This window comes from Leopardus geoffroyi, chromosome D1 (assembly GCF_018350155.1).
Source record: "Leopardus geoffroyi isolate Oge1 chromosome D1, O.geoffroyi_Oge1_pat1.0, whole genome shotgun sequence".
Lineage (NCBI taxonomy): Eukaryota > Metazoa > Chordata > Mammalia > Carnivora > Felidae > Leopardus > Leopardus geoffroyi.
Window position 1 is genome coordinate 69169106 of NC_059329.1, and position 576716 is coordinate 69745821.

The following is a 576716-nucleotide window of genomic DNA, read 5'->3' on the forward strand; positions in this document are numbered from 1 at the left end:
TGGTGATTATTAGTTTTATTACACCTATGCTCATCTGCCTGACCCCATTCCTCTTTTCTCACTTTTTTCATTTCCCTGGGCCCATTACCTGAACACCATTTCCTTTAATTACTGACAATATCTTTATTAATATCCTTTCTCTTACCTGTATTTAGACACTTATTTTTTAACTTCAAATAACTGAAGGTTGGAAGCCTCCATAAGTTTTGCCACTAACTAGGAATCAAAAAGAAAATATATAATTATCTCAAAAGAGTGTGTGTGTGTGCGTGTGTATGTGTGGTTAAAACCATAAAATAGTTTAAATATATACTTTTTTAAGTATCTAACACCATAAGAAAGAAAGAGAAATTTCCACATGCTAGGACACTGAAAATTGGAATAATAAATATGGGAACTGATTTTAGAGAAAGAAAAGAGATGCTATTTTTAGTGATCTAGGGATTGGGGTTTTAACACTCTTGTGAGGCTACAAAAGCCACATTAATGCTAGGAGTTAGAAATGAAATATCACCGTCTAGTGGAAAAAAACTATCAGCATGCAAAGATCATAAGAAAGTTTGTCAGTCTTTTCTTAGGCTCTGGATTGAAAAAGAAAGGTCTCTCTTGACAATGCGAAAATGTGGGCCCACACTGTACATGGGTTTGGACTTCAACTTTACATTCTCCATGTGATCTGAGGACACCAGTGATGTCCAGTGTCTAAAAACAATTATTTTGCATATTTTGTGAGCTCATCTTTTAATGGCACTTTATCTGTGGGAACATTGTGCAACTGAGAAATTAACATAATCTAGTAAAAGAAAACAGAAAACTATCTGGAGGGATACGCTCTCAACACAGGCTGCACTAGATTCTGACAGAAAAAAAAACCCACAACTGAAAATGAGCTCATGACAAAAAATAACAATGTAAAACACTTGAAAACATAATTCACCGTGAATAAACAACACTATGCACCACACAGAACACAACATAATCACCAAAAACCTTAGATACCTAAAATAGATACGTCTGAAGTTATTAAAGATAAAAACGTCCACTTAGGGCAATGTGGAGTAACAGAAAATTGGATTTGCCCTTCCATCTGAAATGACCAAAAAAAGAAAAAAAGGACAAAATATATTAAACAATGGTTTGCAGACATAGAACATTTGGCAGCTCTGGACAGTGACACTTAAGAGAGGGGGAACGTAGAATAGAAACCCACCAACTGCCACAGATTACTTCTTGGAGGGAATTTCCAGGCCACAACACGGGAAGGGAGAATTGAGTTGCAGGTTTGCAGACCTTGTGAGTTGAGAAGAGAGAGCTAGGAGAAAGGGAGGCCTGAGCAGCTAGAGATCACAGGACAAGGAACAAGCTCACAGGACAAGAGAAGAGAAAAATACACCAAGAGTGAGCTCTAGAGATCATCAGAGCCTCTTGAGTCTTCAGCTGAGACAGCTCAGGGTGTGCTTGTGAGGAAACTACACAAAAGTTGGGGAAATAATCAACCAAAAAGATCAGAGGGATCAATCCCCAAAGCTCACACGGAGCCAGGAATAGTTCATTTTCCTGCCAGCCAGCATGAAAACCCTCACAATTCAAGGGAATTGAGTAGAATACTTAGAAGGATGATACATCAGTAATGATATCAAGATGTAGAACAAAGAATATTGCCATGGATACAAAAAGGACACTTAATAATGATAAAGGGGCCAGTTCATCAAAAGGAAATAATCCTTGAGTTAAGGAGATATAGCTGAGACCCTGGGGAAACTAAGGTGACTTGTATTGATGGGACATAGTACAAGAGAAAATGGAGTAACACAGAGAACTCAGGAATCTGCAGAGGGGTCCCTCGAGTTTTCAGTTGACTATAAGTACGTGTGTGACAAAACTAGCCATCTCTAGGGAAAGAACTTTCTAAAGAATTTAGAAGTAACAATGCCCAGTGCTCACTTATAGCTAGGAATGGTGCCTGATCCCACCACCTACACTGAGAAACTTTATGATTCTCAGAATGTGAGGTAGGATATACAGAAGTCTCTTGTCTCAATAGTGGAGAATTATTAGTCCTCTACTGTGCACTACTTCAGTTTTGCCTAATAAATTTTATTGGTTTTTTTTTTTTACGTTGATTTATTTATTTTGGTGAGGGGGGTGGTGGTGGCAAGAATTCCAAGCAAGCTCTGCATTGCCACTACAGAGCCCTAAGCAGGGCTCAAATTAACAAACTGTAAAATCATGACCCGAGCTGAAATCAAGAGTCAGGTGCATAATGGAGTGAGCCACCCAGGCTCCTCTGACTAATAAATTTTAAAAGCAAAACTAAAGGGGCACCTGAGTGGCTCAGTCAGTTAAGCATCCAACTTCAGCTCAGGTCATGATCTCACAGTTCATGAGTTCCAGCCTTGCATCAGGCTGTGTGCTGACAGCTCAGAGCCTAGAGCCTGCTTTGGATTCTGTGTCTCCCTCTCTCTCTGCCCTCCCCCCACCCAGGCTATCTCTGTCTCTCAAAAATAAATAAACATTGAAAAAAAATGCTTAGAAGCAAAACCTGAAAAGCTCAAATTGTTCCAAGTGTCTTAAGTGTGCCCCAGAACAAAGGGCAAGAACAAAAATATTCAACATGCATTACGGAAAAATTTATGATGTCTATAATCCAACCCCAAATTCCCAAATATAAAAGAAGAAGGAAACAGGACCCATATTGAGAAATTAATTAATTAATAGAAACAAAGCAGATGTAACACAGATATTAGAATTAGCAAACATAGTCATTAAAACAGTTACTATAATGGGGCACCTGGGTAGGTCAGTCAGTTGAGTGTCCAACCTCAGCTCAGGTCATGATCTCACGGTTTGTGGGTTCGAGTTTCATGCCGGGCTCTGAGCTGACAGGATGGAGAACTACTTTGAGTTCTGTGCCTCCCCCTCTCTCTGCCCCTCCCCTACTCACACTCGGTCTTTCTCTCTCACAAATAAACATTAAAAAATTAAAAAAACAGTTATTATAACTATATTCCTCATGTTAAGAAAAATTAAATGAAAGTATGAAAGATACATGAGAAAAAAAGAACGAACTAAAAATTCTAGAGAAGAAAACTATAACGTGTGTTGGAAAATACACTGGATAAAAGTAATGGCAAATTAGATTTTGCAGGAAAAAAAAGGTTAGTGAACCTAGAGATGGAACAATAGAAACCATCCAAAAGAAGAAAAAGAACATTTTCTTAATGAGCTGTGGGAAAATGGTAAGTGGCTAATGTGTTTGTAGTTAAAGTCCTTGAAGGAGAGAAAATGTGATAGTAGAAAAATATTTACAGAAAAAATGGCCATAATCTTTCAAAATTTGATGAAAACTGTAAGTCAATAGAGCCAAGAATTTCAACAAACTCCAAGCACAAGAAATTTGAAGCAAACTATACCAAGGTCCATCATAATCAAATTTGTTCAAAACCAGTGACAAAACTAAATAACCTAAAAGCAGCCAGCTTAAAAAAATTAAAACAAAACAATATATGACATATATGGAAACAAAGATAACTTGCCAGAAACAATGTAATGTAAGTGAGAAGACAACAAATAACATCTTTAAAATGCTGAAAGAAGGGGTACCTGGGTGACTGACTCTTGGTTTCAACTAAGGAGATGATCTCACAGTTCCTGAGATCGAGCTCCACATAAGGCTCTGTGCTGACAGAGTGGAGCCTGCTTGAGATTCTACCTCCCCCCCCCCCCCACCTCTCTCTCTGCCCCTTCTCTGCTTGTGCTGCTTCTGTATGACTCAAAATAAATATTTTTTAAAATAAAATAATGAATAAAATGCCAAAAGAAAATAAACTGTCATCCTACAATTCTATACCCAGCAAAAATATCTTTCAAAAAATGAAAGTAAACTAGATGTTTTTCAGATATTAAAAAGCTGAAAAAATTCTCTACCAGCAGAACCACACTACAAGAAATATTTTAAAACATCCTTCAGGCAGAAACAAAGAGTTATCAGATGAAAATGTGGGTTTATACAAAGGAAGAAAGAGTATTGCAAATGGTAACTACATACATAAATATATAAGATTCCTCTCGTATATCAATGCCTGTAATGGTAATTGACTCCAGACAAAAGCAATTACTATTTAATGTGAGGTTTAACAACATAATATATGACAACAATTGCACAAAGTTTAGAAGGAAAGAAGTGGAAGCATACTATTGAAACATTATGTTACTATATATGAAGTGGTATAACATCATTTGAAGCTAGAATGTGATAAGTGAAAGATGTATATTATAAACCCTATAGTAATTTCTAAAACAATAAAGAGTTATAGTTAATATTGTAATATAGGAGATGAAATCACAAAAAAAATTCAATTAATCCAAAAGAGGGGCGCCTGGATAGCTTAGTTAGTTATAAGCATATGACTCTTGATTTCAGCTCAGGTCAGTTCATGATCTCATAATCATGAGGTTGAACCCCACATCAGGCTCTGCACTGATAGCATGGAGCCTGCTTGGGATTCTCTCTGTCCCTCCCTCTCTGCCCTTCCCCACCCCTCAAAATAAATAAATAAACTTTAAAAAAAGTTTAAAAAATCCAAAAGAAGTTAGCATAAGAGGGGAAAGGTAACAAAGCATAGAGTGCACAAATAGGAAAAAAAAAAGATGATAGACTTAAATCTAACTGTATCAGTAATCATATTAAATATAAATGGTCTAATTTCCCGAATTAAGAGGTAAAAATTATCATTTTGGATAAAAACATGTGAAGTCCAACTGTGTGTTGCTTATAAGAAACTCACTTCAATAAAGAGATATATCGGGGTGCCTGAATGGCTCAGTCGGTTAAGTGTCTGACTCTTGGTTTTGGCTCAGGTCATGATCACACAGTTTGTGATCTCAGTGATTGAGTCCCACATTGGTATCCACATTCAGCAGGGAGCCTGCTTAAGATTCTCTCTCTCTCTCTGCCCCTCTCCCCTGTTCTCTCTCTCTCTCAATTTAAAAAAAAAAAAGTAAATTTTAAATATAATAATAAAAATAAAAAGATGGAAAAAAATACATCATGCAAACACTGATTCAGACAGTTGGAAGGCCTATTAACAGGGTACATTTCAGGCCAATGAATGTCTCCAGAAATAATTAAGTTCAAATTTAATGGTTGCTCTAGGGATTACAATATACACGACTAACTTCACAGTCTCTTTAGAATAAATACTTTATCATATCAAGTAAAATGGAGATGTCTTACAACCATTACCTTCCTCTTTCTTTTTTACAGTTGCCATATATAATACATCTAGATACACTGACAATTTTATATTTGCTTTCAGCAAATATATATATATATATATATATATATATATATATATATAAAGAACTATATATATATAGAATATATATAAATATATATATAGAACTAAATATATAAATAACTAAAAAAATTTTAGTTCTTTAAAAACTAAAGAAAGAAAAAACACTTGCAAAAAGAAAAATCATCCATTCCATATACAGGGGTATTTACCATTTCTGTTACTCTTCCTTCATTCCTGAAGTTCCAAGGATCTCTCTGGTATCATTTTCCTTTAAGCTGAATAACTTCCCCTGACACTTCTTTAAGACCAGGGCTAGTGGTGATGGATCACTTCTCTCAGTTTTTATTCATATGAGAGTATCTTATTTCACCTTCATTCTCAATGCATATCTTCCCTGGATATAGAATTTGGGATTGACAGGTTTTTTTCCTTAAAGATTTCATTCCATTGTTTTTTGGCCTTCAAGGTTTCTGGTAAGAAATCCACAGTCTTAAAAAATTATTGTTCCCTGGTTCAAATATGTCATTTTTCTTTAGCTGTGTTCAAGATTTTTTTTTCTTTTTCTTTGGTTTTTAGAAGTCTTGCTATGATGGATTTTTAGGTATGGGTTTTTTAGTTTACCTTGTTTGGAATTCAGTAATCTTGAAATAAAAATTTATGGCTTTCACCAAATTTAGGTCGTTTTTCATCATTATTTCTTCAAATATTTTTCTCAACCCATCTTTTCTCCTCTCTTTAGGCAACTCCAATGCATAAACATCAGACTTTTTTATATCATCCCACAGGTACCTGAACTTCTTTTTTTTTGTCATTTTTTTTAATTTTTGTTTTTCAAACTGGAAATCTACTGCTCCATTTTCACATTCACAGATTCTTTCCTCTGTCATTTTCTCATCCAATGAATTTCTTAGTTTAGATATTACACTTTTCAGTTTTAAAATTTCCAATTGGTCCTTCTTGCATTTTATATTTCTTTGAGATTTTGCCTTTCTATTCATTTCAAGAATGTTTACCTTTATCTAATGTAGCATAGATATAATAGTTGTTCAAAGTCATTGATAATTCCAATGTCTAGGACACGTTAGGATTAGCATCTGTTGTTTGTCTTTTCTCTTGAGAATTGATCACATTTTCTGGCGTTTTGTGTGTCAAGTAATTTAAGATTATATCCTAGATATTTAATATTGTATTGTGAAGTTCTGGATTCTATTAAAATTCCCTGTAAAAGGCTGATTTTGGCAGTAAGTCTGGTGAGATTCTGACTGTAAATTCAATTTTAAAGGCAGTTGAAAAGTGACAAGAAATCTACCATTGAAAATGGCACTAAGTCCAAATGGGTTTAGAACCAATCTTCACCTAAGCTATAGCACAGATTATAATAATTCTACTCAAATTATTTCAAGCCACATAAATACAGAGAGAACTCTCCAACTCATCTTATTAACAATCATTGTAATAACCAGATTGGTTAAAGATTGTACAAAGCAAGCTAAAAAGATCAAGATTGCCCATTTATTTAGCAAGAAAAATTCTAAACAAAGTATTAGCAAATAAAGTGAAGGAATATGTAAAATAACAATATAATATGGCCAATTGGGTTGCTTCTAGAGAATCAAGGATGATATGACAGCAAAAGTTTGATTAACAATCCATTAGAAAGAAATAAAAGGAGAAAAACTGTCATCATTAAGCATCCAACAAGATACTCAACACTGATAAATATTAAAAAGCATAGGGGAAAGAAATCTTTTGATTATCTTTTAAGTCTCTGAATTCTAGTAGCATATGATTGCTTCATTTGTCCTTCTGATTTACATAAACCAATACATTTCTTTTTTTTCCTTAGGCTAATTTAAGTTGGAAGGCTGTCACTTGCAACTGAGAGTATACACTAATGCAAATATCAAGAGAAAAACAATTAGGAAGTAAAAGATTATTCAACAAAGTAGTCACATACAAAATAAAGTTTTGAAGTCAATAGAGAACCTTCGTGCATTGCTAGCAGGAATATAAAATAATGTTGCCACTTTGGAAAACACTTTGGCAGCTTTTCAAAAAGCCAAACATGAAATTACTATACAACCCACCAATTTCACTCCTATGTATACCCAAAATATATAAAAACATATGTCCACACAAAGACTTTATGTGAATGTTTGTAGTAGCATTGTTCAAAATAGCACAAAACTGAAAACAATCTAAATGCCCATTGCTGGTGACTGGATTGAGAAAATGTGATATAAACACACAGTGGAACACTATTCAGCAGTAAAAAGAAACAAGCTGCTAACACATGCGTTATAAATGAACCTTGAAAAACATTATGCTAAATGAAAGAAAACCAGACACCAGAGACTTCATATTTCCATTTATATGAATTATCCAGAAAATTTATACAGCCAGAAAGTAGATGAGTGTTCACGTAGGGCTGGGGATGGGAGCTGGGATTAACTCTAAAGTGGCATGTGAGGTTTTATTGGAAGAAGGAAAAAATCTTAATTATGGTGATAGTGGCATCATTCAGCAATGTTACTAAAAATCATTGAAATGCACACTTGAAATAGGTGTGTTCAACAATACTAGAGAATCTACCTCAGTCAATCTGATAAAAGCCAATAGCTAAAGGCTAATAGATTTCTGATATACAAACAGTAATCAAGTTAAATGCATGATAGAAGAAAACATTCCATACACAACTACAGAAAATTATAAATTATCCTGGAATAATGTAATAAAAAATGTTTGGTGTTTACAAGAAACCACAAAATTCTACCAAGAAGCATTAAATCTTCAACAAATAGAGAGCAGTATCCCAGTTTCTTCAGAGCAAATTTTATCATCATAATTTTTTCCTAACGTAACCATAAGTTCAATGTATTCACAATCAAAATCCCAGCAGGATTTTTTGAGAAGAAGGAATTTGAAAAAAAGATTCTTAACTTCACCTAAAATTATAAACATGTGAAAATAGATGGGAAAATCCTTTTTAAAAAAAGAGCAGAAATGGGATCATGTCCTCCAATGCATTATTATCATAAAGCTACAATCCCTAAAATAGTACAAAAGAATGTATAGCTTTATCAATAGAACAGAATAAAAGGTTAGCAAATTAGCAAAAGCATACAAATTTAATGTATTATAAATCCAATTTCAAAGCAAAGGAAGAAATACGGAATATTCAACGCATGGTGCTTGGACTGGTGTCAAGTCATTTGGAAAAACATAAAGCATCATTCTGACCTCACTTCATGTGCCAAAATGAAATCCAGATGGATGCTATTTTTATCATAGCTGAGTGAAGAGGACTTTTCTGAGCATTTCACAAAGATCAGTGTCTATGGAGGAAAAGATAAGTTGGATTACATTTTAGCTAATAGTATCTGAGACCTCTATACCAGGTGCCTTTCTAAGCATTTTACAACTAGTCATGTGTTTAATCCACACAGCAGCCCTGCGATGTGGATATGAGCAGCAGCCCCACAAACTGAACTATTTTTTTGTTCATCCTCGTAATGTCTCGGCCTCACCTGTCTCCTGGACCCCCAGCCATTTGTTCTGCTTCACTCACCCCCCGGGCCAAAGAACTTCATTCAAGCCTTTGTGGTTTTGCTGCCCAAGTCTGGCCAGCCACTTACCTGGAGTCTATGGCTCCTCCTACAACCTCCAGACTCAGATGAGATGCCACTCCATAGGGTATGGGATCTGACTACCCACAGCAGCCAAGAAGTCTGATAATGCAACCCAGAAGTGAGGGAAAGTGAACTCCCAATGGGGTAAATGTTGACTAGCGAAAGACAGGATGCGGGAAAATAAACACAAACATCTTATAGCTTTCCATAGTCGTGGATAGCAGGACAGTAGCAGGAGAGTGGCAGGATGGGGCTAGTGTAAAATTTGTAAACATAAGCTTCACACTTCATACATTCACACATTACCTCTAAGTTTCATACATACACACACATACACACTACATCTTCTTTATCCATTCTATGTATCCCAATATATACATTGTGTGTGTGTGTGTGTGTATATATATATATATATATATATATATATATATACACACACACACACCCAGTCTTTATCCATTCATGTATTGATGGACACTTGGGCTGCTTCCACAGTTTGGCTATAATAAATAATGCTGCAATAAACATAGGGGTTCATAATATCCTTTCGGATTAGTGTTTTTGTATTTTTTTAATAAGTATCCAGTAGTCGAATTACTGGATCATATGGTAATTCTATATTTAATTTTTTGAGGAAACTCCACACTGTTTTCCACAGTGGCTGCACCAGTATGCATTCTGACCAACAGCGCATGAGGGCTCATCTTTCTCCACATCCTCGCCATCACTTGTTGTTTCTTATCTTTTTTATTTTAGCCATTCTGACAGGTATGAAGTGATAGCTCAGTGCAGTTTGGATTTGCATGTCCCTGATAAGTGATGTTGAGTACCTTCTCATGTGCCTGTGGGCCACTGTATGTCTGCTTTGTAGAAATGTCTGTTGATATCTTCTGTCCATTCTTAACTGGATTGTTTTTGTGGGGCTTTTTTTGGTGTTGAGTTGTATAAGTTCTTTATATACTTTGTATATTAAGCCTTTATCTGATATATTATTTGCAAATATCTTCTCCCATTCAGTAGGTTGCCTTTTTGTTTTGTTGATGGTTTCCTTTGCTGAGAAAAATCTTTTTATTTTGACTTAGTCCTAATAGTTTATTTTTGTTTTTGTTTCCCTTGCCTTAGAGATACATCCAGAAAAGTGTTACTATGGCCAATGTTAGAGACATTACCCCCCTGTGCTCTCTTCTAGAATTTTTATGGTTTCAAGTCTCACATTTAAGTTTTTAATCCATTTTGAGTTTATTTTTGTATATGGTGTTAGAAAGTGGTCCAGTTTCATTGTTTTGCATATAGCTGTCCATCTTTCCCAGCACCATTTGTTGAAGAGACTGTCTTTCTCTCATTATATATTCTTGCTTCCTGGAGCGTCTGGGTGGCTCAGTCAGTTAAGCATCCAACTTCGGCTCAGATCATGATCTTGCAGTTTGTGAGTTTGAGCCCCACGTCGGGCTCTGTGCTGACAGCTCAGAGCCTGGAACCTGCTTCAGATTCCGTGTCTCCCTGCCTCTCTGCCCCTCCCCAACTCTCTCTCTCTCTCTCAAAAATAAACATTAAGAAGTTTAAATATTCTTGCCTCCTTTGTCAAAGACTAATTGACCACATACTCGCGGGTTTATTTCTGGGCTTTCCATTGTGTTCTATTGATCTATGTGTCTATTTTTGGTGCCCGTACCATACTCTTCTGATTACAACAGCTTTGTAGTGAAACTTGAAATCTGGAATTGTGATACCTCCAGCTTTGTTTTTCTTTTTCAAGATTGCTTTGGCTACTCAAGGTCGTTTGTGGTTTTTAGGATGATTTGTTCTAGTTCTGTGAAAAATGCTGTGGGTTTTTATAGGGATCACATTAAATCTATAGACTGTTTTTGGTAGTATGGACATTTTAACAATATATGTTCTCTCAATATCTGAACATGGAATACCCTTCCATGTGTTTGTGTCATCTTCATTTTCTTTCATCAGTGTTTTATAGTTTTCAGAATACAGATCTTTCACATTCTTGGTTAAGTATATTCCTAGGCATTTGATTACTTTTGGTGCGATCGTAAATGGGACCATTTTCTTGATTTCTTTTTCCAAGCAACTGCAGTTTTAATTACTACCGTTGTTTTAACATTGTCTTTGCACTTTCCCTTTTCCCAGGGATTAAACCAATGGTGTCCTGATAAATGTTTAGCAACCAGATTTCAGGAGGGTGGAAGCTGATTTGTACCACTTGTTGACTTCCATGGTGTAAATACTCCACAACAGACCATTTCAAGAGACATGCATATATTACTGAACACAGAGTTAGGAAGAGATGCACAGTGGCATATCATTGCATGCATTTTTACCATTCAGTTTCAACAGATATAAACAACTCAAGAGCATAAATAATGGAAAATTGTAGTAAAATAATTAGGAAGTGATGAGTTTCAAGCTTGCATTACCTTCATTTTAAATACAATGTTAAATTATAAGTTTGTAAAATTTAATTTTTAGTAATGGTTACATCTAATACTCAGCTCGCAAAGTACCTGAAAATTTAAGTCAGCTCTTGTGAGCTGGGATACCACTGAATTCAACCTGCCAAACATTTTCATGGTTCCGATTTGAACTTAACTTCCCACAAAGATTCCTCTTGACTCTTTGCAGGGGAGAGACCTATATATTCCATCCTAGATTCCCTGGGGGCTGCCACACCTCTGTCCAAACAGGTGCCTGCATCACCCACCTTTCTCCCCAAGCAATAAAGTTCCCTGAAGCTAAAATCACAGCTTAGGTCATTTCCCTTTTTTCCCTTTGAGATAGAAAAAAGGAGAAAAATGTCTACTAAATTCAACCTAAAACTAGTTGTATAGAAGTTGTACAAATTAATTACATTGGTTGATTAATACAGAAAGACAAGGACCTTAATCCTTATTCTGTTACTTTTGAGCTGGAGGACATCATTCCATCTCTCTGAGTTTCAGTATCCTCCTTAGTCAAATGGGAATAGAAACAGCCTCACAGGTCGTGGTCAAGATTAAATGATATAATGTCTACAAAACAGCCCAGTGTCTGGCACAGAGTAAGTGCTCAACAAATGGTAACTTGTTACTATCTGTTTTAAAGGTCAGCTTTAGGTAGGTACACTTGTAATGCAACTTATGAAATTTTAGGATATCAACTCCTGATTAACTAGCTCATTACCAAGGCAAAATGCCTTCCAAAAATCTCATTAGTCCAATATTCACACACAAATACTAAAATCAGGAATATGCTCTTCAGTCACCAAATTACCCAACCTACTTTTTCATATAAATGCAATGGAAAGGTACATCCATGTATTCGCGTAGTTTTCCGGGCATGGGAAATACAGCATTTAACAAAGTTGACACGAGTTTTGCCCTCATGAAACTTATGACCTAGTGGGTGACAGAGACATAGAATATAATCACACAAATACAGGATTTCATGCTACAAGTGAAAAGCAAGGAAAAGATATTCTAAGGAATTACTTCAGGCATAGCTTACCTACGCTGGAGTGTTCGGGAGCTTTCTGTTAATAAGGGACATTTAAGCTAAGGTCTAAATGGTGAGCAAGAGTTAACCAGTCACAGATGGGGAAAAGTTTTCCATGGTAAGGGATCAGACTTTGCTGCTGTGCATTCAAAGCCCTGGAAGATAGGAGCCACAGAGTATGATAAGCATTAAAGAAAAATTATGTCTGTTACTAATTCAACTATATTTGCTATTTCCCCCTCACTCATTCTCTACTCCATCTCTCCAGCTCTTTCTGAGAAGGTGGATCCTATATCCTAAAGAACCCTTTGTGACATATTTGGCTTGCACCACTTTGCTGGTAGAAACTGGAGACAAGTTGAAATCAAACTTAATTGTTCAGTATATTAAAGGAATAAGAAGTTTAAGAGTGACCCAGAGGGAGAAGCTGAGAGTCAGAGAGGCTGCATGCTATACTGGAGAAGGTACTTCTAGCTAGTAGAAAAACCTTACAGAAGATCAGAGGCTAGAAGGAGGAGAGAGGCCAGGGTATTTACTCTCTATCTCTCTGCCTCCAGTTGGGTCTCCAGCGGGAGCTGCGTCTCCACTCTAACTTCTGATCCTGACAAACAGCCCCTCCACCTTAGTCCTGGCTCCCATCAGGAAGGCCTAGCCATGTTGCTAGCTACCCCTTGATGATGCCAAGTTCTAGGCTTTGGAAACAATGTCTCCTCTTGGTGTTCCTTCAACTCCAAGGAAAAGTATGTCTTCCTGCTATTGCTAATCTCTGGTTGCCTCAACTCCCTGTGTTTCCTTGCTTTTCAAAAATTGGTTCATGGGCCAGCAGAATTGGCTTTATTTGGGAACTTCTTAAAACGCAGCATCTGGGGCGCCTGGGTGGCGCAGTCGGTTAAGCGTCTGACTTCAGCCAGGTCACGATCTCGTGGTCCGTGAGTTCGAGCCCCGCGTTGGGCTCTGGGCTGATGGCTCAGAGCCTGGAGCCTGTTTCTGATTCTGTGTCTCCCTCTCTCTCTGCCCCTCCCCCGTTCATGCTCTGTCTCTCTCTGTCCCAAAAATAAATAAACGTTGAAAAAAAAAAAAAAAAACGCAGCATCTTAGGCTCCCAAACCTATTGAATTCGAATTTGCACTGAAAAAGGTCCCAGGTGATTTAAATATACATTAAAATTTGAGAAGTAATGGACTATTTGTATCTTGAAGAAGACCAACCCCTAAGAAACAAATAGCCTGTATTAAATTTCCCTCCTTTTGAAATGCCTAGATGGGTACTGTTTCTTGACAGGACCCTAACTGACACAGTCAAGTTTTTATATTCAATATTTTATGTTCGAGTTTGTTTTTAATGCTTACAACCTATTGTACAACAATTTAACATTCTTGGACTATTTTTTTAACTTAAAGTTTATTTATTTTGAGAGAGAGAGAGAGCACGAGCACAGGAGAGGCAGAAAGAGAAGGAGAGAGAGAATCCCAAGCAAGCCCCTCACTCAGTGTGGAGCATGATGTGAGGCTTGATCCCATGACCATGAAATCATGATCTGAACCAAAATCAAGACTTGGATTCTTAACCGACTGAGCCACCCAGGTGCCCCTTGGGGACTGTCTTTTGAGCTTGATAGATGTGGTCCTATCCTCTCATTTCCATAAATTCCACTCCACACATATCCAAAAGCTACATTTCTCAGGACATGTGATATATTTCTTCCTAAAATGAGCATTTATCCAAAGAAAACCTTTCTGGTAGAAATGATAGACTTTAGGGAAGCGCAGTAGGTGGAGATGGGGTAGTGGTGGAGGAAAAAGGATGTGGTCTTTGATAGTCTCTCTGACAGAAAAAATAATGGAAGCATATGACCCAAACATCAGGGGAAGAGGAGAGCTCACCTTAGTCCTACTCAGTCAATGAGATGCTTACCTGCCCTGCCCTGGACAAGGGACTGTGTATATCTAAACCTATTCTAAATCTAGACCTTAAAGAGAAGTACTCCAGCACCCAAGTGTGCAGGGAGAGAAACCAAGGAGATCCCACAGTTCTCACCTGTTCACAAAGATTGGCCTTGTTTAAGGATAAGACAACAGTAAAAAAGGAATCCTATAAAAATTATTATAGCATAAAAGAAATGAAAAAATTATTCTCTAGGCTCAGAGGAAAATCATAACTCTAAAAACTACTTAGTACACACACAAAAACAAAACAAAACAAAAAACTACTTACTACAGGTGTCAGAAAATGTTTTGAAAGGACTTTCTTTATTATTTTCAATAAGAACCAAGGAGTCATGGTCTCTTTGAAAAAGGATAAGTGAGTTTTATCAGCAATGGTTTGAGATAAAAAGAGAGCTTGTAAATCAACTTCAAAAGTAATACTAATAATAATATCAATGTTGGACATGATTTTATAAAATTGAATTTTTCCTGAAGAAAATATTAGAACAAATAAAACAAAAATAAGAATCTAAATTTTAATGAAAGAAGCTATTTTTCAGTGGAAAAAAAAGGTCAGTGACTGGAGATCCATATGGGTTGGTATGTTCCAGGTGATATTAATATATATGTTCCTGATGATATTTTTTGAATTTTAAGGAAAACCAAAAAAATTCTGTAACAATCTATGCAAAACAAACAAATTAAGATAACCAAAATCCCAGATTATCTACAAAGGAACAAAAATCAGATTTCTCTTTGGCAACATTGAATAACTTAAGAAAATTCAGAAATTTCTGTGAAGTTTTAAAGGGAAAAATTTTAAATTTTTTTTTTTTTCAACGTTTATTTATTTTTGGGACAGAGAGAGACAGAGCATGAACGGGGGAGGGGCAGAGAGAGAGGGAGACACAGAATCGGAAACAGGCTCCAGGCTCTGAGCCATCAGCCCAGAGCCTGATGCGGGGCTCGAACTCACGGACCGTGAGATCGTGACCTGGCTGAAGTCGGACGCTTAACCGACTGCGCCACCCAGGCGCCCCTAAAGGGAAAAATTTTAACCAAGTATTGGTCAGAGACACCAAGTGAGAGAAGGATCTAAAATAATCCAAAAATAGGGGCACCTGGGTGCATATGAGTATGAGCCCCCTCATGGGGCTCCGTGCTGATAGTGCAAAGCCTGCATGAGATTCTCTGTCTCTCTGTGTCTCTCTCTCTTTGCCCCTTCCCTCTCATGCTCTCTCTCTTTCTCAAAAATAAAATAAATAACTTAAAAAAAAAATAAGCCCCAAATGCAGAAGGCATGTAGCTGCATAGGGTTTGTTGATATTTGGGGTCAGTTTAGACTCCTTCCCGAAAGAGGGTTCCATGCTTTCTAAAGGAGAGTATAGTCCCGGATATATACCTTTATCAACAGTACAACTGGAAAAAACTCCCCCTCAGACATTGGTATATAGTCTCCTCCTTAGTTTCCAGTGTTAGTCTTTTTGCATATCTTCATGGATATTTTAATGGAAGAATATAAGACAATAATGTTGGGCCCTGCCAATCTGCTACCATAACAACAATCATGAAGACTAGCATTTGTTCAGCGCTTACTGTGTGCCAGGCATTGTGCTTAGTATTTTGTATATATTACGTCATATTCATTCTCACAATAACACCTCGCTGTAGGTGTTGGAGGCAGCCTCCCACTCTCTGTGGCTTCATGTTTCCATGTGGAAGGATCTCCATTAGAATAAAACTCTTGGCCTCTTACTCACCCTCTCAATCTCCCTGGGAAGAGTTGCTCATCCCATTGACGGTTAAGGAAAAAAGGAACTAAACACACATGGCTTGGCCACATCCAGTACCACTCTTTGATCTGCCTGCCTAAAGAAAGGATGCATTTTGGTCTGCTTGCAAAGGCTCAGAGTAAGCTTAGTGGAGCAGATCTGCCAGAAGAGAGAAGCTGTGTGCCTTTTCTGCCGGTGCCTAATGAATATGATTAATGTTGGGGCACAGTATTAGGAAGACCTTCATTTCTAGACATCCAAGTTTTTGAAGACAGTTTTATTAGTAGTAAAGCAGAATTTGGCGTTCATTTATCTAATTTCTGCCCTTTCAATTAGTTCAGTCCAAATGGGAAATTATTTATTAATCTCTTAAAATCCCCAGAGTAGGTATGACTAGTATCTCCAGTTTAAGTAAATTCAAGCACTGAGCTAACTTATCCAAGGTTTCCCAGTTCATCAGTGGTAGAGCATAGATTCTCACTCAGTTCTATTCAACTCTAGAGCAAACATTCCACCATCAGGGCCAAACTAATACCTGAAACTTTATTGTCCCCCACAGCTGACCTTTGTAAAAATCTCATCATGCTGCTAAGACTCAGTGATAGCATCATCTGAAAAAAACCCATCTATCCTTCAAGACTCTTCTGTGGAGCCTCACCCCAATTCTCCCAGACAAAGTTAGTGAGTCCGTCCTCTGTGCTCTTTGTACAGCCTTCTGTTGGAGAGCAAAGGTTCATTCGGTTACTGATGTGTTCATTCATTTGTCTCCCTAAGCACAACATCTAGCACAGAGGAGGTACTAGTTCAATTTCTGGTTAAATTATTGTCATAGAAAAAGATTACCTAACACCAAATTCTCCAAAGCAATCCCTTTAAGTGCAAGGTCTACACAAATTCCAGGGTGGATTGAGCTGCCCTCCTGCATTATTTAAGTCACAGGGCCTTCTTCTGTTCCATTTAATTTCAGGAGTTTTTTTTTGTTTTTGTTTTTGTTTGTTTAAGTTCCTTCTGTTCTTGCCCATAGAAGTTGTTGTTCTGGGAGGCAGTAAAGGGGCAGCAATATGATGTCTATTCATACTGTTTTACTCTAACTGGTTTAATCTCACCTGGAATTGCCACAAGAACTCAAAGTAATTACAACAGTTACAAACATGAAAATATTAACTGCCATCTATCAAGCACCTATTAGGTGCCAAACACATGGGTTATACAAATTATCTCCAACAATCACAAGAAGCCTATGTGGTATGTATTATTATCCCCGTTTCACAAGTGAGAAAACCGAGACTCGACGAGGTGCAGACATTTGTCCATTGCCACACACCGGTAAGTGGCAGAGCAGAAGCCAAGTCGGTGCTGTCTAGCTCCAGCTGGATCTTTTTCCTTTATTCAGTGATCTCTGGAACTTGTAGCAGCTGTTGTGATAGCTGGAAAAGGTAGTGGGTGCGAAGGTGCTTGGAAAACGAGAACTAAGCACGTGCGAGATGATGAAGTAGAGAGCTTTGGCAAGGGCACTGTGATAACCGCCCTGGGGAGGGGAACACATTGATCTGGCTGGAGTTGAGGGACATTTCTTATGTGATTGCTCTGAATTCAGTATTTCTGAAACAGTGGAGATGCAGACTCTCCTCTCTTTGTGAAACAGTCCTCACCTCTGGGAACAAAGACAGGAGAGCTTAGGTTAGTTTAAACCAGCTATTTTCTTTCAAGACAGATGAAGGTGGGTGGCAGTGTTGCCCACTTGCTGTTGGGTCCAAGGCATTGATTGATTCCGGACCCTGCTCTGAGAGAGAGCAGTAACTTACAACACATGCTGAACGTTTTTCCATTTAAATTGCATTTCGACAACACAATAGGCCTGCATGTTTATCCTCTGAAATACAGCACAGCAGAATGCACAGATTATTACGTATGTTCTGAATGTTTCACCAGACTCCAGAGGCAGAGAAGGGCCTTTTGTTCTTTCATTTACCCAATAAACACTTCTTGAATGATTTCTATATGTCAGGCATTGTGTCAGGCACTGAGAGACAAGACAGGGGCCCTGCTGTTGAAAAATTAAGACTAGAGTAGGAGAGACAGACTCATAAACTAAACTTTTAAATATTATGATACAACATAAGTGCAATAATAGAAGTATATGCAAGATAAAGAAAACTGAATGAGTGATGTTCTTCACCAGTAGAGGCTCCTTCCAAGAAGGAGATGATGTCTGAGCTGACTTTGGATGACTGAACAGAAATATTAAGCCCAACCCCTATTATGTGCCCTGTCTTCCTTCCTCCTCCCTGCCCCCATTTGTATCTAGTGCTTGGAAACACACTAAAATACTATTTGTCATTTTAATAATCATTTATTAAGTACCTACTACATGCAGAACACTACATAAATATTTGTGCAGGATGTGAAGAAGAATAAAGGATAGTTCTACTAAATCCATCAAAAGATTATATTAGAGTAAACAAGGCATGTTCCAAAATAACAAAAGAATGAGTAATAGTGGGGAAAATATTTATACAACACTGGAGATGAAAGATCAAGCAGACAAAATGTAAATTCTGAACCAAAAAGTAGAGAATGGGATCAATGATCTAAGCTCTCACCTTAAGAAGCTAGAAAGAGAAGAGTAAACGAAACCCAAAATATGCAGAAGGAAAGAAATATGCAGAAAACAATAAAATTGAAAACAGATAAACAACAAACAAAACTAATGAAAGTAAAACCTGGTTCTCTGAAATGATCAATAGAATTGAAAATACTCTAGCTAGACTTCTCAAGAATAAAAGAAAATAGATACAAAGTGCCAATTCAGGAATGAAAGAGGGAACATCACTACAGATACTGCAAGTATTTAAAAAGATAATAAGAAAATATTATGAACAAAATATCAATAAATTTGACAACTTATATGAAGGGGACAAATTCCCTAAAAGAATGCAATGTACCAAAACTGACCCAAGAAGAAATAGAAAATCTGAATAGATTTATATCCTATTTAAAAAAATTAATTTGTAACTAAACACAGTTATGGACTGAATATCTATGCCCTTCCAATTCATGTGTTGAAGTGGACATATTGTATGATTCCACTTATATGAAGTTCTAGAAAGACAAATCTAATCTATAGTGACAGAAAGCAGGTTAATGGTTACCTGATCTGGGGGTAGAAAGGACCACCAAGGGGCACAAGGGAACGCTTTAGGGTAATGGAAATATTTTATATTTTGATTATGGCACCAGTTACAGGATATATCCATTTGTCAAAACTCATCAAACTGTACACTTAAAATGAGGGCATTTTGGGGCACCTGGGTGGCACAGTCGGTTAAGCGTCCGACTTCAGCCAGGTCACGATCTCGCGGTCCGTGGGTTCGAGCCCCGCGTCAGGCTCTGGGCTGATGGCTCAGAACCTGGAGCCTGTTTCCGATTCTGTCTCTCCCTCTCTCTCTGCCCCTCCCCCATTCATGCTCTGTCTCTCTCTGTCCCAAAAATAAATAAACGTTGAAAAAAAAAAAAATGAGGGCATTTTACTATAAGTCAATTACATCTAATAAGAGTTGACTTATAATGAAAAAAATACATTTTAAGAAGAAGTGTGATACAAGAGATAGATTATAGACTGGTAATCAGACAGATTAGGTTCAAATCTCAGCTCTTATATCCCAGAGGTATGACCTTAGACAGACCACTTCACCTCTAAGACTCTCAGTTTTCTCATTTGTGTAAGTGGGAGTAATGATATCTACATCAGATAGTTGTGATGAGGAATAAGTGTATTTTTTCCCCTGCGCTATGGTACTTAACAGTGTGCCAATAATGCTAATCCTCTTCTATTTAACTTCCACCGTAGAGATGAAAGAACCGGAAGGCTGTGGTATTTCTTTGAGATGTTTAGCAAGCCCTTTGGACCCAAACAGTCCAGAAGCAATTATGGCCCCAAGTCACAGATCAGGCCAGCAGACACTACTTTCTTCCCTGGATAACAAAACAAAACACAGGAAATTGTGGCTTGGCAGAAATTCTTAGATAAAAAGAAGGCATGTAGAACAAACCATAGGGAGGGAGGAAGATGGGTAAGACCAGGGAAAGAAGATACAAGTCAACTGTGGAGAATAAGCCTTTTCCTCTCTGCTGATATTCCAAGTTCTTCTTCAGTTCTATGATTGATAGTGTCTGCAGGTAAAAAATAATTATTGTGTTCAGTGCAGGGTAACCTGGTAGAAAGAAAACAGCCTTTGAAGTTCTCAGTGCTCGGCTCAAGTGCCAGTTTTTCTATTCCCTGGGTGTGTGATCCTTGGCAGGAGAGGGAGGGCTTCTGAATCACAGTCTCCTCATCTCTAAGACAGGGATGATGAAAGAATCAAGCTCAGAGGGCTGTCCTCAGGGTTAAATAGCACAGGCTTCCACAAAAATCGATTAGAGATATGGTTCTCAAAGATAGGTCTTGCTGACCAAGAATAAGCACAGACAGTGAAGAGCTCTGGATCCAGTCCCCCAGAGGCAGGTCCAGATTGGATGAGAATGTCCGCTTAAGCCAGTTGGTGAGGTACAGGGGTCCTGAGTGACAAGGGTGAGCTATGTAAGACTTTGAGAGGTCATGAAACATTTTGTCCTCCTCTACCCTGGTCCTCAGCCACGTGTCTCCAGGAAGAGACACTCAACTCAGTCTGCTGTCACTGTTTACCCTCTTGGCCCTGGAATCCCAGAGCAGAATGTGGTGAGTGTATCCTCCCCTGGTGAAGCACTGCATCACAGCTGGGTATGTTCTGGGAAGTGTATGCCCTATTGGGTTTAGTGAATGACCTATCTCCTCCATGGGCGCCAAGTCCCCCTGGACCAATGGGAACTGGGCATGCTCCACTGTGGCAGCTAGGGGGATCCTGGGCTGGGATCTCCCAGAAGCTGGACCACTTTGGGGACATCTTCCCTGCAATGGGAAACTTGAGGTGGCCTGTGTCGGTTCCTGCGAGGACCTCATAGACCAGGATTTGGAGAATGTTTGAGAAAGGAAAATTGTCCAACACTGAAGAGAAAGAATTGGGGAGCCTCCTGTTATCTCCACAATCTCTTCTCACTGGCTGAGAAGTTATTCTGTGTCTTCTCTTTGTGTCCTTTTAAAAGAGTCATTTCAGAAGCTGTGTAGTGCAGTGGAAAGGACAAGGGACAGAGGTCATGGATTCGGGACTGTTCAGGACTCTCCCTGCTTATGAAAATTTGGACACATCTCTACTTTTCTGAGCCTTTGTTTATTAATCATGTCTATTACCATTCACTGGCTCTGTTCCTTGTACCATGCCGCCAAAAATTAGCTCATTTAATCCTTCCAGCAAGTATATGAAGGAAGTTTTGCTATCCCCATTTTATAGATTAAGAATCTAAGGCATAGGAAGCAACTTGCTCAAGGTTTTAATCCAGTAGAGTCATTGAGATCATTCTGACTCAAGAGTTTATGCTGAAGTACTTTGCTATCTCCAGTATACTCCCATTTTTCAAATAAGCCTTAGTAATAATGATGATGACAATGATGAGGATGTCTTTGTTACATATTTTGCCTTGCAAACCTGAAAGTAATTCACATGATTTTTTATATTCAAGATTTATATTCAAGGTTATATCAAGGGAGGGCACCTGGCTGGCTCAGTCAGTAAAGCCTGCAACTCTTGATCTCAGGGTTGTGGGTTCTACCCCATGTTGGGTGTAGAGATTATTAAAAAAAAAAAAAAATGATTAGGGGCACCTGGGTGGCTCAGTTAGTTGAGTGGTCAACTTCTGCTCAGGTCATGATCTCATGGCTCGTGAGTTTGGAGCCTCACATCAGGCTCTGTACTGACAGTCAGAGCCTGGAGCCTGCTTCAGATTCTGCATCTCCCTCTCTCTCTGCCTCTCTCTCTCAAAAATAAATAAAAATATTAAAAAAAAAAAAAGATATTATCAAGGTCGCAAACAGACCCTGAGTTTCAGGGCCTAAGAGTCCCCTTCACAAAGGGAGTACGTGATAGGAAGAGATCAGTGGAGAGTGCCAGAACCAGGACCGAGATCATGAGCGTGGCATTGGACTGATCAGAGCCCAGTGCAGGAGCACTCCTAATGGCAGCAGCTGTTTCCCCCGACCTTCACCCCCTCCCCTGGCACTGATGCTGAGGCAGGAGACCCCATCTCTTCCAGGCCCCTCCTCTGTCCCAGGCAGAGGACTCCAGTCCTCTAATGAAGAGCCAGTTTGATTAAACATTTTCCTCTCCTTGGCTCAGCTATGCAGGCTCAAAGTAGCCCACTGCTGACTATTCTTCTTTTGAAATTCACCATATGTCCCTCAAAACATAGCCCTCCCATTTATGCAAATTCTTTGTCCAGTCCATTCACCTTCTCCCCTTGGCCCCAGGAGGTGCAGATAGCTTAAACTGTGGAGCAACTTAAATACTCTTCCATAAAAGGCTGATCATACCAGATATCTTTACTTTGTTCACTAGTCACCTAAAATCCTATTGTAGTTGAAAAAAAAAAAAATGACAAGTACCTGAGATAAAATCCTATTGTAGTTGAAATAAAATAAATATAACTCAAACTGCCCGAGGCCACAATAGGGACTTATTGGCTCCTGTAACTGAAAAGCTCAAGGATATATAGCTTCAGGTACAATAGGATCTAGGTATTCAGACAATGTTTTCAGGAACCTGCCTATTCCCATCTCTTGTCTCTGCTTTCTTCCACATAGGTTTCATTCTCAGGCAGCAAAGCCAGGGGATTTTATCCCACAGAATTCGCCACCCCCAAAAGTTAAGGAGTCCCTGTGCACTAGTTTGCCCATTTCTGAACCAATCTCTGTGATTCAGACCAGGCCATGTCTTAATCAAGGGAGAGATAAAACATAAAGCCTGGACCATTATACTTCGAAAACAAAACGTGATAAAATCTTTATAGCCTTGGAATGGGCGAAGGTTTCCTTAAAACACCAAAAAAGCACTAATCATAAAAGGAAAATAAAATCATAAATTGAACTTAAAGTAAAAAACTGTTGTTTGAAAGATATCATTTGAAATGAAAGAGCAAGACTCAGATGAGAGAAAATAACAAACGTCCCTTAAACTGTAGAATAATTTGCCACTGTTAATAAATGACACACGTGGTGTCTGGGTAGCTCAGTCAATTGAGCATCTGCCTCTTGATTTAGGATCAGGTCATGATCTCTCAGTTCATGAGTTCGAGCTCAGCATCGGGCTCCACCCTGGCAGCACAGAGCCTGCTTGAGATTCTCTCTCTCTCTCTCTCTCTCTCTCTCTCTCTCTCTCAAAATAAATAAATAAAACTTAAAAATAAATAAATAAATGATACACATCAACATGAAAAGATCTTTGGGAAGAAGACTTTCTGTTTTATTCTACATCTCTATCACCTAAAATAGTATACAATCAATATTTGAGTTAATGAATGACCAAAATATATTATTAAATAAAAAACAGTGTTATGCAGAGGCTGATCTCATTAATGTAAAAAAATATTTTGTATAGATGTGTAAATGCATAGAAATAGAATTAGAGAGGTGCCTGGGTGGCTCAGTCAGCTAAGCATCCAACTCTTGCTTTTCAGCTCAGGTCATGGTCTCATGGCCTTGAGATGGAGCCCCATGCCGGGCTCTGCACTGACAGCGCAGGGCCTGCTTGGGATTCTCTTTCCCTCTCTCTGCCCCTCCCCTGCTCATGCTCACTCGCTCTCTCTCTCAAAATAAATAAATAAACATTTAAAAAAAGAGATTCTCATGGGGTACCTGGGTGGCTCAGTCGGTTGAGCGTCTGACTTCAACTCAGGTCACGATCTCACGGTTCCTGAATTCGAGCCCCGCATTGGGCTCTGTGCTGATGGCTCAGAGCCTGGAGCCTGCTTCCGATTCTGTGTCTCCCTCTCTCTCTGCCCCTCCCCCGTTCATGCTCTGTCTCTCTCTGTCTCTAAAATAAATAAACGTTAAAAAATAAAATAAAATAAAATAATAAAAAAAGAGATTCTCCCTCTCCTTCTGCCCCTCTCCCGCTTATACTCTCACTGTCTAAAAAAGAAAATAAAGGAACAGCCAAACATTTAAAAAAGAAAAAAAGAAATGAAGGGGGGAAAAAGAGCTGGGCTTTTACTTTTCACTCCTTATGCTTATGTAGATGGTAGAATTTTCACTAAGACAAATAGAAAAAATAAAAGTCATGAGTCTGTCTTATTTCGGGGCCTGGCCTTTAAGCCCTCAGGCCATGCCCTGCCTGAAGCAGAGGAGCCATACCAGGTAGTTCTGGAAATTACTCCAGTCTCTGCCTCCCAAGACCACTTCAAAGTTTCACTCAGGATTGATTCCTCAAGTTTTAGTCCAGTTTGTACACAACTAAGCTTCTGATTTTTGACCCAGCTCCTTTGAATTGACAAATGGATTGTTTAGCTTTTAATTTGTTTTTCCTGTAAGATACTTTCTCTCTAGTCATTCCTTTAGACCGTCCCTTTCAGCTGTTTTATGAACGATGCTTCAACCTCTCATTGACCCAAGTTCCCCGGACACTATATCCTGATCTAGGAATGTCCTCAGCAGAACAGGATGAGGGATCAAGCTGGATCTCCTGCTGGGGTGAAAATTTTTCAAGCTGCCTTTAAGTCACGGGGATTATGTAAGATAAGAGTGCAAGGAGTAACTACAGGTGCTTGACCTGGTTACTGCTTCCACAGAATATGAGAACAAGGTTTCTTATTCCCCTTTTAAAGAAAGGGAGAATCTGAACCTCCAAGTTTGAAAACATGCATTAGATCATACAGCTAGTGAGTGTCTCCAGGTCAAACTGAAGTTTCTTTGACTAAAGTTTATTCCCTCTAGTTCAACTCCAACAAGTTGCTACCAAGGAACAGGACCCTGCTTACCCCCAAGTCTCCTAGTGAAAATGTGGAACAGAATTCACCCAAGAATGAAGGAAGTGTCTCCCCTAATTTTATTGCCCCTGCATAGCCCATAGATGATATCACTTTAAGAAAGCCCAGGTACTATGGTTAGTATGAGCAACATGAGCAGAAGGACATCCCATCACCTGGAATGTGTTTCAGGTTGGCCTTATGAAAACTTTTAACTGTGTGAAGAAAAGAAGCTGATTATCCAAAAGATAAGTCAAGAGGAGTGGTTTCTCTGGAAACATAAGGATTTCAGAACTTTCAAAAGTGCTCCAAGGAAAGCAAGTCAAGATGTAGAAATGTGCTTTATGAATAGAAGGCTCATAACATCCTCTCGGTCTTCTTGGAAAAATAGCCTCAGTGCAAAAGTGGCAGCCCTATGCTCGTGTGACCAGGTCTCCGATCACAGATGATTGGGCCAGAAGTGGACATCTAAAAGTGAGCTGGTCAGACTCTGCCCCCTGGCTCAGATGATCTAAACTCAGTAACAACTCAAAGTGGGGAAGCGATGGCCTGAATATTGAAAAAGTAAGTGAAAAGTCATTAAACTGAATGGTGAGGCTTCCCAGGACATTGGAAGCCAGGAGAGAGCGTTCTCCTGCTCAAGACAAAGGACCTGCATATACTGACATTTTGATGTCCCCTCAAGGGAATGGCCAGGAACCCCTAATCAGTGAAGAAGCCTAGTAACAAGCTCTCTCTCTCGCATATGTGCGCACGCTCTCTCTCTCTCTCATACATACACACACACACATGCATATCTCCAATGCATTTAGTACCTTGTTTAAAATTTTTTTTTCATTTGTTTAAATTTCAGTTTTATTTATTTTGAGAGAGATCTAGATAGCCAGCGGGGAAGGGCAGAGAGAGAAGGAGACAGAATCCCAAGTAGGCTCCCCGCTGTTTGTGCAGAGCCCAACACAGGGCTCTAACTCATAGATTGTGAGATCATGACCTGAGCCAAAATCAAGAGTCAAATGCTTAACTAAGTGAGCCACCCAGCACCCAAAAAAAAATGTATATCTTTTAAAAAACAAGGCTCACCACACATTTGGAGAAAGCTTGTTTTAACATAACAGAATGAGACAAAAAAAAAAAAAATACAGGAGGAAGAAAAGAACGAAGGAAGAGAGAATAATCTAGGGAAATTAGAAACAGTTCAGGAAATAAATAAACTCTTAAAAATTATAATACACATAAGGGACTCATGGGTGGTTCAGTCAGTTAAGCGTCCGACTCTTGATTTCAGCTCAGGTCATGATCTCACAACTCATGAGTTCGAGCTCCATGTCAGGCTCTGCACTGACAGTGGGGAGCCTGCTTGGAATTCTGTCTCCCTCTCTCTCTCTGCCCCTCACCCACTTCCTCTCTCTGTCTCTCTCTATATATATATCAAAAATAAATAAACAATTTAAAAATTATAATACATACAAGAAAATGGCAGGTGATGTTCAATTAAATAATGTAGGACTAGATAATAAAACCACACTTCTGCTGAGAACATCTATAAAAGCTGGATTTGTAAAAAAAAATTTTTTTAATTTAAAACTACTTAGATTGTTCAGAACTGAGAATGGCTGGCCTAGGATGCAGGAGAGGACAGAAACATAGAGGTAGCAAGGAACGTGGGGCCTGTTTAACACAGAGACACCAAAATCCAGAAGAAGTGTGTTAAAACAACAAAAGCTTATTCTCTCATGGTTCTGGAGCCCAGAAGTCCAAAATCAGTTTCAGTGGGACAAAATCAAGATTTCAGCAGGGCCCCATTCCTTCTAGAGGCTCCAGAAGACAATCTGTCCTTGCTGCTTCCACCTTCGGAGGCTGTTGGCATTCTTGGACAAGTGGTGATGTCATTCCAATCTTGAAGGCCAGCATCTTTGGATCTCTCTGGTCCCATCTTCATTTGACGTTCTCTTGTGTGCCTTGTCAAATCTCCCTTTGCCTCTCTTATAATGATACCTGTGACGGCATTGCTGGCTCACCCAGATAGTCCAGAACAATCTCCTCACCTCAAAACCCTTAACCTGATCACATCTATGAAGACATATTCACAAGTTTCAGGGATTAGGACCTGACATCCCTGGGGGACCATTTTTCAGCCTACCAAAAGTAGCATCAAAAAGCATCAAGTATCAGGCACTTGGGCGGCTGAGTCGGTTAAGTGTTCAATTCTTGGTTTCGGCTTAGCTCACAATCTCACAGTTTGTCGATTCGAGCCCCACGTCAGGTTCCGCGCTGACAGTGCGGAGCCTGCTTGGGATTCTCTCTCTCTCCTTCTCTCTCTGCCCCTCCCCTGCTTGTGCTCTCTCTCTCTTTCTCAAAAAGAAAAAAAAAACTTAAAGAAAAGCATCAAGTATCTAGAAATAAATATAAGGAAAGACGTGCAAGACTTTACACTGAAAACTACAAAATGTTTTTGAGAGAAATGAAAATAAATCTAAATAGATGGAAGTATATATCATTTTCATGAATGGAGAATTTAACATTTTAAAGACATTCCAAATTGATCTATGAATTGCATGCAATCCCGTTCCAGGTGTCAGCAATGTTTTATTAGGGGAAACTGATAGGCCATCTCTAAATGGCCTGGAGAAGAGCCAAGACAAACTTGAAAAAAGAACAATGCTGGAGGAATTAAACAACTAGATGTCAACAAAAAGCTAAAAATGTAAGCGAATTTATATGCAGCATATAAATTCTAAAGCAGCACTTTTAAAACTTTAATGTGTAGGGGGGACCAGACAGGCATACCACTTACACTATACCTTTCTCACTTACGGTCCCTCACTTTCCAGAGTAAGCACATCCATGTAGTGAGGGCTTTTGCTTGTAATAAGCAGAAAAAGTAGGTGCTAAGAAACTATTTGCTAAATTAACTTTCATAACCCAGGTCTCTTTGCCATTTTGAAAATAATACATATCGCAGCAACAAAAGGACTAACACCGTCCCAGACATGTCCACTAGTGATTTGGGGAATAAGTGATCACATACTAAACTTGGATACTGGACATTGAATATCAGAAGAGTCCATTTTCTATGAACGCTTTTTTCCAATCTAGTTATCTACAGACCAAGAAGACAGCGGGACCAATACTGTATTTTAGCTGATATATAGAACGCACATGGCTCATTCAGTAATACCCTCAGGTTAGGTGTGTATTTTCCATCAGTGCCTTTATCTACACAAATGGCCCTGGTACCTCACTCTATTGTGATTCAGCAAACAGTACTAGCTTGTGATCTGAAATCAGCTGCCTATACCAATAATGGCTCCAATGGACATTATCTTTCTATTGTGGTTCCTAAAATTAGTATTTCTTTCTGTTATAATGAAAAAAATAATCTCCATTGATTGCAAAAAGCAATGCCTGATATTACAGCATGATTACTTTCAGAATAAATTGAATACTGTATTGTCCAGTAATAATTATCATGTTAAAGAGATCTCAGTCTACAAAATAGGAAGAAATCCTGTCAATTAGATAATATCCAATAAACCAATAACCAAATTGTACCAGTGCACTAAACATAATTAGCCTTAGATTTTTAAAAAAAATATTCAGAGGCAAAGTCAAGTCTTTCCCTGGGAAGATGTTATGATTGCCAAGTAGAGCTCTAAGTCACCTCTGTATCTAAGGCTGCCTGAGGCCTGAAGGAGAACATGATGTTTAAGAACACAGTGTAGGTAATGTTTTTAGTTTTTAATGTCCTTTATTCTCACTGTAGTAAGCCTAGTCCAGGCCCTGGTCATTTAACATATGAATCTTAGTACGTACTTATTACCCTCACGACCTAAACACCTCCCAAAGGCCCCACCTCCCAATATCATCGCATCACATATCAATGAAGGGGGTGGGACACAGATATTCAATCTACAGAAATATGTGCCCATCTCCAGGGTGGGTCTCTACCCATCTCTGCTGCAAGCCACAATCAAATCATTTTAAAAAAACAAAACAAAACAACAAAAAAAAAAAACTAAACCCTAGAGTCGTCCTTTGCTCACTTGATATTCCTTGCATCAGTTAGGACGGGTTAGGTTATCCTGAGCAGTGACCATCTCTAGGTCTTAGTGGCTTTCATGTTACGAAAATTGTTATTCTATTCCTTGCTTATGCTGCATGGGTGCTGCTGGTTGGCAGTGGGGCTGTGTTCCCTATAGATGCTTGGACCCAGGTGGAGGAAAGCTGTCATGGGTCATGATCCCCACCACTGAAGGAAGGAAGAGAATATGGTAAATCACACTTAAACCTTCCTGGGAGTGGCATTCATGATGGCCACTCATGTTTCCTTGGCCAGGCAAAGCGCACAGCTATGGCTAACTTCAAAAGTGGGCAGGGAAATGCTACCCTAGAGGGAATATGGTGAACAGCACAAATAACTTCTACTTCTACAAGGGGAATTTAAATAAGATAAATATACAACCTTATGGGAAAAGTAGAGTAAGGACCACTGAAATATCTTATAAATATTTTTTAATTTTCTTAATGTTTATTTTTGAGAGAAAGAGAGACAGAGACAGAGTACAAGCTGGGGAGGGGCAGAGAGAGAGGGACACATAGAATCCAAAGCAGGCTCCAGGCTCTGAGCTGTCAGCAAGGAGCCTGACGCGGGGCTCGAACCCGCAAACCGTGAGATCGTGACCTGAGCTGAAGTCAGACGCCAACCAACTGAGCCACCCAGGCACCCGTGAAATATCTTTAAATATTATTAAACTTAAAACAAAGTAAATAAATTATTTCAGCACACCAAATAGCATTAGTTTTTAAATACCTATTAAATTAGCTATAAAGATTCTGTACCATTAATTTCCTATTATTGTGGCTTTCTCTGTGGAAAATATAGAATTTTTCTCTTCAGTGGTTTCAGTACTAGCTATGCGTTCATTTTGCTTGGTATATATATTGTGCATGTGAAATATACAATACCCAAGTTATACAAATATAATGCATGTGCAAAGGTATTTTTCTGCTTTGTTATTCCAGCCAGCTGTCCTGTTTTATTTTTTAACTCTTTGTAACAGTTGAAAATTCACATAAGATATATTCACAGACTGGAATAATATACATAATTTTATCTTTACCAACTCAATTTTTGCCAAATAAGAGATATTTGAGATAGGGAGGAAATGTGTCAAGTGGTTTATTGTCATTATTTCACCCCTCTGCTTGAAACTTTTCATTAGCTACCTGTTCAGATTTAAATTCTAATATCTGGATTGGCAAAGATGACTACCTCTCTACCAAAAATTCAAGACATCCTCTTTCCCCTTCCAGAGGGTGGAGTCACCACTAGGAAATAGCTCCCTAGCTCTCTTTACAGAGCAAGAGTTATTTTTTTGAATTATGATTACTGTTATTGTTTCTACTATTTAGAGAACATGTATTTGCACATACTATATGCAAGGTATAGATGTGTTTGACAAACCAACCCATTACTGCATATAATTATCTTATAAAGTAAGTTCTATTATTGTCCCCATTTTACAGATGAAAAGACTAAGGGTCTGAGTAGTTGAATAATACAGAAGAACACTGTCAGTAAGTCGGAGATGGGATTCCAGCCCAGGAAGTCTAATTCCAGAGCCCATGTTCTTCAGTACTATGTCATCCTTCCCCTTGGGTCAGGGCCCTTAAAAATCAAGTGGGACTGGGGCACCTGGATGGCTCAGCCAGTTAAGCGTCTGACTCTTGGTTTTAGCACAGATCATGACTTCATGCTTTCGTGAGGTCGAGGGTCGCGTTGGGCTCCCTACTGACAGGGAGCTCTGTACTGACAGTGTGAAGCCTGCCTGAGATTCTGTCTCCTTCACTCTCTGCCCTTCCCCCACTCGCACTGTCTCTGTCTCTCGAAATAAATAAATAAACTTTAAAAAAATAAATAAATAAAAATCAAGTGGGGCTACTCTGTCTACTCTGTGACCCCAGGGGATAATAGAGCCACACCATTTCTTGTAGGATCGTGAGTTTCCAATTAGCCACAAGGAAGCAAGCTACCTCCTGACCACAAACTCCTACACTAGACTATCACATGAATAAATAATAAACTTCTATTAAGTTTACACATTGAAATTTGGGCTTTGTTGTTATAGCATCTAAAGTTTTCCCCCAACTGATATACATGGCAATCAAGGCCCCCCAAAATTTCTTGGTTCAGAGTCAGCAGACCTGGATTCTAGGGCCAGCACAGACTCTGACTTAACATATGACCTTAAGGAATCACTTCTTTCCCTCAGGCCACATTTGAAAAGTAAGAAGATTGGATTAGATCAACATTTTACAATCTGTGCTTCATGGAACATTCTATCTTGTCTATGTTGCTTGAATCTTCTTGAAAACAGGACTCCATGGCCAAATAAGGTGGGGAAATATTGGATACTGCATCTCCCTTCAGAGATTCATAATGCATATTTGCTTTGCTTAATGAAGGCTTTGAGACATCCTTCCATAAAGACTTGGTGAACAGTATTCACCATGTGGATTTGACCACAGTTCTTAATTTTTTTTTTAATTGAGACACATTTATTAATATTTAGTGGGATACATGTGTACTAAGAAATGTAGTTCAGGTAATGGTGGGCTAGAATCCTAAAACCATTCCAAGTTCTAAAGATGTTCTGTATGGTTCCCTACCTTTCTAAGTTTTCCATGCACACCTCCAATCAGGTTACCTCTTCATTGCAACAGATATGCAACATATGTCTACACTTAGGTCTGGGAACCTCTCACTTTGTCTCCTAAAGCTGGAATAACCCCTCCTCTCCTCTGCAGAAGAGTCTTTCCTACACTTCAAGGCTCAACTCAACTCTGTGCCTGGTCCATGAAGATCACACAGTGTGATTCAGCATGACGTATTTCTCTCTTACTCAACACCCATCAAATTGTCTGCACCCTCCACAGATGTCTTAGGCTTGTACTCCCCTGAAAGGTCTCCTGAAAGAAAACATATGGAGGGTAAGAGATAACTAGCAGGTGAGTTTCTTGAGCCATTTTGATATGCATTGGTTGAAGGGAGACAAAATCAGACTGGCAACAGTCACAAACAAGAAAGATGTGTGTTGACTCAAAGGTGGTCTTCAGCCAAGAAAATCCCATAAGGATCAAACAAGGAGCGAGATACAGTTCCAGTTGGAAGTTTCAAGGACAATCTGCAGACATGAAGAAATTATGTTTGGGGATTCCCTTATAAGTAATCACAGCAAAATGGGTTTCCTGTCTAAATGAGGCTGAACATACATTGTCTGCATGGGCTTGGGTCTGTATTCAGTATGCCTACTCTGCATTATGATGGCATCTTCTCTGGCATTTTGGGATATCTGCTCTACAAGCATGAACACCTGGGTGCCAGATACATTTCATGTATTGCCGCACCATAGCTCAAAATAAAATTCTATTTTTTTTATAAAATTCTATTTTTAATCAAGTACTGGATCCCCAAATACATGAAGTAAAAACTGACAGATTTGAAGGAAGAAATAGATAATCCAACAATAATAGAAGAGGAAGGAGCACTTCCTAACTCATTGAGGCCAGCATTATCCTGATAGCAAAACCAAACAAAGCACGAGAAAGAAAACTATATCCCCTATGAATATAGATGCAAAAATACTGAATGAGATACTGGCAAACCAAATTCAGCAGCATATAAAAAAATTGTATATCATGACAAAAGGAAATTTATGCCAGGAATTCAAGGCTGGTTCAACATATGAAAATTAATCAATGTAATACACCATATTAATGTAGGATAAAACCACATTATCATTTCAACAGATGAAGGCAAAGCATTAACAAATTCCAACACCTTCTCATGATAAGAACAAAGTAGAAATACATGGGAACTTCCTCAATCTGATTAAAGGCATTTATAAAAAACTCACAGCTAACATCACAGTTAATGGGAAAAGACTGACAACTTGGCCTCTAAGGTCAGAAACAAGACCAGGAGGTCTATCTCACCACTCCCAGGCAACATTGCAGTGAAGGAGGTAGCCACATGGCAAAAGAAAGACATAAAAGTTATCAGATTGTGGAGCCCAGAAATAAACCCTGAATAGATGGTAAATTAATTTACAACAAAGAGTGGAGAATACACAATGGGAAAAGGACATTCAATGGTGTTGGGAGAACTGGACAGCTACATGCAAAAGAATGAACCTGGGTCACTTTCTTACACTATACACAAAAATTAACTCGAAATAGATTAAAGACTTAAATGTAAGGCCTGAAACCATAAAACTCCTAGAATAAAAGAAGTAGGCATTCAGCTCCCTGACATAGGTCTTGACAACGATTTTTAAAAATCTGACTCCAAAAGCAAAAATAAACAAGTTGGGACCATATCAAACTAAAACACTTCTGCACAACAAAGGACACCAACAGCAAAATGGGAAGGCAGACTAATGAATGGGAGAAAATATTTGCAAATCATATATCTGATGAAGAGTTAATATCCAAAATATAAAAAGAATGTATACAAATCAAGAGCAAAAAAAAATTTTTTTATTTAAATATCTGCAGAAGATCTGAATAGACATTTCCCCAAAGACATACAGATGGCCAACAGGTACCTGAAAAGATGCTTAATATCACTAATCATCAGAGAAATGCAAATTAAAACCACAATGAGATATCACCTTATGCCTCTTAGAATGGCCATTATAAAAAAGACAAGAAATAACAGGTGTTGGCAAGGATGTGGAAAAAAAGGAACCCTTGCACACTGTTGGTGGGAATGCAAACTGGTACAGCAAAACAGTATGGAGTTTCCACAAAAAATTTTGGGGCGCCTGGGTGGCTCAGTCGGTTAAGTGGCCGACTTCAGCTCAGGTCACGATCTCGCGGTCCGTGCGTTCGAGCCCCGCGTCGGGCTCTGGGCTGATGGCTCAGAGCCTGGAGCCTGCTTCCGATTCTGTGTCTCCCTCTCTCTCTGCCCCTCCCCCGTTCATGCTCTGTCTCTCTCTGTCTCAAAAATAAATAAAACGTTAAAAAAAAATTTTTAAAGTAGGATTACCACATGGTCTGGCAAGTTCACTGCTGGCTATTTATCTGAAGAAAATGAAGACACTAACTCAAAAAGATGTATGTACCCCCATGTTCATTGCAGCATTAGTACAACAGCCAAGATCTGGAAATAATCTAAGAATTCACTGATTGATAAATGGATAAAAAATGTGAGACACACACACACACACACATACACAGAGCCATAAAAAACAATGACATCTTGTCATTTGTGACAACATGAATGAACCTTGAGGGCATGAGATAAGTGAAATAAGACAGAGAAAGACAAATACCATATGATCTCACTTATATGTGGAATGTAAAAAAAACCAAAAAACCAAGCTCATAGATACAGAGAACAGATTGGTGGTTGCCAGAATCAGGGGATACAGCGGGGATGGGGGAGAAATGGGTGAAGGGGCTCAAAAGATACAGACTTCCAGTTATAAAATAAGTAAGTCACAGGGTATCATGGTGACGGTAATACTACATTGTACATTTGAAAGTCACAAAGAGAGTCGATCTTAAAAGTCTTCATCGAAAGAAAAAAAAGTAATTATGTATGGTGATGATGTTGACTGGGCTTATTGTGGCGATAATTTCTCAATATATACAAATCTTGAATCATTATGTTGTGCACCTGAAACTAACATAATTATATGTCAGTTAATCTCTTTGGGAATTAGATAGTTACACAGTGGTGATGGTTGCACTTCTTGGTGAGTATACTATAAACCACTGACTTGTACACTTCAAAAGGTGAATTTCATGGTATGTGAATTTTTTCTCAATAAAAAATTGTAATAAAAACATAGAAGTCATGCTTACTCCTTGGAGAGAATCCCAGCAACATGACTGAGGGCAAGATCCTTGGTCTTTGAAGGTGTCATGTCCTCATTTGCCAATTAGACTCAATACCATTGTCCCTGCAATTTGCGGTGAAGTCAGCATATGCGTGGAGCTGAGCTCCATGTTCCCCTCCTGGTACTACTCCTAGTCGAAGCTGAATCCTTCTTGTTTATAGCACTGCCCCATGCCCAACCTAGCATCATCCAAGCCACGAGATGTTTTTCAGGTTCTTTGGTTTGATATGGTTTTTATATCCCTTTTCACCTTTCTGAAAGCCCTCACCAGAGAGAAAAAGTGAGAGTCAGTGAGGACCTATTACGTGCCAGATTCTGGTAAAATACCAGACTTAGGTGTCCAGATGGTGCCCTGGGCTTGGTGTGTTTATTTCCACTGTAAAGGAAAGGAAACTGAGGCCTGGCTTACAAAATTCTCTCCAAGTCGTGCCATTAAGGAGAGTAGGGATGTTTGGATTTAGATGGGCCTCAGCTCAAATCTGCCTCTCAGCAAATCTTATGAGATCGCCCATAGGTTTCCTAAGCCTTCCAAATCTCAGCTTCCTCGTCTATAAAACAGGGACGATGGGGGAATCTTTGTTGTGGAGTGATTTGGAAAATTAAATGAGATACAGAAGATGCACTTAGCACAAATCCTGGAATACACGTTAGCTATTGTCAGTCGTATGTGAAGCTTAGCGGTGGCTGGATTTGGATTAGAAGCTCCATATGTGGCATTCCAACTTCTCCCCCACTTCCCCACATTGCCTCTCCTTTGTACCTGTCCAGGTTGGCATGGAGAAAGACTAAGAACAGACCATCTATAGGCGTACACATCCCATTTTCCCCAAACTCATCATTCACAGCATATCCTTCATGGACGCCCCCCGCCCCCCCCCCCCCCCCCCCCGCCACACACACACATACACACATGCAGCTTTCTTGCAAATTTCCCAGTAGCCAGCCCTAATCACGTCATGGAAAAATGGGATGTAGCTTAACCAGCATTTCACTGGAACATCCCCAGAGTTTCATTTGCTTGACCTTTCATAAAAACTCTGAGACACAATCAAAGAGCTTGTACAAACCCCTCCACTCCCTCTGTGTCTTCTCATAAACTGGCTCCTGGCCTCTCCCAGCTAGGTCTGGTCTCAGTGGAATGTGCTTATCAATCTTACTCCAGGGGAATGAGACCAAACAGCCTGGTGCCCTGGTAGCCGAGGAAGCTTCTACAAGCTTGTGGTATGCCATCAAGTGGGTTGACCCAGGATTTCCATTTTTTATCTTCTGGTAACTTCCATGACACTCAGAATCTGCACCCCCCACATACACACACACACTGACATGCACCCACCCTTCCAGACTCATTCTGTTTTTCAGCCTCAATCCTACTCTCTTTTCTGCTCAGTCTAGTAGCGTAAATTGAACATGAGCTCTCACTATGATCATTGCTAAGTACTGATATTATCGCTTACAGTAATCAATGGTCCAGTTGGGCTCCCTGTTACAACCCAGCCAAGGGACTTGCCATTCCCTGGGAAGCAGCGTGGAGTGCGGGGAGAGCGCTTTGGTGTTGAAAAAGCCTGGCTTTGAACCCAGCCTTCTGAGAGAACCTGAATTGGGCCCTCCACTTGTCCTTGTTTTCTCATCCTCACAAGACAGCTATTCATACCCACGTAGCTAGGTTTTTGGTGGGAAATACATAACTGGCACCATGGCAGTTATTAACAGTGTCACTCTCTTCACTGTTGTTGATCTAAGGTTGTCAAGAGCCACCTGACAGGGACAGGGGCCCTGTTTCAAAACATGCTCTCAGGGCAAACTGTTACTCAATTGTTACAAAATTAACCATGGGATGTCTCGACCTCAAGAGTATATTCACCTTTTATATCCAGACACTCAACCTTTAGGAGTAGAGTCTAAAGAAATAATCATGGAGGCAGGGCAAGGATGTAGCCACGGGAATGATCATCACATTATTGTTTATAATAATGAAAGACTGAAAAAAACGGACACTTGAGCAATGAGTTCTTACACAGTTAACCCAAGTCCAGTTCAAGGGACGACTAGCAGCTCTTGAAATGTGGTAGGACAATGTCCATGTCATGGAAAGCTGGCTACAATGTTGAATATATAACTTAAGTTGCAAAAATATGTTTCAAAACAGCATCTAGGACACAATCCTGGTTTTATCTGAAGGAAGATCTGGAGAGGACATCGGAGCATATTCAGAAAAGGCCAAGATAGGGGCGCCTGGGTGGCGCAGTCGGTTAAGCGTCCGACTTCAGCCAGGTCACGATCTCGCAGTCAGTGAGTTCGAGCCCCGCGTCAGGCTCTGGGCTGATGGCTCAGAGCCTGGAGCCTGTTTCCGATTCTGTGTCTCCCTCTCTCTCTGCCCCTCCCCCGTTCATGCTCTATCTTTCTCTGTCTCAAAAATAAATAAATGTTGAAAAAAAAAATTAAAAAAGAAAAGGCCAAGATAATCATGAATACGTTCAAAATGGATGTCTTCTTTTAGTCTGTATCTCCTGAACTGTTAATAATGAAAATACTGAGGGAAAAGGTAAAAATTTGGGTAGATTTTACCAAAAAAAATGATCAAAACATTCCTCCAGAAAAGTTGCACAAACCCTAGTACAGCTTGAGGACTTCGGATAAAGTGAACACACCTGTGTAACTAACACTCTGACCACGAAACATAACTCGCCACCACCCCAGAGGCCACCTTCTTGCCCTGTGTGTCACTGCTCACCCTTCGTGGGTACCCGCTACCCTGGTATCTAAACAGTCTGGAAGAGTTTGTTGGATTTTACGCACTTTACAAATGGAATCACCTCTCCTGCTTTGTCTCTTTCTTTCATTCAACACCGTCTGTTGTAACAGTAGTTCATTGGTCCTCAGTGCTGGATGCTCTCGCATGAACACGCAAACACAGTTTCATCAATCGTTCTTCTATCGCTGTTCACTTGCATCATTACTTACTTTTGGCGTCATGAACAGTGCCTCTAGGGACATTCTTATTCTCTTTTGGTGGACTTATGCCCACACAGAATTGTTGGTCATGGGAAACGTGTATATACCGTTTAGTGGATACTATCAAACAATTTTCCAAAATAGTTATTCCAATATACACTTCCACCAGCAGAATGAGAGTTCTGGTTACTGGACTCCAGTGACTTGTCCATACTTGGCACTGTCTGGTGTTTTCATGCTCACCATTTCTAATGGCATCACGCTGAGGCTTTATTTTACATTTTCCAAATGACTGGTGGAGTTTAACATCGTTTCAAATGTTACTGACCACTCTGATATTCTTTTGTGAGGTGCCTATTCAAGTGCTTTGCCCATTTTTCTATGAGTTATCCCTATTTTTCTTATTGACTCATAAGAATACATATATTCTGGGGCGCCTGGGTGGCTGTCAGTCAAGCATCCTACTTTGGCTCAGGTCATGATCTCACAGTTTGTGAGTTTGAGTCCCACGTCGGGCTCTGTGCTGACAGCTCAGAGCCTGGAGCCTGCTTCGAATTCTGTGTTTCCCTCTCTCTTTGCCCCTCCCCCACTCATGTTCTCTCTCTCTCTCTCTCTCTCTCTCTCTCTCTCTCTCCTCTCAAAAATAAGCAAACATTAAAAAGTTTTTTAAAAGGATACATATATTCTGTACACAAGTCATATCAGATGCATGTAGTGCAAATATCTTTTCCCATTGTGTGGATTTTGTTTTTTCAATTTCTTAACGGTGTGTTTTGATGAAAGAGGGTCTTGATGTTAGTGCCTTGTACTTCAATAGTACCCTTGCTATGTCCTCTGGCAAGATTGAACCCTGATCATATCACTTACCATCGAGAGGCCAGGGAGGCAAACCCATACACAGAATAAGCATCTATCCCTATAATGACAAAAAGCTGGTCCTCCCAAGATGAATAGGGGCCAATCATGCTATTTGCCCACTCATAGTACTACTTTTGTTAGTCTGGGTCCTCAAGAAAGAGATGCCAAGGTGGAATTAAACGTGCAAAGATTTTAGTTTAAGAGAATAGAGAAGGAGCTGTAAAGATCTAGGACAGCTATCAGATCACAAATGCCAGAGACCTTACATGTAGGAGCATGGAAGGAAAGTTTGGACAGATAAAAACATCCTCAACCTCCATGCAGTCTATGGGAGATTCTGCCAGGCCACCAGGGAGCACCTAAGCCAAGGTCAGTTGTCAGAGATGTCCCTCAACAACCAGGAATGGATGTGTCCTAGTATCTTTGCCACACGCAGTCATTCCTGGGAATGCCCGTGGGAAGCCTGGTCACCATGCAAACACAGAGATGGATTTCAGAGCACCAAGGCTGGGCTTTGGTCAATTACAGCCCCTGTGACTGAAGTTCTGCTAAGCACACTCTCACAGCTGCGGCAGCAAGAGAGCGAATACAGGAGGAGAAACAAGGTAGAGGTGAATGAGGAAGGTGGCTAATGTGATCACTCTGGGAAATACTGAGTTTGATACATCTTCAGCTCTTAGATATTCGGCAACCAGCAAAATACACAGGGCAAGAATTCAGCAAGTGGGTCTCAGGTTGCTCAGATCGAACATCAGGGCATGACCCCCCCCCAAGAGCTTTGTGAGAGAAGGAGACTCGGGTATCTTCCTAAAGGAGTCAGAACAGCACTAGGGGGACCAGGCATTTCCATGGCTTCTTGCTCTTTCTGCTAAGAGCTTATTGAACAGAGAGGGAAGGAAGAAAAAAGAGGCCTCATGTAGTAGATCATGGGGCCCTTCCCAGACTTAGGGCCCTCATTAAAGAAACTCTTTCCCAAACATGGCAGCCCAAGGGTGCTGACACATTTCAGCTGTATTCGTCTCAGCAGAGCAAACTGGTTTTTCCCACCTTGAAACCGAACATGGCCCAAAGTAATTTGTATCAGTTTTCACTAAGAATTTTAGAGGGAAGCCAATGTGCATTCATTATACACATAAGTGAGCTTGCAACACATGCTTGTACAAACACACAGACTCACACACGGTGCAAAGGATGTGAGCAGTCAGATGTGGCCAATCACAGAATCTGTGTTCTGCAAGCTGGGAGGGAGCGCGTGGGTACGTGAGTCAGGATTAAACATCATAGCGACCAACGTACTGAAGCTTGCCGAGTCAGGCAGCAATTTCTGCTTAATAGAGCCCTTAGGTCTCAATAAGTGCTTTGAAATCCACACATCAGCATGCAGTTCTCACGACTGGGGATGCCAGAAATCCAAGGGTGAGGGCAAAACTGACAGCCTCTCCTATGAACATTCAAAGATGCAAAAAAGTCCCCTGGTTCTGCCTCCTTCTCAGCGTTTGTTAAAAAAAATTTTTTTTGATATTTATTTATTTTTGAGACAGAGACACAGCGTGAGCAGGGGAGGGGCAGAGACAGAGAGGGAGACACACAATCTGAAGCAGGCTTCAGGCTCCGAGCTGTCAGCACAAAGCCCGACACGGAGCTCGAACCCACGAACTGTAAGATCATGACCTGAGCCGACGTCAGACACTTAACGGGCTGAGCCACCCAGGCACCCCATCCTTCTCAGCATTTGTAAATATGCATCTGCAACTATCTTTTTAGTAACGTCCAGTCACTCACGCTCACCTCCAGGAGTTTCGCAGCAGATGGGGCTGGTTTGTGCACAAGGGCAAGATGTGGCCCCTGAATTAAAATCCGGTATTTGCTAACAAGGCTGCATACTGACCCAACTAGAAAAAAGTGCCCCTTCTCAAGGCACTTTTCTTCTATATTCCTGAAAATTGTCCTAATATACTAACTTTGTTAAACAATTTAGAGCCCGAAACATTGTTGTGCTAAATATGCAAAGTGATTAGGTCTACTTTCTGAATGAAAGATGGGGCAGTATACAACCTCGGCATGAGTCTGTTGCAGCCACCTCAGATTGTACCCAGCAATTGTCTTTCCTCTGCCCTCTGTTTTTACACTGTGGGATTTAACCCGCTACATGTAAATGGCTGCTATTCTTTGGAAAACAGCTATTCCGGTGGGCCAGGGTTCTGTGCCAGGAATCAGGAATTTCCCATCGGTAGATACTCACAGTCTATGGAAGAGGCCTGGAAAGGTGGAGCCAGCAAAGAATTCCGAAATGGGAGATACTCAAGAAACCTCAAGCGACAAAGGAAAGCAAAACAGCATGAGTTAGGATGAGTTCGAAGCAGCCGAGAAAACTGTGCCCCAGATGTGTGCAGCCGGAAACCTGTTCCAAGCCTGGCTTTCTCCCTTGGCTCCTCCGACCTCTGGCCACTCTGCTTCACCTCACTCCCAGGGTCCCTCTGCAGCAACAAACGTGGCCATTGCAACAGAGAGGTTGTTGCTTGGGAAACAGTGGTACCCAGCACCGAGAAAGCAGGGGGCTCTCTCCCCCGCTCTCCAGGAAGAGTGGGTCATCACCAGGTGGCCAAGCCCAGACTGGCCAGAGAGCAGGGCGCTTCTCAGAAGCCCCAAACACAGCTTTGGAAACTCTGTTCCAGGTTTCCAAGTCAGAGCTTTTACATCCTTCTTTTTTTTTTTTTTTTTTTTTTTTTCATATTTAAAATAGTACAAGCGTGCCTGGGTGGCTCAGTCAGTTAAGCGTCAGACTTCGGCTCAGGTGGTGATCTCGTGGTTTGTGAGTTTGAGCCCCGTGTCAGGCTCTGTGCTGACAGCTCAGAGCCTGGAGCCTGCTTCAGGTTCTGTGTCTCCCTCTCCCTCTCTCTCTGCCCCTCCCCTGCTCATAATCTGTCTCTCTGTCTCTCAAAAAATGAATAAACATTAAAAATAAATAAATAAATAAATAAATAGTTCTGTAAATGTTTAAAAAATAAAATAGTACAAAACCATTATGGAAAAAAATAACAAAAAGAATAAAGAAGAAAATAAGTTTCCCTTCATCTCATTAACCAGAGACCAATTGTCTTTCTTTGTTCTGATTACAGAAATAACACATGTAGTCATAGTAGAAAATCTGGAAAGTAAACAGCAATATTAAGGAAAAAACATGATGTATCATTTCATGTCATTTTGATGTGCTCTTTTTGGCCTTTTTTCTATGTTCCTTATTCTACAAACAAATGAGATTATACCACACATACAGTGTGTGTGTGTGTTTTCCATTTTTATTCTATGAGCATTTTCCATGTAATTTTTAAAGGTATTTCTATTCCCTTTTTACTTTTATTTTATTTTATTTTTTAATGTTTATTTTATTTTTGAGAGAAAGAGACAGAGACAGAGGGGAGGGGCAAAGAGAGAGAGAGAGGGAGACAGAATCCGAAGCAGGCTCCAAGCTTCGAGCTGTCAGCACAGAGCCCGACATGGGGCTCAAACTCACAAACCCAGAGATCATGACCTGAGCACCGGAGTCGGTGCTCAACTGACTGAGCCACCCAGGCGCCCCTCCTTTTTACTTTTAAATTTTATTTTTATATTTTATTAATTTCTTAATGGCTTATATATATGTCTACGTGGTACACGATTTGAAAAATATGAAAGAACCTAAAGTGAATAATGAGTTTTCTTTTCATTCCTATTCCACAAAGGGGCCATTAATAGCTTTCTATGTTATTCCTGAGATAGTCCATAAATCTAAACACACACACACAGACACACACACACAGAAGAGTAGTGTATTACTTTTTGTACCATTCTCTTTCATTTGATATATTCAGGGCCTAGCTCCACAGCAGTCGTGAACTAAATGGACTCCCCCATTCTTATCAACAGCTACATAGGGCATTACATTGCACAGGTGGACCGCACCTGCCCGATGCTCTGTTGGTAGGCACTCAGGTTGCCCCCAGCACTTGTCATTTCAACACGAATCAGTACACACAGATGCAAAAGTGTATGCGGATAAATTCCTAAAAGAATTCCTGAGCCTAGAAGTTTGTCCATTTTAAAATTTGGTAGAAATAGCCAATCACTTTGCAAGAAGTTTGCAGAATTTTCTCTCCTGCCTGTAGGGTGTGGGGGCCTCCTGGATAACCCTGATAATCTCCCCTGGTGCTCGTGTTCCTCCGTGTTTTCTTCCCACACTGAATCACAGCTTCTGATGTTTTTAACAGGATTTGTACTTTCTTCTCTGTGAACTATGTATTTTCTCCAGATATGTCCTTTCTTGTGGAGGCAGAATATGTAAGTTTATGCGACCAATTTAATGTTTAATGTGACTAATTTGACCAATCCTTTATTGTTAGACACTGAAGAAAATTTCCATATTTTGGCATTCACAGTACTGTGGGGGGCGTCTGTGTGACTCAGTCGGTTAAGCACGTGACTTTGGCTCAGGTCATGATCTCACCGTTTGTGAGTTGGAGCCCTGTGTCAGGCTCTGGGCTGACAGCTCAGAGCCTGGAGCCTGCTTCGGATTCTGTGTCTCCTTTTTCCCTGCCCCTCCCCCACTTGTGCTCTGACTCTATCAAAAATAAATAAATGTAAAAAAATCTTTTTTCAAGTATATATTGCTAACCTAAAAGACTGAACATGAGCTACTACTACCGACATTGCTTTGGGAGAGCATCCTCTTTGAAAACCCTAGCTAAAGTTGGGGTTGTATCAAGCCATTATTATTCAGCAGGCCTCCTCAGGACCTCGAGCATCCTCACAGATTCCCGCTGTCACTTGAAAGTCACCTGGAATGAACCTAGCTTGGACGACAGCATCAGCAAGGGCAACTGTTGGGACTGTGAGAACCAGCAAAGCTGGGACCCCACTGCTCAAAGCGTGGGCCACGATGGATGCCAGACTTCTGACACAGCTCTGATTACACACATTCTGATCATAATCTCGCCGGCACACGCGTGCTTGTCGGACCTCGTGTCCCTAGGTGGGGTGAAGAAAACAGGGACGCAAGTCTCATCACACATGTGTTTCTTTGGCCTCCGCTCCGTAACCCAGAACAGCAGGGCAGGCCACGGAGGTGAAGCAAGACATTCCTCTAAATGGAAGGGTGGCTGAGCCCGTTCACTCGGAACTGGTGGGTTGCAGGCCTTGCCCAGGACCTAGGGGTATTAAGAGAGGTGGGAAAATGGCCTGCTGCCCACACCTCGAGTTAATTTGAACACTTGGGGCCGAGGCGTACTAGAGACTCCTCAGCAAAGGCTCCGCTTTCCTGAGACGAGGGCCGTAAGTCACCCCTTTCCAGACCCACACGTGTTAAGGACCGCCTTGTCCACACGAACCCAATCAGGACGTCTAACGAAGTAGGGTTACCTCTGATTGTACTATTTCAGAAATTCTGTTAAAGGTAGGAAACGATTCAGCAAGTTGCTTTTATGTGGGCGGGAGAAATGCTCTCAAACTACGAATCTTTATCTTTCCAGAAACTCCCTGACCTTTTGCCTAATAAGCAAAATCATCCATGTTGCCTTAAGAAGCAGAGGGGAAGCCCAGCTGACTCAGTCGGTGCTGCACGTGACTTGATCTCAGGGTTGAGAGTTCAAGCCCCGCACTGGGTGTAGAGACTACTTAAAAATAAAATCTTTAAAAAAAAAAAAAGGCAGGGGTGCCTGGGTGGCGCAGTCGGTTAAGCGTCCGACTTCAGCCAGGTCACGATCTCGCGCTCCGTGAGTTCGAGCCCCGCGTCGGGCTCTGGGCTGATGGCTCAGAGCCTGGAGCCTGTTTCCGATTCTGTGTCTCCCTCTCTCTCTGCCCCTCCCCCGTTCATGCTCTGTCTCTCTCTGTCCCAAAAATAAATAAACGTTGAAGAAAAAGAAAAAAAAAAGGCAGCAAAGGTTTTGAGGAGACAGGTTCATAGAGCATTAAATATTAACCCTTATAAGCGATGGTACCAAGAGGCGGCTCCACCGTACCTTCCAAATTCACGCCCGCACGCGCGCACACACACACAGACACTAAACATCACTCCAAATAGGAACACGATTTAAGTCAAAATTGAATTAATGGTGCAAACGCAGCCTCTAGACATATCCCAGCCCCCTCCTCCTAATAAGATCGCTTCCTTCCTAGAAACTTCGTTGCTACCACAGGCCCCCACTCACCCCAAAGCAGCAAAGCACAACTGTACTGCATAGTGATCCTAGTTTCAGTGGGCAAAACACGGCAGGCAGTAACCCCTAGGGGTGCATGTTGGGTTGAATCTTTGTACATTGGTCTTGGTTCTACCTGCTTCTGCCCTATACACCTGTTGAATTTCAAAACAAACAAATAAAAACACAACAAAACACAAAACAAAACAAAAAACCCCAGCCCTTCAAAAATGTGAAGAAACTATGTTTTACCTAAATGTTCTGTAATCTAAAATTTCCAATGCCTTCATCTATGCTCCATGTGATACTCATTTGTTTATTCATTCTTTCATTTACCCAACCATATTTCCATTCATTGGATAGTTGCCCATTCTGGCCAACGCTGTGACAATCAAATAACTGACATACAGCATGGACCAGAGAGTGACAGACAGATGAGAATTGCCACAGTGGCATTGGCTTCTGTGTTTTATTAAATAATAGTTTAAGATGGAAATAGAACAAAAAGATTAAGTAAACAAAACTCAGACAACTTAAAGAAATTGCTCTGATTTAGTATCTTGGTATTACATAGACAGTTCTGAAATTCAAAGCCAGTGACATTCCGTAAGTCCACTTGTAAGTTGGTTGTTTAGAATGCAGATCTCGGGGGCACCTGGGTGGCTCAGTCGGTTGAGCATCCAACTTCAGCTCAGGTCATGATCTCATGGTTATGAGTTCAAGCCCTCCGTTGGGCTTGCTGCTGTCAGCACAGAACCTGCTTCAGATCCTCTATCCTCCTCTCTCTACCCCTCCTGGCTTGTGCTCTCTCTCAAAACTAAAAATAAACATTAAAAAAAAAAAAAAAGAACACAGACCTTATCTCCCATAGGCAGAAACAAGGCACCCAGAGGTTACATCCCCTACCTTGGAAACCTAGTAAAGGAAGAAACACACACTGAAGTTAATACGCTCTACATTGTCCACTGAATACTGTTAGAAGGCATCCGTGGCTACACATGTGATGACTGAACAAAACTAAAGCCACAAAATTCAGTAAGAAAATTCTTCTCACTTACTTGCTAGTCACTAAGGATAAGCAGGTATTGTTCATTCATTCAAAAACCATTTATAGGGGTTTATTTAGAAAATGATAGGGATGCCTGGGTGGCTCAGTTGGTTAAGTGACTTCAGCTCAGGTCATGATCTTATGGTTTGCTGGGCTCTGGACTGACAGCTCAGAGCCTGGAGCTGCTTCAGATCCTGTGTCTCCCTCTCTCTCTGCCCCTCCCCCACTCACACTCTGTCTCTCTCCCTCTCTCAAAAATAAATAAAACACTAAAAAAAAAAAAAAGATAAAAAGAAAAACCCTGTTGGCAACGTTTGCAGAGATTCTGAAAGGGACTTCTGGATACTGTCAAGACACTCAGAGAGTCACAAAACTGAAGGCACTGTTTCTCTTTTCCTGGATATAGGTGCACTACCAATAATATTTATGCACTGACTGCCATGAGCATGGCCACTTGGGGGCTGTGAGCCAAACAGAACCAAGATAATTATTGAGGAATTTTCCAGACATAACTGGGAAAGAGCTAGAAAACAATGGAAGGAACTCTAATTGCCCACAGCTATGAATCTGACTAAAACAATTATCCATGTACTGAAAAAGAAATAAAAAGATTTATTAAGTGTCTACTTGTGCCAATAAACAAGACAGACATGTTTTCATAATTCTAGGTGAGTCTGAAGGAAGATGGGGCCCGGGGAGGAGACATGAGTCAGCATATTCCCCGTGTTGGCCTCCACAAGTTTCTCTGGGCCAGGATGTCATCTTTGATTTCAGAGAGAGACTGGGGAAGAAAGGGGAAGTGGAAAGTTCCCTGTTTGTGTTGGAGGTACTAGAAGAAGCATCTTACCGCTGGCTCGTTGACTTAAGGGTGCCTAAACTGGTCATCCAGACTCCAAAAGAATCCATATGCCCTGGCCAAAACATAATTGCCCTAGAATAATTGCATAAATTGTGAGGAGATGAAAAGGAAAAAATAAATATTAATAACCACTATATTCTTCCCTCATTTTATACTACAGGATAATCCAGCATATTAAAAGGCTCTGCCGTAGATCGCTGTTTATCAGTCAAGTCTTTTTTGAGGTCTTTGGGAATGTAAAACAGAAAACAATTCCTCGGGGAAACATAACTGGATAATAAACAACTCATAACAACAAATTAAAGTATTGTAGGTGTGGAAAGGAATGTTCTAGGTTCAGGCGAAGCATTTAGACCGACTCATGTCAGGATACCAAGAGTGGACTTTGCTGAAGTGTGGTGCTTAGACTGAACTTTCAGCAACGAGGAGAAATTAGCCAAGTAAAGAAAGGCTGACACACCTAACCACAGAAATCAGACAAGAAAAAACAATAAAAGACATCCAAATTAGTAAGGAACAAGTAAAACTTCCACTATTTGCAGATAACATGATACTACTATATATAGAAAACCCTGAAGATTCCACCAAAAAAAACAAACAAACAAAAAACCAAAAAACTACTAGAACTGGTAAACAAATTCAGTAAAGTCACAGGATACAAAATCAATGTACAGAAATAGGTTGCGTTCCTCTATACACTGATAATGAAGCAACAGACAGAGAACTTAAGAAAACAATCCCAATGGCAATTGCACCAAAAATAATACAATACCTAGGAATAAAAGTTGATCTCTGTCCTATCCTGTTGCTCGTAGAGATTTCATTATGGGAGCACCTGGGTGGCTCAGTGGGTGTGCGGAGTGCCTGGATGGCTCGGTTGGTTAAGTGTCTGACTTCATCTCAGGTCATGATCTCACTGGTTCGTGAATTTGAGCCCCACATCTGGCTTTCTGCTATCAGCACAGAGCCAGCTTCAGATCCTCTGTCCCCCTCTTTCTCTGCCCCTCTCCCGCTCATGTTCTCTCTCTCTCCCTCAAAAATAAATAAGCATTTACAAAATTAAGATGTGGTTTGTTTGCATATATAGTGATATATATATATATATATATATATACACATATATATACTTTTTTTTTACTATATATATACTATATATACTCGTGTGTGTGTGTGTGTGTGTGTGTACATACAACCTTGGTTTGCGAGCATAATTTGTTCCAGAAACATGCTTGTAATACAAAGCCCTTGTATATCAAAGTGAATATCCCCATAAGAAATAATGGAAACTCAGATGATTCATTCCACAAGCCAAAAATATGAGTATAAAAATGATTACAATACTGTAATTTAATACAAAATATAAAGAAAAATAAACAAATTAACCTGCACTTACCTTTGAAAACCTTCGTGGCTGGTGTGAGGAAGGCAAGAGAGAGGAGGGTTATTGTGTAGGATGACTTTCACTATCACTAACAGAATCACTGCTATCTATTGGCTTGATGGCATCTTTTTCTGCCTGGGGACCATTGTATATGCTTGTATGGATGTTGACTACAGTACAGTATTAATAAACTCTTGTCATCTACTGTAAACTGGCAATAAGGCAGCAGACGAGTCTATATCGGCAGGCAGCCTGACCTAGAATGAAGCAAAGCATTCCTAAGCTTACTCTTGTATGGAAAAGCAAAGGCCTGTGTGTAGGTGCTTTGAAGTGACAAAAAATACACTAGTGACAGCTGTGGTCACCATCCGAAGTTCTGAAAAATCACTGATTTCTGCCAAACACTGTGGCCTGAGACCAAGCATCCGAGAATGGGAGATGATTACCCACAATCCCACAATGAAAGAGAGAGAGAAGAATCATTGGCTCAGTTGTGATCATGTGACATTCAGCGTCTCTCTCTCTCTCTCTCTCTCTCTCTATATATATATATATAGTAGAATATTATACAGGCATAAAAAAGAATGAAATTTTGCCATTTGCAACAACATGGATGGAGCTACAGAGTATAATACTAAGCAAAATAAGTCAGAGAACAACAAATACTTTATGATTGCACTCGTATGTGGAATTTAAGAAACAAGACAAATGAACAACAGGGAGGAAAAAAGAGACAAACCAAGAAACACACTCTTAAATATAGAGAACAAACTAATGGTTGCCAGTGGGGGGAGGTGCCAGTGGGTGGGGGGGATGGGTGAAATTGGTAAAGGGGATTGAGAGTACACTTATCTTAGTGGGTACTGAGTAATATATAGAATTGTTGAATCACTATATTGTACACCTGAAACTACTTTAAAACTGCATGTTAACTACACTGGAATTAAAATTTAAGAAGAAATGAAGAAAAAGATGACACAGATTTCCAAGTACATGAAAGGTATATAGGTAGGTCCTAAGGCAGAAGACAGCTTAACATGTTTGAGGAACTGAGAGAGATCTTGTGTGGCCAGTGGGAAAAGAATAAGAAAATTGGCTCAAATTGAGGTTAGAAAATAAGCTAGATTACATAGGTTGGTCAAATTAAAAGTTTTATATTCTAGGAGTGCCAGGGTGGCTCGGTTGGTTGAGCATCCAACTTTGGCTCAGGTCATGATCTCACAGGTCCTGAGTTCAAGCCCTGCATGGGGCTCTCTGCTGTCAGCACAGAGCCCACCTCAGATCCTCTGTATCTCTCTCTCTCTCTCTCTCTCTCTCTCTCTCTCTCTCTCTCTGTCTGCACCTCCCCTGTTCATACTCTCTCTCTCAAAAATAAACAAACATTTAAAGTTTAAAAAATAGTTTTAGGTTCTATTCTAAACACAATGGGAAATCATTAAACTGCTTTACATTAGAGACAAGGAATAGTTCAGAGCAGTAAAATCATTGATCAGTTTCCATTTTTATTTTATTTTTGTAATGCTTATTTATTTATTGAGAGAGAGAGCAGGTACGTAAGTAGAGGAGGGGCAGAGTGAGAGAGGGAGAGAGAGAATCCCAAGTAGGCTCCCCACTGTCAGCTCACAGCCTGATGAGAGGCTCAGTCTCATGAATCATGAAATCATGACCTGAGCCAAAATCAAGATTTGGACGCTTAACCAACTAAGCCACCCAGGTGCCCCATATTTCCATTTTTAAAAGATCATTTTGGGGGTGGGACTTCCAAAATGGCAAAGTGAAGAGCTCACTGGGCCCTCTCCCCAGTAAAACAACAATTCAACTGAAGAAAAGTATTTTAAGAAAACAACAATTTAAAATCTAGAAATTGTCCTAAAGATACACAGCAAATGGAGAAACGTTCAATTAAGAAAATCTATTATATTTTGTTAAAATAGTAAACTACCACTAATTTCTTTACTCATGTCCAGCACCATGTTACATAAGCTCTACCCAGGTTTTCAACTTCACACAGAAATACCTGCTGAAGCATTCAAGACAGTGAGGAATCCCTCTCCCTACATAATCCCAGTCTGGGATTATAGGCTCAACACAGTAAGGGCATGCTTCTGGGATTTCCCATCCACCACCATCCTTCCCTACCACCAACGTTGCATTGCAGAAGCTCTACTCCAAGCAGGCATAGCCAAGAGGATGAGACTCCCTTTTTCTATCCAGCATCCACTCGCAAGATAGAAGTTCTACCCCAAACATGAAAGGCTGAGAAAACTGAGGTTCCACTCACCTCCCACATTCACCTAATTCCATGTACTCAATGAACAGAATTTCCAGGTCTGTAGGATCAAGCTAAGAAGACAAGGGATTGCCACTCTCCCCACCCTACCCCAATACCCTCTTTTCGAGCCCGGGTGTCACCAAAATAACAGTAGGTTTCTATCGCTAATTCAAGTTCAGTGGTGCAAGGGCTATGCCCAGGGTGGGAGAGGTAGGCAATTAGATGAACTCTAAGGTCTGCCTGAGGGAACTGAGTGTTTGGAAGAGAATGGAGAACTCCATGCCTAAGAATGTTGTTGAAAATCATGAAGATCAGGTGGAGGAAAAATGAAGAGGAAGCTGGTCACTCTATTATACAAGCTAAATAGAGCAGACAGAAGTTTAATAGGGAGTGCAGCGAAAGAGATAGCCACAAAGAGGCCTCTGGGATCACAATCCACTCTGGTGTCAGGAAGGCTGTGTGCATGCGCACAGTTGCACCCATGCAGGATTAATCAAAAGAGGACATGTGACAGACTTGAGAGCATTCCCCAGGCCACACATAGACCCATCAACATAAGGTAAAGCTTCAATGGAGCAAGGGGATTAAATAAAACATCTGACCACTGACTGAACAATAAGCTATTCTGCTCCAAAGACAACTCCTAAGAAGCCAAGCTTAAAAATAAAATTACACTCATCCCTGGCAGTCTGGAAGAATATGTGGTGCATAAGACGATGCCAGGAGTGATCAAAGAAGTGATCAAAGAAGGAATTTCTAAGTTACCTGTCCCAGCTGAATGTGATAGAAAAATATAAACTTCCTGAATTGTGATAGCAGATTACAAACCACACACATCTATCAATAAAAGGAAAAATAAATCTAAGTGGCTAAGGGAACTGAAGCACAACCTTTGACCAATAAATGGCTTATGGTGGCCAAGAAGTGACCCTTAGGAATCCAGGCCAAAAGATAAAAACTGGGGGTGGAGGAGAACTTGAGTTGGTAAATTAGAGTTTGCACTCTACAGGAAATACAGACTTGGCATAATTAGTTCAGTCAAGTCTCTAAAGGAATAAACAAACAAACAAGCAAAGAAAAATAAACAGCAATTCCCTGGAAGGGGAAGATAAGTATTCAAATTGCTACAATATAGTATCTAAAATATCCAGCTTTCAACAAAAAACTATGAGATGTGAAAAGAAACAGGAAAGTGTCACGCATATATAGGAAAAACTGCAGGCAATAAAATCTGCCATTCAAAGAGGAACAGATGGTAAAATTAGCAGACAAAACTTCAAACGAGTTATTACAAATATGTTCCAAGAATTAAAGGAAACCACACTTAAAGAATTAAAGGAAAGTATTATGACAATGTATCATCAAAAAGAGAATAGCAGTAAAAAATTATTTAAAAGAATCACAGAATTCTGGAATTATAAAGCATAATAACCAAAGTGAAAAATTCAGTAGAGTACCTCCCTCAATAGATTTGAACTGGCAGAAGAAAAAATTAACCATTGACAGATACATTAATAGGAAGTATATAATCTGAAGAACATACAATAAAAGGAAAATTAACAGAGTCTCAAAAAGGTGGGACATCTTCAATGCACCATGATACATGAAATAAAAATATCAGAGAGGAGAGAAGGAAAGGGATGGAAAAAATATTCAAAAAACTGATGGCAGAAGTTTTCCAAACTTTGATGACAAATATTAACCTACACATTCAAGAAGCTCAACAAACTCCAAGTAAGATAAATACAACGAGATACTTATTTAAACACATCCTAGTCAAAAGGTTAAGACAAAGAGAATATTCTGAAAGCAGGAAGAGAAAATCTACCAGGCATATATAGTTGACTCCTGAACAACACTTGTTTGTTCAAGATTTGAACAAAATTTGGATTTGAACTGCATGGACCGACTTAATCATAATTTTTTTCAATAAATACAGTACCATACTGTAAATGTATCTTATCTCCTTATGACTTCCTTAATAACATTTTCTTTTCTCTAGCTTACTTTATTGTAAGAATGAGGTATAGAATACATATAACATGCAAAACGTGTGTTAATTCACTGTGTTATTAGTGAGGCTTGCAGTCCACAGTGGGCTATTCATTGTTAAGTTTTGTGGGACTAAAAAGAATTTGTGGGACAACCAATGGGTCAATAAAGAAGTCAAAGAGGAAATAAAAAATACCTGGAGTCAAACAAAAATGAAAACACAATGGTTCAAAATCGTTAGGATGCAGCAAAAGCAGTTCTAAGAAGGAAGTTTATGGTGCTATGGACCTATCTCAAGAAACAAGGAAACTCTCAAATGAATTACCTAACCTTACACTTACAAGCAGCTAGACACAGAAAAACAAAGCCCAAAGCTAGTAGAAAGAAGGAAATAATAAAGGTTAGAGTGGAAATAAATGAAATAAAGACTAAAAAAAAAAAAGAAAAGATTAATAAAACAAAGAGCTGGTTCTTTGAAAAGTTAAACAAAGTGTATAACCTTAAGTTATACTTATCAAGAAAGAGAGAGGACCCATATACATAAAATTATAAATTAAAAAGGAGAAATAATTGGGTTGCCTGAGTGGCTCAGTGGGCTAAGTGTCCAACTTCAGCTCAGGTCTTGATCTCATGGTTCATGAGTTTGAGCCCCGCATTGGGCTCTGTGCTGACAGCTTGGAGGCTGGAGTCTGCTTCAGATTCTGTGTCTCTCTCGCTCTCTCTGCCCTTCCCCCATTCTCTCTCTCTCAAAAATAAATAAACATTAAAAAAGGGGGGGGGATAACAACTGACACCACAGAAATACAAAGAATTATAGGAGAGTATTATGAAAAAAATATATGCCAACAAATTGTACAACCTAGAAAGAATGGATAAATTCCTAGAAACATACAATCTTCCAAAACTGAATCAGGAAGAAATAGAAAATCTGAACAGACTAATTTCTAGTAACAAAATGGAATCAGTAAAAAAAAAAAAAAAAAAACAAACAAACAAACAAACAAAAAAACTCCCAACAAACAAAAGTCTAGGACCAGATGGCTTCACAGGCAAATTCTATTGCACATTTAAAGAAGAGCTAATACCTGTTCTTCCCAAATTATTCCAAAAAGGAAAACTTCCAAATTAATTCTACAAGGCCAGAATTGTCCTGATATCAAAACCAGGCAAAGACACTACCAAAAAAGAAAACTACAGGTCAACATCTCTGATACACATAGATGCAAAAATCCTCAACAAAATATTAGCAAATTGAATCCAACACTACATTAAAAAAGATCATTGACCAGGATCAAGTAGAATTTATTCCAGCTATGGAAGTGTGGTTCAATATTTGCAAATCAATCAACATGATACATCACATTAAGAAGGGGAAGGATTAAAACCATATGATCATTTTAATAGATGCAGAAAAAGCATTTGACAAAATTCAACATCTATTCATGGTAAAAAAAATCTCAACAAAGTGTGTATAAAGGGAACATATGCCAATATAATAAAGGCCTTAAATGATAAACCCACAGCTAAAATTATACCCAATGGTGAGAAGTTAAAAGCTTTTCCCCTAAGATCAGGAACAAGACAAGGATGTCTACTCTCACCTTTTTTATTCAAAGTAATACTAGAAGTCTTAGCTATAACAATCAGACAAGAAAAATAAATAAAAGTCTTCCAAATTGGTAAGGAAGAAGTAAAATGGTCACTATTTGCAGATGACAGGGTACTACATACAGAAAGCCCTAAAGAATCCATCAAAAACTATTGGAACTAATAAATGAAATTAATAAAATTTCAGGACACAAAATTGATATTCAAAAAGTCATTGCCTTTCTATACACTACTAATGAACTATCAGAAAGAGGAATTAAGAAGACAATCCTATTTAAAATTATACCAAAAAGAATAAAATGCCTAGGAATAAATTTAATAAAGGAGGTGAAAGATCTACATGCTAAAAACTGTAAGACACTGGTAAAAGCAACCAAAGACAACACAGAAAAATAGAAGATATACCATGCTCATGGATTGGAAAAATTAATATCACTAAAATGTCTATACTCCCCAAAGCAATCTACACATTTAATGCAACCCCTATCAAAGCACCAATGATATTTTTCATACAACTAGAACAAATAATAATAAAATTTGTATGGAACCACAAAAGACCTCAAATAGCCAAAGCAATCTTTAGAAGAACAAAGCTACAAGTATCATAACCTCAGAATTCAAGATATACTACAAAACAATAGTAATCAAAACAGTATGGTATTGGCACAGAAAAACAGACACAAAGATCAATAGAACAGGATGGGACCGAGAAATAAATTCACCCCTGTATAGTCAATTAATCTACAAAAAGGGAGTCAAGAATATACAGTGGGAAAAAGACAAGTCCTTCAATAAATGGTATTAGGAAAACTGAACAGTTACTTGTAAAAGAATAAAACTGAACCACTTTCTTAAAACACACACAAAAATACACTCAAAATGGATTAAAGACCTAAGCTGGAGCCCTGAAACCATACAACTACGAAGAGAAAACAGGCAGCAATCTCTCAGACATTGGCCTTAGCAACATATTTATAGATATGTCTCCTCAGGTAACACAAACAAAAACTACTGAGGCTACATCAAATGAAAAGCTTTTGTACAGCAAAGGAAACCATCAACAAAACAAAAAATAAACCTAGTGAACAGGAGAAGATATTTACAAATGATATATCTTAAAAAGGGTTAATATCCAAAATATATGGTGAATGTCTACAATTCAACATCAAAAAATGAATAATCCTATTAAAATGGGTAGAAGACCTAAATAGACATTTTTCCAACGAAAACATAGAGATGGTCAACAGACATGATAGACATGAAAAAATGCTCAACTCATCATAAAGGAAATGCAAATCAAAACCACAATGAGATACCACCATAAGCCATTAAAGATAGCTAAAATCAAAAACAACAAGAAATAACAAGGGGTGCCTGCATGGCTCAGTTGGTTGAGCATCCAACTCTTGATCTCGGTTCAGGTCATGATCTCACAATTTGTAAGTTCGAGCCAGGCATTGGGCTCTGCACTGACAGTGTGGAGCCTGCTTGGGATTCTGTCTCTCCCCTTCTCTCTGCCCCTCCTGCATCCTCCCTCCCTCTCTCTCTCTCTCTCTCAAAATAAGTAAATAAACTTAAAAAAAAAAAAGAATTAACAAACATTGGAGAGGATGTGGAGAAAAGAGAACCCTTGTGCACAGTTTGTATGTATGTAAATTTGTGCTACCATTGTGGAAAACAGTATGGAGAACCCTCAAGGTATTAAAGAAGGAAATATCATGTGATTAGTAATTCTACTAGTGGGTATTTACCAATAAAGCCAAATCCACTAATTCAAAAACCTATATATATGCCCTCTACATTTATTGTAGCATTATTTACAATCCCAATATATGGAAACAACCTGAGTGTCCACTGACAGATGAATAAAGAAGAGATGATATGTATACATACATGTACATATACATATACACACATACATATGTTTATAACATACACACAATGGAATATTACTGTGTTATTAAAAAGAATGAAATCTTACCATTTCTGATAACATGGGTGGACGTAGAGGGTATCATGCTAAGTGAAATATGTCAAAAGAGAAAGACATATAATATGATTTCACTTATATGTGGAATCTAAAAAACAAACAACAAACAAAAGAACAGACTCTTTTTGTCCTGCCTATTCATTTATTTTTAAAAATTGAGATACAATTGACATATAATATTCTATTTAGTTTCAGGTGTATGACATAGTAATATGTGTGTATGCTGTGAAATGATCACCACGCTGTCTAGTTATCATCCATCACCACACAGTTATACTTTTTTTCCTTGTGATGAAAACTTTTAAGATCTATTGTCCTAGCCCCATCTATATGCTGCCTGCAAGAGACTCACTTTAGACCTAAAGACATCTGCAGATTGAAAGTGAGGGGATGAAGGGCCATCTATCATGCTAATGGACGCCAAAAGAAAGCTGAAGTAGCCATACTTATGTAAGACAAACTAGATTTTAAGCCAAAGACTGTAACAACAGATGAAGACCATTTTGTCATAATTAAGTATGCCCCCAACTTTGGACACCAAATATATAAATCAACTAATAATGAGCATAAAGAAACTCATTGATAATACAGTAATAGTAGGGCACTTTAACACCCCACTTCCTGAATTGGACAGATTAAGCAGAAAATCAGTAAGAAGAGCGATGGCTTTGAATGACACACTAGACCATGTGGACTCAACAGATATATTAGATCATTTCTTCCTAAAGCAATGGAATACACATTCTTTTCAAGTGCACATGGAACATTTTCTAGAATAGATCACAAATCAGGCCTCAAAAAGTACAAAAAAAATGAGATTTTACCATCCATATTTTCAGACCACATCACTATAAAACTTGAAGTCGACCTAAAGAAATAATTTGGAAAAAACACAAATACATGGAGGTTAAAGAACATCCTACTAAAGAATGCATAGGTTAACCAGAAAATTAAAGAGGAAATTAAAAAATACATGGAAGCAAATGAAAATGAAAATGTGACAGCCCAAAACCTTTGGGATGCAGCAAAGGCAGTCTTAAAAGGGAAGTATATTGTAATATAGGCCTACCTCAAGAAGCAAGAAAAGTTTCAAATACACAATCTAACCTTATACCTAAAAGAGCTAGAAAGGAAAAGCAAATAAAGCCTAAAGTCAGTAGAAAAAGAGAAATCATAAAGATTAGAGCAGCAATAAATGATATTGAAACAAACAACAACAAAAACTCTCTCTGCCCCTCCCCCACTCACACCCTGTCTCTCTATCCCTCAAAAATAAATAATAAACATTAAAAAAAGAATTAATAAAATTGATAAACCCCTAGCCAGGCTTATCAAAAAGAAAAGAGAAAGGACCCAAATAAATAAAATCATGAATGAAAGAGGACCGATCACAACCAATACCACAGAAATACAATTATAAGAGAATATTATGAAAAATTATATACTAACAAACTGGGCAATCTGGAAGAAATGGACAGATTCTTAGAAACATGCAAAATACCAAAACTAAAACTAGAAGAAATAAAAAATTTGAACAGGCCCATAACCAGCAAAGAAATTGAATCAGTAATCAAAAGTCTCCCAACAAACATTCAGGGCCAGATAGTTTCCCAGGGGAATTCAACAGAAATTTAAAGAGTTAATACATATTCTTCTCAAATTGATCCAAAAAACAGAAATGGAAGGAAAACTTCCAAACTCTTTTAAAAAAACGTTTTTTAATGCTTATTTACTTTTGAGAAAGAGAGAGAGAGCGCAAAAGCTGGGGAGGGGCAGAGAGAGAGGGAGACACAGAATCCAAAGCAGGCTCCAGGCTCTGAGCTGTCAGCACAGAGTCTGATGTGGGGCTCAAATGCACAAGCAATGAGATTATGTCCTGAGCCAAAGTCAGACGCTCAACCTACTGAGCCACCCAGGTGTTCCCAAACTCCTTTTTTTGAGGCCAGCATTACCTTTATTCCAAAACCAAAGACCTCAGTAAAAAGGAGAATTACAGGCCAATATCCCTGATGAACCTGGATGCAAAACTTCTCAACAAGATACTAGCAAATAGAATCCTACAGTACACTAAAAGAATTATTCACCATGATCAAGTGGGATTTATTCCTGGGTTTTAGGGCTGGTTCAATACTTACAAATCAATGAACATGATATATCACACTAATAAAAGAAATGGTAAGAGCCATATGATCCCTCAATCGATGCAGAAAAAGCATTTGATAAAATACTGCATTCATTCTTGATAAAAACCCTCAACAAAGTAGGGATAGAGGGAACATACCTCAATATCATAAAGGCCATATACCAAAGATCCACAGCTAATATCCTTGATGGGGAAAAACTGAGAGCTTTTCTTCCATGGTTAAGAACAAGACATGGATGGCCACTCTCACCATTACTATTTAACATAGTACTGAAAGTGTCAGCCTCAGCAATCAGACAAAAAAAGAAACAAAAGGCATCCAAATTGGCAAGAAAGAAGTCAAACTTTCACTATTTGCAGATGCCATGATACTCCACGTAGAAAACCCTAAAGACTACATCAAAAAATTGCTAATACATGAATTCAGCAAAGTTGCAGGACATAAAATCAATGTACAGGAATCTTTTGCATTTCTATACGCCAATAATGAAGCAGCAGAAAAAAGAAATCAGGGAATCAATCCAATTTACAATTGCACCAAAACCAATAAGGTACCTAGGAATAAACCTAACTAAAGAGGTTAAAGATCTGTACTATGAAAACTATAGAACATTTATAAAGAAATTGAAGAGGACACAAAGATATGGGAAAAGATTCCATGCTCATGAATTAGAAGAACAAACATTGTTAAAATGTCTCTAGCACCCAAAGCAATCTACACATTTAATGCGATCCCTATCGAAGTACCAATAGTGGTTTTCACAGAGCTAGAACAAACAATCCTAAAATTTGTATGGAACCACAAAACACCTCAAATAGCCAAAGCCATCTTGAAAAAGAAAAGCAAAGCTGGTGGCATCATAATTCCAGACGTCAAGCTATATTACAAAGCTGTAGTCATCAAGACAGTATGATACTGGCACAAAAACAGACACATAGATCAATGGAACAGAAGACAAAACCCACAAATGGACCCATAACTATATAGTCAAGCGATCTTCAACGAAGCATGAAAGACTATCCAGTGGAAAAAAGACAGTCTCTTCAACAAGTGGTATAGGGAATAGTGCGCAGCAATATACAGAAGAATGAACCTGGACCACTTTTTAGACCATACACAAAAATAAATTCAAAATGGATGAAATACCTAAGTGTGAGACAGGAAACCATCAAAATCCTAGAGGAGAATACAGGCAGCAACCTCTCTAACCTTGTCTAGAGCAACTTCTTACTAGTCATGTCTCCCGAGGCAAGGGAAACAAAAGCAAAAATAAATTATTGGGACTTTATCAAGATAAAAAGCTTCTGCACAGCAAAGGAAACAGTCAACAAAGCTAAAAGGCATGCTATGGAATGGGAGAAGATATTTGCAAATGACACATATGATAAAGGGTTAGCATACCAAGCACCCAAAAAACAAATAATCCATTTAAGAAATGGACTCTGCCTCCCTCTCTCTCTGACGGTTGTTCTCTCTCTCAAAAATAAATTAAAAAAACATTTTTAAAAGTTTATTTATTTAGGGGCACCTGGGTGGCTCAGTCGGTTGAGCGTCCGGCTTCGGCTCAGGTCATGATCTCATGGTTTGTGAGTTTGAGCCCGGCGTCAGGCTCTGTTCTGACAGTTCAGAGCCTGGAGCCTGTTTCAGGTTCTGCGTCTCCCTCTCTCTCTGGTCCTCTCCCGCTTGTGCGCTCTCTCTCTCTCTCTCTCTCTCTCTCTCAAAAATAAATAAACATTAAAATTTTTTTTCAAGTTTATTTATTTATTTTTGAGAGAGAGAGAGAGAGAGAGTAAGAAGAGGAGAGGCAGAGAGAGAGGAAGAGAGGGAATCCCAAGTGGGCTCCACACTGTCAGCACAAAGCCCAATGCAGGCCTTAAACTCATGAACTGTGAGATCATGACCTGAGCCTAAATCAAGAGTTGGATGCTTAACTGACTGAGCTACCCAGGTATCCCATTTTAAAAACAATTCTATGTATATATTTGCAACTTAGTTTCTGTCTTTCAAACACTCCTTTTTAAAAAAATATATATATTTATTGTTGAGAGAGAGAGACAGAGTGTGAGCAGGGGAGGGGCAGAGAGAGAGAGGGAGACACAGAATCTAAAGCAGGCTCCAGGCTCCGAAATGTCAGCACAGAGCCTGAAGAGCGACTCGAGCCTGCAAACCACGAGATCATGACCTGAGCTGAAATCAGAAGCTTAACCGACTGAGACACCCAGCCACCCCTCACACACTCTTAAATACAGAGAACAAACTGGTGGTTGCCAGGAGAACAGCAATGGGACAGGAGGACAGATAAAACAGAAGGAGACATAGAGGCATAAACTCCTAGTTATAAAATAAATCAGAAATGAGAAGTAGAGTATAGGGATTATAGTGAATAATATTATAATAATATTATATGGTGACATACGATGATTACACTTATTATGGTTAGCATTAATACTGTATAAAATTGTTGAATCAATGTTACACACCTGAAATTAATATAACATTGTATTGCAATAATACTTCAATTAAAAAGTCAATTTTGGACTGGAGGGAGGGGAAGTCCCCCAAACCCCTCATTATTCAAGGGTCAACTGTACTAGGCAACATCAAGAAGAACAACTGTTGATTTTGTATCAGAAACAATTAAGGTCACAAGACAATGAAATGACCTATTCAGAGTGCTAAAAAAAATTTTTTTTTAATTTTTAACATTTATTTATTTTTGAGAGACAGAGAGAGACAGAGCACGGGCAAGGGAGGGACAAAGAGAGAAGGAGACACAGAATCCGAAGCAAGCTCCAGGCTCTGAGATGTCAGCAGAGTCCAACACGGGGCTCAAACCCACAAATTATCATGACCTGAACCAAAGCTGGATGCTTAACCGTCCGAGCCTCCCAGGTACCCCTAGAAATTTTTTTAAACAAAAACCCCTATTAATGAAATATAATGAAAACACTATCTTCAAGTAAAGATAGACATTCACATATGAACAAAAGTTAAGAGTATTCATCACTAGTAGATATGCCTTACAAGAAGTATTAACGAGAAAGTAAAATAGAAGAAAACTGCCCAACATTCTTGTTCCTGGCCTCAACTTTTCTTAAATGTAGGGCCAGCCCAGATCAGAGTGACATCATGCAAAGTGGTGACACAGGAAGTGCTAAGAGTTGGTCCCTTCATTAAAGCAATATATGAACTGGAAAGAGCTGCTTGAATAAACTATTGTGGAACTCTAGAGCCTGAATGGGTGCTTATAATAACCAGTAAAGTGCTTGTTTCAGTAGATACATATTTTTTAATTATAGGAGAATATGGTGAACAAGTATATGCTAATAAAATGTTTTATGCTAATAAAAGTCAAATGACTTAACAATCTAGCAAACTATAGTACCAAGATTGACTCCAAAAGAAAAAGAAATCCTGAGTAGACCAAACTGAAAAAAACAAACAAAACAGATCAATAGCAATTGAAGAGCCAAATCTCTCCCACAAAAAGCAATATATGTTATGTTATAAGTGAAGCTTACCAAAACTTTAAAAAGAGAGATAAGCTTCTTTTAAAAGAAGATAAAGAAACAAGACACTCAATTTGCTTTATGAATCTAATAAAGCATTGATATCTAAACTAGACAATCACAGCACAGAAAATTGTAGATATGTCTCTCCAGTAAATCTAAACTCAAAGTCCTTTAAAAAACGAATACAGATGCTTACTAAAAATAAAACATCATGCTTAATTTGGATTGATCTAAAAACACATAGATGATTTCACATTAAAACTCCCATCAACTAAGTTGTAAAATTAATAGATTTTAAAAACCATGTTATTACCTTCCAGTTTGATGTGTCCTAAAAGCCTCTATTAAAAGTTTGTCTTCGGGGGGCGCCTGGGTGGCGCAGTCGGTTAAGTGTCCGACTTCAGCCAGGTCACGATCTCGCGGTCCGTGAGTTCGAGCCCCGCGTCAGGCTCTGGGCTGATGGCTCAGAGCCTGGAGCCTGTTTCCGATTCTGTGTCTCCCTCTCTCTCTGCCCCTACCCCCGTTCATGCTCTGTCTCTCTCTGTCCCAAAAATAAATAAACGTTGAAAAAAAAATTTTTTAAAGTTTGTCTTTGGGGTAAATTGGTGGCTCAGTCAGTTGAGCATCTGACTATTGATTTTGGCTCAGGTCATAAGCCCAGGGTCGTAGGATCAAACATTGGGCTGAGCTTGGAGCTTGCTTGGGATTCTCTCTCTGCCCCTCTCCCCTACTCGCGCTCTCTCTAAATCTCTCTAAAATGAATAAATAAATAAATGCTCATCTTTGTTGCAACAAATATATTAAACGATACTTTTTTAATATTTCAAACTTTTATTATTTTTAATAATGATGAAAGGCACTCAACATAAAATTTACCTTCTTAACCATTTTTAAGGGTACAGCTCAACAGTTTTATGCACAGTTACATTGCTGTGCAATCTCCAGAGTGCTTTTCATCTTGCAAAACAGACTTTGTACCCATGAAACAAGTCCCATTCCTCCCCACTCCCTCCCTCCAGCCCCTGGCAGCCACCATTCTACTTTCTGCCTCTATGAATTTGATTATTCTCATATTGGTGAAATCATACAGTATTTGTCTTTTTGTGACTGGCTTATTCCACTTCGCATAATACCCTTAAGTTTTCTGTGTTGCAGCACATGTCAACGCTTCCTTCCTTTTTAAGGCTGAATGATACTCTATTGCATCACACACCACATTTTGTTTTTCCATTCACCTGTCCATGGACACTTGGGCTGCTTCCACCTCTTGGTTATTTTGGGTAATGCTCCTATGCTCCTCCTATACTAATGCTCCTGTATTGAGTATACCAATATCTCTTCGAGATCATGCATTTAATCCTTGTGGATATATACTCAGACGTCAATTTGCTGGATCATAGAGTATTTCTATGTTTAACTTTTAAAGGGACTGCCATAGTGTTTTACTCAATGGCTGTATAATGTTACATCCCCATCAACAGTGCACAGGTTTCCAGTTTCTCTACATTTTCACGGACCCTTGTTATTTTCTGCTTTTTAAATAGTACTCATCCTAATAGGTGTGAGATTGTACATCATTGTGGTTTTTAATCGCATTTTTCTAACGATTTGTTACATTGGGCATTTTTTCACATGTTGGCCATTTATAAATCTTTGGAGAAATGTCTATTCTAGTCCTTTGTCCATCTTTCAATCAGGTTGTTTTATTGTTATTGAGTTTTAGGAGCTCTTGAAATATTCTGGATTTTAACCCCTTATCAGATATCTGATTTGTAAATGTTTCTCTCACTGGGTCTTTTTTTTTCCACTGTGAATTGTGTACTTTGCTGCAAAGAAGTTTTCAATTTTAATGTAGTGCTTTTAATTATTTTTTATTTTGCTGCATATACTTTTGGTGTTATAGTAAACAAAATTTTTTAAATGTTTATTTATTTTTGAGAGACAGAGAGAGACAGAGCATGAGCAAGGGAGGGGTGGAGAGAGAGACACAGAATCCAAAGCAGGCTCCAGGCTCTGACCTGTCAGCACAGAGCCCAACAAGGAGCTTGAACTCACAAGCAGTGAGATCATGACCTGAGCCAAAGTTGGATGCTTAACCGACTGGGCCACCCAGGCACCCCTAAAGAGTACTTTTTAAAATGCAGATACCAGGTAAGCAATGTCAGTGGTATACGAAGTGAGGTCTCCTACCCAGGGAAGTGCTACCAACAACAGAAAAAGATACACAGTGAATTAGTTATTGGTGCTATCAAACAACCTTTTGAATAATTATGACTAACGTGCAAAAAAGAATAGAAAATTTTAAACAGACCGCTGAAACTATTATTAAAATGTCAAATGGAGATTCTAGTAGTGAAAAAATAAGTTGTAACTGAAATTAAGAATGTAATAGATGAGTTTAAGGACAGATTAGACCACAGCAAAAAAGAGAATTAATTCACTAGAAGTGAAAATATACAGGTTGAGCGGTGCCTGGGCGACTCCACCAGTTAAGCATCTAATTCTTGATATCAGCTCAGGTTGTGATCTCACAGTTGTGAAATCAAGCCCCATATCAAGCTCTGCACTAAGCATGGAGCCTGCTGAGGATTCTCTCTCTTCCTCTCTCTCTCTCTGCACTCCTCCCCATCATGCTCTCTCTTTCAAAATAAGTACATAAACAAAAAAGAAAGAAAGAAAGAAAGAAAGAAAGAAAGAAAGAAAGAAAGAAAGAAAGAAAGAAAAGAAAAGAAAAAAGATACAAGTTGAAAGAGTTGCGATAAGACTTGAAATTATAGAAAATAATATAAGGGAAATATAGGATACGGTGTAGTATCTAATGTATATATAATTGGAATCCCAAAAGCAAATGAGAGAAGAGAGCAACAGAGGCAATATTTGAAGATATACTCATCCCCAAATTTCCAAACCTAATATATCAGACTAAAACACAGATTCAAAGAGTTCTTCAAACTTCAAGTTGGATAAATAAAAAGAACACTGTATAGTCAAACTGCTGAATTATAATTTAATTGGTAAATTATACATCATTAAAGCTAAAATAAAAAATACTGCTAAAAATCAAAGACAAAGAGTAAACAAAACCAAATAAAGGACAAAAAAACCTCATTATCCTCAAAGAAAAACAGTAAAACTTAGGTGCCTTTTCAGAAGAAACCATGGAAGACAGAAGACAGTGAATGATACCTTCAAAACATTGAAATTTTAAAGAAATCTCCCAATATAGAATTTTATCCTTCAAAATTAAGATAACTACTTTTCAAACAAACAAAAGCAGAGCCATATGTCACCAGAAGACTTGTACTACAAGAACGACTCAAGGGAATTCTTCAGCCTGAATAAAAATGACCCCCAGATTGAAGCATGCAACTGAAAAAATAAATAAATACCACTGGAAAGGATAAAATATAGGTCATATAAATGGATTTTTACTGTTTATAAAAATAATAATGTCATGTAGGGATTAAAACATAGTTACAAAATATGTTACAACAAAAATATAAAAGATAAGGAGGTAAATGAAATTCAACTGTTGTAAATTTCTTTGTTATCCAGGAAGTGGTGAAAGTATTAATTTAAGGTAGACTTTAGTAAATCAAGGGACATATTGTCATTGGTCTGGTAACAACTAAATAAATAATTATAGAGTTATGATTCAAATGCTAGTAAAGGAAGAAAAGTAAAAATAAAAATACCTTGTTAATCCAAAAGAGGGCAAAGAGGGGTAATGAAGAGACAAATAAGTAGAATGAACAAATGGAAAATTGAAGGATGGTAGTCTTAAACTCAATTATATTACTAAGTATATGCATTAAATATAAATGGATAAATAACTGCAATTAAAATAGAAATACTAAAAGGTGATTTTAAAAAGCCAATCATAAGCTATTTACATAAAATACTTTTAAATAAAAAGTTAAGACAGATTGAGAGAAACAAGAAAAAAGACATAAGATGCAGATACTAATCCAAAGAAAGCTTACGCATAGATAAGATTCTAAGGAAAATATTAGTGAAAGTAAAAAGGAAATTTCATATGATAAAAAGATAAACAGGAAGATTTAAAAACTCTCACCATGTATGCATCTAATAGCATAATTTCAAAAGTCGATAGATCTAAAGCAAAAGTTACTAGAACTAAAGTTAAGAGAACTAAAGGCAGAATTACACAAATCTACAATTACAGCTAGAAATTTCAATAAGCCTCTTCCAAGAACTGGTAAGACAAGGATATAAAAGATTTGAAACGTATGTTTAACCACACTGACTTAATAGACATTTATAGAATAGCACACTGAACAACTGTGCAGTGCATTCTCAAACGCAGGTGGGATGCACACCAAAATGCACGACATGGTGAATCATAAAGCAAGAGTCAACACTCTTCAAAGAATTGAAATAATATGGAGCAATGTTTCTCAAACTTTAGATATCAGCATAGATATCAGTTAGGATCTTGACAAAATGTAGATTTTTAATTTCCAACAAGCTCCCAAATGATATCGTTATTGGGCTCATGAACCACAGTTTGAATAACAAGAATGTGGACTACAAAATCGGATCACAGTCAATTTAAACTAAAAATCAATTTTATAAAAGACTATTAGAAAATTCCTAGAGATTTCAAAATTAAGCACTTAATAGCCCATGGATCAGAAATCACAATGAATAGTCAGAAATATTTTAAGCAGAATAACAACAACAACAACAACAACAACGACAACAACAACAAAAAACACTACATGAAAGAAGCTTTTAGGAAACAGTAAAACAGTGCCTAGAGAAAAATTTTAAATGTTAAATGTACGAATTACCAAAAGAAGAAAGGCTGAAATTATGAAAGCTTCCAACTTTTGAGGCTAGAAAAAGAATAGGAAATCAACCCAAATAAAGTAAAAAGAAGGCAGTAATAAAGATAAAAGCAGAAATCAATAAGATGAGAAGCATATACTAAAGAAACATGATAAGGTCTAAAGTTCTTTGAAAGATTATTAAAATCAATAAATTCATAGAAAGGTTGAGAGAAACAGAGTACTGCAAGTTACGAATTCCAACAATTCTCCAGATTCTACGATATTAAGTAAGAGGGTATCAGAAATAATTTTATAGAAAAGAATTTGACAATTATAATAAATGGATAAATTCTTGTACAAACAAAAGTTAACAAAACTGAAATAAGAAGAAATATAAATTTTGAATGGTTCCATATCTATTTTTTTTCATTCCATTTGTTGTTTTAAAACTTTCTCCAGAGGGAACTCCACGTTTAAGTGTTTTTAGTCTTGAGTCCTTCTATATACATAATAAAGAAATACTACCAATTTTACAAAAACTCTTTGAGATCATAAAAATGTGAGCATACTTCCCAACTCATTTTATGAGTCTGCATAATCTTGATATCAAAACCTGAAAAGGATATTACAAGAAAGGAAAATTATAGATCACTATCTCTCAGGAAAATAAACACAATGATTCTATACAAAATAATAGCAAATGGAGTACAGGGATATGTAAAAAGAATATTGAACTTGTCCCAGGAATGCAAGTGTGTTAGTTATCTCATAGCTACATCATAAATTACCTCAATACTTAATGGTTGAAACAAAGAAATATTTATTATCTCGTAGTTACTCTGGATTGGGAGTTTGAGATATGGGTTTCTCAAATGGGTAGATTTGGCTCTCAGAGCCTCTCATGAGTTTGTAGTCAAGATGTCAGCCAAGGCCACAGTCATCTGGAGATTTGATGGAGACCAGATAATCTGCTTCGAAGATGGATTACTTACATGGTTGTTGGCAGGAGGTCTCAGTTCTTTGCCACGTGAGAAAAGACACAAAAGGCTACATATTTTATGATTCCGTTTATACACGATTTCTAGAAATAACAAAATTATGCAGACAGAAAGCGTGTCAAAGGTCACCTAGAGTCTGGAATCAGAATAGGAATGAACTGCAAAGGGAAACAAGGAAACTGTCTGGGTGATGGCTTGTGACCATGGTTGCACCACGGTGTCCGTTTTCTAAAACTCGGACTGTATTTTTAAAATTGATAAACTTAAGGTATATAAACTGTGCTGCAATAAACTGGTTAAAGCATCAATCAATATCATTGACCGCCTTAACAAAATTAATGAGAATCATTACAGAAGCGTCTCAATAAATGCAGAAAAAAAGTATTTGATAAAATTTAACACCCGTAACAGCACAGGGAATGCAGTCAATAGTATTTTACTTCTGCTGTATGGTGACAGATGGTAGCTATGCTTGTGTTGAGCACAGCATAATGTATTGACTTGTTGAATCACTATGTTGTACACCTGAAACTGATAGAACTATACTCAATTAAAAAAAAAAAAGGTTTAAAAAATGTAACACCTATATATGATGCAATCTCACAGAAATAGAAGAGAGCCTCCTTAATCAGATGAAGAGGTTACTTAAAAAAAAAAAAAAAAAAAGGAAAAAGGAAAGAAACAAAGAAAGAGCTAAATTTCAAAAGACTGATACCAAATGTTGTTGAGGATATAAAACATTTGGAAATCATATATTGCTAGTGGTAATGGAAAACAGCACTACCACTGTGATAAACTGTTTTGAAGTTTCTTATAAAATTAAACATAGACTTACTCTATAACCCAACAGTTCCTGTCCGAGGTATTATCTCAACAGAAACTAAAACTTAATTTCACAAAAGAATTTGTATGGAAATGTTGATAGCAGCTTTATGTATAATGCCCCAAACTGGAAACAGCTTAAATGTTCATCAAATAGGAGAATACATAAAAATGTATGGTATTTGTAGTATAGCGCAAATATTTTCGGAGCAAATAAACCATACATAAAAGAACACATGCTCTTCAATTCCATATATATGAAACTTTAGAACAGGCAGAACGAAAACTATGACAGAAATTGGAAAAACAGTTGCCTATGTGCTGTGTGTCGTGATGGAAAGCAGGGGGGAAATACAAAAATGTCTTAACTCTTAATTAAGGTATTGGATATATGAGCATAAAATTTATTCAATTATATATATAATATCGGTACATTTTTCTCTGTAAATTGTACTTTGATTTAAAATACTTTAGGGGCACCTCGATGGCTCAGTCGGTTAAGCTTCTGACTTTGGCTCAGGTCGTGATTTCATGGCTTGGGAGTTCAGCCCTGTGCCCGGATGTGCACTGACAGCATGGGGCCTTCCTGGGATTCTCTCTCTCTCTCTCTCTCCTTCTCTCTCTCTCTCTCTCTCTCTCTGCCCACTTGCTCTCTCTAAATAAATAAACAAATAAACTTAAAAAAAATAAAATACTTAAAAAATTTCATTTAAACATTTGCTACATTCTCAATCATAATCAAATGTAAATTACTTATTCTTTATAGGCTAAGTCTTTTTAACTAGCCTTTGAGTTTACAGCAATAGGTCTTAATAACTTAGGATATTTTATTTTAAAATTTTTATTTATTTTGAGAGAGTGAGAGAGAAAGAGCACGCACATGCATGCACACATGAGTGGGGCAGGGGCAGAGAGGGAAGAAAAGAGAGAATTCCAAGGAGGCTCCACTCTGTCAGAGCAAAGCCAGACACGCAGCCCAAAACCACAAACTGTGAGATCATGACCTGTGCAGAAGTCAAGAGTCGGACGTTTAACCAACTGAGCTACCTGGGCCCCTCAAGCTAAAGGCTGTTTTTAAAAATACGTTCTGAATTTCGCATATTAAAAAAACACAAAAATCTGTAGTTGAACGCCTACTTGAAGATCAAATGTTGGATGTTTTCCTACTGATTTCAGAAATAAGACAAAGGTGGGGCACCTGGGTGGCTCAGTCAGTTAAGCATCTGACTCAGGTTTTGGCTCAGGTTATGATCTTATGGTCTGGGGACCCAGTCCCACATCACTCTATGCTTACAGTGTGGAGTCTGCTTGGGGTTCTCTCTCCCCCTCTCTTTCTGCCTCTTTCCTGCGCTCACATGTGCGCACTCTCTCTCAAAATGAATAAACTTAAAAAAAATCATCACCACTTTTATTCAGTTTTGTCCTGGAGATCCTAACCAGTGCCATACGGCAAGAAAAGCAAAAATAAAGAATAGAAAAGAAGAATTAAAACTGTCCATATTCACAGAAACACATGATTGAGTCCTTAGAAAATAAAAGAGAATCTACAGGAAAATTATTGGAATTACCAAGTAAACTGAGCAAGTTGTTGGATCCAGAGTCAATACGTAAGAAGCAACTTTATTTGCACATGCCAACACCAAACACTTAGAAAATGAAATTAAGGAACTAATATCATTTACAAAGACATCAAATACATAAGAATAAATCTAATGAAAGATGTTTAAGATCTTTACATTGACAATTATAAAATATTGCTGAGAGAAGTTTAAAACATGTATAGATGGATTCAATATTCAAAAATCAATTAACACAACCTACCATATTAACAGGCCAAAGAAGAAAAACTACATGGTCATATCAGTTGATGCAAAAACAAACATTTGACAAAATTCATTTCCTGTTTGTGCTCAAAATCACTTGAGCAAAGTAGGACTAAAGGGGACCTTCCTCATCTTGACAAAGAGACTCTATAAAAAAACTGTACAGCTGATAGCATACTTAGAGGTGAAAGACTGAATGCCTTCCACCTAAATTCAAGAACAAGACAAGGATACTTGCTCTTGCCACTCTTGTTCAACGTAATACTAAAAGGCCCAACCAGCACAACAGAGCAATAAAAGAAATAAGAGAGACAAATTGGAGAGGAAAAAATAAAACCACCCCTAGTTGCAGATGACCCAATTATCTACACAGAAAATCCCAAGGAATAAAAAAAAAATTACCTCGTAAAATTAATAAGTGAGCTCAGCAAGACCAACACACAAAATCTATTCTATATACTAGAAATAAACAAGTAGAAACTGAGATTAAAAATACAGTATCAATTGCAATCGATCAGAAGGGAAATACAATAAATGAAATCTCATTAAAATGAAGTTTCCCTATCAAAACACAACATCAAGTGAATGAAAAGACAAGCTGCTGACAGGGAATAGATATTTGCAGGATACATATCCATCAAAGGAATCCTATACAGAATATGCAATATGTTCTGGCAAACCACTAAGTAGAGGACTTTCCCAAAAATGAGCTGATTTTTTTAAAAATTAAACAAACAAACCACATAAGTGGATGACCAACTGACTAACGAATGAAAAATTGTACAATATCATCAATAATCTGAGCAATGCAATTTACAACAATAATCAGATACTACAATACCCACGCTCCAAAAAGACAACATCAAGTGTTGATGCTAATGTGAAGCAACTGGAATGCTCATACATTACTGAGGAAGTTTAAATGTGTACAACTGTGGAAAACTGTTTGAAAGTGTCTATTGTATTGGAGGAAATTTATACCCTATGACCTAGCAATTCAATTCCTTGGTATATACCCAATAGAAACAAATGCTTATATCCACCAAAATCACATCCAAGAATATTTAAAGCAAGAGTATGCACAATACCCCCAAACTGGAAAGCACACCAACGTATATCAACAGAATAGATCAATAATAGATCAATACATGCCGATATGTATCAACAATAGATCAATCAATAAATAACAGTAGAAAAGATCATTGTATATCAACAGGAGAATAGATCAATACATAGATCAAAGCGGAATAGATCATACAATGGAGTTATCCATAGTAATGAAAAAGTATTAGTAATTACTAAGTGCAAGGAAATGGATAAGTCTTTGAGACATATTGTCAAGCAAACAGAAACACAAAAGAAGAAATTTTATATGATTCTATATATATGAACAAGCAAAAATAATTAATAATTAACAATTATTATTTTATTATAATACAAAATAATTAATAATGATGGACATCAGTATATATTCAGGGTATTGACAGTGAAGGTGCATAAGAAACATCCCAAATCCTGATCCACATGATGGTTAAACAGGTTTATATATAGGTAAACTTTCATTTTAGCTGTGAAATTTAGATTTGTGTATTTTGTGGTATGTAAATTACAATTCAATAGGAAAAACCCTCACACCTAAGTCTACATGAATCTATAGTAATTTGAACAATGTAGCATTTGTACACAAAGGGGTCAGTGTCCTATGATAAAGAACTTGGAATCACAAATATGGGAATGCACATTATAAAGAAGTATTTACACATCAGTAGGTAAAATAAGAACTATTCAACCATGTGTTTCTGGGACAACAAAGTAGCCATCCAGGAAAAAATTAACTTGAGCGCTTGCTTTACACACCAAATGAATTTTGAATAGATCAAATGTTTGAGTTGAACAGTTACAACTATCTATAGAGTAAGGAAAGTATTCCTAAATATGAAATAAAACACTAATGTCACAAAATATTGATAAATGTAGTTCATTAAAATGTTATTCATCACAACACCTTCATAAACAAAGTCAAAAGACAAAAACTTGGGGAAAATGTATTTGCAACCCCTGTTACAAAGGGTTAATTCCCCAAATATATAATAAGTTCCTGCAAATTGAACTAGAGTATAAATCCAACAACCCAAAAGAACAATGGGTAAAGGGTATGAACAAGTTTCATGAAAAGAAAGTTAGGGGTGCCTGGATGGCTCAGTGGGCTAAGCGTCTGACTCTTGATTTTGGCTCAGGTCATGATCTCATGGTTTGTGAGAGAGAGCCCCAGGTGAGGCTCTGTACTGACAGCATGGAGCCTGCTTGGGATTCTCTCTCTCCCTCTCTCTTTCTGCCCCTCCCTCCTTCTCTATCTCTCAAAATAAATGAATATTTTTAAAAAGGAATAAAGTTAAAAAAAGAAATAGCTATGAAACATATGAACATATCACTTAAGCTTTTAAACTTACTCAGAACAAGAAAGATTCAAGGAGATAGCGTTTTTTTAACCCACTACAATAGCTAAGATAAAAAGGTTAATATTTAAGGATAAGAGAAACAGGAAATTTCATACTGTGTATAGGCACATAAATTGGTGTAACCCTCTGTGAAAGTGATTTGGTAATACATATCAAAACTAAAAGTGTGCATATCTTCAGGCTCAGTAACCCCACTTTTTTGGGGGGGATACCTTTTCCATCTCTCAACTCTTTTTTTTTTTTTAATGTTTTATTTATTTTTGAGAGAGAGAGAGGCAGAGTGCAAGCGGGGAGAGGCAGAGAGAGAGGGAGAGACACAGAATACAAAGCAGGTTCCAGGGTCTGAGCTGTCAGCACAGAGCCTGATACGGGGCTCAAACTCACAGACTGTGAGATCATGACCTGAGCTGAAGTTGGCTGCTTAACCGACTGAGCCACCCAGGTGCCCCACCCCACTTTTAATAATATATCTTGCACATATCCACACATATATACCAAATAACATTCCAGGTCTTCTGTATGTGTGTGTGTGTGTGTGTGTGTGTGTGTGGTATTGTTTGAAATACAAAAGACTGGAAAGAATCTAAATGGCCATTAAATAAGCTATCTCTGTACAATGAAATATGCAGCATGTAAAGAGCATTGTGTACTGGTGTGAAATAGTCTTCAAGATACATAATCATGTTTTTTAAAAACTAAGCTGCAGAATGTTCATCAGTGCAAAATGGGGTAAAGAGAGCAACTGGTTACAAGATAACAGTGTAAAAGTAAGGGTAGCAGACAGGGTTGGCCAAGTGACAATCCATCCAACCAGTGGCATGGGGTAGCGATTACCCACAACACAGACAAGAACCTTATTAGCTCTGCCAATACAGACACTATGGTTACAACCAACAGCAGCCTCGCTATGGTAACCACCATGAGAAATGATCCCAGCTTTTACTAAGACCCTTTATTCCATTAACATGACAAAAGTGTGTGTATCTTCCGCTGGTCATAGCTTTACATCTGATTTCAGAGAGTAGATTATTAACTTTTTGCAACTTGTGACTTAAAAGAGAGAGAGAGAGAAAGAGACACAGAGAGAGAGAGAGAGAGAGAGAGAGAGAGAGAGAGATGAGATGTTACTAGAAATGTGATGGTTGCCAGGAATAAATACTCCACTAAAAAGGTTGTGGATTATATTGCTTGTCTTCTACCTCAGATTCTTTTTGTTTCATGACTTAACAGTGCTTTGAACTTGGTGAATCTTTTGTTTGACCTCCAGGAGTTAAGTCTTTGTTTTCCACAGGAATACAAATTTTAAAGTAGAAAATGCTTGCTTTTATTTCGTAAGATAAGGAAGTATCCATATACACAGATGTGCTCATTCCTAATTTTTTTTAGAGTCTCTTTATTTTGAGGGAGAGAGAGAGAATGCAAACAAGGGAGGGGCAGAGAAAGAGAGAGAATCCCAAGCAGGCTCTGCCTGCTGTCAGAGCAAAGCCCTATGCAGAGCTCAATCTCACGAACCGTGAAATCATGACCTGAGCCGAAATGAAGAGTCAGACGCCTAGCCGACTGAGCCACCCGGGTGCCCGCCGTTCCTAAATTTTAACAGAGGTTAGTACAATCAACTCATGAATACACAACTATACTTACTTGTAATGTACTGTACAGAACATCAGCAGTTGAAAGGTAAAACAATTGTACGGTATTTCCTGCGGCTTTTTTTGTAATGATCGTGGTATTTTATGTTTATTTACTGCAGGTGTGAGTCAGCTCCACGATATCCCTTTTTAGAGGGATATCATGAATATTAGCTATAAAATGAGGAAGGAATCCTCAGTTTCAGTGTCTTGATCTAGTGTTAGGGCAACATTAAGGCACACAATTATTTTATATAAGCTGTTGCTTTTTGCTAACTTAAACATATCAAGTCAAAATTCACATGTTACACAAAAGTTTAACTCTGTAAGTGTTCCTCTTCCCTTTTCAATTGTATGTATATCATGCTGCATTCTGATTACTTGCTCTCATGGTATTTAATGTGGATTGATTTTACAATGTTCTATTCACTTTCAAATGTGCACCTCAGCTGTTTTCCCTTCTGTAAATACAATGATGCTGTAATCTCCTTTTAGAATGGCCATTTTATTTCAGATTTTTTTTAATGGTTATTCATTTTTGAGAGCGTGAAAGACAGTGCATGAGCAGGGGAGGAGCAAAGAGAGAGGGAGACACAGAATCTGAAGGAGGCTCCAGGCTTCAAGCTGTCAGCACAGAGCCTGATGCAGGGCTGGAACATGTGAACCAGGAGATCATGATCTGAGCCAAAGTCGGACACCTAACCGACTGAGCCACCCAGGTGCCCCTACTTCAGATCATTTTAATGGCCATTAAATTGTTTCATTCAAATAAAATACTTGTAAGATAAAAAATCAAAGTGGATAAACAAGATATGAAAATATGATGTAATCCACAGTGAAAAGAAATTAAATAGACCCCTATATATCAATACAGCTAGATCTTAGAAATTTTATTTCAAAAGGCAAGTCACAGAATATGATGGATAGTATAATGTCATATTTAAGGATTTAAAAACATACTCTGGGGGCACCAGATTTAACTAAAATTAAATCTGTTTTGGGGACACCTGGGTGGCTCAGTCAGCTAAGTGTCCAATTTGGCTCAGGTCATGATCTCACCATCTGTGGGTTTGTTTGAGCCCCACGTCGGGCTCTGTGCTGACAGCTCAGAGCCTGGAGCCTGCTTCAGATTCTGTGTCTCCCTCTCTGCTCCTCCCCTGCTCATGTTCTCTCTCTCTCTCTCTCTCTCTCTCTCTCTCTCTCAAAAATATTAAACATTAAAAAAAAATTTTTTTAAACAAAAATCTCTTTGGGGCACCTGGGTGGCTCAGTTGGTTTGGCGTCCTACTCTTGATCTCAGCTCAGGTCACGATCTCACCATTCGTGAGTTCGAGCTGAGCATTGGGCTCTGCACTGACAGCGTGGAGCCTGCTTGAGATACTCTCTCTTCCTCTCTCTCTGCCCTTCCCCGGCCCACTTTCTCTTTCTCTCAAAATAAATAAACATTAAAAAATTTTTTTAATCAAATCTCTTTATTATTTACTAACTTTTTAGTCTTAAAAAAGTATAGCTTTATAATGATTTGTTGTGAAAATAGATTTGTCAGTGTAGGAGGGTAAAATATAACAGTTTATTGACTTGATTTAGACCTTCAATATTTAGTCATAAAGTATGTGAGCCTCTATTTGTAATCTATCCTAGACTACGAAAATGCAAGGAACCGTCTAGAAGTAAATATGACAATTTTCAGTTAGCAATTTTCAGTTCTGAGTGGTGGAAACACAACTATTTTACATTAAACTATTTGTTGTATTTTATGATCAGTTAAAGTTTTTTTTTTAATGCCGAGTGGTTAGTTTTATGATATAGTGCAATGGGTGATACTTATTTTCTCCTTTATCATTTTCTCAATTTTTTTTTTTTATTTTTTTCTTAAATTTTTTTTTTTTTTTAATGTTTTATTCATTTTTGAGACAGAGAGAGACAGAGCATGAACGGGGGAGGGGCAGAGAGAGAGGGAGACACAGAATCGGAAACAGGCTCCAGGCTCTGAGCCATCAGCCCAGAGCCCGACGCGGGGCTCGAACTCACGGACCGCGAGATCGTGACCTGGCTGAAGTCGGACGCTTAACCGACTGCGCCACCCAGGCGCCCCTCTCAATTTTAATATAATGAACATGTGTTGTTGTTGTTGTTGTTGTTTTAATCAAAAAGAACAAAAAGGATTTTAAAATGTAAGCAAGCCATTTGGAATGAAGGCAATTTTAAGAACCTGATCGTTGTATGGGCCTGTTTGAGCTTTTTAATATTTAAAGGAAAAACCGCTCCCACAGGCCCGGTGAGTCCTTCACTGACATGCACCAGTCATAAGTACAACAGGGGTTTGGAATGTAGGAGTTAAAGAGAGAAAGTTAGGACAGATCCGGTCAAGTCAGTGGACTTCTAGGAACACAAACACACCCCAACAGGGATGGACAGTGGAAACGGGGAGCTGGGGGACCGGCAGTCAAGGATCTTAGGGCACATGAACTCAACCCCACCTTATAGGATATTGTTGTCCAGTGTTTTAATTCTAGCCAGGATTCCTCCACAATTTGACATTATTTTTAAACTTTTATACAATGTTTGCTTAGAGTTACTGACATATTTATAAACATGTTCATCATTAGTTCACACGCCTCACGTTTCCATATGGGTTCACTTTCCATTTGGCTGAGGTAAATCCCTTAAAATTTCCTTTTGTGAAGATCTGTGGGTGGTGTAATCTCTGATATTTGTATCTGACTGAAGTTTGGGGAGTTTTTTTTGTAATATATATTTTTTTTACTTCTAGCCCATTCTTGAAATATATATGTATATATATTATATATATATATATACACACACGCTTTATATTTATATATTTATATATATTTATATATATATTTATATATTATATTTATATTATATATATGTGTATATATATATACAAATATATATGTAGTTAAGTGGATTAGAATTGTAGCTTATTTTCTCTAAGCATAATGAAGATGTTATGCTTCTGGCTGGCATCAGATCTTCTGCTGTTGAGAAGTCAGATAGCAATCAATGGTGCTCCTTTATAGGTGATGTGTCTTTTGTCCCTAAGTGCTTTTAAAATCTCTTTTTCTCTGGTGTTCTTCAATTATCTGATGATGTGTCTAGAGATGGGTTTTGTTTCTATTCACCCTGCTTTGGATTCACTGGAATTTCTGCCTTAAATTTTTTTTTAAGCGTTTATTTATTTTTGAGAGAGAGAGAGAGAGAGACAGACAGAAAGACAGAGCGTGAGCAGGGGGAGGAACAGAGAGAGGAGACACAGAATCTGAAGCAGGCTTTAAGCTTTGAGCTGTCAGCACAGAGCCCGATGTGGGACTTGAACTCACAAACTGTGGGATCATTACCTGAGCTGAAGTCGGACGGTTAACCCACTGAGCCATTCAGGTGCCCCCAGAATTCCTGCATTTAAAGATATGTTTTCAACACTTGTGGAAAATTCTCAGTTATCATGAATTTGAATATTTTCTCCTTCATATTTTCTTTATCTTTTTTTTTTTATTTTTTTTAACGTTTATTTATTTTTGAGACAGAGAGAGACAAAGCATGAACAGGGGAGGGGCAGAGAAAGAGGGAGACACAGAATCAGAAGCAGGCTCCAGGCTCTGAGCCATCAGCCCAGAGCCCGACGTGGGGCTCGAACTCACGGACCGCGAGATCGTGACCTGAGCTGAAGTCAGACGCTCAACCGACTGAGCCACCCAGGCGCCCCTCTTTATCTGTTTTTTAAACAGCTTTATTGATATGTAATTTATGTGCCACAAAGTTCACCTGTTTAAAGTGTATCATTCTTGAAATAACAAATATTGTTAAAATGTCTGTACTACCCAAACAATCTGCACATCTAATGTACTCCCTAACAAAATACCAACAGCATTTTTCATAGAACTAGAACAAATAATCCTAAATTTTGCCTGGAAGCACGAAAGACCCTGAATAGTGAAAACAATCTTGAAAAAGAAAAACAATTCCAGGTTTCGTTAGACTACAAAGCTGTAGTAATCAAAACAGTATGGTACTAGCACATAGATTAATGGAACAGGATAGAAAGCCAAGAAACAAAAGAGGCAAGAACATGCAATGGAAGAAAGACAATCTCTTCAACAAATGGAATAATAGAATGAAATGGGACCATTTTCTTACACCAAACACAAAAATAAACTCAAAATGGATTAAATACCTAAATGTGAGACCTCAAACCATGAATATCCTAGAAGAGCACAGGCAGTAATTTCTCTGACATGGGCTGTAGCAATAATTCTCTAGACATGTCTCCTTAGGCAAGGGAAATAAAAGCAAAAATAAAAAGCTTCTGCACAGCAAATGAAACAACCAAAAGAAACTAAAAGTCAACCTACTAAATGGGAGAAGATATTTGCAAATGACATATTTGAAAAAGGGTTGGCATCCAGAATATGTAAAGAACTTATACAACTCTACACTAAAATAATAATAATAATCCAATTAAAAATGGGCAGAAGACATGAACAGACATTTCTCCAAAGAAGACATACAGATGGCCAACAGACACATGAAAAGATGGTCAACATCACTCATCATCAGGGAAATGAAAATCAAAACCACAATGAGATACCACCTTTCATCTGTCAGAATAGCTAAATTCAAAAGCACAACAGACAGCAGTGTTGGCAAGGATGTGGAGAAAAAGGAAACCTTGTGCATTGTTGGTGGGAATGCAAACTGGTGCAGCCACTGTGGAAACCAGTATGGAGGTTCCACAAAACATTTAAAATAGGACTACCTGGGTGGCGCAGTTGGTTAAGCGTCCGACTTCAGCCAGGTCACGATCTCACGGTCCGTGAGTTCGAGCCCCGCGTCAGGCTCTGGGCTGATGGCTCAGAGCCTGGAGCCTGTTTCCGATTCTGTGTCTCCCTCTCTCTCTGCCCCTCCCCCGTTCATGCTCTGTCTCTCTCTGTCCCAAAAATAAAAATAAATAAATAAATAAATAAATAAATAAATAAATAAAATAAAATAAAATAAAATAAAATAGGACTACCCATATGACCCAGTAATTGCACTACTGGGTACTTACCCCCCAACTATGAAAAAGCTAATTCAAAAGGATGTATGCACCCCTGTATTTATTGCAGCATTATTTTTCAATAGCCAAGATATGGAAGCGACCCAAGGGTCCATTGATACATAAATGGAGAAAGATGTGGTAATATCTACAATGGAATAGTGTTCAGCATAAAAATGAATGAAACCTTATCATGTGCAGTGACATGCATGGAGCTGGAGAGTATAATGCTGAGCAAAATAAGTCATAGAAAGATAAATACTGTATGGTTTCACTCATATGTGGAGTTTAAGAAAAAAACAAATGGACAAAGGGGGGAAAAGCGCGAGACAAACCAAGAAACAGACTCTTAACTTTAGAGAACTGATAGTTACCAGAGGAAAGGGAGAGGTGGGGAATGGATGAAACAGGTGACGGGGATTAAGAGTACACGGATTTGATGAGCACTGAGTATGGAAGCGTTGAATCACTGTGTTGTACACATGAAACTAATACAATACTGCATGTTAACAATACCAGAACTAACATTTACCACTTAATAAATAAACAAAGTGTATAGTTCCATGGTTTATAGTATATTCAGCATTGTACACCATGACTCTGATTTAATTTTAGAACACTTTGCCTCCAAAAGAATCACTGTACCTGTTACTAGTCACTACTATGCATCTCTATCCCACCTGCTTAGTTCAAGGAAACCACTCATCTACTTTCTTTTCCCAGAGATCGGCCATTTTGAACATTTCATAGATTGGCCTATTTGGGAAATTTCATGTAAATAGAATCCTACAATACGTGACAATTTGTTAGTGGTTTATTTCATTTGCCATAAGGTTTTGGGATTCATTCACGGTGTACTACCTTTTTATTTCCAAATAATATCCTATTGTATGGATCTAACACATTTTGGTGTTCATTCGTGACTTGGGCTATTTCCCCTTTTTGGCTATTGTGAATATGCTGCTATGAGCACCTGTATGTAAGTTTTTGTGGGGAGGTATGTTTTTATTTCTCTCTTGTAAATACTTAGTAATGGAATTTCCAGGTCCTGTGTTAACTCTATGTTTAGGATTTTTTGAGGAACTGTCAGACTGTTTTCCAAAATGGTTGCACCATTTTCCATTCCCACTAGCCGAGTGTGGTGGCTCCAGTTTTCCATCCCCATTATCCCTTTTTGGAAAGATGACTAGATGAATACTAGACATTCTCCCTATATCCAACATAACTCATAACCTCTCATTTTTTCAATCTCTTTGTATTCCAAATAAATCCTTTCACTCTATCATCCAGTTCACTAGTTCTGCCTTCAGTGGTAGAACCCATCTTCCAAATGAGTTTTGTTTTTGTTTTTGTTTTTTTTACTTTCAACCATTAAAATTTTAGGAAGGCTCCACACCCAGTGTGGGGCTTGAACTCACGACCCTGAGATCAAGAGTCAGACGCTCTACCAACTGAGCTAGCCAGGGCATCCCCTCAACCATTAATATTTTAATTTGGAGAATTTCTATGTGGACTTTTCTCAGTTCTGCCAAATTATTCCATGCTCACGTTTTAAGCTTGTCATATATTTATTTAAACACATTGTATTAGGTAGCTCAGTCTGCCATAACAAAATACCATAGATGGGATGGCTTTAACAACAGACATTGATTTTCTCACAGCTTGAAGACTGGAAGTCTAAAATCAGGATGCAAGCATGGTAGGGTTCCTGGTGAGAGCACCTCTTTACCAAGTGTTAAGATGGGAGAGAGAGAGAGAGAGGGAGGGAGGGAGAGAGAGAGAGAGTGAGCACCAACTTTCTGGGGTCTTTTCCTATAAGACACTAATCCTATCAGGGCCCCGCCCTTATGACCTCATTTACTGAATTATTTCCTTACTCCAAATACTGTTTCATCAGGGGGTTAGGGTTTCACATAAAATTCTAGGGAGACGCAACTCACTCCATAACACATATTGCACTTGGTTGCTTCTAAGTCTTATAGTTTAGTATCTGAATACATATAGGATCTTCTTTGGCCTGGTATTTTTTTTTTTCTTCTGCTGTTTCATATAGATAATGCCTTGCTTCTTAGTATGTTTTGTGATTTTGTCTTACAATAGATTTCTCATTTTTGTTGGAACTTCCTCTGTAAGAATTTTTGGAGGCCTGGATTGAGTGTGAATTTTTCCAAGGAGGATTTACAATTTGTACCTCTCAGTTAACGAGGGACCTAACAATAGGGGACCACCTTAAACAAATAACACCATCAGCTTGCTCCCCATGTCCCTCAGAACTGTGTGAATCCATGGGATGGTCAATTTGTGGCTACAAATTTTCAGGGATTCTTTTCCCTGACATCCAGCACCGAGGACAAGTCATTTTTCCTGCTGTGTCCTTCTCAGTAACATTGCTTTTCTCATTCACTTTATAGTGATGGTAGGGTCCCAGCTTTATGTAAGATCTCACATCTGATTTGCTGCTTTTCTTAGCCCTCAGCTTTGCCTTCTATTTCCCACATGCCACCTAACTATTAAATACGAAGTCAAGTTCTTTCCAGCTCAGAGAAACATTTAAAATAATGTTCAAGGGCGCCTGGGTGACACAGTCGGTTAAGCATTTGACTTCGGCTCAGGTCATGATCTCACAGCTTGTGGGTTCGAGCCCCACGTCAGGCTCTGTGCTGACAGCTCAGAGCCTAGAGCCTGTTTCAGATTCTGTGTCTCCCTCTCTGTCTGCCCCTCCTCTGCTCAGACTCTGCCTCTCTGTCTCTCTGTCAAAAAACACTTTTTTTCAAAATAAACTATTAAAAATGTTTGAGGGTGATGGGGTGCCATGTCAGCAATTTCCTCTCATCTTTTCTGAATATGAGATTATTGAGAGAAAAACATATGTTCTGTTCAACCCAGAGAAATTATTCAAACTACTTAAAACGGAAATTATATTGGGGTGCCTGGGTGGCTCAGTCAGTTAAGCATCTGACTTCAGCTTGGGTCATTATCTCACAGTTTGTGAGTTCGAGCCCCTTGTCAGGCTCTGTGCTGACAGCTCAGAGCCTGGAGCCTGCTTCAGATTCTGTGTCTCCCTCTCTCTCTGCCCCTTCCCTGTTGACACTCTCACGCTCGCTCTCACTCACTCTCTCTCTCTCTCTCTCAGAAATGAATAAGCATTAAAAAAAAGATTTTAAAAAAATTCAGTTACTTTAAATTTGAGCAACACAGAAAAAGCCGGAGGAAAAAAGAACATCACCTATAATCTATAATATTTTGGAATGTAGCTTTCTGGTCTCTTTTTTTTTTTTTTTTTGTGCATACATATGTATTCACATATACTTTTTTAATTTTTTTTTTCAACGTTTATTTATTTTTGGGACAGAGAGAGACAGAGCATGAACGGGGGAGGGGCAGAGAGAGAGGGAGACACAGAATCGGAAACAGGCTCCAGGCTCTGAGCCATCAGCCCAGAGCCTGACGCGGGGCTCCAACTCGCGGACCGCGAGATCGTGACCTGGCTGAAGTCGGACGCTTAACCGACTGCGCCACCCAGGCGCCCCACTTTTTTAAAACTGTATTTATTATGAGAGAGAATGAGAGCAGAGGAAGGGGCAGAGAGAGGGAGGAAGGAAGAGAGGATACCAAGCAGGCTCAGAGCCTGACACGGGGCTCAATCCCACTAACTGTGGGACCATGACCTGAGCCGAAGTCAAGAGTGGGTCGCATAACCAACTGAGCCACCCAGGTGCCCCCACACTTTCACCATAAACCTCTCCTCAGGCCAATAATATTCTTTTGCAACATATAAATAAATAAATAAATAAATAAATAAATAAATAAATAAATAAAAGATTACTTACCGATTTTTGTATATCAAGTCAGCAATGAGGCTGAGATCCACATTTTGTCTGCCTCCACAGCCTACATTTTTTTCTCTCTGCCCTCCTGACCTTCGATCACCACTCCCTACGTTCCCCCACTGCCTCCTTGCCCTCAGACAGGAGAAAAACCAAAACAGCACAGATTTTTTTTCTCACCCCCCTGAAATATATCAATAATGACCCTGATGCGAGCCAGCTGTGTAGTTCTGCAACACCCCCCCCCCCAACCCTCCCCAGCTCCCATTCCCACCTGTCTTTGCAGGCTCTCCCAAACAGGTGTATTACTTTTGAATGCACCGGCTTCATCCTCAGGGCATTTGCATAGCTAATTGCTTTCACAGTCCCCATTTTAGGATATTCTTTTCAAGAGGTTATTTGAAATAATGCCCCCTGGTATGCCACTGGCCCCTTTTGAACTGGTGATGGGATATGTCTTGGGAATGTGTCAATCAACCGTTATTTGAATGTCTGCTGTGCACAAGATTCTGCATTCTTCTAAAAACTTGGGAGTGCCAAGATGGGAATGCTAATTCCTTGCCAGGAAGTATTCTGAAATTCGACTAGAGGGAGAAGAGGAAGGTCCACACAACACTACACAGTAGCATCAAGCAGCCTGAGCTCAGTGATGGGAGTCCAAGAAACATGAGGAGCTTTTATTATCATAAAGACTTTACCAGAAAGGTGGGGCTTGAGCTCAGCCTCTATTGGTGGAGGGATGTATGTGGAGGAAGTATTTTTGGCAAGAGAAATAATAATGATTAAGATACAGTGGCAGGAATGTTTTCGACACGTGTGGTGGATGGTGAAGAGATGGGTGTGGCTAGAAGGTAACACAAAAAATGGGTAAGACGTTAGGCCAGTGAGGTGCCTGGCTGGCTCCCTAGGTAAAGTATGTGACTTTTGATGTCAGGGTCGTGAGTTCCAGCCTCACGTTGGGTGTAGAGCTTACTTAATAAAAATATAAAATAAAAGATTAGGTCTTTAAAAAAAACGTGAGGCCAAGGACTGATTGTGGAGAGCTTTGAATGGTGTATGCAGAACCAATTTTCTTAAATGGGAAGCATCTGGGTTGGATGAGTGCCGGGTCCCAGGTGGGACTCTACATGAGGATGTAAAGCTTTTTTGCAGACAGCTCCCTAGAGCCAATTGGTAGGAAAAGAAAGGGCAGGATGGGTGGCTCTAAAGAGTCAGTGAAAATTATTGACAACACTGGGGAAGCCGCGCCTAAGTGAGGGCTAGAGAGACAGTGCTGGTAGAGGGGAAGATGAGAGACAATGAAGGGACAGAGAAAAATTAGTGGAGTGAGTTCTCCAGTGAGATGAAGGGGAGCAGATTCCAGGATACACAGGTTGATGGAGAAGTTGGGGGAGGGCTTGTCTTTGAGAAGCAGGCAAGTCACATACTCTGAGACAGGAGGGTCAGAGACTGGCCTAAGTAGGAAGAAGGAATGGTCTGGAGTGGAGAGAAGGGTGAAAGATGTGTTATCCTGGGCTAGGGCTAGGCTCAGTCGGTTGAGGGAGTGGGCAAGGAGTGATCTGGTTTGGAGAGTAACGGTGATTATGTAAAGTGAGTTTAACAGTTCAGAGGATGGATGGGGAAGAGGCAGAAAGCCTGGTGACAGAGTGCAGACCTGCAGAGGCAAATCCGTGCCCGGGCCCCATGACTAGGGACCACTGCCCACGAGTGAGTTGGGGTTCTCTTTGGGGTAGATAAATTCCTCCATTCCTGGTCTTGCCTTCTCCCATGGCCTTGGAATTCTCTGGGGCTAGGATTACTCAGGTTCTCTGGCAGCTCGGCAGAGTAGAATTTTCTGTAATGATACAAGTGTTCTATATTTGCATTTTTTACTATGGGAGCCAATAGCTACGTGGTGGCTTTTGAGCACCTGAAATATGGCTAGTATGATTAGGAACTGAATTAAAAATTTTTATTTAATTTTCATTAATTTTGAAAGCCACAAATGACTGACTAGTGGTCACCTCATTGGACAGAGCAGCTTTTGAATGGCCCTTTTCTTCTTAGTGAAAGAGATAGGAAAGGAGTGGAGAAACACATGGGGTCAGGTAAGAAGTGTTAGTTTTTCCCAGGGACTACTCTGGCGGACCTTCCCAAGAATAGGTTCATAGTTTCAGAAACGTCACATTCCCTTTATTTTGCTCATGATAAACAAACTCACAAGGATCACTTATTTTGGAGAATTTTTTTTTTCATGGCTAGATTCTGGATAGGTATTTAAGGATAGGCCTGTCCTTGAATCTGTCTACACCTGGGAAGCAGAATTCGCTATCCCAAGGCTTCTTGAAGAGGAAATGTGGAAACTGAGGAGACCATTGCACTCAGGCCAAAGTAGCTTCTGTGGTCATAGGAGGAAGTCTAGAGTTCTAGAAATAGTTCTGGCTTAGCAACAGAGAGATCTGGATTCAGACTTTGGTCCTTAAGCAAGTTAGACAAGCATTTAAATTTTACGTCTATAAAATGGAAAGAATGATACCTATCTGAAAGGGCTGTTGCAAGCATTTCATATAATGAATAACATTCATATTTATTCCACATTGATCACCAGCTAAGGTACCAGGTACTAGGAATAAAATGGTAGGCAAAGCAGGTATGATTCTTGTTGTGCTAGCTTATTTCACTACCTTATGTTTTAGTGTGTAAAGATAGACATTAACCAAATAATTGTAAAGTATATATTGCATCTTTATAATTGTGCTATATAAAATTACAGAGTGTGATAAGGGCAGGAAGGAAGAGTACAGGTGGTATGATTTGTAAAATATGTTGACACTTTTCCAAAGAAGACATCCAGATGTCTGACAGACACATGAACAGATGCTCAACATCACTCATCATCAGGGAAACACAAACGAAAACCACAATGAGATACCACCTCACACGTGTCAGAATGGCTAAATTAACAACACAAGAAACAACAGGTGTTGGTGAGGACAAGGAGAAAGGGGAACCCTCCTGCACTGTTGGTGGAAATGCAAACTGGTGCAGCCAGTCTGGAGAACAGTATGGAGGAGGTTCCTCAAAAAATTAAAAATAGAAATACCCTACAACCCAGCAATTGCACTATTAGGTATTTACCCGAAGGATACAAAAATAAAAACGTAAAGGGGTACATGCACCCCAATGTTTACAGCAGTATTATCAACACTGATAGCCCAAGTGTCCATCGACTGATGAATGGATAAAGAAGATGTGATACACACACACACACACACGCACAGGAATATTACTTACCAAAAAGAACGAAATCTTGCCATTTGCAATAATGTGGATGGAGCTAGCATGTATTACGCTAAGTGAAATAAGTCAGTCGGAGAAAGACAAATATCACACGATTTCATTCATATGTGGAATTTAAGAAACAAAACAGATGGACCTATGGGAAGGGGCAAAAAAGAAAAGAGAGGGAAACAAACCACAAGAGACTCTTAATGATAGAGAACAAAGTGAGGGTTGATGGAGGGAGGCAGGTGGGAGATGGGCTAGATGGGTGATGGGTATTAAGGAGGGCACTTGTGATGAGCGCTGGGTGTTGTATATCAGTGGTGAATCAGTCACTTATACTTCTGAAAGCAGGATTGCCCTGTATATTAATTAACTAAAATTTAAAAATGTTTAAAAAATATGTTTGCAGACTTTTTGACACTCTGCCTCTAAAAGGCAGTACCTAGTTCTTCTCTTATTGAATGTGGGCCAATCTTAGTGACTCACTTCTAATGAATAGAATATGGTAGAAGTGGTATTATTTGACTTTACGTTAGGACGTAAAAAGGATAGAGCTTCTTTGTCTCTCTTTCCTTCCCCCAACCTCCCCTCCATTTCCTCCCACTTTCTTAATGCTTAGCTTTGAATTCAAGTCACCGTGTTGTGAGAAAGCCCAAGAAATAGGGATAGGCCTATGTAAAGGGAAACTGAGTCCTCTTATCAACAGTCAACACCAACTTGCCAGCCATTTGAACGAACCGTCTTAAAGGGGAAGCTCCAACCCCAATCAAACCTTCAGGTAACTGCATTCCCAGCTGACATCTGACCACAGTCTCACGAGAGACCACAAACCAGAACCACCTAGCCAAGCCATTCCCAAACGCCTGACCTGTAGATACGATGAGCGACAATAAATGATTATTACAGGGTTAAGGCATTAAGTTTTGGGGATATTTGTTACCCAGCACTAGGTAACTAATGCAATAAAAAAAACCCATGTGATAAAGTTTGGGGTACCAAGAAAAACAGGAGAAAAAATAAAGAGGAGAGGAAGATATTTTTTTTTAAAAAAATTAGTGCTTATTTATTTTTGAGAGAGAGAGATAGAGCGTGAGCAGGGGAGGGGCTGAGAGAGACGGAGACACAGAACTCAAAGCAGGCTCCAGGCTCTGAGCCATCAGCACAGAGCCCGACACGGGGCTCGAATTCACAAACCATGAGATCATGACCTGAGCTGAAGTCGGACGCTTAACTGACTGAGCCACCCAGACACCCCAGAGAGGAAGATATTCTAAAGAGCTGTCATAACACAAACAAGGACCCTGTGAGCAAGTGATTGGTTTAAGGACTAAAAGTTATCCAGGGTGCTAGGAGCACACAGTTGACAGGCAGAGATGCAACATGACTGAAAAGGCAGGGAGGGGTTAGATCATGCAGAGCCAGAGAATGACTTCTCCTAAATGTGGTAGGGCACTCTTGAAGAGTTTTTAGCACGTAGAGAATGTATGAAGCCCTAACAGCTTGGTTTCTGGTGCTTTTCCTAGAGATAGGAAACACCCGATGAGGACCATACTCATAGTGGAAGACCATGGTTTGGGACAGGTTGTTTGACAGGCTTGTAAGAGACCCAGATGATGTTGTCCAACAGGACATTAGATATACACCTCTAGAACTCCAAGGAGAGATATGGATTTGCATGTGCATGGTTGTAAGACAACAGCAAACACATAATAATTGAAACGAATGGAATAGATTAGCTAGAATTAGCTGCAGATCAGATGTAAAGTCAGAATGGAAGAAAACCTAGGATCTAGAACTACACAATTTAACAGCTAGCTACAGGAGAATGGGCCAGCGAAGGACAGTGAGATACAACAGAGGAGTAGGGGAAACCAGGAGATTGTGCCAGGGAGAGAGATGGTTTCGGAGAGGTGATAATCAACCATGTCAAATAACCCAAGATGGGATGAATGAAAGGCCCACTGAACTAAATAAACTGAGTCATGAGGGCTAGAAAAACATCTGTTTTGAGGGAAGACGTGATGAAGACATGAGCCTGAATGGAGAGTGTCGAGGAATAGTGGGAGTTAATGGAGATGAGGTCAGACAATTCCTAGTTCAGTTGAGAAAGGGAAGAGAGGGCAGAAGCTTCCGTTGAGGTTGGGGCAGTAGAAGGTCATTTTTTGTCATTGTTTTTAATATGGGAGGCAGACCTCTGTCTGTTTACATGCTGAAAGAAAGGATCCCGTAGAGAGTGAAGTTCGTGGTCTGGATAAGAGGGAATGGTGTACATGGAAAAGATATGAAAATGTGAGGGGATGGGATTCAGAACCAGATCAAGCCCTGGGCACATGGGAAGCCCTGGAATATGAGCAGCTTTTTTTTTAATGTTTATTTTCAACTTTATTTAAACATTTTTTAATGTTTGTTTTTGAGAGAGAGAGAGAGAGAGAGAATGTGAACAGGGGAGGGGCAGAAAGAGAGAGACAGAATCTGAAGCAGTCTCCAGGCTATGAGCTGTCAGCACAGAGCCTGACGCGGGGCTTGAACTCACAAACCGTGAGATCATGACCTGAGCTGAAGTTGCACGCTTAACTGACTGAGCCACCCAGGCGCCCCTATTCTTAACTTTAAAAAATTGTGAAATACAACAGATACCTAGAAAGGAGTTCCTAAAACAAGTCCCCCCTTATCCATGGTTTTGGTGTCTGAGGTTTCAGTGACCCAAGTTCACCTGTGGTCTTGAAGCAGATGATCCCATCATCAGGAGGGCAGTAGTAGCCTAGCACTGTGTCCCAATGCTTGGGTCAATCACCTCGTTTGACCTCAACACAGGTTCATTTTTCCTTCTTACACCATCGCAAGAAGAAGGGCGAGTGCAGTATGAGATATTTAGAGAGCAAGAGAGACCACATTCACGTAGCTTTCATTACAGTGTATCGTTATCATTGTTGCATTTTATTACTATTGTGAGTCTCTTACTGTGCCTAATCTATAAATCAAACTTTATCGTAGGTACATATGTAAAGGAACATAGTATATAGAGTGTTCAGCACTATCCATGGCTTCAGTCCTCCACTAGGGTCTTAGAATGTCTCCCCTTAGATAAGGGGGGGGGGGACTACTGTACATAGCTTAATGGATCCTTATAATTAATATCCATGTAACCAGACAAAAATATAACATTGCCCACATTTCAGAAGTCTCCTCGCATATTTCTTTTCTTTGTCCCAATGCCCTATTCCTCGTGGTAAGCACTATCCCAGATTTGTTGGTAATTCACGTTCTATTTTTTTTCTTTCCAGTTTTACCACCTATGTATATATCCCCAGACAATGCTGTTAAATTTTACTTGTTTTTGAACTTTATATAAGTACAATTATACTATATGGATTCTTTTATTTCATGCTTCTTTCACTCCACAGTATATTTTTTAGCATCATTCATGTTGTTGCATGGACCTCATTTATTGTCAACCCTGTATACTATTCCACTGTATGATTATATCACAATTTATTTATTCTTTCTGCTATTAGTGGACATATGGGTTGTTTCTTGTTTTTTTCTTTTTTAAGTTTGTGATCCTCTATTTAAAAAAAAAAAGTTTACTTATTTATTATGAGAGAGTGAGTGGGGGAAAAGGGTAGAGGGAGAGAGAGAATCTTAAGCAGGTTCTGTGCTGTCAGCGTGGAGCCTGATGCAGGGCTCTGTCCCACGAACCATGAGATTATGACCTGGGCTGAGATCAAGAGTAGGACGCTTAACCAACTGAGCCACCCAGGTGACCTGATTCTCTATTAAAAAAAAATATTTTATCTATTTAATTTTTAAAAAGTAATCTCTATGTCTAATGTGGGGCTTGAATTCACAACCCCAAGATCAAGAGCCAGATGCTCTACCAACTAAGCCAGCCAGGCCCCCTCCTGTTTGGGGTTATTACAAAAATGCCCCCCCCCCCAACATTCTTGAATGTGTGTCCTACTGCACACGCACCTGAGTTTCTCTTGGCTGTATTCCTAAGAGGAACTTGTGGGCCATAGAGTACGCATATCTTCAACTTCACTAGTTACTACCAAACCTCCCCAAAGAGGTTATACCAACTTACCCTACTATAAGTTGCTCAACTGCATCAGAAATGAGACAAACTATATCTTTACTATTAAATAACACATCTTGTTTTCTAAGCAGTGTCTTTCTGAGCCAGGTGCTTCCTTAAGTAGGTTCTAAGGGTCAGCTCTCCTTTCTAGCTTCCGGCTGACTGAGTTCTAGCTTAAGTGTTACCATTAAGTGGGTCACTGTTTCTCTTACCTGTTACAAGTTAGGTTGTTTGGTTAAGACTTGGGAGTAACAAACTGTCTTGCATCATAGGTGATACATATAATTGTTACATCTCAGGGTGGATCACCCCTACACGTGGTTAATCTTTTGCACCGCACTGCATTTGGGCGACTAAGTAGAAGGTTAAGAGCCTGAAACGTGTCGCTGGACTGCCTGGGTTTGGATCCTCACTCCGTACTTTCTAGCTGTATCTCAACCAAATTATTTCACCTCTCTGTTCTGGTCCTCTGTTTGCTCATCTACAAAACGAGAATAATGAGTACCTATCTCATAGGGTGACGTGGGGATTACAATGAGATAATGAATGGAAAGTACTTAGAAAAGTGCCTGGCATCTGATTGCTTTGTTATATATCCACTTTAGTTTGGGGAGCAGTAGGATCAGTGATTATGAACATGGGCTGAAGTCGGAGGGAATTTAGGTCTTGGCTCTATTCTCTCCTGACTGTGGATCATTGGGTGAGTCATGTAAACTTCCTATACCTCAGGTCCTCACCTATATAAACTGGGCTACTAATGGTTACCTCAGGTGCCATGAGGCTTGAGATGGCCAATTCAAAATGCCAAGTGCCAAGTATGGGTGTAGTACATGTTTAGTTGCTGTCATTTTGGCCGGTGGCAGTTACTGTTCCTGCCCTCAGATGCTGGGGTTGAACAGCTGCTGGGTCCTACATCCATAGGTCCCATGTGCTGACCAGTGGGTGGTTGAGGAGAGTGAAAATGTGTGTAGGGACCACAAGAGTTATTCCCATTTATGTGTAGGTCCCAGACAGCATACACTTAGCTAAATGAGACACAGTCTCCTTTTAAGGGCTCAGATATGGGGGCATCCCAATACACCGTTAACAGAATACAATAGTGTGTCTGGAGCAAGTAGCTTTGAGGGTCCTGGGGAGGAAATACCTAGTTGGGCAGTCTTCCGAGAAGAGGTTTTTAAGATAAGCCTCAAGAAACATCCATGTAAATGGGAGAAGTCGGAGAAAATATTGGTCATGAAGAACTTTGAATTCCAGGCCAAGGTATTTTTACTCTTAATTCAGTAAGAGATGGAATGCTTTATGTTGCCAGGTGGCTGGGAGATGGGAGCTGGAGTCTGAAAAGTGGTCAGGTGCACTGGGCCAACCGTGGTTGAGCAGCCCTATGGTCTGGCTTGCACCGCCGTCCAACTCTGGTGCTTTTAGAAGATGATATTTGGAGAGGGATATGCCTGGGACAGTTTTAATGCCAAGTTAATTATGTTTTTCTAACACATTTCCAAAAAAACCAGTGCTAAGGTGGCTGGGGTCGCTATCTTAATCCTCATTGTATCATCTTATTATTGCATGCAAAGAAGATAAAATACATGAGATCAAATACGTGAGTACCTGCCTAGGGTGGTGGATACCTACACAAGTGAGAAAATTGTACGGAAATACAGGCACCCACAAATGAGTACAGTGAGGACTGGGGAAATGTCACTAAGACCGGTGGATTGGATCAGTGTCAACATCCTGATTGTGATACAGGATACTTCTGGAAGACATGACGGTTGGGGAGAACTGGGCAAAGTGAACAAAAGATTTCTTTGCACTATTACTTTTTACAACATGCGAATCTTCAATGATCACAACCAAAATTTCAAGCGAAACACATTAGTAAAAGTTAGGTTTTGTAGAAAACGTGCCACAGCAAGTCATATTCTGCTTCCCTCAGTTACGCATATTTAGGGGACTTGGGGACACATAAAATAGGCGCCATTGTTTATCCTGGGACCTCGGCTGGAAAGGAGAGCAAAGAGCTTAGAAGGAAAGACGGCAACAATGCAGGAATTGCTTCATTACATTGATCTTCGAGAAACTTCACTGACAGTTACCTGTTGCCCAACACTTGATAGACCGTTCTGCCACAGAAGGCCGACTTGCCTAGCTGTCTTCTAATTTATCCACCGGGTCTGCTACGTCACTTACGCGCCTCCGAAGGTAGCGTTAAAATTATTTTTATTATAGAAGTGAAGTTTACCCCACACACAAAAGCGGTGACCTGAAGTTACCGGATGTAACATTTTAAAAACTCGAGGAGTTTTTACCTGATCCATTACTTTCGGAGAGGACAACCCGCAGGGCGGAGTGGGCTTAGCTTTTTGAGCAAGTTGGAGAGTACCGTGCTAGCAGGGCAGGGTTATCACGAACTCTGTAATTATACTTTCTCGGCTATGCTACAGGTTTCGCTTCCCAACAAAAGGGCCGACTTCGACTGGAACGAGCGCTCCGAACTTTCAAAGTGAAAGAGGGGAAGACATGGCAGGCTGGGAATCCGGCTCCCGGAAGGCTTCCACGGCGCTGGAGAACCACCACCGAATTTCCAGAAAAGAAACTTCTCTGCTCCGAACTTGCAGACCTCCGCGAGTCCCGGAGCGATCTCAGCGGCCCGCCGAGCTTCCGCGCCCCGGACGAGGGAAACTGAGGCAGGGCAGGCGCGGCGCGCGCAGCTCCGGCCTCGGCGCCCGCCGGGAGGAGGGAACCCAGGGTTCCAGAGCTCTCCGCGCGGGCGCGGGCGCCTCCGAGCCGCCCTCCTCCCCGCCGCCCCGCCCTGCTCGGGACAAAGCCCAGGCCCGCGCCGGGAGGGGGCAGGGCGGCTCCCGCGCGCCCCGCTCCCCCGTGGGCGCGAGACTCCGCCCCGCCGCCCCTGCCGGGGGAGCCCGCGCCCCAACGGCTAGGCGGCCGAGCCGGGCCCGCCCCGAATCCCCATGACGTCACCGGCGGCGGCAGGCCCCGCCCCCGGCCCCGGGCGGCAGGCCGCATGACGTCACCGAGGCCCCACCCCTCCGGAGCGAGTTCGGTCCTGGCGTTCATTTCATTCCTGTCCTCATTCCGAACATTCTTAGCATCGCTCGCGCCGCGCCGCGCCGCCCGAGCCGAGCCGAGCCTCTGCAGCCGCCGCCGCGGCCCCGCCGCCCGCCGCGGGCGCCCACCAAGCACTTTGCAGACTCGCTTCCACCCTGCGGGCCGGTCCGCGCGGCGGGGCCCGGGCCCGGGGCGGCCGCGTCCGGGGACAGGCCATGCAGTGAAACCCCCCCACCCCGTCCGCCTTTGCCCGGAGCCGCGGGCAGCAGCCCAGTGCGCCCAGCCGGCCCCGGGGCAGGAGCGGTGCTAGGCAGGGGTGGGGTGGCCCGGCCCGGGGACCGGTAGCCGGGGAGGGAGCCGGGCACCGAGCTGCGGGCGGGGGAACCGGCGCCGAAGTTTGCCTCGGACTCGCCGGGCGCTGCGGCGGCTCCCTTCGCCGAGGTAAGTTGGCGCGCGGGGCTGATGCAGGGTGCGGGCGGGCGGCGCGCGGGGCGCCGGGGGCGGGGGGCCGGCGGCGCGTCCCGCTCGGGCCGCTCTTTCTCTCGCGGCTCCGCTTTGTGTGCGGCGGGCGGGCGCGCGAAGGGCCGGGGTCGGGCCCCCGCGCCCCGTTCAAGGTGAGCGGCCGGGCGCCGCCGCGCGAGTTGCCGGGACGCCAAGTTGGGCCGCGCGCTGCGGAGCCCGCGCGGCAACAGGCGGCCCCCGGCGGCGGCCCTGGAGGCGGCCGGCCGCGCCGCGCCCCCCGCGCCCCCCTCGCCCGCCCGCACGCGCGCACACGCACACACCCTCACACCCTCGGGCAGTTTGCACGGTTTTCTCGGGGAAGTCAGAAGTTCGGAGCGGGCGCGGGCGGGGAGAGCCTCCGGCGCCGCCTGGGAGCCCGCAGCCGGCCGCCTCCCCCCAACCCCACCGCCCCCCCCTCAACCCACCCCGGCGCCGGGACCCCCCGAGGCCGGCCCGGGGTCCGCGCCGACTCGTGCTGCTGGCGGGGGTTCGCTCCTTCTCAAAGATGAAAGAAGGCACGGTCGCCTTTGCCGCTTCTCCAGGACTGTTGCTGCCGCCGCCGCCGCCGCTTCATTGCACATTCAAGTGGAAAATTTTCAGGAGTCAGCAGAAACATTGTGTCCAAAAAAGACTGAGTCGCAGTTACCACCAAACCCTGGAGGAGACTCTCCCTGGAAAACTTCCCTTCGGTAGGAAATACTGGGGGATTTGTTTGTTTATTGGAAGAGAAATGATCCCCAGGAGAGGAGAAAATCAGGGTGTACTTCTAGTCTTTGTTCGTAGCAGCAACACTTGTTTTCAAAAGTCCAGAGGCCCGCTTTCAAGAAAGTTCAACTTCTATGAGTTTCTTTTTTCTAAAATGCATTTGTATATTTAAAAAAAAAAAAAAAAGCAAAACTGAAGCAACATTTTAAAGGAGTTGAAAACAATGGAGGGCTCACACTTCCCTTATTCTCCTCCCACGAAAATAAATAAAATCCAGATCATAATTTTCTCTGCTTTTTAATCCTTTCTTTTTAAAGATTTATTTAAAGCTGAATGGTGTCACTGTATAAAAATATTTATGAAACAATGAAATAGCAGCCACCAGCATTTCTCAGGAGGCTTGTTAACTTCTCAGAAGCAAGTGGCTGTCTGTGATTTGCAGAAATGAAAATTGACCTCCGTAAGCGCTGGAAACTTAAGAGACGGATGATGTTCCAGGAGAGGGTCATGTAAAAAGGCCTGTTTTAAAAACAGTGCCTTGGAGGGAGCCCAGGTCCTGGGACAGAAAGGTCTGCAAAACCTATCAGATTTCAAAATGGTTAAACAAACAAACAAAAAAAAATTAAAATGCTACAGATATTGCAGGGGAGCAGAACACTAACAGTTCAGGGCAACCACAAGTTTCTCCCTCCCCACCCTTCTCCTTGATTGTTTCTGGAAGTTTTGCTGGTCTGATCGCTTGTGGTGTGCTGGGTGCCTGCAGGTGGTTACCTGGATAGACGGATCCCTTGTGGAACATGTGATCAGAGCAGGCAGTGTGGGCTTCTGTCTGTGCAGTGACTCTTGCTGGCGTGTGGTGCCCGGGGGTTTCTCCGCCAGGGTACTCTGAGGCACTGGTTGGGGAACATAGCTCAGGCTGTGCCTAGTGCTTCATCCTTTGATTCTTGGGTTTGTGCCCTTTTGTAGATAGCAGGATCTTTGGGGCCGGACTTAAATCCAACTTGGTAAGAATCTTTCCTCTTCAGAAGGAAACAGTGGAACTAATTACAAAGTGACTCAGGAAAGACAAATGGATTAGTTGAACCTTTGTTAACAGTGAGGTTTTGAATTGTTGATTATGTTTTGGGGGGAAAAACTTATTTTTCTAATCTCAATATTTCCATAAATGGGCACAGATATTTTTGTTTAGTATTTTGTATGTGCAACTCAGTGTTGAGCTCTCAGGTTTCAGGTTTTAAACAGGGTTTATAATTCTTTTATTTGTTGTTGGTATATAAAAAAAATGGACTGATAAGCTGTATCCATTACTGTTTCTTGCTGATGGTATAAAAGTGCCAGTGTGTAGACCATTTTATTTTTACTTTAATGGTAAGTATTATTTGGTCTGCAGTTTTTGGGTCATAGTTTAATAATCTTCCCCCCCCCCCTTTGTTTTTTTACAATTTTCAAACAAAACTAAGTGACTCTGCCTTGACAGTAAGATTTAAAAAATATAGGAAAGAATCTTTGTATAGACTCCTCTCTGTGATCTTTCGTAAAGTAACAAATAGAACTCCATCCAGAGAACATGCTTGAGAGATTGATGGAGGGTTTTTTACCCCCCCTTTTCCCCAAACATAAACCAGGACTCACCACCATATATCCTTAATGAAATTTAATTTAAAGAGGGATGGCAACTTAGTTTAGTTTGAGCCGGATTGAAACAAATTTCTCATGGAGAGGCGCTTTTTGCATTGCGGCACTATGTGTGCTTAGGCCCTAGCGGCAAACTAATTATCTGTTAAGGGCAGGTTCGGGGCGGGGCGGGCGGGGGTGGGGGGAGGGCACCACGGGAGAAGTCAGCTTCTTCTCTTTCCCTTTTCCTCTACCTCTCTGTCTTTATACAGCAGGAATTATGTATTTGGATACTCACTTTGGCGATTATTGTTCCCTTTTATTTAGAAAAAGGACAAGCAGATCAAAAGGAAAAAGGTGTTCTGTTTTTTTTTTTTTTTTTTTTTTGCTGCTTGAGCTTCAGTGATTTAGAAAGCGTTTTGAATTCTGATGCTGCAGAACAAGTATAGGAAGGCATTTCTTAATGGGACAGCTGAAGAAGAATATATGTGTATCATTTTCTAGATCATATTTGTTACATCTTCAGTAGAAAAGTATGTAACAGGAATAGAGACCGTAGGTCCCAAATGTTAGATAGGCCTTTGAAGAAATGAGCTGTGCCATTAACAATATTTTAAGGTTCCTTGTTTTAGAAATGGATCAGTGTGACATACGTGGTGGTCCAACAAGAGTCTGTGCATCTGTGGGATTACTTTTCTCTCATGTCATGTATTATTACATGTTAATTGCGAGCATAATTATACTGGCTGCAAATGAAAATTGTGGTGTTCTATCACTCAAAAGGTTGGTGCAGATAACTGCATGTATGAGCCAGTGTCCACATGTGGACAGTTGTAGGTAACACTTCTAAGCTTGTATTTTAGGCACATTGACTTGTTCCCAATAAAGAGATTGTGAAAGAATAAAAAACACTGCTGAGTGAAAGCTGGGTCTACAGTTTGGATCCATTTACTGATAAAACTTTTTTTTAGGTCTGTTTTTTTTTTTTTTTTGTTTTTTTTTCCAAAGACTGAAGGATACTGGTCAGAGCAAGCGTTGAGCTTTTTCTGTAGAACTGCAGGGAAATCAGAGCCCACCTTTCTGCTGATAAAGGCACGCATTGCAGCTTCCTCTTTAGAGTTCAGTGACTGGAACCGCAGAGGCTAGTGTCCTACTTCTGAACTCGGGGTGGGGGGTGGGTCGGGGTCGGGAAGTATATTGTAAGCTAATATATTGCCCTTTGACAAACTTGGGCTGTGCTGCTGGGCTATTGGTATTGGGGACTGACCAATGGCTAGAATAATCTTTTATAGCTGCCTGGTGCTGTTTCTCATTTTATCTGCAGAAGTCACAGATTACCCGGTGGTGTTTCAGTTAGATCCCAAGTCAGGTTTGAACAATATCAGTGATACATTTGATTCTTTCATATTCACAAGGGTGATAAAATCAGGTAATTCAGGTCCATCTGAAGCCCTTAATGTTTCAGGGTTGGGCTTTTTGACAAATAGCAGTTTAGTCCCCCTTGTATTGTAATTACTACATGGTTTTGAGATCTGGGAAGTTTGAGTCTTCCCTCTTCTGGGATAGTTTGGGAACCGTAGAGTATTTGGATCGAAATATCTGGAGTGTTTTGATTTTCTTTTGTTTCAAAGCTGTGAGCTATTGAGAGTCCCCAACCCGTTAAGGTTCTCTTCATAAGCTTCCTTGACCCTATTCCATATTTGAACTCCTAGCCGAAATTCAGTCACCTCTTCAGATACATTCAGTCTTCCTAGTGGTGCCTAGTAAGAACATTTTGAAATATGTATTTTTATTTTGGTGAAACCGAATGGGATGCCCTGAAGGGTGGGTTTTGAGGATGGTATTTCTTACACGGTGGGTCCCTCTCGGCTCTTAAGTTCTGTCCACTGGCTTTTTGCATGGTTGGGAGGGTTCTCAGAAAGTAGTTTCCATAGTCTGGGAGTCCTCGCTAATGGTGAAACCACTTGTCTGTCTTCTGATTGGAAGGAGGGGAGGGGGATCCTAGAGGCTGGTCTTTTCTATTTTGGGGTAGGCCAAGGGAAGTCTCCATCCTGGCTGTATCTGCCCCCACCCCTGCAAATTTACTTTCCCCATCAATATCTGCTATCCTCATGCAGTGCTCTCTGCCCCTTTTCACATTAGTTTTTAAGGCTGTGTCCTAGGATTTTATTAGCAGTTCTAGTTTGGGGAACAGAGCCCAGCATTGGAAAATGGGTTGAAAAGAAAAAAAGGAGCTTACTAATGAACAAGTTAAGCACCACCATCGTCTCCAGTGGGGAATTCTGGTTGCTTTTAGGCATCTGACAGATTTAGATGTATGTGCAAAGTGACTGAAACACTCTTGACTGGGAATATACAGCAATGACGAGTGCTGTTGTTTTTACTGATATATAAACTGAAACACTGCTGCTAATGGTGGGAAATGTTAATTATGTGAGAACATATTGAACTTATATTCTCTGGCATGAACTTTTAAAAAAAAATGCATGAACTGCGCCGCTTTTTTATAGGCACAGCTTTCTAATTATCATAATTCAGTTCAGCTCCGCTCTTGGATGGAGTTCAAGTGCAATCTCCATTTAACTTGAAAGGAGATTTTTTTTTTTTTTAAACTGAGAGTGTTTAAGAAAATTTGAAAAGTTCATCCGAGAATGTTGTCTGCTAAGGTGTTGGTAATTGGGGGGGTTGAGATGAGCACCTTTCCATAATAGATAACTAGATCTGAATGTTAGGACTGCCTTTTTTTTTTTTTTTTCTTTTTGCTTTGCCCTGTTTCCAGACCTGCATCTTGTACATTTTTGCATAACCAGATGCTGTGTGTTGCTGAGTTCCCTTTGAAGACCTGTGTCTTTGCCCAAATAGATAAACCAAATAAGTGAATATTTTATTACCATTAACGATATAACCTCTGTGAAGATAGGAACCTCTTTACAGAGTAGAAAGAAACTAAATGCGGAAATCTTACGAATTCATTTGCCGAAAATCCCCAGTAAGCTGTGATACCAACCAAGCCTTCAGAAGGTGATCTTCTCATTTGTTCGACTTTGCATCTCAGCCTGATGGCATTCTGTGACAGGAGTCATCTTTGACAGCATTCATTCCACGGTCTTGTGTCCTTTAAATTTTCTATGAGCTTAGTGCCTTTTCCAAGAAAAAAAAAAGTTAATGAAGCCCAGGCGCCAAATCCTCTGTGGAATCAATTTTAATTGGAAGAAAGAACAACTTCAGCTGGACCTTCCGACTTTCGTCCAGCCTGACTTCTGCTGAAATGCAAAGGGAGCCCGCAGAAACCAAATGACTTCATTTGCTCTGGCACTTAAGAGCCGAATTCACTTCCACGGTGGTGAAATAAAAGGAGCCAAGTGTTTTAAATAGCCACTCCCCGAGGCCCGCCCGCCCGAGTGTTTTGAGAAAAGCGCATTGTCTGCTTGGAGCTCCAGCCGGGAGCCTGCCTGACCCGCCCTCCCTCACCAGGCAGCTCCATTTCTGGGGTTGACATCTGGTTGGTTCTGTTCACCTGATGTATACCTACGCGCGCGGCGTGCACGCGCGTGGCCTGTAGGTAACGCGTCTTTTTGACATTGAACGTGTGCTGCGTTTCTGGTCTCTACGGGGTTCGGGGGAGGCACGGAGCTAATGGCACAAAATAAAATGTAAACACAGTAGCCGCCCCACATGCCGCTGCTGACGGGTTTCTGTCCGAAGCTGCTTTCTGGGCAGGCGCGCCTATTGTTGCGGCAGCAACAGGCGGCAGAAGTTGGGGCACCATATGGCGGATGTGGGCCTCAGATAAGCTGTCTGGTAATTTAGCTTATCAATAGCATTTTGATATGCTCCGTTTTCAGATCACCCGTCCCCGTGGCTGGGGATGTCCTGGGGGCGAACTGATTGCGAACCATTGAAACCATTGTGAGCCAAGCTTCCTTTGGTGGAATCTCTTTGAACCCATTCTCCGTGGGCTGCCGTTTCATCTCCCAGCCTTTGGGAGACCACGGTGGTTAGAGCTGAGGGGACAGCAGCCCTGTCCTGTAATCTAGAACCCTCGGAAGACCTCCTCAGGTATTTTCACTGAGAGAAAAACAGAAGACAAGCTACCTAATAGCATTTTTCTTGCAGGCAGAGCGGAGAAATTCCCATAATTCAAAATCTGCTTTTGTTTCAAACGCTGGAGAGCTAAGAGAAGGCCGATATTGCGCTTTCTTTGATAAAAGGTTTCTAGTTTTGTTGTGTGCTCAAAAGACCCTCCCCCTGATATCCTTTCCGCTCGGAGTTTTACCTTAATCATAAAATATAAAAATGACTCATGTCTATGGGGCGCCTGGGTGGCGCAGTCGGTTAAGCGTCCGACTTCAGCCAGGTCACGATCTCGCGGTCCGTGAGTTCGAGCCCCGCGTCGGGCTCTGGGCTGATGGCTCAGAGCCTGGAGCCTGTTTCCGATTCTGTGTCTCCCTCTCTCTGCCCCTCCCCCGTTCATGCTCTGTCTCTCTCTGTCCCAAAAATAAATAAACGTTGAAAAAAAAAAATTAAAAAAAAAATGACTAATGTCTATATAACTGGAAACCAGGAGAAGAGTCATCTATGATTTGGAGGGAGGAAGCAGCTTCCTTTTTTTTTTTTTTTAATTGGGAACCGTTAAAGAGGGAACGGCTTCTAGAACAGTTCTAGTCAGGTGTCTTAGGGGACCTCGGGCAAAACTACCCTGCCAGGAGGGGACTGACGGGGGTTCTTCCTGCCTCAGTTGCTGGAGCCGGCTCGGGATTTCTGCACATAGTAGGTGGCTGTGTGGAAATTTGAGGGTGTTCATCAGCCTGTCTGATCAGCCACGTGAATCTCATTCAGCAAACATTTGTGCCCCCGACACGTGCCAGGCACCAGGGAAGCAGGGTGAGACTGTCGGGCGCCTTTCCCAACACACCCTCCTTGGATGTTCTCGCTCATCCCCACACTTTGACTTCTGGGTTTGTAATTCACTGTCCACAGATCCTTTTGCATGGCTAATTCAGGATGATCCTGACTCCAGTCCACGTCAGCCTCTTTCCACTCCTGTCCCAGGGAGCCTCTGTCCCACCAGTGGTCCTACCTGCCATGTGCACTGCGGCCTTCACGCATCTTTCAACAGTCTGGATGTTACCCCTGGAGCCTTAGGAAGGCTGGGCTCGGTGCAAAGTTGCTGTGCATTTAAGAGGTCCATAGAGGTGTCCACCTCTAGTTGGGAACCATTGCTGTAGATACTCTTAACGCTTCTCCTCACGCCTGGTCAGACTAAATTTGGTCACCCCTCCTAACTCTGTGTGTGTTACCCCTTGGGAGTGTAGCGGTTGATTCCAGATGTGATTATAGAGGTGAGGTGTGTGTCAGGCTGGCTGGCAAGGGGTTTCAGGGCTAATTCTTGTCTGGCGGCTTGCAGAAGCGGTTTTACTTTCTGGGTAGTGGGACTGCTCATGGAGCTCCTCAGGTGGTATCCCTGACGTTGCAGGAGGCGATGGGAAGGGTGATCCTACCAGCAGCCCAGAGACGAGCCAGCTGCCGCTAAGCCTAAGCCGCATGTGCCTTTCGTTCCTCTCTTCTGTCTTCCTTGCACCTCGGGCACTTTGAAATCCAGATGCTCCCAGTTTTGTGTCGAACCGCTACTTGCCCCTGGACATTTGAACGTTTACAGGTGCTATTGGGTGCCAGGGGTTGGGTGATCGGTAAAAGGTGGTCAGAGAATGGCGAGCAGTAACATGTCCCTTCAAAGTTTGCAGTTTAGCAAGGGAAACAGGCCTGTAAAGAGATCATCACAATCTGGTGGGGAAGCTGTGTATGTATGTTTTGTATGTCGTGAGTTCCAAGATGCGATGTTTTGTATTTGAACACCGTGGGAGTGGGGATGTGTCTTACAGTCGTGGCTGGGCAGGCAGTGGTCCTGACCTGGGATGTGGTTGCACACACTCCTCAAAGCCTGTACAAAGAATGCAGGGAGGAAGAGCATCCCGGGGTCCGTTGTGGCGCACTCATTAGGATGCTCTTGTCACGAGGGTCGTCGTGTGTGCCAAAGCATGGGTGTTGATGTCTCGGAGAAGCTGTTTGAGGTATATATTACCTAACCTACTTTGCTTATTATTTTCCTCTTTATGTGCAAGACTGACATGTGATAAAAAAAAGAAGTTTCAATATGTATGAAATTTCAATTTCTGAATGATAAGGCAGCATTCTGGCACGGTTGGTTTCATAGCAATGTTTCTTAGAAATCACGCTGCATGTTACACTCAATGGTGTCTTAGAGTTGAGGAAATGCTGAAGAAACACGTTTACATCTCCACCCAAAAAGATCTGAGGGATCTTTATATTATAGACAGGGGTTGTTTTGAGGGAGTGGGTTGGGAAGGGGCTTTCACTTTTTGAGCATGTGTCGTTCTCAGGAGCATGAATTTCCTTGTTTAACACCAGAATAAAGGGAAAATAGCTCAGTTGTCTAAGTGCTCTCAATAACATGCAAACAGCCGTGTCCCACAGTGGTCGGGACCGAGGAAACCTTTGCAGAGGAAGTGGTGTTGGAGTTGGGGCTTGAAGGGAAAGGGTTTTATTTTCCTTTTCTTTTGGTGTGTGTGTGTGTGTGTGTGTGTGTGTGTGTGTGTGTTGCCAGATGCCATTTTGGGAGCAGAGCGGAGCTGAGTCAGTAGAAAACAAAGGACCCCCTGAAGTACTCTCCAGAGTACTGAACTCAACCCCGAGAAAAGGTGTATTGCCAATCTTTAGCTCCTATAGATCTGAAACTTGGCTTGAAGAATTAATTGGAGGAAGCAAAACGGAAGAAAGTGGGGAGGCACCTGGTTGACAAGGGGAGTGGGAAGTTTCTGGATTCTGGTTTGGAAAAAGGCAGGAAAATAATGTGGTTTTAAAAGCACAGATTTGGAGGGGTGCCTGGGTGGCTCAGTCGGTTGAGCGTCCGACTCTTGATTTCTGCTCAAGTCATGATCCCAGGGTCATGGGATCTGGCTCCGCACTGAACGTGGAGCTTGCTTAAGATTCTCTCTCTCTCTCTCTCTCTCTCTCTCTCTCTCTCTCTGTCTCTCTGCCCCTCTCCCCTGCTTGTGTGCACGCACTCTCAAAAAAATTAAAAAAAAAACCCACAGGTTTGGTTGGAGTAGGACACTCTTCTGTTGGACCCTGGGCTCGGCTACTTACTGGTTCTGTGGCCTTGGACAAATTACCCTCTGAGCCTTGGTGTCCTCATCCCTGAGTTTCAGTAGAATGCCTCCTGTATGTCTGATACGGAATACATGCTTGGTAAATAGGTATTTCAGGTGTTTTTCTGAATGTCAGGTCTTCACAGCTTTCCTGCCAGGGCGGCCTGACAGTGTGACTCTTGAGGAATACCCAAGGCTGAGGCAGAGTTACTTGAAGAGTTGGACTGCAGGTCTCGGGCAAATGGATTCAAATCCAGGAGTGGTTGAGGTCTGAGACCATTAATCACATTGAACTGTATTTCCTCTATTAAGTGATGGAGGAAACCCATCAGTACATATACAACAGGTGAGGTCGTTCCTTGCCAAGTGGTGGTAGTTTGAATTAAATGGAAATGCTTCCAAAGGGGGGTAGCGGGGTGCACCTTCGTGCACCGAAAGGAAACCTCTTTCTTAGATTGCTGCATGGAAGCCACGCTCCTAACTTGGGATTGGGTTCTAAAAGTTCTCTGAGATGAGTGAATGGAAGTCATGTTTTCACAGAGAAATTATACCTGGGGCCCTGGACCTGCTGGGGAAACCACTGAGGAATCGCCCATGGGGGTTCAAAGGATCAAGCTTCAGGTGCGAAGGAAGAGGCAGAGACGTACCTTGCCCTTCCTTTTGCTGCCCCTATTATACTGTTTGTTTGTTTGTTTTTAATTTTCTTTGGTATCGTACTTTATTTTTTAGAGCACGCTTCACACTCAGTGTGGAGCTTACACTCGAGACCCTGAGATCAAGAGTGCATGTTCTCCTGACTGAGCCAGCCAGGCTGCCCTCCCCACAACCACTGCCCTCTTTAATACCTGTTTGGGAGCAGGTTGCTTAACGTCTCTGCTCTCAGTTTCCACACATGGAACATGGGGCTGACGCTACCTACTTTGAAGGGTTGTGGGCAAGTTGAGGTAAGAGGCAGCTCAGCAGGCCAGAGTCGCAGGTGTGAGCGCTGTTAGAACCCAGACCATCCTGTTCACATTTGTGCTCCAAGCTCTGAGATGAAGTCTTTGCCCCTTTTATTAGACTCCTTTCTGTCTGTGGGCCTTAAATATACTTCACAGAGTGATTCACACGTGTGGGAATGGCAGCCCATCCATCGTTTTCCCAGTGTTTTTGCATATTAAGGAGGATGTTTGTTAGTCTAAGATGAATGTCTCTTTGGGTTAGTACCCAGGCACTTCCTGGATAGATGAGCTGGACCTTTTCTGGAAGCTGGCGGGTCTCAGTCTTGTGCCCTAAGCTGGTCCTGCTGTGCTCAGATAGCCAGCTACGCTTCAGGGTGTGTCCGTGTCCCCATGCTTTAAGACTTGGGCCACTCCCTGTGACTGGTCTGAGCAGGTAAGATTGCTTTGTGTGAGCCTGGGCTTGGGACCACCAGCATTTTATTGACATCTCTTCCTGCTGCCTCTTAACCAGGTCACACGGAACTGTGTGAGTGAATCTGGGTTCCCAGTCTTGAAATTAAAAAATCAGAGATTGTTAAGAGAGATGAGTGGACTTGGCCGGGGGCTAGAGGCTTTTGGAGACAGGCTGACAGCTGAGGAGAGGAGAGAGGCACATTTAAAGACAATTCACAAGCTGTAGATCTAAAAGCCGCTGAATTACATAATTTTAAAGGGTAGGTAGATTTTATGGCATGTGACTTCTGTCTCATAGAATCAATACAGTGCTGAATCTCGTTATTGCACTGAACAACTTTGTACTCACTTGGAGCCCCTCCCACGCCCCACCTTGAGTTTGCATTTGTTTTGCTGGTCAGATGATTAAGGTTGATACTCAGAGTGATGTCCTAATATGAGTTTACATTTTTGCCTGTTTGCTGGTTTATAGTGAGAGGCCTTCAGGTACCCATTAGAAGTATCTAAGATGTAAGATGTTTTCACTTTATCTTTTTTAATGTGTATTCATTTTTGAGAGAGAAAGAGAGAGCAAGCAGGGGAGGGACAGAGAGAGGGGGAGACACAGAAACCGAAGCAGGCTCCAGGCTGTCAGCACAGAGCCCGATGCGGGACTTGAACTCATGAACTGTGAGACGTGACCTGAGCTGAAGTTGGATGCTTAACCAACTGAGCCACCCAGGCGCCCTGGATGCTGTTACTTTAGAAGAGTAATTTCAGGGCCTCCTGGGTGGCTTATTTGGCTAAACATTCGACTCTTGGTTTTGGCTCATGTCTTGATCTCACAGTCCAGGAGTTCGAGCCCTGCATTGTGCTCTGCTGTGACAGCGCAGAGCCTGCTTGGGATTCTCTCTCTCCCTCTCTCTCCACTCCTCCCCTGCTCGTGCTGTCTCTCTCTCTCTCTCTCTCTCTCTCTCAAAAATAAATAGACTTAACAAAAAAAAGAAAGTAATCTCAATAATGCGGCATGACTTGCTCCTTACTGATACGTGTTGGCCACATTGACTGCCCATATGGTTTACACTTGAAGCCAGAAGCAATCCAAGACCTTAATAAATACCAACAAGGAAAAACTAGGAGATCATGAGGAAGAGAGACTCAAAAGGCACCTGAGGCCACAAGTTGAGTATTGAATCTCATTTGTAAATTGTCTTAAGCAGGGAAGAAAAGAACCCAGAGTCAGGTTAATTTATACCCCAACTTTCAGGTTCTGCTCTGCCCAGTTGTTTTTTTTTTTTTTTTTTTAATATTTATTTACTTTTGAGAGAGACAGAGCATGAGTGGGGGAGGGACAGAGAGAGAGAGAGAGGGAGACACAGAATCCGAAGCAGGCTCCAGGCTCCGAGCTGTCAGCACAGAGCCAGACACAGGGCTCGAACTCGTGAATTGCGAGTTCATGACCTGAGCTGAAGTCTGACGCTTTAATCCACTGAAGCGCCCAGGCGCCCCGGTACCCCTGCCCAGTTTTTTCTTAATTGTAATTTGGTCTTGTTTTTTTGTTCTCCCATGAGATGCTCCCTGTCTTCCTCCTAATAACGGTTTGTGGCAGTTTTTATCCATTGGTATTTTGTAAATGGTTGTCTTCTTCTGTTTCTTGTGGCTACGTAACTGCTTGCGTGATACTGTCCTGCTTCTTGTCTCTAAGCGGTAGTTAATAACACCCTCTTTTACTCTCAGATGCCCCGTTTGGATGATAAACTATACATACAGTCATTTTACTGTTAGGAAACTGTTGAGGAAACTGGGTGACCTCCTCGAATTAAGCAGAATGGAGAGCCTATCTTGGACAGGGGGCCTTGTGCCCAGGGGTTGAGCTCCTGACAGAATTAATCTGGAAAGTCGGTCCCAGGCTGTTTCTGAGACCAGAGCTACAGTAGAGGAGCTATTCCTGTAAACCTGTGCTGCATTTAACCAAGTTGCTTCAAACCCTCTGCTCTTCTGTAGATCAATTCATAATGTATTAAAAAAAAAAAAAAAGTGTCCATTCATAGGAATGATTCAGCATTGGTTCATTTCCTTTTAGACTAGCAAAGTTTAATTGAGAAGTTTTTCCCAGTGGAATTCTGAAAGGTTTGTACTGTGTGAAATTCGGGAATTTCAGATTATATTTTAGGACTTGTGGTCTCAGTACTCTTGACATTCTTAGGTTTCAGGCTTGCTTGTCTGTTCTTTGGGAGACTGTGGGATCACGTCCTCTGATGTACCTAAATATATAAGGCAGGCAGGGCAAGTGGAGTGGAATTTAAGAAATTTTAGTATTTTGCCTAAAACCAAAAGTAATTGTAACGATACTGCTCAGTTCCAGGTGGTTGTTTTGACACCACTGTTTACTTAGTTATTTTGTCATGTGCTTTAGGCAGTAACTTGGGCAGATGTTCAGCCCACTGTGGTGTCTTTCAGGACTGAGCTTGGAGAACTGTTTCCTTGTCGGGGCCATTCATAGGGCAAAGGCATTTTTGAGGGTCCACCAGCGGCCAGGATCTTGGTCCCTCCACTTCCAGCTGTGTAGAAAGAAGGCGCGGTTGGACAGCCCCTGCTGTTGGCTCCCCTGTGCCCTTGGGCAGGCAAGTCACTTGAAAATCTTGGTTTCCCTCTCTGGGAAGACATTGCTGGGCCACCTGTCGTCCTGGCCCGCTTTCGAGCTGAGCATTAAAGAGATAAAATGTGAGAACCTCAGGCAGAAAGGTCCTGGAGAACTGCGTCTTTATCGGTGTCATTCCATACACAACCCCAGACACCCCTCCTAAAGGCAGGATATGTGGACCAGGGGCAATACTGCTGGGTGCCCTGATTCCCGGGCCACTCTGGGGGAGTTTGGGTAAGGAAGAGGCTGACAGGCCAGGTTCTGTCTTAAGACTGTTCTTTAGCATTACCTCATTTAAACCTAAGAGCTCCATTTGTAGTCGAAGAAAGTGAAGCTCAGACAGGTTTTAATTCCCTGCCAAAGGTCACACAGCCAGTGTAGTAGTGTAACAGGGCCAGTGTTTGAAGCCAGTTCCTTGATCTGTTACTCCTCAGCTGCCAGGCAAGAAAGATTGCATATTAAGTCACCTGTCAGGTTTTATTATTATGGCATTTGAATGGAGTTAAGATAGATTATGACATTGAAATTAGAGGTAAGCTTCCCCTCACTTGGTGTATTTGTGCAGAAAAGGTAAATAAAGTACACAATACCTTTGTTTTGTGTTCTTGGTGACCTGTTTTACTCTGTCTTCCAAACAAACGTGTGGCTAAGGTCCTAAAAAGTTGGGTGTGACTCTGTCAAGCCTTTTATCCGGGAATTGTCTCACCTGGTTTTGTCTTCTGGAGAAGGGGCAAGAGTCACCTCTGTCCTTTGGGTTTAGTCCTCAAAAGACTATCGGGACTCCGGGGGTGCCTGGGTGGCTCAGTCGGTTATGTGTCCGACTTTGGCTCAGGTCGTGATGTCACGGTTCATGGGTTCGAGCCCCACATCAGGCTCTGTGCTGACAGCTCAGAGCCTGGAGCCTGCTTCCGATTCTGTGTCTCCCTCTCTCTCCCCCGCTCGTGCTCGCGCTCTCTCTGTCTCTCTCTCTCAAAAATAAATAAATATTAAAAAAAACAAAACAAAAAGACTATGGGGACTCAGTATCCCTCAGTGCTCAGGATATACTGGCCATTGAAAATGAGAGGGTAAGGCTCCTGGGGACTGGGTTGATCTGAACTCCTTTGTGTTTGTGTGTATTGTGTGTGTGGAGGGGAGGTTGATATGGTTTGGAAGCGTGGGTTGATGATCCATATTGCTGTGTGTGTGTGTGTGAGTGTGAGTGTGAGTGTGGAGGGCCGCTGATGCTGTTTGGAGGCCTAGGACTGGACCTTCCAGTTTCTCTGGTTTTTCTTTGGAATGTGCTCTGTTGGCAGGCTGTCAGAATATGTCAGCGCCCCCCTCCCCACCTGAAGGCCTGGATATGGAAATGGCCTTATGCTGGGGGGTAGGATTTAGGCAGGCAACCTTGACTTCACTCCTTGTTAGCGAGGGTGCTTGGGAACCTGAGAGATGGAATCAGTTCCTTCCCTTCCCCGCCCAGGTGACCACCTGAAAAACACACCTTAGGCTGTGCTATGTGGGGAGCAGTGGCAGAGGCTGAGGGAAGAAAGGGTTAATGGGCTTGCTCAGAGCCCTTAATAATAAGGCCTCTGAAGAAGACCTTAGGGTCTTCAAAATGGGACTGCTCGTGGGGTTGCTACCCATCTTTGACACCTTGGCTGGTTTCTAGTGAGAGTGGGCTGGTTGATCCTCCTTTTGTCCTTTTCACCTGGTTCTGGTGACTCTGGTCCAAAAGGGCAAGTTGGGGCCACTGGTGGCCAATTTCTGGGCCCTGTGCTCTCGTCTTTCCCTCCTTCCCAGTACTGGCCCGCTCCTTTCTTGGAATCTTCATGCTCCTGTGCCTTTTGGGTTCTTCCGCCATTGGCCATTTTGGTTTTGCCCTAATTTTGTGTGGTTCTCTTTGTGTAGCAAAGTAGCCAACAAGCATGGTTTTGAGGTCAGACCCTGGTTCTGGCTCCAGTCCTGCTTACTGGGTGTGTGATCTCAGGTAAATTTATTCTGTTTCCTCATCTGAAAACTGAAAATAATAATATGATAAGGTGACCTGATGGAATATGGCAAATGGCCCACAGTGAGCTTCTGCATTGTCTTCCCCAACAGTTTCTGCAGCCCCCTGCCTCCGGTCCCCACCTCCCCCCAAGGTTCTGAGGGCTTTGTCCCGGCCAGAAGGGACCAGTCAGACTGGAACGCGTTTATTTGCTTTTCCATCTTCCTCTATTGGCTTTAGTTTTAAGCTTTTTCCCAGCCTCCACTCTTGCTGGATTTCCTGCTCTGTGGTATTTCTCCCTTCAGACAATTTCCCTTTTGCTTCCACGTTTTCACGCACAGACACGCATCTGCACACGTGTGCATGCCCTCTACTTTTCACCCGTGATCTTCTGCTCTTGTCACTTGGAGATCTTAGAAATTGTCCCTGCAGTTCCCTAAGGTTCACCAAAAATGACCCTCAGAAAAGCCCCGTTTATCGATTCTGGTACCTTTAACCCTGGAGAGCACTGAATCTTTTTTGGCTTATGGAGTTACCAGCACTCTCAAGAGTTGTTGCTGTTTTGAAAAGACATAACTGGGGGCGCCTGGGTGGCGCAGTCGGTTAAGCGTCCGACTTCAGCCAGGTCACGATCTCGCGGTCCGGGAGTTCGAGCCCCGCGTCGGGCTCTGGGCTGATGGCTCAGAGCCTGGAGCCTGTTTCCGATTCTGTGTCTCCCTCTCTCTCTGCCCCTCCCCCGTTCATGCTCTGTCTCTCTCTGTCCCAAAAATAAATAAACGTTGAAAAAAAAATTAAAAAAAAAAAAAAAAAAAGAAAAGACATAACTGATAACTACATGAACTTGTAGAATTACACACATTTCTCCTACTCCTCTCTTTGACCTTGGGCAACCTCTTTAATCTTTTGGAAACTCAGTTCCTTTACCTGTAAAATGGACACAGTAGTGCCTTCTTCTCAGGTTACAGCAAGATTTAGGATGACACCTGGCAGAGAAGGCAGTGTCCCATAAGTGTTAGTGGCTGTTGACCACTGTGATTACTGTCACCCAGCAGCTAAAAATTAGAGTGCCAAGTACCCCTTCCTGTAGCATTTTTCTCTCTCTTTGAGGGAGTGGGATAAGAATAGAATCTTACTGTATTTAAAATTAAAAAAAAAAAAAAACTTATGTTTATTTATTTTTGAGAGAGAGAGACAGAGTGTGAGGGGGTGAGGAGCAGAGAGAGAGGGAGACACAGGATCCAAAGCAGGCTCCAGGCTCTGAGCTGTCAGGACAGAGCCCGATGCGGGGCTCGAACCCACGCACCGCGAGATCTTGACTTGAGCCAAAGTCGGACACTCAACCGACAGAGCCACCCTGGCACCCCGTGTCTTACTGTATTTTATTTCAGATTGGTCAGACTTTTTATTATGGGTGAATTCAGTACAGTAGAGGGCCTTTGTGTCCCATCATCACTTAGTAACAATCATCAACGCATGGCCATTCTTCTTTATTTGAGAGAGAGAGAAAATATGAGAGAGAATGAATCTTAAGCAGGCTCCCACACTCAGGGTAGAGCCTGATGTGGGGTTCAATCCCATGACCATGGGATCACGACCTGAGCCGAAACCAAGAGTCAGTGCTCAACTGACTGAGCCACCCAGGTGCCCCAACTCATGGTCATTCTTGTTTCTTCCAAATGCCTGGCTCCTCTCCCACCAGACTTCCATTCTGAAGCAATCCCAGATGTCACACCATTACTTCTGTCAAGTTTCCAGTGTTCAAGAACTATCACTCCTTAAGAAAGAAAAATACTAACTGCAATATCATCACATTTTAAAAATCATTCCTTAATATAAAATATCTCTATCTGTAAAAGTCATTTTTCAGATTTCCTTGATTGTCTCGTCAGCGGTTTCCCACAGTTGGGTTTGTTTAAGTCAAGATCGAGAGGAGATCTACAGCTTGTGTTTGGTTATTGTGTTTCTTAAAACTCTTTAGACACCTCTCTTTCCTCCTTTACTTTTCCCCTTGAATTGATGTGTTACAAGAGCCTTGTGGTTTCTGTCTTGAGATCCCCTCCTTCTGGATTTTGTAGCTGCATTTGCATTCTCAGGGTGCCATGTGTCGTGTTCCACAATCCTGTTTTTTCCCATAAGTGGGAATCTAGATCTATCAGCTCCATCCGGTTCAGGTTTGTGTATATATATTTTTTTTTTTTGAGAGGAATACTTTTTTCTCTTAAAAAAAATTTTTTTTTAATGTCTGTTTTTTTTTTGTTTTTTTTTTTTTTTGTTTTTTGAGAGAGTGCAAGGGGGGTGGGGGAGCAGAGAGAGAGGGAGACACAGAATCTGAAGGGGGCTCCAGGCTCTGAGCTATCAGCGCAGAGCCCATCTTGGGGCCCAAACCCATGGAACCACGAGGTCATGACCTGAGCCAAAGTTGGATGCTTAGCTGACTAATCCACCCAGGTGCCCTGAGAAGAATATTTCATAACTACTATTCCCACAAGAGGTACATAATTATAATGTCCAGTTGTCTCTCTCTTTGTGATATTAACAGCCATTGATTTTTCATCTCTGCCTATATCTGTTATTTCTTGTGGTCTTTATAAACCACTCATATTCCAGTCCTCTTGTTCTTTGTTTGTGAGTTAGAATACTCTTACATAGAGAAACTTCTCTTATCAGTTATTTGGTTAACCTGGTGTATAGTTTGTACAAGAAAGGTAGGTTTCTGGTTTTGTTTTTTGTTTGAGTATCACTAGGCAATCATAGATTTTTAAGTTATTGGATACATTGTAGTTCCTCCTTTGATATTCAAATTGTACCATCTTTGGCCAATCGGAGTTTCTTTAGTGGGTTCCTGCTGTCATTTACTGTGTTCTTGGACAGGATGAACCATTTCTGTTGGATGTTGGGTTCCTTTTAATGGAAAACAGTATTTCAAGGCTACGGTGTGGACGCTGGGGTCTCTGCTCCCCCTCATCCCCACCTTGTTCAGAAATGGACCCCACTTTCCACGTCAACGTGTTGACCCAAGGTAAAACCTGTCCTTGCACACTTGTCTCATGTTGGCCCCTTTGGCTCTCAGTCATATTTCCACACCCTTGCTTGTCATCTTGTCCTTTTCTCCCTTAAGAAAAAGGCCAAATCAAAGAATTCCCCAGGGACAGTTCATGGTTTGACACTCCTCATGAAGGCCAAAGCTCACATTAATTTAGGCTTTACAGAAGACTTCAGTCACTGCCCTCAGTCATGCCTACCCGATAGTTTGTTCTGGTCCTTGTTTAAATAACCAGAAGGTGAGAAATTCCTTATCTTATTACCTTTCGGAGCCATTCAGACTGCAGGCTCTATTTTGATGAGATTGTGGGGTCATTTACACACATCTGTTTGAATAAATACTTGTTGAATTAAGTTTTGTACTTTGCTGTCTTGAAGTGTTTAAAATAGAACATATTTAATCTCTTGGTCATTTAAAGAATTTATCACTAATACATTATTTTCATAAGCCAAAAAAAAATGTTAAAGCGGTGTGGTTTTAGGCAGATTTATGCAGTGGAGTCCTTAGAACACAGCAAGTGTGGTGCTGTTGTGGGAACCTGAGAATAAGCCTCTAAGCCTAAAGTGAGTGCCGTTAGACTTATTTTTAGTAATCCCTATCTTTGTTTCTTGGAAATTGTTTTGATGCCCATGTTGGTTCATTGCAGAATGTGACTGAGGAAAAAAAAAATTACAAGAAAATTAAAAGCTCATTTCAAAGAGAAGCTAGAATGCTCTCCTCAGAGGGTCCATTTGGGCCTGGACTTTCAGCTTCAGTAATACTTTTTTTTTTGTTTTGTTGATGAAACAAAGCCATGTGCGTTCACAGACCAGCCAACACAGCCACACAACAGAATGAGTGAATAATCCTGAAATTATCATCATTCGTGACATCCCTGAGAAATTAATCAGCGTCCTGGCCTGTGAAATTTTGGATATGCATTTAGATATGCCCCCCCATTTTTACTTTCATTTTTTTTTTCTTTTTTTTTTTTGAAGGCAGTGAGCTTCATTTAATGGTTCCTCTGTATTAAAGCAATGTACCGCATTGTAGGGGTTCTTCCCTCCCCTTTCCTCCATGGGCATAGAGGGCAAGGAGCCCTGTAATTCATAGGCAGGCAGGCCTCTGTGCCCCGAGGTAAACTCGGTTCCACAAAGGGAATTTTCATTGTGGTCCTGTGGCTCCCTGACATAGTGGAGGCTTCAGGAGGCTAGTGGTAAAAGCTACCAAAGAAAAAGCTGGACCGGAGCCACTGACGTCATGTCAGTAAATCTGTTGGAGGAGCCCCACCGAGCAGCGCCTGCCAGCCGGCCCCTGCACTTTGGCCTTGCCTGGTCAACTGTTCTCACTGTTTCCTCCACCCCCACGCCCCCCCCCCCCCCCGCCTACATTGTTGTTTTCTTTTCCTTTTCCCTCTGTGTGGCTGGGCTTGTGTTGAAACCCGTACACTCTTTGAAAATCACCCCTGAAACTGGTCCTATGTTTGATGCCCTCCCCCGGGGGAAGGGAAAACCCAGGGATTGGTGGGCAGGGGAGGATTGAAAATTTGCCCCCTTGTGGGACTTCTTGATGACGAATGATCCATGAGGACATCATGGGAAACAGCCGAGGTGCCAGCTCCTGACTCTGTACTTTTAAAGAGCTTTGCTCTTCAGTACTGGGTGCGTGTGTGTGTCCCCTTCCCCATTTGTCTGTTTGTACACACATGTGTGCGTATGTGTGCGGCAGGGCAAAGAGAATAATGTTCAGCAGCAGAGGACGGTAGAAGTCCCGAATTGCAGAGTTCTGCAGAGGGTGATTTAGGAGAATGAGTTCCACTAGGACCCCTTTATTACCTATTACTCATCGGTCAGCTGACCCTGAACTCTCTCCCTGGTTTGCAACTCTAACGGTTAAATCTAGAGCTACATGCTTCTTCACATCTTGGGTATTTAGAGTCGCAACCCCAGATGCGCCTGAATTAAAATATTGCTGTGCTAAATCTATTTTTACATCTAGGGCAATGACATCTAAAAATAAACCTTATCCCACCTGTTACCCACTTTTGAGCAGTTTGGATGCTTCAAGTCCTAGCTCACAGACCAGGCTCTTGATCATGGCTTCAAATGGGATGTCCACATATCACTTTTCCTGCCATTGGCGTGATGTTTTATTTCACTAACCATCGTTCTCCTGTTTATTTTTCTGTGAATATTCATTTGCAAATAAGAGTGAAGCATAGGTTCAGATTGGTTTTGAAGTTCCTGAGTCTTAGGGTCAGAAACATATTAAAAGCAGTATCTTATCCATGAATCATTAGATGAGTCAGTTCCTGAAACCACTACAAGCCTCATAGTTCTTGGCTACAAGCAAAAGCAGGAAATCCAGGCTTCAATAACTTCCTTTCCCAGTCCTGGCTGTAGTCGCATTGGCGGTTAGGTTCTGCTGCCTGCCTTTGTAAGCGGTAGGAAGATGTATGTCTGAGGAACAAAGGCACTCAAGTCAATTTACTGAAACTGTTTATAATTTGTGGTCTTGATCTGAATGTGAGGCTGCATTGGCATACCCTCTCTGCTGTGCAGCCGTGCACCTCAGCCAGGGAGGGCGGTGGGCTGGGTCCCCTGAAATGCCCCTGCAAACCCAAGCCGAATGTTTCAAGGAGCTTTAATGTTCCAGTGAATCCTCAAACTTGTGGGCATGGAAGCAGACATCAGGCAGAAAGCTCTGGAGTCCATATGTACAGCTGAAGTATCAACTTCTTTTGTTCTCTGGGTTGAGAGGGAGGGTGGAGGCAGGGAGGAGAGAGAGAAAGAAAGAAAGAAAGAGGAGAGAACACACCCATACCAGCCAGCCCGAGCTCTGGCTTGTCTCTTGCTTTTCCTTGCAGTTTACTTCCTTATAAACCGGGTCTTTTTTTTTTTTTTTTTTTTAATCCTTTTGCAGTGTTTTTCAGGCCAGTCTTACTGACTTCAAAATCGGCTCAATAACTATTTTATTAAATGTTTTAAAAAGTAAGGGGGAACATGAAGTCCTTATCTCCCAATGTAATGGGTTCACTGCAACTTGAATTTCTCTTCTTTCCCGAGCAGTCCCTACTTTTCTGTGTTCCGAAGTCAGAGCAGACATAGGTTTGTGTCTCTGCCAATTTAATGCTTTGCTTGTGAACTTATGGACTTTTCCGATTTTGAAAAAAAAAAAGTTAAAATTGAGTGTGATTCATTTTCATTTATCAACTCCTCTGTTCTTTTCCTACGCTAATTGGTATTGGCTAGCTGTGAGAAAATGGGACTGAACTTGGACTTTTTTCCCACTGGGTATATGCGGAGTCCTTGGAAGTTCTGATAGAAGTCTAAAAATAGAGTGGGCAGGCAAACTCTGTGAAAGAGATGAGGAAAAAGAAGGAAAAGTGAAGTGATGAGCAGTCAGTCATACACTGATGCTGTCTTTCAGATTGAGTTTGTTTCCAATTCATGGCTGGCAATGACTCAGAAAGGTCAAATTCTATTTCAGCCTTTGTAAAGGATAAAATAAAAGCAAATGCAAAAGTTTGCCTGCCTTTTTAATGAAGCATGGCTGATTCAGAGCACAGCCAGGCTGGTGAGTGCCACTTTGTTCTTACTTGTCATTTGTATTTTGTGTTTGGGTAATTCTCGGTTCAACTTCAGTCTAGACTGGAAAGGTTCGGATAAGCTGTTGAGAAAGTTACGCTCATTTTGATTTTAGAGGTTTGACTGAGAGTCATAATATCAGCCTTTGGTTTTCCAGATTTCAGGCTTGTAAGAAAGAAAACAAAACAAGACCCTTAGTCCTAGGTGAGTGTGTTAGGAAACCACTGGAAATATATTCCTCTTATTAACGCAGTAAGAGTTATTGTCTAAACTTGCAAGATATTTTTCCTTATGTTGTGAGAGATACAAACCCAATTATTTTTATTTGTCCTTCATCGATCTGAGCATTAACTTCTTTTTGATGTAAATTTCAGGCTGGGAGTACAGACTGAATCTGGATTGCTTACTGTCGCTGGACCAAGTTGTTCAAGGCCAGGGATTGATTCATTAATTAAAATCAATGTAAATGGATTTGTAAGCCTCCTGTAACAGATTATCTTATTAGCAACCACACAGAGCAGCCCATGATCTGTGAGGAATGTGTTTGTTGCCCTAGGTGAAATAGACCCCGACTGATGGACTCTTTGGGGCTACTTTATGAAAAACCCAGCGGCTTTTGGGAGGAAGGAGCGAGCCTTGCTTAACCTTTACACTGCGCAGTTTCTTCCAATGGAAAATTACTTTTAGTGTGTCTGCCCCAGACAGTGTCAGTTCTGTGTATGTGTGTGTCGAATATCCCTGCAGTGGCTGCCTCTCTCACCCACCTTTGCATTCATGATCCCAGGGACATTTTCGTGTATTGGCCAGGTTCTGCCTGTTTCCAGGCAGGATTCCTGCCGAGAACCTTCCTCTAAAGAGACAAGGAAGAACCAGAAATAACTTCCCATTTGATAACAACAAAATGCTTTTTTTCTTCGACCCAAGCAACCAACAAGCAAGCTACAAAGGAGACACTTATCCGTTATTTGAGGATCTGGCTGTACAGCTGTGCTTCCTTGGAGTGAGGGTAGGGAGACAAGATGGTACCTTTGGAAAACCTTGTGGCTTTAACAAAGGTCAGAGTTCATTAAGCTGTCATTTGTATTGTTACTTGTTGTAACTGTGCCAGACACGGAGAAACCTTCTGCAGTCAGACCAGCTTACCCACCTTCTCTCTGATAGTTGGATCAAGGGGGTTCATCTCCCCCAAGCTGAGTTCAACTGTCTCCTGAATATTTTGGGATTGGGACAGCAATCCTAGTTTGCCTTTCATGTTCGCATTATAGTTCAGGGAAAATCTAATTGGGGGGTTGACTCATGGGTGCAGAGAAGCATGGAATAAAACTGCTTTGCAGAGAGAAAAGAACAAAGCAGTTGTGCAGGGCAGGAAGACAAGAGACCTTGGGAAGTCTCATTTGTGGATGGTTTTCCATTTCTTGGTTTCCACTTCCCCTGAGGGCTGGCTGCAGATCTTGACTCAGGGTCTTCTTATAGACCCCTTGGCCTTATTCAGGGTCTGCTGATAGACCCCCTTGGCCTTATAATGAACCATGTTCTATCTTTTGTCTCCCTCGCCCCACCCCCTTAGGTTAGTGGGAGTGGGTTACTGTTAATTGAAGCCAAATGGTCTCTGGCCAACTAGTTTGCTGGGAAATAGGCCCCGTGTGGTGTTCTGGAGAAGCCCTACTCACAAAGGCAGCTAACTGTGGCAGCACATGTTGGCTTGCCATGCAGGGCTAATGTTCTGGACCCTGTGCTCCAGTGTGGATTCGGTCTGACGGAACTTGATTTTATTCCCTAGGTGTTTGGCTAACTGGGTAGTAACAATAAGGGTTACCCCTTAGCTTGTGTCTCCGACTGGAACATTTCAAGGCCTTCCTTAGGCTTTTCTCCTGCTTGGTATGCCCTGTGGATTTAGGTTGTGTGATGCTTCATTCAAACGTGGCAGGTGAGGAGGAATTTTCCCCGTCATACCCCAGGGCACTGGGATGATCTGGTTGGCTAAGCATCTGGAAAGAGGCAAGCCAGGTGTGTCATTGGACCTGAGTGTCCTGCCTGGTGGCACCACCCTTCACATCCTCCCCTCCTGTCTCTCATCGGTGTGGAAAGCATGCTGTCCGTGGCCTTTGGCAAATGCTTCCTGATGATAAATCCAATGTGTACATTGTGCACGTGCTTCAAACTTCCTCTCGGGGAATCTTCCAAATTCGTTGGGTTAGCAAATGGATGAAATGGCAAATGCCTTCTTGAGGAGACCAAATAAGATGTGTGCCCTCGGGGATGGTGTCAGGTACCCAATGCCTGCTTCCGCTATTGTTCTCCGGATTGGGGGGGGGTGCGCAGTGGGGAGAGCAGTATAAACGAGCAGGGAGGAAGACATTTATAAACGGCAAAGTAGAAGCAGTTAAAGAAGATAGAATTTGTTCTGGAAATCCTTGTCCTGCACGTTAGCAGATGTATATGCAGTATTTGTTGGCATCTTTACGGAGTTGAAGCCGTTTTGAGTTTAGGCTTGATATGACATGTTACGTTCTACTCAGTTCGTAAAGTTTAGTCTGTATATTTAGAAAGTAGACACCTGGAGAGGTTTTTTTTTTTCCTCCTGTAACTTGAGAGGTAGTGGGAAGGGGAAACTTGGTGGAACATTATCGGGATGTGGATACGAGGTGGGCGGATTTATGGAAGTGCGTTCCCAAAAGTCCCATGTTTAATCAAAAATAATGTAGGGGCGCCTGGGTGGCTAAGTCGGTTAAGCGTCCGACTTCAGCTCAGGTCACGATCTCGCGGTCCGTGAGTTCGAGCCCCGTGTCGGGCTCTGGGCTGATGGCTCAGAGCCTGGAGCCTGCTTCCGATTCTGTGTCTCCCTCTCTCTCTGCCCCTCCCCTGTTCATGCTCTGTCTCTCTCTGTCTCAAAAATAAATAAAATGTTAAAAAAAAAAATTTTTAATTTAAAAAAAAAAAATGTTCATCTGAAGCTCTACAGTTCGGATAGTTCTTTCAGTAGGTTGACTCACTTAGCCCTCATAACAACTTGGCTTTCGTAAATGAGCAAATGGGGTCTCAGAGGTTAGGAGGCTTGCCCAGGGTCACAGAGCAAGCAGGCAGACCGTGCCCAGGGTGCTGCTGAATCATGCTGGAGGCCTCCTTTGCTGTGTGCTCTCCAAGCTGCCACGGGAGTAGAATGTGTTAGGACAAGGCTACAGAAGGGTGACATGGGGGTTGGGGAGGGCAGGCAGGTGGGGTCTGGGGACAGGAAAGGAATAATCTTAAAAAAAAATTTTTTTTTGAAATTTATTCTGAAAGAGAGAGAGAGAGAGAGAGCATGCTCATGAGCTGGGAAGGGTCAGAGAGAGAGAGGGAGAGAAAGAATCCTACACAGGCTCCACACCTACAGTGCGGGGCTCGAACTCATGAACCCGTGAGATCATTCTCTGAGCCGAGATCAAGAGTTGGAAGCTTAACTGCCTGAGCCACCCAGGTGCCCTTGGAAAGGAATAATCTTAAACTATCAGTTCAGACAGGTCTCTCTGCAGTGTTCAGAGCACAGAAAGAGCTGGAGTGGTCTCAGATGATCTGTCCACTGGATTGCAAACCAGGCCGAATGTCTTCGTCGCACAAGGAGTTTTTGTTTGTTTGTTTGTTTTAAATACTGATTCCTGCTGTTCACCCTGGATCTTCTAAGTCAGATTGGCCAGTGGTGATGCTTGGGTGGCCAGTTTTCTGAAACCTTCCCAAGTGATTCTTGTTAAGGTATCTGAGTCCCTCTTAATTCTGGCCCCAGGTCTTTTTAACTAGGAAAGTTCCATAAAATTTAGCTACTTGGCATCTCCAGGGAGCTTGTTAGACTAGCAAAATCTGAGCCTTCCTCCCCTCCCCCACCTCCAGGCCTGCTGAGTTAGAATCTTCATTTTAATAAGATTCCAGGTGAATAGTCCAATACCATTTGAGAAACACAGCTAACATCTCAGGGAAACCAGGAGACTGTGGGATGGGTAATTGCACATACACTTTGTAGGGCTGTCTTTTGCCTTTTGGGTTTCCTTGTTCTGTAATGTTTCCATGCAGAAATTTTAGAGCAGATTTATCAACTCTTTATGGCTTCTAGGTTTTTCATTTGCATGCAGACTTTCTTTGAAATAATTGGAAGAAAGTCTTCTACTTAAAAAAAAAAGGGTCATACTTTACATACTTCAGTGTGTCTAGAATTTATTTGGTGTATAAAGAGTGACGTAAGGAATCTAGACTTTTGTACCTAATGCTTGACTTGTCCCGACACTGTTCATTGAATCTTTTCTCCATGGGTCCAGACACTGAATTCATATTGTTTGATTATCTACCTGGAGCTTTAATTACCGTAGCTCTGTCACAGGTTTTGATATCTAATACAGCTACGTACTTTTCATTACTCCCCATTTTAAGATTTTTGTTACCTGCCTTTTTCTCACCAGTTTGGTTATCTATGTAATTTTACAAACACTTTGTGTAGTTCAAGAAATTTTTCAGAAACTATTTTTATTTGGGTTCTATTAAGTTTATCGATGAGTTTAGCCTCATCCCACTTGTTTTATATTTTTTGTCTTTTCTAAATTATATATCCTAGTTATTCAGGACATTTTCCAGTAACAGTCACACCAGCCTTTGTAACAGCTATTTTGAAAGTTGTGAGAATGTATCTTCTGCAGGGTTTTATCTTTGGAGAGCTTCTCCTGATTATCCTATCCAGTAGGTATCTTTCTCCTCAGCCCAGCTGCTGCTTGTTCTGAATCACTGTGTCCTTTTCATTTCTCTCAATAAAATAAAAATAAACATCCAATTATGTGACCTACCCCCTAGATTGTAAGCCCTTCAAGGGAAGGCTCTATGCCTGGTTTTTTTTGGCCGGTGTAGTTGCTCAGTGTTTAGGAAATGTCTGGCAGTTAGCGTTCAATAAATAAGGGTTAAATGAGTTGGAATGGAGAAATCCCAGTTACCAGAGCTCCTGGCCCTTTAGTTGAAGGTTAGCTTTGTGTAGAATTGTCTGGGTTTGGATCCCACTTTGAATCCACCGTTTGAGGAATGACTCACGCGGATTAAAGTGAACGTGTGGTCCTTGGGGGGAAGCGTTTGTTATCTACCCCTGAATGGAGGACAGGCCTGGGAGTGTTTTCATCTGTGACAGCTGACAGGTGGTATGAATTGGTTCTGGAGAGAGGGGCTTGGTGACCACCAGTGTCCGGTGTAGCTCTGGTCACCAAGCAGGCTGTCCTTTTGGTGAAGAACGCTCTGACCCAGATTCTCCTGCTTCGAGTGTAGCCGCATCCCCCCTTTAGGTGGTTCTGTTTGTGTTTCCAAATTCTTTTCAGACTAGGGAAAATAAAATATTACTGCAAAGAACTTTGCATCTTTTTTCTGTTTCTGAAAATCCTTTAGAGAAAACAGCATCACCCATTTCTTAGACCCTTTGGTTTTAAGTACAAGCACCCAACTTGTGAGCTCCACATGGACGGGAACACAATTTTCATTATTTTTACGTCATTAACACCCAAATGCTCAAGTAGTGAGGGAAACCAAACTATAAATGTAACAGTATACATATATTTTTTTCAATTTTTAAAAATGTTTTTATTTATTTTTGAGAGAGAGAGAGAGAGCGAGCAAGTGGGTGCAAGTATGGGAGGGGCAGAGAGAGAGGGAGACACACAATCCGAAGCAGCTCCAGGCTCCGAGCTGTCAGCACAGAGCCCAACGTGGTGCTTGAACCTATGAACCGTGAGATCATGACCTGAGCCGAAGTCGGATGCTTAACCGACTGAGCCACCCAGGTGCTCCTATGTATATATATCTTTTAATTTTTTTTAATGTTTTTATTTTTGAGAGAGAGAGAGGGAATGCATACACGTAAGTGGGGGAGGGGCAGAGAGACAGGGAGACACAGAATCCGAAGCAGGCTCCAGGCTCTGAGCTGTCAGCACAGAGCTCGACTCAGGACTCGAACTCCTGAATCTGAGCTGAAGTTGGATGCTCAACCGACTGAGCCACCCAGGTGCCCCCGTTTTAAAATTATTATTAAAGAAAAAGCGACGTTTTATTGGACTGCAGCGGAAAGAAGTTCTGCGTATATTTTAGTTTCTGCTAGCATTCTTAAAAGTCACACTGGTCTTAAAAACTTTTCCTCCTGCAATGGGAGAGTTTCTAGAAATTGTACTTGTTGACTCTCATTATTTCCCTTCACTCCGAGGCGAGAAGGGTGGGATGTTTGGATGGAGTTGGTCAACCACTTAAAACACTAGGCCTCTATGATTTGAGGCCTATATTTGGGATAATTCAAAACTCCAGTAGTGTTTGAGGGCTTTAACACATTTGGTGCCAAGGGACTTGGTTTTGTAGGTTGTAAGTAGTTCAGGTGATTGTGTCTTCAGTAAAAATTACTTTCAAAACAATCACTGTGGCGGCACTGCCTGAACCCACAGCCGTCTCCTTGAGCTGAGTTCGTGGGTCAGTGGGACAGCTCACCCTGCACGGGACAGAGCAAGGACACCGTCTCTAGCACAGGGCCCACCTTCCGGTTCAGCCTTTGGGCAAAACCATAGCAGTCCCCACCGGTGCCCCCATTGTCCCACCCCCTTTGCATTTGCCTTTGCTTCTTTGTGTGTACCGTGTATACTATTTGAAGAGTGTAAGCCCGTGGTGTTTTCTTTAATAAAACTGCATTTATCCTTGTGTGGACACAGCGTGTTCTCAGAGAGTCCGCATTCTTAGAGAACATTGGGAACAGTTGACTTACATTTTTTTTCTTTGTTTCTTTAAATACAGCCTTCCTCTGATTTGTCAACTTTAAAACTGTTGAAAGTCAGTAGAAAAAGTTGATTGAAGGGAGAAGGGGCTATTCTGGAGTGTTTTAATTTAGTAACTGCACTTGGGAGTGCTAAGGGCTTTTACTTTTCTAGAACCTGTAGCAAAGCACAGCTAAGATCTCAAACCTAAGTTGGGCCTTGCGTTTGATCTGGGAAATTGGGAGTTTGGAAAAACCAAACGGGCCTGGATAAATGAGTTGCTGCCATATTGAAAGGGCGAAAGTTGAGTCATTGGAGCATGCTGTGCCTGTGAGTCCTCACTGTCTTTTTTGGGTTCCAAATGATGGCACAAACTTTGAATTTATTGTGTGTGGGGGTCTGTGTTGGGTGCTGAGGATTTGGAGAATGAGAACTCTAGGCTGGTTCAAGGAACTTCAGGGAAGCAGTGTAGTGGGGGAGAGAGCTGTGCTATGGGGATTATCCCAGTCTCCTGTGGTGAGTCATGTGGTGGGGTGGGTGAGGGTCTGCCAGAGAAGAGACTTGGGGCTGGGGGTCCTGAGTTCCTGCCGAAGCTAAAATAGAGACAACTTACATAGAGAATGTGAGCGGCTCATCGTTTTGGCCCCGTGGGCCGTGTAGACTTTACTCCACATAAACAAGATGAATTTCTACATGGAATGCCAATGAATGACAGTATGATGTAGGAAGCGTGAACCGTCTAGCCCCCGAGGGTGAGCGTTCTCACCCCCGACTCTCTCTGGCTGGCTCCAGAACCCTTCTTTTGATCTGCTCACGGTCTCTGTAACTGGAGACCTGGAGGAGGTAGAGCCAAGCTATGGACCTCCTTCACCCTAGTCTGTTCTGGAATGGTGAATTCTGCCTCCTCGTCTGCCCTTTGCACCAGAGCCTTTTGTGTGTTCTGCTCTGTGCACTGTGGCGGCCTCGGGTGTCCGTGGTCCTGGGCTGTGCAGGGCGCGGATGTTGGAACTGACCCTCGGGCTTACCGCTGGGGAACATCCCGGACGGGGTGAGCAGAGTTTCCCTCTCCCACGGCTCGTTCCTCAGACTAGTCCCCTTCTCGACTCCCTCTTGTGCTTCCTGCCTTCCATGTGTACAGCGCTTTGTGCCTTAGTGTCCTGTGGCCAAGTCTGCTGTCCTAGTTGGTCCTCACAACAATGCTGAGGGTGGAAAGTGTCAGGCTTGTTAGCTCCATTTTAGAGATGGAAGACTTGAGGCTCAGAGAGATGCACTTGGGTGTGTAAAGAGCAGAGGCCAGCTGGGGCGCCTGGGTGGCTCAGCCGGTTAAGCGGCCGACTTCGGCTCAGGTCACGATCTCGCGGTCCGTGAGTTCGAGCCCTGCGTCGGGCTCTGTGCTGACAGCCCAGAGCCTGGAGCCTGTTTCAGATTCTGTGTCTCCCTCTCTCTCTGGCCCTCCCCTGTTCATGCTCTGTCTCTCTCTGTCTCAAAAATAAGTAAACATTAAAGAGCAGAGTCCAGCAAGGAATCCTGAGTCTCTGTCCGATGCTCGTATGGCGACTCCGCCGTATGGCCGCGCCGGCACCGCCTTTCTCCCAGGCAGCAAGCCTTGGCGGACCGTCTCTCTTCCCCTTGTGAAAACGATTGCTCATCTCCCTAACTTCCTTAACATTCCCTCTGGAGCTATGACCGTCTTCTCTTGTCTGGATTTCTCTAGCTGTCCCTGAGATGTGTCCGCTGTGGTTAATAAAGTTCCTACGCCATCACTATCAGGACCCAGCAATACCTCTGTAGAGTTCCCACTGTTGGCCTTACGCTTAGAGCTTGCAGCTCATTTAATTTTCACAGTAATTCTGTGAAGTAGGTGTAGGTGGTATTATCACCTCCGCTTAATAGAAGAGGACGTGGAGGCACAGAGAAATGAAGTACCTTGTCCAGAGTTGCACAGCTAGTGTCAAAGCTGGGATTCAAACCCAGACTGGCTGGCTTCTGTGGCTTTTAGTCTCTACATCTGACCCGAGACTCTGATTTCTCGAGAGCTGCCTCTTTCCTGTTTCATCACCCAGCCGGTGGGCACGTGCTCTTTGGCCTGGCACGTGAGGGCCCAGCAGTGTGGTCTCAGTGTCTCTTTCCAGCCTGGTGTCCTACGAACGGGATATTGTCATTTCCCAGATGTCCCCTATGCATGCCATTCCCTCTGCCAGGAAGGCTTCCCTTAGCAGGAATGAGGACTTCGGTGTGTGGCTGTGCCACCAGTGAGGTGTGTGAGGTCACTCCTGCTGGCTGAGCTGGGGTTTCCCTGCCCGGTCCGTGGAGGAAATGTCCCCTCACACGCTGCTGCTGGGATTTAAGTGGTGCCGAACATGTGCTCAGAGAACGCCACCTGTTCTGTTTCGTTGAAATCTCCTTGTTTTGTCTGCAGCTGCCTCCTTCAGGAAGTCTTCTCCCAGCCCCTTCCCCCTTCACCAGAAGAGGATTTTTACTTCCTTTGACCCATCAGTGTCTCAATGGCACCCTCGCCATCCAGCACGTTTACCGTAATTCATACGTGTCCTTCCTCCTTAACTGTAAACTCTCAGGGTGCAGACTGCGGCCCGCACAGCCTTGTATCTCCACCGTGCTTTGCATACGGCTGGCATTCAGAATAGATCCATGGAGTGAGTGAATGTGGCGCCACTGGAATCCAGTTATTGTGTCCCTTGGAGAGCGGGGTGAGCGGTGCCCGGTGTCAGTGGACCTGCAGGAGCGACCATCTGTCACCTGGGCTCTGGGTTCTGCTGCTTGTGAAAATCCTTCCCTGATAAAGCTGGAGATCCTTCCTCTTGTTTTCAAACCCAGGCTTGTGAGGTATTGCAAATTTGCACAGGCATCTTCTTTTTTTTTTTTTTTTTTTTTAATTTTTTTTTTTAACGTTTATTTATTTTTGAGACAGAGACAGAGCATGAACAGGGGAGGGTCAGAGAGAGGGAGACACAGAATCTGAAACAGGCTCCAGGCTCTGAGCTGTCAGCACAGAGCCCGACGCGGGGCTTGAACTCACTGACCGCGAGATCGTGACCTGAGCCGAAGTCGGCCGCTTAACCGACTGAGCCACCCAGGCGCCCCCGCACAGGCATCTTCTAAGGAAACCAGCTAAAACCCCAGACCTCTGGAAGCACAGTGGCCCTGGATGTGCTTTTATTTTATTTTATTTTATTTTATTTTATGTTATTGATATTTGGTGAAGACCATTTTAATTATTTAAAAAAATCTTAATTTTGAAGTATAGTTCAAACAGTATTATTTGCTTCAGGTATACAACATAGGGATTCAACAGTCATATCTGTTACAAAATACTCCCCCTGGTAAGTGTACTTACCATCTGTCATCATACAACGTTATTACAGTATTATCAACAGTATTTCCTATGCTGAAGTCTTTATCCCTATGACTTACTTATTTTGTAAGTGGGAGTTTTTACCTCTTAATTAACCCTTTACCTGTTTCGTCTGTCCTCTCCCCTGTCTCCCGTGTTTGGTGACAACCAGTTCTCTGTATTTATGAGTTTCTTTCTGCTTGTTTTTTTTTTTTTTTTTTTTTCACATCCTAGATTCAGATGAAATCACAGAGTATTTGTCTTTGTCTTATTTCACTTGGCATAATATTCTCTAGTCCATCCATGTTGTCACAAATGGAAAGATTTCGTTCTTTTTTAGGGCTGAGTGATATTCCGTTGCACATACATCACGTCTTTATCCATCCGTCAGTGGGCATTCAGGTTGCTTCCTTATCTTGGCTATTGTTAATAACGCGGCAATAAACATAGGGGTGCAGATAGCTTTAAGAATTGATGTTTTCGTTTTCTTTGGTAAATACCCAGGACTAGAATTACTGGACTGTATGGTATTTCTATTTCTAACTTTTTAGAAGAACCTCCATGCTCTTTTCCACACTGGCTGCCCCAGTCTACATTCCCACCAACTGTGCATGAGGGCTCTCTTCTCTCCGCATCCTCGCCAACACTCGTTATTTCTTGTCTTTTTGATATTAGCCATTCTGACTGGCATGAGGTGATATTGTGTTTTTGATTGTGGATGTATGTGCTTTTTATGTTTTTTCATTTTTATTAATTTTTTTGAAGTTTATTTATTTATTTTGAGAGGGAGAGAGAGAATGAGCAGGGGAAGGGGGGTGCAGGAGGGACAGAGAATCGGAAGCAGGCTCTGAGCTGACAGCAGAGAGTCTGGTGTGGGGCTCGAACTCATACCGTGAGATCATGACCGGAGCCGAAGTCAGATGCTTAACCGACTGGACTGTCCAGGCATCCATCATGTGGATGTGCTTTTAGAGCCTGGAAGGAGGTATGTTAGAGGAACCTGACTTCTGCCAAGTCAGAGACATGTATTTATCCTGTATTCTGGCTTCACTGGCATTGTGGTTGGTTTGTTTTGGGAACTCCCCTCCATGTACCTAGACCAGAGGAAGGTGATGTGTGTTATGGGCAGTTCCCCCTACCAAGCCTAGGGAGAATGCAGTGTGACCACTCAGTTTGGTAAGTGGAATTTGCCGGAGGAGCTGCCCTTTCCCCTCTTGAGAAGTTACAGGTGACTGAGGTGTCTGAAACCAGATAGCCTGCGTCGTATTAACTCTGCTGATGAGAATGTCGCAGTACTCTCTTACACCCTCCTAGCCAGCCACTCCCACTCAGTATTCCTCAATTTCAGCCATGCTCAGCTGTCCCTGATGCCTCCCTGCCTTCTTTCCCACTTCTGTCTACCTGTGCTACACCCTTAAACCCTTGTCATTGTCCAACTCTTGTTTCTAAAGAGTAGAATGTACGTCATTTCACAGAAGCCTTCCCAGCTCCTGCAGGGCGATATAACTAAGCCTGCTTTTGTCTTCCTTAGTAACCCCACACTGTTCCTCTGTATTAGCGTCCATCGCATTGACCCCTGTGTGTTGGATTTATCCCATTCTCTCCCCGAGCCCCTTGAGGGCAGGAACTTTGTATCCTGCCTGGTACACAGGAGCTCAAAGCATGCTTGCACAAGTCAAAATATTTGGATGTGATAGTCATAGCTAACATTTGCCAAGTGCTGTAACTGTTTTTTTTTAGCAGGTGAGTCCTGCTTATGGTGATGGTCACTCGTTTTTGGTATCCCGTTACTTTTGAGGATATTGCAGAGCCGTCCAAAATGAAGTACAATATTTATACTAATAAAGACATACACCGTGTGTATGCTCCAGCGTTTGCCTTGCAGAGTAGATACCCAGTGGATATCTGTGGAATGACTGAATTAATGAATGAGTGAATGAACGAAAAGAGCCTCCGTCCTCAGGGAAGGCAAGAGGGGTGGAAGGACTAAACTTCTGTACCGCCCTTGAAGCTGAACTTGGTGCTTGCCTTGAGGGCTGAGGCAGGGGCTGAGCTGACGGAGCTCTCTGGGAAACCACGTTTCTTCTTTGTAGTCCTTTCTGCTCTCGAGAACCGGCAGGTCTTGTGTATCTTGCCACATTTTCCCAGACCCCAGGGTTTTTTCCTCTGTTCTTCAGAATCCTAGGATTCTACCACCACGTTTCAATTGAACCTGGAAAAAGTACTCATCGTTTCAAAGTCCTCACCTCGTAGTTTCAAAATCCTCTGTGAAAATAGGTGGGGTCACCGTAGCATGATTCAGTACAGCGAAGCATCCCAGTGCGCGAATGCTCAATGCTCGCCGTGGTCAACAGAAGCCCCACGGCTGGATTACGCGTGCTCTTGGGATCCCACCTGATGGAGGAGGGGAAGGTGCAGCTGCCAGCATCCTGCTGGCATTTGTATGTATTTATCCAGGCAAACGCGAGGACAACCGGTTCTTTGAAACACTTGATGCTTAGAGAAATGAAGAGAATTTTGCCTTACGCTGTGAGAACAAGGCAGCAAAGATGGCCGAAATGCTGGTTTGTGTACGAGCTCGTACCGAAAGTTGTGTTATGTATGCCAACATAACTATTGTATATGTGTAATATACAACGTGTATTTGTGTAATAAGCGATGTGTACGTTATACTAAGGTGTCCTTTACTTTTTTTAAACTATTAAAAAAATTTTTTTGATGTTTATTTATTTTGAGAGAGAGAGAAAGAGAGAGAGACAGAGTGTGAGCAGGGGAGGGGCAGAGAGAGAGGGAGACACAGAATCCGAAGCAGGCTCCGGGCTCCGAGCTGTCAGCACAGAACCTGACGCGGGGCTTGAACCCACGAACTGTGAGATCATGACCTGAACCACCCAGGAGCCCCATCTTTTACTTTTATGAGTTATGTATCATAGTGTAGATAAAAATTCTTAGGAATCTCCTTTTTCATACTGCCATTTGTTGAGTACTCAAAAAGTTTTAGCTAGAATATGTCAAATGAGGTGACAAATCATTTTTCTTTTTTTTACAGGCGTGCCTGGGTGACTCAGTCAGTTGAACGCCTGACCCTTGATTTCGACTCTGGTCATGATCTCACGGTTCATGAGGTTGAACCTGAGTTAGGCTCTATGCTAAGCATGGAGCCTGCTTGGGATTCTGTCTCTCTCCCTGTCTCTCTCTCTCTCTCTTTCTCAAATAAACATTTAAAACAATCATTTTTTTACACTGGCTGACAAACTCTATTGCCTGAATCTCTCCAGTGTAATCTGGTGGCCCTTACTTAATGTATCTTGCTGAAACTTTTAAAATAAATTGAATGGGCTCCATTAGGCAATACGGGCCTGTGTTCTCACCATGCTTATTTACAAAGGCGGGTAAAGTGTCAGTGATGAAATCGAAACTTAGTTTGAACTCAATGTGCGAAACAAAATAAATTTGACTCTTTTGAAGTTTTACATAAATATCTGTCAGAGCCTGGTACGGAGTATCTGGGGATTTTTAGGGCTGACCTCATTGAACATTGAATTATTATGTTGTAGGAGATACATTTTAACAGTGTTTTCCTCAGAAATAAAGGGCTTAAACGGGCCAGTGAAAGTACTTCCACTCCCTCCGAGTTGAACATTTTCTGATAAGAACTATTACCCAACCTTAAAATAAAAATTTCCTGTTGCCTTACCTTTAGATTTCTGGGTTACTTTAATTGAATGGAATTCTGAGGCTGAGTGTAAAAGGTTAAAATAGGTAACATTTGCAATGAAACTGTAGTCATAATAAAAGAGAAACATATTGTGGTTTAAACTTCAGTTCATGAGAGCAGTTTTATTGTATTTCTAATAAATAAGAGCTGTAACTTAAGAAATTCTAATCTCACTTTTTATCAGTTTTGTTATACATGAGGGTCATACATAAGGTTTCCTTTGACGGGATGCTTCTGCCTCTAAAACCATTGCCATCTGTAAGGTAGGCAGTGGAGCTACTGGGCTGCAGCATGCCCTGCGACCTGGAAACTGGTCACTGAGCTCCTTTCTTACCTGCCTCTTGGCGAGGACTATCAGGGTCCTCTGGTGCAGCCAGACCAGATGCGACGCTCCTGATGCACGTGTCCCTCAGTTCACGAACACTCCACGCTTGACTTGGAAGGTCAGCCTGGCTAGCGCCTGTCTGTGGTCACAGTTGTAATCTCCTGACCATCTCCATGATGCTTCTCTGCATCCTGTTTTACACTGATGGGAAAACCAGGCTGAGTGAGAGAGGACATGTAACTGGTCCAAGGTCCTCTCTTGACCTTGGCCCCAGCAATCTTTTCACCACGCGAGGTTGCACTTGTAGATCTCAGTTGCTGTGTCTAGGAGGAGGGCTTTGGTTTACAAAACTGTCTCCAAATCATTGGCTGGTTGGCGATTTTCCAGACAGTGTAAGTATGGGAAAGAAAGAACGTTTGTGGCACTTGCTCTTTAGCAGAAGCCACGATGGCGGTGGAAGACCTGTTCACTCATGGTGCTGTGCTTGTGTAACTGGGTGTTGGTCCCATGGGATGTGGAGGAAAGCAGTTGATGTGTTTGTTCTTTTGAAAACACTGGCCCGAGACCTAGGATCACCCCTTCCACTCCTCCTCATGCCTTCTGCTTTGGTGGCCAGCCAGCTGCCCGCCTTTGCGTTGAAAACAAGATCCCTCCACCCAAGGACATGGTAGAACTGCCTGCAAGCCACGTTAAGGCACATGTTCAGATGTAATGATGACGTCTGAATTAGTTTTCACAAAGCCTGCACCCCAGAACTTACAGATTTCACGCACAGGTGACTTCTCTGCGCTCTGCTTGTTTATCCTTGACGTATTCACGTTCCTAATGTGCTTGATTTCTCGTGGCAGAAATGGCTGGAGTGGGGGGCGTTTATGGCTCTAAAGTAGACAGGGGCATCTGCCAGGGTGAGAGCTGATAGTGTAGGGAGAGGGGAGCACGCCCGTAGGCACATTAAAAAGCATGTTAAACTCAGTAGCCCTCATTGCCCTGTTGCTTCGAGTGGTCAGCTTGATCATCTAGCACCGTGGGGCACTGGGTATTCGTAATAAGGCTGCAATCTTTCCAAGGCATCTTTCCCTGTTAACGAAGACAGGGATTGAAGAGATATTCTTCAAAGGGGCACCTGCCTGGGTGGCTCAGTCGGGAGACTGCCCGACTCTTCCTCTCAGAGTTGTGAGTTTGAGTCCCATGTTGGGTGTAGAGATTACTTCAAAATAAAATCTTTAAAACATTTTTTTGGTGGTAAAGGAATAGTTAAGTAAATCCCAGGGAAACCATATAGTATTATGAAGCTGTTGAAAGTGACGAGGTGGACTTACCTCCTCTTAGGGAGAGATGGCGAAGGGATTACGTGAGAAATTCACAGCTCGGCCTGTGTAATGCAATCCTCTTTTCAGTATATATGTATATATACATATATGTGTATGTGTGTGTGTAAAGTGAATACTTTTTTTTTAAGTTTATTTGGAAGAGAGCATGTGGGCAAGAGAGACTGCACATGTGCACACAAGCAGGAGGAGGGGCAGAGAGAGGGAGAGAGAGAATCCCAAACAGGCCGTATGCTGTCAGTGCAAAGCCTGACGCGGGGCTCGAACTCACGAACCGGGAGATCATGACCTAAGCCAAGATCAAGAGTCAGACACTCAATTGACTGAGCCACCCAGGCACCCCTAAAATGAGTACATCTTATATCATCTGTCTATATGCATTCATTTGGGGGGAGAGAATCTATATCAAATGCTAATAGTGATCATTTATTTAGGATTTAGGATCAGGTAAGGATTCTCATTTTCTACCTCCTACATTTCTGTATTGTTTGATTATAAATGGAAAACCAGGAAACATTTTTAATTTTAGAAAGCCAACCAGCTTGGGCCCCTTTTTGAAGTCTTCCAGTTCTTTGACTTATCGGAACCTTTCTGATGTCCCTTTTTATTTTTTATTTTATTTTATTTTATTTTTTTTTTCCAACGTTTATTTATTTTTGGGACAGAGAGAGACAGAGCATGAATGGGGGAGGGGCAGAGAGAGAGGGAGACACAGAGTCGGAAGCAGGCTCCAGGCTCTGAGCCATCAGCCCAGAGCCCGACGCGGGGCTCGAACTCACGGACTGCGAGATCGTGACCTGGCTGAAGTCGGACGCTTAACCGACTGCGCCACCCAGGCGCCCCATGATGTCCCTTTTTAAAAGGGAGCTTTTTATGCCTTTTAAAACTTCAACACCGCGGCACGTCACCCCCCCCTCCCCCCCCCCCCCCCCGCCCCGGCCAACTTCTTAAACTTGCTCAATGGAATGAGCAAAGAAGTAATGAAGTATTAGCAATTCATTAATGAAAGGGATGAAATTATGTATGTGTGGTTCATGAAAATAATGTGGCAAGCATCACCAGGCATCCACCACGTGCCAGACGTTTGGGTTACAAGGGTGAATGGGACGCGGCTCCTTGTTCTTCAGAGCTCATCGTGAAAGGAGGAGCGGGGTGCTTACAGTGGAAGTGATCGTAAATTGGACGATCGCTGCTAACTAACGGAGGGCAGCCCAGCACCCAAGTGAGAAGGCAGTAGCTGTGGTCCTACGTCCCCTCAGCAAAGAGTGAGCCCCTTGCCTGACCAGGCACCGTTCTAGGCACTGGGGGACAGAGCAGTGACCAAGGCGGAGAAGACCCTGTTCTCTGGAGCTTATGTGCAGCAGGAGAGAGGCAGACCTGTCGTGAAGATCATGACCAGTGCAGGGAGGAAGTGTAGAGACGACGCCCGCAGAGTGAGGGGAGGGAGGTGCAACGGTGATGTGCAGGGGGGAGGGTGGGGGAGAGCAGCAAGGAAGGGCGTGGAGACGGTGGAGCTGGCGTTCCAGGCAGAGGCTCCAGCGGGCACTGCACGGGCAGGAGGTCTGCCGCGGTGTTTCCAGGGCTGGGCTGTGGGTGCCGTGTTGAGGAGTGTGGACCGTATCTGTTGGTGACTGGCCAGCCCGCGGGATTTTCACCGGGGAAGAGAGGTGATTGGATTCGTGGTTCAGAAAGTTTCCTCTGACTCTGAGGCTGGATTAAAAGGGAAAGAGACAGGGGCCTTAGGGTGTGGTCACGGGGAGGCCACTGCAGTGGCTCGGGAAGAGGCAGGCAAGCCGAGTCAGAGGGCAGAGGGAAGAAAGCAGTAGAATGTGTCGGACTAATGATCGTAAGCCACCGAGATCCTGTGTGGAACAGGAACTGGGAAAGAGTGAAGTAGTTATAAAATAATATTTGTTCGTTGGAATCCACGTTTCTCTGATGCCACCTAAAAAGTCACCGGTGAGCCCTGAAGGCCACACATGGGGATTTTCCCAGCTCACCTGCCGTCTCCCTTCTAGGATATTGCATACCATGAACCTGTCTGGGAACCAGACAGACCCTTTGTGCAGAGAAGCTGGCTGGCAGGGCTGAGGCCTGAGGGCTAGACCAGAATCTGCAATACTCAACTCAGTTCTTCAGTGTCTGCTTCCTGAGCATCGGGGAGAGGGCGTGGGACACAGCTTCCCGAGTCCCCTCCTCCTGTGCCTGCAGACAGGCGCCTTACCGGCTCAGGTTTTCCTGAGAATCACTACAAGGAAACTGACAGAGAAGCAAAAGTAACAAAGTAACACAGATAGGGTCACAAGTTAACCACAGTAACAATGAAGGAAGCATGGGGTCCCTGGCAAGGTTCCACTCCTCCTACAAAGTCATTGTCCTGAGCCTGACTCCTGGTGAGGCCGCACCAGGCTTCCTAACCTCCCGTCCCGGGGGGAGACCGTGCCAAACCTTCCTCTTTCCTACAGGTCCTCCCTGCCTCTTTTCCCACCAAGGGCCCTCAGCCCAGTGCTGGGCCTGAAGGCCTAATTCAGGTAGTCTGGGCTGAAGGTGGAGTGGCCATTTCCAGATCCACTTGGGAAATTTGCGTCTTTTGAGGGACGCTCTGTGTAGTAGCCCTTCACAGGGGCAGTCTTGGTATTTCCTCCTGGAATCACCCTGATTCTCCTTAAAAATCTCTCCTCCCCCTACCCACTCATCCATCCATCCATCCACCCACCTACTATTCCTCCCTCCTTTTCTCCATCCAGTAATCTGAGCTCCTTGTTGGGGCAAAAAGCCCCATTTTTAGCTGTAAAAAAGTTAGGGGGCTCTCAGGTCTCCTACCAGTCTGACCATTTCACCCCTGGGAACTGCGGGTGGAACAGCCTCCTCCTGTGAGGCCCGATCACTTTTCCTGCCCCCACACGGCTTCAGCTCATGCTTCTGTGTGGATGACCCCTGAGCTCTGCCACTGAACTTGCTGTGTGGCCTTGGGCGGGTTCCCTAAACTCCGTCTTGCTGTCGTCTTTTGGTAAAATGGGAATAGTAACATACTTCTCTCCTGGACTGCTCTGAAGGTGAACTGACATAATGTGCGGCAGGTTGGCTAGAATTCATTATGGGCTAACGTATTCCCACCACTTCTGCCGCACTACCGTTTGTGTTCACGCTATCACCACGGTCTCTGGTGCCCTCGGGAACTGTGTCCATCATGTGGGGATGCTAGAGAAAAGGTAAAATGAGAGACTGAGTTTTTCTCTGGGTGAGAAACCATCAGATCCAGTATGCTTGGGGTTGATGAGGCAAGCATCAGAGGGCAGTTTTGTTTTTTTTTTTTTTAAGATTTTATTCTATTTTATTTGGTTTTAGAGCGAGGGAGAGTGAGTAGGAGAGAGGGGCAGAATGGGAGAGAGAGATTGAGAGAGAGAATCTTAAGCAGACTCCACACCCAGTGCAGATCCTGTTGTGGGGCTTGATCCCATGACCCCAGGAACATGAACTGAAATCAAGAGCTGGCCACTCAACCAACTGAGCCACCCAGGTGCCTCTAAAGATTTTATTTTTAAGTAATCTCTACACCCAACATGGGGCTTGAACTTACAGCCCCAAGACCAAGAGTCTCATGGTGTACCGACTAATCCAGCCAGGCGCCCCACTGGCATGCCGACCGGAAAGGCTTTGTGAGAGGAGGTGAGTCTTATGTAAAACTTGGACCTGAATTGACCAGAAGCATCAGCTTTGACCCAGACGGAATTGGAAAGGTCTTTGGCCTTGTGTCTAGTCAGAGGATTCTCGAATTTGGGGCCAGTTATTTCTTAGGGTTGTGGTTGATGTTGAGGGTCTCCTCAAACCCATGGGCAGAGCAGGGGTTGTCTGCAGGCTCATTGAATGCAATGTGTGTTTTCTAATGTTAAGCCCGAGTGTTTTTAGATGTGTTAAAAGTTCGCTGTCTAAAACGCAGATTCACTTAAGAAACGTTACTGGAAGCTGTGGTCGTCTGTTGGCCTTTGAGTTTTCGATACTCAAAGCCACTACTGCTACCACTCGGGTCATCTGCAGAATGTTTTGTTGTTAGAAAAGCTTCCCAAACTTGGAAAAGGCAAGAACGTAGATTTTTGCCCAGTAAAACAGAAAGTTGACACTGGCCGCGTCTTGGCTCATGTAACATAGCCGGAGGCTTTTAGCTGCAAGTGGCAGACCTGCTCAACACAGCTTTACCATAAGGAGATATTTCATCTCCTAGGATTTAGAAGTCCAGAGGTGTGGTGATTCTGGGGCTGGTTAGCCCGGCAGCTCAGTGACCTAGCCAAGGACCTGGGTCTTTCCATTTTTCACTGTGCCATCCTTTGCGTGTCAGCTCCCTTCTTTCTTGGTTAGCAAGTGGCTGCAGCAGCTCCGGACATCACATCATCACACTCATATCCAGAAGTGTTTGTTCCCAGAGTGTCTTCTCTCCATAAGGATGGAACGTATGGTGAGATAACCTCTAGAAAACTTGCAGGTTGTCGCCTCTGAGGGCTCTTCACCTGCCACTCTTGGTCTGGAGAACAGAAGCCTCCTGAACAGCTGGTCCCAGGAGTGGGAAGGTCTGGAGAACGGAGTGATAGGAACACCACCCGTATCTGTGTTGCCAGCAGCTTTGGCCTGGTCAGCCTCCAGGTAGTGCTCTGGGGAGAGCCTGGCTGCTTCCCTGGCTTTTTTTCAACAAGAGCACACCATGTGCCGGCCTAAGAACCCAAGGTAGAACAGAGAACCAGATAGGCATGGACTCCTTCGAATTCCTCCCTCCCTCCCTCCCTCCCTCCCTCCCTCCCTCCCTCCCTTCCTTCCTTCCTTCCTTCCTTCCTTCCTTCCTCTCTGTCTCTCTCATTCACCATTCATTCATCCCTCTAGTACTTTCCCAGGGCAGCTGTAACAAAATACCACACACTGGGTGGCTTAAACAACAGAGATTTAGTTTCTCTTGGTTGTGGAGGCTGGGAGGCCAAGATCAAACTGTTGGCAGGTTTGGTTTCTTCTGAGGCCTCTCTCCTTGGCTCCTATATGGCTGCCTTCTCACCGTGTCCTCATGTGGTCTTCTCTGTGTGTCTAGATCTCCTCCGTTTATGAGGCCTCTAGTCATGCTGGATTAGGACCCACCTTATGAGTTCATTTTGCCTTAGTTATCTCCTTAAAGAAATCCCATCACATTCTGAGGCATCTGGGGTTAGGGCTTCAATATATGAATCTTGGGGGGACACTGTTCAGCTGATAACAATCCCATTTTCTCTGTTGGGTGCCAGGCGCTGTCCTAGGCACTAGGGGCATCAATGGGGGTGAAACAGACAAAAATCCTTGCCCGTATAGAGCTTACTGTGGGGTAGGGCGTGGTTGTCCTCTGTTACTGATTCTGGGTCCTGTTCAGGACCATCTAACATAGTAGGATTTCAACACCTTCCTCTCCCAAATTCCTTTAAATTCCATGTCCTGGAGTCATTCCTTCCTCAGAGACAGAGCCCAGGGTTGGAAGCACCTTGTGTTCTAGTGTAACCAGCAGAACAGGCATGAGACAGAGAAGACATCTTTTCTGCCTGGGAAGGGCGTTTTGAGGGATCAGAGAGCGGAACAGCGCTCAGGGTGTGAGGGATGGTGAGAGGACCCGTGTGTCGGGTTTGGATGGTGGCTAAGAAAAGGACTCTGGGCACAGGGTGCTCTGTTCCTGGGGAAGCTTGTTTCTGGGAGCAGGCCAGCCCCTACATTGGGGCGCCTGGGGAGCTGTCACCCTGTGGGTGTCAGCAGGGCTCCCAGAGACAGGAACTGCCAGGCCCGAGCTTCAGCAGAAGGGGCCGGGGTCAAGGAGTCCCCTCCTGGGTGTGATTTGGATTCTAAGGAGGGTCGCCCTGTTAAATTTGAGTATCAGAGCAGCAGTCAGTACATTTTTAGTATAAGTATAATTTAGTATTTAGTATAATTTCTGAGAAGCAATGTTTGTGACAGTTATAGTGAAAAAATTATTTGTTGTTTACCGGAAATTCACATGTAACTGGGCATCTCGAGTTTTTATTTGCTAAATCTGGCAACCAACCCCAGCTCTAGGGGTTCTCAGATTAACAGAGGTGGTGAGGAAAATGGGGATCGAAGGGCAAGGATAATCCTAAATCCTTTATTTATTTATTTTTTAAATAATAGCTTGAGAAGGGAATACTGTGCTCACTTCTTCCTAAGTTTACCCTATGCCCGCTCCCTTCAACCTGAGACCGCCATTGGCCTCTTTTGCACTAAGAAACATCACACAGAAGCCTCGTGACTTAGGACAGGCTCCTTGTCCCCTGGGCTGTCAGCTCCCCTCCGAGGGCTGCAAGGAGGAGGTGTGGTCTCCACTCTGGCGAGACCTTGAGCTCAGTCTTTTCATCTGCTCTCATTTTCTGTTGCGCTGGAGCAGGACAAGCCGAGTCACCGGACCCCATCTAGCCTCATTTTCTCTCTTAGCAAAAGGGGGTGTCTCTGAGGTGGATAGGGTGGCTGGAGATGCACAGGGTGTTCTCACAGCCCCTGGGCAGCCCTCGTCCCTTCCCCTTGGCTGCGGACCATCAGTCCTTGCGGCTGAATCCCTGGACGCGAAACAGTGGTCAGGAAGCGGCGTTCATATTTTCCTCCTGGACTCCTTTTTAGGCATTTTCAAGGTCCTGTTTCCAGCAGCGCTTTTGAGTCAGGGGTCCGGGGTCTTTCCGTAAACGGCCAGGTGGTAAATATTTTTGACTTCACAGACCACATGGTCTCTGTCACCACTACTCAGCTGTGCGGTTATAGTGGGACACTAGCCACAGACAGTAGCCAATATACAGAGCAATGGGCATGATCAATAACATTTTAGTTTTTATTTATTTATTTTTTTACGGACAGTGAAATGTGAGTGCTATGTAATTTATCATTCTTCTGACTTTTTAAAAACCGCTTCAAAATGTAGAAAGCGTTCTTGCGGGCCATACCAAAAGAGCCGGTGGGTTGCAGTTAGTTGGCCTGTGCGCTCTGGTTGGCCACAACCCTGTTCTGTCACCAGCAGAGCTGTCCCTCCCCCACTTAGGGGCCGAATGACTCCTTCGCCCCGAGGTCACAGCTTCCGCTGCTGTTCCCAGGTGATCCAGGTGACCGGCTGGGTCAGGATCCTAGGCAGGTTTGTCTTTCACGCTTTCTCCAGCACAAGTACAAACCCACATCCCGAGGTTTGCTCTGCAGAACACTTTGTGCGTGAATCTGTAAGTCTTTGGAGAATGAGCCTTTATCAGGGCGGCCTGCCCGTACGATCAGTATTGTAATGAATGCAGTTTGCGGTGATTCCAGGCTAGGATATCGAGAGTAATTTTGAGCTGATATTAATGGGTGAGCAGCAGACCTGAATGTGGGGCAGTTACTGGTCTGTGCTCTAATGCTGCCTTCTGTATACAGTTATGTGTGTGCATTTGGTATTATGTTTCTAAACGGACAGATCAGATTAGGTTTGACTTTCTGTCACCAGATGGGATCTAGCTGCACCTGAAACGTGGGTCAGGAGGCAGGGCCCTTTATCCCTGGGTGTCCTGACTGATGGAAGTTTCGTGCTTTATGGATGGAAGATGTGCTGGGCGAGGTGGACAATGGAATTACGCTTCCCGCAGAAATCACTCCTGGACGGGGAATCAGGTTTGCCCATGTGCCCTGTAGCACTCATTCTTGCCGAATGCTGGGAGATGGGGTGGTTATTAGGTTATGTCAAAGTGGTGTTTGCCTTAATACACGATCCTCCAGCAATAACCCAATAACGGAAGGTGGGTGGGGGGAGCTGACCTGCATGTTTCTGAAGGTTGGAAGCATCTGGAAGTCAAGGAGGCTTTTTTCTGTGGTATTATCAGTGAGCCGTGAGGTTTCTGTACCCCACCCCTCACCCCAAGTCCCTGGCAGGCTTGAATCCACTAACATGGGGACGTCTTCCAAGGCAGTATAGCTTAGTGAGCAGCATCTGGGCTCACATCGCCTGGCTCCTGGCCCACCAGTTTCCAGCTCTTTGCTTATGGGCAAATTACTTAGCCTTGCTGTTTACAGAATTGTACAGTGGGGGTCTTAATCGGAGTACTCGCCTTGAGAGCAGTCCTACGAGTCAAATGAGTTAATGTCTATAAAGTGTTTAGAACGTTGGCCTGCCTCATAGGCATCTTTATTGAGATACAAGAGGGAGAAGTGACTTTTCTTTCCTGCTAGCCTTGTGCTGGGAGGTAGGGTCAGTGCACCTCTGGTAGTAATGTCTCCAAGTAAGCTCGCAACCATACTGTCTCCTCCCGGCATCCCTCATACAGAGCCGCCGAGCATACCTGGGAAAGGTACACGCTGGGTTCTCTGAGTAGTGCTTCATGGATGATGCTTGGCCCTGGGAGGACCTAAGGCTGAGATGCCAGGCCTGTCGCTTGTCTGCTGTGGGGCCTTCAGATGCCTTACCTCTGGAGTATGAAACAGAAAGCAGGCATCTCCCCCCCCTTCCTCCCCCCGGGACTGTCTTGGGGACATCAAAGAAGAGGAAAGTGCAAGTGACCTTAAGCTGTAAAATCCGTCCTCAGAGGGAAGGCACCACCGCTGTTCCCATCCTCTTCCTCGCTGTCCTCCTGCACCCCCTTGGCCTCCCAGTCTCCCCCACCCCTCAGCTCTTGTGGGTTGAGGCTTTGATATCAGGTCTGTAGAGTCCTGTGGTTCTTCTGTAGAGATTCTGATGTTCTCCCGCTTCCTTTCCAGGTAGAATTATCAACGTGATTCAAACATGAAGTTGTGTGAGAATAGCACTTTGGTTTTGTGGAGGGGTATTTTTGAATTCAGTTTCTTTTCATTTTCCTTCTCTAAATTATACTCTTATCTTATCCCCAGAGGGTTCTCAAGTACAGTCCAAGGCCGGTCTATAGTCAGATGATGTTTTACATTTGTTTTGCTTTGATGTAAGCTTTTTTAAAAAGGAGAAATTTCACCCAATCCCAATAACCTCCGTATGAATGTTACCTTGTTTAGGTATCTTCCTCAACTCGAAATTGGGACTGAGCAGTATAAATTTTACTTCCATATGCTTTATGTGTGTCATTGTGTTCAGTTCAGGGCAGCTCTCTAACTTTCAAGAGTTTAAAAGCATTGGGGCGCCTGGGTGGCCCAGTCGGTTACGTGTCCGACTTTGATCTCACAGTTCGCGAGTTTGAGCCTCGCGTCGGGCCCTCTGCTGTCCGCACGGAGCTTGCTTCGGATCCTCTGTCCCCCCTCTCTCTGCCCCTCGCCCGCTCTGTCATGCACACGTGCTCTCTCTCTCTCTCTCTCTGTCTCTCTCTTTAAAATAAGTAAACGTTAAAAAAAAATCTTTTAAAAAAAGTTTGAAAGTGTTGCTCTGAGGTGTTCTTGGGAGTCCGAGGGTGTTCTTGGGCAGGGGGGTCTGAGGGTCTTCTGGACAGCCCCTTCCGAGTTGTGGTTGCTCTCTGAGATCCCCGTGGCTGGGGGCACTATCTCTTTGACAGTGCTGTTTCCAGGAATCAGGAACAGGGCTTTACTGTCCTGGCCTGGATCCTCCCAAGTCCCCCCCCCCTTCAGGGTCTCTCCAAGAGCAGCAAGCAGCCCCTGTTTGCTGACTCCGAACAGAGCAAAACTCCAGAGCAGTTTGGGGAGGGATGCAGGTGCCCGAGTGGGAGGGACTGCGGTGGCACTCTGCGGAGGGCGTCCTTGTCCCACGGCCGGATGGCGCTCGCATTAACGAGGGTGGGGTATCATCCCATGAGCCCCCATGAGAGGGAGATGCCAGTGCCTTGCCCGGTGCAGGCCGAGTGCTGGCCGAGGTAGCCCCCAGCCACAGCCACACCCCGTCTTATCCCTCCAGCTCTTAGATGCCATGCTACCTGCTCGTTCCAGGCGGCTTCTCCACACATCTCCTCTCCTCTCCCACTTCCTCTGTTTCGACTAAAAGGCCAGGCGAGGCACAAGGATTCTTTTGTGCTGCAAGGGACAAGCAGTGCTGAGAGAAATCTTAACAACCCTTTCAGAGTTGGATCTGGGAGAAGCCCAGGGTTGGAGCTGGGGTGGGGGGATTGGTTGAAATTGCAAAGAGCCTGATGTCTGGCTCGACCAGTCTTGAGCTAAGAGCTGTGAGACTCTGTGCCTTGAAAATTATGCTTTGAAAAATTAACAGAGGATCTAGGCTCCCCAAAAAGGGGAGGGCACACTGGGGGGAGCATGTGCCAGTTAGCATTGCCTACAAGCTAGGGTGTGCTCATTCACTCCCCCCTTTTGACCAGTATGGAGTCCCGTGATGGAACTCTCTCTACGCCAGAGTCCTGAGATGGAACTCTCTCTACACCACCCTACTTCAAGGCAGGAGTGGCTTGCTTCTTCCAGGACTGAACAAAATGTACTACTTACTAGGAACACGAAAGAGTTAAGCCAGATTTTAGGGCAATATCCAACAAACAGGATGCAGTACACCAATTGTGACAATCCTCTTGATTTATCCGGTCCCTGCTACCAGAAAGGCGGTGGGGGGCACGTCTAGTTGACATCATTCCATATCTACATTTCAGAAAGAAATTCAAGTGCCAAAACTAGTTCTACATGCATTAGTAAAGCTATGTTTACCAGTAAAAAAGAAAGCAAGGAAGCCAGGGTGTGTTGGTGGATGGAACAGGCTGTGGTTTCCATAACCTGTAAACCCTTTTTTAATTTCATTTTGATGTTTATTTTTGAGAGAGAGCATGCACGAGCATGCGTGAGTTGGGGAGGGGCAGAGAGAAAGGGAGACACAGAACCCCAAGCAGGCTCCAGGCTCTGAGCTGTCAGCACAGAGCCTGACGCGGGGCTGGAACTCACAAACCGCGAGATCATGACCTGAGCCGCATTCGGACGCTTAACCGACTGAGCTACCCAGGCACCCCAGTGAACTCTTTTTTTTTTAAAATTTAATTTTGGGGCGCCTGGGTGGCGCAGTCGGTTAAGCGTCCGACTTCAGCCAGGTCACGATCTCGCGGTCCGTGAGTTCGAGCCCCGCGTCGGGCTCTGGGCTGATGGCTCAGAGCCTGGAGCCTGTTTCCGATTCTGTGTCTCCCTCTCTCTCTGCCCCTCCCCCGTTCATGCTCTGTCTCTCTCTGTCCCAAAAATAAATAAACGTTGAAAAAAAAAATTAAAAAAAAAATTTAATTTTTCTGAAGTTTATTTTGAGAGGGGTCGGGGGTGGGGTGCTCAGAGAGAATCCCAAGCAGGCCCCACATTCTCAGCACTGAGCCCGACTGGGGCTCGAACTCATTAACTGTGAGATGATGACCTGAGCCCAAACCAAGAGTCAGGTGCTTAACCCACTGAGCCACCCAGGTGCCTCCATAATGTGTAAACTCCTTAAAGCATGACTGAGTCTTTGCATCTCCAGAGCCTTTTGCTCCATACGTGGTTACCGAAGCAATCTGAATTACAGACTTCTGTTCCTGGCGGGAAAGGATCTTTGAAATCCAGCTTCCTCATTTTGCTGGGGCACAGGCAGGCGAAGCGACCTTCCAGATCTCAGGCAGTAATTGGTTGAGGCGGAGCTCCTTCCCCGGCTTCTCCTCCTGGTGAGGGGCATTTCTCATCGTATCGTGTTGCTCTTCTAATTAAATCCTGGGCAATGTCTGTGGCATGCTTAATTTCTAATTAGATGACTTTATGGATCAATTTGCATTTAATGTTAAATCTAATGTGGAAATCATTAAAAAGTTAAATCCCTAAGGAGAGGAATAGGTACGAACTCCATGCCTATTAAAAATAACAAGTATGTGCCCTGCGTTCATACACGAAGCTTTTCATGCAGAATGGGAAAACATTAGTAGGGAACGCAGAACATCCAGGTAGTCCCGTGTGCTTGTGAATTGGGGAAACGTGTGATGTTCAGATCAGACTTTACAATGCTTGTAGTAGCTGTTGTAACAGCTATCATTTTCTGCAACTTTACTGGGTGCCTGGCCTGTGGTAAGCCCATTAAGGGGTTGTTTTATTTAATCCTCAGAACAACTCTATGAGGGAAGCTTGACTATTTCCCTTTACAGACGAGGAAACCGCGGCTTGAGAGATGAAGGTCTTGAGGTCAGCAGATGGTAAAGGCAGGATTTGAATCCAGACCAGCTTGATTTCGGCGTCGGCCGTTGAGTAGCCTGTGAGATGCTCCCGTGGGTGCTCGGTGATTATATCCCACAGAGCTCCCCGGCGATCTGAGGGTGACATCTGTCGGATTCTGAAGCGTTCGCAGCTGATGGCAATTTGGGGCGGTACCGTTACTGCTTTAAGGGAGAAAGATGGGCCCCGAGACGACCAGCTGAGGCTCCTTGTCAGTGTCCCCAGGCTTAAAGAGGCAGCGGCTAGCAAGCGCAACCCTCCCCCCGCCCCGTGCACAACTTATCTGCCTGGCGCCTCCTCTGGGAAGCAACTTCCATCTTGTGTGTGGGGCTTTCATTTGGACCTTGGGTCCTTCATTAACTTCACTTAAGTTATTTTACACTTAAACTTCCTTTATTCCCTCGTTTTGTTTGACTACTTTCTGCTCCGTTAGATTGTAAAGAATGTGGTTTTGAGTCCCGTGTCTCTTAATTGCCTGCGTTTAGGGCAAACCATTTAATCCTAGCTACCTGTCGCTCGTCTACTTGGTGTAGTTGTGAGGTTTCCTTGAGGACCCGCGAGTGTGGAGGTGTTGGGCCTAGGAGGCCTGGGATGTACTCGGCTAAAAGCTACCTATTTCAGGGCGCCTGGGTGGCTCAGTCGATGAAGCGTCTGACTGTTGATTTCGGCTCAAGGTCATGGTCATGATCTTGCGCTTTGTCGGTTTGAGCCCCTCCTGGGCTCTGTGCTGGGAGCCTGCTTGGGATTCTCTCTCTCCCTCTTTCTTTGCCCTTCCCCTGCTTGTGTTGTGTGATCACTTTAAACAAACAAACAAACAAACAAACAAACATTAAAAAGCATTAAAAAATAAAAAGCTGCCTGTTCCTTGCTTCTCATTCCCTTCTGTAGGAACAACATCCATTTATGATTGACATGGCTGGATCTGGGAGCACTCACTTTTTTTTTTTTTTTTTTTTTTGATCTGCCTCTTGCTGGTGCCTATTGTGCATTTATTCAACTACTGTTCACATGTGGACAGCACCCCCACACCCTGTTCTGGTGGCTGGGGACACAGTGCCACTGTGCAAAACACGGGGGATGATCTCTACCCACTCCCACCTCCATGTCTAAATACAGTGGGATGCAGGTACTACCATACTACCTGCTTGTTTATTCATTCACCAATTTTTTTCAACAAGCATTTTGAACACTTACTGTGTTCCCATTACTCTGCTAAACACAGGGCATGTGAAATCGGGTAAGATCTGGTAGCTCAGAAATTACTCCGGCAGAAAAAAATGTGTCTGAGAAACACTGGTCCCTCTCTTGTGTTCTAAGATTTTAACTCTGAAGTTAAATGCTCATTTGAGCAAATACGGGCTTCTAAATATGTTTTTTTCCTCCCACAGCCCACAGATTTTTTTCATCTTGGGGGGAGATGGACATTTGAGTTTGGGTGTTGGGACTTGGCAGATGTTTGCAGGATTCTTAGACTAGTGGATCTCAACAATCCCTGTGCCTGAAGAATTGCCTGCATGGCTGGTGAAATTCACATTCTGGTACTTCAGTCCCAGATACTCTGATGCACTAGGTGGGGTTGGGGCTTCAACCTGCAGCGGGCGTGAGTTGGATACAGGAGATCAGATTCACACAGTGCTGAAAGAAAGAAAGTTTTAGTCTCTTCGTTTTATTAAGGTGGAGACTATTTCCCAGAGAAGGAAAGGACCTTGGAATTAGAGCCCACAGTAGACAGGATGGGCCAGGGTTTTCGAGCAAAATAGTTTGGAGTCTCAGCCGTGTCCGTCGTCTGGTAGCCTCATCCAGCTGTGAATGGGTCGTGTGGCTTCCCTGAGCGTCCCATTCCCGGCCAGACTTCCTTGCTGGCTGAGGGATGGGATTGGAGGGTCCCAGGCCGGGCCAAGGACAGAGACTCTGTTGTCCCATGCCCAAAACTAGTATAGTGGTTTCCCAGATTTCCGCCTCATCCTCAAGAGTCTCTTGAGTTGAACGGCTGCATCTACACCCCGTGATTTCTCTTTATTTCACAAAATAAAATGCTGTAACCACAATAAAGGCAATGAAGCAAAAGAAAAAAGTTCACCCACAAGCTCACCATCCTAACACAACTGTTTTCATTTTTCTTTTAGCCCTTGTCTGAGTGCAGGCATATTTCTGTATAGCTGTAATCATATGTAAGCCCAATTTTGTATTCTGCTCTTTGCAGTAAACCTTAAGCAAATGTTTTCCAAATGGTTACAGAGTCTTCGAGATGGTTTTTAATGGTCTTACAATCTATCATCTCATGGGCTGAATTTCTTTAACCATACATCTATTATTGGGCATTTAGATTTCTTCCCCCGCCCCTACGGTTTTGCACTATTATAAATAATACTTGGAGATATGGCTTCATCCTTATTGTAGATTATTTCCTTAGGGTGAATTCCCAAGAGCAGGATTTCTGGGTTAAAGGGTGCAAACATTGTTTGGTCTCTCGATGCATAGTGCTAAACTGCTTTCCAGGAGGGTTGTGCCAGTTCACGGTGCCTTCAGCAGAACAAGAAGGTACCAGGTCTTTAACAACTTGGCTTGCATTAGATACTGTCGTTTTTACAAAGGTTTGGCTCAGTGGTGCCTCATTGCTCGACTCGTATTTCTGCGATTATGGTCACGTTTTGGTATGGCTTTAGTACTATTTTTTAAGATTTTATTCAACTTCTTTGTTTTGTGTCATAGGCAGGATCTAGCCATTTGAGGTCAGATTTTTCTGCTCAGGATTTTTCAGATTCTTGCATTTTTGCAGTTAAAAAAACCCAAACGAACACAAACCCAACCCAGAGCCTATCTGTATAATAAATACTCTGGACATCTTTTACGGTTGGATTAGCTGTTCGTGATCTAACTTCCTTGCAGGTTGCCAGTTAATGGGGTGAGGGGCCCCCATTTCCTGTCCCCCTCCTCGCCTGTAAGCACTGCTTTTGTCTCTTTGGAGATGAAACATGAAAGGATCAGCTTTTCAGCCATGCCCCCTTCAGCATATAAAATGAAGGTTGCCTAAATTACGTAGCACCGAGCCAGCATAAAGAAAATCACAGCGTTGTAACAAATTGCCTTTAACTGCTCTGCAAAAGTAAGCGTCTCAGGATGGAAGAAAGGTGTGTTTGAGGGTGTAATCTTAGCTTGTGGTGAAGGGTAGTCCAACTTGTTTTTCAAGTTGGTCTTGAATAACTTTGTTCTTTCTGGAATGCTCACCATCCTCAGCATGACAGAGTTTGCCTGATGACAAACCCCTTCACTCTGCCTACATACCACCCCACGGAACTGGCCTGTTTATTTGCCTGGGGTAAATGACCGAACCGGCCTCTTTTGCAAGAGCACCTGGGATTTGATGGGCCAGTCTTGTCCCCCCAGGCACCCTCTGTTAAGGTGGCCCCTGGGCCCCCCCCCCCCAACCCCGCCAGGATCCTGGTAGGATGCTTACTGTCTTGGGCTGGAGACGGCTTGATTTCAGCTTAATTTGTTAATGAAGCAAGACGGACAGCATTTTCCCCTCCCGCACACCTCTTGGGCTGTTTGAGATGAGGCACAATTAATTTATTTGTACTGTCTGTGGAGGCGTATGCCAGCTAATGCAGTGCAAGAGCTTTTATCTTTCTGTTTGTAATGAAGAGGGGCAGGCTGCTGGCAAATTGACAAGGATTACTGATGACTCATTCTCGGACTGCAGAGTGCTTTCTTCTGAAATCATAAAATGCGTACACAACACACGTGTGTGCACACATAACATGCGAGCCTAGTTCCTGTTTGACATAGGCAGAACCGGTTCGGGGAAAGTTCAGGTGCCCCTGAAAACACTGCAGGAGAGAGAGAGAAGAGGTGGACAGAGCCATGCCCCCAGCTCCCTGGCTAGGCCCAACTGAGGGCAGGACCCCTTGGTCAGTGGGGGCCCTGCCCTTTGAGACAGAAAGCCCCTGCTTCGTGCTCCAGTAGGCAGCCTTGTCCCTCTTCCACCTGCTGTTGGGGCTAGCCAGTGGACTGACCTGGGGAAGCCTGCCCTCCTGGGCTGCTTCCTACCCGAGGTCCCCAGGCAGCACTGTGGGGACTTGGCTTTGTGAGGCCACGGACTCTGGGGCTGTTTGAGGTTAGCCTGCAAGTGCACTGGGCTCTCTCTGGCCTTTGCCTGAGTCCCTAGGCCTGGGCCCTGGCTGCGGCTGTGTCAGTTGTGGGTTGCTCTGTCACTCGACTCTGACACGCTTCAGAAGATACGGCGTATGTAGTGGCTAACATTTGTTCGGCCCTGTATGGTACATAAGACGTTCTGCTGTTACGGTTATCCCCATTTGACGGATGTGGAAATCGAGGTGCATACACAGTAAATGACACGACGATCAGGCAGTTGGCTGGTAGAAAGGTAGCGGCGATGAAAACCAAACCTTGAGAGTCTAAAACCCGACCTTGTGATCTTTTCACGACATTGATTCATTAAGGACAACGTTGAAAATATCCTCTGTAAGAAATATATAACTCATTGGCCGGGGAAGGTATTCAAGAGTTCTCTGAGAGACTGTATTCATGTCTCTGCTTCTGTGGGAAAGAAAGCAGGAGGCTCACAGGATACTTTCACAAGACCTGAGAGCAATTTGGTTGTCGCATTCCGAGCAAGAAACTCTAAAGCGTATTCTAAGGAGTGTTCCTTCCTGTGTCAGACGGTTGGTCAGGCTGGTTGTGCGACGAGGGCTGGATGAAATGGCGAAGGCAGTTGACTTGCAGAGCCGCGAGGAGCCGAGGAGCTTTTACAGACGAGGAAACTAGGGCCTGGAGAGAGAGAGAGAGAGAGAGAGAGAGAGAGATTTGTTGGGAGGGATTCCATTCGTTTATCCAGCCATCCAGCCGTGCATCTGGCAAATGTTTATTGAGCCTGTGCTGGGCTGGGAGATAAGGCATAGGCTCTGAATGAGGCAGACACGGTCCTGTCGTCAAGGAACCTAGAATGGTGGAGAAGATGGCTCCGCGGGCACCCGCAGTCTGGCTGCTGGGGCTGTGTTGGGTGAAGCCGGGGTGCCCTGGGCACAGGGGAGGCGCACATAACTGTTGGGCCTGTAGTCTGGGAAGACTTCCTTGAGGGATGGTACTTCCGGTGAGACCTGAAGGGTAGAGCTGAAAGTCCTTATATACGGAAAGCTGTCAACTGAACACGGGCCTCTCCATCCTCAGATCCAGCAGCAGAGTCCGTGCTGGAAGGAAGACCCCAGGTGCTTGGAGACCGCAGGTGGCAGGCTCCGGGAGACTCAGGCGTGTGTAGGAAACGTGCAGTCTAGGCCCGTGCTGCACTCGGAAGGTGGCCTCCGAATCGAGATGGCCCGGAGGTACACAGTGACCCCTGGCCTCCGAGGACTTAGCATGGGAAGAGAATGCAAGACCTCCATGGTTTTTTAAAATACCGATTACGGGCTGAAATACTGTTTCGATGTGTCGAAAAGAAGTTATTGAAATTAATGTTACCTGTTTCTTTTTACTTTTTTTTTTTTTTTTTTAAGTTTACGTATTTTTGAGAGAGAGAGAGCCGGCACGTGCACAAGGGTCAGAGAGAGAGGGAGAGAGGAGAGAAGACCAAGCGGGCCCCGTGCTGTCGGTGCAGAGCCCGACTTGGCTGTGAGGTCATGATCTGAGCCAAAATTAAGAGTCAGACGTTCAACCGACAGAGCCACCGGGGGCCCCCTCTTTTTACCTTTCTTAATGAGGCGACTAGAAAATGTGCCATGACCCACACGGCTCGCCTCGCATCTCCGTTGGACAGAGATGCTCGGTGCAAAGAGATACCCGGGAGGGGAAGGGGTTGGTGACGAGAACATAGGATCTCGGGGCAAGAGGTGAGGTTCGGGACCCCAGGGCATCGTCTGGGGGCAGTCCTTACTGTCTCTGTGCCTCACTGCAGCGTCTGTCTCACGTGGCCTTGACAGCTGAAGAGGATGAAGTTAGAATGCTCGTGAGAAGCGCATGCCGGTGTGGGCCGCGGTTCTCCTTGCAAGTGAACAGTCCAGGACGAAGAGGCCACAAACCATGCAGTGCACTGATACTTTAAAAAACAGCTGAGAAATCCGGCCACTTGCAGAATAAGAGGCTGGTGTGTGGACAGGGCGTGCAGTACGCAATGAACTCCAGACTGGGGGTGGATCTGTGTGAGACGTTGTGGATAAGAAAATTCCATTTCTGTTGCACTTGGCTTGCTCTGCCCCAGGAATTCCCTCACCCCTTACCCAGGAGATTTCATCCCGGCTTGTATGAGTCCTTGTTTCTTGCTTGATCTCAAAAGGCCGTTAAGGGCTTTCCCATTTCTTTCTTTTTTATCTTCGGCTTTCCCTTGCTGTCCAAAGGTAAAGTAATTCTGTGATTATTTTTGAAAGTTCATTTATTTATTTTGGGAGAGAGAGAGAGAGCAAGTGAGCATGAGCATGGGAAGAGCAGAGAGAGGGAGAGAGAGAGAATCTCAAGCAGGCTCAGCGCTGTTCGTGCAAAGCCCAACCTGGGCTTCGAACTCACAAACTGTCAGATCGTGACCTGAGCTGAAACCAAGAGTCAGATGTTCACCTGACTGAGCATGAAGCAAAAAGCATTTCTTCCTTGCTTTTCAAAAGTTCACATTTTGCCAGTTTGCTTTTAGGAAGGACCTACATCAGTATGTGTTTTCTCCGACCGAAAGAACCCTGACGAATATTTTCACTTGTACAGGAAAGACTGTTACTGTACTACTAACATAGGTCTTTCATAAGAATGAGGTAGCATAACTTGAACTTATGGAAGGTGGATGATACCCATGTTGTAATCTTAAAACCAGGCACTCATTGGGTTGCCTGGGTGGCTCAGTCGGTTAAGCGTTCGACTTCGGCTCAGGCCACGATCTCACGGCTCGTGGGTTCCAGCCCTGCATCGGGCTCTGTGCTGACAGCTCAGAGCCTCTGCAGTCTGCTTTGGATTCTGTGTCTCCCTCTCTCTCTGCCCCTTCCTCAGTCTCTCTGTCTCTCTCAGAAATAAATAGACATTAAAACAAAACAAAATAAAACAAAAAAACGAAAACAAAACAACAGCAGCCCAGCACTCATTAAGTGCTTGTCGAAGGAGTTGACATTCTACCAGTATTGCCCGAAACCTGGATGTGTTGGGTATCTGCTGGGCTCCAGAGATGCTGTGCCGAGCAGAGGACAGCCCAGCCCCCGCCCTCAAAATTCTCACCGTTGGGAAGGAGACAGTTACCTGACCGAGGGAGAGGACTGTGGGAGGCACGGTAAGCATTCCCAAAGTGCTAAATCCTGTGACTCAAAGGGCGACTTCATGAGAGATAACAGAGGTATGAGCTCAGAGGCACTTGAGAGAGAGAGCACACCTTCTTCGAAATGAAATCAAGGAGCTCAGTTTGCCTGGGATCCTACCAGCCCCTGCAGTGTCCAGCACTGTGACCATGTTCCAGACTGATGTCACACCTGTATGTGTATTGATTACACTTTTCATTGTCAGTTTCCAGATGCCCAAAGATGGCGCAGAGCGTGTGGAGCAGACAGCTGTCCTCCATCGGGAGTGGCCCAGGCTAATTGGGAGGCTCTCCGGGGACCAGAGGGGCAGAGGCGGTGTGGCAGGCCCAAGCAGGGGATATTTGATGGGCATGAAGTAGCTGTGACCTGGCATAGAGGTGGCGGGCAGGCGGACGGTCGCTTCAGCGGGAGATGGCATCTGATACTCATCCCTTTGGGCTAGTTTTGTAATAGCGGCACGTAAATAAGCTGCCTCCGGTGTGTTCCCAGAGTATCTCTGTCTGCAAAATGTCTTTAAGGAGATGTTTGACTTGCAGGCATGTGGCTGATAAAATAAATACATTTTAGAAATGTAAACCTCTCTGTGAGTCTCCTCTCTCCTCTGGGAAAAATAAGGCCCTTCTTTAACCTCTTTTCTTCCCTAAGTGTAGAATTCCTGCCATGCTTTATAAGCAGAAATATCTTCGGAATGTAGCACCTGCGGAAATAAAAAGGGGCTCTGCCCACACCATTGGGCCGTGGCTATTGTGTGGGTGGTTTCTCGATGGTTTGTGAAGAGATACCAGCCCTGACACCTGCAAACCATTTGAGGAGCTGGGCCAGGGTTGGGGGAGCTGGAATTCGGAGGAGGGACGTAAGTTGTTTTTTGCTGAATTATTGTGGGCAGGCAGCTATCCTGGGAGATTCTCTCTGATACTGGAGGAGCCTTACCGTTTATTACACCTGGTTAGAACAGGCACGTGGCGCCTCGGCATGTGCCTGGCACGATGTAGGCGCTTAATAGATGGTTGTTGGATGAGTGAATGAAGGAACGAGGCCCCTTTCTGGGCCTTGGCGATCTTGTAGGGTGAGAGTGCCCCACGGCTTCCCTCTGCTTCTTGGTGGTTGAATGTACCGTTTCTTTGCTAGCATGTGAGTCGTCTGCCAGTCGCCGCAAATTCTGATTGAGCGGTTCTGGGACGTGGCCCTGAGAATCTGCATTTCTAGCACGTTCTGAGATGATGCCTGTGGTGCCGGTCCAGCGGCTACACCGTAAGTAGCAGAGTTCGCTTAGGGTTTGGTCAGATCATCAGGAAGTCTTTCATGAGTGCCCAGCAGCCCTTAGGGATCATGGATGAAGGCAGGGGCCTTGGTCCTAGTCCTAAAAAACAGGTAGCCATAGTGAAAAAGCCTGTAGTCCTAGTGAAAAATGAAGACTCATCCCAGAAGCTGGAGAAGAAGCATTGCAACATTATACTTCGCGGTTGACAAGTGGTCGGGGGAAGCTGAAGGACCAGAGGGCCTTGTCATGCAGGTGGCACTGGAGCCACATCGCGGTAGAGTCAGGACCTTGGTGGTACGGTTGTGTCTGCTTCCACGGGAGGGGACACCTGTAGCTTGCCCTATCACCTGGCCATCCAGCTTCAGCTTTAAATGCTCTCCTGATGGGAACATAACATCTCCTGCTTGTATAGCACGTTACAAAGCAACCCCACAGGCTTTTTCTTGAAAGGTGAGCAGAGCCTTCTGAGATTGTATACATTTTACTGCCGCTTGGCAGATGGGGAAACTGAGGCTTCTAGAGATTAAGTGACTTGTTCAAGGCCAGATTCTTCTTTCCAGTGGTATCCCTGGGATCCAGACCTTTTGATTCCCAGTTGAATGGCCTTTTAACCATACTCCATTTGGCCGTGATTTGGTGAGAGAGCAGAGAGGTAGACCCTAAAAGCTTGTTTGAGGATTTGAGATTGTAGGGGTCTGGAGCATGGATGCCTGAAGCGTCCATCAAGGAATTGGAGTATATAGATGAGAGGCAACCTTGAGGGTCATTTAGGAGGAGGTAACCCTCCACTCATGGAGGCTTCTCCTACAGTGTGTTCCCAAAGAGCCTTAATGCTTCCTAGAGGCACGTTTCTTTTGACGGGGAGCTCACTACAACAAAGGAAGGGCCATTTATTTAGCTCAGATGGGGTCTCCTCCGTCCTTAGCCATTAATCCTAACCCCCTCTTGCGCAGGAGCCATACATGAACATCTGATTGCTCTTTTCGTAGGGTAGCCCGTTTAGATTTTTTCTTTGTCCATATCAGATTTTCAATATATGTTTACTATGAAATAACAAAAAAGGTAAAGTTTTAAACTATCAAGAATTTCACCACTCGTAGTGTTGTTAGCTTCACGCTACATAGTCTCCCAGACAGGTTTTAGTGCAATTTTTGATGTGTCTATATGTTGTTTCTACAAAATGAATTATATATAGTCTGCATAATATTTTGTAATTTTGTCTTGTAAATAGAATTTGATCGCTGTCTTCCATGTCAATAAATATTTGATATTGTACGTGGTATCATTTCATAATGAGATGTGTGATTTTTCTTTTCCCTCTTGTCAGATATTTTGCCTGTGCTCCCTTGTTTTTTGGCGATTTATAAACCGTGCTATAATAAACATTCTTCTAGAGAGGGCGCCTGGGTGGCTCAGTCGGTTGAGTGTCCGACTTCGGCTCAAGTCATGATCTCACGGTTTGTGAGTTCAGGCCCTGCGTCAGGCTCTGTGATGACAGCTCAGAGCCTGGATCCTGCTTCGGATTCTGTGTCTCCTTCTCTCTCTGCCCCTCCCCCACTTGTGCTCTGTTTTTCTCTGCCTCTCAACAATAAAATAAATGTAAAAAAAAAAAATTCTTCTAGGTTAATCTCACTGCTTTTATAGTTTACATATAAAGTGTGTCATTTGAACATGACTCCCATGGCCCCCCAAAGTTGTTCATTCTCTGGCCTCATCTTCTTCCTTCCACTTAGGATGTGGAGCCAAGCACTCTTGACTGCTCCTGCTCACCAAAGTGTGCTCACTTTTGGCCACTCATCCCTCCCTGTCTGTGGGATCCAGATTTGCAGTCTCACTTTTCTTACTCTGAATGCAGCATTTCTAATCAGGACAGCCTGATGCTGCATTAGCTTTTATGGCAGCCTCATCACAGAATCCTTGAGCTTGCGGGCAACCCAATCCCTTAAGACTTTCTCATGTGATCTTCTCTACCCTATACTTGTGAGTTGATTTTTTTTTTTTTTTTTTTTTTTTTTTGGTAGTGGTGGGGGGGAACCTAAGTGCATGTCTTGACATTTATCCTTATTAAATTTCCACTTCGTTAAAGTCAGCCGGTCATTATATCCTTTGAGATCGTATCAGGAGCAGACTGTCATTCTTCATAGTCACCATCCCTTCCAACTCCCAGCCACTGGCAAATTCCAGGGTCAAGTGATTCAGCAAATCCCTGCGATCCTTTACATCTCTGTCTTCCTCACTAGATGGTGAGTTCTTTGGGAGCTGAGACCATATCCTGTTACTTCTCTTAAAACAAAACAAAACAAAAAACCACACAGTTTCTACTTCCATGTTATTATAGGTGACCTAGCAGATACCCAGCAAATGTTGCCATGTGAATGATTGTTTTGCTTGAACTCCGAGGATGAAGGCACAGTTGTGGCTGTGGGATCACAGCGATGAGTATAGAGAAGTCCAGGCTGGGTCTCCGGGTGAGGTTGAAGGGACAAAACCCGAGTAACAGGTGCAGTCAAGATACGTTCAGGCGCTGCAGAGGCCGCCCAGGGTAGAGTATTTGGGCTCGAGCTAATTGTTGTGATGGATCCCCATGTCTTCCAGAAAGGCTGGCAGTGCAGGGACTCCTCTGGGCACATTAGGCGTGAGTGCTTGAGGTGTGAAAACCTGAGTTGGGACCCAGGGGATGGCAGGGAAGATGGTGGTTGGTGGGAGAGCTGAGGACAGGAAACCACCTGCCCCGCTTTTGAGGACTGTGCTGAATAGTGATTGTATAGAGGGTTCTTACCTGACTCTGTCCTGTGAGTTGTAGAACCAACGGTGCCCTCTCTTTTTCTTGTCATAGTCTCAGAGTTTGAGGCTTGTAGAGTGAAGACCTACTCATGATTGATTACACTTAGATCAGAGGCCGAACTGAAACCAGAACCCAGAGGCTCAGATCCTTCTCCTGCAGCCAGTACTCTTGAAGCCAGATCTGCGGTGTGAGGCAGCATGATGGTTCTGCATTTACCCACCTCGGGGGCCTGCCTTGGGCCCACCAGTGCTTCTGAGTTTCAGACGCCTCATTTGTGAGAGGGGAGTAATAACTCCCCACTTGCCTTTTCGGGTTGTCGTAAAACACACAGGCTGGTGTTATGAGAAGTAAGCCCTGAGCACTGGGCTTTGGACACAGCTGCTTCTAGGTAAAGGCCCATTGAACTGGAGGACATTGAACTTGGCTGCATCTCTTAACCTCAAGAGAGTCAAGGGTCAGAATCCTGAGTGTTCCAGGTCCCCCGGTGTGGCTGTGATCTTTTCCAGGCATGAAAGCAGCTCTGGGACCCCTGCTTCCCACCTCCCAAGAGATTTGGGATCCTGGTTAGGGCAAAGGTCCTTGTTTACTAAAAGGGAAGCTTTCCTCCAGGAAGAGAGAGAGAGAGAGAGGTTCGTTAGGGGCTGGGTCCAGTCACAGGAATTTCGAGACCCCTCAGCACTGCCCAGTGGTTGTCTTGGAAATTTTAAGGGCTTCTGCACTGGCTGAAACCCTAGTTATTTGTGCAGGCTGAGCTTGCACGTGTTTGAGGTAGACACCCAATTTCCCTGTCCTGGTGTCTGTCACACTTCCCTCAACCCCAAGAAGCCTACTTTATATTCATCTGTAGATGCTTACCTACGTAAAGAGCACATGCGTCTGTGTGCGTGTACATATATGCATAGGCAAACGTGCATTCACAACTGGATATACAGAAATACACAAACACACACCTGCATTCTTTTGAAAAAGAAAAAGATCTAAGATTGTGTTTAAGCTTGGTTTAGGCTTTCTTTTAGGTTCGCATCAAGTGTTAATGCGCTGCAGGCACTTTAATTTAGGAAAGGAAATTCAGAGGAGGAGATGGGGAAAAAATAACTCCCGCTAATTGTCAGGAATCCGAGGAGGTCCAGTGGAGTCTGGCCAGCAGAAGCCGAAGCGTTTCAGGTTCTGGCTTGCCAGTCCTTTCCCCCTTTTCCACTTCAGAAGTACCTAGGGTTTCCATTCCAAAGGATGGCCATCTCCTCCCTTCCTTCTAGTTAGCCAGAGGACTCGCTTTCCCTCTCCGTTCCACCTCTCACCCCCTTCCTTTCTGGCTCATTCCCACTGAGTCTTGTCTGAGCTAGCATTGGGGAAAGGGGTTTCTGCAGGAAGGATTACAAACGGGAGGGGAAGAAGAAATAGGGAAAAAAGATCTTGTCCTGCGGTGGTTCTGGCCTTCCTGGTCCTTGTCCCAGACAGGGGTAGCAGTGGGTGGAGAGGGGGTTAACACGTCTGCCATTCCAGACGTTTCCATGTATGTTAGCTCCTCACCGCGGAAGGAGAGAACACATGAGGAGGCCGAGGTGTGGCGACACTGAACGCATGGCCTGGTGCACAGCTGCGGAGTCGTGGGGTGTGTATTCAAAGCCAGGCCTCCACGCGAGAGCCAGGCTCCCTGCCACACTCCAGGTCTCTTGACAAGCCTCTGCCCGCCCTCCCTGCCTCCCAACCTCCTTTTTATCTTTTGAGCACCTACTGTGTGCCACGCACTCTTCTAGATTCTGGGGTTATGGCTGACGTTGCTGCGTCTCACGGGACCGTGAGGGGGGGCATGGTGGTTCCCACCTTCATCTCGGGGACGGAGCCTGGTCTGAAGTTGCCCCGTGCGTGTTGAAGGCTAACTGAATGAATGCCTGCATGTGTTTTATGACACCCGACTAAATTATGAGCAGGCCGGCCAGGTAGCTACCAGTTGTGGGTCTCAGCCAGCCGACAGAAGCAGGCCATGCTTTATCTAGACATCTAGAGAGGTCATTGAGGCCAACCTTCAGGCGCTTTGTCAGTGTGTGTGAATTGTGAACAGGGATCTCCTTTAAAATGTTAATATGATTGTGATATTTGTTTACTTTGGCAAATAGTTTGCCTCTCCGATTTCTCTCTATGAATCACCACACGGTGCCCTGCAATTCCAAATACATTCTTTTTCTTCCTCTCATTTGCTATTTTCCGCGCATCCTTTTTTCTTCCTCTCTCATTTTTTTTTCTCTCATTTACTATTTCTGATCAAAACCAGTACACGTGAACATATTAAGACCAAAGAGCTTATTTTTTTTTCTAGCCTTCCCCCCACCCCCCACATTGCCCCACCTAGAACAAACTATTCAGGAAAGACAGGTTTGCGTGGTAGCAATGTCAGTGAATTCAACTTAGAGAAGGAATATAACACTCAGAAATATTTTATTTAGGATTTTAGAGATCTTATTGACTTCAACTAGTCACTGTTATAAAGTGAGAAGTGAGGATCTCTCTTCCTTTGAACATACAGTTTATCAATGATTATTCTTAAATCTAAAAAAAATCTGTGTCCGAATATTCACTGTATTCTGTTTCAGATGAAGGTATAATCTTCAAAGTTTATTGGATGATGCTTGAACATACCAATTTAATATAGAATTTTTGTCAAATTTAATGGTCATGGAATGTGATGGGTTCCAGCTGGAACCTTGATTTTTGATAACATTTGCAAAGAAATACCATAGGTAAAGCAGGAAAAAAAAAAGCAGGGAACATTTTTTTGAGATAGCCAAATACAGCTTGTGTCTCTTAAATGAGTTGCTATGAATGAAAATGTTTTTTTCTTTCTAAAATTTATTTATAATTTTACTGTAAGGTCTACTTTTGAAAAGTACCTTTAAAACTTATAATCACCACCTTTTATTATTTTGTTAAGAAATAGTCTGCGTCTTCAGAAAAAAACACTGCTAGAACATATTTAATATGGCCTATATATATGTAAAATATAATATAGTTAGTAACATTTATGGCACTCTAAAAAGATTCATGTTGTGGAGAATGCAGCCATGCATGGGCCAGAAGTCTCTGTTCTGGTGGAGAGCTGAATGGACTAGAAAGAATATTACACATGAGACCTATCTAATAAAACTCCTGTTACTGCTCCCTTGCTTACAGATGAGGAAACGGAGGCGCTCAAGGTTTAATTGATAATTAAGTTAATAATTGTTGCGTCCTATCTAACCCAGCATGGGCTCAGCAACTCAGAGTCAGGCTGTGTGTTGACACATTGCTGTCTCCATAATTCACTGAACATCTATAATACGGATGGTTCGACTAAGTGGAAGACTAAATAAATATAAAATAAATAAATAAAAGAGGGCAATCATTATCTCCTTTTAAAAAGGCCCTCTGAGTCTCCGCTCCTTTGTCCCAGCGCCTCAAATATCCTTTACCTATAGAATTTCTTTGTAAGTGGGCAAGAATCAAAACCCGAGGCTCACGCAGGGATTTTGCTTCTTGGTTGAGGGTTTCCTTACAAGCTGCCAGCAGCTGCGTGTCTCACATTTACGTCTGCTTCCCTTGTCATTTCAGCACGACCTGTTTGGAGCTGTGAGTAGCCCCAGTGTGTGAATGTTCCAGGTTGGGCTTCCCTAAAGCTGAACTCAAGGCATGGAATCCAGGCATGTTTGTGCCCTTCAGTTGGGGTTCTGTGTCCTCTGGCAGTTGGCCGACTTGCGGGGCTCCAGCGCGGAGGAGCCTGGTTTATGCTTGCTTCCCTCTTGAGAGTTTGCTCAGTGATTGGGGGGGAGGGGGGACAGAAAAAAAAAAAGGAAACCTACTTTGCTCAGTAGCAGATTCAAAAATTTGTCCTCCTATGTGATACATAAACTGAGAGTAGACTTGGAGGTGTGATGAGCAGAATGGCATTGGGGCGATTAAGTAATTACAGCAGAAACACACACAAGAAAAAAATACTGTGCTTGTACCAGCTGCCTTGAAGAATGGAAAGTGCACTATGCAAAGAACAAGCAATTACCACCCCTGCCTTCTGAGCTGACCTCTCCAGATCAATAAAGATTTAGCAGCCTTAAAGAATGTTTTCTGATTTTAGCCCAAAGAATAGGTGCCTGACAAATTAATCAAACTGCAATTTAAACTTGACCTCAAGAGAATTCGAAGAGGCGCCCTACGCCCTTGTACAGCACCTGGCACCCGAGTGCCAGCCCAGGGTATTGGAAGACAGGCACGGAGCTTTAAGTCCGTGGGGACTGGAGATGCTGAAAATCACCTTTTCACAGATAAATCCCCCATAGCTGATAGAGGTGGCAGTGGACTCTGGGAATCTCTGCAGGTGGATGGACCCTTGTCCTTTCAGGTTCAGGTGGGAAAATCTTGAGTTTTTGACGAGCATTGGCTTGCATTCTTTAACCACCACCTTTCAAGACAACCGTGTTCTTGGGCTTTGAAAATCGGAGCAAGTATTCTAGGCCCTTTTTTTTTCCAGCAGTTAATGAATTGACTTGGTAATTATGAAAGGTGATATGTGTTGAACCAGGTCCTGAGGACACACCCAAATAAGATAAGGGTGCTGCCTTCAGGGAGCTTGACACAAGGGGCGCAGACCGGTTGACAGGCACTCAGAGAGGTGCTCTGGTACAAGGGCATGAGGCTGTGGGAACATGTGACCAGGCTCCCCAGACTGGACTTGGGGATCCAGGAAGGCTCCTGGAGGGAGTGCTCTCCCTGCTGAAAGGGGAAGAGTCTTGGAAAGATGCATGTGGCATCTGTGTGATGTGTGAGGCCTCTGTGGGCGGTGAGGGCTCTGTTACGGATTCCACTGCCGGTATGCTTGCACTTGGTCTGATTTCTTCGCTTAGAGGTCCCATTTTACCTTCCTACCCACCTATCTATCTACGTACCGACGTGTTTATCTGTAATTTTAATTGTGGCCAAATGCATATAACCTAAATGCACTGCCTTAACCATTTTTAAGTGTACAGGTCAGTGGCGTTAAGCACCGTCCCGTTGGTTTGCCCCCCGTCCTTGTGATCCGTCTCCGTAACTGTTTTCATGGAAGACTGAAACTCTGTGCCTATTCATGCTGCGTGCGAGCGCCGTGGGGAAGGTTTTGCTGAAGAGGGGCCAGTTTGGTTGGAGTATGTGCGTCTTAGCTTACAGGGGGCTAAGGGAAGGACATTTTGGAAAAGAGGTGCCTGCACAGCAGCGGGCGAGAGACTCGTCTCTGTGTTCAGGCGGTCTAGTGTTTGGTAGTTGCCAGTTTAGAGCCGTCTGTGCTCAGATCTTGGCCTTGCACCTCTTCTCAGCAAGGCCGGGCAGTTGATCTCTTTCTGGATCTTGGTTTCCTCATTTCTAAATGGGAATGGTGCTGGCACTTTTCTCATAGGATTGTTAAGAGGACTGAATGAATTGACCTATAAAGTGCTTCCGTAGGGCCAGGTCCAGAACGTACACGGTGTAAGCGTCCACTACTGCTGTAGAGTCCTCGGGTCTACCAAAAACAGGCTCCGATCTGTGTGCGTCTGGACTCGAAGCTTGTGACTAGTCCTAGAAAGTGGGAGATTGGCTCCTGGGGGTTCCTGAAGATAGAGAGGATTCAGGTTGACACAGACGTCTGACTTCCAAGCTTTTCTTTTTTCATTCAAGTGCTCAAATGTCTCAACTTGTAGCTGATTATTTAAATTTTCTTCAAAAATTGGAGTCATTTTTGGGGCGCCTGAGTGGCTCAGTCGGTTAAGCGTCTGACTTCAGCTCAGGTCATGATCTCACGGCTTGTGGGTTCGAGCCCCATGTCGGGCTCTGTGCTGACAGCTCAGAGCCTGGAGCCTGCTTCAGATTCTGTGTCTCCCTCTCTCTGCCCCTCCCCTGCTCATGCTGTGTCTCTCCTTCAAAAATAAATAAACGTTAAAAAAAAATTAAAAAAAGGTAGAGTCATTTTTTAAAACAATAGAACATAAAACAAGTGTAAGACAAAAACCTGTAATGTCACCCTCCTAATAGTAACTATTTTTTAAAATTTCAGTTACTTTATTTTGTAGGTACAAGCATAAAATCAAAGTTTTAATTGTGTATATACCATACACAATTTCGTGAGTACATAAATATTACATAACACATGTAAGTCTATTTTATAATATATACAAATACATATACATATAATTTCATATGCACTTCTACACATACAAGTGTGTATTTTCTAATACATATATACACAACGTTGTATTTTGCTTTTGAAAATCAATACTCTGAGAAGCTTTCCTCAATGTTTCAGCCTGTTCTTTTTCATTTTTCTTACAAATGGAGACAGTTTTCCTTTGCATTATGTACTGTGGTTTCCTTAGTCATCCCCCCATTCATAGTATCATGGGTGATTCTGTAATGTGTATCTTTGTGATCCTAATGTTTTTCTTCCATGGAATTCTCTTTTTGATAAATTTCTAAGGCGAGGATTACTAAGTGAAAGGATCCAAGCCTTTGAGGCTCTCAGTCAGTGTAGCCATTTGGGTCTTCACATCCCCAACACCATGGTGCATCCCCGGTGTCATATTCACTGCAGATGTTATTACTGTCTGTACAAGTTTGCTGGTTAGGAGCTTTACAGTAACACCTTCAGCTTGCTCGAATTTATCATCCTTTCCCTCTCCTAGTGAAGAGGGAGAGTCACATACTTCTGAGCGACTTGTCCATTCATCTCCTTTTCTAGTTGTGTTCTTGATATTTTCTAAAACAAATTTGCATAGTTTACTTACCATAAATATTAGCTTTGTGTTGGAAAAGAATTCAGGTGCAGGAAATTTAAAAAGAGAAGGACAAAGACTCGGAGTGCCTGGGTGGCTCAGTCCGTTAAGCGTCAGACTTTGGCTCAGGTCATGATCTCGCAGTCCGTGAGTTCGAGCGCTGCCTCGGGCTCTGTGCTGACAGCTCAGAGCCTGGAGCCTGCCTGGGATTCTGTGTGTGTCTCTCTCTCTGCCCCTCCCCCACTCTTGCTCGCGCGCCCTCTCTCTCTCTCTCTCTCTCTCTCTCTCTCTCTCTCTCACACACACACACACACACACACACACACACACAAAGACTCTTTCATTGCCCTGCAGTAGTCAGGCATGCACCCTTGCCGTTGTGTTCCGGGGACGGAGAAGGAACCTGTGCTCGCCATGTGCCAGCTCTGCTGGGATGACATGGGTAGAGTCTGGACTCTCCAACGGCCTTGCTTTTCTGTTGCCTTTTGTTGTGAGCAGAAAAACACAGAGGCTGTCCATTCTCTCAGCCCTAACGGTATGCTTACTGCATTCACAGGGTCTCCCGCACCTCCTGTCCCATCAGCACCCAGTACAGAGCCAGTGGCGAGGAGGCAATCTGTTTTCATCTGTCACGGGTCAGAGGTTAGAATGTGCCTTCCCTGACATCCTTCTCCCCGCTCCAGTTCCCAGTACAGCATCCCTGTTAAGAGATCCCTCAGCTATTCCTTGATTACCTCCAGTGATGGGGGATTGACTGTGGCACACACAAAAAAAAACAGACTTTGGGCTCAAGCTGAGGTGGATCTGGGTTTGAATGTCTGTTTGACAGGTGGACAAATGACTTAAAGTTTCTAAACTTCATTTTCTTCGTTATCTGGAGAACGGATGTAGTAATGGGTGTAGCTCTACTTAGAGCTGTGATGAGGAGTAGGAGAAATAATAAAAATAACGTCCTGACCCTTGTGCCTCACAGACAGTAGTGTTAAATAAATGTTAGCTGTGGCTATGATTTCCATTTACTACTCCAAGGTATTTCCTTAAGCTTTTGCCATTGTATTTGATATTGTGAGTTAAAAGTGCCTCCCATAGTGACATGAAATTTGGAGTATATTCTTCGTTAGTGGAGATGTTGGTGGGCATTGGCTTTGAGCTGATTCCCGCTCCGGCCACCATCCCAGCTGCTGGGCTGGGCGGGGCTGTAACACATCCAGGCTGCCTCTCGTTTGGTTTTCAAAGTCTGATTTACAGGCTTCTGGTTTGTCCTTCTCTTTCCTGGCTGTTGTCCCTGCCCTGGCATCCGCAATAGAGGACAGACAAAAACATTTAGAGGAAGCGAAATTCTGTTCCACTTACTCGTTATCTGTTCCCTCACACAGAAAATACTGTAGGTTAGCAAAGAGTGATGAGGTAGAGATCATGCTTCCAACTGCATAGCAATGTGCCCAGCTCCAAAATACTACATTTACTGGGGTGATAGGTAAGCCAATACCAGGGTGGTTGGGGCACAGGTTGGGTTGTACTTGACTCTTCTACTTATCTCTAGACTTCAGCATTTCAATATGTTTGCTTTAGCTTCCCGAGAATTATAGTTGATGATCTGAGACTTCCTCTAAGTTTCATGTGATCTAACCAGACAGCTTTTATCCTTGAGGAGCTAGTATCACGGGTGTTCGTACTCAGTGTATGGACCTTATGATTATGATGTCCCTGTTTGTCTAACCGAATTCACTATGCCCTGTAGAGAATAACTAAGTGGCAAGAGCTCCCTGCTAGCATCTTGGGAAGTGCTTTTTATTAATGGTCCATTTCGGTTTTAAAAATAAAATATAAAGGATTTTAATGAATTTAAGAAACAGTGCTGGTGTGATAATTATACGATTTTAACCAGTGGTGTTTTGGGGAGCTGGTGGGGAGGGAGGATGAAGAAAATTTAAAAAGCAAATCTTGGGGCGTCTGGGGAGCTCCATTGGTTGATCATCCGACTCTTGATTTGGGCTCAGGTAATGATCTCAGGGTCGTGGGATCGAGCGTCACGTTGGGCTCTGCACTGAGCGTGGAGCCTGCTTGAGATTCTCCCTCTCTTTCCCTCTGCCTCTCCTCTGCTCACGTGCGTGTGCTCTCTCTCAAAAATAAAAATAAAAAGCAAACCTTGAGTTATATGCTGCCTGCGAACAGGAGTGGTATTTAAAATATTTATTAAACCATAAGGACATTGACACCAGGGAAAGCACTGGAGGCCCCGGGGTGTTCCAGGCACTTATCCTTCATGGGGATAGAGAGGAGGCCTGGGGGTTCTGGGAGGGGGGGGGGCAGCCAAAGGGACAGGGCATTCCACGGGCTTGTACCACTGGCTCTTCACCAACTCGTATGGAAGTATTTCAGTATTGTAGACAACCAGCTTGGCCCTACCGGGGAGGTATTGGTGTGGTTGGTGTGGATGGTACCAGCAGCATCCACATCCCCTTTGACAGGTGTTTAGAGATGTTAAAGGGACCCCTTGCTTGTGGCTTCCTCTGTCTCACTGCTGAGGGGACTTCTGTTGTGCTGGCCTCTTGATCTCCTGGTAGGCGCTTGGAAAGTGTCACATAAGTATTTAGGGTTGTCTATTTGAGAAGCACCCAGACGCATTCCTTTATTCAGAAAATACCACAGTGTGACAGGCACAGTCCCAGTGTTCAAGGGTCCCCAGTCTGCACCAGTGGCTTCCATTTTTCCCTGCTCTTGTGGATTCCAGGAATCTGTCCACAGGAGATGATTACAAGGATGTTTGCCATAACAGTGAACAGTTGGGCAACATATGAATGCGCACCCGTGGGGAAATAGTCAAATAATAAGTATATCCACAACATGGGATACTATACGTCTTAAAAATCACGAATACAAAGAATGTTTCAGGACTCAGGAAAATGCTAAGTGTGAAATGAACCCAAGACTGTAGGGAATAATAGTAAATAGTATTGACGAGAATAACGTTATTTATGCAAGAAGTACATCAGAATGTGTTGTTAGCACTGACGACTGTTTGGTGGAGGACTATGGGTAAAGTTCGTTTTCTATGTATATTTCCAGATGTTCCAGTTTTTTGGTCATCTGTGGGTATGAACTTTACGTTTAGAATAAATGTAATATTTTTAAAATCCAGTTTAAAGTTTTAAACTTAATGTCTAATCAGCAGCTGAGTATGCCGAATTGAAACTTGGAGAAACACATTTAGAGCTTGTGTCAATTGCCTATAAAGGAAGCTGCTGACTTAGTGGGATAAAAATAAGAGCCTAGGTCAGCCTCCTCGTGCGGGTGTACCCAGCTCCTCCAGGTTTCCAGACTGTGAGGGTTCAGAGAGGCCCTAATGGGCTTGTTGAAAAGCTCTACTTGGCTTCTCATTAATGTCCCTCCCCGAGTTGTGCGCTGCTCTGCCGGCTAACCTTGTCCGAAGGTTACCCGTGGCTCTCCAGGGCTCGGCTAATTTTAAACCCCGTCGGCCAGTGCGGTGGCGTGGCATCACACTGTGGAGACACGAACAGCTCCCTGGGAGACACAGCTGGGGAAAGATGAGCTGAGTCCTGGGTTTTCTCTCCTCCTCCTGTAAGTGACCAGGCACGCTGGACAAGCCAAAAGAGCTGGGCTAATAATGAGAGCTTTTATGGTAAAAAAAAAAAAAAAAAAAAAAAATCAGGATTATTAAAGATCTTTTGCAGTGGCAGTGCCGGTTGGTAATTGCACGGTGTGATGTGTCCTGCATGAACTGTGTGAATTCTGACAGCCTGAGGAGGAACAAGCGGATGAGATCCTCTCTTCCGGGAATTAGACTGTTTCTAAAGACTGAGTGAAACTGCTGTTAATTTCACTGTGTGTGTGTTAGTCTTCTAAACCTGCAGAACTCAGCCCCGGCTGCTAATAGGTTCCTTCTCTGAAGTTTTGGATGGGATTGGGAGAGGGCTATTTCTAAAAAAAAAAAAAAATGAAGCACACAATCTGCCTGTCTGCGTGTTTACCAGCTGGGCTGGTTGCCACTGTGATTGCCATTTTAAAGTCCCTCCCCCGCCCCTTCCCCTTTACGTATTTGCAATGGAGTCCTGTTCAGGGCACTGCTTGCCTTCATAATCCTCATAACCCTGCTATTTTAACATGAAACATAGGTCAATGACTATAAAATAAGGTCTTGTTGGAGAACCTTTCCTCAGGAAAACACACTTTTTTTTTTTTTAAAGAAGATCTTAAAGAATCTATTTTTTTTTTTTTTTTTAATCTGCCTCCCTTTCAACACCTTCCTCCGGGGGATCTAATGTGCTGGGGCTTTCACAGCAGGCTCTCGCATGAGGGATTACAATGGGAAACCAAATCCACCCCCGACACTGCCTGGCCTTGGGTTTTACCTGCCAGCTGGAGAAGGGCATTTCTTGTAACTAGGTCTGCACCCAACCCACCCTCTTATAAAACAGTTGCTAGGAGTGCATTACAGAAGCATGGTGTATGGAGTATACCCAGATGAAAGAACAGTGGACGGAGAATCAATAACCTGTTAACTCGCCACCGTGATTGAAGTTAACTTTATTTGAAGCACGCCGGCTGGGTCAGACCACATCAAGCCAGCAGTGTTCCTGCATGAGGGTAGCACGGGGGTGACCTTTGGTTTCATTTTGGGAAAAGGAAAAAAAAAATGTGCGAATGCTTTTTATTAGCCTTTTCTTTCTTGAAGGTCTGTTCCTCCTTCAGCAGAGTTAATTAGCTTTGTCATGTTTGGATTTAGTTTTGAGAAAATTAAAGCTGAGTAATATCAGGGATTTGTTGAATGGGAATACTTGTTAAAACCTTCACTGACCCCAATCTGACTTTTATAAAAGAAGCAAACTAAATAAGAAAAATAAATAAATAAATAAAAATCCGCACCCCCCCCCCCATCTCTTGCCCTAAAATAATGTTTTTAAAAGCACGTTTAAAGTAGTTAAGCAGAATATAAATATAAGCTGCTCTGAATGGGACACTAAGTGAATGAGTTATTGTAGGGGCTGTAGTGGTTATGTTAAGAGCGTAGTTGTGAATTTAAAGTATATTTCTTAAAACCCAGTTCCTCTTTGACTCAAACTCAAATGTCTGCTTTTTGTTGTTGTTGTTGTGTGTGTGTGTGTGTGTGTGTGTGTGTGTGTGTGTGTGTGTGTTTCTCCTGGGCTTCTCTTTCTGCACTTGGCCTGCTCGCTGACTGTGCAGGCCCGCTGTTATTTTGCGGTAACCTGACACTTTGGCCTGCCGACTGCAGCCCCCAGGCCCCCGGAGGGGGACTGGCTGTGAGCTGAGAAGGCTGGAACCTGTGTCCCACATGGAGCAGCTGTGGCAGGGCTGGGGCTCAGGGACCGGAGCAGGGATCCCACAGACCTGGGAGGAGGGCCTGTGTGTCATCAGTTAAGACCTCGGGTTGTGGCTCATTAGGTAACAGGCCCTACCTTGAAGGGGGTTCAGCAGAGTTGATGTTGAGACTGGAGGCTAGCTCATCAGGGCCTTTGGAGATTGGAGGAAGGTTTTTCAAGCCAGTGACTTTTTAATTTTGTTCTGTGGGTTTGGTCTAGAGTATGCCTGAGGCTGTCTTTGTGACTCCTTAGACAAGGATGAATTTCTTAATAGTCATAAAAACTGTATTAATATTTTATGTTAAACTAAATCAGGCAATTATTTATTGAGCCGGGGTGGGGATGAGGTGTAGAGATGAATGGGGCAGAGTCCCTGGCTTATGAAATGTCTGTAGTATAGCCGGAAAGACAGATATATAAGCAGTAATTATTCATTAGAGCTATATACATTTGTTCAGCAATTACGTTGAGAACCTGCAGTGTGTCAGCCACAGTTCTAAGATGTGTGTGCACTCATACCCACTAATCTGTAAGCCTGTAGATAATGATAAATAACGTACGTAATGATTGCCGATGATCGAGACACCTGTACTTTACATCCACTCATCATCTTTACAACAGGTAGGTAGTGCTAATTCTCATTGGCACAGAAGGGGGATAAAAACACCGGGACACAGCTAAAAAGTGGAGAACTCAAAATTCAAACTCTTTGGTATTCCAAAACCCTAGGTACTCTTTATATATATTTCACTGCTTTGATATATAGGCTCTCCAGATGCACAGTGTAGTCCCTGCAGCTCTAGGGGTACCCATGAACGAAAACATGTAGCAGACATTTTTTTGGAGTTCCAGAAACTTGTCTGGTGTTGAGAGATGATATAGGAATGCCAAGGAACTTACCGATTAGCTGGGAGACTGTATCTTAAGAGACATTATGGTGAAGCATGCATGTGTGGGGGTTGGAAGTTTATTTGAGGTGCTCTGGGAACACAGATGTGACTTCTCTGAGTGGAGACATCTGCTAAGGCAGATTGAGAGAGGTTGGTAGTTTTGGTCTTGAAAGGACCAATAGATATTCATTAGGCAGAACGGCTGGTGAAGGAAGCACCAGGGCAGAGGGACCCAGGTGGCGGAAGGATTGAAGCAGGCGGCCCGCCGTATCTGGGCACCATGGAGCAGTCACGTGGTCGGAATGGGAGCAGGCTGCAGCTAGGTGGTTCAGGCCATGGGTGCCCCTGTTATGCACTTGGGTTCTGGAGTGGGTGGGGATCTGCTGAAAGATTTTGAATGAGCGTATGATGAAAGTCATATTTGCATTTTGGGAGCACAGGAGAGACTTGGTAAAAAAAAAAAAAAAATACATTTCCTGGGGCCTCTGGTTCAGTACTTCTGGCATCAGAGCTGGGATCATATTTTTAAGAAGCCGCCTATGTCGTCTCGACCTATATCCAGAGCTGGGAGCCGGCCAGAACCAGGTTGTCAGGAGTGGTAGTGGTTTGGGGACATAGGCAACTGCCGTGAGACAAGAGCAGAGTCGATGGGGATGGAGGGGAGCGGAGGGCATGCAGCTGAGGGATTGGGGGGCTGAGTGGACACTCTTGGGATTCAGTTGCATCAGAAAGGGTGGGGGGAGCGTGGGATGGTGGCCCCTGCCATGGGTGCTATACTCCCGTGAGTCGCAGAGCCTCTCTGAGGGGGCTGTGCGATTGGGTCCCCTCACCAAAGACCTGGAAAATCTCTTCGGGTTTCCTGGCTGCTTTTAGAGACAGACCCTCAGTGCAGAGCATGGCGTCGAAGGTGTCAGCACCCAGTCTGCCTGGTCTGTGCATATGTGAGGGTTTGGGTTTGTTTGGCTTGCTTTTGGGCCGTTTAGGCCTTCAAGTTGAATCCTGCATGCTGAATCCATCCACATCAGTCAGTTGGACTGATGGGGAATCAACACCATGAACGTTGGAGAAAGGGAGAGCCCGAGACAGAGCGAGGGCTGTAGTGCCATTGCACAGGTGGAATCCGCAATGGATTCGGGTTCGAGGAGAGGAGTTGAAGGCCGGCGTTCCGTGTTCCTCTATCAGGGTAGCAGATTGTGTTGGAAGAAGAAGAGATCCCGGACAGAAATATAAACCCAGCCCCTTTAATTTTCTTCTGAAGAAAGAAGAAATCCTTGGGTGTGTGTGTGTGTATGAGTGTGTGTTGGGGAGCTGCAGAAATGTAGACTGAATCCATTTCTGGCCTTTTGCCTCCTTTACATGGTACAGGGGACTCGCTGGCAGGGTGGGAGGGGGAGGCAGGAGTCTGGTGGCACGCCCTCTTTCAGAGCCTCCTGGGCCACGCGGAAGTGAAGGCACAGGGAGGCTGGATTGCAGAATTGGGTGCCTCAGCCTTTCTCAGTCTGTGCTTCTCGTTGCCTGGGGGTCTTGTCCCGCTGTGTGTCCTTGAAGTGTTTCTGGACCGCTTGCATGCTTAGAGCTGGTTGGTGCTGTGCACACAGTAGGTGCTCACGTAGCATCTGACTTTTTTGAACGAGTGGCTTATTGTCTAAAGGGGGAATACTCGCTTATCCTGCCTGAGCCAGTTTCCAGCCAGAGTGCCAAGACTAGTGCTCCTGCTGAAGTTGAACTGGGTGTAAGGCAAGGACCAGGTTTACATTTGGAGGATAGGGATGTGGGCAAGGGTGGGGCTTTAATTGGTCTCTGAATTTGCATCCCTTTCGGTAGAAGACCTGTTTTGCAGCTGCTCCATCACTGTGTCCTCATTACATGGCACATTGCGTCTCTCATTTGAAGAGTGGGGATTCCATTATGTCAGTAACACTGGGACCAGCGGACGTTTGGGTCCACTGTTGTCTTTGGTCGTATGTCTTCGGTCAGATTATACATTCGTTCCTGTGGGCATTAGCTGGTGTTTGCATGTTGGCCATTCTCAGGTGTGTGTCTGTGTGAGCACAGCAGCTTAGTCCCCGTGCTGGTTTGGGGGTGACTGTGCTGTCGGCACACAGCCCTCTTTGGGGACCAGGGGAATAATGCAGGGTGCTTGAAGACAAAGTCTAATGAGCAGTAATTGAAGATCCGAGTGGAGTTCATCTGGTAGCTCTGGGCTGTTTAAACAAACACATCTGTTTACACTGTCATTAAAAACACCTTTATGAATTTGGAATGCTTCAGGGATGGAACACTTGAAGTTACCTAGAGAACTGTTCTGGCCTTGGACCACACTGAAATGCTTTTGATTAAAAAATTCTGATTGCAAATTTATAAAATTGTCTGTTCTTCATCCTTTATTCTCCCAAGCAGATAACACACTCGTGCGCGCGCGCACACACACACACACGCGCACACACACACACACACACACCCCTTCCTGAGTGGCTTGCACACTCCTGATGTTGCTGGTATTTTCTTGTTAGCCGCTGTATGAAATAGCCCAGCCCTTTGGTCACGGTGTGCGAGGGGCCCTGTGTGATCCGGTTCCGCTTCGTGTTTTAAGCTCTGCTCCAACCTTTCTGCTTTCTTGCTTTGCCCTTCTGTCAGCACATCCCATGCACGGACACTCTTCTCGGGCCCCCCTGAACCCTGCTTGTAATCGGCCTGGTAAGTCCTGTTTAGACTTCCACAGCAGTCTGAACCTCCCCTCCTGTGACCCTCTGGTTGACCCGAGAGGCGGGATCAGCTCCTGGATCTGTGCCCCAATAGCACTTGGTTCGTTCCTCCTTTGACATCCTGTATCCATTCCTTGTTCATTCATTCCTTCACCCATGGACTCATTGTTTTAGACCTTCATTCAGTCATCATTTTGGAGGAGCAGTTACTGTGTGCCAGGCGTTCTGTTAAATGCCAGGGGCAGGAAGATGACTAAAGGCATGGACCTAAGCCTTAAAGATCTCACACACCTGCAAAGGCGGCAGACACGTAAATCCTTCCTGTGCAGTGAGTGAGGCAAGTTCATTTGTCCTGGCGAGCCAAAGGCCTTCCTGGCTTCTGGCAGAAAATGAGGGAGGGGTCGGACAGCCTCCCAGAGGAGGGGCTTGAAGTCAGGAAGGATTATGAACTTCAATATCTGTCTCCCAGCTGGAAGGCTGCTCCTTGAAGGCAGGGAGGGTAGCTTATTTATTTATCTCTGTTTCTGTAGTGCCTGGCATGTGATGGTGGACATGGGAGCGGGCTATGAGAAAACAGAAGTACTTTCCGCTTTGTGTTTCTACCCTCTTTGACTTCAGAATGAATTTACGGCGGCTTGCAAGGCTGTAAAATGGCATTAATTAAAAGGGAAATGCAGGAAAGAAGAAAGGGATGGTGTAGAGGTAAGGCCCTGTAGTGGATCTGCGAATGAAACTAAACTTGATAACAACCTCCGTGGCTTCTCTGAGGGGCCTGCCGGTGTGTCTTAGGGCAGTCTGCGGCTGGCGAGTAAAGCCAAGGCCTAGTCCGTTGACCACAACGTGAAAAACCATACCAGACAAACGCACGTTGTCTTGTTTGTCATCGAACTTACCTTTGGGATCTCTGTAAAGAGCAATCCGTGAGATATGATGAAGGACACCTTCAACTTCTTGGAGTAAATCCAGTGACTAATTCTTGGGATGTTCCTTTGTATGCTGATGGCGCTGCATAAAAGCGTAATTCGGTAAAAGCAGTTTACCGAGAGCTCCTGGAATATTCTTGTCTCTAACGTAACTGTGGAATCAGAAAGGTTAGTTGTAGCTGCCCTTCTGCCGTGTTCCGCTTTTATGCAGTCCCCTAATGCCACATGCCACTGTCCGAGGTCCTAGAGGGCTCAGGGGCTCAATTTCTGCTTCCAGGGAGCTTTAGGATTGTGTTTTGGGCTTCAGATACTCCCGTATGATTTGGGATGAGGATCTGTATGCTTAGATCCCTTCAAAATGGCTATTGAAAAGTGGATTGGCCAGACCCAACACCCCCACAAAAAAGGGATATCCTGATTTTTGATGGTTGAGGGGCTGGAAAAGGACAGCATGTGTTGTGTTGAATTGTGTCCTTGGTTTCCTGAAGGTGACAGGGAAGAGTAGTTTTTCCTGGAGCCCAGAGTTTGTATCTTACATTGTGAGTACTGAGGAGGTCCATAGGGGTCTGTTGGATCTTTAGAGAGCATTTCAATGCCAGTGTACCCCGTACAAGAACTGGAGCAGAGCTTGGACTTCACAGTTCAGCACTTTAAAGTTTATTTATTTGTTTGGAGATGGACAGAACCAGCAGCAAAAGGGCAGAGAGAGAGGGGGACAGAGGATCCAAAGCAGGGGTTATGTGCTGACAGCAGAGAGATCGACGCGGGGCTCGAACTCAGGAACTGTGAGATCATGACCCGAGCCGAAGTTGGACGCTTCACCAACTGAGCCACCCAGGCGCCCCCACAGTTCAGCACCCTAAAATGCCAGCTTTGTTCAGTTGTTCTTGTTGATGGACTTCTGGCCCAATCAGAAGTGAACTGTGGGTTTACCCAGTCCTTCTGTCTCCTTGCATACTGTGTAAATGATCCTGGGTAGACATGGGCTCGGCTGGAATGAGAGAAGCACCCTAAGTCATAGGAGCTGGAGAAGGTGGCCCGGGACCATTTCTGTACGTGGACTAGGGAGGGCTGTTCCTGATGCAATAGAATTCGAACTCCACATCAGCCAGAGGAACTGCATCTGGGCAGGTCAGCTGTTGGGACTCAGTCAGCCCAGAGCCAACATATCATTAAGTTGGCTGGCAGCAAGCTGTGTAACTCTGAGTCCCCATGGCCTTTTGTAAGAAGGGTGACACCCCAGTTGTGACCTACAGACTTGCCACCCAGGGCGCAGCACTCTGCTTGTACAAGGCTCATTTGTAGGCACTCTTCCTGGTATGGGACTGAGATGGGCCGTTTGAAATGCTCGCCATCGGGTTTGACCAAGCACAGCATATGTACCTCCCTGCTGTGTTGGTTTCTTTTAAAATACAAACTCCTTTTGGTTTTTTTTTTTTTTTTTAATTTGTATTCATTGCCATTTAAAACGAGAAGGCATCACAGTAATCTGATGGTGAACCTCACCAACTAAGAAAGTAATAGTATCTTTAACTTAGTGACTGAGGAATATTCTTTTTGTGGTGTTTGTTTTCTTTGTTTTAAAGAATCGTTGCGGGGGCGCCTGGGTGGCTCAGTCGGTTAAGTGTCCGACTTTGGCTCAGGTCATGGTCTCACGGTTCGTGAGTTCGAGCTGCGCGTCGGGCTCTGTGCTGACAGCTCAGAGCCTGGAGCCTGCTTCGGATTCTGTGTCACCTTATCTCTCTGCCCCTCTCCTGCTCGCGCTCTGTCTCACTCTGTCTCTCAAAAATAAATAAATGTAATAAAAAAATTAAAAAAAAAAAAAGAATCACTGGGATTGCTCTGCCCACCTCAAATATATGTTCACTTTACAGACCTATGGAAATTGAAGGGTTAGTTTTGGGGTTTTCTTGGACTGTTACCCCTGGGAAAGGTCGTAAGAATTTTCCTTTTGAATGCTCACTGAGCGCTACTTAAAAGCTAACTCTTGTGGCATTTTTTTTTTTTCTCTTAAAGCAGGAAAGAAACTTCTGTTTCTGCCTTTGAAATGTGTTAGGTAGTCGACCTCCTGGGGCCCCATGGCTCAGGCTGTGGCCCATGCCATCCAGCTTCTGCCTCGCATATGAGTGCACTGTCTTGATATCAGGTTTTCACTTTGGAATGGTCAGGTTGGATAGACTGCTTGGCTTTAGGTCTGTGGCCTAGTTCCTTTTGAAGGTGTCTTGTGATGAAACAGAGCAGTGATTCGTTTGACTGGTAGTGGCGGGAGGAGAAAGGGAGAGGCAAGAACTTCCGTTCTCCAAACTGAGGGTTGATGGGGGGTGGGAGGGAGGGGAGGGTGGGTGATGGGTATTGAGGAGGGCACCTTTTGCGATGAGCACTGGGTGTTGTATGGAAACCAATTTGACAATAAACTTCATATATTGGAAAAAAAAAAAAAAGAATTTCCGTTCTCACTGGCTAACAGATTCCTTAAGGGGATGGGGAAGGTGATGCCACTAAAGGCTGGTAATACAGAGCTGCATGGCATGAAGTCCATCGAAGCCTTTCTTGAACTGTCACCTGGACAGGTACTTGGGGCTGATGGAGCCGGAGAATTAATCAGAGAAACTCAGGAGGGTAATGCTAAAGTCCTCCCGTGGGGTGCTCAGCATGGTGGTCTTGGTGAAGAGGCATTGGCTTGTTGACGGATCCTGTTGATATGGAAGTGATGTTTGCAAATGAGAAGGAGTAATTATCCACTCCTTCCTGCTGAAATTAGCATCTGTTGGCAATTGGAGTCTATGACACCAAGGCTCACTGGCTGCTAATGGCTTTATGTTCTTAGCGTTGTCATTTCCTGAACGTTCTGCTCAGACAAGGACTTAACGTTCTGCAGCTCCATTTCTCTGGAGGTTGCCTCCAAAATCCAGTCTGTCAGGCTTCGCTTGCATTTCTCGGGCTACTTGTTGGCAGGTTTGGCTAGTGTCTAAAATGATGGGAAACTAGTAACTTGTCCCACCTTACGTATGCAAAGTGATGAACCATCATGAGTGCCTGACATTCCTACCAACTACCTGGGGAGGTGAGTCAGTATCGTCACTACTCATTAGGAATTAATTAGACTGCGCTTGCAGGTGTCAGTTGGAGACAGGGCTGAGCCTTCAGCACTGCCTACATTCTCTCCCTTGGAAATCCAGCCTTCAGCTCACTGTCTAGTGAGGGTGTAGTTGAGTCTGATATTCCCAGGGAAGGTGCGCTGTGTCTGGCAAAATGACTCCTGGATTCAGATTTTCATTAATATAGGACTTTAGTCAACTTAGTTAGGTCTCTGGACCTCATAAGGTGGAGATAATACCCGATAGGAGTAGGGCAGTGATGAAATAAGATACTGTAGGTCAGAGCTTCTGGCATTGTGCTTGAAACGTGGTTCATTGGGAGAAGGTTGAATTTGGATTTGAGGTGCCAGTTCACTTTGGAAGTAAAGAATCTTTTTTTCCTAGTCTTTTATTGGAGGGCAGCTTTTCTCTTATGAGGAAAATCTGGGCTGTCACTAAGATCACAGTGACCAAGAGTGATTCTCTTTCTTTAAATGGCTCTCACCTTTGCCTACGTCCACATTCTTCTGAGCTCATAGAAATCTTCCTTAGCATTCCTTTCAGTGCCACTCCTAAATGTTCCTTTTTCATTCACCTGCTCACTCAAATTTGCTTTGTTACCATTTTTCATTTCTTCATATTTCTTCGTTGGCCACCTCTTGGGTTTCTGGCCTTCACATCCTCGCCACTTTGCCTCTCTTATGACTTTTCTCATAGCTGCTATTATCTGGTTCTATCTTCTCTAGGGGCCAGAAGAAAAGAGAACGAGAGAGGGTAAAATATTGTATCTCAGAAATTTCCATTCCACTCAAAATAATGTTTGTTCATCGAAGCAGGAGTTTACCTTCTAGAGGACCCAAACCATATTTGTGTCTTTAACACAGAAGGGCAGTCGGTTGTCAGTAATTGTGATTAATAATTAATAAATTGGGTTAGATAGTCAACTCTTGTCTATCTCAACTGTGCCTGTCTTAAGTCTGTTCTCTTACATCTTCGTAATTGGGTGATTTTCTCTGGGACTCTTCTCCTTAGAACCTTGACCAGATCAGGGTGAGGGATGGGAAAGGGACCAAAGCGCTCGCCCTTCTTGTGGAAAGCTTGGGCGATAAGTTCATTCATATTGATGTCAAAGAATGTTCACGTCATCCGGTTGTTGGTTCATTCTTTCATTGAGCATTATTCCACATACTGTGCTAGCACTGGGGATCCCGTGATGAGCGTAAAAGTCCCTGCCCTCAAGGAGATTGGAGTATCGCTGGGGTGCAATAACAAATCAACTTACCAAGTTTTATTATAGGTAGAGTCGATGGGAACACAAGGTAGTGTTGTGTTGGCCTTAGTTGGCCTTCAGTGTTAATGATGGAAACTGATGTACATGGGGGTTGACGAGTGCCCTGTCTTCCTGGGTTACTCAGGTGGAGATAGAGTCATAATGCCCAATCCATCCCTTTTCTGGTTGCCTCGTAGAGTACTGACACATTGCCTAACAGAAGCTGTATGGATTTTTGTGACTCTCATGTTCAGTGGCGTTTCATTAATCAGGAGGATTATTTAAAACTAACCCCTTTATTTAAGAGCTCTTAAATCACCTGTAAGTGGGTGACGTGCTTACATTATGAGAGACCCATAGAAATTAAGATACAGGGAGCAACAGAATACTGTGCCCTAGGTCATACCCTTGTGAATGCGTCCCTTGAATGGAGTCAATGTCAGAAGCACCTGCGTTTGACCGTCTCACCCCTTTCTTTGCCCAGACTTTTAGATTAAAATGTGAATTGGTTAACTGTATATATGCTATCACTTCACTGTAATCCTGTCACCTTTCTTGAAGTGTCAGTGGGCAATTATGGAAGAATGATCCATTTAGGGAGTGTAGCTATTAGGGCAGTTAACAGGAATATTTAGGTCCCGGGTAACATTTATTATAGCGTGGCCAAGGAGACTTTTAAGAACAAAATTAGCTTTTAGAAAAGTGTTAATGATGGAAACGGAGGCACACAGAGGCTACATGGTACACAATATATCCCCCTAAGTCTCTACAACAGTCCTGCGAGAGTAGAGTCCTTCTACCCCTTCATGATTTTTCTGTGTTGGGATTGAACTTAAATTTATGTCCATTTGTAGGTTAAACCCTGAGCTTCTACGAGATGAACTAATTTAGTCTGGGTGTTGTGGCTGATGGATGAGCCAGGTTTACAAGCCAGGTCAGGTTGAGTCTTAATACCACGTGTTCCCTCTCTAGCCCCCGATCCTGGGCTTTTCTTCATTTCCTGAGTTGAGTGAAAGTTGACTCCCTTGCTCAAAGGATGTATGAGCCTGTGAGGATGTAAGCCCTGGCACAGATACTCTCTGCTCAACTCATTTGACTAGAGCTTGTTGTTGGTAATAAGCGGGCGTTTGCTGCTATACATTCAGGGGCCACGTAGATTGCGTGGTAGTTTACCGATTCCACACATGCTTAGGATATTCCTAATGTGTGACTGACACTCGCAGAGCCACCGGACACACGCTTCCAGGATGAGGTGGATTTTGAGCTGGGCTGGAAGGGACCTGAGGGATAGAATGCCAGGATGGTTATTTCGGTATCCAATACGGGAGCTTTTCTCAGCCAGCCCCAGTCTTGTGATCGGAAACTCTCTGCCCAGACAGGGCCTCATCTTACAATTGGGTTGTAAAACCAAGGGCCTGTAGAACTCTGTGGATTATGTATGTGGTAGTTTCTGGGGCTATGTTCTGGCCCATGTCCAGAGTAGGTAATTCCATCCTGCTGAGCTCCGGTTGACCAAATTGCAAGAGCCTGGACACAGCGTTCTTCCCTTTGCAGTAAATGAATAAAAACCTGAGAGCATTTAGAGCGCTGCCTGTATTGACTAAGTGGATGGATCAGTTAATGCTAGCTAATGTTGCATGCCCTAACCAAGGACTAGGGAGTTTTAGCTTTAGAGGTAACTTGAAGGGGTTGCCCGCCCGACTCTGCTGCCTGTCTTTACGGCACTTCCCTCCTTGTGGAACAGTTCAACTAGCTGGAAAATTTTCCGTATGTTGAGCCAGAATCTTCTTTGGAACTTCTACAGAATGGGTCTACACCCTTCCCATGTGGCAACTCTGAGAGGTTGTTCAATGTCTACGGACACTGAGCTTGACGGTTATGATTCAGAAAGATCTTACCAGCTTTGAGCCATGCCCTAAGGGTAAAAATAATGGAATTTAATAGGAATAAATATAAACTCCCGTTTTTAGCTCCGAAGCCAGTTGCACAAGAGAGGAAATTCAGGAGCAGCACTTGGGAGCTTGGAGGTTTTATGAATCATAGGTTTATGAATCTGAGTGTCATTTATGAAGGGTTGTGGACAAACTGGGATGCATTTATGAGGGCTGGGCAGAGGGACAATGCGAATTATGCCTAGTCTGGAACGTAATCAGGAGGCTGGGGGCTGTTCCAGCCATACCTCAATGGGTATTTGTTGGAGGGCGGGGGAGGGTTGCTCCATTTCTGTCCCTTGAGGGATAGACCCTCAGGGGATGAATAGGTAGAAGTTAACTGGGTTTTAGCCTCCCAGATGGAAGAATCTCAGCACGCCAGTACAAAGGAAGTGGTATTGGGGAGGGAGTGGGTTCCTTGCCATTGGGGATGTTCAAGTGCAGACCGCGTGACCAGCTGATGGAAGAGTTAGAGAAGATGTCAAGCATAGGATCAGGGGGTGCCGCTGTATTTTGGCCTGGAGACTCTGAGGCTCTCACTCACACGGTGTTGTTCTCCTTAGGCAAGTCACGCTCCCCGGTCCCTCAGCAGGCCCTCACTGTCCTGGATTCTATCCCTCCACCATCGTGGTTGCATGCTGGGAACATCACCTGTTCGTCCTACGGTGAGGCTCCCTACAGTGAATTCATACTGCTGGGAGCTGCCCAGAGCCCAGAGGGACTGGCCTGTGTTTTTTTTGTGCCGTTTGTTTTGTTTTGTTTTGTTCTATTTTGGGGTCAGGTAGAGAAGGAGAAGGCGGGATGGCCGCTACCTCAAAATGTTTGCTCATATTCTCGTACTTCTTCCGAGAAAGTGCTTTGGAGGTGGAAGCGACTGTCGGGTAGAGTAGTACAGGTCAGCCTGAGTTTTGTAAGACTCCTAAATCCCAACCAAAAAAAATATAATAATTTGAGAATTCGAAAAGCCCACACTGGAGGCATCATGGAGTTCATCTGCAGGTCAATCACAAGACCTTTTCTTGTGGCAGAGTTTATGCCTCAACGTTTGGCAGGTTTTAAAGTCCTGTGTTAACACACACGTGTTGGTAAGACGTGGTAAATATTTTGCTGACAAGCTCCTTGAGTGATGGGTCAATGGCAGCATTTAAAGGCAGACAACCTGAGGGTTTCTGTTATCCAGGTGCTGCTAGATCCAAAAAGCTGTCAGGCTAAGAAGCCAAACGCACCCACCAGTTACACCATTAATTGTGTCATGTTCACATGCCCCTGAGTTTCTGCACCTGGGATCTGTTGATCTACGCAGCTGGGGGAGGGCAGGTGAGAGGGGGTGCAGTTGGGAGCGAGAAGGAAAGAAGACAGGTTGCTTGCTCTCAGGGGACTGCCCCGGAACGCCGAACAGGTCCCCTGCGCCTGGTGGGGCCACCGGCATCTGCTGCCCTTCTGGCCGCCTCTGTTGTAATATGTGGACTTGAGGTGTGGAGGTGGATGGGATGGTGGTCACACCGAGCTGTCCCTGCTCCGGTCCTGTGCCTCCCTTCTTCGATCCATCCCCAGGCGCATTTCTTCTCCCCTTTTGGGGAAGCCTTTGAATTAATGATCTGATGCCTCTTCGACAAAGGAATATCGATATGTTAGTGTGCAGACGGCAGGGGGTACTGGATTAGATCATTTTCACATTGGTGTTTGTGCCGGTTTGACATTTGTTTGGAAAGCTTATCCCATTATGACCATAGGTTACATGCATAATTTAAGGGGAATAAATCTTTGAGAAAAATTTCTGGTGCTTCTGTAATCTTCAGTGCTACAGAAGAATAAATGAAAAGACTCCCTACGGTTCTCATGTGATCAGAAATTCCAAGCAGGCTACCAGATGAAGTGCCCCGTGTAGGTGTAAAAACATTTCTGCAAATGCGCAGGCCACTTGTCGAGGTCGCAGGGGAGGCGAGGGCAGGGGCGTCTTGGTCCCTGCTGCAGGGTTACAGTCTAGAAGCTGAGAGTGGCCAAGTGAGCTGAGCGTATAGGGCAAAAGCCCCGCAGAGAAATGCTGTACAGAAGCAGATTCAGGGCAGTTGGCATTGGTTTTAGTGGAATGAGTATTTAGGATAACAGTAATCTCCTCCTTCCTCCCCCCTGCCACCGTCTTGCATTCTGGCGATCTCAGTGACACACTGACTGGGCTGATTTGACATTTTTGAGTTCTCGTGCCACTTGCCGCAGTGAGGCAGACATCTTTTGTTTTACTTTATTTCCTTTTGAACCACTTGTTTTGCCGTGGACATTGGATTATCCTTGAGTAAAGTGCTCCTGGTAGATTGGAGGCATTCAGTCAGTGGTTTTTGCAGGATTCACTGTGAACTTGTAACTCTTGTAACTGTTCTCACATCTGTGAAGACTATCCAGTTTCTGCCTGCCATCGCGTTTGCGTATGAGTGTTTAACATGATCCATAAAGAACAAAAGCCGCCTGGACCCCTGGATTCCGTATTCTCCGCTAGGACTTATTTTTCGAGCAAAGCCAGTGACTGAAGAACAGGTAATAGAACTAGTGAGAGCAGTGTGTTGGTCATTACCTCGTCCTTATGCTATCTTTTCATTTCTCTCTTAGGTTTATTTTCTTGAAAAGGCTCCAGGCTCCGGCTTGGAAAATCCAACCGCCAAAATTGAGCCCAGCAGCTGGAGCGGCAGTGAGAGCCCTGCCGAAAACATGGAAAGGATGAGCGACTCTGCAGATAAGCCGATTGACAATGATGCGGAAGGGGTCTGGAGCCCTGACATTGAGCAGAGCTTTCAGGAAGCCTTGGCTATCTATCCGCCATGTGGGAGGAGGAAAATCATCTTATCAGACGAAGGCAAGATGTATGGTAAGTGGTCTGGAATGCTACAATGTGCTTTTGTAATAAGGGACGATTGTCGCTAGCCTCGTCCTGAGATCCATTCACTGGCTTGGGTTCGATGATCTTTGTGGATTTTAGTTGGCCATCAAGGGACTAAATCTCAACTAACCAGAAGAGTCCATAAAGGGCCGTCGGGAAATCATTCTCTGGGGTTTTCTTGTCCTTCTACATGCTCAGCAGCATTATAACAAAAGCTCTCAAGGTCCAGGTTGGAGCACAGTCGCAGTGACATGCACAGACCCCCCATGTGTCGGGGCTAGTTCTTCGGAGCATGGCCAGTCTCATGGAAGCCTGCCGCGTATTAGCTCTCGGTAATTGACTGGTGTCACGTGGAAACGGGACTTGGTGCTACCAGATCTCTTGATTCCCACACCCCACACTCCCTCCCCCCAGGAAGAGCTAGCAATATAGATGTTGATACATGAAATCTACTCATTTTTAAAAGCTGGCATTTTTGTTTTTTAAGCACAACCCTGCATAGGCCAGTCAGACATGTATGTGGCTTGCTCAGACCTTCAGACCACAATCTTAACCGCTGTGTTGCCAGTTTGCAGTTGAATGGCCAGACAAGGTGTTAGCCCCCAGGCTCTCACCAGCCTCCCCTTCCGCAAGGGGACGCTTAGCAGTGCGTTTTAAAGGAAACTTCAGGAGTGCCCGCGAAGGGAAGACTGGTTAACCAAATGGCTTGGGGTGCCAAGGGCCGCGGCAAGCACCCATCCACTAGTCTGGGGCTTGTGTGCTGGGGTTGAATGTTCCCTGGTCCTTCCCTGAGTGCTTCCAGCTGCAGACCTGTGCTTGCTCACCTTTTGGGAAGCAGATGGCAGGTGGTTGCCTGCACGTTCTGCCTGTCTAATTGGGCACGTTGAGTTGACAGAGCTTGTGCTAAAGAGTCTAAAGAGACGCAATCAAATCGCTGAACCTCCAAGAGAACCGGCCCAGCAGCCTACCTGAGGTTGTTAACTTATCATGGAAGTGATTTATTTCTAAATAATTTGAAAGCCCTTCCATAATGGGGTGTTGTACCTTTAATCCTGCGCCTCGTCTATCTGGGGCCGTAGGAGGCTGCTGCTCAAACTAGCACACGCGGCTAAGGAGAAGGCAGATGGTGGTGCAGCTGCTACCAGCTGTGTTCCCTGCCCTCCCCTTCTCCAACTTGGATGATGTAATGGAAACAAGGGAAATTTTGCTTTCTGCAGCCTTGGAGTCTCCAGCCTGTCAGTGTCACACACACAGGGGAGAGAGCCCAAGCCTTCATTTGTTTTATGCTCTCCTGTGATCCTTTGTAGCCAGAGAAGCTTCTTTGTGTCCATTGGTGAAATGGACTCAGGGTGAAACATATCAGCTGCTGTGGGTAGAAAGTTTCAGGGCTGTCTGTTTTCTCTCTGTGTGTGTGCCCCCGCACGCGTGCGTGTGTGTGTGTGTGTGTGTGTGTGTCTGTCTTTCCTGGGCTACCCTTCCTCAGCCTGGGGATATGCTTGCAGGGTCTTGTCTTCATACCTAAAAATGCACCCCCGCCCCCCATTTTAAAGGCAGAGGAAAGTACTTTAATCCTTCCGCCTCCTTTGAAGCTGATTTTATTACTAGTTGTGAAGGCGGCTTCAGGCTGCTCTCCATTGTACAACTCCAGTTTGTTAGTCCAGAAATTGTCGTTCTCTAAAATACCGGCCGAGTATCGCACATCCTGGTCGGTAGGAACTACTACCCTTCTCTTCTCACAGAGGATACTGGACAGGTGCTTGTGCTTTAGGAATGAGGTTTGTGGCCGAGAACTTAATTCAGAGCAAAAGTTAATTTTGTCTACTCCCGATTGTGTTTTCTTCTCTGTTGGTTTTACTTTTTAGGTAGCGGCATTGGTAGATTTAACCAGTCTGCCTATAACACCATCACAGAAACAATTTTTTTGTGGAAATCCGTGTGTTAAGTGCTCTTGTTGGTGGTCATGGGGTGTCCGAGGCACTGGGCTGAATATGGAAAAATAACCAAGAAGTTTTGGATTGGAGTCCTTTACCACCCGTGGACAGAGTTGCCTTCCGCCTGAATCTCCGTTTTCTCCCCCGTGGCAAGGAAAAAGAGTCAATTAAAGTGGTTGATGTCTATGGGTCCCCGAGACTTGTACGTTTGGTGATACCGGGACTTTGTACCTCAGTAAGAGTGATCAGTATGAGAGAATTTGTTCTTGATGTATGGATTCTTTCTTTCCTTAAACCAACATTCCACCGACTTACTGTGTTAGTAGCGACCAAGCTGATTTAAAATGGGGAGGTCTTTCGAGCAAGCAGCATTAGGAATTACAACTGCTGCGGGGTCACGTGTCCGGATGGGGGCGTGCAGGAAATGCATTTGCTGCGGTGGTCTTGAAGCCATGCCCTCAACCCCCTCTCGGTGGCCAGCATGGAGGGGTGGTGCTCTGACTGGTAATTTGAAAGGGACACATGGAGTTAGCAGGGACTCGAGAGGTGCGGACGACATCCCTCAGGAGGGCTGCTGATGATTCCCCTGTGACTTTGAGGGTAAGAGAAGTTTGACATGGGAACCTCCACAGTGAGGCCCCCGCCACTCGGGGATTGTGGATTGTGTCAGTGAGCAGTGTGGGGCCAGAGCTACTGTTCCCTGGCTTCTGGCTTGTTCCCCATCTTACCATACATGAACCAGGCACAAACCAGACCCAGAGTCGAAGTGTCCTAAGGTCCTAAGAGCGTTCTTTTTCTTTTGAGCATTTTGAAAATGAAAACATTGAAAGCATTTTAGATTCCGTGGAATAAAATCAAAATAATCTAATGCTTTTTAGTGAAATACCAAGTGTTTTTGACTTGAGGGGGTTTTTCCAATATTTCTGAGCATTTGTAGAGTGCATTGTGATGTCACTAATACTGAGCCATTTGAGAAGGAAGGTCAAGTGCAGCGCTGATTTATTTTGGTAATGACATTTCCTCCGTGGTCGGCAATAGGGCAAATGCAGTCTTATAGAGGGGGAAAATGGAAAGCTTTCTTTATGAGGAGGTTTGGGCCATTAGAAGAGATGGCTTGATTCTCCCTCTGCTGCCTGGGTCTGTGGGGAAGCTGAGACTTGATGTGATTGGCCTCCACGTGGACAGACTACTTTTCTGCCTCGGGCCCCTCTGTGTGGGCACCTGTCCTTAGGGATAGTTAGGAGATTGAGGCCTCTCTGCAAGCTCGCTCTCTCTCTCTCTCTCTCTCTCTCTCTCTGTTTCCTACTTTTACGTAGCTGAGTGTCTCTTTTTCTGGTAGATAGTTGGAGAGGAGATAGCAAGAGGACACAATGGGAGAGAAGGTTTTGATCAGCAAACTGGTCTGAGATTAGATTTCACGGGAACAGGCCATTAATTTTTAAAACAAAGCCGTGAACCACAGGGATACCCAGATGTGTTTGTTTTGTAGCTGAAAACCCTAGTCTAGCACTGTGGTCCCGTTATCTCCTATAATCAAACCAGGGTAGGGACAGCAGCTAACATTCCTCCACTGATTGCTTTAGAGACCGAAGAGTGCAGCACTTAAAATTTTGGACTTTGGAATTGATAGGAGGCTTGGCCCTGCCTCTTCTAGATATCAGACTTTGGGCAAGTTGCTTTTCTTCCTGGTGCCTTCGTTTCCACAACCACAAAAGGGATTTAAATGGATCCTACTTTGTGGGACTGTTACAAGACTTAAACAAACTAATTGTGACCTGGGATTCCCCCTGCCACGTTTGGACGATGTCCGGCATCCGGTGAGAGCTATGGAAGTGTTTGTGAACAGAAAACGAAAAGTGCTGTCTGCCATGAGCTGGGTGGGCTAAAGGCTTTCCATTCGCTTTCCATCTACTGCTCCCAATGACATTTTGAGGTGGATATTCTGATCCCCACTGTGTCGACGAGAAAGCACATGACTAGCGTAAATGGTATAGCCAGAAGGTTTCAAATCCAGGTCTGTCTGACCCCCAGACCTGGGCTCTTTTCACGTGCTTTCATTCCTTGCTTGGTGGAGGTCATTATGTGTTAATTCAACAGATCAGTATTGAGCGCCGCCTGTATTCCAGCCGGGTGCCGGGGGTTGTCAGGGATACAGCAGTGAACCAGACAGACACGGTCCCTGCCCTCACGGAGCCGTCACAAGTTCATGTGCAGGAAACACTGACCTGAGGTCAGGGCTGTGTGCCGGAGCTTTCTGGGAAGTCTGAGGACCCTTTGAAGATAGTCACCTTCCACTTAGCCTTTTGAAGCCTGTTCTTGGCCACCAACGTCCAGGGCACCTGGCCCAATGCTGGCAGGAGGAAAGCTTCTCAAATAACGCAGCAGAGAGGATCCTAGATCACAAGGCTGGCCATGATGGTGGCCAGGAAGCTGTCTGGAAGATTCTGGTGCCCTGGGATCCTACAGGCGGCCTGGACAGAGCAATTGCTAGGCAATGGTTTTCTCCTTTTATGAGCAAATGTCTTGGGGGTCCTCACCTAGGGACAGCTCCATGGATGGCCCCTTTCTTGCTGGGATGCCAGACCTACTCGTTAGTCCTGGAGAGAAGAACTGTGAGGACGACAGAAGTTTGAGGGGGTGAGAAGGAAGACCCCTGTGGGCCAGTCCTCTCCAGTTGTTCATGCTGCACCCTGCCAGCTGGGGGAGCACTGGACATGGAAGGGGCCCCTGCCTACTTCACAAAGGCACTGACAGAAAAGGGAGGGGGGCACTTGTAGTGAGGTGACAGCAGGGGATGTCAGAATGGGTGAGCATTAGTCAGTTAGGCAGAGACTAAAATCTGTGGTCCTCCTGGTTTCGAGAACTGGTTGGGAAAATGCAGGAACATCCCCTTTCAAGACCAGGAAAGTGGCCTGTGCCTGTAGGCCCCAGAGGCCTTGATGTGGAAATGGCTATAAAATCCAAGCCCTGTGGGATCTCCAGGCCACTTGGAAAAGTGACGCTCGGGGCCTGAGGTGAACTTGTTTTTCTGCACCTGGACATCATGTGGCATCTTTGATTTCCTCTTTCTGTCTGACCTGTGATTCAGGGTATTATTTCAAGTGAGTTGGCTACAAATGGGAAGCACAAAGAACTGTGCCCTGAGAACAGACTAGAAGCCCCGTAAGGCAAGGACCCCACCCTGACTGCCTTGTCAGACACAGAAGCTATCAGTGATGTTTGTCCAATACATGCATACCTGAATTATCATTGAAAACAGAGAAAGGTTGGTGAGTAATCCTGAGCCCAGAGGGCCTCTGTTGGTAGAGGCACTGGCTAGAAAGAAAGGGAGAAGAGAACGCAGCGGGGAGGGGGGGGGGGTGGAAAAAGAGAGAGAAAGGTGTTTGTATATTTAACCGTCTTCCTAGATGAGGAAGAAGAAATCCTGGTTTTTGCTAGGTGCTGGCGGATGCTAATGCAAGAGGTAGGAAGGATTTCTGCCCAGGTGGGCCCAGTGGTAGAATGAGGGTTAATTCTGGACTCCTCAGAACACGTGAGTCGTGAGTAGTAGAGGATTTTGAAAGACTTCGGTTCCTGTGAGAAAAGCAAAGCCAGCGTCATCAGCGTTTTGGCTGGGAAGTTTTTTTGTTTTTTAAAAAAAAAAATTTTTTTTAACGCTTATTTATTATCGAGAGAGAGACACACAGCATGAGCATGGGAGGGGCAAAGAGAGAGGGAGACACGGAATCTGAAGCAGGCTCCAGGCTCCGAGCTGTCAGCACAGAGCCCGATGCGAGGCTCGAGTTCACGAATCCTGAGATCATGACCTGAGCTGAAGTCAGACATTTAACTGATGGAGCCACCCAGGCATCCCTAGACGCTTTCTTTTTGTTTGAGAATGTGTTGTCTTGTTTATTCCTCGTGACAACCCGGCGATACAGGTACTTGACAGCTGAGGAAGTTGAGGCCCAAGGTCAAATCGATTGCTCAAGGTCACATAGTAGATAAGTGGTGGAGCTGACATCTGAAAGCAAGCCACTTTATACAATTAACTACAGTTGATCCTTGAGCAACAAGGGCTTGAACTGTGCAGACCCACTCTATACAGGCTTTTTAAGATAAACGTGGTGCAGTATTGTAAGCGTATGTTCTCTCCCTTATGATTTTAAAAATAAGTTTGTGTCTAAAAAATATTTCCTTATTTTGAGAGGGTGGGAGGGGCAGAGTGAGAGAGAGAGAGAATCCCAAGCAGGCTCCACACTTGATGTAGCGTCTGACACGGGGCTCGATCCCACTACCATGAGATCATAACCTGAGCCAATGTCAAAAGTTGGACACTTAACCAACTGAGCCACCCAGGTGCCCCCAAAATAATTTTCTATACTCTAGATTACTTTATTACAAGACTGCAGCATATACTATGCTTCACACAACATATGAAATATGTGTTCATCGACCATTTCTATCATTGGCAAGGCTTCTGGTCAACAGTAGGCTCTTTAATAGTTAAGTTTTCGGGGAGCCAAAAGTTAAACTTTTGACTCTGTAGGATTTTTGACTCTTTAGGGGGTCGGCGCCCCTAACCCCTGTGTTGTTCAAGGGTCAGCTGTACATATTGATCTGGAGGGAAGTGTATGCCCTACTAGAGATATACACAGCTTAGTGGTAGGGCAGTGGGAAGTGATTGTGACTGGGGAATGCACATGCCTCTATTAGAAAATGCAGAAGAATGAAGGAGGCAGAGGCAGAGAGGCAGACTTATCTGAGCTAACTTTGAATGGGGGAAGGCCACGTAGTGTGTGTTTTTCGCTTACTTTGGATTTTGGACCCCTTTGAAAACCATAGAAAGTTGTGGTTCTTCTCCCCAGGGAGATGCATAGTTGGGTGAAGTTACAGGATCGCTGCACAAAACTTCAGGTGATGTCGCGCCTAGGCTCAGACTTGCTGCTGTGGCAAGAGACGGAGAAGGGAAAGGCGAACAGATCTAAGCAGACCGGGTGAGAAAGGCACAGGCTCCTGCGAGGGCATCCCTGTCGTGCTCTTAGAAATGAGGGTGTATGTGGGAGGGTGGTGGCAGGCGGGCCTGGGCTGCCTCTGCATCATGGAGGACCGTGAAGGCCACAGCGTGGTGTCTGGTGGTCATTCTGAGGACAAAGGGAAGCCATTACATTTTTCCCGGAGAGATGACGTGACTCAGCCGGTGTTTTACGAAGCCGGCTCTGCAGGTGTGTCGGCAAGCTAGATGACTATCGCAGGAGCCCAGTGGGAGAGGAAGAGGCCTGAAGCAGGTACCAGCCGTGTGGGCAGAGAAGTTCCAGATGTGGAACCAACAGGACCGGCCAACCCAGTGGGATTTGTGAAAGAGAAGGCGGGGTTGAGTGATGGCAGGGTTCCGCTTCCGGGGGCCCGGAGGATGAAGTGGGGAGTGGAGTCTGGAGAAGCAGGTTTGTAGACAGGAGAGGAAGGAGGAGGTGAGTTCTGTCAAGAGCTCGAGGCCCTGGGCAGCCACCAAGGCTGGCTGGGGACTCGCCATCAGAGAAGTGGTCCCTTAGGCACTCCCAGTGGGTCACAGTGAAGCTGGCACAATTTTTAAATGAGGTACCTGTTGCAGTGGGACAATAAAGAGAAGTGTCTTTGAGAAAAAGAGAGACACATCGGTAGTTCCCCAGCCTGACCGTCATCAGCAGAAGCACTTGAGAAGCTTTTTAAGCCTTTAAGAAAGAGAAAAGGAACAAAAACTAACTCAAACCAATCAAATGAGAACCTCTAGGAAAATGGTCTGGGAATCTATATTTTTTAAAGCTCCCTGGGAAATTTGGGTGATCAGCCAGGTTGAGAGCCATAGGGCTAGGAGGCTACAGCCTGGGTCCAGGAGGACAGGAGCACATTTTTTAGAGTGGGGGTGGGGGGGGGAGAAATGAGCAGAGAATGAGACTGACATTTGAAACAGTCCTTACAAGGTTTGGGTACAGGAAGTAAACTACGTTAGTCAGATTATGTTTCCTCTGTACCGAGACAGAACATGACCATGGCCTAGTCTTTGGAGAGATCTGGCCACACACAGGAGCAGCCATGAGATGGTATCTTGAAGGACGTGAGTAGTTAATGGAAGACTTCCCTTAGGACAGGGAAGAGTGGTTAGCAGGTGACAGAAATTGATGAGGTGAGAATATATTTGGTGACACAGAACCCAGAAGTGACTTTAAGAGGGGGTAGGGCTTCTTTTACTCTGAGGCACAATGCCAGGACCAGATGGGCGGAGGGTCTGGGGAGGGCCTAATGATCGGGTCTGCCGATGAGGGGAGTAAGGCCATGTGGGCCGAGGCGGGTTGCAGGCTTTGGAAAAGTAGATCAGGCTTAGTAGAGATGCTGTGGGGGAGCTGGGGTGAGCGAAGGTATTGCCCAGCACTGGCAGGAGGCCCTGAGAGAACCTGGAGAGCCTTCTTTTTCTTTTTAAAGTTCATATATTTATTTTGAGAGAGAGAGAGAAAGAGAGAGAAAGCACAAGTCAGGGAGGAGCAGAGAGAGAGGGAGAGAGCAACCCAAGCAGGCTCTGTACTGACACGGGGCTCAAATCCACAAACCGTGAGATCATGACCTTAGCCGAAGTCGGATGCTTAACCAGCTGAGCCACCCAGGCATCCTGTTTATTTCCTTTTTTTAATTGAAATCTGTATTGAGATAAGTAGATTCACGTGCCATTGTAGGAAATACACAGTGATCCCCTGTACGTGTTGTCCGTTTCCCCCCAATGGTTACATTTAGCAAAAACTGTTACATCCTGTCCCAACCAGAATATTCATGTTGATAGATAACCCACCAGTGATCTTACTCAGATTTCCCCATTCTTGCTTGTACTTGTGTGTGTGTGTGTGTGTGTGTGTGTGTGTGTGCGTGCACATGAAGTTCTGTACAGTGTTATCACCAGTGTCGATTGGTGTATCCACCACCATAGTGAGGGTGCAGAACAGTCCCAGTGCCGCTAGGATCCCTGGACTTGCCCTTTTATGACCACACCCAGCTCTGTCCCGCCTCCCCCGGCTTTAACTCCTGACAACCTTTAATCGATCTGTTTCTAAAATGTTGCCATTTCAAACCTGTTATATAATGGGATCATACTGTATGGAACCTTTTGCGTTCGTTTTTTCCATTCCGCATCATTCCCTGGAGATTCATCCCCGTTGTTGGTGTGTTGTCAATGGCTTGTTCCTTCTTATTGTTGAGTGTTTTCCGTGGGATGTCTGTTTAAGGGCATCTGGACTGATTCTAGTTTCTGGTTATTACAGATAAAGCTCCTATGGCCGTTGATATACACAGGTTTTTGTGTGAACGTGAGTTTTCATTTCTGCGGGATAAAATGGCCAGCAGTGGTAGTTGGGACTTTCTGGGGTTTTTTTGTTTTGTTTTGTTTTTTGTTGTTGTTGTTTTTAACCGGTCCCCTGTTTTCCAGAGCAGCTTCACATTTTCCCCTGCGATCTAGGTTGTCTGCATCCTCACCAGCATTTGATGTTGTCCCTTGTTTATTTTAGCCATTCTGAGAGGTGTGTGGTCGTATCTCATGTGGGTTGTAATTTGCGTTTCCCTAGTGACTAATGATGTGGAGCATCTTTTCATGTGCTTATTAGCCATCTGTATATTCTCTTCAGTGAAATGTCTGCTCATGTCCTTTGTCCATTTTCTAATTGGATTCTTTATATTTTTACTGTTGAGTTTAGGGAGTTTATTCTGAATACGACTCCTTTGTTGCATATGTGGTTTACAAATATTGGCTCCTTGTCTGTCGCTTTTCTTTTCATTTTCTTCACATGGGATCCCACGTTAAAAGTTTTTAATTTTGATGAGATCCAATTTATTAATTTTCCCTTTTGTGGATTATACTTCTGATGGCCAGTCTGAGGACTCATTGCCTAGCCCTAGATTCTGAAGATTTTCTCTGATGTTTTGTTCAAAAAGGTGTATAGTTTTATATTTTATATTTAAGCTTATAATCAATTTTGAGTTAATTCATGTATAGGTAGAGAGCAGTACTTTTTGGGAAGCCCATTGGCGTGATTTTGTGATACATGTATTTTTTTTTCACCAGAGGATTATTGGCTCATCCATATTTTGACAGTTGTCAAAGTTGGGACCTGAGACACCAAGGTGCTGGTGATCACATGGTTTTACCAGCCTAGGTTGGGAAAGGGACAAGGGGAAGCTGGAGGGGCTACGTCATGGCATGTACTGCCCAGAGCCTCTGCTAGTTAGAAGAGGCAGGGTAGGAGGCTGTGGTCACGCATGGGAGAGGCAGCATCTGAGATTAGAGGTGGAGAGATTTCGAGCGATGAGTTTCGAGGTGTGGCCATGAATGTGGTCAACTGATACAAGCGTGGGTGATGACCATTGGTGAAGAGGAAGTAAAACATGGGGAACCTCATCAGCACTGGGTTCATTAATCACTTGAATGTTGAAGTGCATAGTAGTGAAGTGTGAATTTGTAAATAAATGTGCCAGAGTAACCAGATATTGGGAGAAATTCTTTGAGGACATGACCCCATGGATGTGAATGGAATGAGTTAGGTATAAGTGAATACGTGGTATGGACATAGTAAAAAGCAGGTGGCAGAGTGGTGGGGTAGAAGGAACATTTAGGGTCACAAGAAGGTGCTAACAGTTCCTATCTCCTTCCTCCCAACTTCTCTTGCCGTTCCCATACTATTCCTATTTGTGATGTGTCTTTGCACAGCTGTATTAGCTTTCTGTACTTGGTCACTACCATCTGTAGAATGGGATGAGGAAATCCACATATCTCTCCCTGCCTCTCAACAATGCTGAGAGAAATCCAATTGCAGATGAGAAAGTGCTTTGAACTGAATCCTAAAAAGAGTACTTTTGTGAGGTTAAGCCCCCTTAGGGCCTGTTGGAAAGGTAGGTAGGAATGTTTTGGAGTTGTCACACAGGATTAAGCTTCCCTGTCCTAGGTAGAGGGGTGTTTCGTTAAGGGAGGGTTAAACTCCCCCCTCCCCCTTCAGGGTTTCTGCCAAAGAAGGGGTCGGAGAGGGGAGATTGGGGCAAACTTGTCCAGGTCAGAGTCACATACAGTGCGGGGGACCACTGGGAGCCTGTTGCACCGCAGAGGCTGGGCAGCCCCAGACAAGTGGCCCTGTACAGCCTCCAGGGGGAGGGGGCTTGGACGCACTTGGGTGTTGTAGGCACCACCGTGGATTACAAGTCTTTTTGTTCTTCCCCCACTGACTTCTAGAGCTTTAGCTCCATGCTCCCGTGGCTGTGGCCTTGCCTGTCACTTGGGAGCTTGTCTCTAAGTTCTTACTATCATTACTTATTTGTATCCCTCTCCACTGATGGGACGTACAGTGGTCATTTCAATAATTATTATTGTGGTTGTGTTCTGCTGATCTCTTTAGTAAAGGTGCCGTCTTAGAGAATGTTCAACTCTGTAAATTTAAATACATAAATGTATCACGTGGTCAGGATCATAGAAATAATCTGCAGGAATTTACAACATAGGAATAGTGGTTGCCACAGGGGTTGGATTATAGGAGACTTACTCCTTTTCTCCTATATATTGCAGTATTAATGGAGTTTCTTTAATAGCGAACATATGTTGCTTTTGGAATTGGAGGAAAAAATAATTATATCAAGTTTATTTTGTCCCTCTGGTTCTGAGTAAGGAATACTCATTAAAGGAAAATGTGGAAAGTACCAAGAATTAGAAGCAAACCATATTGCCTAGGTCCACTTTGGTGTGACGTTCACTACGGATTCTGTTGGAGGTTTGGGGGTGGGGTGGGCTTTGCAGGGTCTTGGTGAGTGGAAGGGAAGCTGGTGCCCCTGAACTCTTCAGGGCAACAGTCTTGAGGGACAGGTGGTCAGAGAGTGGTGGTGCTGGGGCAGGAAGCAGGACAGAGTGTTCTTATTATAGACTTCAGGACGTCGGTCCGGGAGTTCAACAGGTGCCCTGGCCAGTTGGATCTGTCAGTCAGCTGTCCAGACCAACAGTGGAATTATTCTGACATTCGTCTATTATGGTAAAATGGCTATGGGAGAGGTAGAGAAAAGCGTTCAAATCCATTCTTCTAATGTCTGCACGCTCACAGCAAAGGGACACAACAATATTAATGGGAGTTAACACACCATATCCCCTGCCGAACCAGTGCTTATCATTTAACTCAAACTTGACAGGAGTAGTGGACACGTTTTATTTTGGAGGGCTGGGAGGGGGCCTCTCTTTAAAAAAGTTTTTTTTTTTTTTTTTTTTTTTTTAATGGGTGCCTGGGTGGCTCGTTCGGTTAAGCGTCTGACTCTTGATTTTGGCTCAGGTCATGATTTCACAGTTTGTGAGATCAAGCCCCACATCGGGCTCTGCACTGACACCGCGGAGCCTGCTTAATTCTCTCTTTCCCTCTCTGTCTGCCCCTCACCTGTTCCTGTTCTCTCTCTCTCTCTCTCTCTCTCAAAAAGTAAATAAAACTGCTAAAAAATTTTTTTTAATGTTTTTTTTTTTTTGATGATCGTGTTATTTTTTGTAACAGATTCTTAGCAAATAGTCTTGTGTTTGCACTGCCTTTCGGCAGAGCTAGGTGACTTTTAGAGTATGAAAATGCTCTGGAGACTATGGTGTAGTATACATTCTCATTTGATATAATCATTTGAATTAATAACAGGTAGGTTTCATTTGCTTGATATTTACCTTTTGTGCATAACCTGCAGATTATTCTGTCTGCCCACCTTCCCTTCTCTCGAATGCTTCAAATCCAGGTAAATAATAAAATCAAATTCACTCTTCAAAGCCTGTAAGGATATTATTTCTTTCAAGCCTCTTTCTGTATCATTGTAGTCCCCTCTTTCTTAGCTTTTCAGAGCACAGTCTGAAAGGTGTGACGTTGAAACGTGCTGCCCACGACATTCAATTTATTTAAAAAAACATTTTTTTTTAATAGCATTACAGCCTTTTCATCACAGGCAATGAAATTGGTCATTAGCTGAAAATTTCCATAGACATTGTTCCTTTTGCAAAGGCCAGAGGAACTTTTAGGCTACCTTATAAGAGAATGCTATGGAGGAAATGCTTTGCAGCATCTGGGGTAATATTTAACATATGTTAATAAGCTGAGGGTTTTTTTTTTCTCCCCCCCAGCCATTTAGAAAAGGTCCCAATTACTCCGTGTCTGCCCTCTTCCCTGGATCTGTCTTGGCTCTGTGACTAGCTTGCCATTGTGTTGAGACAGGCTTTGGCAACTGTCTCTCAGATGAATGGTTCTATTACAAACACAGTAGCTTCCGTGACAGCTTAGAAGAGATTGTTGTTTATGGCTGCTTTTATTGAGAGAGGTTCGGCGCACGTTAATGTCCCGATAAAGACATTTGTACCTATAAAGTAGCCACAGCTTTAACCCTATTTGATGGTGAGTAAGGTATTGGGGCTGATGACATGGCCAGATGTGAGGTATCGGATTGCATGTTTATTCAACTGTTTCTGCAGTCTCTGTACTTCGATGTGCCTTTGTATTTGCTGTATCACAGCAACACACAGAATGCAGTGGCGATACGATCCTGCTTATGGAAGATGCTATTTGGGTTACTTGGATCGTAAGCCACGTGTATTAGGAAGCATTCTCTCAGTGCCTTGTGTGTCCTGAGACAGCAACCGCAAACAGTTGTTAGGTGAAGGGATTTGCCAGGTGGGATGACCACGTGCGCTGGGGTAGGGCACTTTTGAGATGGACGGATCTGAGTGAGGCCTGGGCTGACCGGGGCAGGCATTGCAACAGGGATTCACAATAACGATGATGAACATCTAGCCAGGGCTTGCTGTGTGCCAGGTACTATTCTAGACGCTTAACATCAACTCACCTAAGCCTCACGACAGCTCTTATGAATAGCTACTATTATCATTGCCGTGTCACAGATGAGGACACGAAGGCCCGGAAAGGTTACGCAGCTCGTAACTCCTGGATCGGAGGTATGAGCCCCTATCGGTCTGACGCCAGCACCGGAGTCTCAACCGCCACTTGTCTGCTGCCTCTGAGGCTTGACAGAACTGTAACCTGAGGTCCTCTGGACTCCGTGTCCCTAAACTGCTGCCTGCCTGGTTTGGGAGAGAGTTTTGGTTCCAAGTAAACAACGAAAAGGGGAGAATGTGCTTTCCTGGTGTCTGGGATCCTCTTTATCCTATTATCTGGCTGGCAAACTCCTACAGGTTCTTTAAGACCCTGTACAAAATACTCTTCTTTTCTCCGTACCCTTCCTTAAACTCCACAAGCAGAGATAGTTGCTCCTTTGTGTGTGTGTGTGTGTGCATGTTGTGCATGTGTGCGTGCGCACACTTTTTTTTTTTTTTAATTAAGTTATTTAACTGTCAGAGCCTTTCAGGCGCAGTTTTTTTTACAGTGTTTGTGTCTCCGTGTCCTTGGGGGGCAGGGCAGTGTCATCAGCACGTCTGCATCTTTAGCACTTAGCATAGTGCCTGGCACACACGAGGCCCTCAAAAAATGTGTGGATTGGTGAAAATTGTTGGTAATAATAATTCCACCTTTCCATCTCTAGCAGGCATTTTTTTCCTGCATTGTTATCACATGTGCAACATTCTAATGAAATAATGAAGGCAACAGTTAGAATTTCATGGATGAGAAACTGGGGCACAGAGCCCGGAGGGCTTTCCATTAGGAGACCTTATTTTGAGGTAACCTCCTGGTAAAGCAGAATTTATGGTGGAACCCATAGCACCCCATCCCCATGTCTGTGTTTTTCTGTTCTGACCACATTGACCCTGTGCCTGGGTCAATGAGAATGGGAATACTTTTTCTTAGTTTACAATTTTGTGCTCATATCACCATGATTCTGCCCATATAGGATATTCAGTGGCTAGAAAGGATGGCTGAGCCTGATTTGGCTATTGTGCTGACTGAACCCACCTTCCTCCCATCCTGATTTGATTTTTATAACTATAGTAAAACATATTCCTAGAAAGCTAGTCTTTGACAATTTTTCCCCTTTGGATATACCCACTACAGTGTGTTTGTAAGCTTATTTGACATGTCCTAAGTGGTGTCTATGCATACATATGTGTGTGCCTTACTCTTTTCAGGTTGACTGTGGATTTGGTTTAACCTGTCTGAATGTGACTTCCACAGATTATCCTAAGATGACATTGTTGATCCTGAAAGATTCATTTGAGTGAAACAGTGAACTAAGCAAGCTACTGCTGTGGAGTTTAGAAGGTTGTTAATTTAAGTTAGGGCAGGTTATCAGACCTTTGTGACCAGGTCACAAAATCTGGTTAGCGTAGATTTAACCTACCACTAATCTTGTTAGTGGCTGATTTATATGGGGGTTTGTCAGCCCATAGGAGTAAGTTCATCGTGGTTGTTAAGGGCATGGAGTCAGGAGTGGGGGCTCTCTGGGCTTAAGTCCTGGCTCTGCCGATGTGTAACCTTGGGTATGTTAGTATTCTTGAACCTCCATTTCCTCATCTGATAAATGGGGCTAATATTAGCACCTATCTTACAAGGTTGATATGAGATAATGAGATAAATGAGATAATGTGGCAAAATGCTTCACATGCCCAACTCATTCTTAGAGAGAAGTATTATCTTGACCACCAAATCAGGGAAAGACATAACAAGAAAACTATCGACCAAAACCTCTTATGAATACAGATATAAAAGTTCTCAACAAAATGCTCATAGACTAAATCCTGCAACGTATAAAAAGAATTACTCACCATGACTAAGTGGATTTACCCCAGGAATGCAAGGTTGGTTTAAAATCGGAATTTAACGCAATACACTTTATCAATAGAATAAAGAATCATCTCAATAGATGGAGAAAAGGCATTTGACAAAATCCACACCTCATCTTGATAGAAACAAACTCCTATGTGCCTACCATACTAGCCTCAGAAGAGAACTTCCTCCCTGATATGGGGCATTGGTAAAAAATCTACAGCCAGCATCATAGTAATATGATGTTTACTTAATAGTAAAACACTGAATGCTTTCCTCCTAAGATCAAGAATAAGACAAGGATGTTTGCTTTCACTCCTTCTATTCAACGTTGTGTTAGAGGTTCTAGCCAGGGCAATTAGTCAAGAAAATGAAACAAAAGACATCTGTATTAAAAAAGGAAGAAGTAAGATTATCTCTTTCTGATCTTTTATATAAAAAAATTATTAAAGCTAATAAAGGATTTGGTAAGGTTGCAAGATATGAGATCAATACACCAAGTTAATTGTATTTCTGTACATTTGTAATGAACAGTCTAAAAATGAAATTAAGAAAGTAGTTCTGTTTACAGCATTATAAAAAGGATAACATAACTCATGAATAAATGAAAATAGACACGTGTGCCACTTTTACTCCCCAAACCACAAAACGTTGTTGAAAGACATTGTAAAAGACCTGAAATAAATCAAAAGACATTCTGTATTCACAGATCAGAAGAGTTAGTAGTGTTACAGCCATCATCCCCAAATTGATCTACAGATTCAATGTAATCCCTATTAAAACTCCAGCGGACTTCTTAGTAGAAATTGACAAGCTGATCCTAAAAGTCATATGGAGATTAAGGGGATTCAGAATAGCCAGGACATAATTTGGAGAAGAAGAACAGAGTTGGAGGACTCATGCTTCCTGATTTCACAACTTACTACAAAGATACAGTCTGAATCAAGATGGTGTGGTACTTGTATGAAGTTAGACATGTATCTTGGGAATAGAAACAAGAGTCCAGAAACAAAATCCTGCATATTTATGGTCAATTGATTGTCAACAAATGTGCCAAGCTAATTCAAAGAGGGGAGCAATAGGTTTTTCGATAAATGGTGCTGGGACTATTGGGTATCCACATGTCAGGAATGAATTTGAACCCTTTCTCCACAGCCTACACCATAACTAACTAAAAATAGATACTAGACATAAATTTAAAAGCTAAAACTACAAGACCCTAGAAGAAAATACAGGAGTAAGTCTTTCTAAGATCTGGGGTTAGGTAAAGCCTTCTTGAATATGACACCGAAAGCATGAGTAATAAAAGTAAAAATAAATTGATACTTCATCAAAATTACAAACTTTTGTGCTTCAAAGGATACCATCAGGAAAATAAAATAACAACCTGGAGAATAGGAGAAAAATATTTTTAAGCCATAAATCTAATGTGGGACTTGTATGTAGAATATAGAAAGAACTCCTGCAACTCTGATAAAGAAGGTAAGTAATCCAATTAAAATGTAGACAAAGAACCTGAATAAACATTTCTTTTGAGAAAATATATAGGTCGCCGATAGCACATTGTAAAGATGCTCAGCATCATTTGGCATCTTGGAAATGCAAATTAAAACCATGGTGAGATACCACTTCATATTCACTAGGATGGTTATGGTCAAAAAAACTGACAACAAGTATTGCCATGGATGTGGAGAAGTGGGAAGCCTTATGTATTATTAGTGGGAATATAAAATGGCACAGCCACTTTGGGGAACAGTCTAATAGATACTCAAAAGGTTCGACATAGCATTATCAGAAGACCCAGCAATTTTACACATAGGTATAAAACTAAGAGAAATGAAAGCAGATATCCCTATAAAAACTTGTAAATGAATATTTATAGCAGCATTATTCATAATAGTCTCAACAGTGGAAGGACCCCAAATGTCCATCAATGGATGGACATAAATAAATATGGGCATGAATAAAATGTGATATATCCAATCAATGGATTATAATTTGCTGATAAGAAGGCATGAATTGCCAGTACATACTACAACATGAACAACTCTTGAAAACATTATGCTGAGTGACAGAATGCAGTTACAAGACTATATATTGTATGATTCCAGTTGTGTGTAAAACTCAGAATAGGCCAGTCTTTAAAGATAGGAAATAGATTAGTGGTTACTTAGGCCTGGAGGATTTGAAAGAAATTGGGCAATTACTGTTAATGAATATGGGGTTTCTTTCTGGGATGATTAATATGTATTATATATTACATATATTAATATATGTTATATATGCATGTGCATGTGTATATATACGCATACATATATACACACACAGATAGTCTACATACATACATACTCTGAATATACTAAAAATCATTGAGTTGTACACTTTAAATCAGTGAGTTATATGATATATACATTATATCTCAATAAAGCTGGTTGGTAAATGTATATACTTAGCATCCTACGTGGCCCATTGAAAATGGTCAATAAATGTTAGCTACCATTGTGATAATTTCCTTCCTACTTTTCTTGCTACTTGTACAGTAGCAAAGATGGAATTGAGAGGACAATGCCGAGAAAGCAGGTGAATCTAGCAATTAATTCTGATCCTGGGTGATGGAGCGGGTAGAAGAATCTGTAGGGCTCTAGGCTGGGAGCTAAATGCTGATTTAGGAGAGCTAATGGAGAGGTCGAGTGAAGTTACATGGTGCAACTGCCTGGCATAGAATCGGCCCTCCCAAACTCTTAGGTAGATCTGAATTTAGTTACCCTTAAAATGGTGGTCGAACTTAGGGCTCAAATCTGGTCGAACTAAACCAGATGTTCCTCCCAAAAGAATAATCACCACTTGTGTGTTAAAGGCCAGGGTTTTTGTGTCCAGGAGTTACTAAGCCAGATGTGCGTGTTTTCTTTTTAAATCGCAGTAAGCATGGCAAAGACCAGGGTTTTAGTTCTGGGCCTGTATATTTTTCTAGGCGGTGTCTGGGGAACCTCAGTTTCCCGGTCAGTCCCTGGAGAACAGCTTTGCTCCTGGCAGGCTGCCTTTGGGCCTGAGTGTCGGAACCCCTCGAGAGGAGAAGGGCAGAGCCCAGTCCTCATACTCCGGAAGTCAGTCCCTGCAGAAGCTCGACAGTATCGTAGATCGCCATGTTAGTTACCAGTGGTTCCTCCTTTAGAACTTGGAAAACATGTGCCAACTGGGCGGGAAGGTTCTCCGCTAAGATGCGTTTATTTCCCGACATGTCTCATGGAATTTTTTCCCCCAAGGATTTACCTATGGAGGGAAGTTCCTATTTCAGTGTTGGGGGAAAACCAAGTGAGCTGCTTTTCAGATGTTTAGCCACACGCTGGCACTCAGGGTCACGCGGTACGGAGTGGCAGAGCCAAGACTCAGAATGCCCCCCATGGCCACCTGGCTGCTAAGACAGTTTGCTCTTAGTCTTAACCACTAGGCTGAACTGCCTCTCGGGAATGGACGCAGTTGAGGGAGGGAGAGGTGTGAAGACAAGTGTTTTCAGGAACAGTGAGGAGTCTGGTAGGGCTGGGTGCCGACAAGAACGGACGGAATGGCTAATGAACTGGGAAAAGGAGGATGAGTTTGAGTAACATGGCAGGTGATTGCATTTGAACCCTGAAGATCAGCTTGTCTGTGTGAGTAGCACATTTCTGGAAGAGGGACAGGAGCCATCACTTTTTTGGATACTCAGCTAGTGCTGAAGAAGAATTATTCTGGAAGCCTGAGGAGTGACCCACAAGGAGGTGGAGGTCACTGCAGCACTCCTGTAGGAAAGGAGGATGGCTTCACCTATGTCAGGGGCTGTGGCAGTGACAGCGAGAGGCCAGGGTGGGTTAGGTCAGGATAATAGCGATCAGGCATCCAGATGGAGTATAGGAGGGATCAGAAGGCTCTCTAGGGCTTGGTGGCAAGAGAAGAGATGGAGGATGGAGGTGTTTCATCTGTGTGGACAGCAGCGCATTTACAGACACATGGAAAAGCAGATTCTGTGGGGCAGAATTGGAGTCATGCGTCTGAGCTGTATGGAGCTGGCAGGGCTTTGGGGTTCTCCGGGGGGAGGGGACCAGCAGGCACATGGAAGTTCAGCGTCCTGGGTTGAGAACAGTTTGGAGGGACGGCATCTCAAGGTTTGGAGTTAAAGCCTTAGAAGTGAATGAGCTTGTGCAGGAGACAGGAGAAAGGACTAAAGAAAGGAAGGTCTCGGTGAGAACCATTGCAGCCTTAAGAGTCAGGCCCCAGCTCAGTCTTCTTACTGAGCATCCTGCTTGCCACGTGAAACCTTACAAGTGCTGGAGCCAGGGAGCCCGAATGCCTGCGTGTTTATTGTACTAAGTATGTTGAAGTCTTGAAGTTTGTCTCTTCTCGGCGTGTTGATGGGAGCATGGGTACTTTTCCTGTAGGTTCATGGGGTGCTGAGTCTGTAGACACGTTCTACTCTGTGGCTCCCTAGGGTGAGTTAATGGGTTAGACCCTGATCCTTGTTCAGCTCCTTTCTTTAACCTAAACCAGATCTGGTCTGGATCTGATGTGTGATTTCCTTCCTCCCAGGCTCCCAGGGAGCATTGCTGGGACCCTTGCGGTCCTTTGCGTTGCAAGGAATCAGCCCCCCCACCCCCACCCTTAACTGTGGCTCCTGTGGGGTAGAAGTGCCTCCTTTCAGAGTCTGTTTCAGCTTGCTCTCTTGGGGCTGGCCCGGAGAGCCCAGGGACAGTAAGTGTGACCTGTCAGAAGCAGGGCCTGTCCTCTCTCTGAACCAGGACTGGGCTCCTGGTAGCCTGAGCCTGGGCGCCGCGGGGGACGTGTGGGCCTGAATGTGCTCTGTGCTGGCCGGGGTGGGAGGGGAGCTGAGGGGAAGGCAAGGGCCTCTTCTGCCTGCTCTTCTAGAACCCTGAACTGGAGGGGGTCTGGTGTCCTTGGTTTTCATACTTGAAGCTGGCCCAGAGATGCCCTTTCCCCAGTTCCCATTCTGGGGGCCAGCTGGCCAGGCGTGGTCGCAGCTGCTCCTACATGGCTGTTCCCTCCCGTCCCCCTGATCCCGGGTTCCAGGGTGCAGAGGTCATTCCCAGTTGCCTAAGGTGCCATGTATTTGAATGTCCGAACTAAAACACTTGAGAGAATAAAATGGGGCAGTATTAAGAATAACACCAGGGAAACAGAAATAAACTGAGACCTCTCAGGCAAACCGGGATATGTGATCTTCTTCTCTGTGCTTTCACTTTGGGCTCAGTTCTTAATGTACCCCCCGAAGTGGTCCCACCTCCCCTACACCCCATGACCCATGTGATTTGGGTGCCAGGGACTTACAGATCTCCATCCTTTGAGATTTGGTCTGCATAACAGAAGCCTCAGGGATCTCCCACGTTGGAAGGCCCAGCACAAGGGAAACCTGGAAGTGTGTTTCCTGCAAGTATGTTACAGAGGAGGGTGGGAGGGACGTGAGCATCTGGGCCTCTCTGAGACGAGGCCAAATAGGGGTTTAGGAAGAGAAGGTGTTCTTTTTTGAGAGTCGAGGAGGTGATGAGAGCTCTGTCCGAGGGACTCCTCAGCCTGCATGGGCCCGCATTTCTACGCAAAGCTGGCAGAACCCAGATCTCCATGGGGCCTGAGCGAAGAAGGTCCGAGGACAGGAGAGGGCTTCTCGTTTGGTCTTCTGACTGTGTCCTTGAACATCTGCCTTGCCCAGGTGACCTGGATGGCCTGGATTTGACCATTTTGGAGTGAGGAGTAGGGTTGCCAGATTTGGCAAATAAAAATACAGAGCACTCTGTTAAATTCGAATTGCAGGTAAAGACTAATTTTTCTTTTTTTAAGTTTATTTATTTATCTTAGAGAGAGGGAGAGAGCACGGGTAGGCGAGGGGCAGAGAGGGAGGGACAGCATCTGCACGGACAGCAGAGCCTGATGCGGGGCTCAAACTCTTGAACCGTGAGATCATGACCTGAGCCGAAGTTGCACGCTCAACCAACTGAGCCACCCAGGCGCTCCAAGCCTAATTTTTCTTGTATAGGTATATCCCATGCCATAATTGTATTTTATACATGACAGTCTCAGTTAGTAGTATCTGGCCAGATTTTGCTTGCTTCTGGAACGTGGTGTAATCATTCACAGTGCTGCCTTCACTCAACAGGTATTTATTGAGTCCCAACTGACATGTCAGATGCTGTTGTAGGCACTGGGGGTTTTCAGTGAGCGAGAGACAACAGGAGTTCCTGACCTCCTGGGGCTTTCGTCTATTGCGGGCAGTAGACGATAAGGAAGAGACATAAGGATGTCGGATGGTGACAGTGGGAAAGTGGAAAATAAGGTGAGAAGGGAGGATGGGAGGGGGCGTGGGGAGAGGATTCACACCTGGGTAAGGGTAAGGGTTTGAGGGGATAGGCCAAGCAGACATTTTAGGGGAAGAGCATCCCAGGCCTCGGGCGATGCACACGTCAAGCCCTGGTGTGCCCGGTGCGTTTGAGGAGCCGTGAGGACCAGTGTGGCTGGAGCCAGGTCAGCGAGGAGGGAGAGTGTGGAAGCGGAGCCAGTGAGGTCTGGGAGTAGAGCTTGTGGAGGGGCCTCTGTAAGGACCCGGGAGGCCTTTGGAGAGGGTATTGAGCAGGGTGGGGATGTGATCTGATAAGGATTTTGTTCTGTTTTCTTTCTTTCTTTTTTAATGTTTATTTATTTTTGAGGGAGAGCGAGAGAGAGAGAGAGAGACAGACAGAGCACAAGTTGGAGAGGGGCAGAGAGAGAGGGAGACACAGAATCCGAAGCAGGCTCCAGGTTCTGAGCTGTCAGCACAGAGCCTGATGCGGGGCTTGAACCCACACACTGTGAGATCATGACCTGAGTCATGGTCGGTTGCTTAACCGACTGAGCCACCCAGGCGCCCCTGTTCCGTTGTTTTAAATTACAGTATGGTTAACATACAGTGTTATACTGAGCTGATGAGGTTTTATTTTATTTTTGGTTTTGAGAAAGAATGTGTGCATGTGCATGTGCAAGGGCAGGGGAGGGGCAGAGGGGATGAGAAAGAGAGAGAGAGAGAGAGAGAGAGAGAGAGAGAGAGAGAGAGAGAGAATCTTAAGCAGGTTCCATGCTCAGCATGGAGCCCGACACAGAGCTCCATCCCATAAACCGTGCAGTCATGACCAGAGCCGTAATCAAGCGTTGGACCCTTAACCCTGCTGAGCCACCCAGGTGCCCCTGATCTGATGGGGTTTTAGGAGAGTCCCTGGCAGTTGGTGGAGATCACACCAAAAGCTGGCCTGGGGTCCCGTTCTGTCACCTCGCCTGCAGAGGTGGGCTGTGGGACTTGAGGCGTGCATGTCATTTAGAATAAAAAGTCGTTGCTACCAGGACTCAGCAACACTTTATAGGATCTTTGCCTTTTTCTCTCCTTTCTGTCTTCTCCATTTGAATGACGCATTCCTCCTAAACAAGGGGAGGGAAGTGTTGTGATTATCTCTACGTGTTTTCAACCCCTGTGTGATAATACCTGGTTCGAGGGACAGTTCCAAATGTTTCTTATTAAGCTTTAGAGGAATGACTTGCTGGACAGTGCTTACACATCTGAAGTTCCAGATAAAATACAATTCCAAAATACATGAGTTTTTGTTGGTGTTGAAGGAAGTCATTTTTCTTTGGACTAAATAAATTGAAATTTTTTTGAGGTCTCGAAGAGCTTGAAAGCATGTCTTTTGTTTCCAGTCTCTGAAAAGGAAAGGGAAGAGTGAGCTGATCATAGTATGCAGCTTTCTTACACTTTACTGGGCTGAAGTCTGATTTAAAAATGGAGGAAAAAAAGCCAACAGACTTCACATTGACCTTGACACTAAGGCATATATACAATTAATTAATTTATTTATTAATTTATTAATTTATTTATTTTCAAATGTATTTATTTATTTTGAGAGAGAGCGCATGGGCACCCGGGGGTGGTGTGGGAGGGGTGGGGAGGGGCCTTGAGAGGGACATTGAGACGGGGAGAGAGAATTCCTATCAGCCTCTGCGCTGTCAGCACGGAGCCCAACTCAGGGCTCGAACTCACAAACCCTGCGATCATGATCTGAGCCCAAAATCAAGAGTCAGACGCTGAATCAACAGAGACACCCAGGTGCCCCAGCAATTTATTTTTATAAAATATTTATGTTCTTTGGAAAAAAATACTGAGGCTGTAAAACCTAGACTTTTAAGTAAATGGGATCATTTTAAATGTTAGCCAATTTGGGGGATGAGAATTATAATTCTAAAAGGAGTAGCAAGTATTTTCTAAGTATCTTTAACAAGCCTGTTGACTTACAGAAGACCATACTGGTAAATTAACTTTGCTGAGTAAATTAACTTTGCTGAGTAATATTATTAATAAATATTTAAATTTTTACATATATCCATAAGGTTTATTTGAGAAGATGCAAAAAGGAAGCACTTTATTATTTATTTATTTTTTTTAATTTTTTTTTTTTCAACGTTTATTTATTTTTGGGACAGAGAGAGACAGAGCATGAACAGGGGAGGGGCAGAGAGAGAGGGAGACACAGAATCGGAAACAGGCTCCAGGCTCTGAGCCATCAGCCCAGAGCCCGACCCGGGGCTCGAACTCACGGACCACGAGATCGTGACCTGGCTGAAGTCGGACGCTTAACCGACTGCGCCACCCAGGCGCCCCAAGGAAGCACTTTAAAAAAGGTAATGCAGAGGCGCCTGGGTGGCTCAGTCAGTTAAGTGTCAGACTCTTGATTTCAGCTCAGGTTGTGATCTCATGGTTCGTGGGCTAGAGCTGACAGTGCGGAGCCTGCTTGGGATTCTCTCTCTCCCTCTCTGTCTCTGCTTCTCTCCAGCTCACATGCACTCTCTCTCTCTCTCTTTCAAAATGAATAAATAAACATTACAAAATGTGTAGTGTAGACAGACAGTTCAAATGTGAAAATGGATTCTTTTACCAGAGTTGTGAAGAAAACATCAAGACCAAATCAATATTTATACATACATTCTTTGTTTTAAATGTTTGTTTATTTATTTTTAGAGAGACTGAGAGAGAGCACGCATGTACGGGGAAGGAGCAGAAAGGGAGGGAGGCAGAGAATCCCAAGCAGGCTCTGTGCTGTGAGCACAGAGCTCGATGTGGGGCTCGAACTCACAAACTGTGAGATCGTAACCTGAGCTGAAACCAAGAGTCAGACGTTTGACTGAGCCACCCAGGTGCCCCTCAAGCCAATATTTAAAGTAAGAACTAAGCAGGCTTTTTTGAGGGGCTGTCCCGTGCCAGGTCATGAGATGGGTACTAAGAAAACAGAATCTCAGGGCTGACCACTGTAAAAAGCATCAGATAAAATTCAATGAGCAGTAAAACACAGGTATGTAAATTGTGCATTTAAAAAGAAGGCCTTTTATGGGGCACCCATACTCTGTCTCTCTCTCTGTCCAAAATAAATAAACATTAAAAAAAAAAAAAGGCATTTTAGACCAAGCCTGTTTGAGCGAGTTTAGCTACGTCCTTAAGCAGGGACTAAAATCCATTGTAAACCACTTTAACGTAGTTGAGTCCCAACCATGATAAATTGAGATTTTTGCCACGCCAGTTTGGATTACAGCCTAGAAGCGCATTCACTTTAGGATTAGAAAGATCTAGCATTAGCATTTCCAGCTATAGGACTTGGCCTTCTCTAAGCTTTAGTTTTCTGTCTGTAGAATGGGAGTCTTGAAACCAGCCTCATGGAGTGGTTTTGCCTGTTAAGTGTGCGACTCGTGTCGGGTGCTTGGCCAGCACCGGCGCATAGTGAGCTCTCGGGGAGTGATGGCCCGTATCATTCTTACTGGCATTGCTGACGGAGACTCTACAACTTACGTTATTTCATGATTTCCGAGGCCACCCAAGTTCAAGTTTTGGGTGTGCAGGTAGCATCGTTTGAATGCCTTGAGAGGTGGGGGAGCAGACAGGGGGGTTTGGCTCACAGTAGGTGGGAGGTGGGAACTCAGAATCCTGCTGAATGTGCCATCACACTTGACATCGCCCTCCAGATGGCTGTGCAGCCAGGTTGATAATTAGCTCCGACAGATGCGGGCGGAGAGTCCCCTGGGCAGCTCTTCTGCAGCGTGGGTGTGTGGTGAGAGCGGCACATGGCATCGGGAGGCCCGAGCCAGGTTGGGATGTGCAGCGGGCTCAGCTGGGCCGACGCAGGCATCGCCCTAGTCGGACCCTCCTGGGTCTCAGCTGGTGCACAGACCTACCCCCACCCCGCAGGCTCTCGGAAGCAGATGCCACCCCTGTGGGGGGCTGTGGCCTCCAGCTGCTTTGCAGCCTCTGTCAGGCCAGGGCTGTTGAAGCTCTTGCTCTGCTATTTAAACCCATCCTTGCTGGTGACCGCTTCCAGTCTTAAGTGGGGGCGGTGTATGTGTGTGCGCGTGCTACAGGTTTCAGCTAATTACCGCCGCAGGGGATCTGTCCGGCGACTGGGTGTGGGGAAGGCCAGCCCCACGGCCCCCTGCGTTAGCCCCCACCCCTACAGAGGCACCTGCTGAGCCTGCACCCAGAGAGGGGCCCTGCTGCCCCTCCAGGACCTCCTCCTCGTCAGTGGACCTTTTTCAAAGCAGGGCAAGAACCCGGGGTTTCGTGCTCCCGGCCTGTGGGGACTGTGACACCAGGGCTCAGACATTAAGATGTGGACTCTGCCACCCAGGTTGAGGGAGGGCGGGCAAGTCAGCTTACCTCTTGGGATTTGTTTCCTCTATTAATGGGCAGTGAATTGGGGGGCGGGGGGCTATTAGCCTGTTGTCTTTATCTCCATGTCCCTTGGACACAGTAAGTGCTCATGAAACAATAGCTTCATTTGTAAAATGAAGATGACATTGCCCACATCCCTGAGTTGTGCTGGGGAGGAGAGACTGTTCGTGTAATTCGATTCAGCTGTGGCAAAAGGGGAATGAGGTGAGGACACTCTCGTTTTCCCTTAGGTTCTGCTCCTTTCATGTCCCCAGTATCAAAACATCTCAGACACTCAGGATTCAAAAGAAGCCCATTTGTACATCTTCACTAACTAGTTCAAACTTAACTGATTTTGACAGTGGATCTTAATGGACATGTCTTCAGAGAAAGTGTATAAATGGCCAGAAAGCACATGAATAGATGCTCAACATCACTAGCCACTAGGAGAATGCAAATTAAAACCACAATGAGATAGCACTTCATATCTGCTCTAGGAGGACTGTGGTCAGAAAGGCAAACACTAGTAAGTGCTGGAGAGGACATGGGACAGCTGGAACCCGCATACACTGCGGGTGGGGAAAGTAAAATAGTGCAGCCTCTGGAAGACAGTCTGGCAGTTTCTCAAAAGGTGAAAGGCAGAGTAATTCCATTTCTACATCTCTGCCCAAGAGAAGTGAAAACATAAGTCCACACAAAGATTTGTATGCATGTATTTATTGCAGTATTATTCTTACAGGTTTTGTGTGAATGCCTTGGTTTCTGATATGGACTGTGTGTTGGGACATACTGTAAAGATTTTCCTGGGATGGCTGCTCTCCTCTTGGGTCTGTTTTGTGCGGTTCATGCCTCAGAAATGCCTAGCTTTGGCCTCCGTCATTGTCACTTTCAGAGGACAGCCCAAGTTCGGTCTGTGTTTTCAGAACACAAACTCAGGGAGTCTCCTGTAGAGACTTCTGTAGAAACCCTTATCAACTGAAGATGTCTGGTGTCTCCCAGACTTTGGTCTCCTGCATTCCTTGTAATCAGCATGGGGGGGACCCCTTCTTGTTGTGGTGTGAGTTGCTCTCAACGCATCAGGCTTTTGAAGATGAATTCCTGGTCTGATGGAAGATTCTGGCAGTAATGGGATATCTCTTGAAGGTGCTGATAAGGGCCTCGTCAGTTTCAGGAGTGGGCAGGTCTTTCTTATAGAGGTTTCTGGTGACTGGGATACCTGATTAGCAGGCTTTTTCCTGGCCCTGTACAATGACGGTTATAGGTGGGTGGGCGTGGGAGCAGAGCATCTTAGATGTGTCTGTGACGTTTAGGAGTCAGTGGGTGGTGTCAGCCTCAAGGAAAGGGCCTCTTGCTTGAGATTTGGAACTGACTTAAGCCAGTTCTCTAGGCATCTATTGTCTTGCATTAGAAACACAAGTTTTTCCTATAGTAAAACTATAATGGGGGAGCCTGGGTGGCTCAGTCAGTTAAGTGTCCGACTCTTGATCTCGGCTCGGGTCATGATCTCACAGTTCGTGGGTTCGAGCCCCACGTCGTGCTCTGCGCCGATGGCACAAAGCCTGCTTGGGATTCTGGTTCATCTTCTCTCTGCCCCTTCCTGACTTGTGCTCTCTCTCTCAAAATAAATAAACTTAAAAAAAAAAAATGGAATAGGGGAAAATGTTTCTTTAGTAACAGGCAGAATACAGAGAGATAACCGTAGGAAGAAAATAACAAGCACAAGGCAAGCAGCGTTATTTATTTGGAGAACATAGGTGAAATGTTTATTGTACGCAAAGCAAGTCGAACTAACATTTCTGCATGTACTACAGGATATACTACTGCATGTACTACTGCATGTACTATAGAAACCTGAAGCTAAAGGACTAGCAGGAATTCCAAAAGAACAAACAAGCTAGACATGGACTCTGCTGTTCCCGTAAACTAAGGGTGGGGGGGCATCGTCTAGAGGTGCCCCCAATGGGAGTTCAGGCTGCAGGGTGATAGGAGTCGAGCAGGTGCTCAGGACACTACTCCAGGTACATGGGGACACTTGGAGATCACCTCACTGATTGGAAAGTTGTTTGGTGAGTACAGAAATCGGACAAAAGTGAGCGAGCGTTTTTAAGGGAGATCTCGATCAGGCTTTGTTTGGTAGGTAAACAGTGCTTCTCTGCTCTGGGCCTTTTTTTCTCCAGGCAGCTGTCACTGATTCCACATATTTGGGGAGGAAGGGGCACAGTTCCAAGGGTATTACAAGAATAACCAGGAAAGGAAAGGGGAAAAACTTTTAAAATGTGCTGTATGTGCCATGGAGAAAGGTTTGGGCACAGACATAAAAATATAGGCAAATCTGAAAACTTGCTGCTTTACCAAAAAAAAAAAAAAAAAAAAAATTGGTGCCTTTGACATAAGCCCATGTATATTCATGCCCTTGTGATGGGCACTGAAACGGAAATAAGGATGGTTCTCAGCCCCCCCCGCCTTGCCCTGCATTGCTGTATTAAACAGTGTCCTGGCTTTAGAACGTCAGGCCTGGATATGTACAGCCTAGTTGTTAGCTGAGCAACTCCAGACAAGGCTCTCGATCTCTCTATATTTAAAATAGCTGTAGTGCTGCATGCATATGGTTGCTGTGAACATTAAATGAGATGTTTAGCATAAAGTCAAGGATCATGCCAGGAACGTGATAAATGTTTAAGTGTTAGTGCCCTGCATCTTAAACAGTGGAAGTTGTATGGGGTGCCTGGGTGGCTCAGTCAGTTGAGCGACCGACTTCGGCTCAGGTCATGATCTCACGGTCCATGAGTTCGAGCCTTGCATTGGGCTCTGTGCCGACAGCTCGGAGCCTGGAGCCTGCTTCGGATTCTGTGTCTCCCTCTCTCTCTGCCCCTCCCCCACTCATGCTCTGTCTCTCTGTGTCTCAGAAATAAACATTAAAAAAAAAATTTAAATGGTGGAAGTTATAATTGGAAATGTTTAGATTTAAGGTACACACTCATTTTTTGTTTTTCTTATTTTGACATTAGAAACAATTGAAAAGCATAAAATAAATCAAACTCCTATCATCTGTATTTGTTCTTTTTTTCTTTCTGTGCCGATATATGTTTAGATTTTTGCATATCATTGAAAAATCTAGAAAGCTATTTAAAAAATGACCTCGAATATATGCATGTATCTGTGCACGTAAAATACTTTTATTCAGGCATTTGCCTGTTTTTGTTTTGTTTTGTTTTTTTAAAGCAGCGAGAGTAGTTTTTCCCTTCCACAAGTAACTGAAGTGAATGCTCTTGAGTTATATATGCGATTCTTTCTTTAGGACCAGTTCCAAGAAGTGGAATGGGATAGATAAAGGGTAGATTGTTTTCTTTAAGAGCTATATGATAATATTGCCAAATTACCTGTGTCCGCCTCACTAAAAACTAAATGGAACGCTCATTCCCCCCAGTCCATGCTCAATGTCAGGTGTTTAATTTTTTAAATGTCTTTGCTCTTCTGATAGGTAGAAAACACCTTATTGTTAATTCGGTTTGTACTTCTGTGGTTACAGGTGAGCTTAAATAATTGTATATGTTTACAGTGTATTCCCATTTCTTTCATAAATCATCGATTTAACATTTCCCCCAATTCTTCTGTTACAGTATTATTTCCTTATTAATTTGCAGAATGTTGACCCTTCTCATGAGTATTGCAGATATATCGATTGTGGCATTACATTTTTTTTTTTTTAAGCATTTTTAGGCACCCACTGACATGGTGAGGTAAGACTTTGTTGGGAAAAGGCATGCAGGTATGGAATATGAATGCAAAGAGAACTTAGATGACTTCTTTATTCAAGCCCAGCGGTTGTGTTGCAGTGGGGTAGATGGAAATCTTGCTGAGCGCCTAACATCTGGGGCCTCATTTCTCATTGTGAGTTCCCCGCAACTGTTCAGAAGCCTTGCTCACTGGGAAAATCAGGACACAGGCTGTGCCTTGAGGGTATCCCAGGTGTATGTGCACTGCACCACTTTGAAGAATTGGTTTGGGATGGCTGTATAGGATGATGGAAGTGGACATTTCGTTGTTGGGGCTCTTGGAGTGAAGTGGCCATGACCTTTGGTCTATCCCACCCCATCTTATGTTTTGTTTACTCTGGCCAAATCCGATGGGAAACGGCTGTGGGATGATGGGAAGGACCTGGAACCAGTAGCTCAAGTCGTGCTTCTTCTACTTATCAGCTGTGTGACCCTGCATAGATCATGCAACGTTGCTTCGTCTCAGTATCCTGGGTTTGCTGTGTTGGTAAAACGAACAATACGTATGATCGCTCGGTATGTTCTAAGCATCCAGTAAATGCTTGTCAATTATTTTTTCTCCTCCCGCAAGACCATGAGCTTCTCTAGGCCTGATCTGTGCCATATGCATCTCTGTATCCTCATGCATATGGTGGTCCCTTTGTGATTATCTGTGAATGGGGCTGAATGGGGCTGAGGGTGTGGTGGCTTATATATCAGAGCCAACTGCTCTCTGAGGAGTTGGAATTGACTTTTAAACATTCTTTGTTTATTACTTTTACATCTATATGTAAAAGTACAAAAGCCACCTCTCATAGGTAGTCAAGGTACACTGAGTTGGGAGTGTCCTGCAAAATTTGGGGCTTAGAATCAATCCTCCCTTTAGGACATGTGACAGGCCCTCTCTGGGTTAGGGCCAAGGCGGATACTGCCCCAGCGCCGATTGTTCCCCTCCAGGAGGGCCCTCTGACATTGAGTTTCCCCGCCGCGTGGCCCAGCGGCTGCCTGTCAGAACCCACTAGGCCAGAATGGGCCACCAGGACCCAGCCAGGCCTGTAATTGTTCCCACTCATGACAGAGCAGGGCTGCTCCTACAACCCACTGGGGGTGCCCGAGCGGGTGTGCAGACACATAATGTGCCCCGCTGCCGGGACGGCAGCCTGTGAAAGCCCTGGGAGAGGCCAGGCGCTGGAAGGCGTCTCCAGGCAGTTACTTTTCCTGGAAAGGGGGATGCCCAGCACCCGGTGCTTTTCCCTAGCACTTCTGGCGAGGAAAGGAAATCTGGTCCTCGGTGCAGGCACCTTCTGCTGTGGCCAGGTCCAGTCTCCTAGCAGCCCTGTCAGGTGGATGGCAGTGCTGCATGGGGTCAGTTGGCCAAGCCTGCATAACAAAGGACTGTGAGCAAGGCGGCTTAAACCCACAGACATTTGTTGTCTCACAGCTTGGAGGCCAGACCACATAAAGTCAAGGTGTCCGTATGGCCAGGCTCTCTTGAGACTCTGCGAGAGAATCTGTCCCCCCCCCTTCCTCTGAGCTTCTGATGTCGCTGTAAGTCCCTGGCTTCTTTTGTCTTGCAGCTGCATCATTTCTGTCTCCACCTCCCTTGTCATGTGGTGTTTGCTCCTAGTTTGTCTTTACCTTCTTTTAATGACACCAGTCACATTGTGTTAAGGGCTCCCTCTACTCTGGTATGACCTCAGCTAATGAATCACATCTGCTTCCATCCTCTTTCCAAATACGGCCAAATTCGGAGGTGCCGAGCATTTGGACTTCAACATAACTTTCTCGGGGACACGGTTCGAATCCATAATGCTCATGTTGTGTACAAGGATGCAAGTCACAAGAGGAGCAGTAATTTGGCCAGAGTCACCATTACAAAGTGTTGGGGTCAGGATTGTAACCCAGGTCAGTTTGACCCCGAAGCAAATTCATTCTCTTTCCACTAAACTTCGGTGCATCAGAATCACTTGGAGAGCTAATGAAAAGCACAGAGGCCTTGGCCCCTCCTCTGCTGCTCCTCCGCCTGTGCCCCCTGGACCAGCGACCTCACATCATCCCGGAGCTGGTGGGAAATGCGTATTCTCGGGCCCTGCCGCAAACCTGTGGAATCAGAACCTGCAGTTAACAAGGTCCCAGGATTTGTGTGCACACTCAGCTGGGGGAAGCACGCGACCGGGGCTAGTTCACTCCGTTTCCACACGGACTGCATATTAGAATTATTTGAGAAGCTTTCAAACAAGCACACAAACAAAAACAATGACAGCAGCCTCACCCCAGGCGGTGTGAATGCGATCTCTGATGAGGCAGTGGGCATTGTTTTTTGTTTGTTTTTTTGTTTTGTTTTTGTTTGCTTTTTGTTTTCCCAAAAACCTGCCTAGGCAGTTCTCATTCACTGTTGAGTTGAGAACCTCTGGGGTCTGGAGGTGCTCATTTCTGGAAGATGTCAAGAACCTGCAATACTTAAGTTGAGAATCCTATCTGTATAGGGTGGTCCTTTTATTTCCCTAATAACACAGAGACTTGGCAGGGAGGGGATGTATTTCAGCGAAGACAGAATATTGGAGCAAAGAAAAACCACCCTGCTTTTCTTTCCTGTTCTTACCTCTTACAAATGCCAAGTGAAGGGTAGCAACCTACTTACTGAGACCAGAAGCCTTGAAAGGGGGGCATGGAGATACAGTACGTAGTAGGCGATCAGCATTTGTTGAATTAAATTGAAAAGAGACCTACACAAACAGCATGGTTTTGTCTTCCTGAGTTTTGTCCTTTAGAGAGAAGTTCTTGTATTACGTTGGGGTACCAGGAAAAGACATAGAGGTAGAGGGCTTAAGATGTTTAGTAAGTCTTGATCTATCAGCCAACATGAATGGGTTCTTGGACGTTTTGAGACTACAGTGTGAGTAATTCTTAGCTGCGGTGAGGGGGAGAGACCGGTATTCTAGTGGTGACATTTTAAGCTTTAATCCTTCACCACCGTTGGCCTGGAGAAGGAAGGTGACCATGTTCGCAGCCTCTGGCTCCTGTTTTCTCCTTAAACTCAGTGCGCATCCGTCCTCCTTCCCCCAGCTGATCCCCGGAGTGTGGGGAGAGAGCCCAGTTCACTTTGAGGTTTGGCTGTGGCATGTGTATGCAGTCGTCCGGCCGGGGTCCTCAGAGATGGTGGGAACCTCTTTGTGGGCAGGACTGGTGTCCTTCCCTCATTCCTTGGCCTTCTTGATTTCCGGGATACCCGTCCCCTCATCCTGACCGCCTCTCTTGTGAATTCCACAGTGTAGTCCTGATGTCTTGGGTGCTTTCTCAGTCATCTTTTACTGGCCTTTTTCTGCTCGACTCCCACTCACTGGTTATCTTCAGGGTTTTATTCTCCTCTTTCTGGGAATTTCCTCCCCTTGGCCAACTTTACTACTATCTTTATGCAAAGGACCGCTGTTTCCCTTCCAGATGGACGTCCTTTTGTCTGCAAAATGCTCCACAGGCTCCAAATGGAACCCACCGACTTCTCTTCCTTGTTTTCTTTTTTGTGTCATCGTGTGCAATCTCCTGTTTTTCCAAGCCCCTTGTGTTCGAAACCTCCTAGTTAGCCCTACCATTTGATTCACCTGTGAGATATTCGTTCCGTCCCTGACTCTTTCATTCCCCTCTGGGACATCTTTCACTTGTCCATGTTCCTTACCATTCCTTCCACTCAGTCCTAATGGCCTATTTCTGTTACTGCCATAGAAATTGCAATTCTTTTCCTCCTCTTCCTTCTCCCTCCCCCGCCGTGTGTGTGTGTGTGTGTGTGTGTGTGTGTGTGTGTGTGTGTGCCTTAAATTTTTTTGCATAAAATGTAAACTCTACCTTTATTCCCACTTTTATCTTCCACAGTCATCTTGGTGGCCTCAGCCCTCACCACAGTATTTTTTGTTTCCCCACACTTGACTTCTGCACCTACACTCTGTGATTGGCATATGTGAAGCCCCGTGGAAGTCTGCTGGCTGCTGATTGGAGGCGATGCATCCCGTCCTCTAGACTGTCTGTCTCCCCCTGCCTATCCATGCTTTTCCTGTCTTTGAAGACTCCTGGTTCCAGTTCCGTTTCCACTATGCCTTTCCTGACCACTCTATCCTCCCTTGATTTCTCCATCTTCCCTTCTCTCTTTTTTTCAATGTTTACTTTTGAGGGAGAGAAAGAGCATGAGCAAGGAAGGAGCAGAGAGAGGGAGACACAGAATCCGAAGCAGGCTCCAGGCTCTAAGCTGTCAGCACAGAGCCCGACGTGGGGCTCGAACTCACAAACTGTGAGATTGTGATCTGAGCCAAAGTCAGCTGCCCAACCGACCCAGCCACCTAGGCTATCCCTCCGGCTTCCCTTCTGACCTGCAGAGTACTCATCTTCTCTAGCACCTTTTCGTAAACTGTTTTGAATTCACTTATATTGACTTCTAACTTGTAGTATGCTGGTGTTCTGTTTCCTCAGTTAGACTGGAAGCTCCCTAAGGGCAGGGCTTGCTTGGTGTTCTGCGGTGGTCTTCAGGGGGATGTCTGGGGTTGGCTGTCTGCCTGCGTACCTCCTGCCCCGCCTCCTCCCAACACACTCCCCAGGGGACTCCTCTGCACAGAGTAGGAACTCGGTGCCTATGGTCACATGAACGCAGGGAGAAAATTGGAACCTGTGGCGGGTATATTTATTCAAATATGTAAACCAAGCATGACTACGATGCATATGCCAAAAGTGTAAAGTTCTCATCTGTAATTACCAATTAGAAAAAAAAAAAAAAAACCACTTTGTATTTACAGTGGAGTTTGGCACCAGATCAACACTTGTTTCTCCTTTGGTACAAATGTTATAAAACCTTGACTGCTCTGTTGCCATAAAAGGAACGTGAACTTCTGTGGAGGTGGTGATTTACGGCAGATGTCTCCAGGCCGTGCTGTCCCACTGTCCCACCGACAAGGGCAGCAGGGGCGGTGTTGATCTAGGCTCAGTGTGGGGACTGTTTGGTCCTTTCTCTCCCCCTCTCCCTACCTCCCCACCTGAAAAACAAAACAAAACAAAACAAAAAATCTGGCATTCTGCTTGCCGGTCCTGTATTGAAGTAGAAAGATTTGAACACTTGGTCTCTATCTGTTAATAACTCATTCAGGGGAAGTTTGAGGTGTCACATTAGGCTCCCCTCATCTGTGAGGGAGTTGGAATCTGTCTAAATAGGTGTGGTGTGAAAATGAAGAATACTGACTGATCTGGCCTTTTTTTTCTTGGCTTACCTACCTGCCTACCTTGGCTCTCAAGTTCGCAATGTCTGGTGCAGTCGGCAGAGCATGTGATGCTTGATCTCAGGGTTGTGGGTTCGAACCCTACGTTGGGTGTAGAGATTACTTAAAAATAAAATCTTTTAAAAAATTACAAAAAAAAAAAAAAAGAAATGTGCCAGGCATTGGTCTAGTCTACATGCCTTATGGATATGAATGCATTTAAATTTCACAACATTGTTACCCTCATTTCACAGATAAGGAATCGGGGCACAGAGCTGTTGGAGGGGGTTGTGAACGATCACACACTCAGCTCAGGGCAGTTATTTTTATTTTTTTATTTTATTTTTTTATTTTTAACATTTATTTATTTTTGAGACAGAGAGAGACAAAGCATGAACGGGGGAGGGTCAGAGAGAGGGAGACACAGAATCGGAAACAGGCTCCAGGCTCCGAGCTGTCAGCACAGAGCCCGATGCGGGGCTCAAACTCACAGACTGCGAGATCATGACCTGAGCCGAAGTCGGACGCTTAACCTACTGAGCCACCCAGGCGCCCCAGGGCAGTTATTTTTAAAAAGACACTTAATGATGAATGTTTTCCAATAGTTATCAAGGTGACTGAATGTCTTTTTTTTTCCCCCAATCAGATGTCCAATTCTACAACTTTAATCCCTATAAATCATTCTCGTTCCTTTTTATGGTTATGGCTATACTGTATTTCTCTCTTAAGGTTGGCAACAGCTGTGTGTGTGTGTGTGTGTGTGTGTGTGTGTGTGTGTGTGAGAGAGAGAGAGAGAGAGAGAGAGAGAGAGAGAGAATGTGTGTCTGCATTTCAACACCTACTGAAAAAAATTTCCTACGGCGCTTTACAGTTTATAAGGGCTTTTTCACATGTTATCTCCCTTACTCCAACAGCCGTGGTGAGTAGAGTTATTATTAATTTCCATTTAACAAGTGAGGTAAGTGGCTTAGAGAGGCTAAGAGACTGGGCTGTGACTTGAACACGATTAGTACGTTGGAATTTGAACCCAAGTCCTCCTAATCCTTTGCTTTTCCGGCACCAACTTCTGTTCATGACTTGGGAAGTCCTGTCCTCTCTATTTGTGTTTCTTCCCATGCTTTGTTCTTCTAACCTGGCTCAAAAATGATGTCTTTTTACTCATATCCCAAACTTGTATGGTAGATGGTGAAAGTAGGGGTTTGAGAATGCAATTTTTTTGAAAGAGGCAAGATTGTCAGATCCCACCAGGCATTCATTCATTCATTCATTTTTTGTTGTTTTTCTTTGGTAACTAAAGATTGAACGCTTTGCAGGGTTTTTCTTGCTGTCTTTGGACTCAGGCACCCCAGGGGAATGCGCACCTAATGCTAATAATTAAATACAGTTTCTAATAAGGGAGTTCTCTCAGTGTCACCTGCACTGGTCTACAGAATTGGGTGAGAGGCTTTTAAGGAGAGATTGGAAGCTGGAGAGCCCAGATGTATGTAAATACCCAAATCTGAAGATAACTACTTCCTGTACTTCCAGAGCTAAATAGTCTTCTGCAAAAATACTACTGTCACCCCTGTCCAGAATGAATGAGTCAGAGTTCTAGGTTCCAATCCAGTTCTCCCACCCAGCTATGTGATCTTGCATCAATCACCTGCATGCCCTCAACTGAGCTCAGTTCAGGGCGGTGTGGGAGCAGCTATGTGCCCCGCACCATGGTAGGTGCTCCAGATGGATGTATAAATTAGATAAGATCTCTCTCTTGGAGAGCGGGAGACTGCCAGGAAACACAGCTATGTTCCTGTTGTGCTGGAGATAGGCCCGGGGCCTGAAGAAGTGCTGGGAGGCCCTAAGCCATGCTGTAGAGCTGGGTGTCAATGAGGGAGTATTCCCTAATGTTGAGTAAAGTCAGCTTCCCTTCTCTGCCTGACCGTCCAACCCCACCTTCATTTCCCTATAGTATCCCTCCTTGGGTGCTCAGCGTATAGATGTGCTCAGCTTATAGATGGACACAGTAGAGAATGGGATAGAAATGAATGGTGGTACAGAAAGGAAGCAGAACCTCAGGAGGCATGGTTCTCTGCCCCTATCTGTGTCCCGGAGGACCATGTGCTTCTCCCAGCACAGGGCTCATCTTATAGATTGAGAAGTATCCTGCACATCTGACTGTATCCCACACTGGCCTAAGAACCCCTTGCTAATGGAGTCAAGGTTACATCTTTCTCAGTATCAGCATGGTGCCGGGCACAGAGGTGTTGAGTGTGTGGATAGATGCATGGATGGATGGATGGATGGATGGAGCTTGCTGGAAGCACAGTTGGAAGGAGCAAAGGAAAGAGGCTGAAGTGAGGAGAGGTGAGATGCTCTTGGGTTGTGATTGATGAAATGTAACCCAGGCAGGGAGGGGCCTGGGCTAGAACCTTTTGAAAAGCTGCCAGCTTCAAAGCAAGAATTTAACTCCTTGGTTTCACAAGAGAAGACTGAGCTTATCCCAGAAATGATTTGATTTGATTAGCCCTAATACCTGTAGTTTGTGCTTTACCGAAAGCTTCTCAAGTTCTAGTTGGTGGCTGGTGGGAAAAGGCCATTGTGGACAGAACTGGGTTCTTGGTGGGGTAGGAAGGTCCCAACTCAGCCACTAAATCCTCTCCTTTTCTGAGTGAATGGGGCTGCCGGAGTAGAAACTAGAGCCTCTGGTAGTTTTACCCCATTTTTAAGAAAACGGGTAACTTCATGGAGGCCTTTAATAGCTACAATATCTTGAATACCTGCCATAGGCGAGGGACTGTGGTAGACACTTTAATTCATTGAATCCACCAAATAACTTTCTGAGATAGGTTTTAATGTCCTTATTTTGAAGATTGCAAACGGAAGCTCAGAATGGCCCCTGTTGAATAGCTAGTCGAATGGGAGCCTTGGTTTGAGTCTGGGCCTGTTTTCTTCCAAAAGCTCATGCTCTTAAATGGATTTCAGCGATGCCAGATCGCTGGACTTTCCTGAAGATGTTTATGTACATTATCACCACAAAGTCAAACTGAGAATCATATTATTGTATTTCATTCAGAATCATAACATGCCTTAATCCACATTCTGCCTCGGATAATGAAGGTGGGTGGTTCACAGGCTTTATTGATCCGTGCTTCTGATGGGCAAAAAAAAACCACCACCAACAACAAAAACCCGTTTGATTTCTGTTCTGGGGAGGCAGAACGGATCACACAATAGCTTGGTTGAGTTTGACATTTACTTAATGTAGGTACATTTAGTGTAAGCTGAAATTAGGCAGAGGGCTGAAATAGGCCCTCAGGGGTTGCTGTGGAGTAAAAAGAGGCAGTTACACTCGGCTCCCCTCGTATTTCACGCTTGACTTTAAATATTCGTGAAGGGAACATAGATCTTTGGTTTTAACGGGATGTAGCTCAAAGGTCAGCCCTTCAGAACAGATCATTTCAGTCTCAGGGCACCAATTTTAACCTCCAGAGATGAGACCACATTTGAGGCAGCCAGAGCTTGGTGTTCAAGAAAATCCATCAGTGATAAATCAGATCACAATTAAGTTTTTTTTGTTATTACTTGTTGAGTGTCCACCATGGGTGGGTCTTAGAAATATGAAATGATTGTGGGTTTTATTGTTTGATTTTGAGAAGTAACTAGTCACCTTTTCCACATGAGGGGGATACTCCTAAAGAAGGGTAGATCGACCTAGTCCCCTTTTGAATTCATGAATTTCGTTTTCTGTATGATAAAGTGTATACAGTAAAATGTATCGTTTAAAACAACCATGTGTTCCCGTCTCCCCCCCCCCCCCCCCCCCACACACACCCCCACACACCCCCATCCAAATAGTTCAATTTTGTCTCTGGACAGGGAGGAAGATTCTGTTTATGAAAGCGCCCGGCACATGGTAGGACGTGGTAGGGGGCAAGTCGGTGCCCGTGAATCTTCATTTCCCTGCATGGCCTGCTTCCCGAGAGGGACTGGTGGCCAGGTGCTGTTCATCCAGGTCAAGATGGAGAGAATGCACTTTTGTCATTTCTGCAGGCATGTAGCAAACCCAGCCGAGTCTCAGGTATTCCAGATATGAGCGATGTGCCGATTGCGCAAGGCTGGAAGCATTGCTCACCCAGAGATACAGAGGCCTGCCTGCCCCGAGCCCTTTGTTCTCCTGGTTGAAAGCAGTTAATTAGCAACTGTCTCCATAGCAACTACCTCATAGTCCAAAAACATTGTCTAGTTTTTCAGTTTAGCTTATCACACTGTTTACCTGAAGGGCTTTTCACGGCTCGGAGTCTCATTTGAGTTGGCGGTGTGCCCGTTGGAGAAGTGAATTGTCAAGACAGAAAAAACACCATGGTAGCCAGAAGCCGGGGGGCGCCTTCTCCCTAACACGACCCATGCAGGCTCTGGGTTCCGTGAAGACAGGAGTTGCGAGGGCCTAACATTTTCACCTGTGTTTTTTGGTTTGTCAGAAAGCTGCCATTCTCTCCACCAGGCCCTGAATGAGGCGGATTTCCGCCCCCCCACCGCCCTTTCCCCGGGAGGCTCTCTGAGCTTTCATATTCCCTGTTTACGGCCTGTGTCTGTTATTAGTCATCTCGAAACCCTCAGTGCTCTGTGCACATTCGAGGAAATTTCACTTCCCTGAGGGTCTTGGTATTTCTGAAGGTCCTTGGATGAAGGATTATGAGGAGGCCTGTGAATCAGTCAGGGAGGCTTTGTTTTTAGTCATAATGAGGAAGGGCTTCTCCTTACCTGTGGCTTGAAGTCGATCGTGTGTGAGCAAAAGACGACTTCAGGTGGCTCGCCGGTAAATAGGAAGGGGAGCTCTGGCTTTTCGTAAGCTGGGCCACAGAGATAATAATTGTCATGGCTTTTGTTGATTGAATGCCACTGTGCTGGGACTTGGTGGAGCTTCAGCTCACATCCCCAAAGGGAAGGTGGGAGGTGGGTAGGGAGAAAGATCCCACTTTCTGAATGCCTGCTGTGTGTCCCTGTCACGGAGGCAGGTCTTTCACAGAGTGGGGTCCCCTGGACCCCTCACAGCAATCCTGCAGACTACGTTCACTCTCACTGTGCTGAACACTGGAGAAACCAGTGTTCTGAGGAGGTTGCCTGTTCAGGATTGTGGAATGCCCGCCCAGGTCTGTTGGTATACAGGACACAAGCTCTTGCCTCCGAGGCAAGCGGCATTATGGATGCGGGGCCTTCTGACTCAGGATTTGGTGGTGGGGCTTTGCCCATAGCTGGTGAAAGGCTCGGTTAGGAGGTATGAGTGACACATGGCAGTTTTCTTGCAAACTCTTGCCCGAGGGGGGTGGTTACAATATGGCGGCGTATGTGTGTAATCAGATGCCTAAGTTATGTCCAGAAAAATCACGAAGCCCAGGCCTTCTGTGAGGTTTTCTCAGGTCCATTGACAAAGTAGTGGAATTTTATCTTTAGGCACATGCACCAGAGCCCAGGTACCTAAGGAAATGTCTCTCTCTTCAAAGTATTAATCTGGAAAGACTGTGCCTTTTGACGTTTCCATTCTTCACACCTGAAAGAGGTCTTAAAAAGGGACCTCCGTGGGAGAAAGTGCTTTCCAAGCTTGCAGCATATGGCCTTGAATTCTGTTCAACAGAGCATTGTTGGGCACTTAGCTCCTATCACTGTGGGCTGAAGAGTGCGGCGTTTCTCTTGTGGTCATCACTTGGACCTAGCATGGATTCACTAAGAACGGCTCCTACTAGGTAGTTTCTTTCATAGCAAAGCTAATAGAGCAGAAAACTGCAGTTGATGTAGAGGATAAATAAGGCAGTTTATCTGATTTTTAGTGATGTCTACTCTGTCGAAAATAGACCTGTCCTGTGTGCTCCATGCAAGGGCTCTGATTCTAAAGTGCCGTTGGTTTAACGCCTAAGGCTAATGAGCAGGTGGTAACATGGGAGATCATTTCCTGGCTGTTGCCACCATATCTTGTGTCCCAGCTGACATCTGTACGGCGGCCTGGTGGAGATGACATGAAGCTTGGAGAGGGTGAGCATGCTTGGTGTGGGCCTGAAAAAGTCTGCCCTTGCTGGAAAGTGAATCCATCTAAGAAAGAGGATATTTTAGAGGAGGGAAGGTACCCAGAAGTCCCAGCGTGGACAGTAAACATGTGACTTGGCAGTATTATGTGGGTTTTGTTGACTGTGAGATTACAGTTAAGTTCAAAAAAGTGGCCTCTGCGGAAGTGAATGTTGTCTCGGGCTCTGTTGATCGAAGAGAAGGGGATGCTCACCATATTCGATGATGCTTGGAGTCGGGTGTTCTGCTTTCTTCCTGTTTTCCCCCCTTCCCTCCCTCCGCCCCTCCTCCCTGTGTACTCTGTGCAAGGCACCTTTCCATGTGCTGGGACTACAAGGGTGGACACAAAGAAAGCTGCCTTTAAAGGGAACGTAAACATTGTGGAGTTCGTACAGAGAATGATAAAGAGAATAGAAAATCACATGGTACACAGAATCATCGAAGGGATTGGGGGTGTTTGGTCCAGCTTTGAAAAGACTCTCAGAGATATGAGACTTGTTTTCAAATATGTGAAAGATGCTCATGGGTCAAGAGGAAGCACTTTTGTCCTGTAGACCCTAATTATAATGGAGGCAGTCAAATACTCTTTTCTAATTGTCCTACCAACATGGACTTAGGCTTCTGTTCCAGAATACAGGGAGAAGTGTTCAAGCAGGGGTCAAATGACCATTTGGTGGTTTGCTGTGCAGATCAAATGATAAAGTGAGTCTCCTTTAAAATTTCTAGTCGCACAACTATGGTCGGAGAGCAGGCCTGTTATCTGCATGGGAGGCAGATGCTTGCAGTGGAGGAAGATGGGTATCACATTTAAGATGACTTTTTTTTTATTGCTTATTTATCTCTTTTGGGAGACAGCTGAGGATGATCAACTGAGAGGCATTAGGACATTTGTAACTATAGTTTATGAGATGGGCACTTTTCATTGCAGGAGGATCCTTTTCTTCAGAATTCTAGCACAGGCCCAGTTCACGATCATTGTTACGTCATCATTATATACTGCGGGGGTCTTCATTCCTTTCTGAGCCCAGAAGTAAGGATCGTGTAACATATATCCTGGCCATTTAAAAAGGCTTACAAAATAAAGAGGGGGGGGGCGGTGCCAGGTGGCTCAGTTGGTTAAGCGTCCGACTTCAGCTCAGGTCATGATCTCACAGTCCGTGAGTTCGAGCCCTGCGTGAGGCTCTGTGCTGACAGCTCAGAGCCTGGAGCCTGCTTCGGATTCTGTGTCTCCCTCTCTCTCTGCCCCTCCCCTGCTCATGCTCTGTCTCTCTCTGTCTCAAAAATAAATAAAAACATTAAAAAAAGTTTAAAAAGCATTACAGTGATTATGTAAAACAACCTTTTATGTAGAACCATTCAAGTTGAGGTCTTAGGTCTCTCCATATTGAGTTTATTTCTTGTGTCTTCAAAATGCTTGTCCCTAAAGATGGTACAGATTTCCATGCACGGGACACAGAACAGTGGTCTTTTTGCTCTTGATAATTATTTACCATAGTTTTAGGACAACCTGGGGAGTTTTAGAAATTGAGACGATTTCTGCAAAATCAGGCGTTGAGTGATCAGATGAAGATAAGGAGTTTCAGAAACTTGTTGAATCTTTGATTCACCCTGTACCACCCGAAAAATTGATCTAGTTAAATTGAGTTAGTTTCACAGCTCTGTTTGGTGTGCCTCTGGGTTGATTAGATAGTTTTAGGGAGTTTTTTATATTCTTTCACTAGGAGTTCTGCTGACCGGTTTTTAATACCTGAGTTGACAGGCTGGCTTATACATTTCGAGGGTCTGTGTGAACTTCTCCTTAGTCTGTTTACAGTGGTAGCGCTCTTGTGTTTGAATGTGACCCGACCTGCCCCTAATATTCATGGAACCTGAAGCAAGAGTAGAAGTGGAAGCTCCTATACCATATGTCTCAATCTTTAAAAGTTTTAAACCACCAAATTATTTTCTCATCTCCTACTCTGATAAATGTACCTTCATAATAACCCAGAACCAGAAAGTTGAGGACCTGCCCCCTTTTGCGTCCCACCCCTGGATATGTGGGTTCCCCAGCTGGCATAGGCAAACTCTCCTCCACTCACCACTCCCTTCAACAGCTGGTCACTCCTTGCCCCTGAGGGTATACATACTAGGGACACAAGTGTCCTTTTGAGGCCAGATTCAGGGACCTGGTCTGTGAAGGCCCTCGATGCAGACTGGGGACCTTGGTCTGGGAGTTCTGAAGCCAGAAGTTCTTGCTCCCTGGTCTAAAAGGTAAGGGGAGCCCTGAGCAGGCTGTCCCCTGACCTTCAAAGACTTTACCTGGAGAGGAAGAGTATGGTTGAGAGAGGACCGGAGTGGGGCCTTTGAGGCCTACGGTTCCAGTTGGGTGCTGTGGCCTGGGTCTAAGGGCAGTATTGAATGCGGGTAAAAACATGACCAATTTCTAACTGACTTTCAAGCTTCTGAGCTTGAAACTGAGTTATTTCAACTGAGTAGTTGGGTTGGCCTAAGTAACGTTTGCCATTTAACCTTATAAATGATCTAAAGATCATAGTCTGAGAGTTGAGTGAAAAATAGGTGAGCTCATCAGGTCGGGTTTGAATTCTGTCATATTTTTTAGTTTATAGATATGGGGACCTGTACTGTGAAATCCCTGTGACCGTGAAATCACCTATAAGAATTGCAGGTTATGCCGAACAATCCAAATGAATTGGTAGGTTGGCTCCTATCGGCAAAATCTTGAGGCTGTTTGGGGCAAAAAATTACAAAATGTAATTAGTAATAAATAATTTGCTTTTCTGGGGAAGCAAATTGCGTTACAGGTTTTTTCTCCCCCTGATAATGTGTTTATTTTTTAATCCCTTAATACTTTCTATTGGTAGCACACCTGATGATTTTTAAGGCATTTTGACCCTTACAGTAGTCCTGCATAGCAGATAGGATTATTTTATAGACACTAATCCAGGCTCAGAGGGGTCTGATTTGATCACAGTCTCACCTGGGGCCCAAGTTTATAGTTCCTGTCTTTTTTTGTTTGTTTTGTTCTTGGTATTTATTTATTCATTTTAAATTTAAATTCCAGTTAGTTCACATATAATGTAATAATGATTTCAGGAATAGAATTTAGTGATTCGTCACTTACGTATAATACCCAGTGCTCATCACAAGTGCCCTCCTTAATGCCCCTCGCCCCTTTAGCCCTTCCCCCAACCCAACACCCCGCCAGCAACCGTCAATTTGTTCTCTGTATTTAAATCTCTTATGGTTTGCCTCCCTCTCTGTTTTTATATTATTTTTGCTTCCCTTCCCTTATGATCATCTGTTTTGTTCCACACTTGGGTGAAATCATGATATCTGTCCTTCTCTGACTGACTTATTTTGCTTAGCATAATACACTCTAGTTCCATCCACGTTGTTGCACATGGCAAGATTTCATTCTTTTCGATGGCTGAGTAATAGCCCATTGTGTGTATATACCACATCTTTATCCATTCAGCAGTCAATGGACATTGCATTTTTTCCATACTTTTTGGGTATTGTCGATAGTGCTGCTATAAACATTGGGGTACATGTGCCCCTTCGAATCAGCACTCCTGTATCCTTTGGATAAATACCTAGTAGGCATTGCAGGTTGTTTTAAAGAATGAGGTTAAAACACTGAACCTAACAGCACAGATAAAAAGCGTATGCCAGTTTTCACAAAAAAATTCTCAAATGTGAAAGCTCTCTTTTTTTTTTCTTCATAAATTTATTTGGAAGCAGTAATGTTGGCAGGCACGTTGACTTGGGCAGAATAAAATAATTTTTTATCTTAGTTTTTCCAGGAAAGTGAAGCTGGTCAACCTTCAGTGTCCACACGTTTCTGCCCGAAACACAGTCTTTATGAAGACTAATTCTTCACAGGATACCTGAACATGTCTCCTTAACCTTAAACCTCAAAATGGTTGAAGACATTACTATGGTTCAGTGTGGTTGGCTGGGTTCTTCTTCTTGGTTCTGCCATTTCTTGGCTATACCTGTGTGTCATTGAGCAAGTTCTTTAACCTGTCTCAGAATTTTAGCTTTCTCATTCTTTAAAATGGGTTGAATAATAGCACTTGTGTTATAAGGTGGCTGTAGGGACTAGAAAATACAGGTATAAGAGCTTACTTAGCACATAGCAAACTAGTAATAGTAGTCAGTTCACAGACTAATAAATGGAAACTAATCATCATTAGCTCACTTGCGTGAGGAAGGTTTAAGGGTTTACGTAAAGGCAACATTTTATGGTAAAAGAACCTGGGGGCGCCTGGGTGGCTGAGTTGGTTGAGCATCTGATTTAGGCTCAGGTCATGATCTCATGGTTTGTGAGTTCAGGCCCCACATTAGGCTCTCTGCTGTCAGCGCACACAGCCCGCTTCAGGTCCTCTCCCCCGACCCCACCCCGACCCTTCCTCCACTTCCACGATCTCTCCCTCAAAAATGAATAATCATTAAAAAAAAAAGAAGAAGAAGAACCTTTCCACGAGAACCTATGAAAATTACAAAGGGCTGCAAGGAAAATCCCAATGCGGATAATTTGCCTTCTCCTGGAATTTACCTGTTCAGGTGACATAAGTGATGCTTTGAAGTGCTGGATAGGTGCTGAGGGCTCAGTGGTTCCTTTGGGTGCTCCGTCCCTGCCTCCTGTCCTTGAGAGCAGACTGTGGTCCTCACCCATCCCCAAAGAGTCCTGAGTTGCCAGAGCCCTCGATGTGATTGAATGCTTATCCACTATGTGGTTTTGAAGGATGCGATTCTTCCTCTTTGAGTATGAAGCGGAAGAGGATGGAGAAACAACTGGAAGTTTCTTTTTTCTAAGTGAATACAATGCACAGCCTCAGGAAACCGGGGGAAAGGATGAGAAGGAGAATTATTTTTGTTTCTAAATGCCCTATTCATCCCACTTCCCAAGTAACTTGTAGCTATCATTATTTTTAGTGATTTATGCTTATTAAATCATCTCGCTCAGGAATAATCAAATACTGGCCTCAGACATCGTCAGGGAGATTGCAGAGCATAGCAGGCACATACAGTAGTGCCTAGAGGGTGCCCAGTTTGGAATTGGACATGGGATGAGGCAGCGGACCGCTACCCCTCCTGTGTCCTCAGCTCTGCCCTGGAGCCTGCGCCGACGGGGGTCACAGGAGCCTGACCTCTTTTCTGGAGCCGTTGCCACTGAATTCATTTCTTGCAGCCCCTGCGAGTGCACCTCCTCTGCGCCCTGGTCTTCTGTAAGCCTCGGTTTTCTCCTTTGTAAGAAGGGAGACAAGGTCCCAGCTTTGCCTACGTGCTCAGAGCACGGACCAAGAGCACCTAGCTTGAGTCTTCAAAGAGGCTGCTAGGTTATGCCTTCTCTTATGTGTGGGGCAGTAGATGGTTTCACTGGTCGCCAAGCCCCTCTTCTTTGAGACACTAGGGAGAAAGCAACACATGGGATGCACAGAATTTCCTGAACAGGCGCTTGAAACTTTAAAGTTTCAACTTTAAACTTGTCAGCGGTGTTTTCTTTCTCATTCTCGATGTTGAAAAATCCATCCTTTAAGCTTTAATCATCTCACCTGTCAGGTGGGGAGAATAGCTCGCACTCCGCGAAGTGGCTGTGAGGATCGGTGCTGCAGGTGACAGGCTGGATGACTATATTTGCAGTCTCTGTAGCTACAAAAGGAGGGAGGGAGCTGTGGAATCCTATTCTTTTCTCTGTCTATATATGTATACATATACATACACATATACATATACGTATACACGTATACACGTGTGTGTATATACATATATATACACGTGTGTGTATACATATTTGTATACACACACACACACATATATATATATATATATTTTTTTTTTTTTTTTTTTTGAGAGAGAGAGAGAGAGGGAGAGGGAGAGAGCATCCCAAGCAGGCTCCACATTCTGCGTGGAACCTGACATGGGGCTAGATCTCAAGACCACAAGATCATGACATGAGCCATCATCAAGAGTCAGATGCTTAACCCACTGAGCCACCCAAGCACTCCTGGAATCCTGTTTTGAGCTGGAGGTTTGAATTCTGAATCCCTGCTAAGACGAGAAATGAGGCCCTTCCCAAAGCAGAAACTGCAATGGTCCATATTGAGTATGGCCTACGCACTGGTTTTCTTTCTTAGAGGGTAACTCTAGTAACTCTGATAACTCATAGGAATTCTAATGATTAGAGTTACACTCTTCCTGACCCAGGAAAAGTGTCTGAGTCGCGGACCTAGAGGACCCCAGAGGGAACAGGCTTTGAAGGGAGAGCCATGGACCCTCAGTGATAGACCCACACAGTCTGGCTCTGGCCCTACCAGATCCCGTGGGTCAGTGTAACCTTAGGATTTTTAGGTCTTAAATCTTCATAACGAACTCTTTACCCTCCCCTTTACTTAGTGGCAGAGCCTGGAATCCTTCTCTGCGTGAAGACAGGAGGAATCTGGAAGGTTCAAACCCTCTGCTCTCCCCACTGACAGCCCAAGTGTCAGTGAGTGTGTTTCACTCACTGCCAGCCCCATTCCTGAACTCTGCCTAGTATCTAGTAGACATTCAAGAAGTGCCAGCTGGAGGAATGTCACCCTTGGGGTTGATGTCTTGTGTGCCTACCCCCAGATCTTCTCTTTTTTATAAGTAATCTCTGTGTCCAAAGTGGGGCTCAAACTCACAACCCCAAGATCAAGTCACACGCACTACCGACCGAGCTAGCCAGGTGTCCTCCCAGATCCCCCAGGCTCCCCAGATCTTCAAAGACCATATTTCTTGATCTGGCCACAGGATCCCCCTTCCACTGGCCACTTTAGACACGACCGGGACATTGGGCATAGCCTTTCTTCACTTCCAGGGATAATGTTCTTCTTTGTAGGGAGGTCTACACTGGCAAGGCTGCACTTAAGCCTAAGGAGGGGCTGCCAAAATCCGTCTTCCTGTGCTTCACCACTCAAGGCAGTTATGGGCAACTGCTAAGATCTGCGGAGGCTTCTGTCTGCAGCCCAGGTTAGAGAAAACCCTCTGCTTCATTCTCGGGCTCCACCTTTGGCCACCAGGAACTCAGCTGTACCTTGTGATCTCCCAAGCCCTGCGCCCCACAGGTCGGCGGTGTTGTTATGGAAATGCTCCCGAGGCATGAAGGAGTCTTCTTTAGACCCACGAGAAAAGGGAAAAATAAAGAAAAGAAAAAACTCCTCTGTTAATCCTAAGTAACTGCTACCAGGTGAAGGCTTTTTAGAAGTGAAGGAGCTTGGGAATTTAGGAACAAATGTATGGAAGCTGGAACATTTTCTCTGTTGGGGTTTAAGCCTGGGAAAATGGCCAGTTTGAACTTAGAGACATTTTCCTGTTTTCTCAAACTAGGGGTGTGCTGGGAGAACTCTGGGCTCGTTGCCCACAGGAGAGCTGAGGAAGCTTTTGTCTTGACCTCTCTGGCTGAGACACATTTTCCTCCCTCTCTCCACGTCCCTCTGCGTCTTTTGAGTGTCTTTGTAGAGTCGGGGTGTCTAGTGACTGAAGGCTCTGTGCTTTCTGGTCTGACCAGGAACTGTGCTGTACCTCCCTGGGTCTGGCAATGTCACCAGCAGTGGGTTGATGCCCAGTGCTGCATCCTACATGCTGATGAGTACAGTAGATAACGTGACTGCGGTATTGTGATTTATAAGGAAAATATATATTTGGTCATGCAGCTGACCAAATATATGTTTTCTTGTATGTCTTTGGTCTCTATCCACAGCTCCTGACTCACAGCTCCCCAAACCTGTGGAATTTCCTGTTGAGAGTTACAAAGGTGTCTCTCTTTATGTTAATGAAATGACTTTTGGGCCCCAAGTAAGGATGGGTGGCTGCTGATTGCCAGGAGAACCAACCATGTGATTAGAGGGTTGGAACTTTCAGTCCCATCCCATCCCGATTCCTCCCCACTCCCAACCTCTGGGGAGAGATGAGGGTCTAGAGGTTGAATCCGTCTTTATTGGCCAATGATTTAATTAATACTGCCTGTGTAATGAGAAGCCTCCATAAAGACCCAAAGGATCAGGTTCCAAGAGCTTCCAGACTGGTGAACATGTGGAGATTTGGGGAATATGGTGCCTTCTGAGAAGGCACACCCTTTCTCCATGCCTTGCCCTGTGCCTCCCTTCCATCTAGCTGTTCCTAGGTTTTATCCTTTGTAATAAAAATAAATAAGCTAGTAAGTAAGGTGTTTCTCTGAGTTCTGTGAGCTGCTGTAGCAGATTAATCAAATCTGAGGACGGGGTCATGGGAACCTCTCATTTATAGCCAGTTGGTCAGAAGCACAGGTAACCACCTGGGCATGTGATTGGCATCTGAAATGGGGAGAGGGGTCAGCTTTGGGGGACTGAACCCTTGACCTGTGGAATCTGACACTATCTCCGAGTAGGCAAGTGTCAGGATTGAGTTGAATTCTTCGGCATGCTGCTGGTATCCACGAATTGTTTGTTGGTGGGGTGGGAACTCCCTGCGCACATTGGAATTTGGGTGCGGGAACCCACTTCGTCATCTTGGAGGTTTCTCATGAAGTTCTTCCCAGAGCTTTTGGTCAGAGAGGTCTCAGATAGTTCTGTGTCCCTGGCCCTGAGAGACATTTCTTCAGGCTACGGATTCTTCCTTATCCAGTGGCTGCTTGCTGTTAATAATTCTTTCCCTGGACTGGTGAGATGGTTGCTTTGATCTCCGCCTGTGATGCTGGGAGTCATTGGCACAGAGGTGGCCTGGGGCTACTTAAGCGCTCCTCAAGAGGCTTATAGAGGACATTTTGGAAGCCTTCTCAGCATCCATTCTGCTCTTCTTACCAAAAGCACACAGGCTAGCCTTCCCCTGTGTCCTTTTTTTTTTTCTTTAGTGTTTGTTTTTGACAGAAAGAGAGAGAGAGAGAGAGGGAACACGAGCAGGGGAGGGGCAGAGAGAGAGAGGGAGAGAGAATCCCAAGCAGGCTCTGTGCTGTCAGCGCAAAGCCTGACGTGGGGCTTGATCTCATGAACCGTGAGATCAAGACCTGAGGTGAAATCATGAGTCAGATGCTTAACCAACAGAGCCACCCAGATGTGCCCCCCTCCTTGTTTTTTTTATATCATTTGGGAGGGGTTGACCTCACTCACAACTACATAGGTGGGCCATGATTGACATAAGCCAAACAAACAGCTTCTGTCCATGGGCAACTAGTTACCCAGTCAGAGCCAGTGAAATAGATGAGATTTTTTTCTTGACTTCTGAAAAAGTAAATCTTTTTTTTCGCCATAGATTTTGGTTGAGTGTCTCGCATTCTATGGATGGTGTGTGAGGACAAGAGGTCTGTAACTATGGTAGCATTTTTCTTTCTAAGGAACCTACGCATGTACTAGACTGGTTGGAACCAGTAGCTAACCTAGTAGGGGACAGCTTTGTGATGATGTCATCTGAGCTGCTAGAACAAGACTTCTTAGTTAAAAGAACCACTAATCCCCCTTCCTCTGTTCTTTGCTTAAAAGCCAGTTTTAATGGTTTCTTGGAATGTGGTAACCTGATACGAAGACTCTTCCTGATGAGAATTTGGTGAAGAATTTCCAACGAGATCTTTCCAAGTCCTTATCATGAGTGGGCATCAGCCACGGCAGGTGTACTCAGGGCATAACTCCGACCTCATGCCGCTGGAGGGGTGCGGGGGAGAGGTCAAGGCCAGAGATAACTGTCTGTGATTCTGGAGAGAGGCAGAGGTGGGACCCAGAAGCCCGGGGAAGTGCTGAGGAAGAGTGGGTTGGAAGAGAGCCGTGGGAAGGTTTGGACTGGTAGTAGGGAGTGGCCTTGTTCCAGTGGCATCTAGGAACAAGATCTCAGGATGGATATATGTCATTAATTTGTCCAAATCCATAAAATGTCCAACAGCAAGAGTGAACCCTAATGTAAACTATGGACTTTGCATAATAATGATGTATCCATGTAGATTCATTAATTGTAGCCAGTGTCACTCCGGTGGGGGGTGTTGGTAATGGGGGAGGCTATGCATGTGTGGGGGCAGAGAGTACATAGGTAAACTCTGTACCTTCTACTCAGGATTGCTGTGAACCTAAAACTTCTCTACAAAATAAAGTCTATTTGTCTATTTTTTTAAAAAAAAATTTTTTTAATGTTTATTTTTGAGAGACAGATACAGAGTGTAAGCGGGAAAGGGGCAGAGAGAGAAGGAGACACAGAATCTGAAGCGGGCTCCAGGCTCCGAGCTGTCAGCACAGAGCCCGACGCGGGGCTCGAACTCACGGGCCGCGAGATCATGACCTGAGCCGAAGTCAAATCTTCACTGACTGAGCCACCCAGGCGTCCCTAAAATAAAGTCTGTTTTTAAAATAAAGTTCCCAGGATGGAGGTGTTGGTCCTCAGTTGTCACAGCCCGTGTGTGTGTGTGTGTGTGTGGTGGGGAGGGGATGGAGAGGTCCAATTTCTGTTCTGTTTGCAGTCTGATTGTTATAGATGTATTTCTCCCAAAGAGATCTCTACTTTTTCTTTCTTTCTTTCTTTTTTTTTTGTTGCTTTGTGAAGCTCTCGCCTCTATGCTGAGAAGAGCCCCTCACAGCTCATCTTGGGGTGTGACAGTGACACACACCTGTGATTGGATAGACCTCACGCTCAGCAGTGATACACCCACCGGCCAGAGCTAACCACAGGGCCGGGGCCGTGCTCAGAAATACTCTCTTATGATGCACACGGGCTTTTGGGCTTGTGGCTTTGGCCTGGTGGTTGTGGACGGAGCAAATGGCTTCCTGGGTTTACAGGGAAGGTAGGGGAATGGCTCTCTTGTCACCACTTACGCAGCGAGGGCTGCCTGGTGTGGGCACGGGAGGACGGATGTGAGGGACAGGCAGGATTTCAGGGCTTTGCAGCGAGGTGGCTGCGTGGACAGGGTAGAAGAGGACATCCTCGTGCAGGGATAACCCCTCCCTGCTGTTCTGTTGACATCAGAACCCGAAAAAGGTGGGAGTGAAAAGAACACTTACTGTCTGGTCCTGGGGAGACAGAATGATTGAAGGTATTTGCTTCTATCCTGTGGGAGACTCAGCCTCTTACAGACAACAGGTCTGTAAGAAATGTGGTCAGGGTTAATAGAGGGACAGATGCACATTGGCATAAGTTTTTTTTTTTTTTTTTTTTTTTAACATTTATTTATTTTTGAGACACAATGAGACAGAGAATGAACCGGGGAGGGGCAGAGAGAGAGGGAGACACAGAATCTGAAACAGGCTCCAGGCTCTGAGCTGTCAGCACAGAGCCCGACGCGGGGCTCGAACTCACGGACCGTGAGATCATGACCTGAGCTGAAGTCGGACGCTTAACCAACCAAGCCACCCAGGCGCCCCGGCATAAGTTTTTAAAAAACGAAAAAGTTGCATTTATTTATTTATTGTTTAATGTTTATTTTTGAGAGAGAGAGAGAGAGAGAGAGAGAGAGAGACCGAGCATGGATGGGGGAGGGGCGGGGGCGGGGGCGGGACACAGAATCCAAAGCAGGCTCCAGGCTCCGAGCTTTCGGCACAGAGCCCGAGGCAGGGCTCGAACCCTCGAACCGTGAGATCATGACCTGAGCCGAAGTCGAACGCTTAACCGACTGAACCACCAGGCACCCCAAAATGAAAAAGTTTTAAAAAGAATTCTGAATGACTACCGTTAGCCAGTCTTTCAAATATAGTATCTAATATGAAACTTAGGAAACTTTCCTAGAGAAAGTTTAATCTTGGAGATGCTGGAAGCCCACAGCTTTTCTTGAACTCCTCTTGGTAAGCATGAATCCCCTAGATTCAGGACCAGAGAGAGTCAGCTGCGTATCTTCACTGAGTCAGTCTCTTTGGGGAGGTGGTGGCTGAGCGCTTTTCTGGGTTCAGGAACACAGAGCCACAGAATCACCCCTAATGGGCCTGAGAGCAGGTCCTCTGGATACCCAGTGAGACTGTGAACACAGCAGTAACATAAAAGAATAATACCTCTGACAGCACACGGCCAGGCTGGAAGTAAGGGCTCATGTGCCAGCAGGTGTCTGGTATAAAGGAAAGGGTTAGTGACCAGGATATTCTGAACCGAGAATCAGGGCACACGGTCTGTCTCAGCAAGGCGAGTCGGGGCAGAATCGCTGGTGTTTGGATGTTCCTGCCGAACCCGTATCAGCGGGCTCTGCCGGGCAAGTGTGGCCCTGGAGGAGTAACCAAGCCAGGTGGCAAGAGCCGGCCTGGAGCTGGGGGTTCAGTCCTGGGGAAGATGTTCCTGAGCTGAGGGTGTTGGGGCTGTGGAGGCAGTGGGGGCATGCCGGGGGCTCCCTGCGTGTCCCGGCAGCAGCTGCTACCACATTCGATGCTTGAGAGGTGGAGGGTGCCAGGGAAACCTGTTGGGTGCTTCCCCCCCCCACTCCCTCCCTACAGAATAGTAGAAATGCTATCTTTCGATCTACTGTTGAGGGGATGTCCTTTAAGGGAGCTTTAGGAGAGCCCAAGTCGAGGCTCAGTGGGGACGGAGGAGCTGCTGAGGTGAGGTGAGCACCATGAGCTCCATTCTCCTCTTCCGCCCCCCATGTGGACCGTGCATCCCAAGTCTGGCCTGGGAAAGTAACATTTCCCACAGTGTGTGCGTGTGTGTGCACGTGTGCGTGCCCGCATGTGTTCCGTTCCTTACGGTGGTACTTTCGAGAAGCAGTGGAATGTTAAAGTCAAGAACTGTGCTTTTCATTTCTGGAAACGAAACACGAGGAGCTCAGAGGCCTCTGACAAGGTGAGAGCTGTGTGACTTTGTGCGAACTCCTTACCTTCTCTGGGCCTCCGCCTGCACCTCCTTCGCAAGGAGCCACGATGAAATGATAGCCCCCGCTTCCCTCCTCGGTGGTGCCAGAGGACAGCACGCTGAACTGTAAGTTCGCCTGGGACCTCCACGTTTTGTTCGGGTTTAGCCGGTGCTGGTGTCCTCTCCTGCCTCAGGCAGCGTCTTGAGCCCCCGCCCACGGTGGAGGAGACAGGGTGGGGTCCAGCCTGGTCCGGCTCTCTTGGACAAGGTTGAGAGGTGCTAGCCACAAGTCTGAAGCCTTGAAGAAGTGCTACAAGGAAGGTGTTTCTTTCCCCGTTGGCACGGCCTCCAGGTTCTCGACAGTTGGACACAAACAAACCGTCCTGGAAGCTGTTTCTCATTCCCCTTTGCCTCCTGCTTGCTGCCCGCCACCCTTGCTGGTCACTGGGGCTGACGTATGGGGAGGAGTGGAAAGTGGCCGCGCTGACAGTGTCTGTCATTGTTTGCTCTCTGTGGAAGGAGGATGTCTGGCGGAGCGAGAGACCACACTCTGGCTGTTGAGGCCTGTGCTAAGGCTGCAGGGTGCCCCGGGTGCCCCAGGAGTGCATAGGGGCTTCTGTCTTCCGAGGGTAGTGTCCTGGGCCACTCTTCCTGTGTTTGAGTGCTGGTTCCACTCTTGGAGAGTTTGCTCTCCTTGAAAGCAGATAGGGATGTAGTCAGTGGGCGCCTTTGAAGGCGGCAGGGACGAATGGGAGAGGGTGTGAGGGCGCTGGCCAGCACTGAAGGGGTGGGGTTGACATCCTCGGGGCCCCCACCTCCCCTTGAGCCCCTGCTGGCCTGGCTGGAGAGCTTGTATGGAGGAGGGGGCCTCTGGGGCTGGGCCAGGGAGAGTACTTTTGGCTTCAGGGAACCTGAGGAGCTTGTCCTCATCAAGAATCGCCAGCAGAGTGGAGGGGAAGTCCAGGCCAGAAATGATTGACAAGTCCGTGAATAAAGCGAGAACAGTGGGGAACGTTTGTGCATGTCGCCCCCCTTCGTTCCCCAGCAGCAGGAAGGGCACAGAGGTGTGGACAGGTTAGCAAATTTGTCACACGGTGAGAGGGCCGGGAATTCTCATCTCCAGTCCAGCCGCCCTCTGACCGTCCAAAAGCACGATCCGTGTGTGTGTCTGCCCACCCAGTCGCCGCTGAATGCTCCCTCCACGTGCGCAAGGCGCATGCTTTTTCCTTTTATTACTCAGGAACGGGCGTCCAATGCAGAACTGGGCCCCATAATGGCTGCTGACTAAGTGCTTAATGGAGATATTGCTGCTGATAAACCACAGTTGAAAAGGGAAAGAGGCAAGCAAGCTGGCCAACATCAAAGCCAGTTCTGTTTTATAGATAAGAGTAGCTTTCATTTTGTGGGCTCCAGAGCCCCTGTCCCCAAATCGCGGAGTGAGTTTTAGAATGGAAGCTGTGTCTGTCCCAGGGAGCTAGAAGACAGGCCTGCTGGGGCTTGGAAGCCTTCCTTCCTTCCCAAAGAGCCTGGCCACTGCCCTCATTTGCAGTGGAGACCCTTGGGCACAAGGAGGGCTCCCAGCTGCCTCTGGAATGAACAGTTCTGCTCTCACCCCCAAGAATTTCCATGTGGTTTTTGTTCTTCAAAATTTTTCATTCCTACTTAACACAGCATTTAAAATAATCCAGAGGGGCGCCTGGGTGGCTCAGTCGGTTAAGCAGCCGACTTCGGCTCAGGTCATGATCTCGCGGTCCATGGGTTCGAGCCCCGCGTCAGGCTCTGTGCTGACAGTTCAGAGCCTGGAGCCTGTTTCAGATTCTGTGTCTCCCTCTCTCTGATCCTCCCCCATTCATGCTCTGTCTCTCTCTGTCTCAAAAATAAATAAACGTTTAAAAAAATTTATAAAAAAAATAAAATAATTCAGAAATCACAGATATTAAATACAGGAATCTGGGGGCCCCTGGGTGGCTCAGTTGGTTAAGCATCCAGCTTCTGCTCAGGCCACGATCTCCTGGCTTGTGAGTTCGAGCCCCGCGTCAGGCGCTATGCGGACAGCTCAAAGCCTGGCACCTGCTTTGGATTCTGTCTCTCTCTGTCCCTCTCCCCCCGCCTTCTCTCTCGCTCTCAAATATAAATAAGCATTAAAAAAATATATTTTTGAATAAAAAAAACTACAGGAATCTGGAGAAGAGAAGAAGTCGCAGAAATGTAATGGGCCCAAGTTGCAAACATTGTAAAACACACTTGTGTGGCTGCGTGTGCAGTGACTTTCCTCCTTCGTTAAAACTTAGCGATGACGTGAGGTCACGTCCCCGGTCGCAAGTGTTCTGGGTGAAAAATGCAGCTAATTGTAGCCAGGTGATAAGTAGTTTTAATGACTGGGTGATAATTGGACTAAATTGTAATCTAGGCAGAACCACGGGGGACTTGACGGTCGTAGGGCACGTTTGTGTTTGTGTACGTGTGTGCACGCCCGTCTGTGTGTTGCTTTTATGTTGTTCAGTGCAGGGGCGGGGCCACAGGAGAGGTGGGGTGTTTTGAGCACAGCGGCCCGTAAGAGAGCAGGTGCGGGCCACACCAACACATTAAAACTTGTTGCCTGACTTAAAGGTTGAAGGATTCTTCTGTCACTGGCTCAGGGGAAAGAGGCAAAGGCAGCAAGTCAGGATCATAAATATGACATAAACCTGATCCATTTCAATTACTGTTTATAGCACTTCAGTTTTGATTTGGCCCTGACTGAAGTCCTGTTCACTTTTCAGAAGATGGATGGTTGTTAGGACCCCAGGCAGGGCTTCTGTTGAGGCCAGGCAAGCTGGTGACGGGCCTGTCCTCTCTCTTTTGGGAGCCAAGTGTCTTTGTGAGCCATCCACCTTCACACCAGGCCTGCTCTTGGGTGGTTCTTTTGTTCTTTGTTTAAAATCGGCATTAATACCATTGCAGGCACGTCACACCTGGGGCTGCCCACCTTGCTGTCACCCTCTGTCATTCTAGTGCCTGTGTGACCACGTTCCCGCTTGGCCCTCTGGAAAGCCCCTGGAGGGTTCTGGAAAGGCATACTAGCTGTGGTTCAATTTTCAGGACACTGGAGCCAAGACTGTCAGCCCTTTGCCCCTGGGAGCCTCTTTTCTTCTGAATATTTATTTTGCAGGGGATTTCAGGGTTGGCTCGGCAATTGAATGCAGGCAAGCCCTTTTCTGTATTCCTAGTGGCTTACAAGCCCTAAAGTAACAGAAACCATTTGTCAGCCTATTAGGGGCATTTCCACATTGGGCCCCTAGTCTGGGAGATCTGAAAGGTGGCCCTTTGGGTGACTTTCTGCTCCAGGCGATGCTCCGAATCAGTGCAAGAAAGAGGAGAAATGCAGTTTTTGTACACAAGCCAGATGCAGGACTCCCAGAGAGGGAGGGAGAATTCACACCCTGTGGCTGTCTTTTACCACATCTTTTGTGCAGCTCTCCAGTGCCAGGAAGGGGGGAGTCAAGGTGAAGAAGCCTTGGTTCTTGTTCTCGACACACTCGTGCTTTAGCGGAGGGGACCGAGCTGGGCACAGCTTGCTGTGTAGCGTTCTCACGTGGAAGTCTACAACTGAGAACTGCTGGACCCTCCCTGTTCTTCATCAAGATGCCCTCTCTGGGCCACATGGCTGGAGGCCTGCCAGCCTGGAATACTGTTTGTTCCCAGCTCAGATGAAGGCTCCCCGCCTTTGGTGGAGCGGCCTGTGTGAAGTTCATGTACACTGCACGACTAAAGAGAAAAGTCTCTCCTGTTCACTAGCTGCCAGATCAATAAGAACCTTGAGCCAGGCGGTCCACGGACGCCTGCAAGTCAGAAGACATTTGTTCTTTCTGGCCACCTGTTAATTTTCTTGGAATAAAAGGTACTTCAGAGCGAGAATAGGTTGAGCTGACTCTTCTGTTACCCAGAAGTTAGCAAATTTTACTTTTGAGAGCGGTGGGGATAAACAGACGACGGTCAGCCAGAAGGGGTACGAATTACCAACATTTGGGATTTTTCTATTCTTGTTTATGGAGAGAGAGACTGCCGTGGACTTAATTCCCAACTTGTTGATATAGCATACTCTATTTTTTAATCATTTTGCCAGATGTGAACATTTCTCTTCTTTTGTGAACAGTGAATTAGTACTTGATCTGTCACATTTAATGTATTCTGTGCATGTGAGCACCGGCCTCTTCAAAACTGTCGACTTCATCATCCATGTGCTGTCTCGAAATGAGATCTTGATGCCCCCCAAGTGAATTATGAAAAGCTTTTCATAGTAATATAATTGATCTACTGTTGGCCACACTTATAAAAAAAAAATCAATGTAACGTGTTAATATTTCATGAGTGCCCACGTTGCCAGCTTCTTGCAATGGGACCAAACTGTAGAGAATGAGAACTGTTTCACAATAGCCCCAGCACACGGACAGAGTGCCAGGAAAGAGAGTTTGGGGTTGACTTGAAAGTTTGAAGTGCACAGGGCCATTGAAAAACAATCCTCTGACTCATGTCAGATTGTTATAATTATTTAATGCCCACAATGCAGCCTTGTCCCCACGGATTTATACTGGAGAGGTTTCTTACCCACACATTGTGGTTATTAGCTGCAAAGAAAGCAGCGTTTGTTTATAGTGACATGGGGTCTATCTGTATGGCAAAGAAAACACTGCAGATTCTGTCTTCTTGTGAAGGAGGCAGGAATTTGGCAGACAACCTATAGGAAATTGGGAGACAGGCTCTCATTACTTTTCATATATGCGGGTGGTTGCCCCTAATAACCATTAAACACCTTTTATTTTTAACCTTTGTTCTAAACCCTTGAGAGAATGAAATTGAGTGCTGACTTTTCATCCACGTGATACTCGTTTGCCGGTGTGCTCCAGAGTGTATGTAGACTTGGAGTTGTCCTACCTCCATTAAACGTGGGGTCACACGCATTGTCTGTGGCACCACTGTTAACATTTGTGTAAAGAGTGGATGTGTTTTGAGCGGTTCTCACATGGCCGCATCTCATTAAGCTCTTTCAAAGGACATGGGATTTGGTGTGTGTGTGTGTGTGTGTGTGTGTGTGTGTGTGTTTTGGAGTCAAAAACTAAAAGTTGAGGAAATAGCGCTTTGGGGGCCTCTCTGGGGACATGTCTGGTTTGGAGATCAGTGGTGGTGCTAATGACCCAGAGTCAGGGCGTCCGGCTCCTTGGGAAATGAAAGCCCTTTGAGTCCGGAGGGTCAGTCGAGTCCGGCTCCTCAAAACTGCCCTCTGTCTGTGCCTTCCTTGGCCCTCCCCTCTTCCCTCACACGGAACTCTTATAATTGCCTTTGCTGTCAAAGGAGATTCAATATCAATGGGTTTCTCAAGCTTAGAGGGCGACAGGGAGACATTGAACCAGAGTAGTGTGAAATTGTCCTGAGGCACTCACAAGCTGGGGTGTGCAGATGCAATTTATAATTGCACCGGAAATACTTGTAACCTTTATCACGCTTAGTGGTGGAAATGAGAAAATCTATGTGAGTCAGCTTAGGACTGACTTGGGACCCATATAGAAACAACCGAATCCTCTTAGGTTTGCAAGAGAACTACAAATCGAAAGCAGACACAGAAAATAGGCCAGAGTAACAGCCACTATATTTTGAACCCCAAATTAGGGCTTATGGTATGTTCCAGGCTTTTTTTTTTTTTTTTTTTTTAATGTTTCTGGCTCAATAGGAAGTTTGGGAGATCCGTAGGAATTTGGGGGCGCTTTTGATGGTTTATGCAAACTTTGGAATTGGGGTTGTCCCAGAAACCCTGGGATGTGTGTTGACTGAAATACAGAGTAGGGTGCTGAGATGTTGCAAAGGACAAGCCAGTTTCGAGAAAGGTTGCATTTCAGTGTCATCCCCCGCCCCCCCTACTGGGTACTGGGTGGAGGCTGCCCCATCCCTGCTTGTAGGAAACCCCCAGGGCCTTATGCGGAGGGGAGTTTTTGTTGCTGATTTAAAAAATGAGGTCACCAGTGTATTCACATTATGATCCTTCGTTTAGGCAGTGCGTTTAGGTCTTACTTTTATGTGTTTATGTTACATTTCACGGTAGAAGATGTTTAAGAAGCAGTCCTATTTTGTCATCTATGGGCCCAGTTTTAAACCATTTGAAACAATGGGTTAAGAACATGTTACTGTGTCCCAGACAACTAAATGGCATATTGATTTTCTTACCCTGATTGCGAGCTTCGTGAGGACAGGGGCAGTTTCTTATTCTTCCTGGGGTTGGAGGTGGAGGAACTGAGTGAGCATCGTAGCCAGGTGGCCGGGAACTTAGGTCCTTGGAGCTTAGGGCCTGCGCAGTGAGGAAAGGAGGTGGAAGGCAGCTTAGAGGGCACCGTGTGCCGTGCCGTGGAATATAAACTTCTCCATCAGTGCAGAGCCGGATGGCAAAGGTTTTAAGTGGGGAAGTATGTTGGGGGCGTGATGTGAGCCGGTTTGAATGAAATCTGCCCAGGGCCCTTGCCCTGCAGTAATTTTCTGCAACCCACAGGACCCTGCTGTACGGACAGCTCTGTAGCCCAAGAGCCACAGGCGCCCCCTGCCCCCACCCACCCTCGGGGGCATCCAAAGCCTTACTCTCTAATAGCACTTTGTCTCCTGAGAAGAAAGGCACAGTTGTTTTTCCTTTCTTCCTCTCCTCCCGCCCCCAAAGCGTTCTCCTTCTCACCCAAACCATGATCTCAGACCTTAGGAGTTACAAGTCAGACATGTCACGGAGCTTCTTTGAGATCAGTTGTCTACCCTGGTGATGAAATCGAAACACCCTAAAAGAAGCCTTTGGAGGAGGAACTTGCCAGGGTCATTAGGCATGCTTGGCGTGAGAGAGGAAATGTGATTACATGAAAAAGGGAGTACAAAGTGGTGCCTATTCCATGATTGTGGCTACTGTTCCCAGGGATAAGCCCCAGACCCGAAGGGAAGCCAGGCTGAGGAAATCCCTTGCCTTGTAGGGGCTGGGTAAGTGCAGGTTTCCCAAATTAAAATAAGTTCATCATTGTAATGACTTTGTTGAGCCACTGATACACTGATTTAAAGAAATCAAAAGTGAGTCATTATAAGATGGCAACAGCGAGTGTGAAAATCAAGCTGAGAACCCAGGAAGGTATATTGTACGTCAGTCTGTTTCCGGCTGACGGCAGAAAGGGCTTGGCAGAAGGCAAGTGTTTGCAGCCCTTTGGGGGCTCTGTACCTCCCGGCGTGCTTTGTTTCGTCTTTGCCTTGGTCTCTCCACTGCCCTGTCTGCCCTTAAACTTGGGGAAGTGACCTCCTGCTGCTTTCAGGGTTTCCAGAAGCAGAGCCCCTGTTCTTCAATTGGTCCAGTTCGCTGCTATCCAAAGCCGGAATCTCTGTGGCATGACTTTGTTCAAGGCCCTGGTGTGATGAGCCATTGATGGAAGTGTGTGATTTAACAACCAGTGCTTCTGTAGTGCGTGGTGCTTGCCGACTTGGGATTTGTGAATATGAGGAGGCCAGTGTTTTGAGTGCTGGCCCCAGCCCCATCACTTTCTTACCCTGTGACCTTGGCCTAGTCCTGAAACCTTTCTGAGTCTTAGGGGAAAAAAAAAAGGCTGGATTGGACCACATGAAATGATACATGTGAAAACATTTAGAAATTGTCAAAGCTGTATCCACCTGCAAGAGACTATTTTTATTCATAATTGCATTGTATGTTAATGGGGACATAGAGGAGGTTAACCTCTTGAAGAGTTTAGTTTTCAGTAAAATGGGACCATGACTGAGGCCCTCACTGGGAGTTCCCTCAGCATGCAGATGGAATTGTAGAAGCTCCTCTCCGTGGCCCTGGGGTCGGTAGAATGTCTTTGGGATAGCAGTAGGTTGCCTTCCGTGTGTCCTGAGGAGCCTACAGTGTAGGGGTCGTACTAGGTTTAGAAGAGTCATCTGGGGGCGCCTGGGTGGCTCAGTCGGTTAAGCGGCCGACTTCGGCTCAGGTCATGATCTTGCAGACCGTGAGTTTGAGCCCCATGTGGGGCTCTGTGCTGACAGCTCAGAGCCTGGAGCCTGTTTCAGATTCTGTGTCTCCCTCTCTCTGACCCTCCCCTGTTCATGCTCTGTCTCTCCCTGTCTCAAAAATAAATAAAATGTTAAAAAAAAAAAGAAAAAGAAAAAAAAGAAAGAAGAGTCATCTGCACCCTGCAGAGGGTGGTCCCTGACAGGGACACATCGCCGCATCTCATTTCATTCACAGCTTATCTCTTCGGATTCCACTGGGCCACATGGGCTGGAATTGTAGCTGCGAGTGAATTACTTTTCTGCGGTGTGTCAGGAGTGTGTCCCTAAGGAGATGAAGTTGGTATAAACAGCGTGGGCATCCTGGCTGATGAGTGGGGAGCACTGATACCTGCAAGTTCATCGGGGCCGAGTTAGACTCACTGAACGGGAAATCCCTGTTTCACGTGCGAGTGGAGGTCGCACAGCACCAGGGGCGCCCTCACTTCCGATCTGCCACACTGCGGTTGTGTGATGTCCGTGTCCCTTCCTGGCCCCTGCCCCTGGCGGCTTACCTCCTTGCAGCTCAGCCCTTTCACCCACTAAGTATAGTGGCAAAAACAGGGACATCAAAAGAGACAAGACAAAATGTTAGTAATGTTAGCAATTGCTTCTGTGATGGAGAGAATTCCCTTGGGCATAAGAATTTAATGTTTTCGTGGGTGCTGTCTTAGTCTGTGCTGCCGGAACAAAACACCATAGACCATAGTCTCTGCTGTTTACATACAGTTCTGGAGGCTAGAAGACTGAGACCAAAGCACTGGCTTGATTCAGTGTCTGGTGGCGAGCGCTAGCTTCCTGGCTCATAGATGGCGGTCTTGTGGCTTGTCTTCTCCATGGCGGAAGGAGCACCCGGTCTCTTCAGCTCCTTTGAAGGACACTGATCCCATTCTTGAGGGCTCTGCCCTCCTGACCTAATCACTCCCCAAGGCCTCACCTCCAGTTACCATCACACTGGAGATTAGGCTTCAACACGAATTTTGGAAGTATGGAGGACACACACATTGAGTCCCAGCATGTACGTTGATGATGTACACACATTCTATCACAATAACATTTTTACGTAGAGGGGCTTGTTTTAATCCTCGTAGCCACTTTATGCGATGGGTACTGCCATGTTCTGGTGTGAGAGATGGGGGAAACTGAGACACATGGAGGTCAAGTTCCAGAACAAGCAAGCGGAAAAGCTGGAATTTGAACCCAGGCAGCCTGGCTCCAGAGTCCCTCCTCTGAACTACGATGCCAGTCTGTTTCAAGTTAATGTGCTCCAAATATGCCAGGTATGATATTCTTCTCCCACTTGATGAATTCCCATTCACTCGGCAACACGCAACATGTGTGTGCCACCGTGAGAAGAAACTAGTCTCGGGAAACAGAGTCCTAACTTAGAGTTCCAGGCTCAGTAGAATCTCTCTGTGCTCCAGGGAATGCGTGGTGATCGGTTTCCTTCTGAACAATGTCCACGTGACGTGTCAAGTCCCATGGAGACTGGCTTTTTAGGTACATTCTTGGGGACCTCATGCTTTCTAGAGCTTAAAGAACTATGCCTTTGTATACTAGGTTTATCACAGACCACAGTTCACACTGCTTTCCCTCGACCCAGATGCAGACATCTTCCTTTTCTAGCAACATAGAGGTCTGGCCTCCGACTTTTCCAGCATGCGTGCGCTCGCGCGCGCGCGCACACACACACACACACACACACACACACACACACAGCTGCCAATACCTCTTTCTTGCTGACTATAGCAAATGGTCTGGAACCCCGAGCTACCACCTCTTCTAGAGGATCAGAAGATTATTATCTTTTGACTCCATGGTGCTAAGGACATCACAGATACTCAATGGAAGCTTATTGAGAAAGTGAAAATGGCTTTATAGGAAATGCAGATCTATTTTCATGTGTTTTTAAGTTATTGATCAGCCTGTGTGGAATCTATAGCCAGATTCGAATTGGCTGAGCATTGGTAACGCGTTTCAGTGCGCGCACCTGGGGGGGGGGGAGCACATTCTCTCACTGGACCTTCCGCCGCCTCTGTCCACCGCTCCTGCTCCTGTTCTCTTCCTGTGTTCTTTGCAACTTCCTCCTCCTTTTTCTCCTTCTCTGCTCTGCCTCACCTGCAGGGAAGCTAGAGGTCTAGTTTCTCACACACTGTTCCTCTGTCCGTGAAAACATAGAGTGCCCCTCTCACGAATGTAGAAATTCTTAATTATTTTCAAGGAATGATTGCGTTACGCAGTGTACCCACCTACTGTCAGCTGTGAGCTCTGGGAGAGACAGGTGGCGTGCCCTGTCACATCCCCTCAGGATGAGAGCCCAGATCATTTATTAAGCCTTCCCACCCTGGCTTCTCCATAGGAGTCCATTGGAAGAGGTGGGATAGACGCTTGCCTGTGAAGTGTCTGTCCTGGGAGGAGGAGGGAAGAAGGCATGTAGCCAGAGACTACAGATGCTTCTGGAGAGGGCCAGGAAGGTGGCCTTGTGCACATGCCCTCTGCTCCTTCCAGCTACGCAGACGCCTCAGAGCTTTCCCCGGCCATGCACGCCTTGCAGAATGGTGCACTGTGGAGCTCTGCTAAAGGAACTTGCGTTTCAGGAGCGCCCCCATTCTGATATCGGTGTTGTCGCATGGATGAAATTAGCATCCGTATTAGTAACGCCCAACCCTAAGCACCATGCAATTATCTCATGATTTTATTTAATGACGGTGCTCTTTTCAGAGCTTATTGGGGGTAATCTTCAGAACATGTCCTGATTACATGTTGCACGGACTACTTAACAAGTGAACGAAAAAAGCGATTTAAACCGAGCTCCAGCTTAATTTGTAGTTTTTACATTTCAAGACAGCATTCTTAATAGGTAATTAACCAGCGTCTTTTTTTTTTGACGTATGTCAATTTTTACTTGTTTTATGGTTTCCCAATTGCCCCAGCACATCTCATCTTTGATAGTAACAGTGAGAATAGTAACAGTGAGCTATCCCAGTGCTCCTTCACCTTGCTAATCAGGCAGTCTCTCTGAGCGCTTTCGGGAATGTTTAATGACTAAAATAAGACCTTGCAGGGCTTTCGTGTGGAGCCTCGGAGGTCATTTCTAAATGAAAAGCCAAATTGCAGGCACTTGCTAGTTGCATGATCCCGGGCAGTTCACTTGACTTCTGAGCTCTGATAGTCTAGCTTCTAAAACGCTCCTACTCTATAGGTGAAGCCTGCTTCACAAGGTTGAGCTGAGGCTTAAATGAGGGACCTCTGTGAGAAGCACCTGTCCATAGAAAGTGTCAGAAAGCCCTTTTCTGGGGCAGGGCAGGGCAAGGCGGGTGCTGAGACTGCCCGGGTTGCCGCACTGGCGGGTTGCTGGGGCCCTTCTAGAAGACCCTCTTTGCCTTTCCACCCCGAGATGCTTTCTCTAGTTGGGAGGAACAGGTGGGGAAGGAGAGCAGGCGCTTCCTTGACACAGATAATCTGTTCTCCCCCCAGATCATTGTGATAGTGCATCGAGCTCTGCACGGGGCAGGGTACGAGGCTGCGACGTGCATTCCGCTTGTGTAACGCACTAGTGGTGTGTGACAGAAGCGTGAGCTGTGATGGCATACACGCAGTGTCCGGTGTTTGGTCCAAAGTACCATTAGCGGAGGAAGGGAAAGGGAAACCTTCACTTGGCACTTCCTGTGTAGCAGGCGCAGGGGCTGCAGGGGTGAGAGGGATGGTGGTGGTTGGGGGTGCAGAGGGCGTGGGCCCTGGGGATGGGAACTGCAGCGGTACTGGGTGAGGTGTGCAGATATGTGGTGCCAGTGAGCGCAGGGCCCTGGGGGAGCCCCCTGAGTGTTGCCACTTTTCCCTTTAACAGACGGAGGTCCGCCTGCTCCGCCCTGAACAAACGGTTCTTCTGGTTCTTGGGGAGACTAAGTGATTTCGGCTTCCCACCTCCCTGAGATACCGGAAAAGGAGAACTTCTGTAAAAGCAGGAAAATGAGCTCTAGTTCTGCCCACATGCTTTGGTTTTTCCCTCTCTATCCCTGGCTAGATTTTAAATCCTTTGAGCAAGTGTTTTGTTTTGAAACTCATTTCCTACGAAATCCCCACCCCGTGACGTCCAGTTTGTTGAGCCATCCGTCAGGTTCATTGCCCTTTGTGATGGCCTAGGTACGTTACAGATGACCAGGTATACACCGTGGGCCCTGGGTTCTGCATGCTGTAGGCACTCAGCCATTGTCTGCGGCCTCGTCCCAGGGGGTACACGGTAGTCCTGGCAGGCAGGTGCCGCCGTCCAAGCTGGCGGGTGTGCGCAGGGTAGAGTGCGAGCGAGTCAGAGACAGAGTTCGCTCCCACACGTGGATTCTGAACCGCCGTCTGTGCCTGTTGCTGGGGCTTCTCAACTTTCACCTTTCAGAGAAAACAAGGTCTTTAGAACCAGTGCGTTCTTTCAAATAGCGCTGGATGCTGCTTGATTGTCTCCATCCTGGAACTGCGCGCGCACGCACGTGCGTGTGTTTAAAGAAGTCCACCTGTTTTGCTAAGATAAGAGACTGTTGTGTGAAAATTGCTGCAGGGAACTCCCACTGGAGGCTTCCCTTCTGCCAGACCCCTGCAGAGTTCACTCCCAGCTGGCTTTAGGATGGGGGGAGAGGGCTGGGGCCAGATCGGTGGGTCCCCCGGGTCCGCAGGCTTGGCCAGTGGGATGAGTGGAGGATGGAGACAGTTGGTGGGGCAGGTTCCAGGCCGGAAGAGCCATACTGACCAGGGGGCTATTAAAGAGCTGGCAGTGGTGCCCTGGTTTGCCCTCTCTTTGCCCTCCCCCTCCCCCCACTTCTCACGATCAGTGCATGAGACAATGCTGCCTTTACATATATTTAGCATTCAGTAACTTTTATGTCGTATCTGTTAGTGACATTTTTGGTTCTCTGTTCTTAATTTAAAACACACATTGATTTATTTTTAAGTTGTAAGTATGTTTCCCATTTGTGTGTGATCATGGGTCATCAGTAAAGGAAATATTTATCCAGCTCTCTTTTGGAAGGTCCTCAGTAAAGCCTGCGTAGACTACTTTGTACAGATTGTGAATACGCGTCCTCCTAAGAGCTCAAACAGGCAGGGATGTCCACTCTTGCCACTTCTGTTCAGAACTGGTTAAGGCATTAAAAAAACTCACATTATAAAACTGGTTAAGGCAATAAAAACATTGACATTATAAATGAGGAAGTAAAACTGTCTTTATTTGCAGACGAATTGAGCCTGTATATAGAAAATCCTAAGGAACGCACGCACGCACACACACACCCCACACCACATGAACCTACCAGAAGCAGTAAGTTCAGCCAGTTTTCAGGATACCTGTCAATATACAAAAAATCAATTATATATACAGCACTGACAAAAAAATCTCTCTTAAGATGAAATTAATAACACTATCCCATTCAAAATAGCATCACGGGGGTACCTGAGTGACCCAGTTGGTTAAGCATCCAACTTCGGCTCAGGTTATGATCTCATGGTTTGTGGATTCAAGCCCCATGTCCGGCTTTGTGCTGACAGCTCAGAGCCTGGTGCCTGCTTTGGGTCCTGTGTCTCTCTGTCTGTCTGTCTCTCTCTCTCTCTCTCCACCCCTCCAAAAGTAAACATTAAAATTTTTTTTAATTAGAAAAGAACAAAATGGTATCACAAAATAAAATTCTTGGGAATAAATTTCACAAAAGAATTGTAAGACTTGCACCCTGAAAACATTGCTGAGAAAAATGAAAGATCTAACTAAATGGAATAGAGTCCACGCTCATGGATCAGAAGACGGAGTACTGTTAATTCTTCCCACATTGGTTTATAGATTCAATATAACCCCTGCATACTTAAAAAAAAAATTTTTTTTTTTTTGGAGAAATTGACATGGTGTTCCTTTTAACACAGAAACGGAGAGGGCTCAGAATAAAAACACAATTTTGAGAAAGAAGAAGATAGAGGACTTACACCTTTTGGCTTCAAAACTTACTTCAAAGCTACAGTAGTCAAGGCAGTGTGTTGTTGCTGGTATAAGGGTAGGTTTATGGCACTGGGTTGAGAGTCTCAAAATAAACCATAATGTTTTTTGTCAGTTGATTTTTTTTTTCCTACAGAGATGCCAAAGCAATTTAATACAGAAAAGATAGGATGTTCAAGCAAATAGTGATAGTGCTGGGACAGTTGGATGTCCACATGCAAAAAAAAGATAAATTGAAACCCTTAGACTCTCTCCAGAGATTACCTCAAAATGGGACGTAGACCTAAATGTAAAAGCTAAGGCTAAATCTTCCAGAAAAAAAACACAGTAAAAAAATCGTTATGACCTTGAGTTCTTAGTTCTTAGACACGTGGGACCAACTCAGTATACCTTTGCTAGCCCTGAAGACTGTCGTTTTAAAAATCTTTCTTCATTCAGTGGGTGGAAAGCAGACACGTGAGGGAACTGTATTCTCTTGTTCATAGCAGGATTGAATTCTTAAAATGTATTAACCACCCAAAATTAGAATCTCTGGGATCTTTGTCCTGTCTTCTCCTAACCCACCCACCAGACTTTCCCAGAGAAGTAGTTGTTTGGAGAAGAACATCAAGTTGTGGAGCTTTGTACTTCAGATTACACTTTCCCTTGTCAACCGTGGGTCTACTGGGCCTGCACAGAAGGAGATCGTAGCGATTTTTGTCCTTCCGCAAAGAAAATAGTGGAAGCAAATAGTTTTCAAGAAATGAACAGTAGAGAAGGACATGCACGCAGACCAGACTAATTACAGTAATCAGTCAGGTGTGATAAGAAATAGCATGGGATTTGACATCAAACTGCTTGGATTCAAGTCATGGTCTACTTCTTACCGGCTATGCAAACTTTGGGCTAGTTACTTACCCTCAAGTCCTTAATTTCACCTGTACAATGGAGGTAGAAGCATTGCTTTTCCCTTAGTGTTGCTTTGGGCATCAAGCGAAGTAACACACCTAAGGGTTAAGCACTGAGCCCATTGTTAATTACCACAGGTTTGGGTTTCAGGTCCCTGGGTTTGGAACTCTGACTCCAAAGCTTCCATCTTGAACAAGGTTTTCCCAGGCGTCCCTGCAGAGCCTTCTTCTTTAAAATACGCTTCAATCGAAAGGTTGGCAGCACAGTCTTTTTGTCACTCCAGACGTGATTTCCTTTGGGGCTGCCGCGCTCCCTCCGGTTTGAATTCACAGAGTAACTAACTAAAGGGCAAGAGAGAATTCCTCTCAACTCTCCGTCTCCGAGAATACCTCTGGGTGCTGGTGAGGTGCCACTCATCAGTTCTATCGTTATTGTTTTTAGGGCTGTGAGCCTTCTGGATAGAACCCAGTGGATTTTCTTGAGTGCAGAAGAATTAAGCGAGGTGAGGGGAAAGCATTTAGACTTTATTATCTCCAGCGAACCATGCCTAATCTCACGTGAGCCCTAAACGTACATATCCTGCCTCTGAGTACCCTGTGAGTTCTTTACAGACAGGAACTGCATCTTTGAATTCTCTGCATCTCCTAGGCACCTGCCTCAGCACTAAGCAAACAGTAAGCAGTCAGGAGAGGCTGGGACTGCGCCTGGCATTTTCTGAGTTTCCAAACAGGCAAAGTTATGGAACCATACAAGGTGTCAGATGGTGTTCAGATACATAACCTCACTTTGTACTCTCCGCCATGCTTGGGGGGAGGTTATGAGATGACAACAAGCATTGCCTGTATTTTACAAACAGAAGAATGAGAGCCCACATAAGTTAGTGCCTTGCTGAAAATGATAACAGCTCTTAAGGGAGAGCAGAGATTTGAACTCAGATCTACTCCACTCTAGGCTGGAAGCTTTATTATGCTTACACTGCAGATGGCCTTGCGCATCTGATACAGCCAGAGCCACAGGTTTGTCCTAGTGACAGACCACGCATCCTGTTTGCTTACCTTCAGATTTGCAGAGGGAAGAAAAACGTTCTTCCACATTCGTTGTGCCGGCAGTGAGAAAAATCCTATTACCAAACATATTTACTCCTGGCCCCTCCCCTCCCCCCCAACTCTGTGGACAACCGTGTATGGACTTGACATTGCATTTCGCCCTCTTTGTGCCAGGACAGCTCAAGTGGATGCTTTTGTCACCATTTCTGCTTTCTTGGCAAGAGTTGTATCCCTAGCCAATGAAAAAAATAAGTGAGCGAGAAAATGACATTTCCGGGGAATGGCAAGTAGCAGTTAGTGAAACTTTAGAAGAGAAGTGGGGTGTGCGTGTGTGTGTGTGTGTGTGTGTGTGTGTGTGTGTGTGTGTGTTTCAGCGAGTAAGAAATGGTCACAGCAGAGTGAGCTGTTGGCTGAAGAATGTATTCGCTCTCATCACGATGGTCACTAAGGATGTTTTGAAACCCCAGGTTGAGTCTCGAGGGCCTAGGGCGCTGCCGTGCCACTGCTCCAGGACGGAGATCTCTTCCTGGTGGACACTTAATTCACAAGTGTGCTAATTATTCATCCTCCGTCAGGACAGCCTGCTGAAACAATCGCCCTGCTTGTTTGGTGCGCAGTGTGGCGTCGGACAGCAGGCCTTTTTATGTAACTGATGGCGCTGTATGTTCATATTGTTCTTTATGTACTTATTTTATAGCTTATGCAGCAGACACTGGAGTCAATTAGCTTCTTGTCTTGCAAACTGGGCGCTGCTGTTCTAGAACTGAGTTAGAAGGGTGTGTCGGAGGGCGACCGGGCCGACCTCTCTCTCCTTTCTTTTTTGTGCTGTGTGGGCTGGTTTCAAGTTACAGCATTTTTATTGGCTCTTCTTTGCTGAACCTTGGTTTCAAAAGCTGGCATCTGTGAGTTGAATTTCTTAAAGGCGTAGCTTTTCTTTTCACAAAATCAAAATCTGGAAGATCCACACAGTCCGCCTTTTTTTTTTTTTTTAGCTGAATGTTATATCTATTTTTTACAGTATGCGCTAACTGAAAAATACGAGTGAATCGTCTCTCCACTCAGTCCTTTCCTCGATATCGGTCCACACAGCCCTTCCTGTAGAGTCCCTGCTCTTGCTTTCCATTTTTCTGTATCCTCTTCCTCCTGTCTTAATTTTAATTTTACTCTTGTCTGTTTTCTTCACCTGTATTTTTTGAACCTACCTCCAGTCCTTTGGGGAACAAGCCAAGCAAGAGTGTAAATAAATTAGGTAAACTCTGTTATGTCTGTCCCACCAACTATTTCTGCAAAGGACAATGTTTATGAAACCCATGTTTCATGCTGTTTTCAGCTGATGAGCGTTTTTAAATATCGGAAAGAAAATTTATTAAAAAGAAAGAAAGAAACATGTCTTTCCTGCGTCCTCTTTCCACCTCCTGTTCTGTGGACGTAGCTCTCTGACCTGATTAATGAATGCCTGGTGGACCAGGAGGCTCCCATGATGGGGGAGCTCACCCTGGACTGAAGTGCAGCAGGCAGAATTTTTATCCGGTGCACTTTGCCCCAGTCGACCATCCCGTTCTGCACGGCACAGACTCCTGTTACCCTTGAATCCTAAGAGCCTTCCATGGTGCCTGGCCCAAGACAAGAGTTTGAGAAAATAGATGAGAAAAATGAACGAGCAAATAAGCCCACTCGATCTTTTCCTCCCTTGTGGAAGCATCCCTTAAGCCTCAACTGCACTAGAAATCGTCCCCACTGTGGTCACCAGGGGGCTGTGGGTGTGCGTTAGAGAGCAGCTGGGTTCTCCAGAGCAGTCGGGGCCTGCTGTGCTTCGGGCTTACTACGTTGCTTAGCCTTATATTTGTCTTTAGAAGAAAAGTTGAACTCTGGGGCGCCTGGGTGGCTCAGTCGGTTGAGTGTCCCACTTCGGCCCAGGTCATGATCTCGCGGTTCACGAGTTTGAGCCCCGCGTCAGGCTCTGAGCTGACAGCTCGGAGCCTGGAGGCTGCTTCGGATTCTGGGTCTCCCTCTCTCTCTCTGTCCCTCCCCTGCTTGTGCTCTGTCTCTGTCTCTCTCTCTCTCTCTCTCTCTCTCTCAAAAACAAATAAAAACATCTATAAAGAAAAAAAACAAGAAAAGTCAAACCGAAGAAAAGGACCTTGATTACTTCCTCATTCTTGCCAACTTTGTTGACTGATTATGCTTCTGTTGATCCTCGAGACGAACGGTTTTCTTCCTTTATCTCTGTATTTATTGAACATCTTCTACAGTCGAGGCTCTGCCTCAGCATGGGAGATGGAGAATCTCCCAGTGTGGTGTTCTGCTGACCCCTTATTCCACCTGTAGAGATTAGGTATGGACTTGGGTGTTTGCGGTGCACCTGTCATGAAAGCTACAAGAGTTACAGTATATTGAGCACATGCCATATCCTGCAGATGGTGCCTGGCACCTTCCCTGTAATCACTTAGGTCGTTCTTGAGACAGGACACAACGTGTGTTGGCGTCATGAGACTGTTGAAGCCATCTTTTTTTTTTTTCCTCCGCGACACTCACCACAAGATACATAGAGGCTTTTTAATGAAACGACTGGGCAGTGGGAGAGTTTGTAGCTCTCTGTGGAAGAGGGCAAGATCAGCGAAGTTTGATGAGTTGTGCCTTGGGAGCGGAGACATTGAGGGAGGACATGCAGGCCAGGGAAGCATCCGAGAAAGGACTTCAGGGGTGACAGAGACCCTCTTCCGTTAAGAATTGGAAGAGGGAGGGGCACCTGGGTGGCTCACTCGGTTGGGCGTCCAACTTCAGCTCAGGTCATGATCTCGCAGTTTGTGGGTTCGAGCCCCGCATCGGGCTCTGTGCTAACAGTTCGGAGCCTGGAGCCTGCTTGGGATTCTGTGGCTCCCTTTCTCTTTGCCCCTTCCAAGCTCACACTCCATCTCTCTCTGTCTCTCAAAAAAATAAATAAATGTTTTTAAAAAAACCGAAAGAAAAAAAAAAAAGAAGAAGAATTGGAGGAGGGTTGAGAGTGATAGTGACCAAATGAGAAAGAACATTCTGGAGACTGAACTGGGCCTCACCTCACGTGGGTAGGGAAAGCCAGAGGACAGCCTGCCCTGCGGAGATTCACAAAGGCTGGCGGGCAGGGCACAGGTGTGTGTCCTGATGTACAAAGTGGGGGTGAGCAAGGGGTACAGAGGTGGGAAGACCCCGTTGTGTTATAGGGGAATCAAATTCCTCTTCCATGTCTGCAGATTCCAGGATGCATGGTTGTTCCAGTGAATTCTTGAGCCTTTCTCTGATACAAAGAAACATCGACTGTGAATTCTAAGGCACTGATTCTTTTCTATTATTAGTATTACTATTTGAATTTCTGAACCCCTTGGAGGGGTTCATCTTCAGCACTGTTCGTCTTGTTATTTCTCTACTTAGACTGTATCTACTTGTGTTGTCTTGGCAGGAAACGGGCAACCCCCTGCACCCCCACCACACCCCCCACACCCCCCGCCCTGGTTGGCTTGCCTCATTTGTTAGGCTGCCTGGGAAGTTAGCTGTGGCTCTCAAGGGCTGACGCCACATCCCTGAGTCCTGGGTCCTGAGGAGGACTCAGCCCAAACCTGGCTACCCATTTGGGTGGCCTGAGAATTGGCTTGTCCTCATTCCATGCCCCTGAAGGGAAGGCTTCACCCGGTTACCTCTGGGCATGGAGACCCTCATAGTTAGAGATGGGCAGGGATTAGGGCCCAGGGTCTCAGGGCCTCACTGCATGTGAGAGAGCTGCCTTTCTGTGCAATACAGCCCAGCCCCACTTGTCCTTAGGTATCTGCTGCTTGTGTGTATTTAATAAACAAGATCAAGAATGTGTTCATTCTTCAAAAAAATCTATAAGCCTGTGTGTAATACACATAAATACATATATAGACACACGTTTTTGCACATGAATTATAAATGAATCATACATATACTATATACTAATTATATTAATAATTACATTACACACACACATTTTAGTTCCTATGTGTCGCCCGTGTAACCGTGTAAAAAGCCAAAGATGTCAGGAGAGTGGGCGAGCCACCCTCCAACCCCACACCCATGGTCTCCTTCCCTCCACTGTTTTCTCTGGCTGAGGCTTCTGCCCTGGCCCCGTCATCTGACCCCAGGCCCCCAGTGCTGCTGGTAGGAAGGTGATGCCCTCTCCTTTCCCTTCTCCCTGTTGTGAAAACCATCTCCCTCCATTCAGTTCCCCAAATGAGACCTCTTTGGCAGATGAAGCTCTCTCTGCCTGAAATCCACCCCCCCTCACCTACCCTTCAATGGCTAAACCTCCGTGACCACCCCCCCCCCCCAAGAAGCCTGCCATGTTGGTCTGTCTTCCTCTTACTCCTTTCCAGCTTGTCCTGTCTGCATTGTGGCTTTCTTCAGAGGCTGTCTCAAACACCACTTCTTCCGTGGACTTTGCTGCAGAGCCTGCTCTTGCTTGCCCTGGCCGCCTGCCACCTAGAGGCCTTCTCCTTTCCCCGAATTCCCCCAGTGACCTGAGCTGATCTTAGATGTGCTTGGTTCACCATTAATTGGGCGCATATTCCCCTCAAACTCCTTGAGGGCGGATGCTCTGCCTCATTATCTTTGTGTCTCAAAAAGGTTGCTTTTATATAGTCAAGAAATACTTGTTTGAATTAGTTTCTTATTGATTCTGGAAAGTTAGGTTTGTGGGTTGTTTTTTTTTTTAAGCAAAAGGAAAATGTTGTAATCTCAGTCTATGTATATGACTACTTAAATTGGCTTTATGTATTTAAACTTCGTATTGTACTTACTACATACTCCTTATTGAAACATGCCACTTCCTTTAACGCAGGAAAGAAACGTTTGTACTTCTAATATGCCAAGCAGGAGATTTACTGTTTCCATCAGGTATAGGAGGTAGGAAGCGTCCCTCGCCTCCTTCCCCACCCCCGGACTTCAGCATATGGGATAACTGATCCTAGGACAGTCATGTGACTTGCCCGGAGGCATACAGCCAGGAAGCCAGGATCCCATATTCCCACCCACATCTCTCTGACTCCTTCCAGTGAACCGCACTGCCCCCTAGTAATGATTAAGCTGGTTACTATGTACACATAAAATGCATTAGGACAAGTTTTACTTGTTTCCAGTTCTGAGCTCTCTCTGTATGTTGGAGCGTCATAATTTGGGGGCATTTGAAGGATTGTCTGTCCCTTAATTAAAAGCGAGCAGACTAACAAAAACCAAGATGGAACAGTGGCGGAGATAGTCACTCAGTTAATCTAGACACTCAGCAAGGGTTATAAATTCAATATAGACAACTGGGAAAAAATACTCAAAAGTTTTTGGTAAATGGTCTCCCAGCCAGACTGCTTCTTAGTAAAACAAGGGAAAAGCAGTAATGTCCCCAAGACTGTGTTTAATCTGTACATTCTTGGTAAGACCTTATCTCCCCCCTCTTTACATTGAGTTTAAGGTTTTCTTTTGCCTCTTGCCCTAATCATTAGGAACTATACTGTTGTCACAGCTCAAAACTTTCCTATTGACACATCAGTCATTTTTAAAGATCTTGAATGTTCCACCTTTATAAAGCTAACCTTTTGCACTCTATTAAAATTTAAGAACCGCTTGATTCTCCGCGAATGCCCCAGCTACTGGATCATGAAAGCATTACCTTGTGCCAAGGGCATGATTCAGTACACTCATTCCTTTTTAACAAATAATAAGAAGTTTGACTTTTCATTTACACATCCTGCCAATCGCTAACAAGTTTCCATCTCGTTCAAACACCAGATTGATCCTAAGAAATTGAAAATATTGATTTAACCCTCTGTCTGATTTGTACCGCAGGCACCTGCTAGTTCAGTCTTAGCACATTACAATTGCTTGCCTGTAATTCCTCAGGGGACCACTAATAACTACCACATCTGTCTTTTCATCTTCCGAAATTATGCTAGCAGTTGTCCAAGTCAATTGTGATTCATTTGATCCTGCTCTCCTTCAAGACATATTGCAACCAAATAGACTTGCTCACCAGTAATATATCTGATGACATAGTTAGTTCTCGTTAATTGACAGAATGATTCAGGCTTTTATGGATGGCATTAATTGGTCCCTTGTGTCCATGCAATAATTGACCAGACAGAAGAGGCAGCATTAGCTTTCACCCAGTCAGGAGAGTGTTGAGATGAGGTAAATGTAGTCAGGATGACAAAATGTCTGTATTTTTAATCAAGACTTTATCAATGAATTGAAGAAAAAGAGATTTGGGGGGAATGCGGATCATCTTAATTAGGAACGCTGCACCCCACCCCACAGAGAGAGGTGTGCCGAAACGCAGGTCTGCCTCTCGCCTGGCCTTGTGGGGCTGAAATGTTTTAATACGGGGTACCATGTAGATCTGATCGATACAAGGCAGGAAAGTGCTGTTCTCTGAATTAAGATACTGAAAAAGGAGAAATAAAAAAACGCTCTTTTGGACATTCATCATTGGCCGCCCAACAGACTGCGCACGTAAAATCTGAAACTGTGGAATTTCGTCTTGAGTCTTGGAGAGCAAGTCGGCCCCCAGAATGTTTGGATAAGTTGTCTCATCTTCCCGAAACTTAAATTCACTCCTGTTGCCATGCTGCTGAAAAGAGCTTTGGTTCCCTTTTTCCTGTCAGATCAGGCTTTTCGTGTTTGAAACGTGAACAGCCTATCACCCTTGTTGATTCCCCTGTTGTTTTTGCTACACAGAATCACTCGGTATTTCCAGGGTCTGTTATGATTCAGCCATTCTAGGCTTTCCCACTCATTCTTCAAGAACCCTTTCTGCTGCCTCCTCTGAGTTTCTCAGACCAGACTAGTTGCTTCCTCCTCTCGCTTACTACACGTTTGGTTCCTCGTTTCCCCGACCGGAGTTGGGACTAGCCCTTGGGCAAAGGCTCTATCTGTGTACCTGACACGTATAATTATGTAAAGACTTAACAAGCATTTGTCGAATTGAGTTGCAATAGTGATATCTTGAGGAATGAGAATTTGGAGTTTGAATCGAAGAAAGAAGGCCTGGATAAAATTAGACATCAAGCCATGTGTATTATAGCCCGTGTCAACAAGTGGCTGGCAACCAGCGTTGGGGGTAATTACAGTTTGGTGTAAAACAAGCCATTTGAGGTGTGAAAGATAAATTGCTCCGCTCACGTTTGGAGAGGAGAGGGTGAGATAGGAGATATGCAGAATAGATTTTCTAGCATTTGATTTACTTAGATTATTCATCCTTTTTAGGTCATCTGTTACTTAGGCTGGACAGTGGCTGGAACCGATATCTGTGGAGGCTTTGGACTTGTGAATGTCTGACACAACCTCCTTTTAAGGGCAGTGTGTTCTGACAGACCTGGGCTCAGCTCCCAGCCTGGTGTTTAGTTGCTGTGCCCTTGCAGTGAGCTCTTTAACTGGTGTGGGGCTCAGCTTCCTCATCTGTAAACTGGGAATAATGGCAGCCTCTGTCATAATAGAACGTCCGTGATAATGAAGGGATTATTTGGGAAGGGTATTGCATAGCGGCTGGTACACACTAGGCACTCAATAGATGATACCCATTACTGATTAAAGATCTTTTGATTCTTCCTTCTGAGAGTTCAGAAGGACGGTGAGTAAATATAGGTGTGTGTATAAGGAGGAAGTGCTTTAGAGTTTTGCGATTTTTTTTTTTTTTTTAAATCCTGCCTCTGGTTGCATCAGATGGCCATTGTCTCTGTGAGATCATGTGTCACTTCCATAGGACTCAAGAGCATCGTGTATGTAGCCCAGAACGTAGCAGAGGGAGGGCAGGAGGTGATGTGCCAACACACGGCAGCGAATACATATAATAGCAAACCTTGTTTGTTTGTTTTCTTCTACCGGAAAGCAGCGTGTCTGCCATTGTGAGAGTATCTGTTTCCACTGATTTGGAATAGACTCCCAATCTAGGTCTGGTATTTTATACATACCAAACACTGTCCTGTTTATAGGAGAAGAAATCTGCTTGGCAGTGAGATTTTTAAATGGCGAAATTTATACAAACAAACCTTGGCTTCTAACTTAGGCCTGGCTTAGAAGTACGTATTGTTTTTCTGTTAAACGTGCAGGGTTTAGCAAGGAGACCTCCTCTGCAGAGAGGTGAACCCAAGAGACCTCAAATTTGGGAAACTGGGGCTGGTACTTCTATGTGGACTTGACCGACACCACACCTCTCCGGTTGAAAGGGTTGGCACACAGGAAGGGTTTGGTTGTTGGGTGGATGGATGGATGGAAGGATGGATGCCTTCATGCTGCTATTGGAGTTTTATTTGAGAGTCATAATCCTCTTTTAAAACATCACTGTCTGTGCAATGACAAGTAAAGGGTACTGAGTGTATTGTAAATGAGGTCAGTGAGATCAATTTCTCTTGACCCCAGCTGGGACTGTGGCATTGCAGGAGTGCGATCTTGTGTGGGAGCAGAGAGGGGGCTTAGTAATTTCTGAGCCTAGCTGACTACTTTAGGGCTGGAGTGCCTTGTGCTGGGAGAAAGAGGTAATAGGATTTGGGAAAGAAATAAAGGTAGTGGGGAGGAGGACTAGGAAAAAAACAAAACAAAACAAAACATTGCTTCCTACTAAATTGGGGAGCAGGCGGCTGAAGTCCCCGTTTTCCTTTTAGCATCCTCGAAGGAAGACAGGTGGCCACTGTTAGTAGTCTTACTCTTATGGGTTAGAGTTTCGTGGACTGGTCTCGGGTTTATGAGCTGAACGAGATTTTGTGGATTCGCTGGGAATGTGACTGCAACGCTGTCTTTTCATGGGCCGGGTAATACTACCTTTCAATTTCTGACTTCAAGCCATGGAAAACAACCCATTCTTACGCCGAGTACTCCCCCTCCCCTCTTTTTCTGCCTTAAGGCTTGTTTTGAGGAATCCTTGCCATGTTGTATCGAGGACCAAGTGGGGTAAAGGTGGGAAGTAAAGGCATATTGGTCCTAAGAAGAAAAAGTGGGTCTCTTTTTCTTTGGCAACGATCACCTTTGAAAAGTGTTGTACTATGAAACGCAGTTTCCTTAAATACAACTAACTCAGCCTAAATGTGTGCTTTTTATTATGTTCAGCAACTGAGCCCAAGTTAATTAATGCCGCACATCCCGTAGTGACTCTCTCTCAAGCCAGGCACACTCACATATACCCTAGTGCATAAAAGGCAAACAACTTAATTAACTTACTCTCTGTCCATAATTATCTTTAAATTAACTATTTATAATGTCCAAGCGTTTACACTGCGAGCGTATTTTAAAATCTGCTTAGAATAAAAGGGACTGGACATGGTTGGTTACCCTCTTCATTCCTTTGTTTGCCTGCTTGGCTGTTACTTTCAGATGCCACTCTCGTCATACTCTAAGGCTGTGTGCCTGAAATTAATATCAATTTCTGCAAACACTCAGGGTTTCGTATTTGTTGCATCTTGTTTCAAGATGTGTTCTTTTCTCCTTGAGCCCCTACGCTGTGTCAGGCCTTGGGCCCTCAGGAGTGGACAGGACAGATGGGGCTGCTGCCCTCAAGAAGTTGAGAGTCCCTTTGGAGGCCACATATGCATTGTATTAGTTTGCTAAGGCTGCTGGGCCAAAGACCACAGACTGGGTGGCTTACACAACAAAAATGGATTTTTCTCAAAAATTGATTTTCTCACAGTTTTGAAAGCTGAAAGTCCAAGATCACAGTGTCAGGAGGTTTGGTCTCTCCTGAGACCTCTCTTCTTGGCTTCATAGACCTCCACCGTCCCACTTTGTCCCTACCTGGCCTTCCCTCTGTGCACACACATCTCCTTTGGTCTCTTCCTCTTCGTACAAGAACACCAGTCATACTGGAATCGGGCCTCACCCTTATGCCCTCATTTAACCGCAATTACCTCTTTAGAGACCCTGTCTCCAGACGCAGTCACATGGGAGTTCAGGGCTTCAACTTAACAAATTTGGGGGTGGGACGGACCTACAGTGTAGTCTGTAAACCATGTTTATTGTCAGGGGCTGTCTAAAATGGGAATTGACATAGAAGTAGGAATTGGCTAGGCGGAGAAGAGAAACGAGGGGCGGAGTCTCTCATGTTTAAAGGCCCAGAGGATATGAGAGAGAATGCAGTGGATAATTCAGTGTGACTGGATTTAGAGATAGTTGCTGTTTTTTTTTTTTTCCGTCGTGATTTTGAATGCCACGTACACACGGATTGTACTCTTGAATTGTACCAGCTCTCTAGAACTCAGTGTACCTTGTCCTTGGATTTGTGAGTGGTGCTCAATGTGAAAAATGGGATTTTATCTGTGGAGGGTCAGGGTCACCAAATGGTATTGACCAAGTAGCCTTCTCCCTACATACTTGTGCTGCTCTGGTTGGTTGGGTTTCTCGTCTGCCCTCTCGTCCCCCGTGCCCCTGTGTAGGCAGTGTGTGCAGGAGGTAGGCACAGTGGGGACGAGATGGATTCCCCTAACAGAAACCGGAGAATAAGGGTTCCTGGGTGGCCCCAGTCAGTTAAGTGTCCCACTGTGGCTCAGGTCCACGATTGCACCGCTTGTGAGTTCGAGCCCCACGTAGGGCCGTCAGTGCAAAGCCCGCTTCGGATCTTCTGTCTCCTTCTCTCTCTGCCCCTTTCCTGCTTGTGCTCTCTCTTTCTCTCAAAAATAAATAAACGAACAAACGAACGAATGAACAAAAGAAAGAAAGAGAAAGGAGGGAAGGAAGAGGGAGGGAGGAAAGAGAAAGAAAGAAAGAAAGGAAGAAAGAAAGAAAGAGAAAGAAAAGAAAGAAATAGAATAGAGAAGTGAAAAAAAAAAAAAAACCCACTGCCCACAACCAACTACTGTTAGCATTCTGGTGTATTTTCCTTCATATGAGTTCATTTTTACTCTACAAAGTTGTGATCATCCTCCATGTTTTATTGTGCTTTCTTCATGTAAAGCATAAGCCTTTCCTATTAAATAATATTTTTTTATTTTTTTTTAACGTTTATTTATTTTTGAGACAGAGGGAGACAGAGCATGAACGGGGGAGGGTCAGAGAGAGAGAGAGAGAGAGGGAGACACAGAATCTGAGACAGGCTCCAGGCTCTGAGCTGTCAGCACAGAGCCCGACGCGGGACTCGAACTCACGGACCGCGAGATCATGACCTGAGCCGAAGTCGGACGCTTAACCGACTGAGCCACCCAGGCGCCCCTTAAATAATATTTTTGAATGCCTGTTTAATGTTCTATTCAGAGAAAGTTGAACAATTCCTTATCTTTAGTGTGTTTCTCTTCTTTGCCCCTCACAAACATAACTGTGACAGACACCGCTTAGCAACCTTCTTCCCCAGGATTCCAGATTCTGTCCCTAAATCACACCAGGAACAAAGGTATTGTTAAGGCTTTTCATACATATAATCAAATGGCTCGCCAAAAAGGGTTGAATCAGAGTATCAGTACTTTCCCCCAACAGCAAGGTATGCTCCTGGGAGCAGAGAGGATTATTGTTGTTTTACATTGCATTACCTGCGAGGATGAACCTTTTCTCACTCTATCAAATCATTTCTGTTTCTTTTGTGAACTAGCCTTCCAAGTCCTTTGACCATCTTTGTGTTGGTGCGGTGGTGCTTTACGGGCAACAGAGGTGGGGAGGAGTGCGTGTTCTCTCTTCCCTGGTTTAACTGGCAGCAGTGAATGCTGAAAGTGATGTGAACGAGAAATTATAATGGTAATGAGAAATGAATTTATTTACGCCTGGTTTTGGAGTCAGCTAATGAGTGCAGCACATTTATAAGAAAACGGAGGTCCGGGTAAGTTCAAACTGGAATTTTGAACCAGGTGTCCCTGTCCCTAAGCTGGGGCTCCTTTTTCTAAACCAGCCACCTCTTCTATAAGATCCGGTATCTGTGTTTTTATACCATTTGCTGCTGGCCCCTGGAATGCCCGACCCAGTGCTAAGCTGCTCCTGCAGGAGGATGTAAAGAGATAAGCACACTTCCTGTCAATGACAGTGACCCTGGGGATCGCCTTTGGGTAAGGAGAGACTGAAGGCATTGGCCCTCCTTTCTGGAAAGAAGAAAGTTGGAAGAAAGACATAAAGGAAGCTTAAAATCGTCTAGGGTAAATGCAGATGCATCCAGTATTTTTGTAAATGCTTGAATGTAGATGCGCTTAGAAATTACAAAGGAAGATTGTTAGGACAGAGGGTTGCATAATACATTTCATATCTTGTTACTCTGCATATCTCTGTAGCTGAAATTTAAGTGAGTCGGACATTTTGTGGAGGAAGGAATGATTCAGAGAATGAATGATTCAGAGAGGAAACGTAGCTGGAGAGAAGACTCCAACTTTTTAAGGCTGAAATTATGGGTGGAGGACCAGAACGCCTTCCCCAGCAGGACATCACAGGTGCCCACCCAGGGTGGGCTTGGTCTGAGGGGCGGAGCAGGAAGGATGAGCCATGGACACCCTGGTAGATGGCTCTTCATGGGTTAAAGCAGGGACCGACACGGCTGCTTTACATCATCATCTCTCATGTTTGAGGACCCACTGGATGCGCTCAAAATGAGCCATTTCACCTCCTCTTACCTCTTCCGCATCATCAACCTGCTTATTAAGAGAGAAGATCTTTCATTCTTTCTCTTCAGAGGAATTTTGGAGCCTATGGGATTTTGAAAACAACACTGTTGCCTCCGAACATACGGTATATCCCTACGAATCCTAGTAACAGGAGAGTTTGGTGTTGACACGGGACCTCCTTTTGTGAAACTGACTACGTTCAGGAGGATCCCACTGTGGAGGGGCCCTTGGAACATTGTAAAGTCTTTGGATAATGTCCAGGGTGGACAGGGCTGCGTGGCCTCTACAAAGGCCTCTGATGTTTTAGGGGGAGAGCGGCCTTTACTTTTTGATTCTGCAGTTACGATCGCGATAGACTCCAGGACGCAATTCCACATATATCCGGATTAGGTTTTTCTTTCTAATTGAGGAGAACTTGGGATTTAAATCCTGCTGGAAGCAACGTTAAGGGCCTGTTTTATGCATTTACTAAATGTTTATGATGAGATGCACTTTAAAGGGAACATTTAGCATTTGCGTAAAACGTCGATACAAAACAAAGGTTTATTATTACAGAGTGGATCTGGAATGAATACTTCCCCGCTTTAAACTCATGAGTAGTGGGGATGTGGGCATGTCCCTTGGCTTTTCCTTGCTTGAATTTTGTCATCTGCAAAAAAAGTTGAAATTATTAGATAATCCCTAAAGTGTCTCCTAGAGCTAAACATTTCTGACTCTCTCGTATTAAAGTCTCTAAGACAGTTCCTCTAACAGAGTCCGGGCAGTATGGTTACAAGTATTTCCATCGTTTTTTTTTTGTGGGTTTTAGTGATAATATTTTGTAATTAAGAGGCTCGAGTAGATGAGAAACCACACACATGGCATGAAAGGGTTTCTCAACAGAAAATCTGTGTGGCTCAAAGTGGAGAAGCAGGCGTATAAATTTCTCTTGACAGAAAACATGTTACCACACAAGGAAATCATGAAAGACCTCTGAGCTAGCATTGCTTTTTCATAGGCTTGGGAAAATTCCCAAATAATATTTTTTTTTTCTAAAATTTTTTCCGGGGTACCCGGGTGGTTTGGTCGGTTAAGGGTCCGACTCTTGACTTCGGCTCAGGTCACGATCTCACGGTTCATGGGTTTGACCCCCCCCCTCCCCCCCACAAACACACACACACATTGGGCTCACTGCTATCAGCATGGAGCCTACTTTGGCTCCTCTGTCCCTCCTCCCCCCCCCCACCCCCCCGCCTCTCCCCCGCTGGTTCTCTCTCTGAAAATAAATAAACTTTTTTAAAAACTTAAAAGATAAATAGTATTTTCCTTCCAACTTCATTAAAACAAAACAAACAAACAAAAAACCTTTTAAGATCCTAAGCTTCAGAAAGAAGTCTGGTGCACACTATGTATATTGTTGGTCCATTCATTCAGTCGATGTTAATTGATCATCTTGTATGTGCTAGGTGGTATCCTGGGGGCTGGGGATAGAAGGGTGATGGGGAAAGCCCCTGCCATCTGGTACCCCGGCCACTTCTAGAGAAGGCGGTCATGGAAACAAATGATGGATGTTGGGGGTGGTTCTGAGAGCAGGAAAGTACAACGAGCAGGAGCAGAGAAACCCCAGTTGCGGGTTGTGGAAGGCTTTATGGAAAGGTGGATTGCAGGGGCGCCTGGGTGCCTCAGTCAGTTAGGCGTCCGACTTCGGTCCAGGTCATGATCCTGCATTTCGTGGGTTTAAGCCCTGCGTCAGGCTGCCCTGTGCTGACAGCTCAGAGCCTGGAGCCTGCTTCAGATTCTGCGTCTCCCTCTCTCTCTGCCCCTCCCCTGCTTGCACCCTGTCTCTCTGTCTCCCAAAAATAAATATTTTTTTAAAAATGTGGATTGCAGTCTGCAGGTAGCAACAAGAGCTGCCATCCCTGCTGCAGGGGACTGCACTGATTGAAAGCCCAAGGATTGGAAGGAGGCACCGAAGACATCGGGAGAAGACTTTGTTTTAATTAAGTAAGGCCGCTCTGGTGGTAGCCTTAAGGAAGGGTAAGAGTGGAGGAAATGGAAGATCAGGAAGCAGTTAGGAGGTTACTGGGAAAGATTGGGAAGGAAATGGTGAGGGCCTAGGAGAAGTGTGGATGAGCCCGAGGGACAGATGTTTATGCAATTGTGTGTTTGCAGACGAATGGATCATGTAAGGATGGGGAGCCAGAAGAAGGCACATGTGATTGTGGGGCGTTCTAACTTGTGGGTGTTGCTTGGATCACCTCTGAGAAACTCACAAGACGTCACTCAAATGTGGCATCTCTAGTTGACTTAGGAAACTCCTTGCCCCTTTGGTGAAACATTTATTTATTTTTAAAGTTTATTTATTTATTTTGAGAGAGAGCAAGTGTGCATTTGGGGGAGGGGCAGAGAAGAGGGGGTGGAGAGGGAATTCCAAGCTGACAGCAGAGCCCAAAATGGGGCATAATGCCATGAACGGTCGATCGTGACCTGAGCAAAACCAAGAATCTGACACTCAACCAACTGAGCCACCCAAGCGCCCCTCCTTTGGCGAAACTTTTAGAAGCACTGACTAAAAGGGCTTTTGGCCACTGATCTCCTGACAGAGATTTAAAAAAAATTTTTTTTAATGTTTATTTAATTTTGAGAGAGAGAGAGAGAGACAGAGCACAAGTGGGAAAGGGGCAGAGAGAGAGAGAGAGGGAGACACAGAATCTGAAACAGGCTCCAGGCTCTGAGCTGTTAGCACAGAGCTTGACGTGGGACTTGAACTCAGGAACTGTGAGATCATGACTTGAGCCAAAGTCCGACGCTTAACCCACTGAGCCACCCAGGTGCCTCTGCTGACAGATGTTTTAAAACACACATGTGCGTGCACACACTCACTGATGCACACACATATATGTTGATTAAAATTTTCACTAACAGGGGCGCCTGGGTGGCGCAGTCGGTTAAGCGTCCGACTTCAGCCAGGTCACGATCTCGCGGTCCGTGAGTTCGAGCCCCGCGTCGGGCTCTGGGCTGATGGCTCAGAGCCTGGAGCCTGTTTCCGATTCTGTGTCTCCCTCTCTCTCTGCCCCTCCCCCGTTCATGCTCTGTCTCTCTCTGTCCCAAAAATAAATAAACGTTGAAAAAAAAAAAATTTAAAATTTTCACTAACAAAGAGCACGTGTAGCACACAACCTACAAATACTAATGAAACATACAGTGCTTTTGACTGTAAATTCCATGCAGCCAATTGATTCTCACAGTATTTTCACTATCTTCTCTTGTGTTCTTAGCTAGACTGCGGGCAGCGAGCAGAGAGTGGTGTCGCCTGCGCTCCCCAGTCTCTGCTCGCGTCTGGGAAAGCGGACCCGCTGCCTCACCTCCCTTACGTACTCTCCCAGAGGGCTGCTGGACACAGGCCTGCTTTGTCAACACTCTCTCCCAGACCACACACCATTCAGTAACTGCCCTTGGGTTTTGTTGCCATTCATTCCCCACCCCCCCATATCCGAGGTCAGTGACCAGAGTCCAGCACATGAGACCATGTGAGTCGTGTAACTTCCAAAGGGCCCTTGATCCTTGGAACCCCACTTGCGAACCCCTGTCTCCAACAAGCCTCATTCTGCATCAGACTGATGGGCGGGCACACCCACAACCACAGCCACTTTTGTCTGTGAGCGTGTTTATTGTCGCTCTTAAGAGATGTAATTTAACGTGTCCCATAACACACAGCTCTCATCCTACTTGACCTTTCTCTAGCATGTTAAATGGGTGGCTTTTCGGGCTCTTTTTGGAACTTTATCTGACCTTGCCCTCCATGATACTACTTGAGCAAGTATATTTCTTTTTTCAATTTCTCAACCTCCTCTGTTGACTCCTTCGCCTCTGTTCAACCCTCTGTGCTCTCCAGCTCCCCTTTCCTTCTGTACTCTTCCTGGTGTGATTGGCTGCTTTCAGGCTTCCTTATCAGCCAACAGGCTGACTGCCGGACCCATACCTCCTGCTCAGCCTGGATCTCTTAATCCCCCACCTCGCACATCCAGCTGCTTTTACAGATGGCTCCCCGCGGGCATCTTTTTGTGCCCTCAAATTTAGATGCCCAAACGAAACTGATTGCCTCCCTTGCTCCAGTGGCCTGTGTTGCCTGCATTCTTCATTTCTAAGATGCAATACCATCTTGGAACCAAGACTATCAGCTGTCCCTGAAATCTGTCCTTTCCATCTATACCACACGTATCCAGAAGACCGGCCAGTGCCAGCCCTTGATCCGGTCCCCTCTCTTGCTTCTTCCGGGCTACTTCCCAAATTCAGGCTTTCTTCCCCTTCCTCCTTGCCCCCCTCCCTGCCTCCAATTAGCCCCTTCCCGGCTCCTCTTCATTCACTAGTTAGAATTCTCCTTCGAGAGCCCAGGTAGGATGTTCAGGCACCCTCCTCGAGCACTTCTGATGGCGCTTGGCATTGTCCTCGGGATGCAGCCTTAACTCTCAGCATGCCTGTCTCACTGACGCAACCTCAGCTGGGCCTCTGCTGTCCTGGCTACTCGCTTCGTAAACCAAGCTAAATAAGTCCTCCCAACTGCTCACTCACACTGAAAGGTCTGTAATTAAATTACAGAGAAAGGTCAATCAAAACTCATATAATGGGGATGATTGTTTCTGAGTAACGGTCTTTCTCAACTTTTACTTGTTTTCATTTGCACGGCCTAAGTGACCGTCTCTTGGCTCCTGATACCTGGGTTTGGCTGAGATGATGTCATTGGGACTCCCCTCTGCATGTGCTTCACGTGGTTTGGGGGTGCTGTGTATGTCCGTAGGCGTGTCCAGCTGGCTCCACATCTCTCAAGGATAGAGGGGCCCTATTTGCATCGGAAGCTTCTCGGTTTTCTCTGAGGTAAAAAATGAGATCTAGGCTTCATGTTACGGGAGGTCATACGTACACGGTGGCTCCCTATATGTGATCTCGTGAGAGGAACAGAATTAGATTATGTGTGGTTTTTGGAGTTGGGGTCCACATTTGATTGCTCCCCCAGGTAGCAACTTCATGGGTTTCATGGTGGGGAGGGGGGAGATTGTTCTGGAAATTTTACGCTCCGTGTCCTTCAGCCGGTTTGTTGCCGGGCCAGACCTGTCTAAAAATGGAAACAGAATATTGGGATGCTTTCTCTCTTCTCAGGCTATCAGTGGTAGCTGTCAGGAATTTGTTACTGTCTCCTAACGCCTTTTAGCATGAGAACAGGCTAAAGGCAGTCCAGGTGGGGGAAGTTAACATTATTATGGGGATGCCAGAGAGGGACCCAAGTCCGGACTATTCATGTGTGGAAGGGTGAAAAAGGGGAACAGAATTAAAAAGGAAACCCTTAGAAATATCTAACCACCATGGATCTGCCTTTTTTTGTCTTTCCCTAACTGCATCTCTTATACACCATTAGGTAGCTAGATTGTAAGTTCTGTGAGTGCAGAAGCAGTACCTTTTCCTTCCTTTGTCCTCTTTGCTGTCCGCCTCCAAGTCATGCCCATAATGGGTGCTCAGAAGCCATTGGCTTTAGCATAGTATCTCTGTGCTCTATCTAGCACAGCTCTTGAGATTGCAAGGATGGGTGCTGATTAAGAAGTGTGTCCTCACCTTAGCATACAGACTGCACTTAATTCTCCTCCATCACTATTCCCGGAGGGAAACTCGAAGGTGAATGTTTGCTTTGCCTTGTTTTTGGAAGGGCGACTTTATAATTTTCTTGGGCTTTTCTAAGAATCCCTCTAATCCCAACACCCCTCCGCTCCCCCCCCCCACCCCCCCACCCCCAGACCAGCGCTGCTCTCATAGTAGCTGTCCTTCATGCAGCTACTTGCATTTCCTGGGAAGCGTGCCATCTTCCTTTGGTTTGGGCTGTGGAGGCTCCACACTTTCAGCATTCAGAGGGAAGCAGAGGGTGGAGGACAGGAGGACACCAGAGCTTTCTGTTTGTTCTCTGGCCGCTTGTGTTTGGAGGGAATCTAAAAGTAGCTAGATCTCATCACTGTGATATCATAGCATTACAGGGTACTAGCCCTTTGGGGAAACTGACTTTCCCTAAAGTCAGTGACTAGTTAATGGCACAGTTCTAGAGTCTGTATTTTTCCACACCACCCCCCCCCCCCACCGTTTCTGTGGAGGAATCTGGAAAGTTCTCATCTGAAAGTGTGTCCTGACCTCGTGAAGTATCAGCCTCAAGGTTACATATGTTAAAGAAATGCAGTCTGTTTTCCCCAGGTGCTGGATTCTGGTGAGCAAGCTGACTCTGAATTCCTCAAACCACTTCTACAGAGCAAAGAAAAACCAGTCAGACTAATGTTAATCATGGGAGCCTATTACAATGATATATAACTTGTCATAACACATTATAATATTGCAGCAGGTATATTTAACCCACAGAACATTCTCTGGGGGCCCTTAACTCCCTTTAAAATCGCATTCAAAGTCTCTGTAGCAAGACGGAGTTTCCGAGACTGGTGACGCGGCCACCCCAAGATGGGCCAAGCCAAATGCTAGGAGAATCCTTTTTGGAAAACCCTGCCCTGTATCCCCGGGCTTACAAGTATGTTTGGTTTTGTCAGCACCTCCAAACGGGAAGTTGAGATTTGAGGGAAAACCTTTGGTGGCTGTGCACTAAGCTTTCCCTAGAGTTGGAGTCTTGGTCGTCATGGGAACCGCACTGCTACCCCATTTATTAATGGAGGCTCGGTGAACTTCCGGAGGTACTCTTGCCCCGTCCTGTAAATTCATTCTAGAAAAATGCAGGTTGACTCTTCAGATATTTCTCTGTCACGTCTCAGGCATTCGTTCCTGGAGCCTCACGAGCTCCAGAGAATGGCCTGTGTGCAGTTTCAGAACCACTGGTTTTTATCTGGCAAGGGTGCGTGAAGGCCGTTTCCTTTCATGCTTAGATCGTGTTACTGCCTGCCTGCCTTGTTCAATAAGCAATTTTTTTTTTTTTTATTATGCCGCCTTTACGAATTATGTGGATTTAAAATAAGGGAAGAGGGAATGGAAAAATTCAGTAATCAAATACATCTAAAACCTTGATAGTGGCTTTAGGAGACTCAGATGTTTCTGAGCCTTTTCTAACTTTTAAAATTCTAAACTTTGTCCTTTATCCAAAGTGAAAGGTTTCTTTCTTCCCACTTCAGTAAAGCACTTTCAGAGAATGCCTCAGACAAATGGCCTTAAAGTAAGTCTAATTTCACTAAACTAACTCTCCCCTGCCAGGCATATATTAACAGTATTGGAAGTTGCCTCCAGAATTTTTTTTTTTTTTTTTTAAAGCTAATTGTTTATCTGGGAGGATGGAAATGGTGGTTTTAAGCCTTTAAGTCATTCATCATGCCTGGCAGCCTCTATTGTCTCATTGTTGAGTCTCAGCCAAGTGAGACTCCTCCTTGGTCTTGGGAGGGAGGTCCACAGATCTGGTTTTGCCAAATTTGTGTTCTGAGTCCGAGCCCTACTCTAAGGGAAGGTAATGCCGGCAGATTCCTAGGTCCCCTCAGCTTGGGGAAATGGGGACCCACTTTCTTATGTCATAGGAAAGTTTGGAAGTCACTCTCTGTTCAACGTAGAAGTGACGGCACCTACTTCATCTGTTCTTCCCAATGTCTCCGCATTACTGTTAGTTTTAAGTGCATTTTTGTGGACGTAATAAAACATTGTTTATAGTGAGCTACAAAGTAAGTAATTACAATGTGGCAAATGAAATTCAATCTAGCTTTGTCGTGGTTTTTTGAATTTTAATTAAACCAGTCTTAGAGTAAATTATAAATGCCGCTGCTTTTGTTGTGACAAGTGACATGGGCAAAATATTAATCTAATGGGTAGTTATTCACAGAAGTTAATGTCTTCTCTCGTCTGCAGGCTTTGGGTGTTTGTTTTTGTTTTAATTTTCAGTTTATGCTTTAAAAAATCCAGAGTCGAGAATAAAGTTTTAAAAACCACATGAAATAAGAACTCCATGTATGGAATATTCCATCACTGATATCTTGCCAGCCACAATTGCAAATGTCTCATTTATGGCACTGAAAACTTTTTTTTTTTTTTTTAAGCCAGATGTCTCTGTGGTCACTTTTTTGGTATCGTGAAAGCTGGGATAAATAACCAACTTTTGACTACAAAGCCGTAATATTAAAGGAATAATCAGCCCGTGTTCCTATTAGATCATTTCCCTTTTATTGTATTTTGTAAATTACCTTGTGGTGTTGCTTAAAAGCTGCATTTTGTTGGTTGCGTGTCCCTTTAATAGCTAAATTATCCAAGTTATTTTCTTAGGAGATTCTCTTAACTTGCATTTATAATTATCTGTAAAGAATATATGTATTTTGAGTATATTAAATATTCAAAAGTTAATTTTTCTTTCAGTTTATGTGCTTCTCTCCACCCTGGCCTAAAGCTTTTCTTACGTTTTAACATTCTGATTTCTAAAACGAATGTGAAAAATTTAATGACAAGATCTTTACACTAGTCCTGCAGGAGTTTTTAATATGATGAATTTCAGTCCAAGGGTGAGATCTTTACACATTATCTCTTTTCACCCTTCAAAGCTGACTTAGATCCCAAAAGTTAGAGTAAAATCAATTTCATCCCATAGTTTTTTCCCTCTAGCGTGCTAGACACTCCCATCGGAAAAGTAGAGCCAATTATCCCCACGCGCGTGCATGTGTGTGAGGATGATAAAATCACATCATTGAGTCAGTTTCCAAATATGGTTATAGCCTGTATTTTTTATCCAGGGATTACATTGTTGCCCCACCACCGCCATCATTAGATCGTGGGGGGCAAGGGTAGAGAAGGTGCGAGACGGTTGGCTGTAGACATCCAAATATGACAGCAGAGAGTAATCTCTGCAACAATATGGCAGCGGAGCATGTGCTGACTTTAGAGTGCCAGATCAACCCCAATATTTTTTCAGGGAGGCTAAATCTCTTGTAACTGCTCAATTGGATTTGTCACTGAATGAAGTATCAGCTGCTGTTGGACAAGGCCATAAAAGCCAGCCGGCTGGCCCTTTGTAGGCAGGGCTTACCCAACGATTGATATGTTTTAGCACTTTTGGGATTATTGTGATTAAGAGGAAACCATTCTGAATGAGAGAGAAAAGAGGGTAAGGATGCACAGCCCACAGCTGGTGAGCAGCATGTGTTTGCTGCTGAGGAAGTCACCATTATGGCTTTCTCCGGGATCCTGCCCTGATTGACGGGTATGAAATCTTTATACGAAGAATCAGTGTCCCGGTTTCCTCCAGCGGCAGCTCTCCTTGCAGGGCGATGGGTATTTGGAATGTTGTGGACTCGAGCATTCTGAATGCTTTCAAAGCCCTCGGGCGCGCATGCTCACAGGCCCACAGTGCCTAAACGCATTGGTCTGCGCGCACCCGAGTTAATTGAGTTAACGTGTAGGGATTTCAGGAATAACAACAGAGTGTCCTCTTTCATTTCCCAGACCCAAAGCTCTGTGACAGCCGTTAAAAATATCCCTCCATGTAGTTTGTGCCCGAGTCGTTTGTATGGGTGCGACGGCGACATGGAAACGGCACAGCCAGTGGATTTGTAAACTCGAGCACCTGGCTGGGGGTTTCTTTAAGTACGGGAACCTTGCCTTGTCTTTTTAGAACAGGTTTGTTTTCGAGAACCACCTGCTCCCCGGAGCAGTAGAGCTCTTGCACGGGTCTTGCACTGGCCAAGGCAAGCCCCTGTGGAGGGCACATTGGAGTTTGAGGCTGCCCAGTGCTCGCGGTTGTGCATGGAGTCCGGTCGCCTCTCTGGCCATCCCGGGGAGACTGTGCCCGGTTCATGCTCAGAGTTTGCTCGGCATCCCGCACAGGAAAGAGGCCGGCTTGCCAGGTCCTGCAGAGTGTCTTTCCAGGCCTGTGAAAAGCACGAATCATCCAGCAGTAGAGCATGCTTACAGCTGGCCCTTTGCTAGCTTTGATCTGCGAATCAGGCCGCTCCATGAATGCCCTTATTGTCATGTTATGTGTACACAGTGTGTGAATTATTGAAAATAGGGAGGCCTGAGCCTCATCTGGTAGAGATTACAGTGCAGGCATGCTGGGCGAAGGTCTGTAATTGAAAATCCCCAGATGCTGTTTATTTGGCCTTTGTCACATGACCTGCTGCAGGAAGATTGTCGGAACAAAATGTTGCCTGCATGGAGAGTGGAGCCCACCCTCCCCCACCCCGAGAGTCTCCGCAGGCTCAGTCTGTACACAGCTTAAACACCTGCCCAGAGGATTTTTAAAGGCTTAAAATAGATTCGCTCATAGCATTTAAATAGAGGGCATCTTGCTTGTTGGTTTAAACTGCTTAAGCGGTTGTTGACTTGTGGAACCTTCTATCCACACAAGGGTTTGCTGGATAATTTCACTCTGAGATATCTTTGCAAAGCAACCTCCAAGGCTAGAGCCATGTAAGCAGAAGTAGTTTGGGCTCTGCCTTTTCTTAAAATCAAACTTGAGTGTGGTGAATGAGCTTCCAGATGAGGCCGCGTTGACTGTGTATGTGTTCCTTGTCTTGAAAAATACTGTGGCTACCCAGAATATGGCTAGCTAGTTTATCTGTGTTTTATCCAGTTCATCCTTACCAATTCTACCAATGAAAAAGTTGGGAGGTTTCTTAGAACGTGTGTTTTTCTCTGTTGGATACTGAACGTTATACTCTTTGTAGGTGGTGGATTGAGGCCGGATGGTAAATCTGAACTTGATCACAGGAATGAAAAGCGTTGTCATTTTGAAGAAGGGAGGGCTGTGGGTTTCGCAGGTGCTTTCTGCCAGGGAACAAAGTAACCCCTCCCCATCCCTTTGCCCTCCCCAGTATCTATCTCAGTTGTGATTATGGGTGCCTCGTACGTTTCTTAGAGCTTGGGAAGAGGAAAGGTTCTTGGGTATTTGCCACTCTCAGCATTCACCTGGACTGTGAGTTCCTCGAAGGCAGGAGCCCCTGTCGTGTTCTCTTTATATCCCAGGTATCTGCCAGCACGGTGATTTTCTGTCCTGCCAGCTCTGTCTTCCTCCCTCTCTTCCCGCCTCTTGGAAGAAAACATTCAGTCACCACCTCCTGTGTGCCGTCATGACAGTTCTTCAAATATTTTTCCTTTCAAGATGGGGCTAAAATCAGCAGTGGTGCTATCGTGAAGTAGCACATTCTCAGTACTGTGCCGGGAGTTGGGGGTTCGGGGAGACTGGGAGTAGGAGGTGTCCCCTGCCTTCAGGAAGCTGATAATTTGTCAAAGAAGGTAAGTGGAAACACCCACAAGCAGCGTGCAGTATGGTAAGCCCCGTGCTGGACGCACACCTAAAGCCTGCTGAGCGGAAGGGGCAGAGCAGGCTAACGGGCAGGGAACTGGGAAGTGCCATGTGACCTGGGTTTTGGTAACTCAGAAATAAGCCTTCAGCAGATTTGGGCGGGATGGCGGGAGGGGGGGTGGGGTGGGGTGCGGGGAGGGGAGGTGAGGTCATTCACACGAAAGGAATAGAACCCAACATGACATGACAGTATGTGTAGAGAGTGACAGGGAAAAAGGCAAAAAACAAGACAAAACAAAAAATGTGGGTTTGTGTGTGTAACATTTTAATTTTTTACAGGGAGAATATACTGCATATCACCTGGGTAATTTGAAATTTTTAAAGGAGAATAAAAGGGGGTTGACTCTCCTGAATGTGAAACTCGACCAAGAGAGGTATTCTGGTTTGCTTGTTCACGATCTCACGTAGAAAGCCCAGTGCATAGGCCACTGTTTTCTCCTTAATGATCAGCCCGTGTGTTGCTGCCTTTGGCTGCTCTTGGTTTTGCTACCAGTCGAATGTGACCGGCGCAGCTGCGTGAATGACAGAGCGTGGCAACCACGGGAGAAAACGTCTGGATTTTTATCTCAGACTGTTCTTCAGTTGTCCCTCTCATCCTCGTAATGCCCTGCTTTTATTGCTGTTGTATGGCTTTCTGCCTCAGTTTCCCTCCTGTACTCGAAGCCCCTCGAGGGCAGAGAATATGTACTGTTCCAGTGGATCTCCCACACTGCTCCTGCAATGCTTCGTGCGACGCCTTTTGTATAGAAAGTATTCAACAGGTGGTCGTCAAGCAAGGGAGGGGAGTGCATCGGGGCTGGATTAGGAAGGACTCGAAAGCAGAAGGACGGGTTGAGTTTTACCCTGTGTTGTAGGTGGTGGATGGAGGACGTTAAGTGGTGTACGTTCAGTCCACTTCACGGCCGGGTTGTGCCCCCTTCTAGTAAGATTGTGTTCTCGCTAAGCACCTAGTAGTGGCCTTGTGAGAAGTTAACTTACTGGGGTATCGAGGCTATCTTCAGAGCAGTCGGTCTAAAGTCAAGGCGTCATGAGGGTGGAGTCAGAGCCTGACTCCCCCACTTAGCAGTTTGGCGACTTGCGTGGATTTCTGAGCGTTTTGAGCATCAGTCAGCATCCACAAACTGGGAACAAGGTAGGTGCGAGGGTGACGCACACGAGCAAATAAGCCACAGCGTGCTACGCGGCCCCGGCGCACAGTAGGTCTTAAGCACATGCTGTTGTCCACCTCGCTCCCACCTCATTGCGTCTCTACCTACCACACAGTAGGTTTTTCGTTTCGCTTAGCCCTCAGATTAATATGTCCTCAGTTTGAGTGCAGTTTTTAAAATGTCCTTTATGATCATGGTTTCCATGTTATTTTTAAAAGAATTCCAGAGTGCCTGGGCATTTAGAATCCTCTTTATTTAGCATGTTTCCTAAGCAGCGGGCGGTCCCACGTGAGTGTCCCTTCGACTGAGTGCATGGGTAACGTGCCTCTGTACGGCAGCCGCCTAGTAGCTACAGAAGTTTCTTGCTTTATTCTTCTAGTGACGGTTGTATTTGCACTAAGAACTAACTTCTGGAAATCCGGCGGGGGACGTGCTATTTAATGCGATGCCGCCAGCCTGTTCATAAAGATAATTTTACAATCTGCCACGGATTACAAGAATTTTGGCCGCGCTTTGCCCTTGGCAAAAACCTAATTCCCGCTATCTTATTCAATGAACAATCCATTCTAAATTAAAAGATTATTATAGCAAGTAAGTAGCCTGCATGATGCCCGGTTAACGTTAAGGTATCCTAATAAAGGGCTCCGTTTACTTGGAAACAATTTCTGTGGCCACATCCTTTTGACAGGTTAGCGTGCGGTCAAGATGTCCAGAACGGTTTCAGTGCCGTGTGGCAGAGCTGCTCGGTGTTAAGCTCCCAGAAAGTAGAAGCGTGGTAGGTTTATACAAGATGCTGTGTGGCATGGCGCTCTGGACAGAGAAACCTCACATACGCATTCCAAGCGATGAAAGCATATAAACCAAGTGCAGTGACACTGCATAATAGTTCCAGGACCACTTAAGATCACTTTGAGGGATGAGACCCTTCCCCTGTCATGGCTAACGCATGCAACAATCCTCCCGAGTAGATACTTCATCCCCACTTCACAGGTGAGGAAATAAGGCTCCAGAGAAGTTAACCAAGCCGCCCCGACTCACACAGCTTATTAAGTACAAGTCCAACCTCCCCAGCAAGACTGCAAGTCCTACTTTGGAATCAAAAACAAAAACAAGTCCGCAGCGTTGCCACCATTAAAGATTCTCCATGAAAAACCAACAGTTTTTGGCACTTCACATGTGTGGATTTCACACTTCTTTAAAGGCCAAATAATTAATAAATAAACAGAGTGTTCTTAGCAAAGTTTTTCATTAACAAGACTCTCCTGGGTTAATGTTGAGATTAGCTTTCTTTTGGACCAGGTCCATATTCCTGTGGCATTTGGAGGTCGGTGTGAGTAGGAAGGGGAGAGGAGGAAAGGGGCATGTGCTGGTCCCCCTTGTGCCAAGTTAAGAGAGCAGAACGAGGGTCTGGAAAACTTTGCTGCCTGTCATTGCAGTAGTCGTAACTGTAAAGGGGCTTACGGGTTTCAGGTGATACTGTTGGTGCTGCCCACTTTATACGATCTTTTTCTAGATCATTTTTTCTCTGTGTAGGAGACCTCACTCGGTCATTTATTAAAGACATTTACTGAGTACCTACTTAATAGGTGCCGGATCTACAGTCAGAGGGAACTAGATAGATTGTTTCTATGGAGCAGTTATAGCCCTAGACGGGGAATGAATAGTCTCCTAGATGAGTAATCCTCGTGTAGAACAGCAGGGGGGATGCTGGGCATATGGGAAAATGACTCACTCTGGATGGGTCCCAGAAGACCTTAGGGAGAAAATACTTCAGTTGGGGCTTACAGGGATGAGTAGGAGTTTGCAGGCAAAGGAGAAGGGAAAGAACATATGGTCTGTGCAAAGGCATAGAGGTACGGAAAAGCATGATAGTGACCTTGGGAAGTCTCCAAAGTTCTTTGTGCTAGAATAGAGGAGCCATCTACAGAAATGGGCTAGTAGGCCTGGGTACAGGCTAAGGAGTGTGTGTTTTTCTTACAGTGGCCAGGGACCTGTGGATGTGAGAAAGCAACATAATCAGATGTGGCTTTGAAAGAAAAGGCAGATGCCCCAAAGATGAGTGAAGATTTTCCCTGAGAGCCTGTGGTAGGGGGTCTGTTTAGGTTGCCGTCAAGGGCAACAAGCATGGGTTCCATTCAATCCCGTCTACACCTTGAGTGTGTATAGACACAGACCCTACCTTTAAGGAGCTTATGGTCTGTTACACAAAGAGTCTTACTAGAGCCAGAATGTGGGCCGTGCCTTGACACAGGCAGAAGTAAGGCATTGTGGGCCCAAGCAAAATGGTGATTCTCTGCTACGTTCCCAGCCAGAACCAAGCCATGCTGAGCGATGTGTTTATAACTCACACTATCTATCTTCTGTTACCAGTTTGCTCTGTTGCGCTGTGGTCTTTCCCAGACGCTGGTCTGCGAGGTGAGCTCCAGGTTCCTGACTCTCTGGCTCACTCTTCACATGTTCCCTGCCTTGTGCGTGTTTCAGACGGGGTTTCGTGGAGGACACCCCCTCCGAGTTGGGCCTGGAAGGATTTTTTTGATGGATCGTCCTAACTGTGAGCAAAACCTCCGAATGGCAGGACGGTTCAGGGAACTGAAAGCTATATTGTACGTTTTGATGGTGGCAAAATGGATTCAGGTGATGGTGGAGGTGGTATGTCATGAGAACACAAAGTTGGGGCCAGATGGTGGAACAGCATCGAATACTATACTACAGTGGTTTGACCTTTAGACTGTAGGCAGTCGGCCATTAAGGTCTTAAAGCAGTAGCGTGGCTAAGCCAGAGCTGTGCTTTATAGGTAGCCGTGGACAGGATGGACTAGGCAGAACAGGGGTATAAAGTTCAGCTATTCATTCGAGAATTTAAAAGGTGATCATCCAGCATCTCTTTACCGCTTCGCAGAGAATGCACCACCAGAGACGCTTACTTCATTCATATTTATTTTCCTTCTAGACATAATTACAGCAAGGATTTCTCTCCAATGTAGAAGGACTGTGTTCCATACAAAGCATTGGGCGCTTTTACTTGCTTGCCTCTTTGGCCCTTGTAGTCTACTCCGAATGTGCAGTCTGTCAGCTGTCCCTCTAAGAGGAAGGACAAGACGGCGTTTTATGGGGGCCATCCCTTGATAATGTTATCAGCCGCCATTGACTGGTAGGAGCTCCTGGAAGTGGGATTTGAGTTCTCTCCAGGCCTTTTGAAGGGGTGTGAGGAGTCAGTGCCGACTTGCCAGAGGCTAACATAGCCGTCCTCTGTATTCTTTCTGCTACGGCGATTGCTTCTAAGCCCCTGAGTGGAATGCAGACACAGGTTCTTTAAGGGACTTGCCAATGTTCACCTCCTGAAGGCCATCAGTCCACCCTGTAAACCTTTAGATTGGGAACACACAGCACCAACCCCTCACAACCCAGAACAAGCTGTCCGGCCCTTTCTGGTGATTTTCCACGTTGGTGCTGGTTTTTGGTCAATGATTTATATCAGGGATTAACCGAGACACTGAACTTCCTCATTGGTAGTGCTCTGGGGTTGGTTCAGATGCTGTTTTTTGTTTTTTGTTTTTTGTTGTTTTTTGTTTTTTGTGTTTTTTTTTGGTGACCCTTCCTTTATCCCCAAGCTTAGCTTTGTACCCTCCTCCCATTCTGGTTGTCCATCCCTGCCATTCAGTCGTTCATCAGTGTGTACTTACTCTTGAGGACCTGCTGTGTGCTCGACCCCGGGGGTACAGTGATGCACAGACCCCAATGTGTGGCCGGTGCTCCTGTGGAACTTCCTGTCTGGCAAAGTGGGAGGGGCAGGCATTTATCACGGAAGCATTCGGATACGTGGGCCGCATCGGTTGTGGTGCATGAGAGGCCCAGGCCCGGGCCGGGCAACTGGACTCCGTTGTCATGAGGGTCCTTCACAGGTGTAGGTTCCTTGAAGGCAGTGGCATCTTCATACCCCCCATGATGCTGGCATATTGCTTGTGCTCTACAGGTGCCGTCAGTTGTCTGACTAGATGGTGACTGACCAGCTTCAGTAGGCCTCCTTTTCCTCCCCGTGTTGCTGGTGCAATGGCAGCCATGTGGAAAACAAGGTTAATTGTTAACTCCTCCCAGGTTAGTTAATAAAGACCCTTGACTGCCTCCTCTGGCAGTGTCCATCCCTACAGACTCCCCATAGATTCAGGAGGAGCGTGTGTCCCTTGGTGCCCACATCGTCCCCTACACTTGTGCTTTTTGGTGTTGACTTTCAAAGCGTAAGAGAATGTTTCCTTGAGAGGAACCTCAGCTGACAGGGGAAAAAAAGGGGGCGGGGGGGATTCGTGGCTACAAAGTATTTTACCACCACCTTAGAGAATCTTGCCCGAGAAAGTACTTCGTAAACCGTCTCTCTGTAGGGCGCTGCTCCTGTGTCGGAGGACAGAGCCACGTCCCGCAGTCTCGTCACCTTGCAGAAGGCGTCTTCTTTGCTTCTTTCCACTGGGACATCTTTCCCTTTTCTGTGTTCACTTTATGTTGATGATCCAGTGTCATAGTGCATTGATCACGGGGATGTAGCAGCCCTGCTTCTGCCCCTGTCAGTGACTCACTCCACAAACACTGAGCTGCCTGGGAAGGGGAAGCAGAGAAAAGATGAGTACCGTTGGTTCTTATTTTCAGCGACTTCTGGTTGGAGCCATGGCATGTACCAAAACAATAGAATATAAGGCAGAAAGGATATGAACCAGCAGCGAAGAGGCCCAAGTCAGAGGCTGTGGATGTTTAAGAAAAAGGGAGGCCTCTTCTATCCAGAAGGCTCACGAAGGACGAGGCATTTGAAAGATGAGCAGAATCCAGATGTGCAGAAAAGAGGGCAATACAGGGAAAAGCAGTTGTGCGTGCGGGTACAGAGCTTGGAAGGCTCAAGGTGTTAACAGGGAAGCTTCTGGTAGCCAGTAGGGCCATTGAGCTGAGTTAGGGTTTGTGAGGGGCTGTGGAAGAAGGCCCTGAGGTCGCAACCATGGCATCAGTGTCTATTTGATATGGTTTCATTCTAGCAGTCTGGAGAAGTTGGGAGTTTCCTTTCTGATTTTCTACGTGGTTAAGAGACGTGGGGGATCCTCAGGTATCCCTCCCAGCAAGGAGAGGGCCAGTGTGCAGTGACCAGAGCCCCTGCCCTGCCCCTGGGGTGGTCAGCCCTCCCCTGGTGTGAGTTTGCCTCTGAACCCCGGCTACAGCCATTAAGAGGAGGTTCCGTGCCTTACTTCTTTCTTTGTGGCTCCCTGCCTCCGTTCAATTACAAAGAGGCTCTTACGCTGTGAAAGCCCAGTGTCTCTGGGCTACAATTTCTGGCCACAGACCCTGCATTTGCTGGGCCTCAAACATGACCTTGAGGCCACATCCCATCACACACCCAGCCCACAACAACGTTAACCAGTCTTCTGTCTGGGCAAGGCAAGCCCCGTGCAGACTCCTCGCCTTTCAGCTGGAGTCTTGCTCCCTGTTGTCCCTTTTAGCGGGAGATTGCACGGCCATCCGGGGCACGGGAGCAGCGATGATGGCTCACTTTCAACGCTGTTATGTTCTTTAAGAGAAAGGAAGAATAAATAAAGGCTGGATTGCGGTGCCTGGTGAGGATCACGGTAGGAAAGTGACGAGTCGGGCTTTGTCTGTCTTTGCTGCTGCCCGCTGCCTGTGGGAAAAGCAAGGGCAGCCACAGCTGCCGAGCCTCAGGCTTAAAGAAGCAAGGGGGTGTAGGTGTCTAACGGACATTTTATGCCCCAGAGTAGCTATAGTATAATGACACTTAGTGGTGAAGTGTGACATTGGCACTGAGCTCTATAAGCTATCACAAATATTGATAGAGAAGTGTGAAGGTGAGGCGTGAATGCTGTGGGCGCTGACTATCGGGTCAGAAACTCTTGGGCCCAGAAAGGGAGTGTGGGGCAGTCAAGGGAGCTTCAGGGCCGGCAGGTGTGGTTTTGTGGGGTTCCACGTTCCTGCTTCTGTGTGTAAGGAAATGCCGCCCTTCCGTGTGGCATGGCCTTCCTCCCATGCCCCTCCATTCTGCCTGACAGAATCCGTCTTAGCACTTCAGTTAATGATACTCACATTGAAGTCTTAGGAAAAGTGTTCCCATGCCTGTGGAAACCACCACAACACGAAACGCAACCGCAGCAATAAGATAAGAGCTCGGCGGATGGGCAGAGGAACGGAAAGGCATGTCGAAGCAAGTATAGAAAAAGCGAAGGAGGTGGGTACGTACGTAGTGTGTGCTGTGAGATTCCGCAAAAGAGAAAAAAAAATTCTGTATGTCTGAAATTTTTCATAATAAAACGTGGGAGAAAGTATCATCTGTCCTTAAAAGCCTACATGATGTTCCGGTACTTTGGGGACAGCTTTCTAGACTTCCTAAATTACTGTGTCCGATTGCACGTGTATGTTATCAGACCCTCTTCCATGGCGGTAGTCCTAGTGTGACCCTTGGAGCTGGTTGGCGCTTTTATCTTAGCTTTTGTGTTGGCCAGTGACCTCCTTGTGGGCAGGCAGTCTGTCTTCTCTTTATATCCCTGATGCACCAGGCAGGCATTGTAGAAGGCGCAAAGAGGTGGTCCCCACCTGCCAGTAGGATTCGTTTAGGAATGTCATGCATGCTTAACGTTGCCATTACCTTTATTGAAAGTCCTGTTTGTAATGTAAGGTTACTGGACCACTGCGTGTGTGTGTGTGTGTGTGTGTGTGCGCGCGCGCGCGTGCGTGCGTGCATGCTCACACACACACTCGCGAGTGTTTTAGAAGAAAGAGAAAAATTAGCGTTAACATTTCCAATTCCCAGCATTCTGATCATGACTGCAAAACAAGACTATGCTGTGTGACCCGAGGCCGGCTGCCGGTTACATCGGTGATTGTGGGTGCCCAAGCTCCCAGTCCTTGGCAAGGGAATTCTGGACTATATGGATCCACCCCACTTGGAAAGCCGTACTATAGAAATATATATAAATAGGGCTCAGATGTTCTTGTCAAGGTCACTGACCAAGATCCATTCAGAACCTTGTTGATTTCCCCAAAATATGTCCAACCCCGGGGTGCCTAATAGATACCCCACGGTCATTTGGAATGTCATCCTTGTTTCCATAATGGTAGGCATATTTTAATTCTGGGCAGATTTAGAATTGAAAACAGAAGATTTTAATAGAATCAAAGCTATATAGTGTTAATATTTGACTCAGAGGATTTATACATATTTGATGTTTCAAGTAATTATTTAAAATAATTTGGCCCGTGCCACAGGTGAGCCTTTATTTCCAAATTAAAATGTGCAATGAGGTAATTGGTTTAGACTTGATATGGGGGAGGGTTGAAGTCTTACTAGAATTGTAAGCAGTATTAGAGCATTTGAGATAATTCGTTAGGTTTCTAAGAGTTGTTTAAGGGAAGGTTTTGGAAATTCATTCAAACAATTCTAATAAATAAAAGAATTAAATATATTCTAAGTTAAATACCCAGTTTTAAACGTTTAAAGGACTTTCAGTTAGCTTTGTAAAATGGAGCAAACATTATTTGAATGGCCCTTTGAAAGTGATTATAAAAATTATAAGATATGTAAGTTGAGCTTAAAACTTAAGGATGAACTAGATAGAGTGTCTACATCTGTTTTTTTTTTTTTTTTTAATGTTTACTTTTGAGAGAGAGAGAGAGAGAGAGAGAGAAAGCCTGAGTGGGAAGGGGCAGAGAGAGAGGGAGACACAGAATCCAGAGCAGGCTCCAGGCTCTGAGCTGTCAGCACAGAGCCCGATGCAGGGCTCGAACTCACAAACCACGAGATCACGACCTGAGCCAAAGTTGGTTGTTTAACTGACTGAGCCACCCAGGCGCCCCTTGTTTTTTAAATAAATGAATAAAATATCCATTTTTAAAAACCAGGTAAGCCCAAATAGTGTTTCTGCGTACAAAGCTGCCCGCATGGTGATTAAAAAATTCACACGAAATAAAGTGATTAACAAACACTGTACTTACTAGATCAGGTGGGTGCTCAGAGTTAGTTGAATCGGAATTTAAAAGTCGAATCAGCGGTACCCCTTGTGCAGGCAAGAAACACACAGAAACCTCAAGTTAATTACCCTTCACGGCTTCAAACATGGTACGAAAGAACAAACGCAGGGTTTCGAAAGGTGATCTTACTTACGTAAAGAACAGGGACGTGAGAGTCACAACAAGCTTCAGTGAAATGGTGGCTGTCGCGTGGTGCTCTGCGCATGCTAGGTGCTCAGCGAGGCCCTGCCGTCGACAGGGTAATGTTGAGAAGTTTGATTTGACATCATTTAGCTCTGACGGGTATCGTTCGCACAGACCGCAGGGTTGTGTACGGTCACATGTGGCTGACCTGGATGTTCATCTCCCCGCGGGACCACATGCCATAGGAAATCAGTTATGGAGGTTACGTGTCACACAAGTCACACAACCGCGTCTGCTTTCACAGAAGACGGGTATGGGGGCAGGGCACATTCCTGCCATCTGGACAAGGTTCGGGTGAAATTGCATGTAATATAGAACCCTGGGTTTATTTTGTTCTGGCCACTCAGACAGCCCTAAACAGGGCTCACAGTGAGGCCCTGGGCTGGAGGATGCTTGGCTCGTCTGCAGACATTGTCATTTAGGTCTGGCTTCTGGTAATGAGGCACTCCTGGCCGGGCTGTGCTGTCAGCGAGCCTTTGAGACAAATTGCAAAATCTGTACAACCATTTGAGAGATGGAGAAGCAGACCCGAGGACCCTACAGGGGATATTGGTAGTTCTCAAAAGTTTGAAACAGAATGCTCAGAGAAGCAGTTTAAACCTGAATTTAGAGATCCTTTTCCTGTGGTTAAAGCGTAAGTTCAGACAAGAATGAGGATGTGAGAGGATCCTGACAGGCTGGAATGATAAACTTAATCTAACAGGATAAAATGCAATAGCAATAAATGTAAGCTTCTGTATTTGGATCTGAAAAATCCCAACTGCGCATGAAAAGACTGGGCACAGAGGTAGAGAGATATATCTGAGGAGTAGTCTATATGAAAAAGACCTCTAGGAGTTCAAGTGACATAAATTGACAGTTTATTGTGGGTCCCCAAAATCAAATGCAGTCTTAGGCTGCATTAACAGAAGTAGGGTATTTAGGATGAGGGAGGTGATAGACTCATTCTGCTGTGGACTTGTCACAGGAAGAACACCACTACGGTTCTGGGCTCCAGCCTATGAAAGGAAATTAGATAAAGGATGCTCACCGGATGGCTGTGGTAGTGTTCCAAAAGCTGCCACAGGTAACAGGAACAGAGGAAGTTTGGCCTAGGTACAACTCCAGGAAGACCTGAAAGTTGTTAATATCTGAGAGTCAGTCACGTGCATAGCCTCGTTCATGTGAACAGGAACAAGGAGAACCTGGGGATGAAAGTGCTAATAAGAAGCTCCAAATAAGGAGGGTCTTTTGTTTTTTTGTGTTTTTTTTTTTTCCTTTGAGAGAGAGTGTGTGTGAGCAGGGGAAAGGGGCAGAGGGAGAGAAAGAGGGGGAGGGGGGGAGAGAGAGAGAGAGAGAGAGAGAGAGAGAATATGAATGAATGAATGAATGAATCTCGAGCAGGCTCCATGCTCAGTGCAGAACCCCACGTAGGACTTGATCCCATGATCCTGGGATCAAGTGACTTGAGTTGAAATCAAGAGTCAGACACTCAACTGACTGAGCCACCCAGGCGCCCCTTTTCGTTCTTAAATATGGTTTAAGATAAAGTGGACTGCTTCCTTAATTCTATAAGTGCTTGGTTACATTTATAAGACTCTAGGCTTCTAGCAGTAGGAGCAGATGACCCAGAGGAATCTCCCAGCCCCAGGATCCCACAATTCCTTTGCCTTCCAGTGGTGACCCTGATCTGCATGGTCCTAACACAGACATGCACGGACAGAGCCATGATGACAGGAACCTTCTAGGCAGTGCCGAGGGAGTCTTCAGAATCCTCAGATGAGCTTTCCACAAGGACACTCTTGGGTTGATCCTCATTAGGGCTGCCAGTTTTTTACTGTGCCAGGGGAGATCTGGGGGGGGGGGGGGTGCGGTCCCTCTCTGTCACCAGAGGCTGTGTTATTGTCTCATTGGTTCTTTCTGTGTGCCCAGCAGTGTGTTGGGTGCCGGGGAGGCTTTTGGGGAACAGACAAAGCTCTTGCCCTCTTCAGTTATGCAGAATGTCTGCAAAGTAAGGCAGCACAAACGAATTCTACAACCAGCTCTACAGCTAACAAATGTGGTTAACTGAACGAGAGGGCTTTTATTTCATGTAGTGTTATTAATACCTTTCCCCACTTAGCTTCAGGGACACATTCTCCCATGACATTATAGTTCTTCGAAGTCAGATTACCTGTCTGACATCTCCGTCTCCTGGTGGGGTAAAGCCGGGAGATTTTGCTTATTCTTGTAGGCATTTTCTTTCCCCTACAGGTTATAAAGCTTTGAGGTAGTTAAGTCATTTCTTTTTCTTTTTCATGAACATGATCTTGTGTATAGTTAGTTACTAGGACAGTAACATCTTTCAGGAATGTCGTTAGCCCCTTGTTGTAGGGTTTCTGTGGTCACAGCAGGTCAGTCTCCGGTGGCTCTCATGGCTCTAACTGGAGTGAACTAGGGATGGAAACGTGGGTGCAGCGAAATGGGCATGGAAACTAAGACGGAAACAGATTTGTGGATTCCCGCGCAAAGCCTTGTGTTTGTTGCTCGTACAGGTTGACCACCTCTTTAGGCACAAACGTGTAAAGAAACAAAAAGACACATTTCTACCCTCAGTTGCTGATCCTAGTAATTAAATGCCCTCATCCTAATTTCCCCTAGCAAATATTTTTGCAAACAATCGTACTGTTTTATTTTTCTGGCATGAATAGATACACAGCTCCAACTTTGAAAATTTTTTGTTCTAACTTCTTAGCTTTCAGAGGCTTTTTTTTTTCTTTTTTTAAGTAACCCATCTTATTGTAAATTCTTCTTTCTTTCAGGTAGGAATGAATTGATAGCCAGATACATCAAACTCAGGACAGGCAAGACGAGGACCAGAAAACAGGTAAAATAACGTACCTGGACACTGTGCATGTCAGCGAATGGCCCGATGAGGCATTTTGGCTGCACTGGCTGGCTGTGCTTTGGCTCCTAGGAGCCCCCAACTTGAGTTCCCTGTAAGGACGTCAGTATTGGAGGTGTTTCCAATTGGCTCAGTTTTCACTGTTCATCATTTCAGTGACCCTTTACAATGTGGTCTCCAGAGTTCTTTTTATACACACATGGGAAAGTCTCACTGCCAAGGACAGTGTATGCACTGGTCTGGTACTGTACTTTAATACTTCTGTTTCTTTCCCGAACTGCGCATCTGTAAACGCTGCAGACGCTGCAGGTGCAAGTACACTTGGAAGTCACGAAATTTTGAGATTTTGCGCATTGTAAAATCCTGGAACAATTCTGCATTAGTCATCATTTCGATGCAAAAGTAACACTGGCAGCCATGACTATTGGCCTGAACATAATACTGAATGATGTGCGTCCAGGGAACTGTTGCTCCTTAAGCTATGGCTTTTTGTCAGTAGCTGCTGTGACAGAAATGAAGTTATAACTTAAATACCTTTGTGCAGAGTAGCGTCAGGAGTTTTCCTCTGCCCTTTGTCAGGGCTCTGGCTCTCTCCCCGTTCCTTCTGACGTAAAGCGGTCCAAATCTCTGACCCAGTTCAGAACTGGAATGGATGAGCAATTCGTGTTTAGCTAAAAACGGAGAAAGAAAGAGAGAAAGGCAAAGGGGGGAAGAGCCTCGAACAAACCTCATGGGTGAGCTGTTAACAGAGCACAATTATTTTTTAATATTGACCTATGCTGATCTCTCTGGCACGGATTTTGAAAACTATCATCGTACCAAAAGGCAAGCTTAACTGTGGATCTCGTTAAGTATGAGCAGCAGACTCCGGTTCTCTGCTCAGCGATGAGTTGTTTTCATGAGTGTTTATGACGGGGAGAGCTTTTCCCCAGGAATGTTACATGTGCCCCCGCCAGGAGCCCGACTGCTGAGTCAGCACAGAGGGCCGTGGCTTCCTGCCAGGGCTCAGAGGCAGGGCACTGTCTGTTCGGTGCATGCTCCCCCCACCCTGTGACAGTGGACAGTGGCCCTAGGCAAGTCAGAGAATCATGTAAGAACAAAATTAGGGGGAGAACAAGTAAAAGCAGGAGCCGGATGGAGGGGTGACGATGATGGGGGAGTTCCCGCTTCTCTGTACTTTAAAAAAAAAAAAAAAGGCAACTTGCAAACAAAAATCATTGAAACTCAAAGATGAAGCTAAAGATAAAAGGATCTTTTGTTACCATCAATCCTGTTTTTATAGTCAGTATAGTGTTCGAAATGGAATAACTGCCTCTCAGTCCGAGTTGCTGAACTTTTCAATGGAGGGCTCTAAATTTCCGAAATAGATCCAGTTCCCAGCTTACTGAAAGCGGTGGACCTGGGCTATCTCTCTGCTGGGTCTGTGAGCCCTAGTCCCGTGCCCAACCCCTTCACCGGGGACTCTTCTAAATTTAACCAAATGTAACCCACTGAAAGAGATGCAAATTTGTTTACCCAGTGGAATCATTGTGTTTCCGAAGCTGGGCTTGGCTTGGTTTCCAACACCCCGGCATCCTGGGGATGTTTTTAGGCAGCAGTTGGTGATACCTCTCCAATGTGAATTTGTTGTTCAGCAAATCGTGTGGTTTTCAACCCAGATTTTTAACAGGATGGCTGGCTGGCTGTATTCACACTTTTCGCTTTGTAATAATATGCAAATCCACTTCGCGCCCAGTCAGTACCCAAAAGAGTGGAAGGATTGAAGATATTTATAAGGGGGGGGGGGAGAGAAAAACCCCTCTGCTGACTGGGTCTGTCCATTTCTCTGTGAGATCTAATTTACATGTCGGTATTATTTTAACATTTGCTACAGAATCCAGAGCTCTTAATGAGATCAGAATATAACCGACAGCTTCGGCTTTTTGATTCTGCAGAATGTGCTAATTTATGGATGGTCTCTTCTAAATTGAGAAGGAGGGATTTTCCCTCCTGATCCTGAGAAGCTATAAATATTTTCATTTACCTCTAGCCCCACCTTTTAAATTTCATCAAGAAAACAACTCCACTCTCCCCCTCTCATCCCGTGCCCGTGATTTCTCCCTGGTGAGAAAACTAAAAGCAGCCTAACTTTCATCCTGAATCAAGTCACTGCAGTGATGACCCAGTCTGAAAAGCTTAGAGCAGCGCTGGGGGCTTGGTGTCTGGCTGGGACTGTGTATTTCCTAACTGCAGAGCTTTGTTGAGATGCAAATAACCTTCCCCCAACCCCCACCCCAAAACCCTCCCAAGGAGTAGCGATTTTATATTTGATTTCCTTTTTTTGTTTTGTTTTGTTTTGTTTTGTTTCCCCTCATAAACCCGAACAATGTAGGTGTCTAGTCATATACAGGTCTTAGCAAGAAAGAAAGTTCGAGAAATTCAAGCCGCCATTAAGGTACGTCTGGCTTGCCCAGTTGTAGGGGGCTTTTCATCTCCATGGTTACAGGCTTTTCCTTTGTTTTCCTCCCTTCCCCTACCCTGCAGGTGTCTAGTCACATTCAGGTTCTTGCCAGAAGGAAATCTCGTGATTTTCATTCCAAGCTAAAGGTATGCGCTTTCCTGCTTTTTGGCTTGTGGTTGCTATGCATCTCACTTCCTGTTTTCCATGGTGACTGGTGAATGCCTGGTGCTGGGATTCTCGTAACCTAGTTTCCTCGCATGTGAGAGCTGTTTACATTTCTTTGTGTCTAATCTCTGTTTCTGTACTAGCCTCACATTAAGCTTAGTGTGTGTGTGTGTGTGTGTGTGTGTGTGTGTGTGTGTGTGTGTCCGTCCCTAATAACAATGCAAATGCAGCAGAAAGCTGGTCTTGATAACTTTTCAGCTCAGAAACATGATTTTTTTTTTTAACCTTCAAATGTCCACCAAACAGCCCTGGGCTGGGAGAGGAAAAAAAGTCCAGAGACACAAAGTTAGTGTAAAAATTGTATAAAAAAAAAAAAAAAAAAGTAATAAAGTAAAATAAAATGCATCACTTCTAGAGTAGTTCTCATGATTACTTTAAAAAATATTTAGAAGTCATTTTTTTGTACTTGTTATGTATTTTAGAGAATACTTATGAGAAATATGTCTTTTCATGTAATTTTTCAAGTATTCTTTCAAAACACACAGTATTTTCTGCCAGATTTCTTCCACGTTGCTCAATATTGTTTTTTAAGGGTACAGCTCTGTTATTAAAAAAGAAATTTGAGGTGAGGCCTTTAAAAAAAATCTTAAGAGATGGGAAGGCTCTTAATCAAATCCATGTTTGCAATTCCATTTCTACTTGAGTTTACTTTAATTGTTTTTTACATGTGTCTCATTTTCTAGTCTCTGAAAATATATTTCACAGCAAAAATGGAGGCATTGAGATTTTTAAAATGCAAGTTCTCCGTATTTTCTCCCCTTCCAAAATTTGTAGTAAAAGAGAAGTGACTTTTTCTTTCCATAATGCCCCATTTTAAAAATGCAAAGGAATTATAGTTTACAGAAGAGCTTTACTTTATAATAAAAATGAATTTGTGGCCCATATTGTTGCCCTTCCCACATGCCTTTTTTTGTTGTTGTTCCATTTTGATTTTTTCCATACATTAATTAAATTTGTTTTTGTTCTAAACCTAAAGAACGAAGTGCGATTTCACAGCACTGAATGCTGAACACTGGGATCCTTCCCAAAGTCCTCCAACTTTTTTTTTTTTTTTATGCAAACAAGGCTGGCTGTGGAACAGGACTAGCGACCAGGAAGGAGCATTTGGTGGCCCTCTGCAGTGGGCTGCATGCTGGCTCGCTCGCACGTGTGGCTGATGGTGGCTGGCTTTTAGCTGACTGGCTGAGCAGTTGGAAGATTAAGATAACTTCACAGATCCTGCTTTTTAACCAAAGGCGCCGTCCTCTCTATGTGGATGTAACTCCTCCCGCGTTCGCTCAAGTTCTGACTCTGTATCTAGTTTCTCTGCGCTAACGAATTAATGATGTTCAAACAAGTTTACAGACATCCATTCTGTGTTTCCATCCGCGATGTTATGAATTGCTTTATTTCTGTACCGTCTGTGTGGTTCCTACATGTTCACCCAGGGCACACAGCCCTGGACCAAAAGCCCTTTACGTGATGAATTAAGCTCTCCTGCCCAGAAGGGAGCCCCGTGGGATATCGGAAGTACTCGTTTTCTTATTCAGGGATTTTGAGAGCCTTCCTCCGTGGAAACACTTTACCAGTACTTTATACGTACACGTACATCATGCAAACACAGTTGTTGTATTTGTGTTCGTTCTTATTAAAAAAAAAAAAAAAAAAAAAAAGATGACTTTCCCCCTCCTTTCAGCCCTGGCCCACTCTCCTTTGGGACAGACACACGGAGGAGGCGGAAACAGAGGCAGTAGGGTAGCAACCGGCTCAGCGTTTCAGCTCCAAGAACCACCTCCATCTTCTTGCGGTTCCTTTCCTTCCTCCCTACCACATTATTCTTGGGAAAAGGGAGGCCTTTGTTCTTCCCATCAGCTAATACCAACGGAGTGCTCCAGGCATGGTGTCCATCACGGTGGGCAGTTAACAGTCAGCCCCCTATTCACAGAGCTGGCCGTGGAAATAGGAATGTGGAATAGAGGGCACTGTCAGATGAGTGTTAGCAGAAAGCACCCGGAGAAAACGTGGAGGGAATCCCAGGGACGGGCTGCACAGCAACGGTGCTGCTGTTGGGGAATGCAAAGACCGAGTGAGTGTATGCAAAGTCTGTTACGTGTTCTCTCATTCAGTAAACTCACTCCAAAGTGAGTTCCATTATTCAGATTTTGAGGGATAATATTTAAGAAGCCAGGAGGTCAGTTGGTTTGCCCAAAGCTACCAAGCCCAGCACACGTCGCTGCCAAGATTTGAACTCAGGTCTTTCTGACGCCTACCCCACCGGTCTTTGAGGCGGGGTTTCACCCAGTGGAGATGGGAGAGTGTTCTCAAGCAGAAGGTCTTGCGCCAGCACGCGCCGTTCGCTCCCCCCCCCCCCCCCCCCCCCGTGTCCCTCGGAGCTGGGCGTGCAGTTCTGACCACCAGCCCTCTCTTCGGCACCCACACTTTAGAAACAAGGCGAATTGTGAACTTCGAGCCCTTGGTCAGAATGTGGACCTAATGTGTGATTGGCACTGTGGTGATTATCCGTAGTTCAGGGCAGTGAGGTTCTAGTCGCAGAGCCGCTGTGTCACCACCCAGAGGGCATTAGGCCAGCCGAGGAGAATGAGTGAGACTGGCTGTCACCAGACTGGCAGGTGACAGCCAGTGGACATGTTGCTGCCTTGGCCTCCCGTGGGCATTTGACGTGAGGGATGCCTTCCTCAGCCTTCCCAACCAGCCATTACCAGGCAGGCAGCGGGCTCGTCAGGAGAGGTAGGTCTCACCGGCTTATCCATGCTTTCCCCTTCAGGTCTGGCATCTCCCAGCACGTTCGTGGGAGGCAGGGGTGAGCACTGAGTTCGTTGTGGGGTCAGGCTGATGGCCACACTGCCTTGGCCTCCCACACTCATTAATGAGGCAGACTCGCTGTGGAAGGTTGAAGTCATCCCCGCAGACAACAGCGATAGCTTCTGGGCGGGCCGTGGGGGCGGCAGCGAGGGTCCAGACTTCAAAAAGAGATGCCGTGCTTTGCCTGGGAAGACGTAGCCAGGTTCAAGGGAGAAGGTGGCTGATGGCCTGCCCCGCCTGCTTCAGTCCCGCTGCTGGGCCTTTTTCCTATGTGCTCAGCAGTCAAGGGTTTGTGTTCTCTGGGGTGGACAGAGGCCCTCCTTAAAGAGAACGAAGCCAGGCTTCATCCCTCTGGCCTCCCTTGGAGTCTGAAAAAGTGGTTTGCTCACACCTGGGGCCGCCGCCAGGCGTGGCTTCCATGGGAGCCCTCCTGCCTCTAAGCCTCCCTCCTTCCTGGGGAAGGGTGCGGTCGAATTCTTTAGGCTGGTGACCTTCCAGCCTTTTTTTAAGCTGCAAACTCGTGTTTCGGGTTGAAATCTTTGTTGAAGCATTTCATATATAAATGAGTAAACTATTTTAATTGGGGCTCATGCTCTTTTAGCCTTAGGAATGGCCTCTTGGGGTGTTCCACTGAATACAGTTTGAAAACTACGCTGCCTTAGGCAAAGGGAAAAGGAGGTGACTCTCAGCTGTCCCTGCAGCCTTTACAGGACAGTCCATGTTTGGCAGCCGGTTCTGCCATATTCCTGTGAAGAAACCAGACTCAAGAAGAGCGTGGTCATGCTCATGTCCCAATTAAGGATGAGTTATCCTTACTACAAAAGTCATGCTCTTGAAAATCTGTTAGAATGAGACCCAAAGGTCAGCCTTACTCTCCTGCTAGTGCAGAAATGGTTCTCAGAGTGCTTGCTCGTAAACCAGATCACCCCAAAATGTGTGTACTTTAGTTTTAGCTGTCATAACAAAATTTGTTTTCATTTTGTGGACACTTAAGATTTCCACGGAGATTTGAACTTTATAAAGCACAGCAAACTTTTCATGGAGAACCCAGTGTTCTAGACCCTCGAGTACATGTCGGGCATAGAGAATCGAGTTAGCAATCTCTGTTCTTGAGGAACACTTAACATTTCTGTTGTTTCTGGCCACAATTAGGGAAATACTAGATATCCAGGAGACTGCTCCCCAACTAGGGGGCTCTGCAGTGGAAATTGAACAGAGTGGTGCAAAGACTCCAGTAAAAAGAGTGGTCAGCTCTGAGTGTAGAATTAAAGAAAGACTTGGGGAGGGCGTGCTGTTAGAACTGAGCACTGAGAAAGGAAGACAGTTCCCCTGAGATATCGGGGTGTTTGGGAAACCATGAAAAACACTATTACTTGGAGGCACGGGATGGACCTGGGCAAGCCCAACAGAAAGGTCCCAGATCCTCTGTGAGAGAATGAGGTTCATCTCTGAGCCGTGGGATGTGCTCTGGGCTGGAAAGTTCTCTCCCACCCTTTTCAGATGGGTGGCTAGGGGGAGGCAGAGCTGGAGGCAGGGAGCCTAATTCAGGGGCTGCTGTAGGATCTGAGTGAGAGGGGTGCTGACCTGGACCAGGGGCAGACACACACACACACACACACACACACACACACACACACACACAGTCTCTTCAGCTGGCTCCCGCTCCTGTCCCCTCGACTGCTGTGCTCTCTTCCTTCCTCGATGTTTTTTAAAGAGTAAATGATGTTTAAAACTTCTCTCCTTACTAAGTCTGAAAAGTGTACACTTTTCAATAGCAGCATTGAACATATAGGTTATTGAAGGTTGGATTCTCTTAAAGTAATGGCAGTTCACTGAGGGGATGCATCAGTTAACTACGAGTTTCTTCCTGCTGTATTTTAAATAGGACAACATGAAAAAGTGAAGAGAGTTACTATAAAATATTTGTTTCTACCAAACCAGAAATGATCATTTTCATTATGATGTATTTCTCTTCATTTTTTTTTTTCCAGTGGAAGAAATCAAATGGCAAAACGGTATTCTTTTTCTAATTTCCTCTCCCCAACCTCTTTCCCCAGACAATCACAATCTCCTTCTTCTCCCCACCCCCCAGCAATGGTATCTTTCCTTGCCATTTATTTCCCTAAGAAAATAAATCCAGTGAAAACTATTTTCTCCTTTTGCCCCTGTCCTAAAATGAGTCTAGATTTGTATCCATCGTTTACTCTGAATTTGTGCTAAAGCCATTGGCACCGACATGAGGTGCCTGGGTGGCTCAGTCAGTAAAACGTCCGACTCTTGATCTCAGCCCAGGTCACGATCTCACGGTTTGTGAGTTCGAGCCCACATTAGGCTCTGCACTGACAGCATGGAGCCTGCTTGGGACCCTCTCTCTCCCTCTCTCTCTGCCCCTCCCCTGCTTGCTCACTCTCACACTCTCCCTCTCCCAAAATAAATAAATAAACTTAAGAAATTAATAATGTATGTAGAAGCCTAAGCCAAGATAGACTTGGCTAGCAGTTTGGGATGGCCTTGGCCCCAGACTGTAAGCACAAGGGAGGGCTGCAAGGGGCAAGCAGATCGAGGGGATGGTTGAGATAGTCGAGGAGTGCTGTGAGGAGACGAAGAACCAGGAGCAGAGCAGCCGGGCCAGTAGGAAGAAGGGGTGAAGGGGTTGGCGGAGTCCCGTTGAGATTCAAGAGCCTGCTAAAATGGATAAGGAAATGCAAGGCATTTGTGACCAGAGTGCCAGAATTTTGGACGTTAAGCATACACTTTGCAGTGTTTTATTTTCTGATTTAATCTTCTTGGGCTCACGGGCCTTAAGAGACAAATCAGAGCGCTAACTGGGGATCTAAGATGGAGCTCATTAGCTTTGAGGGAATCGTTCCGCAGCGCTGGGCGTGCCATGTTGTGGTCCCTGCCCAGACAAAATCCTTTTGAACCCACTGCTCTAACAGGCTCTGGGGTGGTCGTAGGTGACACACGGCTTTGTAACTAGGCCTGATCGTAGGTACAAGGTAAAGACGGAGCCTCGCAGGTGCAGCGTGGGAAGGACCTGTGGATCGGTGGAACGTGCCTTTAGCGATTCCAAGGATGCCGACTTTCCTCCCTCGGACCTCGTGTCACCAGCTGCACCTGCAGATGTCACCCAGAGCAGGTTCATTTGTTGTCGCGTGTCTCCTCCTCACCCGCAGGTTAGCCCCTCACTGCGATCTCCGGCCGAGCAGTGGAGAAGCGGCAGCCTGTCAGAGAAGACAGCGTGTGGCGTGGTCCCGAGCCTGGCCCACAGCTCTAGAAGTTATTCTCTACTTTGAATTATTTCGCTCACCATTAATTGCCCAAGAGGCCATTAGCCCCCCTTTTTTTTTTTTGGAAGCGCAGGGATTTATTATCCTAGCCTATAAAAAGAACGCAGAAGCGTGGTCCACACACGAAGCAGTCTTTCTTTGCTGCTTAGGGTTCCTACTTTGAGCTTCCTCCTCCGAGTCTCTTATCTCGGGATGTTCAGTTGCCTCGAGGGGTTGTCCAGTCCCTGCCCAGAGGCCTCCCCTCCCTGGCGGCCGCAAAAAGGCGACCTGCAGACCACCCACCCCCTGTGGACCGTTGTCATCTTCCTGAGAAGGTGGGCCGGGCCTCCTGGGGTCTGGAGTGCCCAAGTCCAGACGGTACTCCGAGGAAAAGAGGGCTTCTTCATTCTGCCCTGACCTCAGCAGGAATACATCTTAGGCGGTGGACGTGTTCATGTCCAGCTCTGGACTCGCACTGAAGAAAAGCCTGTACTTGCTGACATTGCGTCATGCCACGAGAGCAGAGAAGGGCCCGCGAGTGTCCGATTGCGTCCAGTCGTTGGTGACTAATTTACGAGCTACATGTGCTCCCCGGGGCCGTTTTCTTCATCCTCACCCTGGTGGCCTTTTGTGATTTGATTTCGGAGCAGGCCGTTCTTCCCAATCTGCCGTTCCTTCCAATAAGCCAGAGAGCTTAAAGTTCAAATTGTTGATTTAATTCTCGCGGAGAGTTCAGGAACTTCGCTGGGGGCGTTGCTGCACTTCACAAGGCTACCTCCCGGTTGTGTCACCACCGATGCCGGCCACGAATGGGCCCGTCCACAGGGGAGACACGCCTCACTTCACCCACGGTGCTCCCCGTGGCCTGCTGAGCCACCCCGCTCCTTCAGGCGATGGCTGTCAGCGGTACACAAGGCCACGGGAGCCTGGAACCACAGCCTCCTTTGTCCCGGCGCCAGTCCTGAGACAGTTGGCCCGGCCGCAGGATTTGGGAAATGACGCGGCACGTCTCCTGATACCTTCCGATCCTCAGGGGGTTCTTTTGCACTCACCCTCTCTCCCCAGTGATACTTTCTCTGCCCTTGTTTTTAATTTACCTGAGTTCAAGCTAAGGGTGGAGACCGTTTATTTCTCGGGCTTGGGTGTGTTGGAATTAGAACCTCTTATCAACCGTGTGGTGATGCGGAACTCACAGTGTAAACAGAGGGCTGAATGCATTCACCTTTCTGTGTGAACCGAGCCAGGGCTGGATTTTCTTTTTAAGGGCAACGGAAACACCCTCATTCTCCGTTTTTATCGCTTGCTAGAGAAATCCCGTTGTTAATCGGCCCCCAGTGTCTACGATGCTCTAGACTACCAGAGAGCTGAAAGTTCATGTGATCGGGACCAGGGTGTCTTAAGCATTTCGGGTCACATGCGCCCCAGAGACTGCAAGTTCGCTGAATGGCAAGGCTGCGGGCACCCTGGGGAGTGCTTAATGCAATTCCCAAAGCAGTCCTGAAGGCGCTGTTCTCGGCCTCACTTGACAAATGAGGAAGCAGATGCTCAATGGCCAGGTGACTTACCCAGGGTCCCAAGTCTGCGTTTGATCTGCATTTAGCACCAAAGCCCAAACTCTTCACATGATGTCATGCAGCTCTGCCCAAAGAATACTGGTCAAGGATGAGGGCTCATTTCTCTGACTCAAGATGCTTTCACATCATCTCTCACTGTTCATCGTGTCTGTATGTTTGAATTATTTAATTTTAATCTTTTAAAATGTTTCTTTATTTTGAGAAAGAGAGAGAGAGACAGAGAGAGTATGAGCCAGGGAGGGGCAGAGAGAGAAAGGGAGCCACAGAATCCAAAGCAGGCTCCGGACTCCAAGCTGTCAGCACAGAGCCCGACGCAGGGCTTGAACCCACGAACCGTGAGATCGTGACCTGAGCCAAAGTTGGATGCTAACCGACTCAGCCACCCAGGCACTTCTGTATATTTGAATTAAACAGCAGATGAGTGGTGGGAGCTGGAACTCCGTCTGGAGCCAAACTAGAGCCTGCTGCCTGCGTGGGTTCCTCTGGCTCCTCGAGAGAGATTTACTTCCTGCCTCTTACTGTCACCTCCCAGGGGAAAGGGGGCTATGGTCAGAAGGGTGCCTTTTCCCCAGCACCCAGACCTAGCTTTAGCTGACCTCAATGATAGGTTTCCTGGTAGTGTTGTCAGGCACACCTATAAATCACCTGGATCCTCATCTACAATCTTTTATGATGCTAAGCCCCACATCAAAATTAAAGGAAACACTATTGACAATTATAAAATACTAAATATAGCTTAGTACATTTAAAAATGAACAATAGTAAAAGCCTTGAAAATTTTTTCTTTGATGTGAATGGAGTCTCTGGCATTTGGAAATACAATAAGATGAATTAATTGCTACTCATTACATGGCAAGTCGGGAGAAGTATGAATGTGCCTTCCCCCCCCTGGCATTAGCTGTCGCCTGACCGAAATAGCCCCCTTTTGTATTTACTCCTGCTTTCTCTAATAATAAGTAAATTAGGGATCATGGCTAGAAAAATTCAAGTGCCCTCCATCTTTTCTCCCAAACCATCCTACAGATTTGCGATGTTTTACGTACTCAGGGGCTAGCGCTAATAATCACAGAGGTCGTGTGAATCCACATAGTGCAAGGCGAAAGCAACATCTGCAAAATGACTTTTTAGGAGAGCATCCTGTGTTTTGTCTTTTCCTGAAAAAAGTGGTTTTGCAAGCAAATTGCTATCTTTCCTCTCCTGTACTGTATTTTTGTATTGCTGGGAAAAGTGCACTTGGGGAAAAACATTTAAGAGCTATCCAGAGAATTTGAGTCCATGGTCTTTTTTTCCAACGTTGCCTATTTTTCCTGGTGTATCAGTGGACTTCCTTACGAATAAAGTAGATTGGAGTCTTTAAGTTTTAAATTGACGGCCCCTGAACAAACTGGAGTATATTGATTTAGTATGCTGTTCATTAAAATGCCATATATAACAGCTATAATATTATACTTGCAAGCTTGTGAACTTTATATCATCTTTAACATTGTTGATGGCTAGTGCTGGAAAACGGTAAGATAATTGATTCCTCAGAGTAATCAAAAGCCAAGGAAGCAGAGGAAAGTGGGAATAAGACTCCCATACTGTCTGGAGACTGATTCATCACATGTCCTGGAGTCTGAAGAGTGCACTGCTTCAGCCATGTGCATTTGTGACACTGGCCGCCTTCCTGTCACGTATATTACACTGCAGACACTTTCCAAACATCGTGCACATTTAAACCATAACGAGGAGGCAGTCTGTGGAACCCAGAGGTATAGCAGCAGCCTTGCTCTGCTTCATGAAATATGAAAGCCTGTTTACTAAGTGGCAATAACAGTTTGGAAGGCTTCAGGCTGAGGAGTTTATGCGTGACACAGCCTGCTGGACCCCGTGTGGCTGAGGCAGGGAAGGCCATTGACAGCACGGCGTGCCAGAAATTGGACAAGGAAGAAAGTCGAGTGGGTTCTGAGACCTGCATCCCTCGGCACAGTGCTGTGTCTGACCTCATTCTTCGGACAGACGGGCCATTTGTTCTTAAAGCCCCTGTGTTTCCTGCTCCATAAATATTTTGCACATTTCAGACCATGGGCTTGAGTTAGGATTCAGTCGGAAAAGGAGATTTGCCTTTTATTCTCCATTCCCCAAATATTCAGCTTTTTTGTGGCCTCATTCTTTGTAATCTTAGGGATGGAGGGACTTAAAATCAGTAATGAGGACTCGGTGTGAAGTTGTCCAGGCTTTTTGCTAGGACACGGTGTTCTTGTTCATGCAAGGTCACGTATAGACACGCACACACTCAGAGTATTTCCCGTCCTGTAAGACATCACAGACTGCAACTTGGTATTGACTTAGTAACGGTTTTTCAGGATAAAACAGGGTGCTCATCCTTTGTAAATCTCATCCACATTTCAGAAACGTTGGTGTGAAAACATCGTAGAATAAAAGTATTCTGATGTACAAGTGTAACGTATATTTTTGAACTTACTTAAGCGTCAGTTATTTGGGTAGATTAACAACTGCCCTGCCCCCTTCATTCTGGGGTGAGTGGTAAGGATGGAGTGGGACGCCCCAAAGTCCAGGATATTAGACCAGAGTGACACAGAGAAGCAATTTACTCAGGTCTGACACTTAGAGTTATAATTTCTTCCAAGCCAGGCTTGTATCTCTAGGCTGCAAATGACAATTTAGAGGCCCTTCCATTGAAATCTCTCAGCTTGGCATCGTTCCACACTCCCATTTCAGATTAAGTGGGTCAACAGCCAGGCTGTCGGTTCTGATTTCAGGATCTCGCTTGCCGTGCTTATTATCTGCAGGGTTGCTTTAGATTTTAAATAATAAAATTTAGTCCTTTTAATTTTCAAATATATATCATAGATAAACGGGGAGATGTTCTAAAATTAGATGGGTAGGTAGAGTGTCTCCACTTCAAAAGGTAGGAAATCAGAGGTATAGACATTTTAGTCCATTTGCAGAAAATTGCCTATTCTCAAATAGCTAGGTCAAGTGCAGAAAGAACCTCTACTTGATATAAAATTTCCTCTCCATGCTTGGCTTTCTCTCTGTTAGGATAGGTGGCCAGGAGCTGCCCAAATTTTAACATCTTACTGTCTTTTCGCCGGTGGTTTCCAGCTGTGTGTGTTAAGACGTATTTGCTTATAAATAGAACTCACACTCATCACCACAAATACTTTTGGAGCCAGAAAGGCTTTAGAGAATAAAGTACAACTCTGTTTCATAGATGAAGAAAATTAGAGCATTCGATGACTTGCCCAAGGTAACGCAACCCACTACCGTCACGCCGAGGCAGGTTCAAGCCAGCCTGGAGAGGCTCCTTTTACTGGCATGGAACAACTTGGTGAGCTAGGAACCACTGATTTGCTCTCCTGCTTCCGGACGTGTGTCCCATTCAGGCACGTCCTGGAACGCTGGGCAGTAAGAGTCCAACCTTACTGTGTTTAGCAAAAGGAAACGGCCATGTTCCGAAGCTGTGTGACATACAAAAGCTGGTGACTTTTCTCCTTTCCTCCTTGACTGATTTCCTTTAAAAAAAAAAAAAAAAAAAAAAAGCATCAAACTTTCATGAGCTTTTCGAAGAACTTTTCAGTCAGCGCAGCACAGGGGAACATCTCCAGCACTTCTAGTAGAATAAAAATGGGCCATGGAGATGTGGGGGAGTCCTTTCTCTTTGGACCTGGACTTTTGATTCTTGAGTCCTTCCATCCACCCGAGTGTGTGCAAACACACTGTATCTGGGCGTGCCAAATCACCCTCGTCGTCAGCATTTCATCAACAGGGGACTCTCAGGTCTGAGAGAGGCCCATGACGTGCATTTGAAATTTAAAAAAAAAAAAAATTGTTTGAAGTTTTTATTTATTTTGAGAGAGAGAAAAAGGTTTTATTTATTTTTGAGGGAGGGACAGAGGGAGGGAGAGAGAATCCCAAACCAGCTCCGTGCTGTCAGCACTGAGCCCGATTCGGGGCTCGAACTCGGGAACCTTGAGATTATGACCTGAGCCAAAGTCAAGAGTCGGACGCTTAGCCAGCCGAGCCCCGCAGGCGCCCCGAGGATGGTGCTTTTGGGATAGAGCCAAGCCCACAGATCTTTTGTAGTAATTCCTCAGAATTTGCATCAGCCAGGCCTGCGAGAAGTCTGGGCTGCGCTGTCCCAGCTCCCCTAGCCTGGGCCCCAGAGAAGTTGTGAGGCTTGTTCCTCTCAGTGGAAGGCGCCTGTGGTGAGACCTGTGGCATTACTTCAGTTCAGAAATCACCTTGAGAGGCGTTCGTAACCTCTCATTAGGGGCTAGGTGGCTTCGGGGCTGGAGTACAAAGTGACGGGCCCAGAAGAAAACTGATGTGTTTGTATTCGTGTCAGGGCACTTCTGACGGAGACGGGCTGTAGTGTGACTAGAGCCGGGTTTTCTGTTCACACATGTGGATCACCTTCTGCAGGGATGATGAGGGGGCAGGTGGCAGGTGAAACCACGGGACCAGCTAGGTAGGAACAGATGGACTGGAGCTGGGATCTGTGTGTGTGTCAGGCTCAGCTGGGTTTAGGGAACTTATACACCTAGTCAGTTTATTCCACCATCATCATGATTTTGTCTTTTACAAGCATCACAGTATCTGAAATGATTCAGATCTTAAAAAAAAAAAAAGAGAGGAAGAGAGAAGGAGAAGGAAGGAAGCAAAAATGTTGACCGAGAAAGCTAGCTTTAGGTAGAGCCTTCAGCAAATTAGCAAATGGAGGCTCAGCTCAAAGAATGGCATCTGACCAGAGGCAGTAGAGCACCACTCTAGTCCCCCGGTGCCATTCCACTGGGGACGCGCAATCCTGCAGGCTTCCTGGGCCCTTTGTGGTGCCATTCAGCTGTAGCACATGCCTTTCAAGATGACCATAATGACCGTGTGCCAGCCAAAAAGCTGCGACATGAGACTCCTTACTTTTTCAGTTGAGAGCCAGAGAAATGTGACAAGTGTCAAATTTTATGCAAGTGTTAGGCTCTTTGTCAAGGGGCAGTGTGAGCTTTTTGCAAATTCACGCGGTGTTCTGGCAATTACGGGGCAGAGTGATGTCTGTCTATACCTTGGGAGCACCTAATTTGATCTTTCTTAGAAGCCCCTAGAGTTATTTTGTAGGCTTTGGGGGGCTTTTTGTTTCTGGTTTTTGCTTGTTCGTGTTTAAATTTCTCCTTTTGGCTTTGCCTTTGGCACCTCCGCATGCTTCTGTGTCACCTCTGGGTAAATCTGTACACATTGAAGCCAAGTCAGGGCTGTTTGAGCCTGAAGTTCCCCTTGACCTTCACTCACTGGCTGACTCTGAACGGCAGCCGTGGTGGGTGCTGTCTTTACTTTACTGTCCCCGTTGTGTTCCTGCTCTGATGGAGTCTGGGCCTGGTATAGATTGTATAGACCTTCTGTTAGCATCCGGGAGGAACCTTGACTTGTTTCCCAAGCATGAAGCCTGTACCATCAGGACCTGCCTGACCGTTTCTCCATCTGTACTGGGGAAGCCACAGAACCAGCTCGAAGGGGGTTGGGAGTAGTTTCTGAAAGGTTGGAATGGTTGGTAATCGCCCTTCTAGTTATCTGGGTCAGACATCCCTCCTAAAATGTGAAAAAAGACCCACACTCCTATGCATTTTATTGTACCCAATATTTTGTGTTTGTATAAGTATATATGTATTTTTTAAGTGAAGAAGAAAAATACCCCTGCTTTTGTCCGCAATTCTTTTAACAAATTGTTTATTGTTGTATCCAGGTAACAAGCATGGTAAGTATTTTCACCACATTGAGTATTCTGTATTTTAGCTGTGCTTGGCAGACTTTTTGGCTAGCTTTTGTGTTATCAGCCTTGGCTTTTCTAGAAGTGACCCATCAGGGAAGGGAGAAACCACTTACCCGGTAGCAGCCCCTGCGTTCTCGGCTGTAGAGAGAACCTGTGTGGCCTTAGCCCCATGGTGGGGATACCTGAGAAAGCATGCACCCCGCCAGCATGCTGCTTGGCCCCGTCCTGGCCCCCTGCCCGCCCTGCTGCCTCCCAGCCTCCCCTCACCAGGTGTCTGCTATGGCTTCTGGGCCTCGCATGACTCCAGCAGCCCCTGGGAGTGCGGCCCCGTGACTGTGCACACCGATGGGGCCTGCCCGCACCTTGTGGATGGTCCTACCCCAGATCCACAGCCACCCCTCTTTACGCCCCCTTCTCCCATCCATATGCTTAAAAGCCAGGCCTTCCCCCACCCCCCCTTGCCTTGAATGTGTTAAGTAATTGGAGAAATCTCCCTTTGGAAGCTGGAAAAATAAATACGCTGTCCACTCTTCTCAGAGGCTTCCCATTCTGTTGAAAAACAGATTAAAAAAATTTTTTTTTTTTTTTTATAAAACCTTGCCACTGGGTAGTCTCAGTAAGGTTCAGAGTTAACGGTAGGTCGAGTGTGTTTTAGCCTTCTGGCTGTGTTTATTTATCCGTGCATGTTTGCTTCTCCGGCCTCTCTTGTGGCTCTGTATTTAGTCCATGTGCTCGTGGCTGTGCCTGTGGAAGCTGCCTGGTAGCCCTGTGTTCTGTATTAAGTCTGTGTGTCACTGTCACCTTCAAGGATCAGACTGCCAAGGATAAGGCCCTGCAGCACATGGCCGCCATGTCGTCAGCACAGATTGTCTCGGCCACCGCCATTCACAACAAGCTGGGGCTGCCTGGGATTCCACGCCCCGCCTTCCCGGGGGCGCCGGGGGTAAGTCAGAAGCTGGTCCTGTAGTGGTGGCCCCCAGGGGGTGAGGGGCCGGGCGTGAAGCCATCCACCTGGCACTTGTTCTTGGCTCCCGTGTAGGGGAGGGAGGGACTGCCTGTGGCCAGCTGATGGTGCTGGGGGCAAAGTGGTAAAAGGGAGGGAAGGAGCTGGAGAGAGAAGGAGGGAGGGGGCCTGGAGAGAAAGGAAGAGGAAGGCATCCTTGGTCCCTGCAGACGTGGGATTAGGTATTACTTTGCCAGTGCCCTTCTGGGTTGTGACCTGCTGCTTCTGCTTTTTTTCCTGGCCCTTCGTCTCTTTTCCTGTGTCCTCGGGGTCACTTTAAGGGAACTAAGCCCTAAAGGGACAAAGTATTCTGTTACCGTTTTCCTTTTGCACCTACCAAGGGCTGAGAAGTTGAATGTTTGTTACAATCCCATTAATCTTTGAAATCATCTTTAGCGGTTCTAGTTATTGTTGCCGTTTTGCAGACGAGGTTACGGGGTAACAAGAGTTTGGGGAATTTGATCACAGTCCCATAGATAGTGACCTCAGGACTCAAACCCAGAGCCTTATGCCTCCCTTTGCAACTCCTTTTACAACAGGCCGCCTCTCCAGCAGGGGTCGGCAGGCACCAGAAGCCTCAGGGAAGCTTACAGCAAAGGAGGTGTCCGCATTGCTTCTCGGAGCTTTTGGCCTCTTGCTCAGAGCTTTGTCCTCTCCCAGCTGGGCCCTCGGTGCTGTGAGCTGTGGAGACAGAATGTCACACAGGGAGGGTTTAAGAATGGAGGAAGAGGGGCGCCTGGGTGGCTCAGTCGGTTAAGTGTCCGACTTCGGCTCAGGTCATGATCTCGCCGTGAGTTCGAGCCCCGCGTCAGGCTCTGTGCTGATGGCTCAGAGCCTGGAGACTGTTTCGGATTCTGTGTCTCCCTCTCTCTCTGACCCTCTCCTGTTCACGCTCTGTCTCTCTCTGTCTCAAAAATAAATAAACGTTAAAAAAAAAAAAAATTAAAAAAAAAAAAAGAATGGAGGAAGAGAAGGGGAGGGGGAAGGGGGGTGGGGGTGTGCCTGGATAAAGCAGTCAGACAGAATATCTGTGAGCCCACCTGTAATGTGCCCAGATCTCTGTTAGGTGTCAGGGGAACATGGAGAAGCTGCTGCCTGGTCCCTGCCCTCAGGGCACTGATCTGGAGGAGGAGCCCTGGGCTGCCAGGCCAAGGATGCCACTGCCATCGTGTGCACATCGGTGACCACATCTACGTCGAGAGAGGGTCACCGTGCAGCTGATGGAGGGTCTGAACCCACTGTCTTTAGCAGGGGCTGCAGTGTGTAGGCATCCCAAATAGTGCTTCGATGTGAACTCCTAATTCTGACACCTCTTGCGTTTTGCCTTCTAGTTCTGGCCAGGAATGATACAAACAGGGCAGCCGGGATCCTCACAAGAGTAAGTGCAAGGAGGGGCCCGCAGTGACGGCAAGGGTCTGGTCACAGCCCAACCCCGGGTGGCGTTTCTCTAGGATGACTCTGCCTCGGGGCTTGCGGGAGAAAGGAGATTTAACCTGAGATTGCCAGAGTCATCTCCCATTATCCACCGAGGCCAGTAGCAGCAAAGAGACTGCTTAAGTCCAGCTCACGGCCACCTTAAGTATCAGTGTCCAGCGGGAGACAGGGAGAGAGGCCCCGTCCCTTCATGGCTTTGGAGGGCAGAGCCCGGGGTCTTCCTGAGAAGTGCCTTCCTGAGAGAGGACGGTGGAGGCGATCCTATAGCCCAGCCCATGCTGGCTTTCCCGGTGGTAAGGGCAGCTAAGAGACCATCCTGTTTGAAGCGGGCCCTGTAAACTGGAAGCCGAGGGTGGTCTGGAGATAAAAACAGAAAAGAAATCCTGCCCACCTGTTCTCAAAAGAACTTGAGCTGTTTGGCCAAGAGAAGGAGACTGAAGCACGTCCCAAACCTTGCCTGGGAGTGTGACCCCTGACCTGGGTCATGGCAAGGACGAGAAGAGAGGGTCCAGTAGATGTCACAGCATACGGGAATCGTGCTGGGGTCTCTCTAGCTTGTCCCACTGAAGCGGTGTGAGGCTTGATGGTTGGGTCCCCAGCACCATGCTGGCCCGTCTCAATCAGAGGGAGTCACCGTCTCTGTCTTGGCAGAGCTCTGCCTGGGCTGTGCTACCACCGGCAAGCAGGGAACCTTAATTGGGGGTGGGGGGTGGGGGGTGGCAGGTTGGCCCCAGCACTGGGAGGCCAAGGCAAGACCTGGGGAGTAGAGTAGCCACTGCTATAGTCTCGATTTATGACTCTGTCCGGCCCTCCGCCCCCAGCGTCAAGCCCTTCGTGCAGCAGGCCTACCCCATCCAGCCAGCGGTCACAGCCCCCATTCCAGGTGAGTCTCCCAGCGGCTCCCTCTTGGAGAGTGTCCCACGCAGCTGGCAGCCAGCCGGTCACACTGTGTTCCACGGCAGTGCAACCCCCACCCCACCCCCTACCCTGTAGGTCCGTGGGTGCCCCTCCCTCACCCCTCCTTTCCTTAAGGCCGGAAGTCAGGAGGGTCATGGATGTGTCCAGTGCCCCCAGTCTCCGCCCAGGAGCTCTTCAGATGGGTTTTTACAGAAAAGGAAAGCCAGGGGCTTCTGGCTGGCTCAGTCAGTAGAGCATGTGACTCTTGATCTTGGGGTCATGAGTTCAAGTCCCACATTGGGCAGAGAATTTACTTAACAAAAAGAAAGGGAGAAAGATTTAGATATGTCAATTATATCTCAACTGCAAAGTGGGAAGGAAAAAAAAAAGAACGAAAAGGGAAGCCCATCACTTTCACCAAGACCCTGGGTCACCCTTGGAAGGGGGAAGTTGTGGTGATTCCTTCCTCATCATAAACAGGCTGGATTGGGCAGTCCACGTCTTGAGAGCAGATAGGGTTTATTCACCCTTCCTTATGTCAGTAGGTTTCAGTTCCTTGCACCCTTTCTTTAACGAAGAGTTTCCAGGGAAGCCTTGACCAGGAAACCCAAATCTCGCCGGCGTACCTGCCCCATCCCCCACCTGTGCGCCTGGAGTCACTCAGTTGAACTATCCCCAGATGGGACGTGTGTTCATGTGTTACCCTCTTTTCTGATGCCATGGAATATTCTGAGAGAGAGAGAGAGAGAGAGAGAGAGAATTCTGTAGTGTTCATGACCACAGTCTTAGGAAAAGAGATTGGGGGTTGGGGGGCGCCTGGGTGGCTCAGTTGGTTAAGCGTCTGACTCTTGATCTTGGCTCAGGTCATGATCTCCTTGTTCATGAGACTGAGTCCTGTGTCGGGAGGCTTCTGTCCACACCTGCTTGGGATTCTCTTTCTCCCTCTCTCTCTGCCTTGTGCTGTAAATAAATAAATAAATAAATAAGGGAGAGAGGAAGGAAGAAAGGAGGGAGGGAGAGAGGGAAGGAAGGAAGGAGGGAGGGAGAGAAGGAAGGAAGGAGGGAGAGAAGGAAGGAGGGAGGGAGGGAAGGAAGGAGGGAGGGAGAGAGGGAAGGAAGGAAGGAAGGAAGGAGGGAGGGAGGGAAGGAGGGAGATGAGCCAACACAAGCAGTGCCCGGTAGTCCCAGTGTCTCAGAGGATCTTTGCAGGATTCACCTGGGCTCTTTCAGCCTCTCTGGCCTTGGTCCCCAGCTGGACCCCTTATCCAGGGTGAGGTGTCTTCCAACCCTTAAACTGGGCTGAAGTTGGCCTTGAGAGGAGCCACATGACCATTGTGCCTCCGGGGTCCTTGGCCAGAACCCCACCACCACCTGACTTAATTCTACCCCTGGACTCTGGCAGAGGGGGACTGTTGGCCTTTCCTCCCGGCTCAGCTGTTGTGCAGGGCCCTGCCCCAGTATTGGCATGAGACCCAAGGGGACGAGGCTCACAGCCTCCTTTAGAGGTGACGATTGGTCTTTCAGGTTTTGAGCCTGCGTCAGCCCCAGCTCCCTCAGTCCCAGCCTGGCAGGGCCGCTCCATCGGCACAACCAAACTTCGCCTGGTGGAATTCTCAGCCTTCCTCGAACAGCAGCGAGACCCAGACTCGGTGAGTGTACTTCGAGGTGTGCCTTGAATCCCATCCCGTTCACCTTCCCCCACCTCTGCCTTCCTTCTCCTTTCCCCCTGCCTCATGCCTGACAAACAACCTGCATGTAAACGGGCCTGCAGGAGATGAGCCAGGCCGACTTCCAATTAAGTAGAAAGGTATTTGTGTTGACAAATAGGTAGAATTTTAGAGCCAAATGCTCTGTGCCTAATACTCCGGGGAAGGCTGGAGCTGGAAGGGAAAGGCCTTAATAGGCTCTTGTGTTTAATAAAACGTAACAGTAGGTGGCAGTTACTGAACCCTGACGTGTGGCTGGCACTGTGCAAAGCTGTTTATATACATGGTCACTTTTTATCCCCACAAAAACCCTACCAGGGCGGGTACCATCTGACAGATGAGGAAACAGAGAGATTAACTTCTCAAAAGTCACACAGATAATACCTGTTAGATGCGAGATTCCAATTCCTGTCTTTAAAACTCAAGCCTAAGCATTTAGCTTAGTTATTCTATACTGTCTTTGCTTGTTTTCTCAAGATAGCAAGTGGTTCTCTTCTTAAGGAGAAGTAACAAGATGGTATTTTAGCAGTTTGATACAGAACGCGTTGCATTATAATATAAATACCAGTCACAATGGCATCTGGACTCTGTGTGTCATTTTCTTCTTTTCTGTCTTCACCACCCCATCCAGCACTCGCCATACCATTGTTTCTCAGCCTGCGCCATTATTTCCCATACATATGTGAGCCTCCCTTCTTTCCTACCCGATGAGCCCCAGACCCTTCCTTCACTCCCACTCCTTGGCTGTGAGAATGAGCGTTGCATCTGTGTGTGGGTGAGCCCAAGGCAAAAATGCAGGAATCAGGAGGTTTGTCTTCGGGATCCTCACCAACTTCTTTCCGCACACTCTATCTCACCCTCCCCCCAGCCCCAATCTCGGGCTCCCAACGCCCAGAGGTCCCAGGCTCCCTGTGAGTTCACCGCCTTGCTGTCATTCCCTCGTCAGCAGAAAGTCTCATGGGTGAGTTCACCATCCATCGTAAATACCAGCACACTGAACGATTGGAGGTGAGCTCTCCGGGGTGTTTGTACTTGAGCTCAGTGGAGAGCCTCTGATGGTGGCATCAGGGAGACACCGTGAGCCATCACCAGAGTGGAGACCTAGGGGGAGCCTGTGTGTGGACCGCTGACACTTCTGTCTACGAATTGTGAACTCTGGGAGCTGGTAGTGAAATAGAGCCTGCTCCAAAACTAGGGGAAAAAAATGAAGAAAGGGATGTAAAGTAAATCACTGGGCCCATTGAGGCAAGTTACTGGGGCCAGGGAGGGAAGGGCCAGCTGGATGGCTCTTCTTACGTGGCTGAGCGGTTATATAGGAAGGGTGGTGGCGATGGCTTAAAATCTTTCTCTCTGAGAGGCACTGAGATGAACAAACATGAAGATTATCCTCCTGGTTCTTTGTTTCTTCTTCTTTCTGGAACGTACAGGGGATTCTTTGGCCAAAGTCTGGGTTTCGGCCCAGGAATGCTTTCCACTTTGCATCACGTGTGTTTGTATGGCACCTGGTTCCTTACAGAGTACGCTGTAATCGATTATTTCATTCTGTCCCCGTAGGGCCCCGTGACTAAATTGTTTGCCCTGTTTTACAGACGAAGAAACCGAGGCCCAGACAATGTTAAGACAACTTAAGATGTTTAGCAAATAAGCAGAGGGATCAGGAGCCCAAATCTATTCCGTTATACTCTTTTGACTATCGTAAACCATCCCCAGTTTTGAAGTTCTCTCTCTTCAGTATACATACCTCCTGTGTGGCAAATCTCTCTCTTTGCTTGTGACCACTTTTTAAGGAACAGAACTCCAATGCACTGGGAAGCAAAAGTCCCAAGATGGTAGTTGTTTTCCCTGGTTAAAACACGATAGAATGTTTTATCGCAATAAAAAAATTTTTTTTTTTTTTTTTGATGAAAATGCCTATGGCAGCCCCATCTTGTGACTGTCCTCTCCAATCATAGACGCATTAGGGCCCGGAATCTCTAGTCTCTCTTTTTGTTGTTGTTAGTGTTGATTTGGCTTCACGTTGTGAATCCCTAGATTCCTTCAGTCCAATCTGTAAACATTTACGAGCACCTGCGCATGCATGCACAGTGTCTGCCCACGTGGGGTGTAACATCTAATGGGGGGACACACACATAGCACCAGCCACTCATGAAGAGGTCATTGTGAAGTATGGTGGGGTTTCAGAAGGAAGAGCATCGAATGCCGCGAGCGATTAACGGCACAGGGCGGACTCCCTTGAGGAAGTAACCTTAGGTAGAGGATTGATCTAGCCCGAGGAAGAATAAGGGAGAAGAACATTCCAGACGTAATGACTCTGAGTATATAAAGGAGTAAGTGAAAGTTGGTAAACAGTTTTGTAAAGGCAGGACCCACCACCTCCTTGGAATACAGTCCAGAGATACGTGTTTCGGAGATACGTGTTTCGTACGTGTTTAGGATTACACATGATAATCCGACTGGTTCGACTGGATTTGGCCTTTTACCGATGGAGGAAAAGGTTTGGCTCTAAAGACTGGACTTTAGCACATGACTTCAGAGGCCCCGAAATAAATGCAAGGCCTGGCGTGAGTCAACACCCTTGGGCCTCTTGAGAACATAATTATATTTTAAGGGGACACGAGTTGGGGACTGAAAGAAATTGGAATTCATTCAACAGCTACGTTTTAAACACTTACTACATGCCAACCACTGTTTCAGGTGTTAGGGATTCAACAGCAGAGGAAGCTAATCCCCATTGTCATGGAGGCTGTGTTCTAGAGAAGACAAACCAGAAATGCACACACACACACATACACACACACACACACACCCATGTGGAGTGATGTTGGTGCTGAAGTGAATGTAACAGTCTTTCACAGTGTGAAAATTACTCGTCCTTTAGATTAAAAAAGTATAATTTCTGAAAGTAATAATACCTCCTAATACATATGTTGGTGTTGCTGGCTTGCGTCATGATTTTAAAAGTATGTCTGTCAGTGCCAACCAAAGCTGTATCACTGTTGTGAAATTATGTCGTTCCTTTGTAAACACCAGTCTCACTTTTGATGTGGCTCCTCACATTCCTGGGTTCTGGACCCTTAGTTTGCAGGGGTACACAAATGGATTTAATGTGTACAAGTGAATACACGGGGGATTGTGAATAGTAGCATATGGGTTAATTTTAGGAGAAACGTGAGGGCTTGAAGGATGAGTCTTACTGAAGGAGGAAGCAGGGGAACCTTGGGAGAACAAGGTGACTAATTGAAATTTGGGGGGGGAGAATTAACAAAACTATTTAAAGCTGAGTGAGGGGGTCTCAAGCACCAGCTTCTCAGATTACATAACGTGTACTTTATTTTGCAACTACAGAGTGCTAGGGTGCTGTTACAATGAATGTAACACTTCGGGCCCAAGGTCACACTGAAAAACGTGGAGCTTGTGGATGGTTTCTTTGGCTCTCGGACTTTCTGTGCTTCTCGGGCTTTAATTTTACTGTATTTTTGTTCCAACTCTAGGAAATTGTAAAGCCATCTAAAAGAAACTCAACTGGTATCTTTTTTTTAAAAAAATTTTTTTTTTCAACGTTTATTTATTTTTGGGACAGAGAGAGACAGAGCATGAACGGGGGAGGGGCAGAGAGAGAGGGAGACACAGAATCGGAAACAGGCTCCAGGCTCTGAGCCATCAGCCCAGAGCCCGACGTGGGGCTCAAACTCACGGACCGCGAGATCGTGACCTGGCTGAAGTCGGCCGCTTAACCGACTGCGCCACCCAGGCGCCCCCTCAACTGGTATCTTTTAACAATTTGGGATGTATACAGTATTTAGAATTTAACATTAGACACGTACACACATACAGATGTGCCCCCCCACTTCTTTCTCAGGGCTCAGGCTCCTCGGAGTCACGGGCTTATAGGCAGTGGTGACAAAAGGCAAACAAATAAATGAATGCCCTGTGTCTTGTGCTGTTTTTCACTAGTGATTTCTTTCATCTTTATCGCAGCCCTGTGAGGTTGGTAATTCTATTCCTTTTTATAGAAGAGGCCTGGAGAGAGAGCTGGTTTAAGGGTGGCCGTGGCCAGCGTTGAACCCTACTGGTACTGTCCCCCAGGGGGAGATGAGGCACGAACACACACTTGTGTAGCAACAGAGGCAAGAGGAGAACCTGGTTTGCCACATCCCCAGTCTAGGGCGGCCTCCCTGGTACCAGCTCTTCTGGAAAGTCACTCTTCGGCGCACTACGCACATCACCACTGCCGCCACCGAAGACTTCTTCCTGACTGCCATCCCTGGCGATACTGGCTGCTGGTAATATTCCGCAGTACAGCAGAGGCAGTGGCCGACGCCGTGCATCATTTTATTTAATCCTGTGACACAGCCTGCCCCATGTTAGGCAGTCACTTGTCATTGGACACGGACGGGATGGCGGTCCAGGCCTGCTGACTCTGCAGCCGGAGACGATGACCAAAGAGCTGCAAGATCCACTTGTATCTTCATTTTGTAGTCCGTAGCTCCGCGAAATCTGTGAGGAGCGAAGGAAGAGTAATCCGGGCGGCGAGCGCCCCCTGCTGGCTCTGCATCGTGTACAAACCAGACGGCAGCATTTCCCCAAATCGGTGGTTGTTTATATTGGTGGAAAACCAGCAAGTCAGTCCCTCTGTTACCTTTGGCTCCACTTGAAGCTAAGAGAAAAACAGCAGAGGGTGAAGAAAGGGAGGAAGAATCGAAACAACAAAGACTATTTTAGAAGTGGTTAGTAATGCTTGAAAATGCACTCTTCTACATGATTTCACTGTTGCGTATCAAAGGACTTCCGAATGTTAAGTGCAAGATCCTCCACCCAGGGTGGGCTGTTTAGAAGCACCTTGCCTGAAATCTGGCCAAGGGAGCCAGCTGCTCCTTTAGGCGGATGAAAACCTGGGCTCACCGTCTGTGCGCGGGGAGTGGTTTTTCCTGATAAAGCCTAGCCAACTTCCTCCATCCCTACCCTGGGACGCGGCAGGTTCCTCCAGCCCTCCTGCAGCCCGGGCCACATCCGGCCCCACAGCTGGCAGCCCCCCACTGGTTCAGACTTCCCAGGCACAGGATTGTTCTGGATGCCAGGGCAAGCAGCACCATATGCAGGAAGAGAGTGTGTGAGTTTACTTAGGTAGGAGTTCATACAGCCAGAGAAGGGAAGGCGGTGGATCGGAGAAGGAGGGACAAGGAGAGTATTCTCTTTCGGTTGGGAAGCAGCACTGCTTTGCAGAAAAAGGAGGGGAGCTCTGTGACGGGTACAGGTTTTTCCCTGAACAGGGAAAGCACACCTCGACTCACTACAGCAGCGATGACTGTTGCTGGCACTGACTGAGCTGTTTTAAAAGCACCGTATGCCAAGTATGTTGACATGGATACTGTTCTTCTCTCCAGTCTGTCAGTAAAGGAACAGAGGCTCAGAAACACGAGGGTACGTTGTCAAGATCCATCGGCAGGAAGTGGCCGTGCCAAGGTTTGGCTCCCGTCGGTGTTCTTAACCACCGCACTGTACCTTTGAAGAAATAAAGAAATTATTCAAACAGAAAGACGGCTGCCCTCCAAACTGTGAGCTCCCTAAGCACAGGCTGGATGTAAACAATGCCCTTCACCTTGGGTAGAGAGTTGGGCTGGGTCTCCCCTGAGCTCCTTTTCCAACCTGGGGCACCATGGTTCTTCTCAGGATTTGGGGCAAAGGAGTAAAAGAGGCAAAGAAGATTGCCACCTGGACTTCAGAACACATCTCCCATCATGCTGTAGTGGCAACGTGTATTCTGGTGGAACGAGAAGGCTCTATCTGAATTCTTACCAGCTGTGTGAGATTGGGGACCAGTGGACTCAGCCTGACTCCAGCCTGTTCATGGACATAATGGTCTTCACTGTATTGCTGTGACAGTGAACGTGAGTAGGATCCCTGGACATGTCGACAATTCCACAAATCTACTTAAGACCTGAGCGCCTTGTAGTAATGTAGCAGGAAGTTGGGCCAGAGACAAGGAAGGGACCAGGCTCGAGAGGCTATGCTCACCATGTGGTTTGGACCCTGTTGAAATTCAGCGGGGAGCCAGAATGATTTTTGTTTTAATTTTCTTTAATGTTTATTTATTTTTGAGAGACAGAGACAGAGCATGAGTTGGGGGAGGGGCAGAGAGCGAGGGAGACACAGAATCCGAAGCAGGCTCCGGGCTCTGAGCTTGTCAGCACAGAGCCCGACACGGGGCTCGAACTCACAAACCATGAAGTCATGACCTGAGCCGAAGTCAGACACTTAACTGACTGAGCCACCCAGGTGCCCCATAGCATGATTTTTTTTTAATTAATTATGATTAATTCTGATTTGAATACATACACACTGCCCCAAATCTATAAGCATAAAAGAATGGAGGGAGACTTCCCGTCCTTCCAATGCCTGTCCTACCCCAAGTAGGTAACCACTGTTACTAAATTGTTGTGAGTCTTTCCAGAGATTTTAATACATATACCGGGTAACGTGAATATCCTCACTCCTCTTTTGAAAGACGAGATGTGGTCGGATGTGTGTTCCAGGAGGATGACCTTGGCAACTGGTTAGAAAGCAGGCTGGGGGAGGGGAGTGACTTTCCAGTCCAGGTAATGTGGCAAGGACCAAACCAAGGCAGTGGCCTGGACATGCCCAGGGGAATACAAAACAGAGAATGTCAGAGGGGAGCGACATCGTGTTGATAAAATTAAAAGGCCTTGGGGATTAATTAGCTGTGGGAGGAAGAGCATAATGGGATGACTGTGTTTTTGAGACCAGGGATGGCGCTGTAATTTGAAGAGCCGTGGAACAGAGAAGAAAGCAGGATTGCTAGGAGCTGGCCAGTCTGCTAATGCTCTTGCTCCTTGTCAAAGTGAACTTGGCTGGAGTGGGTATTGGAAACAGAGAACCTCAGCGTCTTTAGGTAGCTGAGCCTAGTAATCAGCTTCTAGATGGCGTGGCCAGATATTTGAAGTTTGTCTTGAATCCAAAGCCCGTGGTTTAAGGAGTTTGAGGAGACGTAGAAGCAGTAACCATTCAGGGAGATCTTATGTTCTAAGCATTCTTCCGTGCATTTCCTCGCAGCGTGACATGGAGGGGACCGGGACTGGGACGATCTTGCGAGGGCAAGGATGTGCACCCCAGCCCCACCCCTCCGGGGGGCCCACCTGCAGTTCTGCAGGTTACCCTGCAGATAACCTTATTCTTTTCCACGAAGACAGGTGGTCACTGTGGCCCCAGAAGCAATTTAATTTTCATATTTTTATAGCTCCTTTCAACGGCCTAAATTCACAGATCAACGAAAATTCCTTGGTTGGATCACAGATCCTGGTTTTGGTTTGGAAAATGTGACCGACCGGTGCAGCTCGAAGGACACGTACCATTGATGAGGCCTGTGGCAAAAAGAAAGGCAGGTGGTTTGTATGGGGAGTCGACTGGAGAAATAAAGGAATGAGCTCCGAAGCAAGGTTAAAACTCCACAGACTGCCAGGAGAATCCCTGCCTGTATCACGGACAGGGTGAAGACTTAGGGCAGGGTTTCTCTGGAGAAGTTTCTAGGCCCTGCGGTGGCTATTGAGGCAGCGCCTCATCTCGGAATGGGGTCATGCATTCACGGAAAACGGCTGTTTGGCCAGATGCGGTTGCCAGTCCTTCAGAAGAGAGGCTCCTTCTCGCACCCCAGTTCGTGGCGTGGCAGGCGGATCTCATGAACAGCAGACCTGCCTACCAGCACCTTTTCCTAAACTTGTTTAGGAAGCAGCTCCCTGTGGTTCACACAGAACTGTCCTGTTTACTGTTCCGTTTGCCCTTCACACTGACCCCTGGAGAAGAGCCAGCCAGGTGTCATCTGCGTTCAGATGAGGGAGTCAAGACCCAGAAAGGTTAAGCAACTTGCCCCAGGCCACACCGCTCAGCAACGCCAAAGCCCGGCTTCTAATCCCTGTGTTGTTAATGGACGCCCCACGTGCTTGGAATAAATGGTCAGAGCGCACATTTGGCCTTCCCGGTTCTCCAAGGGAGGCTACAGCTGGTCCGAAGGTTGGCTGCGCCCAGTGTTTAAATGCCTCTCCCCCCAGGTTTTTCTGAAAGGACACAAGTGAGGCGGTGTTCCTGGGTGACGGCTCAGTGTGGTGTGCTGTGGTTTTCCCCGCTCTGTCTTGCGTGCTGCCCGGCGGTCCCCGCTGCCCATCCTCACCCAGCTGTACCCTCTCACGGCGGTGGGTGGTTTACCCTCATGTGGGAGCTGCGCTGGGCACTCGCCATCCTTTTTCATTGCCGTTGGGGGATGAGGCAATTGAAAGCATCTGGAAATCTGGGTTTTATGGATGTTTCACAGAGGCCCGGCCAGGCTCCCATCTGCTTTCCGGGGCGGGTCAGCTCCCCACGCCCGCCTCCCCGCCGGTTGCCGTCCCTGCGCACGGCCCACGGGCCTTTGCAGCTGCACCTCTGCGGGGAAGACCCGCTTCTCTCTGAGAAAACAGCAGCCCCTCTCTAACCGTGGTGGTGGAAATGGGAGGCAGGGCCGAGGGGGTGCATCCTGGTGTGAGATCTGGGCAGGAAAGACCCAACTTGCTCCGTAGTCTTTGCTCTCAGTGCTGTTTGTTTCTGAGAAGGGCACAGGGCAGGGGACGAAGCCAAGTAGCCAGGATAGGGCTGGTGCCTCTGAGCCCTTAGCTGAGGAGAGGCCCTACCGGAGTTTGAGCCCGGCCAAGCCCTGCCTCCAGGCGCTGAATGTGCAGGTCATTCTGGTTGGCTCGGCCCTACAGCCACTCCCTGCAGGGCCCAGGGGTTACCGCAGGTTGCCCAGGCTGCCCTGAGGGGAGGGGTGTCTGGACAGAGCCCAGGCAGGCGAGGGACAGGAAGCAAAGGTAGGTGATTTGTCCCTGTTCTGTTCCAACTTGTACATTAGCATCCCTTGACATGAGTTATTCGTCTTGGTTTCTTTAAATTCCTAAGTGGATTACGATTTTTCTGGTGGCATTATTTGACAGCAGTCATTTTTCAAGGTTTTACTACGTTCTTCAAATACTTGGAATTTTTGAAACAAGTTTAGGAAAAGACCGCCATCTTTATGTCGGACGGTGTAGTGCAGCTCTGGCGTGTCTGAGGAAGCGGCACCAAGGCCAAGGGCCAGGGTTTTTCTCTCCCCCTTTTCACAAAAAGGGAACTGCCTCATCAGAGGTCCCTGAAATAGAATCTGGTAGCAGTTCTTTTTTCGAAAAGGGGAAAAGAAAGTCGAAATCAAACCCGAGTGGCCACTTTGGGGCGTCTGGTTTATCTCCTCTGTGGTGACGGCCACTTTCAAGGAGAGGTTCTGCGCTCTTCAGAGAGCGGACACTGACCAGTCTGAAGGATAATAACAAGTTATGGGCAAGCACAGCACTGTGTATTTCCCACACATTATCTGCTTTAACCCTTGTGATGCTCCTTCACGGTGGGTTCTCTGCTTCTCCCACGTTCCACATGTGGAAGCTGTCCCGGAGGGCTGGACCCCAACCCCCATCCCCAGTGACCCCCGCTAGGAAGTGGCACCCGCGCCAGATTTGGCTACAGACCCTGACTGACTCCAGAGTTCGGCCCCTCGGGGCTCCCTCTGTAGCCTCCCCAAGCAGCAGAGAGAGGAGAGGAGAGCCGGGAGCAAGATAGAAAGTGACCTCACAACAGATTTGGGAGAGGAGGAAAAGTCCTTTGTGAAACGCCCAGGGTAGCTAAGCCCAGGGTAGCTAAGTAACCTGTTGCAAGTTAGCTTTGTTGAGTTTTTAGGGTAACATTCCCCTTTGTCACTGTTTACACTGCCGTGAAGAATGGCTAGAGGGATTGTAACGACGAAAAGAGAAAATGAGCATGTTCCCAAGTCAAAAGAAATCTGTGTATTAAGGTTGTGTCAGGGGCTGCCGAGCTGTGAGACATCCGTGATCCAGGTGAGACTTTGCTGGTGCAACGTTGGTGTTTTTGGTGAACTGTCCAGGCAGACAAGGGTGCCTATTTCTGCTCGGTCATTCTGAGGAGTTGAGCCATAGGAAGGCTCTGTGATCTGACCACGTTCCTTTTGAGTCCAGGGAACTGTGGCCAACTAGAATAAACATCCTGAAGCACAACTCTTAATATTTTTGTTTCCCTTTATAGTTCTTTCTCTTCCTCAAAAAAACTCCATGATGTTCCAAGATAGTTTCTGATTGGCTGTTTATTTAATTTAATAAAGTCATATGTGTGCTTTGTATAGAAGCCAAATTGAACCAGACTCAGCCTATAAAGAAAAGCAGTGGTCCTCTGTCCCATGTCTCCCCACCTCCTGGTCCTTCTTCTTAGGGACAGGCACTTATAAAGCCTTTCAGCTATTTCTTTGTATATTATTGCCATATTCCCAAATAGCATGATCATACTGTATATCTCAATCCATCAATTTTGGACATTTTTTGTTGACTTCTCGCTATGGAAGACCACAACTTAGCTCTCTAAATAAATTTAGCACTTTTTTCCTGCCCATCCCCCAGTGTGGTTACATCACAATTTTTGGTTTAGTTAACACTCAGCATTTCTATCACAAGCCTGTAAATTTTACACACAGCATGGTTAATGTGTGATGTGTTCGAACCATTTTCTTGATTGTAAACATTTTTTCCTGGAATTTGTCATTGCCTCTTTTTTTTTTTTTTAATTCGGTTTTTACATGCCCATACAAGTTCATCCTCAGCGTTTCTAACAGAGTTCTCATACTCTTCTCCAGATGGTCACATAAGTCAGGGGATCTTTCAAGTCCATTGTCCCCTTGGTGGCACCCCTCCGGCTCTCCATCCACCCTGGACCAGCTGCCGTCCAGGTCAGGGGCCCAGCTGCTAGCCTGTGCATTCTCTTACCTCTCTTCTGGATTAGGGCCCCATCTCCCTCTTGTGATTTATTCCCTCATTTTGTGAAAACATCCTCCGGCAGCTAGCTGGAATAGTTGGAGCCAGGGCTAATTTTCTGAAACCTTCACAAATCTGAGTGTGTTCAACTCTCACTCAGATGTGATGGATAACTTGTTTCTCATCATGGTTTCCAACTTAGACTCGTGAACCCTTATTCACATCCCGTGAGTTCCACCTCTGTTCTCCTTGCTCATGAGTAACACTGTATGGTTAGTGCTGGAGAATAGTCATTCCTATCAAAAGAGCAGGTGAATGCTGATTTAAGTCATGTGATATACGGGAGAGGAAATGTTGGCTGTCTTTATTCCCAACCTGCTCTATGGGAATCACTGAGAACATTTATTTACATGGGTAAATATATGATTCTGACTGTGGAGGCAATAAACTAGCTCCATACGGTCACTCTATAGGGTCTGTGAAGAAAAGGGTTTTGTGCTATTAGCTCATGGATTCCCTGTGTCTAGCATAGTGCCTGGCATAGAATGGGCCATAGGAGTGCTGGTTTGTTCCACTGAAATCCACAAAAGAAATATGCAGAATGAGCACCTTTTCTGTAGTTGTCATTGAAATGTTGATAATCCACACATCCACTGACCACCGCAGGAGACTTTTTTTTTTATCATTGAACAAACCAATGCTAACCTCCTTTTTTGGTATCGAGGCAATCTCGTCTTAGGCTTTAGTGTCCATGACTTACTGACATTCACTCTGTTTCTGCTTATACATTGCCCCCAACACTTAAGATTTTTAGTTGCTGCTACTGGTATTGTTTTTGCCAATATTTGTTTCCTGCCCTATACAATAGAATTGCCCTTTTTTTTGGTGCCGTGTGTCACCTTTAGCTTTGGGGAAACCACCATTGCTGAAAAGAAAATGGGATTTGTATGGGAAGGAGGAAGGGAAATCAGGTATTCACCCTGGCCTTCTTCCCTTATAAGGAGAACTGGCAGGATGGGAAGTAGTTAGAGCCTCACCAAATGGTTTTTAGAGTTTTGATTGCATCAAAACTTGAACCCAAACGTATCCAGTAGATCTCTTCCTTTCAGTCTTCTGGATTTGGGGGCGGAGGGATTCCTAACCTACCCAGGTTGAATTAAGGGGAGAAGGAAGGCTGTTTGTCTCACTGCTGTGGTCTCCAGGATACCTTCTTTAGTCCTTTGTATTCTTAGAAACAAAGTCACCTCTTGGCAGGAATCAAGCCACCCAGATGCCAGCAGTCAGGGTTTGGTTTCACGTCACCAGCTTTGGAGAGGCAGTGCCCGGTTTCCTTTGGCAAAGACAGCCTGCCCTTCTCCGTTCATTTCAGCCACTCGGGCACAAAGGTAACTTCCTCAAAATAGAAACCTTAGAAGAAGAGTCTGTCTGATGCATCTGCGAATCATTATGTTTATCCTGAATTCTAATTTAACTTCTTAGAATTTTGCAAACACGAGTCAGCTTTTTTCTCTTCTCTTTTCTCAAATCAGCCGTCAGAAAACGTAGATGTGAGTGAGTGAGAAGGGTCTAGACGTTTTCTTCTGGGAGGCGGTGTGGTTGACGTTTGCGGCAAATGCTCAGGCTGTGGCGTTGACAGGTCCAAGTTTTATTCTTAACTCTGGGACTATTCCCGGAAGTGTGACCTCAGGCAAGTCTGTTCATCTCTGAACTTCCATTTCCTCGTGTGTAATGACCTTAATAAAATGCCCCTGCAGTGTCATTGTGAGGCTGGGATTACCTGAGGTCACATATATAGAAAGCACGTTGCCCGGAGCAGTGAATGGATACAACTCTTTTCTGTCCGTCGGGCACAGGAGAGGCCTACACCCCGGGAAGCTCATTATGAGTGGGCCACAATCGAGAATTTGAACGGTCACATGGCTTCGCAACTTGCTCCCAGCTCTTGGCTTACCTGTGCTTATTTTTTCTTTGCGGGCAAAGGGGTAGCGAAAGCAGGAAAGTTCTTTTGCCTCTCCCCCCAGGATGGAGTCACCTCACATAATAGTAAACGACAACAGTAGGAATCTCAGCAGCTACAGCCGGTCCAACACCTCTTACGGGCTAGGCCCTATGCCGAGGGCCCTCTCTGCATGATCACCTTTCGTCTTCAGACCCGAGGTGCAGTACACATGGTGTGTCCTCGTTGACCATGTGAACAAGCTGGGATTTCAGGTTCTCATCTGGCTCCGGGGTTTTTGTGTTCAGCCATATCTTCATGGCCCCCGTGAAAGTGTGGTAAATTTTGCCCCCCGTTCACCTTCCTGTCCTCTTGACGTGCAGAGGTCCTGGGTTCCAGCAGGACGCTGCAGGGACCCTAGCCGTCGTGAGCCAAAAAGACTGCAAGTCCCAGCTCCTCACCTACATCCCAGCTCTGGCTGCCTGTGGGTGGTTGCCAGGGAGGAAGAGCTGGGAGTGCGGTGTTCTGCAGAGAGACTCGGATTCTATCTGCAGGTGTCCCCATAGCTCTGCTTGTGGTGCATCCTTGCCCAGAAACTCACGGCCTGCAGGGGGCACACGAAATGACAGAAACGGTGCCGCCCGGACAGGGCCGGGGAGGGCTGGGAGCTGGCTACCAGCAGAGGTTATTAAGAAGGGTTGGGTGGATGGACACGCACTCGGCCGGTCACCTGGATAATGAAAGAACAACGCCTTTTGCCCTCAGCTCTCAGGATGGCGGGGAAGTAGAGAAAAGATGATGTGACAGCATTTGGGAACATTTACAGAAAGGTCAGAGACACTCCGCTGTGTGGATCTCAGCTCCCTAACCTGGCAATGGCTTTGACTTTGTTTTTAAAATTCTCTTCCGGTACAGGCATAGTCTGTCCTTGCATAGTGGTCCCCAGCCCCTAGTCTCACCTGAAACCTACCCGGTAGCTGGGCAGAGGCTGGGTCCGTGACAGAGCTGGACAGGTGCCCCCTTTTTCATTTCCCCTGATGCTTTTTAGGGATTTTGAAGCTTTGGTAAAGACCCCATTCTGATGTTGAACAGAAGAGGGGCGTAGTCTTCTCCCAGAAGATGCTGGGCCCTGGCCGCCATCTCCTTATCTCCAGCACTGTGAACAACTGCCATCGGATGGGGTGTCAAGCCTCCTGCCCTCTGGTCCTGTGGCCAGAGGTCCATGGTCTGTGTAGCAAGTTATGGATTTAAACCAGCATTAATTCAGGATGTATTTCTAGGGTTTTGTGACCACGCAAGTTTAGGAAACTTTGGGTTACACTGTTAAAAACTGTTTTTTAATCATGCTAATACCTACTGTGAATCTCAAAGAAGGGTTTTTTTTAAAACAGTAGCCAGTAATACTAGCTAGCATATATCATTTACTGTTCATTGAGTCTGTGAGCCAAGTAAGCTCTTTCTACGCAGTTTCTCATTTAAACCCCATAGCATCCCTGGGAGGTAGAGGCCAGCACCTTCCCCATTTTAAAGACCGGGGAAGCACTTGTCTTAGCTGGTTTGCCCTGGGCACAAAGCTTTGTACTCAAGCAGGCTGAGTCCAGACCCCATGCTCTTAACCAGGATATGGTACTCTTCTGGTAGGCGACCTTGACCAAGCCTTCTTGTATTTGGGACTCCTCATTCCCAATGGGATCAGTACCCCGAAACACTCTAGTTGGAGAAACGTCCGTTTAAACTTAAAAGGTAAACAGGGGCTGCTCGGCGAGCAGGGGCATAGAATTTCTTGTAGGAGTCCTGTTGGGTTCCGCTCTCCCCGCAGCCCCAACCCCCCCCCCCCCACCCCAGACGTGTTTGTGTCACGTTATGTTGTTTGGTGTCAAGCGTCTTTTCTGCAGGAGAGGCAGGCACAGAGGACCTGGAGTAGGAAGTGGAGGCCAGTGGTTCTCAAACCTGGCTGCATATTGCAACTCACGTAATGACCACTAAAAATTGCTGATGGCTGGCCTCGTTTTCTGGGATTTCCAGTGAGTCCGGATGGGCTAACCAGGCACTGGTGAGGTTTAAATGTTCTTTGAGAACCACTGGTTTGGACAACTCCTTTGTGGTCCAGTGACCATGTCTTCTACCAAAGCAAGGAGAAGAAAGGGTCTCTTTTCTAAGTTAAACGACTTAACAGGGTTTTGGTTGGTTGGTTGGTTTGTGACTGAGTGACCTGTGTTCTCAGATTACTGGCCCCTTATAGCCTTGTACCATGAATCCTCTCCATGGCCGGTACTCCTCACCTTAACTTTGCACTGACAACCATGTACTGACCGGCCCCTCTGCAGAAGCTTTAGACTGGTTACTGAGGAGAATGGTGGGAAAGAGGTTCGGCACTCTTACTCCCATTGGAGGAAGTAGGTGGGTACCGCTGCCCAGAGCACTGCATCTGTGCTGTTGCCAGGGGAGCTGGGGCAAGAAGTGCATTCTGGGCGATGCTGTTAGCTGACCACACACACACACACTTTTTGTTGGGCTTAGCGGCAAATATTGGGCTCCAAAGGGTGTTGCTGTCATTCTCAGTTGCATCAGATGAAGCTGGGTGAGAGGATAGTTTCTTGGTTCGGTAGTTAAAATAACTTCAGCTGTTATTTACTGCTATGTCTCCAGAAAGCCCTTTTTAGGGAAAACGTATGCCCTTGTCAATGAAAGACAATGATTGTTTTAACCCTGAGCTATAATGGCTTTTCTTAACGTCTTCATCTTTCCAAAGGCACAGACCCTAGGCTATTCAAGGTGTAATTCCAGGATTTCGAGACTATTGCTCTTTTTTTCCAGTTCAAGATGGATGTGCGTGCCCCAGGTTGATCAAAGGGTTTGTAATGGGAATGTTTCTGTTGGTTTCTTACAGTACAACAAACACCTCTTCGTGCACATTGGGCATGCCAACCATTCTTACAGTGACCCATTGCTCGAATCAGTGGACATTCGTCAGATTTATGACAAATTTCCTGAAAAGAAAGGTGGCTTAAAGGAACTGTTTGGAAAAGGCCCCCAAAATGCCTTCTTCCTCGTAAAATTCTGGGTGAGTAAGACATTGCTGTGGTCGCGGTGGATTTTGTCTGAATGGTCGCATCCTGTGTGTGAGCGCGGAGCCTGTGCGCGTGCATCCGCAGGAGCGCCTGGGGGGCCATCCCCGTGCTGACCTTGTGATACATCCTTGGGTACAGATGCACCCGGGCAGCATCTGATATCCCTGCCCGAGAAAAAGAGAGATGGAAGGCCTCTGGGCTTCAGGGCTCACTCGTGCCATGGCCGTCCTCACAGACGGCTGGGGTCGTGATAGAGGACAGGGGGCACGATGAGACCCTTTCTGTTTCTTCTCACTCCATTAAGCAAAACGACCTATAAATTCCACTGGAGCACAGGACCTGAGGCAAAATGGGGCCGGGATGGAGATAAAGTTTCACGCTTCAAGATCTTAGAAGTGTCGGAGAGCCTACAAAGTGGCTTTTCCCCGTAGGTCCCTCATTTGTGCTTTAAAACACCGAGGGCAGATCCCCCCCAGCTGCTGGGGCTCGCTCTGAGAGAGGTTTTCTGTTCTTGTCTCCACTAGTCAGGCTCAAGCCAAGAGACTGCTAACAGGTCACAGGCATGAGTACAATGTGTGTATATTGGAGGCAGCGAGACACCAGAGGGCCTGTTAGCAGTGAGTATTTATAAGTCACCCGTCTTTACAAAAATAAAATCACTTCAAACGTTTGCACTCCTTAGCATGGCATTAAAGGCCCTAAGTGAGCTGGTTCCAGGGGGTTCTTTGCTCTCCATCCTGTGCCCAGCAGTTCTGTGTGTCTGATGGATTTTTTTCCCTTTCTTCTCTCCCGTGGGGCCAGCTCCTCCTTCCTTTGAGATGGTGGCTCCTTTATTCTAGCACCTTCCTCACTTAGGCAGACCATTGATTTTCCTTTTACTCCCAGCGCATTTTGCAGTTAATCAGTTCCCATGCTGGGTCATAATTACTTGGATGTGTGTCCCACTCCCCTCTGGACCCAGGCTACCTCCGGGGCACCTCACTCATAATAGGGCTGCCGTTTATTGAATACCTGCTGTGGGCTAGGAGCCATGCTAACGCTTTACACTCATTTTATCCAGTCCTCACAGTGTTAAGTGGGATTTGCCTCCTATCCAGCTAAGAAAACAGAGACTCAGAGATTACAAAGGACAGGCTACTTGTAGAGTGGGGGGGCCGGGTCTTGTAATGAGATAAGTTTGGCTGTTGTGCCTCTGCCTGATTTCCTGGCTGCCTCATACCCTGTGAGCCCCGGCCGGTCAGGGGCAGGGCGCGGGGAGGCAGGGGGGGAGGGGGAGTTGTGTCCATCAAGGACTCTCCATTTCTCCAATACTACGCAAACGCCTTACACAAAAAAGCCCAACGAATGGGGAAACGAATGAATAAATCAGGGGAAAATGTACGTTTTAAATTTCTTGGAGGAGAATTTACATATTAAATTTAGTTTGTTTAGTTTCTTATATCTGTCCGTGGCAACTAGATTTCATTTTTCATTCTTCTGTATTAAATTTGGATTGTTGTGGAAAAAGCCTTCTACTTATATTAATGTTCTTGGGACAAGTAATACATGTGGGTAACCTGAATAAGGAAAAATCCCTTTCAGATTGGGGGCTGCCACTAGAGATTTGAATGGTCACTGGGGGTCAGTTATTATATGGTAACATAGCAGTTTTCAAAGCATGGCTTAGAGTCCCCTGGAGGGTTCATCCTTATACTTTCAATGGGCTGAGAAGGCCAAAGCTATTGTCATTATGACACTGGGACATTGTTTGGCTTGTGCACACTGCTGATATGCACTCTGAAAGTTCAAAAGAAGTAGGGTAAGGGGTGCCTGGGTGGCTCTATTGGTTAAGAATCTGACTTCAGGTCGTGACCTTGCGGTTTGTGAGTTCGGGCCCCACGTTGGGCTCTGTGCTAACAGCTCAGGGCCTTCGGCCTGCTTCAGATTCTGTGTCTCTCCCTCTCTCTGCCCCTCCCCCACTCGTACTCTGTCTCTCTCTCAAAAATACATAAAACATTTAAAAAATTAAAGAAAAAAAAAGTAGGGCAAAACTGCTGAAGCTTTAGCTTAATTGGGCTGGTACTCACGTACAGTTTCAAGAAACAGAGAACTAGTCACACCAAGAATGCCCTTTATGAATTGTATTACATCTTGAACCCAGAGTACACATGGCAAATGAATGCAGGGAGCCTGCCTGCCACATCAAGGAGAACGGCTGACAATATTTATTACCAAAGAGAAAATCCTAGCTTTCTAGAAAAAATAAGGGTTTTGGAAAACTCATATCCACCTCCGTGAACTTGACAGCTTTCCAATACTTAAAAGACTTGTCTGGTGAGATCCACAGCCAAATCAACAAAAGTGACTTTTTGGTATTGTGTAAGATAAACCAGTGGATTTTAATGTAACCGCGTATGAAAAGTTCACGGGTATGGTTTCAGATTCCACACTGCAGCTGCGTTTTAAGAAACTATCGCTTGTTACGTTTTGGTATGGTATGAAATAAAAATGACCACAAGTATCTGAAGAGCGTATTGAAGTACTCTTCCCTTTTCTAGTTCCCTATTCATGTTAGTCTGGATTTTCTCCATGTACTTCAACAAAAACAACACATCGTGACAAGTTGAATGTAGAAGCATGTTTGGGAGTCTAGGAGTTTACATGAAGACACATGTCAAATACATTTGCAAAGTATGAGACAGTACTACTCTTCCAATTTTTGTCTTTGTTTTTTAAAATATGGGTATGTCCAATTAAAAGAAAAAAGATGTAATGAGTTTATTTTTTAAGTAGGTAACAAACAGGGGTGCCTGGGTGGCTCAGTCGGTTAAGTCCGACTTCAGCTCAGGTCATGATCTCACGGTTCATGGGTTCGAGCCCTGCATCGGGCTCTGTGCTGACAGCTCGGAGCCTGGAGCCTGCTTGGGATTCCGTGTCTCCCTCTCTCTCTCTGCCCCTCCCTCACTCACGCTCTGACTCTCTCTCTCTCGCTCAAAAATAAACATTAAAAACATTTTTTTAAAATAGGTAATAAATCTTTTTAAGATGTTCTCAGTTTAAATTTCCAATACAGAAAATACAGATAGATATAACCAACAGAAACAAAAGCCCCTTGAGGTCCTCAATAAGTTTTAAGAGCAGAAGGGGGTCCCCGAGATCAAAAAGTTTTTGAGAGCCACTATTGTGAAGGGTATAAAAAGAGGCCATTCTACTCAAGTTGATTATAATTAATCAGAAATTGTAGGATCCGATGAAAGGAAACCGTTTTCATTACTTTCACGTTAAACAGTATTGGTTTTTAAGGTTAATAAGATTTCTTATAATTAGCATGTTATTTGAATATAAAGTGGAATGGAAAGTGCTTAAAAAGTTATTCTTGTTTTTGCTTCCAAAGCAAAAACTTGGGATGATTTTAATAAACGCTTTCAGTGCTGGGCCCCTTTGGTCATGAATCCCCCAGGAATGAAGTCTAGATTGTAGCGTGTGATTGCTGGTAGGAAGTGTCCAGTTTAGAAACAGTCGCTCTGAGATTAGATACCAGTTTATTAAATTAACACATGCAAGATTAAAATGAAGCACTCCTATGAATGTGGGAGGAGAGTTCACTCCTTGAGTACATTTGTGAGCACCACTTAACCTTTATAAAGACATTCAGTCACAACCACGTTAAAATAAATGAGGAGGGGCGCCTGGGTGGCTCAGTCGGTTGGGCGGCCGACTTCGGCTCAGCTCATGATCTCGCGGTCCGTGAGTTCGAGCCCCACGTCGGGCTCTGTGCTGACAGCTCAGAGCCTGGAGCCTGTTTCAGATTCTGTGTCTCTCTCTCTCTGACCCTCCCCCGTTCATGCTCTGTCTCTCTCTCTCTCTCAAAAATAAATACACGTTAAAAAAAAATTAAAAAATAAATAAATAAATAAATAAGGAAAGGCCATTTGAATTAGGTTTACGATTTGCTGCAATTTGAAGTTGCACTGGCTTCCTCCGATGCCTCAATAAGAATAAATTATACTTAGAATATCTATCCTTGGATAGCTGGTGTTTCTAGCAGGTGTTTCTGAAGCCGGTTTAACACTCCCTTTGAAATATTTTTTGTATCTGCAATTTGCTTAGCAGATTTTCTTATCTTTGTGTGAATTCAGTAAATTTCAGCAGAGATCCTGTACCCGATCTCCTTTATTCTCCTCCCTTTTTCCTCCTTCTCAAAGTGCCTGAAGTCTCTAGGGTGTCAAAGTCAGGCTGACACTTCATTTGCCCCTACGATTGCTCCTGAAGCTGTTTTCGGAATGTCGGGCCGGCCACCTGCAGCCTGGACTCAGTCGGGCTAGGCAAGGTCAGGAGTTTGCCGCGGAGGAAATACTGAGCGCTACCCTCCGAGTGCCTGTACTTGGAGGCCGGAGCTGTGGGCACCTCCGCCCTTGGCCAGCTGACACTTGAAGGTGAATGGCATGGTGGTGTGCCAAGCAGCAGTCTCTCCACTGTTCAGAGGGTGGAAGACCCTGACTGGCACCCCAGGACTCAGGTCCCCAAACATAAATGACCGGCAGAGGCAAGGGTGCCCATGTGGGTGCCCCTCTACCCTGGTGGCTCTATAACCCCTCATGCCTTAATGGGGTGGGGCACCAAGGGCCCGTGTGGATGGCTGTATATCTGGTGAGATCTTTTTTTTTTTCTTTTAAGAGCCTTATTGAGGCATAATTTACAAACCATAAAATCTACACCTTAGAAATCGGTGATTTTTAGAAAAATGTACAGTTACATAACCATCACTCTACTACAATTGGAGCCTATTTGTATCAGTCCAGAAAGATCCCCCGTGCCTGTTTGCAGCCGTTCCCTGTTCCCGCTCCCAGCCCCAGACAGCTACTGATCTACTTTCCGTCTGTACAGATTTGAACCCTTCAGTGTGCAGCCGTTTGCACCTCGCTTCTTTCCCCCACAGTGTTTTGAGGTGCAGCTATGTTATGGCGCGCCTCTAGGTAGCCTCTTTCTATTGCCTGGTACTAGCCCATCGTGTGGACATACTGCGTTTTGCTTATCCGTTCACCAGTTGATAGACTTGCGGACTGTTGACCCTTTAGGCTTTTCTCCAACAATGCCGGTATGAAGTCTTTGTGTACAAGTCTTTGTGTGGACGTTGCGGTTGCGTGTTCACCATCTTCCTTGGCATTTTTCCATAGCAGTGGAATTGCGAGGTCACATGGTAACTTCATGTCTAACTTAAGAAACTGCCCCAGGTGTTTTCTTAAGTGGCTTCGATTATTTTCCCTTCCCACCAGGTGAGATGTTAAGGGTCACTCGCCACCTCCTTCAACCATTATGGCGGCCAGTATCAGGGTAGGGAGAGATGACCTTGAACGCTGTAGGTGGATGAGGGGCTGGCTAGGGGGATCAGCGAGACACAGGACGCACGTGAGGTCCATCCAGGTGAGTTCAGGAGCGTCCAGGTATCTTGAGGTGCTTTGCAGCTGGGCCTTCACTTGTATGCGAGGCGTAGGTGGGCGGACAGATTAGGAAAGACAAGGAATCGGGTTTGATCGTGTCAGCAAAAGGAAGCCGTCAGTGCTTTTAACCATTTTCAAGCCAAGAGAGTATTCGGATTCTTTTTACTCAGTGTTACAGCGACTTTATTTGCATTTTGCCTTCTCTATTTTTATTCTTTATGTTTTTCTTTTCATGACCCTCTCCTTATTTCCTTTCTCTTCCTTCCCGCCTCCTTTTCATTCACTCTTGTGCATTTTAATTCTTTTCCATATTTAATTACAAAGAGAAGAAGAGGCTTCTGCAGGAAGGGGAGGGAAGGGGCTTCTCACTTTTTCAGCAGTTGAACATGACTTAATGAGTTCCTTTTTTGAGCCAGGACTATGCCAGATAAACATGTCCTTGATATTATTTAATCCTTGTGAGGCCCGTGTGATTATTCCTACTTTACACATAAAGAAATTGAGTCAGGGAGAGGCAGAGTGACTTCTGCAAAGTCTTACAGCTAATCAGTGTGGGATTGGCCAAACTCTGAATCCACACTCTTTCCATGAAATCTGTGCGTGGCCTCTGCAGGGGGCACAGCTCTGTCCCTAGCCCCTCTCCTGGCCTGATTTCGCTGGAAGCGGGTGACGGTAACCGACGGGAAGCAGCGTGGTTTCCGGCTGAAGTCAGCCCTGTCATCACGGGATGCCCTGGTGCACGTTACGTAGGGGCAGCTGTGAGCAGACGCTGCTACCAGGAAGTTCAGGTCGGACCTTGAGTCTTCTTAGAAAAACTGATACCTCACTGTTAGCGGCCTTTGGGATGGGGTTAGGGGAGCAGCAGCTTCGTGTTTACATTATGATTCCAAAGGCAATATCGTAACATTCTAGACAGTCTTGGAAATATATAATTTTTCATTCATTCCTAAGTGCACCATGAATATAAGACATGTTTATATAGCTTGAATCGGGGAATACATTAAATTAAATCTGGTATCTGGCTTTTCTCCCTTACCAGACACCCTGCCAAGTGGCCATTATATCCCTAATTACCTTTTTGTTTTTTTAGTTTATTTATTTATTTTCAGAGAGAGCGCTCGCGTGAGTGGGAGAGAAGGAGAGAGAATCCTAGGCAGGCTCCACACTGTCACCGTGGATCCTGATGTCGGGCTTGAACTCACAAACTGTGAGATCATGACATGAGCCAAAATCAAGAGTCAAACCCTTAACCGACTGAGCCACCCTGGCGCCCCCCTAATTATCATTTTTAATGACTACACGATATCTGATTTGCTGGTTAAATAAGAATTTAATTATCCTTATTTTATTAAATATTGATAATATTACTGTGTGTGTGTGTGTGTGTGTGTGTAAATAACCAAGGTGCTGTTTTCTTTTTTTTTTTTAATTTTTTTTTTTTTCAACGTTTATTTATTTTTGGGACAGAGAGAGACAGAGCATGAGCGGGGGAGGGGCAGAGAGAGAGGGAGACACAGAATTGGAAACAGGCTCCAGGCTCTGAGCCATCAGCCCAGAGCCCGACACGGGGCTCGAACTCACGGACCGCAAGATCGTGACCTGGCTGAAGTCGGACGCTTGACCGACTGCGCCACCCAGGTGCCCCAAGGTGCTGTTTTCTAAGGCAGTTGAGTGCTGAGTAGAATAGGCATCTGCATCCAGCGTGCATGGACATAATTTAAAACGAAACAACTTCCAACTGTCACTTTGCTTTTTGAATTCCTCTTCACCTGCAGTTATTTTTTCTTTCTACTCAAAGACCTTAATCCTTCCTCATTCTCTAGAGCAACTTTTTTTAATGTTTATTATTTTGAGAGCAAAAGAGAGTGCACACGAGCTGGGGAGGGCCAGAGAAAGAGGGAGACAGAGCATCCCAAGCAGGCTCCATGTGTGAGACCTGAGCCCAAATCAAGAGTCAGACACTTAACCAACTGAGCCACCCAGGTGCCCCCTCTATCAAAACTATCAACGAGGTTAAACATACTGTTTCACTCAACTCTGAGACCTATACTTGTTCCCATCTTAGCAGTTCTAGAAGTGGGATGCTGCTTAGAGCGGACACCATCAGTGCCTTCCTGCCCCTCCAGAGCTGTGGTTGTCCTCACCTGCCCTTTGTGACCTGAGCCAACGTGGGAGGCATCTCACCAGCCCCCTGTCGCCTTAGTTAAGTCTTTTGTGCTAATAGCGCTTTGGATGACTAGTGCACGTCTTAGCTTAAACTTGAATCCCTACTGAAAACGTCTCGGAAAAATTACAGTTAGATGCAGGATTGAAGTTATGATCGAGGAGTGTGGAACCAGACTGGTGAGGCAACCCTTGCCCTGGCAGAAAACCAGACATTTTTTCCCCTTATAAAACAGTGATGGATTAGGTGCTGTGGAGGCCCTAAGAACAGAAGAGCCCCATCCGCAAATGGACCATTTCCGCACCGAGACTCACGCAGATGGGTTGCCAGTGATACGGCAGACAAGGCAGCTAATTTCAGATAAATGCCAACTGTCTTGGAATTCACCATCGGATTCCCAAAGCTAGACAAGGTGTGGGTGTGATTCCGTCGTGAGTCCCAAAAGACAGAAATCCAAAGGAGCACTTGCAGCTGACTTTCAAAAGAAGTTCCTTTCCATCCACATGTGGTTTCCTGAAGGAAGTAAACAGAATTATGGGTTTAACCAAATAAGAAACACAGCAAAGCTAATATTTTTTGAAGGGCCTCAGAATTCTACTCTCTGTCCTAACAGGGTGTTCAAGTGTCAAGCTTGGGGACTCTGATTCAAAGAAAGCCACGTGTTACCAACACGTTACTGATAACCTTGCAGCCTAAAACTATTTAAAAGAATAATTAGTATGATGAAGACTTAGTCTTAAACTTTGCTTGGAATAATAAGTAATATGAAAATGAAATTTTACGGACATGTACCCTGTTGTTAAAGAAAAATTTTATACACGTTTATATAGCGTTTCTTTTTTCTCTCAAATTATCAAATTAGTGGTATTTTAGAAACCAAGGTATATGATGCTACCCTGTGGTTATGCGTAATATTTTGCTTTTTAAAATTCTTGGAATTATGATCATTCAGTCGAAACAATTAACAATAAATAAATATATCTATAGTCGTTCAACTTTCTTAACCTATTTTTCTGGGGGAGGAAAAAGGCTAGTTTTACTAACCAGAGCAGATGTGAGAAGGCTTTACAAAACAGAAAGAGAAAGTGAGTTATCTGGAAAGAGGGCAGCTGTTAGAAGATGCTTTTATCTTGGTAAGAACGGAATCACATTTGTTGGACAAAATGACAGCCGCTATAAATAAAACCACTGGGCTTTATGTAAGAGGAGAAACCGGGTGCACACAGAAGCTGCCCGAATGGCCCCCTGCGGAGTTTCAGCCTGTGTCTCATTGGATTCGGCCCGATTTGGGATTGGAATTGTAGACTGGAGTCTATCATTTGGAACCAAACCCACCCATTCCTGTTCGTGGAAAAGGAAGTTAGCAAAATGGAACGATTTGCTCCGCACATGTTTCAAACTGCTCTCAGTAAAGAAAGGGTCTTTCAGTTCAACGAGCCTTCCATGTCTCCGTACTTCAGTCTCATCTCAAAATAGCATCGAGTCCCGAAATTACGAGAGCACTGTCAAGTGGTGGCATGATGGAAGTGGAGGGAAGATTAGCAAGCAAAACCACGGTGTTCGGAGGTATTTATGAGGCTAATACATAATAAATACCCTGGGCCGATTGTGGTTATGTGACCATCTTCACCAGTGGCCTGTTTTTTATAAAAAACCATTGCTTGGGGTGTCTGGGTGACTTAGTTAAGCATCCGATTCTTGATTTTGGCTCAGGTCTTGATCTCACGGCTCATGAGATCAAACCCTGAGTCCGTGTCTGACAGCACAGAGCCTGCTTGAGATTCTCTCCTCCGCTCTCTGCCCACCCCCCCCCCCGCCCCGCACACCCACTCTCTCTCTCTCTCTCTCTCTCTCGTGCTCTCTCAAAAATAAATAAATAAACTTTTAAAAAAAAAAACATCTCTTATCCACAAGTTCTGGTACTGTGTGTGGAGGGCTAGGCGAGTGAATAAACTTGCACACGCATCCAGTTTGGTTTGATTTCATAAGAGAAATGTCTGGAGCTTGCTGGCATTTTCTGCTTTGACTGCTGTCTCTTGCTGCTTCCTTCCTGTTTTCCCGGCCCTGCATCCTAAACTTCTTTGAAGGCCTCCCCCACCGATCAGGGATCCCATCTGTAGCTTTTGTTTACCCGGCGGTGTGGTGTATATAGCAGATTTTTTAAGTGTTTTAAAAAAATTTGTTGGCTGAAGAGTTCTTTCACTCAGCACACGTAGAAAAATTGCTATACATCAGGTGCTGTAATACACCTGCCAGTTAGCCAGCTCAGATGTCGTGTACTGATAGAGTAAGCATCTGATAGTTTATGGAGTGATGCTTCTAGAGGCATTTACCAGAGTAGGGGAGGACACCTTGAGAGAGCCCCCACGGAAGCTTTTTTCCGAGCTATCTCTGGAGTTCTGTTAGGTTCTTATAGAAATGGTTTCTTGGGGCGCCTGGATGGCGCAGTCGGTTAAGCGTCCGACTTCAGCCAGGTCACGATCTCGCGGTCCGTGAGTTCGAGCCCCGCGTCGGGCTCTGGGCTGATGGCTCAGAGCCTGGAGCCTGTTTCCGATTCTGTGTCTCCCTCTCTCTCTGCCCCTCCCCCGTTCATGCTCTGTCTCTCTCTGTCCCAAAAATAAATAAACGTTGAAAAAAAAAAATTAAAAAAAAAAAAAAGAAATGGTTTCTTGTTTTGCATTAGTGACAGACATGTACGTCACTAGTGAGTCATTCAGTCAACTCTCAGTGCACTCTACTTTGATCCTAGAGAGCTGGGAAAACAGACTTGATAAGAGGCCGACCTTGGTGTCAGGTCTGGGATGGCAGACACATAGGCAGGTAAGTGACAGCACCATGGGATAGGAGCTGTGATGGAAATGTGGAAGCACAGAATGCCTGAGAACATTCCGGAAAGCCTCACAGACACATGGCATTTGAGCCGAATCTTGAAAGAATTTGGTCAGCGGAAGGGGAGTGGGAAGGAGTTCCAGGAAGTGGACGCTTGTTCAGAGACCGGAAATCTTACTAGGAGGTGTTAGCTGCTGAGTCTTCCAGAACTTGGAGAACGGTGAGGGTTGGGTTGGAAACAGTGATCTCTGTGGCCGTCACTTTCTATTTAAAAGACTTTCTGGGGGCGCCTGGGTGGCGCAGTCGGTTAAGCGTCCGACTTTAGCCAGGTCACAATCTCGCGGTCTGTGAGTTCAAGCCCTGCGTCAGGCTCTGGGCTGATGGCTCAGAGCCTGGAGCCTGTTTCTGATTCTGTCTCCCTCTCTCTCTGCCCCTCCCCCGTTCATGCTCTGTCTCTCTGTCCCAAAAATAAATAAACGTTGAAAAAAAAAATTTTTTTTTAAATAGATAAATAAAAAAAAATAAAAGACTTTCTGGATCCCCCTGAAAACAAGGCCACACAGGACAGCCTAGAAAATGGAAGACGCTCATTCTGCTTTTTCCTCAATCCCTTAGCCTCAGCCACAGTATGGATATTTTTTTTTTTTTTTTTTAACTTGAATGCTTATGCACATCTTGGCGGGATGTAAATTGGAGTTCCCTTAAGCCCTTGGGAGACCCCATCTGACAGCTGTTCCTCTAATGCTTTCTGTCCTGGGTCATTTGGCTCAGTGGTTGCTAACAAAGCCCAGGTCAGGGGTCCATCTTTTCTTGCGCTGGGCTCTTTACCTCTGCTCCCTGCCATGGTTCCAGGCTGAGATGCTAAGCCACTGTCCCCCATGAGCCACTGCTAAGCAGAGGTCTGGGGAAGCAAACACGTGATGTCTCTGCCCTTCCCAGTATTTGCCCCGTTGTTGGCGGCACGATTGGCTTGTCTGTAACTTTGCCTCAAGAGAAGCCTGAGAAGGAGAGAACTAAGGTGGCACGATCCGGGTGGTTCTTGTTGCCAGACCCAGTTTTGCAAGAATAAGTGGATTATCTGGACACAGTCATCCGGACATCTTGGTCGGTTGTCTAAATACACGTAGGCCCTTGGTGATATATATGACATCCTTTCTCAAAGGTGGCGACCCAGAGCACATCCTACCCACCCACCGCATTTGTATTTACTTTGTACATTGCAAAAGCAATATAAGCTTATTATAAATAGTCTAAGGAAATCAATAGACTGGAGAAGAAAACGTGAGATTTCCCCCCACCCCCACAGCCATGTATCCTCCTGGACTTTTTACACACATTTACAAACATTATCCATCATTCGATTGTACTAAAAAAGAATTATGCTCCATGTATGATTTGGGGGCTTTGTTTTTTTCTTAAAATATCCTGAGCAGAAAACGTCTTTGAGGCTAAGTCCCAATCTTTGTTCTTTTTGTTAACATGACTTGTTAGTAGAGTTGCCAGATTTTAGCAAATGAAAATACAGGCCACTCAGTTACATTTGAATTTCAGATAAACAATATACACGTTTTTAGTGCACACAACTTCCCACGCGATCCTTGGGAAGCACACATAATTAAGAAAGTTTGTTGTTTACCTAAACATCCAATGGATCGAGGTGTCCTGTATTTTATTTGGCAACTCTGCGCTTGTTAATTGATTTGTTGTCATTCTGTATAGGACTTTTCTTGCACAAAAACTCTCAACCAGAAAAAAGGTCCTGTTTCCCGATTTGGAAAGGGTGGTCTCGGGCCAGTGTTCACACACCTGATGAATGTGCTGCGTGACGGGCCGGCTCAGCTGGGAGCCCAGTACTCATTAGCTGCCTCCATTGGAAAGAACTGGCCTGTGCAGCTGCTTTGTGCTTGGGGCTGAGACCTTGGCTCTTTTATCCCAGCTACTGTGTGAAGTCACCAGTGGCAGTTACCTGAAGTCCTGTGGGTGATATTAATTGACATTTTTTAAATGAATGCCAGTATTTGTAGGAATTTGCAATGCAAACAGTCAGCCTTTCAAGCGGTGCATATTGTAATTAAGGCAAGCTTTTAAGATTCTTTGAAGTACTAAATGTTTATGAAATTCAAATAGGGGTGCCCGATCTGCACAATAAAGGGGCTCTTGGTGGAGTTTTTTTTTTAAATCTTCTATTTTGTAGATGTAAATATATGCCATAATTAGTGGAAAGTAACTTGAAGAGCGAGGCTGAGTTTATTCCTATTATTCTTATTTAAAACAGCTGTGGCAGGAGCCCTACAGCTGCTGTCCCGTTGTTTGGGCAGGGGCACCATGGTCCCAAGTGAACACGCTCAAAGACTCGCTTCCCTGTGAGCAGCTCCCTCGCTCTCCCCCAGTGCAGGTTGCCATGCGGGAGTTGTCCCATGGTCATCCCGGTGAAATTCCCCCACCGCAGTCCTCTGATGCCAGTGGGGCTGGCTTCAGGGGTCTGGGCGTATGCAAATGAGTCAGGGGGGAGGGTGTGGGAGCAGCCTGCATCCTCAGAGCCTCCCCCCCGCCCCCCATCAGCACTGCCTCCTGGGCTCCTTCTGCCCCACCCCCCTCCCTGCTCGCCGCCTTGTTGCCCAGTGCGGAGTGATTGTCCTTTGGCGCCTGCGGGAGCAGCTGCAGGCCTACGCGGTGCCCTGCCCGGCGGAGCCTGGCCATGTGGCAGGCCTGGACGGCCGCCCACAACCAGGCCCAGCTCCCAGTGCCGCCTGCCAAGGAGCAGATGCTGCCATTGGAAAAAATTGCTTCACAATTTGAAATCTTGGTCCTTTGATCATTGCTCAGAGAGGATGAAGAGGAGAGGTTCAAAGTGGTGGTTTGAAAATGCCAGCGTCTCCTTGCCTCCATCAGTGCCTATTAGACTGTCTCTTGTCAGGGACAGTCCTCTTGATGTTTTCATCTTTGCAACCAAGTAATTCCCACTCAGCCCTTGCAAGCCCTCGGGGTGGAAAGGAGTGTCCAGCTGCCTCCTCCTTTCCTGACCCGGTGCCCCTGCTCTGTCCCCTGCCTGTGGGGTTATCTGCTTCTCCTCAGTGCTGGCAGGCTTTTACCTTCTAGAAGCTCACGGCAGAGTTTGTCACCAGCCCAGCGCTGCTCCTGCGTGAGCTGTGCATTTCCGTTCTTTGCTCAGCAGCTGTAGTGCTCACGCCCTGGTCCTTCAGCCACCTGGAGCCAGGTTTTCAGAGCCCTGGAGTTGTGCCCAGAGGGCCCCCTGGCCCGACCCTCCCCTCTGAGAACTCTGGATCCTACTTACCAAGGCGAGGCCTCATTTTTCCTCACCCCTAGAATGGGAAGGATCATTCTTTGAAGTATATTCCTTTTTTTAATTTTAATGTTTATTTATTTCCGAGGATGGAGAGGGGCGGAGAGAGAGACTCCCCAGCAGGCTGCAGGGCTCAGTCTCACAAACCATTGAGATCATGACCTGAGCTGAAATCAAGAGTCGGACGCTTAACCACTGAGCCACCCAGGCGCCCCTGAAGTATATTGCTTTTATACTTCAAATTTCAAAAACATAAAACTAAACAGCGGAACAGACACATGAATAAATGGGCTAAGTAAATGAGAAGTAACAGAGGAGAAACTAATCTATGAGTCTTGCCTGGTGACTGAAACGTTTCCGCTGCATTTATAATGAGTATAAGACAAGGATGATTTAGAGAAGGATTAGGGAAAATTTGATGTTTCCTTTTTTTGTTATTGTTTCTTTGCTGTCTGATGCAGTCAGCTCTCTCTGTGTGGCATTATAACTTGCTTCCACCTTGACCTTGTATCATTTCCCAGGACTTGCCCACCAGTGGACTCTGAAGTCTTTAATTGATTCAACACGCCTTTATTAATGATTGCTTTTTTGTTTTATTTGCAGAAAGAATTCTGTAACCTCTCTAATTAACTCTTTGTGGGAAAGATGGTAATTTTGTGCCTGTGTGAACAGTTATATCCAAAACTTAAGACTCGTCATAAACTCACAGATCAGAAAAAGTGCTGCTTTTCCTCTTTGGAAAAAGCCATCGTGTGTCTGTACTGTGCACCTGATCCTTATAGATGGGGGCTCAGACTGGCTCTGTGGGCATTGTTTTCTGTCTTGGTTATTGATTATGAACAACCATCTTTATGCGGTTACGTCTCTGTGGATATGACGCAAGGCTCCGTCTGTATCTGTCCCGAGTGCGTTTTCGATCACTGAGTTACTAGGAACAGTTGTCAGCGTTTTTAACGGCTGCCGTTTTGTTTCATGTGCCATCTCTTCCTATCACTGTGGCGGCTTCGGGAAGCAGGTCTTTCTTTGTGGTTAAAAGTGGCGAATGAGACTGAAAGAAATGACTGCTGTCCATGCTGTTGGGTAGATGTCTGGAATGAAATAAGGATAGGTGAAAAGTCAGAATTCACAGACATCTGTAATGGATGGAAGGGGGGTCTGAAATCAAGATGGGGTTTGATAAAAATAAATGTAGGACTTGAATCCGGGGAAGCAGATGGGACCTGAAGGGCCTTGTGGGTGAGAAGAGGAAGAAGACAGGTAAGAGTAGGGGGGAAATGAATGAAAATTGCAGGATTGTCTAACAGAGGTATTCTCGGGTCTGTGTGATTCCAGAAGGCAGAGCACTGGGGGGGGGGGGGGGGGGGGGGGGGAGGGGAGTTGCAGGGACACAAACTGCAAATTGAGGGGTGTGGTAGAGAGAGTCACGTCCCAAGTCTGTAGCCATCGTATCTGTGAATATGTTACATCACACAGAAAGGGGAATTGAGGTTGCTTATCACCAGCTAGGGCGAGGATCTTGGATTATCTGAGTGGGCCCAGAGTAGTCACCAGGTTCCTTAAAAGCAGAAGAGGAGGGGAACCCAGGAGAGATGAAAGTAGGCAGCGGGAGAAGGACCCAGCCTGTTGTTGCAGGCTTTGAAAATGGGGAGAGGGGTTCAGATAAGGAATGTGAGTGGCCTCCAGATGCTGGAAGAAGCAAGGAAAACCAATCCCTCCCCAGGGCCTCGGGAGAGGAATACAGCTCAGCCAGGACCCTCATAGACCTGGGGAGACCAGCGTCGAAGTCTCACCTGCAGAAGTTTGAGACTGTATATTTATGTTGTTTTAAGGCACTCAATTTACTCATTTGTTAAAGCAGCAATAGATAACTAATATAATAGGAAAAAGAACTAACAAGTCTACCCTGCATGTAGTTTTTTCTTAAAGCAATGATTTTCCTATATCTAAAGATATTTAGCCCAAAGGCAGCACAGGTCAGGATACCATAGAAAGGATTCCTGCATTTGGCCTCCAAGCCTAGTTCATATATGGGGTCTCTGTTCTAAGGCAAAATGGGCAAAGATTCCTTAAAAGGGCCCATTTGCCTGGACATCCCCCCTCCACAGCCACATCTGCCTGTGCGTGTGTGTTTAGCACTTCATAGCCCACCCAGACCATTTTAGGTTGGCTTGTCCCCAAAGGAAAGGATGGGATATGGTTTGAATTTGGGATTTGTTGGGAAGACAAGTTTGCTGGATTTTAGCTGTTTCTTGGATTTTTATATTAATTTGCTTTTAGAAAATATCGTGCGGTCAGATAAAGCTGATGAGGCAGAAATAGTTTGTATCTGATACCAGCACATTCTTTCTTATTTTCTTGCCTTCAGAACTGTCTGAAACAGGGGGCGCCTGGGTGGCTCAGTTGGTTAAGCGGCCGACTTCGGCTCAGGTCATGATCTCACGGTCCGTGAGTTCGAGCCCTGCATTGGGCTCTGTGCTTGACGGCTCAGAGCCTGGAGCCTGTTTCGGATTCTGTGTCTCCCTCTCTCTGACCCTCCCCCGTTCATGCTCTGTCTCTCTCTGTCTCAAAAATAAATAAAGGATAAAAAAAAAGAACAAAAATTAAAAAAAAAAAAAAAAACTGTCTGAAACAGGTTTGCCCTGAGTTTTCAGTTGGGAGGAACAGGTAGGGAGGTGGGGGGTGATGAACTACATGTGAATCTCGGACTCAAATCACAGAGTTTGCCTCCTTTGTTGTTGATTCAATACTAGCATTCTTTCTTTGATATTACCTTTGCTCCATGGGAGCTCAGTGAATGCATTTCTTTCTGGGATAATCGGAACATCCTCAGCTGACAGACGATTATCTCTCCCATCAATACCTCCTCCTAGAAAATTCCCAAAGAACAGCTGTTGATGTGGTGGGATGGCTACGTGATTATTTCCCACCATTTGAGAGTAATTGCGGAGAGTCGTAATAGCAAATTGGTTATTTACTGTTAGTTGAGAAGCCTTTTAAAAACTAACCTGATAAATGTATACTGATAATTAAAGTTTTCTCAACTGTTAGAAAAGCAAGATCATTCCAAAACCATCTGTCCCTGTTATCTAAATGAAAGCTAAAATGTGCACCGTCCTCATGACCCAGCTGTTCCACTCCTGGGAACACTCAACAGAAATGCATACACGTGTTCATCAAAAGCGTGTGCAGGGGTGTTCAGAGTAGCTCTCTGATTTGGAAACATTGCCAGGGCCCGGCAGTGGTAGAATGCCCAGATCGTGGTATTTTTCATTTGGTGGAATCGTCTAGCAAGTAGCAGGTGAATGAACTGCCCACAACAGCATGCGTGAATCTCCCCGCTAAGGCTGAGCCTATGAAACTGAGCACAAAGGAGTCAATCTGTGATTCCATTTATTTAAAGTTCAAAACACCAGACAGAACTAACGGACAGTGTTTTCCCCTCATGATCACCCCTATGAGGTAAAGGGGTGATTGTACTCGAAGACAGCATGAACAGGAGGGCTTCTGGTTTCTTCATCGGGGTGCTGGCTGCATGCGTGTGTTCACTTTATGAAAATCAACGGACTGTAAACTTGTGATCTGTGCGTCTCTCTGAATGTACATCAGACTTTAGTTTTATGTAATAAATAAATAAACAAACAAACAAACAAACAAACAAACTTCCACAAGTTTAGAACTCCTAATTTGTTGAGCTAATTTCTGAGCAGGTTTTCGTAATGTGTATATTTTAATAGCTTCATTTTTGACACTTCCTGTCATCAAAACCATAGATCCTCCATCACCAAGAAAAACTCATTAAAATTATTTGGGGACTTCGAAGGGACAGTGGTGAACCGAAGGTGGGTTGGTAAGGATGGTCTGCCCAGGTGCAGGCAGTAAGGACGTCCGTGGTGGTAGAGACGTTTAATGGTAAAACCACCTAAAAATCGTTGTCATGTTTATGATCACCACGTGCCCACGGTTCTGAACAATGCCGTTGACAAAATACTTCTAAAGAGAAAAAAATATTTTGTTGACCTAAGTCCTAAACGATTGGTGAAGTTAGTGTTTTTATTCCATCTACGCACACGTATATATGCTTCAAATTAGCACTCTTCTATTGCGTGGCCGTTGTGTGACTTACTCTTTAGTAACACATGTGGACTCAGCCTGTGTCCGTTCGTAGGAGTAAGTTCTTGACAGTTTGGAGTCGTTTGGGCTGCAGTCCCCGTGGCTAAACCATAGACCCGGAAAGGCACCCTGATAGCACAGTCATTATGCAGACGGCAAAACAGAACTAGAGTCACTTGAGTTCTGTCACTCTCTTACTACTTTGGGAGTTCTTGCAGTTAAAATTTAAAACCGTGAAACAGAGTGCTGAGTCTTACTGAAAATAATTTTGTCCAACAAAAAAAAAAAGAGGGTCTTAAAAATGAATCCAGTCTGCTGAGGTCCACGCAGTGTGCCGCTGCCCGGGACGGCTGCTTTCTTTCACCAGCATGACTTTACGCGCAGAAACTCTGAGAGATGGGGGCATCTCTGGGAGACACGGGAGGCTGTGGACATTTCCAGCAGTTTTGCTAACATCACATTGTGGCAGATACCATTCCAAACATTTTTAAATTATATATATAGACAGATTATCTTGTGCGTTTGTTTCTATGCTTGCTTTAGATTTTAAACGTCCGAGTTAGTTTGCATCATCAATGCCAGTGAAGTGAATAAAGTAAAAAATGGAGCATTTTTTTTTAAAAAAAAGGGCAAAAAAGAAAGTCTTGTGCCTAGGGAGCTAGGTGCAGTTCTGAAGACACCTCCCTCCTGGTCGTATCACTGACATAAGTAGAGGTTGGTAGTTTAAAAGAAGTAACCCAGGGTGCCTGGGTGGCTCAGTCATCGGTTAAGCTTCTGACTTCGGCTCAGGTCATGATCTCGTGGTTTGTGAGTTCGAGCCCCGTGTCGGGCTCTGGACTGACAGCTTGGGGCCTGGAGCATGCTTCGGATTCTGTGTCCCCTGCTCGCTCACTCTCTCTCTCTCTCTCTCTCTCTCTCAAAAACAAATAAACATTTGGGGCGCCTGGGTGGCTCAGTCGGTTGAGCGGCCGACTTCGGCTCAGGTCATGATTTTGCAGTCCGTGAGTTCGAGCCCCACGTCAGGCTCTGTGCTGACCGCTTGGAGCCTGGAGCCTGTTTCAGATTCTGTGTCTCCCTCTTTCTGACCCTCCCCCGTTCATGCTGTGTCTCTCTGTCTCAAAAATAAATAAACGTTAAAAAAATTTTTTTTTAATAAATAAACATTAAAAAAAAATTTTTTTTTTTTTAAATAAAGTAACCCACCCAGTTGCCTGTGCCGTTAACCACCTCCTTCCTATACTTCTCTCCACTCGTCACATCAGACTGCTTTTAACTGTTCGTTGACCACCTTCTTCCCTATACTTCGCTCCTCACACCAGACTGCCTTTGACTGTTCACTGGTCTTTCAAAACAACCCGATTGTGTCAAAAACAATGAGTTTCTTTGTAATTCAAATACTATCAGTTTATTTATAGCCCATTGAAACTCTTTCAGTGCTGGAAAATTTTTTAAATGGAAGGAAAGGAAATGAAAAGTAATTTCTAATGTACCTTTCCTGCTGCACATAAACTCATTATTGTATCCATGTTGGGAAGCAACGAACTATTCATCAGTAGAGCACGCAGTAATTATTATGCTGTGCCTGGGTAATGGAATAGTATGCAGTTACCAAAATGTGAGGCTGCTCACGTTTTTAAATGGCTAGTCTTTTTAAAACTGATTATTTCCGTATCAGTACTGTATGAGTTCTAAGATGTAGCTGTGTATTTTTTTTGTGTTTAGTTTTTAAAGTTTATTTATTTTGGGAGAGAGAGCGCGGAGATGGGGCAGAGAGAGAGGGAGAGAGGATCCCAAGGAGGCTCCACACTGTCAGCACCGAGCCTGACATGGGGCTTGAACTCATGAACTGTGAGATCACGACCTGAGCCGAAATCAAGAGTTGAACACTTAGCCAACTCAGCCACCCAGGCATTCCAACTATATATATATATATATATATATATATATTTTTTTTTTTTTTTTTTTTTTTTTTTTTTTTAAAGCAAGGTTTGAAGAGTGCCACTCTTTGTGCAAAAAAGAGGGGAGGTGTGTGCTTGCTTATCTAAGTGCTAACTCTCTCCAAAAAGACGCTTGGAAAACAATGATAACCAGTGGAGAGATTGGCAAGTTCAGGGATAGAAATAAAATGTACACTCTTTTTCCAGTTTCATTTATTTTCTTTCTTTTCTTTTCTTTTTTTTCTTTTCTTTTTTTTTTTTTTACTTACCACATGTATGTCTTTACTTTTTTCAGAAAAATACTAAAACCTGTTGGCACAAACTATACCATGACTGTGAGAGCATAAATCCCACCACTGAAACGTACCTGAGCCACTTCTCAGAGCCTCATGTCCTCAGCTGGTGGCAGAACAAGGCAGTGGTTCCTGTGGGCCCATGTGCACGCCACATGGCAGGTAGAAAGCTAGATATAATTCTGGGCTCCCGCATGCCTGAGACTCGTTGGTAACGTTCTCCTCTGGAGGCTGGAGCTCAGTAGACCCAGAGAGCTTGGGCATAGATGTCAGTCAGCGTCAGACATCATCGTTTCTTGCTAACCTGCTCTTTTCGCGGAGTCAAGCGTCAAACCTGCAAAAAACCTGAAAATGTACACTTGGGTATTTTTATTTAGTTACAATCTGTGCACCATATAATTCCAAATGGCAGAATGTGAGGGAGTGTTACTAAATTTATGGGTAATACAAACCTAGACAAGTACATGTAAAAGCAGATTGGAATCCAGTAAAAGGAGCTATACGCTGGTTGTTAGTTGCTATTAGGAATACCTGGGACAGGTAATTACTGTCGTTGAGCACTGAATTTAGCTTTGAATTTCTTGGCATGTAAGAAAAAAGGGGGAATTTAAAGCATATGGTTCTTTTTATTTGAGGCCAGGAAATCTGCAGTTTTGCCTAAGGAAAGGGACACTGTCTTGATATTCAATTCAAATGCGGATCCTCATTAAAAATATATATAGGATGACTCAGGTCTTCCTAGTGGTTACTGCCTGTCAGGGTTTGAGAATCAGCTGGTCAGAATGTGCCAGACCTCACAAACTGTGGTCTCATTTATGAGTCCGGTCCACCTGTCTCTCTCTAGCCCCCACAGTGGTGCAGATACCGTCCCTTGTCCGGACCACTTTGACAGTTTTCTGACCTGTCTCTGCCTGTGCTCTCACTTTTCCAGAGTTGTCTCCATGCTGTATTTGGGGTGCCTTTTAGGAACTCAGATCCAGCCATAACTTGTCACTGTGCCTGTCCTGGGCACTTACAACTCCTGCATCCCTTGGTTTTAGGATCTAAGACCTAAACCCTCCTGCCTCTCCTGCCACCCTCTCTCATCCCAGCCTTTTCGTGGCCTTGTTTCTGGTTCTGTGCACTTTGTCCACACTCTCTCAGGACACATTCACCCGCCTATGTCCGCTCTCCTGCCGTCTTTGGATCTGAGCTGCATCATCCTCAGAAGCTTCCCTGACCCCAAAGTTGGTTCTCATGGCCCTCGATGCCTCTTTCAGGAGTGCTCATCCCTAGGGTGATGTCCTCCCTATTAAATTGTGAGCCCGTGGCATCAGGGACTGGCCCAGCTCGTGCTTACTCTGATCCCCAGCTCCCCACCCAGTGCCTGGTGTGCCATAGCAGATCACAAGGTACCAGAGGGGAGGGAGCCATCAATCAGTGGCCCGGCCACTGCAGCGGCCTCGCAGCCTCCCTCCACAGTGGACACCAGACCGCACTGAGACGTTGATCCCTGAAACACAGCTCGGTTCACAGCACCTTCTTGTGCCAGAGCTTTCGAAGAGTCCCCATTTCCTACAGCATGCAATCCACACCCCTTTTTTTTAGCCCTCCATGGCCTGGGTCCTGGCTGCGTTTTTCCAAACTCACTGCTCCTGGTGGCCTCAGTCCTTAACACTGCAGCTGGAAAGAGGCGCCCTAGGCTGCTTCTACCCCCACTGTCCCCTCAACCCATCTCTGCATGTTCACTTCGTAACCACCCCGTCAGTAATAGCCCTGGTTGAAAGTAATGCCTTCCCTTGTCTGAATTCTGAGCATCTTTGACGTGGTAGTATTTCTATGTCCCTTGTAGCTCTTTTAAGACATACCTCTCACTTGTGGTCCTGTATAGTGTCTAGCATAAACCTCACACAGTAGGTAATCCTACAATACCTTAAATGAGTGGGAATGACCAATGACTTGGCATCTTTGCAAGCCAGTCTTGAATAGGAACCATTTCCCTTCTGGATGCTGTCATTTGTAATGAAGGTTCTGTTTTTGTACGTATAACAAGTGGCTAGCCAGCTGCAGATCTCCTGTTCTTTTAAATCTGTCTCCAGATCAGTGAATGTGAACCCAAGGCATACACTGCTTTCTGCACATATTTCAGAGACCTCATGGATCCTTTATAACAAGGAGAGAGTATTATTCTATACTGGACGCAAGAAAGCGAACTGAATAGATGCGTGTATCATCGTCATTTCACGGGAAGATTGCTGGAGTTAGTGTTCTCTTCAAAAAATGACCAGTGGGCTGCAGAACTTGTTTCTAGATTAGCATCACCTCACCACCTCCCTGCCCCCTACCCCCGCCCTCTGCTCGGCAGAAGGATTGGAGATCTTCCCCCCGCCCCCCCCCCCCCCCCCCCGTCACTGCTCATTGCCGTGACTCCTGTAAAGAGAAAATAACCCCCACCTCCGTTTCCTTTCCAACAGGCTGACCTAAACTGCAATATTCAGGATGACGCTGGGGCCTTTTATGGTGTCACCAGTCAGTATGAGAGTTCTGAAAATATGACAGTCACCTGTTCCACCAAAGTGTGCTCCTTTGGGAAGCAAGTAGTAGAAAAAGTAGAGGTAAGTAGGCATCTGCAGACCGGAGCCTTCATTCGGGGGCACCCTGCTACCTCCCTTTCAGCTTTCACCGGGGCAGAGAGTTTTACTTTTCTGGTGTCTCCTTCTTCTCCCCCTTTCTCTCTCACCTCTTTTCCCTGTCACTTCTAAAAAGACACAGCGATTTGCAAGCAAGTGGAAGAAGCCCCCACGCCACCCCTCCCTGACTGCAGGGGCCCTGCCTTGTGTGGCCAGCAGTGTTCGGTGCCCTGGTGTGGAAGCTGCTACAGACAGGCCCCGCCCCTAGGTCCGAGGTCCCTTCCGGGCGTTGTAAATAGCACCTGCCTTCTAAAACCCGGACACCTCAAGCCTGGTGCGGGTGCTTCTACTCCCTTCTACTCCTTTCATTGTTCCGGACAGATTCCAGAGCAAACTGGGGTCGAATACCTATTCATAGTTTTCCTGTTGCATACCTCCCTCCCTTTCAAAAAACGTGTGTTCTTTTCAGCAGGGTGGGTTGCTTTGTGTGAATGTTTGCGGTTGACATTCCACGTAAAGCTGTATTTTCCAACGTCTCCTGCCCATTAACCCGGTCCACCCGTCATGGCGTTCCTGGAGCTCGCAGGCCCCAGGGCCCAGCCTGACTGTGCCAGACTTGGTGCCGAGGCAGGAGAGAGAGGATGTCCTGGGCGGGAGGAGAGGTTTGAAGACTTTGGGCCGAACGATGAGGATCTGGGCTGCTGCACGGCCTTTGGCTTCCTGAGCACAGGAGGGGCATGCTGTGGATGGTGTTGAGGAGGTTACACTGGCCAGAGTGGATAGAAGGGAGTAGACTAGATGGTCGATGTCAGCTGAGGCGTCCTGAGCTTCATGAACATGGCAGCAGTGGAAATCCAGTAAAACATTTTGAATGGAACTTAGAGACTCACCAGATATTAAATACTAATGAGGAGGAAGAACCAAAGATCACACATTTTGTGGTTGCAAGGGCCGCGCTGCCATGAGCAGAGATTAGAAAGTAAGGTATTCAAAAGCAAGTAGTCAGGGGATGATTCTAGATGCAAGACTGGAATTTGGAAGACCAGTTGGGAATCCTAAGCATTAAGGACAATTAAAGCTATGGGAATGGAGGGCTTGGTGCAGGGAGGGCATGGGAGCAGTAGCCAGCCCCGGGGTGAGTGGAAGGGACACACAGCAGAGGAGCAGAGGACAAAAATGGCTGAAGGAGGAGGGGAACCAGCCCAACGCATGTCTGGGAAGCCCAAGGAGAGGGGAGGTGAGAAGGTGACCGACCGTGTAATGAGACAGGTCTGGGAGGCCTACGGCCAGATGACCTCCCATCTCCTCCGAGCAAGAGGAAGCACCATTACTGGTCAGTGGTTGGGAACGTGGAATGTTCGTGGGCAGCATTGCTGCTGAATAGCCGAATTGTCAGGGCTCACCTCTAGATGGACTACCTGCCCAGACAAGATGAACCAGACAAGTTACTCTGTTTCCCAGATTCCAAACTCATACCCAAAGCTGTATATAAAGTTCAGGGAGCAGGAAAAGGTTGAAATCCTTTGACTGAAATCCCAGGAATTTTCATGAAGAAGGTGGCGTGAGTGCTGGTGGAGTTTTGTAATTAAGCTTTTAATCCATTTCGAATGTATTTCCGCATTTGGTGTGAGATGGGCGTCCGCTTCTGTTGTCTTCCAAATACACAGACGTTTGTGTCAAAACTGTTGATTGGGGCGCCTGGGTGGCTCAGTCGTTTGAGCGGCCGACTTCAGCTTAGGTCATGATCTCACACTCTGTGAATTCGAGCCCCGCGTCGGGCTCTGTGCTGACAGCTCAGAACCTGGAGCCTGCTTCAGATTCTGTGTCTCCCCCTCTCTCTGCCCCTCCCCTGCTCATGCTCTGTCTCTCTTTGTCTCAAAAAAAAAAAAAAAAAAACATTAAAAAAGATTTTTTTTTAAGATAAAATAAAACCCGTTTATTAAACGATTCATCCTTTTCCCACTGAGTAGATCTTAGACGTACCCCTATTAAGGTCGTGCATATCCTGGGAGCCATTCCTGGAGTCTGTTTGATTCCACCCTGTTTATCTCTCCTTGTCCCCCTCTACCATGTTGATTTGATTACACGGGCTTTATAGTACGTTCTTACATCTGCTAAGGCAAGTCGATCTTGCTTTTCTTCTTATCCATATATTTTGTAGGCCAATAGCCAGCACTTATTCTTCCAAATAATTAGATCACTTTAAAAAAAAGTAAAGAAAGCCAAAAACCTTTTGATCAATGTAATTATAATCGTACTGGATTTATATGTCATGTGGGGATAAACTGATACATTGCCAGTACTAAGTCTTTCCAGTGAAGAACGTATTTGCAGGTCCATTTACTTATCTTAATAAGATTTTGTAGTTTTTACATATACGTTAATTTATATTAAGTTGTTAACGCGATTTCCTGTTTCTAGATTTTAATTACCAGAAGAGAGACAAGTTCTTGGTTTTAGCAAAAATATGTCCTATCTGGCCATCTTGCCATATTCCCTTATTTATCTCTACCGGGTTTTGCCCCTAGGTTCTCGGATTTTCTACGTATGTGGTCATAGCAGCAGCAAAAAGAGCGGCTTTATGTTATTTCTTCTTTTCCAATGTTTATGCCACTTTTCTGTTACTATTATTTTCTCGCTTTCTTTCCATTTTCTAAAACCTCCAGCACACCTGTAAAAAGAAATAGGATGGTGAGTATCCCTGTATAGTTAGTTACTGCTGCTCATAGAGATGGACTTGGTGTTTGGCCATTTAGGGTTATACTTAACTGTTGGGTTTTATAAATGGTCTTTATATTTAAGTGCTTTCTTTGTATTCTTGTCATACTGAGGGTTTTATTAGTAACAGCTGCAATATTTTACCAAATGCCTGTTCAGCAACTCTTACTACCAGTTTTCTCCCATTCGTGGACATCACGAGTTAATGCATGTCCTGTGTTTGAGCCACCACAGCATTCCTGAACAAAGTCCTACTTTGGACGCACTGATGTGTTCCATTTGCTATTTTACGTTAAGATTTTTGCATCTCATAAGTGATAATCACCTTTCCTTTTTATAGTCTCTCCGTGTCCATCGATTTCCTAAAAAGAATTGGGACACCTGGTCTGATGTAGTTTCCATAACAATGAAAACAGTTGTTCCTTAAGAGTTCCATAAAACTCAGCCATCACACCAGGTGGTCTTTATGCCTTTTTCAGGGGTTCATCTCTAAACAAGTTTCTAGGCATTTCCACGGTAATCGAGCTATTGGAGTTTCCTATTTTTTGGTTCAGTATTAGTAGTTTAAGTTTTGCTGGGAAAGCGTCCTCTCCTCTACGGCTTTTTGCCTTACAGCGTTATGTGAAGTAACCTTTTACAAATCTCCCAATCTCTACTGTCATTGTGGTTTCGTCTCTTTTCTTCCTTAACCTTGTGAAGGCTTTATTTTATTTTGGCTTTTTAAGAACCAGTTTTTTAAAATTTATTCTGTCTCCCTTTCTTATTTCTGTTAACATAGATTTGAGCTTTTATCTTGATTCTTTCCTATTCTGGGTTTTCTTTGGTTTCTTTGTGGTTTGGGTTTATTTTTGTGGGGTTTTTTTTTTTAATCGAAGATGTGGTTTAGTTCTGTAATTTTTTGTCTTTAATGATGAACTCATGAAGCTACATCATTAAGTGTCCTCCAAGTATAGCTTCATCGGGTCCCATAAGTTTTGATGTAAAGGATTTTCCTTTTCATTATTCTTGAGATAGTTTGTAATTTCCTTTTTAATTCCTCTTTGATCCAAGGCTATCTAGGGGTGTGTTTCTTATTTCTGAGTGCTTCAGTGGGAACTTCAATACCAGTATTTTTTTTTTCCTTTCCTTTTTTATTAAAGACATAAATAACTCACAGTCAGGAGCTCATGATCCGTGGAAAGTAGTTTTTCCCAAGGTAGAGAAGTTAGCTGCATTGGTTGTTGGCTGTGAGGCCTTTATAACAGTGAAGGAGGATTTTCTCTGGGCTCTTTGAAGAATTGTCATTGGCTGGGCCCGCTCTCCCAGATTTCCAGGTAGAAAATCACTAAGTAGGTGATTATATTTCTTTCCAGCCTTTGCTTTCTTTTCTTTCTGACCTGTACAACCCTTCTTTAAAGCTATTCTGTTTACACATTTTGTTTTTTTAATTTTCAGAAAAATCCTGGATTTCTGAGTATGGCATTCAGTTTGGAAATAGGATTTTTTTTTTTTTTTAATTAAGTAAACGACATAAATAGTACAGCATCTAGCGGATGATTCATGTTGAAAAGGAAAAATGCTTTTGCAGGCAGCAATAGCTTTTTTCATGTATCTTGAAGTCAGAAGTGTAAAAGTGCTCAACTCCTTTTTCCCTCACAGACGGAGTATGCGAGGTTTGAGAATGGCCGATTTGTGTACCGGATAAACCGCTCCCCGATGTGTGAATATATGATTAACTTCATCCACAAGCTCAAACACTTACCAGAGAAATATATGATGAACAGTGTTTTGGAAAACTTCACAATTTTATTGGTAACTGTTTTGCCTCTTTCCTCTTGGGGCAGACCCAGCTGGTGGGGAAAGACAGCAAGGTGGCCGGGCCAGGGGAGGTGACCAGGCTGTTGATCAATTACCATTTGAATCCACAGCATCCAGGGCAAGCATGGGCTCAGGTCTATAGAAGAGACGGGGTTTCATTGGGCTGGGCTAAGCTTTTCGAAGCTTGGGAAAACTAGAATTCAAATGGGTAGTAAAAACTCTGGTCCCTACATTCTAAACTCCAGCTGCACATTAGAAAGATGTGGAGAACTTTTAAAATACTTAAAAACTTGTAAAAGCCTGACACCAAGGCTGCGTCCTAGATCAGTTAAATCAGGATCTCTGAGAATAGAACCCAGGCATGAATATTTTTTATAGTTCCCTGGGTAATACCAGTGTCAGCCAAGTGCGAATCCTAGAAGCATTGTCTGCAAATCTCAAATGAGGCAAAAACTATAAAGTCCATGGGTTTGTCCTTCAAATACACCTTGACTCATTTCACGAAGGATTGCAAGGCTTTAAAAGAGATAACATACCTTAAGACAGCAAAACGTAAACCCTCAGTACCACAAGAAATAGAAAATTAAAATAGAATGTCATGACCAGGAAGAGGGCAGAGGAAGTATTCTCCATAGGCTGAAAAGTATGGTCAAAACGTGGGCAGCTAAAAGGGGAAGGGAAAACAGTGGTGCTCAGGGTCCACGATGGGAGAAGTTTCTGGTTCCCCTGGACAGTGCTGGGGAGTGGGGGAGGGTCCCCTCAGATTTAACTTTAAAACAAATTTCCCATGGGGGCTTCATTTGGAGACTTGGGAAGGTTAAGAACAGTGTTGTCCTCAAAAATCTGCCTATAAAATATGCGGCAATGGGTTTCATAATGCTCATTTTTGAAGAAGTTAGCATTCCTTGATTTAACTGAAGGAAAAATGCCAAAACAGAACTTGGAAACAGTTGTGCTAAAAGGGGGCAGCAAGACAATATTGTGGTCAAATATCCAGCCCTCTGAAGGCCTGCTTTGTTGCTCTGTTTCTAGGATGAAAAACTGGAATACTTAGGGCAGAAGTTGTTTACCAGGAGTTTTTGGATCCTTTGAAACCAGGGTTCTCAGTCAATGGTGTGCTACTTTAAGGGAAAAAAAAAAGAAGGCGGTTGTTCCCCAACCTTCCCCCAAACCCTTGATTTATTAGCTTTTGCCCATTTCCATGGTCAGTTTCAGAGTACCAGTGGTTGTCCAGTTCATGAACTTCCTTAATATTCAACTTTCAGAAGCCAGTAGGAGCCAGCTTCTTCACACCAAATGTAAGAACTGAATAAATAAAGGTTTAGAAATTAAAATCTTCTGCATATCAGATTCAGCCAGGAAGCTTTTAAAAAGTCTGGGGCCTGGCTCCCATCTCAGATAAATAAAATCAGAATCCCTGGAGGTGGGGCCCAGCATCCTGGTTTTGTTTCATTTTTACAGCTTCCCAGGTGTTGAGACCCACTATAGGGGATGGCTAAGTGAGCCACAGAGAGCCTCAAGAGTTCACAGACACGTGATTGGCATACAATTGGCGGACAGATCATTTGGCATGTAATTTTCATTTATTCCTGAGAGGGAATCTCCGTGGATTCTCAGGCGCATCCTCGAGAAACTAGCAACCTGAGGGAGAGTTTGGAAAGCCTGTTCTTTAATAACTATTATTTACTAGTATCGTGTTCCCTGATGGTCTTTAGCGAAAACTGAGCAGTTCACGGTTTGGGCTGTTGGCAGGCACCTGTCGTATAGGTGCTTCCTGTTGCTATTTAAGAACAGGTGACTTTTGTGCTCAGGTGAGTGTGGCACCTTGGGGTGGACATTGAATAGCCTCACGAATTAACCCAAACTCTGTGAGTGAATGGGCCAGCCCACCTCTCTTGGAAGCAGCCTTAGGCGTTGTTACAAACCAGTTCTAAGGTCTGTTCCAGCATGTTAAGGAATATGTCCTCATTGCCTATAACCCTACCTCACAGAGCATAGCTTGGGAAAAATCAGGCCCAGAAGAAATTAAAAGCATCTGTTGGCCACCAAACTCATGAATGCTAGTAATACTCTTTCAGAACACGTGACTTCCAGCAGCTTAGATATTCAGAAAACACACCACATTATGTTAATTTCCAAAATGTATCCTTAAACAACTAAATAAATCCTTTTGCTATGAAGAACTAGGAGCCCTCAATAAATGTCTGCCAGAAATAATATTTTAGCATTTAGAAAAGCTGAAATTAAACCAGTACGCCTGGATTATGAGAGTCACATCCTCTCCTTGATAAATAAAGGAGAAATAGTACTTCTGAGCTCTTCCTCCCAGGAAGGGTGTAGGAATACGGCCAGGCTGGCAGCTGCTGGACACAGTGGCAGGTATTTTACCAGCTATTGGATACAAAGCCTCTGTCAGCAAGATCAGTCCCAGACCTTACTGGCTGGTGAGCTAGACTCTGATTTCATCAGGATGATAGAGAAATTGAGGTGAACCCGTAAAGGGAAGGCCTTAGTGACAGTATCCCGACTGAGGAAGACAGTAGCTGAATCATAGGCCAAGCGTTCTTGTCCTCTTTGGAGGTATATTCAGACATACATACACGTTGCTAGGGACATTTTTTTCTCTCCTCCTTTTGAATCTCAAATCATCAAGTCTAAATAGGACACATTGGGGGTACCTAGCTGGTTCAGTTGGTAGTGCATCTGACTCTTGATCTCAGGGTTGTGAGTTTAAGCCCGACGTCAGGCCTGGAGCCTACTTTAAAAAAAAAAAAAAAAAAAAAAAAAAAAAAAAAACAAATAGGACATTTTCTTTCCCAGAAAGTTTGCGAGAAGGTAAGGTAAATCATAGAGGTTCCAGGCACAGTGCTGAATCTTTTGTAGATGTCGTATTATGAAATTCTCACCACAGAACTATAAGGTCATATTTATTCCCATTTTATGGATAAGGAATGTTAGGTCTCTCTGAGGTCACAGAGGTAAGGACACACATAAATTAAGACTTCAAATGATAGAAAAGACACTTTGCAGGTTATTTCCTGATCCTGGAGTCTGAAAACGGGGGTTTAAGACCCAACTCTACTTTATGATCTTGGTTTGAGTAAGTTATTTAAAGTCTCTAAACAGTTTCCTCCTCTGTTTACAAACAAAATGCTCACATCTGTATGCTTCACCTCAAAGGTCATTGAGAATATTTTCATTTGTTCAGCTAAACTATGGAGAGATTGTACTAGCTGCCAGAATACAGTGCAAATATAGCACAGTCCCTTTCCGATAGTAAATCCTGGCCTGGTAGGGGAAAGAGACGGTTACAATACCTTTGTACGTTACATGGCTGCAGTATCCTTGAGAAACAGACACCTGGACATACAGAGTAGTGTAACTACCTGAGCAGTTACCTGTAGTTGGAATGAGGTGGGAGAATTCCCAGAGATGTTAAAAGATGAGGTTTAAGTTGCCTTGATGGATAAACAGACATTTTGCAGATTTACCAAGCAAAGGGCTTTTCGGTGGGTGCATACGTAAGCGTTAGGTGCTGGGATGTGACCTAGATGGGGTGGGACAGCCGTCCTGGAGGCTCCTGAGAGAGGCAGGGGTTCCTCAAGCGATCCATCACAAAATGGATGTAAACCAAACGGTGGCTGCTGGCTGGCAGAGGGAGGCACGTGGTGCCACGAGAGCACACGACAGGAGCATTTGCCTGGTCAGGGAGGCTTCCCGAAGGAAGAAACCATTGAGGCATACCCGCCGGGTGACTAGGCGGAGAGGGTGGAGAAGGGCACTGCAGGTGTGCAGGCAAGTGGAAGGACTGGAAATGGGGGGTGTGGCTGGCGTGGAGAGAGGGAGGAGCCCAGGGAGCCAGCCAGGTAGGAACAGCCACGGGAACAGCCAGACCGAGCAGGGTCTGCTCAGCCATCGGAGTTTTTAAGCAAGAGTGTGTTGTTGTCAGATTTATATTACTTACAGGGGTTTTGTGGCTGCTGTGTGCCCCTGGGAATGTGTGAGCCAGGGTAGCTCCTGGTAGGGGAGTCTGGGTGCTTGGCTGGTCCCCTGGGCTGTGGCGGTGGAGGCCGGGATGATTCAAGAGCTGTTCAGGAGGTAAACGCAGGCAGGACATGGCATTTCTTTGGACATGGGGAGAGAGGGAGAGAGGTTTCCAGGATAAGAGGCCTGCCCACTTGGAGTCTGGTCTGTGAAGGAAGAGGCAGGAAATAAGACCAGGAAAGCAGGTGGGTACCAATATTGAAAAAAATCTTTATTCCCCAGAAACAATAAATGTAGATAATCTATTATTGTATCAATTCATTTGTCTAGAGCAGCATTGCTTAATGATTAGAAAAAAAGGTCTTCAAAATCAGATCTGGGTTTCTTAGTTGACAGTTGTCTAACCTTAATTTTTTTTCAAACTATCAAGTTTTTTGGTTTTGTTTTTTTTTTTTTTTTTTTTTTTTTTTTGAGAGAGAGAGAGTGCAAGTGTGGGAGGGCCGTAGGGAGGGGGACAGAGGATCCAAAGCAGGCTCTGTGCTAACAGCAGAGAGCCCGATGTGGGGCTCGAACTCATGACCGCAAGTTCATGACCTGAGCCAAAGTCAGACACTCAACTGACTGAGCCACCCAGGTGCCCCGACAGTTGTATAACCTTAAATCACCTAACTCCCCTGCCTCCCTCTCTGTCAGAGGGGAGCTGATAGGGCACCTACTCATGGAGTTATTGTAATATTACATGAGACGGATGTGTATGAAGCATTTAATACTGAGTAGATGTATACTAAGCAGTTACTATATGTTGGCTATTATGTGGATTGTCATTCATTCAGCAAATATTTATTAAATGGCTGTTGTGTGCCAGACTAGTTATTAGGCAACATGGTCCCTGTTCTTCAGGAATTTATAACCCATTGAATGACATGGGCATTACAAAAAAAAAAAATCTTACAAATCTGTGTGTACTTACAGACAGTACTGTGTGCTCTGATGGGGAATTACAAGTTTGTGAGACTTTAGTCATCAGTCAGAGACCATACCCTTGGATACCGAGAAGGCAAGGGAAACAACATGGGTAAAGCAGCCTGACAGAGCTGGGGGCGGGGCCCCCGATGCACTGGACTAGGCCCTCAGACTCCAAGTGTTTGAAGGCACGGGGCTTTTGGAAAGCCCCTTGTGAGAATGGCTCTGAGAAGTAGGGAGGGGCCTCAGGGACCTGGGTCAGATCCGGTCACTCAAGATAGGAACGCAGGCTGAGACCATAAGCAAGAAGAACAGAGAGCTGGAGTCCAGCGACTTCAACCAGGAGGGGAAGTAGATGATGAGTATTGAACTAGATGAGTATTTCAAGTACATTTCGAAGGCTAAAACCTATATGAATGAAAAATGAAAAGAAAGATCCTTTGACAAAATTCTCCCACCATTCCTTACTCAGCACCTATTTTACTGAGTCCCAGCACTGCTGGTTAACATTGGTGAGCAGGGCATTCATGGCGCTCATGTCTATCATTGGCCCTTGTGAAACCAACCTCGTAAAAGTTTAGGTACAAGATGGGAGGCGTTTCCTAGGGTAAATGACCCGTCTCATGGGACAGAATGCTAGAAAATTGTCTTCGTTGTCAAGAAATTGACCCTCCCCCAAAACCCACACTAATTCTTGTGGTCTCTTCGTGGACCCAGATAATGGGTGAGGCCCTGGCCGGAAGGTATTTCTTACACATGGTACCTAAGTTCACATAGGATTCAAGTCAGACCCAGAATATCCTGAGTTTGTTGGAGAGGGCAGAATCAGGCCAGAACACCTCCAACAGTCTACCTGCTGGACTTGAGACTGTTCCTCTCCAAGCAAATCCTAGTTGTCGTGGTACAGATGGAGTATGTCTTCATCCATTTGAGTTTTTCTATCTGTATGTGTGTGTGTATGTGTGTGTGTGTGTATATATATATATATGCTTTTTTTTTTAACAGGTGGTAACAAACAGGGATACACAAGAAACTCTTCTCTGCATGGCCTGTGTATTTGAAGTTTCAAATAGTGAACATGGAGCACAACATCATATTTACAGGCTTGTAAAAGACTGAACATGGTTATTTATATATATAGACATCTGTATATACACACACACACACACACACACACACACGCATATGTGCGCACACACACTCTCTCTCCATTACTGAATGACTGACTGTAAACCTCACCACGCAGGGGGGTGCCCTGGCCCCGAGGTCACCCTGACTTTTTCTAAATCCTGTTTGAGTGAAGTCATTTTTCATGTGTTCATACTATCATTGTAGCTGTGAAGTTCTGGTACAGTTGTAAAAAGAGAAATCGAGTTGTTTCTATGTGTCCTTCAGATCCACAGCCCACAATTTTTTGAGAAGGATGAACCTTAAGAACCCGGGTCTCAGTCTGTAGAGACCTGTTTCTAATTGTGGTAGAAAAAATTTGAGACAGAGCATTTGCCATGGGACATTTACAGCCTTTATACAAATGTATTTAGTTCTTTTTTTTTTTTTCCAACATAAAATTCTTGTTTTAAGATACAAGTAAAATTAATCTTTAAATATAAATGTAAATTAGTACACAAAACTAAGAATCTTTAGACTTATCTTTGTAACTAATTAGGGTGGAAGTTATGAAAGAATGTAATTCACTAAATTATTTTTTAAATGAAACTTTTCTTTCTTTTTTGAAACCAAATGTTAAAATATAGCCTTAAATGCTTGGTAGAAATATTCTAATGAGACAAATTTGTACTTTTTTTTCCTCAAGGTTAAAACTAATCTCTTAATCCATTAAACTCTTGAACAGGTATTACAAAGGAAGAAAACTTCACCCTTTATCCTTAACATATATAGTATATTTAAGAAATATAAAATTGTATTGTACTAATGTGATGATTATTTAATGAAAAAAAAAAGATGGCTCTTTTTGCAATAAGTAGATAAATACTGAAAATCTAAACGTACAATGTTTATAGTCTTGTGTGTGCAGTTATATTTTATATGGACAACCAAATTTTTTATAAAGATGAGTAAATGTTTGAACCACTGAAATTTAATAACAAAAATTTAAAATTGGCACGAATACTGCACTGTGAGCTGCAAAATCTAGAAAATCCTGTGGCTGGGAGAAATTTCATCAACCAAACAAGTAAAAGGCTCATCAGTTTTAGCATCTCTGCTCCCCAGAAAACTTGCAAGCATCCTCACCAGCCTGTGGATAAATTATTTCTGGTGAACCAACATGCATATTAACCTGCTATAACTATATGTGTATGTGTGTGTTTGTGTATGCCTCTATACACATATACATGTGTAGTTATTCAACACATATTTATTGAACATTTAGTGTCACTCAATTTGCTAGGTGCTGATACGTATGTGTATCTCAATCTGTGTCCATAGATCTAGCTATATTCTCACAAGACATCCGTTTTCTCAGCATCTCTCAATAAGTCAGAGTACTTGTTTGAGGTCTGAGAGGCCCAGCGCCCTCTGACTTTTTCAAACAGACTCATTTGGGAGGTTCTCTTCCCAGGAGAAATTCGACTTTCTGACCCAAATATTCCAAAGCATTGCCCAGGCACAGCTGGTTTGAAGTGGCCAACATGTCTTGGGTTATTTTTCCATAAGTGCTTCACTGGGAAGGAGAGAGGGCATACTCCCCAACTTCCCAGAGAAAAGTGACGTTTTTATATTTGCCAGGCATATGTTAACATGGTGGAATAAGTTCTGTAAGTCACGAACCTTATTAAGACTTTTTCATCAAGCTGGAAAATGAACACCCTCTTCTTTCACCTCCAAGTAACTTCCCCTCTTCCCTGTCCCACCACCTGCCCTGCTTGTGTATTGATTAGTGCCTGGTGGTCATGATCATGAGGGTGTGGCTGGCTTGTGGCAGAGGGAAGGACACTGGACCAAGCCTGACCTGTTCCAAACTCATATGCCACCGGTTCCTGGGAAGACCAGAGAAGAAAGTGCAGAATGTTTCCCATTTGGAACGCACATCCCTCATTCACACCAGTAGGATGAGATCTGTCTTCCCTCTGTAAAGAAACTAACATTTATTCTCTGATTCTAAGTGGGCCTTGGAAGGATTGGCCCCAGTTGTCCGTTCCATCTGGTCTCCAGCCTAAGCATTTAAGCTTCTTCCATGGTCATCGTACGTAAGGACTTCTCTTGGTCACCCCTCCCAGGGATGCTTTTTTTGCTCCTGTCTCCTGCATCTTTCCTCGAAGGAAACCCTGCTCACCCAGGACGGGGACCCTACAGAGGGGTGTAAATGACCCGCCATGGCCAGAACCATCCGAGAATTCAGGGAGAGGGGCATCCGATTCACATTCCCACCCAGGAATGGGGTCTTCTGTGCTGCCAGGAGGGCTCCTGAGGGTTTACTTTTCAAAGCACAAACAGACCCCAGAAGAGCAGCTAGAGGGTGGTTCTGTTGGCTGCAGAGAAGGGCAGACCCCGGTCTGCTGAACTCACAGAGACAGGCTGGGCCCTTTAATGCCACCCCGCCAAGTACCCTCTTCCCCCAAATGCCTTCGTGGTTGAGTTTGGGGCATTTACACGAACATCCTTGAGGATTGCTTTTTGCTCTCAAGACATTTCTAAGATCTTTAAAATTTTACTTCTTGTCTTGTTCTTCTAAAACTTTCCCCAGGGCAGATATTTTCCCTATCTTAACCACTGACCCAATCACCCAAACACTTGGCCCTCTCTCCATCTCTCTCAAATTAGGTGCTGGGGTGGGATTTGTGTAGTAACACCTAATCCAGATCTGTCTTTGGCCTTTCACCCTTAATAGCAGAGTCTTCACCCTTTATATGTAAAGCTTCCTAAACCATAAAGAAGCCTTTCCACACCTCTGTCTTTACAGCTTTCTTTTGGGTACCATCTATCCTGGTGACCCTCTGCTACCAGGATTGAGTCAGGGACATCATGTGCTTTTACTGGAGAATTTGGAGGCTGATTTACCACAGCTTAGACAGGGAGGCACTAAAGAACTGGACTCTGGTCTGTTGGCATTTGTTTCCATCTCAGCAAGAGACCTAAAATTACAATCAGGACTTTTTCAGAACAGGTAGAATCCCAGAAGGCCTACGCTGTGCCAAGCCAGGGTTTCTAAACCTCGACACCGGACAGTTTGGAGCAGTTCCTTGTTTGTGCAGGACTATCCTGTGCATTGTAGGAAGTTTAACAGTATCCCTGGCCTCTTCCCCACCCTGCCTCAGCTGCCACAATCCAGAATGTCTCCAGACATTGCCTGGTATCCCATGGAGCACAGCACTGCCCCCCGTTGAGAAGCACGGCCCTAGGTCTTACAGGTCACCAAGAGCATCTTTGAGATTTTCTGGTTTCCTTCCATTTCACCCTTAGAAGTCTTGCTCTCCTGGGAGCCTTGTTTCAGGACATTAAGAGGCAGGTAGGAATATTACTCAAATGACATTATGTCCAGGTCTCTTCCAGTTCAGAGCTTCTATTTCCGTGCAGAGTCTGTCTCGCTACAAAGTATCCCTTCCTTCCTCCCTGGGGAAGTCGGGAGCAGCTGGTGGCCGTCGTGCGGATAATCCACTTGCACCTCTATGTTAGGTGCATTTTGGAATTTCATCTTCATGTTTTCGTGTACCAGCTTGAAAGGAAGTTCCGGCTATTTTCATGATTCCTCAGAAGCTTATGGGTCTCCTGATCGAAGCTGTCATCATTTCAGTGAACTTCCTCCGGTCTTCTACTCTCTGCCCCACCTTCAGTGCTGTTGTTAGAATTTATGGAAGCCTTTGGAACACTTCTTTTCATCTTTAGGGATGTTGGAGAGAGGAACCAGTTCTGGAAGAGGGCTGATAGGTTTTTTGGTTTTTTTTTAATTGAGCTACAAGAGGGCACAATCTACCGTCTTTCATTTAGCCGATGAGAAAGTTGAGGCCCAGAGTGGAAGTGACCTGCTGGAAGTCACCCAGCTAGTTCATGACAGAATAAGGATGAGGAGGCTCTGGGTCCTTGTCACTTAATCCTTGGCCTCTCCTGGTGGAGGTTGTTCCTCTCCGGTGCTCGAGGCTACCTGATCCCTACAAAGGTGTGCACAAGCTCAGGTCAGAAGAGAGCGGGAAGATTAAGAACCGTCCCCCTCAGCCAGAGTAATAGCATCCCCCCCCCCCCCCGCCCCGCCCGATGCTGACGTTACTTCTCACATGGAGCCTCTGGTCCGCTTGGAGCTACGCGAGACACGCACAAGCAGATATGAAAGCTGATGAGCCTTTTCGCTTACCCTGAGGACAATTCATCTGCCCCAGACTCTGAGTCCAATTTCTTTTTGCCAAACATCCCAGCAGCAAAGTCCCACACTCAGACCAGCCAAAAAGCAGCCCCGGTTCCCGGCACTTGGTGTTACAGGTCCCCAGAGGACTTAAACCCAAGGCTTCTTTAGGTCTCGATACCGTAGCGGCTTTAGCAGTCTGTTTTTGTACAACCGTAAATTATTTGAATTGTATGAGATGACAGTCGATTTTACCAAACCAGGTACATACAATTTGTATAAGTTTGTATATGCTCTGTCTGGTACACCACACCTGTCCTAACGAAGGGTAGAACCAATTCTGTGCGTTGGTGTTCACACCTGTGACATTGAGAGGAAATGTCTGCATTGCTTCTTTCTTTCTGTTGCTGTTTCTGTGGCAAAGCCCTGCACATGTCATTTCTGAAAAGCCTTAAATCTTTGAGACGTTGCATGTAGGGTGCGCAGTGCAAAAGGCTGCCTCGGAACTGTGAGCCCTTTTGTAAGCTGGAAGCATTTCTCTTACTACTGTTATTACTTTTTTAGGGAGTTTTAAATTCAGAGCTGCCAAAGCGTTCCAGTAAGCAGTGCCTTAGTGATACCTAGTCATGCCGCCGGCCTTTTCTTACCCAACCCTCCACGCCCATTTACGAAATTGGCCCACTATTTGAAACCACGCAGGCAAAAACCGTTCTCATTTCCTTGCGTAAGCCCATTTTTCTCCGGTTCTATAAGAAACTGGCCACACTTGGTCTAAAATCGGAAGCCGAACCTGAGTGGGTTCTTTGACCGCACTCTCCAATGTATATACCAAAATGGAAAGTTTTCCAACTTCGTAGTTTACCATGAAAAGCAAATTGTACTTTTAACGCTGCCTTTTAAATTCACGACCAAATACTTAGCTATTTATGAACCTTCTGCGCTCTAGCATGGAAGTGCCTTTGGTTTGAGATTCCAGCTTAGAAAAGTGCTGCCGTGGTAAATTTGTAGAGAGACCAAAAATATTCTGAGATCACCGTAATGCCTTTGGTTTACCAGGATGAGTAACCAACCACAGGCCTCTGTCCACAAGGGTGCGACGCGGACCCTGCCTGTGGCCGCCACCAGTCACCGGTGGCACGCCGCGGGAGGAGGGCCCCCGGGAACTGTCGTTGTCCTGTCTGTGTGTGCCAGCGACCCAGGTGTCCCCTCCGCTCGCCACCCAGCCCCGCGTCCACGTGAGGGGACTTGCACACAAACGGCAGACTTCCGGCCGGTGGACAGATCCGTCCTTCCCCTTCTGTTCGTGTCCAGTCTCTGGAGGCTCACTTTTCCATCCGGACGACCGCGCGCACTTACCTGGTTTACACAGTGATACCATGCCGAGAGCTAGAAGCCTCAAACTGAGATGACCGTGCAGAACAAAAAGCGAGTTAGGGTCATGACAATTGAAGTGTTCTTCTTACGGCGCAGATGTTGACTCTGAGTGTTGTGTATGAATGTGCTATGAGAAACTTCCAAAGAGCACCATTCACAATTCGGCATTTTCAAAGAATGTTCCAGCCCTCCAAAGGGCCACTCTCTAGAGTCCGTGTTGGCTTTTATCCAAACCTTGTGTAGCTTGGGAAAACTGTTAGAGGTAAGGAAGAGGAGTGGAAAGGACCAGAAGGCAAAAACACCAGCCAAACAAAAGCCAGGAGAAAAAAAAAAAAAAAAAAAAAAAAATTGTCCTTTACCAATAGAGACTTCAAAATGACATCAGACATCTTTGAAAGTTAGCCTCTGAACTCTTAATGCGTATATGTTCTTTCGTCTCACACCTGGTGTCTTTAAGAATACCCTGTCTGGGCTCTGAAATTTCAGGAGTGATTCCTACCCACACCAAGTTGTGAGTATAGAAATTTCTACAAGAAAAAAAAAAAAAAAAAAAATCCAGTGATGAAAAGGAAACTGACCTAACACAAGCGCTAGTCAGCTGCTTGTATCCAACCCCTCCCTGCTAGTTTACTCCACCACAACTTGAAAGAAATTAATCAATTACTTGTTTCCCTGCTTCTCTTCTCAACTGTTACTGTGCTTTGTTTGGCAATAGATTTCTCCCATAAACTCATCATCGCTTCTTATCGTTAAGAATGAAGGTGTTGTGTTTAAAATGTATTGCGTTGCAAGGATAGTTTCACTGAGGTCACGCACCATTAACTGAGATGAAATATTTGTATTTATTGTCATACTTCCTAAGCTATCGCTTGTTTTATTCTTCGTGAATTTGCGTTGAGTCAGTCATATGCCACGCCCCATCACTTTAGTTCATTTGAAATGGCATTTATGTTCCCTCTTGCTCCTCATTAAATGGGGTCAGATTCCAGTAGATTCTGCCTCTCTCAGGTAGACTCTTTTGTCTGCTTTCCATTATGGTTTGCCCTTCCCTGGTCTCTGAGAGGGGCCAACAGAATCTAGGTGTAAATCAGTTGGAAACCAGTCTCGTATTTCTTTATTTTCATTGTTATTTTTTTGGATCATTTTCTGTGACTAGTTTGACTGTGTAAATTAGATATTAACTGCACTTCTTAAAAAAGAAAAATACATCTCCCTGTTACCTCCTGGAAAGATTCACTTCTGTAGGCCTTTGTCAATAGGCTCACGCCTGCAGAGAAGGGGGAAAAAAAAAAGAAAGAAAGAAAACACAAAAACAGTACGTGCCTGAAAAACAACAAAACAATTTTGTAACATTTAAAAAAGAAACCCGAATAGCCTTTAATTCTTTAATATGCTTCAATTTTATGTAAATTGGTTTTGCCACATGTGTTTGTTCACATCCTAAATGACTTAATGGGATTCTCACAGTCTGTGTCTTTGTGTCCCGTGTATACTATGGGCTTGTGACGGAAACGCTTCATCTGTTCAGTGGTTGCTTTGATATTGTACTGCGGCTGGGAGGGGGCTATGGAACCTGCCTGTGGGTAATAAGGTTCCTCTTGGTAGATTGGAGATCTGGGGGTGGGGGGGGGGCAAATTCTCACACACGTTTTCTTAAACTGTTTGCAGAAACTTTCAAACGGCATTCGGTTAAACCTCTCGGCAGTACAGTATTCCTGTATTTGTTAACGTCTGTGTTTAGGTACTGGTACCTTTTTGTTTAAAAATGTTCTAAGTGTTGGCTTTAAAGTGAATTTATCTTTAGTATGATAGTTATATGAAAATTATAGGGTTTGTGTGCAGAGAATTTTTTTATAAAGTGCTTTGTAAAAAAAAAAAAATGTATTCTAGCTTTCGCGGTACATATGTGTGATAACTTTAATATCCATGACAGTTAAGTGCAATTATTTCATCACTCTAAAAATGCTATTTTTGTGTCAGTTCCTGCAGGTGTTTTCATGTCTTTGCAAAGTGACACATTTTGATGCCTTCTTGATAAAGTGGTAGACATTTTGTAGCTTTCTAGAAACTTTGTATTCATACGGTATCAATGAAAAATAAAGACAATGAAAGTGTGGGTTACCTTTTTTATCTGCAAAAGTGTATGCTGTTGAAAATGACATGTGATTATGTGTTGTGGGTGAGCTGTGGGCTCCATGATTCGGGTGTATGAGGCACACCCGTGCATAAGAAAGCCTTTGATTCACTGAGTTAAGTTTACTATGCGCTTGGCACTGGCCAAGCGTTTGTGATACAATGTGGATACATCGTTTCCTTTCATTCTTACAATAGTTCCAATGACAGTGACATTATTACCCCCAATGGAGGCTCAGAAGAGATGGGTCATCCGGAGCCCTAACCGGTGAGTGGTGGAGCCTTAAGTAGTTCACCTTCTAAGGCTGAGACTCCTGCCTCGTCCTTCCTCCCCTCTGACCCCCACATTACGACTCACTGAGAATCCGTGGACGTAAGTAGCTCAAGGCTAGACAAGAAATTTTTCAAACAGTGATGACCTTAGGCTTCTGACACAAAGACCGAGTGTACCCTGGGATCCTCCAGTCTGTGAACTAGACCTCAGAGGGTCTTGTTTCTGCCGTTTCTTTGAAAGCTGAGGTGAGCTGTGCCTCAAACCCCACAAGTCACTGGTGGGAGTGGGAACAGAGAAGAAATAACATCTCCTCTTCTTTGAAAAGAGACCTCTTCGGCAAGCCACAATTCAGGAGGAGTGCTGTTGTCCACTGAGCAGCTCAGGGCAGAGAGAGAGGAACTGTGGAACACCTTGTGGAGGCCCTAATATATGCCAGGCACTGTTACAGTCACTGTTTTCTCTAAACCACACACTCAAATAAAGGAGTCCTTTCCTGTTTTCCAATAAAGAAATCGTGGCCCAGAGAAAGTAAGCCCTCGTTAAGGTCACGAAAGCTAGTCAGCGGCAAGAACTGAGAGGTGGAAACGCCTCCCCCCTTGCCGTTCTGACTCCACCACTGACTGTGTGGCACCCTTTGCCCTACAACTCGTCTAAAACCAGGTGCTTTAATACATTAAAAACCTCTTTCGTTAGTGCCCGTGGTTCCAGTCAACTGAAGTTCAGCAAAGATAGAGACACACGAGGTGAACATCACTGAGTAAAGGGGATTTTAAGAGTAAAGGGGAGGACAAATAAAGGCTTCTGTAGGATGAGGGAACAAGCAACTTTGCTGTGAACCCGGATCGTTTCTGACTTACTGTTGCAGTAGACTAACAAACATAGCTATACTTACCGAAAGCCAAATTAGCGGCTGCCGTTAAGTCATCAGTGAACAACTGATAGAGTTCCAATTAAAACAAAATAAAACAATGTTGTGTACGCCTGTGAAGCCTTAGGGTTTTTTAAACTGCTTTAAGCACACCTTTGTTCTGTTTAACATCCCATATGTCAGATATATCTAGGTTGTTTTAACTATAGCAAATAGTCTGCCAACCACCTGACTGCATTTGTTTTTGGTTTTTCCCCAGTAAACGTTCTCCTATTTGCTTTGGCTCCCAAGACGTTCAGACTTAAACGTTGTGTTCTGTGCTGATAAGAAACCAACTCAAATGTAAAGGCATAGAAAGGTTGAAAACAAAGGCTGAAAAATATACCAATAAACCACCTAAGGAAAGCTGATAGATTATTTTCACTCTAGGATAGCTCAAGGGAAAAAGTTACTACTAGAGTTCACGGGGATTATTTCAAATGATACAAGTTTTAATTACCCAGAAAAAAATAGAGACTCTTAACTTGTATGTACTTAATAACATAGGTTCAAATTTATAAAGCAAAATTGGGCATTCCGTAGTGGGAAGTTTTTAAACAACTAAACTCATTGGGTTATTTACAGGCAAAGCAGACCAAAAAAAAAAAAAAAAAAAGTCAGTTATAGGGGATTTGAACAGCATATTTATTTATTTTTTTTTTTTTTTACTTTTTTTTTAACGTTTATTTTTGAGACAGAGAGACAGAGCATGAACATGGGAGGGTCAGAGAGAGGGAGACACAGAATCTGAAACAGGCTCCAGGCTCTGAGCTGTCAGCACAGAGCCCGACGCGGGGCTTGAACTCACGGACTGCGAGATCATGACCTGAGCCAAAGTCGGCCACTTAACCGACTGAGCCACCCAGGCGCCCCAGCATATTTATTTTAATGTGCTGTTCTAGTTTACAAAATACAAAGTGATGAACCCAACAATTGGGAGACTACACATTGTTTCCAAGCACATACTGAATTTTTATGAAAATTGACTGCATTCAAGGCCAGGGGTTTTGAAATTATAGTCTGTGAGCCAGATCTGGCCTGCTCTTTGTTTTTGCAAATAAAGTTTTATTAAAACACACTACTAGCTCCTATTTTATTTACTTGCTGTCATGGCTGCTTTCATCCTGCAAAGGCATAGTTGATTAGTTGTAAAAGACCTATAGCCTAAAATAATTGCTACCTGGCTCCTTACAGGAAAAAAAAAAATGTTTTAGGGCACCTGGGTGGCTCATTTGGTTAAGCATCGGACTCTTGACTGGCTCAGGTCGTGATCTCCTGGTCCATGAGATCGAGCCCCGCATCAGGCTCTGCACTGACAGTGTGAAGCCTGCTTAGGATTCTTTCTCTCTCTCTTTTTCTGCCCCTCCCCAACTCTCTCTCAAAATAAATGAATAAGCTTTAAAAAATCATTAAAGTATTTTGCCAACTCCCATCCTAAGCCAAAAAAGCAAGGTCCAAAAAAGATGTCTGTGTTTCCTGTTGCCGAGTGTATAGGTATTCTGGCAAATGGCTATCAATTCCTTTGATGCCCTTGATGTGGCATCCTAGCATTCTTCTTCAAGTATCCAAGCCTTCCCTTTGATCAGTGAGTTATGGGTCTAAGAACAGGCTTAGATCTGGAAAGGGTCAGTCCCTGGAGCAGCTGACATCTGTTCATCTAATCTTGGATATTTTATGATTAATACAATCCACACCTTCGATGGTTGCCCATCTATCTTGTCCCTATCTTACCATGGTCCACTAGCCATCTTCACAGATCCCTGAGTGGCTAGACTCCTTGGTTTCCATCCTTTGCTACCTGTTATGGTAGTTACTACCTTGCCTCTGACAGTTAATCGCTGCTACCTTGTCTCTGCTGTTCCAGAATCTTCTCTTCGTTCACATAGGGGAACCCAAATCCATTTCAGTATCTCCTGCCATCAACCTTGGCCTGCAGGCCACCACTGTGTTTCTCAGCAACGCTTATGCCCCATTCACTAGTGCATTTGCTATTTTAGTGAAGGGACTATTTTCTTGGGCTTCTGGAGCACATAGTTTTGTGGCAGGTGTTCTGGTCTTAAATTATACCCCCACCTCCAGGAGTGTTGACTCTTTGAACTTTCTGAGCTCTGCCTCGGTACCAAGTACCAAGGCAGTTCCAACACCTCTACTACATTTCCTCTACGCCATCATTTCCTCCAGATTTCAAGAGGCCACCCGGTAGCACGCTGTCCAGCTGACCCAGGATCATCTCCAGATACCCTTACCAGGATATTAAATACTAATTTTAGAAGAGTGTGACCTATACCAAGAAACTCTCCCTAAGCTAGCCCAGTCTCAGGTTCTCAAGATTAATTCCCAGCCTCGTTCTTCTTCTTCTTTTTTTTTTTTTTTAATGTTAGAGAGCATGAGTGGGGGAGGGGCAGAAAGAGAAGGAGAGAGAGAATCTCAAGCAGGCTCCATGCTCAGCGTGGAGTCCAGCTTGGGGCTTGATTCTACACCCATGAGATCATGACCTGAACCGTTATCAAGAGTTGGACGCTTAGCCCACTGAGCCACTGAGGCGCCCCCATTTCCAGGCATGTTCTGCCAGTTCCTGCAGGACTGAAGAGTACAGACTAGCCAAATCCTGCACTCTTGGTGATGAGCCCTTTCCTCCTGAATTAAGAACCAGATCTCCTCCACCGGACATGCTGAGGCTCCACCCTAGTAATTGATGAGGTGGGCAGATCTTGGGGATGCACGTACTTCATCTTGTGAGGCATCCAGTTCAGTTGAGGTCTTAACATGGTCTCCACGCAGGGGAAGCTGCTATCCCAGCAAGAGCAGGTGTACTACTCGCCCAGAGCGTTCAAAGTCTCAGTGTTTCCACCCAGGTGTCCCCACCCCACGTTTCAGGGTGCTGCTACTTACTTTTAAGGCCTGACTGTAACATAGACTTGTGAAGGCTGTGAATTCAGCTCTCTTTGTAATTTCTGGCTTCGTTCTCAGCAAAGTCTGCCATCAGCTGCATGAGCTAAGGATTTTTTCAAATGCTGCCAGGGAGACCTTTAAACCAGGCCCTGAGTTGAGCGTGACATTTTCTTCTTTCTGTGCACTGATTGCACTTAGCAATAACCAGCCTGTTCCACAACCGTGAATTAATACCACCCTCACATGCTAGAGCTTGTGTAATTTAGTGCGTCCCCTTCCTTGTAGACCCAGTGCCAATTCATCACAGGTGGCCGTCCTAGTGTGGTGCTACAACATTCCAGGGGACCAACTGTCCTAATTTAGATTGTCCCAGTAGACTCTTTCGAAAAAAAGACTCAAGTGCAAACATTATTTGTGAGCCTTAATAGACATTAAGATTAAATCTTAAAGACGTCACTTCAGGGGCGCCTGGGTGGCGCAGTCGGTTAAGCGTCCGACTTCAGCCAGGTCACGATCTCGCGGTCCGTGAGTTCGAGCCCCGCGTCGGGCTCTGGGCTGATGGCTCAGAGCCTGGAGCCTGTTTCCGATTCTGTGTCTCCCTCTCTCTCTGCCCCTCCCCCGTTCATGCTCTGTCTCTCTCTGTCCCAAAAATAAATAAACCTTGAAAAAAAAAAAAAAAAAAAAAGACGTCACTTCAGATGATATAAGGTTAAATCACTATGAAGGTGAAATACTGTCCATCCTGTCTTAAAGAATCTGAAACAAAAACAAGAGAACGACAAAGAAAAAAAAAATCCAGCCATCTTTCAGTAATTGATGGGATAAGCAGACAAAGACCAGGAAATATGCGTAAAAATTGAAATTTTGATTATATGTTATGTGCACGTTCACAGTCTATATCACGACATTATCATTCATAATTTTCAATCACATAGGGAACAATATGAAAACCATGTACTTGGCAGGGGCACCTGGGTGGTTCAGTTGGTTCAGTGGCCAACTTCAGCTCAGGTCATGATCTCGAGGGTTGTGAGTTTGAGCCCCACATCAGGCTCTGTGCTGACAGCTCGGAGCCTGGAGCCCGCTTCAGATTCTGTGTCTCCCTCTATCTCTGCCCCTCCCCCACTCATGCTCTGTGTCTCTGTCTCTCTCAAAAATAAAAAATAAACACATTTAAAAAATTAAAAAAAAAAAAACACCAACATGTACGTGGTAAATTAAGCAAGTGTCCATTTGTTTCAAAGGATTGCTACAATACACAATATTCTCTGACCATGTGCAATTAAGGTAGAAATCAGTAAAAAAAAAAAAAAAAAAAAAAAAAAAAAAAAGATCTTTAGAAAAGCCCCATATATTTGCATTTCTAATTAGCATTTCTAATTAACACATGAAAATAAATCATGGAAATTAAGAAATAATTGAAACTATGTTAAAGCAATACCACTTATTAAAATGGTAGAATGGAGTTAAAGAAGCATTTAGAGAGCACTAGACTAACATGCTTAGAAACATGCATTTTAGAAAAGAAGACTAAAAACTAATGAGCTAGGCATTTAATTCATGAAGTTAAAAGAACAAAAAAAAATAGAAGGAACTAATAAATAATGAGTAATGAAATAGAAAACAAACATGTTAGAGATCAACAAAGTCAAAAGTTGGTTATTCAAAAACACTAATAAAATATACAAGCCCTTAGCAAGATTGATAAGGAAAAGAGAGAGAGAGAACCAACCGAACAACAGTAACAGCAATGAAAATAGGAACATCACTATAGATCTTACAGATATTAATAAAAGATAAATGAAATAAAGATATAAACTTTATGTCAATAAATGTGTAACGATAGATAAAAGTGATGAGTTCTTAGAAAACTATAACTTTGGAAAAATGTCTCACAAAGGAATAGAAATTCTGAAAAGAACAGTGTTAAAACCCTTAAAGAAAATGAAACACTAGTTCCCAACAGAAAAACCCAGGCCTAGATAGTTTACTAGGGAGCATTATCAAACTTCAAAGGAACAAAATCCTGCAATCTTACACAAAATATTTCAGTGCATAGAACTATCTAAGCTTAGGTCTTCTAGAAAGCAGAGCCTGAGACAAGGATTAAGATACTAAAACTATTTGGGAAATGCAAACTCCAACAGAGTAGATGAGAAGAAAATGGAAGTAAAACAAGGGAAATGCAGTGTGCCACATTTATGTATTGAATAGAATATTAGGTCATTCAGCATGTGAGACTATGGGCTATTGGCATGTGGACCCTTCTGGAAAGGATTCCAGGAAGAACCATATCTTGAAGTAGTCAATGGGAGAGTAATTTGGCTGTCCGGTAACTTCCCATCTCCTAGTTCTCACGGGTCATCACCCCATAGAGATACAATTGCCTGTCCCTCTGGGTGGCATCATCCACCTATTAGCAGCTGTTCAGGAATTCAGATCCCATATCTTGTAATGTGGTGGTGTTTCATTAAAGTCCAAAAGTGGAGGGAAAACCTGGCATGTGTGGGATGTCAGTCAAGGCATAGACAGGAGGCAGTCAGAGGTATCTGAGAAGACGCATAAGGTTGTTTTTTTTTTTAATGTTTATTTTGAGAGTGCAAGTAGGGGAGGGGGAGAAAGAGAGGGAGAGAGAGAATCCCAAGCAGGCTCCACACTGTCACCACGGAGCCTGACACGGGGCTCGAGCTGATGAACCGTGAGAGCATGACCTGAGCCGAAATCAAGAGTCGGATGCTTAACCAACTGAGCCACCCAAGCACCCCTAAAATTTGATTCCAAATATACTCCCCAACTTATTTTATAAGGCTAGAATACCAACAAGGACAATATGAGAAAAGGAAAAGGTTAATCTCTCTCATACGCATAAAATTGACAAACTATTATCAATTTGAGTATAACAATATGTATAAAGCATAATGCATGATAACAAAATGGGGTTCATTCCAGGAAAGCAAGGTTGGTTTACAGTAGGAAGTCAACCCATGTGATACACATCAACAGATGAAGGAAGAAAAATCACAGATCATCTCAATAGAAGAAGATAGATGTACCTGATAGAGTTCAATGTCCACGCATAATTTTTTGAAAACTTCTTGGCCAATTAGGACTAGAAAAAACCTTTTTTTTTTTTTAATTTTTTTTAACATTTATTTATTGTTGAGACAGAGAGAGAGACAGACAGAGAGTATGAACGGGGGAGGGCCAGAGAGAGAGAGGGAGACACAGAATCTGAAACAGGCTCCAGGCTCCAAGCTGTCAGCACAGAGCCCGACGCGGGGCTCGAACTCACTGGCCTCGAGATCATGACCTGAGCTGAAGTCGGACGCTCAACCAACTGAGCCACTCAGGCGCCCCTAGAAGAAACCGTTTTGAACTGATGGAAGGTATCTACAAAATAGTGAGCTGACAGCTGTAGCATTTCTTTCAATGTTGGGAATGAGGTCAAGATGTCTGTATCTACCGCTTTTGCTCAACATACTGAGGCTCTAGACAGTAAGGCAAGAATAAGAAAATACATAACGGGAATCTGATCTGTCATTATTCTTAGAAGATAAACTTGTACATGTAGAAAATCGAAAAGAATATATGGATAGGTTGCTAGAATTTGGAAGTAAGTTTAACATGTTGCTGCATACAAAACAATGTACCAACAATAAATTGCATTTTTGCATAATATTAAGATATAGAAAATTTCCTTAAAACATCTGAAGTACTAAAGTACAAACCTAACAGAGGTCATAAGAGATCTTTGTGGCGAAAATGATATAAGTGCTATTGAAAGGCTTTAAAGAAGACCTACGTAAATGAAGAGATCCAAATGTTCATGAACTGGAAGAATCAATTGCGTAAAGTCGTCAGTTCCACCAACTAAATCTATAGATTCAGTGAAATCCAAGTAAAAATTCCATTCTCTCCACTCCCTCACTTACGTGCATGGCAGTGCAAGGGACCAAAAATAGTTAAGAAACTTTTGAAGGTAAGAACAAGCTAGAAGATTGTGCCAGTTATCAATTAATTTTCTCTTACCTCCAAATCCGCCTTCTCGGCCCTCTTCGGGAGACTGGAGCTGGACACTAAAGACTTCTTCCTTGCCGGTTGGCAAAATGTTTTGCTTTGCCAATAGAGGGCACTGGAGTTATACTGCACGACAGCAGCGACAGGAAGGCATTGGGCTCAGTCCTCCATTACCGTTATTTAGCGCAGTAGCCCAGCAGCCCTGGTGAGGCAGCTCCAGCTGTGCCCACAGGTCACCCCTACCCCCACGGCAGGTGCTTCTATGGGGCTCCATGAGGCCACTTCTACTGTGGCTCTGACTATGCCCTGAGGCAAGTGTCTCCGCCAAGGAGGCAGTTTCCACAGACTAGCTCCATACCCCATGGCAACAGTGGACCATTCTACACACCAGCTCGGGCCCATACGCCCTGTCAGGTTTCTTTGCAACGAGCAGGCTGCATATACCTCGGCCTTCGGTTGGGAAGGCATGTGGTTCTCCAAAGGTTCTAGTTCCTTCTTTGTCCCCACTTCTTCAGCATGGAGATAGGCGCTGCCTGCTATATCGGGACTCCTTGAGTCTTCCTTTACCCCTTTTAGTAGTTAGGCCCTTTCGACTAGTTAACAATTCTTTATATTACATTTTCCCTGTTATAGTAACTGGTGTGATTTCTGTGTCCTGATTCTGTGACTGACATAGGAGACTAACCCTACCAAGACATTGGTACTTATTATAAAGCCCTACTAAATAAAACTGTGTGCTGATAATGCAGGATGAGACAAATTAACAAACAGAATAGAATAGGGAGATCAGAAAAAGATCCAAGCATATATAAAACCTCGATACATGACGAAAATGGCACTACAGATCAGTGGCATAAGAATAGACTATTCAGTAACTGCTGGGGGAGACATTGCTTAACCACCAGGAAGAACGAAAATGTATCTTGACTTTACAACATGCCCTGAAATCAATTAAAGATAAGTTAAAGATAGACGTAAGAAAGGCAGAACTATAAAGTATCTAAAAGTAAACATAGAATATTTTCAAAACTTTTGATTAGGCAAGGAGTTCTTAAAAGAGATAAAAGGAAGACCCAATAAGGAAAATTTGATAAATTTAATTACAATTCATAAATTCCATTAATTATAACGATAGTGAAAGTAACTGCCCCAAGCTAAAAGATATCTGTAATATGTATAACGAGGGAAAATAATATACAAAAGACATCATGAATCAATATGTAAAAATAACTCAGTCAAAAATAGAGAAAGACTTAAACAGTCATTTCCCCCCAAAAGAATCTGCATGGCCAATAAACCTATGGAAAGATAACTCCATTCTATATGGAGTTTGTTTCCCCTCTTTCATTCCAGGAAGAGCATCGGCTGTGTTTCCTCCAGGGCTCCAGCTCCTGTCTGAGGGACCCACAGGGTTCCAGCTTCTGCCAGTGGTCTGACGCCTCCCCCCACCGCAGCTGGGGGCAGCTTATCCATTCACTCCTCGTCCTGCAAGTGGGAGTGACGTCCTCTTCCTGCTCATCTTGTGCTTTAACCTCTCAGCACCTCCACCGCCTGTGAAACCAATTCCCTGCATCAAATTCCCTTTGTTGTAAATACTCCAAGTGGTTTCTCTTTTCCTAGTTAGTCCCTCACTAATGCAGGGGAAACTCTCTCCACTGCTCTGGTTTCCATGGCGAGGGATTTTTTTCTCTAATTACTCTTGGCATCTTGCTCTATTCCTTACTTGTGCCCACGGAGGTACAGTGAATTCCCCGGTCAGTGGGTGACAGCCGTTGCTGCACATTCTCATCCAGGTGGGGCTCTCCTGGCGGAATTTGAGGGTGAGCTTTAGCATGCACTTGAGTCACAGGGAGGGCTCTGTCCTCCAGCGTAGACTGTTTGCAATAATGTTGATACCTGAATCCCCATCTGTCCGGTTTCTGAGTCTGAATCGGTTCCCAAGGCCAGGACAAGGCGTGCTGTTTCTCCCTGGCTTCCTCACACTCCGGCAGCACGCAGGGGAGAGATCAGATGTGCGGTTCTGCTGTGTTAGAGCCAGGAGAAAGTCGCCCCCCTCCCCGGGTCTGGCTTGTGACAGGAGGAGGGGGGAGGAATGGGGGCACCCTTTCCCCACCTCTTCTCCCCAGACACGCTCTACTAAATTTCCGTTCCTCAGGGAGCTATTGAGACTATACCATAGACCCAGAAGGTCAATGCCAGGAGGAGGTAAGAACCAGGGAAAGCCAGCTTCACGGGCGTGGAACACGCGCAGCCGCAAAGGGCACCACCCTCAAATGTGCTCGTCCTTCTGTTGTGTCTGTCTTGAAATTCTTAAGACGCTTTCCCATAAGGTGCCCTGCATTTTTCACCGGACCCCTCAGATTGTGTGCTTCCCTTGTTGTGGGGTGCACCTCTCAGAAGGATCGGGCAAGTGCTGCGTGCCAAGCTCCTTGGGATTTTAAGGCTGGCCAAGCTGCTGAAAGCATCCAGGGAATTTTCCAGGCGGACAGCAGAGGGCAGTAAACTGCCGCTTAAGGCCTTCTCGCCCTAGAGGACTAGGTTTGAAGTAAACTTTTCTGAAGTTCATGGAGGGGCTGGGGGGACTGGGGGGGGGGGAGAGCAGGCGACAGGAGTGGGGGGTGCTGTTGGCCGGTTGTCTGTTTGCGTTCACTGTGAAACTCTACGCTCCTGAGCCCCAACTGCGGCCAGGTAGTGTGTGGCCCGTGCTATTCCAGTGAAGCCTGTCCTTCAGCACGGAATCAGACCCCTGTGGGGTCAGGCGGGAGCCCTTCCACCGGTTGCCTCTAATCCTTAGAGCACGCCAGCAAGGGCTGTGTTTTCATCTGCATGTTCCTGCTGAAAAACCGGATTCAACAAATGTTAGCTTGATCCAGCTATGAAGTGAGAAAATGGGGATTTGAACCCTGATCTACCTAGTTTCAAAAAGGCACACTCTTCACAAGTTCGGTCTGCAAAGAGAAGAGAAAAAAAAAAAAAAAAAAAGGAAAAGACCTTTCTTTTCAGCCTTGGCTTTGTCAGGTGGAAAGTTCCCCAGGGCTGCGTCCGGGAGCTGGTGCTGGCTCTCCCAAGGGCAGGGAGGGCAGCAAACAGGAAAACTCCCATCCGCCCAAGGGCTGTGACCTAGGCCGCGTCTCTCACCAAGCAAAGAAAGGACTTTTGAAACCTCGTTTCCCACCCCCACCCCCCATCTCCTTTTTTACAATAATCCAACAGCTCTCTCTCCTGTCTTGGGAGCCCTGTTGTCCCGAGGAGCTCAGCATCGATTCCGGCTTAATGAAAAGCATCTTCGGTGAGCACTCGTCCACATTCCTGATGGGCTTCTAGCACTTCTGTAGACGGGGTTGCCTTGAGAAGCTCCCCGGAGGACTTTGCAGCCTCCTACAGGCAGGCCCCAAAGCACACAGGTGTCAAAATGAGAGAGCTGAAGTGTTTCACAGTTGATGGAACCACGATTCGGGGCTTGCGAGCGGAAATGCACACCAGGAGAAAGCAATCCTCGTAACTAAGGAAAGCGGCCCCTGTGAGGCAGTGCCTCCCTCCCCGTTGACGGGCGTTCACAATTAAAGCAAAACCACCCCAGAAAACCCACCTGTGCACCTGAGGGCTGAGATTCATTAGCCTGCGTCTAATTTAGCTTTGCCTCAGTGGCTAGGGAGTGCAGGGATGAATGGTTGAGGGGGGTAACAGTATAGGAGAGGCATTCTATGCAGTGGCTGGGCTGAGGGATCTAGACTACCCCAGTCTGGATTCCGACCCTGATTTTAGCACTGAATAGCGGCGGGTCTTTGGGCAGTTTCTTGCATTTCTCTGAGCCTCAATGTCTTTGTCCGATAGTGGTGAGGACATCTCCCATTAGAGCGCTCTAAAAAGCCATGAGGATAATGGAGGCCCAGTGTTGCCTGGACCCCCAAATGGAAGCTCGTATGTTTTCTTTCCACTGCTCCATGCCCATTATAGCCTTTGAAAGCAAATATTCTGCTCCGGCCGAGGAGACCACTCCGTACGATGTTTACACGCGTTCTCCTGCGTCATGCTTTCTGTGAGACCTCTCAGATGTTTCCAGAAGAAAGATATACGTTTTCAATTCATAAACAACAACAAAATAAGAAAACCATTTCTTTTTGTGCCCATTGCCCTCCCTTTGGCCCTTCGAGTAAGGAGAGAACAGATCTGGCCCTGAGTCGTTGGTACAGGGACATTCTTGAGTTTCACAGAGGCAACACCAGAGAAGCCAGACCTGTGTGAACGTGGGAAGGGGAGCCTGCAAGATTCCCACAGCATGAGGGCCCCCAAAGGTGGGACCCCACACATCAAGCCCTCCACGGACAAAGCTGGACCCTCCCCCTGTTGAGCTGGGCTGTGGCCAAGAGGCCAAAAGCAAAGGACTGTGGGTCCCGCAGGGATTGATCGACTCCCTGCCAGTGTGGCTGCAGAAAGGTCCGAGCTGGCAAGATATGAGGAAAAGCCCTGCACCTTCGGTGCCCCCCTCCCCAGCCCATCTTGAACAAAACACCTCTCTCCAGCACAACCCTGGCACTTCTTTTTTCCTCTTCATTCAATGAAGGAAAGAAAATCAAGGAGGTCCCGTTTCTAGACATCTCAAGCTCCAGATCCAAACTCCCACCCAAGGAACCGTGCACTTTTGGGAGAGCCCAGGGTGTCTCAGACAGCTCTGACAGGTAGCTGGCCCGGATGCCCAGTACTGCCTGAGGCTTCTTGGGATGGTAAGTAAATGCACATATTTTAAAACTTGGAGCCGGATTTCAAAGGGGCTTTGTATGTGTTTTTACAATTAAACCAAGAAAAAAAAAAAAATCCTCTCTATTTTGTGATGCAGGTATAGCTCTTTTGAAGCCGGGTGGAAAGCCAGATTTATGAAAGTAGTTACCACACTGAAACTTTAGAAGCTGCCTCCAGTCCTTCTCAGGATGACGCCCGGTATGAAAATCAACAGGCAAATACAAATGTAATTAAAATATTATCACAAAAATGTAGATCAGCGTCAACTGGATCCAAGACAAGAACTTTGACAGGGGATTTAGGCAGAGAAAGCCGGGCATTGGTTTCTAGATTTGGAGGTAAGATATGTAAAGTACTGGGTTGGGTCTTGAATACAGTCGCTCTCAAGCTATAATCTGTTGAGTCTCTGTCGGTGGGTGGCCTGGGCAGGCTGGAGGGTGGGGGTGCTGATGGGGTCAAATCTGTGATGGGACATTGAGGGGGCCTGAATTTCCCCTGAGGAGAGCCTGCCATTCTCACCACTAGAAAAGGAGAATTTGAGAACCTGACCCTTGACTCTTCTCTTCCTGAGGTTTCTCTTAGGCTTCTTTCCCCTCCCCCACCCCTGTCCTGCAACCCTCTTTGAAGCACCCAAAGGGATTCGAGTGGCATTCCGTGCACCTGCACCGGCTGCCTCCCTGGCTCTCCGCCTACAGGCTCAGGAGACACTTGCCTTGGTCACGGCACCCCCTCTCCCACCTCTCATTTAATCAGTCTCTTCCTGTAATAAATCGGTTCTGAATTCCTATACCGAAGAGAGAGGACTCTTTCTGACTTGACCCTGCCCACCGAAGAGCCAAACCTGAGAATCCTTGGTGACGGACCAACACAGTTGAAGTCCCTTTCCTGCCCTAGCGTGGAGTTTTACCCTCCCCGTATCACCGACCCTAGCTGGGGACTCACAGGTTACCTCTGAACACCACCCTGGGGGCCTGCATGTAAACCGCAGCCATTTATCAAGCACTTAACTATGTGGCCCAGATTCTACAGCCTTGCCGGAGGGTATGGCTGTCACCATAGTGGAGGACGTCTCCTAGTATAGGACTTGTGTGTCGTGTTCTCATACTATAGAATGTCAGGGGGTATTTACTAAAAGAAAACCAATAATTAAAATAGAGGTGAAAGGGGGTGCAGGCCCCCGGCTCTGGGCTGCTTTGGAGGAGGCAGGAACAGTGAGAAGTGTGGGTCGTTGGTCCTCCTGCGCTTGCTGGGAGGTCATGGCAGTTCATCACTGCGTCGTCAGCCTTTGCCTCATGGACTTGCCCCAAGCAGCCTTCCGCCTGCTGTCTGGGCCGCAGCACCTCCACGCTCTGCCCTCCCACGATCCCATCCAACACGGAATGATCATCCAGAGAGTAATTTACAAGCCGACTCCCCTGACATGGGCTCCGGCAAGTCCTGGCGGGTGTCTGCTGGATTGGGTGGGGAAGCAGCCCTAGCTGTAAAGCCCCTACGCACCTGCAGGCCCCAGAAGTGTCCCCCGCCCGCCCTCTTCTGCAATCTCCCGCTGCATCTCGTGTTCCAGCCCAAGTGCAGGGGAGGGAGATCAGACATAAAATTCCGGGGGCGGAAAATTCCTCCCACAAGGACATTCCCGCCACCCCCCCCCCACCCCTTTCCAATGAAGCAGAAATTTTAACTCTTCAGGGCAAATTTTCAAAGCTGAGTAACTACCTATTACACACTTAAATCCTGTTATTTGTTAACAGTATTTGAATGAGTAACTTGCTCCCAAAGCCATGGGAGCGTATCTTTTAATAGAGCAGGGGCGATTAGAGATGAAAAGTACCCGCACGGTGCACTGCCAGAGGCTGTTCTGCGCTGGCATTCCAAGGCTGGTGAAAAAGAACTTTCTTTAGGAGGATGTAGAAGGAGGGTGGCTTAGCGGAGAGAGAGAGCACAGAGTATATATCCGTGTGGCAGGAAAGGTTTGGGAGTCACCTGCTTGACCACTTTGTGTGTGTGGTTCAGGGACCTGTCCTGTGACTGTCAGTTGCAGGCAAGTGTCTGTCAGAGAAACAGACCAAGGCTCGCAGGGTAGAGCAGGGATGTCAACTGAAAGAAAAAGTCCCTGAACGCTCTCTCGGGACTCCCTCTCCACCGGTCGCGCTTACAGAGAGTCACCTTCCCACGGTAATGTACGAAAACACCCTCCACTCCCCTAGCGCTGAGCCATGAGTATAGAAACCCTGGAGCAAATAAATGAGTGTCTTGGTGATGCTGAGACCCTCCAGGATGGACACTTCCAAGCCCCTTGCAGTGTGGTGTCCCTAGATGGGACTGCCAAGCCATCAGAGAAAGGTACTGCAGCCAAAGAACGAAGCCAGAGACCTGGGGGATTCTGGCACATCTCAAACACCACCAGGCTCTGAGCTCAGCTCCGAGTGCGAAATGACATGGCGTACAATAGCGGGTTCTCCAAGTTGGCTGCACGAAAGAATAATTACACGAAGGAGTTTGTAAAAATCCTGATGTCCAGACCACGCACCCCCAACACTCAGTGATTCAGACTCTCTGGTGGTGGGACCCCAAGCATCGATAATTTCTCAAGCTTTTCAGGTGATGCCAGCACGTACCAAATTTGAGCAGTGGTGGTGCCGAATGGTTGGAATGATGATGAATGAGACTTGGGGACCCACTGGGGAGAGAAGAAGGTTTATCAGCTTCTGGTTGGCAAAGGAAGCATTCAAACAGAGAAGACTCCGAATCCTCCTTCTTTTCGTATGAACGTTGTAACGTCCTTCGGGGGTAAAAATATTGCTCCTTCTTCCTTTGGAAGGGGAACCCTACAGCTCAACTAGCTTAGCTTTTTTTTAGGTGGAGGGGTAAACTTGACTTTGTAGTGTTTATAAAATATTTTAAAAACTTTTGGGGGGGGAGATAATTTCACACTTAGCATAGGAATTTCAAGAATAATATATAAAGCCCTAGTATACTTTTCTCTAGAGCGCTAGTTGTTAATATTGTCATATTTTTTCATATATATACAGACATATATGTATATGCACATATAATACACATCCCTATATATATGTGTGTGCACACATACACAATCCTTGTGTGCATACACACACACATATGTGCATTGTACATATTTCTTTCTGACCATTTGAAGATTAGTTGCATATACCATGCCCCTCTCTATGCATTGTGCCCTTTCGATTTAATGCCATGGTGTATATTTCCCAAGAACATGGATATTATCATCTTCTATAACCACAGTACAATTATAAAATTCAGGAAATGTGACATCCGTACAGTACGATTGTCTAATCTACAGTCCATGTTCCAATGTTGTCAATTGTTTTTTTTTTTGTTTTTTTTTTGTTTTAATTTTTTTTTTCAACGTTTATTTATTTTTGGGACAGAGAGAGACAGAGCATGAACGGGGGAGGAGCAGAGAGAGAGGGAGACACAGAATCGGAAACAGGCTCCAGGCTCCGATCCATCAGCCCAGAGCCCGACGCGGGGCTCGAACTCACGGACCGCGAGATCATGACCTGGGTGAAGTCGGACGCTTAACCGACTGCGCCACCCAGGCGCCCCTCAATTGTTTTAATAATGTTAGCTTTTATAGATTTTTTTTCCCCCAATTCAGGATCCAACCTAAAATCACACTTTGCATTTGTTTACAGTTTTAACTTCCTAGTAGGGAAGGGAGAGATTTACATTCAAAATTTCCTGCTGCATAATATAACATAACATAAGGAAGATGTCCTCTGATCTTAAACAAATTATTTCTCATTCCTAAAATTCATAAGCCAAAGTTTTATTCAAAGCTTCCTCAGAAGTTAAAAATGAAAAACTTTCCCATGATCTTTCAAATCTTTAGTGTCTCAAAGAACTCACAACATGTCACCATATTTAACCTGTTTTTCTCATAGCATGAACACAACATTGCCGTGTAAGGGAAATTTCCCACAATATGTGTGTGACTCAGGAAGCGTTATCTCTGGTGATGTCTTCCCAAGAGGTAACCAGGAAATGCTTCCTCTGTGAATGAATGAATGAATGAATGACCCCTTGCTTGGATTACTGCAATAGACTCTCAGCTGTTTTCTAGCTTACATCCTTCCCCTACCTCCCCCCCCCCCCCGCTCTTTTTTTCATAACACAGCAACCAGAATGATCCTTTTAAAAACCTAACTCAGAGCGTGTCCCTGTTCACACTCTCAACGCCTTCTTTGGCTTCTCAACTCATTGAGAAGAGTCGGCATCTTCAAAATTACCTACAAGGCCCCGTGCGTTTTATCCTGTGGACCACCTGTGCCCATCTGCTCTCTCTCTCCCTCTCTCTCTCTCTCTCTCTCTCTCTCTCTGCTGTCATCTTTTACTACCCCTCCATCCCTTGTGTCCCCTGCTGCAGTCACACTGGCATCCGTGTGGTTTTTTGAAGGCACAAGGCCCACTTCTGCCTCAGGGCCTTTGTATTTGCTTATAATTCTATTCTTCCCCCATCTATCCACCTAGCTTGTCCTTGGCTCTTTTCAGGTCTCTGTTCAATTATAAACCCTCTCATCCCCGCCCCTGCTCTGCTCTCCAGGAGGCTCCTCCTTGTGCATTTATCTTCCTCCTCCCTATCTGATGGGCTTTGGGGGCCACGCAGCCTTCTTAGCCCATTTAAGTTGTATGGAAAGTTGGGGTCCCAAATTTTGACTTCTTTCTTTAACTTCTATTCGCCAACCAGCCAATACTTTTGGAACCCCTCCCTATTGAAATTTGTCAAAGGCCGAAAAGGGCAACAGAAACTTACTCTGTTATCCAAACACTTTCCTTAGACCAGGAGGTGGCAAACAGGCCAAATGCAGCACACTTCCTATTTTTGCAAATAAAGTTTTATTGGAACGTAGCCGTGCTCATTTGTTTACATATTCTCTATGGCTGGTTCCGTGCTATAATAGTAGAGCTGAGTAATTTCAAAAGAAACCATAAGGCCTGTACAGCTGAAAATATTCACCACCTGGGTCTCTACCAAAAAGTTGCCAGCCCCTGCCTTACACTTCTAAATTCAGATGGCTCATGGTCTGCTTTTCAAGTCTGCAGGCCCAGCTTCCCTCACTTTTTGCCAATGCATACCATGGATTGCCACCTTTCTGGACTAGCAGCTAAGCTAATGCCACATAGCTTAGATTTCGGGTATGGCAGTCTGGAAGGTGTGACCTCCAAGGTCACTCAGCAGGTGGAGGAGTACTGTTCTCAACTGCCTTTGCTTCCCTTGGCCAGACTAGTTCTAAAACCCCAGTTTAAGTACAAGGCGGGGGGCGGAGGGGTGGCTGGGGGATATCTAGAGGGCTGTTTGAATGTTTGATGAATTCTAGTCCGTCTTTGTAACTTTGATCCTTTACCTCCGTGCAAGATGAGATCTAAACTCGCCCCCACTGAGACACTCTTGGAGAATCCCATAGAATGGGATTCCACAGAATATTCCAGAGGGCCTGGAAGTCTTTTCTCATATCCAGCAAAAGCATGGAGTGTCTTTTATCTTAGAGCGCTGGGTGCACGGAAGAGGTAATTTGAGGAAAAGGAGTGTAAGTGAAGGAAATGGGGAGGGGGGGAAAAAGCGTGTGAGAAAGAAAAGGATACTGGAAGTCACCAAGAGGGGCAGCCCTCTTCCAGTGACTGAAGGTCTAGAAGCCTGTGAGCTGTGCTTTTCAGAGCCGGGGCACCACTGAAGCCCAAGCTGTCATTATGACTACAAAGCTATCTACTTATTTCAATTGTATTATTGAAAATAGTGAATCGAGGGGCGCCTGGGTGGCGCAGTCGGTTGGGCGTCCGACTTCAGCCAGGTCACGATCTCGCGGTCCGTGAGTTCGAGCCCCGCGTCAGGCTCTGGGCTGATGGCTCAGAGCCTGGAGCCTGTTTCCGATTCTGTGTCTCCCTCTCTCTCTGCCCCTCCCCTGTTCATGCTCTGTCTCTCTCTGTCCCAAAAATAAATAAACGTTGAAAAAAAAAAAAAAAAAAAAAGAAAATAGTGAATCGAGCATTTTATGACTGGAAGTGACTTCAAAAATAAACTTAGTTTCCCCCCAAGCAATTAAAGAAGAGTTTAGAGTTCACTTCTGCTTAATAGATCAAGGTAGAAAATTGCATTTTCTATTAAAAAAAAATGTTCAGAGAGCTTTGGGGGAACGCTGGGTCGTAGGCCCGAGAGACAGGAGGCTGGGCTCTGTGCCCAGCTCTTTTTTTCCGACCCTGTTCGTGACCCTGAGAAGTCAAGTCGTATAACCTTCTTGGAACCTCAGTTTCTCCCTCTGAAACAACCGGTGCTTGCCTCTTTGGGCAAGTTGCATGATTAATAATGACACAGTGTAAGCAAAGTTACTTTGAGGTCTTTGGATGAAAGACAAACTATAAACTCTGCTGGAGATTTACTGTCTTATTAAAGAAATGGCAGCATATAGTACTCCACTAATAAAGGCTGACAAAAGTAAGCGTTCTCCATTCATCCCGGCAAGGACAGGCTATTCATGTATTGCAAGTATGATGAGAGAGGGTGTTTCCAGGGTCATTAAACTTGATATTAATATTGCCCAGGAACATGTTTTGGATCTATGTCTATATTATCACCTGGAGTGGTAGCCAGTAGGGCCAGCCATCTAGATTTATAATTACATAAGGACTAACAACGAACAAAACGGGCATGTAGAGTAGCTTTGTCCCTTGACTTGGATACGAAGGGAATAGGAAGAATTGCCACCCAGCCCATTAAGACCAGAATTCTGGTAAAACAAGAAAAAGCTATGAGAAAAAGACAGAGCATCGTGTGAGGATCGCCTTGGCTGAGTGTCCTGAAAAATGAGGCAGGAAGGAGCCCTGTGTCGGTCCACATAGGAATACAGAGATTTCAGAGGTGCTCTTAATTCCTAGTGTCCATGCTTCTCATCAATCCAACCCAGGCACAGTCACCTCCATCTTCTTGGCCATTGTGGGTGACTCTTCTGGTTATGTGGGAAGAGTTCAGGAACGTGAATCCAAAGACTATTAGCTCTGCGATGAGCTGTGCAACCTTGAGCAAACTGTTGTCTGAGCTGTAAAATGAAGGCCCTGAGCTAATCATAAAACTAACATCCTCTGAGCATATACGAAGTACCAGGCCCCTTTCTGTTCCTGGCGTATGCCCTCTTTTCTTCAGTCCTCTGATGTGGGTCCTATTATCTTCATTTAACAGGTGAAACTGTGGCTCAAAGAACTTGCCAGGTCTTTTATGCACAGGCATTTATTTGATAAACATTTACTAAGTGTCTACTATATGTCAGTCGCCAAGAATCAAGGGAAGACATTCAGTCCTCATCCTTGACGAGCTCAGAAGGTGGAAGAGCCTCCTACTGAGAGTCTGCCTTCGTCCTTAGTCTGCTCCTGCTGCTAGAACAACATACCATAAGCTAGGGGGCTTAAACAACAGAAATTTCTTTCTCACGGTTCTGGGGCCTGGAAGTCTCCACGAACTTGTTCTGGTGAGAGCTCTCTGCTGGGCTGCAGACTTTTGACTTCTCACTGTGTCTACCCATCTGGAGATCAGAGAGGAAGCCAGCTCTCTAGTGACTCTCGTAAAAACACCAATCCCATTCATGGGGACTCTACGCTTATGACCTCATCTAATGCCAATTACCTCCCAAAGGCCCCACCTCTTAGTCCCATCACAGCGGGGGTAGGGTTTCTACACGTGAGTCTGGGAGGCACACAAACGTTCAGTTCACAACAGAGTCACTACTAGAAGATGGAAGACTGGAAATCTGACCTTGGGTCTGAGATCTTAGCCTTGTCAATGTGCTGAATCAGTATGCAAACATGCTGCTATTTCGTCCACCTTAACAAATGGTTTCTCTTGACCCCATTTTACCCACCAGCTACTGCCCCACCTTTTTGCTTCTCCTTCCAGTACTTCTGTGAGGAGACGTCTGTACTCCTCTCCAATGCCACTCCTCCTGTGCTCTCTTACACTCACCCCACCCAGGCCTTGGGTTCCACCAAACCACCGGAGTCTCATCATGGTGGTCAAGCATCTCCACATTACAGTGACTTAGTTCCACGTCTATCCTCGCCACGAGACTATGTGTTCCTCCACGGGTTAAACCGGGCGGTTCTCACTCGTCATCTTCCTTGACTCCGAAGCAGCATTGGACACACTCACTTGACGCCTCCCTCCTCCTTGATCTGCTTTCTTAACTTGTCTGCCAGGACACCCCTTCCACTTGTTTGTTTTTGTTATTGTTGGTTTGTCTGCTGGATTGTCTTTTGTTTCCCAATCTCCTTGGTTCCTCCTTATCAGTCTTCCTTGTTAGTGTGTTCTCTTCTCCCCAGATTTTTGGCATGGCACTATTCCAGGGCTCAGATCTTGGGCCCCTTCTCTTTTCTGTCCACACTCCCTGGGTACTAATGCCCGGTTTCAAGGTTTGTCATATCATCTTGATGCAGATGAGTCTCCCGTTTATATTCTTGGTCCAAACGTCTCTCAGATTTCCAACTGGAGAAACTAACTGTTGCGTGTCACCTCTGATTTGGACACCCCAAATCAGCATGTGCAGACTTACCACCTGCTGTTTTCACCGAAACATGTTCTACTTGCCGCTTTCTCCATGTCAGATGATTCTAACTTTATTCTTTGGGTTTCCGGAGCCAAAAACCTTGACTCACACTGCACTCCACTCTTGCTTGCATCCTCTACGTCCAAAAGATTCGGAAATGCGTTTGGTTTTACCTTCAAAAGGTATTTAGAAACTGACCAGTCCTCACCATGCCCCTGCTCCTACTCTGGTCCAAACCACCATTAACTCTTACTTGGGCATCTACTCTGTGCTGGGTTTTGTGCTAGATGCCAGGAATATAGATCAGTAGGACCTAGTCCCTGCCACAGAGAGCACAGAGTCTACTGGGAAAGATAGATAAGGAACTAGATAATTTGCATTGCACTGCAGTAAATGCTATGACAGAGACATGGAAGTCTGGAGAAGGGATGCATTCTCCATATTCCCTTATAGCTCAGATGTTAAAGCTGCTCATGCCAGCCTTATATCTTTAAACTAAGCTGACCCCACAATGTTCTAGGCAATCTAAGACCAATTAAAACAAGGCTCAGGTTCCATTCACAGCTCCTAGACCCATTTGCTTATAATATGTCAATACCTTTTATTTATTTATTTATTTTTTTGCTTTTTATCTTTGCTTTCTATTCCCTGTGTCATACTCATCCATGAGTTTAGAGATAGAACTCAGACCTTCCCAGCATTGACATTCAGTGTGTCCAGAATGTGGCCTACACTGACTTCCGTTCTCCTGGTAACTTTGGCTAATGGCTCACTGGCCCAGCTCTGGCCCCCGGGGACTCAGCCCCAGTGGGCTGGCTGGGGCTGATAAAATTCAATTCCCATTGAATTGGTGCTTCATTGAGAACAACTGGCCTTGGCATCCTTAGTAAGAGAAATGTCTATTTATCCATCCTTTCCATTTGTTTTTCACTATTCCGCCTGGATCCAGACTCACTAGCTTCTCTCCTTTCTCCATTCCCTCGCAGCCAATCTTGTTCATGACTCTCATTTACATATGCCTAAACAACTGCCTTGGCTACATCTTTTCCAGCTAAAAGCCTTCAAAGGCTCCTTATTACCTACCCAATAGGCTCAAAATCTGTTAGCAATCAAGACCCATACTTGGCCTCAAACTTCTGCTGTCTCATGTCCCAGCCATATTTCTGCATAACCACGCCCTGTCTACTCATGGAGACCATAACATGCATACGTTTGTTCATCTCCAGGCCTCTTCTGTGCCCTCTCCTTTGTCGGGAATGTGCTTCTCCACTTACTGAGGTAATATCATTAACACCTGTGCCAAGTCTCTGCCCCTGCCAGCTTGCTATGACCCCTCTGAAGTCACAGTCCTCAGGCCCATATCATCAGCAACTACTCATGTCCTTACTTTCTCAGAGCATTTCTTGCAGTGTAGTTTTTATTATATGCATGTGGGGTTTTTTGGTTTTTGTCTTTTGTTTTGTAGTCTTACATTGTATTTAGCCCTCTCCTGGGCATGTTTTCTCTCTCTTGTGAACCCTCAGCATGGCAAAAGTGGGAGAGCCTAGACTTTGCAGTCAGACAGACCTGAGTTTAATGCTGGTTCTCTCATTGACTAGATATGTGACTTTGAGTAAGCCACCAGATCTGGGACCTCAGTTTCCTCGTCTGTAAAATGGAAATGATAACTAACTCGCAAAATTGTTGTGACGATCAGAGAAGACAACATACCTGAAGCTTCCTAAGAGTGCGTGGCTCAGTATTTTCTCCCTCTTTGTGTCCCGTATGGAGCCTTATAGATAGCACATTTTGAAAATCTTTTGATTTAGTTTTGAAACAAAATGTCTTTTGTGAATTATAAACGATTATAGCACCATCATAGGGTAGATACAGGCACCCATTTCTGCAGTACGCTTTAGCAAAAGGAAAAGAAAAAAAAAGGCAAATACTCAGGATCCATAAATGAAGCAAAAGCTGAAAAAAAGGAGTTTCAAGTAGTATCTGATACTTTGGCTGTCCTTGGGGGTAAAGTCGCCAAGCTGGGGTTCCATCTTCCATTCGGGACAGGGACAAGGCCTTCGATGAGGACCTTGCATAGAGCCAGTACCTTCTAGGGGCACATTCTGGGAAATAAAGCCCACCGGTCATGGGCTCTGGGGAAGGCAAAAAATTCCCTTCTGAAAAACTGTAACCAGAAGCCAATTGTCACTGAAGGGCTATACCCACCAGGGGTTTGAGGTTCAAATGTATATTACCTGAGTGGCAGGGAGTCCCCAGCAATTCAACATGAGAAACATCCTGAGCTGGTAGCAAGGCTTCCAGAAGCAAATGCAAAACCACTTTGAAGACACCCTCGCCACCCAGGCTACGCAGGAATGCCACGAGCACCGCTGCACGTCAGCCCGCGCTCAAAGTTATGAAACACACAAGGAAACAATCACACAGGAAACAGCAGCCACAAGCAAACAACAAGGCAACAACAAAAGCAGCCAAATTAGACGCCCAGGGTAGCAACAGGTACTGCGGTGGTTAGACCGGAGCCTGTCCTCAAGGGGCGTCCAATCAGCCTGGGAAATAATTCACTACCAGCGTAAGGCAAGGCCGACGAATCCCAGTTTAATGATTACCACAAGGTAATCCGAGTAAGTTCTTCAGCTGTCAGAATGTCATTTTCTTAGAAAGCAAGGCTTTACCCCGTAGATCACAAAAGGTTTTGGAACTCACGAGTTAAACCTCTTGAGGACACATAGGCACAATGTCCAGCACTAATTTGTGCTCGCTAACCATTGGCTAAATGAATTCATGAGGAAATAAAAGAAGCGGATCCGACCAGCACTGCAGAGCCTGGGGCCAATGGATGTAGAAGAAGGAGAAGAAGAAACAAATTGTATTTTCTCTCCAAGGCAGGAGCCCAGCTGTGTAAAGGACGCACTTGTGAATAAACAGGTAGAGTTTACATCAGGCACTCTCCCACCAGCCTGCTCTGACTTCTGGAGTTTTCCCAGCATGGACCCATCAAGATTATCCTACTCTCAAATGTCCCCCTGCCTTTTTTTTTTTTTTTTTAATGTTTGCTTATTTTTGAGGGGGTGGGGGGGAGGGGCAGAGAGCGAGGGAGGCACAGAATCTGAAGCAGGTTCCAGGCTCTGAGCTGTCAGCATAGAGCCCGACATGGGGCTCGAACCCACGAACCACAAGACCATGACCTGAGCTGAAGTCTGACGCTTAACCGACTGAGCCACGCAGACACCCCTCAAATGTCCCCCTGCTTTGAATGCCCATCTCTCCAGTGCTGGGGGTCGGACTGCCCTGTCCTTGGGAAGCACTCAGGCTGGGATCCGGGTCGGATAGGAAGAGCCATTACCTGCCCACCCAGCGTCTCCGGATGCCTGCAGCTCTCAGGGATGTGTGTTTTCCCGAATGAGTCTCTACTTGCTATGACAAAGTGAAATGAATTTATTCCAGCTATGTGGGCCAGCTGGAGGGGAGGCAGAAAACCTTTATCCAGGCTCCCTTACCATGTCCCCCCTTGGGGTCACCTTCATTCATTGGCTCATGCAGTCAACAGATATCTATTGAATGCCTACTTCCGTTCAAGGTTCTAGAGAGGCAGCGATGAACAAGACTGAACATAGCTATGCTCCCAAGGAGTTTTCCTTTCACGAAAAGAGACATCCAATAATAAAAACAAATCCTGGACAAAATAAATGCCCAGTGATAAATGCTATGGGAAAAAGCCAAGAGGGAGAGGCGGGAGGGACCAACCCTACCTTCCTCCAGTGTTTTACATCTGCCCTATCACCTCTGCTGAACCCAAAGTGGGTTTTTGGTTTTTTTAAGCTTTAGTTTCTTTTGAGCTGCCCGTTTTGGCAGCTGAGTCTGTCTTATAGGCCCAGGGGGACGGGCGCGAGCATACAGAGGTGTCAGAATGTTTGTAGAAGTTGTCTTATCCTGCACTGACAGCTGCTATCACTCCATCTGATTCCATGGCTCACTCACACAGGCGGGAGAAGAATTCTTTCTTAATGTGAATTTTAAGGTTCTGCTGGCTGATCAATGGACTCTCTCTGCCTGCTGTTAATTTCAACATACAAAGGGGAAGTTGTCCCACAGGTAACCTTTTGAAACAAAGGCAGGGCTGGAGCGGTCATCAAGGCGATGGTTAAGCAGGCACAAACAAAATGTGAGCTGGCATTCATTTCAGCCCACAGCAGCCTGGGCTCCTTCCTGGAGACTGTTGACAAAGGAACTTGAGAAGGCAAAAAAGCGCCTAGAATCACAAGAGGATGCTCTGAAGTGCAGGAACAGCACTCTGCCACTGGCGGCTGAGAGGATCACTCTTCTGACTCCAGGATTAGAGAGAGCTCCGTCTGCCCACCGATCCCAGACACCAGAGCAGCTGAGAGACTCGAGGGGAGCCTCCTTGCCCACCCCCCGCTCCAGAGGATCGTTCTCCTGGAGAAGCCACCGCGTCTGTGTTCCTGTAGCTTTCCAGAAACTCCTTATCCTCTCCAGGTGCCTGGCAGCCCTCAGGGTACGGAAGCCTCAGGCGAACCCTGAGCTCTTACCCGGGGTCTCCAGTCCACTGATCTCAACAGTGTGCAAGAAGCCTTCCATACTTGAAAACCCACAGTCAGGAGAGCTGAAACATCCCCCCTGTGCAGAAAGGAAGTAAAAAAAAAAAAAGTTTCTATTTTTCTAAAAACAGATTTTCTTTATAGACTCTTCCGATGTGTTAATTTCAGGTCTTTTTTATATCTTGAGACTAAAAGGACCAACAAACCAGAGTCCATTGTGCTAGGACTAACTACTCTCTGTCTCTCTCACTCACCGACACCTTATCTGGAGCTCCCAGTTTTTCTGCCAATTCTATTCCGTAGTTACCCTCTCTCCACCCCCACATCCCCGCCCAGCTCCAGGCTTCCCCCATCACCCTCCAAGACTACTGCCGTCAGCCTCCTAATATGTATCCATCCTTATGGTCTCCTATCATTTTGTGGGGGAGAGAGGAAAAGGAGGGAAGTGTGGACTGAATATCAGATTTCAAATGACTTCTGGGTTTTCCTTACGTTTATTTATTTATTTTGAGTGTGACAGAGCCCACGAGTGGGGGGGAGGGGCGGGCAGAGGAGAGGAAGAGAGAGAGTCCTAAGCAGGCTCCACGCTGTCAACGCAGAACCCAGTGTGGGGCTTGATCTCGTGAACTGTGGAGATCGTGACCTGAGCTGAAATCAAGAGTCGGATGCTTAACCAACCGATCCACCCAGGCACCCCAGCTTCTGGTGTTTCTTGTATGGAGCATCATGAGAAGAAATTGGGGTATGTGATCAAGAAACGTTAACAACTGAGAGCAGCCAATATTCAAGAACTAAGGAAAATGCATATGCCATTGGGTCTGATCTGATAAAAATCCTTTGCATATTCATGATTGTTCACCGACAATGATAAATGAGTGCTGTCAAAAATCATTCCAATTCAAACTTCTGTGGGCATATACAGATATACAGATTGTATAGATACACATACCAGAATGACAGAAAACACAAATCATTTGCATTTCATTTTTTTTAAATGCTTATTTATTTTTGAGAGAGAAAGCATGAGCCCGGGAGGTTCAGAGAGAGAGAGAGGGACAGAGGATCTGAAAGGCTCTATGCTGACAACAGAGAGCCCGACGCAAGGCTCGAACTTGCACATCGTGAGATCATGACCTGAGCCAACGTCAGACGCTCAATGGACTGAGCCCCCCCGCCAGGCACCCCTGTATTTCATTGTATACTGTATTTTATTAATGGAGATGAGCACATTCATCAGACATTTATTGGGTTTACCAGACAGATGTAGGGCCACTGTGCAAGAATAAATACAGAGCTATCGTGTCTCTTAAGGGGCTAAACATGGAGTTTCAAAAACGACAGGATCATTTGGTAACTTGAGATCGATAAACAATATTCATTTGATGTCATTTGGTTCTTGAACTGTGTTGTTGGGGGAATCCGGAGGTTCGTCTTTTTTGTTGCTGTGTGCACGGAAGTACCAAATGTTGGTTTATCCATTCATCAGGTGAGGGACATGTGGGCGATTTCCAGCTTTTGGTGACTATGACTAAAGCCATTATACGCGTGTAGGTGCAGGTTTTTGTGTGAGCCTGACTTTTCATTGATCTTGGGTAAATGCCTCTGAGTGCAGTTGCTGTGGGAGCCTTCCAGTGCCTCCATAGCCTTGCCAGCACTCGCAGTTTTAGACTTTAAAACATTTTTTAAGTGTTTTTTTTTTTTTAAATGTTTTATAACTTCAGTCATCAAATAGGTGTACATTGGCCTCTCACTGTGATTTTCATGCGCGGTTCCCTCAGGGCCCGTGCTGTTTGTTTCTTCATATGCTCATTTGCTCGCTGGCCCCATATTGTCTCCAGTGAAGTAACTTCAAATCTTTGGCTTTTTAGTATTATTTTTTAAATGTTTATTTGTTTTTGAGGGACAGACACAGACAGACAGGGTGCAAGGAGGAGAGGGGCAGAGAGAGAGGGAGACACAGAATCTGGAGCAGGCTCCAGGCCCTGAGCTGTCAGCACAGAGCCCAATACGGGGCTCGAACCTCACGGACCGTGAGATCGTGACCTGAGCCGAAGTTGGTTGCTTAACTGACTGAGCCACTCAGGTGTCCCTAATCTTTTGCTTTTTAAAAAATTGGGTCATTTATTTTCCATACGTTACTTATTTTTTAAGGTTTTTGTTAGTTTTATTTATTTTTGAGAGAGAGCATGAGCAGGGGAGGCACAGAGAGAGAGAGAAAATGAGGATCCCAGGCAGGTTCCACACAGCACAGAGCCCGACTTGGGGCTCAAACTCATGAACTGTGAGATCATGACCTGAGCCGAAATCAGGAGTCAGACACAACCAACTGAGCCACATGGGTGCCCCTCCTTACATTATTTGTAAAGAATCTATCCTTCTCGCTGCCTTGGTCCACTATTGTTATTGGTCAGCAACTCCTTAATCCTTATAGGATAGAGTCCAAACATCTTACGATGACATAAACAATACTCATAATCTGGCCCCGGACAGCCTGGCCACCTGTTTCTTTCTGCTCCCAAACATATTCTTTCCATGGCTGAACCATACTATTTACAAGGTCGCAAGGGCTGCATCGTATTCTAAGTTTTGCACACGCTGGGTTGCATGCCCTTCTTTCCAGGTGAATTCCTACACTGCTCTCTCAAGGCCCAGATTAGAAACTTTGGAATTTTGAGACAGCTAGTAGGCTTCTGAGTTTGTGTTGCTACTGTAATATATCACTCATCTATTGATGCATAACAAATTGCCTAAAACTTAGTGGGCTTAAGACAACAAACATTTATGAGCTCACAGATTTTGCAGGGCAGAACTTTGGGAGTGGTTTGGCCGGGTGGTTCTGGCTTATAGGAGGTCACATGACTCCTCAGATACAATCATCTGAAGACTTGACTGGGGCCAGGAGATCCCCTGCCAACCTCACTTATATGGCTTAGCAGAAGGCCTAGTTCCTTGATGGATGTTGGACAGAAATCTCACTTCCTCAGCCATTGGGTCTTTTCTCATAACATGGTGGCTCTTTCCCCAAAGTGAGTGATCCAAGAGAAAGAGGCAGAAACTGCAATGTGTTTTATGACCTAGACTTGGAGGTGCCATTACTTCTATCATGTTCTCCCCTTTTTTAAAAATTTTTAATGTGTATTTATTTTTGAGAGAGAGACAGAGCATGAGATGGGGAGGGGTAGAGAGAGAGGGAGACACAGAATCTGAAGCAGGCTCCAGGCTCTGAGCTGTCAGCACAGAGCCTGACATGGGGCTCGAACTCACAAACTGCAAGACCATGACCTGAGCCAAAGTCGGACGCTTAACCGACTGAGCCACCCAGGTGCCCCTATCATGTTTTTTTTTTTTAATTTTTTTAAAGTAACCTCTGTGCCCAACGTGGGGCTCAAACTCACAACCCCAAGATCAAAAGTCACGTGTTCCACTGACCGAGCCAGCCAGGTACCCCTACTTCTCTCATACTCTATTGGTCACACAAACGGTGGGGAAGAGGGGCATCCAGACTATGAGTACCAGGAGGCCAGGATCATTGGGGATCATCTTGCACACTGGCTACCAACTAAGAGCATAGACTCAAAAAGACCCAGGTTCAAATCCTGCCTCTTGCCGTGTATTAGCTGTGTTGTCGTAATTAAGTTACTTAACCTCTCTGAGCCCTGATTCCACATCTATAAAATATGCCTGATAGTATTAACCTTATGAGGTTGAGGTTGCACCTAAAAAAGTGGGTTGCCAGAAACCAGCTAATTTATAGTAAACACTTCATAAAAGTTAGATGCCCTTTAGAACCTCCATGTCACTTCATATCATTATTAACCTATTTTTTTGGCTATATATGTTTCCTCTTCCTTACCTAAATTGAAGTTTTATTATTAACAACCAATGATTGAGTCCCACCCGCCAGACTCTATGTTCATGCCATTTCTCTGACAATCTGTTGCCACTGGAAGAAGAAATGGACATACTAATTGGGATCGTAAGCCCTTCCATTTCCTCCCTAGGACTTCAAGGTTACAAGAGATTCCTTCCAGATTTCTTTTGCCTGAATTATTCTTTCTATGTGTTGGTTATCACCCCCTCCCAACTCCCATCACTCCAAGCCCACGATCTGTCTTTCTTTGCTCTGCTCTGGGCCCTGGGAGCCTAACCCCTCTGGAAAGCATCACTGCGGCCCTTTGCTTTCTGGTTTCCTTTGAGTTCAAAGGGAGGCACCGATTAGAGATCAAAGAGCAGTAGAAGATGAGCTTGGAGTATTTTTTTTTTTTTCCTGATTCCTCCCTGTTTGGGTGCTGTGCTTCTGGCAAGGGCTGTGTCCCTCTGTGTCCCTCCTGCTGGGGTGGGTGGGACTTGCCTCTATGTTTCTAGCTCTCACTTGGCCCAGAAACACTATTTCTTCCCCATTGCCCTTTCAGGTCCAGGGGTGGTGATGCCTTCCAGCTGTTGCAAATTATGGCCAACCCTAAGCTATGGTCTCAACTCCATGAACTTGCAAAATACATTATTCACTGTCATCGTTTTCCCCACAACATCACTTCTGATCAAGGAACACATTTCACAGCAAAAGAAGTGAGGCAACAGGCCTATGCCCATGGGATCTACTGTTCTTACCTCGCAAGGATGGTGGGACACCCTACTGAAGACCTACTTCTGGCACCCAATAGACAACATCGTGAAAGCTCAGGGTTCTATGTTATGGGGTGTGGTATACACTTTGACACAGCAACGAGTGTATCTTTCTGTTTTCCCCATAAATAAAATCCACAGGTCCAAGTAGCTGGAAGCACTTGCTCCCAGAACTTTGTTCTGATGTCTTGGAGGTCTGAGGGCCCAAGGGAAGATTGCTCCTGGCAGGTTCCGTCCAAGTCAACCATCATGGGCTCACCGGGTCACCAAACAAAGAGGCAACGAAGGGAGTTGCTGTCCCTGCTGGGGAGTTAGGTTCTGGTAACCAAGGAGAAGGTGGAAGGCTGCCACACAGGGAGGGCCTGGAGGACCATGTCTGCAACCCATGGGATTCTTGGGGCACCTGCACGTCCAAGAGTAACACTTAGTGGACAAAACCAGGCAGAAGCACTAAAGAGTCAGACCTTTTAGAAAGGGAAGTTGAGGTCATTCTACCAGGTAAAGAACCCACACCTGCTCATATCCTGGCTGGGGGCAAAGGAAGGAAACATGGAATGAGGAGTGGAGGAAGGGAGTTCTAAACAGCAATTCTGCCCGGTTATCAGCTGCGGCAACAAGGACTGTCACGACCATGCACGATTTCTTTCATACATGCTACGTGCACACGTCCACATACATACACTTATTTCTTCTCTCTCCCTCTCTCATCCCTCCCGTACATTTATAATGTACATAGTCTTGGTGGCTGTAGAGGAGGCCCAAAAGGCAAGAAGACAGGGCGGTGAGGTTGTCCTTTTGAAAGATAAGAAGTGGTAATAAGGGATGATTAGCAAGAAGCAAAAGTCCGTGACAAGTTCAGAAGAAAGTGGCAAAGCGGCATATATAATCGAGCCTGAGTTGCTGGTAAACTAACTGTAAGTTAAATACAATTCTTTGGGGCACCTGGGTGGCTCAGTCAGCTAACCCCCCGACTCTTGATTTCGGCTCAGGTCATGATCCCACGGTTCGTGGGAACGAGCCCCTAAATGGGCTCTGTGTTGACATTGTGGCACCTGCTTGGAATTCTCTTTCTGCCCCTTCCCCACTCATGCACCAGCTCTCTCGCTCTCTCTCAAAATAAATAATAAACTTTAAAAAAATAAATAAAATTCTTCAAGGAAGTCCCCACACCTTGCTCCAACTATTTGATCCTTTCTTCTTTCTAGTGAATCATCAGGACCCGTAATACATAGGGTGACCATACGGCAATGAGATTGATCGCCACAGTCCAATGTCCAAAGTCCAAATCGGTCTCAGCACGTTGGAGCACATCCGATCAGTGCTTGGTAATAAGGATTAACTTTGTATTCACTGCTGCCAAACTCATCACAAACGCTCTAAATGACCAGAACAGTGAAAGAAAAAGGCCTGGGTCTGGGAAGGCCATGTCTCTTAACTAATCATGTAGCATGTTGGGACTTAGTTTCCTCATCCACAAAATGAAGGGGCCACCTGACATGGATGGATGATGCATCAGAATGTTTTTGGTTCTAAGTAAGAGCAAAGCTGGCTCATACTGGCTTAAATTATAAAGGGAATTCACCGGCTCATGTAATTGAAAAGCCCATAAAGATTTGAAGAGCTTCGGGGCTAGCTCGAACACCTGAGTGGGAACCAATTTCCGCCTCACCGGTTCTTGGCTCTGTGTCCTTGGTGTTACTTCGCCTCCGGCAGATCTGGGCAAACCCTTGGTGGTAAACGGGGTTCCAGCTGTTCCCTGGAGCTGCATGCGCTCAGGCATGGAGGCAGGAAGCAAAAATCTTTCTGCAGATGAATGTTATCAGCAAAGTGCTTGAGATTTACTCTAACCACACCCTCTGAGGTCACGTGCCCCTTCCCGAGCCAATCACTGCCACCGGCGGTGGAACGTGAGATCCCCCTGGTCTGGGTCCGCAGCTCGGTCCCTTCGCACTGCTTGGGGTGGCTTCAGCCTCCGGACAACTCCGTTGATTCCCAGGTGGAACTGGAACGGGGGGAAGCAGGAAGGAGAGAACGAAAGGTGCACAGTCAAGCAACACGTCTTCGTGGTTAGTGCATTTAAACTTTTTGGGGGTGAACAGAACCCCAATATATAACATATACATAATGGAACTTCTTCACTTAGCTGACATACGAGTGGGGATTTAGGACCCTTTCTTCTGTTGTTCCTAAGAGACGTGCTTAGAAACCTAGCGCCTTCTAGCCCAGGAAACAGGGATAAAAGCAATGTCCCTGGGTCCATCAGCTCTGTTCGTTGCTGCTGCTTAATAAGCAAATATCTACTAAGATAACTTGTCAGCTGCCTCCAGGCACTTCTGCGGGCCTTGTGCTATTAATTCTGTGCACAGTTCTGTGAACTAGGTAGAACATTAATTTTTATTAAGAATATGCTTTATAGTTCCAGGCTCCTCAACATAAAGATTGATCAGTACCCAACTCTCATTGTTCAAGTTTACCAAAGCTTGCAACCATTTACCTAAGTTTCTGGTAGAGACCAGAGCGATGAAGCCACAGACCAGCACAAGAGGCTAAGGAATCTGACTATACATGGGTCCAGGGAGAAACGGTTTGAAAGCAATAGGAAGATAAAGGCTTTCTTCAAGTGGACAGTTACCAGAAACATAGTTTCCTGAAAGACGCAGGGAATTAACAAAATATTATATTTAAAAAAAATTTTCTTTTTAAAAAGGGGGCACCTGGGTGGCTCAGTCGGTTGGGCGTCCGACTTCAGCTAAGGTCATGTTCTCATGGTCTGTGAGTTCGAGCCCCGCGTTGGGCTCTGTGCTGACAGCTCGGAGCCTGGGGCTTGTTTTGGATTCTGTGTCTCTCTCTCTGCCCCTTCCCTGCTCGTGCTCTGCCTCTCTCAATCTCAAAAATGAATAAATGTTAAAAAAAATTTTTTTTAATAATTTTAAAACCCCAAAATATTATATTTACTTTTATTTGTATTTGTTTTTATTTTAACATTTATTTATTTTTGAGAGAGAGAGAGAGAGAGAGAGAGAGAGACAAAGCATGAGCAGGGGAGGGGCAGAGACAGGGAGACACAGAATCCAAAGCAGGTTCCAGGCTCTGAGCTGTCAGCACAGATCCTGACCTGGGGCTCGAACCCATGAACGGTAAGATCATGACCTGAGCCAAAGTCGGACGCTTAACCGACTGAGCCACCCAGGCACCCCAATATTTACTTTTAAAGTCACGTGGAAAGCATTTTACATCTTGAAAAAGTTGAAGATTCTCTTAATAAGCGCTTTGACCTAAAAATCTGAAATACTTAGACAAATTATTAAGTTCTGGTAAAAATGTACATGACATAAAATTTACTATTCTCACTTTTTTTTTTCCCAGCGTATCGCTCAATGGCATTACGTGCGTTCACACTGTGAGGCAATCCTTACCACTGTTCATCTCCAGAACTTTTTTCACCTTGCAAAATGAAACTTCACACCCATAAAGCAACAATTCCCCGCCAGCATCTGGTGAGCACCCTTCCACTTTCTGTCTGTGCATTTAACTACTGTAGGTGCCTCATATAAATGCAATCCTAAGGTATTTCTTTTTTTTATGACTGGCTTATTTCGCTTAGCCTGATGACCTCGAAATTCATCCACGTTGTAGCATGTCAGAATTTCCTCCCATTTAAGGCTGAATTGTATGTGCATCACATTTTGTTTATCCGTTTATCATCTGTCGATGGCCATTGGGAGTGCTTCCACCTTTTGGCTGCTGTAAACGACGCTGCTATAAACCTGAGTGTGCACATCCGTCTTCAAGACCTGTCTTCAAATCTTTTGGATAAGCACATACCAAGAAATGAAACTGCCGAATCACGTGGATGGATAAGATACTTTTAATGACACAGCTCTGCTCTGTGAAATTCTTTAACGTCTACTCAAAAGTAGCAAATGCTTGCACACGGAAGAATTCAGTGATTTCATTTTATAGCTGAACAATCGATATGGAAGAGAAAGCGACCGGACAATCTTTCGGAAGATCGAGTGGCTTCTTTCCTATTTACGGAGGTTTAAGTGATTCGGGGTTCCATTGTGTTCTAGGTTTGCATTTGTGTCAGTTTCGAAATCACAAAATCGGGTGTAAGGGATCCATAGTTTAATCCAGGTTTGACTCAGAGCACCGGTCCAAGAAAACAACGCTGTGCTTCAGGAGTGAGACAAAGAGGAGATTCTCCAGCAAGCGGGGAGAGACGGCCGGCATACTCAGATGTAACCTATTTTTGCTTATCTCTCCCACAGCCTTCCTTTTCAATCCAGACCGGCCACAGTGACAATGGAAACATGTCTCTATTTCTTCCTCAGTGGGGGAAGAGAACATCTCCTTGTGAAGATAGTTTCATTGTCTGAGAGTCATTTGTATCAAAGGTTCCATTCAATCAAATTTAGCTTCTTCTAAACATTATTTCTTAAAGGGAGTTGGCGAGTTCTCTGCAGCTGGTGCCAGCTCATAAAACAATCCTGCTTTCAAACCAAGAAACGTGGTATTGAAACTTCTCCCGACGCGGTCGACTTCGCTGAAAAAAGAAAGCATAGCATTTTGCTCACATAAAATGGCAGTAACTCAAGCACAGGCCTCGTATTGTGTCCTGGGTGGCGAGCAGCTGACACATAATAATTTGGTGTTGGGACAGTTGGAGAGAGTTTGTATCTCTCTACAATGAAGAAAGGCCACACTTTGGGTCAGGCCGATTCCACCCTGAAAAGGCTGGGGAATGTTTCAGATGTGGCAACGAAGACACTGTCTCGTTCACACACTCATTAATAGGATCACCTTTCGTTAATTGGGTAACAACAGATAATGAAAATTAATCGAACAAAACCCCTTTTGACATAGTCTTCAAAGGTGATGTCATAGACCATTGAATGAACCATGTTTGTTTTGTTTTGTTTTGTTTTTTTGCTCAGGAGACTTCTCTCTGTAAGTCATACATTCCCAGGATGATTTGTGAATCAGGAACGAGGCTGGTTTTGTTGGAACAAAAGCTAAGAATGTCAAATATCTTCCAGAGTGTCTTTCAGATGACTGAAGTCAATGCTACTTGAGACTCTCGTACCTAAACATTTCTACGTTATCACCTTGTAACCTAGGCTTCCAACAGAAGATACAAAGCTTCCACCAAAGATACAAGATTGCAGAGTATAATGAATGAGCCGTTCCTCCCCTACTCTGTCCTGTGTCTTCCTTTCTCTCTCTTCCCTGGGGCATCCCTCGCCTGTCATATGTTGCCAACATCCTACGGTGTGGATGTCCTTTATATGTATGATTACTATTCATGGAGCCAAGGTGCTAAAGAGAATTCTTGCAAAGAGCGTGCTTGGCTCAGGTTTTTTCCTCTTCGTGCAGTTGGGCTCAACTTTCAGTGTGCAGAAGCAGCCCCAGGGGAGATAGCTTTAAACGCAAATTCCTGGGCCTACCTCTAGAGACTCCAATTCAATGGGTGTGGAGAGGCCCTGGAATCTGCATTTTAATAAACGCCACCGGCAATTCTGAGCAGGTGGCTGGCCGACCTCACTTTTAGATGCCGTGTCCCTGAGGAGGCCCCCCTCCGCACCCCTTACCCCAGCATCTCTGCCCCAGCTCAGGCTGGTAAGGAATGAGCTCCCTTCGTGGAGAGTGGCAGGTCCCCGATTTCCCCCGATGCGTTTGAGAGAGCAGCCACGCATTTCCGTAAACACAATTTGCCAGATTATTTTCTGTGGTTAATCGTTAAGAGGAACCGATTCAGGCAGTAAGGTCCAGTCACACTTCTGCACGGCTCAGGATAATTAAGGGCGGAAGTTCCTGTTTGGGGTGTTCCACGGCCGCCACGAACCGTGACTGACAGACTGGACAGGTAGGAATGCCAGACAAAATACCAGCTCCCACAGGGCTCTGTGAGCTGGGAAAGTGGCCAGTGCCTGCCCCTTGGCCCTCAGTTTTCTCACGAGCGAGGGAGCTATGTCTCACTTCTCACAGGTATAAGGAAGATGACTCAAAACCCATAGAATCGAATGACTCGCCACCCTTGAGATCCAACACGAGGATATTGAGCAAAGGGCTGTGTCCCCACTGTGAGAACTTCGTAGAAGTTCTGTGTTGCCTTCTTAGAAGCTCCCCTACAAGAGGAAAAAAGATCCAGGGTGAAGCACATTCACATTCTTTTTTTTTCTTTTTATGTTTATTTATTTTTGAGAGAGAGAGGGAGAGAGAGAGCAAGCATGAGTGGGGGAGGGGCAGAGAGAGAGGGAGACACAGAATCCAAAGCAGGCTCCAGGCTCTGAGCTGGCAGCACAGAGCCCAACACGGGGCTTGAACTCACAAACCGTGAGATCAGGACCCGAGCCACCCAGGTGCCCCAGCATGAAGCCCATTCTTTAAACCAGGTACTCGACTGGACTCCTCCTCAGCCAGTAGCATTCTTAATCTTCACCATCCTTGGAGATAAAGCACCTGAGATAACTTCCTTCAGATTACAGGGAACGGAGATGCCCTCGTTCCAGGGGCTGTATCCACAACAAGGAGACACGGGCAGGTGAAGAAAAGGTCTAAAGGAGAAGCAAGACTCAGTGATCCAACCTGAGGCCTCTCGCTTTTTAAAATCGTACGCTGTAACTGCATAATCAGGCAATACGTGACTGGATTCCTCTTGTAAAATCATTACAGAGGAAGCTAAGTTCCTCTTTGATCCTCTCCCTCGGCAAACATCTTCTTCCTCCAGGAGAGATTCACTGCTTTCAGTCTGGTACCTTTGATACCTGGCTCTCTGCACGCACACACAGATATCAGTACCCCTGGAAAACATACAACGTGGTTTTATGTACATGCGTATGGGTATGTGTTTCGTGTGTATATTTTTTTAAATATCAATGGGATCCCAGCATATACATCCCTCCAAAACTTCCCTTTTGCACAGAACAATGCATCCTAGAGATCTGTTATTGCCTGTGCAGATAAACCTACTGGCTCTAGCTAACAGCTCGCCTTCCAAATTATGGTTGTCCCCCAGTGCACTCAGCCAGTCCCTTACTGGTGGACACTTGAATTGTATCCAGGGGCTTGCTGAAACAAAAATGGTCAGTTCACACCCCTGTTCATGCCTCCTGAGCATATGTGTGTTTCTCTAAGGTAGATACTAGAAGGTTGAATTGCTGGGACACGGGGTATGCATAGTTTTATTTATTTATTTTTTTAATTTTTTTTTCAACGTTTTTTATTTATTTTTGGGACAGAGAGAGACAGAGCATGAACGGGAGAGGGGCAGAGAGAGAGGGAGACACAGAATTGGAAACAGGCTCCAGGCTCCGAGCCGTCAGCCCAGAGCCTGACGCGGGGCTCGAACTCACGAACCGCGAGATCGCGACCTGGCTGAAGCCGGACGCTTAACCGACTGTGCCACCCAGGCGCCCCATGCATAGTTTTATTTTTAAGAGATATTACCACATTGTCTCTAAAATAGGTGTATTGATCTACACAAGTGGTGAACGAGAGGATGTATCTCATCTTTGCCAACAATGTTATTACCGATTTAAAACATTTTGCCCATCTGCTGGCAGGAAAAGGGCATCTTGTTTTACTTAAATTTACATTTTCCTGATGTCTGGTCTGGTTGGGCATTATTTCATGTTTGTTGCCATTTATTCTTCCTCCGCTGTAGTCTACCCGTAATCTACCTGTCACCCATTTACACGACGTGTGATGATTTTGCATGATCTTTTCTTAAACTAAATTTTGCGAGTTCTTTTTACATCCTAAATCCTAAGCTTTTGGTACCTACAAGGCACATGTTTTCTCCTGAGTTATTATTTAACTTTTCAACATCATTGATGATATCCTTCTGTACTTTTTTCGTCAGAAGTTTCAATTTTTGATACGGTTGTATTGACTGGCCTCTTCTGCATTTTGCTTTTTTTTTTTTAATTTTTTTTTTAACGTTTATTTATTTTTGAGACAGAGAGAGACAGAGCATGAATGGGGGAGGGGCAGAGAGAGAGAGGGAGACACAGAATCGGAAACAGGCTCCAGGCTCTGAGCGGTCAGCACAGAGCCCGACGCGGGGCTTGAACTCACGGACCGCGAGATCGTGACCTGAGCTGAAGTCGGAGGCTTAACCGACTGAGCCACCCAGGCGCCCCGCGTTTTGCTTTTTTAAATGTCCTGTTTGTGAATGCCTCCCCTCGGTTATAAGTATATTTTTGTATATTTTCTCACATTATGAAGCCTGTGTATTTTTCTGGCTCAGAGCACTGCCTGAATCTATGTGTCTTACATTAGGGCTGGTGGATGAGCAGGGATGCTGAAATCCTGTCCGGGAAGCAACAATGTATGTTTTCAATGGGATCCAGCTGCGGGCGGGACTCAAGAGCGGGCTTCTTAGGCTGCCTAAGGGGAACGTTGCAGCACAAGGCTTTTCTGAGGGACATCATAAAACAAAAAGAAACCTTCCAACTACAAATCCAGAAAAGATATGCAGTGGCTTTCTCTGGAGGTGGCCACGACCCAAGACAGATATGCACTTGTTTAGGACTCTTAGGGTAGCTCCACTCGAAGAGGCTCAAACAATCTGCTCCAAGTTTCTAGGCCTTCCCATAGACAGCATTGCCTAATGGAAATACAATGTGAGCTACATAGGTATTTATAAATTTCTGGTAGCTACATTAAAGAATACATAAAAAGAGGGACACCTGGGTGGTTCGGTTGGTTAAGCGTTTGACTCTTGGTTTCAGCTCAGGACGTGATCTCATGGTTCATGGGATCGAGCCCCATGTTGGGGTAGAGCCTGCTTGGGATTCTCTCTCTCTCTCTCTCTCTCTCTCTCTCTCTCTCTCTCTCTCTCTCTTTCTCTCTGCCTCTCCCCCCTCAAAATAAATAAATAAAAATTTTTAAAAGAATAAGTAAAAAGAAACAAGTAAAATAATTTCAAGGATTTAATCTGATATTTCTAAAACAGTGTCATTTTAATATGTAGTCTCTATAGCATATTGTTCGTGAGGTATTAAACATTTTTTGTGTGTGTGCTGAGTCTTTGACATCTAGTGTGTAGTTTATACTCACAGCACATCTCAGTTCAGATGACCACATTTCAAGGGCTCCAGAGCCACCTATGTCCATTGGCTACTTGTGTTGGAAAGCACAGCCCTGAGGATTAAAACTGAATGTCCCTGGTGTGCTGGGAGGCATCTACTCAATGTGTAGGAAGGTGCTTAGGTGACCACAGTCTGAATTTTAAGTCCATTCTTCACCTTCCCCTGCAGCCCAGTCTTCTTCCTAACAAAAGGGTGTCATGATGTCCATTGTTCTCAGCTAGTTATATGGGTTAATCATCCTAAAGCCCAGTTTTGCTTGGATTATTTCCTGGAGAGGATGTTGTTGACTTTTAGGAGGAGGTGATCATTCAGCTGAAACCTGGAGGGTGGGTAGGAATTAGGGGGTCAGAGAGGACGGTATGAACAAGGGGGCAGCTGGAATGGACAGGCTGAAGGTAAAGCAGACATCAGAGCCCAAGGGGTGTGTAGACTTTACTGAAGTTAATGGGGGTCATCAAACATTTGGCAGTAGTGGGTATGAGGGAAAAACAAGACCAGAGACAAGGAAACTCATGAAGAAAGTGAAGGATCCAGATAAGAAATAAGCAATCCTTCTTTCCTCCCTCCCTCCCTCCCTTCCTTCTTCTTCTCCTTCCTTCCTTCCCTTCCTCCCTTCCTCCCACCCTCCCTCCCTTGATTCCTTCCTTCCTTCCTTCCTTCCTTCCTTCCTTCCTTCCTTCCTTCCCTTCCTTCCCTTCCTCCCTGCCTCCCTCCCTCTCTCCTTCCTTCATTCCTTCTTTCCTTCCTTCCCTCTCTCTCTCCTTCCTTCCTTCCTTCCTTTTCTTCCCTCCCTCCCTCTCTCCTTCTTTCCTTCTTTCCCTCTTTCTCTCCTTCCTTCTTTCCTTCCTTCCTTCCTTCCTTCCTTCCTTCCTTCCTTCCACCCTGCCACAAACATTTACCAAATGCCTACTGTGTGCAGAAAACAAAAGAGACAAGACCCATACCCTCACAGAACTTCAATATACTGTGGGAAAGGAGGTAACTAGAGAGTGATGGAGTGTGACACTCAGGTTCCTGATCTCACTTGGTGAATGGTGGGGCCATTGTCTGAGACAGGGGTTCAGGAGCCAGAGCAGGTTCAGGAAAAAAGATGATGGGTTCAGCTTCTCTTTTTTGACACATGTTTGGGGTGTTTGGGGGACCCCTAAGTGGAGCTGTGCCACTAGCAGCTGCATGTACCTATTTGGAGATCAGGAGATCCGGAAGGGACGCATAGATTTGGGAGCCATGACAGATCAAGGGTATTAAATCCCTGGCAGGGAATGAAAAAACCCTGGGAGGATGTGTAGCAGCAGGAGTCACAGACTCAAAGGTGCACGGCGGTCAGGTGAGTTGCGAGTGTGTGTGAATTGGGTCATATGTGAGACATAGAAAGTGGTGGGAACGTGGCTACCTGGAAAGGATGTCCTCCACCTAAGACATCCTGTGGGCCACATATAGACCCATTTGCAACCTATAGACTTTCAGAACTCTCTCTGCCGTATCTCCCGTTTCTTATAAAGATTCTTGCGGCAGGTAGCTAGCTGTTCACAAAAATCCACTTCCGGTTCTTTGGGGTCACTGCATTTCCCGGCCTCCCTCGCCATTACAGGTGGCCGTGTAACTGGGTTCCAGCCAGTGGGACGTGAGGGGAAGTTGTGTGCTCCACTTCCCGGCCATGGCCTTGAAGAAGGTAGGCCCCCTCCTCCTCTTTTCTTCCTCTGGCCAGATGTAGATGATGAAGTCTATGGGCTTTTGGCCCCATTAAGTGGAAGGAACCAGGCTCCCTATATTATTGTCTAGAATAATACCACCTACCAATCAGGACACCTGCTTTTGACTATGACGTCAGTGATAAATAAACCTTTGTCATGTTTGAGCCATTATACATGTTTGGCTCCGTTTGTCACTACAGCCTAGCGTAATCTACCAAATACATTTCTAATCGAACAAATACCAGAGTAGCCCTGTCTGGGAGCTCTGTAAGGGCAGGGACCATGCCTGTCTAGTCCGCTGCTGCGTCCACGGTACAGCATGGAGTAGATACTCAATAAAACTTGTGGATAAAGCTAGGCATGTTTCATTGAGCATTTGCTAGATGAAATGTCAAATCTTTTATTGTTGTACACCGTTTCATTTTGTGTTCCTGGGAACTCTATAAGAAAGGTTCTATTATTGTCTCTTTTATCCACACAAAGAAAACTTCGAAAAGTTATAGCTGGGTGAAAGGCGAAAGGTTCATCTAAACAGGATGATTCCAGAACCCACACTCTAAAACACTGGTATACAACCAACCATATGCATACCTACCTTAATAATTTAACTCACATGATCTCTCCCTCCAAGGATACCCTCAACCCCTTCCCTCTGCTTATTAAGGTCCCACCTTCTTTATCCTTCCCGGAACCCCTTGATTACCCTTTAATTACTCCAGCGGGAATTTCATATATATCATTCCTGTAACAGGGATCCCACGTATCTGTCTGCCTCTAGAGAGAAATTATACTAACCTTAAGGGTAGCAGAATATCTTAGGCATCATTTATTTTAGTGTTCCTTATAGCATCGAGGAAGATAGAGGCACCACTATGTGCCAGGCACTCTCTAGGCACTGGGGACCAAAATATAAACAAGACCGTCCATCCAGTCTCACAGAAAGCTCTCGAGTCTTGTGGCATAAACGGATATTTTAAAAAATGTAACTTCTGCATATTAAGAGAGGCAGAAGAAGAGCAAGGAACCCATTCTTTTTGGAGGAGAAAAGAAAGGATTCCCGGAGCGTGTGATCTTTGAGCTCAGCTTCTGGAGGAGAAGTAGGCGTTTTCCGGTTGTTTAAGAGGGATCCTCATAAGCAGGGAAAGCACGTACCAAAGCATGGATGCATCAAGACATCCGTGCTGTTCTGGATGAGTGAGGTGTTGACTTGCTAGAATGTAGGATCCACTCACTCATTTGCTCATCCATTTATCTGACAGATACTTGAGTAAACTTAGAAGGTGCCACGCAGTGTACTTTAAATGCAGAGGATTCAAAAGTGAGCAAGACCAGGTAGGATCGCTACCCTCGTGGAGCTTAAAATCCAGTAGGGATTACGGCTGAGAACAAAGCTGTAATGATCACGTGTCCAGCGGGAAGGAGGAAGGGATAGCCAAACATGTGAGGACTCGGGGGAATGGGCTGAGCCAGACTATCAGAGACCTCCAATACCATGCTAGGGAGATGGAAATAGCCCTGCCTCTCTGATAGTTCTCAATTTTGTCCAGTCCCCTCACTGCCCCTGCCTACACTCAGTGCAGGCCACCGTCTCCTCCATGAAGGTATATGACAATCCTCTAAAGAGCCTTTTTGCCTCTCATCCTCCCCCGCCCACCGTCACCCCCAATGCAAACAGAGTGATTTTTTCAAATGAGAAGATCATGTTACGTTCTGTGGTAGGCAGAAGTCTAAGAGGGCCCTATGATCTCCATCACTCTGGTGTTTCTCTGGTGATTATGCTGTTACACAGCAAAAGGAATTCCGCAGATATAGTTAAGGCTGCTAATCAGTCAACCTTAAACACAGGGAAATGATCCAGGTGAATCTACCTGATGAAGTGAGCTCTCTAAAAGTAGAGCGTTTTCTCCAGCAAGTAGAAGGGCAAGTCACAGAGACTCAAATTCAAGGAGGTTTCCCAAGGATTCAACATGCTGTCGCTGGCCTGAAGATGAAGAGGGTCATGTGGAAAGGACCTAAGGAGGGCTTGCAGGAGTGGACAGTGAGCTCCAACCAAGAGCCAGCAAGGAAACAGGGACCTCCCTCCTCCAACTGCAAGGAACTGGATTCTACCAACAACGTGAGTGAGCTTGGAAATGGGTTCTTTCCCAGAGCCTCCAGATGAGAGCTCAACCCAGCCAACGCTTTGCCAGTAGGCTCGGGAGACTATGCGCAGGGAAGCCAGCCATCCTTACTGGGTTTTTGACTTCTAGAACTACAAACTAATAACCGCATGTTATTTTAAGCCACTAAATTTATGGCGATTTGTTCCACAGCAATAGAAAACTAATACACCCCCTGGTTTCTAACCCTCCAATAAAATTCCCACCGTGGACTTGCCACGTCTCGGCATCGAAATCTTATCACAGTCCTATTAGGTGGGTATGTTATTATCATGATTTCACCGATGAAGAAACTGAGGCTTAGAGAGTTGAAATACTTTTCCTAAGCTTACTGAGCTACTAAGTGTCAGGGTTGAGATTTTTTTGCTCAGCCAGTCGGAACTCGTAATGCATACCCTGTGGCCTCTCACTACCCTTATGGTAGGTTCACCTCTCTTCCTGATGGACTCCTGTTCACTCATCCAATCTCATTATTTTTTTTAATGTTATTTATTTTTGAGAGAGAGGTGGGGGGGGGCAGAGGGAGGGAGGGGACATAGGATCCTAAGCAGGGCTCTGTGCTGACAGCAGAGAGACTGATGGGAGGCCCAAACTCATGAACCCATGAGCGAATGACCTGAGCCAAAGTCGGCTGCTTAACCGAGCCCCTAGGTGCCCCTCATCCAACCTCATTCTTTGACACTACTCTCACTTCGGATCCTCGTAGCCAGAGTAACAGCCACACCACCACACTCTCTATTCCTTGACTTTGCACATATGGCTCTTTTTTTTTTTCAGTATATGAAATTTATTGTCAAATTGGTTTCCATACAACACCCAGTGCTCATCCCAAAAGGTGCCCTCCTCAATACCCATCACCCACCTTCCCCTCCCTCCCACCCCCCATCAACCCTCAGTTTGTTCTCAGTTTTTAAGAGTCTCTTATGCTTTGGCTCTCTCCCACTCTAACCTCTTTTTTTTTTTTCCTTCCCCTCCCCCATGGGTTTCTGTTAAGTTTCTCAGGATCCACCTAAGAGTGAAAACATATGGTATCTGTCTTTCTGTGTATGGCTTATTTCACTTAGCATAACACTCTCCAGTTCCATCCACGTTGCTACAGGGCCAGATTTCATTCTTTCTCATTGCCACGTAGTACTCCATTGTGTACATATGGCTCCTTCTGCCTGGGATGCCATCTGCCTCCTCCCTCGGCTTTTTCTTTGGCTGACCTAAATGGTGCTTTTGGCCTTGCTTAAGATGCTATCTCCCCGGGGGGAGGGGGGGGATGTCTTCCTTGGCTCTCCCAGGCTGGGTAGATACTATCCCAGCATTCCCCTAGCACCTCATACCTCCCTTATCAGAGCACAGAAGCCACTGTGTTCAACACTCCACTCAGCAGGGCTCTTCACTAGATTGTGAGCTCCTTGCTGGCCAAGACTGTGCTTTGTTCATCACCAAAGTCCTAGCACGGTATCTGGAGCCAGTGGGTACTCAATAAATATTTACCAAGTGAATGAATAAAAGTACTTTATTCAGGAGGCAATGGCAGTCATCCAAGGTCTTGACGCAAGGGAGTGACCTTATCAGACCCGTGCTTACAAGGACAAGCTGAGGCCAAGTCTTGCACGCAAAGGACCACCCTCATCAACATCTGAGGATGAAGAAGTTCATTCACATTGTGGTCTTGGACTTCTTGAGCTGGGAAACTTGGCTCTTCTGTCTTCCTGACTACATCTGGATACTGGATACGCCAGAAACGGTCACGATCGTGGCTAGTGTTCTCCTACGGAGGTGGAACGTGGAAAAAAGCTCGCGACTGGGGTCGAGGGTCTCGAAATCCCACTAGAATTAGGCGCCGCCTGCCAAGACGGCTGTGAGAAGCCACCGCAATATGGGGAGCCACGACCCTGTCCATGCGGGGAACCTGGAGCCAGCCTCCGGAGAGCCCACTCAGGCCGCCCTCTCTATCTCCACGGAGCGCACAGTCCCGCGTACCTCTCCTTAAATATGCAAATATTGCTTCCCGAGGAGTAGGGCTGGAAGGCCTTCCGCATTAAAGGCAGCGCTTACTGCTCCCAGCTGGAGGTCAAGTGATGCGGTCAGAAGAGTCTCCAGTTGAGACGCTGCGCGTCTCGGTTTCCTCGTCTGCGCAAAGGGCTCTCCCCAGACGACGCGGCCTTGAAGGACCAAGGGGCGCCGGGAAAGGTGAGAAAGTCAAGATGCGTACAGGTAGCTCTACACGCAAGGAGAGGAGCCAGTGGGCCGAGGGAGAGGCAGCGCAACAGAGCGGCGAGTCCGCGAAAGGGGCCGGGATTCCCGTGGCGGGCAGCGCGAGAGGGGGGCGGACTCGGCTCCCGGGCGCTGCGCGGCAGCGAGGGGCGGGTCCGGGCGCCGCGCCTCCCGCGCTCCGGCCGCGGATCTGGGCGCTGGGGGCGGGCGGGGGAGGAGCCACGTGGGGAGGAGCAAAACCTGGAGGCCCCGGGAACCTTGGGCAGAGCCAGAGCGGCGGGAGCCCGATCCCGGGCGCACTGCCCAGGGAGAGCGCGCCGTCCGGGCCGAGCACGGCCTCGGCCATTCCAGCCTGCGTCGGCGCTTGCGTTCGGTGCGCAACCCGGGAGGAGGGCCGGTGCGGACCGGGCGAGGGTCCCAGGCTCCTAAACTGTCCCAGAACTGCCGGGCTGCCCGCCGTCGCTGCCGCCCCATTGGGGCCCAGCCCGACCCGCCACCTGCGTCCCGGCTGCACCATGGATCCTTCGGAGAAGAAGATATCGGTGTGGATCTGCCAGGAAGAGAAGCTGGTTTCTGGTCTCTCCCGCCGCACCACCTGCTCGGACGTGGTTCGGGTGCTGTTGGAGGACGGCTGCCGGCGGCGACGGAGGCAGCGGCGGGGCCGGCGGCGGGGAACGGCCGGCGACTCTCCAGGCCGGGAGGAGCTTCGGGAACTCCTGGACGAAGACGAGGAGGACGACGACGAGGCGCTGCCGCAGGGCATGCTGTGCGGGCCCCCGCAGTGCTATTGCATCGTGGAAAAGTGGCGGGGCTTTGAGCGCATCCTGCCTAACAAGACGCGCATCTTGCGCCTCTGGGCCGCCTGGGGCGACGAGCAGGAGAATGTGCGCTTCGTGCTGGTGCGCAGCGAGGCGTCACTACCCAACGCGGGCCCGCGCAGCGCCGAGGCGCGCGTTGTGCTCAGTCGCGAGCGCCCCTGCTCGGTTCGGGGCATCCCCGCGCGGCCCAGCCTGGCCATGACCCAGGAGAAGCAGCGGCGGGTCGTGCGCAAGGCCTTCCGCAAGCTGGCCAAGCTCAACCGGCGGCGCCAGCAGCAGCCGTCGTCGCCCTGTTCGTCTACGTCGTCTTCCACCGCCTCGTCCTGCTCGTCGCCGCCGCGGGCCACCGAGAGCGCATCCGTGGAGCGCATGGAGACGCTGGTGCATCTGGTGCTCTCCCAGGACCACACCATTCGTCAGCAGGTGCAGCGGCTCCGGGAGCTGGATCGCGAGATCGATCGCTACGAGGCCAAGGTGCACCTGGACCGCATGAGGCGGCACGGAGTCAACTACGTGCAGGACACCTACTTGGTGGGCGCAGGCATCGAGGTCGACGGGCCCAGCCCGGTAGAGGAGCCCGAGGCGGCGGCGGCGGCGCCGCCGCCGCCCCTGGACGGCGAGGCGCAGGCGGCCGCGCTGGAGGAGCTGGCCCGGCGGTGCGACGACCTGCTGCGGCTGCAGGAGCAGCGGGCCCAGCAGGAGGAGTTGCTGGAGCGCCTCTCAGCCGAGATTCAGGAGGAGCTGAACCAGAGGTGGATGCGGAGGCGCCAGGAGGAGCTCACCGCGCGGGAGGAGCCCCTGGAGCCTGATGGTGGCCTCGACGGCGAGCTGCTGCTGGAGCAGGAGAGGGTCAGGACGCAGCTCAGCACCAGCCTCTACATCGGGCTCCGGCTCAACACGGACCTGGAGGCCGTTAAGTCGGACTTGGATTACAGCCAGCAGCAGTGGGACAGCAAGGAGCGGGAGCTGCAGGGCCTCCTCCAGACTTTGCACACGTTGGAGTTGACGGTGGTCCCCGATGGGACTGTCGGCTCTGGCGGACCCTCCCGGGAACCGCGGCCTCAGGGCTGCGCGGAGATGTGGGTGGACCAGGCCCGCGGACTGGCCAAGAGCTGTCCTGGCAACGACGAGGACTCGGATACCGGGCTGAGCTCCATGCACAGCCAGGACTCGGACTCGGTGCCCGTGTGCGAATCTCTTGTGTAAGAGGTGTAGACCACGCTTCTCCCTTCCTCGAAGAAAGCAGTGGCCTTGGCCGGCTCAGGGACTCGAAACCAGGCAGGGGGTGGGCGGGGGAGCTCCTGCCAGGTAGCATTGCTCTTCGCGGGGCAGGGGGGGAGGGCTGGCGACACCTGCCAGGCCAGGGAGTGTGGAGGGAGTGCGGGACGGGGAGGCCCGGAGGAGGCAGGCGGGTCTCCATTCCAAGCTCTTTTAGGGGAAGGAAGGAGGGAGGAGGTGAGAACGTCCCTATTGGAAAACAGTCGCCCCAGGGAAACTGACGTGGTCCGAACCCATTTTCAAAAAAAAAAAAAAAAAGAAAGAAAAAGTATTATGGAGATTTCAGCAATCTTCTGTATGGGAAGGACTGATGGCAGCTAGAACTTTAGTTTGTGGCATAAAGTGCTTTTAAAAGAAACTCTTGGATGAGAAGGAAATTCCTTGAATGTTAATTGTGACTGTGAACGTGTTAAAACTAGCCAAAGAGCACTGGTGTTCCTCTCAGCCTTGCTTACATCTCTGATAAAACCCACAGGCACCCAAATCCTGGCTCTTTACATTTCTGCAGATTGGGGGATTTACCCATCTGCTACACTGTTCATCTTTTCTTTTCTTTTTTCTTTTTTTAATGTTTATTTATTTTTAAGAGAGAGAGAGACAGAGACAGAGCATGAGGGGCGAGGGGCAGAAAGAGGGGGAGACACAGAATCCGAAGCAGGCTCCAGGCTCTGAGCTGTCAGCCCGGAGCCCGACTTAGGGCTTGAACTCACCAACCGGGAGATCATGACCTGAGTGGAAGTCGGACACTTAACCAATTGAGCCACCCAGGTGCCCCATCTTTTCTTTGCATTCCAAGGCTGAGCTGTATGGAAGCCTAGCCTCGTATTTCCTCCTAGCAAATACAGTATATGGTAAAATAGAATCCTTTCCCTACAGTGACCTTTTATTATTACAAAAGCCAAACATAACCCTTTTGAGATGATAGAGAATCCTGGGACACCTAATCCCTGGTTACAGCTTAATGTAGGCCCTTCGGGATTTGCTCCCACAGAGGTACCTGTGCCGTCCTTAATTTTCATGTTGCCGCTTCATCCACTCAATCACTGCTCCTCCAAGAAAACTAGGAGGAAAGTTGCAGAGCCAAGTTCAGTACAACTAAATTTGCTATTTAATGAGCACGCCGGTTGAAGCTAAGACTTGAAAGCCAAGATCTTTGTTAGCATTCAGCGTTTGAACTAAGCTGTGTGATTAAAACCAACCATGACCTCAAGGTGTTTTACCCCCACCCAAGCCAACCTTCAGTATCTTTGGTCAGAGATTAATTAGTTACTTGTCCAAGCCTAAACGGAGAGGGCAAGTATCCAGGCTTACTAGATAAGGCCCCCCCAAAGAAAACAAAAGAAGTCAGTCTAATAGTACACCTTGGGTGAGCAGTTTGATTAACCGTGGCACGTAGCCATAGATAAAAGCATACAAAAGTGAGCTCGAAGACAACTCGAATGACTCTGGCTCCTGCCTTTGCAGCCGCCAGGAGATACAAGCACAACACCTCTCTCCTAATAGCCCGGTGACAGAGCCCTGGTGGGGACTCAGGGTAATTGTTGCAGTTATTTCAATGAAAAGTTATCAGTTGTAGCTAGTTGTTGGCCTGTGGAAGGAGCCTGTTGGCAGTGTTCCCTCTGGAGCTCAGTGCTTCTGAGGAATGTGGGATCTAATCTGTCCTGAGGAGGCATTAACAATGGCGTGTGTGTGTGTGTGTGTGTGTGTGTGTGTGTGTGTGTGTGTGTGGTTTGCAGAAGCCCAGTGTCAGCCCAACCATGCAGGGGCTGGCTCTGGTTTCAACACTGCACGTGAAGATAACGTCAGAGGTCTTGCTTTAGAGAGACGTTTCTTTCCTTGGAGAGGTCGCGTCTGCTGGTCACCAACGGGGACCTGCTCACCTGACCGCCCTCCAACCATTTCAGCTGTTTCCTTTGGGGAGCCGGCCCTCCCCTGCCCCTTGCTGTTACAATGCATGTGGATGTCGCAGGTTTTCAAGGAAAAGGGGGATTAAAAGGCCGTTTTCTTAATTGATGTTTTCGGAAGACATTAGCTGGCGTAATTACGGTGTTTTAGTTTCGCCTGATGCGGAAAACGTCTACGCATTTGGTCTTGAGCGTGACTGAAATGGGGAAGGGACCGGAAGAGGGCCACTGCCCCCTAGATGATCATTTGATCTCATAAACACAAAGCCTAATGATAGCTTCCCTTTTGAGGCAGAGGCACAATCCTCGTTAGAGGGTGACAGACGCTGCTTGTCTGAATGGCTTCTGCTGGCAATGGGCTGACCTGGCGGTCTTAAAATTATTGTGTTTTTTTCCTCCCTTTTTTTTTTTTTTTTTAATCCCCCAGAGTGGTAGGGGAGGTGGTTCTTAGACGTTTATTAACTCAAAAGAGAATACAGAAGTTGGCAGAACAGGACTGCCTGGCAGAAAGGGGCTGTTTTCCTTTTCACTATTATTATTATTTTAAACTTTGACGGGCTGCTGACATCAGCAAATATGCCCGAAGCCTGTAAAGCAAATGAGCCACATCACAGGGAGAAGGGCTGTGAGGTTTTCTGGTGCCCTCTTTCCAGAGCCTTCCTGTCCCGTCTACCTGGAGATGCTTCTCCAGTCAACACTTCGGGCAGCGAGGAGGCTCTGTTTATAACAAAGGGCAGCCCAGTCTGCCCCCTTTCTCCTTTCATCCCAGTCACTTATGTCCCCAAGAGCCACTCCCTGTGTGGGTAGGAGAAGGAACAGGAGGTGAAAAAGAAAGGAGACAATAGTTCCTTTTACTAAGAACTTTCCCACGCCTGAGAAAACGTGAAATTTGGATATCAAAAGGACTGAAACAGTGCCTGTGCCTAGAAAGTGCCTAACAAATGCGAGATATTTTGAAAACGTCATTTCATTTAGAAAATAATCCTCATGGCATATTAAAAAATATGCATCGTGAATGCACAGCGGTGGAAGCATCCACTCAGGACGTCAGAGCCCCTGGGAGAAGGAACTCATCTCCTGCCCTCCCCGCGGAACAGGAAACCCCGGGGAAGAAGCAGCAAGCCTGTGCAGGACAGTGTGAAACGGAGGGGGCTCCCACCAACCCACCCCTTCCTTGCTGGGAGCTGATAGAATTTACCGTAACTTTGATCTTAATTATCCCATTCTCCACCCTCTCCCAAACCAAAAAGACTTCCCCTGGCATCTCTGTCTGTTTACATATAAAACACGGTGGTGATGATTTGCTAATTAGACAACTTACATTCCATGGTCCTTATGATGAACCTAACAATAACATAAGTAAAAAGAAAGAAAAGTCACTCAAAATCCTGTCACCGAAAGCTTATCGCTACCAAAATTGGGCATGTTTTCCTTCCCAACCTTTTGAATTGTGATTTCATACTTTGCTGGGGTGTTTTTGTTTTTGTTTCTGTTTTTGTTTTGAGAGCACCAGCGGGGAAGGGGCAGAGAGAGGGGGAGAGAATCCTAAGCAGACTCACGACTGTGAGATCATGACCCGAGCCAAAATCAAGAGTTGCGTGCTTAACCACTGAGCCACCCAGGTGCCCCATATTCTGCTTCTTTTAAAAAATATATATACTTTAAATGAGGTCGTATGTATGCTTTTATGCTCGGGTTTTGACCTGAGGCTCCATCCATCTGGTGGATACACCATAGTGCATATAACTGTTCTCATGTTAGTAAGTTATCCCCAGTGTTTTTTTTACGGTTATAAAATAAAACTGTGACATGTTCCTTTGTGCACATTTCTGTTTTCCCCAATAAGATGGAAAGAGACTTCCCAGGCCAAAGAGTGCAAACATTTAAGGACTTGGTACTTAATCATCAACTTTCTTTTCAAAAGATTTGTTCTGATAACAAGCTGCTATGTGTGATGGGGTCTATTTCACCACCCCTTGGCTTTCATTAGATATTACGTTTTGTTAAGAAAATATTTTTTTAGGGGCGCCTGGGTGGCGCAGTCGGTTAAGCGTCCGACTTCAGCCAGGTCACGATCTCGCGGTCCGTGAGTTCGAGCCCCGCATCGGGCTCTGGGCTGATGGCTCAGAGCCTGGAGCCTGTTTCCGATTCTGTGTCTCCCTCTCTCTCTGCCCCTCCCCCGTTCATGCTCTGTCTCTCTCTGTCCCAAAAATAAATAAATGTTGAAAAAAAAAATTTAACAAAAGAAAATATTTTTTTAATGTTTATTTATTTGAGAGAGAGAGAGAGAGAGCGCGTGTGCGCGCGCGCGCTAGTGGGGGAGGGGCAGAGAGAGAGGAAGACACAGAATCTGAAGCGGGCTCCAGGCTCTGAGCTGTGTCAGCACAGAGCCCAATACAGGGCTCCAACTCACAAACTGGGAGATCATGACCTGAGCCGAAGTTGGACGCTTAACTAACTGAGCCCCCCAGGCGCCCCATGGTTAAGAAAATATTTTAACCAAAATTAATTAAATAGTTCTTTGTGGCCCCAGGAATGCAGGGCTGGCAACCACTGGCTTAAAATATTCTTACAACAGAAATGTGGGTCATCCAACGGAAGTGTTCAGAGGATGCGGTGCTTTCCTTTCTTCCTGTTTTCCGTGACTTCCCTGAGCACCTGCTTTGGAATAGCGATCCTGCCTCCTATCAGAGCTGGCCAACAATGAGCGAGATTAGGAGAAGTAACAAATAAGAGAAACAGATTTCTAAAAGACAAACATTTATTCTTTTTCACCCTGAGTCTATGAGAAAAGGTTATTCTTAGAAGGTGATGAGAGAGGGGCCCCTGGGTGGCTTAGTTGGTTGAGCCTCCAACTTCGGCTCAGGTCATGATCCCCCAGTTTGTGAATTCAAGCCCCACATTGAGCTCTCTGCTGTCAGCACAGAGCCTGCTTCAGCAACTCTGTCTCCCTCTCTCTCTGCCCCAACCCCGCTCGTGCTCTCTCAAAAATAAACATTAAAAAAATTATTTTTTAAAAAGGTGATGATATAAGTCGCGTTTGATTTTCTGCTTCTCCCTACCCACTCCCATCTGAAATTAAATCAACATAAAATAAATACATAAGCCCACTTGCTTATTAACAGCCTCTAATTAACAGTTTTGATTTTTCTGGGAACTTCTTTCTACATGTAATAAAACACCTGAGCTTATTCTTGGAAGGGGAACATTTGCCCATGAAATTTGTAAAACTGTGAATGTGGAAATGTTTGAAATATATTGTTCTAAACAGACGGAAAGGAGGATGATAAGGAACTATTTTTTGCTGAGTACTTTCCAAACATCAGATCCTTGGGCTGAGTATTGTTGCATGCATTTTCTCTGCATTCATCTTGTGAGATAGAACTTTCTGAAAAAATGTTTAATGTTTATTTATTTTTGAGGAAGAGAGAGAGAGACAGAGTGTGAGCAGGGGAGGGGCAGAGAGAGTGGGAGACACAGAATCTGAAGCAGGCTCCAGGCTCTGAGCTGTTAGCCCAGAGCCTGATGCTGGGCTCGAACTCGCAGACCTCGAGATCATGACCTGGGCCGAAGTTAGGACGCCTCTCCAGCTGAGCCACCCAGGCACCCCTAGAACTTTCTAACCTCCACTTTTTGCTGACAAAGAAACTGTAGAGCATTGGCATTGGAAGGGCCTCAGAGATGATCAGCTCTTGTCCACGTATTTCCACCGGGGAGGTGGAGTGTCTTTCTCAAAATCGTAGAGCCAGTAAACATCTACTAGGTGGGGATTTAGAAAAAAGACAAAGGAGGAGAAATTCCTGTGTAAATATCTGGGCATCTATCTGTCAGGTGAAGTCCTTGACAGTGGGAAAAAAATTCTCACAAAAAATTAATACCCTGTGTATCAGCATGGAGGTTTCGATGAATGCCCCCTCCTCCCCCGCAAAGGCACAGATGGCTTGTCAGTCACCAACAGGGACTCCTCGGCCATCAGGGCAGACAGCTGTGTGCTATTCACAATAACATCTGGAAGGTGGTACCAACCATGGCTGTGCCGAAACTGCCCCCAGCATTTTTAAGCAGGCCTTGTTTCTGGTTGAGCCTCTGGGCACGTGAGAATCAGCAGAGGGTCAAGGGAGGGAACGTTGGGCCCTCCGAGGACCCCTGTGCCCATGGAGTCGTGCACACTTGGTTTAGGCATCTCTGGCCACGCTCTTTCCATTGAACATGTGTAGCCCAAAAATGGATTGCTTTGAAGGCCTGCTGCTTCAGCCTCTGCCCCTCTCATCCATTCCCTTGAATTTTTTTCTGTTTCAGACACCTCCAGGGTTCGCTAGAGCTTTCAAGGTAAAATCCACATTTCTGAGCAGAATTTATAAGGTTGTTGGTTATCCAGCTCAAGGCCGCCTACTAAGGCCCACCCTCCCATGCCTTAAAATCACAGAATTGAGCGGATCCTGTTTCTCCATTCAGGTCACACTGCCACTGGCTGTGCAAGGGCCCTCTTCTTTCTTGTTTTACTTCATGTTTTCCTTCCTCCCCCACTCCCACCCCCATTTCTCTTCTTCCTCCCACTGTAAGCAATTCTTCTAGTGTATTTGATCTATGACCTTTCAAACCATCTTACATATTCAAGGCTGTCACGTTGCACACCTCCAGGGGGCACCATCGACCTAGGAAACTGTGTGAATGGTTTCCCCGAAGTCGAGCAATGTGCCAGCACGTTCCATTCGCTCCTATGGGCATACGTATCTTTGAAACGTAGAATGAAACAGTTGTGTTCTGATGATTAATATGCATGACCTTTACTGGACTATACAGCTCACTAGATTTCTTTCTTTTTTTTTTCATGACATTATGTTTGTGTAAGCACTCCACATTGTGCTTCGTAAATCTAGCTCATGATTTTCTGACCTGTGTGGTATTCTGTCACTTTAAGGTCTACGTTTCTTTGGGGGAAGGAAACTTAGGTTGTTCCCAATTCCTCACTTCCTCAAACAGTGTTCCAGTGAACACAGGCAGAAATCAGTGGCGACATGCGAGAATTTGTCTGAGTTTGGAACCCAGAAGTTTGAGTGCCGAACTGTTCTATCGCTCTCCCGAATGGCTACACTTACTGGCAGTGAAGAGTCTCCATTTTCCCCATTGCCTCTTCAACACTTCATATTATCCAACTTTCTACTGTGTACATTTTGTCTTAATTTGCATTTCTTTGAATTCTACTGAAATTGACCTTCACGTGATTTTTATCCTTCTGTTTACTGCCTGTTATCGCCCATTTTTGCTGTGGGTCTCTCTTTTCTGGCAGATTTGCAGGAATTCCTATGTGTCCTGAACACTAGTTTCTTGTTAATTATAGAGCAAGTATAAATATCTTATTCTAATTTGACCCCATCTTAACTGTGTCTGTGGTGTCTATTGTTGAAAGATATCTAATTATAATATAGTTAAATGTAGCACTCCCACATCTCCCCATGGCTTATGGTTTAAGGTTCTTGTCTAAGAAATAAAGTCACAAAGATATGCTTCTGTAGTTTCTTCTATTAACCCCATACTTTTTCTTTCTTTCTTCCTCTCTTACTTTTTCCTTCCTTCCCTTCTTTCTCCTCCTTCTCTCATTTCTTCATCGTTGATTAACTGAAGTACTTCCACAGAAAGTTTCTTCCCTTTATAAAGTGTTACTGTGAAGGACAATTGAAAGCCTAATTATCCTGAACTATAGGACAAAAGCAACATTCTTACTTTTTATTTTTATTTACTAGGGTTCAAAATAATGTGGCTGATCTCTAGCATTCTCCAAAGGCGACTAATGAGTTTTTCCTTTGTTGTTCATCTTTTGGGGAATCATTGTGACTTTTCAGATTTAAAATATTTAATGTGTTTCAAACCATTGTGGTTACGGTCCCATCTTTGGCTAGTGGGAGCTTCTTCAGGTTGACTCCTGGATCTTTTTCCTGGATCTTTTTCATAGTCTTCGAAAGCTTCCTTTGCTCTTCCTTTGTCAAGATGATCCAGGCTTGCGCTGTACCCTGTCCCAGACCTGAAATCAGCCATCACTACACAGAGCCTTGATTTTTTTTCAATGGCAAATGATATTTAGAAACCACAGTCTAGATACTAGGGGTGCTCATTGCCACTGGGTTGGTGATTGTTTTTAGGACTTTCCAGTAGAAAAAATAAAGAGGAGATACGTTTTATTGTGTTTCCTTTTAATTTTTTTTATTACGGTAAAATACAGATAACAAAATTTGCCATTTAACATGTGTTAAGCATACAATTCATTGGCATTAAGTACATTCACAAAGTTGTACAGTCATCACTGCTATCATTTTCCAGAACTTTTTCTTATCATCCCAAACAAAAACTCTGTGTCCATTAAAGAATAATTTCCTATTCTCTCCTCCCCTCTAGCTCCTGGTAACTTCTATTATCTTCTTTGGAGAAGTGCCTTTTCAAATCCTTCGCCTGCTTTGATTGAATTTTGTTGTTGTTCTTGTTGTTGAGTTATAAGAGCTCTTTATATTTTCTGAATAGTAATCCTTTATCAGCTGTGTGATTTGAAAAAATATTTTCTCCTATTCAATGGATTGTCTTTGTTCATAGTATCTGTAATGCACAAAAGTTTTCAAAGTTTTGTTCAAGTTCAGCTTGTTTATTTGTCTTTTGTTGTCTATGTTTTGTTGTCTTATCCAAGAAATCTTTACAAATCAAAGGTCATGAAGGGTTTTTTCTATTTTTTCTTCTAAGAGTTTTACAGTTCAAGCTCTCATATTTAAGTCCTTGACAATTTTTTTGTCACTATTCTTTTTGTTTTTATTGACAAGTGACTTTTTGGAGGTCTTTATCCTACAATTCCTACTATATCACTTACAGGATTTCCCCCCTTTTCCTTCTTTCATCGGATGGATAGAATTTTCTTTGGCTGATTGGGAGTTGTACATTTAATTTTGCTCTTCTGCAAAATTACTAGGAGCCATACTTACTGCAAAGTTACTAGGAACCATACTTATGTTTATTTTTCCTGAGCAAGAAACACACTACTCTCACTTTTCCGGTCTCGCGCCCTTTTCATTTTCGCATCATCTATAATTTCAGTTATAGGAAATCTTACTTAGCTAATAATAACCCGTCTCAGTCTATTTTGTTGGGATCATATGAAGTGTGCATAATATGGAGGAGAATTGACATCTTTATGATGTTGAGTCATTCTATCCAAGAATAAGATAATAGCAAAGCACAACAAATCACTCCCGAGTTCAGTGTGGCTTAAAATAATAATTTATTCTCTCTCATGCATCTGTGAGTCAGACAAGGGTTAGTTGATCCAGGCTCAGACAAACTGGACTCCAATCTGCAGGTCAGGCTTAGGTCTGTTGTATGTTACCCTCCTGGGACTAGAGGCACAGAACTTTCCCAAACGTCCCTTAGAGTCGTTACAGAGACATTAGCCTAGACTTTTTCTTTTTTCCATATACTTCTGTAGGCCGTGGCTCCTCAGTCTGGGTCAACACACAATTATTAAGTGCCTACTGTGTACCAGGCCTAGGGTTTAGGCCTTCAAAGGTAGGGATCAGTAAAGCAGGTAGCATTAAATCACTACATGTACTCTCTATGACACGAACATTGGGATTTTAAACATTGGACTCATACTTTTCAGGCAGTGATTCCACTTTTAGGTATCCACAGAGTATTCGTGCAAGTGGGCAAGGATATAAGTTCACGATGGTCACTGCAGCGATATTTGTAATAGCGAAAATCAGAAACCATCCTAAATAGGAAAGTGGTTATAGAAACCATGTTATAATCATATTGCTGATAATATGCAGCTACTAAAATAATACAGATCTGCATTGCCAACATGGAAAAATATCTAATATATCATTAAATAAAAAAGCAAGTTAATGGAAATTGCATAAGCTCCTTACTTATTTTTATAACTTTAAAAATTACACATTTCTTAACTTTATCCCCTGAAAGGGTCTGGAATCAATTATTGCCTGGTGGCAATGAGTACCCGCTGGCACCTATATCATGGTATCTAAATTTGTTTTGAATTTTATTTATTTATTTTGAGAGACAGCATGCGTGAATGAGAGTGGGGGAGGGGCAGAGAGCAAGGAAGAGAGAGAATCCCAAGCAGGCTCTGCACTGTCAGCACAGAAGCCAATGCAGGACTCTATCCCACAAACCATGAGATCATGACCTGAGCTGAAATCAAGAATCAGATGCTTAACCGAATGAGCCATCCAGGTGCCCCTATATGGTGGTATCTAAATATCATATTCTATTAAAAAGATAAAGGCTGCTTGAAGTAATCATAATTCCAAATCCACAGCAAGAAATAGGTAAGATGGGCTTGCCACCTCTTAGGTACTAGAAAGCAAGGAACTGTAAAAACTTAGTAGTTTCATCTAAATTCAGGAGTAACCTGAAGGCACTCCAGTGGCTAAAAATGGGGAAATCAATTTCAATGAGAATAACAACTGCTATGGATGGAAGCACATGAAAAATGTAAAAAGCTAGGGGTTCACAATGATACTGCAAAAAAAGAAATTAACTCATTAATCACCTTTGGAAATTGCGAGGATGTCTAGTTGTCATTCTGGAAATCAGTAATGAAGAGAATATTTATTCTCGTCTGTACACACCATGCTTCTAAGTCCATCAAGCTGCTTGATGAGGGGAAGTTTTTCTTTACAAGAGAATTTTAACTAGCAAGTGCAGAAGGAACGATTACCCATATACAACCCAGCCCTAATGAATTAGTGCATGTAGAGAGTGGTCATGGATAGGTACTAAAAGGAGCAGGTGTCAGGTTAATGGGAAGCTGTATGGGATGATCAGCTGATCACACTGGCACCCGTGGAACATTCAGTTACAGTGTGCCTCCCAGTATGATAAAATAGGAAGCACTCAGCCCCACCTATCAAATATGCTAGCCCAAATCATGGCATCTGAATCTAATCAAGAATCTAGTGCTATTGAGGGGGTTGTAGGAAACAGGGAGAACAGAATGTGGCATGATCTTCTGAGTGTGTAATCAGCCAAATCCAGATTGTGGCAAATCCTGCAGGACAAAAGCCTGTATATAAATAGCCTAAAAGAGGGAGTGGAGATGTAATGATTACAACTGTGGATTCATTTTTTTTTTTTTAACGTTTATTTATTTTTGAGACAGAGAGAGACAGAGCATGAACGGGGGAGGGTCAGAGAGAGAGAGGGAGACACAGAATCTGAAACAGGCTCCAGGCTCCGAGCTGTCAGCACAGAGCCCAACACGGAGCTTGAACTCACGAACCGCGAGATCATGACCTGAGCCGAAGTCTGATGCTTAACCGACTGAGCCACCCAGGCACCCCACAACTGTGGATTCAAAGGAACTAAGACATATCAACCAGTTATAGACTTTATTTGGATATTAATCCAAATAAACCAAAGGTTAAAACAATTTTAATGACAATCAGGGAAAATAGAAAATAGACAATTATTAGGGGATTATTGTTTTTAGAGATGATAATGGCAAAATGTTTATGTCTTTAAAAGATTTTACCTGTTAGAAATACATAACAAAATGCTGTGATGTCTAGGGCTTTCTAGGATATTCCAAGAAAACAACAACAACAACAAAAAACTTGATGCAGAGGAGAAATAAGTAAAACAAAATTGACGAATTGTGCCTATTTGTTGAAGCTTGGTGATGGGTACGTAGGATTCATTATGCTGCTCTCTGTATTTATGTATTGGTTTGAGGATTTCCATGATAAAAAGTAAAAAACAAACTGTAAAAGAGAGCACAAGAAGGAAGAATCGGGTTGTAGAACGATACGTATGTTATAGTTTATGGGTTTCCCCCCCCTTTTAATAAACCAAACAGGACAAAACTCTGTTATACTGGTATCTGGGGTTATATTTGAGAGACGGGATCAAGGAATGGTGTGGGAAGCTGTTTTTTTTTTTTTTAACAGTATAAACCTGGGGATCTTTTGAATTTGAGATAAGTACATATAACTTGTTACTTTAAAAAAAAATGAGGGGCGTCTGGGTGGCGCAGTCGGTTGAGCGTCCGACTTCGGCTCAGGTCACGATCTCACAGTTCGTGAGTTCGAGCCCCGCGTCAGGCGTGGAGCCTGCTTCTGATTCTGTGTCTCCCTCTCTCTCTGCCCCTCCCCCATTCATGCTCTGTCTCTCTCTGTCTCAAAAATAAATAAACATTAAAAAAAAATGAATAAGACGTCATAATTAAGATATGAGCAAAGCACTGTGGGGGATTGTTTCCTGTGTCCTGGTTAAACATGGCTGCCAAAAACAGGACCTAAAAGCATGAGAGTGAAGGGTGCACCTGAATAACTGGACAGGCTCAGCGTGACCCCCAGCCAACCAATCTGCCATGCCTTGAGGGATCACGTCGTACTTGTATTGCAACACATTGCTCGTTTATCAAGTTAAAATTTATTAGAAATGTTTACTCATCTTGTGATACGCTCACAGAACAAGTTACTCGCAATCCAAGATTTTACTACTTAGTTATGAAGTGTCAGTTAGTTATTCATTTTCTTCCATGTCAGTGATTGTCTGAGTTGGCTCAATTCCAGGGGGGAAATGGTAGTGGGGGGTGTAAAGGGTGGATATTAGCATCAGTGGGTCTGAAACATGAGCTCCTAGCATGCTGGGGTCCACAAACCCATACCTCACACTAGGCACAGTCTGTGGGCACCTTTCACATGAATGTTCTGCTACTTTGGGAATTTTTGTAGATGCATAATTGTGATGCCTATAATCAGACTCTTCAGATCCTTGCTGAAGTTAGAGGAACATTAGGATGTTATGCAGCAACTGCTGTCATGTGGGGATTTCTAAATCTTTTGATATTAGAAGGGGTTCTCATATGGAGAGAGAATGGGGCCACTGGTCTGGAGTTATGAATTATTCTTTTTAAAAATGTTTTTAATTTAGGGGCACCTGGGTAGCTCAGTTGGTTGGGCGTCCGACTTCAGCCTGGGTCATGATCTCGCAATCTGTGAGTTCGAGCCCCACGTCAGGCTCTGTGCTGAAACCTCTGAGCTTGGAGCCAGCTTCAGATTCTGTGTCTCTGTCTCTCTCTCTGCCCCTTCCCTGTTTATACTCTGTCTCTATCTCTCTCTCTCAAAAATAAATAATTTTTTTTATTTTTTATTTAAAAATTTTTTTAATTGTAAGTTTTTAAATTTTAGACACAGAGGGGCGCCTGGGTGGCGCAGTCGGTTAAGCGTCCGACTTCAGCCAGGTCACGATCTCGCGGTCCATGAGTTCGAGCCCCGCGTCGGGCTCTGGGCTGATGGCTCAGAGCCTGGAGCCTGTTTCCGATTCTGTGTCTCCCTCTCTCTCTGCCCCTCCCCCGTTCATGCTCTGTCTCTCTCTGTCCCAAAAAAAATAAATAAACGTCGAAAAAAAAAATTAAATTTTAGACACAGAGAGAGAGAATGGGGGGAGGGGAAGACGGAGAGAGAGACAGAATCTCAAGCAGACTCCACGCTCAGCATGGAGCCCAACGTGGGGCCCAATCCCACAACTCTGGGACCGTAACCTGAGCTGAGATCAAGAGTTGGATGCTTAACTGACTGAGACAACGGGACCCTCTGGAGTGATGAATTATTCTTGAGCTGATCTTCAGGGTTGGAATATGGGTGCTCTTTCCATTTGCTGCTTTTCAAAAACGTAACACTTCAGGCCTATTTCTGCCAGGCTGAAGACACTTGAAGCTGCTGGGGCTCCCTTCTGCTTGCTCCAGGGTACTTTACTTATTACACAACTCCGTTATGGTTCTTGTAACACTAACTGGGTTGGGTGTTTTACTTGTGTCTCCTCCACTATTATTGGCAGGGGGAGGAGAAGTTGGGAGAGATTGAGAACAGAAATTCATTTATTCAACAAACTTACAGGCATCTGCAGGCTCAGGAGCTAGAGAGAGGTAAAGAGATGAACAAGATACACCCCAGGCCGTCACAGAGCTCACTGAGTAAGGCAGTGGAGGACAGATGAGCAAATAGACATCACAATACAGTATGGGAAGGTGCTATGGCTTCCATGGGAGAAAAAAAGCATCGTTATAACCCAGTTTGTGGAAGCCACAGATACTGGGAACCGATGATGCTTAAACTGTGATTTGAAGAACCGGTTGGAGGTGGCCAAGTTGAAGTGGGGGAGGGAGGGACCAGTAAGTGCAAAGTGCAGAGGAAGAGAGCACAAGGCCAGAGCTGAGAGGCGGAAAATGGAGAGAGAGGGGACAAATGCGGAGAGGTTGGCAGTGGCTGGGTCACGTGATCCTTGTGTGCCATGATGAGGTCTTTGGACTTAATCTTGAGACCATTGGGAACATATTGCAAGTTTAAAGGCAGAAACCTGACCGAGCAGAGTTGTCTACCTAAATCATGACTTGGGCTAGAGTGTGGATGGTGGCTTGGTGTGTGCAAAACTGGAAGTGGGAAGAGGTATCAGGGGGCTGATTCTTCATGCAGGTAAGGTCCAGGCAGACACCTGAGTGAAGGCTGTCATCATTGGGATGGAGAGTTAACAAACTCGTGGGACACTGAGGAGGTAGAATGGACCCACTAGGTGCTGGGTTGGACGTGCAAAGGGAGGAATCCAGAGGACTCAGATGACGACCAGGTTTATGGCCTGAGAAATAGGTGGCTATTCCCTGAGAGGATATGGGAGGAGGGAGGGGCTTAGGGAGGTACAGTGCAGGATATCAACTCTATTTGAGTGATGTTGTATCTATTCCAGCCTTTCTAAGAGACGCCAGAATCACCAAGGCAGTGAAAGTCTCAAGCCACAGGGGCACCTGATGGCTCAGTTGGTTAAGTGACGGACTTTGGCTCAGGTCATGATCTCACAGTGTGTGGGTTCGAGCCCCACATCGGGCTCTGTGCTGACAGCTCAGAGCCTGGAGCCTGCTTCTGGATCCTGTGTCTCCCTCTCTCTCTGCCCCTCACCCACCTGCAGTCTGCCTGTCTCACTCTCTCAAAAATAAAAAAACATTAAAAAGAAATTTAAAGGAAGTATCAATCCACCAAAGAGCATATAAATCTTCCTGCCTTTGGTGAATGGGACTAAATTTTGAACACACATACCAGGAGAGCAATCTGTGCCTGAAGGTCGTACGTGACCACACATTCTTTGGAACAACAACAATGAAGGCAAACTTCTGTGCTTTGCAAAAATGAATACATTTCATTTTCTGAAGGAAAAAAAAAATGTGTCATTTAGAAAAACACCTGCTAAGTAGAGTAGATAATCAATTTGGCTAATACCAGCTTTATGGAAGGACCTAAAAATAATGCAATTGCTGAGCAAAGCTCTGTCTTTGGTGGAAGGTCTAAGACTTGGACCCATGGGTTCAAATCCAGGGTTTTCTACTGCCTCATTCTGTGACTCACTAATTTTATAGTTGGGCCAAATTATGTAACAAGAGAGGTTAGGAACAATAATAACCACCTCACAGAGTTGTCGTTCAAGTGATCTGTGAATTGTAATGTTGTAAACATATTATTTTAAGTTGGATGGTGTCACGTGCCTTGTCCCATTTGTTCCTTAGTTTATCCACACATTCATATGCTCATTTCATCCGTACAGTCAGAAATACCCACTCTAAGTACCCACTATGTGCCACCACTCTGGCAGACCCAGAGGATAAGACATTTATTAAGATGTGGTCCTGGGGTGCCTGGGTGGCTCAGTGGGTTAAGTGTCCTACTTCAGCTCAGGTCATGATCTCACAGTTCATGGATTTGAGCCCCGCATCAGGCTCTGTGCTGATAGCTCAGATCCTGGAGCCTGCTGGATTCTGTGTTCCGGCTCTCTCTGCCCCTCCCTAACTCCCACTCTGTCTCTCTTAAAAATAAATAAACATTAAAAAAATTAAAAAGACATGGTCCCTCATAGTCCAGTGGGGATGAGAGATTAAAAACAAAAGCAGGGAAGATAGCAATCAAGTGGGTCAACAATTTAGAAGAGAGGTGAGGAGGCCCTGAACTAGGGGAGGGACAAAGCAGAGATCTGAGACACTGGATGGTAACTTCACTCACATGCAGTGACTCATCAATAGTAGAGGACAAGGGAGAAAGAGTAACCTAGAATGACTCCCAGGTTTCCAGCTTGAGCAAATGGAAAGATAAGACTGGGTGATTTCCTTGGATGGGGTGAAATTGGTCTTGACAAGTGGTGGGAGTAGGAGGTGGTGAAGTCAGTTTGGAGTAAGTTGAGGTTCCTATGGGTATCATCTGATGGTGGGGGAAGGGAAGCGATAGACAGGGATCAGATGCTTAAGGAAGGGTGCAGAGTGGGAATTTAAGGGGACTAAAGTTGAGCTCTGGACAAGACTAATACTGAAATAGTAGACAGAGGAAAGGAAATTCACAGAGACTAAGAAACAACACAGAAGGAAGAGAAAGTAACATCGTGGAGACCGTATGGGAGGAGTGAGTTTCAAGATGGGGGTGGCCACCTGGACCCATGTGACTTGGTAATTTAGAAAGATAACCTTGGAGAGAGGAGTGGCAGTGGATTGGTAGGAGGTGAAGCCACATTTAGTGGTTTTAGGAGTGAGTGGGAAGGTGGGGACAGGAAGTAATGAGAATTCATTTGTGAAGTCTGGTATGATGTGGGTAGAGGTATGACTGTAGTCTTGGAAGATGAAGGCCCACAGAAGGAAGAATGGAAGGTGAGGAGGAGAGTGGCCCAAGATGGGATTGGGGAAGTAGGCAAGGGCCAGAACATGTAGAGTCCAGAAGGCTACAGGAAGGTGTTTGGATTCTTATTTGTAATGCCCTGGGAATCACTGAAGAGCATCAAGCAGGAGAATGATGTGATTAGATCCCCCTAGCTGCTCAAAGGATAACAAAGGAAGGGGAAAACTGGGCTTTGAGTTTCTCAAGGTGTAGAAGGTCTATGATGTTGCTCTGGCAGTAGATGGCTAAAGAGAACGGTTCAAGGCCAAGATCATCAAAGCTGGGAGGCCAAAGGTGTTAGGAGATATATCTACATGGATGTTGATATATCCACAACAGCATCAGGAATTGAGATGGTGAGAGGAAAGGTCTTGGGGTGAAAGAACAGAGAAAGGTAAATCAGTGGAACCAATATTCTGAATATGGGAAGGCTTGCATCAGAGCAGTGACTGGGGAGGAGAGGCATTAATGACCCCGTGACTCTGACCACATCTCTCCCTTGCTCGGCTGCTCCAAAATTTCCCTGTTACCCACTGGAGAAAGTTCAAACATCTTAGCACTTCCCTGCACAAGTTCATCTTGACAGCCTCACCTCCTGCCTCCACCCTCCCCCGAGACTGATTGAACTGCTTGAGTTTTCCCATTCACACCTCTCTCCCTTTGCACACACTGTTCCTTTCATCTCAAGTGTCTGTCCCTTCTTCCCACCCTTGCAAGAACCTCTCTTTACCCTTTATGGCTTAGTTCAAATGTCCTACTTCTGTAAACATTTTCTCAAATGCCCCAGCTATTCAGGAAGCTGATATTTATTGGAGATCTACCATGTGCCAGACTCTGGGCAAGGCACATTCATTTGGCCTGCCCTCTGTGCTGCCCCATCCAACCTTGCCAGGTCTGCCAACAGCATAGAGACCGGCCCAGTGTTAGAGCTTCCAGACTTGGCTCAGTAATCACTGAACCTGAGAACCAGGCTCCATTGGAATTTCATCAACAGGAAGGGCTGGGCAGGTTTCTTCTTATTCCCTTACCTTAACCCAACCTCGGCAACTTCTGCAGCTATAAACAACAAAGGATACTTAATATGTGAGATGTGATGGTCTGTGAAGCAATGTTCCTGACTCATTCGGAAGTTATGGTCAGGTATTATTGCGGTACTTGCTTCCTATTTTGATTTCTGGGTACCCGTGATATCCATGCCTGTAGCTAGATACCAGATGATTTTTCCCCAAGAGTCATTTGCTTTGCTGTAAGCAGAACGGAAATAACTGAGAGACTCTGTTTGGAGGGCATTCATCTTGAGGCAGAGATTACTTGTTGGGTGACATAAGCACTCGATCAGAGGCCACTACGAAGTCAAGAAATATTTCCCGAGATGAGCACTGGGCCCAGTTCTGAGCTAGACACTGCAGAACAAAGCTAAGCTTGGACGCAGCCTAAGCATCAGTGCTGTTGTGTGAAGAAAACTGCAGCAATGATGCCCTGGCCTGCACACCCTTTCTCATTTTTTGGCTGCCAGCCTAAGCCTCCTTTTTCTGGAAAGCCTTTGATGGGCCCCAGTAGGTACGGTGAGTTGTTTATTCAAAACCATTTTCCCTTACACATAAACTCTGTTTATATTCTGGATAGCATTGTACACAGCTGATAGATTGCACTTCCCCGTCTCCTTTATATTTAGGGGCGGCTATTAAAATGTAAAAGGAATAGGTTGGGTGAGGTTTCTGGCAAATTGCCTTCAAAGAGGCGACTTAGCGGACAGGTGCCTCCTATTTGCCCTCACTCCTGTTCTCCATTTTCATTTCTGGGCTGCAGATATGATGGCTGGAGCTTTCACAGCCATTTTGAATGATGAGGTAATCTTGAAGATGTAAGACACGCTAAAAATGACAGAGAAGAAATAGAGGGCCTGGAAACTATTCTAAAAGCCCTGGACTGCCTCCTCCTGGGTGTCTTCATTTCAGAGAAACAAACAAACCTCATGTAATATGAGCCCTTATTTATTCTGCCTGTTCTGTGCAGTTGTGCCTAATCCTAACCAATACACCCCCCAGACTGCTTTATCCCTCGTATCCTGATTCATGTTCCCTTTTTTGCTTATTTACTTACTTATTTTGAGAGTGAGAGAGCAACTGTGCCTGCATGTGAGTGGGTGGAGGAGTACAGAGAGAGAGAGGAGAGAGAGAGAGAGAGAGAGAGAGAGAGAGAGAGAGAGTCAGTCCCAGGCAGGCTCCTTGCTATAAGCGTGGAGCCTAACTCAGGGCTTGATCTCACAACTGTGAGATCATGTCCCGAGCTGAAATCAAGAGTCAGATGCTTAACCAACCGAGCCATCCAGGCACCCCTGATTGATTTCCCTTTATAGCATTTACAGCTACCTGACATTTTTATTTGTCTGTGTCCCCCATTAGAATGCAAGCCCCATGAGAATTTCTCATGGTCTAGAACAGTGCCTGGCCCACAGTATACCCTCATTAAAAAGCTGTGGCACTGTTATTGCTGTTGTACATGTTCTTGTGTCATCACACTCATTGTACTTGCAATCACGCCCTTAACATCTATCTTCCCCACAAGAATCTATAGCCGCATACACAGGGAGATATTTCTACCTTGCTTTCTGTTGTATCAGCAGCATCTAACTTAGTGCCAGCATATATGTGATCGATAAAAATGCAACAAGTGGAGCAAATTTTTCTTTGCGAGAATCCTGGGCTGGGGTGGCCGGAGAAGCCAGGCTGGGTTGCCAGGAGTGGTCCCAGTGGGGGAAGCAGTCCAAGTGGGGGTGAGAGCAAGAACTGGACTGTGTCTCCCAGTGATTTGGAGACAATGAAGAAGGTCTCTTGGGAGGATCCTGGGTTGGTTGGCCAAGGGTCTGGAAACAGGATGGAATGAGAGACATGGCAGGTGCCTGATGAGATCTTTCCCCGTGCTCAGCTCCTCACCCGAAGTGAAGTTGCTAAATGCTTGGAATTCTTGATCTTATTGGATTAGTTGTTGAAAATATTGAAGGCCTGCAATTATGGGCACTGTGTGTTGGAACTGAAATAGTTTGAACACAGGAGAGGAGGTAGGGAGAAAACAGGAGGAAGGAAGCCATGAGGATCACAGAACTTGGGTGGAAGACTTCAGACGGCCCAAGTGTCGAAAATTCAACTTTCTGGATGACCACGATTTGCCACTGTCCCGGGGTGAATTATGTCCCCTCAAAAAATATGGGTTGAAGCTCTAACCCTAGTACCTCCGATTGTAACCTTATTTGAAAATACAGTCTTTGGGGGCGCCTGGGTGGTGCAGTTGGTTAAGCGTCCGACTTCAGCCAGGTCACGATCTCGCGGTCCGTGAGTTCGAGCCCCGCGTCGGGCTCTGGGCTGATGGCTCAGAGCCTGGAGCCTGTTTCCGATTCTGTGTCTCCCTCTCTCTCTGCCCGTCCCCCGTTCATACTCTGTCTCTCTCTGTCCCAAAAATAAATAAAAACGTTGAAAAAAAAATTTTTTAAATAAAAAAAAAAGAAAATACAGTCTTTGTAGAAGTAATGAAGTTAAAATTGAGGCCCTTAGGGTGGGCCCTAACCCAACATGACTGGTGTTTCTACAAAAGGGGGCAATTTGGACAGAGACAGTCATGCACAGAAGGGAGATGATGTGGCCACACATGGGAGAAGATGGCCTTGTGATCGGAGTGCTGTATCTATAAGCCACGGGACATTAGGGAGCAGACACCAGAAGCTGGAAGAGGAAGAAGGACTCTCCCCTAGAGCTGGCCCTGGTGCCACCTTGATTTCAGGCAGCTGGCCTCCAAAACTTTGAGACAATATGTCTTTGTTGGTTTAAGCCACTCAGTTGGTACAGCTATGTTAGGGCAGCCCTCGAGATGAACAGATCTATGAGAGAGGGAGACCCAGCTAACAGCTGGCTGCAAAAATTAATTGAATTGCATTGAATTAGTGAAACTTCCTTTTTTGGCGGGGTGATGGATGCAACACTGTGTCCCAGGGGCTGTGGTAGCATAAAGGAAGTGGGCCTAACCCTGTCTGAGGATGTCAGAGGGCTTCATAGAGGGGTGTCATAGAGTTGGGTCTTACTAGATGAGTAGCTATTCACTGAATAGGTAAAGAGAAAGGGAATTTCAGCTTATAGGAACAGACTGGGCAAAACATGGGAGGACCTGGGTCACGGGGGTGCTTAGAAAATGACTGGTGATCTCATGTGTGGAGTGTAAGTTACCTGCAAGTCAACAGTAGAGAAAATGCTGCAGGACACAGCAGGGCCAGGTTAGGAAAGACCCATATTTCTGGCTAAAAAGCTTGGGTAGCAACCTTGAGACAATCCAGAGTCCGTGGAAGACTTAGGCATCAGAAGTATGTTATTTCATCTCTGTTGTAGAAGACTAACTTCGTGACAGAGAGGAGGATGAGCTGGAAGGATAAATGGTGGTCAAGAGATGGCTGCAAGGGTTGAGGGTGATAATCGTAATTGCTTACTATTCAATTAGTATTTTACCGTCTACATCTATATCTACTTTCTAAGCTTTGCTACTGCTTCCCCAAAACCTGAGAAATAGTTAATAATAATTATCCAGGTTTTGAGTTGGGGAGACCAAGAAACTTGCAGTCTAGACAGGTACATTAATCTCTCCGTGGGGGACAAAAGCGGGGGCGGTCAAGTACGTGGACTCTGGAGCGGACCGTCTCTATCGGAATGGGCAATTCTCTTTCCTACCTGGGTGACTCTGGGCAAGAGGCTTAACTCCGGTCTCAGCCTCTTGATCCGTAAAATGGAGGTAAAGATAATAATTACCCTTGGGCTGTTGCAAAGATTAGATGAGTATATAAAGAGGTCAGAAAAGTGCCCGTCCTAACCCAGGTGTCATAGGCCTGCTATTACTAGAATCGTTTTGAGAGGCGTGATGGTTTATTTTATGTGTCAACTTGACTGGAACGCAGGCTGCCCAGGTATTTGGCTAAATGTCATTTCTGGGCGTGTCTCTGAGGGTATTTCCAGATGAAATTAGCACTGAATTGGTGCACTCAGTAAAGCAGACTGCCCTTCCCAATGTGGGTGGGCATCATCCAATCTGCTGAGAGCCTGAATAGGACAACAAGTTGGAGAGAGAAAGATTCATCCCTTCCTGCATGATTGCTTGACCTGGGACATCTATCTTATCCCGTCCCCGCAGCTCCCAGTTCTCGGGCTTTCAGACTCAGAATGAGTCACACTACTGGCTTTCTGAAGTCCCCAGCATGCAGACCGCAGACCATGGGACCTCTCAGCCTGCACATAATGTGAGCCAAGTCCTTATAATAAATCCCTTCCTATACATAGCTCCTATTGGGTCCTATTTTTCTGGACTATAGAGGACTCTGAATGTTACTCCACGCGGAGGGATTTGGAAAAGCAGAGAAGGGACCTAAAAAAATGTATGTGAAGGTGATGTATGGCACAGGGAGGGGCAGGCATTCCAGACAAGGGGAACAGAGGGTATGAAGGCATGAATTAATAAGACCACCGAATGTTAGGGGAGGTAAAGGGTATGAAGCATTGGGTATGCATGAAGATGGGGGGGAGGACATGATAGACAGTACACGATGGGGCACAGGATGTGAGCATGAGACCAGAGCTAGCTCTGAAGATCCTAGAGTCGGAGTGTGTAACATCGTCAGATTTGTCATGTCAAAAAGACAGCTGTGGTGGCCCTGTGTGGAGGGAAGAAACTGCGTGCAGAAAGATGAGGAAGGAGGGAAGCTGTGGCTTGGGGCCAGGCCTAATGCAGTCTTTGTAGACCTGCAAGGGAGGAAACAGATGTGAGGCATTTCTGGTTTGGAACAGATAGCACTTGATGTCTGGATGTGGGCAGTGAGGACATCAGAATTGAATAGGAGTAAAAGACGACAGACACCATTCATTTGGACAGAGAATTGAGAGGTGGGCTTAGGCTGAGGGTAAGATGATAAGCTGCGCTTTGGACATGCTGGATAGGAGATGTTTTTCAGACATTCAGGCAGAAGTGCGTGGAAGGCAGTTGCAAAAACGGGTTTGGAGTTTGGAAAGCAAAGTGGAGGGGGGTGATGCTGGTTGGGTGGTCATCTACGTGTGACCAGCAGCTGAAGCTTTGGAATTGAAAGGTCTTACACGGCAAGTATGCACAACGTGAAGAGGAGAGGGCCCGCGACAGGCCCACCATAGGTCATGGTTTCTTAATTTGGCTCATGCATCAAAATCTACATCCAGAATGGAACTATGGAACTCAGCCAACATCTTGTTAACTTTCAGGATATAAAAGGCAAGGAACTGGGGATGAAATAGGTTTGAGTTTTGACTAGAGGGTCCAGGAACCAAGGGGCCTTGTGCAGAACATCAAAGGGAATGAACAGCAGTAAATGATCATTATAATAATACTTAATAATACCTGACATTTACAGAGCACCTTTCTCCAAAGGACTGGAATCTCTGCTCACACATCATGAATCTTCATAGAAAGTTTGGGAGGTCTGTAAGGGGCAGGGGAGATTATATTAACTTCTGACTCACAGTAAAAATGGGGTTTTGAGAGGACCAGGAAGTTCTCTTTGAGCGTAGAGCTGGAGAGTGTTACGGTCTGGCATCCTCATTCTAAGCCCCGTCCTGGTGGCCAGCACTCTGACCCTGTCTCCTTGTCTCCATCTGACAACACAATCGTGTGCACTCCCGGTCTTGCCGACCCTAGATCTCAAATCCTGTCCCAAGCCAGTCCAGACACAGAGGATGTGTGTGTTCCAGAAGAGAACCAGTTATAACAAGGCATTCTCTAGTGGAGAGAGTATAGAATTTAGAGTCCGACACACCTGAGTCCCAGGGCCATCGCTGCTAGCTCACTAGCTTCTCGCTGCCTCACAGCTAGTGAGGCTCTTTAGTTTCTACTTTGGGGCCTCAGTTTTCCTAACGTCAAAACGAAGATGAGACGAGCAAACTCAGGGTTGTGTGAAAATGTGTTCATTCCACAAATGTTTATTGAGCAGCAGCTATATGACAGGCATCGTTCTAATCCCTTAGGCTGTATCAGGAAACAAATCAAAGCTCCCTGACTCTGGACTCTTACCTTCCCAGATGGTGAGGAGTGGGAAGGGAGGAGAGGCAAACATCCAATAGTGAAACAGCGGAGGAACAGAAGATCTGGTACGTGAGACGGCGATAAGCTCCAGGAAATGGAGACATAACGTTCTATCCGGCACTTAGCACGCTGTCTGGCTAGGCACACAGTAGGTACTCCAGGATCTGGTGCTGCTATTATCCTAATTAAGAAAAGATGAAGGGCCTGAGGCAGAATAACAGGCTGTACATTTTTATGAAAACGTGTCTATCTCTTAAACTTCAATCAGAAGTAAGCAGAAAAGTTGCCAGAGAAGGAGAAGAGTAGAAGATTACAAAGTGAAGGAAAAAAAAAAAAAAAAAAAAAGACCTGAAATGCTTTCAACTGATGTGTAATCAGCTGCATCTATTCTAATGACCGCTAATTAAACTGTCTCTTGTAGGCTCCCAGAGAACCTCGCTTGCCCAAACAGGTAGACTATGAAATGAACATTATAAGACCTTCAGTGTTTAAATCGAGTTTCATTTTTACCATAACTCAGGGAGCCATTTGGAAAGGTTAGGCTATTTTCTTCTAGCAGGCGGCCTTCACAAGTGACCATTTAAAATACCCATGTGTTGGGGCGCCTGGGTGGCGCAGTCGGTTAAGCGTCCGACTTCAGCCAGGTCACGATCTCGCGGTCCGGGAGTTCGAGCCCCGCGTCAGGCTCTGGGCTGATGGCTCAGAGCCTGGAGCCTGTTTCCGATTCTGTGTCTCCCTCTCTCTCTGCCCCTCCCCGTTCATGCTCTGTCTCTCTCTGTCCCAAAAATAAATAAACGTTGAAAAAAAAATTAAAAAATAAAATAAAATAAAATAAAATACCCATGTGTTGGGGCGCCTGGGTGGCACAGTCGGTTAAGCGTCCGACTTCAGCCAGGTCACGATCTCGCGGTCCGTGAGTTCGAGCCCCGCGTCGGGCTCTGGGCTGATGGCTCAGAGCCTGGAGCCTGTTTCCGATTCTGTGTCTCCCTCTCTCTCTGCCCCTCCCCCGTTCATGCTCTGTCTCTCTCTGTCCCAAAAATAAATAAACGTAGACTGTTCTTTAAAAAAAAAAAAATAAATAAAAAAAATAAAAAATAATAAAATACCCATGTGTTTTTAGCTGTATTTTTAAGGAAAAGCGAACGCTATGTCAAGGACATTTCCTCCTCCCTTTCATTCGTGATGCCCTCTTTGGTTGACATAAAGGGATTGTGATCAGAGGTTTGGGCCATTTATTTATTAGTTTGGCTAGCAAACATTTATGTGGTTAATAATAAAAACGAGAGTTAAAAATTCTTCAGTGTGCACCTTTACCCTGTCGCACATTTATGTGCAACGCCTAACTTAATTTTCTCAACAACGTATTGGTAAATATCTTTTACGTGACGAAATTGAGGTTTATAGAGATTATGTAACTTCACATGGTCAAAAAGCTAGTAAGAAGTGGAGCAGGATTCGAATCTGGGTCTGACTGACTACTGAGGGCTTATATTTGACCACTACCATGACTGACAAACCTCACGATAAACCAGGTGTGGAAGGTATAGTTCTGGCCTAGGAAGACCTCGTTATTCAATGAGAGAGACAGATAAGCAAACAAATAATTGTAAGACAGTATGTCACCTTGACATAATAGGCATGCTCTGGGAACCTAGATAAAAAGAACTGCCTACTCAGATCGATTGCACTGGGGAGATTTTTCCAGAAGTGATATTTAAGGTGGGTGTTGATGGATGAGTAGGAGTTTGTCTGGAAGCAAAGGGCAGGGCATGAAGGGAAGAGCATATTGAGCAAGCTTTCTCTGACGCTACAGCCCATGCTTTAAACACTATGCTAGACTAACTACCTCCATTCATGTCATAATTAGTCAGACGTTCACTGAGTATTTTTCTTGTACACTCAGGTTTTTTGGGCGAGAAAAAACAGAAACTGGCTTCAGTTCATATCAATAACCAACCTAGAGAATTCAGGTCTTACAAATGCATGTTCTCCTTGTAGATTCTGCCCTGGGGATTTTGAAATGAGTCATTTAGCTGAACTGCGCCGAAGGAGACAAGAAAGATCTCACCGGCAAGGTGCACGGCTCACTGGGCACTTGTCTGAGTATCCCAGAAACTGCTCACACTGGGCTCCAAGCCCTAAGCTCCTTAGTGAGGTGTCCTGCAAACCCTCCAGACACAAAAAAGTTAGTAACCGGGATCGGTTGACAACAGGGTTGATGCAGAAATCTCAGAACAAGTGGTCAGTGGGAACATGGTGAAAATCACTTGTGTTCTGGACTTGTATTTGTCTGTAGCGAGAGGAAAATGATGGCAGTGGGAACCACTTAAGCCTTGTCCCCCCAAGGGGGTGGTTTATTATAATCAAGTCTTTCTGTTCTATGAGAAATGAGCGTGTTTGCATTTCCACTGAGTCTCACCCATCACAGAGCAGAGCTAGGCTCATTACAGATGTTCCTGTACTAAGGGCCGTAATCAAAATGAAAGCCCTTATGTAAATCTTGAAGCGACTGGGCTGGAGATTCGAAAGTCAAACAGGGGCAACGTAACTTCTAGCCCAGGTCCAGGAACACAGCTTGTATTCAAGAAGCGTCTGCTGAATGAAGTCAATAAATAACACATTAAATAAATAAAACATAAGGTAACTAGATTGATCTGATCCTCTTTCAGTGTGGACATTTTAATTAAATTAATGGGTGATTTCTGATTACAAAAGCAGAAGGAATCAAACATCTGGAACCAGAGGGACAGCACGTAGGTACAGTGGCCGTGGTGGGAGCATGGAAGTATTTCCCGAGGGGTGGAGGGGGAGATGGCTCGATGAGGCAGGGGAGAGTGGGAGATCCTGGCTCATAATTAAGGAGTTGAGAGCAATGCGAACATTCTTGGGTTTCAGGTAGGGGGTGATTTACGGGACCACTGGCTGCTAGGTGGAGAACCAACAGACTGTGGGAAGCAGCAGTTGATGCCTGGAGAGCTGGTTGGGAGACGCCTTCAGGCCCCACTGAGTGACGATGGACTAGGAGGTGATGGAGGAGGTGGGGAGCGGATGGGGGTTCAAGAGTGGGCAGGTGGGACCCACAGGACCTAAGGACAAGGGAGGAATTGTCATTGACTCCTGGGATTTTCACCGGAGCAACTAATGGGTGATGGTGTCATGTACTGAGATGGGGAAGAGAAGGTGACAATGTCTGGAGAGAAAGATCAAGAGGCTGGTCATACACCCACTAATTTTTTTTTTTTTTTTGATCACTTGAGTGACATCCAAATGGAGACTGCAAGCACTGAATATGAGGGTGTAGCCCAGGGAGAAGGTTTAGACTCCAGAGTGTGTGTGTGTGTGTATGTGTGTGTGCGCATTGTATTAAGCAAAAATAGATTATACTATCATACTGTAGAGCAACCTGTTATTATGATCCAAAATACCACTTGCCCATATTCCTCTGACGACCTGTACAATTTTTCAATTCTTTTGTTTTAATTTTTTTAATGTTTTTATTTATTTTTGAGACAGAGAGAAACAGAGCATGAGCAGGGGAGGGGCAGAGAGAGAAAGGGAGACACAGAATCCGAAGCAGGCTCCAGCCTCCGAGCTGTCAGCACAGAGCCTGACGCGGGGTTCGAACTCACAGACCGTGAGATCATGACCTGAGCCGAAGTCGGACGCCCAACTGACTGAGCCACCCAGGCTCCCCCCCCTTTTTTTTTTTTTAATTTTTAAAATGCTTTTATTAAATTCTTTTTAATAGCTACATAATATTCCACCATATGAATATACCACTGTTTCCTAATTTAAAATTTTAAATGATGACATATTTGAAAAACAGAAAAGTACAAAACATATAACAGATACCCATGCACCCATCAGCTAGGTTTAATAGATGTTAACCTTTTAAGACATATTAGTCTCAGATCCCTTCACTGGACTTAAAGAAATAAAATAGTTCAGATACAAGTAAACCCCCCGCCCCTCTGCCTCCTTTCCTTTATCCCTCCTCCAGAGCCAATTAACTGCCCCGATGTTGGTATATGGGATTTCTGGGCACATTTTTGTGTACTTGCCAACATGTGTTTGTATCTGTAAATAATATATAATACAGTCTTATTTTAAAACTCACATAAATTGTTTCATGGAGTTGTATATACCCTTTTGCCATGGCACAGATCACTTAACATATGTATGATATTTATCCATCTTTAAAAATTCCTCTATTGGGGCGCCTGGGTGGCGCAGTCGGTTAAGCGTCCGACTTCAGCCAGGTCACGATCTCGCGGTCCGTGAGTTCGAGCCCCGCGTCGGGCTCTGGGCTGATGGCTCAGAGCCTGGAGCCTGTTTCCGATTCTGTGTCTCCCTCTCTCTCTGCCCCTCCCCCATTCATGCTCTGTCTCTCTCTGTCCCAAAAATAAATAAACGTTGAAAAAAAAATTAAAAAAAAAAAAAGTCCTCTATTAGTGGACACTTTAATTTTATTTTTCACCTGTGTTCCTCCAACACAAATATAGGGTGGTTTACCTGGATACATAAGCCTGAAGCTCTTCAGCCAGGTGCCATCTGTGAACACTGGCGTGAAAACCACTGCCAAGGTATTTCCTGAGCCTAGCCCCGGAGTGGCGGCCTTGGATATTAACCCTCCGTGCCCGCAGCGGGCCATGCAGAGCAGGTGTTATGTAACGTCACGTTCTGCGAAGAATGCACACGAAGCTGCTTTGTCATCACGTCAGCTCAGAACAGGAGCAAAGCTGTTGAATGAGAGGCTCAGAGCACAGCCCGGGCTGTTTTCTGGGTTGGGCGTGATGGAGCTGTTTGCTTCTCTTCATCTTGGCCCTTTTAAACCTTTCTTAATTGCTTGACTCTGGAGCTGACCAGCCAGTTCTTACATCAAACACTCCTCCTGCATCCATAGGGCTTCTCTCCTCCACCTCCTCCTCCTCCTTTTTTTTTTTTTTTTTTTTTAATATACACCCAGCACCTCCCAACTTTAAAAAAAAAAAAAAAAAAAAAAAACACTTCTGAATGCTTTCAGTCTCAAACAAAGCTTTATAGATTTCTTGGCAGGAAATCCTGAATGGAATTTGCCATTAAACTTTACTAAAGCAACTCTTTAAACAACATGTACGGAACAATCAAACACGTTTAAATGTCGGTCCCCAACAAAAGCATGCATTGTCCCTGGAGAGCCCCGAGTGGCACTAACCTGCTCAGAGCTGGAAGAGTTTACAGAAACGTAACCTATTTCATTTCACAGTTTGCCTGTTGTACGGAACTTTCCACACCCCATCAAAAGTAAGGCTTCCTGATAGCACATTTCAGAAACCTCAAGTAGCTCCTTAATGGGAGACTTCTGCTCCTCTTGGGGCAACGCGACAGCACTTTTTTTTCCCCCCCCAATTGAGACAGCTTTTTCATAATGACAAAGCCAAACAGAAAGTGTAATTTTGCTCCAACTCTCATTCTCCTCAGCTTCTGGCAAGTCTTAGCTAATATTTATTGAGTACTTATTATGTGCCATGGACTGCTATCTCAAGCATCACAACAACCCTGTGAGATAGGTATTGCCACTGTGTCCACTTTCCAGGTAGGGGAACTGGGGTGTAGCAAAGTTCATGAACACATTCAGGGTCGTAGGGCTTGTAAGAGAGGGAAGCACAGGGGCGCCTGGGTGGCGCAGTCGGTTAAGCGTCCGACTTCAGCCAGGTCACGATCTCGCGGTCCGTGAGTTCGAGCCCCGCGTCGGGCTCTGGGCTGATGGCTCAGAGCCTGGAGCCTGTTTCCGATTCTGTGTCTCCCTCTCTCTCTGCCCCTCCCGCGTTCATGCTCTGTCTCTCTCTGTCCCCAAAATAAATAAACATTGAAAAAAAAAAAAAAAGAGAGGGAAGCACAATTTGAGCTCAAGGAGCTGGACTTCAAAGCTCATGGTCCCAAGTTGCTGGACTGATTTAACGCATTCTAAAAAGGCTTCCAAATTTTCAATGAGGTGGGAAAGAGGGCTAACCCCTAATGAGCACCCACTAGGGGCTAACATTGCACACATGCTCTCATTTTTTTAAGTCTCTTCACACCTTTGAGAGTTCTGTTATCTTCCGTGGTTTATGCGCGTGGAGGTGGAGCCTCCAAGGGCTCTCACCTGCAGAGGACGGTGTCTGGCTTAGGATCGAACCCAGGTTCAGTAGAGAGAACTAGAACTGCCTGACCCTCTAGAAAACGACTGAGCTTCTAGAAGGTCTTCAGTAATGCTTTAGATTTATGGGTCTTTGCCCTCTTTGGCTTCTTCTTTCTGATGCAAAGGGTACACATACGGTTCAGTGGGAGAACGTCTGACTCTTCGAGTTTACAAGTTTGTTTAAATAAAGCATTCATTTATGGCCCAGATATAAAAACCTGCAAATAAATCAAAATGTCTGGCTATCGAAGATAATAAACAAGAAAGCAGCTGGTGGAGAAGACCCTCTGTGACCCCCAGGAGATCCCCCTGTGACCGTCTAGTCCTCTGGTGCCATTGGAGGGACGCCCGGCATACGCATCACTAATGCGAGTCAGATATCCACGCACACGCGAAACCAACCTCCTGTCGCCTTAACCTTGGGCCCCCAGGAGCTGGTGCTCTGCAGCATTTTCTCAGAAATTCCCAAAGGCACGAGTTCAGAGTCCTCCCCGTGGGTTGCTGGGTACGTGAGCCAAAGTTATGTAAGTTAACCAAACAGAAGAAAGAGACTGTGTGAGCCGAGGTGACGGAATGACACAACCGGTATGGGAGCCGCTGGCCTCGGGTGGCTGGTTGGGCTCCAGCGCAGGTGAGGGAGGCAGATCTCCACCTTTGTTTTCTTCAGGCTCCAGGGCAGTCACCAAGGGAACCTGGTCAAGGGGAACTCTGATCCAGCCAAGCTGTGGGGGAGGCCCTGACCCCTGGCAAGGTGCTGGTGAACTCTCGGAAGAGGAGGAGGAGGAGGGGGAGGGGGGAGGAGGTCCCCTAGGCAGCGGGTGGGGCCACCAAAGAGGCCGCAGCCTCCTCTTTCCACACGCAGGGAGGACAGGTCCTGTGTTGTTGGAGTCTCCAGGGCTGGCGCAGCGGTCAGGAGGAGAGATGGGGAAGGAGGGGCAGGTGAAGGAAAGAATCTGTTCCAGCTCCGGAGCGGGCTAGGAAACGTTGCTGGAAGTGCAAAGAGAGGGAGTTTGTGCAATCAAGACTGCTCTCGTCATGTTTCGGAGGTGTGGATGTCCGGAATAAAAACACGCAGAGGAAGAAGCGGCCCCGCATAGTGTGTTTCACATTGCTGTGGAAACAAGCCCTCAATGGCTCCCACTGTCTTCACCCAAGAAGCGGACCTGGCAGCCAGAGCGTCTTTTAGAGGCTACCGAACCCCCGAATACACTCGACACGCTTTTTCTGGCGTGTGGGCACTAGCCGCGAGTCCCGCTCCCGCTTTCCTTTACCCACCCCCCCCCCCCCAAGAGCTGAATACAGACGATTCTTGAATTCCAGCACACAAGCCCTGTTGAGGGCGTTGAGCAGAGTGAGAGCCCCCGTGGAAGGGGGGAGGCATTTGGACAGCACATAAAAGCTGAGCTGACCCAGTTCTAAGATTCTCATTTTGCCAAGTACAGACTCAAGTCTCCCTCTTCCCCAGCAGCCGCGTGGCACTCAAGACGTAGATGTCTTAAAGCAACTGCCTCCGAGACCTTTTCAGTCCACAGGAGGTGAGGTTTTTCTACTTTTAAAAATCTGACACACAAAGCCAAGCACACAAGTGCCCACTGAGTTATGAAGTCAAACGTTTCAGGATTCGAATAGGGCTGCCTGGGCCCCTTGTGGCTATTAGAAGAAACTCCCAATTCTTGTACAGAGAAAGGGAAGTTCATCTTGACCAGGGGTCTGGGAAGCAGGCAGGCTCCAAGCAAGATGAGCAAGATGATGTCTTAGGAGAGAATGTTAGTGCTTGCTGGCCCCCAGGCTGTCTTTTTCAAGTGTTTATAGGGCTTTGAACCTCAGGAGAAGGAAGCCATTCAAGGGTGAGGCCAGGGTAGTTCTCATTTCTTTTTCCCTTGGTGGGGGGGGGGGGGGGGGGGGGAGGGATGAGGGGGCAGTATTTTTTTTTTTTAATTTTTTTTTCAACGTTTATTTATTTTTGGGACAGACAGAGACAGAGCATGAACGGGGGAGGGGCAGAGAGAGAGGGAGACACAGAATCGGAAGCAGGCTCCAGGCTCTGAGCCATCAGCCCAGAGCCTGACGCGGGGCTCGAACTCACGGACCACGAGATGGTGACCTGGCTGAAATCGGACGCTTAACCGACTGCGCCACCCAGGCGCCCCAGAGAGGGCAGTATTTTTACTGCTCTTTAAAAAGCAGTGCGAAGCCTGCTTGGGATTCTCTCTCTCTCTCCCTCTCTCTCTCTCTCTCTCTGCCCCTCCCCTGCTTGTTCTCTCTCTCTCAAAATAAATAAATAAACTTAAAAAAAAAATACTCTTGATTAGACATTCGGGAACATGTTTCATGGTTGCTATTTTCCAGAAAAGGCCAGGCCCACCACCTGAACCCACTGACCAACCTCAGCATGGCCACGAGTGAGACAGTCAGCACTGTTGCCTCCTGACATGGGCTAAAGGGACACACGGAGCACCACCTCAAAGAACCATCATCAAAAAACCCAAAGCAGTCAAATGTTGAATGCCAATTTCTACTTGGGGGTGGGAAGCGGGGTACGGGGGGGTAAGCAAAGTTAAATTTTACCACAAGGAAACAAACAGACTAGTTTAAAATGGGGGACGGTCTCAGGACAATGGATCTACTTCTTTCAAAGCGTTGGCATGAAACATCAAGGAGACACTTGGGAAAGAGAAACTCCCTAGCTTAAAAAGGTTTAAGAGACATAACCACCAAATGCAGCATGAGGGGCTGGAATTGTGATTCAAGCGTACCAATTGTTTAAAAATAAAAATTAATGGGGCGCCTGGGTGGCTTGGTCGGTTAAGCGTCCGACTTCAGCTCAGGTCATGATCTCACAGTCCGTGAGTTCGAGCCCCACATCGGGCTCTGTGCTGACAGCTCAGAGCCTGGAGCCTGCTTCGGATTCTGTGTCTCCCTCTCTCTCTGCTCCTCCCCTGTTCATGCTCTGTCTCTCTCTGTCTCAAAAATAAATAATCGTTAAAAAAAATTAAAAATAAAAATTAAGAAGGAAAAAAGAAGACCGAGAAATTTGAATATGGATTTGGTGTTAGGTGATACCAGGAGATTGTTGTCAAGCTCATTGGTATATAAAGATGGTCCTGTGTCTAGATTGAAAAAAACAAAACAAAGCCCAGTTTAAAAAAAAAAAAAAATACATACTGGGGTGGGGAGTGAAATAACAGGAAGTCAGGAATTGCATTAGAAAAAAAAAAAAAAGATGAAGCCAATGCAGCAAAATCTTGCTAATTGTCAGGTACATGGGTTCATTATACTGGTTTTTTCTACTAGGTTATTATACAATTATACCACTGTAATTGTATGTTCAAAATTTTTCATTAAAATGTTAAGAAATTAACAAAAAAAAAATGGGGCAGAAACTCCTAAAGCAGAAGAGTCAGGTTTTCCCTTGATCTTTTTATTCCTCCTTTTCTAGCTGCGGTCAACTTGGGCAACGGAACTCTCTGGGGCCTTTTCAACCACTCCAGAACTGGACCGTGACCTTCACTGGCTCAATGACAATTTACTGTCTTTAGGATTTTCATTTATTCTCTTTACGTACTGGGTCTGAAAACAACTAGAAGGAAGCCTTTAAGCCTTGGGTTGTGCTAGACACTTTCATAAGGTCTGGGCGGGGCAGGAGGAAGAGGGGAGGACGATCCTGGTGGGGGGAAGGGCAAGCAGACCGGCCAGGCTTGGTGCCCTTGTGAGGCTTACACGGGGTGCTCCAGGCAGCGTGTCAGGGACTGGCTTAGAAACCCTTGGGTTGAGCGCAGGGTGTTGTATGGAAACCAATTTGACAATAAATTTCATATATTGAAAAAAAAAGAAACGCAAAAAACCCCCACAAGAAACCCGCAGAGAAGAGGAGGGGAAAACAGCGCAAAAGACAAAAGCAAAACCAGGTAGCTGGGAGATGGTGGGAAAACACTGACGTTGGACTGAAGGGTTGGCTTGGACGACTTGACCTCTCTGGGCTTTAGGAACTTCACCCCCCCCCCCCCCGCCCTCCTCAGCGTGGCACCGGTAAAAATCCCTCCCCGACAGCTACTCAGGGAAGAGGAATCGGGTCTGAGTTTAGAAAGCAAATATTTATTGAGAATCTACTCCGTGCCAGGTGCTGTTATAGGTAACAGCAACACAGGGATTAATAAAATAAGAGTTTTGCCTTTGAGAAACTCTTATTTCCACGTGTACTTGGCCATGCTGACGAAGTGAGTGAGGATATAGAAACGAACTAAAAAAACAAACGTGTTGAAAGCCTGCTGTGTGACGGTCACTTTGTCCTGTGTTCTGTTACCTCATTTTAACCTCTCGAGGCCACTCCAAGGTGTTGTTCGCTTTACAAAGGAGGAAACTGGCCCAGAGACGCTTACCACATTTGCCAGAACCACGCAGCTCGTACGGAGTTTAGGAAGTGAAATCTCCCCAGACCTCCAATCCTCTCTCCTTCTCCACGGTTAGAAGCCAGCCATCTGGAGCATTCTCATCTTCCCACAGCCAAACCGCAGACCTGTCTATACCAGCATCTAGCCTGTCCTTTCCCCTCTTGTTCAATGGAGAAAGCGTGCTTCTCGGTATCACATGGATTCTGGATCCCAGAACTTCTCTTGGATCTGTTTGTAGGTATGGATTATCTTCTTTCACTCCCGCTACTCCACCTGGGGCTTTCCCGCCAGATCCTTCCCGTCAGCACTCAACACTGAAGCCCCACATGCCTTTCTAGCTCTCATGCCATCCCTCTGTTCCCTTCCACAGGGACGCTTCTTGAAAGAATTGTCTGCAACCACGGTGTCCTCTGTTTGCTTCCTCACTTCTGGTTCCTCTGACCCAGTCCCTTCCCCTTGCTGCCTGTATTTCTCCAGCAAAGCCGCTCCTGCCAAGTTCAAATGGCCCCGTGATTCCCAATCCATTCTTGTGTGTGTGTGTGTTTTCTTTCTATATTCTTAAAAATTGCTCTTTATAGAGAGGGATCACACTGCTAAATGTTGTTGCTACCCAGGTAATTGTATCTTAAATTTAAAGAACACTGAACTTTTATTTTATTTTATTTTTTATTTGTAAAGTTTATTTTTATTTATTTTGAGAGAGAGAGAGAGAGAGACCGGGGTAGGGGTGGAGAGCGAGGGAGACAGAATTCCCAAGCAGGCTCCATGCTGTTAGCAGAGTCAGATGCAGAGCTCAGACTCATGAACCGTGAGACTGTGACCTGAGCTGAAGTCTAGAGTCGGTCGCTTAACCAACTGAGCCACCCAGGTGTCCCAACACCAAACTTTTTATTTTTTTATTATTTTTTTTTTAATTTTTTTTTTCAACGTTTATTTATTTTTGGGACAGAGAGAGACAGAGCATGAACGGGGGAGGGGCAGAGAGAGAGGGAGACACAGAATCGGAAACAGGCTCCAGGCTCTGAGCCATCAGCCCAGAGCCCGACGCGGGGCTCGAACTCACGGACCGCGAGATCGTGACCTGGCTGAAGTCGGACGCTTAACCGACTGCGCCACCCAGGTGTCCCAACACCAAACTTTTTAAAACCATGATTATTGAAAGGTAATTCACATACTTGAAAATTCACCCATTTAAAGTGTATGGTTCAATTGTTTTCAGGATATTCACAGAATTGGGTAACCATCACCACAGCCTAGAGTTTAGACATTTTTACTGCCCCCAGATAAACCCTTCAGCTATTAGTAAGGGCTCCCCCTCTCTCACCTAGTCCTTGGCAACCACCAATCCACCTTCTGTCTCTAGAGATTTGCCTGTTCTTGACATTTCATGTAAATGGAATCATACAATAGGTGGTCTTTTATGACATGTTTCTTTTACTTAGCTTGACGTTTGCAAGGGCCATCCGTGTTGCAGCCTGAATTGGTGTTTCATTCTCTCCCGCTGTGTGGATACACCCCTTTCTGTTCATCTGTTGATTAGTTCATGGACATTTGCTTACTGGTCACCCTTCAGCTATTATGAATAATGCTGCTATTGACATTTATGTAAAACTTTTGATATGGACATGGGCTTTCATTTCTTTCGGCCATACCTGTAAAAAGGGAATTGTTGAGTCACATCGTAACTCAAGGCTGTTCTCCAAAGGAGCTGTGTCAGGTTGCATGTCACTGGCGATGTATGAGGGCTCCAATGTCTGCACATCTTCGCTAACACTTGTTATTGTCTGTCTTTGGTCTTTGGTCTTTAGCCATAGCTTTTCTTTGTCTATTATGATATTAGCATTTTTGAAGAATTCAGCCCCTCTTCCCTTGGTGTTACTTGGACAGTCTTCATTTTAGGTTTATCTGATGTTTCCTCATGAGTAGATTCTGGTGACACGTCATGGGCCAGAACACTGCATAGATAGTACTGTGTCCTTCTTAGGGTGTCACATCTGGAGGCTCATGATGTCCATCTGTACCTCTTGGTGGCGCTAATTTTGGTTATCCGGTTGAGGTGTTGTTCAGTTCTCCGCTCTATAATTACTATTTGTTTTTCTTCTTTGCAACTAATGGACATGTGTGGGGAAACCCTTTAAGATCGCTCAGATATTCTGCTCTTAGTCAAAATTTCCCCTAGATTTTCCTTCCATCGATGGCTTTTGCCTAATTCTATCTTTATCAGGATGGTTGCCAAGTGAGCATTTTCCAGCTACTGCCCTCCCTCTATATTTAGCAGCTGGTTCTTGGCATTAGGTTTTAAGCTAGATTTCTCCCTTATCGATTGATTGATTGATTGATTGCTTGATTGTAAGAACATATGAATTTCTATTTTTCCTAATGCTTTATAATTCATTACTGTACTTCACTGATTTGGCCGGTGGGAGTTTCTCTACTCTGTCTCCTTTGTCCTTGTGGCAAACCCCAATCCTTCTCTCTTCCTCAGCTACATCGAGGCATAATTGACTAAATTGTAAGATATTTAAAGTGTACACCATGGTGATTTGCTAAACATATATACATCAGGAAAGGATTTCCAGCATCTAGTTAATTAATACATCCATCATGTCACATGCGCAGCCATCCGTATTTGTATGCTCTTTCTTCTCTTGTGAAAACCCTGGATCTGTACATCAATCCATCCCCTCACTTCTCAATCTTACAATCATATACACTAGTTTCAGAAGGGCTTCCCCTGTACCATTACAATAAACAAACCTACAGAAACGAGTTTGAGATTTGTTTATAATTCGTAAAATTCATAGAAGTGTGTAATGCGTATCATGAGAAATCTGAAAAATATCCTAGGGACTCAGAAACTTTCAATAAAAATCTCTTATAAGCCTGAAATACAAGCTCAGTTCTTGGATTGGAGTTGGATTGGGGGGTATTTTCTTTCTAAGGTGGAAAGGCAACTGTAATTTCCTGAGAGTAGCCTTTAATTGAAGACATGTTTGCAAATCCACTGTGTGATCCCAGAACTCATTCAAATAGGCGTTTGTGCTCGATATGTCTCAGGTTTGGCCTTGTCGGAGCATGCCAACAGACAGCAGAATCACCAGCTACATTTTGCTAAGAGAGATTGTGCCAAACTGATGCACTTGACCGCCCGAGGAAACAACTCCCTGCTCTTCCAGGTGAGACTGAAACCTGCTTACCTTCTTCTTTCTTCAAAAAAGCCACAGAAGCATCAAAAATTGTCTTAAATTAGACCCAGGCCAATCTGGAGATAAGCTCCATCCCTGTCTACTCCCCCTCATTATTCCATAATCACCAGTTTGCATTTTTTGACTCACTCCCTTTATCATAAATCCCTCTACATTTGTTGACTTCTGGCCTCAACAACAGGAATGCTTACCAATGAAGAAAAGACTTAGTGCTGTGAACTAGAAGAGGAGACCCTCCCAATCTAGACAGTACAGATTGGAATGGAGTTGAGAGTTCAGGGGCCTAATAAGTTCCTTTCCTCCTTTCTCACCCATGTAATATACTAGTTGAGAGATAGGAGTCAAGCAGATGGAAATTGACATCTCTTTATTAATGGTATATCTAGGTTGGACTATGTTGGTGGATGCTATATTGTACAACCAAAAACCCATTTCAGGAAGGAAGGACTCATTCCCCCAGCTGTACATCTTCCAGAAGATCAGCTGACAGCCCTCTTTGGGGATGGTCTTGGCTGAAGGAAACCATCTTGCCCAATCTCACCTTCCAGAGGCAGCCTATACCCAATGACTGGCCCAACTTGGGAATACCAAGACTTCACCCCACTGCAATTTGGGACAGGTCTGTAGGGTTGCTGAGGCTTCTGCTGGGACTGCATTGCTGCTCAACCTCTCCCTCTACCCAGTTTGCTTCCTCCTCCCACTGTCCAGAGGTATCAATCCCAAGAGCACTGCCTTGTCAATTTCCTATAGGCTAATCTCCAAATTTGTCTCCAGAAGAACCCAGCCTGGGATGCATGCAGTCAGGGAAAGCGTCCTGGAGGTTGCATTTGACTGAGCTGTAAGACTAAAAGTGAGACAGGCAAACCAAGAGTATGTGTGATTCATCCCAGGGAACAACATAGGTGAAGGCCAGAGAACTTAAAATCTTGTGTTCTGAGTCCCAACTTCCTTACCTGTTCCATTTAGACCTACCCAGGGCCTGACATCATTTTGGTTGTATGCATTAATAAGGATGAGTGAGCTTTTTCCATGTATTTCAGATTGTGGATTGTACCTATTTGTTTGTTACAACAGAAGCACAGAAACAAACAATGCCAAACAGGAATAATAATGCCTCCCATTTATTGAGCTCTTACTATGCTCTAAGCACTGTATTAAGCACTTGATACATATTCTCTTATTTAGTTCTCCTAAGATCCTCTAAGGCAAATACTATTATTGTTTCTAATTTTATGAATAAGAAAACTGAGGCTCAGCCAAGTTAAGAGACCTTACTGTTCTCCAGCATCCAGTAGGACTCTTGGCCACTTACTATAGACTCCCTTAGACAAAGAACCATGAGGGAGCATATATGAGGATGGCAGAATCCACAGCGGGTTGTGACCCCTCTTGGATGTGCACAGAGAGTCTGGCCTGAGGGCAGGACCTGCCTCAGGCAGCTTGAGGCTGGGAGACCTGACCTTGTGTGGCTTCCACCTCCCCAGCTCAGGTGGAGGTGGGTAGTAAGCAGAAAGGCCTCAGCGCTGAGGAGAGAACCATGGTTCTGAGGCTATAGACAGTTGCCTCTGCTCAAACTAAGAGAAACTTGATAGACCAGTTTTTCTTGCCTTTGGAAAAGAAGGTGCCAGCATAAGGCCAGTGCTTAGGGATCATTCAGAGATGTTTTTTCAGGAAACAGAAGGAAGTGGGGCCAGCAAGGCATAAGGGGAGGCGTTTAAAAAAAGAAGGCCTGTGTGTAGGTTTCCCTTGCAGGTGGGGTTTCATAAACAAAAGACGCACCATGCCTCTTGGTTCTTTTGCTCAACCATCCAATCATGCATTTAACAATATCTATTGGGTGCCTACTATATGCCAGGTACTGTTCAAGGCACTCGGGCACAGCAGTGAACAAGACATTCAAGGTCCCAGCTCTTCTTGAGCTAATATGCTAGTGGGAGAAGATAGACCTACTCTAGTCTCCTAGCTGTCACTGGCCCTGTCAACTCCTGCTAAGCTTTGTTGGCCTGTTGCCTGCTCAAGGGATGGTACCTGGGCTTCTGCATGATCATGGTCAAGGACGGGCAGGGTGTGGAAGTGTTGCTTGTCACCCCCACTACAACCTCCCTGTGGTAGGAAGGCTGGATTCCACATTATTCTCTTAATGGAAAGAGCTAATGCCAAAGCCATTAGCCTAGGCCTGTGGGTAAGAGGGCCCCAGGAGGCCAGCCCTAATCCCTCTGTGCCCCATCCCTGGCAAGAGGGGTGAGATGAGTCCAGATGGCCCTTACCCATGCATCAGGAGCTACTCTACGGCCAGTTCTCTAAAACCTAGCAGCCTGTTGGGATGGCACCTATCATGAGTTGGGGCCTCGAGGCCCTGCTGCATGAAACCGAGTTCTTACTTCTCATCAAGGACTTTCTCTTGAGTGGGCAAGTCTGCTGAACTTGGGGCCCCTTTGTTTAAAGCAAGAACTACCACTAGAGAAACAGGTGTAGTGTAGAAAACAGCACTTGGTCTGAAGCAGGAGGAAAGCATGTTCTAATTCCAGGATTGCCACCTTTTAGCTGAGTGATTGGGCAAGTTGCTTGACTTCTCTCAATGAGCGTTTTGGAATATGTTATCATCCCTAACTCACAAGACTAAATAAGGTAATGGGTAAGAAAGGCTCAGGCTTGGAACACTTAGTAAACACTGGCTAGATATCAAATATTAATTGAATATGAAGTGATCTCAAATCAAAGTAGTAACTTTTTTGCTGAGCACTTGAGGGAATTGAAGGAAGTATAAAGCAACATGCCTGTCCCCAAGGAATTTTCCCTAGCGTTCAGTTGTAGTCTTGTAGAGTTCTCTGATGACAATATCGAGTGCTCAAAATTGCTAATAACTCACATGTGGGTAAGTGTGCAAGTGTTACAAATGGGTTTAATCTACATATACAGAGAGAATTACAGACTAAGCAGGAAAAAACATTGAGGGAGCAAGCGGGAAGTTTTAAGTTCCCATACTGTAGCTGGTAGGACACTTACTGGTGGGACGTAGGCACTATTCAAAGTAAAACCTTCTGAATAATGGGATGGGGGAGTGGAGACACCCAGCCTGGGATTTGCCCTCTTCCAGGGAGTCTAACGGAGGGCTGGGTTCAGCACTGATGACAGGTGGACCTTCACTGACCCTTGGCAGTAGTCACCTGATCAAGTGGATTTTCACTGGAGAAGAACTACAGCTTACACATGAGTTTGTTGTCCAAATAGAAACAAAACCAGAGATGGCCAGAGTTATGGAAGATGAAGACTCTGCAGGTGGAAGAACCCACAGCTCACTGATTATTATTGTTTCAGTCCTCGTACAATGAGAGGACAGGCCTTCGGGAGCCAGACGGGATCATGGTGGAACAGGGCCCAGTATAGCATGCAGGAGATCCACGGAAGAATCACAAAGATAAGCAAGGAGAGGCATATAGAACAGAAACAGGGAAGAGGCTGTTCTTGTGGCTTGTCCTAGTGGGGAGGGACAGGTAGTGAACACCAGACCCATGTGGTTGTTTTAATTGTATACTTTATTTTCCTACTATAACTATATTTGTGCTTAACAGTTTTGTAATGTAATGTGTGTATAGTTTATCGTAGAGGGTGGGCTCAGTCACTTTAAACAAACAATTTTGCTGATATAACCTCCGTAGATATTGCCAAGGAGGGGAAGTGAATGGGCAGTTCCCATGTCCATGGCAGTCACCTGGTGCCCACCATGGGTGCACTGGTTGAGCTATTCCTTAGAGGGTGGTTCTGACTGAGAAGGTTGAGTATGGGCACCTCTCTCTAAAATGGAGAACAGAATGATTGCTGGAGGAATCCACCATCCTGGCCGCTCCTTAAATTTCCTCCTATATTTTCTGCACTTGTGAAAACTGTCATCAGCCATATTTGTGGGGGCTTCAGGAATGTGACCCACTCAACCCTGTATCCACTGGTTGCTTGGTTTTAGAAACATCGCTGCGATTTTTGACAAGTGATTTCATGGTTCCTTTATTCCTGTGTGTCAGAGACAGAATATTAACTACACTCTAACTCGGATGCACAGAGAAAATATACCTTATTTTTCTTATATCTAGAGTAGCCTTCCCCGCTTCAAGCCCACAGCCAACTCATTAGCAAAGAGAAAATGTAAGTGTTCAAATTTAAGTGTAACTCAATATTAAATCTAAAAGTTTATTTAGAGTAACCTCTTTGGGATAAAATTGCTCAGTCCCCCAGATATATAATTCTTCCTCTGTCTTTTTTGCTCCCAAAGATGCGTCCACATGTGTACATGAGAGGTGGTGGTGGTTTATGTGATGTCACAGCCATAGGGAAGATTCAGGGTCTTTGTTCCTTCTCATGTACTCCTCACTGTCCCTGGAAGTATGACTCCTGACCTGGCCTTGCTCAGTTCAGTTAGGGCCTTCAAGCACCCTCTGGCTGACTCCCCCTCACCTTGGCTCTCTTAGGCTTTGGCACCTCCTCTGAAGAGACTCCCATTTGGCTTTGGCTGGAGTGTTTCCCTCAGTAGCCTGGGTACTGAGATCCCTCGTCCTTCCCATGGTGATCCTTCTGGAAAACTCTTCCACTGGACTCTCAGGCATTTCTGAAGCCTGTCTATGCCACACTGGGAACAAAGATGACTCAGGAAAGCTTGAGCCATACGGCCTGCCTCTGCCTGACTGTGCTGGAGTATCAGGGTGAGGAGATGGTCCCCCCAGCTCAGTGTGGACAGCCTGGAAATTAGCCTCCTCCTCCCAGTCTTCAATGGCTTGCAGAACAGAGCCTCCGGCCTTCTTGGCTCTCTTAGACTTATCTAACCCATGGCCCTCCTAAGTTCACTGGGCAGTAACCAGCTAGAGCAAAAGCTTTGTTCTGCTACCTCCATATGCTTCTTCTGTCTCCTGCTATATCCTGGGCTAGAACGTGGAGGGCTTGTCTTTTGCTTCTATTCCATTTCTTCTTGCACAGAGTGCAATTTGTTCCTATAAGGGCAAGAGTATCTTCTCCATACCATGGAAGCGCTCTCTGAGCTGGGTCCTCCAGGCTTAGATGCTGATACCTAAGGAGGAAGACAAAAGAATTTGGAAAACCATCTCTCAAGACAGTAGCCTTGGGTGCAAAGCTATTATCCTGCTACCTAAATTGTGATTGCTGGAGCTGATTACTACCTTGGTAATTCTTTTTACGCTCTCTCTGTCACAATACCTAATCTTCTGGAGGCATTTGATAATAAAGGTCATGTACCTGGGGAGGTAAGAAAGAAGAACAATTTTAGAGATTTCAAAATGTGAGTTACCCTTCTTAGACCTGCTTCTCTGGAAAGGTCCTTCTACTTGGGCACACTGCAGTGGTGTGGGATGGAAATACCTCCAAGTGGAAAATGTCTTTGTCCCAGTCAGCCTGATAAATCTTGGTCCCAGCCAAAGACGGGATGACAGCAGCTGGAGCTGATGACAGAGGGAGATAAGAGTCCCTGAATTGAAAAACAAGAGGGGACAGTACCTCACCCAAAGGGCATCTTGAAGGAGGAAAAAAAAAAAAAGAAGATACTTAAAGCATAGCACATAAAGAACTGAAATGGACTTTGTCAAATAAGAACTATTTGCTACTCTACTACTAAATAGCTACTAAATAGCCAGCCGACTGGCAGTCACCCTTCATTTAATAGATATATTTTAATAGCATCTTAATTAGAACTTTCTTGTCTACCTCCCCCAACCTCAACCTTGTCTAAATAGTCATTTTCATGTATTTGAACTGTTTCCACTGCTCTGCCTTCCCAAATGTCACCTGCATGAATGAGGCACCCTCTGTCCTCAAGGTGGAAAATTTAAGCACTAGCGTATTGCCCCTTGTTATTCGTTAAGCTTTCTATGAGGAGCCTGGGTTTCTGCAGGGTCCTGGTTTCAGGAAAGCTCACAGTTCAGCAGGGTCATATAGTTCTTGCCCATTTTCTGTGTTGGGTAAATTTGCAACTGGCCGCTGGCAGAAGGCTCTGTCTGCTAGGACTATGCTCTCTTTCACGGGAGCATGTTAGGGGTCAACCTCAAGCACTATTAGCTAGGACTTACTCTCTTCATCTTCCCCATTTCCTCAGCAAGGTATCATCTTGACTGCTAGGTGCAGTACCATATATCTCCTGGAAACAGGGACACCTGAGACTTCAAACCTGTAAGGAGAGATCAAGCCTAATAGCTCAACACAAGTTTTCTGAAATCGCTGACGTAATACATAAGGATCACGTGCCTACTTTGTGCTCACACCATGCTCAGCACTGGAAACATAAGTGTGCAAGACAGACATCGTCTCCCCTCTCAGTGGAGTTATGGGCTGGTGGAGGAGACAGGCTTTGTTAAAATATTTGCTCAAACAAATACTTAATTACAAGTGGTGATAAATGCTGTGGAAAAAAACGCAAAGTGCGGTGAGTGGAAAGAGCTGACCTAGCTTGAGGGAGGAGGTGGAATAGAAAAGTCTGTCTAAGGAGAATGAGTTTTCAACTGGGATCAAGAGGAGGACAGGCGTGGATAGGAGACCAGAGTCTGTGGACAGATATACAAAAGACCTGAAGCAAAATGAGCGTGGCTGCTTTCAGGGACCGAATCACACCAGTGTTACAGATTAAATTGTGTCCCCTTCAAAAACGATATATTGGGGGGAAAAAAATACATTGAGGTCCTAACCCCGGGTACCTCAGAATACGATCTTATTTAGAAATAGGGTTGTTGCGGATGCAATTACTTAAAATGAGGTCCTACTGGAGACCAGTAGGCTTCTGATGCAATGTGCCATCCTCATAAGAAGGTGGCCACGCGAAGACAGAGACCTGGCGAGAATGCCATGTGACGATGGAAGATTGGAGCAACGCACCTACAAGCCAAGGAATGCCCCCGATGCATGCAAACCACCAAAAGCGAGGCGGAAGCAAGGAAGCCTTCCCTCACAGTTCTGGGGAGAAGCCTGGCCCTGCCAACACCTTGTGTTTGTAGCCTTCTAGCCAGAACTGTGAGACAATGAGTTTCTGTTGTTAAAGGCACTGGGTCTGTGGTACTTGGTTACAGCAGCCCCAGGGAACTTTCAGAGCGGGTGTGGCCGAGTTGTAAAACGGAGCGCAAGGGAGGAGTGTGAGATGAGAGGGGAAGAGTAGGAAGGGCCATAGACCTGTGCTCAGGATTCGGGGCTCTAGCCTCAAAGCAGTGGGGCAGCAGTGAGGAGTTTAACTGCTATCGTTCAAGTCACAATGCACACAGATCGCCGTGGTTGCCGGGTGCAGAAGGACTGGAGACGGGATGAGGGGTGTTGCAGGTTGAGTTCTCCAGGAGGAGACGTCGCGATAAAGCCTGAGCTGACAATGCCTCCGCTTACCTGCTGGAGAGCTCTGGAGCGAGGTCCGTCAAAGTTGTGCTACCACCTCTCAAATGATCAGACATTCCGGCTTCCCAGGGTGGCCACCTGTACGGGATACCCTGGGAAAGGCATGACCTGAGGCGAGGTGGCCCGTCAGCAGCGGAGGCAGCCTCGGCAGGAACAGTGAAGCTGTCTGCGGTCTACATGCCCCACGGCTGGTCAATAAGTCTTTCCTTGAAGGGTTCTGGGCTGCTCATCTCCTCTTCTGCCCCAAGACATCATGGGGACCCCGGAAATGAAGGGCTCCGGGGGAGAGGTGACAGTGGCTTGAGCCGGTGTGGTGGCAGTGAAGAGAGAGAATGTGGCCTGGTTCCAAGATGGGTTAGTAGGCGAAATGCAACAGATTGCAGAGATTGAATGAGAGGATTGGGGCTTTAAGGGAAAAGGAGGCATCAAGAAGGGCTTCCAGGCGTCTGCCTTTGCCCCACCGAATGGATGGTTGGTGCCATTCACCAAGTTAGAGAGCTCTGGAGAAGATCGAACATGAGAAAGTAGAAGGTCGTGCTTTCAGATGTGAAATACTGTTGGATGAACTGGATATACCGAGGAATAAAAACCCTGAGAGAAACACACACGCACGCACACGCGCGCGTGCACGCACATTTTGGTTCCAAGAAGAGTCCTGTGTGCTCCCCTCTCATTCTTGAAAATGCCATCTGTTGTTGCACCACTATGGATTTTACCCTTTTTTGCTGGAACCTGAATCAGCATCCATAATTTACCTGATAAGCACGCTGAAAAGCTGTAGTGCAGAAAGATATGAAAAGGAACTCAGACGTCTGAGGAGTGAGGATGGCCCCACACACTGCACAGGAAATAATTAGCCAACTCCCGAGCCAGCGGTACCACCCCCCGATGGCATCACTTGCTAATCCAGGACTGTAGTAACTCCAGAGGTGAGGCGGGTAGGTTTGAGAGGTGAGAGAGAGCGGCGACATGAAAGACTGAAGATTAATTTAAGACCGGGAAAGAGTTTTCACCAGAAAACCACTTTGCTAAGCAGAATCTGCGGACAAGTCCAAGCAGAACTTTCCATCCAATCGAAGTTCATCAGCTGAACTGGGCTCGTAATTATGCTCCATCCCGCCACCAGCTGGGGCTGCCTCCTGTACCGCCCCTTTGAGATGTCAAGTTTTCCGTGGATATGTTCATTGCCTTTGACTCAGTGAGTCCAAATTCTGAAGCTGATCCTAAAGAAAATAGCCAATAAAAGGAAGATGCTGTAGGCATGATGATGTTATCAGCACATTTTATGATAGCGATATATTAGAAAACTCCTTTCATGCCAAGAATGCATCTTCACTTCGTGAAAGGTGTTGACTGTGGTCATTATGAGGGCTGTGTTACAACAGGATAAGATGCTCGCCTAGTCTCTTTGCTGAGCGGCCGCCTTGGGAAGCACTGTGATACATCCGAACATAAAAGTAGGCTCTGATGTGGGGAGTAAACCACAAAGATGATACGTAGCCTTTAGGAGGTCACACAGTAAGAGGGAGAGCTGAGATTCTAACCCAGATCAGTCCTTCTACAAAGCCCGACCATCCAGCCACTCATACATTTAACCAACAAATATTTATGGAGTCTCTAATATGTGCCAAGAGCTGTGTGAGGCCAGGCTGTTTTGGTGATATCATCTTCCCTGGAAAGAAAGGTAAAAGTGCAGCGTTTCATATGCAGATGCAACTTCTTGTCTGAGAACTACAATGTTTTAGATGGTGTCTTACAGTTTTTAGAAACTCATAGTCTTTATCCTCCAACTGTTCATCACCTACCCATCTTCAAGACTTCTCTCAGACCCTTTTCCCCATTTCCTCCAGCCACAACAGCTCTCTCCCCGCACTGGGTCCCTTTACCCCACAGTTCACACCTAACTAGATCTCAATGAATGCTGATGGCCAGCCCTGGAGATTTATTCTTTGGTATATACTGTCTTACTCTTTACTTAATAGATGCACATGTATGTGCATGCTCTTCTGCGTGTGTATGTGTGTGTGTGTGTGTGTGTGTGTGTGTGTGTGTGTGTGTTCTTTCCAGTAAGGCTGTAAACAGCTCCATTAATTGAAAATTGTTGAGGCTGGGAGTTCTCTGATTCATAGGCTTCACGTGCTATTGCCTCACCAAAAAGATGGCCGTATTCAAACTAAATAATTTATGTCTTCTTTACATTTTTCAACCCAGCCACGTCAAGCCCGCAAAGACTTAAAAATTGACCCAGACATTTTAAAAACGTCTCACTTAATTATTTCAACAACCTATGAATATGTGTATCAGTAAGACTGAGCTTCGTTAAGCTGTAATAGCAAACAACCACCTGATCTTAGTTGCTAAAAACAGCAATAGGTTATTTTTATTCAGGTCGGTAGGGAATCTGTTGTACTTTAAACCCACTCAGAAGCCCGGATGATGAAGATTTCTGAAATGTTCCCAATCTTTATAGGGTGAGAGGAAGAAACAGGAGCAATTCTTGCACTAGCTTACAGGTTTCCATATTTTATTGGCCAAAGTCAATAGTATGGCCATGCCTAAAATCAAGGGAGAAGGGAAGTGTAGTCTCACCAAATACCCAAAGAAGAAACAGAAATATTTGGTGAAGAGCATTAATAATTACTATGTGTTTTTTTTACTATTACCATTATTTTTTTTTTTCCTTTTTAGTTTTTAAATACCACGAAAACTCAGATGGGTTTAACAACAGGTCCAAGTTCACACATTTAACCACAGAAGAGCTAGGATTTGAACTGAAGTCCGTCTGATAGTGGAGACTACACCTCTTTCGCTTATTTCAGAGCTGCTTTCCGGAAAGGATGCCTTATACATTCTTTGGGTTCTGGCTGGCCTCACTTAAATTATTCTTCTCTGTAGGGCTCTTCATTGGCTACTTCAGGTGTATCCTCACCAAACATGATGTCTGTTTGCTCTTCTAGTAGTCGATTCATTGTTATTTCCATTTTTTTTAAGATTTTTTTAATGTTTATTTATTTTTGAGAGAAGAGAACAAGGGAGGGACAGAGAGAGAGGATCTGAAGCGGGCTCTTACTACCTTTTCTTTAACAGAGCAGGTGTCAGTAATATCAAGGTTAATAATATTTAGTCCTAGCTTATAAGGGTTTCATCTTTAACTGGAACAATCGCTAAAAATAGCAAATAATTCCCAAAGCAATGTGACAAGTACTATAATGAAGACCTGCCCAGTCTTTGGATACAGGCTGTCTCCCAAAGTGGAATTAGGGAAATGGAAATGGCACACGTGAGAGTCACCATCACTGGAAGTAACCCAGACCAAGTCTGCAAAGAAAAAGTTGCAGAGATTGTGAAACACGCCTGAGCCTGGCAAGCCTGGATTTTTTTGCAAATAAAAAAGCTCAAAGCTAAACAACAATAAACTGCAGCATGGGACAGGACTGCTAACAGAAGGTAGATGGTTTGATTGGGATTTCTGAGAGGGAGGTATCCCCAATGGAAGTTTATTACTTGAGATGTAGCACTGTCAAAGTCATAGAAAAATTTAGCCTGGGGAAACTGAGGCTCCGGGAGAACCAGTGATGGGTCCCAGCTCACAGAAAAATGGTGATGTTGGGATTTCACCCCAAGGCTGTCTTCCCTAAAAGTTGAATGCCACACGTGTTCTATGTTGCCACCTGCCACTAAGTGAACCACTCAAACCAGCGGCCTGCAAGCCAGAACATTGATGGCACTTCCAGGGGCCCCGGGAAGACTTTAATCTTGGGTTCTCCCAACCCAGCTGCCACCTTGGATTATCTGAAGTAAAAATTACACCTGTATTGGTGTCTTTCAAGCCACTGCTCTAAATCTCTGAAGATAAGCATTACAGATAAATGTATGCTGCTCCGTTTATCAGTCTTTTGAAATCTCCAGTTTAGGAATGAATATGTTGGGTTGTACGTCCCTTTCAGGCTCCACCCTACCCTCCTCTCAGCCCATAGGCTGCAGGGAGAGATGCTACATCCACTTACAAACAGGATGACAGAGTAGTTAATTCTTGCTAGAGCCATTTATTAATATAGCCATGGCTCCATTACAGTGTGAGTTTCTGGAGGTCAGTAGCCACGTGTTGTGCCTTTTAAAAATTCCTCAGGCTTCCAGAAGAGTCAAGAGAGTTTTTTCATTTGTTTCATTTCTTAAATCAAATGCTGTCATATTATTAAAGTAATCTGGGTCAATGGAGAGTGACATGATCTTTTTGGCAGTTTATGGATAATTTCTAAGGAATCTTCCTACACTGTAGGAATCTTTCCTACATTGTAGAAAAAGGGAAATAAAATGGAGAAAGACTCCACTTTTGACCCAGATGGCATAATAATAGGGACTGGGTTGAAATAACTAAGAAAAGACAAAATATAGAAGATAAAAGTTTTTAAGATACTGATAAGCAGGCAAAGAAAGACAGTGGTCCCGGAGATACAAGGAACAAACGTGGTGAGCCCTATGGTTGCCCAAAGTTACTGACCTGAACTTCCAGGCCATAACTCAGGGAAGGGAACCCAAGCAAAGCCCAGCAGACTCCTTCAGTTGGGAGATGAAATTGAGAAAGCAGGGAGATCAAGGCAGCTAGAATATACAGTGGGAAAAGTACCATAGAGGCGAGAGCTGCACGAAGAGAAAGACCCTTGGAGCCGCAAAGAGGTCCTCTTGAGTTTTTAGAAGGTATGATCAGCACATATGTGCAAGAGAACCACCAAAGGTCAGAGAAGGAAGCATTCAAAACGATTAAAGAGGGGCGCTTGGGAGGCTCCATCAGTTAAGCATCTGACTTCAGCTCAGGTCATGATCTCATGGTTCATGGGTTCGAGCCCCACATCAGGCTCTGTGCTGACAGCTCAGATCCTGAAGCCTGATTCAGATTGTGTGTCTCCCTCACTCTCTGCCCCTCCCCTGCTCATGCTCATTCTCTATCTCTCTCTCTCTCTCAAAATAAATATACCTTTAAAAAATCTATTAAAAAAAAGATTAAAGGAATAGTTCCTAATGCCCATCTAGGGACAGAAATAGTCCTGCTCCTATGAGCCACACAGGAAAAACTTGTAATTCATGGGGCATTGAATAGAATATTCTAGAAGGTCTTGCCTCAGTAGTGAGGAATAATTATCCCTAAACTGGATATTGCTCTGGACCATAAAATATCACTGGATATTTTATGAATCATAAAAGCAAACCCTGAGAGGATTGAACTGTTTCCAAGTAACCGTATCCTAAAACAAAGCTCAAAAATATTTACAGGAATATAAAAATATCCTGTCCCCAACACAATGAAATTCATAGTATCTGGCATCCAATACAGAAGAGTTCTCACTTGGATACCCATCCTGAGTTCTCTCCACCTCTGCAAGACCTCTGCAAATGAAGTGTGCTCTCCCTTAGTCTCTCAGACTGCCACCAACAGAAATCGAGAAAGCAGCCTACAGCAACCCTTGTTGTCTATGAGAGGCTCTCCTCCAGCCTTCCATATGACCATCAGTCAGGAGTCCAGAGAGCAGTCAAGAGCTCTGTGTGCTCCTGACACCCCTTCCTAACCTTCTGTGATAGATAATTTTACACGTCAACTTGACTGCATCATGGGATGTCTAGATAGCTGGTCAAACATTACTTCTGGATGTGTCTGTGAGGGTGTTTCTTGAAGAGAATAGCATTTGAATCTGTAGTCTGCGTAGAGCAGGTGGCCCTCTCAAATGTGTCTGGGCTTCAGTCTGAATAGAACAAAAGGGCAGAGGAAAGTTGACTTTGCTCTCTGCCTGACTGCTTGAGCTGGGACAGAGATTTGTCCTCATTGCTCCCAGTACTCAGGCCTTCCAGCTACACCACTGGCTTTCCTGGGGCTCCAGTTTGCATACAGCAGATTATAGGACTTCTCAGCTTCCACAATCAAATGAGTTAAACCTTATAATAAATCTTGTGTGTGTGTGTGTGTGTGTGTGTGTGTCTGGTATAGATAGAAAGATAGATACGTAAATAGATAGATGATAGATAGACAGACATAAAAATAAAATAGGATATATCCTATTGGTTCTGTTTCTCTTGAAAACCTTGGGCGAATACATCTTGTCTGCCTTCAACATTCCAGCTTTACCACCATTGTCTGCTTTGAGACCATCAGAACTTATCTCATTAGTCCCTTTTTATATCAGTCACCGCAAGAGGCCCAAGGTGTCCTGGTTATTCATCAGCCCTTAGACTCTCATCCCCATGTGGCTCAGATGTCCCCTTTTTTGGTGAGGCCTTCCTAACTATGCTAATTCACATGCAATCCAACCCCTCTACACCCTGAGCCCCTTTCCCTATTTTATTTTTTTCCATGGCACTTACCCCAACTGAATATACTATATATCACTTATTGACTTGCCCACTAGAATACGAGCTCCATAAGGGCAGGGAATTGTACCCGTTCACTGCTGCATGCCCAGTGTTTAGAACAGTGCTGGGTACATAGTAAGCAGTCAGTAATTATTTGAGGAATGAGGGACACATGCTGTGTCAGCATTTAACGGGCATATCTATGAGTTCCTTCTTCAGAAAAGGCGGGCCCTAGTTTCTGAATGTAACCTGATGCTCAGTGAATTGCTCACGGGGTGCTTTTTGGCCAAGCATTTTACACCATCTCAAGGATCATGTGTAAGCTGCGTCTGAGCACTCACCCAGATCCGCCCCCACCACTGAAGTCTCCTAGAGGTCCCAAAAGGCGGGACTGTCCCGTGGCCAAGAACGTGCTCCCAGATCTGTGACTCCTGCAGTTCCCCTGGCTCCGTAAGTGGCACCACTTTTCACCCAGATGCTTGGTCTAAACACTAGGAATTACCTGTGATCTCTCTCTGACTGCTCACATTGGGTCCATCTCCAAAACCACTCAGAACCAGAATACTTTCCACCATGCCAGGGCCGCTGTCTCCCTGAAGCGGCCTGAGATCTGCTGCTTCTACGTCTGCTCTTGACCCCTACTGTTCATTCCCACAGAACAGAGATCTTTCCGTTTGTTTACTTCTTGTATTTCAAAAACTGTTTTTGTGACTTAGGAAATTGATAAAGTGGAGTACTTGATGAATAAGAGTATGATAGAATAGAATAAATAGAATAGAATAGAATACGATCCAAATGTGAATAGGTACTGAGAAAATAGAATAGATAATAATAGAATAGATAGAATAGAATAATACGAATAATACAAAATAGAATAAATAATACGATCCAAATGTGAAATAGGTACTGAGAAAAAAGCCTAGAAGGAAACACGTGGGTATTTTAAGTGTAATTCTCTGAGTGGCAGGATTATGGTTTGAATTTCTTTCTTTATGCTATTTAGTATTTCACAAATACTCTACAGTGAGTATGTATAGTTGCTGAGAAAACAGTAAGAAAAATGCTGAGTGACCAGTGAGGCAGCACTAATGTAGGTCAGATTTATTTAATAGATTTAGAATTGTTAATTTATGAATGTAACGAAATTTGGAGTCTGCTCATTTTGTAGATCTCCTCGTGCATCCCAGTCACTGTGCTACTAGGCGCTTTTCCCATACTTTATTTCTGTGGAAAGGGAGCCTTCTTCAAAGAGGCTAAGTGGTTTGCCCAAAGTCACTTAGCTGATAAGAGACATGGCAGATGCTAACGAGGTCTCCAGACCAGACATCCAGGCTCTACTCACTACCCCACTTTCTCTTCTCTTACCCAAAGGCTGGGGTCCAGGGCAGACACGGCTGGCGAATGACTGGGTCAAAGATGGCAGGATTGAGGTTATCAGCCTAACTAAGGGGGTGAAATGGTTTGGTGAAGACACTGTCAGTCAACGTAAATCAAGTGACTAGAGCATCGTTTTACAGGCATACTTGAACTTGGAACTTATTAGCAACATGGATTTAATGTCCCCTGTAAAAGCGGCATAAAGGTAAACCTTTATTTGTTCTGCTTCCTCGCGCTATAAAAACAGAGCTCACGCTCTGGGAGTTGATGAGTCTGGAAAAAGGGGTGGGGCTAGACGCTGGCATCTCCACATAAGTCCTGACCTATTGAGGAGAGAGGGGAGGAGCTGGGGGGGGGGCGGTGAGAAGGGGCAACTGTGGTTTCCCTTAGTGGTCCTGAGAGACTAATCTTGTAATAAAAAAACCCGCTTCCCATTACACTCAGAATAACACCCACATGCTCTGCACCCAAGGTCCATGCTTCTTACGTGGCCCACCTTCTTTCTTCTCTTTGTCCAGAGCTCTCAGTCCCTGGGCTCTGGGCTCACCAGCCTCTGTGCTTCTGGAACTTTCCGGTATTCTGGCAGGGTCTTCACTGACTCCTCTGCTGCCCCGTTGCTTCTCCTTCATGCCGGTGCTCTGTAGGCTCCCTCTCGTCCTTCAGATTTCAGCTGAAATATACACTTGAGGAGAGGCCTTCCCTGGTGACTTCATGTGAGAGACCCCACTCCACATCACAATCACTCTCTGTGCCCTTAACCCCAATCTTTTTTATAAGCAGAACTTTTAACTGATATAATTTCAAATTCAAAGAATGTGCAAAGAATATATGGAAAAAATAGGTAAGTTGTGAAGCATGATAACATAATAAACACTTATGAACCCACCAATCAATTTAAGATCTAGAATATTAACAATACCTGATTTTTTTTTAAGTTTATGTATTTATTTCTGAGAGGGAGAGAGAGAGCACATGAGCAGGGCAGGGGCAGAGAGAGAGAGGGGGGGGGTACAGAGGATCCGAAGCAGGCTCCTTGCTGACAGCAGAGAGCCAAATGTGGGGCTCAAACCCATGAACCATGAGATCATGGCCTGAGTTGAAGGCAAACACTTAACCAACTGAGCCACCCGGGCACCCCCACAATACCTGATTATTTTCTGCATAGCACTTATCAACTATCTAAAACTATATTGTGTACTTATTTCTGTATTTATTTTCTTTCGTATCTACTGGAAGGTGAGGTCCGATGCCTGTCTTGTTGATTGCTATATCCCAGAGCTTAGAATGGTGCCTAGAAAATAAATATTTGAGAATGGATGAGCAACGAGGGTGAGGCAGAGAGGTCAGAGGAGTGGGACGTTACTGTCAGTGGTGAGGGGCGGCCTGTACTGTCTCCATGCAGAGATCCACAAGCCCACCAGACACAGCCCACCCCCCATTTCTCCGAAGGCTAGTCACATAATGTAAGGTGTAATGTCTAGCTATGTAGACAAAGGCATGCGAGGCCAGTTATTTTGCCAGTTTGAGACTCCATTCCCGTCTCTGATAAAATGGACCGTAATAGCTACTTGCGGGATGCCTGGGGTAGAGACACAAACATTCTCACCTCCCTCTGTAATACCTGAGAGAGCAGGGCCACGGAGGTACAGACAGCTGCTGGCAGCAGGCAGCTTCAGACCTGGAGACTGACAGGCAGACAGACAGACAGACAGATAGACTCTGGGTGGGCAGAACTGTGGCAGACAGACACCCAGGCCACCCGGGAAGCAGTGGAAAGCCTCTCCTGCCCTCTAAAGGGCCCGCTGCATGTGCTTTGAGCCCTGCACTGATGCCCGAGGCCAGGCGCAGACCCCTAGAGTGGTGGGATGGCTGGGCCTTGAACTGCCTGCTGGCAGGGATCATACAGGGTCTTGGTGCCCGAGTGGAGGATGCATCATAACTGAAAAGAACAATGAAATCTCTTTTCTCTTCAGTGTATCAGGGGAAAACTTCAGTCGAGCCTCGGTTTTTCCCCCCCAGTGCAAGTGTCCTGATTAAGCCAGTCTGTACTAAAATTATATCCAGAGGAACCAGGCCCTCAGGACAGTCTTCAATGTCTTCCTTTGCCTGGCAGGCTAATTAATTAATTCAACCAGCAGTCACCAAGCGACTAGTATGTGCCGGGAGGCCTTTTGCGGGGCCAGGGTGAGGAGGGGTAAATGCACGGGGGCAGAATGGCGCAGTCAGTATTCTACCCGGGGAAAGTGGAAGCTGGGGGGTGGTGGGGGGCGTGGGGAGGAGGGTGCAGCCGGCTCTGCGAGGGCCAGGTGGAGTGACAGCAAGCTGCTCCTTGCAGAAGGGGGCTTTTGCATTGCGCCTGACGGATGATGGAGGCACAGGCCCACCCACGGATGGTGGAAAGCAGTACATATGTGGGCATGGGTGCAGCAGGGAATCATTTCAGAGACATGGGCTGCAGCCACATGTTGAAGGCCTTGCTCACTGGGTCCTGAAGGCAGTGGAGCAACACGATCAGGTTTGTGCCTCAGACAACCCTCGCAGGGAACAGCTACTCCTCTGCCTCTCCCACCTTCACTCACCCTTCAGCTGATCAGAACATGTCCCGTTTCCTTTGGGGACTCGCCCCGCCCCCACTCTCAGCTCACGTGGTTCCTTCTGGTTCCTGAGTCCTGCCTATGATTCAGGCCTGGCCCATCAGTGTATTTCATTATTTTATCCCGAGGGATCGATTCAGAGCTGGGCAGATTCTCCCGGGGGTCCGGTGAGACCCCGTTCGTGGACAGTCATTGGCTCTGTTGGGGAGAAGTCTCCTGTCTGCCAGTCTTGAAGCAGGAAGCCTGCCAACCCGTGGCTGTGGGTGGGGCCACCAGTGGGAGAGGACCGGCTTGAGAACGACACCGGCACAAGGGGAAGCAGAATGAAGACCTGGGTTGATCAATGATGCCTCCATGCTCTCCCTGCCCATCCTGAGGATCCCGTCAGACCCATGGCAGGAGCAGGTCCCGTACTTCTGAAACCACCTAATGGGTAGAAACGGGCTTTTTTTCCCCTGCTCTGTCTACCGGACACTGACCTTCTTTTTTTTTTTTTTTTTGAAGTTTTATTTATTTATTTTTAAGAGCAAGAGAGCGTGCGCAAGTGGGGCGGGGCAGAGAGAGAGAGAGAGAGAGAGAGAATTCCAAGCAGGCTCTGCACTGTCCGTGCAGAGCCTACCATGGGGCTCAGACTCATGAACTGTGAGATCACGGTGTGAGCCTGAATCAAGAGTCTCATGCTAAACCAACTGAGCCACCCACGCACCCCGGGGGACTGACCTTCTTGTATGACTCTGGTTCCATAAGGACTGTGAAAACAAACCCCTCTGAAAACAAATGGGCCATTCGGGAGGGATTTCCAGTTCCTGTAATCATTCATTCATTCATTCATTCCACAAGTATTTGAGATTCTACTTTATGCCACACTCTGCGATAAGCCTATAATTGTGAGCAAAATAAACATAGGCCCTGTTCTCATGGAGTTTGCAGCCTATTAAAAAAGACAGATGATAGGGGCGCCTGGGTGGCTCAGCCGGTTAAGCCTCCTACTTCGGCTCAGGTCATGATCTCACGGTTCGTGAGTTCCAGCCCCTCATTGGGCTCTGTGCTGACAACTGAAAGCCTGGAGCCTGCTTCGAATTCTGTCTCCCTCTCTCTGCGCTCCTCCTCTGCTCACGCTGTCTCTCTCAAAACTAAATAAACATCAAAAAATTTTAGATAAGACAGATGATAAAATACGTAATTAGAATGAATATGTAGTTAAAATTTGTGAAAAGTATCACGAAGGAAAAGTACAGGTAGCTATGAAATGTCTTCTGGGGTATCTGATCTTACGGGGGCAGGATGGGTAGGGATCGGGGGAGTTTTCTTTAGGAACCAACAAATGAAATAGGAGCAAAAAAGAGGTGTAGGAGTTGGCTGGGTGAAGGACTGGGAGCAAGAAACTTTCCAGGCAGAGGGAAGAGCGTGTTCAAAGGCCCTGGTGTTCTGTCAGCCATCTTGGAGAGCTTCCTCATCCCCACAGGCCCCCCTGGGTGGGAAACGGGGAGGGGAGGGTGGAAAAGGTGGCCTAGGAATCCAGACTTGGCTTTGCTTGGCCCTTGGACACAAATGCAGCATAGATAACTGCCTTCCTTCACTCCTTCATCTCTCAGTCCCAGGGCACTTTCACTCTTTCTTCCTTAAAGAAAGTCCCTGTGCAAGTATCTTGCATTGGCAATGGTAAGGGGAGGAGGCGCATGGCTAGCCTGCCTCGACCTCCGTCCTTTCCTCATTTCTTCCACAGCAAGAAGGTTTCAATTGGGCTTATTCAGTTACTATAACTTAAGATTATAGTGATGATTCACTGCTTTTTTTTTTTTCGATTTGGAAATCATGCTGGATATTTAATCTCAAAGCTTTGTTGAAATAACAGACACACAGAAGTTTAAAAGTAGACGTTACATGACACTGAAAACATAAGCAGAAAAAGAAAAAAGTGGATAAATTGACTTCATCGAATTTCATCGAAATTTAAATTTTTTGTGCTGCAAACAATACCATCAAGAAAGGGAATAAAGAGGGGTGCCTGGGTGGCTCAGTCGGTTAAGCGTCTGACTTCAGCTCAGGTCATGATCTTGAAGTCCGTGAGTTCGAGCTCCACATCAGGTTCTGTGCTGACAGCTCAGAGCCTGGAGCCTGGCTCAGATTCTGTGTCTCCCTTTCTCTGCCCTCCCCTGCTTGTTCTCTCTCACTCTCCCTCTCTCAAAGAATAAATAAACATTTAAAAATATTGAAAGAAAGAGAAAGAAAGAAAAGAAAGAAAGAAAGAAAGAAAGAAAGAAAGAAAGAAAGAAAGAAAAAGAAAAGGAAGGAAGGAAGAAAAAAGAGAAAAAAAGACAAGTCGAAGAACGGGAGAAAAATATTTGAAAATCATATATTGGATAAGGGGCTTGTATCCAAAATATATAAAGAACTCTCAGCTCATCATAAAAAGAGAAAGGCCACAGGGGCGCCTGGGTGGCTCGGTCGGTTAAGCGTCCAACTTCGGCTCAGGTCATGATCTCGAGGTTCTTGAGTTCAAGCCCCGCGTCGGGCTCTGTGCTGACAGCTCGGAGCCTGGAGCCTGTTTCCGATTCTGTGTCTCCCTCTCTCTCTCTGACCCTCCCCCGTTCATGCTCTGTCTCTCTCTGTCTCAAAAATAAATAAATGTTTAAAAAAAAAAAAAAAAGAGAAAGGCCACAATCTAAAATGGGGCAGAGGATTTGAATAGACATTTTGGCAAGATCTAGAGATGGCCAATAAGCACATGAAAAGATGGGCAACATCATTAGTCATTAGGGAAATGCAATCAAGGCTCTAAGGAGTGATCACTTCACATCTACTAGGATGACTTTAAGCAAAAAGATAGCAAGTGTTGGTGAGGGCGTGGACAAGTTGGAACACTCGAACACTGCTGGTGGGGATGTAAAATGCTGCCGCTGCTTTGAAAAACGGTGTGGCGGTTCCTCCAAACGCTAAACACAGAGCTACTATACGAGTCAGCCGTTCCTTTCCCAGGTACGTACCTAAGAGAAAGGAAGACGCAGGTCTACACAGAAACTTGTATTCTAATGTTCACAGCAGCATCGTTCATAAGAGCCAAAAGGTGGAAATAACCCAATGTCTACTAACTGATGATGAAATGAATACAGTTTGCTTTCTCTATGAAATGGAGTATTATTTAGCAATGAAAAGAAAGGCAATATTGATACATGCTACAACGTGAGCCCTGAAAGCACTATGTTGAGTAAAAGAAGCCAACACATTCAATGATTCCGTTTATATGAAATGTCCAGAAGACACAAATCTCTAGAGACAAAAAGACTCCTGGTTGCTTATGGTGGGTTGATGGGAGTGAATGGGAGTGACTGCTTATGGCTATGGAGTTTCTTTTAGGTGGAATGAAACTGTTCTAAAATTAGATGCAGCAATGGTTATACAACCCTTTGAATATACTAAAAAACACTGAACTTTAAGTGGGTGAATTTTACAGTACATGAGTTTGTGCTTTTTTTTTTAAGTAGGTTAACGATCTCAAGTAGATCAATCAATATTGTCAGAGCCTGCGGTTGAAGTAAATTTTACCCGGATTCTGGCACAAGACACAGGTCAGTCAGAGAAAACCTCCCCAGGGGAAAAGTGTAGCGATAATAATGGTCACATTATTCACAGTGGTAACTGAAATTGATATGACCTTTATGGTTAGCAAAGAACGTCTGCATTTGCTTGATTAAATCCTTTCACTCACATGAATCACGGGAGGGAGGCATCATCACACATATCTGACACCCAAGGGAACTGTGGTTCAGGGGGTTTAGGAACAGGTCAGATCATATGGGTAGTAAATTCTGGGGCTTGGGGCAGAGCCCTGGTCCACCTGCCCCAGATCTCATGTCACTTCCCTAAGCCTGGGAGGGCAGAGGCCATGCTCTGTCTTTTTACAATAGTAGCCCAGTGCCTGGCAGGATGAATACATGAATGAATGAATGAGTAATAACTTACTTCTCTTTAGACTCTGTGACCATGTAATGCAAAGTGTGTTTCCATCTCCTCCTAGGAAAAGGAGACCAAGAAAGACAAGCTACAGGGGCCATCCTCGGAACACAACTTCGCAAAGTGCTGGCTGGCAGCCTGGTCTCCAGAAGTCACGCTGACTTTATCCTTTTATGGGTATAGAGAACAATCCTTTTATGGATTGCCTCAGCCCCACTCCCCACGTCCTGCCATCTTGAATTCCTGGTCAGCATTTGCCCTCCAGAGAAAGGTTGAACCTCCCAAGGCTGAGGTAACCCATAGGTGGTCTGTGCTGTCCAGAAGATGGCGTGGGGTCCCACAAAGGAGGTACGATCTCACACAGCCAAAGGAGTCTTTATGGATGAAACCTGAACGGGACAGAGAGAGCTTTGACCTTCTGCCTAACACGTTGAGTCAGCTGGTAGTTGAGTTCAGTTGGTCTCAGATGTCAAGTAGGAGACGAAGCAAAGATGTTCGGCTTGCTGAAGTTTTCCTTTCTCCATGGACCAGATGTTCTTCTTTTGGAAAGAGCCTTGGATTTGGAATCGCAAAAACCTGGATTTAAACCCTTTTCTGTCATTTGCCCTAGCGACCTCCCTAAGCCCAATGCCCTCGCCTAACCAGTGAAAATCTCACAGTCCCCAGCTGGTAAATGGCAGAGCTTGGATTTGAATCCAGGACTCTTGACTCCACCTCCACCTGCGGTCGAATGACAGATGGCAAAGAGATGTCTAAACTGCACGCAAAAGGGCAGGCTGTGGTAAATGTGAACACCTCCTCCCGGTGGCTGAAAGCCAGGAAGGAGTGAGAGAGCAGATTGAGAGAGCAGACGCTAATGTTCTCCCATTAATCAAGGCAGAGTGTGTGCTCTGTGCCCTTAAGAGGGCTTAGGACTTGGAATTGCTTCTGCTTCACAGCCGGTCTCTGGCACAGCCTGGGCTAGAGCCCTGGGGGTACTGGAGACACTGCCCAGATACGTGTCTGCTCACCTACACCCTCGGCCTGACTCCTTTCATGGCCCTTCCATTTCACAACCGTCACTGTGTCCGGGCCACACCCAGAAGGAATGGGATACACATCCCGCCAGTCTGGGTTATCTAGGTCTAAAACATACTTTGTTTCTTTGGTGATTCCATCTGGAAGTCCCCATGGAACTGAATGACTGACTCTCTTCCTTTAGCTTTAATCAAAGGGACGGCCGCTCCTACCCGTCCAAGGATGGGAGTTTCCATGAGATTTTCAGGGTCAGAGGCAAGGGCCCGGATTTTTGAATCAGACAGCCCCCTATTTAATCCTGGTCTCTGGTTATTTCTGTTGGACCTTCAGTCATGCCACTTGACCTCTCTATACTTCATTTTATCTTTCCTATGAAGTGAGGCAATCATCCCTTCGTCTAGGGCTGTGAGGACTCCACCAGGTAGCGTAGTGATGTGGTTGGTGCTGAGCAGACCTCAGAAACCAGAAAGTTCTCTCTCCTTCCCGATTCTGTCTCTTCTCTTGACAGTAGAGTAGATCCACTCAAAGAAGGAAGTAGACTCCACCTGGAACCTGGGGCGGTTTGATCAGACCTCCACTGAGTCCTCAGGTGTATGTGGGGGAGGATTAACGATCTTAGACAAGTCTTCCCGGGAGGAGAGGGGCTGGGAAATATTGGAGGTATTGAAGGCAAGGAGAGAAAAGACCAGATGGGGATGTGCTAAGTACAGTAATAAGCAGTAATAGTGATAGAGTGCCTCATTTAATTGAACACTTACTATGTGCCAACATTGTACTTGGAAATTTACATGTGTTTCTTAATCCTCCTCTCGTCATCCCCATTTCACAGATGAAGCAACCAGCTGACAAGCGTCTGGATACGCCAGCAACTGCGACTTGAGACTACATGTCACCCAGTGCTCTGGGGAAGGGTGGGAGACGTAGAGGTGGTGGTAACTCAGGCTGGCCTGGAGGTCCCTGCCCCGGGGGAGGCTCAAGTCCTCCGTGGTTTGTGACCCAGCCTGGGCGAGGCAGGAAGTATGGGGCCTCCTCAGGCAGAGGGCCTGTCTCCCCAGTTCAAACGTGAGCACCTCCAAATCAGGGCCCCGTCTGCCTGCTCCCTCTGGTAGGGGCACAATCTGTGTTTAATGGAAGCAAGAAACACTACCGTTTTCCCCTTTTCCTTGTGGGGTCGCCCTGTGTGGAATGACGTCTTTGACAACATAGAGCTTGTCACGGTTGACAAACCACTTTCCTATCCGTTATTCTGGAGACCACCTGCCACCAGGAAGTCTCTCCTCCTCCCCACTGCTGACACCTAAGTGGTCACCAAGTCTGGCCAATTCTTCCCTTTATAGTCGAACTCGTCTGTCCTTCTGCACCTTCCCCACTGCCATCACCTAGATGCAGGTCTCTGTCGCTTCCTCCCACGACGGCTCCGTACCTGCCCTCCTCACTTCCCAGCTTGCCCTGTGCTAAGCCCCCTTTCTATCCAAGAGTCAGAGAGATCTCTCTATCTCTCTTTTTTTAAGTGCATTCATTTATTTTGAGAGAGAGAGAGAGCGCACAAGCCAGGGAGGGGCAAAGAGAGAGGGAGAGAGAGAATCCCAAGCAGGCTCTGCGCTTTCAGGGCAGAGCCTGATGCAGAGCTCGAACTCATGAACCGTGAGATTATGACCTGAGCTGAAACCAAGAGTCAGATGCTTAACCGACTGCGCCCCCCAGGTGGCCCCAGAGAGATGGCTCTTAAATAAAACTCTGCTCATTTCTCTCCTGTTGCCTTAGCACCAAGTCAGCCCCTGCACAGGACCTGAGCCACCTCCCCCCCCCCCCAATCCTGTCCTTATCTCCTCAGACCCACTTGTCCTCCCCCTGCCTGCCTGGCCAGCGGTGACCCGTGAGGCCACGTGCCTGAATCACCTGGCAGGGGAAACAGGGACCTGGAGGCACATTTCATCCCTCCCTTCATGTCATCCCCTTGTCCACACACGCACGTCTGTCCCGCCTGGTGATGTCACGGGCCCGGGTACATGTGCAGTAGCTCGCACCAGGGCTCTGAGGCGGGGGCGGGGTGCGGAGTGATGAATGCCCCGTCTCACTTCGGAGAGATGATGACAGCACGGAGGAAGGTGAGGCAAGACTTGGCACAAGGCACAGTGGGGATGCAGAATCCCCAGAGCCTCCTGACTGAGAAATACGAACACGCAAACTTGGGTAAATAATGTCACTCTTAGCTACCATAGCACTTGCTAAAGAAGATACTTACGTGGTACTCTCCTCATGCTGGACACCGTTGTAAGCAGCCTACGTGCACTTATTTGATGTATCTGATGAGTTATCCTCACGACAACTCACTTTACAGACAAGAAAAACAAAAACAAAAAACCTGAGGCACAGAGAAGTTAAGTAACTTTCCTAAAGCAACACAGCTTGTAAGTAGTAAAGCCAAGATTTGGCTCCTGAGTCTGTGCTCTTAACCCCCATGCTCTTCTGTCAGCCTGTAAAAGTCAGGCCTGCCCCCCTGCCCCGGGGGAGCGCTGTCCTCCTACGGCCCCTCACTCACCCGGGCGTGACAAGTGTCCGTAGAATCTCCAGCCCAGAGGCCTCACCTCGCTCTGCTGTCATTTATTATTTCATCGCTGTGAGGCCTCATCCTATTTCTCAGCTGGGTTTTGATCTCCGCATCCCCGGGGGGAGCAAACTGAAAGAAGATTCCTGTGAGGCCCCGCACCGCAGCATTCCCAGGAATCAAAACGGAGGGCATCTATCCGCGGAAACAATCCTGTAGGAGAAGGGTCGGTCTGAGGGTGCCCCGGGGGGCACTCCCCAGGCCTCGGTGGGCACACTGGGTCCGCGGCGCCACAGGGGCAGATGTCATCCTGTGAGCCATCGGTTGTGGGCAGTGTTGAGTCCACAGAAAGAGAAGTGAAGGAGTGAGGAGTTGATAGGAGCAAAGACGAGCCTTGGGGAAGGCCTGGTCGGAGGGGATGAGATAAAGAGCAGGGGTGGGGGGAGGAGAGGGACAGAAAAAAGTGACAGGAGGAGCACACGCACGAAGCAAGAACTCCTATTTGTGCATCATTTTCTCTTATCCCTTATCACACCTACACACACACACACACACAACACAACCTCCCAGTCCAGTGCTGGAAGCAGGTGAGGTACAATTAGTACCACCAGTTTCCGGATGTGAAAACTGAAAACAGCACAGGCTAGTGCCCCGCCCCCCCCAACACCGCACCACCACCCCCGCCCCGTGTGGCAGGTGGTAGCTAGCACCCTTCCCCACCCCCACCCCCCACCGTCCGGGAGCTTGTATCCCTCACGCAAGCCACCACGGGAGAGGAAGCAAGGGGGCCACCTGTCACATGTGCCCTTGATCCAAGCAGGAGGCACATCTGGGCCATGGAAGGAGCAGGCCCGGTGGGAGTGGGGCTCCAAATGGAGGTGTGGGTCGGGTGAGGGGTGGTGGGGGAGGGGGTACGGAGCAGGTGGAGGAAGCCAGCATACACCCTAGTTGGAGAAACTGGTTCTGGGGAAGGAGAAGCAGGGGGCCCTGGGAGGGGGTTGTGCCCTCTCTCTCTCCCCCTGGTCTCTCCCTCCTCTGGCACTTATGGTCTGCCCGCCCCTCACTGTCTCCCCGCCTGCACCACCCCCTTCTCGTTCCCCATTTGAAAAGCAGGAGGGCAGACATGTTTTCTTCCTTTCTCTTTGAAGAAGAAAAACCGTCTCTCCAAGGGGGATGCTTTTTAAAATCTTTTTTTTTTTTTTTCAACGTTTATTTATTTTTGGGACAGAGAGAGACAGAGCATGAACGGGGGAGGGGCAGAGAGAGAGGGAGACACAGAATCGGAAACAGGCTCCAGGCTCTGAGCCATCAGCCCAGAGCCCGACGCGGGGCTCGAACTCACGGACCGCGAGATCGTGACCTGGCTGAAGTCGGACGCTTAACCGACTGCGCCACCCAGGCGCCCCGGGGGATGCTTTTTAAACATCATCCTTGATGGATTCTGTGGGCAAACTAGTGTCTCCCAAGAGAGAAGAGACGGGCTCGCCATCTCTGTGTGAAGGTGCCAGAAACAGTTTCTGAATGAGACAGAAGGGAGACTCTTTCTCACTTTTCCTCCGAGTGACACAGACACCCGTGGGCTCTTCCCCACGATGAGATCACCCAGCATGCCCGGCAAGGTGCTAAAAAATAATTGCCCTCAGCGAAGACATACAAATAAATCATTCTGCCTGGCAGAGAAAAAAATGTGAGCGTTGTCAACAAAACAGGCAGGCAGAGCATTTCTCCAGCTCCTGGGCTCTGAGGACAGACCCACCCCATGCCCCCGGGGCCAGGAGGCATGCTGCTGCCGGCCGACCCTCACGACAGTCCCCTGGGCCCCCAGCTCACTCTGGGAGCAGAAGTGGAAGTCACTGCACAGCTTTCCTCCCAGAAAGCACGCACACAGTGCGCGGAAGCGTGGCTCCATCTGCTCAGTGGGGAGTTTGTCCAGGGCTGAGCTGTCGCGGGGAGACTTGTGCCTTCATCCCGCAGCCCAAGGGCCACAAGGCCATGCCGTCAGCCATAGCGGCTCTCCATGGCTGTGAGTCGGCTTCAGGAACAGGCCCTTCCGGCCACCTACACCTCGGTCAGTGGGCATCCTCGAGCCCTTGAGTTTCCCCGCGTGAACTCTTGCACAGATTGAAAGAGAAGCCCGTGTGATTCCGACGCCCTTGGAGGGAGGACCGGGTTCCTTCTCCCTCCCCCCGTCACTGCGGTAATAGTCACTCTTACTAGCTTCCAGCTAAAGCCCTTAAATCACTTTTGCCAATATTAAATAATGAGTTGGCTGCTTTCTTGACACAGCTGACACAGAGATAAGAGATTTCCCATCATCGAATAGGAAAAAAAAAAAAAAAAGGCCTAGGTTTGACTCTGGATTTATTTCCTAAGACCAGATTCTTTCATCAGTGAATCATTTTGCTGACTTCCTTCTAAAGCACCCGAGACAAAGGCTGGCATTTTGGGGCATGCTCACAGATGATGGAGACGGGATGGCGTGAGGGCCTCTCGCTCTCAGGGCGGAGGGAGGAGACAAACACCTGAATCCGGGTCAGCTGGCGCGGTGGGGGCTGGGAAGGGAGGGAGGAGTTATAAAGGCTGTTCCGGGCAGAGATAGGCGCAGCCTGGGGTCGTATTCTACAGGTGGGAGGCAGTGGAGAGGGAGGGAAAGGAAGTAAGAGGGTGAAGAAAGGGGGCAGAAGAAGAGAAGAGTGAGGACTAAATTCTCACCTCTTCCTGGGTGCCTGCTTCTAAATTTACTCTGTTAAAGATGTCCCATCTAGGGGTGCCTTAAGCGTCCGACTCTTGATTTCCTCTCAGGTCATGACCTTGGGGTTCGTCAGTTTGAGCCCAGTGCAGAGCCTGCCTGGGATTCTCTCTGTCTCTCTCTCAAAATAAATAAGCATTAAAAGAAAGAAAAAAAGATGTCCCATGTAAACATAGCTTTATATTGAGAGATGCGGTACAGGCATGGCATACGGCTCAAGGGCTTTCCAATCTGCTCCCATATTTGCACTTCTGGGAAACTTTCTTGGTCTGGATTCCCCCGGAAGCGTACCCTGAGACAACACTGTGAGTGCTGGGGGGGAGCTGGGGTGGGGAAGGCAGCCACTAAGTGTGGGGTAACTGACCCTTCCTCCCACCGAGCAAGTCTGGGAGCCAGTGTAGAATATGCATTTGGGAGTTAACTGCTGCAGGAGAAGGGGAATGGGTTCCCATCGTGATTGGGTGGGAGCTGCTCCTCGGGGAGAGAGAGAGGGAGGGTGTTCATCCCCAGCACCTGACCTGCCCCAGGTTTGCTCAGCAGTTGGCGCAAGCCTCTGGGCTCAGCGGCCAGCCGGGTGCCGCAGTTGGAAAGGCTGGTACACATGGGGATGGAAAGAGTAGAGGCCATGGGGGTGGGACATCAACAGACTTTGCCAAAGCGACTACGGCAAGCAAGTGACCCAAAGCCGGGCATGGGGCACCTGATCCAGCCAGAAGAAACAAAACCTTACAGGGTTTGGCACCCACTGATGTGACCACTTTGAGCTTGTCATCGGGGCTCCAGAGACCTCTTTGGTCGTGAGGGACGCCAGCACTGGTGGGAAAAAGGAAGAAAAACCAGAAAGAGATAGTCAACCGGACGTGAAAGGGGAGGGCAACGAGAAAAAGGAGCAAGACGTAGGTAAGCCACTGAAAAGGAAGCATGAAATACACAATCCGCAAAACTCCAACGGGACGTGAGGTGAGCCACGCAGGTGGTGTAGCTGGTCAGCTTTTGGGAAGGTGACACAGGAAGCAGCCACAGAGAGATGGGGTTCTGAGTAGGTGGCAAAAGATTCTAGGCAGAATTCAGTCTGGAACATTGCTCTCTCTCTTTTTTTTTTTTTTCTTGTTCTTTTCTTTTTTTTTTTTTTTTTGGCTAAATCCAGGAAGATCTACTAAGACTTATTATAAAGACAAGGCTACAGCTCTCACCTATCTATTAGCAATTAAGAATAGAAACGTTAGAGCAAGAACAATAAGAATCACAACAGTCGATGTGGTTGAGAAGTCAGGTCAGGGTGGCGCCCGGTGTGACGCAGCCAGCAGTGGCTGCGGGGGACACAGATCGTTGTCGTTTCCGATGTGTGTCTGCAGACACGGCCCAGGCAGCGTATGAGCACAGAGGAAGGTCTGGGTGGGTGGGTCCGCACTGTTACAACCTCCAGCTGTTCCCTGTTTGAGGGCCCCAGGGAGGCGGCTCTGGTAATATAAAATGATATTAAATGCAACTCTTCCTGTTGATCCAAAACGTTGGCCAGGAAACCCTAACGTGAAGACATAGGTGAGAAGTGGCACATTATCTGGGGGGAAGTACTAAACATATCCATGCAGGACGTCTACGGGGTTAACAAAAATAGCTCTAGCAGGTGTCGAGCTATCCAGGTTTATAGGGACAAAGAGCTTGGGAGGGGCTCCCTAGGAGAGTCATGGAGGCAAGGAGTTGCCAGCCGAGCCAGGCGTGCTGAGCTGTTTCTCTTGTTCCCATTACCCTAAACCAAGGGCACTGACAACACTGGGGAGGAAAAACAAAAAAATAAAAGAGAAGGGTCCTAACTTACAGTCCTGAGATGAGCTGCAGAAAGTGTGGGTCTATGGTGAGAGAGACACTGAGAGAGCAGTGTTTGTTTCGTTGGAGTTTGGAGGTATATTTGAACGTAGAGACGGGTCCCTCCTCCCAGCCTTGCCCTCTGCTAAGTTGGGAAGGTAAGAAGGTCACTGAAGTCCCCCACTAAGGCAGGGTAAAAATAGCGAGCAGGGTGCCTGGGTGGCTCAGTCGGTTGGGTGTCTGACTCTTGATTCCAGCTCAGGTTGTGATCTCCCAGTTGGTGAGTTTGAGCCCTGCATCGGGCTCTGTGCTGACAGCATGGAGCCTGCTTGGAATTCTCTCTCTCCCTCTCTCTCTCTGTCCCTCCCCTGCTCATGTTCGCTCTCTCTCTGTCTCTCTCAAAATAAATAAATAAATAAACATTAAAAATATTTTTAGGGGAGCCTGGGTGGCTTAGTCGGTTGAGCATCTGACTTCGGCTCAGGTCATGATCTCACAGCTCATGAGTTCGAGCCCTGCATCGGGCTCTGTGCTGACAGTTTGGAGCCTGGAGCCTGCTTTGGATTCTGTGTCTCCCTCTCTCTCTGCCCCTAACCCACTCGTATTCTCTGTCTCTCTCAAAGATAAATCAACATTAAAAAAATTTTTTTAAATATTTTTAAAAAGAGTGAGCAGAAAAACATCAGCTTTGGTGTGAAAAGGAAGCATGATTTTCCTTTGGGATAAACACACAAATCTTGGGGAAGATTAGGCTTGAAACATGGATTTGGGACCCTGCCAGAGAGCGTCACCTGCCAGTTGAGAGGCGACAGGAAAAGGTTGCAGAGAGGGTCATTACAGAAAGTGGCTAAGGGTGTTGCAAGGTTGATGGGAAAGCGCTCCCCTCCCCCCCCCCCCCCCCCCCCCCCCCGTCATCGGGGAACTGCAGCGGGGCCAGCCATAAACACCTAGAGGCTCCCAGAGGGTGTGGACACGTGAGAGAGAAACAGTACTTGTGGGACAGGTAAGAATAAAGACACGCTTCCCCTGCGCAAGGGAGACACCTTGAAGTGGGTGTATGATTGCTTTATGTTTTAAATTGGAGAAGACCCTTTATATTCACCAAAGTGACCAGAAAGCCATGAAGGGAAGGACGGCAGTGTGCCTGAATGCCACATCCCCTTTCCTATTTATACAAGCATAGAATTTAGGCCATTCAATAAACTAGTTTACAGGCATTAACACCAGATTCACACCATAGTTACACCTTATCATTGGGGTGTGTGTATTTGGGGGTGTGCAATATTTATAAACGCCATACATAGCTCACCCCATAGTGTGGGTTTATTCCTTAGCAACAGGTGGTTTTGTTGTCTAGAATTTATGGTCCTCCGTAAAGAATCCTTCTAGCTATCTTAAAGAGGAGAACCTCAGCCAGTTGACCCCGATCAATGTTATAGTCCCTGTTGGGGGGCCGCAGGTGGGCAGGGTAGGTTAAGAGCAGTCCTGAGTGAACTAAGTATCTTCATGAGAAGGTTAATGTCTTTCTGGTGTCTATAGAAGGGAAGGCAAGGGGAACCTCCTGCAGTAATTTCTTCCCACTTGGGAAGAAAAGGCCCATATTTTTACTTTGACTTTTGATTCACAAGTCTTAAAGAACCTGGACTCTGCAGGAATCTGGGTGAACTTGCCCCCCTTCTCTCCCAACCCCCCCGCCACTGTGTCCGGGCTCCCTACCCCATTCCTGTTTTGTCCTTGGGGAGCTGTCCTTCTCCTGTCTAGAGCAGTGGTTTTCAGCCTCAGCTGCATATAAGAATCACCGATTTTTCACTGGTATTTCAAAAATACACCCGTGCTAAGCTCTTACCTCCAACCGTGTTTCTGGAAGTGGGGTGTGGACACAAGTATTTATTCATTTATTATTTTTTTTTTTTTAGAAACTCTTACGGTAACTCTTGTGCTTAATTAAGGTCTTGAAGATTGAGGAGGATATTAAACAGAGGCCAAGTGGGTCCGATTGTAGGAGACAGGGGAGGCAACGTGTTCTGTAGAAAGCCTGGCTCCAGGCTGACACTTCTGGGCCTAGCTATGTGAAATAGAGAAATTCATTCATTCCTCAGATATTCATGGACTGTCTACTATGTGCCCTGTACGGTGGGCATAACAGTGAACAAGACAATTAAAACTCTGTGCCCTGGTGGTGCTTACATTTCAGTAGAGGGGGCTTGCCTGATGGGGAAACACAGGTGAGGCCCGCAGAAACCCCTCTCGGGCGCTCAGGTGGGTGAGGCTGGTGAGCATGCGTCAGAGTGCTAACTGGTTGTCTGGTTTGATTAAACACATTTGCAGCGGACTGTAGGCTCACGCAGCTGATCCACATCCGGCTGCTGGTCTCCCGTGTCTGGGCCAATACCGCCCCAAAGGCTCAGAGCATCAGGAGAGACGTGTGGAGCAGGTGCTCATAGCCCTGCACACTGGGGACGATCCCAAGGCTGTGGGATGATGTTGCGGATGGTGATGATGAGTGTGCTCATTTTCATTTTAGTTTATTGTCTCACATGAGGAATCTGAGGCAGAGCCAGCCCCTGAACCAGAATCTTCCAATGTCTAGTCTAGACAGGGCCTTCTCCTGCCTCTCATCACGGCCATACTTAAGTTACCTTGAGACGAGAGGAAGGACGTCCTAGGAACCTGCTTTGGGCCCTTTTTCGCCCCAGGCTTCATGACCTGACAAATCCCTTCTGCTCCTCTTCCTCAGGATGAGATTTCAGAGGCTGGGATCAGAGGCAGCTTTGATGCGGCACAAGGCTAATGGTTCTTATCCCCACCCCCACCTGTGAAATGTGTTTCCGGTGGGAAGTGTAATTAGAGCCTCAGGAAGCCTCGGGGGTGGGGGGTTGCTGATGAGAGCTTGGCCACGTGCTAAGCAGGTAGTGTCGAGATGACCATCTGCCCAGCCCTGTCCTGCAGGCCCACAGGTCTTGAACCTGTGGAACAGAATGGATGGAGCAGCAGCCTGGCTTCTGTGTGCTTCTAGGTCCCCTTATCCTGGCACAGAAGAGCCTTTAGGTCCGTCTCTGCCCTATTTGCGGGGAGGCCGGTTGCTGAGTGTCCCCATTCTCATTTCTAGGGTCCTCTTTCTTCTTCCACCTCTCTCCCTGCCTTGTCCTCTTTCTTCCCTGGTTTGTGCGCATGCCTACTGCCTTTAGGCTGTAGAGTCCTGAGTGGCGTCCACATCTTTGGTGGCCAAGAGGTGGCTGGACCACCAGGCCACTCTGCCCAGTACCTTGGAGCCTTTCGGACTTCCCCTTGGTTCCGAACACTAGTTGCGGACCGTGTGAACTGCACAGAGAAGGGAGCAATGAGCAACATGTGAGCACAAAACTACATGCCCTGAAATGGACAGATAGCCTTTCATCCCATTGCTTGAAACACTCCCGTGGTGTCTTTGTTGCTGGCGTCGACTGAGCCAGGCCTTGTACTCAGTGCTCGACCTGTATTACCTCATGATAGGCCCATGAGCTACGTCTTATTTTCCACTCTACACTTGAGAAAACTGGGGCATAGAAATTTTAACTTTCCCAAGGTCACACCACTAGCAGGTGCTGGATTCTCCAAAGCCCGTGTGTCTGGACTGTGTCGCCTAGGCATTGGAGGAACTGGCCTGATACAGAGACCCCGGAACCCAAACTCAAGTGGTTTAATTGGCCCCAAGGGTAATAGAAGGAAAATAGTGGCAAATAGACAATTTCCGGATTCAGCCCGGGAGGCGAGCAGGGGGCAGATCTAACCAGATGAGCCAAGGATAAGCAAATGGAGTGGTGGGAAGGGTGGGAAAGAGGCTTCAGCCTTGAGGGGGAGGATTCAGAATCCAGGTCAGGAACTGGGCCTTGGCCACTGGCTGAGATGGGGTGGGGGCTGGGGGGGCGGCGGCTGGCCCAGGGAGGAGGTGTGGCCCTCCCTGGGAATTAAAGAGAAGAAACAGGCAGAGGCCCAGTCTTTGGGGTGGGTCAGCACGGGAAGAGGAGTGGGTGGCTGTGATGTGATAGGATGTGGCAGATACGCAGATGCCCAGTATGATCCCCAATGCAGTGGTTGTTGGGTCCACTGGCACAAAAGGAGACCCGGAGCAGGGGGCACAAGGGATGCCACTGCATGGGGCTAGACCCCAGATTTAAAGCTGAATTAACAACTACATCCTAAGCCCTGCAAGTCAGAGGGTCAGAGGCCACTGGTAAATATCCCGATTCATTTTGGATGAGCTCATGAACTCGGGGAGCATGCAGATGCCCAATTTGAGAACTGGGGAGGGAAGGGTATCAGGCAATGTGCTAATATCCCCAAAGCAAGTGCCTCTGAAATCCTACTTCATCTATACCTAAATGATGAGGCCCCACTGTTCCTGGCAAAAAAGAGAGCAAGATGGGAGACCACCTAACCACAGCCTGGGCTACTCCGTTGACACGGAGAAGTCAAAGACTTTTTATTCTTCCTGCCTTATTGCCTGAGAATTATAGGCATCTTCGTTTTGTGGTGGGGAGTGGTTGGTAATGAGAGTGGGATCAGCATAAAATAAAATAATAACCAATAGATATTGAACAGTTACCATAGGCCAAGCCTAACAACGCCCCCTGAATTAGGTACTGTTATCATTTGTCCTTTTTACTTATGAGGAAAATGAGGCTCAGCAAGTTAATAATTGAAAATCTTACGGCTCATGAGTACAAATTTCACGATTTGAACCCAAGCATAAGCCTACACTGTAGCCACAGTGTAAAACGGCTATATTCTGTGGAAGCCACGAGCTCCAGGCCAGGATGTCAGACGTAGCAGATCATCGGAATTACATATTGAATGAATGAATCAATGAATACGTGGATGAATAGGCCCTCAAGATATATTATCCAGACCTTGAGGCCAAGGCAGGTCCAGAAGGGGAGGGAGTTAAAATGAAAACTGAGTGTAGGTCCCCCTTGTCACATTAGAATTTACTTAGGAGGATGTCCCAAGATAAGGCCAAAGGCCAAAAGTCTATCAATTGCCGTGAAATGAGGAAGCCAGGCTACCCTACCTCCTTTATGCTCTTAGGTATGATTAGAGAGCGTAGATGCGGTCATTCTCGGGAATGTCACTGCTCTCTTCCTGATGTTCCAACGTTCTATATTGTTAAATATGAATGCTGAAACAGAGTCCTTACCTGAGTTTTAGAAGCAAGTTTTTGGTTCCAGAATAGACAAATGAGGGAAACAATCCCCTGGACAAACTTGGGCCTGCAGGAGACTTTCTCTTTCACAGACATAGCATTGAAGAATGGTAAGCACCCAGGACAGAGGAGATAAAGAGCACTGGGGATCCAGGTCGTGGCTGAACCCTGGGGAGGCAGATAATCAGAACCCAGCCCCAAGAAGGGGATGGACAAGCATATGCAGAGCCTGGGGTTCAGGGTAGGGAATGGAGTAGCAGGAGGTGTAATTGATCCAAGACTTTGGGAGGGAGGCAGATGGGGCTCAGCCTTGTGGACTGCTTCAACATGGCAGCCCAATGGGGACAGAAGTGCTTGGAGGCAGGGATGTATGATGTCATACACTGCCTCCACTACCACTGAGAAGAGTGGTACTCAGGATGGGGTCCAATTTTCACCAAGTTACAATATCACAGTTAAGGGGCCAAGGACAATGACCCATATCTTTCTGGGTTAGGATTACTACACAGTCTGGATCTGCAGGAGGGAGATGGGGGGGCGCAGCTGCCCATTGCCGGGACATCCTGAGGCTACATGGGAGGAGGGGGTCACCCTCTCCTATATGCCTCTCACTACTCTTGACCCACTTAGTTTGAAGCATGTGCATGGCCAGTTTATGCTTCAGAAACTTAGTCCCAACAAAACAGTCCTCTTGATTGTTGCTTGTTATGCCCAAGACAGCAGTATGATGCTGCCTCTTACTAGTTCTATACTGGCTTTGGGTCTCCATATTCTTTGTGGACTGTGTTGTGGGATACATAATAGCAATGAAAAGGGTGTTTACCCTGTTTTAATTGTGAAGGGTCACTTCCTTCTTGGATCTGAGGCATCCAAGATGCCTTGCAAGATGGCTTGCTCCATCATCCTCCATGTACCCTAACAGTTCCTCTGAAGGCTCCAGATAGTACCTCAATGCCCGGGGATGGCTGCCCAGTTCCTCCCTCTTTAATAGGTGTCCATCCAGGACTGTGGGGGGCACACCTACATTGCCTAGGTGCTTTCCTCTGCGCTGCTTCCAAGGGCAGGTTGCTCCCTTGGTTGTCCTCTCTACTTTACATTCTTTGCCCAGAATGGGCTCCCTCCCTTCCCTCCTCTCCCTGTTGTCAAGGCACCAGAAAGCTTCAAATTCAGAACAGGATGGTTAAGTAGTAGAGGAAATCACAAGAGCCTCCAAGTGTCCCAGTGCCGGATCTTTTGGGATCCTCTTTCCCTCCTTTCCTTCACTCTTTTATGCCGATTGGAGACTCTAGGTAGCCCATCCCTCAATTCCTCGCAACTTACGCAACATCCTGATTATTTGTTCAGAAACACATCTAACATCTGGTCACACCTTTTCCTCCCACCCTCTTTGCACCTCCCTTTCCTTTTCCTCCTCCTTGCTGGATCACCACCTGAGTCTCCTCTCTAGGTTGGATGGATGGCAAGTCAAAATTCCCAGGCCAGGCAACTGCAGGAGTGAAAGCTACAATAAGGAGCTAAAGAATTTGCAAGCCCAGGACTTCTTTTTGTTTTACAACTAATCACCCTATGACTTGATTAGCTGATTTGCTAATGCCAATACATTCAGTATGGTTAATTATAGACTGTGCTATTCAGGTCAGAACACATGCAGGTAAATGAGGTGTTGGGACAATTGCTCTCCCTGAGACCTGTTTTGGATTCCAAACAATCCTAGGGTTGGTTCCTTAGGACTCCTATTAGGCTACTAACTCTTGGTGTAGTCTTGAGGGGGGGTTGTCCTTTCTTCTTTCTGAGGGTCAGTTTGCCATGACAGAGGTGTCTTGTGGCATTGATGGGATCCAAAGTGCTTAAAAGGCCTAATCCATTCTACCACTCTGGGGAGCCTTAACCTCCTTTGGCTCCATAACTCAATAAGCCCTAATGCTAATAAAAATGCCTCTGTAGCAGGAAAGGATGGACCTTGTAAATCCTTCATATTTTGGGTTTGGACTTTCATCAGGCAGGATGTGGTTCAAGAATATATAAGCTTGAACAACAACACCTGGACCCAGACCTTGCATTGGCACCCTCAGTGGCCTGCACAGGACAGATGTCTTGATTTATCTCAGCATGAAGAAACTCCTGGCTGCCTGCCTGCTAGTCAGCCTGGTTCTTGCTTGACCTACTTTTTTTTTTTTTTTTAATGTTTATTTATTTATTTTGAGAGAGAGCACAAGCAGGGGAGAGGCAAAGAGAGAGGGAGAGAAAATCCCAAGCAGGCTCCACACTGTCAACATGGAGCCCAATGTGGGGCTTGATCTCATGAACCATGAGATCATGACCTGAGCCAAGGGTCAGAGGCCTAACCGACTGAGCCCCCCAGGTACCCCTTGCTTGACCCACTTTGCCAACTCTCTGGCTACCTAGCCTCTCTCTCCCCTGCCACCTCTCTTACACACACACACACACACCCTAGGCTACCTCCTCGCATCACCCATACCACACTCCTCACAGATGTTTTCTTCCTTCACAGCACAGTCTATGTAAGAAGATTGAGAAAAAACTTCTAAATATTTTCTTCTTCTCCATTTCCTCTTTCCTCCAACCCCTTTGTCCCCTCTTTCTTCTTCTTTTTTTAAAAATGTTTATTCATTTTTGAGAAAGCATGAGTGGGGGAGGGGTAGAGAGAAAAGGACAGAGGATCTGAAGCAGGCTCTGCGCTGACAGCAGTGAGCCCAATGTGGGGCTCGAACTCACAAACTGTGAGATCATGACCTGGATGAAGTTGGACACTCAACTGACTGAGCCGGCCAGACAACAGGGAGATGCAGTCAGACCACGTGCCCAGAGAGAACCAGGATGTTTGTAGACAGCACGTCCTGCCTTACTCCACAGCTGTCTGAGACCCCAGCCTTCAAGAGCCCCTGGAAGTGCTATCCAGCTGACAGTCCCCTCCTCAGTTCACTCCCACCCCAGGCTGCTTGCTGCTCTAAGAGCCCCTTGCACAGGTACCTGTGGAAAATGGATCAATTTAGGTTACAATTATTCCTAAGTGTTGTGAGAGCTCCCCCAAAGAGGGCAGCTGGATTTGTAGGTCAGAGTGAATCTGCCAGGAGATAGAGAGGACATGGATGGGGAAGCAGGGCAAAGAAGGGAGGACCATTGGGTGGAATGACTGGACATTTGGGATGCCGGAATGTGCTTCTGGCCTGTGGGGCACCAACCCCACTCCTTCTTGGGGAGGATGTGTGTTGATATTCCCACTGCTTTTGGGTTCACAGGGACTGCTGGATTTGCCCACTAAGACTTGAGCCCCAGGAGTGGCCACACTTGATCTAGACTTTCTTACATGCCCCTGCTGTCCCCAGGCTTCTCTGCTCCAGGGGCCAGCTCCTCTGCCACCAGCTCTCTGCCAGGACCACCTTCGTCTCACCAGTGCTGACTGCTCAGGACCAAAGAGTTTCTCCTTGTCCAGCAGGTACCACAGAGCCAAGGTAAGGTCTTACCCTTCTAGAAATCTATTGGCCTTGTGATATAAGCCCCATGGAGACATAACGCTCTAACCCAAAGGCTACACTCGGTGGGGAAAATTCCAGATTTGGAATCCATAAGCATTTATAGAGTACCTACTTTAATCTGAGCCCTGGGCCGAAAACTCTCTCAACCATTATTTTATTTGAGATAACAAACTTATCAAGTACATCTAATTGTTCCCATTTTAAGACGGAGGAGTCCAAACTCAAATACCCAAGGATGCAGAGATGGCAAATGGAAGAGACAGGGTTAAAGTTCATGTCTGTCTGACTCCAAGTCAGAAGTTCAGTTGGCTTCCCTTCCCCTTGCAGTAACCAAAGCTCCCTCCCCCAGTCCATGCCATGCCCCAGCTGCCTGTCACTAGCTGCCTCAGTCTAGGCACTCTCAAATGATGGAGGCTCAGGCTACTGATTCAACTTCAGCAAAAGTAGATGGAGCACCTGCTATAGGCTGGTCTCCTTTCTCTCTCACGCTTTGCCTCATGTGATGCTCAGAGCATCCCTGTGATGGACCCCTTCTATCTGGGCTTTTCAAAGTGGGTATGCAGTGGTGGGCAAAGAGTAGGTAACACCACAGGGAGCCATCCTACATTTTCCTAGCCAGTCAATTTTATTTAAATATTGTTTTACACAAATTACATGCAAATGCATGTGTTGATATGTATTTTTCTGATATATACGTATTTCTGATATATACGTATATTTGTAGGATTTGTATATGTAAATATATTTATAATATATATTATGATAAATTTTCTTTTTTTTAATATGAAATTTATTGTCAAATTGGTTTCCATACAACACCCAGTGCTCGTCCCAACAGGTGCCCTCCTCAATGCCCATCACCCACTTTCCCCTCCCTCCCACCCCCATCAACCCTCAGTTTATTCTCAGTTTTTAAAAGTCTCTTATGGTTTGCCTCCCTTCCTCTCTAACTTTTTTTCCCCTCTTCCCCTCCCCCATGGTCTTCTGTTAAGTTTCTCAGGATCCACATAAGAGTGAAAACATATGGTATCTGTCTTTCTCTGTCTGACTTATTTCACTTAGCATAACACTCTCCAGTTCCATCCACGTTACTACAAAAGGCCATATTTCATTCTTTCGCATTGCCTAGTATTCAATTGTATATATAAACCACAACTTCCTTATCCATTCATCAGTTGATGGACATTTAGGCTCTTTCCATAATTTGTCTATTATTGAAAGTGCTACTATAAACATTGGGATTCAAGTGCCCCTATGTGTCAGCACTCCTGTATCCCTTGGGTAAATTCTTAGCAGTGCTATTGCTGGGTCATAAGGTAGATCTATTTCTAATTTTTTGAGGAACTTCCACACTGTTTTCCAGAGCAGCTGCACCAGTTTGCATTCCCACCAACAGTGCAAGAGGGTTGCCTTTTCTCCACATCCTCTCCAGCATCTATAGTCTCCTGATTTGTTCATTTTAGCCACTCTGACTGACGTGAGGTGATATCTCAGTGTGGTTTTGATTTGTATTTCCCTGAGGAGGAGTGACATTGAGCATCTTTTCATGTGCCTGTTGGCCATCTGGATGTCTTCTTTAGAGAAGTGTCTATTCATGTCTTCTGCCCATTTCTTCACTGGATTGTTTTTCGGGTGTGAAGTTTGGCGTGTTCTTTATAGATTTTGGATACTAGCCTTTGTCCGATATGTCATTTGCAAATATCTTTTCCCATTCTGTCAGTTGCCTTTTAGTTTTGTTGATTGTTTCCTTTGCAGTGCAGAAGCTTTTTATCTTGATGAGGTCCCAGTAGTTCATTTTTGCTTTTAATTCCCTTGCCTTTGGTGATGTGTCAAGTAAGAAATTGCTGTGGCTGAGGTCAGAGAGGTTTTTTTTCCTGCTTTCTCCTCTACGGTTTTGATGGTTTCCTGTCTCACATTCAGGTCCTTCATCCATTTTGAGTTTATTTTTGTGAATGGTGTAAGAAAGTGGTCTAGTTTCATTCTTCTGCATGTTGCTGTCCAGTTCTCCCAGTACCATTTGTTAAAGAGACTGTCTTTTTTCCATTGGATAGTCTTTCCTGCTTTGTCAAAGATTAGTTGGCCATACATTTGTGGGTCCAATTCTGGAGTCTCTATTCCATTCCATTGGTCTATGCATCTGTTTTTGTGCCAATGCCATACTGTCTTGATGATTATAGCTTTGTAGTAGAGGCTAAAATCTGGGATTGTGATGCCTGCTGCTTTGGTCTTCTTCAGTATTACTTTGGCTATTCGGGGTCTTTTGTGGTTCCATACAAATTTTAGGATTGCTTGTTCTAGCTTCGAGAAGAATGCTGGTGCAATTTTGATTGGGATTGCATTGAATGTGTAGATTGCTTTGGGTAGTATTAACATTTTAACAATATTTATTCTTCCAATCCATAAGCATGGAATGTTTTTCAACTTCTTTATATCTTCTTCAATTTCCTTCATAAGCTTTCTATAGTTTTCAGCATACAGATCCTTTACATCTTTGGTTAGGTTTATTCCCAGGTATTTTATGATTCTTGGTGCAATTGTGAATGGGATCAGTTTCTTTATTTGTCTTTCTGTTGCTCCGTTAATAGTGTATAAGAATGCAACTGATTTCTGTACATTAATTTTGTTTCCTGCAACTTTGCTGAATTCATGTATCAGTTCTAGCAGACTTTTGGTGGAGTCTATCGGATTTTCCATGTATAATATCATGTCATCTTCAAAAAGTGAAACTTGACTTCATCTTTGCCAATTTTGATGCCTTTGATTTCCTTTTGTTGTCTGATTGCTGATGCTAGAACTTCCAACACTATGTTAAACAACAACAGTGAGAGTGGACATCCCTGTCGTGTTCCTGATCTCAGGGGGAAAGCTCTCAGTTTTTCCCCATTGAGGATGATATTAGCTGTGGGCTTTTCATAAATGGCTTTATGATGTTTAAGTATGTTCCTTCTCTCCTGACTTTCTTGAGGGTTTTTATTAAGAAAGGATGCTGAATTTTGTCAAATGCTTTTTCTGCATCGATTGACAGGATCATGTGATTCCTATCTTTTCTTTTATTAATGTGATATATCACATTTATCGATTGGTGAATAATGAACCAGCCCTGCAGCCCAGGAATGAATCCCACTTGATCATGGTGAATAATTCTTTTTATATGCTGTTGAATTCGATTTGCTAGTATCTTGTTGAGAATTTTTGCATCCATATTCATCAGGGATATTGGCCTGTAGTTCTCTTTTTTTTGCTTGATATAATTATTTTCATGTAATACAGCATATTAAGTATATAACTTGATATAATAAACAATATATACAAACATAAAATACATATTTGTACTTTTACAAATATAAGTAAAAATTTATCAAAACAAATTACTATGTGATAAAGTAGGCAGGAAAATGAAATTGACCATGGTAGAAAGAATTCTAGGATGTCCCCAAAGATTTCTTGGCCCTAGTGTATGTAGGTTATGTCACATGGCCAGTTGACCTTAAGATAAGGAGCTTATCTAGGGGGGCATGATGCAATCACCTGAATCTCTTAAAAGCAAAGCATTTTCTCTGGTTGGTAGCAGAAGGGAAGTCCAAGAGATTCAAAGCATGAGAAGAATGGGCTGTGTGGGGTGTTCTCCATAGCTGAGGTGGAGGGGGCCACATCACAAGAAGTTGACAGCAGCCTCCAGCAGCTAAGAGCATTGCCATTCTATAGCTAGAAAGACAGCAGGGACTTCAGTCCTACAACCACAAGGAACTGAACTCTGTCAACAAGCAGGGGGAATGTAAAAACATACCTTTCCCCAGTCAAGCCTCCAGATGAAGACACAGCCAGCTGACATCTTCATTACATTATGAGACTCTGGGCAGGGGACTCAGCTAAAACATTCCACATTCCTGGGGTGCCTGGGTGGCTTGGTCGGTTAAGCGTCCAACTTCAGCTCAGGTCATGATCTTGCGGTTTGTAGGTTTGAGCCCCGTGTCAGGCTCTGTGCTGACAGCTCAGAGACTGGAGCTGCCTTCAGAGTCTGTGTCTCCCTCTCTCTCTGCCTTCCCCCACTTGAATTCTGTCTGTTTCTCTCAAAAATAAATAAACATTAAAAAAAAAAACATACCACACTTCTGACTCGTGGAAACTGAGGTCATAAATCTAGGTTGCTTTAAGCTGCTAAGTTTCTGGTAATTCATTAATACAGCAGTAGAAAACCTATACATTGACTTTTCAGCATAAAAAATATTTCGTATTAATTTTTGGCTTGCTCTCAGCTAATGTTTGGGCTTATGTTTCATGACTCTGTGAGGTTTGCTGTTTATGCTTCTACAGAGAGAAACTTTACAGAAATTTTTTCTTTCTTTTGTGTTTTGTAACAAATGTTTATTGCAAATGTCTGCTCTTTGTCAGGTATGACTAGGCTGTAGTGATAGGTGAGACAAGTAAAATTCTCTGCTCTCAAAAAGTTCTGGTCTAGAGGAAAGTCTGACAATAAGCAAGGGGACAAATAAATACACAAGATACTCTGAGGAGTCTGAAGTACCATGAAGATGGTGAAGGAGTGTGGGAATGTAAACAAGCCTGGGGGTGAGGCTGCAAGCTGTGGCCTTAGCTGGGTGGTCAGGGTCGGCCTCTGAGAGGATGACTTTTGAGCTAAGACCTGGGTAATAAGGAGCGGCCCCACGTGAAGAGGGAGAAATGTCAGCTCCAGGGCGTTGTGAGCCTTCCTGAAGGTAGCCCTGCCCCTGGGCGTCACCACCAGGAAGGAGCTGGTCAGAACCTCCAGCACCCCAGGGCTGCCTCTGAGGCTTCCCTGAGGGCCAGCATTGCTAAGTCTCCAAGGAGGCTGCTGGGTACAGCCCAGGCTGGGATCCCGGAGACTAGTGCCACCCCTAGCCCCCTTCAGGATATTAGGGAAGGCTTGAAGGACTGGAGGTCCCCCTCAAGAGTTTTCCAGATAATCTGCACCATTTGGGGTCTGGCCATCAGATCCTCACCACGGTGAAAGTGCTTTGTTCTCACTGGAACCTGTCCTTACGTGTGAGAGGTTTTCCTGAAAAGTGTTTGTTTTCTCTCAGGGCCTACTGCTCAAGGGCCTTCTTAGTGATCTCAGTCCAGATTCTTGCCAATCTTCCCATACCCTGCTCATATTGTTGTAGGGTCTGGTCTTTCCATTGTTTAGGGAGCCCCTTCTGCCCCCGCCCCACCCCAAGCCTTTAATGAGGACCATGAGGAGAGGCAGTGACGAATCTGTACAGGCAGGCTTCTCTAGGCTTCCCATCCCTGGTCACATGCGTAACATTGCAGGGCCTGGGAAAGAACTTGAATTCAGGTCCACATACCATATGGCTAAATACTTTAAAGCGATACATCAGGCTGGCAAAGTATATATAAAATGGGTTGTATTGTCAGACTTAAACAGACCTTCACAAAGACTTCTCAGACTCCTTGGAGCTCTACGCCGAATAGGTGGTGTTGGGGGGCAGGCCTCTGGCTCCCAGGCTGCAGAAGGCTGACTTCTCTCCCCCACCAATCCCCTGTTCCACCCTGAACCACAAGGGGTGTCCCTTGAATGCATGTAGACACCCTGGCCTGCATGTCCAAGCTTCACGCAATGCTCCCTGCAAACCTCTGTCCCTCAGGCCTTACGGTGTGCACCCTTTCCATGTGGTCCACTCTCAGGAAGATGGATCCAGGCAACAGGCACATGCAAATCTGGAAGTGGATTCAGGGTCAGAGGGCAGGGAATTGTAAGGTTCTGGGTGCTTGGAGGCTCTAGAATGGGGCTGGTGGGCTCTGGGTGGACGCATCCCTGTGGCCCTGCAGTCTCCTCGGCCTGTTGAGAAGGGACAGGATGCAGATGTCTGAAGTGCAAAGCCCAGCGCGAGAGCCCCTCTTGCCTGGATCTAAGAATGAGAACTTTCTGGCACTTTCCATGGTGCTGCCTGCCAGAAGCTTTTTAAAAAATTTGTCTTTAAAGAAACATCGAACACTCGACTCTCAAAATTTCTCAAATTTATGGAAAAGATGCCAAAAGAGTTCGATGAGCTCCCCTTTGCTTTCTTTGTAAATAACCTACAAAAATTGTGCCGAACTGTTTGAGAGTAGTTGTAGACACTGTGATTCTTACCCTCTAAATACGCCAGTGTGTGTATAGTTTCTAGTTTCTATCTTTCTTTGTCTTTTATGACATTGATAGATTTGGAGAGTACAGGCTACACTGTCCCTTGGTTTGGGTTTGTCTGGTGTTTCCTCCTGATTAGGTTGGGGCCATATATTTGGGGTAGGAATACTTCCTGAGCGATGTTGGGCTCCTTTCGGTATATCTCCTCAGGAGGCCCATGATGTCAGTTTGCCCATTACAATTCTATATGCTGATTTGCAGGTAATGTTAAACCATAAAAACATCCTGTCTCATCACACTGTTGGAAAGCATACCTTTCCCCATCTTGTAATTTTTTATCAAGAACAGTATTGCCCAGGGGTGCCCGGGTGGCTCAGTAGGTTAAGCGTCCAACTTCAGCTCAGGTCATGATCTCATAGTCTGTGAGTTCGAGTCCCGTGTCGGGCTCTGTGCTGACAGCTCAGAGCCTGGAGCCTGCTTCGGATTCTGGGCCCCCCCCCCCTCTCTCTGACCCTCCCCTGGTCATGCTCTGTCTCTCTCTGTCTCAAAAATAAACATTAAAAAAAATCAAAAAAAAAAAAAGAATAGTATTGCCCAGTAGATATATATACTGTAAGTCACATCTTACTTTAAATTTTCTAATAGCTACATCAAGAAAGTAAGAGAAATCAGGTCAAATTAATTTTAATAATGTATTTTATGTCATAACCTATCTAAAATATGATCTCAAACATGTAATCGATATAAAAAAAAATTGCCAAGGAGACATTTTAAGGTTTTTTTTTATTCCAACTCTTTATAACGCTAGAGAATTAATATTAATTCCTAGAAACAATACAATAACATTTTCTACAGTAAAAGGCAGTCATGAGACTTAGAACAGAAAGGCTCTGTGAGCTCATGAACAAGATGAACACCAAAACCCCACACCTGAGACACTGTAAAAACTTCTGAAGAAACAAAACAGTCCTAGAAAAGGAATGAAAATCAGTCCAGCCTAGAACCTCCCAACAGCAATGATGGATACTAGGTGATAATGGATTTGGCATTTGATAAAAAGCTGCTCATTATTTTGCAGGGGATAATACAAGTCCCACCCCATTCCGAGAGCTTGAGAAGGCTGATGGCACAGTCCTACCGAAAATCAGCCATCTTTCTGCATTCACCTGCTCCATCTTGATGAAAGGCACCACTTCTTACCTAGTGACCCAAGCCAGGCTCCTTCAGGGTGCCTTCCTCAGCTCTGCTATCCAAAGGGACACCAATTCCTGTAGCTGCTACCTCCTAAAAATCGCTCCACTCAGGTGCTCCTCCCCATCCGCCACCCAACTGTTCTTCTCCAGATTATTTTAAAAAATTTTTTTTAACGTTTATTTATTTTTGAGACAGAGACAGAGCACGAATGGAGGAGGTCAGAGAGAGGGAGACACAGAATCTGAAACAGGCTCCAGGCTCTGAGCTGTCAGCACAGAGCCCGACGCGGGGCTCGAACTCACAGACTGCCAGATCATGACCTGAGCTGAAGTCGGCTGCTCAACCGACTGAGCCACCCAGGTGCCCCTGTTCTACTCCAGATTATTATCATAAAAGGTTCTCAGCCTTAGCATGCCGTGGTCCACTCTGCAACCCGCGCGATCTTTCTTAAGTTCAAATATCACCATGTTGCTGTGCTGCTCGCAAACTTTTGCGACGGTTCTCTTCAGCTTTACGACGAGGTCTGAGTCTTGGGTTCAGTTCACAGGACTCTTCCTGATCTGGCCCAGAACAGCCTCTCCCGCCTCCCTCTGCTCCTCCACTCTGTGCTGCTCCTTGACAAAGCTCCTTGCAGTTGGCCGGACGCGTACGTTGTGTCATGCCTCGGTGCGTTGACAAATGCCGCTTCCTCTTCCCAGTAAACTCCTTCTCCTGTTTCCTCTAGCTGAGCACCCCCCGGCCCTCCACAACTCAGCTGGAGCGGCACTTTTTCGGCCAGCCCTCATCAGATTTAAATTTGAGAATGGATCCCTTTGGCAGCCGTGAGGAAGGTGGGTTCCTCATAAGCCATGGGCTGATGGTTGGCTTCGGTCTTAAAACGCTACATCAGACATCTGGGATGTAAATTGTGAAGAGCTGCCCTGATAGTCACTGCAGACAGATGGTCACCACAGAGAAAAGCTGAGGCATGGTGGTCTGGAAATGGACTACTCCATTCTCCTCACTGAGTCAAGCTTAATCAGGGACGTCATGAGAATTTTGTGTTATCTTTATCTCGAGATGAACTTCCTTTTCTTATCTAGGATCAAGGCTTTTCAGCACATTCATTTGCCAGGTTACTTGGGCTGATCTTTCACAGAATAATCAAGAGTGTCAAACGATTTCCTTGTACATGAAACTGTTATAAGAGACCTCAGCTAAGACACCTGTGGCCGCTAAGGGCACACATTCTTCCGGATCCTGTGATCTCATTGGCTACCACCACACTCTTTCAGACATGGTGAGAACTATCTCCTCTCCTCATGACTCCGTCAGAGTTAGCTTCCCTTTCGTTGCAGGCTGAGGAGAGAGAACGAAAATCATTTCACACAGCCTTCTCACCTTACTGCTTTCCTCCACACGAACCTAAAGAGGGACTTCTGAAATCTGAGATTTCTCCTCTGTCTTAATGAGTAGAAATTGATGAAAAAATACCAACGTTGGAGGACTAAACCATTGCATTTCAGGATTGGTACCTAGCAGGGCCTGGGCACGATACAGAAATATATTTGTTCCAGTAAGCTCCTCTCTAACTTTGGTTTTTGTTTTTTGAACATCTGTCCTTTTCTTGGTGGGATGTGTTCGTTAAAACAATTCGCCCTCGGGGTGCCTGGGTGGCTCAGTCTGTTAAGCATCTGACGTCGGCTCAAGTCATGATCTCGCGGTTTGTGAGTTGGAGCCCTGCGTTGGGCTCTGTGCTGACAGTTCAGAGCCTGGAGCCTGCTTCGGATTCTGTGTCCCCCTCTCCCTGTGCCCCTCCCCTGCTCACGCTCTGACTCTCTCTGTCTTTTAATAATAAATAAACGTTAAAAACAAAATTTAAAAACAATTTGCCCTCCTCCGGGCACAGGTCACTTCTCGAGGGTTACCGGCTGTCGCCCTAATGTTGGATTTTTTTCTTACCAGCTGCTTCCACATATCTGCCCCCTTCCTTTTCTCCCTTAGACTGGGGGTCCACAAACTTTCTTTGCAGAAGGCCCAGTAGCAAATACTTCCAGCTTTGTGGCCATATGATCTGTTGCACTTACTCAATTCTGCTGTTGTAGCAAAAGTAGCTATACACACTATATAAACAAATGGGTGTAGCTGAGTTCTAATAGGATTTTGTTTACAAAAACAGTCACCAGGCCAGATTTGGCCCAGGGGCCATCCTTTGCCAAACCATGCTTTAGAATATTCCATGCAACAATGTACCCTTACAAAAATTCTCACCTTTCAGGCTCCTTGCACTTAGGGGTAGTCATGGACAATGAGGCATTAGCGGACTACCACAATGGATTTCTGGAAAAGCTTCTTCTGTTTTCCAAACAAAGGTGTCGCCATTTCCTCTTTCATTGTTTTCTTCCTTTCGTTCAATATAAGCATGAAGCCTGGAGGGGCAGAGCAGCCATCTTGTGACAGTGAGGGTATGAAAGTGAAGACGAAGGCCTATATCTAAGACAGAAAGTGTGAGTCTTTGACAGCACTGGGGGTCTGGCTCAGCCCTGCACTCTCTCCCCGGTGACTCCTTTACTTAGTTAAGCCACTGTTAGTCAGGTCTTCCGTTCTTGTACTTGAACTCACTCCTAACAGGTACATATCTGAAAGCAACATACGCACACTATAAAAAATTCAGAAAATACAGACAAGCTGAAAGGAGAGGGGAAATCATACCCAGTTTAACCACCCATAAACACATGTCACAGAATGGAGAGGATGTCATCAGTTACCCTCAAACTTACCTTGCTCGGGCCATTGCAAGGTAACTGTGATTATATTTCTAAGTACAAAACCCCAAAAGAATGAGTTTTATTTGCTTATATCAGTTTCTTCCAAGAAACCTGGATGTTGTAAACCAAGGTTTTTACAGCACTGGAGTGACAGTTCTTGCAACATGTGGTCCATATCATAAATCTTTAGAAGGGGCAGCCTTCTGGTAGCCAAGAAAACCTTTCAGACCTGAAACTCTACCTCGGGATCAAACCCCACCCTTCTCTGTCAAACATACACATGCACATACACACACATACAAGTGTGTGCATGCACAACCCTCCCTGGTATGGGGCGAGATGCCTTTAGATGAAGGAAAAGACCAGTAGGTTGAAAGAATAGGGTATAAAGCATGGACACTAGAATGCGAGCGGATGGAGTCTAGTATAAAACAATAGAGGGGATACGGCAGTGCAAAAAGGACACGATAGTGAATAAATGGTGTTGGGACAATTGGATTCCTAAATGTAAACAAATGAAATTAGATTCCTACTTCACCCTCTATCCAAAGTAATTTCCAGAAGGATTAAAGACCCAAATGTAAAACGCAAAACTTTAAACCTATTTAAACATATGAGATGTCTTCATGTCCTTGGGGTGGGGAAGAATTTCTTGACAAAACGTATCAGGAAGAAAAGTTATAAATATGGCTACATTAAAATCCAAAATTTTGGTACATCAAAAGACATCCCTTTTGAAATATGAAAAGATAAGCCACAGATGGGAGAAATATTTACATATATACAACTTACAAAGAATCTGTATTCTAAGCATATAAAGAAGTCTACAAATTAATAATAAGGAAAAGACAGCAGCCCAATAGAGAAATGGATAAAGATAGAGACAAGTAACTCACAGAGAGAGAGAGAGAAAAAATGAACGGAGAGGTAACACATGAAAGATGCTCACCTTCGCTAGTCCATTAAGGCAAAGCAAACATAAATAAGTTATGTTTTCACTCATTTATGTGGCAGAGTTTATAAATAAATGTCAAGGATGTGGGAAAACAGGAAGTCCATTGGTGGAAATGTATATTGGTATAGCCATTTTGGAAAGTAATTATAATGAAATATGTTTTTTTTTTAATGTTTATTTTTCAGAGAGCGAGACAGAGAGACAGAATGTGAGCAAAGGAGGGGCAGAGAGGAGGGAGACACAGAATCCGAAGCAGACTCCAGGCTCTGAGCTGTCAGCACAGAGCCCAATGTGGGGCTCAAACTCACAAACCACGAGATCATGACCTGAGCCAAGGTCAGACACTTAACCAACTGAGCTACCCAGACGCCTCCATAATGAAATCTTTATTGAGTAACAGGGTAGGGCAGAGATCAAGTTTTACTCTTCCCCAAGCCTCATCTGGAATCTGCTCTGCAAATTTTTTCTGTGTTCACGATAGTTTCAAATGCTATGGACTAATTCATATGTGGAAGCCCTAACTCCCCATGTGACTGTATCTGGAAATAAGGTCTTCAATAGGTAATTAAGGTTAAATGAGTCATAAGGATGGGGCCCTAATCTAACAGGACTGTGGCCTTATAAAAAGGGAAGATTGATCTCTCTCTCTCTCTCTTTCTCTCTCTGTCTCCTCCCCCTGCCCCCTCTCTCTCTCTCTCTGCCAAATGAAGACCCAGCAAAAAGGCAGCCATCTGCAAACCAGGAAGACAGGCCTTACTGGGAACTGAATTGGCCAGCACCTTGATTACAGACTTAGCAGCCTCCAGAATTGTGGGAAATAAATTTCTTTTGTTTCAGCCACTAGTCTATAGTATTTAGTTATGGCAGCCCAAACAGACCGATACACCTAATAATAAATATGCATGGCCTAATATGAAGAAGGAATCCTTCTGAGGTGTAAAAAATGACCCAAATATCCTTGGATTGGGAGGTTCTTCCAAAGTAATAGATACTTAATGGAATCCTATTCAAAATTACAGATTATTCTTTTACCCTAACAAGCTGATTCAGTAATGCCTCAAGAAATTATGTGAAAATGACAAAAATTTTGGAAAATCAAAACAAAGACCAAACAATGTGAATGGGGCTATTTTCCCACATCACAAAACACCATGGATTTGGTGACTTTGGTGTAGAAATAGACATATGGTGACCTAGAAGCGAAGAGAGTCCAGAGATCCCCACACATCTGTGCCTATGTATATATGTGCCTGTATGTGCTTTGTATTAAAAGTAGCATTTCAAATCAATGACAAAACAATGGCACACCCAATACATGGTATTAAAATAATTAGATATTTATTAAGCAAATACGATTCGGTTAGATCCTTCCCTAGCCCCATACACAAATTAACTTTAGGTAAACAGTTTGGCATTAAAATTTTAACAAAGTATTTGCGGTGATCATTGTATTTGATCTATTCACCCCAAAGAATGAGCTTAAGGCAATCATGGCAATCATATTTCCTTGGGCAGTAATTGGGCCAGGACATGAGGGGAAGTGTTTTGGAGCTTTGGGAAATTTTTTTTCATGTTTCTAAGGAAGAGAAACAGGAAAATACAGTCGTTTTTGGTGCTTTGGATTTTCTATGAACTCTGCATATGAAATATATATCTGCTTTACCAATCTTGCTGGCAACCTAAAATAGAGGCAGAACCAAAGATGGGATGCCAAGAAGTCAAGTTCAGGATAATCTCGTTGGGCCAATGTTCGTACCAGGCCTAAATCCACCCTATTTCTAGACATCTTAAGTTAAATAATATATCTCCTTATGAGAATACATGGGAAAATACTTTAAATAATTAGGAATTAAGAAGTAATTTTTAATCAGAACACAAACCCTACAATCTGTGAAAGGAAGATTGACATAATTGATTATATTTAAAAATCCATATGGCTAACTTCATCATAACAAAGTGAAAATAGCAGAAGGGGAGAAAATAATTGCAAGTTACATAACAGATCAATGGGCTATTACCCATAATCCTAAGGAGAGCCACAGTCATAGGAAAAGTTAAAAGAAAAAACTCCAATAGAAAAATGAGCAAAGGATATAAAAAGTCACTTCGCAGAAGAAATGCGATGGATAATAAACATGATAAGGTGATTGACCTCTCTGCCTGCCAAGAGAGTCAACAAGAAAACTGCTTACTGAACTGACAAAAATTTAAGTAATGATAATAATACCCATTTTGATGAAGAAGCAAGTATTGATGGGAATATAAATTCATATGGTCTTGTTGAAGGACAATCTGCTAGCATCTACTGAAGTTTTAAAGGTGCTTGTACTTGAAAGAGTATATCTATACCAACTTTTCTAGAAAGATGTCCACACAGATGCTCCATAGGAATGTATGAAGGTGTCACTGTAGCATTGTCGGGGGGGGGGGGGGGGGCGGGGGAAGAACCTAAATATTCATTTTAATATTGAGCAGAAAAATTAGTAAATGATGGTACAAATTATGAACTACTATGTGGCATTTTTAATGGGGTAGATAATTATGACCTAAAGTAGAAAAATCTCCCAAGTTATATCCTCAGGAGGAGAAAGCAAATCACAAAATATATATACATGCAGAGAGAGAGAGAAATTATATAAAACAAGTCCATTCTTATACAAAAATAAATGTTAGAATAAATCTATTATAACAATTAGATATTTTTTTACTATGTGAAATTAGAAAGCATCTCACAATTTCTGGCATGTCATAATTTAACTGGTACTGTTTTTTTTTTTCCTTAGATATGCAGATACTTTAAAAAATAGGTGCATCTGGCTGGTTCAATCGATGGAGTCTACAACTCTTGATCTCAGGGTTGTGAGTTCGAGCCCTGCAAAGGATGTAGCGATTACTTACAAATAAAATCTTTAATAAAATAAAATTAAAATAAAATAAAATTAGATGCATATGAGAGCCAGTACAGCACAGACAGATAGATAAATAGATGATGAATAAACAGGTGATAGAAGACCAAATGTTTGCAGCACCTTATCTCTGTTGAATTTTGTACTGTTTGAACTTTTTACAATGAGAATGCATTTGCGAACTACTTGTGTAAACATTTTAAAAATTCTAGTTCTTCTGTTTAATCTTCACTCCCTTAAATCCTCTCTTGTTTTCCTTTTGTTTGCACTTGCCTGACGGATCCCCACCCCATCCTTTTCAACCTTTCAGTATCATTTTACGACATCTTGGGTGAGCAGTCCCTGGATTGCTTTGCTGTTTTTACTCCAACGTGAGCCTTTGCCTATTTTTAAATGGGTTTTAAAAGTGTTGACATAACCATTATGCGGCGTGTTACTTCTGTCATCTTGCCTCATGCCTTACATTTTGTTCTCTATTTTGTCCTTCACTATAGGGATAGTATTTTGTTTGCTTTAATTTCTGCAGTCATTTGGAAACTAGACTTCCTGCTTTAAATTCTCTCGGTGGTGACTAAATTAGGAAGTAATTCTTAAATTCAAATGTAGCAGCCAGCTCTTGGTCAGGAAAATGATTGTCTAGGTATTTCAGGAATAGAAGTTTACTGCCAGGGCCACACAACTTTGGAAGAACGGGGCTGCGTAGGTCGGTGGATCCCCCACCTAGATCTGAGCCAGAAGGTGTGAGGCCACTGTGAAGTTACAGGACTTCACTTTGCACACTTTTGCGGTCACAACCGCCTCAGGAGAACAACGAACCAATCTTCTCAAGAATGTCTCTCCTGGGCAAACTCTAATCCATATGGAGAAGGCGATTCTAGGGACTGTAGTTCTTCCTGGCTTCTCTGGAGCCACGCAGAATGGTAGCAAGTTGTTAAGAGACACCAGAAGAGAACTTGTATTGTTTTATTAAAAAGTGAACATTAACATGGGGCGCCTGGGTGGCTCAATTGGTTAAGCGTCCGACTTCTGCACAGGTTATGATCTCACAGTCCGCGAGTTTGAGCCCCACATCGGGCTCTGTGCTGACAGCTCAGAGCCTGGAGCCTGCTTCCGATTCTGTGTCTCCCTCTCTCTCTGCCCCTCCCCCGCTCATGCCCTGTCTCTCTTTCTCTCTCAAAAATAAACAAACATTAAAAAAAATTTAAAAAAAAGTGAACATTAACATTTCATTCCTCTTTATATGGAATGAGGAATCAAGCATTCTTCCTCGAGCTACGTTTCCCCGTTTCCAGTCATTTTAACTAGACCATTTATAATTACCCATTTTAGTTTTTTATATTTATATTTCTTCTGTCTTCTAGTATAATTTCTTCAGTGTATCCTCTCATTAATACACTTTTTTTTTGCAGCGCCATATTTATTACTCTTCTGTACCCAAAATGGATGCCAATCTGTACTGTATTTTCAATTCCATGGACTCTTTTCTAATTTGGCTGACTGTGTTTTCAAGAAGTCTTTTTCCTATTTAGTACAAGAATTTCAGTAACAGTTACTGAAAACACAAGGCAAGTTGCTTCTAAAAATGTTTTTATTCCATACCCAAAAAGATCTACATCGAAAGGGGAAAATTCTATATCTTACTCTAGAATATTGGGCCATTTTTCTCCTCTTATGTTACATTGATTTTCATAGGTCTGTGTTAATTTTTCCCTCTTTGGTTATCCTTTTAGAGTGAGCTATATTCAGGGCGAGGCTGGAGACTTAAATATAACTCACCCAGTTCCAGGCTGGAAAGAGAGAGGATAGTAGATTTTCAGTTCAATGAATAAGCAGGCACCATATTTGTACATTTTTGTGCACTTGACCTACTTTGAAGGCTTTCTGGACACCATGAAAGATGGATACTTAGGGGAAAAGCTCTCTCTGAAGCACCACCTAATCCATTAAATGTCCACCAATCAAATGGTGGTTTCTGTCCTAGGGTAGAAATTAAAGTATCTGCAGTGACCAGAAATGGAACTCTGATAGGCTGGCTGCAGTGCTGTCTTGCCAAAGAGCCCAGTGTTGTCTGCGGAGAGAGGCTGAAAAGTCAATTCTGAGCCATCGTTAAGGAGATGACTTCACTTTCTCCAGAATCTGGAGAATGCAGATCTCTTGCTCATATATAGGAAGAACTGGCCGGGGTACACAGTGTCCAAATTCTTGGGTCAAATATGAAAAACATGCGATTACCCTGGAAGAAACGAATGGCCATTTATTTGAGCTCCTAAAGATATGAAAAAAAAGAAAAAAAAAAGACATAGGATTAAAAACAAAAGTGGAATCCTTTCCAGGCAGACGGAGCCAAGAAAGGGGCCCAGGTCCTCCCCTTACCCAGAGCACCCTTCAGTCTTGGCATCCTGTGCTTTGAATCAGAGTCATTGTCTGGCTCTAATGCAAACACTGGCTTCATTGTGATTCTGCAGAGAGGCAGCCCCAAATGCACTGCTTTCTACCCGCCTGGGGCTTCTTTGAGCTTATCCCATTGAGCTATGACTCCGGCAACCAGCCAGGAGGGCCTCTATCCAGGGTGGTGCCTTGAGATTTCTGCTGATTTATTACACAAGAGCTGCCAGGTAAATCCCTTTGCTGTCTCATGGGAAATGTCAAGTCAGGGGCAAAGTTTAGGTGCTGTCCAATTGAATCTGGGGGTTTGGGTCAGAATGGATGGTGGCCAGGACCTTCCTGTTTGTTATACATGCTTCTGCGGCTACTTGGATGGACCTCAGACTCCCTGGAAAGTTCTAGAAAAATTCTAGGTTCCACGAATCAAGCGTGCTAAGGGATTTTATTGAAATCTAGGGAGTGATGCAGTACACACTGAAATGGATGAGGTTCTGTGAACTGGACTTCTCTGTGGAGCTAATAAACATGGGGATTCCTCAGCCACATTCCCCGGACTTCTCATCCATAGGTCTGTGGTTGAGACGAGCATTCCCAACGGGCTCTAATGCAGGAGGGTCACGTGACAGCTTCCACTGAGAAAAACAGTGATTTGTGGGGATGTTGGCAAAGTAAACGCTTGGAGCAGTAAAAGCGTATGGACCAAGAATGTGTTCCTCAGGAACTACAAAAGGAAGACTACATCCCGCTCCCACTGGAAGGTCGAGCCCTGCTTTGCACCTAGCCAGATTTCCTCAGAAAGCAGGGTGCCTTGCAGACTCTAATAATATGCATTGCTCTCAGGCGAAGCTCTCCCAAAGGTCAAGGACAGTAGCAAGTAAAGGGAAGAAACCTTTCTTCTGTCAGGTGACTTCAGACTGATGAGCTCAACTGGGAAATCCCAGTGACAGAAACAGTGCGTTGTGATATCAATCAGCGCCCGTCTGCCCACACCCCCCCCCTCCCCCGCTAAGGAAAACTACCCCACCCACATCCCCTGATTTCCAGGTGACCACATGAAGTGCCATAAGAAGGTGCATCCCTGGCCACAGCTGATTAGACCAAGGATGGGCGTCTGAACCCCAGGCAGCCAATTTTCAGGTGACATAGGACGTGAACTGGCATGAAAAGATGAACCAGGCCAATCAGATTACTTCTTCTGGGAATCTGAATTGGGAAACATGCAGAACCCAAACCAGTTACCAGTCAGCCATAGCTTATCAGAAGGTCATATCATGGTAAGAGAGGCTAGGGGAGCTTTGATGAACCATGAGTAGGCAAAGAATGCCGGTGAGGAGGGAGAAGAAAGGAGAGCAGATAAGCAGAGACAAACAAATTCTGAGAAAATGGGAAGAAGAGAAAAATGAGACACCTGGTTAAGAGCACCAGGTAAAAGCAAATGAGAAATCCTCCCCAACTCAAGGAACCTGAAAACTTATATGAGCAAGCTTGAGAGCATCTCCGTTGCTGGCAATGAGAGACACCCATAAACAGTGAAACGGGACTGACATCACACCAAACGTTCGTGTCCCCCAGGGTTCATATGTTGAACCTAATCCCCAAAGAATCAAGATGTCGTCCCTTTGGAAGATGATTAGGTCATGGTGGGGAGGGGCTCGTGAATGCAATTAGCACCCACATGAAAAAGGCCCCCGAGAGCCACCTCATCCCCTTCCACCACGTTGAGGACACTGCAAAAAGACCGCTGTCATTGAACAGGAAAGCAGACCCTCACCAGACACTGAATCTGCCAGCACCTCAATCTCGGACTTCCTGCCTCCAGAATAAACAATTTCTGTTGTCTATAAGCCACCCGGTCTAAGGTACTTTGTTACAACAGCCCCAATGGACTAAGACAAACAGTTAATAAGCTCTTATGGCATGCAAGGTACTCGCTGAGTACTTAATGTATTTCTCATTTCTCATTCTTTCTCAGCTATCTCACAATAGCACTAAAATACATACATTATAGTCCTTGCCTATTCTACTTTATCATCCTTACTTCAGAGATAAGGAAAATTAAGAGATTGTCTAGCTCTTCACTTCCCAGGATGGTAGCCACTAGTCATATGTTGCTCTTAAGCATTCAAAATGTGGCTAGTCCAGGGCCGCCTGTGTGTCTCGGTCAGTTCAGCAACCAACTCCGGCTCAGGTCATGATCTCGCAGTTCACAGGTTTGAGTCCCGCATTGGGATCTGTGCCGACAGCTAAGAGCCTGGAGCCTGCTTCGGATTCTGTGTCTCCCTCTCTCTCTCTGCCCCTCCCCACTCATGCTCTGTCTCTGTCTCCCCAAAATAAATAAACCTTAAAAAAAATAATAAAAATAAAACGTGGCTAGTTCAAATTGCGAAGTGCTGTAGGTGTAAAAGTCACACCAGACTTTTGAAATTCAGCACAAAAATTTTAAAGACAATGTAAAATATCTCCTCCATCATTTTTGGTTGATAACAGGTTGAAATGACATACGTGAAGTATCTGAACATATATCCATTTTTACGTTTGCTCTTGGAAGCCACCACTATCCTATAAAGAAGCTGAACTTGACTACGGAATGGGACAGAGAGAGAGAGAGAGAGAGAGAGAGAGCGGTCATGTGGGGGAGCTCCTTAGTGCCAGACATCTGAACAAAGCCTTCTAGGACCTTCCAGCACAGCCAAAACGGCCAGCTGAACACAGCCTAACGAGTGTCTGAGCCAATGCCATGTGGAGCAAATGACTCAAGCCAAACACAGCCCAAATGGCAGAACCAAGAGAAATAATAAAGCGCTTTTGTTTCAAGCTGCTAAGTTTGGGGGTGGTTTGTTACATAGCAATAGATAATTTAAGTGTGCCTTCTGTAGGCAACACCCTATGATAGACAGACCCCTGGGGCCGTTCAGCCCCTGCTAGTTAAGCACTCCCTGCTGGTTGACAGCCGCTGCCCAGATTTCAGATGAGACCTTTGAGTGGTTGCCTTTCCCCGTTGGGTACCTCAGGGCCCTTTTCTTCCCCACCGAGCCTGGTGAGGAGAGAGGCAGCCATCCCAGCTCTCTCTCCTGGCACCCCTTAGAGACAGGTCCACAGGACTAGCTGCCAACAGGAGCCCGCGGGAAAGCAGGTCACAAACACGAAGAAGTAACACGGATGCTGGACTCTTACAAGTTTTTATGCTTCATTGGGCCGGACTTTCTGATATCTCACAAAATGTAGTAAACAAGAGTGGGTGGACGCCGTTCACCTCCACTTTCTTTTCTAAGGATGGGGCTCGCCTCCCCTGGCCCCCTTCCGACTCTGTATACCAAAGTTCCTTCCAGGCCAATTTTTTCCCCATCATCATCCAGGCACAACAATAGGTTCTCCTTTGTCTCAAGTTGGCCACTTGCTTTTCTGGGGCTTTCGTGCCTGGGTGACACCCACTTGATTAGACATTTGCCCCTGGTGGGCTCAGAGCCCCTCATTTACATTTCCCCACAATAGTGAATGGCTTACAGGCCGGTTGAATGAAATACAGTTGCTAAATAGCTAGTGATTGAGCCAGAAAGGCGCCCTTTAAAGGTCGTCCTTGGAGCATTTCAAAGCTGTGGACCACCTTTGAAAGTCAAGGCAGTGTGAGAACACTAGGAGCAACTCAACCTTGCCTCGTGCAGACATTTCGATGGCCACTTCCCACCCAGGTCTTCATCGATGACCCCGGGAGAAAGGATTTAGTAGTTAAAACCAAAGCCACAAAAACAGCGTCACCATTTAAATTCTACATAGAGTCCATGCATAAAACAAAAATCACATATGGTCGCAATTATCCTTCAATGCCTGTGAATAGAGCAGACATTGTTGTGTGTTTACAACCCTGAGTAGTAATTCTTAATAGCGTTGGAAGTTCAAGACCGCTGAGTTACAAACAAAAGGGAGGAATAAAAGTAACGTCGATGCATAGATGTCTGTTTTCAAAGCATTTCACATTTAAGACAACTGCTAAATTCCCAGCCACACTCTACACATCTCTAGCGGGAAATGAGGGACAGGTGGAGAATAACAGAAGGTCAACACTCAGCACAGTGAGATGCTGTGCTCTCTGCTGTGTATCAGCTCATGCAAACTTTACATTCAGAATCACCCCTATTTTACAGAAGAGGAAACTGAGGTATACAGAGGTTGTGGAACTATCTGAGGTTTCCTACTAGCATGGGCTCCCAAGGGGCCGTAGTAAATGAGTTCCTGATGAAGGAAATGTAGGATCTCAATAACTGGAACTGAGAGATGGGGACGGATATTTGGGGTGAGAGACACCCCGTGAGCAAAGGAATAGAGATGGAAAATACAGGGCAGGTCTGGACGATATGTTTTTGTGGTTGGGTCACGGTGAGGTGACGTGGGCTGGGGGAAGGGTCAAGAAAGAATTCTTGACATGTTTTTGGTGCAAACAGGTGTTTTTAGTGAACCCCGGGACAGGGCCTGTGGGAAGAGTTGCACAGGGTTTATGAAGAAGGATTAGTTATATACTTTTATGTTGGGGGTGGGGGGTGGTGGTGAGTGCAGTGGCTTGAGATAAAGGAAGTTTCCAAAAGGATGTTCATAAGCTAAAGAAGACTTTCAGGATCCTGGAGGTCGGCTATTGTCAAGCTAAGGTTGCTTTTTGCCTCTAGCAAAGCATGAACATTAAGACAGTTGAGTTCCTTGGGGAATGTCATATTCTGCCTGTGTCAAATCTTTGTCAAAGGGCTGCAAAGTGTAAGGAAATGTAATTTTCTCTACATTTCTTTTGCCTTTGTTCTTCTCATCCAAAGGATGAGTGAGATCTGGCATAGGAATCTAAGGCTGGATAACCTGGTAATGCTAGATTTACGTGCCACCTTGGCTGGGCCATGGATGCCCAGATATTTGGTCAAATTTTATTCTGGCTGTTTCGATGAGAGTGTTTCTAAATGAGATCAATATTTAAATAGGTGGACCTTGAGAAAAGCAAATTTCTCTCCCTAATGGGGTTGGACCTCGTTTAACTAGTTGAAGGCCAGAGTACAACAAAAAGATCGGCCTCCCCCAAGCAAGAGAGAAGACTCCAGCAGCCTGCTTCAGACTTCATCTGCAACATCATCTCTTCCTGGTTCTACAGGGGACAGCTTTCAGACTAGAATTGCAACATCAACTCCCTAGGATCCCCAGCCTGCCAACCCACCCTGCGGATATTGGACTTGCCAGCCTCTGTAATTGCCAATACCTTATAATAGATCTGTTTCTCTCTCTATACACATCCTATTGATTCTGGTCTTTAGAGCCAAACCGTGGGAGAATCACAGAACTTGAGATGTGGAAAAAATCCTTTAGATCTCCCTCATTAGAACAATAGAAGAAGGGAGGGCCGCTTGGGTGGCTCAGTCGGTTAAGTGTCTGTCTCTTGGTTTCAGTTCAGGTTTGTGGGTTCGAGCCCCGACAGCTGTCAGTGCAGAGCCTGCTTAGGATTCTCTCTCTCCCCTTCTCTCTCTGCCCCTCCCCCACTCACCCTCTCCGTCGCTCTCAAAATAAATAAACAAAAAAACAAAAAGAAACGTTAAAAAAAAAAAAAAAAAACAGTAGAAGGGAAAGAAGACCATGTCTTAGAGACTTCCAGTGGCTTGTGAAGACCACGCAGACAGTAAACAGATGTGGGCTAGCTGCTGGCTTGGAACTCCCTTTCCAATCTCTTTTTCACTGTCCCCTTTGACTCACACACAGGATGCAGGTGGAGTTGGTGAGGGGACAGAGCTCTCCTGTGTGTTTCCCAAATACATTCTCTGCTTTCCTTCTCCAAACATGGCATACTATTGGTGTTGGCTCCAAACAGCCAGTGGTGGCCGCCACGGCACATGCCCATATGTCACTATCCCGCGATGCCAAGCACCTCACAGGTAGGTTGTGCCCAAGAGCAGGCCAGGAGCCAAGTCGGGCAAGCAAGGAGGTCCCTTCTTCTCAGCCTAACCAGCATTGACGGCTTCCTCTCCTGGTGTGATTTTAGGATTTCCCATTCTCCTCCCTACCGCATTTCCTGCTTAAAATAACTTTTTTTCCCAAGTCACTTTGGCTGCTCTCTGACTCAGGCAAAACTAGAGAGGCAAAGAAAAATAAAAACCGGTCAGTTCTTTTGGCCCATAGGTCACGCTACAGAGACACCAAATAATTACCTAATCCTGAACCTCACCCACTCTGCCCCTATCACAGCCCTGAATGTTTGAATGTTTTGCTTGCATTGTTCAAAGACCAGCTTCATCAAGTTCAAATTTATACCTTCTTGATGGGAAGGACAGGTGTAGGCAAGAGTTATGGCTCTTGTATGCGGACCACTCCGGACAAAAGTATGAGACATCTCTGCATTGCCCATTGCTTGTCCCCACCTATGTTTCAAACCTACTGGTCTTCCCAGCTGCAAATTTTTTGCTCCAGTCAAACCGGTCTCTTGATTGTTCCCTAAACTTGCCTTGTGTTTTGCAACTAGAAACCTTTGCCCCCACCACCTGCCCCCATGGGATGTCTTCCGACCTAGCCAAATCAGATTCATTTCACCCTTATTCAACGCCAACGGCAGGTCGGCATTGGGCCAGCACCTACACACGTGTTATCTCATCCTGCAAGGTCCAGCAGAAATTCTTCTTATCTGTGAAGCTTTCTGGGACTCTCCCAACTGGAAGTGACCATTTCCTCCTTTCTCTTATGCTTATTTTCTGTACTACTCATTTGGCACTTAATGCGTCGTAGAACTTTATAATCATTCACTCATTCATTTTATTTAAACAAGTACTCACTGAATGACTATTATGTTCCTGAAACCGTGGTAGGTGCTGGAGGTACAAAGATGAAGAAGACACCCTCAGTTGTCTTCATGAGACTCCGTCTAGTGGTGAAAACCGGCACATGAGGAGACAGTTGTCATACGATATGGCGGATGCGGGTCCAAGAAGGTTTCCTATGTCATCTCTGTCCCGGTTCAGTCTTGATGAATGAGTAGAAGTTGTTCAGGCGAAGGTTGGGAGAAAGGATGTTTTTAAGAAGGACAGAAGGGGGCGCCTGGGTGGCGCAGTCGGTTAGGCATCCGACTTCAGCCAGGTCACGATCTCGCAGCCCGTGAGTTCGAGCCCCGCGTCGGGCTCTGGGCTGATGGCTCAGAGCCTGGAGCCTGTTTCCAATTCTGTGTCTCCCTCTCTCTCTGCCCCTCCCCCGTTCATGCTCTGTCTCTCTCTGTCCCAGAAATAGATAAACGTTGAAAAAAAAAAAAAATTAAAAAAAAAAAAAAAAAAGAAGGACAGAAGGACATGGGCCCAGAGCTGGGGAACAGCAGAGTGCGTAGAAGGAGATTGTAAGCAGCCCCCTCTTGCCAGGGCAGAGAATGTTGCTAAAGCACAGAATGTGCAAGACATAATGGGAGAGTCTGGAATACCAGGCTTAGAAGCTTGGATTCATCCTGGGGGTTGTGGTGTGCCATCGAGGGTTTTAAGCAAGGGATCCACCCAAAATTGGCAGTTCAAGATCACTCTGACTACAATGTGAAGAATGGAGAGATTTGAGGGAGGGGGCTGTAAAAAGGCTGTGGTGAGAACCTAGGCAAGAAATAAGAGGGCAGTGATATCTGCCCCAGGAATAAGGATGCTAGATTTGAGAAATATACAAGATGTGAGATCATATCAAAGTCAGAGCTTTGAAGGGCTTCACAACTACAAGTGTAGAATATAAATATAATGCAATGTAGGGAATCCATTATGGAGATTGCAAAAGTGTTGTCAGGGGAGACAACTGTCTGTTGTCAGGCTGAGACTGTCTTAAAAATATAAAACAGCTCATAGATTCGTCATTCTTATAACCTGGATATTTGTATGCATCAAATCTTTTCTCCTAGACTGTAGGCTCCTTGAGGGCAGGGGCCCTGAAAACGCTAAAGCACATCTAGCTCTTGTGACAAGCCAAAGCCTCTGCTCTCCCTGTTCGAAGGAGGTAGATTGCATCCTGGGGAACCACGTTGTACAGCGGGCAGACCAAGAGTTTCTGCAGCAGGGGCAAGGCAGGGAAGAAGAACCAAGACATGTTTCTAACAAACCATGAGGGGGATAGCCAGATCACAGCTGGAGCCAGGCAAGGCCAAGTCCACATCTTTATTCTGCCACCAGCCGAGTTGTGTGATCTTGGGCAAGTAAAATTCTCTTAGCCTCACCTCTTTTATCTATTAAATGAGAATAATATTACCCGCCTCCCCAGGTCAATTTCAGTACCATGTGAAATAATAAGTGGACACCTTCAGGCACGTACCTGGTACTGAGGGAGCCCTCATTGTTATAGGCATAGGTGTCAAGGTGTCGGTGTCTTTTCTTGTCTGTTCCCCTCACTGCTCTGTGGGACCTCTGAGGGCAGAGACTATGTCTTACTCATGGTTTACTCCCATCTTCTACCGCAGTGCCTGGCACACAGTAGATGTTCAACGAGTTCGTTGAATGAATTTGTATTATACTTACAGTGTTATCTCAGAGCCCGGCCAAGGGCTGTTATTCCAGATTCACAGCTTACCCCCTGAAAGAGCAAAGCCAGGATACAAATTTGACTACGATCAAAGGGGCAGAGATTATTCTAATACAAAGTAGAGCATTAGGTTCTCTGAAGCTTGATCCTGTTCTTCCTTTCTTTTCCTCCTCTCCTCTTCCTGTCTCGTTCCGTTCTACATCTTGGTCCAAGGCCATCTCATTTGCTCACATGACTTAGACCTATATGTTGATGGCTTTCCAAATGTATGTCTCCAGCCCTGACCTCTCTTCTGACGTCAAGATCAATGGATCCAACTGCCTCCTTGACATCTCCACCGGCAATTTCATGTCTAAAATTGAACCTCAGACATTCCACCTAAACCTGCTTTTCTTCCAGCATGGCGCTTCTCATTAGGTGGCACCATTATCCACCCAGATGCCCAAACTCTTCATCTGGGACCTGCAACACCTCCTTCTCCCTCAGTCTCCACATCCAATAAAGTGCCAGACCTCCAAAGTCTATCTAGGCCCTCTCCTCTGCTCACAATCCCTATATTCAGCACCATCATTCACACGGAGAGGGTACAACTCCTCTTGTTGGCCATTCTTGCCTTCTTGCTTCTGTTTTTAGACTGGGGCCAGAGGAATATTTAGAATTACATATCAGACCACATTATGTATTTGTGTGAAAGCCTTTAAAGGCTTCCATTACACTTGGGGAGTTTCTCAAAATGCTTACCACACGTGACTTGACAGTCCTTCATGACTGGACGTCCTACTGTACCCCTCCCTCCCTCTGCTTCCTCGTCGGCCTCCCTTCAGTTTTGCAAACACCCCATCCTTCTCCAGCCATGAGGGCTTCAAATCTACTGTTTTTCATGGAAGGCTCCTACCCATCCTACTCACTTGGGTCACTGACAATTTCATCTGCTCATTTTAAATGTTCATTCCTCAGCAGGGCCTTTCTCCTTCAAGCACACATCACAGTTCTTCCATAACCCTCTTATTCCCTTACAGCACTTAACACAATTTACAAATATACTCATTTGTGTGTTTGACATCCATCCCCTCAGCCCCACCCATGTGCACGCTTCTCCCGTGTTACCCATCGCCTTGTCTCTGGAGCCCAGCACAGAGGGCTTGGTGCACAGAACATGGTAGGTTTTTGTTGAATGAATGTGGTAAAGGCTGTGAGAAGCAGGCAAGCCAGAGGTTGGGATTGTGCAGTGGAGGCAGGAGGACCTCTGAATGGTGGTGCAGAGAAGGCTTCCAGGAAGGTAAGGATTTGGCGGAAGGTTTGAAAAATGGGTGGGATGGAACCATCCAGGGTGAGTGAGAATAAAGGAGCCGGTGGAGGAGCTTTCCATGTGGCTAGACAACCTGGTAGGAGAAACCCCAGTGGGTTGTGAGAAATGGCGGGTAACCAGGATGTCTGAAATATAGGGCTTGGGACAGGAGGTAGACTGGAAAGGGTGTGCAGAGAGCTGGCTTAAATCTCCAGGAGGTGCTGATGGGTGGCCAACAGGTGTCTCCTGAACCAGATGGCCCTTCTCTTTCTGGAGGGATTGTTCACAAACACTTGTGTCCCTTCATGAGCTTTCAGGAAGGAGTTAGGGCCTAATACGGTTCAGCCCCTGCCGCTCCCTGCCCCACCCCAGCCCCAGGCATCTGGTTGGTAGGTTTGGGCCAAACCCTATTTGCAGTGGAAATGGAATGTTGCTTATTTTATGATGTTAACTGTTTCATCTAGTTCCACATTAGAAAACTTGAGACTTTGGACAATTTATAGGAAAAAAAATTAGGACAGAATTCAAACAATTCTTCCACAGGCATTTGACTCGTGTTCGAATCATGTCCAGGTGTGAACCCTCTTGACTCACCATTGAGGCCTCTAGAAAAATTCGTCCAGCTACACACATGACTTTCTGAGCTTGTTGAAAACACATGCGTGGCTCCTCTATCCAATGGATTGATGTTTAATTATTTTTTTAATCTTTATTTTTGAGAGAGAGAGAGAGAGAGAGAGAGAGAGAGAACGAGTGGGGGAGGGGCAGAGACAGAGGGAGACACAGAATCTGAAACCAACTCCAGTCTCTAAGCTGTCAGGACAAAGCCCGACACGGGGCTCGAACTCACAAACCGAGAGATCATGACCTAAGCGGAAGTCGGACGCTTAACCGACTGAGCCACCCAGGTGCCCCTGGATTACTGTTTTAAAGGGACATTTATTAAGTGTTTTACCACTTACCCTGTTAGGTGCTTTCCATGTGTTACCTCATTTAGTCCCCACCCTCATGCCATCAGGGAAGCACTCAGATTTATCTTGTAGATAAGGAAACCAAGCTCAGAAGGATTAAGTAACTTGCCCCACATCACACAGCTTGTAGGCGTGAAGGCTGCATTTGAATGGAAGTCTGTCTGGCCTACATCCTGTGCTCTCAGCTGGTAAGTAAGCTCTGTGGCTCTCCAAACGCAGGGCATAGTGACTGGGTTTGGGGGAACCATAAGGATTGCTTTTTAAGGAACTTTTTTTTACTTTAAAATAATTACAGACTCACAAGAAAGTTGCACAAAATGTGCACTTGCATAGCTGTAGTACAATATCAAAAACGGGGGATTGACAGCTCAATCCAGAGTTGTGAGTTTGAAATTCAGATTTCACTAATTTTACCACCCAGGTTATTTTTTAAGTGGCGTGAAGCTTTCGAGGGTAAAACCAAACCAACAAACAAAACCTGCACACTTTATGAAAGGTCCTTTTGAACTCCTTCTGCCCTGGGCCCTTGAACTCTCACTGATGTCCTAGGCTTCCTGAAACAGCAGGTCTGAGGAGGGGAGGAATCAATACACAGAGAGATCCATTTCTGCCATCATGGGCTCCAAGGAAATGCTATATGCCATGGGACCTCACTGAATCCATGCTGCTTTAACAGGAGAGGGCTTCCAGCAGGGGAACCCAGAGGGACCTGGTCAGACTGCCTGAGTCTGGTTGTTTGGAGGCCTCTAAAACCCTTGGGGCTACCTAAGACCTGGCTCAGCCAAAATGTCTCTTTGCTCCCATTGTCTGTCTCCTGGCAGCTGATGATAAGTGATAAGCATGGGAGATAAAACAGGTTTGGGGCTGTGAACCTGCCTGAATCACTGGCAGCCAACCAGGCCATTTTTATCTGGAAAAACTCCCCCCAGGACAGCCCAAATGAGTGTTTGGGAACCTGACTCAGGGAACAATGGCGGGAAATGGAGGCCCAAGCTTGGGCGTTAGGGCCCTGCCACCCACACTCCCCTTGCACTGTTATTCCTGGCGAAAACAGAGATTTGCTTTCATTCAGACAGACTCTGTGGGAAGAGGTGCAAATGAGGTTTTAAAATTAAAAGGAAGTAGTATGATGACAAGGGAAGTGATAGGAGATTATTTTCCAAGCTTCAGAGATTTCATTATAAATGATTCTGAGAACTCCCTCCCCGGGTATATAATGACAGCCGTACTAGTAACTATGGTAGCTCCTTGCCCACCAGGCCAGATGTCGAAGCCACATCGGGGGTTAATTTCCTTGCCACACGGTTTCATTTAAGAATTTGAGAGACCCCAGAACAAAGGAGAAGTCAGACCTTAATGATGCAGGAGACGGTCATCCTTCTTGGTGTGGCCATAGGGCGATTGGGTTCTGGCCCCAGGTAAATCTGGTTTACTCATCTTTAACCCTGTGGAGGAGGCCATCCAGTTAGACTGACATGCACCGATGTTGCTAGAGATGACTGCTGTACCAAATGCTCAAAATCTCTCCGTTATGGTTGTGTTGCCCCCAAATTCGCATGTTGGAGTCCTAATTCAGTGCCTTAGAATGTGACCTTATTTGGAAATCATTGTGGATATAATTAGTTAAGGTGAGTAGAGGAGAGGAGGGTGGACCCTAATCCAGTACATAAAGAGGGGAACTTTGGACACACACACACACACACACACACACACGGAGAACACCATGTGAAGATAAAGGCAGAGACAGGGGTGATACTTCTCAAGGAAAGGTGAAGACGGCCAGCAAACCATCAGAAGTTGAAGAAAGGCATGGAACAGATTCTTCCTCAGAACCCCTAGAAGGCAACTGCTCTGCCAAACCCCTGCCCTCAGACTTCTAGCCTCCAGAACTAGGAGACCATAAATTTCAGTCCTCAAAGCCATCCAATTCCCACTACTTTGTTAAAACAGCCCTAGCAAACCAATAATACTCTCTCAAGAATTTTGTTTTAGAAACTTGCTCAGAATTGATTTCAAGGTCACTGGCTCATGCTGTGTGAAGTCCACCTGCCTTCCACTCTCAGTATTGGAGTGGATCTTGCCATATTTATTTTCCCAACACTTCTGTTCTCAATAACGCCTATAAGCAAAAACAAAGCAAATACCCCAAAAATGTTTGCTGGTGATTATGCTTAAATTAGAGCCAGTCAGCTCTTTCTGAAAACTAAAAACAAAAACCAGAACTAAAACCTAGATGTACGCCATTCAGGAGATATTTCCTGCTGGTTCTTAGTCCAAACGGGTGAGGAAACACTAATGGTGGAAAAGTACCACTGTGTTCTCAGCAGGCACATCACACCTGCATTGGGCATAAACAGCTCCTTTCCCCTGGTTCTCGGATGCACAGAGAAGGGAGAGGCTCTCTACAGACCCAGGGGAATAACTTGCGGGCAGAAAGATGACCTAAGGAAATGACAGAAGCTGCACAAACATGATCCACAGCCCTGGTGGTGGTGGGGAGTCCTTTCATTGCAACCATCCCAACAGTGCCCTTCAGCAGAGACAACCAGGACCTGGGCTCCAGCAGGCCCTAGAAGGAATCCCTGTGACCAGAGGTCACTGGGGCACATATCTCTATAGCCATGGGGTCCTGGCACTTGTGGCCCAGCTCCAAACCTTACTTGCTCTGGAGTGCTGGCTAGACATAGATCAGTTAATCTGGAAGACACCACTTGGAACCCCTAGGACTTCCTGTTCTGTTTTGAGATCCTCTTGGGGCCCCCTCTTGGAGCGTAGGTTGGACTTGGGCAGTTGGCTACACGGGTGAACAGAAGGGAGAACAGACTTCTCCTTCCTCCTGTTTCCCCGTGTTCCCTCATGCCTGACACACAGCCTTGCTTGGCCTTTGCAAGGTCCTCTGCTTTCCCACCTAAAGGTGAATGGTTTTGTTACAGGTGGGACAACAGAGAGGTATGCAGGTGTGGGGAGTGGGAGAGGGGGTTCTGCCAGCAGGCTGGGTCTCTACATTCCTCCCAGTGGGACTGGGTTTAAAAGATCAGAGCTGTGCCCTTTGAGGAAACAGCCAGAACTCTCCTCCCCTTAAGTGGGAAACCTCTGGTCCTCACCACAGCTGTTCTGACCTGGCTTGTCTCCAGCCTCCCTCTCAGATGACCCATTCTCTGAAGGGTGCCTGGGGCAAAAGATAGGGAGACCCCCAGGGAGTGCCTGAATGGTCCAGCACCACCCAGATGCTCACCCAGCTGGAGAACTGACCTCCATAAATGGCACCACCCCTTTTGGCCACGGATTCACTCATTGATCCAACAGGGTCCACCTTGGAGGCTTTCCAGAATCCCTTTTCTGTCTAGCTTCCCGCCCTTTCACCTCCTCCATAGTCACCTTAGTCTTCTCACCTCTCTTTCCCTGCCTGGCCCCACCTCTATCCCCAGAAGGTATAGGTCTCATCCACGGGTGCCTGGGCACCCCAGCAAGAGGCTTAAGTCTTCCAAACTCTGCAGCATATGACATCAACACAAACCTTTCCCTGGCTACTGGTGACTGCCCTTCCTAACTCAGCTCAGATGTTTTTAGGCCAACAAAATCTGTTTGTTTAAACTGTCGTACAGGAAAACCCAGGCAGAGGTGAGAAGGGAGGAAAACCCTGTCCTGCCACAGAAGCAGAGCAGCAAAGAAATCCCAGCCCAGCTGCACACCCTGAAGCAGCGACCAGAACTAGGCACTCGGCAGGCACACTGGCCCTGGCCTCACAGCTGCAGCTCAACCTTCCCAGCAGGGCACACAACGGGTTAAGGAACTACATTTCAACGAGTACTGTGGCCTGAAACTCAAGCTCCCAAGGTCTCTTTCAGAGTCCAGGGCCAGGGAAGTGTCTATTGTCAACAAATGCCACCACCGGACCAATAGCAGGCCAGAGTGTGGTTCTGAGATAGGGGCCTCTGCGTGTCACCAGGCAACGGGCACAAAGAAGGCTGGATCAACCAACCGCCCAGCAGACGGTGACAGTGCCCCACAGCCCCCCTGCACCTCCAGCTCCAGCAAAGCCAGGTGGGAGAGCCACTCATTCCCAGAGTCCCCCAAGATCACATTACCATCAGCCTCACGATTTGGGGGGAAAGGAGATGGTGTAGAAAAGGCTTTATTTGGAAACTCTAGTACAATTTGGTTTATTAAGAGCTGGGCTGATGGCAAAGGTGAAGATTTTCAAGTGAAAAGGAAGTAAATGTTGCTGCAAACCATAGCAAGGCTCATACACCTTTCCTTTGCTCCCTTCCTACAAGTCAGGAGATGGCCACAACCCCAGGATCCCTCACCCAGACCTCCTGGCTTTCCCTGGGGAATGCTGGGTGGGATGCTTGTGACACATTTACTAAATTAGGCTAGAGGAGAATGTAAGGTGAAACCTAAGAATGTTTGTTTCTCATTCCTACAAAGTACACTCCCTTCCTGTCACAGAGCCAGAGCAGGTCCAGCCATCACCCAGGCAAAGCCTTCTGATCTCCAACGAATGGAGACTTGAAGAAACATTTTTATTTCATCACATACATCTTCATTCAACATTTAGAGCAAAATAGGGCCTCAGCTAGGTGCTGGGGATGCAAAGATGAGCTGGTCATGTTTCCCACATGGTCTGACCTTCCCCAAAGGTTCACCATCTTACCCACCCTATATGCTGAAGACACAGATCTATCCTCCCAGCCCAGCCCATACCCCTCCTCTCCTAAGCACCAACCCAATATATCAAGTAGTTTTCTAGACACTTCCTTGTGGTTTTCCACAGGGCCCCACGCTCAAGGCTTCATCTCTCTACCACCAAACTGGTTTTACCACATGAACTCTTTGCATTAGTGGATGATACCACCCCTCCATGGGGTTGAAATGTGCCCCCCTGAAATTCAAATATTGAAGCCCTAATCTCCAGTACCTCATAATGTGACCTTATTTAGAAATAGGGTTGTTAGAGATGTAACTAATTAAGATGAGGTCGTACTGAAGTAGAGTGGGTCTATTCCAATATGACTGGTGTCCTTATAAAAAGGGGAAATTTGGATACACACACAGGAAGACACCATGAGAACAGACCTAGGGAACAGAAAACCATCTATAAGCCAAGGAACACCAACGGCTACCAGAAGCCAGGAAAGAGGACTGAAACAGATCCTTCCACAGAGCCTTCAGAAGGTACATGGCACAGCCAACACTTTGATTTCAGACTTCCAACCTCCAGAATTGTGAGACAATAAATGTCTGTTGTTCTAAGCCATCCCATTTGTGGTACTTTATGACAGTAGCCCTAGGAAATGAACACTACCTCCATTAAACATTGTCCAAGAAAGGAGCCTGGAGGGATGCCTGGGTGGCATGGTTGGTTGAGCATCCAACTCTTGATTTCAGCTCAGGTCATGATCCCAGGGTCAGGCTCCATGCTGAGCATTGAGCCTGTTTGAGATTCTTTCTCTCTCTCCCTTTGCCCCTCTCCCCAGTGCTCTCTCTCTCTCTCTCTTTCTTTCTCTCTTCTCTCTTGGAAGAAAGAAAGAAAGAAAGAAAGAAAGAAAGAAAGAAAGAAAGAAAGAAAGAAAGAAAGAAAGAGTGAAAGAAAGAGTGAAAGGAAGGAAGGAAGGAAGAAAAAAGAAAGGAGCCTGGAAGCTTCCATTGTGTCCTCCCCTCCATCAACATTTCCACTCTCCACCTGTAACCAACAATAAACCACTAAACATTGCCCATTACACCTGCAGGACACCTTGTCACCAGCCCACTTGTCTTCATTCCTGCTGTCCTCACCTTGGAGCAGGCTGCCATTATTTCAACAAAATCATTCCTAACTGCTGCCCCTGCCTCCAATACCACCTCCTGCCTAGCTCTTCCTCAAATTCCAGCTGGAGTCATATTTCAATGTGCAAAGAGGAGATGCCTCTTCCCTCCTTAAAAGATGTTCCCCCTTGCTATTAGAATGGAGTTTTCTTCCCCTACAGGGCTCAAGAAGTAATGGGTAATGTGACCCCTGGTTCCCTCCCTGTCCCCATCTCTTGCCAGTCTCTTTCCAGTAGAGTCCTCCAGCAGTCCCAAGCTTTTTTCTCTTCCTTAAATGCACCAGGTTCTATCTGACCACCAACACTTACATATGCTGTTCCCTCTGTCTAGAACCCATTTCCCCACCCTCTTCATCCACAGGCTTTTACTTAAATTGCATTGTAATTGCCTCTTTTTCTATTAGTGTCCCACCTCGATGGTAAGCTCCTAGAGTGGAGTAATTCCATCTATTTTTTTCATGGGTATATCTACAGTGTCTGGCATGGTGCCTGGGACATAGTAGGTGCCCACCAATCATTTGCTAATTGGCCAACTTGTAGACAAAAATGCAACTCCTATCCACGATGAGCTCAGTCCAGAGGGAAGATAATAGTGTGGACAAAGAAGTTCAGTAACACAGAAATAAGACCCGCCTTTGACTCAGCCTGAGGAAATCAGGGACATTTCACACAGGCAATACCATTTAAGTTGGGCCTTTAAAAATGAGTAGGAATTGGCCAGAATGGAGAGGGAGCAGGGTAGGGAAACTCATTTTAGGCAAAGAAGATGCCAAGGGCATGCTTAGGAAATTGTGGGAATATTTTGTGTGCCCAGAACATGATTCAGCAGATATGGGCTGGGGGCAATGGACTATGAATCTTGCAAGGAACTTATTTTTGCATATAAACCTCAACTTTTCTTAGACATGAAAGAGCAAAAAGTAAGTTTGTGATCCCTTTTTATAGTCAAGGAAGGGGATCTAAGTCCAGAAGCGCTGTTCCCTGAAAATCCTAATTCTGTTTGTTCCTGGATGTAAAACGTTTACCTCTTCAGAGCTCCGGCTAAATATTACATTTCTTTCTTTTTTTTTTTTTTTTTAACGTTTATTTATTTTTGAGACAGAGAGAGACAGAGCATGAACGGGGGAGGGGCAGAGAGAGAGGGAGACACAGAATCAGAAGCAGGCTCCAGGCTCTGAGCCATCAGCCCAGAGCCTGACGCGGGGCTCGAACTCCCGGACCGCGAGATCGTGACCTGAGCCGAAGTCGGACGCTTAACCGACTGAGCCACCCAGGCGCCCCTAAATATTACATTTCTGCTGAAGCTGAGCATCCGGATAAAAACAGCTGGGACCACAACTGCATCCACTTTCCCCTACCCCAACACCCCTCAAACTCCTGACTATTCTCAAAAGAACACAGGTTGAGTGAGTAAATGTCTAACTCCTCCAAATGTCCTGGGGGATGGAGGGGAGGGGAGACTTTCTGGGGATACCCTTTATCATTCTGAAATCTCTCTGGCTCTAATCTAATTTCAGTTCCTCTTGTTAGTCTTTTCATATATAAAGAATAATCTGTCTATATCCCCTGCATAAAATCATTTCCTATACTTGAAAGCAAGAATTAAACCACCCTTTGCCTTCTCTTCTCCAAAGAAAACAAATTTGCTTCCTTAACTGTTTTCTTGCAGAATCTATCGTCTCTTTGCCAACCTTAACTCCTTAACATCATTCTAATATTTCCCTCTCTCTCTCTCTCTCTTTCTCTCTCTCTCTCTTGGAACCAATGTATGGACCAGAACAGGAGAGAAATCATAGAGCCAAGATAGTTTTTCTTAAGATAGATGGGTGACCTGGCATAGCAAGAAAAAGAGTCCCTTCTGCACAGGAATATCTGCATGGTCCAACACAGTTCAAGTTCAACCCAGGGAAACATATGTCTGCTGTTGCACATAGCGTGAAGCCTGAGAAGGTGTGCACGGGATAAAGGAAGCCGGCTACCATGCCGCCACCCATGGATCTATAGCCTGGAGCCAGCGCTGTGGTCAGAACATGGACAGGTGAGTCTGAGCACAGGCACACACACAGCTCAAGCCCAAGGGTCAGCAGTGGCCCAGCAGTGGCCCAGAGCTACGAAGTCATTTTTTGTGGTACAGGAGTGAGACATCATAATCAGCATGTTAGTACTGTTCAGGCAGCTCAATCTCATGTGAAAGAAATACCATGCCAGCCAGCAGAAGTAATTGGATTGCCAAGCCGTTTTCCAGGGAAAAGGAAAAGGGACATCTGGTTGACCTCATGGATGGGGTAGAGGGTCAGAGATATTCCCCAAGAGAAGAAATAAGGACAAAGCCCACTCAGATCCCATCTGGAATCAGGGCGCCCCACCTGGACAGCACTGCTGGCTCTGCCTGGTTCCCAAACACTAGAAAGGCACTTAAAACATTTTAGGAAAGTCACTCTAAAGTGTGTGTGTGTGTGTGTGTGTGTGTTGATGCATGGAGGTCCAAAGGTGTGAGGCCTGGGCAAGGGCTTCTTTTTATCAGAGTCTAAGGAAAGTACAGGCTTGAATTCAGGTTGGGGTGACTTCAAATCACTCATCCTGACCATTATAAAATATTGGGAACCATACAAATCATAGCTTTTTATGACAAAGCTAACATGTCAAGCTTTAGAGAATAGAGAGGAAGCTGTGGGTATACCTGCTACATTGTCCCCTTCCTCCTTGTCCTGTCAAATGTTCTATTCCTGCCCCCCATCTGCTCTCGTCAACCTTGCCTTCCCAGTAGGTCCTACCTCCGTCATCCTTCTGCCCTTCCTCCTTCACTTTGCTCTGGGTGAGACGGTCCCATAACTCGGAAGCCAGGCACGAGGCGCTTCACTTTCTGGTCGCATAGGGCTGGAGTGGAGGGTGCATAGGGCAGGATTTGTTGAGCAAGCCAGAGTCAGGCAGAGACTAACTCTAGGGCAGGGCAGGGCAGGATCTAGAAGAACAAATTGAAGATTAGGGTTATTTATGTGTCCATTTCCAGCCCTAGGCAGTGACTACTTCCCGGGAGGGACCTGCCTGCTAGTCTATCTTCTTGCATCCCTTGTGCCTTGAACAATGCCTGTCACCATGTTTGTGATAAATGAGAGGATAAAAAGATGAAGGGCCCTGCCTTTGCCTGTTGAGATTGGCTCAGGACTTGGGGCAGGCTCGACTCTGTAGGTAGAGCCATGGGCAGATCCAGCTATAAGGAGTGGAGAAAACCATAAAAGGAGGTGGACCTGAGATTAAATGTCCCTTCTCTCACACCCCAGAGGCATTTCAATGTGGTTCCATTCCCTCAATGGTTGTGGCTCAATGCTGTCCTCATGCGACCACCCTAACCCCACAATAGCAGTGCTGTCCAGGGGCACCCCTCCCTCCCATCAGAGTCACAGGAATCCCTAGGCTTCCCTTTGAACCACATCGCTGCCACAGCAAGCCACATCGGAGTTGTGAAATGTCCAGTGGGTCACTCTTACGTTACAAACAGTCCCCAAGCAAGCCCCCCACTAGCAATTGTCAGCTCATGTCCTGTGCTCAACCACCTGGGAGATCTATCAGTTGCTGTTTGCAGTCACCCAAGCACCCCAGTTTCAAATAATTAACTGCTCCCTCGGAATGCTTACCTTTGCAAAATACCGCATGCTCACCTGAGCATAAAGAGGCTCCTGATAAGACTATCAAAATTGCCTTTGAATGCTGCATAATTTATGGTTAGGTTCATACCCTTCACTAAGCTCTAGGTGACAGCCTGGCATGCAATTAACAAAACAAAACAAAACCTGGCCTCTGAACTGTTAAAAAGCCTATCCAATAGTCCTGTCTCACAGATGGTGACTCTAGGTGCCTCCCAGCTGAGAGTAGTCGTGTGGAAGGGAGTATCACTGGAGAGGAGGCCCCGGAAACATGAAGGCAGCTGCTGCCGGCTGTGCTGGGAAAACAAGCTTTGAAACTCAGGGCTGGGATGGGCTAGCGGGGATCAGATATAGCTAGGTGAGGGGGATGGCTAATGCCTTGCTCCCTGAAGGCTGTTTCTCCTGGTTACATGACTCCTGCTGTCGCTGTGCCCCCTCTCAAACCCACCCCAGCTCAGGGGAGCCAGCAGGCAGAACTCTGGACAAACTGGCCACAGAGTATCCCCCGATAGTAGGGGGATGCTCATCTGGCCCATGAGCAGCATTACCTTTTTATCAACATTCCAAATGGAATTTTAACACTCCTAGCACCTGCCACGTCCCTCAAGGATTCCTTTCACGCGTAGAAACCTCTGTATGCCACCTCTCTCGCTTCATGGTAATAAGACTCCTTTGAAATAACATTAATAATAACAGCTAATATTAATCATGCCCTTGATAAGTGTCAGAAACTATAGTAAGTTGAAACTATATTCAGAAACTACACTGGGGGTGCCTGGCTGGCTCAGTTGGTGGAGAGTGTGACTTTAAAAAAAAAAATTTTTTTTTTTAATGTTTATTTATTTTTGAAAGAGAGAGACAGAGCGCTAGTGGGGAAGGGGCAGAGAGAGAGAGAGAGGCACGGAATTTGAAGCAGGCTCCAGTCTCTCAGCTGTCAGCACAGAGCATGATTCAGGGCCTGAACTCATGAACTGTGAGATCACGACCTGAGCCGAAGTGGACGCTTAACCAGTTGAGCCACCCAGGTGCTCTGAGAGTGTGACTCTTTTTTTTTTTTTTCCAACGTTTATTTATTTTTGGGACAGAGAGAGACAGAGCATGAACAGGGGAGGGGCAGAGAGAGAGGGAGACACAGAATCGGAAACAGGCTCCAGGCTCTGAGCCATCAGCCCAGAGCCCGACGCGGGGCTCGAACTCACGGACCGCGAGATCGTGACCTGGCTGAAGTCGGACGCTCAACCGACTGCGCCACCCAGGCGCCCCGAGAGTGTGACTCTTGATCTCAGGGTTGGGAGTTCGAGTCCCACTTTGGTGTAGAGATTATTTAAAATCTTACAAAAAAGAAACTACACTAAATATTTCTATAATTGTAACAGTATATGATTAGTCCTATTGTGGGTACTTTATATGCATTATCACTCATTCAATCTTTCACAATAAGTCTGTAAATTAAAAAGAAAGCATCCGGGGATGCCTGGGTGGCTCAGTTGGTTAAACATCCAATTCATCTCAGGTCATGATCTCACGGTCTGTGGGTTCGAGCCCCACATTGCGCTCTGTGCTGACAGCTCAGAGCCTGGAGCCTGCTTCAGATTCTGTCTCCCTCTCACTCTCTGCCCCTCCCCTGCTCATGCTCTCTCTCTCTCTCTTTCAGAATGAATAAACATTAAGAAAAAGAAAGAAAGCATTCATTCTTTTACCATTAAGTACAATGTTATTTGTGAGTTATTCATAGATATCCTTCATTAGGTTCCCTTCTATTCCCAATTTAAGCGTTTCTATCATGGAGAGGTACCGAATCTGTAAAATGCTTTTTCTGTATCTATTGATATTTTGTCATTTATTCTATTGGTATTGTATGAAATTAATTGATTTTCAACGTTTATTTATTTTTTGGGACAGAGAGAGACAGAGCATGAACGGGGGAGGGGCAGAGAGAGAGGGAGACACAGAATCGGAAACAGGCTCCAGGCTCCGAGCCATCAGCCCAGAGCCTGACGCGGGGCTCGAACTCACAGACCGCGAGATCGTGACCTGGCTGAAGTCGGACGCTTAACCGACTGCGCCACCCAGGCGCCCCGAAATTAATTGATTTTCAGATGTTAAAACAATCTTACATGCCTGGGATAAGGCTGGTCATGGTATATTGTCCTTTTTATAGGCTGCTACGTTTGGTTTGCTGGTATTTTAGTGACAGTTGGTCCTTTTGTTCTTCTTTTTGCTTCCTGTATGTGACCTGTCTATTTTTCCCTGTGCGATGTGTCCTCATCATCAAAATGGTAAGTATCCAAAGATTGAGAAGGTAGCTGGATCAAGAAGCCAGCCAGCTTGACAATTGTCTGGAGCGCCCTCTATAGGAGGTCTTGGAATAAGTACAAAACACAACAGTTAACTCAAGATTTCTACAAACCACTTATTATATCAGCGGTTCTCAAATTGTAATGTGCAAAAGAATCACCTGCAGCGCTTATTAAAACACAGAGTCTTGGGGCGCCTGGGTGGCTCAGTCGGTTAAGCGGCCAACTTCGGCTCAGGTCCTGATTTCGCGGTCCGTGAATTCGAGCCCCGCGTCGGGCTCTGTGCTGACAGCTCAGAGCCTGGAGCCTGTTTCAGATTCTGTGTCTCCCTCTCTCTGACCCTCCCCCGTTCATGCTCTGTCTCTCTCTGTCTCAAAAATAAATAAATGTTAAAAAAAAAAAAAAAACCACAGTCTTGGGTCCAACCTTCAGTCTGATTCGGTGAGTCTGGGAAAGGCTCATGATTTGCATTTCTAACAAATTCACAAGTGATGCTGATGCTGATGGTTCATGGATTATACTTTTAGTAGAACATTTTTATAGACTGGCTAATTGTAAATTGCTCAATCTCACTCTGAAATTCACAGAATCTTACAAAGGAAATAACCACCCCCCCCCCCCCCACGCCTTGAAACAATGATACCACCAGCAAAGAGAGCATCCATTATCCTGATCTTCATTTCTAATTTAAAAACAAAATTTTTTGTAGTGTTTGTTTATTTTTGAGAGAGAGACAGAGTGTGAGCCAGGGACTGGCAGAGGGAGAGGGAGACACAGAATCCAAAGCAGGCTCCAGGCTCTGAGCTTTCAGCACAGAGCCCGATGCCAGGCTGGAACTCATGAACCGTGAGATCATAATCTGAACTGAAGTCAGACACTCAACCGACTGAGCCACCCAGACGCCCCTTGATCTTCATTTCTAAATACCATTCTCTGATCCAAGGAAGCAAGGACCTTTGAGAAATAGCTAACTCTAGGGCTGGGACAAAAAAATACAAAATGAGCCTGGAGCATCTTATAATGTAGAGAAACTAAGGAAATAAAAAGAACAAAAGGATGGAACATATCAAAAGACTGAAAAAAATATCCATGAGTTCATACTGATATAAATAAGTGAATGAACAAATAGGGAAGAGAGATGAACTTCCTTACAGAAGAATCTAAATAATATATGTAAATATTCTCCCTTCCAGGAGGTGAAACTTAATTCTCATCCCCTTGGGTGTGGGCTAGATTTACCAACTTCCAAAGAAGCGGGTAAAAAGTAACTTGATGGTGGAGGAACATGGCAGATACCACATTGACCAAGTGATCTAGGTCAACATCACCAGTGATAAGTCATCTCTGTAGCATGTGCCCCAATAAGATGCCATGAGAAGGGTGCCTTACCTCTGTGATATTCCCCCCAAGTCCCATAACCCCAGTTTGATCATGAGCAAACATCAGATAAACTCAAACTGAAGACACAAACTGGGGGAAAAAACACAAATTATGTAGTTGCTGGAGGACTTGTTTCCAGAATATGTAAAGAATTTTCAAAACTCAGTAAGAAGGAAACAATCTGGATAGTTGGAGACATATTAGGGGTTACCTGGGAACAAGAAGATGGGGGTAGTGGAGAGGGGCAGAAGGGGGCAATTCCTCAGGGGTGCAAGAAAACTCTGGGGACGGTGGCTATAGTCACTATCCGGCTTGTAGTGACGCAGTGATCACAGGTGCATACATATGTCAAAACAAACTAACCAGACAATACATTTTCAATATGTGCATCCTGAATACTCTCAATGACTTTTCCTTATCTTTTCCTAATTTTCCAGAGGATACAGGGGTGAGGGATCTTGTCTCACTGGGTAGAGCCAATACATACCCTTTCCCTACGAATCACGTTCCTGGGAAGGCAAGGCAGCCAGCATTTATTGTGTAGTTATTATGTTCCTGGAACTTTCACACAGTAAACTCAGTGAATCCTTGGAGCAATCCCGAGAGGAAGATAGTAATAATGCCGCATTCCAGATTACAAAGATGAGCCTCAGGCAGTTAGGTAACATGGCTTATTATACAGCTAGTCAATAATGACAGAGGAATTGAAAAATAGTTTATTCAAAACCCAGGGGCAGGAAGGGGAATTTGTGTAACTATATTATCATAAATTACTTCCATCTCTGTTGAGTAACCTAATGCCATCCAGTTATGACTGAAACAAAAAACTCAAATAAATTAAAATAAAATATTGTTTATTAAATATATAGCAATGCTTTATATTGACAATAAGGAGGATCTTTTTTTTCATAGTATCTGTATTGCATTTTTATTGAAAATCTGTTTTCTCTATTTCCACCCCATTAAATGAATATGGATAAATATTAAAGCAAATAAGACCTGACTGGGGCAGCCACATGACTCCATCTGGCCTCAGCTCTGGGTCAGATTGTGGTTTAGAAGGAAGGGGCAAAACAAACCACTGAGGGAGCTTTTGTTGTACATGGTAGCCCTGTTCTAGGTGATGCCTCTGCCCGCCTGGTTTTCTGAAATCTCCCCTCTGGATTCTCCAGCCTGGTGTCCACTCTGTGGGATAGCCATTACTTCCAGAATCACTGATGCCCACATTTCCTAAACCACAGCTGGGACTGTGGCACCCAGGGACATTGCGCTGGACCCTGGACTGTCTCGGCAGGATTCTATGGGTTGCTGGCATGCATGAGCTTCGCACCTCCCACATCACGGACTTCTCTCCTTGTGTCTCCTCTGTCACAACCTCAGCTGGACTCCCAGCCTCCAGGCAGAGTGATCTTTCTGAAATGCAAATCTGATCATGCCATTTTCCCACTGCCAGACCTTCACTGATGCCTCATCACCCACAGGCTAATGCCTGAGCTCTCTGTTTATACACAGCATCTTCATGATCTGCCTCAGCCTATTATTGTAGCTTTACTTCCTGTCCATCTCGCCACCCCACATGCCAACCAACCCCCGTTCCAAGAACAAGCCCCATTTCCTCTTCCTCTGCCAAGAAGACTCTCTCTCTCTCTCTCTCTCTCTCTCTCTCTCTCTGCAAGCTCCTACTCAACCTCCATGTTGAGCATATAACTCAGAGGTCACCTTCTCCAAAGTGACCTCCCTGACTCTTCAGGAGTTTCCTTTTTTATACTCACCAAGCACTTTGTTTCCAACCGCATATAGCCCCAAGCAAAGCTCTCTCTGTTTCCATATCTGGATCTTCCTATAGACTGAACTCCTCAAGATGGAAACTGTTGGGTACATCTTTGTGTAACTACGGTGCCAGCTGTCTCTTCGTCTTACAGTTTCAGAGTCCACATGTGTTGTCTGTGCTTACCCCAAGGCCACCTGGGTGCCCAGTTCAATAGCTCTAGACCTCTGATCCATCCAGGAGCAATGCAGACTTTGTGGGAGTAGTGAAGAGTGACTCACAGGGCACACCCCACCACAAACAACTGAAAACTGCTCATCAATTGTCTTCCCATGGAATTCTTTCCTTGGACAAGCTACAACCAGGGGCTTTTCTCTCTTCCCTCCTCCAACGAGTACCTGTTGCCTTGGCTTTTCTCTGTTTTTATATACATGTATATAAATGTTGCTATCCATGAGAATTGATCTTAAAAATGCAAACAGAACAGGGGCCCCTGGGTGGCTCAGTTGGTTAAGCGTCTGACTCTTGATTTCGGCTCAGGTCATGACCTCGTGGTTTGTGAGTTCAAGCCCTGTGCGGGGCTCTGTGCTGACAGCCCAGAGCCTGCTTGGGATTCTCTCTCTGCCCTTCCTCCACTCGTGCTCTCACTGTCCTTCAAGAATAAACACATAAACTTTAAAAAATGCAAACAGAACATAAGACTGTAAAAAAAAAATTAAAGTACCATATCTCTTTTAGACCCACTTCCCAGAAATGACTGGTCTGAAGTTTTCATAACTAACTTCTTCTTATACTTAGATCTTTATTTCATGATTTATCCATCCGAGACAGTATCTGTTGACTCCTCAGGATGAATATGGTGAAATTAGTACACATACTACCCCTCCCACTTACTTTCTCTGTTCCCTTTTCTCTTTTTTGATCTTCATGATAGCCTTAATTTGAGTTCTCCAGATGATTATCATTAAACAACATACTTACACCTTTATATCTTGATCTATCAAATTTATACATACTTATGCACTAGCTCTGTAATAAATGCACCTACACAGCCACTTACTTCTATTTTTGTCAACCAACCACACTTCAACATGTCAAGATGGTCATAATATTTGTATGTTGTACAACAACTATAATTCAGTTTGCTTGGTCTAATGGGTTGATTTTTAAAATAGCAAACCAGGGGCGCCTGGGTGGCGCAGTCGGTTAAGCGTCCGACTTCAGCCAGGTCACGATCTCGCGGTCCGTGAGTTCGAGCCTCGCGTCGGGCTCTGGGCTGATGGCTCAGAGCCCGGAGCCTGTTTCCAATTCTGTGTCTCCCTCTCTCTCTGCCCCTCCCCCGTTCATGCTCTGTCTCTCTCTGTCCCAAAAGCAAATAAACGTTGAAAAAAAAATAAAATAAAATAGCAAACCAATAAATAGAATTCAAATAGTATGACTACGTAACTATTATTTGCTCTAGAATCGTGTGGTGTGGCTGGGTTATTAAGGAAATGGAACAGACAAGACTGACCCGTGAACGCCTGTGGTCGTGGGAACTCTTTTGATTGTACATCCTAATCACCTTTTAGAGTGACAGTAATTGGTCTCTTCAAGCTTCCTTCTTCCTCTTAGGTCATGTGCCAGGAAGTTACCCTTTCCCTCTGAATCCTTGGATTTATTGCCACAGGGTTGAGTCTCCCCCTTTTTCGTTTTCTTTTTCTTTTTTTTTTTTTTTTTTTTTTTTTTTACTTATTCAGTTTTCTTAAGGGTTTAGCTATTTCAGGGAATCAGCTTTATGTTTATTTAAATGTTTAAATAAATGTTACATCTAATTAAACCTTAACAAATCAGGGGAGCCAGAATGGCTCAGTCAGTTAAGCATTCGACACTTGGTTTGGGCTCAGGTCATGATCTCACTGCTTGTGAGATTGAGCCCCGAGTCGGGCTCTGCACTGACCAGCCTGGAGCCTGCTTGGAATTCTCTCTCTCCCTCTCTCTCTCTGCCCCTCCCCTGCCTCAGAATAAATAAGTGAACTTTAAAAAGTAAATTTTAACAAATCAATAAATTAAATTTTAATAAACTCATTGAATCAAATTTAAATTTTGTTTTTATAAATCTCCTCTTCCTAATTTCCTGTTTTTGTTTTTGTTATTTCATTAGTTCCTTAAGACAAGACCTTAGTTCTCTTACTTTTTAGTCTTTCTGCTCCAATTGCAAGAGCATGACAGGCCATAAATTTTCCTCTGAGGACAGCCTTTGCTGGGTCATTGGTTTTTATTGTTCTTTAGCAATAATCATCTCCCTTTTGATTTCCTCGTTGAGCCCAAAACTATCTAGGTATATACTTCTTAATTCTTTTTTTTAATTAAAAAATTTGTTAATGCTTATTTATTTTTGAGAGAGAGAGAGACAGACAGAACATGAGTCAGGGAGGGGCAGAGAGAGAGGGAGACACAGAATCCGAAGCAGGCTCCAGGCTCCGAGCTGTCAGCACAGAGCCTGATGCGGGGCTCGAACTCACGGACCACGAGATCATGACCCAACCCAAAGTCAGACGCTTAACCGACTGAGCCACCCAGGCGCCCCTACTTCTTAATTCTTAAATAAAGTCTTGTTGGGTTTTTTTTTTTTTACCTTTTTTACTGACTTATTTTTCAAGTCATATTATGATCAGAAATTTTGCCTGGTTATATATCAGTTATACCACAATTAAAAAAAAAAAGAATAGAAAAGAAATGTTGCCTGTAAAATTGCTACGAAAAAAATACGTATTTAAAAAAAAATTTCTTTTTGTCTTGGCAAGGGACATCTGTTTGCTAAAAGTAAATATAATCTTTAGTGAATAAGGGAAAAAAACAGCTTTCATTGTTCCTAGTACCGGGGTTAATAACTACTAAGTGACAATTTTAGAGCTCCGTCAGGCAGGCCACACGGATGGAGCTAATGCTCTGCTCAGAGAGTGTGATGGCAGCTCCATCCAATGTTGGTTGTTAGTCAAGGACCTTGGGGTCATCCTAGACTCCTCTCTTTCTCTTACATTTCAGTGAGACAATCCCATGGGTTCTACCTTTAAAATATATCCAGAGTCAGACCACGTGTCGTCACTTCCATAGCAGCCACCCTGGTCCAAGCCCTGACATCTCTCTCCTGCCCATCAGTAGGCTCTTAACAGGGCTCCCTGCTGCCACTCTCGCCCCCTACAGTTTGTTTTTGGCGTAGCAACAACTTGATCCTGCTAAAAGGATAGTGTGTGCTCCTCTGCTCAGAACCCTCCAGTGGTTTCCTGGCCACTCCCCGGGGAAGCCCCCTTGGTAGGGCCGTTGGCACCCTCCTGACCAGCTGGAATGGCAGGGAAGTGTCGGAATGAATGGGGAGCCAACCAGGAGAGGAGGAAGAGGGGGAGGGCCCTCTGAAACAACCAAGGGACACTTTAAGGACAGCTGCTTATCAATGATCCAGCTGCTCGGGTTAATGCCATCATTATTTGGGTGTTAAAAAGAAGTGTGACCTTCCTGGTCACAGGCTTTTAAGGCACGAATCACTTATGTTACAGTAAGTTTTGCCAAATGTTCTTGCCTAAATTTGTCTTCAGGAATGAATGATTTGCTTCCAACGCTTCCAGGTGAGCTTTCCTTTGTTGGCTGTTTCTTCAAGAGGCGAAAACAATGGCATTACATTTTCCTTTTAGCCAGAAGCATCTCTGCCTGTGCTTCTAATGACACCATCTGATTAATGCAAACGTGTGGGTCTTTCTGAGCCGTGCACTTTGTAAACCAACCAGTGTTGAAGCCTTTGTTGCAGCTGACCATGTGAAATGGGGGGGGGGGGGGGAGGCTTTCTTTCCCCCTCCGCTGGGCTGGAGGATGGCTACTCTTTATTTTCAGTGGAAGGGCATATCACCCGATATTGCACGCACCGGGATGAACACAAGAGGCCTTTATCTGGGTTACCTGATCACGGTGCTGCACAACTTTCATTACCTGATTAGCTACAAGAGACGAGAAGGGTTTTCCAAGGAAGGCTCAGATACAGCAACACTCCCAGGAGTCAACAGCCTTCTTAGCCAGGGGCACTGGTCGTCCCTATTTTGAAAAAGACCAATGTCATTTTTTTTTTTTTTTTTTTTTTTTTTTTACCTAAGGAAGCTTACAATGGGGGTGGGGGGAGTGTACATGCGTGTGTGTGTGTGTGTGTGTGTGTGTGAGAGAGAGAGAGAGAGAGAGAGAGACACTCCTGGGATCTATATAGTTTGTCCTCTCTTTATACACCTCAAAAATGTTTCAGAAAGGAACTTCTCTACAATGTGTCTTGGGCTATTTCTAGTCCCCGTTTCCCTGCACAAACACGGGGTTGCTTCTGTGACTAAAACAAAAATCGTCACAGAAAGCAGAACCTCACAGGCCCAGGAACCTCGGCCAAGGTTCTGCTGCCCGCCTCACGTCAGGAGGGAAGGCAACCACATATCTCTTGAGCATTTACTGTGAAGTAGACTCTTTGCCTCTTTACTTACCCTAAGCTTTACCTCTTCTTGTCTCTTTTATAGGACTACACACTGAGACTCATAGAGGTGATGGGAAACAGCCCGGCCCCCTCAGTGCAAGCTCCGCCTCCCCCCACCCCGCCCCAGGTCTCGGGCCTGGATTCTAGCGGCTGCTTTCCAAAGGATCTCTCCACACCGAAATCTTTCCACCAGCAGCTAGAAGGAAGTTTTCAAAGTACATTTGTGAGCAGGTGACATATACATACCCTTTACCCCCACCCTCACTGCTAAAAAATACCCTCCCGGGTTTTTTAATTAATCTTTGCACAAAGACCAGATGCCTCGTGGTACCTGATCTGCCCGTCGTCTCTCTCCAGCCTCATCTTTTCCCGCTCTGCCTTCATCGTCTGGGCTCCCACCCACTGTGCTGCCCCGGGCTGCTGGCTGGCCCAGGACTCTGCCACGTTCTTGCCTCCACCCCGGGGAGCCCCGCGGGCCCAGCTTCCAGGAGCCACTAGGGCCTCATTCACTCCCATTCACCCTTAAGCTCACAGCTCACCCCTGGCTTCACCAGGCCAGCTACATTTGCTCCCTTAGAGTCCCGTGTATGCCTCCTTCAGAGCCCTCGCCACCATTTCAGACGGGCATTTTTATCTTATGAGCATTTGATGATCTTCTGACTTCCTCTCTAGACTGGCACGGACTGGGTCTTTTGTTCTTTTCACGAGCTGTATTTTGAACACTTTACACGGTGCCAGGCCCAAGATCGGCAATCCAGATTTGCTGTGCAAATGTGCCTAAAGGGGAAGGAATACAGCAACACCTGAGTGGATGGAAAGCCAGGATTTAAACACGGCTTGTGTTCATTCCATTGCCTCACACCCTCTCTCCAACTATTTGCCTCCTGACTTTAAAGATATTGGTTAAACTTCATACATGGTCCTCCCTTGCACAGGACCAGTAAACATAGAATTGCTCATGTCTGGGGCACCTGGGTGGCTCAGTCGGTGAAGCACCCGACTCTTGGTTTCGGCTCAGGTCATGATCTCACAGTTCGTGGGGTCGAGCCCTGCATGGGGCTCTGCGTTGACAGCGAGGAGCCTGCTTGGGATCCTCTGTCTCCCTCTCTCTCTGCCTCTCCCCTGCTCACTCTCTCTCTCTCTCTCTGTCTCAAAATAAATAAACATTGAAAAAAATTGCTCATGTCTTTTCCAGCTGCTTGAAAAACTGCCACTGATACCAAAACTTTCTGCTTCCACGTCTCCCTCATTAGAAACTTCTCATGTCAGCTTTGGGTAAGGGATGCCTGTTTTCTTGCTCTGTTTTCTAGACTGTCTCCCCATCGTCGCATCTCATTTCCCTTCTGTCCCAGTCCTCCTAGGCTGAGACTATTCCCTTTTTTGCTCTCCCAGGCCTCAGGCACGTGTCACAGCAGCTGGCCCCCAGGAGGCCGTGAGCCGGGAGGATGGGCCATTTGAGAGCACAGGTGAATGGGCACCTGTGAGCGGGAAAATCAAGGTGCAGATCAGCAAGAGATCCCCCATTTGGGGTACCAACTTCCCACTGTGTTTCAGAAATTATGTGACAGATTAAAAAAAAATGCATGGTGGACCTAGTCTTCAAGTTCTAGTGGTTCCCTCGAAAGCATGTAAAGCTTTAAGTCTTCGTATCTGCAGCTAGAGCAAAACCACTTTGCATTCACCCTAATCGACTCTTACTCGGTACCTGCTGTGGTTCAGACTCCATGCAAGGCCCGAGGACACAGGGCTGAACGGGGCACAGGGCCTACCTCCGGCGCAGCGGTGGAGAAGGTTCTGGGACAAAGGTGGACAGCACGCTCTACCGGAGAATGGATGCCACCAGGGAGGGAACAAGGCCCGCTGTGGAGGAGAGGGCTGAGGGTGGGGAGACAGCCCGGAAAGCAGAGAGACAGTAACAAACACGTCAGCTGGAGTTGCGGGATACAAAGAAGTTCCTCCGGCAGTGGCGGGAAAGGGTAACCCAGACTGAGGGAGGAGCGCGCACAAAGTGCGAACACCGGAAGCGGAACGTGATTTTGCAGAGCGGTGTCTGGAACCGCTGAAGCGCTGGGTGTGCGTTAAAGCGGCGGCACGGCGTCATTTATTGCCCAGATCCGGACACCTTTGAGGGTAAAGTGGCACCGTCTTGGTCATGATGGCAGGCCCGCGGGCATAAACCAGGACCGTTCCAGGCAAATTAGGCTGTGCCGCCACCTACGTGGAGGGGAGAAGGCCATGACCGACACTAGCCCAGGTGGTGGGTGGGACAGGGACTGAAGCGTGGAAACCTGCCCGGGAGCCAGGATTGGATCCTCTAGGCACTGAGATGTCATCGAAGGGTTGGAGGCCCAGTAGTGGTGTGATGGCCCTGTGTTGTAGGAAGACCGCCCGGTAGCTGCAGTGAGGAATCAAGGAGCGCAAAAAAGGACTAGACTGTAAGCTTTACAAGAGTGGGGGTCACAGCCCTGTATCTGGAATTTGCATACGCCGTGGCCAGCACGATGTCTGGCATAGCGAGGAGCTGGGCAAACATTCCAAATGCAAGACTTGCCCTGACCCCTGTCTTCAAAAATCGCAATCCCCTCCCCCACCATGCTGGGCAGCCTCCCCTTTTCCCCTCCCTTATCACTGGGCTTATCGCTCCTGGCCGACTCCACGTGTGTCTGGGTCCCTCGAGAGCTCAAGCTCCTCCAGGGCAGGACTTTGACCTGTTTTTTTCACTGGTCTCCCCAGCACCTAAGGCGAAGGAGACGCTCAACCCGTGTCCGTTGATAGAAGACGGAGGCCAGGACGCTTGGAGTCTGACAGCTGTGCAGATGTGAGGATCCGGAAAGGGCGACGGGGCAGGGATGAAGACATAGGACATTCGCAGTGAGACATGTCTGCCCCTGTCCTGGGATGCCCTGGTCAGAGCCTGCCCATCTTTGTGGCTCCTTCCGTAGCCCCGCCGTGCTGTGATCTGCAGGAAGTCGGTGTGAGGGACTCCCCAGGTCTCCTGGATGTGAATAGCTAACAGCTCCCTGCCCTCTGCTCGTCCAGCCAAGGTCCCAAGTGCCCACTGCTTGCCTGTGAGCATTTCATGGGAGGACGGCGTTTGCCACGCTGGCAAGCGGGAAGGAATACGAGGTCACAAGGTATGCTTTCAAGCCCTTGTGTTTTCAGTTCGTGAGATCGAGGCACCTCTCCTCTTTCCCATTGGCTCCGTCTCCTCTTGGACCTGCTCCGAGGGCCCTGCTCCTGAGCTGGTGGGCGTCTCTTCCTGCAGGAGGGGCTTTCTCTCCAGTTGTTTAATTTCCCTTACATGACTTCCTGTGCCTTACCACTGCCACCAAATACCTTGGACAAGTGGGCCTTGGTAACCTTCCTCAGGATAAATTCAGCCCGTAACCGAACCTCTTCTAGAACCCCAAACGACTAAGAGTGTAAAGGCCCTCCAAACTGCTCAAGCTTCCACCTGGGCCACATTTCAGTTCCAAGCCTTCCTCGCGGCTGCTTCTGGGAAACCTATGGCATGTCCTTCATGTCAACAACCCCCCTGGCGACTTGCCCGGGCCTGCCTGGACGTGCCAGAGACTGAGCGGTGGTAACAGACTGGGCTTCTCTGTCACAACCACATTCCAGGCTGTGCTGGCACTAGGGCGGGGACGGAGGGCTGGGACAGGGATGTTGTGATTAGATCCCAAGGCTCCAGGTCCTGCCATCTGGAAAGGGCAGCTGGCAGGGACTGCTCGGAGACTGGGGACGTGGGGGGACCACAGTTAGCAGACCTGACACGGAGGATGCAGGGCTCATGGTGGAATTCTGAGATAGGTCAGTGTCCAATGGTGAGCTAGCAGCTAAGAGATGGTTGTGGACCCTGAGGCAGAATGTTTGAGTCTGGGTGCAGACACTGCAGAGGAATTAAAAACTAAGACAACAGATGTCATCACACATGGCCGTGCCCATTTGCACAAGTTAGGCCTGTTGGGGAAATGGCGCCAACAGGCAAAGGCCAAGAGTGTGCTGGTGAAGATGCACAAGAGGAACACGAGGAGGAAGGGGTCACTCAGGCTCCAGCCCCACTGGCTGGGGTCCCTACCACTCTCACTCCATTTTTGCAAAAGCGCACAGCTTGCTTTCAGCTTAGGACCTGTTCTTCCCCGCAGGTGCCCAGACATTTTCCTGGGTTCAACCTTCCATTGGGGTTGATTCCGATGGCTGTAGTACGTGGTTCATTCATTCATCTGCAGCTCCTTGAAGCCATCAGCAGGTCCTGAGTTGGTCCTGAGGTACAGCTTGGTCAAAACACAGCCCCTGCCTGCAGAAATCTCCCCGTCCAGGGGCACCTGGGTGGCTCAGTCGGTTGAGCATCCGACTTCAGCTCAAGTCATGATCTCGCGGTTTGTGAGTTTGAGCCCCGCGTCGGGCTCTGTGCCAACAGCTCAGAGCCTGGAGCCTGCTTTGGATTCTGTGTCTCCCCCTCTTACTTCCCCTTCCCTGCTCATGCTCTGTCTCTGTCTCTGTCTCTCAACAATAAACAAAACATTAAAAAAAAAAAAAAAAAAAAAAGATTCTAAGAAAGCTCCCAGTCCAGTGCAGGAGCCAGCTAGTGGCTAGGGAGTTATAAGTCCTATCACAGGGGCAGACCTAGAGGGCCACGGGAGCACATAGGTGGATGCCATCTTAGGTTTGGTCCCCCAGAGAGATTGATGTGTCTGATATGTTCCTGATGTTTCAGGTAATGCTTTCAGGAGGAACCAGTAAAAGAGTGGAAGAAGCAGGACAAGGGAAGAGACCCAAAAAAGTTGAGCACAACTTTGCTTCGAGAAGGTTCCACCTTCTCACTGGAGAACTCTGAAGTGTATGTCAGGCCTCGGTTTTGTCCCAGCAAGAGGGGAAGAGCCTAGGCTTTGAGACTCCTATCCTTCCAGTCATAGGCTAAGGGGGACTGTGAGGACAGGCACATACCTTCCCAGACTCTTTGCACGCAGGGGCCAGCGGGCCCAGGGCAGTTCTTCTGGAGAAGAGTCACAGGTACAGGAGGCAGAAAGCCAAACATTCCAAAGGGGAAAACAAGGAAGCTGACAAGCCAGGGAGGAGCACAGAGAAATAGCGAAGGGATCTGAGGGGATCTGGATGGAGGTCAACGTCTGATACAGGCACCCAACCCAACATGATGGGTCCACATAAGCTTTTGGGGAAGGCCATGCCACGCCTAGGAGGTGGAAGGGAGTCATGAAACCGAGGATGTGTGACAGGCTTGAGGTGGGGTGATGGCAGAGGAGGGCGGTCAGGGCAGGAAGCAAATGCTCTGTGACAACCACATTCAAGGGGGCCCCTCCCCTTTCTGGGGTGGCTCCTGTACCCAGGTCTCAGCAATTTGTAATTACCAAGATAACAACATCGGGATACCCACATCTGTTCCCAGGAAAAGAAAACAAACAAGAGCACGTACTATTACCTGGTTTCTTTGGAGAAGAATGATGTGTTGTTGAGAACAATGTCCGCTTCTGACGTTGTTCAGCCAGTGTGTGTCTGTCAGGACCACCAACTCCGTGGTAGAGGAAACCGTACCCAAAGCCACACAGCGTGTCTTCTTCTGAGCCCCACTCAGGAGCACCTGCTCTCACCCGTCACCTCTCCTGAAGCCGGCTGCCCTGGGACCCAGGACAGGCTACCAAGTTAGAGGAACAACCTGCCTTCCATTTGTGTCAAACTCTCTTCTGGAAGATAAGAGAAGTGCCCGGCCAGGGGAGGAGATGAGTCTCCTCAACACTTCTGTTGGGAGCATTTTCAAAGCGAAGACAAATTAGCCAGAGAAGATGTTGGCCTTCCTCCAACTCCCCTTTTAACTTTCACAGATATGGGCACTTTCGTGGCCTTTGATTCCAGAACATCTACATCTTGATGACTGCAGCACAGAACGTGTTTGGCCTCTGGAACACAAATGTAATATTTTTGTCTCTGCTTCAAACACGGACACTTAATTTTTTAACCTGCAGAAAATGCTCAACAGTCACTAAACCTAAAGAGCAGAAAGTCAGACTGATGTGTTTGACAGATGGGGAAACTGAGGCACAAAGAGGGACAGTGATTACTGGGGAGTGACAGGGACAGGTCTAGAACATGGGTGTTTGGTCACCTGCCTTGCATGCAGGCCTGCTTATTAGGACTTCTGAGTCTCAAAACCTACACTCCGCTTTCGCCTGGGAAGTCATGGACACCGCTGAAAACCCTGCTTTGTCGGTGATGGGGTGAAACCCCTCAAGCTGCACTCCCGTTGGGAAACGGCGGCCATCTCTTAATCGGACTGCCTAGTCCATGTCCCCCAAATGGAAATGTTTTCTTACCCCTCTACCATTTGCTCAGTTTCCGCTGAAAAACCTTAAATCTGTTTTAGGACCAAATGAAGCTTCTAGTTGTTCTGCTAAGTATCTCCTCCACAGGTGTTTTCTCTGGTTGTGCAGGAACCACCTTTTGGTCCAGGTGGTCGGCTCCTCCTCCATCAGTGTGTGAGCGATGGTCACTCCTTAGTGTGCAGATGGGTGTACGAGTCTTGCTTCCCCTCTGGGGCATATGGGTATTTTTTTTTTGTGCCTTCTGTGTTTGTTAGGGTTTTCTAGAGAAACAGAACCAATAGGATACATATGTATTTTACATATATACGTCGTAAGGATTTGGCTCTCGTGATTGTGGAGGCTGAGAATTCCCAAGATCTGCAGGGTGAATCGTCAGACTGGAGACCCAGGAAAGCCACTGGTATAGTTCAAGTCTGAAGGATGGCAGGTTAAAGACACAGAAAGAGCCAATCTTTTAGCTTGAAGGCCAGAGAAAAGAAACCACGTCCCAGCTTAAAGGCAATCAGCCTTTTGTTTTGTTCAGGCCTTTAACTCGTTGCATGAGGCCCACCTACATTGGGGTGTGGGGTGGGGGCAATCTGTTTTACTCAGTCTACCAATCCAAATGTGACTGTCATCCAAAACCACTCCCGCAGAAACAGCCAGCATAATGTTTGACCAAATATCTGGGTACCCCATGGCCCAGGCAAAACACATAAAATTAACCATTACACCTTCCTAAAGAAATTCAAGCAATTTGTCAGCCAGAAGAATGGAATTTCTTTGGATGTGTGGGTCTCTCTTGAGACTGCCAAAATTACACAACATAGAAATTAGAAAGAAAAGTCGTTCTTCTTACCCTAATGTTTGAAAAGCCCCATTCCCGGAGACATTTTGCTAATTGAGGCTTCACGGATGATTATTCTCATTTTCCCTATTTTACTGTGTTTGAACTTTGTTACAATTGCTCTGTAAGATGAATTATAGACACAAGTTTCATCTGATACTAATCCAAGGATGAGCCTTCCTTGAGTTTTTCAAATAGCCATTTACAATTCCTTTAATCAAGAAAACCGCACCAAATGATTAATATTTCTCTATGATTCCAAGTCACCTCCCTCCAAAAAGAAAAGAGAAGTGCTCGATTGCAAGAATATGGAACCAAGCTGTGATGAGGCTAAGGAAAATTATCATCTAAGAATCATTTCAAGGAAATAAATAGAAGACATATGCCTTTACTTGGCCTTGATATAAAGGAGGGGGAAAAAAAGTTCTACCCTAACATACACATCCATGAAAGGAAACTCCAAATGATTTTCTCACAGTTACATGAAGGCAGCAGTGGGTCACGACCATGCTGGTTCTTCCTCCATATGACTCCATCTGAGTCACCCTGGGCAGTGACCACGGTCTCCCTGGGCAAATAGCAGTAGGGGAAGTGAGCAGGTAGTAAACTCCAACTTATAAAAGGAGGGGCCAGAAGCTTAGATGATGGTCCGCAGGCTCTGTTTCCACTACTAAAGGGAAGAAGGGAATGAAAGCATGTCTAGGAAGAAGTGAAATCAACCCATCTTGTTCCCCTGGACTCAACTGTGATGTCCCTTTGGGATATCAGCTTTCAATCTCTGTAGTGCAGGATGGCACCAAGAAGCAGTGAGCCCTCCACACGGTGCAGGCTTCAGTGGTGTGACCCGGAGTTCAGTTTCAGGGGCACGGACTTCACTTCTCTCACCATCGATATAAGCCCATATTCAAGGTTTCCACGAGCATCATCATCACCATCGTCATCACGTCACTATCATCATCCTCAAACCCACAAATGTTGGATTCCCTTTAAACTTGAAAAACTAGAAATCCAATTCCTGGTTCATGCAAATCAGTCAACCTGATTTATTTTAGGTAAGTCTGTTTTGATCGTTATTTTCAGGCGGAAACATTCAGTGCAGCCAATACTGTGTGCACGGTGCAGCACGAAACTCCACTGGGGTACACAGGTGGGTGAGGCGTGCTTTGTCTCTGTCTTCCAGGGGCTTCCACTTACAGGAGGATGGCTCAAGGTGTGTGTGTGTGGCGGGGGGCGGGGGGTGGGGGGGGCGGTGTCAGAAAGGATTCCAAAACAGCGAATGGTTGAGATGAGCCTAAAATTAGCAACTATGTGGTTTGTCATCCAAGTCAGGTCCTTATGAGCTAAAAAGGGAGCCCGGTTAATTATTACTCCTGGGCAGCAGGCACCAACCAGGGCTGTCCTGAGCAAACCAGGTACATTCTAGCCTTAGAGGATGCAGCAATCCCATGGTCCCAGCTGAGACCAAAATTACTGATTTCAGGGTTGGGTGCTGTCTTGGCTTTTGGCTGAGAGTAAGCAATAGGAAAAAAAGACGGGATGTGTCACACCAAACTTGGTTGCAAGTAACAGAAACAGCACTCAGACTAGCTTGGGCAACAAGGGGACTCTTTGCAAAGGGGTCATGTAACCATGGGATGACCCAAATTAGAGAGCTGGGATGTGGACTCCATCAGCCCTCCATTGCTCATGTGTGTGCTGTCTCTCCTGATCTCCGCTTCTCTCCGTGTGTCAGCCTTATCCTCTCAAAGGTGCTTTCTCTCCAAAGATGGACCTATGGTCCCCAAAGTTGCAGGTTCACATCTTCTCTGCCTCACCATCTGAGGAAAGCTTTTCTTGGTTCCATTAAAAAAAAAAAAAAAATTGCAGGGGACTGTTCTGATTGGTCTGGTTTGGGTCATGTGACCATTCCCTGGCCCAACTTCTACAGCCAAGGGGAGGGTGTCGGTCTCCTCTAAAACCCTGTTGGCTGCCAGGGTTGAGATTCTCCAAATGAAGGAGGGCTATTTCTAGAAGAAGGAGGGAGTGTTGAGTGGGCAAAGTAACACACATTCATGACAGGGCACTTTGAAAATATCTGTATTTCATAAGTATAAACCATCTAGCTGGATATTCTCAATTTGAGAGCAGACTTTGCCCCCTAAGTTTTCTTGTTTGGTTGCCTACACTGACCAAGGACCCAAATGATTACCAAGGAGTCACAGTGCTGTGGCCTGTGGAGGAAACGTACAGCAAGGACGGTCATTCCTAAGTCCAGAGCAGAGAATAAATCCCTCAATTTGCAGACAAGCAGTTACAGAGCTCAACCAACCAACCAGCCACGCATTGGCTTCCATGATAGTTTCAAGAAAGTTGCAGAGAGGGAGACACAGGTAAAGGAAAACACACAGAGACTCTAGATCAGAGAAAATAGAATTATTTATAGACTGAAATTTGGGGAAAACTTAAGTTCTTTGATGTTCATCAGTCCCATCTCTTAAATTAAAAGATTAATACCTTCCTCACTGGTAGTGAGAGGGTTGAATAATGTAACATAGATAAAAGGACTAAAAGAATTTGTTTCCTCCTCCCCTGCCTCAAGCCAGTTGAGGAGTTTATATGAATAATTAAGGAAAGTTTCTGAAATATATAGGTCTAGAAAAATGCTTTGAGGGAAGCGATGCCCTATTTCCCAATAAGCTGGCATTAAGGGGCAACACATGAGGATGATTGGTATTTTTTCACTTCTTACAAAGCTGGTTTGGCACCTCTTCCTCTTCTGTTTACATCCCTGTGGCAATTATCATTTTTACCACTCCCCTGGCACAGACCGCAGAGGGCATTGTTCAATTAGCTATTGTTTGATGTGTGTGAATTCCGCCCTAACCCGTGACCTAGGGCACTTGACTTAACCTCTCTGAGCCTCGTTCTCCGAGTTTGAAAAATGAGGTTAATAATGCTTTCTTCACAGAGTTGTTGTGAAGATTAAAGATTATGTGTGAAAAGTGCCTCGTGGTGTGCCTGGCACATACTAGTCAATATTTCCCTGCCTCTTTTCTTCTCCTGGTGTCCAACCCTTACAAGAGCAGAGTCTAATTGAAATGCTGCTCCACTAACACGAAAAGCCTGAATTTTGCTTTGCTCACTAGTCCAGCGTGGGGTACCTCTGTTGAGAGTTGGGTACCTCTGTGTCCCTAAAGTCACAAGATCCCCCTGGTCCTGTCCTTTATGTCCAGCCAGCACGGATAGGTCTTTGCCTTGGATAATGGCAACCAGCTGGGATCCTGATCTAAACTCAACGAAACTTGATGCTATTTCCAATGGACTCTGAGATAAATGACAGTCTGCGTTTGGACTGTTGATTATCTCCTCTTGGAGGTTCATCCCTACATTGCCATGTAGCCTATCTTTCTTAGCCTATCTTGCTCCAGATTCTTTTCCTTCTCCATAGGCTCATCCACCTCTGAGGTCCCAGCATTGCCTAGGGACTCAACACCTCCAGGTTTTAACAGTGAACCCTGACTTGGCGCAGTCAGGACTGGGCATCATGTAGGTTTTTGAAACACAGCTACCGTGGGATTTCTTTATCAGTCCGTGTCTATACTATTTGGACTCAATTGCCATCCATCAGAATTGATCAGATCCATTCATTCTTCACCAAATGTCTTAGGTTAGATTCTTTAGAAACAGACCCTGAGACAAGGATTCAAGTCCATGTGATCTATTAAGGAAGCATTCCCAAGAGAAATCAATAGGAGAATGGATTCAGGAGGAGCAGGAAAGGAAAGGGAAAGAGGACAACCCAGGGCAAGACTTGAGACCAAGTCACAGCCTCAGCCGGATGCCATTGGGGTTCTGGGAGATAAATGACAGCTCAGAGCTTATCTGAATGCAAGCCAAGGGATCCAGGCTCCCAACCACAGGACCACTGGCCCTTAGAAACAAAGGAACAGAGAGGCTGGGAGCAAAGCACAAGAAATAACAAAGGGGGTCCAGGGAGATCTGGGCAGAGCCCCTCCAGTGTCCACTGCTCCAGGTTCCTTGATGGAGGATCCTATTTCCTGTTTTCACACCTTTAAAAAAAGGGGGAACTTACTATTTTATGACTCATCACTTTCCAGTGTTCCACAGGGCTAATATGAAGAAAACTCTTTATAGGGAATAAAATGTGTACCTCTGTAACTTCTGTTCATTGGTTCTCAACAACTAACCAACAACTTGGGGTGCCTGGGTGGCTCAGCCAGTTAAGCATCTGACTCTTGATTTCAGCTCATGATTTCACCATTCATGAACTCCACGCTGTGGCTCCATGCTGTCAACGTGGGATTCTCTCTCCCTCTTCCTCTGGCCCTTCCCCACTCACGCTTGCTCTCTCTCTCTCTCTCAAAATAAATAAATAAATTTTAAACAATTAACCAACAACCTATCAAACTCATCAGATATTTGTTGAGCAACTATTATGTGCCAGGAAATATGCTAAGTGCTGGTTTCTGCCTGTGGAGGAACACAGAATAGGTCTAATTCTTTAGCACAGCACATAAGTATTTTGATATAAATATCAAATATACGTAATTATAAACATTTATAAGTAGTTATAAGTTGTTAAATAAATTATAAATATTTACAACAAATTAATATAGCTTAAAAGAGGGCACACCAAAATAGCCCCAAACTGTAAACAACCCAAATGTGAATCAACTGTGGACTGAATAAATAAATTATAGTACATCTATACAAGCAGAATACTATGCAGAAATGATAAGTCATAAACTACCACTGTCCCCAACAATATGGATGAAGATTTCAGAATAATGTGGGTCATAAAAGCCTAGACAAAAAGAATATATCCTATATGATTGTATTAGGGATAAAACTAATCTACAGTCAGATATCAGGATAGTGGTTACTGCTGGGGCACAAGGGAATTTGTTCTAGAACTTGATCTGGCAGGGGAGGGAGGCTACATAGGTGTATACAGATGTAAAAATCCATTGAGCTGTGCCCATAACGTGTGCACTCTACTGCAGGTATGTTACACCTCAGTAAAAGTGTTTAAGTTAAAATGAGGATACAAGAAAGAAAAAAAGACAAGGCTGAGACAGTAGATCCAGAAATGAAAGCAATAATGAAGGCCATACTGGCCTATGCACTTGGTGAGTAGTCTGTGATGGGCTCTAACCCTTCCAGCAGTCATCTAGCATAACCGCCACCCACTCCCCTGAATCTTTTTCTTCTCCAGACTGACCAGACCCAGGTCCTACAGAAGTTCTCAGCGTGCATGTCTCTAAAACTTCCAATTTCCATTTTCTACATATTATGGTGTGTTACTATCCCTAGCAGTCAAAACCTCCAGATAGCGTAGGGCTGTGTTGAAAATCCTCAACTACATTTCTCCCACTCATCCATCAGTACAGCATGAGATTACTTATGGGGACCATATGATGAGGTATATTGTCTCGAGTCCTTTAACTACATACCTTCTTAGCTCACTAAAAGGAATTTGTTCAAAAATACTGACTGTAGTTATGATTCAATAAAATGCCCAAGTTCATTAAATGAGCTATAGACAAGCCAGTTCTCCATTTTGTCTTTATGAGACCTCATGTAGATATTGCTTGTTGATCCATGTAGAGGACTTATGTCTCTAAATTTAATAAGCAGGTCATTAACCTCTGACAAAGATACTAATGAAATTGTTATGAAGGACAGGATCAAGAGTGGAACCTTAAAACGTGTTACTGGGTTTGTATTTTCCTGGGTATAATTTTCAACCAGCTGTCTGAAGCTCCCTGTGTCCAGTGACTTTTTCTCCATCTGCCTCAAATTTCTTGTGGAAATCATGAAGGGATGCACTACATTTATGGCATTTTTCTAATTTACACAACTAATAATCCTTCCCCCGGACACTTTAGTTCTTAGTTAACCCATGCTGCCTCCTAGTGACCATTGCACTTTCTAGATGTTTTAAAATGTTACCAAGTGGTCGGTATTGGGAAATTCTGCTCCCAATATGGTCCATAAGAAAGGAACAAGTCAACAATAATAGATTTAATAGAAATATGACCCTCTGGTAGAGAAAGTCATTCCTACTGTGCCCCGTGCTGAGAAGAAAGGATTTGTAAGTCCTTCTCAGATGGCTGCTTTCCATCTGACTCCAGCAAGCCCATCCAATATGATGGATGGGCCCAATCATCACCAATAGATGCATCAGTGCAATACTAAGAAAGTTTCCATTCATGGAACATTTTCTATGATCCAAGCCCTGTGCTGAGTAATTTAACAGAGTAAAATCCTGCCTCTCCTACTTACAGCAATGACCTTATGTTTCTTTTCCTCAATTACTACACCTAAAACAGAGATATTGGTATCTCCCTTACAGACTTGTTACAAGCATCCAGCACAGAGCCCTGCAAGCGGTGAGAGTTGGCTTTTTCCCTCTTTTATATTTTATAAAATTCTTATCCAACACCTGATTCTGCCCAGAGAAATATCTGTTATATAAGAACAATCAGATAACCATTTCAATAGACGCCTCAGGAGCTTTTAATGAAGTCCAGCATCCTATTCTTTAAAAAATGTCTAATGTTTATTTATTTCTAAGAGAGAGAGAGAGAGAGAGCAGGAGGAGGTCAGAGAGAGAGGGAGACACAGAATCTGAAGCAGGCTCCAGGCTTAAGCCATCAGCATAGAGTCTGATGCAGAGTTTGAACTCAAGAACCGCGAGATCATGACCTGAGCCAAAGTTGGATGCTTAACCAACTGAGCCACCCAGGCGCCCCTCTAGCATCCTATTCTTAAAAATAGGAGATAAGAACCAAAGACAGAACTCAGCAGATACCAGACGGATGAATGTGGTAACAGCAACAGCATCTTTTCTGTGTAAGGCATTTGGCAATTGGTAAAGGACTTTAGATATATTATTTCATTTGAATCTCACCAAAAAACCTTATAAGGTGTGCAAAAAACACAATTATGATTCTTTCCATTTTATGAATGATGAACCAAAGGCACAGGGCTTTTAAGAGACCTGCCCAAGGTTATGTTGGAACTGTGACTTCAGCACAGCTCAGTGCTTGAAGAGACTAAAGTTATGTCCTGTGGGTAATTGGTATAATTGTTAGAGTCTCCTGGGGATCCCTGGAAGCCAGGGAACACTGGAGCCAGTGTTTCCTAGACTTGTTCTACGAGACTTAGGAAGCACCATAAATGTTGAATCTCTAAGTCTTCAAGTTAAACTAAGGTTAACTTTTAGTCTATGAGATGCAAATGCAGTGGGTACAATTTATGGGGTGATTCCCTAGTCCTGTGTGATAGGGTGGTAATAACGCAGACAATACATTTTCAGGGAAAACGATTCTACTTATAATAGAATAGTAGATTTGGGGCTCTTTGGTTGTACAAAACACTTTGACCTGAGAGTCAGGGGATCTGGGTTCCAATCCTGTCCCTGTCAGTGCACTACATGCGTGAATTTGGGCACATTACTTAACTTCTCTTAGTTTTGGCTTCATCACTGTGAAATGGTGAGCAATGCACAGGGTTGGTTCTATTAAACAAGAAAAGGCATGTAAAGGCTCCTGCCTAGTGCCTGATGCATAGTAGGTATTCAATACTTAATTATTGGCATACTTCCCTGCTCCTCACTTTCCTTCACCTTTGTGAGACTCACCTTCATTGTCTACAAATTCAGAATCAGTAACAGAGCAGTGGTTCTCAAAGTAAATGTCCTAGATGTATAGCATCAGCATTACCTAGGAACTTATTAGGAAAGTCTTGGGCCCCACTCCAAACCTACTGAATCAGAAACTTTAGGGATGGGGCCCAGAAATCTGTGGTTCAGACATCCAAACTCCAAGATGGTCCCCAAACGCTCCCCACTTCCTGGAATTCACACTCTTGTGTAGTCCTGCCCTACCTTGAACTAGAATCAGTATGTCTGATGACTAAAATACATCAGAAGTGGCGGTACATCTCTTCCAAGATTATATTACACAATACACTGTGGCTTCCCTCTTAGTTATTCCCTTGATCTTTCTTGGATCACTGACTTCAGGATAGCCAGATGCCAGGTTTTCAGGACATTCAGGCAGCTCCATGAGAGGCTCACATGGTAGAGAAAAGAGACCTCACTGCCAGCCAAGTGAGTAAGTCCTAGTCAAGCCTTCCGATGACCGTAGTCCCTCCAAAAAAAACCTTGATGGTAGTCTCATCAGGGACCTTGAGCCAGAATATACTGATAAGCCACTCCTGGATTCCTGACCTTCATAAACTGTGTAAGAGAATAAATTTTTGCTGTTTGAAGCTGCTAGATTTGGGGGTAATTTGTTACATAGCAAATAGACAACTGTCGCGCAAGCCCTGCACATGATTCCACTGCACGCTTAAGTCTGAGTGCCCCAGGGTAGATACTTCCAAAGCTTCTTGCCAGCTCAAAAATGTTGGAATTTTGTGGCTAATGTTGGGAATTAAAAACCAAGCAAGAAATGTCTCCTTCCCCCTACACCAAACAAAAGGACATTGGCCACCAGAGCCCTGGTTTCAGGCCCAGCCTTTGACATTCAGGGAAAACTTGGTAAAGCTGGAGAAATTCCAGAGGAGGGCAACGGAGAGAAATTGCAGCCTAGAGCCACTGGGTTCTAAGACAAACAGAACCCTACTACTGGAAACACTCAGAGATGCCAATCTACAAAAGCAAAAGGCACATGATCAGGACTGTGGATCTATTATCCAAGTGAGGGAAAGCAATGTTAATGGCAGCAAATGCAATGGAGGGGACCCAGACCCCAGGGTCAGACAGGCTGGGTCCTGCTCCATAGAAGCCACTCACTTGGGGAAAATTAAATAATCTCTCTGAGTCTCAGCTGCTTCTTCCGGAGGAAAGGAAATAAGACTGTTTGGTAGCCCAAAGATGAGAATTCACGTTGATCTGTTTCAAGAACCTGCCACGAAGCAGACTTTTCCAGAAGCGATATTTATCATTGGCAATGAAAGCAAGAAAAGGTGGCCTTTGTATGAGTGCCACTGTGTTCACGTTATCTGTGCTTTCCTGTTGTTTGAAGGAACCTAAGCTGAACTTCCAACTAGAGTCAACATGGGTTTCAGTGAATTGGTGAGTTGGTTTATAATAGGCTATAAGGCAAATGACAGGTGGCTGAGCAATGCCATATGTTTTAGACATTGACATCACAGAGACTGAACATTCCCGCCGTGGGCGCATGGTCCCTTGGTCACCTTCCACCACCCACCCACCCCTCCCCTCCCCCATCACGGAGCAGAATCCCGAAGGAACGGCCCAAGGGGGCAGCAGGACTTCCGATGAGCCAGTGGGTGGGTGGTAGGGGGTGGGGAGGATGGAGTGACGCGAGTCAAAAACAAAGGATGAATTTGCTGCTTCGGGCTTGGATGTGTCCAGCAACGCTTCTGGATGCTGGCTTCCCCCACTCCTCCAGGCTTGGGTTGGAACGGAGAAATGACTCCACTAACAATCTACACCCACTTTACTGCAGCCATTGTCCCTGAGGACATTACAAAGGTACCAGAATCCTCTCCGAGGGTTGCAAGCAGCCCCCGTTCCCTTCAGAAAGTCTTAACGATTTAAGTAAGTAATCGTCTAACTCATCCCACCTTCTGTTTGCTTGCTGCCTCACAGCTGTCCCCTGACATGCCCTGGCTTCTTTCTGCTGCGACGCCATTGCTTGGGAAAACATTCTCATCTGGTTCCACGACTGTTGAAACTTGTCCGTAAATGATGAGCCATGTGCTGCAGTGCCACAGCCGAGGGAATTAGTCGCTATTAAAATCGTGTTCAAACCTGGGCGTTGCCAAGGCGCCGACATCTGGGGAAGGTGCCCGGAGGGCGTGGGCTCCCCAACAAAGACTTGAAGATGGCAGGATCTGAGCGGGGTTTCTGCATCACGGACAGACAGACACTCTGGGCCTGGAGGTTGCCCGGAGACCACTCCAAAACCCTCAGTGAGTGAAACCTGCAGGGTTTTTAAATCGTCATGCACAAGAGCCTGATGTGGCCGGAAGCATGCAGGTGGAGCCGGGAAACTTCGAGATGGGGACCACGGCGAGAGGGAAGGTGAAGGAAAGCATGTGGGCGACCCATTTTTCACTTTCCCCGTGACACGCAACCGTTCCTAAGCCCTTCACACTTATCCAAACAGCAATTAACACACAACCTAGCATGTTCCTGCTTGTAACTGAAAGTTGTAAATGGCTGTAAAGTCAGTTGTGTGTAAATGGTGGAGTGACATGTGTGTGTGACGCATCCTGCGAGACGTGCCCACACTTTTAATTTTTGTCAAGTCTGGATTAGCCTGCCAGAGGGGACCGTAGGCATGAATAATGCAAACAGCCAAGGACCTGCAGCTCTCCTTCTGGTTTACTTTGGGATGTATCTGAGCACTGATACCCGCAGCAGGCTGAAGCTTCCCCTGGCAGTATTCTCCAGCCAATGTGAAGGTTAACTTGCCTTCTGTGATCCACCCCCGCCCCCCCCCCCCACGCCCTGGGCTCAGCTGTCCAAGGGGGCGGGCAGGGAGCCCCAGTGGAAGGAGGAGAGGGTGGAAGGTTCCACGAAGCTCCATAGACTTTTCTTTCCCTAGATAAGGGGCCCCTCACACATTTCTTTTACTGTCATAGCTTCTAAAAGAATTTTGACAAAACTATGCACCTGTTGGCACATTTTTAAGTTGACATCTGAAATAGTTCATACTTAAAGAGCTGCAAATAATGTAACTTCTGATACCCTGAAAATATTCATTTAAAAAAGCAAGCTGACGTCATTCTTTTTAATGTAGTCAGTAGAACGTGAATGTCGTAAACCTTAATTCCCACCGTCATTCCTTTTGTTATTTTTTTTTTAAAGTTTATTTATTTATTTTGAGAGAGACAGAGACAGCAAAAATGGGGAAGGGGCAGAGAGCCAGGGAGAGAAAGAGAATCCCAAGCAGGCTCCTTGCTGCCAGCTACGGAACCTGATGAGGGACCTGGAAATCACAAACCGTCAGATCATGACCTGAGCTGAAACCAAGAGTCGGCCGCCCAAACAGTGGAGCCACCCAGGTGCCCCCACCGCCATTCCTTTTAAAAAACACATATGCAAATCTTTTTACTTGTCTAATATTTAAGATTGTGGCTTTCTCTTTTTGAATTTGAGCTCCACCCCATTTCACATACTGTATTTTAGCCTCGTGCATCGTTTTCATCTGCAATTTTTACTGATTACTCAATACTTATTCTGCAACAAAACTAAACTTTATCGATATCTATCCATATTTATTTCCTGTGACCACAGTGTTAAATTTATTATCCAGTAATCCGTTTTTTTTCTTGTAAAAGCAAATAAAAAAGGGGTCTAAGTGTTCAGAAATACTTCTTACCTTTCACATGTCATTTTTACTTTTATTTTTCAATTTTTTAAAAAGTGTTTATTTATTTTGACACGCACCCGTGAGAGCACGAGCCGGGGAGGGTCTGGCAGTGCGGAGCCATAGACCCTGGGAGACTTACTGGGAGAGCTGAGCTGAGATCAAGAATCATATGCTTAACCAACTGAGCCACCCAGACGCCCCTCACCTGTCAGTTTTTACTTTTAAAGAAAAGTAATGCTCCTTTGGGGGGAGACAAATGGGAAGCTTACCATTTCCTTTTCCTTGAAATGCAAAATATGCAAATAGACAAGTGTCAAGACCCAGTGAAGGAGAGTGCTCCCTCAACTCTGTCCCCTCACTGCAAATGGAGAAAATGCAGAGAGGCACTCCTTCTAGGAGATTAGTATTTACCTCCTAGGAGGTTAGTCTCTCCCAGCATGCTTTTTAAGCATGTTGAACAGGAGTGCCTGGGCGGCTCAGTCGGTTAAGCATCTGACTTTGGCTCAGGTCATGATCTTGTGGTTCACGGGTTTGAACCCCAAGTTGAGCTCTGTGGCTGACAGCTCAGGGCCTGGAACCTGCTTCGGATCCTGTGTCTCGCCCTCTCTCTACACCTCCCCTGCTCGTGCTCTCTCTCTCTCTCAAAAATAAATAAACATTAAAAAAAAAAAAAAAGAATGTTGAGTATTCTAATTTTTTCTCTTTTTTCAAGATTTTGTTTTCAAGTAATCTCTGCAACCTCAGCACGAGGCTCGAACTCAACCCCGAGATCAAGAGTCACAAACCCCACCGACAGAGCCAACCAGGTGCCCCGAGTATTCCACTGCTACAGGACAGAGAGAGAAACAGAGACAGACACACACACACACAGAGAGAGAGAGAGAGAGAGAGAGAGAGAGAGTAGAGCTCTGCCTGGAGTTTATCAGTGCAAGGAAATGAGGCACGGCTGCTTCGCTACCTCTCACCACACCCCCCCCCCCCCATTCTGCTGCACTAAAACAGTGTTACTGTCAGAAGTAAGCTACTCCTGGGGCGCCTGGGTGGCGCAGTCGGTTAAGCGTCCGACTTCTGCCAGGTCACGATCTCGCGGTCCGTGAGTTCGAGCCCCGCGTCGGGCTCTGGGCTGGTGGCTCAGAGCCTGGAGCCTGCTTCCGATTCTGTGTCTCCCTCTCTCTCTGCCCCTCCCCCGTTCATGCTCTGTCTCTCTCTGTCTCAAAAATAAATAAAACGTTAAAAAAATTAAAAAAAAAAGAAGTAAGCTACTCCTTGACAATATTTGAGAGATGTGATTAAATGAAAGCGACCACCCCTCCACCACAGTCGACAATATAATCTGAAGCTATAACGTCCTCATGTGTACCAAAATCTGTGTTTCTAAGGCCACGCTTTTCTCTTAGTGGAAACACGTGTTAGGCAGGGAGAGAGTCCAACAACGAATCAAGAGTGTCTCGATTAAAGGAAGCTTCATAAATACCAATATTTAAATTGTCTTTGTTTGGAGCCCAGGAGGATTTCTCACTCAGGGCAAAGCCCTATAGGAAGATCTGGAGGAGAGGGGGTGATAGGTGCCCCTTTCTTTTACAGATAAGGGGCAAGCCGTTGTGACCTCTGTTCAAACGCCAGCGAAAACCCCCACACCCAAATGCCTGCAAAAGTGTGGTTGCTAACAGACCCCTGGCTTCTACCCTCATCATGTTTCCCGCCCACCTGTCGAGTCTCATGTGGCTACTTCAGATTGTCAGAGCCTAAATCTCTTATAGAACCTCAGTCGTTTGGGGGGTCTGGCAAAGATAGGATTCTTTATCAGAAAGCATCTAAAAGAAGATAGGAATGGATACTGAGCGATCTGATCCTTAGTATCCATACAACTGGAAAAGCCTATAAAGTGAGAGAAAACTTAGACAAACACCTTAAACTCGACAAGAGACAAATTGAACTTCCCACATCCACTCCTGCTTCCCAAACACCTAAGCACACTCCAACCTTCTTTTCTCTCTTGGGACTCTTATCTCAGTAACGGGTACCCAGCAGTCACCCAAGAAATCAGAACACCCCATTTTGTTCTTTCGTCCTCATTTCAGCCCAGCCCAATTCTCACTCCCTGGTAGCTTTCAGATCCATTCCCTTCCCTCCTTCCTCATGGTCAATGTCTTATATAAAGATTTCTTCCTCCCTTACCTGACGTTACTCAGTCTCTAATATGCCTTTTTGCCACCAGTCTCTGGCCTCCGTATTGATGCAAAAGTAATACAATAAAAGAAAATACGCTGATTAAGTTATTCTAGGACTTTCCATCTCCTTGAGTAACGGTCCTCAATCCTAGCTGCACATTAGAGTCACCTGAGGAACTTTTAAGGTCCCAATGCCCAGCCATTCACAAGATCAGTGAAATCAGAATTTCTAGATGGGGCTCAGACATCAACATTTCTTAAACTCCCCAATCAATGCTCAACCAAGGTCGAGAACTTCTATAGTATGCAGGAGATCATCCCCAGTCTGGCTCCAGAGTCAGAGGCTGTGACTCCCACACCCGAGCTTCAGCCACAATATCTCTTGGTCCCCCAAACATGCCCTGCCTCTCACCTCTCCGACTTTGCCTGGCCTGTTCCTGCCACTGCCTGAAAATCCCCTCCTACTTCCTTGACCTGGAAATTCCTACAGGACCATGAGTATACTATCCCATCAAGTATGTGCCCCACACACTCTGCACATTCTATCATGACAGCAATTTTCACACTGTAATAACTGGGTTATTTGTATGGTCACTTGACCCATTAGACCCTGGGCTCACTGAATACAGAGAACTGATTCACCTCTGTGTCTCCAATGCCTAGTATATTTCAGCTGATTCTCAGCATACGTGGGCAGAATGAGTCCGTAGATGAATGAATGAATGAATGAGGCATGGATGAAGCTGTTGACCGACCCCATGTGTTTCACCCTCTCCCCCAATTCACCATGTTGTACTAAGTATGTTAATTATGGAAAAAGCCTACACCCAATTTTTTCTCTATCAAGTATTTCCTTTCGCATCTCTGGAGCCACATGGGAACGTTAAAACACGTCATGAAAAGCACACAACACTGATGTGATAGTAATATCCAATTTCTCCTTTCTACAGTAAGGGACATATCTTCATTTCGGTCATAGTTGCATGGTCAGATGCTCATCTCTCTTTAAATTATTATTACTTGGTAATCCTAGCCTGGATTCATTGCAGCAGAATGCATACCTCTATCTTGAGGTCTATCAGGGCTTTTGTAATAATTACAGGGAACTTCCAGTCTCGCTACTTGCAATTATCCAAGCACCTTCTACCTGTCATCCAGTAACTGGTTATTCTGTTGTAGGTTCCCTACTGGCATCTCTCTGCAACGCCAGAAGCTAGGTATATTTGTCTCCTCCAAATTCTGCTGTCTTCGTGCTCTTTCATTCTACACTTTCTCCTTCTCGCTCCTGCTCTTTACCCTACCTTTTCCCTTTTCTCTCCCTCTGTCTCTCTTCCCACAGCACAGGTCAGAGGTTAGGTGGGGTAAGCATCCCTGGCAAGATTCTCCCCAACTTGCAGAAATCATTTACCCTGATTCCTGCCTTTAGTACACGTCCAGACACTCAGTGGCAGCCCTGAGGTGTTCCTGATGAACGTTTAGTAGCCATCGGGCAAGCCTCCACGTAGACACCTGGGTAAAGACCATCTCCTGAATATGTCTCAGGATGTGTAATCTCACCTTTGAGAAGCTTAATGGCAGCCTCTCCCATTGGGGAGCTCTTTGGCGTAACATTTTAGAATAAAGCTTTTTGTGATTGTTTCCCTTCATTATAAAAAATAATAGATCAACATTCTTTAAAACTGGGAAACAGGGCAGCCGGGGTGGCTCAGCCGGTTAAGCACCAACTTTGGCTCCGGTCATGATCTCACAGTTGGTGACTTTGAGCCCCACGTTGGGCTCTGTGCTGACAGCTCAGAGCCTGGGGCCTGCTTCTGATTCTGTGTCTCCCTCTCTCTCTGCCCCTTTCCTGCTCATGCTCTGTTTCAGTCTCTCTCTCTCAAATATAAATAAACATTTAAAAAGTTAAAAAAAAAATAACACTGGAAAACATAGGAAGGTATACCGAAGACCATAGAAATTCCATAGAATCTTATGGGTAAGACAGAAACTGTTACATTTGGTGTGTTTTCTTCTATGCTTTTCCTATTAAATCTAGAGTCCTAGAAGTAGAATTATTATCTCAGATGGTATGACTATTTTAAGACAATTGATAAATATTGCCAACATGCTTTCCAAAACCTTCCAGAAACTTAGTGTAGGCAGTGTGTGAAAGTGTTCATCTCACCAAACTCATGGCCTTGCTTAACCTTGCAATAGCGTCAACAAAATAAATAGTGCATGGGAAATAACTGGCGATGTTTCTAATGGGCAGTACAGAGATAATCTTTTCTAAACCCTAGAGCCATGGAATGTGTAGCCACTTCTTGACGTTCTTCATAAATGTATTGATCAACATAGGGTAAGCTAACGTAGCAAATAAACCTCAAACTTGCCACGGGATGGCATTAAAGGTTTGTTTCTCCCCACAATTTGATGTGAGTTGGATGACGCCTGAGGAGCCCCCCTCCAAAGGATGACTCAGGAAGCCAGAAAGATTCCGTCTTATAACTTTGCCTTCCCGTAAGCCCTTTGCTTCCAGCCCTCTGGATAAGAAAGAAAGAGTGTGGGAAAGCACACCCACTTTTAGCTGCCCCAGACCGGAGCTATGCACCACCCTTCTCTTTCATACCCCCCAAAACACTAATTCAAGCACCCATCTGGTATGATGGCTTCTCTTTCCCAGCCATTTCTGCAAATCGCCAAGAAACACTCACATGCCTATCAGCCCATTTGAGCTGTCAGTGGTTAACTCAGCCACCTTGCTCCTCCAACCATTGGCATAGTCTATGTGGCTACTGCTTGGGTTGAGTTTCAGGTCCCGCCAGGATGTAGCAGTTCACCCCAATGGTGGGCACACATCCCTGCCTCTCCCCTGGATGAGAGCTTCCAGCCCGGCTAGATCCAGGGAGTCAAACTATTACTCCCGTTCAACTCTGCTTTCCTTCGCGTTCATTATCAGACATGCTCTGTCCAAACGGATGTCCCTGTCAGCTAACACACTGCTTGAGCACAGCAGTCCCGGTGGTAAAAGAAAGCCTCTTTTCCAACAGTTTCTGGGCAGGAAACAACTGCAGGTGTCTGCTACTGAGCCCAGACTAGTGGGAACTGTCCGAAGGTAATACAGTTTGAGCCGGGACTGGATCGAGCTAGGGTGGAATATAGGAGGTGGGAGCCACTGGACCAGAGATGGCGAATAGGTGACAAACGTGGTCACTCCCCTCACCCATAGCAGACATGCTAATTAGTCCTAGTCCTCGTGTTAAAAAAAAATTTTTTTTATGTTAATTCATTTCTGAGAGAGAGATTGTGTGTGTGTGTGTGTGTGTGTGTGTGAGAGAGAGAGAGAGAGAGAGAGGGGGCTGAGGAGGGGCAGAGGGAGCAGGAGATAAAGAATCCGAAGCAATCTCCAGGCTCTGAGCTGTCAGCACAGAGCCAGCCGCAGGGCTCGAATCCACAAACGGTGAGATCATGACCTGAGCTGAAGTCAGACACTTAGCCCGCTGAGTCGCCCAGGCGACCCCAGTCCTGGCCCTCTTGACCGTGGGGCCCTAGAATCCTTGCAACACGGGGTCTACCAGTGAGTACTTGAAACTTACCTGCCATCTCTGCATCAAACTCTACACTCAGGCCTCAGAGTTCTTAGCACAACATGAGCGCTCAGTAAATATTGATTTAACAACACAAAACCAAAGCTGAAATTTGATCCAAGGAGTAAACTTAACAATGGTGCATCCAATTTTAGGAAACTGAAGGTCAAAGAGCTTCCATGGGATTTGAGACGAGCGCAGTGCCCAAAGCCAGGAAATCACAAGCCCAGAAAATGTCTGGGGTCACTTAACTGCTGCAACAGCCAGTTGGTCTCCCTGCCTCTGATCTTGACCTTTCCCACCCCTGACAGTGCCTTCTCCAGGCCACAGCCATGAGTCACCACCTTGTTTAAAACCTTCTTTGATTTCCTATTGCTTTTAGGATACAGGCAAGATACTTCCTCCAGCTTCCAAGGCTGCCAGACCCTGCCTCCCTCTCCAGACTCCCCTGCACGCGTCCCTCACTAGAATATTTTACACACATGTTATCTCATCTAATCTTCACCATCAGCTAAGAACCAGGCTTGTTAGTCCAATTTTACAGGTGAGGAATTCTCACCTGATCCTCCAAGAGATTATGGGAATTAGCCAAACTCATGGAGCCGCCAAGCCTCTAAAGTGCAATTTCTATGCCTGCCTGGTTCTGAAATCTGCATTCAGGAATAGAGAGGCATTTAGAATTAATTCAGCTTGGTGCATGAGGCACTTTCTTTTTACCAAAACAACAAAACAAAACTGGCTATTGGCCCACTGGAATTCATTCACACACACACACACACACACACACACAGTAGGGATGGAGGGAGGGAGGGAGAGTTGTCTGATTTACTTTCTGCCCACGGTGTTGGCACAGTGTGGACAGAACTTTCTAGCGTGTGTAACTAGAGCTTACTTCCGGAAGAGGAGAATGGACCAAAGTACTGGATTTCTTTCATTTTCCTTTTTTTTTTTTTTTTTTGCCCCCCCACCCCCACCCCCTTCCTTCGTTTTTTCTTTTTTGTTCATGGGTGTTCAAATCTTTGTGAGTGAGGAGAGGGGATTCCGGGAAGGGGTCCTGTCGATGAGTCAGCCACTTGTGAGTGGGGAGAGAAAGCACACAACCGCGACTTTCTTCTCTTCTGACCCTCATCTCCACCCCGACCAGTAAGTTTGCTTCCCAGCGACAGTTGCTCCAACTGCAAAGCGAAGCCCTTCCTGTCCGACTGGAACCGCGCTCAGAATGCGAATGCCCCGGGGCTGAAAAGCGCCTTTCAGCAGAAACTCGGGGCGGCCCGCCCCGGAGTCTCTTTGGCCTTGACTGACAAGAGCATCCATACACCGGGCCACAGGGCCTCCCCTCCCCCCCACCCCCCCGCCCCCATCCCAGCATTGCTCTCTAGCTCAGCCAGAGACTAAAGAACCAGGCCTCCAAGGACGTCCAGTGCTACCCTGCTGGACAGAAGCCCGCGCTGACCGCATGAAAAGTAGCACTTGTCTCTATCCGGCAGCCCACTCTGATTCTGCAGGCTGGGACCTGACGCTGGGGCGGGCTGCACGTCGGGCTGCAGGGGAGCGGAAGGGCGTGGAGCCCTCTGTTAGCACTCGCCCCCTCGCGGGCTGGCGGGCTCCGAGGATAAGGAGCGCGCTCTTTCCCAGAAGGGGTTTGGGTCTGTTGCAACATCTCGCAGACATTAACCTCAGGGTAGAGGAGCAGCAAGTCTTCCCGTTTCCTTGTCCCAGGCCAGGCCTGCTTGCTTTTTTACAAGCTCAGAGTGACTAAGGCGGAAGCTTTTCACGGGGCTATCACTTTCGATGACTTTTCCTAGGCTCCTGGAGGGAGCTGAGTTTTGACCTGCGCTTGGAAGGGTCTGATGGAAAGGGAAGAGGTTCTGCTTACCACTGCGGAAGGCGGTCTGCCCCTGAGAGTCTTTCTTAGAGGTCAGTCAAGGCAGGGAGCGAGCAGGGCAGAGAAGGTGTGCCCAGACACCAGGGCTCTGGACCTCAGTGCCAAGGGATTCTACCTGATTTTGGGGGTCACCCGTGGCTCACCACATCCGGTGGTTGACAGAACACCAGCTGTGGGCATCTCAAATGTTGCCAGAACAAGGAGGCTGCCATGGACTTGAGTCTTGAGATGCTTCTGCAGAAAAAAATGGGTGACCTGAACATCCATCCTGTCATTCTCTGAAGCGGGGGGTATCCAGTCTTGCAAAACGAACTGCTGTTTCTACATGAACTGCTAAAAAACCAAGAGTCCTTCATTCCCTTATTTGTTTTTTAAGAATTTTCTTCTTTTTTTTTTCTTTTAAAGTTTATTTATTTTGAGAGAGAGAGAGAGAGAGAGAGAGAGTGAGGGGCAGAGAGAGGAGAGAGAGGATCCCAAGCAGCCTCCACTCTGTCAGTACAGAGCCTGATGAGGGGCTTGAACTTGAGATCGTGACCTGAGCCAAAGTCAAGTCAGACGCTCGACCAGCTGAGCCACCCAGGCGCCCACACCCCTTCCGTCCCATCTTGCTCAATTCATTTATTGATTATATTAAAAAGAGTTTTATTCTCATTCCATGTACTCTTATTAGTTGTACAGAATCGAAATCCATTTAGATACGTTTTGAGTCTCGATTCTTATCTCCCTCCGTGGCATTTACCTGGCTTCTCAACTTGAAAATAGTGGCAAATTTATTGATACCTACGTATCCAAGTCATCGTGAACAATGTTGTGCAGGACAAGGGTTAACTCAGAGGCACATGGAGGTCACCTGATACCGTCCCATGTGTGGTAGTAATTCAAATATCCGTCTCCCTTTTGTATAATAAGTCAGAAGTAATTAAGTCTTGCAAGTAGACTATCTGATCATCCAATCCATATTCATTTCCAGATCTTTCGGTAATAATCTCAAAACAGAAGAAGCGTTCTCTCAAATGGGTTGTTAAAATCAAGGTACACCATCTCTGCAGTAGCCAACATTTTAGCCTGAATAGAAAAAGAAGGAATTATACCCATAGCATATGTTCTTTATGTATTCAACCAAGTTTATTGAGTGTCTCTTTATGTGAGGCGCTGTGTAGGTCCTGGGGATGGAAGGGTGACTCTGGTAGTCCCAACGCAGAGCGGAGCAGGGTGTCAGCAGGAAATCTAGTTGGGAACTGGATTCCCAAGAGCGAAGGGAGCCAGGATGAGATCCCAGCCCTTGGGATTCTAAGCCTGGAGCTCCCTCACCAAAGGGAGCCATGTCTGTTCCAGAGGCTCTCACTGGCCGAAAAGCTTCCTGCCAACCTGCCTGCCTGCCAGTCCTTCTGGATCTGCGACGCTTCTTCCAGACAGGCGTGCTGGAGGGCTCTCCTTTCTACTCAGGTGCCACATCTCTAGGCCCCCATCCTGCCATCATGTCTAGGAGACTGGCAGCTCCCTTGGCAGCCGGCAGGGCACTTTGTCACAATTAGCATATGATTAGCGTTGTTTATCTGAAGGCAGAAAGAGCACTTCGTCTTCTGTGAATGGCTTGAAATCTGCTTTCCCGAAGACCAGCACAAATTGTTCCCTTCCCAGCATTTACCTTCATGGGAGGCACAAAAACAAAAGCCTCTCTGAAAGCAGCCCCTTCCTGGTTGATTGGCTATCCGTCCAGCTTATCAGGGAAAGAAAAACAACGTGGAGCCATCCTGGATTTTTCTCTTTCCCTTACCCGCCACGTGGAATTCTCCAGCAAGTCCTACCCTTTAAATATCCCGACCCTGATCATTTCTTACTGTGTCCGCAGCTGCCTCGGGATGCAGGCCAGCATCCTTTTTCTCTGAGCCTCCAATGGGGTGTCCCCCCTTCCACTCCCTCCTCCCATACCCCCACGCTCCAGTCTCCCTCCAGCAGCCAGACTGTCCCCTCAGACACATCACTGTAGCCCGGGACACTGTGCTGCTTGACCCTCCGTTGCTTTCCTGTAACGCTTAAAATAAAACAACCCCTTTCAAAGGTGTCTTTTCTTTGGGGTCATTCCAGGAGGAAACCGTAACAATGTTTCATTTAATGCCACTGAACTTAAGGGAGGCGGAAGATCACGTGTTCCAGGAAGGCTGGTGATCACCAGGAGATGGGGCCGCTTCCCTGTCACCTGAATCTGAAGAGAAGAAGGTGATACACCCCTGCTCCTTGGTCCCTCATCGGAGTGGCACACGCAGCAATCCCCGGCCTGCAACTCCCCATGTCTGAGGCCGGGTGTCTTTCAGAGGCTCAGGCTGGTCATGACCGAGATCTCACTGTGAGCTTGTGAACTGACAGTGGGGAACTGGGCCCCTCTGCCCTGGGGGGGTCCTGCCGTGTATAACTCAGTATCAGTCGTTCTTTAAAATAGAGAAGTATAAAGGGTGTTTGGATGGCCTGTATTGGTTTGCTAGGTGGCTTTGAACGAGAGAAATTGAAGGTCTCCATTCTGGAGGCTGAAAGTCCAGGCTCACGGTGTTGGGCAGGTTGGTGCCCTCTGCGGGTCTGGAGTGGGAATCGGCCCCGGGCCGCCCTCCTGGTGCCCCGTGCTTGCTGGCAATCTGTGGCGTTCCTTGGCCTCAAGCTGCATTGCTCAGGGCTCTGCCTCCTCTCCACATGGGGTTCGCTCTGTGTGCATGCCTGTCTCCAAATAGCCCCCTTTTGTAAGGACCCCAGTCATATTGGGTGAGGGCCCACCCTCATGATCTGGTTTTAACTGCATCCCCTCCGTAAGACTCCATCCCCAAATAAGGCCACGCTCTGAAGTACAGGGGGGTTGGAACTTCAACGTATGAATTTTGAGGGAACCCAGGTCACCCCATAACATGGCCTATCAGCACACCAGCACCATCCTTGTTAACATCACAAATATGAGACCACGGTTTAAAAAAAAAAAAAAAAAAAAAAAAAAGCAGTACCCAAAAGCACAAAACTGCTGTGTGGATTGCACCAAATAATGTACAGAAAGGTTTGGTATTTAGAATTTTTTTTAACGTTTATTTATTTTTGAGACAGAGACAGAGCATGAACAGGGGAGGCTCAGAGAGAGAGGGAGACACAGAATCTGAAACAGGCTCCAGGCTCTGAGCTGTCAGCACAGAGCCCAACGCAGGGCTCGAACTCACGGACCGTGAGATCATGACCTGAGCCAAAGTCGGCCGCTCAACCGACTGAGCCACCCGGGCGCCCTAGGTTTGGTATTTAGTAAGTGCTCAGCTCATCGTAACTTCCCTCCATCCCTGTCCCTCCACATCACCAGCCAGTACTTTCCCAGATGAGAAGGGTTAAAAGATGATTTTTTTTTAAAGATAGAGCGAGAACGTGCAAGTGTAAGTGAGGGGGGAGGGGGAGCAGGGGAGGGGCAGAGAGAGAGGGAGGGAGAATCTTAAGCAAGCTCCATGTCCAGCATGGAGCCACACTCGGGGCTCGATCCCCCTGGGATCATGACTTGAGCCGAAATCAAGAGTCAGACGCCACCCCGGTGAGCCACCCAGGTGCCCCCAAAGATAATTTTTCCGAAAAGATAAATTCATGACTCTACAAATGTAAGATGAGCGCATATTAAAGGTTTCATTTAACTCACTAATTAATTAGGGAATGGGTAAGATGTGATGAGTGGCTCAAAGGAGAATTCAAACAATCGCATGTATGTAGGCAAAAGGGAATACTGCTACTCCATCCACACAGTTCGTTTGCATTTTATTTATTAATTTTTTTAATGTTTATTTTTGAGAAACAGAGACAGAGCACGAGTAGGGGGAGGGGCAGAGAGAGAGGGAGACGCAGAATCCGAAGCAGGCTCCAGGCTCTGAATTGTCAGCAAGAAGCCTGACGCGGGGCTCGAAGTCACAAACTGAGATCATGACCTGAGCCGAAGTTGGCCGCTTCACTGACTGAGCCACCCAGTCACCCCATTTAACGATTTTTAAATTGGCATAAATATAAAGAAAAGAGGAGCTATGCAAAGGATGCACTAGACAGGACGATCACTCATCTGTCTTCTCCTCATTTGAAAGCATTTTGACAATTTTTCTTGACAGAAGTAGATCTTGAACAAGTAAACCTTCTTGCTTTCTTTTACCTTTCAAACAAGGAAATGGTCAGCAAATCTAAACTCATAAAGCTCCCATTTATGAAGCTATTAAAAGTAAATGTTTTGAAAATCAGGCCAGCATCTCAATTTGAAGAAATAGAAATAGTCGTTAAAAAGGTGGGGACATATTGGGGGAAAAAAACGTCTCTAGATACCTGCTAATGTCAGAGAACCTACTGGTAGTCACCCTCCCCTAGGAATGTGACTCTGAAAAACTGCAAAAGACAGCCTTATTTGTCATCACCCTTGTAGATCTCTTCTGCTCTCATGCTCCTGAGGTGAGAACAGGAAGCCTTGTCTTTTTTCTAACTCTAAGGTTTCCTCTTAGCCTAGCCCCTCCCACACTGTAACTTGGAGTTTATTAGTGCCAGGAGGACAGTCCCAGGGTCATATTCATTTTTGTAGATGCTTGCGCCTGGCAGTGTCGGGCAAATAGCAAAACTCAGTTTATTAAATCAAATTGGATTGGATTGGATTGGACTGGATTGGTTTGGATTGGATTGGGTTGGGTTGAGTTGAATTGAGTTGAATTGAACTTGCTGAACTGAACTGAATTGGATTTCTTTTTTCAGGTCCCACCCAGCCTTCAAGAATCAGCATCACTGCGAAAGTGGCAACCTTTTAGTCTTATTGCAGACTCAGCTTTCTTTCCATTGCTGTCACTTAGCAGGCAATTATATTGCACAAGAAAAAGGACAAGAAAAAGGTACCTTGTTTCCCCTTGACTACACGGAAGCATGTAAAGGTTGGAAAGCCATGGAGGTACCATTTAGTGGAAGAAAGGCTTGCTAAATAACAATTCCCTTGTCTCCTTTGGTATCAGATCTTTAGTGCCTCTGTAAGTGCTACCCTTCCCACCGCAGAGGCTGAAAACTTTGTGGGAAAGGAACTCATGAATGAATGAGGTAGAGTCCTTAGAGCCTAATAATGCTAATAATTACCAACAGTTGCAAAGTACTTTATAGTTTGCAAAGTACTATTCGTACCTATCACCTTATTTAATTCCTACAATCATCCCGTGAGGGGTGGGTCATCATTCTCATTTTAAACACAAGGAATATAGGTCAATGGTTGTCTTTCAGTCTGTGAGCATATACTCACCGTGACCTACCCCTAACCCTCAGGTATACTGTGAGCATGGAATAGAGGGCCGGAGGGGAAATGAGAGCTAAAGATTAACATCATATAAACCTGAATATTTGCCAGGCCTTGTTCTGAGCACTTTACAAATGTCGACTAATTTAATTCTTATAACTACCTTCTTTTAAGTAGAAAGGCAGAAAGGGAATAAAATAAAGGCTAGATCACGGGTCACCAAGCTGCCATCAGTGGACTAAAAAGGTTCACCGCCAAGTTTTTGAGAATAAAGTTTTATTGGAACACAGCCACACCCATTCATTTATCTGTGGGCTATGGCTGCTCTATGCTACAATGGCAGAAATGAATAGTTGTGACAGAGACCACTTGGCTTATAAAGCCTAAAATATTTACTGTTTGTCCCTTTGTAGAAAAATTGTGCCCATCCCTGGTTTAAATGCATACCTCTATTTAGCATATATACAATAAGGATGTTTGTTTGTGTGTGTGACTCTCCCATAAGGCTCTATGATTTTAACATGCAGAGAGCGTGCCTTATGCACCTTTGCACTTGAACACCTGGCACAGGGGCTACCATACAGTGGGATTAGAAAGAGAGGTTTGTTACAATACACGGTCAGGAAAACTTGTGAAAGACTTTGAAAGGATAAAACCAATTACTGCATGTCCTTTCTAGAATACCCATAGAGATCTGTGGCACTATAAAACAAACAAACGAACAAACAAAACTAGCATTTATATTGGATAAGAAGAAGAGATGAAAGGGGTTAGGAACGAAAATTACTCAAAGAAATAATGGCTGAAAACGTCCAAGATTTAGCAAAAGACATAAACCCACAGATGCAAGAAGCTCAGTGACCCCCATTAGGATAAACTTCTGGCAAAAAACAAACAAACAAACCACACCAAGAGACATAATAGTCAAACTGCCGAAAGCTAAAGACAAAAACAAACAAACAAAAAACCACTTTGAAAACAGGAGGGAAAAACAAAATCTTATCTGTAGGAGAAAAAGAATTCAAGTAACAGTGACTTTCTCATCAGAAACTATGAAGGCTAAAATAAATAGCCCAATATTTTTCAGTTGCTAAAAGACAAGAACTGTCAACTCATAATCCTATACCCAGCAAAAGTACCCATTAGAAATGAAAGGAAAATCAAGACATTATCAGGTGAAGAAAAATTAGCAAGTATGTCAGCAGCACACTTACCCTAAAGAATGGCTAAAGGAAATTCTCTAAACAGAAAGGAAACAGAGAAGGAATCTTAGAACATCGAGAAGGAAGAAAGAGTATGACTTTCTCTGGATTTGGGCTATGTAAGCAAAATATAGGTAAATACAATAAGCTTTCTATTTCCTCTTTAGTCTGCCAAATTATCTTTGGTTGTTGAAGCAAAATCCTAACACTGTCTAATACAGTTATACATGATACCAGAGGAAATCATTAAAGCAATAATATTATAAACAGGGGAAGGTAAAGGGATGTAAAAGGAAGTAAGGTTTCTACATTTCACTCAGACTGGTAAAATAATGACACAATAGACTCTTATAGGTTATATATATAATAAAATATGGAGAACAGCCACTAAAAAAGTTATCAAATAGGCACATCCAAAAATAGTATAGATAAAATGGAATTTAAAGAAATGTTGAAGTAATCCACAAGAAGACAGGGAAAAGAAAACAGAAAATAGAAAAACAGAACAAACAGAAAATAAAAAATAAAAAGGCAGACTTAATTCCTAAAATATTAACAACACTAAATATAAATAGTCTACAATAATTAAAAGATAAAGATTAGCTGAGTAGATTTAAAAACATGACTCAACTATATGCTGCCTAAAAATAACTCACTTCAAAGACAGTGATATAAACAGGTTGAAAGTAAAAAGATGAGAAAAGGTTGTGTTTATTTTCTATTTTATTGCCATTCCAAAAAATTATTCTAAGTTGAGTGGCTTCAAACCACGCAAATTTATTATCTTAAAAAATTCAACTTCATTTAAATTAAGAACCTCTGTGCTATGAAAGCCCCATGAAGGGAATGAAAAGACAAGTTACAGACTGGGAGAAAATATTTGCAAACCACATATCTGATAAAGGGCTTGTCTAGAATACATAAAGAACTCTCAAATCTCAACAGTTAAAGAAAATCTACCCAGAAAATGAGCAAAAGACACGAAGAAACATTTCACTGAAGATGAAGGATAGATGGGAAATAAAAACACATGAAAAGACATTCAACATTATTAGCCATTAGGAAATCCATATTAAAGTCACAAGAGATATTCTAGAGAATCATGCTGAGCGCAGGTGGCAATCTCAAAAGGCTACATATTGTATGATTCCATCTATGTAAAATTCTTGAAGTGACAAAATTATAGAAATGGAGAACAGATTAGTAGTTGCCAAAAAGGATGTGGGAGCAAAAGAAAAGTGGATGTGGCTATAAAAGGGCAAGTTGAGGGATCCTTGTGATGGAATGTTCTTTTTTTTTTTCAATATATGAAATTTATTGTCAAATTGGTTTCCATACAACACCCAGTGCTCATCCCAAAAGGTGCCCTCCTCAATACCCATCACCCACCCTCCCCTCCCTCCCCCCCCCCCCATCAACCCTCAGTTTGTTCTCAGTTCTTAAGAGTCTCTTATGCTTTGGCTGTCTCCCACTCTAACCTCTTTTTTTTTTTACTTCCCCTCCCCCATGGGTTTCTGTTAAGTTTCTCAGGATCCACATAAGAGTGAAATCATATGGTATCTGTCTTTCTCTCTATGGCTTATTTCACTTAGCATAACACTCTCCAGTTCCATCCACGTTGCTACAAAGGGCCATATTTCATTCTTTCTCATTGCCATGTAGTACTCCATTGTGTATATAAGCCACAATTTCTTTATCCATTCATCAGTTGATGGACATTTAGGCTCTTTCGTGATGGAATGTTCTGTATCTTGACTGTATCAATGTTAGCATCCTGGCTGTGATATTACTCCATAGTAAGTAATTTTGCAAGATGTTACCATTGAGGGAAACCAGGTAAAGGGCAAACGGGATGGCTCCATTTTTGGGTTATTTTTTCTTACTATTGCATGTGAATCTAAGTCACCTCCAAATAAAAAGTTCAAAAAATTTCATGAAAAATTTTCATTCAGGAATTCATAGTCAAGTTAAGAACAAACCCTTATAATATGGTCTACAGCTTTTCAAGGTGCCTTCACATCTATCATTTCATGCAATCCCTGGCTTATTCAGTCATTCATGTAGGTATGTAATCATTAAAAATATTCTCTATTAAGCATTGTGCTTGGGCTCAAATTATAGTTATAAAGCCTACAATTCCTTTTCTCAAGGAGGTCATGGTCTTTTTATTCTCACCAACCACATGAGTTAAGCAGAGCAGTTAATATTATTCCTGTTTTAGAAATGAGAAAACGTACAACCAAAGAATTGTATGCCTTGTCCCAAGTCATCCATTGGTTCACCATGGAGCTGGCCGTAGACACGGGTCTTGTGTTTCCATTTTACCTACAGTAAAGCCAAACAGTGAAAAACACAGGCTTTGGACTCAGTCTGGTGGACTCAGCAACCCCATTTATTACTTTGTGCCCTTGGATGGGTCCCTTCATCACTCTATGCTTTCGTTTTTCCTCTGTAATAGTTCCTATTTTATAGGATTTTGTAAGACTTCAATGAGTTAACATGTGCAGTGCACTTAGAATGGCTAACACATTAAGTAGCTCACTTAGTGTGACTTGATGTTAGAATGTTGCCCTTATACCAAATAAGTAACACAATAGAAATTATAATATGGTAACACACCGTCATAATAGCTCATCCAAGTATATGATATTTCTTCAAATCATCTGAAATCTTCAAACCATCATCAAATATCACTTAATATACATATATTGAAAAAGGCAAGGGCACCTGGCTGGCTCAGTTGGCGGAAGTTGGACTCTTGACCTTGGGATTGTAAGTTCAAGCCCAATGCTGGGTATAGAGATGACTTAAAAGTAAAAAGAGGCAAATGGGTAGAAATATGTATGATTGCTGTTTGAGAGAATAAAGAAGTGGCATGTTTGGCTAGAGCCTCAAAATGTCCCAATGATTTGTTGGGACTAAAAGACCCTTTTCTTTCTTTTCTTTTCTTTTCTTTTTTTTTTTTAATATTTATTTATTTATTTTTGAGAGAGAGAGAGCACAAGCAGGGGAGGGGCAGAGAGAAAGAGAGGGAGACACAGAATCCGAAGCAGGCTCCAGGCCCTGAGCTGTCAGCACAGAGCCTGACGCTGGGCTCGAACCCACAAACTGCGAGATCAGAACCCGAGCCAAAGTCAGGTGCTTAACCGACTGAGCCACCTGGGTGTCCAAAAGGCCCTTTTCTTCGTGAATATTTTTTTTTAATTTTTTTTTTTACGTTTATTTATTTTTGAGAGACAGAGAGACAGAGCACAAGTGGGGGAGGGGCAGAGAGAGAGGGAGACACAGAATCCGAAGCAGGCTCCAGGCTCTGAGCCATAGCACAGAGCCCAACGCGGGGCTCGAACTCATGAACCGTGAGATCGTGACCTGAGCTGAAGTCGGACGCTCAACCGACTGAGCCACCCAGGCGCCCCTCTTTGTGAATATTTTTAAGAAAACTTAAAAATTAGGCTTCTCCCACATTGGCCGCAAAGGGAAGCTATGGAGTCCATTTATCATTGTTATCTCGTAATCCTCTCCCTTCTCTCCAGCTAGTGACCATATGTCAGGGTGTGCATGTGTTTTAATACAGCCAGATGGGTGAGGCAGAAAGACTGTAATCAGTTCCCTCCCTCAACAATGCCCCAATTTTTTCACCTGTCCACCAATCATGGATTAATTATGAGCCTTGTCCCCCCAGCAGATGGTACCTGTGATCCCATGACCATGTCAGCTCTGCCTCCAGAAGAAGGCAGATAAACAGTCTATCCGGCATTTCTTGTGTAAATGTACATCACCTGTGTATGCAAGGGGGTAGGGCAGGCGTGGTCTTTATCAGACTGGTTTTTTGCTTTTTTTTTTTTACTTGGTGTTTCCATACCTGTTGACAGAGTTGATGAGGTAGTTTTGAGAAGGCCCATTATGGAATGTCAACTTAAATTAGGCCATGCTAGATCTGACATTCAAAGATTTGCATAACCACCTCCCAAGTGGCACACCAACATGGTCCCATCATTTGCTATTACCTTCCTGGAGGCACATGGCAGTGGCCAGTGTCATTGGCGGCTTACGTCAGGGATTTTTAAGAGTTCCAATTTCAAGTGTTTTGCGGTCGATCACGCAAACTATCGAAGTCATAAAAAATATCTACCTTTTGGCCTGCCTCTTTTACCTCAGATTGGCATAAAAATCCTTTTTCCAGCCATGTGTTCTGATTTGAGATTGAGAAAATAAAGTCACCGTGGTTTAAAGCCCAAAGACTAGGAATCGCTGAGGCTAAACGTAAAGAGAAAGGAAATTATTGTTCCGCCATGACACTGCCAGTAAAAGCATGTAGGACGAGGAAGAGGACATGCACAAAGGCTTGACATCAGAGCTAAACTAGCCTCATGTTTCATGGAAAACCACTTGAAGGATTGATCAACGATCGTCATTCGGAGTTGTGTATTTGGCAGATACTTTCTTGAAAATTCATGAACGAAATAAGCCTATCGTTTCAAGACAAACGACTAGTGAAAAAAAAAAAACAAAACAAAAACCATTATCCAAATTGGAGCTGTGAGGGGCGCCTGGGTGGCTCAGTCGGTTACATAGCCGACTTCAGCTCAGGTCATGATCTCGCGATTCGTGAGTTCGAGCCCCGCATCGGGCTCTGTGCTGACAGCTAGGAGCCTGGAGCCTGCTTTGCATTCTGTGTCTCCCTCTCTCTCCACCCCTCTCCCTCTCGCACTCTGTGTCTGTCTCTCAAAATAAATACACGTTAAAAAAAATTTTTTTTTAAATTTGAGCTGTGAAATGAAAATTAGAATTATGGAAAACTTGTGTCTGCAGCTATGTGACTTCCATAAATGTGGGAGATGAGTACTGGGATGCGAATGAGATCCCCAAGGAGATGGGAAAGGAGAGGGCTGAGAAAATACCTTCAGAGAAGTTAGAGAGAAAAGAGGCAGAAAGGGAAGGAGATTACAGATGAGTCAGAAGTGGGAGGAGAACAAAAGGAAGGTCACAGAAGGCAAGAGAGGAAATCAGTAATGCCAAGGCCACAGAGACAGCAAGTGGTGCCTGTCTGTGCAGAAGCCTTGGGTGCCTGAAAACGCAGTGGGAGGGGGAAGCTAGTGGTCAGCAGAGACCCAAAGGGAACCAGAAAGGCAGGCAGTAAGTGTGGGAGGCTGTTCTGGGGAAATGTCCAGACGTTTGGCTGTCATGTCAAAAGGGGAACTGTAGGGCACCTAGGTGGCTCAGTTGGTTAAGCGTCCAACTCTTGATTTCAGCTCAGATCATGATCCCAGGTTCGTGAGATCGAGCCCAGCATTGTGCTGGGCCTGGATCCTGATTAAGATTCTCTCTCTCTCCCTCTGCTGCTCATGCTCTCTTGCACTCTCTCTCTAGAAAAAAAAAAAAAAAAAAAATTGGAACGGGATCAGGATGGTGGCCTATAGAATAAGCAAGAGGGAGAGAGATGTTTGTTCATCCTCACTGGTTACAGACCAGGTGAGACTGGAGCTAAGACCATACTTCAGATCTTTCTCTCTTTCAGGGCCAGATTCTTCTTGCGTTCGGGGCTACGTCGCTTTCTTCCAATATTTCACACAAATTTTGTAAAATTCATTATTTCCAGCTTTGAAATTAATGTATTAGCCTTGCCCTCCTTGGATGCATTCTAAGGAAATACTAACTGCACTCTATTTAGAAGAGCAGTACGTGAGGGGCGCCTGGGTGGCGCAGTCGGTTAAGCGTCCGACTTCAGCCAGGTCACGATCTCGCGGGTCCGTGAGTTCGAGCCCCGCGTCGGGCTCTGGGCTGATGGCTCAGAGCCTGGAGCCTGTTTCCGATTCTGTGTCTCCCTCTCTCTCTGCCCCTCCCCCGTTCATGCTCTGTCTCTCTCTGTCCCAAAAATAAATAAACGTTGAAAAAAAAAAAATTAAAAAAAAAAAAAGAAGAGCAGTACGTGTGATCCCACTCAGCTTGGACCTGCTTCCTTCTGCCTCCTTCAGCAAGGGAATTACAAAGAAATAAAATAGAACCGCCTTCCAGAAGCCTTGATTGCTAATGTAGGCTCTCCCTGAAACTCTCTACCAAGCTTTCTTTGTAAGAACCCTGAGGAATGGTTTCATGCATTTCCCACACCATTTGTACCAAAGCCTAGGATTTTGAGGTCTCTAATACGTCATGGACTGATACTTTGATAAAATGCAATAAAAATGAGTAATTAGAAAAGTGCAATTTAAAAATCTGTATAATACAAGTCGAGTTTTCATTATTAGCTTTGACAAACTCAAAGCTAAATTTCAAGAAATGTCATCAGAACTGGACACAGGAAACAGGGAAAAACCAGAAGAATTATACACATTGAAATTGTTCGTATATGTGATTAGCAAAGAAAACCATTATTACACTTGCAAGTTTAGTCTCTCCACAACTGTAACAAACAGTGATAAGTAAAATAACAATATTATCCATATTTTTTACTCATATTAAACTTCTATACTCACACTTTATTACTTTTTTAAGTTTATTTATTTATTTTGAGAGAGAGAGAGAGTGCAAGTAGGGGAGTGGCAGAGAGAGAGGGGGAGAGAGAGAATCACAAGGAGCCCCGATTCAGGGCTCAAACTCATGAAGAACTGTGAGATCACGACCTGAGTCAAAACCAAGAGCTGGACACTTAAGCAACTGGGTGGCTCAGTCAGTTAAGCGTCCAACTTCGGCTCAGGTCATGATCTCGTGGTTCATTGGTTCGAGCCCCGCGTCGGGCTCTGTGCTGACAGCTCGGAGCCTGGAGCCTGCTTCGGATTCTGTGTCTCCCTCTCCCTCCCCTGCTCATGCTCTGTCTCTGTAAAAAATGAATAAACGTGTAAAAAATTTTTAAAAAGTACAATATAGCAGTGTAAATACTTGCATTTCTAATGTAACAAATGAGCTTGCTTTTTCTTTATTAACTTATTTAATCTAGCTTAGATTGACAACACATTTCTCACAGGGGACAATATATACCTAAACTCTTTCTATATGTTGTTTTACTAGCACTCGTAGTAGAGAAATCATTCTGCCAGAGGTCTGTTGATAGTGTAGAAGAGATTTAAAGCAATTTCAGAGAGCACATGATATTTGTTTTTAACTTCGCACAAAATTAGGCAAGCCAAGATGTACCTGGAAACTTCATCTTCAATCCTGCAACAGTTGCCAGTTCCAATAAAATAGCCCTTAGAATTGAGGCTAAATTGAAATTACCTTTTAATAAAAGAGGTAGATGTTAAATCTATGAATTGCCTTTGCACAGATCTTCACTAGACAGAAAGTAACATTTGAAGACATATTTTTGTGGGGTGGCTGAGTGGCTCAGTTGGTTGAGCATCACACTCTCGATTTTGGCTCAGGTCACCATCTCATGGTTTGTGAATTCAAGTCCCGAGTTGAGCTCTGCACTGACAATGCAGAGCCTGCTTGGGATTCTCTCTCCCTCTCTCCCTGCCCCTCCCCTACTTGTGTGCGTGCATGGTCTCTCCATCTCTCTCTCTCAAAAACAAAACAAAACAAAACAAAATATACTTTTGGTCTGACAGGTATTCAGTGATAACTTTTCACAGATGCACAGTAACAGATCAACACTTCGCGGATAATTGTTATTACATTATGGAACATGCCCTAGCAGTCTGTAGAAACTCGGTTCTTGCAAGCCTCTAACTTTTTTTTAGATCTTTAGATCTTATCTGCCGTTGAAAAAAAATCTGCTGCCTTACCTCCTTGCATGGGAGTATTATGACGATTAAAATTATCAAAATATCGGACGAATAAGCAAGTCTGGTTGCCCAATTCACATCTGTTAATAGTTGGCCCAGATGGCTTCTAATATTGCAGAAACACAAAGAGTTCATTTTTATAATCTTACATTTTCTCCAGTTTTTATAAACTTTGGAGTTATAGCTGTAAAAGAACCTCCAAATACCGTAAGCTGTAATGCGGTCCTTTTGCACAAGACCCGTGTGCAACTTGCCACGCTCTCTGCTCAGCAACACATTGGCTAGTCCAATTTCCATTGGCTAGTCCATCAAAGACAATGTCCAGCAAGACATTGGCTAGTCCATCAAAGTCTCTAAATGCTTGCTGTCGATTTTTGCCATTAGCCAGACAGATAGCACGTAGCTCACAACTGGCATGTGTAACCCTGGTTTAGAACTCACAACTCTCTTAAAATCCTCTCTAATCCTCTCTCTCTATCTTTCCAGAGCTCAACCACTCTCTTGTTTTCTTCTCTCACAGCCAACTTCTCTGATATTTGTTCCCTCAGGGCAACTTCAGCCACCTTCTTAGTAAACTACCCCGGTCAACTTCACGTTCATAGGCCTCCTGCTTCCTCCCAGCTCAGCAAAGCGAAAAGGCCTTCCTCTGCACCTGCTGCTAGTGGGGTGGGGGCGGCGGGAGACGGAAGGAGAGAGATTTGGGGTGTGGGGATTGGATTACATGACTTGGGGGGCTAGAACTCACACATACTTAAATTTGGCCTCTCTCTGTCCTTATAACAACAGTGTTTAACACAGGACAAAAACAGAACTATTTTTATTTCTTCCTTTCTGAATGGCCTGATCATGTCTGCGGCTCTGTCTCCCATTTGAGTACCAATTTATTTTTTTCCTTAACTTCTGCAAGGCGTCGACTGTAAATCATTGACATCATCCTTGGAAAACATAAGTGACCCAATTCTATCAGCCTGTCATTTTCCTGGCATAACACATAGCACGTGGTCAGCGTTCAAAAACGTTCAAGTTCACGGGGGGGGGGCGGGGAACTGTGCATCTTCGGTAACCAAAGAAATACCAGCTATAAGCAACTCGAGGTGCCATTTTTTCATCTCTACATTAGTAAAAATGTCAAACAGCGGTATTACTTCATGCTGTGAAGAGTGAGTAAGGCTACTTCCCCCAGAGACTGAGGGTAGCATACGTTCACACTCCAGAACCTCTTCAGATTTCCACAAATATTTACGAGGTGCCTATTTACTGTTTCGTCATGAAATGGAATCCGCGCCCGCTGCGATCCCCGTCGTTGACTAAATATAATCTGATCTCCAGTCAGATGCAAGCTGGCTCTCTGTAACCCATAATGCTTCTAGTCACAAACTCCATGCTATTAAAAAAAAAAAGTTTTGGGGCGCCTGGGTGGCGCAGTCGGTTAAGCGTCCGACTTCAGCCAGGTCACGATCTCGCTGTCCATGAGTTCGAGCCCCGCGTCAGGCTCTGGGCTGATGGCTCGGAGCCTGGAGCCTGTTTCCGATTCTGTGTCTCCCTCTCTCTCTGCCCCTCCCCCGTTCATGCTCTGTCTCTCTCTGTCCCAAAAATAAATAAACGTTGAAAAAAAAAAAAAAATTTAAAAAAAAAAAAA

The 576716-nt window shown here is 45.3% G+C and overlaps 2 protein-coding genes and 4 long non-coding RNA genes across 21 annotated transcripts; 3 read left to right on the plus strand and 3 right to left on the minus strand.

Moving 5' to 3' along the window:
• Positions 1-93807: 93807 nt before the first annotated feature.
• TEAD1 (TEA domain transcription factor 1) lies at positions 93808-364624 on the plus strand. Of its 14 annotated transcripts, XM_045484549.1 has the most exons (15): positions 93808-93920; positions 94523-94669; positions 180425-180680; positions 286677-286741; positions 289131-289193; positions 289283-289345; positions 302807-302818; positions 303642-303776; positions 305168-305214; positions 306092-306153; positions 307692-307816; positions 323532-323705; positions 346223-346363; positions 350735-350887; positions 356846-364624. In XM_045484549.1, the coding sequence occupies exons 3-15, from the start codon at positions 180524-180526 to the stop codon at positions 356957-356959; spliced, it is 1311 nt and encodes a 436-aa protein (XP_045340505.1). In that variant the 5' UTR covers positions 93808-93920; positions 94523-94669; positions 180425-180523; the 3' UTR covers positions 356960-364624. The 14 variants fall into 14 exon arrangements, with proteins under 14 accessions (XP_045340505.1, XP_045340515.1, XP_045340508.1 ...); XM_045484559.1 differs by lacking the exon at positions 323532-323705; XM_045484552.1 differs by lacking the exon at positions 302807-302818.
• Positions 278624-280341, minus strand: LOC123601391. The gene is made up of 2 exons (XR_006714080.1): positions 279387-280341; positions 278624-278989 (listed from the first exon to the last, which is right to left on the minus strand). It is a non-coding gene; the product is annotated as an uncharacterized LOC123601391 (long non-coding RNA).
• On the minus strand, positions 283496-285012 carry LOC123601392. Its single transcript, XR_006714082.1, has 3 exons — positions 284927-285012; positions 283847-283938; positions 283496-283739 (listed from the first exon to the last, which is right to left on the minus strand). It is a non-coding gene; the product is annotated as an uncharacterized LOC123601392 (long non-coding RNA).
• A 45522-nt stretch (positions 364625-410146) lies between the features above and the next one.
• Positions 410147-412955, plus strand: RASSF10 (Ras association domain family member 10). The gene has a single exon (XM_045484564.1). It carries the CDS (start codon positions 410240-410242, stop codon positions 412397-412399), a length of 2160 nt encoding a protein of 719 aa, XP_045340520.1. The 5' UTR covers positions 410147-410239; the 3' UTR covers positions 412400-412955.
• A 32339-nt stretch (positions 412956-445294) lies between these two features.
• On the plus strand, positions 445295-474128 carry LOC123601395. Of its 2 annotated transcripts, XR_006714083.1 has the most exons (5): positions 445295-446931; positions 449751-449869; positions 471069-471152; positions 471602-472206; positions 473384-474128. It is a non-coding gene; the product is annotated as an uncharacterized LOC123601395 (long non-coding RNA). The 2 variants fall into 2 exon arrangements; XR_006714084.1 differs by lacking the exon at positions 471069-471152.
• A 37793-nt stretch (positions 474129-511921) lies between these two features.
• Positions 511922-524140, minus strand: LOC123601396. 2 transcript variants are annotated; one of them, XR_006714086.1, is made up of 4 exons: positions 523960-524140; positions 516731-516823; positions 513116-513170; positions 511922-513004 (listed from the first exon to the last, which is right to left on the minus strand). It is a non-coding gene; the product is annotated as an uncharacterized LOC123601396 (long non-coding RNA). The 2 variants fall into 2 exon arrangements; XR_006714085.1 differs by having other exon boundaries at positions 511922-513170.
• Positions 524141-576716: the final 52576 nt, after the last annotated feature.

Coding starts and splice junctions, on each gene's coding strand:
- TEAD1 (XM_045484549.1), top strand. CDS start 180,524: ATGGAAAGGATGAGCGACTCTGCAGATAAGCCGATTGACAATGATGCG. Junction 180,681..286,676: donor AGACGAAGGCAAGATGTATG/GTAAGTGGTCTG, acceptor TCTTTCTTTCAG/GTAGGAATGAATTGATAGCC. Junction 303,777..305,167: donor CCTTCCCGGGGGCGCCGGGG/GTAAGTCAGAAG, acceptor TTTGCCTTCTAG/TTCTGGCCAGGAATGATACA.
- RASSF10 (XM_045484564.1), top strand. CDS start 410,240: ATGCGGTCAGAAGAGTCTCCAGTTGAGACGCTGCGCGTCTCGGTTTCC.